The sequence below is a fragment of the Lissotriton helveticus genome, chromosome 1_1, assembly GCF_964261635.1.
Source record: "Lissotriton helveticus chromosome 1_1, aLisHel1.1, whole genome shotgun sequence".
NCBI lineage: Eukaryota > Metazoa > Chordata > Amphibia > Caudata > Salamandridae > Lissotriton > Lissotriton helveticus.
Window position 1 is genome coordinate 451,303,572 of NC_136057.1, and position 576,716 is coordinate 451,880,287.

Here is a 576,716-nt window from a genome sequence, read left to right on the forward strand (position 1 = left end):
TAGCCTCTGTAGGACATGCCTTTAGTTTTACAGGTTTGATCCCATCAAGATGGCTAATAAGCAATGAGAGTGCTATCATTTTGTATATATACAGAATGTTAGCACTCTATTTGCTCATTAGAACTTTATGGTAAATCTGCAGAGAGTAAATTGGCATGTTGCGCCTGGTGTTGAAAATGCATGTTCCAGCCTGCATGTCAGAATGTTTTACTGAAATAGATGAGGAAGATATTTGAGAACTCATGGAAAATGTGTCCTCACTTTAGAGGCAATTATACCACTATTCTTAACATTTATTAAAAATTGACTGCATTGCTGAAGTCTGATTTTTAGTAAACAGTTATGAAAAGTGACTTTTATACTTTACCTGCCTGAACCTCAAGTAGGCTATTTAGCATTAGCCAACAGCTTGACCCTGCCAGTGCATCCCCATATTGAGTTGTGAACACTGCTCCAAGAGCAAGAGCAAGAACAGAGGCTTAAGCCTTATTACAGGTAGACCTGGGGTTGAGATGTAACTCCTCTCAAGCTAGGAAAGACAGTTGCAGAGGGACCTGGAACTTCTTTACCTTGAAGGGAACCAAACTGAAGCTGCCCATTCATAGTTACGTGTTAAGGGAGAACTAACAAAGCAAGCCTTTTGTTTCTTAGTGTAAGGATTGCAGGCTGGTTCCACAGGAGCGTCAGGAATCCGAAGAGTAATCCGCAGCCTTCCCCTACGGTCTTCCGACTCTATCAAGCACTAGAGTACGAGAGACACGCCAGGGGAAAACAGGGAGACAAAACAAGGAAAGATGGGGGAAGACAACGATGATTGATGGTACTCTCCAGTAGTGAATACGATGGTGTCTCTACGTAAGGAACCGGAACAAACAGGTAGGCTGTAATAACAAGAGGAAGTCAACAATTCTAGCTCCAATCCAGTAACTAGAATATACCAATGTACAAATACAACCATATCACATACCCCAGGTTCTTAGTATGTAGCAGAGGTAACATGTGAAGGTGAAGACAATGGCACAGCGTCTGGAGCTATAACAGGGATGACACAATAGGCTGTTGAGCACCTGCATGTGAGATGGTGTTAGGTACAATAACGGCCCATATAACTCCCTTCTTACATCAACTATAATGGACCAGTCTTCGAAGACACTTGCACCCAACACTTCTGGAGATATCTTACACAGTGTATCACCATCTAGAAGAACCAAAGCAGGATATATAAGTCATACATATGTATATATAGTACTAGTAAAAGATTGGTAGCGCATGTGCGCTCTTACCGCGATTCTTGGTAGTGTGGAATATGCACCCACCCTGATCCACGCAAGAGTGCCACCAAATATCAAGGAAGGAGGGATCCAGTATTATCTCAGCGAATAAGACTGATGTACTGGAAAATGGGGGTAATAGGGACTAGGTGGGAATAGGATAGGAACAGGTAAATAGAGAGGGAGCAACTAACTAACTAGCTAAGAAAAGAAAATAATAATTTGGGGAATATACTGACACCGGACAGCGGAGCTAAGCCCGGCCGCCGGGTGCAGTACACAAGTAGATGAAAACAAAATAGGGAAAACAATCCCCACCGGATGGCGGAGCAAAGCCCGGCCGCCGGGTGGAGAATGCAGCCTGAGGACAATTAGAGACGAACTCTTTGAAATGGATTAGAGACGAACTCTTTGAAATGGATTCCACCGGACGGCGGAGCAAGGCCCGGCCGCCGGGTGGAGAACACGACCAGTGGATGGCAAAGAAGTATACTCCGGCGCTGAGTACAGGCTCTTTATCAACGCCGGAGAAAGCTGTGCCCGGCCGGATGGCGGAGCTAAGCCCGGCCGCCGGGCGAGGCACACGGAAAGGGGAAGAGGGAGATAGGCGTCTCGAGGTACGCCGAAGGCAGCTGAACACAGCCAAACCAATGCTGCGTAGGCGTCTCCCGAGTTAGGAGAAGGCAGGGGACGCAATACGCTTAACCGGCAACGGAACAGGGAAGCGAAACAGGAAACAGCTAGGTCAGGCAACAAGGAGTAGACGGAACCGGAAACTAGGGAAGCTTGACGCGAGAACGTGAAGCGTCGTTCTCTGTTTCCTGGTTCTTTAAATATCCCATGTCTTAAAGGGATAGCGTAGGGGGGACCCGAGGCATGACAGTACACTCCCCCCACGATGCTCCCCACCCGGATTGGGCTTATCAGGGTGTCTGCGATGGAATTCTCTCACTAATCGGGGAGCATGTATATTGTCCACAGGCTCCCACGTGCGTTCCTCAACACCATACCCTTTCCAATGTATCAGGTATTGCAATGTGCCTCTAACTCTCCGGGAATCCATAATGGCCCCAACCTCGTACTCCTCTGAATCCTGCAAAAGCACAGGAGCAGGCCTCACCGGAATCTTAGTCCCTGGTTCAACCGGTTTGAGTAGCGACACATGGAAGACCGGATGGATCTTAAAGGAGGGAGGCAGGATGACCTTGATGGCGACAGGATTGATCACCCTCTCCACCTTGTAAGGTCCTATGTATTTGGGGCTAAACTTGCGTGGACCCCCCAAAGTGATGTACTTAGTGGAGAGCCAAACCTCATCTCCTGGTGTATATATGGGTTCCAATCTCCTGTGTAGGTTTGCCCCTTCGGTGTATCGCACCTTTGCCATTTCTAGATTCTCTAGAGCTCTCTTCTGTACTTCGTGTAGGTGTTCAACTCTGTCAGAGGCAGCTGGGGTAGGACAATCGGTGGGGACACCGGAGGGCAACAACCTGGGGTGATAGCCATAGGAACAATAGAAAGGAGAGGTCTTGGTGGAGGAGTGTGAGCTTTGGTTGTAAGAGATTTCAGCTAACCAGACTAACTCATCCCATTCATCCAAGGTTTGTAACGTTTGATTCCGGATATACTGCTCGAAACACTGGTTAACCCTTTCTGTTTGCCCGTCAGACTGGGGATGGTGACTGGAAGACAGACGGACATCGATATGGAGAAGGGAACATAAACTTCTCCAGAATCTTGACACAAATTGCGCCCCTCTATCTGACACTAGAGCAGAAGGGAAACCATGTAGTCGGACTATGTGCTGCATGAAAATGGATGCCAACTCTACAGCGGTGGGCAAGCCCTTTAAGGGCACAAAATGAGCCATTTTAGTGAATAAGTCTACTACCACTAGCAGTGTATTGTTCTTCAGTTTTGTGAGTGGTAGTTCAACTATAAAATCAAGTGACACAGTATGCCATGGACCTGCAGGTGAAGGTAAAGGCATAAGAAGGCCCACTGGATTGAGACGTGACACCTTGGTTTGAGCACACACACAGCATGTCTTCACGTAGTGTTCGATGTCTTTCAACATATTAGGCCACCAGAAACGGTCACGCACCGCCTCTATTGTTCTCTTGACGCCGGGATGGCCTGCTACTGGATGGGAATGATACCACCTTAGGACCTGTTCCTGTAGTTCTCTTGATGGCAACACCACTCCCCCTTGTACCTGTACCAGTCCCCTTCGCAGTGACATTTCCTGTGGCCCTACCACCTGCATCATGTCTGCTGCAACTTGACTAGTTCTGACCAAGGTTAGGAATTCATCCTCGTTCTGTACAAGTCCTATGATGTTAGCTCTGGGGATGATGTTGACTTGCTCAATGGGGTCTGAGGGGATATCAAAACCCAATCGGGACAAAGCATCCGCCTTACCGTTCTTTCTCCCTGGTCTGTATTGAACGGTGAAGTCAAATTCGCTAAAATATTGGGACCAGCGTAACTGTCTCATGGATAGGGCCTTAGCTGATTTGAGGTACTGGAGGTTTCTGTGATCTGTATATACAACAGCAGGATATCTAGCCCCCAAGAGGTACTGCCTCCACTCCTCAAACGCCTTCTTAATGGCTAATAGTTCTTTATCCCCTACAGCATAATTGTACTCGGCAGGAGTGAACTTATGCGAGAAGAAAGCGACCGGATGGCACTCTCCAGTCACCGCATCCGCTTGGGACAGCACACCACCCACGGCCACTTGGGAGGCATCTACTTCCACCACAAAAGGCAATGCAGGGTCCGGATAACGCAGGACAGGAGCACTAGTGAACGCCTTCTTCAGAAGTTGAAAGGACCTATCAACTTCACCAGACCACACAAAGGGGACGCCTTTACGCAATAGCGAAGTGACCGGCGATATCAAGGTAGAGAAGTCCCGAATAAACCGTCGGTAAAAGTTTGCTAGGCCCAGAAAGCTTTGAATTTCCTTCACCGAACGAGGAGCCGGCCAAGCCAACACAGCCTCTACCTTGGAAGTATCCATACTAAGACCCCTAGGGGATACGACATATCCCAAAAATGGTACTTCTTTGGTGTGAAAGGTACACTTTTCCAGCTTGCAATACAAACGGTTGTCAAGCAGTCTTTCCAATACATTACGGACATGTTGTTTGTGTTCAGTCAGGGTATCGGAAAAAATCAATAAATCATCTATGTAAGCAATCACATAGATCTCAAGCATGTCTTTTAATACCTCATTGATAAAGAATTGAAACGCCGCAGGGGCATTACATAGCCCGAAGGGCATCACAAGATATTCAAAAAGACCATACTTGGTGCAAAAGGCAGTTTTCCATTCGTCACCCTCCTTGACACGCACAAGATGGTAGGCCCCACGCAAGTCTAGCTTGGTGAAAAACTGGGCACTGCGTATTCTGTCAAGGAGGGAGGCGATGAGAGGCAGGGGGTAACGATTCTTGATGGTAACATCGTTCAACTTTCGATAATCAATACAGCATCGCAAACCCCCTTCTCGTTTTGGTATGAAAAATAAAGAAGAAGAAGCCGGGGACCGAGATTGTCTAATAAACCCTTTCTGAAGCATGGTATCCAGATAGTCCCTTAAATAAACGTTCTCCTTTTCGGTAAGGGCATAGACCCTACTGCAAGGGATTCTAGCTCCTGCCTCCAACTCTATACGGCAGTCATACACTCTGTGTGGGGGAAGAACCTCAGCTTCCTTGGCATCAAAGACTGCCTGTAGATCTTGGTAGCAGGGTGGTAAGGACGTATTGGACTCTTGGCTGTTGCGGTTCCTACTTAAGCCTTCTACAGCTGCCCCCACTATGGATGATGGCACGACAGAAGGAAAGGTAACCTTAGATGTTTCCCAATCTATAACAGGATTCTGAGCCCTCAACCATGGGATACCCAGCAATACTGGAAATTGTGGTGAACTTATTAAATCAAACACCACTTCCTCCTGATGGTCGGGGTCTATAGTCATGCGAAGAGGACTGGTACATTGAGTTACGGGACCAGAAATAAGAGAACTGCCGTCGATAGTTGTAACAGTACTGGGAGTCTTCTTTGTCATACAGGCTATCAGGTTTTCTCTTGCCCACTCTTGATCCATATAATTTCCAGACGCCCCGGAATCAATCATAACTAATACGTGTAAACCCAGCGCCCCCTGAGTCATATGTACTGAGATATATAAATGGTTCGTGGGAGTGGCGTTAACATCAGAAGAAGAGACTGTAAGACCAGATCTACCTGGGTTCCTTGTCTCACACGAACCCAGGCTTGCTAGTTTCCCTGTAATTTAGTTTGTGGGGACTTGGGTTTCACAGGGCACTCCCGCAAAAAATGACCGGCTTTACCACAATAAAGACACAATCTAAGTGCTCTTCTCCTCTGTCTCTCTTCTGTAGTCAAAGGACCTCTAACAACACCTATCTGCATAGGTTCACTATCATCACTAGATTTCTCAGGAGTTGTCTTCTTATCCTTTGTGCCTGTGTAACGGTAATCATATTTCCCTCTCTCTTTCCTTCGTTCTTTGCAGCGATGATCTATCTTAACGACTAAATCGATTAAAGCAGGACAGGAGGTGGGAAGGTCTACTATCTGAGAGAGAGCGTCTTTCAAATCTTCACGTAAACCCCTATAAAACACAGTACACTGTTTGGATTCAGGCCAGTCAGATTCAACCACTAAGCTGCGAAATTTGGTTATATAAGCTACCAAGTCTTGGGTGCCCTGTTTAAGGTCTAACAATTCAGTATCAGCTGAATGAGTATATGTATGCCTATCGAACAATTTGCGAAATTCTCGCCTGAAGGCCGAGTAGCTGTGTAATAAAGGATCATCCCGGTCTACCAACGGAATTGCCCAGTCGGCCGCTGACCCACTAAGATACGAGATCACAAATGCTACTTTGGCCTGATCTGAGGGAAAACATGCTGCTTTACAAGAAAAGTGCAACTGACACTGACTAAGGAAAGCAGCGCATCGGGCTGCATCTCCTGCGAATCTCTCAGGGGGTGCCAGCGGAATTACAGAGGGAGTAGTTACTTGTACTACTGGTGTACCCCCACCTGAAGCCCCCGAGGGCTGCTGTCTCTGGAAGGCATCCATCCTAGCCATTAAAGTTTGCGTTTCTACCTGGAGATTACCTAACATTCCAGCTAGGTCTGCCAGGGTCACTGCTTCGAGATCCATGACGCTCGGGCAGAACGTACCACTTGGGCTTCACGTTCTGTAAGGATTGCAGGCTGGTTCCACAGGAGCGTCAGGAATCCGAAGAGTAATCCGCAGCCTTCCCCTACGGTCTTCCGACTCTATCAAGCACTAGAGTACGAGAGACACGCCAGGGGAAAACAGGGAGACAAAACAAGGAAAGATGGGGGAAGACAACGATGATTGATGGTACTCTCCAGTAGTGAATACGATGGTGTCTCTACGTAAGGAACCGGAACAAACAGGTAGGCTGTAATAACAAGAGGAAGTCAACAATTCTAGCTCCAATCCAGTAACTAGAATATACCAATGTACAAATACAACCATATCACATACCCCAGGTTCTTAGTATGTAGCAGAGGTAACATGTGAAGGTGAAGACAATGGCACAGCGTCTGGAGCTATAACAGGGATGACACAATAGGCTGTTGAGCACCTGCATGTGAGATGGTGTTAGGTACAATAACGGCCCATATAACTCCCTTCTTACATCAACTATAATGGACCAGTCTTCGAAGACACTTGCACCCAACACTTCTGGAGATATCTTACACAGTGTATCACCATCTAGAAGAACCAAAGCAGGATATATAAGTCATACATATGTATATATAGTACTAGTAAAAGATTGGTAGCGCATGTGCGCTCTTACCGCGATTCTTGGTAGTGTGGAATATGCACCCACCCTGATCCACGCAAGAGTGCCACCAAATATCAAGGAAGGAGGGATCCAGTATTATCTCAGCGAATAAGACTGATGTACTGGAAAATGGGGGTAATAGGGACTAGGTGGGAATAGGATAGGAACAGGTAAATAGAGAGGGAGCAACTAACTAACTAGCTAAGAAAAGAAAATAATAATTTGGGGAATATACTGACACCGGACAGCGGAGCTAAGCCCGGCCGCCGGGTGCAGTACACAAGTAGATGAAAACAAAATAGGGAAAACAATCCCCACCGGATGGCGGAGCAAAGCCCGGCCGCCGGGTGGAGAATGCAGCCTGAGGACAATTAGAGACGAACTCTTTGAAATGGATTAGAGACGAACTCTTTGAAATGGATTCCACCGGACGGCGGAGCAAGGCCCGGCCGCCGGGTGGAGAACACGACCAGTGGATGGCAAAGAAGTATACTCCGGCGCTGAGTACAGGCTCTTTATCAACGCCGGAGAAAGCTGTGCCCGGCCGGATGGCGGAGCTAAGCCCGGCCGCCGGGCGAGGCACACGGAAAGGGGAAGAGGGAGATAGGCGTCTCGAGGTACGCCGAAGGCAGCTGAACACAGCCAAACCAATGCTGCGTAGGCGTCTCCCGAGTTAGGAGAAGGCAGGGGACGCAATACGCTTAACCGGCAACGGAACAGGGAAGCGAAACAGGAAACAGCTAGGTCAGGCAACAAGGAGTAGACGGAACCGGAAACTAGGGAAGCTTGACGCGAGAACGTGAAGCGTCGTTCTCTGTTTCCTGGTTCTTTAAATATCCCATGTCTTAAAGGGATAGCGTAGGGGGGACCCGAGGCATGACACTTAGGCCATCTGTCATTAGCTTGACATCAGGCCAGTGGACGGGGAGCTGGCCCCCAAAACCAGTTTGATATAGGTTTGGTGTAGCTGAAGGGGACTTCTAATTTCCTTAAACACACTTCTGGCTGTCACACAAGCTCCCTTCTAGGGCAGAAAGATCCTGCAATGCGTGATTTGCCTCAGAACAGTGCATTGTGAGATTGTTTGCAGGATCTGCTGTAAAAGTGGAAAGAGTTGACCCTGTGAACATTTTTCTGACTGGTTAGGGAGTGTCCAGCGCACCTTCCCCCTGCCTACTATCCAGCACCCCTTTCCCCTAACTAGTGGCTACCAAAGTGCCAGCTCCCTCACAGCTCAGCAGATCACTCTCTGAACCTCCAGAGAACACAAGTGGCAAGGACCTGGTATATGAGATCTGTGTGGAGACCTGAAGGGCTGGATCTGCTCCCATCAGTACACAAGACTAAGAAGTGGACTTATAAGGTCAGTTGGCTGACCTACGGTGCGGCTATAGGGACACAGCAAGCTGCATTTCCTGAAATTCCCTGCTGACCAGTAGCAACTTGATCTGAAGTGAACCCTGCTGGAGGCCTCTGCTGGAGTGAGTGATGAACCCTAAGGGCTGTCTCTGAGATCTCAGGAGCCTTAGAAGTGACCAACAGGAGCTAATCCAGAACCTCTGAAAAGGTGAGAATTTTTTTGACTCCCAGGACCTCTGGAACATCAGCCGGACCTCACGGCAAGGGAGCCCAATTTCATAGGAGCTGTCAGGCTTGCATGGCAGGAGGATTTTGATCTGTATTAAAAAGGCCAAGTGTGACGGCTGAAATACTGACCTGGCGAAGGAGTGAAAAGTATCCATCTGAAGGAAGAACTTTGGGAGCCTGAAATTCAAATTTCTCCCAGAGATTTTCCATCCTAAACCATAAGCAGGACATAATCCATCAGCAATTCTGCTTCAAGAGGAATATAGCCTTCAACCTTGCATCGCAGTAGAATTCAAACTTCAATTCCCAAAACTAAGTCAAAAGGTAAAATATTTGACTGGAACGAATTATGGTCCTTTACAGTTGGCCTGACCTTGCACCTAGATCCACGTCAACTACGAATAGTGACTACTGGTTGGCGCTTTACTTTTCCTTTGAGCATTTTGCCTTAAATATTTATACATTCACACCTCCAGTTACCCTTATAGGATTATTGTAATTTTGGTAATTATTTTTCTAAATTGGTTGTGGGATTACTATTGTTATGTGTTGACTTCTTGTGTTGTTATTGCTAAATATCTTACCCTTTTTTCTAAGGTAAACCTGTCTGCTTTGTTCCATAACTACCAGGGGTTGAGCCCAGTTTTAAATAATTGAAACTGTGTTTTGCCCTGAAAAGCTTGTGTCATTACTTTTTATGATTAACTCACATCTACCCCAATTAATAACCCATTTTATTACACAATTTACTGCAAATGTTCATAATAACATACAAAAGGACACTATTAAAAACTTTTAACAGAAAGGAGGATTACATGTTCTCAAATGATCCTGTGCAGTGACCCTAATTTTCCTCCCGACACCATTCACAATCCCTTTCCAATGGCAACCATTATTCATCAATAGTGTTTTACAAGTAAATTAGGTCCTGATATCTTCAAGGGTCCTTCTCCCACCTTTGACAAGAGTGGGAGCCACCCTACCATTAGTTTTAGAATACAGTACATTAAAAACATCCCTAATGCCCTCCTTCTGATCGGGCATTCTATGGACGACATGCCCTTTGCCATCTGATGACTGACTGATATGTCATTTAAAAGTATGACCTTTCTCTAATGATATTATGGGTAAGTCATTCCATTGTTAGAATGTTCCAGACCCTCCAATGCCATTCTAATAGGAGGGAAGGATCTGCCGCTTTCTAGACAACCAGGATAGGCGGGCATTGACACAGGATCAAGCTCTCTTGTTTTGCCATAGACCAGTTGCTTGATCCCTTACAATTAGCAATACAAGGTCTGGTGTTGAATGAATTAAAAAAAACAACTAGAAGAATATCATCAGTTAAGGGCACATCCACCCATATATTGTGTGAATGTGGGTATAGACACTAATTCATCTGGGTGGTAGTAAAAGTCATACATTAGTTTGTAATGCACCTCCCGATTTGTCTATAGTCAGTCCCAGTCTTGCTCATCAATTCTTGCAAGGTTTGAGTCCTACTTCTTCATACAGCCCCATCTCACAATTACATTTTCAGGTGAATAGTAGCTCTTATTTATTTATTTATAAAGTTATATAGCGCGGTTCTTGATAGCAATCGTTAGACCTGGTCCTCATCCAATTATTTTAAAGAGTGAGATGCCTAGTTGTAGTCTCTTTTTTAGGTGAGTGGGTATATATTCAAATATCTCAATTGCTCGCCATGTAGTCTATCCATCTCCTGGAGAATGAAGTCTCATTTACATTGGTCAAAAGACATATTAGAACATATCACATGTCAGAGTTTGTAGTTTAAATGTAAGCATAAGTGTAATTGCTCAAAAGGAATATAGCTAGCTGTTTTATTTGTCCACCTCTTCCAACCAAGGTACTGAATAATTATACCTCAGCTTGGAACCTAAGGAAGGGAAAAGACACCAGAGACACTTGTTTGAAATGGTGCCAACAGCAGCCTAGGATCACCTCTTAGTCACGGCTTGGATATCTTGTACGAGAGACAAAGAAAAAGTATGAGACTTCATGAATCAACAAACACTGAATATAACACCTAAATTGTGTTTTTGTTATCTCTAACTGTGTGAGAACATACTGTGATTAGCGCAGTGCTGCCAGGAATCAGACTGGGGGCAAACTGGCTGAGGAGGGGATCCAGAATAGAACGAGGCAGCACCCTGGGTCAGCAGGATAATTGCAAAGGATACCACAGGAGCTGGTACAAATGCCAAACTGGTGCTAAAAAGATTGGAAGCAACAGCATGCTTCTGAATATGGAGTACACAGAAGGAATGAACAAAAGACCTTAGCAGGCACAAAGGGGAATAGAGAATACAGAGGAGAATGACCAAGGAGTTCAAAGGACAAGTAAGAACTAATTTAGCTTCCAAGTTCGATTCTCTATAGTCACCAAGCCTGGCCTTTTCTGTGCATAAAGAAGGGTCTGAATACCAGGGTACAGGCACTGTGCTCATATGATGCTACCTGATGCTACCTGGTATTCTTGACAATTGTTCACCTGCACTTCAGTAACCATTAATTCAATGTACTCCTTTGAAGAGCAGGATAATAGTCATCAGAGCAATAAATGGGTGCAAATGGCGACTAAAGGAATGACAGCCTTTGTCTAGGTGCTAGTTTACCCCATGCATGAAGGAGGGCTTTCATAAGATCGGTAATACAGGTTATGTCTTAGAGGCTATGTCCTAGCACAATTCCTTTAGGCCTGCGTAAGAGTAGCACTGATTTCCCACCTTCAATACTTAAGGTATTATCAGGATTGGGCAAACATGAATTGCAGAGTCTGATGTCAATCTGCCTCACTCTCCAGGGTGTGACACTGCCCATAAGCACAGATAACAGAACCAAACTATGGAGGGAACGGGGAATGGGAAAGAGAGAGAAAAAAGACAGCAGGTGCACCAGGGTCTCATCTGGTGTATGTCTCTTAAAGTTCAGCGGATTCATTGCAGTGTTCTTACAGGCCAATGTCAAACAGTAACAAAGAATGTGAAAAGAAAAGAAACAATTTCTAAGGTTCAAAATCATAGGCAATACAATAACAGAGGTGGTTATGTTATGCTTACTGGCTTCAACAGAGCGTAATCTAGTATTAGGAACGAGAGAACTCCAGGTTGAAAGCAATCCTTAAAAACAGGGAAGAGCAAGCAAATAGTGAAACACAGCAAACCAGTCCACATTCATATCATACTTTGTAAGCAAGTCAAAATTCAAGCAGAAGTCAGAAAACTGAAGGATCTGAAACAGGAAGAAAACAATAAACATGAGGGGAAATGATACAGTGAATGAACTATAGAAACAGTGAAAGAGCCAATACAAGACACGATGTGTGGTCAGAAAACTTCCCTGGGGAAGTGAACAGTTTATAAAGCACTGCAGCCACTCATGACCAAGAAGCCCCATCATCCCCTTGACCTTCAGTCTAGAAGTCCAGACACCCTAGACATTACAGACCAGGCCATCACAGTGTCGTAGGGACTCTAGTGCATCTTTTGGTGTATCGTCTCACAGTAAGTGCCAATCTCCATACACCTTGTTTATTTATTATAGTACCAGCCCCTCCCCCCATTTACGGTCCTCCCCTATGGATGCTGATTTGTTAGAGAACTTTTGATTAAATGAAGCTAACAATCTGGGGGTATGAACAAAAGTGGGAGGTTTCCAAGAGCATTCTGCTGGTCCATAACTCTTCCTGGTTGGCAAATATTGTAAATGCCTTTCCTCTTCCCTAGAATCAAGTATACTTTTAAACTTCAAATGCTATAGACCCATCTATAGTAACTGGAGGAGATGAACAGTAGTTTTGTATCTGACAGGTTTAACCCTGGATATGTAAAAGACCAGATATATCCACTCCTCAAGAAGATCTAAACACACTGTATTTAACTCCACACGATCTAACACTGGAAAATGACCCATAAACTTAGGTGCAAAGTTGCCATGGAAACTCTGCAATGTCACGAAATGAGTGGACAACCAAATCAAATCTCTTTTCTTATAACTGGGAGGATTTTGATGATGATGGTCAGCAAACCATTTGTAATCAGCCGATGACTGCTGTAAATGAAGTCGTGTACTGGCCTGTACTGAAGTGATCGAGTTTAGAGCAGTAACTAGTTGAGGGTGAAAACCAAAAGAAAGAAGGTAGAATGTCATAAAGGTGAACGCAGGGGATTATTTTAGGGCAAATTCTGCTAATTTGGGATTGAGGTGGATGGTGCAATCTCAGGAATTAGTAGAGGGTGAAAAGCAAAAGTACAGAAGAAGGGAGAATTTTCGAAGCATGAATACAAGGCTTATTTTAGGCAAGTTAAAGTTAATAAGGCAGAGTGTGTTGCTTGGGTAAGCTGTCGCCGAGCAAGCACTGCTTTCAATTTTTTTAGAAAGTTGCACATTGTTGAAGACGATAATAAGTTACTTACCTGTAACTGCAGTTCTCCAGTATTGGTATCTTTCAAAGATTCACATGCTTGAATCATTCTCCTTTGTCAAACTGGGAGTCCCAATGTACCATAAAAAGCAGTAGTCATTAACATACACAGAAGTTAATGTATAGCTTACCCTCATGTTTTGATAAGAACCAAAGTTCTCCCAATCAGGCAACGGCACCCTTTATAACACTCACCACAGAGGCTTCATTCCCTCAGATTTTCTAGCACAAGTGGGATATTAGAACCAAGATAGTAAGGGAAGCCTCTATGGGGAGGAGGATGGGTTGCATGTGAATCTGTGAAAGATACCAATACTGGATTAATACAGTTACAGGTAAGTAACTTATTTTCTTCTCTGGTATTGGATTTTTCATAGATTCACATGCTAGAATCAAAAATGTATTACATAATCACAATATAGCGGATGGTGGCAAATACCTTTAGACATGGCTCATCTTATTAAAATAGAAAGCCACAAAGCAAGAAAAGATGGCTGGGTGGTAGTTGCGCTGGGTTATGGTGATAACGAGAGTAATTTGTACAGTACAGAAAGCTCTAAGGATAAGGTTTAGGCCATCCATCTATAACCAAAAGGCATGATCAAATCAATACCATATAAACATAAACACAATTACCTCTCTCTGAATAAGACGCCACTCTGTCTTGGGAAGAACATATGGTCTCTCCTCACACGTGGAGTACATTGTTGACTAGCGGTTACTCGGAGCCGGGAAACACAGACGTTTGAACAGGCTACTAAGACCGCAAAATCCTCAATATATTTATATTTGGGTTATAAGAAAGAAGAACTGAGAAATTAACCTTAGCCCTGAAGAAGTCTGTGGTTTAACACCACTAAAGACGAAACACGTGCTGGCAACGGCTAGAGAATTTTAAGAAGAATCACTGCAAAAATCAAAGAATAAAAGAAGAGACACAAGACTTGCTATTTGTTTATTTATACTCGCTAATATCTGTTAGCTCAGGATATACATTGTTTTTATGATTAAAATAGAAGGCACAACGCTGCTTGTCCCACAGCCGCATCACTCTTGCCAGAGGAATCCAGGCAATAATGCTGTGTGAAGGTGTGCCTGCTGGTCCATGTCGCGACTCAACAAAGAGAGCTGTGGTAGTAGAGACAGCCATGGTACAATGAGGTTTGACTTTACTTGTCAGCGGTTTTCTTGAATGGCTGATGCAATCCATGTAGCTATGCTTTGTTTGGAAACTGGGAAGCCCTTGCAAATATTTCCATAAGCGACGAATAACTGACCCGCCTTGCGTAATTCTACATCTTATAATGTCCAGTGCATGTAAAGATTTTTCTGCCATAGTTTGGGGGGTTAGCAAATAATGCCCTCAGTACTATGGGCTCATTCAAATAGAAATCCGAAAGAACTTTTGGTATGAACTTAGGATTGGTCCTCAGCACCACACTGTCTTGTTGGAATTGCAGAATGGCTCTTTTATTGTGATTGCTTGAATATCACTGACACCTTCTTGCTGACATGAGTACTAGTAAAAGCGCTGACTTCCAAGTCAGATATTTCATGTCGGTTTTGTAGATGGGCTCAAACAGTCTCTGCAAGAATCTATTTGCAATCTGTAGGAATATTCAAAGTTTCCAAACTCATTGAATTCGGGAGCCAGGCTGACAAGCGTAATAATGTTGGATTCAGATGAAGTACCTGGCCGTGGTTCATCGTTTGTAAAATTGATATGAGCTTCAACTGAATGTGAGTCTGTTCTGAAAGGAGCAAGAGTTCTGTGACCAGAGTGGTCTAGGCCATGGATTACTCAGCAAGGTTCCCTCTTCAATTTCCTGAGAAACTTTGGAATTAACAGGATCAGGAAAAAGCATACACAAAGATCCATGACCATCAAACGCATTTCCCCACGACCCTTCCTGTGGGTGCCGGCCTGCATAGAATTGCCATTTCTGATAATCCCTTGTCGCATAGAGGTCTAGGTTTGGTTTACCCCAACGATCGAGAATGCCCTCCAGAATCTGTTAGTTGAGCTCCCATTTGTGACAGCTGGCATTTGTTCTGCTCAATGTATCTGCTAGGACATTAGTAGCTCCTGGCAAGATCTGTAATGAGTGTTATTTGATGTTGCAGATCCCATTTCTAAATTTTGTGTGCTTGCTATTATAGGGCTGATGACCTTGCACCTCCCTGTTTGTTTATATATTGAATGCTGATTGTGTTGTCTGTGCGAATTAGCACTGATGACATTGCTTTCTGGGAAGAAAAGAGAGGTGGACTAATGCTATGGCTCTAAGTTCCAGCACATTTATGTGTATTTTCTACTGGTGGTGGTTCCACTTTCCGCTGCTTGCTAAATCCTGGAAATGAGCCCCCCATCCCTCCAGGGTTCTTGTGGTTATTGCAAATATGGGGTTCTGTGTTAGGAATGTAAGCCCTTTGGATAATGTTATGCTCTGTGTCCACTATTGCATGGATGTTATCAGGGTTGGAGTAATCTGAATGAAGTTGTCGCACGACCCTTAAATTTGTATCCATTGTTTGTTTAACTCCTCTTGCAATGGTTGCATGTGAATGCGGCAATTTTCAATTAGTGGAATACAAGATTACATCATTCTGAGGAGTGATTTGTACAGTCAAACTGAAATTGACTAATTAACTTTTGTGCTAATTGCTGAATCCTCATATGTCTTTCTTGTGAGGCAAATGCATTGTCCTAATTCACATCCAGAACTGCTCCCAAGAAAGTCAACGTTGTTGAAGGTGTGAGAGAGGATTTGAAGAGTGTTAGACAGTTTGTTCTATCTCTTGTTGCTTGTCAAGAAGTGGCTGCATTTATCAACCAATCGTCGAGGTATGGGAATACCTGCACCCCTTTTTGCCTCAAGTGAGCCCCCACCAGAGCCAGACATTTGGTAAAAATACAGGGCACCAATTTCAATCCGAAATGAGGAAATTTGAATTGGTATTGGGTGCTGTCTACCTTGAATTGGAACATGGAATTATGCATCCTGATGATCTAGTGCTGTCATGTGATCCCCATGATTGAGAAGATACAGGATATCTTGAAGGGTAACCATATGAAAAAATTGTTTTCTTAAATATTTGTTGAGTTTCCGAAGGTATAAGATGTGGCGCCAGTCCCCGGATTTTTTGTTTATCAGAACGAAACAGAAATAAAAAAACAATTTGCCTCTGAATAATCAGAATCTTTTCTACTGCCCCTTTTTTTAGCATGGTTGATATTTCTTGCAGGAGTAGCTGTAGATGGGCAGGAGGTGCCCCTTTCAGGGGAGTATTTGGTGTTTTTTTAATGAATTCCAATGTGTATCCACGAGTGATCACATTTAGCACCCATCTGTCTATCGTTATGAGGGACCTCTGAGGGAAATAATTTGAGATTTAAACCCCAATTTGTCTTAGTGAATTGCGGGACATAACCGGCACCGCTAAATGGCCACTGCTATCTGGAAGTGTCTCTCCCTTTGGGAGGTTGTTTCCGCCTGGGTGCTTGTTTGTACGCCGCTGTTGGTGGCTGCCTGTGTTGTTGAGACCGATATTGGCTCTGAAAGGGCTGGTTTTGCTGCCTTTACGATTGATAACCTCCTATGCAGGAGTATGACCCTCTTCTCCTTGCTCCCCGGAATGGCAGTCTTCTCATTCACAATGTTCCCAAGGATTTGGTAGTATTCGTGTCAGTTTTTATGGTATGTAGAGCATTGTCTACATGTTTGCCAAATAGTGCCTCGCCGTCGTGGTATTTTCAGCATCTTGCTTTGTATTTCTGGCCTGCCTTCAGCCATCTCTGCCTTCTAAAGACAGCTGCACCTGCCAGTTGACTAAAGCCAGTTAACGATCTGTCTATCGCACAATCGATAATCTCAGCAGAGGTTCTCTCTCCTTCTTGTAGAAGTTTCTTTGCTTCCCATTTTGCATGCTCTGGCAAAAGGTTAATGTATGTGACAATGTCCAACCACATCTGCCTGTCCTAGCAGCCTAGTACAGCTAAAGAATTAGCTGTTCTGAAGGTAGTGGCTACCATTGAAGAGAAGCTTTTCCCAATATTATGCAGCCTATGCCTGTCTCTATCCGGTGGTGTGGTAATGGGGAAAGACTGATTCTTTGAGCGACTCTGGCCTGCTTGTTTTATTACTGAATCCAGCTCAGGATTGCTAATTTAACATGTTGGTAAATCATAAGGTGCTTCATATTCCTTGTCCAGCCTCATCAGCACTGCCGACACTGTAGCTGGTTTTTTCATCATTTTAATGCCTTCCTCCCAGATGAAATCAACAATAGGAATGGCCCTGGCTGGTTACTTCATGGGCTCTTTGAAGTCATATAGGAAGCAATCTGACTGTGTAGTCATCAGTGGTAGCTGGAACCTTTTAGGTGCCCTTTCCATAAGGTTGTGGAAGACACCAATGTCGTCTAGTGAGGAATCCACATCTCTCTGCTTCCTGGATCACCAAATGCAGCATAGGTGCTAATGAAGATGTTCCCGTGTCATAAAACTCATCCCAGAACCGATCTTCCTCTGGTGATTTACACATTCGCAAGGCAGAAATAACACCGGCTACCTCCTTTTCAGAAATGTCCCCATTAAGGACTACTATGCCCTCGTCCCACTGAGTAGGGAGATGTAGGTTTCTAAGAATTGCATTAATTTGATTAATTATTGACTTGTATTATGAGATATGTAGGGACATATAATATGAAGCAAAACGGTCCGCTATGTCAAGAGGTGCATTATTTAACCACCATCACCACAGTATAACAGTTAAACACCCTCTATGATTCTCTGGCGCAATTGTGCTGCCAGGAGCCTCCCGGGTTACTCCCCATGATCATATTGTCACCATTGCAGCCTGACGGAGGCTTTCTCAGCTGAATCAATAAATACTGTATTTAGGAGAAGTTTGGCAACCTTCAATTCTTTCCTCAGTGTCAGTATCAGCTTTTCCATATATCGCTTATCAAGGCCACTGATGTGTAATTCTAATAGCTGTTGGTCTGCGTGAAGCCAGCGCTTCACAATGCCTCCATCACATATTAGTCTCCTGCTCAAGGATGATTTACCAGCATTCTAAAGTACTAAATGAGACACTAATGAGCCTTCATTGTTGTTTAAGTAGGAGCACATATGATGCTTAAGTTGTTATTCTCTTCGGGGAACCTATAAATGCACTGTCCTTGTGCACCATTGGCGTGCAGAGGTGCTAGGAGTCCAAGATCTAGTATGAAAGGTACTGGATTCAGATTGACGAGGACACCCTCAGGAATTCACACTCCGTTACATCAGGTAATTATCTCACCTGCAACAGATAACAATCTATGCAGGATTCGGCGCCATGCAGACAAAAAAAGTATACTATTTGTCTACAAGGTGCAACAAGCCCAAGACGTCCAACAAGACATGATCACACAACAGATCCTGAAACATAGCCTTATACAATCTATTATGGAGTGCTGGTCCTCTCAACCCGTCTAGAACTGTGTCTGGTGCCAAATGCCAGTACCCTCCCAGCAGAACGTGTGTTCTCCCAAATTCAACTATCACTCTAGCAATTCCTGCTAGGAATTGTGATGTATCCATTTTGTGTGTGTATATGAACCCACGGATGATATTCCTGTTCATAATGTGCAGTTTGACAAAGATCCAATGATCTCTACACCTGTCCATATTTTTAAAACAAATTATGGGAGAACCTATTTCATGAGAATGACCCCTCCACATTTGTTGGATCAACTACGAAAAGGCAAGGTATTAACTTGGGCAGCAGCCACCCTACTACTGCTAGCCACAGTCCCCATCCAATCCCTCTTAATTTTCTGTGATTCTTCTGGGCACTGGTGTGTCTCCAGAATGAGGTCAATATTAGGCTTTTTGTGTGTAAGTAATGTTATAGCTTCTTGTATATTATGACATGTGACATCCTATTTTACAGTAATAGTGATTATCAACAATGTGTTTGATATTATATGCCACTTGCCAGGGGTCACAAAAGAACCACATAAAATGGAGGAGTCAGCAAATGTGTGCAGCATCTGTGTGTCAAGTGCAAGGAGAAGCAAAACAAGGAAGTATATCTAAATACCAAATTGGATAATATAAGCTACAGTTCACACTGAGCTGCACAAATGCCTAACGTCAAGCAACAAAACTATTGGTGCTACATTCCATGTATCCAAAGAAATTTAGTTGTATTGCTAAAGGTGGAGCAATTCAAAACATAAGAAAGAAAAGTTAATCTAATCTAATCTGATCCAAATTTATAGGCACCTAAGTGGGATACTGATATGGGAGAAAGGGTAAGAGACCTCTAACTATGTGTCATGAGCTAACACCTGCATGAGCACGTTTAGAGCCCAAGTATATGTGTAACAGAGTGAGAGGAAGAGAGAAATCTAAATACATCTTATATATAAGTCATTAGACATATGAAGCAAAAACCTTATCTCAACAATATATTGTACACTATAATCAGCTATTAGCAGAGACAGGAACAGCAGAAGCATTAATAGGTACTGGGCTTATGGGTTTGGATATCCAAGGGGATGACATACAAAAATAGAGAGAATATCACCAATCATGGTAACCCTCCAATGAGGAAGTCCATCTCAATGTCAATTTGTCAATCAGGTTTTACTATCAACAGCCCTGTCTTCTGCAGCAGGCTTCAGTGGTGAGCGGGGTTTGTTTTTATCCCTGTAGAGTACTCAGCAATTTGGTGTAAACCAGCTTGGTCACATTCATGTCTAGAGATCCAATCGCTTTCGGATGTTTCGTAGGATTCCTGTAATGAGTTCAATGTGTAGGACTGTCAATTGCTTTGGTGGGCTATGCTTGTGAGGTCGCAGTGTCCAGTACAGGACCATCTAGGGTAACAAGGAAGGCTTCTAGGTCGCTCGGATCCATATATTACTTCATTTGGTCATCCAGGGTCACAAACATGAATGCAGGGTCCAAACGGCCATACTAGAGATCCCACTGTCGCAGCCTTGCCCAAGTGTGAGGAAATATTTGTGTTTAGTATTAGTATCCATAATGTAGCCTGCCTTGTAGGAAACTGAATAATCCTTGTTACGTTTTACACCTAAAAGGATGTATCTAACATGTTGATGACAAAATACACATGCTATAATTGAACATGGTTTCAGATTTTTAGTCTTTGCCTTTGCATTGATTAAATGGGCTCTTTGAAATTACAGGGGGTCCTTAATATGCAGGTTTATAAACTGGGGGACCATGACCATTAAAAAGCCTATCATTTTATTCTTCCAAGTGGATTCTGCTACACCGTAAATGCAGATGCTGTCTCGCCTTGCCTGTCTTCAAGACCAGTGACCTTATGTCAAAGGTACTCAATTTCTCAACCTCACCCCAGTCCAAAAGTTTCACTTAGTTAGATTCCACCTCATCTAGGCTCTTGCTGATTGTGTCCAATTGGTTCTGAAATGCTGAGATATCCTGACACACTGATTTCACCTCCATCGATACATCAATAATTTTAAAGTCTGTGATAGAAAACATGGCAGTGACTGCAAATATTTCTTTCAGTATTTCGTCCATTGCACAATCTGATAGTGTTTTTTTTCACAGGTGTAGTCTAAAGGTTTACATAGCCCCAGATACCATTCCATAAGTGGAATATCATGTATAGTTATTTATAAACTGATTGGACCAATTTATATGGTTTCCTCAGAGTAAAATACAGTTGTTTACAATTAACAATATTAATGCACTGGAAGGACGACTGAAGAACTGAAACAAGTTAATCGCAGAACATAGGAATGATGGCTGCCTCTAGCCAGAATGTAATAAAAAAAACATACGTCATTTGAAAATACAATAGAACCATTGTTTGTTTAAAATTATTTAAAGTGCTATAAACATAATTAAATGATCAGTGAATATGCCTACTGCTGTAGTAATACCAATCCAGCCAATATTTTCCAGTAGAAATATTCTTAATTAAGCCAAAACTACAAATGGTGTTGTTTCTAGGCCAGTCAGCAGCAACTGACCTGGCACCTCACCCCCAGAAAGTCTCTTCACAGCGTGTTCTTAAGTGGAAAGAAGAGACAGCATAGTGCTAATTGCATTAAAGTTACACCACTCATACATTATGTGTATGAATGCTAAGCAAGTCATGTTTATTAAATTGCCTTAAAAACTGTTGTACGCTTGGTCAGGAAGTTAATTGATGTGCACTATATAAGGTAATAATCACAATACCCTAGCTCAAATACAAAGGAACAGGATTTACAAAGGCATGGAGTTCCTAGCACCAAATGTACAGAGTAGTAGGATTTTAATTGGGGAGCTTGGCCGATTATTTATCAAATTGAAGACATTAGGGAATATAGAAATGTTTGTCCCGAGTAACAACATGCTCAACTATTCACTGGTGGAGCAGGCCAAAGTTATTGCATGAGTGATGGGACAATCAGATAGATTGTGGACTGTGGTTGCAGAGCGTGAGGGTGGTTGATTCACAGAACACAAAATGTTTTGTGACAGCTACGAAGTGCATTATATGAGCATGGATGACTGCCTTCTGTTCCAGTATTTAGATCTAAGTATGAACAGAAACAGGAGACTTCAAGCAGTGTCACCTTGCACGTTCAGCAACAGAACGCCACATGGACTGCTGCTTAAATTTCTAACAAATCCCAGCGAGTAGTGAGTTATTTTGCATCTTATGAGTCATTCATTCCTCCCAGGGTTGAACTGTGTGAATGGCTGAGTGGGTACTGCTTGACATGCGGTACCAATGGACTGTTGACTAGCATTTGCCATTGTATGTGAACGAAAAATCTGCACGCTGTAGGTAAGTTGTCAATTGTCTCATGCAGCAGGCATGCTTGAGACAGTGCTACTGTAAGATACTGATGTCACATCATCTAACAATGGTGTGGTGTTTATCTCCATTGATGAATCTGGGTATTGTCAGGGTGTTCATTTAATTGGCAGCATTACAGTCAAAGATCCAGTGTTGCTCAGCCAATACGTCACTTGCAATCCTATCTGAGGATCATAGGCCAAGAACACAATAATTACACTTGAATAGTGCCCGTCCGCAGTGATGCAGGTACTATTTCTTCTACCGCTCATCCCCCATTCCCCTTGTCCTCTTTGCCTAAAGGTGTTTTTTTTGCTTTCATGTGAAAATGAGATAAAGAAATTATAAACAATGTAATAATGACACAAAGGCTAAATAGATTTAATCATAATGGAGATTCTGCGTGCTGTAGTGTAGTTCCTATATTCCCACTAGGCTCTGCGCATTGGAATAATATATACTATAGATTAGACGTAGGACTGAGGTCGACTAGGTCTCTATTGAATATATTAGACTTAATTGTGAGTGCCAGCTAGCTCTGAGGTCACTAGAAACTTTCTTGAATAAACAAGAAGGGGTTAGTTTCTGACAACCGCATAAACATGACAACTTTGTTTCCCAACAATAGATAGTTATTTCACTCAGTCAATCATGCATGCTTCGTTTCACCACAGGTGCAGAGAAATAGAGAGACGGGCTTTTTCAATAAAAAGTATTTATATAACAGTCTTCTGTCTCATGCAGGAGAAATGAAGTGCTACAATCGTAACACTGGTTGCAAAGTACAATGCGTACAGTACAACGAGTATCATAAAATAATACTGTAAAAGCATGATATGGTTTCTAAGCCATAAAATACATAGAATACATACATTAATAAATAAAGACTAAAAGTACCCAACTGGTGCTTCTAAAATACGCCTACCCAGGTGCACCTAACCTAGGTCTAGTACAAGGGAAGAAGTAAGTGAGGTGTAGCTTAGTTTCAGTATTCTTTGCCAAGAATCTATTCAAGAATTCTCTAAGGGTCTAATCAGCTCCGTACCTTAGTTTAGAATGAAGGAGGTCTGGTATCCCTCTCTCTCAGGACTCGATTTCCCAATAACCCGCTAGGGTAGCTTGGAAACACTGGAGCTGGAGAAAAGACAGCGTCTCTCTCAGTGCGTCTGCTAGAGGGTCGGCTTCCTTCGGCACTTGCTGTAGCAGGGCGCATTGGGCAAGTAGATAGTCGAACTGCTCCAAACCACCATGTGTTTGCCTGGGCAAGTGTGGGCATATTTATACCTTGAAGGTGCCGAGTTTGACTTAAGGTTGGACATAATAACATCATCAAAGACTCAGTTCTTTGAAAACTCCATGAGTTCTTGGGTAAATCAATATTCAAGCAAGGGGAAGTCCCTGTCTGCTGAAGGCGGGTTTTTCCAAGAAATCGTTGTGGATTTTCAGAACTAGTGGAAGTAGCCATGCCGTATTTGGACTGCATAAGCTAAGTCTAATGTGGTTATGATTTCTATGCCTAAATAAGGATAGGGTGATTTATACCTATAAATGGGCATAAATCGGGAAAATTACACTAGGGTCCTAAATTCATATACAACACCCACTCCACTTTATTATGTTTAACATTACTAAATTATAAGCACTAAAACATATGTTTACAATCCCACCCAAAATACACAAAATGCATTTGAAAAGGTTGCACACGAAAAATGAGCATTTGTACAGTACGCATATAAAAGGAATGATGTCATCCTAAGCATATAGTATGATATTAGTAATGCTAACTGAATGAATCATGAGTGTACATTTTAATGAAATGGCCCCTGGTTTACAGAAGAAAAAGGTCGAGACTATGTCATAGGAGAATATATAAACTGTTTTGGTTTTGAGGATAAGGTCAAATATTGTCTCTAGGAAGTATTCGAAAAAGAATTTCCTGTCTCTAAGAATAGTTCTACTTTAAGCAGATTACTTTGTGCCAGAAAAAAAAATCACGTTTTTGGGAAAAAGTCAAAATAAGCCGTAGAAAAATAGAGTTCAAAAGCTTTGGAAGGATTGTTATGAAAAGTGAAGCCCAATTTTAGAGTTCATGGAACGCTGTGTGCAGATTTCAAAAGTTATTCTCGGTGTCAGGAGAAAACATCAAATTGTCTACGCTGGCAAAGAAATCGTCTACCATAGTAGGTGAAAGTGGAACTACTTCATTAAGTAGATCAACTGTGCACAGATGAGAAGCATCGCCGTCAGCGTCAGTCGCATTAGTAATGTTCGCAGTAGATGGCACCTGTGTGCCTGTTGTTCCACGTACCTCACCATTAGCTGTAGTCCCTGGTGAGATCTCTACGAATGCCGTCATCAGGATTGGCAGCTGTTGGGGGCAACAGGATGCATGAGCCATTACCGGACTTAGCAAGGCGTCAACATCCGTTGGCAGTGCTGATGGAAGTGTAAGACAAACGTCTAACACGCATTCTTCTCCGCAAAGCAGGCATCGTAGAACAGGTAAGATGCAATCTTGCCAGATTGGTCTGAGCGAAAGAAACCATGTGGTATTCAGATCTCTTAAACGAGCCAAGCAAAGAATCTGTGTAATTCTGTCACGGTACCGCATTGCTAGGAGAGCGTTCTCCATGGTAGTCTGGGTATCGCTGGTGACTGGACTTGCCATATCGGAGCAGAAGAAACAAAAATAGAATTCCTGCTACGAGTCCCAAAATGAGAGGCAGGCCGCCGAAAACAGAGTGCACGAAATTTGGAAAAATGCCTAGGACTGCTTCAAAGGGTGCTAACAGCCCCAAAAAAAACTGACTTAAATACATGTACAATATCACTGTTCAAGTTCAAGTTCAAATTTATTTGTTTGATGAATTAAAATCTTACAAAAATGCTTAAAATATCACCAAGTATAAAAGAATTTAAAAACACTATATACACGATTTTTCTAATATCGCATAGTTAATAAAGTTCAAAAATTAATCTTCAAATTTTTTTCCAACAACACATAAAAATTGTACAAATGCAGAGTTCATAAATACGTCTTTAGAGTTTAGGCATGCCCTCAGTGCTTGTCTACATGTCCTTACTCCACGAACATTGAATAGTCTCTTAAGGGTGATTTTCATTTCAACTTCTAATTCAGGACAAAGACATAATAGATGTATAATATCCTCTTGCCCACATTTACATAACCTACATATAGTATTCTCCTCACTGCTCTTCCATGAAGGTAAATGATATAAACCCGGCCATAATCCAAAACGTGCTCTGATAAACATTTGTTTACTTTGCTGTGACCACGATGTTTCGGGATATTCTTTGGCTTTTATTTTCCTAAATCCATTTATAATTGGCCATGCGTGTCTTCTTTTTACAAATATATCTTTATATTTTATCAGCGACAGTTGATTAGTCAGTCTGTTAATTGTTCTTTTAAAACTTTCCTGGGTAATTGTATTCTGCCAAATTGGTATTATACCAAATTCTTCCTTTGCTTTATTTAGATAGGCCCAGGCTTGCAGTTTCTGGTTGTCTTTAACTTCTTGCCATAGTATCTGGGACATTTGGTTTTCATGATCGTTTTTTATTGATTCCAACCTCTAAGGACTGGACCTTTTCTTGCATACAGCTGGTTAGTTATCCCAAATTCCAACCTCACCTGTGCTTGCGAGGCATTATTCGGTAGGCAAAATAAAATCTTGTCAATTCTAGCAGCTGCGTTATTAATTATCTCTGCATCTTTCCCGTTTAATAACTCACAGCCATATGTCAGGGTAGGTAGTAATTTTGCTGATATGATCTTTAGTAAAAGACAATAGGACAATGCAGTTATTTTTTTTTATATAATCCTAAATGTAGCAACCAAACTATTAGCTTTCCTAGTAATATCTTTTCTCTGTGGAAGAAAGTTCCCACTGTCATTAAATATAACTCTGAGATACCGGTAGTAATCAACCTGTTCTAATCGTGTTTGTTCCAGTGTCTATTTACATTTATTTTTAAATCTTGTATTTTTTGTAACTACCATTACTTTGGTCTTAGTTTCGTTTATTACCATTTCATTTTCTTTTGCGTACATTGATATACGATCGATTAATCTTTGCAGGCCAACTTTAGTTTGACTTAAAAGTACAACATCATCTGCGTACAACAGATTAGATATTTGCTTTCCAGCTAGCCTTGGTGGATGTGCATTGACTTCATTTTGTGCAATAGTGAGATCTGCTATAAATAGATTATAAAGCAGTGGGGCAAGGACACAACCTTGCTTAAATCCGCCCGTCGTGTGTATTTTGTTGGTTAGTGTTCGGCCATCACCAATTCTCACCCTGACCCAATTGTCAGAGTACAATAATTGTACCATTTTTAATAGTGAGTCTGGAATGCCTTGATCCTTAAGTTTCATCCAGAGTAGGTGCCTGTTCACGCAGTCGAATGCCGATTTAAAATCGACAAAACAAAAATAGAGGGGCTGCTTAGCTAAAAGCACTTTATCCATTAAAACCGGTAAGATTAATATATTTGTGGAGGTTCCTAGACCTTTGATAAACCCAGTTTGGTTTGGGGGTAATACCCGCTTCTCCTTAACCCAGTCTGTTAAACTTGATAATAATAGCCCCGCAAATAATTTTGCATCAGTATCTTGGAGGGTAATCAGACGATAGTTCTCTGGTAATTGCCAGTTTCCTTTCTTATAAATAGGAGATATTAATGATCCTCTCCAGGATACCGGTATTTGCCCAGATTGTACAACTTCATTAAAAACCTTTGTCAAATATGCAGCCCATAAGTCTGGATCTTCTTTGTAGAGAGCAAACGGGATGGCATTTGGTCCTGGTGCTCCATCTTTTTGTTTCTTTATTAAGTTCGTTACTTGACTTTCTGTAATAACAATTTCCAGGTCACATCCTAGGTCTGTTTTAATCATTAATGTCTGCTTGTCTTTCTGAATATTTAGTTTAGATACAGGGTCTAGTGTCTTTTTAAGGAATACAAACCATTCATCTTCAGTTAAGGTCGATGCTACCACAGATTTATTGGGTCTGCTTAAACCATTAATAATTTTCCAAAACTCCCTCTAGTTTGCTCGGTTGCAAGCGTAAAAGATTTTTGGCCACAATTCTTGCTGGATCTTATTTTTTTCATTCCAGATTAGTTTCCTCAAATTATTATTGATACTATTAAGTTTTATTTGTATTTCCTCATTATTTGGGAGCTTAGTTAGCTGTTTCCTCAGTCTATTGCGGGTCTGCCTAACTTTTTTGATAGCATGCGGGAGGTTGATGTTAGTATCCCTTTTTTCCGTTTGGGTCATTTGTTTTTTCTGATCACGAGGAGAGGCATCATATGGTTTAACTATTTTCTGCATGAAATGCTCCCACTGCTTGATTGGTATTTTCTTTGAAACATTATTTAATTAATTCTTGTGCCTTTTCTTTCATTTCATCCTTATTATTTGTCTTCCATATGAGCTTCCTATAATTGGTGGTACAGGTCTGACCTCGCGTTGTTAAATAATTTTGATGTTCCGAACATGTCAATTTTATTTGTAATATTTGCTGACTATGATCGCTATCTAACATTTTCCTTAGTCGATAGGAAACAATTTTATCAAAAATATTTATAGATACCATTGTATAGTCTATTCTTGATTTAGACTTTTGTGTTTGAAATGACCAAGCTGGGGGTATATCTGTTGCAAACCTGCCATTTAATATTCTTAATGCCAGTGCTTCCACGTCCATCAGTAGTTTTCTTCCAATTGGATTATCCTTAGCATTTATTGTGGGATCCCATATTTGTTCAGGAATTACCCATTGGTGATTTTGGGACTGTATAAAATCATCCCGTATAAATTGTATTAACAGGTTTATATTAAAGTCACCTGTAACGATAAAATCTGCAGTCGGCTCACCTATTATTTGATCTAGTTAAAATCCAGTAAGAGCTGCTCTTATATCCTTCCTTGAGGAGTGCTTAGGTGGAATATATATGTTAACTAATATTAACATTTTCGAGTTTTTTCCCTCACTTGTTACATATTTCAACTTTACTGCTTGGATGTTAGAATTTACAATGTCTAATCTAATTGCTGGCACATAGTATCCTTTATATCCTTGTAGCAAAAAGGGGTACATTTACCATGTCTCCTGCAGAAGTATGATTTGATAAAGGTTTGATAAAGTATCTATTTGAGCATTTTTTATCTTTTTACATAACCCATTTATGTTCCATGAGCATACTCCTATTGGTACGTGATCCGCATTCACTTTTTCTATTTTATATTGTGATCTATCCTGTCATTGTCCGTGTAATGCTGTCCGAATCCATTTTTCATTAATTTGTTTTATTTCTCCAACTTTTATTTCATCCATGGATTTTTCATCATCACCATGTATTTTACCCAAGGGATTTTTTAGTGTCGAATACACTAAGTTTTCTTTCTCCCTTTAGAGTTTTTTGTGGGGATTTCTTCTTTTATAAGCAGAGTAGGAAAAAACTTTGGGGCAGGTTGACTAATTGTTATCCCCCAACTTCGAAAAACTTCTTGTTCATACAGGATTTGATCCACTACGGAGTCTGTATTTACAGTTAGGAGTGTTAGTGTTAGTGGTTGACTGCCTTCAGAGTTTTGTAAAAACCCTACGGATTCAATATCTTTTGTTGTCACTTTTTCTAATGATGGTACAGATTTCAGCAGCCGAAGAATATTACCTCTATTCAAAGTGTCATGGTTACCTCGTGAGTCGTATAAAGGTGTAAGAATAATTTGTGCAGTCCTTTTCAGAAGCAACGATTCTTTCTTTTTATCGTCACAAGTTGGATATTCCTTACATATAATATGCTTATCTTGCCCGTTTCTTATAATAACTAGGTCATCCTTCCTAGGATTATGCCCCTTATCGTCGATCTCTTCTTTTGATATTGCTGAGTTAGTCTTGGATTCTTCTATCCGTTGTTTTTGCACATCTAGATTATCTTTTTGTTGTGTCAGACTCCCATTTAATCTTGGAGGATTATTTTGATCTTGGTGAATTGTTCTCTGAACTATTTGACCTGTATAGCTTTGATCTCCATTTAAAGAGATTATGGATTCTACAAAGGTTAAAGAATTCATTTTTTCAAGCAGGTTACTTTGAATATCACATATAAGCAGTGGTATCACTAGGGAGGTGCGGGGTGCGGACCGCACCGGGTGACACCATCACATGGGGTGACACCAATCTGGTTACGGTGTGTAACAGCTCTGCAGCCTCGCCTCTCCTCTGCTTTGTAAAGGCGGCCATAATTTTAGGCACAGATTGGAAAAGCTTTGGACAAACAGGTATGATACCCATGGTCGTCTCTCTCTCCCACTTATTCCCTAGAACGGGTACAGTCGTCACAGATTTATCTTCGCCATCGAGAAGCTACAGGCGACAGGGCAGTTTATGTGGCAACTGACTGCGTTCCTATACATGTAATGTCGCCAGCCTTTCATGCCACCTTCCCACTTCGGAGTAGAGCAAGAGGTAAGAGAGGCATTGGAAGCGCTGAGGGTACATACAGGTAATGCCCCCATACCATAAGTAGGTGTTTCAGGAAGTCACCGGGTTCTGCCACGGAATATGATGCACTTTTGGTTCTCGTCTTGAGCCCTTCGCAGGGAAGAGTAGAGTGACATCATACGCATTACATATGCCACCTCTATGCCATCTCCACGCGAACGGAGAGCGAAAATGGCCCGGGTCACGAGTGAGAATCGAGGGGCCTCGGTACCTTCCATTCGTGCCATGCGCTCCATCCCTTTTCCTAGAAGGGCCCTAAAGTACTGATAGACACCGAACGATTGCCAGAAATAGTCCCCTCATGGAGTTTTCCAACAAGAAGACATGTACCCCTTCAAAGCCCCTATACCAATCTGTTAATACAAAGGTATTTGTTTAACATCTTGTCCCCCTGACAGCCTCAGCCCTACAATCTCCCAACAAAAAAGGTCAGAGGCGGGCTCCAAATTCTGCGAAGGCATTCGAGTAAGACTTGGGCCGCAGCTTCCAACCACCGCCCTTCCCTCGGGTGTCAGCCCTTCTGGCCAGCTTCGTTTTTTTTCTAAACTCTCAAACTGTGGAAGGGGTGCGGCGCGGCGCTGCTGAGATCACAAGACCCCTCTAATAGTGGCGTAGCCAGGAGCAGGGGCCTGCGCGCCCTAGTCAAGGGAGACCAGAAAGGCTTGTGACCTTGAAGTTTTTCTGCGTATTAGCATTAGTTAATTGCCTATGCTTGCTGCTTTTGGGGAACAAGAAAAGTGAATAAACAGATTTTCAACACAGATAAGCAGGCTTGGGCTTGGCTCAAGGCCTTTGTGTTTTAAGATTGTATTGCCAAGCTGCTTAGTCGTTGGGTGTTTTTTGGGGTGCAGTGGGACCCGGCGAGCATGGCATGAAGCTTCTACCTTTTGGGGTGTGATGGCCCCAGCTGTGATCTGGTAGCCATCTGTGGTGGGTGAGTCTGTTGCAGTAAAACCCAGCGCCTCCATTGTCCGGGCGGTTAGATATATAGGTAGAGCTGCCAGATTGGCCTCTCTGTGCACTTTGTGGACACCACTGGCGTATTTTCGTCTCCTAAGAGATTGGTTGGTCATACTGGCGGTAGGTCAGAGGAAGTCAGGAGGGCACGGAGAGTGAGTCACTGTCTCTCACTGACGGTCAGTGTGAGCCACAGGCACTGCACGACTGGCCGCAGGGTGCACTGGGTTCGGCGGTGGTGAAGAGCGACCCCTTGTGGACACTGATTCAGCTGGAGGAGGGTGGGGGGAGGAGGCTGTATACCCAGAGACCCCAAATTTGGCGCTCCCTCTGATCTGGGCCACTGTCCACCTCCGTCACTTCTTTTCATTGACGTAAGAAAGCGATTTGGGTTAATGCTCCTACTGCAGAGATCCGATGGTCTCAGATTCAAGCTTGGGTGGACTACCTGCGCCTAGCGGCTAGAGCTGCCCACTTTGGAGCTGCGAACCGGGTTGGAATCCCAGCCACAGCTCATCAGACTGGGATTCTGGGCAAGTCACTTAACTTCTCCCGCGGAAGAGGTCCATGTGGTAAGTCGTGAGGGGGTGACACCAAATGAGTTACCCGCACCGGGTGACACCAACCCTAGTGACGCCACTGCATATAAGGCTCTTAGTTATTACACATCCATGTTCTTTTGGCCCATGTGTTTCTTCTTTATCTTGGTCTTTCTTACCCTCAATTTTTACTACGTCAGCTTGTCGATCAGTGTTGTCCGTTAACATAATTGTATTGGTTATATGTGGTTTAAGGTCTACCCGATGCTTCCCTGACATTGTAAATATATCATAGTATTTTTCATTTTTTTCCAATGCTTTTGTAGACTGAATCCCAAATACATCACTATTTTGTTTTCGTGGTCTCCCTTGACTTTGTCCTTCATTTATCATATCTGCAGGTATTTCCAGTTTAGAATATGCTTTTACTGTATTTTCCTTCTTTACCTTATTTCTTGCATTGCACATTTTTTTCTTTGTCTCTTTGTCATTTCAAAAGCTAATAGATCTTCCTTGTCAGTTTCTTCTTCAACTGTACTAAGTGTTTCTTTACTATATAACATATTTGTCTCTTCTTGTGTCTTCTGCATTGTTTCTGTTTTCAGTTCAATTACGACTTTAGGGTCTATTCTACCATCAACTTGATTCATGTTTTCCTTTCTACAGGAGCTGATGGATTTTTATTCGAGTATCCCATCTCCTCTTTTTGATCTTCATGTTTATTACGCAGAGAATAACACATCTCCTCTGTTTGGTTATCATAATTTTTGTGCACTGAGTCTTTAACATCTTCCAATATGGTGTTTACTACATCCGGGATAGTTGCAAGTTTACTTATTATAGGTGCACATGTGCAATCAAAATAGTTGGAAGCTGCTTCTTTTTGGGCTTTGATTATTAGGTTGTTTAACTCAGCTAATTTTTGGTCGATTCCGGTGACTGCATTGGCCATGACTCCAAGTATTTCAATTTGAGTATCTATTTTATTTGACTGGTATGTCAGTGCTTCTAAAGTTAATGTTGAAGTTTGAAAAAATATATCCCATATAGATCCTAGATCTTGATTGTCTGTATTTTTGAATTTCGATCGAATGTTTTCTACTATTAGTAACAGGGGTGTTAATATCAGCCTGGCCAGTATACTGATTTCCTTCTGAAGTTTTATATTTAGCCGAGTTACTATCTCTACCTGCACAATCTGCTTTAAAGTCACCATGATCTCTACTTCCCATACTTTTTTTCCTTGATCTTCATTGTTTTTGGAGTGTCACAATCCTGATTTTCATAACTCGACTCCATGTCTTTTTCCATTGTTTTTCTCTGATTTGGAGTGTCACAATCTTGATTTTCATAACTCAATTCCATGTCTTTTTCTCCACTTTTTCTTATTGACATATTTGCCCCCAATGTCATGTTCATTGTGTCATTATTATGTGCATTGACTAATTCAGTTTTTTCTTTATTTCGACTTTAACTTCTATTGGTATTGGAACTCCTGCAGCTCATAAAGTTTTTGACTTGTGATAGATCTTGTATTGATGTGTCCATCCCATTCTTATCCGTGTTCCTTCCTTCCGTTTGAGTTAGTGCTTCCAGATCCCCTCTTTGATCCGTTGTTTTGCACATTAAGTCTTTATTTTGCGTATTTTGTGTATTGCTGACATAGTCATACTCCTGCTCTGAGTCGACTATTTGTGTTTTTCAAAGATGTTTGTTGGCTTGAGTGGAATCTGTAACAGCTTTTTATCTACATCAGATTCCATTGACATAAGTGCTTTTGTTGGATCTATCAAAAAATCGAATTTCTGTGGTATTTTTGACGATCTTTTGAAAATCCGTGCTGTTGGTGAGATTAAAGTTTGGTTTGATCCCTTTATCTGCGCTTTCGCCTTTTTAGCACCTTTGGTGCTTGCGTTTTACGTGCCCGTCGTGTCTGGGGGCCCAGTGTTCTTTCCTTCCCTGAGCGCATTCCCAATGTATAGCTTGTTTGTTCGTAGTTATAATTTAGTAATTCATTCCACTAATATGTTTGCAGATATGCAAGAGTGTATCACAATAGTAAATGTCAAATACATCAACAGCCGGAATAATAATGAATAACAACTTCAGTTTTTTGACAGCTCAGCTACGCACCATCAGTTTTATCCAAGTTCGGGTATAACTACAACTAATCCTTATTTGCACTGCTCTGTGACGGTTCTGGCAGTGTTCTGCCACAACTCTGTCACAATTCGGGCGCTCTGTTATTCCACAACTCCTACCGCATCACAGGCGACACCTCTGCTGTGCTGCCAGACGTTTCCCGTTTCCAGCTCAACTGGGGGGTTGGGGGGGGCAGCCAAGCGGTTGGAAAATAATTAAATAAAATTAATGACCGCTGTATGGTAAAATGACTCGTTCTATGGGCCAACAGTTTTCCAACGATATTCTGTAGGTCCACACTGTCACACAAAATGAATTGCTGGCCTCTTCTTTCTAAAGGCCCTTCCTTTCTAAACCATGCTTAAGTTTTACCTAGTGTCACAAATCAGTGACTTTTCCATACCACCTCACCAGCGACCAGCCTCTGAAAGACAATGTGTCCCCCAGCACTGTGCACTAAGGCCCCCCCTACACCCTACCGTAAAGATCTCTCAGACTCTCTGCCGCAGCTTCTGTGGCCAGCTAAACCATTTACGGCTTCAGCCGCTCCTGCTGCAGCCCAGGTTCAGCTCGCCACATTCACGTTCCTTGCAGCTCAAGCTCCGGCTCCGACGGGTGAGGTGAGGTGAGGTGAGGTCTTGCTGTTACTGTTGTCCCTCACACACCATGCTGCTTCTGGAAGCCACAAACTGCTCCAGACCGCGAGGCACTACAAACATAGTGAAATCGATAGTGAAATCCTTGAAAAGACGTGATGAAAAATCGAGTGAGCTCCGCACTGTAGCTTTCTGCCACCCGGCCCCCAGGCAGGCCCCTCAGGCAGGCGCTACACTCCCCGTCATCGGCGTCTCACCAGACGGAATTGTGATGTGGCGTTTCTCTGCATTTTTGGCCCACCTCCTTTGGCGGTCGACAGAGGTCAGTGGCGAGCAGAGGTGGAGCGGAGCTAACGGTCAGAGAACGCCAGAGACCGCGCCGAGAGGGACCCTGGTGCGCTCCCCTTCTCTTCCTACTAGCGTGAGTAGAGAGTGAGCAGAGGAGAACTGAGAGCGGGGGTAAGGAGCGAGGAGCGAGGTGCGAGGAGCGGCCGCCGATCATTACTGTGCGGCTGACTCACGTTCCTGCTCCTGCACGCTGCCTGACTGCTGCTGGCTGCCCGCTCCGAGAACAGAGCAGAGCGGTGACTTGCAGTTCACAGCCACCGACGGGAGTTAGCAGTGGTAAATCGGCAAACCGGCAAAACCGGCAACTGGTTAATAAACGGAGTAAACGGGACAAACGGAGCAAAACGCTACTCACCGGACGTGGAAAACGAAAAAACCCGCAATTGAATTTTCCAGCGACAGTTCAGTGCGGGGCACAGAGCAGCGTGGTGATTCCATCTACCATCGAGATCGTGGCTGGGCTGAGCTGAGAACGCGGTGTGGGTGGCGACTCAGCTAACAAACAATCTTATCAAAGAAAGCTATCAGCGACAGCCACAGCCACCGTACAGCGCAGACTACGTGGGGGGGGGGGACAACCGGCTAAGCAAAGGGGGTAAGGACATCGGACAATCGGATAACAAACCTTCCTGCTGTAGCTCTAAACTTGCACGGACGAGCCAGTGAAGCCGCTGATTGTGCCAGCAGAACTAGACCACCCCGGGAACTGGACACATATCAGAACTAAAACCGGTGAGTGGTGGGTTTGGCGTGCTGCGTGCTGGTGCAGGGGGTGCAGGGGGGGGTGCTAAAGGACTAGTGTTATGCCACTGGGACAGTGAAATCAAATCACGGTCAGTGCGCATCCTAAGCTTCCCCAGTTTTTCCCCAGCCATCCAGCTTCCACCTTCCACCTTTCAACCTCCACTGTCTGTCGGTCGGCTGCAATTAAGGACCAACAGCTCAACATGAGATCTGGCAAGGTTCGGGGGGGCCAAACGAACAAGGCAGGGCAAAACAAACGAAAACAAAGGTCTAAGCTATCTAAGGGGGAGATGGAGGCTCAGACAGACGTGTCCACATCTATAGCTATGGAGAAGAGCCCCCTACCAGAAACAATTGACCTAACGGTCTCAAGTGAGTTAACGGAGCAAATACAGGCCCAAATTGCCACGACCAAACAAACAAGAAAAACAACGAAAAAAGAAGGGGGAAATAAAATGAACATAACTCTGGTTCAGCCTAAAATTTATACAAAATTTTGTTTTCTAAAGAATCCAGGGGACGTTTTATTTTCAAAGATTAACAATGTAAAAAGCCTTCAATCGCCTCTTGAACCATTTCAATCAGCCTCAAACCATCATCCCAGAGATAAGCGGCCCCGATTGGACGACAGCTACAGCAATAGCATCAGTAATAGCAGTAATAACAGAGGAGACAAAAGTATAACATCTATAACACCACCCCAAAAAACGTCTACACCTCAGCGCAATAATCTCAAAACGGGGCAAAAGTTCGAGATGGCAGGTATCCCGGTAGGACTGAAAATGACCATAGACGCCAATCTAATACAAATACATCGGCCAAAGGAAGCCATGGATATGCTGCCATCTACAAGGGAGAAGAAGAATTCAAACATCAACAGTAACATCGAGAATGTCAGCATGAGTAATGAACTAGGCCATGAGGGCCACGATGGCACAAGCAATAACGAGGAGGGCACTAGAAAAGAGGAAACTGTAACTCCACCAGCACGGTTAACAGAGATGGAACCCTCATTAGTAGTCCTTGATATAACAAATAACGAACCCATACTAGTATCCAAGGCAGCAGAAGGGATGCGAAACAAAGATATAAGCCAGAAGAATTGCATACCAGAGGTGATCGAAATCTCTTCTTATCTAAGGAAAGAGGAGTGGGAGGAACTCATGGCGGCCTACCCAAAAGACCTGAGCGCAAGTAGGATGGCCAGCAAGACATCAAAAGTGGAACGGCACACCTGGAGACAAATATAGCAGGAATGGGGGGGCCTGGAACAGCGCAACCCTTAAAAAAGCCACCCGTGCCCCAAGAAGCGGGACTCAAAGAGTGCAATGGAAACCAGGATACAATTCCGGCTCAGGCAACTCCAGCTCAGGCCAGGCAAGAAAGCGCATGGCCCAGTCTTCTCAATACAGTACAACTCCTGGTGGATGCAGCACACTACCAATCAGAGAAAATGGACGCCCAACTAACGCTGTTAGATACGCTGGCAGTATTTGTAGTCGCAATGGATGGGAAGCTGGGCACGTTAAACTCGCTTCTTCAGAGTAAACTAAACCAACTTGAGGACACCAAAAGGAGAAACGGCATTGAGTGTGAATGTGGTCCACTCATTGATAAACTGGCCACCCTGCCAACACTAATGTCAGACTTATGCGGTCACCTCAAAAGATCTGTCGAACATAGTCAGAAGACCGGCAGTGACGTACTGGGCTGCCCAAAACTAAATGGTTCCGATAAAGTGCTAACTGCACAAACAAGGGAGGCAGAGATTGACGCCACCCGCAGCAAGGACATCGATGTCAAACGGCATGATCACCCAAGGACAGTAGAGAGAACTCAAGATACAGGGGAGAATAGGACGGAGCCAACAACGCCTGTATCAGCAGGTGTCGAAGACGACACGGACACAAACCATAAATGAAATGCCAAACAGGGGAGAGAGAAAAAACGTAAAGGGAGAAAACAGAAGCTCTGCTCTAAACGTGAAGGCTTTAGGCCACTTTTTGGGCAAACAAAGACCGCAGAACAAAGTGCGAGCAATCTGGTGGAAGAAACATCACCAAACTGTGAACACGACGAAAGAGGTGGCTCATTTGAAGATATTGCACAACCAGCAAATAAAAGCTCAGTGAAAACAGTAGCTGATCCATTAAGCAATCAAGCTGCGATGCCCCAACATTCTGGGTCCATCACTTCACTGGCCGACCCTGGGTCATGGAGCCGGCCAACGCACAACATGAAGCCTCGCATAAAACCCATGGGAAGCCCGAAAGCTTTAACAAGCCCAGGGAGAAAAAACAGGAAGACAAGATCTAGGACTCACTGAAAACCAAATATCAGCCATCACCAAAGAAACTGTGCCAACTTATCTACAAGCGGACCAGCCAATGTCAAAAATTGCACACGTAGCCCTGGCTTTAAACAAGCAGCTTCCATGCTGTGAAACCTCTGATCCAACTGAATGTGCAAGGGATCAAACTTCAGCAGGGGAGCACCACCGAGAGGGCTTTCGGGCACCAGCAAATACAATAAGTAACATGAAGCGGATAGCAACACTAAACACGGACAATGTATTTGGAGATGCTATCAACCAAGGGGAAGCCTTTGATGCCATATGGTTCACCCCTGACTTTACCTCCAAAGGGAGACACGATACCCTTAACAGAGGCAACATCTTGCGATTAATGGCCCACATCCCTTCACTGACATCTGTGGCAAGCTCTGACCTGAAGTCTATTGAATTTATAGCTGCGGAAGGCACAGGAAAAGAAGCGACGAAGACGATCTGGGCTTCGGTAGACCTGGCACAAAAGATCCTTATGGAATCTGAGACTTTTAAAAACTGGGGCATCATGTTGAAGCCCTTTTCAAAGCCTCGATACCCAGATGTACTGTGCCCTGAGAGAAGCCTGAACCTGAGGGAGCACGCAGAAGGCAGTAAAATCTCGGTTCTTAGGGGTGCTGTTGGGCCAAGCGTTATTGGTAGAAATGGGTGCTTTGAACTCACTCTTGGGGAACGACATGGAAGACATGCCCCTAATGGGTGGCAGGAACAAAGACGGTTCGTGAGAACCATAACAAATAGCAATTGACAAGCGCAGCGGACAACAACGGAGCACCTACAGGATCAATTGCGCTTATGTTCCTGGAATATAAATGGCCAAGCATCCAAAATGCTTGATTCAGACTTGATAGCTTATATTCGATCTTTTGATTTAATCGCGCTACAAGAAACCTGGCTTGCTGAGCCTCCGCACCTTCAGGGGTACCTACGTTTTTTCTCCGGCGCAAAGAGTTTAGCCAAGTATGGTCACTTAAGAGGAGGCTTGGTAACATATGTAGCTACAACTAGTTTTGCGATGGCTGAAGAAATCGGGCCCTCGGCGACAGCTGCACTTGCAGTTAACCTGACTCTGACTACAGGACAATGCAAAACAATTAACACCTGCACCCTGGTCAATGCTTATATTCACCCCAAAGGAAAGAAAAAAGTTGCGGATGAGCTATATGCATACATAGAAGAGTGCATCACGGGGGAAAAAACAGCGAATTTAGTACTCACTGGGGATTTTAACCTCAATCTTATGGGAACAACACAAGAGGAGGGTACCATGGCACAAAATACATTCTGGGCCCTACCACAACAAGGCAAGCCACAAAGAGCCAACCAATCAAAACTGGCAAAGAAGGTACTTGAGGCACTAGAAAACTTTAACATCAGGGCATTAAACGGCAGGTTTGCAGGAGATAACCCGCCAGCCTCAACTTTTCACTCAAGAATAGCGAATAGCACGTTAGACTATACCTTCATGTCACTTCCACTCTTCCAATTTATAACATCTTATCGGATAGGGAACCAAACAGACCGTGATCATTGTCCTCAGGAAATCACTATGGATCTTGCTAAACCAAAGTACGAGCGTTCGACGGCTCCTAAAGAGTCCACCTATACAGTAAACTTCAAAAAGATCAAGTATTCGGCGGCAATGGGTGAATTTCTGATTGGTCTGGCAAAACAACACTATATGGAGCGCACAGGCCCCAATGAAGTAGCGAAATGGGTACAGTTTACTACTATCCTGGGGCAATATGCAACAAAGCCAAAAATGCGCACAAGGAAGAAAAAGCTGGACCGCCTTCCCCAAGCATATAGAGGGAAAGTAAAAGAAATGAAATACCAAATCTCTAAGTTAATGAGAGCAGCACAGCAGGACAAGAATAACAAAGGGATGCTGCTTCAACTCTCTAAATTAAAAGCTTCTTTAAAAATACTAAAATGGGAAGCAAACAGAACCATAGAGGAACAACTTTGGGCAAGACTCCATGAGGACATAAAAAAGAATGACGGTGCAAATTTTTGGAAGACAATAAATTCATTAACGCACCCTGCAAAAATGGATATTACATCTAACATTGCAGAAGCAACTTAGGCAGCATATCTCGAAAACCACTTTAACCGAGATCTGTCGGCCAATCACAATATGAGCTATTTTTTCCTTGTACGAGCCCATGATGTCGGCAATAGGCTACAAATGTGCCCAATCAATCAGGACATGGTAGGGGTAGCAGATTATATATCTCTGGAACCCATAATAAAGCGGCAAATAAAGAAAGGAAGAAGGGAAGGTGTGCCGGGTCCAAACGGGATTCCGCCCGTCCTCTTTAAACAAGACATGGACTATTGGGCAGCGGCACTGGAACCCCTCTTTCGGGAGATCAGGTACACCAACATCTTACCAGACACTTGGAAGGGCTCCATTATTGCCCCCATATATAAAGCAGGGGATAGAGGCCTTCCTCAAAATTATCAGCTAGTTGCCCTAATCGATAATGATGCGAAGTATTTTGCAGGTCTAATACTGGAAGAACTAAAAGCATGGGCCTCGAGGAAGTCTCTTATACCTGTTAATAAAACAGGCTTCGTTAAAGCAGTGGGGACAACAACAAACATACTGACTATGGGCATGCTCATAGATAAGGCAGAGATGAAAAAAATGCCCCTGCACCTCTGCTTCATAGACTATAAGGCGGCATTTGACAACATCAACCGCAATCTACTATGGACAAAACTCAATGATTGGGGCATCCCAAAAGGTCTGCTGGAGCTGTTAATCAATCTACACACAGACACTTGGATTCAGATTAAGGTGGGGGACGGCTCAAAGCTGTCAAGGCGGATACAAACCAACAACGGCCTTAAGCAGGGCTGCGTGTTGGCACCCACACTGTTCAATCTGTTCCTGGCGGACCTGGTGCCCCTACTAAACAACTGCAACTCACACTCGCCAAAATTAGGAGGCCTAAATTTACCATGCCTCTTATATGCAGACGACCTGGTGCTAATAAGCCATACAAGAGTAGGGCTCCAAAATCTCTTAAACACAACCCAGAGATATTCCGAGCTAAATGATTTAACAGCGAACCTCGAGAAGACGCAAACAATGACAATCAGTAAGAACAATAATAAGAAAAGCTTCTCGTGGTTCTGGAATAACACCTGCATCAAAGACACCTCGTCGTACAAATATCTAGGTGTGAAGATTGACAGGGGCGGCCAATTCAGTGAACAAAGGGGCAGCATAAGAGGTAAAGGCCTCGCTCTGGCGATCGCCTTAACAACACTAAATAACAACCTCTCTGGCCCTTCTCGGACTCCTTTACTACATGTTATACGTGCAAAACTACTACCAACACTAACTTATGGGAGTGAGGCCCACCGAGGCAGAGATGCCGTAACACTTGACAGCACAATCGTGTCGGCATACAGAATCATCTTCAGCCTTCCAAAGCGATCCTCCCCAGCACAGATCAGATTGGAGTTTGGTATTAGGTCACAGCTTTTGGCACGACAAGGGGCATATATCTGCTCATGGGACAAAGTAAGAAAAACGACTGAAGGAACGTTGAACGAATATTTATGGAAAGAACTAGAGCAGACCCATAACTCACCAGCAGCAAAATATTTGGAAAAGAGCATAGTGAACACCGGGCTGGCAGAACTCTGGGCGTCCCCGGCAGATCACAAATCACTCAACAAACTGGTGAAGAAATCGATCAAGCTTCAGTCATGGGTCCAGGACAAAGCCACCCTGTCAAAAAGATCTCACGCATGGATGGTATTAAATACATACCTGATACAAGCTTCCCAGCCTTATCTTGGTTCAGGTTATACAAAAAAAAACAAATTGTCCTTTCTAAGATATAGACTGGGCCTGCTACCATACATCCTACACCTCCCTCACTGGCTGAGATCGAAAGCAGGAACACTATGCAGGCTATGTGGCATTGGGGCAGAAGACATGATGCACCTGTTATGCATGTGTGAAGAATTGCAAGAAGAAAGAAAGCTCCTGCTGAAACGTCATTTTATTTTACAGGGGGTACGAACACGAAGGAGCGCAGTGCTAACCAGCTTCTCAGCACAGGACCCTCAGCTGAGCTGCAGTTTCGTGAAATTTGTTAAAAGCAGTAGAAAAAAAACTACCAAAAACTGACCCATGATTAATCAACAAACAGGACATATGATTTAATCTATAATGACGAATCATCTATCCTGCAAACTTCAATGAATTTTGTGGAAATTATGAATAGACTCACAGGCCTACAAAGTGAATGAGAAGTACAGAAGGCCTAATGTGGGCGGCCCTCAAACAAAATCATTTTGTATGCTGAACTGTTTATGCTCATCACACTATAGCATAGAATTGATCTTAAACGTATGGTTTTATGAGTATTTTAACTTTTTTTATTGTGTACTGTATAGCATTGGTTTTAATTAACGGTGCAATAAACTTTAAACTCTAAACTCTGCATTTTTGGCGTTTTCAGGGCCGCGTTCACCGCTTTCCAAACCCCCTGTCTCGCCTCGACGCTCTGTCTGCTCTGCTGCACTGTGCGGCCACCGTAGCTCTCTGCCGTAGCTCTCTCACACAATACCCCTGGTATCAGACATGTTTAAGATACGACCTAACATTTCTGCAAAATGTATTGGACAGTTTGTTGATAATAGGGCATGTATCTCCGCAGAAGTCCATGCGACTTGCAGATCATACGTTTCTCTGGACGAAGTCAGTGGCACAGTTCTTTGCAAAAGAATGGCTTTCATTCTGCTTAAAGTATCAATTTGTATAGAAGAGATATTCAGTGAAGGCCATAACCACGACTCCCCGTCTGTCTTGCTTTTAGGAAACAATACTTGCATACAACAAGTGACCCTGGCTGACACACTAACTAGATAGGCTATACCTGGCATCATTCCACAACAGCTGTGATCACTCAACATTATGTAGCTACCATTGCATAGCTGCCTAAAAACTGGGTCTATCACTGCTGCTGGAGAACCGTGCAGGTGGCAAGAAAGGTTATTTGAAGAACCCTCGCAGGCTCCGTGTAAATTAATACCTTGACACAAAAGTGAACCGCTTAGTGAGTTCTTACAATTTTTTCCACTAAGAAATACCTCCTTTCCCCCACTCCAACATTTGTGTGTGCATGGTAAATTCCAGGTTGACTTTATGTACTCTTTACCCAACCTTTCATACAGGCCTGCTGGTATGTACTTTGAGCAATACTGAAACTGGAAAATCGTCACTGGTATCGTGATTGTGCCATGTATTATCCATTCTACGACTGGCTTCTCAGAAAAGGTTAATGGTAATCTTTCCAGTTTTTCTATGCTCAGCACCGTATAGTCTGCTCCTCTTTGTGCCAAAGAGATTTGTTTATCTGTAAGGTTAAATACAGTAAACAATGACGTGGTGTTGATTAGACGCCATAGCACGTAGCCTGAACGAAGATTTTGTAACGTCCAGCCTAGCAGCATTATAGAACGTAATTGAGACTGACCATGTTGTAACATTAGCAAGTCCTGCTCTATTATGTCAATGGCAGAGGATACAATGCTGTCCAAAGAATAAATTCTGTAGGACAGAGTCGTTAACCCATTGTCCACTACAGAGAGAGCGTTCTCTAAATTAATACAATCAATTTCTCGTATTCTTTCTGCAGTTTCCATTTGCGTGACTTTCCATGCTTCCTTGTAAGCAGAGTATATACCGGCGTATATGAAACGTTTTTGACGTGGTTTACGGGGTCCAAGTAGGAAGTCTCGTAAATCAACACCTTCTTTAAGTAAAGTTAAGTGTTGTTTAATTTCTGGAAGTGTAGATTTCTGTAGCCACTCAAGGCATAGTTTTCCTACACTGTATGTTGTAACTATCCCTGGATGTTGTCTCTGGGAATATCTTGGATCTGGCCTAGTTACTTTGAACCCTTGAGGTTTGTTCAGGAATCTATCTTGACAGTTATTCATGTCTGTGGGCCAGATTACCCATTTTTTCCAATCAGGATTAGTTCTGTTCTGTTGTAAAATATAGTTTACGTCTACCTCCTCATCTGTAGTTCCATTACTATCAGGTGTGGGTTTAGGTATGGACGGTATGTTTAAATCTTTTATCTTAGCCAAGCCAAGACAAGATGTTTGTTGAACAGTTTCATTTAAAAATATTATTTGCTCTGGGATAAAGAAGGCTGTGAATAAGGCTTCTAAACCCTGCACCTGCCAATCTTTTGTGCCCCAGACAGTTTTTGTCTCAATGTTGTCTTTCCAAAAGTTAAAACCTAATGTAGACAGCTGAGCATAAAAGTTTGCAGAATAAATTTGTTTAGTATTAGTCAACATGTTTTTCATTCCTGTCTTATTCACATTTTTTAAATAAAAAGTTTCTGGATTTGTGACATTAAACCCTGAGAAGCATGGAAACTTCTCGTCAAATGTTTATGAACTGCCTTTTCCGGCGTTGGATAATGTTCCCATTGATTATAAGTAAAAACATTTCTAGGGTTTGCAGATTTGTGCAAATAATGGTGAATATAATGATTAAAACAATACATTTGTTCATAATCTGATGAACCTTCTAAGTATTCATAATCTGTGAATTTAGCTGACATTTCTAAATCTGTCATCATATTATTAACAGTTTCAAAGTCCCAATCATCAGAAAATAAGCTGGGTGAAATAAAGTCACTCAAAGAAACCTTAAACTGGTGTGGAATCTTCAACAGCTCCACTGGGCCATAAGTGTCATAATCAGTTGTGTCCCATGCTATACCACCAGGTATAGGAACAGCTGTGATGTTCACTGATGACAGGTCTCTTCGCTCACGATGAGATGATTTGTGAGGTTTCAGGAGCAAGTTAATATTCTTACTTGCTGTGTCCATTGTACTGTATTTTCCATCTATCATCTTTCCCAAACTTAAAACAAGAATGAGCCAAAGTAGGAGAAAAATTACACCTAACACAATCCAAAATTCAACCCATGGTGAAACCAGATATGTATTTTAAAGTTGATGAAAGAGTTCTGTTATCTTTTCTTTGTAAGTTTTATTAGCTGGCGTGGTTTCAGGTTCATGGAGATCCTCAGAAATGTATCAAAGTTGATAAAATAGTCAGAGGCAGTTCTGTCAATTGTTGGAATTGCATCAGGATTGTGTGGAATCGCTGGAGCTGTTTCTTCCTTTGTCATATTAGTATAGTCAGAGGCTATATCATTGTAGACAGGTGTTTCTTGATGAACTGTTATTTGGGTCTCAAGAGGTACAAGTTCCATGGCTTTGTTGCATAGTCCTTCTTTTCTCACTGCAGGTTTATCAAAGGTGATAAGTCTTTCAGTTTGAACCTCTTGGATTGTAGCAAGATTCGGTCGTCTGCTACATCTTGGGAATCCACTGGGCCTACTACTTATTATCGGCCACATGATGTTGTTTGACGAGGTCGATGGACACGACTCTGTTCTCCCTTTTTCCAGCAAGTGGAGGTAGTAACACTGATCTTGTTCCGTGGATTGCTAAGACAGGTACTGGTTTTCTGTAAGAAGGCCCAAATTCCCTCTTCACCGCGATCTTTTCCCTGACTAGATCCCCAATCTTTGGAATCCGGACAGGTCTTGCTGGGACAGGTGGTTTTTCTTCAGTGGTCGTTGCCTTTTGTGTTGTGTTGCTCAGACTTCTTCTTTCATTTAAGTCGTGTATAACAGCCAAATGGTTTTTTATATCAAAAGGTTTTTGTTCCACCACTGAAGTGTGACGATCAAGATCCTGGATGATCATTCTAGTACCAAACAGTAATTCATATGGAGTGATTCCACCCAGAGAATTTCTAGGCAGATTATTAAGACTACGTTGGACACTTATTAGATGTTTGACCCACCCGTCACCCGAACCTAATACCCTAGCTGTTATAGATTGCTTTATGTCACGTTTTTTTCCATCCACTACTGCATTTCCCTCAGGATGGAATGGACTTGAGTACCACAATGCAACGCCCAAGCTGGCCATAGCCTCTTTGTAAGCTCGAGAGCTAAACGCAGGACCCTGGTCAGAATGTAGCGTGCCGATTGCGTATGTGCCGATAAAGACTCGCAAATCTTTTATAACAGTTCGGGCGTCAGCCGAGCGCTGAGGCCACATCCAAATGAATCGTCCTCATAGTTGTGGGACCGCATTCGTCCATTGCGACGACTGCATGTAGAAAGTCTAATGCTGTCTAACAGTGGTGTCTGTACTGGGCTGGCTACACTGTTGTCAGTTATCTGGTGGCTTTCAAAGCTATGATCTCTGTAACAGGTATCACAGTTAATTCTGAATGCGTAAATATGGGCATTCATCCCTGGCCATCAGTACATCTCTTTCAGTTCTATTAGAGATTTTGAGATCCCTTGATGTGTCAGACCCTCTCCCATACGTGCTTCTTGAATCAAAGCACCTCTCAGATTCCTGCTTGGAATTACCCTATCCCCCACTCCAGGGATTCGAGGAAAAGGAACGGAGTTGGCATCAATTATGTATGTATACTCGAGTGGATAGTTTAGAGGTAACGCAGCTCCGCTGCCTTTGCTTGTGGCATTGACAGCTAACATTGTTTCACAGTCTGTTTTTGTTTTTGAACGAGTGATTGCAGCTACGGAAGCCGTTTGCACAGCTGCCTTCGCGGCTTCATCAGCCAATAAATTCGATGCAACATGAACGCCATCACGCTGATGACTCAGTGTACGGATCATGTGAGTCTTTTGTAGTTCTTTCTGTAATAGAACTACTTGTTCCCAAAGCATTTTATGCTTAATTGTGCCACCTTTTGCGTCTTTTAAACCGTTTTGAACCCAGTTCTGCAGATATTCATTGTAAGACTGGACGCAGTATTACGAATAGCACACTATGAGTGTGGGGAATTCGCGATCGGTATTTTCAAGCGCCATCTTGAAAGCCTGTAGTTCAGCTCGCTGAGCTGTACAGTCTCCGAGTGATTGAGTTTTAGTGACCATAGGTCTAAATTTACCTTCGCGCCAGCGACATTTAACAATCGCGCACGCAGCACTATAGGCTTGTTTACCCCCAATTGCGGGTTGTGCTGATCCGTCTGTATAAATTATACATCCGTAATGTTCTAGAGGCAGAATCTCAGTGGGCAGAAGACATTCGTGTTTGTATTGTAGAAATTCTTGTGTTTTCAAGTAGGGGTCAAAAACGTATTCAACGTCTGTTGCAGCAAGAGAATTAACCCATTGTATCCATCTCGGATGTAAAGCCTTAGCAATGGGTTTTAAAGTTTCTAGGAAAATTAAGAATGTGTGTTGACTTACGAACAGTAAACATACAAATTGTTATGGATTGTCAGCCTTTACTACATATTCAAGTTTTGCTAGCCACACTGAAAGGGGTTACTGTATCTTGGATTTAAAATCAGCATATCAATCAATCAGGGAATTGTAAGCGCGCTACTCACCCGTGAGGGTCTCAAGGCGCAGAGGGGGCGGATGTAAGCCGCTCCGTTCAGCCAAAGAGCCAGGTCTTGAGGGTCTTCCTGAAGGCATTCAGGGAGGGGGCGCGTCTGATGTCTGCCAATAGCTTGTTCCAGGTCTTGGCTGCGATGTGGGAGAAAGATCTTCCGCCTGATCTACCTCTGTGGATACACAGGGTTTCGGCAAGTGCGAGGTTCAATGATCGCAGATTTCTTTTGGGTACGTGGAAGTTCATTCTGTCGTTGAGTTATTTGGGTCCGTTGTTGTGCAGCCATTTGTAGGCGTGAGGATCTTGAAGGTGACTCTCTTCTCCACGGGGAGCCAGTGCAGTCGCCAGTCATCAGATTGAATTAACTCAAGAGTCACGTCATATTACCACTTTTATTGCTCCTGATTGTGTTTTTAGGAAGATCCAAATGCCATTTGGTTTAGCTTTTGCTGCTTTAGTTTTTCAAAAACCTCATTCATATTTTGTTTGGGGAAACTAAAGGGGTTGTGGAATTCTAAAATGATATTCTTGTGTACTCTATTTCTGTGAATAAACATATTGTCATTTTGAAAAAGGTTCTTTCTATTTTAAAATACAAAGAGTTGACTCTATAGCTTGATAAATGTTAATTAATGGCAACAGATGTCGTTTTTAGATCACAAGATTTTGAAAGGTGGTATTTTACAAAAAGAAACAATAAAGAAAGTTGAACAAGATGTGATTACACCTATAAATACAGATCAATTGAGATCTTTCTTGGGGTTATGTGAATTGTATTTGTTATGTTCACATTTTTTTATGATGACATCACCTTTAAGAAATGTATGTAGGAGAAGAGCTAGGTATGAATGGTCGGACTAGCATAACATGCCATTTTCTAATCATAAAACTGCAACTGTTGAAGCTGCACCCTTCAATCTTCATTCCCAAAATGATAAAAGTATGTTACGCTTGATGCCAGAGCTTGCGGGCTTGGTGCTGTACCAGCCAGAATAAACAGGGAAAAGAGCCACCATTGCTTTCACTTCTAGAACTCTTACGTTAACTACATATAAGTATTCTACCACTGAAAGAAAAGTGTTGGCATGTGCTTGGGGTGTTGAATATCTGAAAGCATATATTTGAGATAGAATGGTGCAGAAATCCCAATTCCAAGGCTGTTATTGAGTTCTTACATAGATGCTTTTGCAGAGAAGGGTTGCCCACTATCATTGTGATAATGGTAAACAATTTACTTCTCAGAAGTGTACAGATTTTGTATGGAGTTGTGGTGTTAAACATATTCTCACAGCTCTTTATTCGCCTAACATGAATTCTTTAGTTGAGAGATTTAACAGGGGTATTGTTGGAAGTATTCAACTAGCCATCTAAGCCAGTATCAATGTAGAGTCATGTTCTCAAATTAATTTGGTCTTATCATTGTACTCCTCATAACTCTACACTTTTTCCTCCGATTATGCTGGTTGAGGGAAGGAAACCCGGTACCGGTTTGTCTCTTTGTTGAATCTCCAGTTGCCTTAAGTACAACTTGACAAAACGTACATTACTGCCAATGTAGAAAACTCTAAAAACAAAAATTCAAGTGTAGCACTAAATGTGTTCATATTCGGTTGAAAGCTGGCGATTTTGTCAAAAGTCAAGAATCCTGATTGTTTGCTAAAAAAAAGGTGAATCAAAATGTACAGAATTTCAAAGCAGTTTTTGTTGACAATACTTCTGCTCTTTTGAACAATGATTCGTGGTGTGCTTTGCCAAGACTGGTGAGAGCGAGCTGTGACCTCATATGATCTTTTAATGGAACCAGATTTCAGGAGCTCTGATGCAGCCATGTAACCTTATAATGTTTGTGTCTAATTGATTTTGAACAAAGGAATGCTGCTTCTTCAAATCAACAAGATGTTGATGCTAGTAGCACTGGTCACAACCTAAATGATAGGCCAGAGAGAAATGCATTTTCCAAGGACGTTTACAGATTATATTGTGTATTTTTAGTTTTGCTAAGTTGTCACATTCCAATCATGAATCCTTTTTATTTCTTCTGTAAAGTTATACAGGTTTCAATTTTTTTTTGTGTAGTATGCTCATAACAAAGTTTTTATAGAGATGTTACTTTTATATGAAGCAGACTTTTTAAAATTAGAATTTGGTATATTGTTATGGTTTTAACTGAACAATCAATAATTTCAATTTCAAATTTCATAACAAAGACTTAACCCCTCGCCTGCTTGCGGTTATCATTTGTCTAAGAGTATTTGGTGATGGTGTAACCAAGGAGCCGCACAATCTATCAGGAATACATGATGTACTCTTGTTATTTTCCTACTGAACATTGCGAGAGTCGTTTGTAAAAGTATTGGGGTGCCTCCCTCCCCCAGCACCGGCTCCCATTTCTGGAATTACATGTATTTGAGTTCACCCTGGAGAGTACCCTTGTAACTACTTCAACACATTTCAATCAACGGCAGCATAAAATAATGTAAAATAACACGTCAGCTAAAATCTGTATTCTGCGGTTATCGATGCAAAAACTTCCTATCGCGGGTGTTTTTAAAGATAGTTAAAATTGTAAGAGGAATGGATGAGGCTGTTGCGTATTGCCATTAAAGTGAACGGAAATGTAAGGGGGCTCCGTAAAGGCCTTCCAGCCACGGACTCCGTTTCCTTCGTTCTGCGGAACCCGGGCGTATGCGTCTGAAAGAAGCGCCTGCTCGGCTGGCCTGGCCACCTATTGCTATTCTGGAAAAGGCGTCTTGCAGAGACCAGCGAAGCCCGGGAAGTCTGCAACATAGTGCCTCGCTAAAACTGCGCACGGCTTAATCTGGTTAAGTCACACTTTCCTGTGCCCGGGACTACTTCCTTCGCTTCTTCTCCATCACTTTGTTGTTCTTCGTGTCCCGGCCACAGGGGCACAGCGCGCATGCGCAACGGCCGCCACGGCCCCTTTCTGCTTCTCCACCTCCCATCCTCTCCCCCTCCCTTCATCCGGGTCTTTCTCCGAATTAGCATTGACAGCCGAGGCACAACTTTTCCCGAGGCAAAGTGAAATCAAGGCGCGCACTCTGAAGAAATATAGTCCCCCTACTTCTAAGTCGTTACTAGTCAAAATTAGCGGCCTCCTTGGGTCGGATCTTGCCGCTAGCGGCCATTGCAGACGTTATCGACCTCCGTCATGCCGGATTGGACGCTCTGTGGGCCTTTGGATGGACTTTGGAGCCGCGGCGGAAAGTGAGTGATGAGTCCCGGTCTCTCAGCAAAGAGACGAACAACTTGCTGTGCGGCTGGAGGAGTTGCTCTTCCGATTGTTATTGTTGGGAGATTTTTTTTTCTCCACCTCTTTCATTTTATGGATGGTCGCGTTTTTCTTGCCAACAGGAGTAACTAACTTCAACTGTACCTGGGAAAGTCTGAACGGGACAATCAGTGGAGTTTTATATATTTTTTTTTATTTGAACGTGGGCCATGGAATTGCACAGCTTACAAGAAGCCCTAAAAGTGGAAATCCAGAGTCACCAGGTAAATACAGAAGGAGAAAGGAAACCACGAAAGAGTGTGTGTGCTTTGCGTGGATGTGGACGGAGCTGCCCCGCGGGGTGGGGGGGGGGGGGTGGCACAATCAGAAGGGGGCAGGCTAACCCCAGCCCTCGCCGGGGGCAGCGCCTTCGCATCCAGCGATAAATAATAGCTGCTGATCTGCGGAAATCGAGCTCTCAAGCACCTAACAAAGTACTTTTGTGGCTGTTGCGCTACTTTCGGGGCTCTTGTGCATGTATCTCCCTCCGTGTGTTTTTGTTGGGAGCTTGGATTTCGAGAGTTGTATAACATTGCGGCGATGCTGCTGTGCTGCTGGAGCACAGCAGGACGAGACCTGCATATTTATGAGCACTGTTTACTCGCCTCTTTGTTCCTACCCCTGTTCCGCTGCAAACTCCTTAACTATTTCCTTTTTACTGTCTCTTTTATTTTTCCTTTGTGTTATTAGAAACTGCTTGCACAGATGAAGCAAGATCCACAGGTAAAAATAAGTCACTTAATTTCCCTTTAGGAATCTCCCTCCCCCTTCCCTGCTTGCCTCTGCTGTCATAGAGCGCAGTACTGCTGGGACGGGCTGGGAAACTTTATCAGCACGCATCTCTCATTTCCAGCCTGTTCTTTTGTGCTTTCCTCCTTCTAAATCTATGCCTACATTCCGCGCAGTACACGATCGTGTCCTTTATTTCTATTAAAATCACTTAATATCAGATTGCATTTCTTCGTTCCTTGATGCACTACCCGAGCTCGCCTTTCATTGGCTGCTTTTTAATTCCATTTTTTTTCCTCGCAGAACTGCGACCTTAAAAAAGAAATCCATGAAAAGCAATGCCGGATAGCAGCCCTCAATGAGAAACAAGTAAGAAACGGCATCGTTTTTGATACAGTTGCTTTATGCACTTTTTTGTTCTTTTTTACTAAAGTGAAGACAATTCTAGTCAAAACGTATTTTTAGTCTGCTTTCAAAATCCCTGTAGCCGCACACGATTCTATGATAGAGGGAGCGCGAGAAGGTCGAGAGGGCGGGATGTGACGAGTGGGGAATACAAAAATACGCTATACTTAAAAGGTAAAACAAAACGAGGCGTCCATTTTGAGTCGGTCGACATGTTTTAGGAGCGTGGCAGTGCTCTACTAAGGTTGGATCACTTTTCCCCCCTCCCTGGCGGAGATCTAGGAGCCACAGCTGAGGTACCAGGAGATGCAGGGTAGCCATTTCAGGTTTCCATTGCAAATAATGATTTATCGACCACTTTCCTTGCTGTGATCCGGCGAGCTGGCAGCACTTCACTCTCACACTTTCACTTTTCTGTAACCTGTTAAAAAGCAGATCTGCATTTGGGAGTGAACTTTGCTGCGTCCTGGTTAAGAGTGCCATGAGCGGCAGGGGTGTGTTGTGTGTGTGGAGTAGTGTGGAGTTTGTGTGCCGCGGTTCCTCCTAACGTGAACTGATTGTTAGCTTTCAGCACCATGAACAGATGCCATTGAATGCTTAGCCAAGGCTGCTACTGCTGCCTCCTTCAGCACTCGAGCAGCAGCCCTCCTCACTTTCCATACATCACCTCAAGGCGAGCCCGCAGAGACCCGTACCCCTGATAGCGTCTTCCCTTACCAGATAACTTTCATTATACACCCTCCTGAAGGTTGTTTTAAAAATAAAAAAGCCCTTCGGCGAATCTTTGAGCTCCTCCCCTCCTCCCCCATCTGAACTCCATCCATCACCGTTCCTTCGGAATGCAGCTTTCAGCACTAAACTTGGAACAGCGGCTTTATGTGCTCTCCAATTCCTTCTAGTAGCCCCCAAATATATCCGTCCTCTGTCTACCAAGAAGGTTTCTACTTTATTCCGAAAGAGTTCAGCCCCTCCCTCCACCCCCTCTTTCAAATGGGCTTCTCGCCCGAGTTTCTTTCCACGGGAATGTGTCAGCAGCACTCTCAGTTTGGTAGTGGAAGCTTCCATTTTGTGAAGAAGGGGGGGCGCTTTTCTTCCTAACATGGAGAAAAGTATGCAGAGTTTCACGGTGGGGGATGGGACCCCATTCATGCTGAACATTACCATTTTGATTGCTTTGATGCAATTTTTTGAAGGGGGAGGGGCGGCAGAGTGCCCCACTCTCGACAGAGCACAAAGATGTTTAATCACTGCACACAATCAGAGGGAGGACTTTCTCCCCTTTTCTGTAAGCACATCTGACACTACATGATCGCTGAGGGCTGCTGCAAAAACAGCAAGTTGTTGACTCCAGCAGTACCGCGAGTGGATGTTTTTATAACGAGTAATAGTGTTTACAGCAACAATTCTTCACAGCAACTCAACCGTTCGCCGTGGAAGAGTAAACGTTTTTTTAGAATGGGAATGTAGAACGCACGTCTTCCTAGTTGTTTACGGATTGCAGAATTTATTTTAAGCGACTCCGCCTCTCCACCATGATATTTGTCGCGACAGAAAAAAATATATATTTATACGTTGGAATGTCACATGCAGGGTTATTAAAAGGGCGTGCGTTTGTGTACCGAGGCATTGAAGAATCCTGCTCCTGTTTGCATTAATCACGCAACTTATTTTTTCTGAGCCTAGAAGTAGTTAATGAAGAAATTAGCGCATCTGTGATCGTGTAGAGTGTACCGAGGCATAAGAGTATGCCGAAAGTGTTTCACACAGCGAGCATACATATTGGCGTTGCAGATCAAATAAAGCACATGCTGCATCCTACAGTTTGTGATATTGTGTTTCACTTCGTGTCGTGCTATGCAGCTACACACACACACACCCAGACCCCCCCCCCCCTCCGCCCCCACCGTAATTTCAAAAGTATAATCACGCAATTAGATTCACTTCAGTAGCATAAAACAACAATTTCTTCAAAGGTTTCAGCAATATAGTTTTGGTTTGTTCTTCACTGACTCGTATTGTATTCTTTTTCGTGGTTTTGTTCCGGTTATCAACTGCCAAGGTTTCAGCAGTGTAGTTTTTGTTCTTTCTTCACTGACATGTGTTGTGTTCTCTGTCATGGTTTTGTTCCAGTCAGCAACAGCTAAGGTTTCAGCAGTGTAGTTTTTGTTCGTTCTTCACTGACATGTGTTGTATTCTCTGCCATGGTTTTGTTTCAGTCAGCAACAGCCAAGATTTCAGCAGTGTAGTGTTTGTTCGTTCTTCACTGACTTGTGTTGTATTCTCTGTCGTGATTTTGTTCCAGTCAACGGCAGCCAATGTTTTGCCCACTGCGGCTCGCAGACCTGGAGCTTTTTCAAGGCAGGATGATCATGGGAGGTTGTTCCCTGTAGGCATGTGAATACTGGAGGCCTCACTCTGTAAGCTGGGGTGTCACAATTAGATTGTTGTACTAAACGGATCAAATTCTCCATGAAAAGGTCCATATGCTGTTGATTAGTGGAAAAGCAGCAGTGAAGGCCTTCATATTCAAATTGCCTCACAAGCGCTACTTATCAAACTGATCGCAATCCTTCAAGCACAGACCTCAAAACCTAACCTAAGAGTGGGGTAGGCCTCACAGTAGCGAAAAACTAATTTGGGTGCTTCTCACTACCAGGACATGCAAATCCTAAAAGTACATGGCCTACCTTTTACTTAACAGCACCCTGCCCAATGGACTACCTTGGGCCTACTTTAGGGGTGACTTATGTTGAATAAAATGGGAGTTTATGGCTTGGCAAGGGAATTTAAATGCCAAGCCAAAGAGGCAGTAAACTGCACACACAGGCCTTGTAATGGTAGGCCTGAGACAGGTTTGAAGGTTTGAATCAGTGCTGCAGGCCCACTAGTAGCATTTAATTTACAGGCCCTGGGTATGTAGTGTACCACTTTACTAGGGACTTACAAGTAAATTAAATATGCCAATTGTGTATGTACCAATGTCTCCACGTTTAGGGGAGAAGCACGTGAACTTTAGCACTTTCCAGCAGTGGTAAAGTGCTCAGAGTCCTAATGCCAACACAAAAATACACAAAAACAGGAGATAAGCAGGGATACAGTTGGGGGGAAGTCCACCATATAGCTGACAGTTCTAACATTCTTCCTGCTCCATAAATTGTTCTGCCTGATCCTGGCTGCCCAACCTTCAGCAAAAATATATATGCTCTTTACCTTGTCTTAGCTAGCCCAATTCATTGATGCTTGGCCCATCAAGTGGCAATTTACAACCATGGACCCCTGAAAATACAATTATCAACCATATTGCGAACCAAATGGTCATTTATTTACAACAACAAATATAAAAACCAGCATCCAATTGCGCAGTGGGTGTGGGTAAAACAAATTTGTTCGGTGCTCTCTCAACATCAGTGATAGAGACATGTGACTGTGGTGCATATTTAAAAAGTAAAATTAGCCTGGCCCCTTATCAATCATATATTATATCAGTAATGTATTGGTAAATTATCCAGTTATCTAAGGCACTTTAGTCACATTACAATGTTACGTTTGTGCCCCTGAGAGTTCAAGCTCATACAGCTGGATAAATAAACAAAATGATCACAGCTGGGTGGAATGCAAGCACTTTTTTGTGGAAGCGCACAACTTCTGCCCAATGAAAACATGTACTCCTGGCTCCTTACTTGTGGGCGGAGGTAAAGCCCTTCTCTAGTGATGTGGACATAATAGTCTAGCAACAAATCCACTGTCAAGCCAGACCATAATGAGCAGAAATGCAACGAAAAGGCTGAAAAATGTGTCCAGGTTCGAAAGTTGGTAATAGTTTGTCTCCGAGGGCTGCTGCTGATACTACCGTAAAGTCCATTCTAAGTGATGTTGATCCATTGGTCCTTTATACTGCCGGGTTATTTCCAAGGTAATGTAACTCTGTTTCTGTAAAGAGATCCTGAGTATTGAGCTTCCTACACTGTAGATCACTGTAGATAATTAATTCCAGGGACACTAATTTTGCAAACTTTGTAATGTGTTGTCTTGTGCACAGCAAGAACTTAAAAAAAAGTGGCGGTTGCGACGCCTGCAAACTAATTAAACTGATTTTAATGCAAAACATTTATGAGATCTTATTTTAAAAGGCATAAAAACGTGTTCCAAAGATTATACTCTACCAAAAGTGGCTAAAACCTCAAAAAGCGATTCTCCCACTGTTGATCTGATTGATAGTTTGGACTATGGTAGGACTGGAAATTTGCTAGCAAAGAACTGAGGAAGGTCCTTGCTTTCCTTGATACTGTTTTGTGATGGCGCGCATAGTCGAAAACGAAGTAACAATTCGAATATCATTCATTCTGCCTGGAACTGAAGGATGATTTATGCATAATAGTGCATTATGGGAAAGATGATATTGATCCCAAGTCAACAGTATGTCTGACGTGTGAACCCTATTTTTGGCGCCTGGAATTATTAAAAGGAAGCATTTGCAATTCTAGTGAGTGCAATAGTGATTTTTTTTTTTATCTTGGAATGTAGCTTGATACGCTCACTATTTTGCCCATTTTGATATAAATGTATTTTTGTCAAAGTTCAGTGTTACCCTGTTATTGGAAACCGGAGTTATAGAGACTTTTAGAATTGCAAGGTGGAGCTCTTGCTATCTCATCTTACTGAGGTTAACACAGGGGACCAGTGATAGAGTTTACAGATAAAATGAGAACTTGTTGATGTTACTGTCAAGTTCAAGTTTATTTTGTCGTCTTTGTAAGTACCATCCCCAATGGGGTCTCTATGAAATACTTTGTGTAAACTGTTAACTTTCTGCTGATTCCTATTTTGATTTCAGGGTATGATAGGGATTTGCAAATCTGTTGTCAAGAACACTGGGTTGGAGAAGTGTAGCATAATGGATGAGGGCTTCAATGCAGAGCGCACAAGGAAACTAGAGGAAGATGATTGTACATATAGCTATGATGCATACTGGAATATCCCTAATCCTCAATTTATTATGTGTGGGTGTCTGTTCCACAAAGTTTCTTGATTGAACATGAGATACAATTATATTTCGAGAGCTGCTTGTTGGTAAACATATTCATTGTTCTGTAATAAAGCTGCAATTAAGCTTACAGCGAAGAAGCCGACAGCCTCTCTGATTCAGCGTGTCTGTACAAATTATTACAAATAATACACAATATTCACCGAGTTAGCACATTTAACACCAGTATGCAGGGATACCAATAAAACTAAGTAAATCAAACTTTATACTGCTCAGGTTTAAAGACAGATGTAACTGCCTCCCACTGATTCAGTACATGAGGCCAAAACTGATCGTGCAGGCCCAAGAAAGGCCATGGGAATTCCTCAGTCCTTTAAGGGTTCAAAACAGATACACTACGGCAAAGAGTAACTACTAATCATTGAAGAAATGTGATAAAATGAAGCACAGCCATCAGATTCAACAGTGATTTCATCCCTTCTAGCTTATTTCCCTTAGTAGGACACAGGCTGAACTTTAGCATGGATAACTAAAGCAAACTAAAGAACCCTGTAGTTACAATTATCTTGCCCTTTTGATCCTCCTAAAACAAACATTGACAATTACAGTTGCTTTTATAAGACTCACATTTTGAGATCATAGGGTTGCGTTTTAGGTGATGAAGCATGGAAGACTTACACAAACAATAAGGGAACTACATAAGATTCCTAAAAATGCTGACAATATAAGGATTGTTAGATGGGAATATCGAACCGCCCTTAGAGAACGTAAAGCTACAGTTAGAAATGATACCTGGGAATTGCTCCACGAAGCATCTCTGAGGGGTGATAGCTCGGCGTTCTGGAAGGTGGTGAAAGCACCCTTCCTGAGTGCAGGGGAGGGTCCATCGGTAGAGATTGCCATTTCTAAAAATGAATGGATTGAGCACTTTTCGAGGGTGTATAATACAGATGAAACCCCTGCCAGAAACCCTGCGGGTGCTCAGAGGGAAACTATTAGTAACCCTGAGGCCATGTATGCTGACCGTAGGTTCACACTGGAGGAGGTGAATCGCGCACTTTCTGCAAGCTCAAGGGGGAAGGCACCGGGCCCTGATGGTGTCCCCATAGACCTTTTTAAATATAACGTTGATCTGTGGGGACCAATCATTACACAGGTCTTAACAGCTAGCTGTGTTGCCCCTTTCCCGGAAACATGGGTGGAATCAACTATTATTCCAATTTTTAAAAAGGGGGATCGTCAGGACCCAAAGTGTTACAGGCCCATTTCTCTACTAGATGCCCTGACAAAAGTGGCTGGTCGTATATTGTTAGAACGATTGAATGACTGGGCTGAGGACAATAACATTCTGTCTGATATACAATATGGTTTTAGGGCAGGACTAGGTACAGTGGAGCAGAGCTTAAACCTATCTATCCTGATTGGGAAATAAATGCGAGTAAAAAAAGGCAGACTTTTTCTAGCCTTTGTCGATTTAACAGCTGCTTTCGACTCTGTAAGGCATGAGGAGTTGTGGGAGATACTCGAACATCTAGGGGTAGATGCACAAATAATTCTCTTCCTCAGACGCCTATATAGCGGAGCTAAGGTGCGGGTACGTTTTAGGATTGGAGGAGATCGAACGGATCCATTTCCCATTAGAAAGGGGGTCAGGCAAGGTTGTGTCCTGGTCCCTTTTCTTTTTAATCTTTATACTAATGGCCTCTGTGCTGCCTTAATCAAGGATAAATATGATTTCCCACAAATATCCTCACATCCCTTACCTGCACTTCTCTATGCAGATAATGCAGTTTTAATGTCACGCACCCAAATAGGTTTGCAGAGGGTTTTAAATAGTTTCACTAAGTTTATGGGCCAGTTGAATCTTAAGGTCAATACTGCAAAAACATACATTATGAGATGTTTATCTGGGAGCCAAAAATGCAGGGACATGTTCCTGGAGGGTCAGGAAATAGAACATACCCCTAGCTTTGCATACCTGGGAATACTGTTTGACCGCTGTGATCGCTGGTCTCACGCAATTGTGGCAAAAAAAATACATTGGCAAGATCAACAATGGCACTCTCCAGTTTTGCAAAGAAATTGGGAAGGAGACTACCACAGGAGTTACTGCAGATTTACAAATCGAAGTGTCTTTCTGCAGCCATGTACGGAGCGGCGGTATGGGGTTTTGTGGGTACACAGTCACTCCAGACAGTGGAAAATATTTTCCTGAGAATATTTTAGCCGTCCCTAGCAGCACATCGGCAAATGTCTGCCGCGCAGGGCTAGGCCTCCCATTTATTTCAGATCTGATCAAAATGGAGCCTATCCTGCTGTGGCACAGAATATGGTCTAAACCATAGACTAAACTAAACCAGGATATTCTAACTGACAGCATGAAACTTGAAGGAGTGCGGCTGATCCCGTGGCTGAGATATATTAAAAATGTTATGTCTGATCTTGGCAACCCGGAGTACTATAAGTATGATGCAATCGATCTCAAGAAAGGAACTAAAAAAACAGGGACTGATCTTTTTAGACACTATAAGATTGGTTATAGAGAGTACACATTTATTTACTGTTGGTACCTGGTGGCTATAGATGTAACATCTATCACAGGCTTGTGAGTTTTCCTTGTATGAATGATTGGACACGAACCATAGGCCCTTGTCCGTGTGATAACTGTTCAGAGCAATCGACCATACACATCTTTCTATTCTGCAGAATTTATAGTAGCTTTTAGGAAAGTCTGGCTTGTCTGATTATGAGGGAGTTGGGTCTGAGATTATGCCGTCCAGCCTTTCTCGCGTTGCAGTTACTGGACGATATCCACAGGGCCTGGAGGATATGTATGTTTTTAAAGAAAGTACTCAGTCACAGGAAAATAATTGTACTCTAATCATGGACTGTAATTTGCTCTTTCTGTACAACGACTCTTAATTGTGTATTCATTTTTACCATTTTTTATGTTCTTTCTAGTTGTATGTACTTTTATGATTGTCTTACAAAGCAATCGAATGAAGGCAATTCTGATTCTACACAAACAATACTCCATAAAAAGGATTAAGTCACTGATGTAAAGAGTGTTCAATATATAATTATTGGCCATATCGTTTCAGGTGGACAGCCAGCCTTATGCCTGTGGGAGTTTTGCAATGATTGAATATTTAAAAAGTGACTTTGTCTGCAACCAAATACTATATATAGGCTGGCTGCTTGTATATGGAGAAGGCAGTATTTTGCAAGTGTATCTTGGCCTCCATAAGTACATTTGTCTGAACGAAAACCAGACTAGGCTACAGCGTCCCCTATGGAAGAACCCAGAGTCCTCACAGGAATACCTCTTAAGTTTCAGGCACTTATGGATCTCTTTTAGTGTTCGCATTTGGGGACTTGTGAACAGCAAAGACATTCTTTGAAGTTTGACAACTTCAAAGGGCAACAGGGATATACATTTTGAACCTAAAACCCCAGACTTTGAGAACACTTCTGGATCAAGAGGACCCTGCCAAGAAGAATAGCTGAAGAGCTGTCAGGAGGAGTACAGCCCCTTTGCTGTGTGTTGCTTTATGGGTTGGCATGCATTTGCTGGTTCTGTCTTTGGGCAGTGGAAAGGACTGGACTTTTCCTTTGCTGTATCCTGCTTGAGAAGATTCTCCACAGGGTTGATGTAGAGCTTGCCTCCTGTTAAGAAGTCTTAGGGACGCAACAACTTCACCTGCAGCATCCCTGAACCCCACTGCTGGAAGTTCTGACCTGCCTTTTGGTGCCAGTTCTAGTTCTGTGCCCTTGGAGGTTGTTACTGCTGCCAAATGCACCAAGAAGAGCTAAAAATTGCATCGTCCTTCCAGAGCCTATTTTCCAACGTAGCCCTGCCGTGCGGGAAGAATTTCCCCGAACTGCCTCCATGCAGCTGAAGAAATAGACGCGGTTCCTGCTCGCGGCCAAAGAAATCACGTAGCCCGAGTTCAGTGCACTGATCTCTGAAGTCTGAAACCACTGCACTGACTCCGACACAGGCCCTGCTGTCCGACTGAGAACATTAATGCATCGTGGGACCGTTGCTGAAGAAATCGATGCAGCGCCTATTTGCTGCAGCAGCATCGACTTCAGCGCCTCTGAATTTCCATGCATCGTGCCTGTGCGGCAAGTTTTCCCGACGCTGCAACCGCAGACCAGAACCGTCTTGGAATCGAAGCCTCGCTTCCCCCTACAGTTTAGATTCGAAACAGCACTGCTCCTGTGTGCAGCAGACCTGACGAATTGCGGACTTGGGTATCAACTTATTGCTGTGTTTTCTATGCTTCCCTCCTCTGCAGCTGTTTTGCCATGTGAACTTTGACACATCCATAGTTTCCTATGGACAGATTTGCTAAAACCTTGTAAAAGTCCTATTTTGGGTTGTGTATGTTGAATAATTGTTGTTTTGGTCTTGTTTGGTTTAGATACAGATACTTTACTTTGTAGTGTTTACACTGTGTTACTGTGTGTTATGTACAAATACTTTACACATTGCCTCTGAGATAGGCCCGACTGCATGTGCCAAGCTATCAAGGGGGTGAGCATGGGTTATCTTGAGTGGGTAAGTCCCTTCTCTAACTAGAAGGAAGGGTCCCTATTTGGACAGGGTGCATACCACTGCCAACTAAAGACCCCCATTTCTAACAAAAGCAAATTGTCAGTGGAGTCCTGTAGGAACATAGAGGATGTAGTGCAGCTGAGTAAAAATTGACCAGAAGTGAATCCAGGGTGGAAATGTCCCTACCTTTGTAGCAATATGGTGGACAATATTTCACAGGTGGAAATTGTCAGATCGAACACGAATGTGGAACCTAAAGTGCATGCCATTTTGGACTCCTTTTAAAACACAACCATAACCGCTCACCCATTATGCGTCACATATTCCAGCTCTTTTTCTATTCACTCATTTAACATAGAGTTCTCAGCATGCTGCATTGTGATTGGATCTTTGAATTGGCTGCCTATTATATTCAGTGCTACTGTGAAACCACCCAATTTCAAGCTAGCCATTATTGCTGGTGTTTTCAGAACTGAATAAAGATTTTATTTTTGTTTTTTCAAACATTGCACAGTCACATACTTTATTACCTCTCAATGCCTACCTAAAATGAGCGTTCCTAACTATGTTATTGTCATTCCATGTACGCATCGTATATGTGTTGTGATTTGCTAGAGTTGGATTGTCTTCCTTTGCAGTATGTGGTGTGTGAAAACTCTATTAGCTGGTTCAGCGATTTTACATTGTGAACCCGCATTCAGTGCAGAGCAGCCATAAAAGTGATATCAGAATTGTCAGCCAGCATACATTTCTATGTAACAAATAACGTCATGGAAATGGGCTTTATCTTTGGTAACATACCTTGTATGACATGTTCAAAATCCCTTACTTTCAGTCTTTGAACGGTGGATATTAATTACAGTATATTACTGTTCACCTGTAAGGTTATATTTCTTAAGCTTATTTTTAAATTATTTTTCAAGAAGATGAACAACCATACTGTCACTGAGCATAAACTTTACTGCCAAGGCAGTACATAAATATCAATGCAATCTGCAGGCAATTATATATGTTTCTGTGATATGGATTCTGATTGCAAATATTTTGTCTTTTAGTGCTACACTACCTTTTCTAATAGGCATTGCTCCCAGTAATCATGGGTGATATGGCTGCAGTAGTATTTTCTATTTCGGTCATCATTGTTTCAGAGTTAAATAATCCTTTCTGGATTTCATTAGAAATAGCAAGGGCCTTCTTAACATCTCAAAGAGCTAAAAACCAGAGAGTTGGACTTTTTGCTTGCTTAATACTTTCAGAATATATCCTCTAAAAAACCGATTCCCTTTAGTAGTGATGTGCTTAATGTCACATTGGATCGCTGGCATCTATGTTGCGTTGTTTTCTAGTCTTTCCTTCAAAACAAAGCCTGGAAAGGATATTTACTACTACTGTTTGTGAATCAGATCTCTGTCTCTTTACATGCACCAACAAGTCCACTTCAATATTCGTTTAAAAAATGCCTGTATATCCCTAAGACTGAACATTCTGTTTCTGATAGGCCTTAAAGACTAGGGTTCCCTGAACTCTTTAGATTGTGTGGTCATTTATAATGTGGGCAGAGGACTAGTCGGCGGGGCCTCCCATCTGATGCAGATCTGAAGCGGTGATGAAATTTGTTATGATGTCACTGCATTTACATGTGTTCTGAGAGTAGATTGTGAGGCGGAGGGGATTCCAAGAATGTCAGTTGTGCCTGTCATCTTGGTGTGGACTGATGCCAGATTGCGTCTCCATTGAAACTACGCTTTTGAACAAGAACTATGGTGTGTAGGCACAGCTTTCCATCACAACATTTTGGCAACGACCTGAAGATGATGAAGGACGACGGAAAAAAAGACACATCCTGGGTGGTCCTGTATGGATTTTTGGCTGCTTGGTTTCGGTGACCTTCTCAACTTTTTGTTGCACGGTGGTATTTTGGAATTGTTCCCTGCAGTCGACATTAGTGAAATTTACTTGGGAAAACTATAAAGTAAGCCGATCTCTGAATGAGTTTTGGCTCACTGTTAGAAGTTCTTCTTGAGCTCATCCGCACGAAAGGAACAGTACGTTCCACTTTGGGTAATGTCCGCAGCTCCACACTTTGGCAAGGCAGTGCATGCTGGGAGGAGAATCACCGGAACGCTATGCAGCTGGAGTGCTAGCATTACGTTGCGCGTGGCGGCCATCTTGCATTTGCCCGTTGCAGATGGTGAGAGTACTGTGGAACAGAGAAGGGGTGCATCGTTGTTCCTTGGACGGCGGTGAGAGTGGTGCGGTACCTGTGGTGAGGAGTAGACGTTGTCTTCTGACTACAATGAGAGTGCTACTGTATTTATTTATTTATTTTAAGGTTTTATAGAGCGCGTAGTAACCCTAGAGCATCCCAGCGCTAGAACCAGAACTCAGGAGAGGTCAGAATCGAAGGGGGGGGATTTAAGGAAAGAGAAAGGTTTTCAAGGCCTTCCTGAATTGGAGAAGATTAGGTTCAGTTCTCAGTCTCCGAGGAAGGTTGTTCCAGTGTTTGGCTGTGTGGACCGAGAAGCGGCGTCCTCCGGACCGGGCCTTTTTGACTCTGGGAACAGTGTTGAAGTTCTACTGTACCGGAGATCAGCACACTATTCTATGTGTTGAAAGGAGTGAACGTTACCTTTTCTGTAAACTTCTCATAGTGGGGATACCAGTGACTGGTTATCGGCATTCAAAAGGTTCTGTGAGCTGCTAAGTAGTGGGAACGGCAGTTTCTGTGCAGGTTTTGTTCACTGTGATTTCCACACTGCATTGTGGTGTACTCACCAAAGATACTTTTTGGTTTCTGCAAGACGAGAGACAAACAGGGCTTGCATATAAGGGTGTTCATTGTGCAGGTATATGGTTTCTTAAGTGATGTAACTTTACAGTGTGTGTTTATCCTCATTATAGTTGTTCATGTTGTTTTTGAGTTCTATGCTGTTTTATTAGAAATATGGCAGACCTTAATATTATCACTACGCTGACATTTCTTTTTTCAATCAGGTATGATATTGTGGGAGGACTGGGTGGAGATGTTAGAGAATTATATTACACCATTGGCTGGACAGAACTTAGCACCGACAGGAAAGAAAGCATTATTGTTTAGGCCTTGGTTTCATGACGGGCAAAGAGTGTTCAAATATTTGCCACCAGCGTTCGTTCCTAATGGGCAGCCTATTGCTGATGTCTACAAAGAGGCAATCAAGCGCATTGAGAATAGGTTTGTGAAAGAACTCAATTTGGTTATGGTGCTCTATAGATCCTATAAGCAACTTCAGACTGAACATGAATCTATTGATGAGTTTGTAGCGAGGCTCGGGAAACTTTCTATTAAATGCCATTTTGGTGCAGTAAATGATGAACTGATCTGTGATCAACTCATTGACCAGTGTAAGGATAAAAGAATTCAGGAGAGGCTGTGGGCAGCAAATGATCCGGCACTTAAAAATGCTATAGAAATGGCTAAAGGTATTGAGGAATCGCAAAAGTGTATGAAAGAACAAAAAAAAAAAGAATGACGTTGCCAGTGTAAAAGATGAAAACCCAAATGGAGAGGGTGTTGTTTGTGTTGTTAAAAAAAAAGAGAAGGAGGAGGAGGAGCTACGCTAGGAACCAAGATGGCTGCTTAGGCTCCCGGCTCCGCCGACCTCCGTCTCCTGCCAGATGATCCTGTACTAAATCCTGAGCAGTCTGACGGTGCAGTCCCGGAAATTTTACCGGCTTAGTAGACGAAGTTACGTCAAACTTAAGTTTTAGGCCTTATCCAGCTTGGGAACCGGGGCCTCGAGTGCTGGCATATATTGAACAACATCGGCCGTGAGGGTTCGGTAGGGTCCGGTCCACCGTTGTGGAGGTTGGTTTATGCCCGATTTGGACGGCAGTCCCCAAAGTTTATCTCATCGAAGGTGTGGCAACGATGCACGACTGAAGCTGCGGGCGGAGGCCCTTTACCCGGGGATGCTGTCTGTCCCCCTCCGGTGTTCGCTGGGTCGGGGTCTTAGCTCGCGGTAGCGGAGAGCGAATAGCCGCAGTGATACCTGATCAGTCGCCCTCCATAGACGTCCGTGCCACTCGTGCCTGAGTACCTGGAGAGACCAGGCTCTCTTGGGGAAGTAAACATGGTCGACACCGAGTGCGGAGAGATGGGATGGGCCGAATGTGAACCATCGCTGGGAACTGCAATGGCGGCCATCGGGGCACTCCAATCGTATGTGGAGGCCATTGTGCACAAAATGATTGATATCACTTTTGAGAAAGGGCGAGTTGGACCGGACTCTACTCCATTGGAAGAACTAATGTTTGCTGTACCACCCGCACTGGCCATGTTATCGAAGAAGGAAGGTCCCATGCAGCGAGAGGTGTCGCAGCCACTATGTAGTGTGGCAGCCGAAAACTGCGAACTTGGTGCTTCGACCGGATCGTTGTACATATCATCGCCTTTTATTGTGAACCAATCAGTCGGTGCTCCCTTACAGGAGCCCCCTGCTGGAATAATCTTGGGCTTGAGACAGTGTCTATCCCCTCACCGGCAGTCTCCGGATGTACTTTGTGAACTCTATGCACACTTTGAATCTTCTGAGGAGGCGGCTGTTCGACCGGAGGGGTTTCGCACGACTGATCGTACGGGCCAAGGCTGAAATTGATGGACTAGCCTCTGAATTGTGGTGCCGGTGAAAGTGGGATTTGCTACTATTGTGCCTACGGGAGGGTGGGCGATGTTTTTGAGCTTCCCCTGTGTTCAACTGTAAAATTTATTCGTAAAATGAAGATACCGTTATAGGGGTTGCTCGGCTCTGGTGGGGGGGGGGAGGGGGACCGGGGGCCCATACGGGGATGATCCTCCTCCATTTTCTACGTTTAGTAACTTAGTTTAGATGGGGCGACAGGCACACTGCTAGTTGGGGATAGGCGCAAGCTACATAGGGGTGGGGGGAAGGGGTTTTCGTATTGTGTGTGTTTTTTGTATGTTGTTAAAATCCTATCAGAATCCTGAAGTTGGGTGCCTTATCGAAACATATTTTTGTATTGTGGGTAGACAGGTTCTGAGTTCCATACCGATCGAACTGCCCCTAGCAATGAGTTGAGTTTTATATTGTTGCGAATTAGTTTCAGTCGTTGCCGAGTTCCGTTGAATTGCTGCACTCCATTCTCCCCCCATTCGAACTATCTCCCAATGACTATCCTGTTTTCTTGGGGGGTGGAGTTAGTGGGCTTTAATGGTCGCATTGGGCTTTGGCGAATGTTGGCATATTACACAGCCGCAAAGTTTTTACAATGCATGGCAGTTCTGGTCTGGTTGATCTTCCGTTTATTCTGCATTATATGTTCGTATATTATCCTGATGTTTCATGATGTATGGCACCTGATGTTGATCCTTGCATTATGTTTTTGACTTTAATAAAAAGAAATATTTAAAAAAAAAAGAGAGAAGGAAAGGGGGCAACTGTGTCTTTTGTTAAAGGTAAAGAGAAGGAGTGCACATGGTGCGGCAGCATGTATTATTCCTCCGATTCAATGAGGTGTTTTGCTATTAGTAAAGAATGCAGGAGATTTGGGCACAGAGTGTAAAGGATCCAACATGGGGGGGGGTTAAGGAAAGTAAATCAAGGGTAGGCATTGTGCAGGAACTGTGCGATGACAACTGTTGAGACAGAGTTCTTGTTGATGACTTCACTTTGAATGAGCAAGCAGGGGATAAATAAAGGATTCATAGACTGGTGGCAGCGTTTTCTGTGTGTGGGAAAGGTGTAATTGATGGTTGATTCTGGTTCAATGTATACCATCATACCTCAGAAAATGTTTGTGCGCATTGCGGAAATGTCAAATTGATTTCCAAAGACATCAACCCTGTAGGGTACCAAGGCGAACCCATTGATGTAATTGGGTACATGGAGGGTAATATTCAATAGTGCACAAGAGGTAAAGAGTATGTGTCGGTGGACGGTCCTCCAATTCTATGATGGGTGCATCAGTTTGATTTGAATATTATGATCAATCCTAGAGCACTTCACCAAATCATGGTAGTTGAAGATACCCTGCTGGATGATGTGCTTGACAGTCCTAAGGGTGTGTTTGGGAAGTCTCATGAATGTTTAAAGGGATATGTACAGAAGATTTTACTTAAGGATGGTGCTGAACCTGTGCACCATAAACTTCAGAGGGTGCCACTTGCTGTGAGGGACGGGTTTAAGACATTGTTGGATGATATGCTCAAGGAAGGTATCCTTGAGCCGGTGGAGGTCTCATCATGGGTTTCTCCGGTCATTATCACTCAAAAGTTTGATGGCCATTTGAGATTCTGTGTGGCTCTCATATCCCTCAACCAGGGGATTTTAACTGATGTCATTTCTTAACATCAGTTCATTGTTATCCATGGTGAAGGATGGTAGGTACTTCTCAAAATTGGATTTGAGGAGTGCCTATCATCAGCTCAGACTACATGACGATTCTAAGGCCTTGACGGCATTAATAACAACTGGGGGTACATTTTAATTCACTTGCCATTTGGATTGGCATCGGCTGTGAGTGTGTTTCAACGTATGATGGCCAAGGTTATTTGAGGGGGTGTGTAATTTAGTCTACTTTCAGGAAGACATTTTGGAGATGGGGGAGACTGTGGAAAGACATAACACAACATTGAGAATCATGTTGAAAAGTTCGACTTTGGTCTTACCTTAAATAAAGAAAAATGTGTATTCTTGAGTGTGTAGGTAGAATACTTAGGTTATGCCATATCCAATGGTGGAGTCGGACCCAGGAGATGCACATCGAAAATGATCAGCTACAGTCCTTTTTAGGACTGGTTTAATACTATGCTAAATTTGTAGACCATTTTGCAGACAAGACGGAAGTTTTAAGAAGGCTTTTGTGAAAGGGAGAGAAGTTTGTGTGGGGAAGAGAGCAGCAAGTGTGTTTTGACAACATCAAAACTGTTATTTGTGATGCAGGGATTTTGGTGTTATATGATAAAAAGTTGACATGTATACTCACTGTTGATGCCAGTGCGACAGGTTTGGGTGTGGTACTCTCCCAGTTGCATATAAGGAAAGAAAACACAGTTGCGTCTGCCTCTTGCACGCTCACCCAAGCTGAAAGGAATTCCTCGGATATAGAACGTGAGGCGCTAGCTGCTGCTTGGGGGGTCTGACTTTTATCAGCTGTATTTGTGGGGTTTGTCTTTCATCATGCGTACTGATCACAAACCTTTGATTAAGATCTTGTCATCAGGTGGAGCAGGTAAGGGATCAGCCAGGTTGGCAGCACAGCAGCAGGAATATTCTTACACTGTAGAGTTTGTGCAGGGTTGGAGGAATATCCAGGCGGACTGCTTGTTGATGTTGTCTTTGACATGGGAAACTGTGTTTGGTGAGGCAGTCATGAATTTTCAGGCGGAGGGGTGGTGTCCTCTGTGCAAAATGCTGTGGGTCGTGGTTTTGGTGCTTTCACTATGACTCAATGGGAAGATGAAATTAACCTGGATAATGTTCTCAAAGAGGTGTTTTGCTTGATTTGGCGTGGAGCGGCAAGCGAGATCACTTTATCCCATTCTGTGCGGCCATTTTTTAAGGTCTTGGATGAGTTATCGGTGTGTGGTCTACTGTCATCATGGAGGGGCTCGTTTTATTCCTCCTGTAGAGTTAAGGCGCAAGTTGTTTGACTTAAACATGAGGGTCATTTGAGACAAGGTTTGACTAGCAAAAGGCATAAGAGTGAATTTTGGTGGCCAGGTCTTGATGATCAAGTGAAGAGGTGGGTAGAGTGTTGTTATAGTTGCAAGGAGAGTGAGAAGTGGTTGAGGGTGTGGAGGGGCACATTGAAGACCCTGGTAAGCACTGTCATACCGTTTGCTTGGATTTTATTGGTCCGGTGGTGGAATTGTCAGGAGGTGCAAGATTGTAAATGTAAATGTAAATGTACATGTATTTATATAGCGCAAATCACCGACACGGTATCTAAGCGCTTGCTTAGGGAACCCGTCCTGGTATTCCCCTGTGAGATGCCCCGGCAGGGTATCCACAATGTGAAAGCCAGGCATCCCGCCGCGAGGGGCCGTAGTGGAGATTAAGCAAGCTATTGCCCAGAGTCGCAGAGTGTGACCCCGTGAGTCGAGTAGGCACCGGAGCGAGAATTATCGAGTCCGTGGAATTTTAGAGCCCGAGACCCGCCGAGGCGGGGAATCGAACCCTGGTCCACAGCCGATCTCAGCTTCCGGGTCTGCCGTCTCTAACCACTGAGCCACACTTCTCCGTCATTGTGCTGGATTTATATTCAAAGTGGTTTCTTTTAAATTTTTTAAAAGACATTACCACTAGAAGGTCTATTTTAGTGTTTTCAGGAAGAAGGTGTCCGGCTGGTGTTGGTCACAGAAAATTGAACCCAGTTAACTTTGCATGAAATGACAAAAGTTTTTGAAACCATGTGGGATTAAACCTACCGCACCTCATTATATAATCCCCAGGGAAATGGTTTCGCAGAGAGGGTCAACAGATTGGTGAAGGGTACTATACAATTGGCAGTTACCAACCAGGAAGATGTGGGGGCAATAGTTACCATTATGGTGATAGCGTATCACACCACACCCCATAGTGTGACACAGAGGATTCCTTTTCAGGACATGCGTGATTGTTTACCGGGTACCAAACTAGTTCCAGGTTGGTTGAGTGAGTGGGTTCAGAATGATGGTCATGTACAACCCAGAGGAGTAATGTGGAACAAATTTGGGGTAGGTGATTGGGTCAAAGTTAAGTCGTGGAGAGCAGCGAAAGGTCTCCAGGTTCAAGGGTCCTTTTCCTATTGCTAAAATGGGCAGGTTCTCCACGATTCTGGAAAATAGGGAAAGATAGAATTTCAGGGATGTTGCATTGTACCAGAGAAGAGCGAGTGTGAGTATGGAAAGAAGAAGGGTGTTCAGGCGCTATGTTCTTAAGTGATGAAGAGGTGGTCAGTGGTTACGTTGGCACCAATGTGGCTCCTGCTGGGTTTTTTTTCCCCCGGTTGATCAAGTGACTATATATTTATTTTTCCTTAGATATAGTACCCGAGGAGTTTTTGGCTGACCAGTTTATTGTGACCTGGAGCCTTCTCTTTTTGTTTGTTTTAACTTTATTCGTTTGGGAGCTTCTTGTTCATTTATCATTTTTCCAAGCCCTGTTTGTTGTTTCTGATAGTTTGGCTGGTTACATATCAGTGATGTAGGTGCTTAGCCGGCCGTACACATACCTTGGTGCCTTTGAAGGTTGCAATTTGATGTGTTGCTATCTGCCGCTTTCACGTTCCTTCGATCTGTCTTCCCCCCGTCAGAGTCCGCTCTCTGTTTCATTTGAGACGTTTGCACGTCACGTGGGACGCGCTGCACCTCCTCTTTGAGAGGAAGCGGCCCGCGTTCACACGCTGGCGAACTGTCTACCGTTATGGAGACCTTGCGGCGTAACTGTGTGACCTGGATAATCTGCTGGCGAAGGTGAGGTGGCGTTGAAGAAGTGCATTGGCCTCTGGGCTGGTTTGAAGGGGGTGTTTTATTTATCGAACGTGGTTTGTTGGTCCTAGATGACGTTTGTTTTCCTTGCTGTTTTTGTTACAGTTGTATACCGTGGGAGATTGAGTATTCCAATTGAGCGACCTGTGAGAGTTCTTGCCTCGCAGGCGTGTGTCGCCCCCCACAAGGTACTACATTTTGGTGATTGGGTTGGCACATAGCTTTTTGATTAATCTTAGGTTTCACCCTCTTGGTGCTTGGTTGGTGACGGAGATGGATTCAGGTAGATTGGGGCACAGAGAACTTGACAGTTTGTTCCAAGAAGGTATATATTTTGTTGTATGTATTTTTATAGGTCGTTATCACCCTGTCCTGAGGAGGCCAGATTTGTTGGAAGGCCGAAACGCGACCGCGTCGACACTTTCCATTAAGAGGAGTCCAATTTAATTTTGAAATCTCATGGGAATTATTGCCATTGACACATTCCTGATATTTGGGTTCTGTTCGGTCATTTTTTGAACCGACTGTGTCTGACTACCTCGGAGTGTACCTCCTAAACTTCATAGGAGGGCACTCAGCTTTTGCTTTAATAACTTTTGCTGGGTGAAGAAGGAAGTATTGGTAATTACGTGTTTTTTTGTATAAATTTGGTGTCTTTTGTCTTTCTTCCTTTTTGTATACATCTGTGTACATATGTATGTATATTTGTGTATAATGTAAAATTGTACACTTTTAGAAATTTTCAGAGAATAATCCCGTGTGATTACAACAAATAAAACATGTAATCACGTCTTCATTCAGTCGTGATGGTTTTTGTATTTTGATAGTAACGTACAAGTGGACAAGTGTCACTAGTATAGTCCCCTATTACCTAATTATTTAGATATTTATTCCTCCTTTTCCACCTTTTCAGTTTGTTTGTAACGGGAATGGGTGGCACCAGTGTTGGTCTTGATGTGAGAGGAACGGGTGATGCTAAACTTAGTACTAGATTTTGGAGACCTCCCACTTATCTTGAGGACTGCGCGGTGTGACTATGTTTTATTGTATGCTTCTTTCTTCTTTTCATTTATATTACTTGTTTTGTACATATTTTCACCCCATTCTGTAGTTTTCTTATACATACGTTGTTTTTATTTACCTTTAATGACAGGAGATGTGTTATGATGTCACTGCATCTAAATGTGTTCTGATAATAGATTGTAATGCGAAGGGGGTTCCAAGAATGTCAGTTGTGCCTGGCATCTTGTTGTGGACTGACGCCAGGTTGTGTCTCCATTAAAACTACGCTTTTGAACAAGTACTTTGGTGTGTCGGTGTATCTTTCCATCGTCACAGTATGAAATTATCAACCAATACCTTTAAGTCAGGATAGGTATGTTATGTAATGAAATTCACAAACTGTAATCCATATCATTGCTGCGGTTTTGAAACTACAGAGAAAGTATTAAATACAAGGCATTGATGCACCGTTTGCATGACTGCATATGGCGCTGTAGCTTCCAGTGAAACCAAAAATATTTTGAAGCAGTCTATGTAGAAGGCTGCCACGAGGCCCCCAGAGTCATTATTTTTTAAAACATAATTTGGTCTGTAGTCTTATAACAATAAAATTCAAGGTGTGTAGACTCCCACATTGCTATCGAGTTGAAAAGACCTATGCAGTATTCTGCCCATTAACTTGTTTTTCCAGTCCACGTACAAAGTTACACCAGATGTGGTACAGTATGAGCGAAAACTGTGAGTCTGGGACTTGGTAGATTTGTTTGTCAGAATATTATTGGCAAACATGTCATCTGCCAGAAATATCATGGCCTAAATAACGTTATACAAAAATATCATCTCAATGGGTGTAGATTTTATAGTTTTAAACTTCAAAGGAATCATTTTTTGTAAACTTTATTTAGGACACAATATTTTTGTCTTACAATATTTTGGTTAAGATATTCTGGTACAAATTCGCTCACTGGATGATAAACCTATGTTAATTCACTAATGAAACTTGAGTTTCAAATGTTTGCTTTTCCCCCCCCCAATAAGGTATGGAGGAGGGCTTATTTTAATTTTATCGCAGATATCTAGAGAGGCTGATTGTACAATGGGGGAACAACTAACTGCATGGTTTTTTGGATTTTAATTGTGTTGTGGATCTCTGGAGTAGCTTTCTGTGCCAGTACGAAAGGAATGTGTAGGAAAGTAGTGTTTTTTTATGTATAAATGTCATGTAGGTGTGTACAAAATGTATTGTGTCACAAAGTCATTTAGGATGGATGCATCTAGATGGCAGGTATTAGCAAATCTGTGACTTAAAGGTCTCTTTGGGATTAGTCAAGTGTTCTAAGGTTTCATTCCATTGTAAGTTTTTTTTCTAACAACTGTGTTCGCGGTTGCACTCTGGGCTACTTAAAAATGGGAAATGGAGTATTTTCATTGACCTAAATAAAGGAACTTTGTATAGTTGAATCTTGATTTCATGCATTTTTTTTGTAATGGACTTACATATTGCAGTAAAGAAATACATGCACATATAAATAAAAAAGCTGAATTCATACTAACTTTATTTATCCTGTAGGTGACATAATGGAGTAATTGGTGTGTGGGCGCTGATCACTAATCAGCCTCAGGCATAAAGGGTCCATAAATAGTCCATGATGACTCCCAGATGTCAGTACAATTACAGAGAGTGTTGAGCATTCTTGAACTGCATTTTTCAATCAAACAGTAGTTTATACTTTTAGTTTATTGAAGCGAAATATTATCAATGTTTCAACATCAGTCACATTGTTTTCTAGGTTTTGCTATTAACCTTTTTTTAGTTAGTGATTTCGAGGTATGGACATTACTCTTGCATGGTGTGCACAGTCATTTTAAATTCTAATGATCTGGTGGGTGGGGGAATGGAGGTTGAAGGAGATGGTGGGAGTGGTAAATAGGAAGTAGATGACCCATGGCAGAGGTGTCTGGCTCTCTGGTGATTTCAAAATAGAAACCAAGCTTACAGTTATGTTGTGATCGTTTGTGCGGAAGGTACATTTTCTCACTCTTACATATATGAATGTATTTATATGGTATTTCTAGTTGTGAACAAAGCCAAAAGGCAGCCTAGTGTTGCACATGTTCAAAGACAAGCATAAAGTCAACGAGTAAGAGCAGATATTGCTGGTTTGAGGGTGGTTAATGCACGTGATGTAGTGTTTTAAAGAGGTGAGGCTTCAACTCTTTCCTAAATTGGAGCAAAGTTGGGGTGGTTCTGATGGATATAGGAATGGTTTTCCAGATCCTCAGTGCATAAATGTAAAAGGTCTGCTGTCTTGTTGTTTTTCTTTTTTTACACTTCTTTGTCCGCAGTCTTATGGTGCCCTGGCTGCTGTTGTGCCGAGATACACCATAGAAAGTGAGTTTGTCTGCAAGATAAGTGGGGATACTGGTCATGATAGCTTTGTAAATGATCAAGCCGGTTTGGAAGATGGTGCGAGATTGCTAAAGGAAGAAGGGGTAATGTGATCATTTTTCTTCAGGCCCTGGATGAGAGATGCTGCAGTATGTAGGATGCCCCTATGAGGTGCCGTTGCAGCAAGGAGTCCATGAAGTAGGGCATTACTACCATCAAGATGCAAGAGTATGAGGTCTTGAACAGCCGTTCTGAAGTCACTTTCTGGTTTTACTTTCTTGAGAAGAGAGAGCTGGTACCTGGCCATCTTTATTTTTTGCCAGTGTGGTCGGTGTCCAGGGTGAATCCCAGTGACCTGTCCTTCCATGAAATTTGGGGTTTGAAGCCCTTAGGGTTCATGACTGTCAGACAGCTTTATACTGTATCTTGCTTGTTTTTGGCAAATAACAGGAATTCTCTCTTGACTGGGTTGAGCTTTGGTAGGCGCTATACATCCAGGTAGATTCTTTATTATGTGGACCCTCAGGTCAGGTGGCAGGAAGGGTAATAATAGGTATTTACGATGGCCTGTTCTTGATGAATGTGAGACCCACCCCTGCCAGACCATGAAGTAAAGAGCAGCCTTAAATAGGGTCTTGAAATTCAAATAAGGAGAGGTAGGAAATTCCGATCTTTGCAATACATATATTAACATACACTCATAGAATTAGAGTGTGGGATTCTTTTAGCCCAAAGAAATGCCCCTGACCTGTTATCTGGCTCTTAGAGCAGAACCATGTCACCGCTTTCAAAGGATGATGAGGCTACGGTACCCCTAAACATCCAGTAATTTGTTTATTAACATTTTAAATCATATTTGAGGTACCACATTATAAAGTATATATACCTTAAGGTATTTTTTAATAAAAACTGGATACCTGTTTTATCCAGAAAAATAATATATCTTCAGAACTCCCCCGTTAATTGGGGTCAAGTCAGCCCTGGTAGTACCATCTTACAAGGATAGGATGAGGTGGCCAGTGGTGTAGCATGCCACATTAAATGGGTGGGACCACCGCATCCAAAATATTTTTTGGGACCCAATTGAGGTACAATAACCTGTGAACAAGGAGTTAGAAATAAGATTTACCCATTCTGTCAATAGATTCACTGCACTCTTTGTGATTTATGGTGTCTCGGGAGGAAGTGCGGTGTCGAAATCCTCACTTTCTCTCAATGTGATATGAAGAAGTTACAGTAAGTGAACCCCGTCCATGAATTTACAGTTTCAGAAAGCAGAGTCAAATAATTAGCTTCCGTTTATTCTGGTTGTAATGTACACCCGTTGTAAGGCAGGTATTCAACAAAGGCAAATAGAAAGATAAATGTGTTCTGGGCCCAAATATAAGTTGAGAAGAGCGGTAATCCTGGATGGGAGACTGCTTAGCCTAATTATAACCTGATCAGTCTCCCATATAACTGCAAAGCCCCTACCGTCACCCTTCTATGGCATGGGAGAGCTCAGAATGCTGTACCACCAGGCCGCAGCTTGTGCCTCCCCTAGTGGTCCCCTCGGACATTGCCCCACACTGCCGCTCTCCTTTAACCCCCTGCTCCAGGCAGGTGAAAAATTGAAGAGGATTTGCCCCCAAAATGGGGGCACTCAACATGCAGATGTAGATCTGGTAATTTTGCATCTGTGTATTATTCCACATTCTGTAGGCAAATGCTCATAATAGCAAGATTTTTGTGCATGGGTAATGGCCAGAAGCATTATTTCTTGTCATTCATATCTGCACACATAAATCTGGCCACCTTGTCTTCGGGGTGTAAGCCATCAACAGCTGTGGTGACTCTTGACTGCTACTACTTCCCTGCTTAGGCCTTGCGGCTTTGACTGTGGACAAAATGCTAATGTTATATGTAATTTTGCCTCACACGGAATTTACTTGCAATAAAGGTTACAATGTTGATCATTCACCCCAATGCTCCTTTTGCCAGTAGCCCTGTACAAAAATTGTGCTTGTTGTAAATAACCTGTGCTTCAAATATCTTAACGTCATATTACATCGACTGGAAAAATGCAGGCCCCTAATATTTTTCATCAGTAACATAGTTATGCTGGAACAATTTCCAGATTGTCACATGGAAATGCTGATGTAGTCTATTTCAAGTTACACCACCTCTCTTGCAATAAATGAAAAGAACATTTGAAATCTAATGTATATTACATTTTTGTTCAAACAATAAAACAACTCATTAAAAAGGATGTTCATTTTAATGTATGTACTTGGAGATCATACGTTTTTTAAATAAATATAGCCACCATTGCATGCAAAACATAAAAACAATTCCTGTTGTACATATATCTTCCTACTTTCAAACCAAGCTTTCTCAAACTTGGCCAACTTAAAACTTGCAATTGTGTTTCACCATATTAGAAATGGTAACGTGGCATTTGTTTTTCGAGCTTCATCATTTAAAATTATATTGGAACCTTTCAGTTAAAGCATGGCTGCAGTGCTTTACAATCTTATAGCAGTTGAAGCTTGCTACTTTATAAACATGTTCCATACAATGAAGAGAATTTATGATCAGGAACTCAGTTCCGAGTATTTAAAAAATTGATGAACTCATTCTAACAAGAGCGAGATCTGCTCAGACAATGATAGAAACATGAATAGTGTAGCAAAATCTGAATATTTGTAATTTAGTGAATGCACCATGAATCTAAAGCATGGTTCGAGGTTAAAATATCTTGCCTTTTGACTATATTCTCTCTTCAATGTTCTGTTGATTGTGTGTCCCCAAATTTCTTTGGGGTGGATTTAGCTGCAGTGTATGTTGCCTAAATTAAATATGAAGGCACCGCTGATGGTTCAGGATTGTATAGCTCTTAAGGGCAGCACCACGTTAGAAGGCGCTCCTGGAGCCCCCAGCCCGCTCCCACTCTGACCTTTGTGCAGTCTTCCATTCGAATAGTTCATTACGATTAGTTTGATTGAAAATGTGCTGCTTGTGACCGGAGGACCAGACCTATGGGTCCCTTCAGTCATTTCTATGCCCGCAGGGCACTCTATATCACCTGCTACTCGCCCGTTTAAAGCCTAAGTAAGAAATCGCGACTTTACCCCAACTGAAAGGGGGGTATTTTTCTCTCTTTCTATAGAGAATTATGATATACGGTCTTTTCTTTTGGTATCCTGTAGGTTGAAATTCAGTATTTGCATGTTATTCACATCAGCGCACCAAGAAAAGTATTATGTGTATTTGTGCTTCTATGTTATGTTCATAGTAGAAATTTCCTCTAGAATCCAAGATTGCCTTTTTTCAGCATTTCTTGTGTTGCATCTTTAAGAGCTACACTTTTAAACATCTACTCAAATCCGCTGGCTGCCCTAATACACAGTTTTGGATTTGATCGGATGTCATGCGTGGACGATACTAAGATTCTCGTCTCGTTTACTAAATATTCCTATTAATTTCTGATAGCTTCCATGCCTGTCGCTTTTCTATGGCAATGTGGAGGAAGGTGAACATTCTTAAATGGAATGGTGACAAGGCAGAGGTATTGATATTTGGTGGTTCTTCTAAGTGGTCTCCATTTTGGTGGCCTCTTAAATTAGGATGTGCCCCAACTCCTTCTTCCTGTGGCATCATCTTTTCATCTTCTCTCACTTTTGTGAAACAGGTCAACTACTGGACATCATCATACATTTTCTATTTGCAAATGCTTTGTAAATCTGTTGTGCTCCAAAGTAAAACTTTTCTTCTCTTGCCTTTGGAGTGTCACAGATCTGTAGTTCAGATTATCATAATGTTGCAAATTGACCATGGCAATTATTTACACCTTGGCTTTCCGGAATATCTGCCTCTACGGATTCAACTAATTCAAAATCTTACTGCTAGGCCTCTCCTAGGCCTGCCACCAGGGTACTGCATTTCTAGCCAAGGTGAAATCCATTGGACACTTTCAAATGTTTGTCTACTTTTATTTGCATGAGCTACAGGCTGTGCCAAGCCCTACTTTTGCACTTAGCAAAACCAAAGGAGAAGATGGACGGAGTATTTAACATTGCAAGCACTCACCCCCAGTCAACTGATCTGGGTTTAATCCATCATCATTCTTTAGCTCACTCCACCACCCCAGTTCAGACATGGCCATATGCAAATCAGTCTGACCCTGTGCCTCATGGGAACAGTCCAGCCCGAACTGCCAAGCCAGTGTCTTCTCTGGTCCGGAAACAAGCATCCTGGGACCGGTTTCGGGTTCATAACCTTCATCAGCCAGGCTGTCTTCAATCCAATGGCAAAGTGAGCAAGGGGCCCAAGTCTGGGCATACCCTGCCAACTTAGGGCAAACAAAGCAAAACCAAAGGGGATGATGGACGGAGTGTTGAACATTGCAAACATTCACCCCCAGTCAACTGAACTGGGTTTAATTCATCATTCTTTAGCTCACTCCGCCACCCCAGTTCAGACATGCCCATATGCAAATCAGTCTGACCCTGTGCCTCATAGGAACAGTCCGGCTCGAACTGCCAAGCCATGTCTATCCTGGAACGAAAACAAGCATCCTGGTACCGGTTTCGGGTTCATATCCTGGCTGATGAGGGTTATCTTGAATCCAGTGGCAAAGTGAGCAAGGGACCCACGTCTGGGCATACCCTGCCAACTTAGGGCAAACAAAGCAAAACCAAAGGGGATGATGGACGGAGTACTGAACAGTGAGCAAGGGACCCACGTCCTATGCACTTGGCTGAGGCCCCCCTTGATAATATGCCTCGCATCACAGAAGCTTTCCTGGGTGGGTGCGCCTTCTGTTATGTTATGTTAATATAACTTGATAAATTGTAACGAATCATACCTTAAGGTATATCTTTGCACTCCGCCAGCGCAACATGCCTTGCCCCAGAACATTGGAATGCTCTTCATCTATGGGCACTCAAACTCGCTATATCTGATTCTGGAAAGGCCTGGAAACGTTTCTTTAACTTATTTATCTTCTCTGTTATCATGCCCATACCTCTTCCAGAACCTCCTATCGCTGGGATACCCGTGCTGGTTCCCTATCGGGCGTTTTAAAAACCTACTTCATCATTATACAGGCTCCTCTATACAAGGAATTATTTTCACGTCACATTGACTTAATGGATATTGTAATAAAAATGTTCCTTTGTGTAAGAGCTTGACTATAAATCTTCTCGGTTATAAATAGTGAGGTGTGCGTTATAGCTTTTAAACTGGGACTCTTGATGAAGGGGTACCAACCAGTGATCGCGTGATGCTCCCGTGCTCAGAATAAGTGTGTGCTGAGATAGGTGATGTGCAAGTGACAACAGTCACAAAGCAGTCTGAATAGTCTCTCTAGCTCAGAGGTGTCCAGCGTAGGTTCAGAACGAATGGATCTAGGGCGGATATTCACACTAACTATTGACTACATGGGTGCTATTTATAATTCGACCTAGGTGGAAATGAAAACCTGGCGTGGATCTGCCCCAGCCCTACTGTGGACACTTGCTCTACGCACACAAGATGGCATGTTTTCAGATCACCAAGTGATTCTTTTGTGTCTCATTGCCCCCATTCCACTGGCCACCTAGATGTTGCTGCTTTTAGTGTCACTCCAACCCCGGCGTCGGATACAGCCTGACAACCTATCTGAAGCAAAGCTGGCGCTGGCGACGCAGTCGACTTACTTGTGAGAGTGACTCACTGACCGGGAGGTTTGTCATCACTGCTCGGCATGGAGGCAGCTTGCGGAAGGCTTGGAAAGACATATGTTGTGGGCTACATGAGCCATCATCTATTTTGCATGTGAGGGATGAATTTCTTTTCTGCCTCCGCCTCCTAGAAGTACAACTGCTTTACTTTTTGCATCTAGGTCACTTTGTATGTGGGAAGGAACTCCAGGCGGCAGCAATAAGGGGTGTCAACTGTGATGTTGCCCCAATGGCCACCTCCCATTTCGCAGTCAGGGGCCGTTGTAACAGATTTGTCCTAGAGGTAGACCTCTGAGGCTTGGAATAAATAAATGCCGAAGCCGAGCCTTGTTCACGTTGCTTTGTTCCTGTTCCTCGCTGAGTAGGTCTGAATGGTGCGCAGTTTTCCATATCGGGGCATCTAATTATCAATGCAAGGGACAAAGGCAAACAAACTATAGCTCTCTATAAAGGCAAAAGAGTCTGGCAGCTTTGTTTAAAATGTCCTTTAATGAACTTCTGTAGGAGCTTGTCTCTTAGCAACATATTCTGTCACATACCAGAGAGGGAGAATCAGTTTGCGGAGCTACAGATGGTATTTTAAATCACGATTTTTTGCACTTGCCTCTCTGTGGTGACTCAAGGGGAATTTGCGACACCGCTTTCTAACTCGGAAAGCCAACGCACTGTTCCCGAGCGCTTCTTTTGCACATATTCAGGTTTGTTTTCATTTGCTGGACACTGGCTGCACTTAACAAATGGCTGCTTGCTGCTGGAAGCAAAGCTGGGTAAATGATTTAAAATGAATGAGACCCTATTAAACAGGGTTGCTGTTCTCCCTCTGAGATTCACAGTACACAGTGCAGTGTACATTCCATGGTCCAGTGATGGTTTACTTCTCTACATATTGTTAGATATATGTATCTATGTCATTGCCTTGTTCTTGATATTAGATTGACTATACACTTCAGGTGATTGAAACCTACTATCGTGCTATTTTAACAGACTTATCCATTCGCCAAATCAAGATTATGGGTTACCACAGAATGATGTGCTAGTAAGTATGGGCTGGCTTAAGGCAAAAGTTTTACTTTTTTATTTACAATGTTTCTTCATTATTTATGAAACCACCTCTTACAAAATAGCGCCTCTATTTCATATTCTTCACTCCGCCCGCCTGCCTGCCAAGCCCATCCTATTCTGAAAAAGTCAAGTTACAAAAGAAAGGAAATAAGAAAAATGACAGGAAGGGGGAGTGTAACCCCATGCTATACACAGATAAAAAAAAGTCAAGTTACAAAAAGAAAAGGGACATTGAGAGGGATAACATTTGTGGAACGTCATCCTATTCATAGAAGAGAAAATTAAATTACGAAAGAACGGAGGAGGTCATTAAGACAGAAAGAAAGAGTTTGTGTTGCTTGCTTTATTTAAAGTTGGAAAACATACTATTCTTGTTGTTCTCATTAAATGACGTAATGATTGATTGATTTAGATACAATGAGTACAATTAGTGTACTTCAGGAGTTTATTGAAGAGATGCATCTGGAGACGTCAGACAGGGAACCTGTCTGGAGTATTTTTTCAAACGATGCTTCATGTTAATGAGGCCTTCCCACTTTTTCCAGAGGTTGTTGTAATGTTTTTATAGTTTCTGAGTAATACTCTATGCTGTTGATAATGGCAATTGCCTCTACTATATTTAACGAATAAGGTTATTGATGGGGCATAGGATTGCCGGAAAGCCTGTGGGTCTGTTTTCTCTGATTTATTTTAGAAACTGTGCACACACTTGTTTGGGAGGACTTTCAAGTTGGCATCTTGGGTCCTTCCTTGCACATCTGTGCTCCCAAATGCACTTGCCGTTTTTGGTTCGCTTTCTAGAATTATTCTTAGGATGTCAGAGCTGCATAAGAACACACGTTTTCTTTTGTTGTTCTTTTTTTATGCCAGTGTTTCCCATATATCAATATAGCATAGTGTCTATATTCCAATTACAACTTCCGAGTTGCGAGGAAGAGACAAACGTAGTGGGGGTAAGTGAACTTGCTACCAAAATCATGTTATTTGAGTGCAAATGTGATCCACAAATATGACACTGATATGTATTTCCAATTTCTAAAATATTTTGAATATAATTTGCACCCCCAATTGAACATGTTGCCATCAGTAAATATTTGGATAGAGGGATGTACTTGAACTAGGCGATGGGTAATTGGGGAGAGACGTACTTGTTAATGTGGCGTTGCAGCGCCTGGATACCCTCATAGGTGACAAGCAGCACTCTACAAATTCACCTTTCATTACATTACATTACTGTTGTTTACACTTCTTTTGTGTTCAATAGAACTAGGTTTGGGGTTCATTGGTGTACATTTGAGGGCGGTGAGTGTGTGTGTGTGATAAGTCTTTAAAGAACACCCCTTTTGATCCATCTTTTATTTTGATCCTAGTTATGGATACAAGAAGTTTGGCCGAGATGTTACATTTGGGGCATTCATGCTATCTACACCCTCGCCTCCTTTTTTTTTTTTCTTATTCTGTTTTTAGATTGCTCTTTACTAAGCACTTGCTAGTATATAACAAATAGAGAACATCGTTTTTAAACATTGTCATCCTCTTTCACCGACATTCATGCAGTACGGTTGCAGTTATTTCAGGAGTAGAGTTGAAGGTGCTGTTAGGTGTGCTGCTTCTATGAGGTCCCCCTAATGAGGCCCAGGAGCCTCCTATGTAGCCTGGAGTGGTGTGTTGCAGGCAGTGGTGGCTGCTAGCAAAGGAAATGAGTGGAGCAGCGTGAGAAAAAAAAAAAGGGAAAAAAAACTTACCTGCAGCCAGATGTCCACCGCCTTGCCGCCTCTTCTGCTCGGACGGTGTTCACACAGGCTCCCAGAGTCCCCCCGCTCCAATCCAGTTGCTACTCTTGCTGGTATTAGCCAGCATGAGAGAAGCTTAGAGACTGGGCAGAGCGGGCTGGTTCCACGCTCCAGCAGGGAGAGGGAGCCTGTGCTTCTGAGCCCTGCTGATATCTCTAAGCAACAGCCTGGAGATATCCAAATGTGCATGTCTATTTGACCGACCATGGACGGTCGGCTAAACTGACATGCGCGCTAGCAGTGCCCTGAGCCCCCCACTCCTCCTTCTGGCCCTGCCCTCAAGACTCGGCTGACGCTCGGCTCCGGAGTAAAATAAAATGATAATAAAGCAGTTTTACTAACAGCTTCATTACCATTTTATTTTACGTGCGTCTGCTGGTTCCAGCAGTGTGGCGACGCTCATCCGCCATAACGGAGGAGCAGCCCCTGGGTTCAGGGCTGTCTCAGTTCAGAATTTTCATCCAATCTTAACAACATGTCATATCCAGAGACCTGTGCGCCCGAACCGCATCAAGGATGACGTTGTAACACATCGCCCTCAGTCCATGTCCATCTTTTGATGCCATTTTTCCACGCCACCACTGTAGAGACGGAGGTTGCCTGCCCATTCATTGCTATCGGTCGTTGAGCCAGTACCAGATCCAGATCTATGAATCTGTTCCCTGCTTTGTCCATCTTGGGGCACGACATCAAACCCAGCAGACATGTTGTAGTTGTGTTAATATGCTGCCTGCCTGTTACTTGTGTGAGGTGTGTGCAACCTGCATTCCACAAAGGGTGTAGCGTCAAGCACTTCTTTGTCATCTGATAGAAGTCTGCCTGCTCCGATAAGCATTTTGGACATTCATGTACTTTCATGGCGAACATCCTGTGTAGGTGCGCAAGGGGTGAGATATGTGCGGTATACGTAGTTGGATTGTAATCATTTGAGGTGTGCATTCCTCAAGACCTGCACAATGTGCCCTGTGACCTTGCTCCAGTACACAACAGTCAGGCTATTTGTAAGTCTTGGCTCAATCGCTTTTTTAGGTCGAGCAATGTCGGCTCCACTGCCTGGCGGAGTGCCGCATACACGTTGGTGATGTAATTTTGCTTCGAGTTCCATGTCAACAGTATCTGCAGTGTAGGGTCGGCCACAGGCTCTTTGTCCAGGTCCCCCCACAGGCCTGTGTTCAGCCATCTCAAAGATTAGTAATGTCCACAGCACATAATTTGCGATTAAATGTAGCAGTGGAGCTGACATTAATTTATTGGTGCTGTTGGGGTAGAGAAATTAACGACTGAGTAAAAGGTCAGACACAAGGCAATAATCATAGTATCTACAGTGCAGTAGCAGGCAGGAAAATAAGCAAGCTAGATGCCTGGACATGTCTGAACTCTGTCAATATCTACAAATTAGGCCACAATCACTGTTATTTGTCAATTTCACTCTTAAAGGTGCTTACATTATGACGCATATTCAATGTGTGAACCATGTGTATTCATCTTGGTAAGAGTGAGGCATGGGAGGGACAAATTATGGAAGCCCTGGTGCTATTAGGAACAGCTCTGAGCCTAGGTGTGGCCCATTAGGCCCCAAGCATTTGGTCAAAATTTGCAGGATGTAAAGATTATTTTACAGAGGGTTGAGGATTCTCCCCCAAAGATTCTTTTAGAAATGTGATGGAAAAAGGTGTTTTGTAAGCACATTTTTTAACATTAATTCAATTTTTGTAGGCTTCAAAGACTGCTTTTCAAGTACAGACCTGATTCTCATCCAATTCCATTTTAGTATATGCCCTTCCAAATGGTGTATTTGTAACAACATAATAATAATTTCAGTGACGTTGTTCAAAACATAGAGGGTTTAATGGCTACATTACAGGGTCACAATTGCCTAAAGCCTGCTACAATTGCGCCCAGTTTTACATTGGACACGAAGCTGAAACATTTTGCAAACTGCATCAGCAGCACGAAGTACTCTCGTTCAGTGCAGTCTGTCTGCAGTTGCAGTTGCAACATGCACCGTTGCATAAGCATAAGCATTTGCTGAGGTAGGATTAAAAAATGTCCTTGCTGCCTCTTCTAAGTACTTCTCCCAACGAGCCTCCTGGAAATGTATCTGAGCAGTCAAAAACGTATTCAACTGCACAGATGCGTAGGTCAAAATTAAGCTTCAGGAGCTTACATTCCAGTTTCCCCCTTAAAATATAGTGTGAACGGAACTGTACTTTGGAACAGCTGTTCAAGATTACATTGGTCACAGTACTCTTTAGGTTTGGAAGCTCCCTCCTTTCATCAGAAACTATAGTACGACATTCACTAAATAGTCATTCTTTTCCATCGATGTAGGAACAGTCCTTTAAGTTGCAGAGTTTTGCAGATATAAAAACTGATGTCCTGTGACAGCAAGATGAAGCTCATTGAGAAGCTTCTTGATTTGGACTGCATAAAGGGAGTCCCTCCTCATCATCTACCCATGAACCTGTTTAGTCGATCTGCACTGAACTCAAAACCCTATGAGCAGAAATGAGAGCTTGTGACCTAATGTGGATCACCCAAAGCCAAGGAAAAGCCCAAAAACAGAAGAACAACACAAAAGGCCATTACTTATTTTGGCTATCTACCTTCAAAGTGGATGTGGCATAGAAGGAACTAATGCCAACAGATTCCCAACACAGCGGCCCCCACCTCACAGGAAAAACTACTGGGTGGGATCCTTCCTTGTAGGCATAGGAAGGAAAATAAAACAGTAACAGCATGGAACTGCAGATCCAATGACATCACCCTCCCCATCCCTCCCCCCTCTCCTAGACAGGATCTGAAGTCTACATATGAATGTGGCTGGTGGGTAACTCTGTGCCTAAATGAGCTGCCTTCTTATGCCTGTCAATTGGCCTGGGTTCTCATCTGCTCGTACAAAGGTGCTCTCCAGGTAGTCTTGTTGTGACAGAAGGAGGTTCCAGTACCTCAGTCACCAGCCTCCCCATATCCATGACTCTCAGTTGACAGCTTCACACATCCTGAGGGAGGTGCAGACCAGGCTAGTGGTTGACTCCTCAAATTAAGTTGGAAATCTTATGGGTCCTTCGTCTTTCTCCTGGGGTCACAGCTCCCTGATTATTTCTTCAAGATGGACTGTGCTCTCCTCCCCACTGCATAATGGCACTTCTCCACTCAATCATTCAATCAGGATTTGTATGGCGCTGCTAATCACCCAATAGGGTATATAGGCGCTTGCAGGTCCTGGAGGCTCATTCAAACAGCCAGGTCTTGAGGGTTCTCCAGAATTCCGTCAGAGAGGTCATAGTCCAGAGGTGCATGCGGATGCTGTTCCAGGTCTTTGCTGCTATGTAGGAGAAGGAGCATCCTCCACTTCAGCTTCGGTGGATGCCGGGCGTGTGGGCAAGTGGTAATCGTCTTGACGTTGCGTGGACGTTCAGGCGGAGGTTAATGTAGGCGGATCCTTGATTGTGTAGAACCTTGTGTGTGTGGGTCAAAAGCTTGAATTGGCATCGGTTGTATACGGGGAGCCAGTGGAGCTGCGTGAGGTGGGGTGTGATGTGGCTTCTGCCGGGGAGGTTGAGGACGAGTCTGGCTGTGGCGTTCTGTGTGGTTTGATGTCTATGTAGGAGGTGTGCGGTGATTCCTACGTTGAGAGCGTTGCCATAGTCCAGTCGGCTGATGATGATTGCCTGTGTCACGGTGCATCTCATGTGCAGCGGAAGCCACTTGAAAATCTTTCATAGCATGCACAGAATGAGGAAGCAGGCAGAGGCAATAGCGTTGATTTAAGGACTTCATGGTGAAATTGTTCTGAGTTTTCTGGCATGATCGGTGTATGGGTGCAGGTCCAAGGTCTGGGGCCACCAGGAATTGTTCCAGGGGTTGTGTTGTTGCTGAAGACCAGTTTTTCTGTCTTATCTTTCTTCAGGTTAAGGCAGTTGTTCTTCATCCAGTCAGTGACGCTTGTCATGCATTTGTGATAGTTTGTCCTGGTGGTGGTAGGGTCATCAGTGAGAGAGATGATTAGTTGAGTGTCGTCTGCATAGGATAATATGTTGCGACTTTGAGGACTGACGATGTTGACCAGTGGGGGTCATGTATGCCTTGAAGAGAATAATGCTGAGTCCTAAGGGACACCGCAGACAATATTCTTGCGTTCGGAGATGAAAGGTGCTAGGCCCAATCTCTGTGTCCTTCCGGTGAGAACCGAGGTGATCCATTTGAGCACATCTCCTTGGATGCCGATGTGGTGGAGTCTTTCAGTCAGCTGTGTGGTGGCATATGTTGTTGAAGGCTCCTGAGAGGTCGAGGAAGATCACAGCTGCTGTTTCTCCTCGGTCGAGGAAGGTTCGGATGTTATCAGTGGCTAGGATCAAGGCAAGTCTGTGTGCTGTCATTGCTGCGGAAACCAGATTGTAAGGCATCTAGTAGCTGGTTCTGCTCCAGGTTGCCTGTTGCCTGTTGCTTGTCTTTTCTAGTATCTTGGCTAGTAATGAGAGCAAGGAGATAGGCTGATAGTTTTTGAGTTTGCTGGGATTGTCGGAGGGTTCTTTGAGCAGTGGTCTGACTTTGATGTGTTTCCAGGCATATGGAAATGCTGCAGTGGCGATTGAGGTATTGAACAGTGTGGGGAGTTCCTAGCCAATCCTTTGGTTTCTGAGGTTGAAGATGCAGTGTGAGCTCCCTAGTGGATTCATTTTATGATGGAGGTTGTGTCCCGGGAGGAGAGCTGGTTCCAGGTAGACAGTCTGTGGTTTGTGTTCATTGTGGTAAGGGCGTATTGGTTGAGGAAGTCCGCAGTTGTAGGCTGAGCTTCAAAGTTTCTATTGCTTTTAACTCTGCACTGCCTTTCCAGGTAACTACATACCTAGAGGACCATCTCTCACTTGCCTCACATAACCCAGATTGGTGGCCCAAACTACTAATCACCACTGTCATGACCTCCCCAACTGGCAAACACTCCTATGATCTGCTAAGCCTAAAAAAGGCTGGCACTGTAAAGAAAGGACAAAACTACAGATGGAAAGGGGTTCCTATCTTCTCACAGAAACTTAAAAAAGGCTTGAATCCATGGCAGAACTATTAATGTTTCCCCCAGCGTTCGATCGTGGAATGTGTCATACAGATTCTAAAGTTAATGAAGAGGGTATAACCAAATATACTAACACTAACTGAATAAGCTGTCAGAGTCTGAGTAGAACTGAAAACAATATAAATGTGTATCTTGATAATAAGGAAATTATTTCTGTAAAATACCCTCTTACATTTGCAGTGTTAAAGGACGGTGACCATTGTACCAAATCCAAGAGAAACGCAAATGTGCTCCTACCAGAGTGCCCAAGCTCAGTTTGCTCATTATTGATTCCTGAAATATGCACATGTAATTTAAAGCTGAAGGAATACTTGTCCTAAGAAGATGTAAATATTATTAGTGGAATGTGTCCAAGATGAAGGTAAATGCACGCAATCAGCTGATAATTAGGATTTGACTTGTACAAGGGTGTGTTACCTAAATGCAGTGACCAATTTGTTATGAAGGTTCATCTTGTTAATTGGAAGGGAATTTCAGAAAGGAACACTACATGCATCCAAATGATATTCCTCACACAAGAGGATTAGCCCCATGCATAAAAGATATAAAACGTATAGCTCTAACCTTGGACACTAGAAGACTAAACTGTGCCAGCCATTCTGTTGGCAAGGCCAACTTCAAAGCTGAGCTGGTATGAGATCACAATTGGTGCCTCCTGCATAAACTAAGGTATCCTCCAAAACACAGTCCATATTTTTCCCCTCCATGTCACCCTTACAGGGTGGATAGAGGTTCCATCTGATTTGGGTCAACCATCAAGCTAGTCCTTCAGCGTGGTCATTTGAAGCACAGACTAGGACCTGATGAGCCCATCTTTCTATTCCCCTAGAAAATAGCCTGACCTCGCTGTCAGTAGCACAAGTCTGCAGAGGTGACAAAATGCTCATAATGAAGAGTTTGCTGCACCATTTCATGCAAGGCCCGTGTTGAAAAATAATAACCGTGATAATCACACCAGAATAAGGCAACACCCAAAAGGAGACATGACTCCTGATTCAAGTGTCAGATTACTACAAAGAACTCATAGAGGTTTTTAAACTGTGAACCAGAAATGCATTCAGTGTAAACCAATAGAGTCTTTTCAATGACCCTGTATACCCCACGTGCATCAATATCAAGAAGAAATGTAAGATTGTAGTCCTGGCGAAACATACAGAAACAGTGGTAGTAGACCACTTGATCAATCATTTCATTTTTTTAAAACAAGAACCAAACAAGTTATTGACATTACTGTAATCTAATTTAGCTACCAAATATTGAATTAATATTTTCAGCACATGCTCTAGATAAGACATGAACCACGTTCAAGCTTGTGTTTTAGCCAAGAAAGCAGCAGAAAAGACAGTGTTGACAAAGCGATTGGGAAACTAGAGACCAACAGCCTTGGAATATGTCAACCAGGAGTGACCATAACCAGCCACTATGTGCGGTGCAAAGGGAACAAAGTTTCCCTTAATGAACATTATCCTCACTGTGGACTGGGCCAGTTGTCAGCGGTGTGAACTAGGAGCTCATATCTGAACATTAAATGGAATAAGTGTGCTTTTGATCCCGTCATGGCTCTATTACTGTACATCTGTGTCCACCGGCCTCCATAGAGGCCATATACAGAAACTATACAGATATCAGAACAAGGCAACAAAAACATACTTTGGTCTCAAGAAGCATGAGCATATAATCCTAGCTGTGATAATACTTTGTTTTCTAGTATATTCACAAAATTAGAGAATATATCTAGTACCCACTAGCCTTTCTGGGAAAGTGCTCAAACATCATGAAAAGACTAACAACCACATTTACTCCCACCTTTTGCATTCGTTCAGATAATTTCTATCGGATTCACCCAACGAAGTTAAATATAAAGGGTCATGGAAGAAGAATACTAATGGAATTATTAGGTGTTGATGGAATTTCCCTCTGACATTGTGGCAGATCCTCTACCGTGCTGATGGTGGAAAATAACCATTTTGTGTTCTCTGTCATAGTGGTGGATTTCTGAACCCCAAAAGGCAGTTGCCACCATGGAAGAAGCCTCTTTGGTGGTGAAAATTCATGTACAATATCCTCCAGATGCAGTGGCGTTTCTGCCACTAGAGGAAAGATATGTTGTCAGTACCCATAGTCCTGTTCTATACTTACCAATATGTTAGAAACACAATACTTAGCTTTTGATGAAACTGTTACAATTTTTATTGCTGTCCTTATTAGAAATGTTAACAGTCCTGCCATGATAAATTGTACCATTTTAGTGGTAGTTATCTCGGAACCGTGGTGAACTCCATTGTGTAGATGGAGGACTCTGTGTAGGCAGGACTTCCATCATCCACTGACTTCAAGAAGGGCCTGGGATGTGGACCGAGGACAGACCACTTTTTGATGAATCTCCTGTTTCCGTATTCCTCTGAATCTGGCTGGATGTGTGTTCAGGGCCACAAAACGGAATAATCAGAGCCTCACTCTGAGATAACTAAAACACCATCAAAGGTTCATGGATGATTTACAATCTTCCATTAGATAGCCGTACCTAGTGCTTAGCATCACAACATGATGACTCCCCCACCTTCCACCAAAGGACTAGTCCCTGCTGTATTCCATGCTGTGTCACCTGTCGATGAAACGCCCGCACCCTCTGATTATAGCAGCCCAACTACTTGGCTTTGAACTGCAATATTCACTTGTGGCTCTTAATGTATTGATGTCTCCAGCTCCAACACAAAATATCACAGATCCGTGATCGGAGTGTGCAGGTATGTAACTCCAGAATAGGTAAATATTCAAACAAGTGCCAGTCTAGACATGGGAGCGTATAATTTTCTTGTAAATTCCTTAGGCATGAGGATTTTCGGCATTGTTGAAAGACTGCATAGGTTTTGGCTATTTATGAAGTTTCATAAATATTGTTTTTTAACTTTGATCTTTTACTGGGGGCATTTTTCCATGTGATTTACTATTCATGTGGTCTTCTCTTCTGCACACCTGAAAAAGTAATTTGCTCTGCTCACTTTCCTATACTTTCTGCTCCCCCTACACCGTTTTCATTCATAAGTTTGGAGGTGCAGGGAACTGTGGATAGGCCTTAATACTTGTCTGTGAATACCCACAAAAGTGCAATTATGTGGGTGCTGACTTCAATGGCCTTCGCGGATGACACTTAGCTCCTGTTTTTATGGGGCAGGGAGGATGACTCGACAGTGGAGGCCCAGCACTGCTTGTCTTCGGTTTTTCAGTGGTTGGCTAATGCCCAACTGAAATGCAATGAAGGGAAATCGGAAGTGCTACTTTATGGGTCGTTTATCCTGGATTTTAAGGAAAGGCTCTGGTCCCCTGGCTTTTCCCGTCCTATGGCAGACAAAAGTGCTGCAAAAAAATCTGGGCGTCTGGTTCGTCGACAACCTGAATTTCTCTACACAAATCAAGAAGCTGGCGGGCACATGCTTTGGCACTTTTAAAATGTTGAGGAAGTTTCTTCCCTTTTTGCCAGGCAGTGTCAGAGAAACTGTAGTCCGGGCTCTTATTCTGTCCCGTTTGGACTATGCCAATGCCTTATTGGTAGGCAGCCCGGGCTACCTTATTAAGAAATTGCAGGTTGTTCAAAACTCAGCGGCCCGATTGCTCTTTGGTCTGATGTCTAGGCATAGTGTTCACCTTCATTTGCGTTCCTTGCACTGGCTTCCAGTCGACTCAAGGGTGAAATTTAAGATGTTGACCATTGCCCACAGGGCTCTTCACGGACTTGGTCCCATCTATCTGCAGAGGAGGTTTGTTTTTTATACACCAGGAAGACAGCTGCGCTCGTCCGCGCAGCGGCTGCTACAGGCCCCCAGGTTCAATCGTCAAAGACTGGGTGGCGTTTCGTTTGTGCGGAAAGCCAGTCTGGCCTGGAACACGCTCCCTTGGGCGCCCAGGTGCATCCAGGACCCTCTGCTTTTTAAGAAAAAATTGAAAACGTTCCTTTTCAAGCGGCTGTCTGTTCTTTTTCTGGTTCTTTCCTTCTGTCAGCGCCAGGATACTTTCGAGTAGCTGCACGCTTTATAAATTAAAAATAACATAACATAACATTACATTTGCCTCACCGTTCCCACTAGTATTTTATTCACTGTCATTTCTGATGGAGTCCATAACAAATGCAGAAACAATGCATTCTTTGGGGAGCTTTCTTTCATAAGTGAAATCTCTGCATGCAAAGCTACACCAGGTCGATCATTGTAAATCTTTAAGACATTTTGGACCTGACTCACAAATATGTATACATCTACACGTGTAGGTTTACATGTATGTGTTTGTAGATTTACAGATTGTTGGAATTCTTAAATTCTTAAAGCATGAGGAGCTACAGAAGTCACATCTTTTAATGAGTACCTACTAATGTAAATTGTCTCACGTGTAACTCTACATAGCGTCCCAATTTATAAATGCTTCTTAAATTTAATTTATTGTTGCTAACTTCACTATTGATAGGACACTTTCTCAACATCTCCACCGTGGCAACTGATTTACTCCGTCTTGTGAAGGAGTAATTCTCCAACAAGTTCACTGCCTATATTGCATCCCACTACTCGCTCTGTCTCTGAAAAGTCCGTTCTTGTGTTAAAAATGCAGATTTTTCTGCTTTAATATATTAACAACTTTTCCACTCTGCAACACGGAAAGCCTTACTCTAACTCGATCAGGTCATGCAACTCAAATACCCCATTCACAGAGCCAAAGATCCTTTACATGACCAACCTTCTGAATCTCAGTACACATTTCTTGTAGTAAAAGGTCTCTAGGTCTAGCCCCAAACATGCAGCTGAAATATAGGGTTTACTTACATCCATGCAACCAGATATCTGCTTTATCACTAAAGCCTGGTTGCATTTATTAGCTCTTTCCTGCATTCCCATGGTGTTCCCTGACAACTACAAGTTGGCCTGACTTGACAGGGAATCTAAGCCGGGGGAGGAGTAGCCATTGCTTTCCTGTACTCCCTTAAAGTGGAGATCATCAATTTTCTACTCTCAATTAGGCGGACATAGCTGTATTTAAGCTGGAAAACTTGCATGGGGATATAGGGAAAGGTGCACTATTATCATGCATCCCTGCCTCCAAGAAAGTCATCAGTTATAAATTAGCAGAATGCCTAGCAGCCCCGCTTTTCTCCTTGTATGAGACTTCAACTACCATGGAGAAGCAGCTGCTGACCCTGATGTGTCACTACTATTCTCTGACCTTGAAATGCTAGGCCTTCCCCTGAGAGTTACGGGCCTACGCGTTGGGCAAGTCATCCTTTGGACCTCATTTTTTCTAACTCAAGGTACCTTCACTCACACATTCCAGAACCATTATCATGGAGGAATCACTTTCTCATTGGCTTTCAGATCTCTGTCAAGGTCATTTTCTCAAAACACAAAAACAAAAATCGCTTGAGGTCGAGATCATGGAGACAGGTCACTCTTGAGTCCTTTACCTTTGCTTGTTGTGCACCTACTTCAGATAAAACACAGAACATCAACTCTGCCTTGGAAATGTTCAAAGAGTCCCTTTCCCAAGCATTTAATATATTCACTCCACATAAACAACACCCCCCCAAAACTAGCGGACATAATGCCCCCTGTTACACAGTCAATGTGAGTTTTGGCAAATCGAGTTGCAGAAAATCGGAACGGAAAAGGAGGGATTCGAAATCGGTCGCTGATAAACACTAATTACAAACTAGCACTATGCATCTATCACAACAAAATCAGGGCAGCATGTAGGCAATATACCATCAAGAGTATTGATCAAGCAGTAAATTCCTCGAAAGAACTTTTCAAGATCCTAAATGAATTTACCAAACCGCTTGTCTGCACCTCAGCCATCCCTGCCTCTCAAATACTATGTGACACCCTAGCGAGCCACTCTGAAACAGAAATCAAAAACATCTATTGGAATTTCCACACCATTGCTACTCCTTTCTCCAGCTCATGCCCTACGAATTTCTCCTGCCGAGACACTTTGGTAGTGCTTGAAAGGTCTGAACCTATCTTTCAAGCTCAATTATTAAATCTGTTAGGAGGAGGAGCCAGATTTGGCTTTCGCTATCTCTGTCCCCAGCACACATTATGTCCACCCTATCCATTCTTCTTGTTCCAAATATCATATCACTGTTCAACCATTCACTGACCCATGCATCTGTTCCTCAGGAGTGGAAATCTGAACATGTCACTCCCATTTTAAACAAGCTCAATGCAGATTCAAAGGAGCCAGCTAACTCTCGCCCTATATCTCTTCTTCCTCTGGTGGGCAAAGTTCTGGAGCCCAAAGTCAATAAACAGCTCACCTCCTACTTAGAGACCACCATTTCTTAAATGCCTCACAATCAGGCTTCAGAGCTTCCCATAGCACAGAAAGCGCCTTACTAGCACCCGTAGACTCAATCAGACTATCACTGGATGCTGGAACTCCAGTAGTGTCTTAACCTTCTTGACCAGTCAGCGGCATTTGATACTGTATCTCATCCCATTTAGGGTCAACGTCTCCACGTGATGGGTATCCCAGGAACTGCACACGACTGGTTCAAAGACTTTCTCAACTGCAGGACTCAAATGGTTTCTATTGGAATCTTTCAATCAAAGATCCTTTCCCTGAAGAAGGGGTTCCTAGAAGGTACTTTCTTAAGCCCTACGCTGTTTAACATCTATGTATCCCCGCTTGCCCAGATAGTCCTGTCTTGCGGTTTTGAAATTCTTTCCTATGCAGACAATACCCAAACAAGTCATCTCCTTCAGGCATGACATTGAAAATGTCAAACCTGGATTAATCGTGTACATTAGGAAACTCTCCACAAGAATGTCCCTTAATTGTCTTCAGCTAAATGGGGACAAAACAGAGATCCTGTTGTTTGGCAAACCTTATCAATACTGGTCGAAGGAATGGTTGCTTACTGAGCTGGCACCTGAGCCTTCTCCTAGCAAAACGGCCAGGAATCTATGTGTCCTTCTGGATGAAACCCTATCTATGAAGGATCAGGTTATATCCATGTGTGAGACCTGTTTCGGAACAATGCACTGCCTCAGGAGAATTTTTCAATGGCTTCCACTAAGTTCAAGAAAGACTCTCATTCAATCTTTAATAATCAGTCGCCTTGATTATGGAAAAGCTCTAATTCTAACGTCCAGTAAATCCCTCCTCCAAACTGCATGTCATCCAGAACACTGCGGCCCGCCTGGTCAAAAAAAGTACTGCCATGTGCCTCATCAACTCCTTCGCTCAGGGTATTTCACTGGCTCCCCATCAGGCAAACAGCAGTGTTCAAATTGCTCTGAGACTCATAAATCCCTGATCGCCAAATATAGCAGAAACTCACCATCTACTGTCCAGTTGGAAATTTAAGTTAAAAAAAATCAACTTCTATTATGTCCATGCCTTATCCGTATGTCAAAATACAGCGGCTCAGCCTTCTCTAATCTTGCCCCCTACCATTGGGATAGACTGCCCCTCTATATTTGTTCATGTATTGACTTCACTGGTTTAAAAACATTTCAAAACCTGGTTATTCTGATCTGACACCTTTCCATCTGACTTCTGCTCAGCGCCGAGATGCCCCTTCTGGGTTGAGTTGTTAGCACTATACGAAGTACCCAATAAAATATCATACCTGCCTGCAAACGTTCCAAGGCATTCCTTCATGGTAATGCCAATGCGCGGCCAATGGAAGTAAATTTGCTCTACGCTGGTGTAATACTACCAGATTCATTTGCAATTTGAATTTACATTTCGTAAATACACAACGTGAATATGCAGTCCCAAACCAACCATTTGCATGTGAAAGTTACACTTACCAATGGCTTCGTGAAATGTGTACTTTGCGTTTAGAGTGGGAAGCCTTTGAAGTAGGCTTGAATTACGCACCTAAAATGCTTTGAGAATGAGGCCTACAATCCTTTGTTTCTCATGGGTTCTTGTATTACTAGCTGCAGAGTCATCATCATTCACTTATTAACAGTCAAAAGTGAAGCATAATTTTCCGAGGTAACCATGCGTCAATTTACCCTTGCTTTCCATCCGAGATTATTTAGGATTGGTGTCTTGTCTTTTGCCACTCCTCCGTGCAAACTAGTTAAGTCCGTGGAGTTAATACAGAAGCTAAAATGAAACGGTAGCAGTGAAATCCAATCGATGGTAAAGATATGGTGCTCTGAAACCCCGTGATTTCACAATCCAGATTGTTAAATGTCATCTGAAGGTCACAGTAATGCCTAAGCTGCCGTCTGACTGACTGATGCGTTCTTCTGAGCCTCATTGTATGATGCCGGCATCAGTCCGGCATTTAAATTGTCATGAAATCGCAATTCTGAAAATGCGGCCTAGTATAACATCATGCGATGTATACAAAATTATCATAACTGCTGCACACGTTCATATATGAAAAGTACTTTATTACAAATTCATTTTGTGCATTACATTTTTTTCGTTTCAAACGGTTTCTCAGTTTCCAGTTACTGGTTTATTTCATGTCATGATATGCAAATAGAATTTAAATAAGGTACACCACTTTGCTGCCTTGTAAACTGAAGTTTTAACAAATTCGTAAGTTGTTTAATATAAATAAAACTACAAGGTTAGGTTACACGACCTTATCATGTCTGTTGATGAAAAAACACAAGTATTTCCACTGTTTACAGCAAGAAGGAAAAGAGTAGGGCATGCATATTTGTGTATAAAATTAAGCTGGTTGTGTTTACATTGTTCGCCCTCAATAAGAATATAACATCAACTTGTGCATTAGTGAAAAAAATGTGATCATTGGCCGTACAGCATTTTAGGGCTCTGCCCTATGTAGGGCGCTCCCTCTTCCTTGATGCTGAAACAAAATAACGCTTTAAATCATTGATGATGTCTGGTTTTTTTGTTAGATATTGAATACAAAAATGTAACGTTATTCGTTGATGGTTGTATCATTAGAAAATGATTCATCTAATTTGGAGAAAATTATTTCAGAAAAACAAATTTTAACACTACAGGTAAATTACAGACAGATGGGCCCATTATTTCAGGCTAAGCAAAAACAATTGCACACGGAGACCCTATGCAAATACTAAGCAACTTAGCACTCAGGCTTTTTTTCTTTATAACAGTGGTAGGATACTTCACATAAGAGCAAATTACTAAGCGTTCCATATTATGAGGAGCGGCAAGTGTGCCGAAGGCGTGCTGTGTAGGACATGTATGGAGAAGGGGCAGTGGTCCTCTGTGGACAGGAGGAGACGAGGAAGGCATGTATGGTATGGCATATAATCCACAAGTTCACTCTCCCATCCCTACATAGGCTGCCCCTGTCTTTCGTCCAGCTTACAGAATTCAGGACCACACTTTAACTTTTCCTGAAAGGCTCTGGCATCAAAGATACTCAAAATATACAAATTAAAGGAAGCTACGGAGCACACTTTTGCATTTCAAACAATCATCTCATTAGCAGGTGCTTTTTCTCCCTGTATAGAAGAAGGCTGCGATAACATATTTTTATGAATGTGATGTCTCTGTTTGGAAAAGTACTCACAGTGTGATGTCACGCCAGTAGATGTTAATTTGGGAACCAAGCTTCTCTCCAAGAGTAAAGCTAATATATCTTGAAAACATGACCGTCACTCAAGACAATGGCATTTTGTAGACTCAAGTGTTGTGTTGGACCAACAGATGATAGGTCTGTCTACATGAAAATCGAAGTGGAAGCTGTAAATTACACATGAGTCGCAAACCAGACTTTGTTGATATTACCTTTTGAAATGTGTCCTTTCAGTGGCTATAAGAGAAGATAGACAACTGGATATTTTTATTAATTAAATCCGGGTATCATCTAACTATGATAAATAAAGTTTGGCCTTAGTATGTGAAAGCAAACTTTCAATATATAATGTAATTTGCATAATATATGCCAGGGAGCTTTGAAAGACGAATTTATTTTTTTAATGAAAAACTATGATTTATTTACATGTACAACTATGAACTCCCTTTTTTTGTTAAAACAAAGAAAGGCCTACTTCATCTTATGCTAATTACTAACGTCGAAGTCACTGTGGGGATGATTGATTTTATTTATCTGGTTGCCATCTCTACCTAGACCTCATTCAAGTGTGACTTTTAAAATACTCCATTAACCCCGTTTGGGATAAGTGGGTCTTTGCTCAAAGCAGTAACATAAACCAAGCAATTTATTATAGAGTTTTCTCACAGCATGGACCAACTTCCTTTCTTATCTCACAAGAACAGACAATGGGATCCTGAACTGGTCTTTAGAAACGCACAAAATGCCCGGATTCGTTTATTCTTGTGCAGTATTGTTTAGCCTTTCCCGTTTACAGTTAATACTATTGCTACTATAGTTTCCCATTGCGGACTACATTATAGATTTGGGTAGAACTAGGAAAATAAGGACATATATTTTGGTGCATTTATTTTATGTTTGGTGTGCTCTTATATCATAGACCTAGTTTCAGCAAGCAGCAAAAGTGCCTACAGGGAGCCAGATACTGAAAAACAAATTGGCTGAGTGGTTCAAAAAGAAGAGGAAGATAGGGCTGAAAAAGAGATCGCTGATTTTTTCAGTTTTATTTACATTTGAGACATTGGATATAGAATTGTCTGCCTCCAAGGGCAACACAATGTTTTATTGAGTATGTATTTATTATAGCGGGATCACCTCAAAAACGCTGTTTGTAAGTAGCACCTTATTTGTGTCCAGTCTGTTTGAGTCCTGGAGAACCGTGTTGGCCATTTCGCCACTTACCCAGTAGTCTGTAGGGTAGGGCGCTGCGTTTAGAGCAGGATGGGTGCCACCACGAAACCATTGCCCCATTACCCCATTCTAGTCGCAACCTCCTGCGGTGTGTGGCTTCTTTAATAATTTTGTCAGGCCTGATTTCAGTTTCCAGTCCGGCCTTGAAGATTGGATTGCAATAAATAGAATGTGATGGGAATTGTATCAGAATCAAACAATTTGTAGATCAACTGCACAGTCTCCGGATACCAAAATCAGGAATGTAGGTACTAGACTACATCTGTTCCCATGAGTAGGCTGGTGGCGAGCTTTACGAATAATCTAAATTCTGAAACTCTAAATGGAAAAGTGGTGCCTTTTCTTTCCTGCACTTTTGAATTTGCGGCCTAGCGTGAACCCAGCTTGCGGTGTTGGTTGGTGTTCCTGGTGGACAGATAAACTTGATTGCTCTCTTTCTACTGTGGAAGTACCTCTCAGTGCAAGTTCTTTTTTAAATTTATTTATTTTTGTTAAAAAAAAACAAAAAAGGGGAAACGAAGGTAAGTTGTCAAGCGCCTGTCCCCAAGAACGTGACTTTGCTCCTTGCACTGCAATTTTAATGTCCCTTAATGTCAGTCTCCTTGTTACTGTCTTTTGAAGGCAAAGTAACAACATTGATATTTGATGTTTCAGAATAGCAATGACCTGCCACTACAATAAGCAACAAAATAGCGCACACTTCTTTTGCATTTGTTTAGAGGGAGTTTATGTAACCTGCTGTAGCCCTGTTCTTCTTTAATAACCACAGCTGTGGACTCTCGAAGTGTGAATCGCATTGGCGCATAGCTTTGATGGATGGAAGCAATATTCTCAAGGCTCAGGAGCTAGTGGATCTATGAGCATAAAAAGTGTGTTATCCCAGCCAAGCATCATAGACCAACTACATCATTATACACGGGAGAGGTGTGGCGCCGCGGCCAGGGCAGACTGACGCTGGAATCTGGGGACCACGGTTCGATCCCCGGCTCCGGCGGCAGGTTAGCCCAGCACCATGTGACTCTGGGCAATAGCTCGCTTAATCTCCCCGACGGCCCCCCAGCGCCTAGAGACCCTTACGGGTGATTGTGCGCTTTACAAATGTGGACTTTACTTTACTTTACCAGATTGGATGGATGTGTTTAAATGTGGCTGCATGTTAGACGGAGGTTTGTAATTATTTGCCTGACTTAGAGTTTGGTGGGCGGGTTATTGCATCACAAACTTGACAGATATCATGTTTTCCTTATTCCAATAATATTATATCCTATGCCACTTGTGAAAAGGCGGACACGATATTCACTGAGTTTGTGACGGAGTATCCAGTCACTGCGTTTGTGACGGAGTATCCTGTTGGCCAGTCTCTAAATCAGACCCTTAGTTTGTTAAAGTTGTGGTGTGTGTGTGCCTGCTTCTTAGTAAGGGCATCCATTGGTGTAGATATGATACTTTTACATTTCTTTAACCCCTTCGCTGCTGGCCCGTTTCCGCCGCTGTGCGGTAAGCAAACGAACAGGGCGGGGCCGTGACGAACCCCAGCCGTCATCAGCACACGAGCACCGTGGAGCGTGACGGCTGGGGTTCGTCACCAGCATGCGAAGGGTTAAGGTGGTGGTCTTCGATCGAGTCTGTTCAGAACAGTGGCTTTAAAGTCTGTAATGAGAATTTTGTAAAATAAATTAGGAATTGGGTGTAAGAGTGTACAGCTGTCTAGTCCCAGATAGTGCCCTTCAAATGCTTGTGACTGCTAAAGCAGACAGTCTTTTCCATCTTCTTCCAAAATGTATGGCATGAAGATTTTAAAAATGCATGTATTTCGAATGGTGATTTCTTACAATCGTTTGTCTTTGTTCCATTTGGCGTGCATTGTGGACATTAATGCACAATTCAAATATTCTCTTGGGATTCACTTCACAGCCTCTGTTTCAAATATTATTTAACATATAAATTAAAACTTCCGACATTTTACCTTAATAAACATGTTGCTTAAATTGTGGCGTTGATTTGGTTTGTTATTGTCTGTTAGTAGTGAAAACGAAGGCAACACAGTTCTTTTCAAAGATCAAAAGACAGTGGGCCCGATTCACAAAGGTAAACTGAGACGAAAGCCTAACTTTACAACTTTCAGTATTCACAGAGGGTCTTTAAGAGCATTAAAGCTACACTTTTGACTCAGTGAAACATAGGTTTTGGTCTTACGTTTAACTGAGACCAAAACTGAGACAAAATTCTAAATTTCAAAATTCAAAATTCAGGAATTCATAAAGAATATACTAAATTCAATCCCAAAACATATTGGGTGGGTAGAAAGCATAAACAAAGGTGGGCTAATCCTTGCCTCCATGTCCTTAATAGTATTTCAACTTTCTGTTATGATAGCTAGAAAAGTTTTCATTCTATGTCAGGATCGGAGGCTAGGATCAGACTGGTTTAAAGCTTTTACACCACCAGCGATGCCCGATTTTTGCGATTGGTTTGAAGTAGAAGCTCTTAAAAGTAGAATCCGATGAGCAAGAAGGATATCCTCTAATTTGGCCCCTATAGAAAAGGCTTTTGAGGCCATGGCCCTCTTACAGAAGGAGCTCCAAACTCCGAGGTCTCATTTCCATCGTCTTGCAAGTTCTTTTTTAAATTTATTTATTTTTGTTAAAAAAAAACAAAAAAGGGGAAACGAAGGTAAGTTGTCAAGCGCCTGTCCCCAAGAACGTGACTTTGCTCCTTGCACTGCAATTTTAATGTCCCTTAATGTCAGTCTCCTTGTTACTGTCTTTTGAAGGCAAAGTAACAACATTGATATTTGATGTTTCAGAATAGCAATGACCTGCCACTACAATAAGCAACAAAATAGCGCACACTTCTTTTGCATTTGTTTAGAGGGAGTTTATGTAACCTGCTGTAGCCCTGTTCTTCTTTAATAACCACAGCTGTGGACTCTCGAAGTGTGAATCGCATTGGCGCATAGCTTTGATGGATGGAAGCAATATTCTCAAGGCTCAGGAGCTAGTGGATCTATGAGCATAAAAAGTGTGTTATCCCAGCCAAGCATCATAGACCAACTACATCATTATACACGGGAGAGGTGTGGCGCCGCGGCCAGGGCGACTGACGCTGGAATCTGGGGACCACGGTTCGATCCCCGGCTCCGGCGGCAGGTTAGCCCAGCACCATGTGACTCTGGGCAATAGCTCGCTTAATCTCCCCGACGGCCCCCCAGCGCCTAGAGACCCTTACGGGTGATTGTGCGCTTTACAAATGTGGACTTTACTTTACTTTACCAGATTGGATGGATGTGTTTAAATGTGGCTGCATGTTAGACGGAGGTTTGTAATTATTTGCCTGACTTAGAGTTTGGTGGGCGGGTTATTGCATCACAAACTTGACAGATATCATGTTTTCCTTATTCCAATAATATTATATCCTATGCCACTTGTGAAAAGGCGGACACGATATTCACTGAGTTTGTGACGGAGTATCCAGTCACTGCGTTTGTGACGGAGTATCCTGTTGGCCAGTCTCTAAATCAGACCCTTAGTTTGTTAAAGTTGTGGTGTGTGTGTGCCTGCTTCTTAGTAAGGGCATCCATTGGTGTAGATATGATACTTTTACATTTCTTTAACCCCTTCGCTGCTGGCCCGTTTCCGCCGCTGTGCGGTAAGCAAACGAACAGGGCGGGGCCGTGACGAACCCCAGCCGTCATCAGCACACGAGCACCGTGGAGCGTGACGGCTGGGGTTCGTCACCAGCATGCGAAGGGTTAAGGTGGTGGTCTTCGATCGAGTCTGTTCAGAACAGTGGCTTTAAAGTCTGTAATGAGAATTTTGTAAAATAAATTAGGAATTGGGTGTAAGAGTGTACAGCTGTCTAGTCCCAGATAGTGCCCTTCAAATGCTTGTGACTGCTAAAGCAGACAGTCTTTTCCATCTTCTTCCAAAATGTATGGCATGAAGATTTTAAAAATGCATGTATTTCGAATGGTGATTTCTTACAATCGTTTGTCTTTGTTCCATTTGGCGTGCATTGTGAACATTAATGCACAATTCAAATATTCTCTTGGGATTCACTTCACAGCCTCTGTTTCAAATATTATTTAACATATAAATTAAAACTTCCGACATTTTACCTTAATAAACATGTTGCTTAAATTGTGGCGTTGATTTGGTTTGTTATTGTCTGTTAGTAGTGAAAACGAAGGCAACACAGTTTTTTTCAAAGATCAAAAGACAGTGGGCCCGATTCACAAAGGTAAACTGAGACGAAAGCCTAACTTTACAACTTTCAGTATTCACAGAGGGTCTTTAAGAGCATTAAAGCTACACTTTTGACTCAGTGAAACATAGGTTTTGGTCTTACGTTTAACTGAGACCAAAACTGAGACAAAATTCTAAATTTCAAAATTCAAAATTCAGGAATTCATAAAGAATATACTAAATTCAATCCCAAAACGTATTGGGTGGGTAGAAAGCATAAACAAAGGTGGGCTAATCCTTGCCTCCATGTCCTTAATAGTATTTCAACTTTCTGTTATGATAGCTAGAAAAGTTTTCATTCTATGTCAGGATCGGAGGCTAGGATCAGACTGGTTTAAAGCTTTTACACCACCAGCGATGCCCGATTTTTGCGATTGGTTTGAAGTAGAAGCTCTTAAAAGTAGAATCCGATGAGCAAGAAGGATATCCTCTAATTTGGCCCCTATAGAAAAGGCTTTTGAGGCCATGGCCCTCTTACAGAAGGAGCTCCAAACTCCGAGGTCTCATTTCCATCGTCTTGCATGGCCCATATCACCCACTGGACAATAGTGGGAGAGGAAACGGTTCTCTCGACTCAGGCTTTCACAACCTACTCCACTCTTGTGAAGGTCTTGGCCTTTTTCAGCAGGTCTCCAAGGTCACTCACAAGGCTGGCCACCTCTTTGACCTCCTTTTCTCAGAATTCCATCTTCTGCATATTGGTGAGATTTTACCTATGGAATGGACGGATCACTTTTTGATAACATTTTTTGTTAAACTTAAGACCCCTCAGACCCAGGTCCCGCGTCCTACGACCGAATACATTAGCAGAGATTGGAAAGCTCTCACATGCTTAAGGAGCTATGGCTCGCTGTTTAAAGTTGGTGACTGTTTCTCCTCAGACAAGCAAGTTGAGGAGAATTATGCCTTATTGTGTCGAAGGAGCACCTCGATCTTGGACTCCTGTGCCCCTTTTAAAAAAACACCGATGCAAGGGTAGAATTTCTGCCCCTTGGTTTAATGCTACACTAAAAGACCTGAAACTCGCGTGTAAACAGGCTGAGAGGAGATGGAGGTGTGGTTACAAGGAGGCAGACAGGTTGCTGTGGAAACTAAAAATTGCAGAGTATAAGAATGAGATTAGAAGGTCTAAAGCCGACTATTTCTCCTCTGTAATCTGTAATGCCTCCAATAGTTCTAGAAGCATTTTTAATATTCTGAATACTCTCACCAGCCCTGACTGCACTAGGAATGTAATAGCTCCCTCAAAAGAACTCTGTGAGAACATGGCTAGGTTCTTCCAGGAAAAGATCCAGTTGATTATCGATGATCTCGAGGGTGGCCGGCTAGCAGCTGGGAACAGGGTCTCTGAAGCTAGGAGCAATGGTGCTCCTGTGATGGACGAGTCGGAGGGTGTGGATAACGGCCTGGTTTGTCAGGTTCCTGAACATCTATCTGAGTTTATGCCTCTAACGGCGGAGGACCTCAGCAGATTGGCACAGGATATCTCCTCCGTCTCACCCTTGGACCCAGTACCACATAAGATCTGGAAGGAGTATGAGGATGAACTGCTCACCACTCTTCGCCTGGTCTGTAATCAGTCACTAGTAAGTGGTGTAGTTCCCCCACAGTGGAAACAAGCCTTAGTGTCCCCTCTATTGAAGAAACCATCTCTTGACCCTGAATGTTCTAAAAATTACAGGCCCATTTCCTTGTTGCCGTTCCCAGCTAAAATTGTGGAACGTGCTGTTAGTATCACACTTTCTACGCACCTGGAACAACACACTCTGTTGGAGGAGGCTCAGTTTGGATTTCGGCCAGCTCATGGGACTGAGACGGGCCTGGTGACCGTTATGGATGAGCTTCAGAGGCGGGCAGACAGAGGTCAGGCAGCAGCACTGATCCTGCTTGACCTGTCTGCCGCCTTTGATACGGTCAACCATGAAATTCTGCTGAGAAGATTGAGTGAGGTCGGGGTGAGAGGCTGTGCCTTACGATGGTTTTGCTCTTTCTTGCAGGATAGACAGCAGGCGGTGTCCCTTTCCCCTTTCCAAGTTGCCTTCTCTCATGTGCTGCATGGTGTACCTCAGGGATTGGCAATTAGCCCCATTGTATTTAACATTTACTTAAAACCTTTGATTGCGGTCATCAAGACTCATAACATCGATATTATAAACTATGCAGATGACACACAGCTGATCCTCTCCTTTGAGGGAGAGGACTCAGCACCTGTGGAGGTGTTTCACAACTGCCTGCAGGACATGGCCCGCTGGCTCCAGGCTAACTCTTTACAATTTAACGAAGGCAAGACTGAGGTGATCGTTTGTGCTGTGAACAGGATCCCTCATCTCCTTCCTGGCAACTTCTGGCCCCCTGGAACTTTGAACACAGTTCGGCTGGTAAAAACTGTCCGTAACCTGGGCATTATGTTTGACAACAAGCTTACCTTGGAAGCTCAGGTTACAAAAACGACAGTCTCCTGTTTCAGGATCATTAGGTCCCTCCGCAAAATCTTCCCGTTATTACCTTCTCAGGCGCGTGCCCAAGTGGCAAGGTGTATGATTCTCAGTAGGCTTGACTACTGTAATGCCCTTTTGCTTGACTCCCCAAACTTCCTGTTGGACAGACTACAAAGGATCCAGTCAGCAGCTGCCAGGTTAGTTGTAGGGCTGCCTAGAAGATCTTCCGCATCTGCAGCTTTGGCAAAACTTCACTGGCTCCCATTGAGACAGAGAGTGCAATTTAAATCTCTCTGCCTTGTCTTTAAAGCCCTTCATGGGATAGGGCCTTTGCTTTTGCGTAAGAAATTTGACTGGTACACCCCTACAAGACTGCTCTGCTCGTCATCGGCAAGACTTGTGAAGGTACCAAGATTTAGAAAAGTCAGATTAAGGGGTAGATCTTTTGGGGTGGCAGCGGCGAGACTGTGGAACAGACTCCCCTGGGAGATCAGGCAAATCAGGGAACTCCTTCCCCTCTGGAAAAGTGTAAAAACCTTGCTGTTCCCCAAGAATTAGGTGGCCTTACCCTGTCTCTGAGCCACCTCTGCCTTTGAGTTGCTTAGCGCCAGGATGCCTGCAAGGTGATAGTGCGCTCTATAAATTGAATACATGAATAAATAAATATAAACTGCCTTATGAGGTTTAGTGAAGGCAATCAATAATTGTCGTTCCCCTGGAGAACTGAGATCTTCTGTCATTAATTCATAGGCCTTTATTACCTTGACAACACATAACTTTGGTACAGTAGGAAACATCGGGTAAGGGACACTTTTTGAGTTGCATTTTGTGAATACTCTACCTGTTACGTCTATCGCTCTCACGTCAGAGAACCAGCGACAAGATACCAAACACAACAAGGTGAGTAATTTTGCCGACATCTGTTTACGTGTCATGTATTTATTAGCAGGCCATGATTTGAAAAGGCGCACAATTCTATTCACATCCCAAAATGTAGAATATCTGGAACCGGGGGGAGAGAAAATCTAATGCCCCCAAGAAGTTTACAGAATATAGGGTGTTCCCCTACTGGGTGTCCATCCATCGGAATATGACCGACCGAAACTGCAGATTGAAAAGTATTATTGGATCTAAAGGCCAATCTTTCTGAAGCCAGAGGCCAGAAAGTTGAGGCTTCGGACAATTTCTGTCCGCATGGGATCCAGTTGCTGTTGACGACACCAGCACAACCATCAAGACCAGGCCGAGAGGCTTTGTTTGGTAGTACTATCTGCCAAGAACTTGGCGAGTAGTGATGAGGTTCCTCAAGAAATGCTTGGGACTTTCCAAAGTAATCCTCCATGTCATACGATGGAGAGAGCCCTCTAGCACTAGATGGTGATGATTCCCTCTGGGATCCAGGAAAAGATTTAGAAGCAGGGTAGATAGATTACAAAATCCCCACAAAGCTCCATCAGCACTGGAAACCAGATTTGAGATCTCCAAATTGGTTTTACCTCTACCAGGTCAACCATCTGTCTCCAAAGGTGGGTAGACAGCCTCATGATCATGGCAAAGGGAGGGAATGCATATCTCTTCTCCGTGCTCCAATCTTGGAGAAACAAGCCTGTTTCCACAGCATTGGGGTCTGGCCTCCAGCTTCAACCTGTCTAGTTGGTGATCAAGGTGCAAGGTTAACAGGTCCATGGTGACCGGGCCCCCTGGATTGTATCTCCAGAAACAGTCTGCTATGGAGGTGCCATAGGCTGATATCTTGTCAGTGATGTGAATTCCAATCCTCCACCTGTTTAGACTTCCCCGGCAGATTATTTCCCCATCACTGAGATCATATTGTCCAGGCAATAGGACCAGAAGTGGCTGGTAAAGACAGAGAGGGTCTTTGATTTCGTTCCTCCGAGTTGATTGATGTAGCTGACTCCTGCTACATTGTCCATCTTGAAGAAGACGAAACATTGGACAGTGTTCTTGGTCCAGCCTTTCACTGCAAAGGGCCCTGCCATAAGCTCCAGAGTGTTTATCTGGAGGGTTTATTCTGTGGACGACCATTTTCCTCATGCAAAGACGTCCCTGCAATAGGCACACCAACCTGAACCGCTGGCAGCTGATTCAATAACCCGGTATCGTTGGGTCCTGAAAATGGCTCCACCATTGGAGCTTCTCTTTCACCTCTTCTGAGAAGAGAACCGATTGAGAGTATGTGAGAGCTAGTTGCAGGTGGAAGATCTTGAGGCATTGTCGAGCCCGATAAAGAAGGGTGCCCGGAAACATGGCTTGTATGGAGGATGGCAGAAGACCCACTTTGTGGGCCATTCGTCACCGAGAGGTGGTGGGTCAGGCCACGGTCTTCTTGAGTTTGTGTTTGATCTTCGTGAGCTTCCGGATTGGAAGACTCGGAGTGGCTTGGATCGAATCCACCAGGAACCCCCAAAATTGTGAGGTCTGGGAGGACAAGAGGGAAGATTTCTTCTTGTTGACTACAAAGCCGAGGGTTTCAAGAAGGTTGATGGTCAGTTGGAGATGCCCCGATAATCTCTTGGGGGGCTGGTCCAATAACAAGACATCATCTAAGTTAACAAGCATTCTGATCCCTCTGGCTCTTAGGTGCTCCGCTAAGGGTTTGAGCATCATAGTGAAACACCACAGAGCGGATGATAGACCGAAAGGGAGGGAGGTAAACTCGAAAATCTGAGATCGCAATTGGAATTGCGGGAAGTGCCAGTGAGGAGGAAATAAGAAGATCGTAAGATAGGCATGTTTTAAATCGAGGCGCACCATCCAAACGTTCACCTGCAATAAATTCCTGAGGAGATGGATCCCTACCATTTTGAAGTGGCAGACCAACCACTTTTTGAGCTCTTTCGCATTTATTACTGGGTTTTGGCGCCCGTCCCTTTCTTTTCACCTAGAAAAAGGTTTCTGAGGAAACCATAGGGGTGAAACTGGGCCTAAACAATAGCCCTCTTCTCCAAGAGTTGTGAAATCTCTGTATCCACTAGCTCGGTTTAGGATGGGGAAAAAACTAGGAGATGTGGTATTTTAGACTGGAATGGGAAACTGTAGAATTCTATGTGGAAGCCCTGCACTTTTTGAAACACCCAGGCATCTGAGGTAAGAACCTCTCAGCTGTGAAAAATAATTGACAGTCTGCCCCCTAGTCTGATCCCTGAAAGTTATCTCCATGACTGCTGTACGGCTTCTGCCCGAGCGGACGAACACTTTCACCACCTGATTATCCCTAAGTCTACAGGCTGTATTCCTTTTTCCTCCATTAACTCCGCAAACCTGTACTGAGAAACCATGTCTTTCTCCAGGCTCTTGAGCAAGCAACTTCCACCCCTGGATACCGATACAAAATCATTCCACGCCATTGGCATACAAGGTGACTTTTTTTAATATATCATTCTCATTTGAGCATACAAGTTCTCTCGTACCATGCACTCACTTTTGTACATAATGAGCTTGCGATCAACGTTGACAATTATTAAAAAAACCATAGGCTTTGTCAACGGTGTAAAACACGTTAGGGGTCCCCCTGCAAGAAATGCTGAGGTGGCCTCTAGCATTTCCCAGTAACAGCTTTTTGCACTCCTCTCCTAGTAGTTTTTATTTCTAAAAGCTGGACCACCGTGACAGGTAGGTTGCAATGTGAGGACATTGCAACCACTTGTACCCGATTCTTATTTGAAGGCGCAAAAAAAGTTCTAGCTCCTGAAAATTGTTTTTTATTGTATATATTGTCCTATACTTAGGCATTCTTTTCTTCCACTGTCCTGAGGAGGCCTACAGTTACAAGAGCTGTAACGCGTCAACATCATGTTTGGAGAGCCATCAAACCTTAAAACTACCAAACCACAATCTGGACACATTTTAAAAGAAGTGGAGGACAAGATTGTCCTCTGTTTGATGCCACCTAAAGGACTACCTCCTCTGTGGGCTGTTTATTAAATAAAGAGTGCAGCCACACAACTCAAACCAACTGGAAGACCAAATGTTTTTCTAGTTGTTTCATTTGTTATTGTTTGGAAACATTTTGCGATAAATTCCACTTTTTCTTTTCTTTTGTGTTTATTTGTATGTTTGAATGTTAATTTAAAAGGCACGATCCAGGTGTGACTACCAAGAGTAAAGCCTGCTGTACAGCTAATGAGTGAAATAAACAATGTATTTTAAAATCCAATGTTTACAACACTGACTAATTTAAGTATTCATTGTGTAAACGAATGTACGATCTTTTCCCACAATATACCATACTTTTGTTTGCTTTGTGCACATGAGCGGCAGGTAGTGCATCTATCAATGAGACATAAATCCCTGTTCGTGTCAGGTTGACAGTATTGGCTGAGGTCTATTGCTAACAAGGGTTATGCTCTTCGACCATAAGCCGGTGCCAGAATTCCTTGTTACCTTAACTTGATCTCCTTCAAGTTAGCTCTGTTCTTAGATTGCGCTCTAAATTAAAGAAGCATTCGCTAATATGAATAAATTTGTCTTTAATGTGCTAACTAATGAAACACTGACATGCACAAATACTGCGATGTGTGTGTTAGCATGTTTGACATGCCTCTGCGCTTCGCCAAGGCTTGCTTCTTTTGGTGTATGCATGTGTAAAACCAGCTGCCTAAATAAAACCTTCAGATTTATCATGTGGTTGCTTGCCAAATAAAACATAATCCTTTCTATTTGTCTAGTAGACAGATCAGTAGTGAAACCTGTTGATTAGTTATTCAACATTGGCTGCAGTAATTTACTGTTTGGCTGGATGATTACATTGAAAATGGTGAGGGATACTTCAGTTTAAAAGAACTTTTACAGATTGAAATTTATTACATGTTTATTTTTAAGTTATAGAATGATGCAGAAGCATTTTCAGATACTCCTGTACAACTTTAACTGACTAGAACACACACAATTTTCACTTGCAAGTTCAGCCTGGTGCATAATAGAGTAATGGATTCTAAGGTATCTCTACCTAGCAGAAAGCAGACACATTATGTTTTGTTATTTTTTTTTATTTGAGAAGTTTTATATAGCGCTGACCTGACCAGAGGGTATCAGAGCGCTTTACATCAGTTACAGAGCAGGACAAAATATAATACAATGATGCGGAAAATACCATAATAAAAATACTAATAGGTAATAATGACAAAGAGTTCAGGTTCGTGAACTAGCTGGCGTAGTGTCGGAGTGGAGTGAGGAGTCGACTTCAGCACTCCGACTGCTTCTATCGGTTCACAATTTAGCAAAGAAGGGTATAGTTCTGATGTGAGAGGGAATAGAGTTCCAGATTTTGGGCGCATTTCCGGTGAAGGACCTGGCTGCGTTTTTTTGTTTTTGTGCTTTCAGCGGGATAAGTAGTAGGGTGTTCGAGCTTCTGAGGTTCCTGTTCTGACCTGCATTTTAGGTTTCGCCTGGCGATCCGCTGCGCAGCAGCGTTCGCGCAGGCAAAATCTTTTGAGAACAGTATGTGGCTTTGTCCCACCTCTCTTTTCCATTGGCTAGCTCCATAAATGGAGGCTAGCCATTGGAAGAGAGAGGTGTCCGTCATTGTCCGAGGCGATTCGTGGGCGTTCCGGTGATTTTTTTTTTCCCTCTCCGCCCCTTTTAAAACGTCATGCGGCGGTGGGCGGTGTTTTAAAAAAAAAAATGTTAATAATGTTTTTTTGGGTCATTCCTCCAGGTCGACCACCGCCGGAAGAAGTCCAGGTGAGTGCTCCCCTCCCCTCCCGCTGTCCGTGTGCCCGTTCCCGCCCCCCCTCCCGCTGTCCGTGTGCCCGTTCCCGCCCCACTTGTAAATGCTTGTTGGGAGGGTGGAATCAATGCCTGATTAAGAGAGGTGGAAAGGCAGAAAAATCTTTTTAAACTGCAGACCCTTTCCAACCTTGCTGTTTATCTGCCGCTGAGAGGATTCCATGTCGCCCCCAGGACATCTGATTGCTGCACTGTTGACCCGGGAGATTGACTTCTCCGGGTTGTTTTCCCAATGGCGTTCAGTGATATATGGAGGGGGTGGTTCCTGGTGGCTTTTGTTCGGGTCCCCTCACATTCGGTCTCTTTATCTGCCCATCATTAATCGAGTGGGCCTCTGCCGATTCTCTACGGTCTTCTTGGCCGCAGACAGAGATGCGTGTCAGCGAGCGTGTTGCAGCTTGTTTCCCAGTGGACCAGAACTCTGTCTTTGCTGAAAGATAGGAAACGTGCAAGGAATGTCTGGATTCAAAAAAGCCCGGGACCGAGCAGAGAGGGAGGCTCGGGCGTTGCGAGAGGTGCAGAAACGAACAAGCGGACCTAAATGTGCCCGACCCTTATCTGCCGTCAGCATCTGTGTCCGGCTTACATTAGCATCCGAGTACCTCGGTACTGTTTCCACCGTGGGCCTGAATTATTTATAACCTGTCACCGCTAACACCTCTAATTAAGGGCCCGAGCCTCTGAAATGTACATTGGTTTGAGGTTTTTAAATCGGATGTTTACAATACTTGGCTAGTCCACTGTCACTTCCAAAAAAAAGACGTTAACATGTTTTTGATAAAGTAGGTTGTATGCACGATATCCCGTCAAGTGTGATGTTAGTCTTGGGGATCAGTTCCTTTTTGGGATGGGGGGGCAGGTTGGGGTCGAGGTTGCGTTGCTTTAGAGCTCGATTATGAGCCAGAGCTCAATTTCGTCTCAGGCTTCCGTAGCCATTTTTTTGTCGCGAGGCGCCCATCTTCAAATGCGCACTACTGATCGTATGATAGTCACTATGCACTGTGGAGTAAAATAACAATACAGGTCAATCTAAGGAGATGATATTTCTAAGCTGGGAATGCAAAATGTATGCAGACCTTACCTTGCGCCATCATTGATTTGGGTCACATGAGTAGCTTTTTGGTTTTTCAGCCACATCCACGCTTTCATATAAAACTAAAGGGGCTAGTTGCCTGGAGAAGGAGATATGGCGAGACGGCTGGAGCTGCAAACTTTGGAACTGGGCAACCAGGTTCGAGTCCGGCACCAGCTCAGCGTCATATGATTCTGGGAATATTTCTTCATCTTCAGTGTCTAATAAATACATTGAAAAAAGTGACTGAGTAATGTAGCCTGATGCTCATATAAAGCGCTCTAATGCACTGGCCTTGTTGGTACTTTATGAACGTGCAAAAAAGTGCAAAAAACATAAATGTATGTATTCTGATAGGGCTGTCACTCCAAATACATATCAATATTTGAGTGGAATTTTAGGAGATGTTTATGAAATCGGAATGACCAACAGTTCTGCTGCCGAAGCCAACATGCTCCAAATCTGCTTTCTCCATCACTTGTAATGGCCATACAATATTGCACATTTTTTGTAGGCTATGTAACTGAGAATGTACAAAGGGTCTTTTGAGAATGCTGCTGGTGGCTGCTTGCTTTACATCAGCATCCTGGTATTCTGAAAACCACACACTACTTTGAGATGTGGTCTCTAGTGATTACCTATTTGTAACATAATTCATAGGATGCCTCACCCTCACACCCCCGCACCCTCACACACCTCACCCTCACACACCCTCACCCTCACATACCCTCACACACCCTCACCCACTCCCCCTCACACACCCTCACCCCCTCCCCGTACACCCCCACCCCCCTCACAAACACTCACACACCCTCACACAACCTCACACCCCCTCACCCACCCTCACACACCCTCACTCTCACAGACCCTCACTCTCCCTCACAAAGCCTTACCGTCACAAAGCCTCACCCTCACACACCCTCACCCTCCCACCCCTTCACACCCTCACCCTCACACCCCTTCACACCCCCTCACCCTCACCTCACCCTCACACCCCCTCAGACCCCCTCACCCTCAGACCCCCTCACCCTCAGACCCCCTCACCCTCAGACCCCCTCACCCTCAGGCCCCCTCACCCTCACACACACCCTCACCTTGTGGCTCTGTGTGTGTGGCTCTGTGTGTGTGTGTGGCTGTGTGTGTGTGTGTGTGGCTCTGTGTGTGTGTGTGTGTGGCTCTGTGTGTGTGTGTGTATGTGTGGGGGGGGGGGTGCAAATGCAATAGGTCTCACATTTGCGAGAGATTAAGCTATTGGCATTGTAAATGACAGTGCCGTTTATTTATCTGTTTTCAAAACCAACACATAAATAACAATTTTGTCATTTACAATGCCAATAGCTCTAACTTTTGCAAAGGCGAGACCGTTGCATTGTAAATGCTTGTTTGAGTTTGGCAGCCAGGTATTCAGGTTTGTCGGTGTGTAGGGCTTTGTGTGTGAGGCAGGCTGTTCTGAAGTTTGCCCGCATTTCTACTGGGAAACACTTGAGTTCTCTGAGTGCAGGTGAGATGTGATAACATTTCTTGATTCTAGTGACCATTCTGGCAGCCGCGTTGAGAGTAGTTTTAAAAGGAGCAAAATGTGATTTAGCTATTCCCGAGAGGACTGCATTTCTGTAATCTTATCTTGACGGCACCAATGATTCGGTGGCTTGTTTGAGATCATTGGGCGGGATGAAAGGTTTTATTTTGTTCAATAGCTTCAGGTTGAGGAAGGCGCTCTTAGCTGAGATCTTAATGTGTTTGGTCATGTCGAGTTTCGGGTCTAAGGTGATGCCTAGTGATTTAACAGAGTCGGCCAGGGTGAGGCTTCCATTGAGCGCATCGATAGCTTTTAACCAATCGACCATTTAGGGGTTCTCTACTTTGTTCGATATGAGGAGTAATTTGATTTTGTCAGGATTCAGTTTTAAGTGATTACTTGACAGCCTGAGTTGCACTTTCCTCAGTATGCCATTGAGTCTTTGAATGTCTTTAACAGAGGAAATTTCTTAGTAAATCTGAGTATCATCTGCATAAAGGTGGAAGGGTATGTTAGCTTTTTTGAGTAGGGTGGTGAGGGGTTTCAAGTAGATGTTGAAAAGTTGGGGGGAGAGCACTGACCCTTGAGGAACTCCCCTGCTGACTGGTTGAAGGTCTGACAAAGTTTTTGATTTTGATTCTCTGGGAGCGATTGTGTAAGAAGGAGGAGAACCATTTGAGGACCACCTCATTAAGTCCGGCCCTTTCTTGGAGAGCCTTGATGAGAAGTTTGTGATCTACTGTGTCGAATGCTGCCGATAGGTTGAGGAGACAGCATTGATCTGAGTCAAGTGATCGGTTTCTGTGCTGCAGCCTTTCCTGAACCCAGACTGATGGGAGTCATGGAGGTTGATACTGTCCATGTGTTGAGTTAATTGTTGGAGTACACATCTCTCTAACATTTTGGATAGAAGAGGAAGGTTGGAGACAGGTCTAAAGTTGTTCAAATCAGTTGTATCCAGGCCAGGTTTTTTCAGCAGTGGGGTGACTTGTCACACTTTGAGGCAGTCTGGAACGATTCCGCTTTATAGGGCGCTGTTTATAATCTTGCACCAGAGTGGGGCTAAGGAGAATTTCAGCTTTTTGGTCAGTCGCGCGGGTAAAGGGTCTAGGACGTTGGAGGAAGGTTTGGATGTGGAGATCAATTTGACTATCTCAGCTTCTAGAATGGGGTGGACAAGGGTAACCAGGGTTTAGTGTGGTGTAGGGGAGCGGTGCCATACGCCTCAGACGGGCTGCTATTATAAAGGGGGGGGTTATTGAGGACCAGTGAGTTCTCGATCTTGGAGATCTGGTCATTGAAGAAGTTGGTGAAGTTGTCGCAAAGTTCTTTGGATGCCTGCACTAAGGACGTAGCGGGTTTGGAGGTTTGTTGGCTGATGATGTTAAAGAGCTCCTTGGGTCTGTTCTTTGCGCAATCTAGTGCGGAGCAGAAAAACTTGGATTTTTTGTTCTTGATGAGACTGTTGTACTTCTTCTGGACTGTTCTGAGTTGATCGCGGTGGATACTAGTAGGATTGTTCCTCCAGTGTCTTTCTGAGGCTCTTAATTGTCTCCTTTTCTTTGTTGATATCTGAATCAAACCATGATCTGGACGGAATAGCTTGGCTTTTTTTTTTCTTTCAGGCGTGCTAGTTGATCAAGCAAGACCACCATATTAGAATTGTAGAGCGAGGTGAGATCTGTTGTGGAGAGGTGTTCATTGCCGCTGGGGAGGAGCGAGCTTAGCTTTCTTCCATGACGCCCTAGGGAAATCTTGGTGAGATTTCTAGACCATTTGGGTGGGTCTTGTGCGGGTGGCAGGGATAGCACTCTTTAGTTGATGTGGAATAAGATCATGTGGTGATCCGACCAGTCCACAGGTAGAATGTAGTTGATCGTGATTGCGTCTTGATGAGCGAGGATGGCATCCAAGGTTGCTCCTTTGTTGTGAGTTTCCTCTGAACAGTATTGGGATAGATTATTGTCACATAGAAGATTGTTTAGAGTTTGAATTAGCGTGTTGTTCGTTTCGTTCCAGCGTAGGTTAATGTCACCAATGATTAGGTTGTTAGCGTCTCCGAGTGCGCAATGTGCAATCAGGTCAGAGAAGTGTTCCCCGAATGTGGGGGGTGTTACCTGGTGGGTAATAGAGAAGGTGACAGAGTATTGAACTATTCTCCTTAGTCTTGATGTTGACAGCAAGGCATTCAAAGGCGCTATATTTACACAAGTCCATTTCAACGATGTTGATGTAGTCCTTGTGAATGATAGCTACGCCTCCATCTCGTTGATCTTTCCTATCTTTCTTGATGATAGTAAAACCTGGGGGCACAAGCATATCTAATCATGGTGGGGAGATCTCATTAAGCCAGGTCTCTGTGATGCAATGATTATGTGACTTAAGTTGGCATGCTAGTTCTGTACCTTAAATCTTGTTCCATTGTTTCCATTGGTCTGGATTCTGTACCATTTTCTCTCTCTTATTTATCTTCCAGTCTCTTACTTTCAATGGCCTTGCAGCTTTAGTACCTCCACTATCTTCAGTAGTTGTCTGACGGAGTGCACACTACAACTCTTGGTTCCAAATTTACTTTTGTTAGAAGTAGTATTCTTTCAGTGCTAGTTCTTCATGAACAGCATATTGTAACAAGGATAATAATTTGTACCACATGTTCACAAATTATCACATTAATTTTAGTGTAATGGTGAAAGCATTCCTTTAGGACTTTTGTGTTCATTGCAATTTAAATCCAAAAAGTTTCCTAACCAAGATTTGTTTTTTTAAATACTTTATTTATACTTAAATCATGAAAGAGCATAAAGCACATATTGTTCTTTAGGTATAGTCTTGACAGTGCTGGAGTTATACATATCTCTAGGTGATTCTCAGGCACTGTAGCCAAATAAGATGTATCTGTTCATCAAACAAAGCTATGCCTCTGCTGTGGATCAACCTCTGCTACAGGCCAATGGTAAATGTACGTAGAAGGTCTGATTCACAAAAGTAAACTTACGCGTTTGTGCTTTTCCAGTCTTCCCCAAACTGCATTTTAATAGCATGTTTACGAGTCCGGAGAGTTCGCACGTAAAAAATTAGGCCTATCCTATCTTCCTATGTGCGGAGCCCCCGCCCCCCACTGCAGAGTCCACACACTCATAAACTTACTATTAGAATGTAGTTTTGTGAAAAGGGTAAACTTTCTCAAACCTATACGTTTAGCTTTGTGAATCATTTTCATTCATTATACCTCAGTACATGAAATTTACTATTCTAATATCAGCGCTCGAGAGCATGAAGTACAAGGATCTAATTTTCTTAACAAAAAAACTTTGTGTTTTATATGCACAGTTCATATCATCAGAGCACAGTTAAAAAAACAGGTCTCCCTTGTGGAAAAAAGAAGGAACAAAGCCCTTTACTCAATACTTGTGATGTGTATCGGGCACTTAAAGAAATTTAGGCGAGAAAGAAAAGTAAAGGTCAATTATCATTTCAATGCCATTTACTTGGTGTGATTAAAACTATTAAAAGACATTGTAATCAATCCTATGGACAAAGGTGGGGCAATCATAGTAATCAATAAAAACGAGTACATGGAGGAAGGATTAATCAATGATGACATTTATGATCTAAAACTTGATTTGACAGCACACAACATGTAATGAATTATATAAATCAGAAAATTCAGTATGGTTTTGATGAGTGATGTATCAGATATAAAGGACTCGAATGTTTGACAAATAGCATACCACAAACTTTCCAAAATACACAATAATTCATTAAAACCACCTTTAGTTAAGACACTTTCCCAATATGTGGATTTCTTTTTGAAACCCTTTTACCAGTTTTCAGAGTTAAACAGCAGATGTCATAAAAAATGTATATAAGGGATGCCGTAATAATAGAGAAATACAATATCGGGTGAAAAAATGTGTTTTCTGGTTATACACTAACATTAGCCAAAATGAAACACTGGAGAGTATATAACTATATCTGAACAAAAGGTTGAGACCACATACCTAAGAACAACATACTGTGACCAGCTAAAATTTCACTTACAAATTATTTATTTCTCCTCAATGGAGACTTTTACATACAACCGAAAGAGACTGCCATGGGATCGTCATTGTCACCAGCAGAGATGGCAGTATTGTACAATACTGCTGAATATGAAGACAAATTCATGTGTAGAAGTGTTGATATAGAATAATAAAAGTCAAGTATTATTGTACAATAAATGAAAATGATGTAAAAAAATAAAGCATTTTGTAAATACGACTAAACAGCGTTTTTACATTTAAGGAGAGGACCAACAGAGTAAGGGTCGCCAGAGGTTTGGCCATTAGTCCGCCCACCCTATTGAGAGAGGGTGGACAGATGGTCAGTTTTCACTGTCTGTCACTGCCAAGTAACACCGAGTGTTAAGGGACAGTGAAAACTGTAAAATTACCCCCACGCCAGGGCAGAAAACTCCCTTGGTGAGGGGGTTAGGGTTTTACTTTTTTTATTTTCAAAAAAGAAAATTCTGCTTTGGGAATATTTTTTTAAATAAAAAACATTGAAAGTTTGCTGCAAGGTTCCATCATGTTGACAGTGTCATCTGTCAAACTTTCAATGCATTTAAAGTTGCGTACTCCCGCAGAGCAACAGAGAACTTTACTCCATCACCCTGACAGAGTAAATACCCGCCAGCCAAACTCGAAATCAGGCCCTTAGTTGTGGCGAGTCATCTAGCTTAGTAAATATACTATCCACTAGGTCTTACCTGGTCCGAGTATTCTTCGTTGCTTTTATCACAGGTGCCTCTTAGTGTACATTGAAATACAAATTATCCCCCTATTGTCCTGATTATGAGTCAGGCTGAGCGGAATTATTCTCATGATTCTAAGTGGACAGGTTGTCCCACATCCTGTTTTTACCGCGTGCTGGAGAACCAGATCCGATTTTCCTGGCTGGTAATGCCAGACAGAACAATTACATAAGGTTTTAACTGCAACAGCAAGCAAACCCTCTTGCTCCAATGTTTTTTCTGCCGGAGAGCATGCAATGCTCTCCCATCAGATCTTTCCTTGCCCTCCCCTACTCTCTAAACCCCACTTCCTCCCCTCACTCAAATTCTGTGTAGTTTTATGACCAAAAAACCCTGTTTTTATGCAGTAATTCTCCATTCTGTAGAGCTTAGCTCTGAATTAGGCTCTAGTGGGTTGTACGGCTTTACAACGCGTGCTTTTACATCGCGTGTCGTTACAACGCGGTTTTTTCAACGCAAGTCGTTACCACGGCTTGCGTTGGAGGGGTGCGGACTTAGGAATTTTTTAATTTACTATTCAAACACCAGCCTACGTACAGTAGGGAAGGTGTTGGATAGTAAATAAAAAAATTCCTTGTCCTGCAGCACCCTCCAGCGCAAGTCGTGGTAACGACTTGCGTTGAAAAAAACGCATTGTAACGGCACGCGGTGTAACAGCCGCTTCGTAAAGGCTGTTCCCCGCTCTAGTGGGGTGGATTATACAGTAGAGAGGAAGGTCCCTGGATCGGTCAAGGAGCCATCGATCTCTGTCACAGTCCCTCGCGTCTATGAGGTCTTCAACTTCACCCTGTCCATCAAAGTCATCTGACAGACGAAGGAGTATTATTCTTTGAGGCCTAGCTCCGCGGTTGAGCTTGCGCCTGGGCCAGCTCTACGCCTCCTTGAGTTTCTGGGACCGACTCCCGCTGAAGTTTGTGAGTTTTATGAGGCCATGCAAGTCATTTTTGAATGGACTCTCCCCACAGGTGCGCCTTAGGGCCAGAGGGGTCGAGTAGTGTCTATACTGGCTCCCCTCCAGGGGTTCCACCCCCGGTGCCAATCAGCCCCTTTGGATCCATGGATAAATCTGGGCCTGTACTGGTCATACCATCTCGACTTTCCCAGACGCTAGTCCCGATGTCGCCGCTCCCGGCTCAGCCGGCTTTCCCCCAGCGGTCCCATCCTCATTCTCATCCCCGACACAGAGCTGAAGGGGCGTCTCTGACTCTGGCGCCGACTGGAGCCATACTCTCCAGAATGTAGCCCTAGGGAGGGTTAGGAGAGGACTGAACCATGAAGAATACCACCCCTTAGATCCCAGCATGTACTGGTGTGAGGATCCGGTGGACGCCAGTGGACTGAACACCTTTCCAGATACTGGCATCATCTCTCCTCCTACTGTGGCTATGGAGGAGGTGTAGTATCTTTTGCTATGGTGGTGAGAAAGGTGGCTGAGGTCCTAGACCTTAGCCTACCCTCAGTGGCAGTGCACATAAACAAACGGCAATAAGGACGCAACATTGCACCCAAAATAAATACACAACAATAGAGAAGGCAAGTGTACACAGGCTGCCTTGCACACAGGGCAAGTGTAGGACAACAATGCATTGCTCCAACAAGGAAAACATACATTGATTGGCAGAACAACAACACAGTACACAACAGGGTTTAAAATCAGGTAGAGGATTCCATCATATCTGAAGGAAACTGTAGATTATAGTGTTTCAAACAACACCCCATACCTTGAAAGCTTTGTGTGGGCAACCTCTACTCCTATTAGTAACCTTCTCCGCCGCCATGTAGAGGTCCATCCCCTTCTTCCATTTCCCCAAAGTCAGGACCCCAGGGGGACCCCAGTGACTCGCTATGTCACGCTTGGCCACCACAAGCCCCTGGTTACGCAGGGGCCATGCTAATCTTCTCTGTATCGTTCCAATTTGAGTATATGTGCCGCCGAAGCGAGCACACAAGTCCCTGGTTACAAAAGAGTAATTTCACCCTGGGGGTAAGGTATGCGTCCAATCTTGATCAAGTCCAGATCCCAATCAGATGAACCTAGCGATCTGGATCCTGAGGTCTTAGAGTTCGGATACCTTAACCTACCTCCTGATTGCATGAACATTATCAAGGAGGCAAGAAGGCCAACTACTAGAGCATGCTATGCAGCTAAATGGAAAAGATTTGTAATCTATTGCAACAATAACCAAATCAATCCATTGGATGCTTCCATCCAAAACATTATCTGTTACCTCTTGCATCTTCAAAGATGCAATCTAGCATACTCTTCTATAAGGCTACATCTTGCTGCTATAGCAGCATATCTCCAAAACAGGCAACACCTTTCTCTGTTTAGGGTACCACCAATCAAGGCTTTTATGGAGGGTCTTAAAAGGATAATCCCTCCAAAACACCCACCTTCACCAGTCTGGAACTTAAATTTGGTACTTACCAGACTTATGGGTCCTCCTTTCGAACGACTCCACTCATGTGAATTGCAATTTCTAACATGGAAGGTGGCATTCTTTTTTTTTTTTTTTTTTTGTTTTTGAAAACCTTTATTGAGAAATATAGGAGATACATGCGCAAGCCCACAACCATCATGGCCGGCCGCAAAGACAGTCAATAGAAACAGGAGAACCGTAGGCCAATCTATAATCCGGATATTACAAAGTACACCAGACGTGACTGCGGGGTGCGCAACACAGGATACGAGGTTTCATTTTTAAATTTAGAAGAAGAGAGGGGGCTGCAACAACCAGGACTGCACACCTTACATAAAGGGACACAAAAGAAACAAGGGGGACGCACCCCATTTACAATCGGAGATAGGCTATGAGGACAGCAAACATACAATAAGCAGCCGCAGCGATAAGACTGGACAATAAGCAGCATTACAGAAAGCAACAGTTCCAAATATGATCCCAGAGAGCCCACCCCCAAGAACAGGAAACAAAGGCTAATTGAGATGCAGGAAAAGAAGAAAGAAAAAGAAAAAAAGAAAAAGGTGCGAGACCCAGAGACAGCCAACCCTATTAAAGAGGAAAGAACCCTCCCAAAGCCGGAAAAGAGCGATAGGGACCATAGAACAAAACAAACTAAAATAACAAACCCCCCCCCGCACCCTCCACCCTGCACCCCTGTAATGGCTACGGCCTAATCCACTAACAGCGTGCCTGTCGCCCCGGAACTGCCCCAAAGTAGGGAAAAATATAAAGAATGGAGGAGGAGGGGAACAGACCCGCACCCGGTGCCCCCCGCCGGCAATCAAAACCCATAAGTACAAGGGGTCATCATCGAGCAAGGTATGAACAGTCGGGACTATTGCGAGCGGAGCGTAAGCAGTAGGAAGCATGAAACAGGATTGACTATAAAACAGTACATTCCGCTCCCCAAAGCAGCAATACCCACTGTAGTAACAACGTTATGAAAGCAGTACCCCTTGCAACATAAGCCATAGACAAAAATGGAGAGCAAATCTACAGCAGTCCCTCGGCCTCTCCCTCACATAATCGTTATATCTGCACAGGATGTGAACTAAAGCAGCAAGAGTCAGACCAAAGTAAACAAGTCACAAGGGACAAAATCATCCCAGCGCAGCATTATATAAGGCGACGTGTCGCGCGACCCCCACAGCCCCCAGCACAAAAGACGAGGACCCGAAGGAGAGTCATTTATCCTTGTCCAGTCCTACGGATATCACCAGATCCAGTAACATTACCAAACTCCAGCAAGTGCGACGGGCAAGACCTGGCATGAGAACAGACCTTCCACACTTCAAGCAACGAAGTATCACAGGAGAACAACATTTCAATGTCCAAACACGGCAGGAGCAGCACCAGGATCTTCAGCAGCAGGTCGTAGGAAAAGAATCCCTCAGTCAAATCTAGTCTAGCGCCTCCAGACTGTCCAGTGCATCCAATAGTACAATCATGGAATGTCGCGAGGCACAGTGTTTCGGACCCTCCAGCTGAAGTAATGGGCGCCATCTTGAAGCATCTGGGCGCCATCTTGAAGCATCTGGGCGCTGAAGACGGCGTCTCGCCATGTGGTAACGGGTCAGCCGATCTCATTCGCTCCACCGCGAGGGTTACCATATCCAACTTGCCCCCCAGTAGTCGGGCGCCCTGCACCAAGGTGTCACGGAGGGCAGCGAGGGAGGCCATCAGATCGCCAAGGCGCAAGTCTGTTCCGTGCCCCCGTGTACCATGTTCCCCTTCTCCATAGTAGCACGGGGCAAAGCAGGTCCGGAGCGAGGCTATGGCACAGGCGGCAACGCAGCGAGCAGTGTAACTCCGCCGGCAGGGCCACCGAGATCAATGAAAAGTCGCCGCTGGAGTCAGTTCAGCTGAGCGGCGGCTCGCCGGAAATTCGGGAGCCTCCCGCCAGAAGCGGGACGAGTAACAAAACACTTCTCGGCGGAGAACAAGTGGAAATTGTGTCGCACTATCTATCTACACGGAGGCAGAGTGACAGTCTCGGTCCTCCCACGCGCCCACAGTCCGCCAATATGGGCCCGCCAGAAGAACCGCCTCCACAAGCCACTTCGGAGCTGACCGGTCCCTCCAGGCCACCGGCGGCCGCTGTTATTCACTCAGGGACCAGCTTCACAGTATGGCCGAGTCCCCGGTCTCAGGGCCGCTGCGGGCCGCGAACGTCGCCGACCATATCTCACCTCCACAAGCAGACACGAACCTCGGGACTTCACCCTCGGTAATCGGATGCTTTCATGTCCCCGTGCGCTCCGTCGTGCTGCGGTAGTTCATGCAGGATGTGGTCTCGGGAGGAGATGGTGATCGGAGCCGAGGGACTAGGCAGCCATTGCGGTCGCCGGCTTGGCTCCTCCTTGAAGGTGGCATTCTTGATTGCCATTACCTCCCTCAGGCGAGTAAGTGAGCTTCAAGCACTAACAATTCAAGAACCCTTCATGCAAGTACATGCAAATAGGGTAGTACTTAGGACAAACCCTAAGTTTATGCCAAAAGTCATATCCACTTTCCATATCAATCAATTAATAGAACTGCCAGTTTTCTTCCAAAACCCACAATCAGTAGCTGAAAGAGCCCTACACACACTAGATGTAAAGAGAGCTCTGCTATATTATGTTGACAGGACTAAATCATTTCGGAAAACAAAGGAACTGTTTGTTGCTTTTTCACCGCAACATAAAGGTAATCCCATCTCAAAATCAGGAATAGCCAGATGGATAGTTAAATGCATTCAGATATGCTATCAAAAAGCTAAACGCACTCTAACAGTTCCCCCAAGAGCACACTCTACGCGCAAAATGGGGGCATCCATGGCTTTCTTAGGGAATATTCCCCTTGAAGACATGTGTAGGGCAGCAACATGGTCTACCATACACACTTTCACTAAACACTATTGTGTAGACGTGCAATCAAAGCAGCAAGCTGCTGTAGGCCAGGCTGTCCTTAAAACTCTTTTTCAGACTGCTGCAGCTGGTACAGGTGACCACCGCTAGAGGAGACACTGCTATACAGTCTATGCACAAGATATGAATTCAGCAGCCCATATGCCTCAAACGGAATGTGCTACTTACCAGTATGCATCTGTTCCTGGCATGTAGGGCTGCTGACATTCATATCGTCCACCCTCCTCCCAGGTGCCTGTTGCAGCTGCAGTATTCTCTCTTGCGATATTCTCCTTTGCATGGCAATCTCTTACTTTGCTATACTCCATCTCTGCCACAATGGCGAAAAACAATCTGAGGATGGAGAAGATGCCCTTGCGCACTGTAGTCCAGGGGAGGAGTCACCTATCTCGTGATACTTCGAAGACTCTTCCAGGACAACAAGGTGCAATCATCCGGACCCAACACTAGGCGGCAATCTATGCACAAGATATGAATGTCAGCAGCCCTACATGCCAAGAACAGATGCATACTGGTAAGTAGCATATTCCATACATATATATATATGGAATATAATATATATATATATATATATATATATATATATATATAATCAGCAGAAACTCGCAATATTCTCCCGCTTAGACGCGGAATCACGGGCGTAGACCAACTTTTGTGCCAGCATTATTTATTTTCTACATATAGTCAAGCCGCGTTTCGGCCGTCCAAGCGGCCTTGTTCAAATGACCATGCGTGATGACAAGCCCCAATTTAAAGTGCCAATGCATCATATTGTCAGTGGAGATAGAAAAGTTACTTTCAATATATATATATATATATGTGTATTTACTGAAAAAGCAAGAGTTAAAGTAATGTTCTAGTTGGTTGAAAATGTCAGTGACAACATTAACATTCTGAGGTAAAAAACAACACGAAAATTCATCAGATATAGTTAGCTAACTATAACTTGCTCCGCCACCATGCACTGCTTATGACCTCACATAGTACATCACTTGTGACATGCTCTATGACATAGCTTATGGCATCACTTATGACATCTCAAATGACATAATTGTTGGCATCACTCATGAAATAATCCAATGAGTGTGATAGTTTATTTTATAGTTGACAGAGTGGCAGGTAACTACCATATTACTTTTCTACCTTATTTTGTACATCCTATGTCCAGCAAATGGTTGTAAGTATTTACAAAACACATATGCTTCTAATGCATCATAGATGTGTAAAACTATTGAACATGTTATAACTCTTTGAATTAAAGAGTAACTTTGGTCCAGATGACAGTTTATGATTTGTTCCACACAATTCTTTTTGTTCTGCATAAATAAATTCTATCAGGGCGAAGATTCTACATATTAGATACTAATTATTGTAAGCAGCCTTGAGTTATTAACCCCTTGCTTGCGGGGCTAATTCCCCCGCTGTGCTGGGGGACGGGGGGGGGCACACACAGCACCCCGGTGCTCATGACGAGCTCAGCTCGTCATGAGCCACGGTGCTCGTGTGCTCATGACGAGCTGAGCTCGACACAGCCACAACCGTTTTTAAGAACGTTCAGCACAGCGGGGGAATTAGCCCCGCGTGCGAGCGTTCGGACCGTTATGATGAGCTCAGCTCGTCATGAGCACACAAGCACCGTGGCTCATTACTAGCTGAGCTCGTCATGAGCGTGGGAGGGGTTAAACAGAATTGTCTCAGCACGACAATTTCTACAAAACATAGAAAACTGTGCACCAGGTACTACTAGTAGTAGTAGTAGTAGTAGTATTAATTGTTTATTTCGTATTGACAATCCATAAAACATACTTAAAAGAAGCACAATTATCATGGTTTCAATAATTTTACAAAAAATTATATACATTCTCATGCGTTCCTCTTAAAATATTCTAATAAAATCAATTATGTCACAACCTAACTATACACAGTAATTCATATTTTGGGTTTCTACAGAAAAGCATTCCATACGGTAAAAGCAAAAAAATATAAAGTTAGCAGCGTCCCTTCTGGTTTATTATTGCACTTTATAAGACTAAAAGCCAGGAGGAAAGTAATATTTTGTAGTGACCAGATCACCATTTTATGTGCACAGTTCCAGCAAAATTCTTCTAAAAAACAAAATGATTTTAGATAAACTACAAATACATTTCCAAATGGTGCTCTTTCAGCTGACTGTGATTTATCCATGCAGCATACAAATATTTAGCTAAACTGGCAACAATCACCTCCCGGTATCTGTTTTTTTATCTTAAGAGCTGAATAGAGAGACCTTGTGCACCAGGTGCTAATTTAGGTACATGTTCTTCATATGCTTCTTTTGCTTCAAAGATGGGCTATCTGTAAAGTTTTCATCACGGTATGAAGGCTGCAGGTAGTGTGACCTATAGCACCATCTAACTTTTAAGCAAATAGTTTCTTTTTTTTTACATGTGTTTCATGAAGTGTACACTGTTCTTACTAGATATTTGTAATACCCTGTGGTGTATTTCTCATGTAAGTTTCACTGTCTGCAAACAGTGTGGTACAAAATAAGCTGTCTCCATAGAGTAAACACTGTTTACAATACCCACTTTTCTACTCCTATCAACTTTGTTTCTCAATGTATGTTCGGTGACCGTGAGGGGTTTGATACAGATAAAAGCTGTCCAAAGTTGGGCATTATTTTTGGAACAGATGCTGAATATCTTGAAGAAATTATTTTTCTCTGAACAGCTGTGTGCCGTAGGGGTTAATTATCTATCTGTGGTTGATTGTTGAACTCAACTACCAATGAAGTGTGTGTTGTAGGGTCAATGTTGCACATAACACATACTTGCTACACCTAAAGGAGTTGTATCTGTGATGGCATTAGTGACACCTCATATTATTCTGCACTATTTTGTACTTAGCCAACCTCCCCAAGCCTCATTGGGGCCCATGGACCCCATCCCCCAGAGTCAAATATAATTAAAAGGGGAATCAACTTTAAACAAACAGGTTGCCATTCTATTTTGAATGACTTCCACAGGTTAGAAAGGGATATGCACAACCCTTTCAACTTGCACAGTAAATGTTTCCCTTGCACTATTGTTTTAATGGATGCACTAGGCACTTTAGCCTCCTTGTCAGACAGGTGCGCTTTAACAAGTATGTCTTTTTTGCAATCTTGTCACTGCTTCATTAGGCAGGTTGAAATTGCCCTTTCGCACAGCTGCACAAAGTATGTGGTTTAATTGGACAAAGTTCATTGCACTGGGCACCTTGGTAAAGCACTGCGCATATCACTAGGGTGGTAGGAGTATTATTAATAAGTTTAGAATACCAATGCCTTTTTCGCACAAATTGCATTAACGCACTGTTAAGACTTGACTATGTCTCTTTTGCACAATAGCGTCAAGGTTACATTAAGCATCATGAATAATTTTGTCTTACACTTAACTCTAGCATGTGACAGGAGCAGCTGTTCTGTCCTAAAAATTTTTAGAATGCCTTTGCCTTTTCACACAGTAACCTGTGGATTTTTTTACGCTCCACAGGTTGAACGATCCTTGTTAGCTCAGGATCTTATATCTAGTTATCAGTTTTGTAATGTACTCTTAGTGACCTCCTTGTGAGTCATATGCAGGATGCAGGAAAGCCAATGGTTTTTTATTTATCATAATATCAATATTTGTATCTTGTTGTATGCTCAATTTTTAAACTGGCTTGGTGTGCCTGTGATGGTCACACCGGTGGTTAGATTTCCTGAAGTGGAGATTTATTGTTTTACATGTATTGTATTGGTGATTATGCTGTGGATTGTATGTATGTTTATGGTTTTTATTAACTAATAAACCTAATTTCTGATTGAATGTTTGATAATTTAATAGGGAAATGGGGCTGTGTGTCCCCCTTCGCTTCTAAAGTCCCATGGGACCTCCTACCCTGGGGAATGGGGTGTCTAGGGCCTCTTAAAGGCTTAGGGAGGGGGTGGGTTGCATGTGTCCTCTTCCGTTACAAAATACTATGGGACCCAGGTATTTGGGGCAGAATACGGCTCGGGGGGTGCCCCTCCCATGAATAATGAAATTGGACCCGTAGGGATGGGGTTTAATGTGTCCTGCATGACCCCCTCCCATTATTAAATGCATTGGGCCCTGGGGTTGGGGTCCCCCAGGCCGAATACAGCTATGGATAGTCAGTGTTTCCATACAAATTTGTTTTTTGTGTTGATAATAACTTTAGCCCTGTTTGATGAATCTCCACAAAACTTTCCCAAAACATGCTCTTTTTTGCCTAATATGTGCATGGAACGTTTCTGGGTGATATGTCAAGCTGGGGCCAAGAAAAAAAAGGGGGGGGGCCAAAACACAAAATCCCCATGCATTTTCCATAGACTTCCTTAGGCAGGGCTACCACAAAAGCTGCTGAATGGAATGGAACCACATTTGGCAGGAAGCTAGATCTTGGTCTGCAGATTGTGCTATTTGTGATGTGGTGTAAATCCGCCACAAGTTTTTATGAAAGAAAGGTAAATAAATATTTGTGTAACTGGACGGTTGGTTCTGTGAAAGGATGCTAGAGTCTCGCGGGAGCGCCAATTTAAAAACAGATCACTCTGATTGTGCCAATTCGCTCCTTCAGGAGTTAGACTAGTGTGGAAGCAAACGCTCTGATTTGCTGGCAGTAACATCACAGAAATGTTGCTGGAAGCCATTATAGAAGTTGGGGATTTATTCCCCTGTCCTGAATGTTAAAAAAAAAAGGATGGGAAGATAGTAGGGACACCCTGATTTCATGGGTCCCATAGGGAGACCCAGAGGGATGCCCTGGGGCCAAAATTGAAAAGGAAAATAAGGGACCCATGGGATAAAAAAAGGTGGCCCGGGGCCACACTGTTTAATTAAAGGAGGGGCGCGCGGCCCACGTCTGAGCCATTACAGGCTGTGGGGAGTGCACTCCTGGGGCTGCATTACATAAGGGAAGCCCACCCCTACGGCCGTATTACGTTAGGAGAGAGGGCCACCCGAGCCATTATAGGCCATTAAAAATGTAATTTAAAGTTAAGTTACTAGTGCTGTAGCATTATTTCTTTTGTTCTACATTTAATAAATAGTAAAAATATTTTTATGTTATAATATTATTGTAGATTAAATGTATATATTTTAAATGTAGCACAAAATAAACATGCTCTAGCAACATTACTTTAATTTTGAATTAAATCCTTAATTAATTAAAAATTATATTAAAATCATTTTTCAGAAGTTTAAAGTAAAACATAAATTCCCACTCAAAGTAAAAAAAAAATAATAATAAATGAGGTAGTGAAAGAATTGAAAGCTTTCCTTTTCGTTTATTAGAAAATGTTATATTCCTAAAACCAGAAAACCTTTGGCAGTTATTCCTAAACCCAGGAAACCTTTGGAAGTAAATATCTGAGACCACCTTTTAAGAAGCAATTATAGCGCTGGGGTTCAAAGCTCTGCTGTCAGCAAAACATGCATTAACTAAGAGATATTTCGAGTTAATGTATATGATAAAGATGCCAAAAAGAAGCACACAGACCCCTTCAGCATTGGCCAGTGCAGAAAATGGCACCATTCTACAGCCTAAATCTAAGCTATGTAGCCGAATTCATCAAATTCGAACACCATCACTAAATTTGGAACCCAATTACATAGACTGTGCATTTGTAGAAAAGTGACAGCTCTATATCATTCTTTTTGCTTCATTTTGTTCTAAGCATGGAGATTCATGGATCAGAGTTGTCTTTATCTGAAAGAAACAGGTTAGTATTAGATTCCTTACCATAGAATATCCCCAGACGTCAGACTGGGTCCGGAAATTTTTGCGTAGCAGTACCCCTGCGCGTCGGTACGCGTAATCTGCGGCTCCGTGTCCGTCGTAGGCACCGTGATGACGTCTTCGGAGTACTTAGACGCCGCCCTCGCGCGCTGACATCAGTTCCGATCCGGAAAAGTGGTACCCTTGGTCACTTTTTGACTAACTTTTTCGATCCTTTTTGATCCATTTTTCGAGTTGAACGACTCCGTAGGTGCCGGTAGGGATGCCCGGGTTCAAGCTATGCTCCGACTGCGACTGACTAATATCGGTTAGCGACCCCCTTTGCTGGTGCCTACATTGCCTGGGGCTCGACCACGATGACAAGTCGTGCCCCGACTGCCGGGCCTTGACGTCGAAGGCTAGGCGGGAGCAGTCCCGTAAGCGCCTCGAGCTCCGGCAGTCCACCCCGCGCCGTTCGAGGTTCCGGTCCAGGAGGAGGTCGAGGGACCGGTCGCGGGGCCGAAGTCATCCCAGCTCGTCGAGTCATCACCACTCGTCGGGCTCCAAGTCCTCAGGTAAGAGGCACAAGAAGTCGAAGCAGCGACACCGCTCTTCTGACTCACCCCGACGCTCGCACGATGCAGCCGGAGGTTCGGGTGACACCGCCCACGCAGTTCCGCCGGAACCGCAGGCGTCGCATCCAAGCCCACACCCGCCGGTCCCTGGGCTTAATGCGACGCCGGAGGAGATTCGTGACTTCCTCGTGGCCATGAGGACTCACTTACTTCCGTCGCGGGTTGTCGACGCACCTTCGGGTCCCGCGACCCAGACTAGGAGCCTTGGCGGGCCGGCGGCTTCGGCCCCGGCGCCGTCGGGTACTTTGGCCCCGGCGCCGTCGGGTACTTTGGCCCCGGCGCCGTCGGGTACTTTGGCCCCGGCGCCGTCGGGTACTTTGGCCTCGGCGCCGTCGGGTACTTTGGCCCCGGCGCTGTCGGGTACTTTGGCCCCGGCGCCGTCGTCGACTTCGTCCAGACGCCGCCTGGCCCCGTCGGATCTGCCGGATCCGGGTCACTGCTGTTCGACCTCACGAACCCTCTGCTAGCACCGACCTCCAGGGTGTCTCCCCCGACGCCGTCTCTGGACGACGTCGTCCCCGATCCCTCCCTCGGTCCGGCTCCGGCGCCGAAGCGGCGTCACTCGACGACGCATTCGGCGCCGGCCGAAGACCTGTTCTTCTATAATCCAGCTCCATCCTGTGAAACTGCCTACCAGGACATGGAGTACGAGGAGGGTTAGGAGGGGTCTGAGGACCCTCTGGCACATGAGTGTCAGTCTTATCAGGACTGGACAGAGGAGCTAGCGGAGGCCAGTGGTCTGGACGCCTCCCCTTGACACAGGTTTTGTCTCCCCTCCTACCGTGGCTACGGAGGAAGGGGCAGCTTATAATGTGGTGCTGACGAGGGCAGCTAAAGCCTTGACGCTTGCGCTCCCCGTTGCTATTGTGAAGCCTAATATCCTTACTGAGGTCCTTGGACTGCAGGCTGGCTCTCCGGAGCCTTTGCTGCCGTTTAATGAGGCTCTCATGGACGTCCTGTTGGGCACTTGGTCCAGGCCCGCTACAGGTCCGCCTGTGGATAGGCACGTCGCCAGCCACCCAGATCCGGGTGACCCTAGCTTCCTGTCCTCTCACCCCACCCCGAGAGCCTGGTTATCCAGGCCTCTACCTCCCAATCTGCATTCCCAACTGCTCCCCCAGATCGGGAATCCAAGAGGTATGAACAGTTTGGGAAGAAACTGTTCTTGTCCCTTAGTTGCGGACTGCGATCAGTGAACAACGCGTGCCTCTTGGGCCGTTATACCCACTCTCTGTGGGATACGGTTGCGGCCGTGCTGCCTGAGTGTCCAGAAGGGGCCCGGGCAAAACTCGCTCAAGGGATGCGGCACGGTATTCCATCCGATGTGGGCTGGATACTAAGGACTCACTGGGCAGAGCGATGTCCACGGCGGTGGCGGTTTGCCGCCACGCCTGGTTGAGGTCCGCCAACTTTTTGGGCGATGTCCAGAACACCATCATAGACATGCCGTTTGATGGCAGCCACCTTTTTGGTGGCAAAGCAGATTATGCGCTGGAACGCTTTAAGGACTCCAGGGCTACGGCCAAGTCGATGGGCCTGTCGGCTCCGCGTCAGCAGCAGACTGCTTTTAGCACTTTTCGTGGTCACGGAAGGGGCGCTCCCACAAGTCCTGCCAGCTGCGGGCCGAAGGCTAACATTCAGCGTTGCGGCGGACGTGGCAACCGCCGTGGCAGTGCCCGGGGACAGCGGCGAGGCCAGTCCACATCCACCCCCGCAGCATCCGCCTCCAAGCCCTCCTAGTCCGAGCTTTCAGGCCCATTTGGCGCACCATCACTTCGGACAGGTGGGTGCTGCAAATCGTCCGAAGGGGCTACTCCCTCCCCTTCGAGGCGTCTCCTCCAGGAATGCCACCGCAGTGCCACCGCGTGTCGGTGGATCACTTGCAACTTCTGCAGGAGGAAGTTACAGCCCTCTTGGCCAAGGGGGCCATCGAGCGCGTTCCTGGGCCAGAAGTAGGGTGTGGTTGCTATTCCCACTACTTTCTGGTTGCGAAGAAGGGCAAAGGGGGCCTACGCCCTATCTTGGACCTCAGGAATGTCAACGGCTTCCTCTGGAAAGAGAAGTTCATGTTGATGACTTTGGCTCAGGTCTTAGCTGCCCTGGACCCAGGAGACTGGATGGTAGCATTGGACTTGCAGGATGCGTACTTACACATCCCCATCCTGCCGGCCCACCGGCGCTACCTGCGGTTCACGGTAGGCCACGAGCACTTTCAGTTTACCATGCTCCCCTTCAGCCTTACCAGCGCCCCACGGGTGTTCACAAAGGTGATGGCGGTGGTCGCAGCTCATCTGCGCAGGTTATGGGTTTCAGTCTTCCCCTACCTCGATGACTGGTTGTTGAAGGCGGGCTCGCCCCGACAGTCGTCAGCCACCTCCAGACTACGGCCGACCTCCTGCAACAGCTGGGGTTCTCCATCAATGTGCCGAAGTCGCACCTGTGCTTCTCTCAAAAGCTCCTCTTCATCGGAGCGGTTCTAGACTCTGCGCAGTTTCGGGTTTATCCTCCCGAACAGCGGGTTCGGGATATTCAGGCTCTGATTCCGATCTTTCAGCCTTTATCCCGAGTCTCGGTCAGGTTGACGCTGCGGTTTCTGGGGCTGATGGCCTCCTGCATCCTTCTGGTGCATCACGCCAGGTGGCGGATGCGGGCTCTGCAGTGGGACCTGAAGTTTCAGTGGGCCCAGCATCAGGGCAACTTGTCCGACCATGTCTTGATCTCGGAGGGCACTGCAAGACAGTTGCAGTGGTGGCTCATCGACCGCAATTGGGTCAGCGGCAGATCCCTCTCCCTACCCCAACTGGAACACGTAGTTGTGACGGACGCGTCCCTCCAGGGGTGGGGGGCCACATGGGAGAGGCGGAGATCAGAGGCCTCTGGTTTCCGGTGGAGTCCCGGCTCCATATCAACCTTCTGGAGCTGCGGGCGATCCAGCTTCCACTGAAGGCATTCCTCCCCTCTGTCCGGGGGAGTGTAGTGCAGGTGTTCACGGACAACACCACCGCCATGTGGTACTGCAACAAACAGGGCGGGGTGGGGTCGTGGACCCTTTGCCAGGAGGCTCTGCGCCTCTGGCAGTGGCTGGAACATCAGGGCGTGACCCTGGTGGTTCAACACCTGGCAGGTTCCTTGAACGCCAGGGCGGACGAACTCAGCCGTCGGTGCATGATGGATCACGAATGGCGTCTGAACTCGGACGTGGCGCAAGGTCTCCATTTTAGCAGTGGGGAGAGCCTTGGTTAGATCTATTCGCCACAGAAGAGAACACGCAATGTCATCAGTTCTGCGCGTTGGAATTTCCAAGGCGGCACTCGCTTGCCGACGCTTTTCGTTGCGAGTGGAGCTCCGGTCTGTTGTACGCCTTTCCGCCTATACCACTTCTGCCCAGAGTGCTAAAGAAGATCAGGGGCAACCGGGCCCAAGTTATCCTTGTGTCTCCGGACTGGGCACGAAGATACTGGTATCCTGAGCTACTCAGCATGTCAGTCGATCCTCCGATTCTTCTGCCTCTTCAGGAGGACCTTCTGTCGCAGCAGCAGGGGACGGTCCACCATCCGAACCTGTCCAGCCTCCACCTCCATGCGTGGAGATTGAGCGGCGACAGTTGAGGCCATTTGACTTGCCTCCTGAAGTCTGTGATGTGATTCTGGCAGCCAGGCGTCCCTCCACAAAAACGGTATACGCCTGCAGGTGGAACAGATTTGTGGCATGGTGCACAGCAAAGGCTGTGGATCCACTCTCTGCCCCACTTTCTGAGGTTCTCCTCTTTCTTCTCTCTCTTGCCCAGCAGGGATCTGCTCTGGGCACTATCAAGGGCTATCTTTCTGCCATTACCGCCTTCTTAAGGCTCCCTGATCAGCCCTCTTTGTTCAAGTCCCCGGTTTTAAATAGGTTTTTGAAGGGCATCACTCATATGTTCCCTCCTGTTCCTTTCGTGATGCCTCAGTGGGACTTGAACCTTGTTCTAACCTTTCTGATGTGCGCTCCCTTCGAGCCACTTCATAACTCTCCTCTTCGTCTTCCTACCCTTAAGACTGCATTCCTGGTTGCCATCACCTCTGCCAGGAGAGTGAGTGAGCTCCAGGTTCTTTCTTCCAAACCTCCTTTCCTTTCTGTCCATCCGGACAAGGTTGTGTTGCGTATACGTCCCTCTTTCCTGCCCAAGGTAGTCACAGCCTTCCACATCGGGCAGTCTATCACCTTGCCCACCTTCTTTCCGCCTCCGCATCCCTCGAAAGAGGAAGAGCGGCTCCACCGTCTGGACCCAAAACCTGCACTCTCCTTCTACCTTGATTGCACACGTCAGTTCCGGGTGGATGACCAACTCTTTGTTGGTTACGTGGGCGCGAAGAAGGGACGGGCGGTGCCCAAATGGACCATCTCTCGGTGGGTCGTGTTGTGCATCAAGGCATGCTACTCCTTAGCTAAAAAAGAGCCTCCTGTTGGGCTGCGGGCCCATTCCACTCGGGCCACGGCGGCTACTACTGCCCTGGGCCGGGGAGTCCCCTTGCAGGACATCTGTCAGGCAGCTACGTGGGCCTCGCTGCACACGTTCGCTAGACACTACTGCCTGGACAGCCAAGTCCGGAGAGATGGCTTTTTCGGCCGTTCCGTTCTCCAGGAATTTCTGGTGTGATTATTGGTTCGCAGACCCACCACCGGGGTTGGTATTGCTGGGGTATCTATTCTAAGGTAAGGAATCTAATACTAACCTGTTTCTTTCAGATGCACAAGTTACTTACCTTCGGTAACGATATATCTGTAAGAAACCGTAGTTAGTATTAGATTCCTTACCGACCCACCCATCCTCCCTGTTCTGCGAACCGATATCTAGGGTTAAGGTAATCCCTTTCAGGGCCCAAGTTTCATGGCACCAGTGTTGGTTTTTACCATGGCTCTGCGTTTTCTGGCGCAGAAAACCTGTATAAGAACTGACGTTAGTGCACCAGGGCGGCGTCTAAGTACTCCGACGACATCATCACGGCACCGACGACGGACGCGGAGCTGCGACCGACGCCTACCAACGCGCAGGGGTACTGCTACGCAAAAATTTCCGGATCCAGTCTGACGCCTGGGGATATTCTAAGGTAAGGAATCTAATACTAACTACTGTTTCTTACAGATATATCGTTACCGAAGTTAAGTAACTTGTGCGTTATGCACATTAAAAGACTTATAGTAACAAAGTGCAGTTTCTGTGTTTTTTGCAGTATGTCACTATTCGTTTTCTCTATTTTTACCTGCTACAAAAATATTACTTGAATGTGGGCTGGAGCAAATAACGTGTACTCTACAACATGCCGAAAATCGGCAAGAATTCAGTAAATTTATTTTCCAATCGTTTTTATTAGTTCTTTACATTTTCGTGATGCGCGCCTCCAATTTACGAGGCCAACTATATTACATATCTGTATAGGACATTGCGTTACGATAGGACCCAAGTTATTTTGCCTCTGATTACGCAACATCCTCATTCTAAAACTAGTGGCAGAGCAGTTGTTTAATTCTTTTTTTTAATTTAATTACACTAAAATAAAAAAAATTCTCTTTGCTCTATTTTTGCCTTCACTTAAAATAATTTCTTTATTTTATAGAGTGGAAAAGGCTCTGTTTGCTCCTTTCTGCGTAAGCTTGCGGACAAAAATCATTTGCTCCTGGTTACCCCGCCTGTTATGCGGTGGCTGTGAAAGATGAACACTTATTACATGTTTGGCTGACCTTCAGTGTTAAAGCCAACAAAATTGCATCATTCGACCCCCTATGAATGGCAGCAACCATGCAATAACTGTTTAAGCCCTTTTACTCTCTCATTCACAGGCGTATTGTGAAAATCATAAACTTTTTTACATGTACGGTTGTAAAGATTTCAGCACGGTTTTATCAAAATGTCTAGTGATCATTAGGGCAGAAACCGCTATTTGTTTGAAAGCATGCTAAGTTGTGTGACAGGCTTATAATGTGATCTATTTATTTACTACAGTGCCTGCCAAGCTAATTCAATCAGTGCTGAGTTATACTGTAGGCATACTTTCTCCTTGTGCAAGGGCTTGTACATAAATCCTGGGGTTTCGCTGATGTACGCCATGCTGGGTCAATGGAACTTCTGCTAGAATGGAAAAGCGCGGGGCGCTTACTCTGCAGTCTAGAAGATCACTAAATTCTCATGTGGACCACGCTACTACCCAAGCAGAAGAGCGCATTAGATTTATTGGGTTCTGGTGTGAATAGTAAAATAACTTGAAGAATGGTTAAGCAGAGTCAGTATGAATCAAAGTTTTAACATTTTAGCATTGCTTCTCCTGTTACCTCACTCTTTCAAAGGGACTGAGCGAATTGCAGCGGCGGCTTCTCTGAAAAGGCGGAGGAGTGATGCCGCATTGCTCTAAGAGCAGTGCAAAGGAAAAATAAAATGATAATAACACAACATTATTATCATTTTATTTTTACTATTGAGCTTGCAGCCAGGTTAGGACAGGGCAGGGCTCGCAGGATGCCACAGAGAGGAGGAGTGGTTCCTGCACCTTAAGTGCTCATGACTGTTTGGCCTGCCATCTTGGGCCAACCAAACAGTAATGGGCACTTGGCATTTTCTGCACCGACTGTATTGCACAGCCTGGTTGCAGAACATGCAGAGCCTCCCACGATCACGACGCGGCTGTCATTCTGGTGACTGCAGAGTTGTGATTGGCTAGGGGAGTCTGGGAGCCTGGGTACTTCCTGTTTCCTGCCTTGAATTTTATACTGTTTTCATGCACTGTATATAATTCTTCACATTTCACCTTGCGCCGTCCACGCTGTTTGATCACTGTCACTTGCGTCGCCGTAGTGCCACCCACTTCTGCACTCGTGCACCTAGTACAACCCTGGGCTGTTATTTGTTATTTGTTATTGAATAATTGCAGTGCTGCTATTAACTGTAATTGCCATTGTCTTCTAATCCCTTTTGATAAACAGATACAAATGATGATTTGAATACATATGATATACTGAATCGAGTCTCCTTGTTTCCTTTGGATAATACTGTATGGATATCCTAATTAATTGTCTATAAATAATACCAGTTGGGATATTGTTTTCTGTATATATTGGAGGAGAGGCGGCAGCTGGCGACCAGCAGGTAAATTATTTTTTTTAATTCGTTTTTTTTCTTTAACGCCACTTGCCACCGTTCCCTACCAGCTGCCACTGGCAAACTGACGTTTTATTCTCCCCTTAAATTCTATAAACCTCACCCTGAAGCTGAAGCGACCTCTGGAAGGTTACCCTATATTTCCAGACTTTACGTTGGTAATGAAGCACCAGGCCAATACTCGTTGTTTTTTCCACTTAGTGGCTCCTGTGCTGATTTATTCCTGGTGGCCTTTTGTGTATTCATTCAAATTTATATTACTTATTTATTTAATTTTAAATAGCTATATTTTTACCTCAAGGGGTGTTTGTGTCTCAGAGGTACCCATATCAAAGAAGGAAAAAAACAAACAGAATTGGGAACAGGAAAAAAGGAAGATAGGCAGTGAGCATTGTATGGTAAAGGGTCTATGGAAAAGGCAATTTGACAATCGTCACTTGCTAAGGGAAAGAGAAGGGGGTGACGGGATTAGAAGATGATTAGCAACAGACATCCACAAGCAACAGACATCCACAAGCAACAGACATCCACAAGCATCAGACATCCACAAGCATCAGACATCCACAAGCATCAGACATGCTTAGCATCAGACATCCACAAGCAACAGACATCCACAAGCAACAGACATCCACAAGCATCAAACATCCACAAGCATCAGACATCCACAAGCATCACAAGCATCAGACATCCACAAGCATCAGACATCCACAAGCATCAGACATCCACAAGCATCAGACATCCACAAGCAACAGACATCCACAAGCATCAGACATCCACAAGCATCAGACATCCACAAGCAACAGACATCCCCAAGCAACAGACATCCACAAGCAACAGACATCCACAAGCATCACACATCCACAAGCATCACAAGCATCAGACATCCACAAGCATCACAAGCATCAGACATCCACAAGCGCATCACAAGCATCAGACATCCACAAGCATCAGACATCCACAAGCATCAGACATCCACAAGCATCACAAGCATCAGACATCCACAAGCATCATACATCCACAAGCATCATACATCCACAAGCATCAGACATCCACAAGCATCAGACATCCACAAGCATCAGACATCCACAAGCATCAGACATCCACAAGCAACAGACATCCACAAGCAACAGACATCCACAAGCAACATACATCCACAAGCATCACACATCCACAAGCATCACAAGCATCAGACATCCACAAGTATCACAAGCATCAGACATCCACAAGCATCAGACATCCACAAGCATCAGACATCCACAAGCATCAGACATCCACAAGCAACAGACATCCACAAGCATCAGACATCCACAAGCAACAGACATCCCCAAGCAACAGACATCCACAAGCAACAGACATCCACAAGCATCACACATCCACAAGCATCACAAGCATCAGACATCCACAAGCATCACAAGCATCAGACATCCACAAGCATCAGACATCCACAAGCATCAGACATCCACAAGCATCACAAGCAGCAGACATCCACAAGCATCAGGCATCCACAAGCGGCAGGCATCCACAAGCGTCAGACATCCACAAGCATCACAAGCAGCAGACATCCACAAGCAACAGACATCCACAAGCAGCAGACATCCACAAGCAGCAGACATCCACAAGCAGCAGACATCCACAAGCAGCAGACATCCACAAGCATCAGACATCCACAAGCATCAGACATCCACAAGCATCAGACATCCACAAGCATCAGACATCCACAAGCAACAGACATCCACAAGCATCACACATCCACAAGCATCACAAGCATCAGACATCCACAAGCATCACAAGCATCAGACATCCACAAGCATCAGACATCCACAAGCATCAGACATCCACAAGCATCACAAGCATCAGACATCCACAAGCATCAGACATCCACAAGCATCAGACATCCACAAGCATCACAAGCAGCAGACATCCACAAGCATCAGGCATCCACAAGCGGCAGGCATCCACAAGCGTCAGACATCCACAAGCATCACAAGCAGCAGACATCCACAAGCAACAGACATCCACAAGCAACAGACATCCACAAGCAACAGACATCCACAAGCAGCAGACATCCACAAGCAGCAGACATCCACAAGCATCAGACATCCACAAGCATCAGACATCCACAAGCATCAGACATCCACAAGCATCAGACATGCTTAGCATCAGACATCCACAAGCATCAGACATGCTTAGCATCAGACATCCACAAGCATCAGACATCCACAAGCATCACAAGCATCAGACATCCACAAGCATCAGACATCCACAAGCATCAGACATCCACAAGCATCAGACATCCACAAGCAACAGACATCCACAAGCAACAGACATCCACAAGCATCACACATCCACAAGCATCACAAGCATCAGACATCCACAAGCATCACAAGCATCAGACATCCACAAGCATCAGACATCCACAAGCATCAGACATCCACAAGCATCAGACATCCACAAGCATTAAACACTGTATGTAATTCAAATGATACATATTTTTGTAAGTTATGTTGTGTGCATTAACCACTGTATGTAATTCAAATGATACATAATTGTGTAAGTTATGTTGTGTGCATTAAACACTGTATATAATTCAAATGGAAATGCTACTTTCACCCTAGCGCCGGTATAATACAGAAAGCAAATATGAAGGAAAATGGGCAATGCACATTCTCTGGCATCTTACTTTTTAACATTTGTGTCCAGAAAGAAGTGTGTGTGTGTGTGTGTGTGTGTGTGTGTGTGTGTGTATATATATATATATATATATATATATATATATATATATATACCCATCTTTCCTCTGCATCTTTTATTAGTTCATAGGAGTTTAAAATCTCGTTGAGTTGCTCTTCATGTTAACCTCCTTGCACTATAGGTGAAAACAAGAGCTCTGCAGTGTTCAACTAGTTAGTGGCCTTGTGACCCACCTGCCGCTTCTGAAAAACATCCTAAAACCAGCGGCCAACCTTAAAGTCCACATTTGTAGAGTAAAGTCCACATTTGTAAAGCGCACAATCACCCGTAAGGGTCTCTAGGCGCTGGGGGCCGTCGGGAAGATTAAGCGAGCTATTGCCCAGAGTCACATGGTGCTGGTTAGCAAATGTCTTTTCAAATTCAACGTTATACCTACCCTAAAGAACTCTCCCTCTCTCCACTTGCTTTAACTTCTAGATTTGCTTCATCATATACAAGGTGGTTATTTGCAATATTTTACCATGCCTGGAAAGCAAGATCAATATCTTTAAGCAACACGCAACACAGCAGCAATTGTCCAGGGAAACTATCCAAAAGATGCAAGATGGAGAGAACTAATCCAACAACCCAAGGATGTGAAACTTCATCCCATTGCACACCTGTCAAGCTCCCACTATTCTTCAATTCAGTAAAAAGCTAAAGACTTGCCTTTTCAAATAACATGTCTTCACAGGTTAGAACCCCAATGACTGGACCCAATGAAAAGGTTCGACTGCCTCCACAATTGCTGATGACTCCCTCTCAGTTACTCTTACAACACTATTTCCCTTCACCCATACCCCATCCTTTTGCCTTCTGCTCCCAGTCCACCTCTTAGCCTTTTCTCCTGATCATGCTTGACCAGCCCTCTACATACCTAGCACCCTAAAGCCTTATAGCACACGTGGACCTCCCTGACCCTCCATGGAGCACTCTTCTCTCCTTGCCTGGTGCAACTTCCTTCTGTAATCCACCTACACAACTGCCATTCCCTTCTCTTCCCCTGCGTCTCTTTATTTTAATACGCCCTCCTGTACAGTGCTCAGCTGCTTCGTAGTTAAGTTTGCAAATAGTAAATATGACATAACAGATCAGTGAGCTGTACCGGTGTGCCAAATAAATGAATGATCAACAAAATATTCATAAGAAATTAAAGTTAGAAACCTTAGACCATGAGTGGAATTGCTTAACAGCATTAGATCTGAAAATTGATGTTTTAAAAATCTGATAAATATGAGGAAAAAGTCAGTATAGCCTGGTTTGTTGTAATTAGTTAAGTTGGCAGATTGTTAAAAAACTAAAATTAGTTCCACGAGCAAGTAAAGTAAAAGCAAAATAAGATTTCAGCTCTCCCTTTCACTAAATATTTGTGGGAGACAGCAGAAGGTAGAATAGTCTGATTTGATTAGCATGTCTGAACGTAATAGCAGCAAGAGGGAAAGTATATTACAATTAGTGATAATTAGTAGCACTGATTACTTGAGTTTGAAATGCTGTCTGACAGATGTTTTTCCATGTTACAGTCTTAAAATAAGAGGGCACTCTACCCTTGAAAGGTTCTTAGCTGCCTGGGTGGCAAGACCCTAGTCTAATTGTCATTCACATATTCGGTCTCTTCAGCAGTTAATTAGTGATTACACATCCATGTATTCAATACTCCGTCACCCGTTCTGTCAAAGTTTACGTGAACTTCAGCTGGTGTCTTCTAGGATTCTCACGACTCATCAGAAAATACAAGAAACAAATGAGCTAGAACCGCTTAGTCAGGTGGTATTAAAGAAAGACTACCACGTGTGTGTGTGTGTGTGTACGTACACGCACACACACACACACACACACATGGTCTGTCTTTAAAAAAAAAAATATATATGTGTATATGTATATATGTTTATATGTATGTATATATGTGTGTATATATATATATATATATATATGTGTGTGTATATATATATATATATATTCTAAAATGCAATTTGGGGAAACTAAGGTACCTGACAAAGGACCTGCGATCTCTTCATCTGTTGCACTTCTATGATGAAATCGACACTTAAGTTCCTTTAAAGTAACCCTCCATAACCTCCGCTAAATCGCACTTACGACCCCTGCTCAGTTGACAGTGGTAAAACTCCCTGTGCCTTATAAGCCTTTATGCAAAGTGAGCAGCTCTCTAAAAGACCACATCTTTTTACAGAAATGCTCAAAAAGTGTACATTACAGCATTTTTATGTTTTTTAGGAGATGCACTCTTTGGCAACATTCCAGTGCACGTTTTATGAGGCAGAAATCACACGTTTCACTGTTTTCGGTCACACCCTATTATGACCAATTCATAGAAAGTTCATTTGAAGTCTGTATATTTCTGAATAGTATTGCAAATGGAGCTCACTACCTGCAGGCCTCTTATGGCGCTGTCATTTGAAATGAGTTGTTCTGCTAGTATTTGGTTGTATTATGTTGGATGTACAAAGACCTTGCACGTTCTGTCCGTAACAGGGTTTATTTGTTGTCGTCGATATAAGGCCATACCTTACCGATGAGACAAATAATGATGTGCACTTTAGTTCATATGCGGCGTTGATTATTGAAAGTGTTTATTTCACTGTGATATCCAGTTGTTTATAGAGCTTACTGCAAGTGATAAAAAGCCTTTCTATTCAGCCAATAAATGTAATGTTTTTAAAGTGCTCGCATTTACAAAGCACTACCAAAAATCTTTTAATCATCTGCATTCTAATTGTTCCATATGCATTTTTGATTGATTCTCACAATTATCTGTTTCATGTAACTGACGGTTCTTTCTTATGTTGCTTCCCAAAACAACTCATTAACCTTTTGATTTCTGAATACATTTTTCCAGTATTATATCTTTCATTGATTCACGTGCTTGAATCTTCCACATCATGTTGGTAGGCTCTCGGTAACAGCAATAAATAAGCAATGCTTGTAGATAGGCCTTAGAAAGCCCATTGAAAACAATAGGCATTGTTACCCATTGACATTGTTATAAAGCATCCAAACCTCAGCCAGTCAGAGGCGAGACCCAGAAGCACTTGTCCCCTGCAGAGCCACCATACTTCAGATTTCTTACTGCATGTTGTGTGTTAAAGAGTCTCTCTCAGCTCTGCTCAAACACAGTGTCTCAGCTTTGACTTTTTGACTTGCCAGCTCTATTTATGACTCTTGATCCTCCATCTAACATCTGAGGTGCAGTTCAAGGAGGGTTTCCTTTTTTTAAAATGTTTTAACTTTTTCCTTACAATGTCTGAGTCCTCCAAGAAAAGGCTTTTTAGGCCTTGCAAGTCCTGTGGAAAATCCAGGCAGTTTTCAGAAGTCCTCCACAAGGAGTCCTCATACTGCCTGTACCTCAACACAAGCCAAAGGAATACAGGTACTGCACTACTTTCTCCGCCAAAACATTGAAGGACGGGGGGGGGGCAAACTGCTTCTCTGGCTCCAGAGAAAGAAGAAAGCCCAGTCAGACTCTGACAGTGAAGGAGGGCACACTTCTAAAAATGTAAAAACAAGAGTCCTTCCCCATCTCGTAAAGATCCTAAGAGGGCTAAATCTCATTCCAGGAAAACCAGTTCTGAGAGGTTGAGTGATAAGGATCGACCTGGATTATCTCCCTCTCACGATCTTGTCGTCGTAGGCTGTGACGACCACAACACCATCATTGACGAGACCATCATCAACAGCTATAGTAACTGATCCCTACAAAAGGATTCCAGTGTCTCTATAGGCAGACATTTTCTAAGGTATCACCTTTGCCACCCGTTAAGCTATTGGAGATTCAGGACTCTGGGGATGAGAGTCTGTTTGGCCCTGCGTACAGTCCATCACTTCTAAACATCAAGTACCAAGAGACAGAAGATGAAGAGGTTGATCAGGGTCCTTCCACCTATCTCAACAGTGATGAGTCTTTTCGAGACAGAGTCTTCTCAGGGATATTATACCTTTCAAGAGCATTAGCCCTATGAGGAACCAGGGGAAGAACATCAGCCACAAGGACCCACTATTGTGGTTTGTGGACCAAAGACTATTATAAAGGTTTCCAGATGCCAATCCATCTGCTCCCCAGAACCCGATACGAATGGACGTCCCTGAGACCTCTCCTCTACCAACTAAGCATACAGAAGGCATCCTATATGATTTCAAAGATGGAGCTCACTGCATGATAACTTCCACACCAATTGTAGATTACATCTGGCAATAGAGGCTAAAACCGATAAAGTCACTGGTGTCAGTGGGGGCAGTGGTGCCAAAACTGGAGAATTAATGCTCCAGTATGCCATATCGGTCATCCTAGACCTGACTCGGTCATAATGCAAGAGGCGCAATGGAGAGCTAAAAATCCCTCTTCTCCGCACTTGGGTCCTTCTGATAAAGAAGGTCGCCAAATTCATAACATAGGCAAGAGGTTCTCGACCATGGCTGCAACATCAATAAGGGCCTCAAACGCTCTAGCAATTTTAGGAAGATATGACCGTCAAATGTGGTCCGACATGTTGGCGTTTTTAGAATATCTTCTGGAAGACCAAAGAAAGGAGGGAAGGAGAAACTAATTGAAGGAGAAGGGAAACAACTGTTACAACGCATGCTTTTACCCCGCATGACATTACAACGAAATGGCTTGCTGTCGGGATTATAAGGTGTTGGAATTAACACCCAACACCTTCCCTACTGTTGCACAGACTGGAGTTGGAATAGTAAATTGTACTATTCCAAACTCCAGCGCACCCCAGACAGCAAGTCGTTGTAAAAACGTGCGTTGTAACGGCATGCAGAGTAAGAGCATGCGTTGTAACCTTATACAACAGAGGGACAAACTGCTTCTTTGGAAATTATTGAGAAGGCGATGCACATCTCATTGACTGCTTTCTGTCAAACAGCTGGAGCGGCGGTCTTACGAAGTCATGGCTGGTTAAAGGCAACATCTTTCTGCCCTGAGGTTCAGGCAAAAAATGTAGACATGACCTTCGATGGAGAGAATCTATCCAGAAAGTACGTAGACGACGCCCCACAATCCATTAAGTCATACTCTGAAACTGCCCGCTCATTAGACACACTCCAAAAGAGATGTTTTCCTTCCTTTCAGGGAGAAGAGGAAGAAGGAAGTTTACATCTCACACACTTTACAAAGAGGCCTGGTACCAGGCTTACGCCCAACAGGGTTTTCAATCAGCCTGTTAATGTTAATGTTAATGTTAATGTTAATTGCATTTGTAAAGCGCTGCTGTTACCAAAAAGGTGTCCTGGCGCTAGGGTGAAGTGCCTACTGACGGACACTAGGAGAATGATTTAATATACTAAATTCAACCTAATTGGTAAAAAGCCATGTTTTTAAGGCCTTTCTGAATGCCATCAGGTTGGTCAAATGTCTTAGATGCGGAGGGAGGGAGTTCCAGGCTATGGCATTAGTGATAAAGCTTCTGCCGCCTCAATTGGCTGCCTTCGTCCGGGGTGTAACAACCAATTTGGCATCCGAAGAACAGAGTGTTCTTTTAGGTGAGTACCATTGGAAGTGTTGTTTTAGGAATTTTGGTCCTATTCCATGCAATGCTTTGAAGACCAGACACAAGGTCTTAAACTTGGTACTCTCCCTCATCGGCAGCCAGTGTAGCCTTCTGATTGCACCTCTCACAAGCAACATACAAGTTGGCTATAGGTTCCACCTACTCTAGGCAGCCAACTAGGAAATGTCCTCCATCCAGAGGAAAATCTCAGGACTCCTCCAGAAGACAATGATATGTTCCAGGCACCAGCTATCTTAGTCCCACATCAACACAGCAATTTCCTTTTTTAAATGATACAATCATTGGGAAAACATCTCTTCAGATAAATGGGTGTTAGATGTAATCCAGCACGGTCACACCCTGGAATTCGTTCAAAAGCCTCCAAATGTGTTACCACACAAAACATTGCACTGGAATCTAGTTGTGTTAAAACAGGAGATCAGTATGCTTCTCTCCAAAGATGCTATAGAGGGAGTCTTGCTCAATCAGCTACCAAATATAGTAGTGATTACAGGAGCCTCCTTGGAGAGGTGGGGAGCGCACATGCAGGATTTGTAAATCCATGGAAAGTGGACCTACTGGGAAGCTTCATCTCACACCAATGGTGGATTCCAGGCTGGTGGCAGCTGCTTGGCGCAACTGGGAAAGGCAGCACGTCTAAGGGCAATTACTACGGCACAATCTAATTATTTTAAACTTGTGGCACTCTAACTTTTAGGCTGCTTATCTTATTTTGTTATTATTTCCTGTTTGCTTTTAAAGTTCTGCTTCACCAATACTGCGGCGCTCTGCAGATCTATAGGCAGGCGCCTCGCTGTTAAGATTTGTACCGTACTGTATTAACTTGCCGGACATTCTTGTGATCCTACCTGCTGCCTAGGGCCCCCTCTGCCCCGGTCCATCACGGCTCCCCTGCCGTTAGTGTGGAGGGCGGCTCCCCTACCGCGGCTCCCTGTGCCGGTCTGGTGGAGAGAGCGGGCGCCATATTGGGAGGAGCCTGAAGAGCACTGGAACCAGAGTCAGCGGTCCAGTTGCCCGAGGCTCACTCCCATAAAACGCCATGTGTCAACGGGAGCGCAGCGGATGTGCGCAGCGGGCGCGACGAAGGCGCGCCGGAGTTGCGCCTCAGTTAAGCCCGTCTGCGCCCGTCTGCGAGCGTCCGGGACCAGGGGCCACGGATTTTGGCCAAATACACGTTTACTCCTCTTCTGAGTTAATCACATTCAAACCTAATGCTAACTCGCGCCCCCCACTATCCCCACACACACAAAAGCGCATTTCTCAGCTGGAGATAGTGAACACCAATATCTCAGCTGATGATCCAATACCTATAAATATATTGAACCCAACTATCACCGGCCCTACACAAGAATTCAGATGTATTTACCTCAATACTCGGTCGATGGTTAAACACCAGATCGATATCTTTCTCCTATTAACGTCCGAGAAACCAGATATGCTCTTATTGACTGAGACATGGCTCACTCCAGACTCTTTACCAGACATACTCATATCTTTACCATCTGATTACTACATTCTCTCAGCCAACCGCCTACCTGGGAAAACCGGGGGCGAAGTTGCAGCTATTATTCTCAAATCCCATCAATTTAGAGAACTACCGTCTCTACTCCTTCCAGATACGGAGAACATCGTCATTAAGCTGGATTCTGACAGTGGAGCATTAGTACTGGTTCTGTTGTACCGCCCACCCCAGTCGATGGCCACTTTTCCTTTAACTCTAACAGAACAACTTGCCTCTCATGTCACCAATTATTCTAAAATTCTTCTGATCGGGGACTTAAATTACTGGTTCGATAATGCAAAGTTGGACCCCCAGGCAGCTGAACTTACAGATCTATTAACAGATCTAAACCTGAACCAGCATATACACACTCCACCCATCAGAAGGGCCACAGCTTAGATCAGATTTGGTCACTTAACCTGCCCTTACAGCTAAAGTCCATTTGCCCTTGCAGTTGGTCAGACCATTTCACGATCTATTTATCATTTTCCATCAAGGGGGCCGCTAAACCTATTTTACAAGCAGGCAGAGAAATCCGGAAATGGAAAACCATGGACCTACCCTCATTTTTAAACTCACTGAACTCTTCCCTCCCCGTGCATAGTCAAGACATAGAGACAGCCGAAACTATGCTCACTCAGTGGCTGCGCCAAGCCGCAGACTGTCATGCCCCCCTGATTAGTTTTAGTAGATCTCGAGATAACGATGCTCATAAATGGTTCACCTCAGACCTAAAGAAACTAAAACTCGAAATCAGAAAAAAAGAAAGAAAGTGGAGAGCGAACTATTTACCACTTGATAGGGTAATTTACTGTTCTGCTAGAAAGGCGTACCAAAAGGTTCTGCTTCAACACAAACCTGAATACTTCTCTGCAAAAAGCCTGAATTCAGTGAATAGATCTAAAGAAATATTCAGCATTGTGAATGACTTGTGCAATGACGACAGGACAGTTCCCCCCACAGTTCCCACACAGAAATTCTGTGATTCATTGAACCAATTTTTCAGTGAAAAAATTGCAAAAATAAAACGAAATATAAGCTCTCCTACCCCTACCCCTTTAGATGATATTTTTTACAATCCTTCGACACTATACACTTTTCCTATTATTGATCAAAAAATGTTTGTTGAACTCCTCACACGAGTCAAATCGGGGTCGCCCGACGACATTTGTCCGCCTTACTTTTTTAAAGAAATAGGACGCACCATTCCCCAGAGCATCCTTCCCTTACTTAATGAATCTCTTACTCAGGGTAAGGTCCCTAGTAGTTTTAAACATGCACTACTGATCCCGTTGATTAAAAAAACAGACATTGATCCACTGGACCTAACAAACTATAGGCCTATTTCCCTTCTACCCTACCTATCGAAAATTTTGGAGGCCCATGTCACCAACTGTCTCTCCAATTTTATTGAATCTACTGAATACCTAGAATTCAATCAAGCAGGGTTTCGTCCCTGCCACTCGACAGAGACAGTTATACTTGCAGTCCAGAATACTTTAAGAACCAATGCTGATAACAACTTGCATCAGGCTCTGGTGCTCCTTGATTTGTCGGCGGCGTTCGACACGGTTGACTATTCCATCTTGGTCGACCGTGTCGAACAGGCCGGCCTCAGGGGCCCTGCCTTGAGCTGGCTGCAGTCCTTCATATCTGAACGCACTCAATCTGTGAGGTTAGGTATGTTCACAGCCCCCAAAATCAGTACCTCTTGTGGAGTTCCTCAGGGCTCTTCCCTGTCCCCTTTATTATTTAATCTGTATCTGCGCCCTTTGTTGTATTCTTTGAAAAATCACAATGTCACGATATACAACTACGCAGATGATTTACAACTTATTTTTTCCCTGAGCTCTCCTGATGCAGTTGTACAATTCCAAGCCACTATGACCCACATCCAAAGCTGGATGACTTTGAACCATCTTAAGCTCAACCCGGGCAAGACAGAACTTGTCTTGCCTGGGAAAAGCAAAATCAGCTGGGGCCCTCATTTTTGGCCCTTAGACTTGGGAAATCCCCCTGGTAAATCTCACTCCGTCAAGATTCTGGGGGTAACCATCAGCGAGGATCTATCATTGAAAAGCCAGATAGGAACGGTAGTCTCTTCTGGATTCTTCCAGTTGAGAAAGATAAGGAAAATCGCCCATTTTTTAACCCACTCGGCTCTGATTCAGGCAGTCATCGCCTTGGTTTTATCCCGCCTTGATTTTTCGAACAGTCTTTATCTGGGTCTTCCAGTTGGTCAGCTTAAAAGACTGCAGTATCTGCAGAATCAGGCAGCCAGGCTTATGTCCAAGCAACCTAAGTGGCAGTCCATCAGGCCAGGCTTAGAGGAACTACACTGGCTGCCTGTGGCGCAGAGAGCCGCATTCAAGGCCGGATGTATTATTTTTAAAGCTTTGCAAAATAAGGGCACGAAATTTATAAGGCAGCTGATATGCAAATATATCCCTTCACGCAGCCTTCGCTCAGCCGATAAAGATTTACTTTTGGTACCCCAGTATAAGAAAAAACGTCAGGGAGGCAGCAGCTTTCACTACCTTGCAGCCTCCCTCTGGAACTCCTTGCCACAATCCCTGCGACAAACTGAAAACCTTCTTTCTTTTAGACATGCTTTCAAGACCTGGCTTTTTAAACAGGCATACTCTAAATAGATGACTGCCGAAAATGCCTTGCTGTGTTATGTCTTCAAACCCACTGTTCAATAGCGCCATGAAGCCCACGGGCGTACGTGCGCTGAATAAATAAACAATTAACATAACATAACATAACCAATCTCCTGGAGCTGAAAGCTGTCTTCCTTGGTCTTCAAGCTTTTCTCCCCTGGCTATGTAACTCCTCATTATTAATACAAAGAGACAGTATTACCACATGTAATACCTTACCAAGCAAGGAGACACATGAGCAAAGATTCTCTCAGCTCAAGTACAACAAATCTGGGAATGAGTGCTCACCAACAACACCACTCTGAAGGTAGAACATGTCCCAGTGGAACAGAATGAATGGGCAGATACCCTAAGACTGACAAACAATGCCACAAGTGGCAACTCTGTCAGCGTCAGCTAAGGAAATTATTTCAGTGTCGGGGGACCCCCAACCTCGATGTGTATGCTACCCTACACAACAAGAAATGCAGTCTTTACGCCAGCAGGTACTCTCGATCAGGTCCTCGAGGAAATGTGTTCCATCTGGCATGGACTGGAATGATTGCATGTGTCTTCCAGCGTTTTCCACTCACCCTCAAGATCATCAGGAAAATGAAATAGGAACAGTGTCATGTTATACTAATAACTTCAGCTTGGCCAAGACAATACTGGTTCGCCAAGCTTCTTCACCTATCGGATTGCCCACACCTTCCATTCCAACCGGTGGAGTATCTTCTTTCTTTGAACAAAGGACAAAGACTTCATACACAGATTCGATCTCTAAACTTGTCTGCTTGGCGCCTCATGACACTAAGTTTGAAACAGTGAATCTCTTAGAGGATTGCAGAGTAATACTACGATAAGCTTGAGCGGAGTCTACGAATAAATGTTACTCTGCAAAGTGTAAGTGGTTTTGTGTCTGGTGTAGTTCTCAGTTTCTGCATCTTGTTTCTTCCTCTCCAGAACAACTTCTTCCGTATCTGCTGCATCTTGCAAAGGCTTGTCTGTCTCATGCGTCTAGTAAGTTTCACCTGGCGGCGATATCCGGACTCAGGAGACGTGAAGGAGAGATCTCTTTGTGGTCTAACAGACTGATTAAGGAGTTTATGAAGGGACTATTTCGGGCCTATCCTTCGGTTAAACCTCCACTGGTGGCATGGCAACTAAATACAGTCTTATCTCAACTAATGAGGGCTCCTTTTGAACCAACACACAATGCTGACTTGAAGTTTCTGTCCTGGAAAGTTACCTTTCTGTAAGCCAACACCTCATCAAGGAAAATAAGTGAAATTGAGGCTTTGAAAATCCATGAACCATTTTTGCAGTTTCGAGAGGACAGGGTGATTCTGAGAACCAATCCCAAGTTCATCCCAAATATGCCCGCAATGTTTCACCTTAATGAGCCCATTATATTAGCAACTTCTTTCTTAACCCATCCTTGCCAGCTGAAAGGGCTTTACATTCACTGGACATTAAACACTGGTGCAAGTTTTATGTAGACAGGACTAAGTTGTTCAGAAAATCTGATCAACTGTTAGTCTCCTTTGCTTTGCCGAGAAAAGGACCGGCACTATCAAGGCCAGGTATCGCTCATTGGATACCTGCAGTTAGTGAATTCTGCCATGAAATAGCAGGAAGACCGCGTTCAACAAAAGTGAAGGGGCACTTCACATGGAAGGTTGCTGCTTGTTCTGCCCTGTTTGTGGGAGTATTGATTCCTGACATCTGTAGGGCAGCCATGTGGGTTAATGCTCCTACTTTCACAAACTATTACATCCGGGATTAATGGCAAAAAGATGATGTGGCAGTCAGACAGGCCACGTTACGATAGCTGTTTTCATAAGGTAGGCAGGTTTATATCATTTCTGGTTTCGGCTGATTTCAATCTCTCTTCCTCTATCTATTCTTTTATTGAAATATATGGTTTCAGATATGTTCGCAGGCATATTCTTATATATATGTCCAAATGAAAGGTCACGAAGCACTAATCTATCCATTGACCAAATACATGATCTAAAGAATGTATATGACCTTGCCTTAAATCTAAATGAGGAAGAGATTCTTGAAACACAGATATTAAAGGACTTGGAAATTAACACCATGGGGCATGAACCTATGGAATTTAAGCCAAAATCTAAGTTCTGTCCGACTCTGAATCCAGGCAACAGAATTGATTTATCTAATGAAATGATAATAGCAGACTTAGAAAATCTGAACAACAATAAACATCCTAATCGGAATGCAAATTTAACAAAAGCTGAGGGAGAAGCTCTCCAAAAACTGGTAAACGACTAAGACCAGCAGACAAAGGTGGAAATGTTGTAGTAATGGATAAAGGCCACTATAGAAAAAAAGCATTGAGACAACTAAATGTTTCTAGCAACTATGTAAAACTGAAACAAAATCCAATCAATGTACTAACTTTGGCTATGGATGATAAAATCGACTCATGGAGGGAAATAAAGCGAAATTCTTGAAAAATTAAAGTCCAATAATCCCAACCATTTGTTTTCTTCCCAAAGTACATAAAACATTCAATAACCCCACGGGAAGACCAATACTATCGAGTTGTGGAGGCCTTGATGAATCCATCTCAATGTACATGGACCAAGTACTAGCTCCAATGGTGACATTGTTGAACTCCTAGATAAAATATACTGGAGACTTTTTCAGAATACTGGAAGATACCCACTGGCAGGATGGATAACTTCTAGTTACAATTGACGTAGTATCACTATATATGTCTATAAGCCATGGAATAGAACTTAATGTCATCAACTATTTTTTGCGCCAAAAGGATATAAAATATTTGGAACAATCAATAATGATCATCGAAATGGTGGAAATGTGCCTCTTTTACAGAGTAAGAAGAACACGCACACATGTACGAGTATAAACATCCTGGTATATATGTACTACAGCGTCCAATACAAATTTCTCTGAAAATGGGTGCAAACAATTAATTAGATATAGGGAGACTATCATTTGAATACTTGCAAAAGCAATGACATATAAATATGACATCTCTAACGTGTAAGTGTTCATGTTTTTAACAGTATGGACTACATGTCCCACAATGCCTCATTATGGGCCATGTGGGCAAATATACATTAAAAACTAAAAATAGACCTACTAACCGTGATCAAGACACAGATGGTCAAAACACGTTGGTTGATGATGGGAAGTAAATAAAAAATTGCCGCAACGGAATCCCTGGAGTGCAACTGATTCTTCTTGGTGGTCCAACGAAACGAAATCAAATCTTCTAACTAAGCAAGCTAAAATTCTATCAAATGAATCGGATACGCAACGTGTACTTCAGCTCTCTCATGGCACTTGGGCTGCCAAACTGTATGCCCCGAAAACCCTACCATCTTACCTCGCATCAGCAATGAAGCCGTATATTAAGCATCACTTAATGAGATTTCGTTTCGGCTTAATTCCGCTGAAGGCATACAAGTTTGGTCAAGGATATATGAAAGAAGCTTCTTGTCAGTGCCGTTTCTGCAATCAGGGAAAGGAAAGCTTGATCCACGTTTTGTGTATTTGTCATCGCCTTCGAGTACAAAGAATATTCTGGCTGAGACCAATTTGGCTTCTTCTAGGCGTCAGGACATGTCAAGAAGCACCCGAGGCCTGTATGAGGGGGGATTCGCCACAGATGGCGACTCGCTTTGTAAAATTCATCTCAGAAATCAATTCCTTGACTCTACCATCTGATCAAGCTTGAATTTCAATCCCCTCTAAATGACATTCCTGTGGCCTCCCTGCCCTCCCTTCCTTTTTCCCTACCCATTAATCCTATAGTTTCTTTTAATAGTCTGGAACTCTCTCTTTATTTAAACAGTCATTCTAGTATAGAAATTAATTCCTGGACTCAACCATTTGATTAAGCTTGAATTTTAAGCCCCGTTAGTGATATTTCTTTGGTTTTTCTGTTTTCCCTTCCCTTTTCCCTACCCATCAATCCGACAGCCTATTTTAACAGATTTGAATTCTTTTTTACTCAAACTGTCATTTTTTGTATGTGCATATTGCAATGATTTTAAACAATTGTGCAATAAAATCTTTTACTTTACTTACTTCTTGGTGGTAAATCAAATTTGAGATTGGATTCCACTTCGCATGTACGCACCGGCCAAGTTGCGCGATGCATTCAGAATCAATTGGTGGGGGGGGGGAGAAGAAGTATATATATATTACACAAACGTATTTCGTGTCGGGCCTGCAAATTTGGCATAGAATATTGGAGTGAATTTGACCTTAATCCAGTTAAAGTCAAGGGGTTGTTTACTTGTCGCACTGACTTTGCGATATATGTACTTGAATGTACGTGAAAATTAAGATATATTGGCAGTACAAAGTTATTCAACCGAATGTTACAACACCTACGGGCGATAGTTAATTCAGATGAAAGTTATCCAGTAGCTCGTCATTTCAAATTAGTACATAAGAAGAACTTAAATGACTTGAGTTATTTTGTTATTGACTCTGTACCCAAGAACCTTAGAGGAGGGAGTGGGGAGAAACAACTTAGACAATTGGAATCGAAATATATCATACAACTAGACACTAGGATTCCCAAAGGCCTTAATACGGGGGAAGAACTCCATCATTTTTATAATTATTGGAGAGCCACCTGTTTCTGATTGTCTTTTAATGTTTAAATTCTGCACTCTAGTTTTTGGAGATGGAACTGTTGTTGGGCAGCCTTTTATTGGGTCTTTCTTGGAGACTAGTTTGGGTCTCGTTTTTACAGTGATTTTAAACCATGGTTTTAGTCTTGGTGACTGCTAGTACTCTTGCTAGGATTTTGGGAGGTTTGTTTTTAAGGCTGCTCTTAACACTCTTTCCGGTTTTCTTATTAGTAATTGATGTTTTAAATATGAATACAATGAGATACGTTAGCAATCGTGGCAATATTATGTAAATGTGTGACCCGGATGGTTCATGCAGGATATTTTACATGTTAGATTGCTTTCTATTAGAGATTTGGTTATTAACATTCATCCACGGTTTGAGAATTTCTATTGCAATGAACTTGATGATTTTAATGTACTTGCACTTTAGTTGGTAGAATAATTATGAGTATCAGCTTTCTGCCTTTTAATTCTCATTTTACAGAATATATCCTGAAATAGATATGATTTTAATATCTGTTATTTATGGACAATTCTGCGCCTTTGCACAGATATGAATTATCTTGTTTTTTTTAACTCACACTTTATTTATTTATCTACTTTTATTTATTTTTTGCGATTTGTAAAGCGTGCAAATACCTGTTGGTGTCTCAGCGCTAGGGACAGTGAGCATAAACCAGACAACAGGAGAACTTATTGATTGAACAGCCAGGTTTTTTTCAATTTTCTAAAAGCTAGTAAAGACTGGCTGGCTCTGATATCACTTTGGAAGGAATTCCAAAGATTTGCTGTGGCAACGATAAAGCGCTTGTCACCCCATGATGCAGTTTTAGTACGTGGGACCTTTAGCAAATTTGCTGTTGAAGAGCGTAAGGCCCGATTAGGAATATACGCATTTAGGGCTTTGCTAAGAAACAGTGGTCCAGAGTTGCACGAGGCTTTGTAAGCAATACAAAGGGCTTTAAACTTTATGCGATTCTTCACAGGGAGCCAGTGATACTGCTAAGTATGTGTGAGATAGGCTTATATTTAGGAGTTCCTGATAACATTCTGGCTGCTGAGTTTTGGACTACTTGGAGTTTGTGGATTACCTTACTTTGGGCATTAATGAGGAGACCATTACAATAGTCCATGGTAGACATGACTACGGTACTTACTAATGTCTTTCCCACATTAAGGGGTATGAAAGGTAGAAGATTTTTTATCCTTTGCAACTTATGGAATGATGATGAAACCACAGAATTGGCATGGGGAACGAAGGACAGCCTGTCATCAAATATGACGCCCAAATTCCTGACCTTGGTGAGTGGCAGTGGTAGGGGACCCAAGGAAGATGGCCACCAGGAAGAGGACCAGATGGGTGACCGTTTGTCAAATGTCATAACCTCTGTTTTCTCAGAGTTCAGCTTAAGGCAATTGTTGGCCATCCAGCTACTGATGACCAGCATGCAGTTCTGAAAGTTGGCTGCTACTTTATCACCATCATTATGTACAGTAAGCACCAGTTGAGTGTCATCGGTGTAAGATGTGAGGCCCATCCTGTGTGCTTTGATGACTTTAGCTAGGTACGACACATAGATACTGAAGAGTGTCGGACTTAATGATGATCCTTGCGGAACACCACATGGGAGGGCCAGTTGAGAGGAGTTAAAAGTGCAGAGATTTACTGATTATGTACGGTTGGTGAGAAGAGTTCAGCAAAGCTCTAGCTGTATGTTTGATAGCTATTTTTGTGACACGGTCGATCAAAATAGCATGATCGACCGGGTCAAAAGCTGCTGAAAGATCCAACAGTATGAGGACAGCCATCCTTCCCGATCAAGAATGATCCTTATATCTTCAGATGCTTTAATAAGCGCCGTCTCAGTTTGTGGCCCTTACGGAAGCCAAATTGTGTATCATCCAAAAGTTGGTGATCTTCAATATACTTGGGTAGCTGGATATTCATAACTTTTTTGAAAATATTTGCCGGAAAAGGCCGACTAGCTGTGGGTCTATAATTCTTTGTATCATTGGGATCCAGATTAGGTTTTTTTAACAAAGGTTTAATTATGTTTTTTGCCAGATCCTGGGGTATACGCCTGATGTAAACATCACATTGCAGATGTTAGAAAGAGTTGGTGCAACCAGGTGGGCCACAAGTTTAAGTACAGCTGGAGGACAAGGGTCAGTGGCGGAACCTGACTTAATGGTAGAGATTACATTTAAAATCTGATTGGGTGATGTCCTGTCAAATTGCAATAAAAAGGTAGGATGTTCAGTAGTGCCAAGGTTTGAGGGCTGGTCATCCATTTTGGTTTGAGATGAAAAGTTAGTGTAAATGTCATTCACCTTTTCAAAAAAATAATTAGCAAGGGAGTCACATAAGACCTGTGAGGGAACTGGGTTGGAGTTAGAGGTCTGTCCTGATAGTTTGGCTACTACCTGGTAGAGATGTTTATTGGAGTCTTGCGTGGATTCTATCTGTCCAATATAATATTTGCTTTTTTCCTGCAAAATCAGCAACTTCTATTTAGTGAGTGCGTCTTTATAGTAAATTTTTTCATGGTTGTTGTAGTTTTTACGCCACTCTCTCTCAGAATTTCTACACAGTTTATTCTGTGCTCTAAGGGCTTCTGAAAACCATGGGGCAGAAGGGGCAAGGCTATTTTTTTAGATGTTTTTTTTTTTTTGCACCCAAAGATTGAATGCGTTGTGCAGCCAGTTTGAATTATTTGATGACGCAAGATTAGGTTCTGGGGAAGCTTCTGGTTGAGTTGAGAGCAAATGTACTTTGAGAAGCTGATGATCTATGCTTTTCCAGGCTTTGATAACTACAGGAATGTGTGAAACAGCACTACATGTCAGTTTCTTATTGTGGTTGTCGAATATGATCGCGTGATAGTCTGTCCAAACCAAGTGTAGAATACTCTTTAAGCAAATAGCTTGAGAGTTGGAGAATAGGCCATCTAAAGTATGACCAGCTGAGTGTGTGGGATTGGATACCCGTTGCGAAAGACCTACTGCCTCTAGTGATGAAAGCATTATGATTGTATCGTTGTCGGAGTAATTTTCAAGATGAAAATTTAAATCACCTAGAATAGTGAATGTGGGTTAAAGCTGCTAAGGGTTCCAACATGTTACTCAATGTGGAGAGAAACTCTGTCCGGGATCCTGGAGGAACGTATAGTAAGATGCCCTTGACAAATTGAGAAGGGGTGAGCAAGATGAAAAAATTCACTGCTTCACAGGTCTGAGAAGGTATATTATCCATCTTAGCTGTGAATTTACTATGGTAAATTATCGCTAACCCACCGCCCTTTTTATTGGGTCTATCTTGTCTAAAGGCTGTATAACCCTCAGGGGTGACAGCGCTGAGGTCAGGTCCCGATGAGGGGTCTGTCCAGGTTTCAGTAATAAAAAGAATGTCGAGATTATGATCTTTTAAGAAGTCTGATATCTCATACTTATGTTTGACTAGTGAGCGTGCATTTATAAGGGCAGCGGTGATGTTTTCCTGAGTAGAAGCGGGGGGCGCCTTAGAAGTGGCCGGACTGGGCTGAGTGTCCAGTTTAAAAGCACAGTTAGGGCAGGCAGCAAAGGGGCAGCTTGATGAAGTATCTAATTTCATGAGAGGACAAGTGTGTACAGAAGTTGTTGGACGAAGGTTTTTAAGCTCGGTACTTGAGTACATTATTTTCTTTGAGTCTGGAGAGTTCGAGCAGTGGGAGTGGCCCTAGGCCCGGTCCAGGCGCGGACGGGCGTAGACGGGCTTGCCTTTGGCGTGCCAGCTGCGCGTGTGCTCAGGCATCCAACTAAATAGTAGTGAGGGCGTGGGAGACTAGCGCACTAACCCCTACCGGAAGTGCCTGCCAATCTTCAACTCCCAAGAGCCCTCCACGCAACAACATTTGCTGGGTCGGACCGGGGCGAAGGAGTGGTCTGTTACGGTAAGTTCTAAATGTGCAAAATGCTATTTCCAAGTAAAATCAATAATTAAAATTTCATATATTTTCATATTTAGACATATTTGGTCTCATTATGACAAGGGCTTCCTGTTGAGCTAGGGTTTTCTAGTATGACATGAGGCATAGTTGTAGCCATTTGGCTTTAAAGTAGTCAACACGTGTTGCCTGTTTTTACCATTTTAATGTATTTAACATATAATTACTATTTTAGTATTTAATATTACATTGTATGTAAATGAGTTGAATCGACTTTAAGCATGCAAAAATATAGTATGTCGTTTAGCTCCATTGTTAGCCCTGAGTAATGTGACCTTTGTGTTCAGGAAGTCACTATAAAAAAAACAGTTTGGTTCCGGGGTGTCATGTGATCAAGGCTGTGGAAACACAGCCGAAACGCGTCATGCTGACTGAATTGGCAGAATAAAGCACTTTATTAAATTTTGCACATCTGCGGTCCGTACCTGTGTTTTATTACCAGTGGAGGTGGTAATCCAGGACTTGTTGGTGTTATATTAATAGACCTTTCTTCACATATGGTATATACTTGTATCTATGAGGTTTTCAATGGTTTTTTTTTCGAAAGCCTATCTATCAGCATTGTGTTTATTTTTATTGCTGTTAACGTGGGGTCCCACTATAAAGTTGGGGATGATTCAAGCATGTGAATCTATGAAAGATATTAATACTGGACAACCACAGTGTACAGGTAAGTAACTTGTTCTTTTCAGTATTTTGCCCTTCGTCTTGAGGTTCTGATTCTTGCAACTGCACAGTAGGTTTTACATGTTCATTTCATGTGCACTAATGAGTCAGCTCGATATAGCTGATTCTCTGCCTGTGTCCTGGAATGTTTGTTTCCTACTGAATATATATTGGCAATGGAGAACTGCATCTCAGTTTGGTCCTGTAGGGTTTTTCCATGTTTGTTCCAGAAAATCTCTTTTATCGATGCGATGGGTGACTGTAATAGGATGAAGACACAATGGTTAGGGTTTAAAAAGACTTCCAAATACCATGACGTCTGCTTACGTAGACATTTACTTTTGTTTCTGATATTTGGGTCTTACCAAGAGGCTGTACAAGCTGAAAACGGTGTCCTCAACCATAGAAAATATATGTAAGCTCCTTAAAACGTAAGGTGAAGTTTCATCTTTTTCTGATTAATGATCATAAGGCAGTGCACAACAAGTCTTCTTGCCCAAGTTTCTTTACAAGCTGTAACCAGCTTCTTACTTGCCTTAACTTGCATATATCAGCTAGGTAAACACAACGAGACGATGGACAGAGTGCTGAAAATTTTCAGCCACTCACCCCCAGTCACAGATCTGGATTTTTCCCATTGTTCTTTTGATCACTATGCCACCCCTATTTGGACCCAGCCATATGCAAATCAGTCTTTACCCTGTTCCTCATGGGAGCAATCCAGCCTGAACTGCCAGGACAGGTCCTCCCTTGACTGGAAACAAGCATCCTAGGACCAGTTTCATCAGCCAGGCTAGCTTGACTTCAGTGGCGTGTCTGGGCATTCCATTCCCACTCGGGGTGACAAATGCAAAAAGAACAGTTGATGGACAGAATGCTGAACAACGTCAAACATTGTAAGGCAACGTGGGCTCTGTCCCAGGGCCCCAGCCTTACAGGGGAGCCCCTGATAGAGTCAGCTCTGTTCTGCAGAGAGTCTTGCCCTGACAACTTAGAAAAACGCTATTTGTTAAAAAATTATTCAATCATTTATTTTTAGTTTGAGGGTCTATTAAAGACATTTTGCAGATACAATGTGTCTATGTTCCAATCAACATCCATATTAAAAGTTTCTTCTAGATCAATACAGGCCCTCACATATGAGAAAGGGGAGGATGTGACAGAGATTATTTGCAGTAATATTAGTGAGCTGCAGTTGTCTTACAATACTGAAAACACGCATCACTATCTCTGAATATCAGATGCACACACACACATTTAGAGTGTGACCAAAGAGGGCATGAAAGAGCTGAAACTGAATCATAAAATCAAAGCTGTTTCGAACAGGAACCCCAAAATACATGTGGCCCAGGGCCCCCCAGAATTCTTAAAACGTCCCTGCCACCATATCAATAGTTTTGTTTCTTTAGATTTAATGTTTCCCCTTCCCATCTATATCTTTTTACCTTCTCGCCCACCATAGCAACCTCTACCTTTTCCTCCTCACGTTTGTTCGAGTGCTGATATCTGTCGTCTGTGCTTTTTCTGTTAATGCTCTATCAGGTTGCAGGAAAAATAGATATTTTATAAAATCTCTATTTACTGATCTGCTTAAAAGAAAACGTGGTGTATCGTGTAGTTTCTTTAATTTTAGGAGTTATTAAATTATCTGACATTATCGCAAAACTGCATTTTCATAGAAATCTGGCTTTTGACATTTTGGTATCATCAATTTGGAATTAACTAAATCGTTTTTTACCATGCTACAGTTATTAATTTCAGCTAAAGAGAGTGCACATGTGCTGCAGTTCATGTATCCTCACAACTGCCCCTTTAGTGTGTATTGTAAAGTGGGTTATGTGCTGATCCCAATGAAAGTCAACTTCAACCCATCCATGTCATTAAAACGTGTCTCCAGTTGTATATAGAGTTTTCATTAAAGTATATTTTTAAGGACAGAACGTCCTTCTAAATAAATCAAATTCCTGGTGCTCACCCTAACATTCATGGGACCGATGTTAAAAAAGTACCAGGAGATTCTTAGATTCATTGAGTAGTGAACTCTATAATCATTAGTCTCACTCTTAAATTAAATAAAAAGTGTTGTCTTAAAGACTTGCTTCTTTTTTTCAGACGGAAATTAATTGGAGAGTCATTGGAGCACTTTGTAGAAAGGCCCAAGTATACAGAAAAGAGATGAATGGACTGGTTTCACCCTAGTTAAGTCTCATTAAGCAGGTAAAGCTTGGTTCCAGTGACAGTGTGCATGGCTCCTATGTCTGGGCATACCATCCCACCTAGGGTGACACATTAAAGTATACAAAAAAGAGATCTATGGAATGCTTGAATTCATCTCAGCCATTAGTAATTGCTCGGGCCACATCCCAGTCCATCATCATTGTGCACAGCATGTCACCTCAGTTTGGGCCCAGCTATATACCAATCAGTCCTATCCCTGCTGAACAATCTAGCTTGAACTGACAAGCTAGGTCCTCCCTGAACTGGAACACAAGCAACTTTGGGCTGGTTTCACCCTATTATAAGACTCATCAGAAAATCAATGGATTGGGATGCAACCAGTGGCGGAGAATAATTCAAGTATTTCATTCATCACCTTATTGTTACAGTTGACGCTCGTTAAGTGTGACGGGTATGCCTAAATGTGGGTCCCATGCTCACTGCGCCACTGCAATCAAGCTACACCTGGCTGATAAGCCCTTATAAAGGCGAAACCTGTCATGAGTTGCTTGTATTCTGGTTCAGGGCGGACCTAGCTTGGCAGTTCGGGCTGGAAAGTACCTATTGGAACAGGGTCAAGACTGATTTTCATATGGCTGGGGTCAAAATGAGGTGGCATGATGGACAAAAAACAATGGATTGGAATGCAGCCCGAGCGATTGCCAGTGACTGAGATGAATTGAAGCATTCCATCCATTACCTTGTTGTTGCAGTAGATGCCCTAAGTGCGGACGTGGGTCTTGTTCTTACGTTGCCAATAAAATCAATCTATACTTGGCTGGAGAGCCCTTATCAGGGCAAAACTGGTGTGAGGTAGCTTATTGTCCGATTCAGAAAGGACCTGGCTTGGCAGTTCCGGCTGGACTGTTCCCATTGGAACAGAGCTAAGACTGATTTGCATATGGCAGGGACCAAACTGAGGTGGCATGGTGAGTGAAAAAGGATGGATTTGAATGTGGCCTTGAGCAATTGCAGGGGCTGAGATTATTTCAAATATTCCATCAACCACCTTGTTGTTGTTGCAGTTGACGCCCAAGTGCAACGGGTATGTCTAGACGTGCGTCCCGTATGCACTGGGCCACTGGAATCAAGCTATACCTAGCTGATGAGCCCTTATCATGGCAAAACTAGTCCTAGGTTGCTTGTATTGCGGTTCAGGGAGGATCTGCTTGGCAGTGCTGTCTGGACTGTTTCCATTGGAGCAGGGTAAAGACTGATTGGCATATGGCTGGGTCCAAAACTGAGGTGGCATGGGGGGTAAAAAATGATGGTTTGGGATTCAGACCATAGCTTTTGTCAGTGGCTGAGATTAATTCAAGCATTCCATCCATTACTTACTTGTTGCATTTGATGCCCTAAGGGAAATGGGTATGCTTAGTCGTGGGTCCCTTGCTCTCTGTTCCACGGGAATCAAAATATACCTGACTGATGAACCCTTTTCAGTGCAAACCCTGTCATAGGTTGCTTGTATTCCAGTTTGTGGAGGACGTAGCTTGGCAGTTCGGGTTCGGCTGTTCCCTTTGGAGCAGGGTCAAGACTGATTTGTATATGGCTGGGTCCAAAGTGAGGGGGCATGGTGGGCGAAAAATTATTGATTAAAATATGGCTGGAGCGAATGCCAGTGGCTGAGATAAATTGAATACATTCTATCCATCACCTAGTTGTTGTTGCAGTTGTAGGAAGGTCAAGCTCTAAAACTTTATCTAGTTTATCTAAGGGCCCAAGAATATCCGCTAAGACTGACATATTACTACTTGCAAGACACCAAGGATTTAAGCAGTTTGTCTGAAGGTTGATGGTGTGACCGTGTATTATAAGAAACAAGATACCCTCTGTGTAACATTAAAAAGATGTTCGCAAGTCTCTTTAGAGTTCCAGGACAATATAAAGGAACTTTGCCTTTGCTCTAGACAAGGGCATGTGGCGCAGTTTGGTAAGACCTTCTGGAAAAACATAAGATGTGTTCCTTCTTTTACAGTAGCTACTGTATTCTTATCTTAAATAGATCTGTATACAGAAGAACACTATTATTTTGGCGCACGTTAAACAAACCCCTGTTTTTCATGGTAATAGGTAAACACTTCATGCAATGTGCTTTTTCAGCTCCTTCTTAGTATTTTGCATATACATACTGCTAGAGTTTTTATAGCTCTCTATATCACTCTATATTAAATACAAATATTGGTCACTGCAGCAGTGAATACAGCAGATGTTCAGCTAGTCATAATATTTTGGCTGCAAGTTATAAGGATCTTTCAGTTATAATTACATAAATAGCGAGCCTCTCAGTAGCTCATGTCCTATTATATAGTCTGCAATTGAACTTATTCTCTTGCTGTTTTATCAAAAAAATTCCATCCTAATAGGCATCGCTGACTTTTTAAAAAAGAGAGGCAGTGTGACAGCTTGCGGTTGATACATTTCTGTAACAAAAACTTGAAAAGTTAGCTTCCGCATAGTGCTATTTAAGAACATTGAAAGGTTATGTGAATAATTTCTGAGTTTTTGCAACATTGTAATTAATTTAGTTAAGGAATAAGAGCCATAAAAAAATGAACAAGATATCTGAATGATAAGAAAACTAAAACTATTAAATCTTGTACTTTTAAGATGAATATTTTTGCTAAAACGTTTCTGGCCAGTTTGTTTTCTCTGGGAATCTTGGCAAATACAAAAAGACTTCTATTGTTCGATTGTGTTTTTTGGGTAGTCTTGGACTTATTGATTAGCAAGATTGCTGGAGACTTTACTCCCGTTCCTAAGTGCAACAGCTTGGCAGCTGTTTGAGATATTTTCTTATCATAATGGTGCAGTGTCTTGCCAGCACCAATGCTAGTGTTAAAACCGTCTGTGTTTTCCTGTCAGTCTGCTTCTTTATTATGATTGGCATCAAGTGAACAGTCAGGTGAGCAATCCATGTCTTCTAGTCAATATCTCCTCACATTCCACCACTTGCAACTCAAAATTGTTCCTCAAATGTGGAATTCACATTGCCTGTGGTAAATATTTGCTGGATGTTTTCGTAATCGAGGATACTCTTCTGTGATTGAACCATCCTTTTTTTGAAGTATTACTGTTGGCATAGATGTGCTTCACGGGTAGTTAATTGTATTTGTAGGAATTTAAATGCAATGGGTTATATCAGTCCCAAGGTTGTTTTCCATTTATTTATATTTGTTTCATTGTTTCTGATTTGTGGGTCTCTTATTGTTTAATAAAGGGTCAGACACTGGTCTTTCACATTCAGGTGGACCCTGATAACGATTAATGTACCTTTCAGCTTACCAGCTATTTGACCCCTTCTCATTCATTGAAATTAAACTGATAACCAGGAATTTAGACTTTGGCAACAGCCATATCTGCTTCTAACATCAGTGACCTATATGTTCTCCTGGTCAAAGAGACATCATACATTGTTTTCTTGTGTTTATGGAAGAGGAAGGAACTTATAATTCACCTTTCCTTCTTCACAAATGTATTATCAGGCTTGGATCAAAATCTGAATATTTGCCTTGAAACCTTTACATCTCCTTCCTCCAATGCTAAAATGTATGTTAGTCTTCCCTATTATTTTACCTGTGCTGCACAAATTAAACTGGTCATCAATTTTGTATGCCCTCATTCTCTCAAAAAGGTAGCCACGGTCTCGGAGCATGTTGTTTGCTATAGTTCACATACTTTAGATCTGTTAGAAGCACAAGTGGATCCTCCTTCCAAGTGGGTCTTTCTTACCAGACATCATGGCTTCCTCCTTCCACTGAGTATCTCATGCTTTGGATTTATCTCCTGTTTAAGTTTGACTAGAGGTGGAAGTAAGGATAGTTACTTCTGTAACTCTAGCCCTTTGATTGTCTCTTCCCATTCAGTCTAAGGATTCACTCTTTAACATACAACCTCTCCTCCTTGCTAAGAGCTCCTGGACTAGGAGTTACTATGATCAGTACTTGTCCCCGTTGTGTGGGTAGATTCTTCATTTTTCTAAAACGAAACATTTGAAGTAAAATATGTTTTCTCAAACCCTAAGGAAATCTGTAGTTGAATAAGAAATAGACTATTCACCATCCTAATAACTAAACAGCTTTACCAGACATATTAATATTTGTAATACAGTATGGGCAAATATGTTGTCAAATCTATTTCAAATGTCCAACTCTTTCGCTACTAAAATTAAATGCGACATAAGTGAAACAGAATTTTCTGACCATGAAAGAAATATTTAAAGATGTGACAACAGGTGTGAGTAACCGTTACTTCATTTTACCATAGTAGAATGCTGCAAATTGTCTAACTTTATTTGATTAACTTTTAAGTGGTCATATGATCAGCAATGTATGTCACAGAACCAGTTCATAGCAGTGCACCCAGCTAAGGAATGAATTTACCTGCTACGGAATGGATTTCACTTAACTAAGAGAGAAGGCTTTAAGGTTAGAACTAATTCTCTTAATCGATGGCTTCCCAAGAAACACTGAGGTTCTGGAAATAGATATTGCGTAAGACTTGTGGAACTAGTTAACGAAGAAACATTTTTGATAGACACATTTGGGCTTGCTTGAGGCTCGTGAAAGCTTTAGGTCAACTTTGACTTTTTTGACTTCTCTGTTTTATTTTTTTCATCCGTGCTCGAGGCACCTGAATGTCACACTCACAAAAACAGTGTGCTTCATGGATGTCAATTGTAGGCAGCAACTGCAACCCCAAAGTCCCTGTTGCGACCCCTACCAACTTGCTTATGACACCAGGTTGCCCCTTAATATCGGGATTCCATTTTGAACATATGATCCAAGGGGAACATCTTAATAACATGCTGATTGAATATGATATGAGAGTTGCTATGTCCTTAACAAGTCCCCTGTCTACATTTATTATACCAACATTTAAAGGGAGGGGAAGTGGAACTTTCATTGGTTATATATTATTTTCGGCATCCCTAGAATCAGCCCTAAGTGGATTTACCATATGTGTTAATGAATATAGCGATCATAAAACGATATCAGTTCATATAGGTGGCTCTTTACTGGAAATTACACGCAGTGACCCTGTAGTAGGCTCCTTGAGGACCACAGATAGTAAGCGCAGGTTAAGGTGGTCTCAAATTTCACCCAATATATTTTATAATAAGGTGAAGAATCACTGTATGGGGGAAATAGCCACACGTATAACAGAAGGAGTTGACTCTGGTAGTATCTTAGCGGCCTTTGCTGCTATGACCACAAAAAATTGGGGATATGCTGACAAAAAAGGAAGGAAATAGAGCCAAGTAGGGACCGAGGTGGTTCGACACTAATTGCACTAAAGCAGCCAAACGCCTGAGAGAAGCGTTGACAACTAATCCTAGAAATCAGCTAGAGGTACGCTCCTGTAGAAATGATTACAAGCTGACCCTTGCTAACCGGAGGGATATTATGAAAGATGAAGCCTAGAAGGAGCTGATAGACTCTAGCACACTAAAAAATAGCTCAAGGTTTTGACAAGTTGTAAACGGGCCTCTGTTTCAATCAGATGGGGGGGATGGTTTGGTGGCATATATAAGTGAAGGGGATTGGGTTCTTTATTTTAAAACAATGTTTGATAGCCCACTTATGCATACCAATGGGACACAAAGACATGATAATGATCCAGCTATTATGTTTACCCACAACGAGATTCTAGATGGAATCGCAGGTTTAACTTCCAATAAAGCACCTGGGCCCGATGGGATTCCTCCTGATTTATTTAAATCTGATCCCAAGTTTTGGGCACCCATTTTAGAGTCTGTTTTTAACGCTGCTATTAAAGAGGGATGCCCGGAATCTTGGGCATGTTCAACAATAGTGCCAGTATACAAGAAGGGTGATAGAAACAGCCCTTGTTGCTATCGACCTATATCCCTAATTGATTCGATGGTAAAGGTGGTGGGACGGGTCGTTTTAAAAAGACTAACTGACTGGACAGACAACAATGGGATCCTATCTGACTGTCAGTATGGGTTTCGGCCAGGGTGTTCGACCACCACACAGTGTCTTAACTTATATTTAATCCTTAATAAATATAGGGTAGTGCATCACAGTTCGATTCACCTTGCCTTCATGGACCTGTCTTCTGCATTTGATTGTGTCAATAGAACTAAATTATGGCAGTCCATGGAGGCAAGGGGGGTTGATGTGGGACTTGTAAACTTCCTGAGAGATCTGCACTTATCGACGCGGGCTAATGTTAGGTACACTAAGGAGCTGGAGGTTACCCAGGACTTCCCTATTAAGAAAGGGGTACGCCAGGGCTGTATAACGTCACCGTTTTTATTTAACTTTTATATTAATGATTTAGAAAGCACCCTGGTGGCAACCAAAGCAGATTTCCCCTATATTGAGAAGCGGGGTATACCAGTTCTGCTCTATGCAGATGATTCTGTATTATTGGCACGGACAGAACTTGGTTTGCAAACTCTATTAAATGCTTTTAAGGATTTTATGACAAAACTGAATTTAAATATAAATAGTACCAAATCATACAATATGAGAGTTGGGAAACGCTCTAAAAGGGCATTTCAGTATAGATCTGGCGGAGACATAATTCCGAGTACAAAGGTTTTTTCATACCTTGGAGTCCTTTTTGATGACCAGCTAAAATGGGACCCCTTGATCCAAAAAAAAAAAGGGGGGTATGTCCCGGGCAAATGCGGTAATCTTTAATTTTGCTTCAAAGGTGGCAAAAAACCTATAGGAGCCATGCATGCTACAGGTTTATAGAGCCAAAAGTATAGCAATAGCAAGCTATGGTAGCGAGCTCTGGGGGCGAGGCTCTATCAAGCCATTACAGATTGAAGAAAATAAGTTTCTAAAGAGACTAGCCTGGGATGGCCGGCACAGTCCTTGATTTGATACGTTGTTTGTATCTGCTGCAAACCGGGGCCCACAATCCAAGCGAATGAGCACTAAGTCCGCCCAGAATGGCTTGCCATGATTGGACAGTGACTAACTACACCTGCTGCAGCTAGCAGCATGTGTGTGTAAGTGCAAGTACTCCAACAAGCTAACAGTTTTCCCGCCCGCCATATTTAGATGTGGGCTGACTGATCTGCCTTCTGCATTGACAGAGTGTTTTCCGTCGCGTAAACGGCTCACCGCTGTCGACACGGCTGGCCCCTCTGCTGGCTAACAATATTCAGTCGCCGTCAGGGTGGCGGTATTATGCCAAGCATATTTAAATTTCACAGTTGTGCTGGTGTTGTCCTAGTGGCGGATTTCTGATGGAGTGATTCCATTGCTGGATGAGTTCAACATTGTATTATTCCTGTGGCTTTGGGATGGATGCTAGCATCACACACCTGATGTGTTTTGGCTAATTGTTTTGACCTACATACATACTATAAAACACACTCCATTTCACACCATGATCCTTTGCCATTCCACCTAAACAGAACTTTATTCCTGAGAACTGTTTCAGTGAAGTCATGAGTTTGTTTTGCTTTCTCTGTTTCTTGTTCATTTTATCATTTTTATTTAAATTATCTTGTAGGAAATTACATTCATTAATGTTTCATGTTTTTAATCTCATAATGGCCTGGAGGAGAAATTCACGTTTTACTGAGGGAGAATTGTCAGTCATGGTGGATGAAATTATTGTAGTAGAGCCACAATTGTTTGGAGCCCACGTACAAAATACAACTATAGCTCAGAAAAGGCAAATGAGCACCAGAATAGTTGACAGAGGGAATGTTGTAGCAAACAAGTCGTGCGCACAAGAGGAAATATGGAAGAGATGGAATGACATGCGGGGGAGAGTGCCTTCCCTGGCCTCCATGCACCCACCGACCACGCACGCAACCTGGGATTCATCCTCGACTCCATGCTCTCCATGACCAAGCAAGTCAACGCCATCTCATCCACCTGCTTCAACACCCTCCTCATGCTCCAAAAGATCTACAAGTGGCTCCCCACTGACACTAGAAGAACAGTCACCCAGGCCCTCGTCAGCAGCAGACTGGACTACGGAAACGCCCTCTACGCAGGAGCCCCGGCCAAACTACTGAAACGACTGCAAAGCATACAGAACGCCTCTGCCCGTCTGATCCTCGACATCCCTCGCCGCAGCCACATCACACCCCACCTGAGAGACCTGCACTGGCTCCCCGTCAACAAGAGGATCACCTTCAAGCTCCTCACCCATGCACACAAAGCCCTCCACAACACCGGCCCGGCATACCTCAACAAACGGCTCACCTTCTACACCCCTAACCGCCAGCTCCGCTCCGCCGACCTCAGCCTCGCCACCACCCCCCACACCAGAAGAACAACCACCAGTGGCAGATCATTCTCCCACCTCGCCGCCAAGTCCTGGAACACCCTCCCCATCCTCCTATGGCAGACCGAAGACCTTCTAACCTTCAGGAGGCTGCTCGAGACCTGGCTGTTCGAGCAGTAGCACCATCCCCCATCCCCTCCCCCCCCCCAGCGCCTTGAGACCCTCACGGGTGAGTAGCGCGCTATACAAATGTTGTGATTGATTGATTGCGTCACCTGAAGGCCCAGAGGACTGGTGGTGGTTCTCCCAGCCCCTCCTTACAACTTTTTCCCCTGGAAGGAGAGGTTCATGCAGATCCTACATCCTAAAGGATTGACAGGAATCCCTGGGAGAGTGGAAACTGGTATGTTGTTTTTGCTTTTAATTTAGCTGATGCTAATAAGTGCTGCACATTTTATAAACATATAAACCCATATATAAATATTTTTCTATCAATTGTTTAGGAAATTTGTAGCATTATTGTTTCTCTGATTTTACTAATTGTTAATATGTGTTGTCAATGTGAGTTTTTTTCTTCATGTCTACATTTTTTTTGCCATGTTTCTTTGAATATATTTTGTTGTGCTCAAGTTAACAGGTTTCAAACTCCATTTAAATTCACATGATATCATGGTGCTTGTAAGTGTTTTTTCACCCAATAACATATTGCATATATGTGTTTTATATTGTAAATGTCTGTACATTTTCATTGCATATATCTTTTACTAGGTATGTTCAACTTACAATTTTGCAAGGGTTGTTAATGTTTAATTGAAATGACTACAACTGCCATGATGGCTTGGGTTTTGTTTCGTAAAAATAGTATTGCAATGTTATTTTGGTAATTCTCTCTTTTCTTTTCTTTTTTCACATATGTTAAAGTCTTTATCAATCTCAATGCTGTGTTTTAAAATGTCATTTTTTGGGTTAATTTTGTATGTTGTCACTTTCTTGTAATTGTGTTGAATTGATGTTTGTTTCACAAGTCAAAGTATGTTGACTTAAAATATTAATGTATGTTATATTGTTTGCTGAAAACAAGTTTTTTTGATAATAAATGTACTTTGCCATTTTCATATGATTACTAATGCTATTTATCTTTCTAAGGTGTTTAATTTACAGATTTTTACCTGCTAGGCCTTGGATTGGTTTATTTTGTATTTCTCCTCTCTACTCTTTTGTGTTGAATGTTTACTAACTTTTATGTATACTTCCTAATTTCTTTCCATTTCAGGGCATACTTTTACCTGATCTGTAATTTTAACAAATTTTGAAATTTACCTTAATGCTACTGAAAGATATATTCATCATAATAAATCCATTTTTCTGTTATCACACCTAGGGGTCCATTAGGATGGCGGGCGGATTGCCCCCGCCAGGCTGGCGGTAGCCACCGCCAGCCTGGCGGGGGCAATCCGCCCGCCATCCTTCCCTGTATTGCCCCCGCCATATTAGAATGGCGGGGGGGACCACGGGTGAGCAAAACACCACCCGCCACTTTTCCGCCCCGGTCGCATTGCTGCGGGGGCGGAAAAGGATTAATATGGTGGCGGTGTCAAGCAGACACCGCCAGCCATATTATGATGGGCTGAGGGTGATGCCTAAGGCATGCGGTCTTCACTCTGGGGGCCCCCTGCGGGCCCCCAGAGTGAAGGAGGGGGGGTATTGCACATGGGGGGGTACCTGTGGTACCCTCCTTCATTTGCATTAACAAAGTGGCAGGCACCGCGCAGTGCCTGCCGCTTTGTTAATGCAAATGCAGAAATGCATTTCTAGCATTGTGGCGGGCGGTGCTGAGAGCACCGCCTGCCACAATGCTAGAAATGCAGCATGTGCGGGCACATCCTAATGCTGGCGTCGGGACCCCCGCCCTTAAGGCGGGCGGTCCCGTTTACCGATAGGTGGGCCCGCAATCCTAATGGACCCCCCAGCCTCTGGATACCTCCACTTCCTGTGTCCAAAGGAACATCACCTCAATCTTGTGTCCCCCAGTCATGGCTGCTGTTGATTCAACACCACCACCTCCACCATTTCAGCCAGGAGTCAGTGGGATGGGGCACACAGGGTCATGGGCACAGGGTAGTAGTGGTCGTGGGTGTTAAGCTATGGCCGGCAAAGTGAGGCCACTGGGTGTATTGTCACCCAGGCCACCATCGACCAAGTCTTAGGATCCCTCAGTCAGTCCCAAGACATGATGGTCCAGGTTCTTACAGAGAGCCAGGAGAGGAAGCAGTTGCAGAGGAAGCACAATGTTCGGATGGAAAATGTTGACTCCCTCACTGGGGTTCTGCATGATTGTTTTGCCCACGTGTGCAGAGCTTTTCCAACAGCATCTTCCACTTTCTGTGGTCCAATGTCATCTGGGACAACTGCTTCGGCCTCAGCAACAGTAAGGGAGGCCCTTCACAAGAGGAAACACCTGTTCCCACCTCAGTACCTGCATCTGTGGATTTACCACTCCCCCTCGGGAGGGGACGTTCATCCGGACCACCAACAGAGGATGGCAAGACCTTCACCACCACCAGCAAGAGACGCAGAAACTAATTTCCTCCAGTCTGTGACTAGCATTCACTCTGTGGACTATTTTCTTGGCACCTTTACCTTTATGGCGGTTGTATTTTGTACATTGATTAAAAAAATTATGGCTCCTCAATATTAGTTTCATTCATCATGATTGACTTATGTTTTTTTATTTTTTTATTCATAAATAAATTCCATGTGTGTAATGTTTTTCCCATTTTTTAATATATGACAAAGATCAAAAACCACAAACCATAAACTAGTACATGATTTAATTGGAATAAAGAAATGGTTTGCATATTTTCCTAGTACACTATAACCCATGCATATTCCAAAAACTGTATGCAATATTTTAACTTACAGTGCCAGACCTTGCCAGCATGAAAGAACGGGAGATAATAAGAAAAAACTGATTAGATGGGCAAACTTTTATTGATGTATGTCAACAGATGGGGCCAGATCATCTGCCTCACCATATGTAACTCAGATCAATAACACCAATAGTGAAAATAATGCCAGTGCTCCCTTTTGTGGAGACAGGATCATTCAAGTACTCTGTTGCAGTATCTGGTGAAATGTTGCAACCAACTTTAAGTGATGTGCTACAAGAAGTTCTTCATTCAGTGATGAGACACATCAACAACTACATACAGTTAACACAAAATGTGGATTGTGCCTATGTGAAGGGTGATTTCTTTGCTTTGGGTGGCCTACCACATGTGGTTAGAGAAATTTAAGCAGCACATATTGCCTTGGTGGCAACAATCAACAGAAGACAAGTCTAATGCAACCTTAACATATACAATTCAGTCACTATGCAAGTTGTCTTTGTACAAGATCTGTACATCCAAAGTGTGTGTCTTTCACAGGATCAACCCATATTGCCTTTGTACTTGGCAACAGCAGCATATAACTGCAAATATTACAGCGTTTAAATGTATAAATAAAGATGACATGGTAAAGGAACCAAAACAGATTAAAACAAAAACTTTCTTTGTATTACATTACAAAATAGACACATTACAAATAACAAATTTTGAGGACACATTTTCTAAAAACAATCCAAGATAAACAATGTAAATAAACACAGTAGTCAATGTGTCAAAACTTAGATCAACAAACATGTTTGCCTTGAATTTACCTAAACTTGCCTTTTTTTACAAAAATTTGTCTAGAACAGACTTTTATTCTCATTAGATTAAAAGTTGGTTTTAAATATAATATAATATGTGAATATATATTTACACTCGTGTGAAGAAGTTGTCAATAACATCTTTACATAAGTCTGTTCCATTCTCTTCACCACTATCATCTTCATTTTGCAGGTCAACATCCTCACCAGGAGGCTCGTCATGGTTTTCTTCCTCTGCAATGTACGGGATGTTCCGTCACAGGGCTATGTTGTGTAACATGCAGCATGCCATGGTGATTTTGCACACCTTATTGGGTTATTAGAGAAGGACTCCAACAGTCGTATCCAGACATCGAATTCTGGCCTTTGGGAGCCCAAAAGCTCCGTGTTCTTACATGGGCATCACTGAAGTGGGCCTCAGTTCCCTGGCATTGTTGGATTTCTCAGCGGTGCTAACAACCATGGTTGATTAGAAATAGAATAAGCTAAGTCTCCTATATGAAACGAAAAAAGAGCCAAAAAATCACATACTATTTTTAATCACTGAACTTAACAGATTATACTTACCAACAAGCCAGGCCTTCTCAGGTCCAGGTTGTGACATTTGCAGGGGTTTGGTGGTGTCCCGTAATACAAAGGAATCCTGTGTTGATCCTGGAAAATGCACACACACCCTTGTAATATTCAAATCTATGCACATAATGTGAATTGATTGAATGGAAGTTTTTATGACTGCGGTGGACTTGTTCTCTGACGTGTGATGGCACCAAGGCAATAAGTGTGCTATCAATTGCTTCAACCACAAGTGGTAGTTAACCCAATGCATAAAAATCCCCCTTCACATTGGCAAAATCCTAATTTCATGAAAACTGTATGAAGCTGTTGATTTCTCAACATTGGAGAAAGAACGTCTTATAGCCCACCTCAAAAAAGTTGATTGTGACATTCCACCAGGTACTGCAACAATGGCCACAAAATGGAGTACAGCCATTCATTTCACTATTGTTGTTATTGTTGTGTTAATACTATTGAGCGGCAGAAGAACTGGGCTCCAGCATGATGACCTAAATCAAGAATAGTTTGTCTATTTAGACTAAATGTTTTGATTATATCCCGTTCTTTTATGGTGGCAAGGTCTGGAAATGGTCTCATAACTTGAAGGTGTTGTCTCCCCACTCTCCTTGGGTTCATATGTCTACATTTAAAAGAAAAACAATTGTTCTTAATTTTTGCAAACATGTTTTTAAAATAAAAACACATTTTATTTAGTTTTCAAAAAATTAACATAATTTCACACATCAATAAAAATGAAAAAAACATTTAAATGACATTTTAAATGTGTATTTTGTTTAAAAAGAAATGTGCAAATAATATTTTAATGTATTATTTTCACATTCTTTTTTTACATTTTTTTTAATTGAATATTCCTTCAACAGACGTATAAACAAAACCACATAACTATTGCATTTAACCACGGATACACTCTATGTGATAATTGTTTGTCATAACAAATGGAAAAACTTTAGCATTTTGTATATGTGAACAAACTAGCCACCATTTTGAGTGGTGGTGCCGCACTAAACATTCACACACACACTATTTCACAGTCTAAAATGGGGGATGCCGGACCTCGCCATCAGGACATTTCCAAAGAGACGGAAGTCGGCAGGAGTTGACTGGGTAGTAGATGAGAAACTATGCTACCAACACAGCCATAGACGAAAGCCAATGGATGTGTCTGTATGCGGCATTTTAAAAAAGCTCACGTGCCTTCGAACACTACAACCAACAACAACACAATATCTTTTGCTGCTGTTTCTGACCTCTGGGAGCCGCAATGCCAGGAAAAGCAGGAGATAAGGCCGTAAACCTCTCACTAGAGGAGTTGGAGATACTGGTTACTGAGGTCCTGTCCCTTACAGCCAGCTGTATTTCTCACCAGAGGAACAGGTACATGTTTAAAATAAAAATGTAATTCTGACCAACTTTTTTAAAATTTACACACAGGCCTTTTAGTTTCTGAGTGAAGTGTAGTGATTGAAGTGACGTTTCAGTTTCTTTAATTACATAGAAACATTATGATGTGTATTTATAAAAACATATTTAGAAAACATGTTAGTATGTGTTGTGTGTTTTATGCCCTGTTTTTATTTTTGATGTGTATTTCAAAATATAGATGTATTTTTAATAATTTCATGTGAAATCTACAAAATGAACATTGTCTATTTTGAAAATATATCATATTTTTTTAACACAAATGAACATATATATATATATATATATATATAATATATATAATATATATTTATTTCCCTACCAAACAAAGTTGATTTTGCTATTTGTATTATCCCACAAATAGCTCAGCCTAGATTATGTCACTGGTTTGGATTAGTAAAATAATAACATAACAGGGGATAGGTGTACTCAACAGGTTACTTAAAGTTTTTTTTTATTTTATAATTTTTTTTTTTTTAAAACATTATGCTGTTGCAACTTTTTAAAAATCCTTGTGATTGGTTTGTCACTACTGTGTTACATCAATACAAACGAACAAAAGGTCACACTTTGTTTTGTTTATTAATTTTTTTGTATCCATACAGGTCAAATCCCATCAGAAGAAAGAGATTTGGGAGGCTAGTGCCAAGAAGGTGCGGACCCTAGGCGTCTGCAAATGATGCAGCATTCATTGCAGGAAGGGATGGGAGGACCAACGACGCTGGACCAAGATGTCCGCAGAAGTCCAACTGGCCAATCCTACCAGCATGCCAAGCGTGTATGCTGCACCTTGACAATCCCTAATGACCTGCATACTTATGGTGGCCTATCCCCAGTTTGATGGGCAGTTGAGAGCCCGACAGCAGCACCAAGGAGTAAGTTTTGTTTTGGAGTTTTTCATTTAAAATAAGTTACAGCAACACATTATGTCATCATCATAAAGGTCGACACATGTTCATTGCACAAGAAGAGTTCTTGAAGGTGTACGTTTTTGCACAAGGTGTAAGATGATGTGTTTTGTATATTAATTTGTGAAAAAGCATGCCAATATATTTGTGATCACTACTAATTATTCTTGACTTTGTTTGATGTTATAAGGGACATCTGTACAAAACAGGCCCAAAAATGTAGTTGTCAGGTGTGATGCTCTGTCTCAATTGTGAAGTATGTTACGTTAGCCCTATCACAGGTTACATAGCATAAAATCACATTTGTGAGTTCGTATAGTAAAATACAATAGTGAGCAGGTGAGCAAAATTACTAGAAACATAAGATTAAATGGTTATATTTTTTTATTAAAAACATATTATAAATATTTTTTAATAAAAAAGACTATTTAATTTATGTTAAAAGTCTCAGATTTGCATAATGTCTTACTCCTTCATAAATGTGCATATAAACTAGTCTGTTTTTTTAAAAGGTGTTTGATAGCCATGCATTTTTTTTAAACAGATAGAAATGTGAAAACATTGATGACAGAGTAACACACACTCAGCAACATTATTTTTATGCCCTTTGTTATGTCCAGATGATTTATCAATAATGAACAAAAATTGATTACTTAAAGGTACTTTTGCAGATATATTTTTTTATTATCCAATCTGGAAACCTTAAAATCAGACACAAAAATCACTGTACTTACAATTGACTTTATTGGACACATTTTTGACTAAACTGAATGTCAGATTCTTTTTTTTCACAATGCTGAAAGAAAATTAAAATAACTTAAGATATTTTGAAAACAAATGTTAAAATTTTGAGCTCTGTACTAAAGAGAATTAGAAATGTATTAACCCCTATGTATTTACTTATGCTGTAGAACCAATGTGAAACTACAAATAAAATACATAGGGTGTGATACATTAATAAGCAAACTAAGTACTGAATCCATAAAATGTATTTTAACATTTGAAAAATACTCTAGTTACTTGAAGTAAGTTTTACCATTGTGAAATGACCAAACAAATGGAACAGGCTTATGTTTATACACATATTGGTTCAACCTTGCAGTAAATATTGACACACATTGATTGATACTTTGCCCTGTGCACACAATGTACAAAGGGATTTTTGCTTTAGATTACTTTTTGTGACATTACTTCCCCATAAGAAACAACAAATAAGAACCATTCAGAGGTGTTAGACAGTTCCTGGAGAAAATTGAAAATGGTTAGGAGAAATGATCAAAAATAATGTATGATCAGTAATGGAAAATGACAAAACTGTGGCCAAATGGTTTCGGAAGATGTCCCCTATATGCAGGAGATCATGATAAAAATAAACCAAAGTTTAAAATCATTGAAGCAGGTGAAATATGAAAATTTGAAAAATGTTTTAAAGAACAAAATCATGATCATTTATATTTACACTGATACAATAAAACTATTGTATATGTCTTTACAGGATCTTCAGGAGCAGAGCCTTGTCCAAGAAGGCATGAAAGCAGCTGTCCACTGTGTTTTGGGTGGTGAAACATCTGACGGGTGAGGGGCTGGAACGGAGGGCACTACTTTGCCGTCCTCTTTGGAGGCCTCCACAAATGACCAGTCCCTAATGGTGGTGGACCCTACAAAAACTGTACCAACCTCATCCTTGTCCACCACTCAGAGACCCATCTCTACCCTTCCTCTTGCTCCCCCCAGTTGGCCAAACCATCTAAAAAGGCTGGCATCTCCTTTGCAACAGGCACCCCCCTCCTAAGAAAGATCCTTGAGGTGCCTGCTCTCTGCCCAATAGATGCCCATTCCTGAATACTGTACCCTTTGGCAGTATGTAAAGGTAGCAAGTTATGGGCAACACCATGACAGACTGTTGTCATGGGAAAGCCTAATGTTCTCCTTTTATGTTTTGAATTCAATAAAATATTTATAAGAGGAATATCTCATTTATTAATAAAAACATTATTTTTCATTTACAATCATATGATTCATGAAATGTTAATGATAATAATGTGAATTACATATTTTTACTTTCAATTATTACTGGAACTACAACAGTTGTGTTAAATGTCTTCTTTGTAAAGTCCATACACTAGTAAAAAAAAGATTGTGATGGACAAAAAAATATCGGTGCAAGCATTCATCAGGATAATAGACATTTGCATGAAAACAAAATTGTTTTTAAGTGGTAATGGAGGTGTGTTTTTTTCCAAACGTAATAAGTGAATAAATACACCTTACAAAAACTAAGATAATTTAAATTTAATAAAATGCAGAAATGCACTAGACGAGGACAAATGTTACATTAAAAATACAATGATTTCAGTTCAGGACGAGCATTGATTTTACATATATATTTTGTTAATGTTTTACCTTGTCTAGTGCAATTACTAAATTATATTCAATTTAAACAAGCATTGAAAATGCAATAGGTCTCGCCTTTGATTAAGTTAAAGCCATTTGCTTTGCTATACAATACCATTAGCAAAGCAAATGGCTGTAACTTAATCAAAGGCGACACATATTACATTTTCAATGCTTGTCTAATTTGGGATGGAGGAAATATGCATAAGAACCTCTTGATGGGATGCTAAGGTGTGCCACAAGACTTTCATAGCCTACTACGAATGCTGTCCAACTTCATTTTAATTTTGCTGCTCATGTGGAACTTAAAATAATTTATGATTTGTACATTCTCTGCATAATTAAGCATTTAAGAACCTTGATAGCATTGACCTTGCATTGCTTTTTTTAAATTTTGTAATAAGACCGTTTATTTATTTTTTTATCTACAACTCAATTAATGAGTGGGCCTCATTAATTCTTTGAACTGTTTTCTCTTCTCATTGATGTTTAGGGGTGCCCTGGTGCGCAATTTAATCTGTTAGAGAACTCAAGGCGGTACATTTTAGTGTATATAAGTGTTGGCGTCTGTTTTTCTCCCACAGCCGTTACAAATTTCTGGAAGCATTTTCACCCCAACCCTACAAACACACGCACTTTCAGTTATTAGCCACACCTTTTGGCTTTGTCAATGTTACTTTAGTTAGTGGTCTGCCTATTCAATGGGGCAATACATGTATTCCCCGTAGGAGAATCGTGCATTCAAAGTTACTGGGTCACGACTTTTCTATTAGGACTGTAGTAGGAAGGTGCAAGCACTTTCAGTACGTTATTCATACACTTAAAAGGAAAGGAAAAATACTTGTAGTAGGGAAGCATATACTAAATAGTGCAGCATTAACACTTTGCAACAGAGCAGCGGTATATTTAATCAGAAATGACTGGTGCTTTCAGCAGGACATTCATGCATTTTAGAGAGTCACTGTCAGCACTTTTTGGGTCAGGGCCAAACCACATCTAAGAGGACAGTTTCATGCCTGTTCTGCAGGAGAGGTGGGCAAAAATAGAAGGGACGGAATGGTAGGAGCAGAAAACTAGCTGCATACGCGGAAAATTAAAGTGCTTGACAGAGTGGGTGATCCAGTCGGGGTTGTGTAACAAAAATAGAAGGGACGGAATGGTAGGAGCGGAAAACAAGCTGCATACGCGGAAAATGAAAGTGCTTGACAGAGCGGGTGATCCAGTCGGTGTTGTGTAACAAAAATAGAAGGGACGGAATGGTAGGAGCAAAAAACAAGCTGCATTCGCAAAGCCACATTTTGTTGCTATGACAGCGAAAGCTTCAAAAGATGGCGTCGGACTGTCCACAGTCCGTGCGGACACGCGCATGCTATCTGCTTTGGACAAATAGCAAGAGCAGCCATGTTTGTTCATGCAGACGCGTGCATCAAAGCCCTCGGCAGAATTGATTCCAAAAGGTACTTGCAATAGCATTGATAATTTCATAGTTTACGAAAAAGAGGAAACACACCTGTATGAACACATCATGAATTTTGTTTAATGTAATTTTTTGTGTAAATGTAACAAATGTGCCAATGATAAAATTCATTTAATACAGGTGTGTTTCTTTAAATCTTTTAAACTAATACATTACACATTATTAAAATATTGCTTGTAAAAGAGTGATTTACAAATGCATGAGTCCAGAGCTAATGTAAAGTTACAATTGAAGAGGAAACAAGTAAAAAATACGCTTCCCTTTAATTCTGACGACAATGCGGTTGATTTGCTTCGCGGTCAAGTAGCAGCAGCAAAGGAAGGGCTTGAACGATCGGGCTCATGACGGAAACGTAAGTGGAAAAAGAAGAAAACAAATTATGTTTCTGCCTTATATACCTTTGAAATTGGCAACTCAGGTGTGGAACTGCCACGGTTACGTAGAGGGGAAGGCACATCATGATTGGCCCAACAGAAATATTGGCTGGACTCCCTCCAACAGTTACTGGCAGAGAAATCAACAGAAAGACGTCAGCAGGACAAGATCCACCAAGATCTAAATCAGACTCATTGTCTGTTTTTATTAACACCAATGCTTGAATGGCCGTACCTTCTGGGAAAAAACCCACCCATCACCTGATGCCTGGTACAGCCATTCTGACCTTGGTGGTGTTCAAAACAGACAACGAGCCTGACTAAGATCTTTGTGGATCTTGTAACGCTGTCGCTTTTCTGTTGATTTCTCCGCCCGCATACTAGGCGATCTGCCTGCTCAATTTAGATGCTGGCGGGTCGATGGACGATAGTCCATCTGAATGCTGCCATCTCCGTCTGAATTTTACTCCCGCGTCAATGGCACCATAGGCAAAAGCGTCAGTTGGCGGGAGTCCAACCAATACTTCCACCTGGCCAATCACGGTGAGCCTTCCCGTCCACGTAACTGAAAACTGCTGAAAGTACAAGGAACTTTACAGTGCTTTTAAAACTGCTGCACTGCTACAAAAGGCCCCAGCTAACAAAACCAGTACCTGAAGTACCCCACGGTTTTAAAAGCACTGTAAAGTTCCTTGTACATTCAGCGGTTTTCAGTCAATATTAAGTCTCAAGTTAACACTGGTGAATTTTGTGTGTACCTGCTGAAGAGAGATGGGAGTTTTAGCTACTGGCAGTTTTCACTTATCCAAGGTAGAACAGAGGGTTCATATGCCTGCTGCAAACAATGTGTACCATGCATATCAAAGATCAATATTTTATGTAGATAGCTCAGTGGGTTACTGCTTTTGCCATTGAGGTTCTGTTGTTACTGTGCAGTTCATAAGTTACATTCGTAATCTAGCACAGTAAGCTATGAACTGCCATCTGAGAGCTGCATGGTACAGGTTAGAAAGTTTCTTTTTTTCCCAGTTTTTCTAACGTGATGTTGCTAAGAAAGGTTTTCTCGGGTAAAAATAAAATCTTATTATTAAAGTCAACCCTATCCACTGTGTTATGTTCTGAATCCTGAGTTTGTGCTTCTCAGACCAAGCACTGTTAAAAAGTGCTTACTAGTATGCATGACATGTCAATCCTACACCTTGTAGTCTCCTTTTCCATATGTAACATTTTCTATACACTTATTTACACATGTATGATTCATTGTCTCTGCTTGTGTTTGTGATGGATTTTGAAAATGTGGAACGTTATGCTTTAGGAGCAGTGATTAATGGAGCCATTTTAAATGTGGACTGTAACATCTGCATTTGTAAAGCAATCATTCATGCCTTTGGGCATTCTGGCTGTTAGATAAGATTATTGTGGCTGGTAAGGTATGCTAATGCAGAACAAGCATATTATTGATCAACACAAGTACTGTATTAGTGATGTGCATGTTTCCTGTATAAGAAATTATTGATACCCTCACCGATGATAAGCTGCGTGCAATATGTACTGTATGATTGATTGATAGTAAACCTATAAAGGCTCAATGGCTCCACAGGTTTAGAAGTATGTATACCATGTCATGGAAAGGAAGGTTGCTGGTAGAACTTGACCTGCATTAAATAGCACTGTTATCTACTTTCCAAGACTGAGATTACTTGGTACTCTTAATTTCTGAAACAAATGATAAAGTGAACTTGTTTCGAACATTATAGGGCCATCAACCTTCCCATTTCATAAGTGATATTGTTGATCTCTTAATGAATGCTACATTATCTTAATTGTATATCTAAAGATGCTACCTGAATCAATATATGTATCTGCATTTTATTAGAATTTGACGTATGTCTGTTTTTAGGGTACTTCTTTTGTATCTGTAGAGATTTTCCAGCCTGTGCGTGTGATGTAAGTAATGAAAAGTTAGATTCTTCACTTCCTCTGATAGCATTAAGCCAAAGGGCATGCAGTATCCCTTTCCTTTAATTTCATGGGGTCTAAAGGCCACGTGATGCCACTTCCTGTGATGTCATCAGGTCAAATGCCTTGCGATGTCACTTCCTGTGATGACATTGGTGTGGGTCAAAGGGTAGATTATGTCACTTCCTGTGATGTTACCAATTCAAAGTTTCTGTGATGTCACTTCCTGTGACATCAGGCGGGGGTCACATTGCATGTGAAGTCACCTTCGCTATACCTGGCATTTTGATGAATCAAGGTCTATGGTGTGCTTGTGTTTTACATCAAAATGTATAATTGTTAAAGCAATTGAAACTTAGGTGCAGGGGCAAAATTTAAATCTGTGGCAGATTTCATTAAATGTAATAATCAGCTTCATGTTTATTATTTCGCTTTTTTTTCTATCCATCTATCAATTGACTGTTACATTCGTGAATATCATTAGTGTTTAGTAAAGTTGCATATGATGTTAAGCGAGAAAACCTAAGAATTCAATTACATCTAAAAAATGCAAAAGCAGGAGAGTGTCAATGGCCTTTTCTTTAGTTATCAGAACAGTAATACATGTGAAACTCAGTGTCCCCGTTATATTGAGTGAATTCATTATTGTTTATTGTGGTAAGCAGTTTAAATTAATATAATTTAGTCATGGCCCATGACGAAGCAGCATGTGATAGCTCTTCACATCTCTGTGCTTCCGCCATGTGTTCTGTAACATTCAGCCATGGACTACAGACAGCGAGAACGAGAAGCAAGTTCACTGCATGTCTGGTTTGAATATGACAACAGTGGTAGCACCAACACATACGTGTGAGTGTCTCCTTGGGCACTGATGTATAGGCACTGCACTTACAAAAAAGCATTGGACTCTTCTCCAAACTGAACCGGATTTCAACAACATTTTCTGCGATACGCCAGTTTTTTAATTTAGCAGGGCTAAAAATATTGGTGAAATCATTAAGCAACCGTCAATTTGTACAGCCACCCAAACCTACAAAGGAACAGTCCCGTGCTGGAACTGTAATAACTGCAGTAACATACTCCAGGGTAACAGTATTACACACCCCATGAGGGGGCATAAGATACCGTTACATGTGAATGCCACCTGTGACACCACCAACACTATATATATGCTAAAGTGCCCGTGTGGAATGGTATTTATTGGTCAAACTGAACGAAAATTAAAAGTACGGTTGAATGAACACAAAAGTAATAGCAGGACTAAGGCTCTTAAATCTGTTGTAGCAGCACATTTCATCGAAGCTAATCCCCAAGTTAGTCAGATTAAAGCATGCATTTTAGAAATCATTGTAAAATCTGAAGGAAGAGACAATAAGAAAACCCTTTTGAAGCGTGAAAACTATTGGATTTATCATCTCCAAACCTTAAAACCGAACGGCATGAATGAAAGGACTGAATTTGCATGCTATCTGTGAATAGACATTCTTAATCCGGAATTTCATAAGTTATTTTCATGACTGACGCTGGTTTAGTAATCTAAAAGGTGTGATTTAATTTTGATTTATCCATATAGTTGTTATTTTATTTTCATGCTTTGATGAAGCTCAGCCAATTGTTGTTATTATCCACGCATTTGTTTTGTAGCTTTATTTTTCACTAACATTGGACATCGGGTTCACTCGTGTACTTGTGTATACACCTTTAACTTGCTTACGGTAGGCACGTATTTAACCACACCCCTCGCCTATACACGTCACACGTTCCTGTCACGGGACACTGAAGTATCTGTGGCGTCCTCACCGACAGTATCCCAGAAAGATTCCTTCAGCGTTTTTAAATGCGGTAAGCCTATTTTCTTTGAGCAGTTTTAAGACATTAAATGCCATATGCATCTCCCTATGTTACTAACTGGTTTACCGCGACGCTATTATCTGCATGGTTGTACATACTTAGTCACCCAACTGCACGCCTCGAGCACGCCCCGAGTAGTCATATCCTAGTATTTTACATTCACCGCGCACTTTTTCAGCACTTTTTTCCATAACGTCAATAGAGCATGTTCTCCGATGCCTGTTCCTAATTCTGTCAGTTTTGAGTGATCATTTCATTTAAACGATATGCACGTTGGACACACCCTCCTGCCGACCGATACAATCCACTTTAGCTAAACTTTAATCACGATATTCACTAGTACCCTCACGGTGATGGATACTACTCAGTGGCGCGTTCACATTAGTGAATTAGTTTATGTTTATTTTTTCAATATATATCCCCCTGATGAAGGCAAAATCCGAAATGCATTGGGATTGAGCAATAAACGTTGTTTTCAATTGATGAACACCAAACCGCATGATATGCAACATTGAGAGTCAAGAAGCATTGCTACTCTCTTGGATGTATAAAATGAAGATTAAAATCATCTACATTTATTGAATTTTTTGTCGTACAAAATCTTATTATTGAAAAAGAGCTGTGTAAGTGCAGTACTTATACATCAGTGCCCAAGGAGACACTCACACGTATGTGTTGGTGCTACCACTGTTGGATTCCTGCATACTCCCCAGCGGGGAGTATTCCTTTTGGAGCACGATATACCTACAAGAGTTGATTATCTTTTGCTTTGCACGGTCAGATCCTTGGTTTGGTTTGAAGATGAGCCATCCATCCCACTTGAGAAATTTGATGATGAGATGCTCTTTATAGCCCCCTGAACTGCACCTGTCTCTTATGAACTACAGTAAGAGTTGACCACATACACTTCATTGAAAATCCCATTCATGTATTGTTTTTTCCCCTGAGTAATTGCTTTTGTTGTTGTAATGGAAACTACAGACCATGTGGGTGGTGGAACAGCCTGCCAGTCATCTTTTGTGAGGCAGTAACATTAAAATAATACATTGCGTGCACGTATTACCACCAGGCCTCGTTCTGTGTTTGGCAATTTAAAAATGGCAATATTTGAACTCCTAGGGCCCGATGTAGGTAATTTATTTTTACCGGTTCATAAATACCGATTCATACCGAATCGGTATTTATGAATCGGAAAACCATATGTAGGAAAAAAAATCGGTAAAAAATACCGATTCGGTAACATTCGGAATCCACACTCGGTAAATACCGAATCGGTAAATACCGATTCAGTAATCTCCGAATCTGTATCACCCATTCAACCCTATGGGTAAAATCCGATCTCGAAAATTTGAATAGATGACATGTGAGCCAGTGAACCAATCAGGGACACCCACCACACCCCACAACAAAGCAACTAAGAAAGCAACCAATCAGATGCAAGTACCACACCCCAGTACCTGGAGGTGGCCACACCCATGCAGGTGCAGGGCATCAGAACTGTAGAGAGAGCTGGAGGGGAGACAGAGGAGCTGGCTGCACGGAGCCCAGCAGAGCATCACCATGGAGTCCCAGGAAGCCCAGAAGGATGGAGGTGACAGAAAGAGGAAGCTGAAATTCAGAACAACTGAGCTCCAGGTGCTGGTGGAGGAGGTAGTGCAGCATTACAGCCAGCTTTTTGGGAGACAGTCCCTGCAAGTAGCAGAGTCTGTCAAGAGAAACACCTGGCTGGCGATCCAGAGCAAAGTAAATGCCCTAGAGGTCACACATCGTCAAATTGAAGACATCAAAAAAAGGTGGTATGATCTGAGGATCATCAACAAAAAGAAGATTGCAGCGCAGAGGAAAGAATCCTCAGTCACAGGTGGAGGGAAGAACCGTGCACCAAGCCTCACTGAACTGGAGCAGCTGGTGGAATCCACCATGGAGCCGGAATGTATACACGGGATTGGGGATGCTGACAGCTCAACCAGAGCTGCAAGAAAGAAAGGTAAGATGCATGGACATGAATCCCCACCCATTCCCTGGCCCCTTCCCCAATGTGGGTGACTGAATCACAATCCAGTACACATGTCAGTACTCACCTACAATGCATCATGGTAGCCGTAGTCATAGGAACATACATCAAAGCAGCCAACACAGAATCCTGCATGCCATGCCACACTCCCCATACACAAGCAGTTGAGGTATAGCAAATAGTGTGATAGGAATGAGTGTAATGAAGACACACAGGTGACCATTGTCCATGTCTGCCCACAGGAGAGTCATTGCGCAGTGCAGTGCAGGGAGGGGAGGCGAGTGCACCAGCAACGGCTGCGAGGGAGAAGCCTACTGACACATCAGGACCCAGCACTGTCCCTGAGGACACTTCCACAGCGCAGGCACCCACAGCATTGGAGGAAAACACCACAGCACAGCCACTGTCACCCCTGCTGTTTGGGACACAGCCTCCGGACACACCAACCTCAGGATCCCCTGTGCATGCGAGGCCAAGGAGGCTAGACGTTCCACCACTCAGGATCCTTGCAAGCTCTGATGAAGAAGAGGTGGAGGTAGACGCACCTAGCACTCCACCACTGGCTGGCAACGCAGGGCAACAGGGGTCATCAGGATCTGTGCGTACCAGTGTCCGTGGTCGTAGGGCACGTGAGCGCGACGAGGGGCAGAATATGCAGGGGTTTTTTGCCGGTTTGGAATCCACCATGGTGAAGATTCAGCGCATGCAGGCCAAAGGGATCATGGCTGTGGACAGACAGGTGCACATCCTGAACAGCAGGATGTCAAACATTGATCGGGGATATGCTCCATGTCCCTAGGAATGAAGTCCATGGGAAAGGGAATGGAGTCCGTGGCAGAGGGGGTGAGGCAAATGGGTGTGCGCATGGGTTCCCTATGTGACATGCTGGAGCGTGATCAGACAGATAGGCGCAGGAATAGGCACAAACTCAAGCAGCTGAATAAGTCCATCAACCGTCTGGCAACTGCAACCACCCTGCTATGCCGCAGGTCAGTGAACATAGAGACTGAAATTGTGCACTGCTGCAGTGACTTTTCCAGGGGCATGGGGAGAGTGACCTCTGCTATGGAGGTACTGCTGACACAGCAGACAGCCACTGCTGGTAACACGTGTGCCGGGGACACAGAGTAGTCCACAAGCAGGAGTGGATTAAGCACGCCTGTACAGGACGTTCGTCGGAGCACCAGGCTCCATGCAGATGACCCTGGCACCACTGCGCAAGTTGACCCCCCGCCCCGTAGCTCCCACAACATAATGCGTAAGCGCAAACATTAACAAAGATTCCTGAACTCAGGATAGGTCGCAGTGATGTCAACTCTGGCCACCCAGTGTGAAAAGTGGATTTTATTTGGTTAATGTGTACTAGTATATGTGAAGTCCATTAGTGCAAATTAAACTGAGTGCTTCAAGAACTAAGATGCGTGTGTCTCCTCACTCTATTAGAAATATCTGGTGGTGATTTCTGCACGTCTCAGTCTCCCATCTGTTGCTGGCACTGCTCCTGCTGCATTGTGATTGGCTAGTTCAGTGCCATCATCTATGTCCTCATGATATGTGATTTCTACCTCTGTGCCCTCCTTGGTGGCAAGATTGTGCAGCATGGCGCAGGTCGCTATTTTCTTGCAACATGTAATTGGCGTGTACTGCCGTGTACCTCCACTCTTATGGAGGCAACTAAATCTGCTTTTCAGCAGTCCAAAAGTGCGTTCCACCACGCAACATGTTCTTCTGTGTGCCGCGTTGTAACGCCTTTCACTCCTGGTGGATGGATTCAGGTAGGGGGTGAGTACAAATGAACGCAGGGCATATGCACTGTCACCCGGGTGGGAAATGAAATGATGATTAGTCACATACTCATGATTGCTCCTTCTGCATTGACTATCAGGGTGTCTCATAATTATTTACCTAGCAGGTATCCATCCCCAAAATCACCAGCAACAAGGCGTCTGTATATCCCACTATTCTGGAAGATGTAGGAGTCGTGGGTACTCCCTGGAAATTTGGCAACAATGTCCGTAATTATGTTGGCAGCGTTGCAGATCACCTGCACATTGATTGAATGCGTAGACTTCCGGTTTCTATATATGTGTTCTGTTGCTGCAGGTGGGCATAGTGGGGTGTGCGTACCATCGATACAGCCTATGATGTGCGGGAAGTGTGCGAGTTGGTAGAAATCGGTTTTGGTTTTAGCTAGTTCTGCAGGTGTGTCGGGTAACTCAATGTAGTGTCCCATCCTCTGCATCATGACGTCCAGGAATTTTCTGAAAAAACGTGATAGGCAGCTCTCGGACACCTCACCTACCACAGCTATCACATTCTGGTAGCTCCCAGAAGCAAGAAGGTGTAGGCAGCACAGCACCTGCACATGGGGGGGTTGGCGTGTGCTCTTGGGTGTTCCAGATATGGGTGGAGGTCCCTGATCAAGTCCAGGATGGTTCTGGGGTGTAGTCTGTATCTTTGCAGGATCTCAGCTTCAGTCATTTGGAAGAGGGTGATCCTCTGCCTGTACACCTGCTCCTCCCTTTGCCAGACCCTCTCTCCTGCTGCCTGTATCCGTAGCCGCCTTGTCATTATGTAGAAAGCCGCCATTGTGGTTACACTGTTGCTTTTTGGGGCCTTCTTTTATATCCTGCATCTGGTTTCCACCTGCTTTCAATCCATGGTAAATACCGACTCTTAAATACCGATTTTCATGGTATTCGGTATTTTTTGTGTTTCCTACATCTCAATATGCCATTTTTACCATTTCTTATTTACCGAATCGGTAAATAAGAATTCGGTATATTCCGATTCGGAAAATAGCCATTTCTTATTTTCCGACTCAGATTCCGGTCGGTAAGGGCCGAAAATACCGATTTCCGGCCGTTACCGATCGGTAATTTGCAACCTACATTGGGCCCCATGTGAGCTATTTTCAGCCAGATAAAAATACCACCTTGACAACAGTGAGCAGATTGCCCTGATGTGCGATGCACGTCACCCCTTGTAAGATCGGAGGAATAGTCTGGCCTTAGGATTGGTTAGAGTAGTTTAGAGAGCAGTTTGTTTTCAACCTACCTGCTGTTTACTAGCTTGCATCATTAGCAGGGCATTTGAGAACCAGTGCAAGTTTTAGGGTCACAGACTAGCTTTTGGTAGTGGACTGTGTGGGCATGGAAATCTCAGAGAGAGGTTTGGTAACAACCAGTGTAGGGTTGAACTTGGTGGCAGGGGGCTTAGTTCGGCTGCACAGTGTTATGTGGTTGAGCTAGTGTGATTAATGTTCAAGCTCATGCGATTACTGCCCTACCTGACCTGTATGTATGTATGTATTGCGACTTATATAGCGCACGTATCACCCGAAGGCATCAAGGCGCTTGCTTAGGGAACCCGTCCTGGTATTCCCCTGTGAGATACCCCGGCAGGGTATCCACAAGGTGAAAGCCAGGCATCCCGCCGCGAGGGGCCGTAGTGGAGATTAAGCAAGCTATTGCCCAGAGTCGCAGAGTGTGACCCCGTGAGTCGAGTAGGCACCGGTGCGAGAATTGTCGAGTCCGTGGAATTTTTTTGAGCCCGAGACCCGCCGAGGCGGGGAATCGAACCCTGGTCCACAGCCGATCTCAGCTTCCGGGTCTGCCGCCTCTAACCACTGAGCCACGCTTATCCACGCCTGGAAGCAGCAACACAATTACCTTGGTGAAAGTTGCTAGGTGACGATAAAGTAAAAAACATTTGTCCGGAACTCTACAAGACCCCAAGGTGGATGGATTCCAGTATGTAGCAGTTGATTGCAGAAAGTCACAGATTTAAAAACATATTTTCTCTCCTTATTTTCTCTCCATTAACTCTCTCCCACTCACTTCTTTTTCAACTCCCTCACGTCCCATCCACCCTTGCACCTCCAAGGTTTGTTGTTTACAGTTGATCAGTACTTAACATTTCGTAGACCTTCAAGCGCAGTGGCTCATTTGGCCTGCCTAATTTCAGACAATTTCGGACAAGTAAGTGTGTCAACTTATTTAACTCTAGAGTGAGAGAACCCAGACATAAACATCTCTGTCTGATTTTTCTCTGACATTCAAGACCATGTAAGATCTTACTATGTTTATCTGTAGATTGCTGTTGATTAGATTCCTGTGTTCCCATGAAGACTAGCCAAAAAACATAAAGAAAATAAAACCCAAATGTGGGTGCAACTCAGTTAATAAAAACAATATTTATTATAGCCATCTTTTGAAAATGCAAAGCTGGTGCCAGCATCATATTTAGAAATATGATTTATAAGTTAATGCCCTACAGTTAAGTCACACAAAGTAAGATAGATAATTGTTTATAGCAGTTCAATTTGTTCCCCCCAAAAATATTTTATGAACATTCAAACAGATGGGAAAAGACAGTGCTGCCAAGTTTAACTAAGAGACAACCTAAAAGTACATTTTAAGTAATATTTTTTATTTACCTATCACTAAAATATAATTACCAGTTTGTATTAATTTTCACTATGTATTTGAATCTCCTATATTTTTCTATGCATGTATCTGGGTCCTACATCTGCCCTGCAAAGCGCTCTGATACCCGCAAGGGTCTTGTTCGTGCTATATAAAACCTTTTATTTAGCAAAACTTGGTGCTATACATTGCAGGGGGTTGGTAGAAAAGCTATAAAATAGTGTACATCAGGTAAGGAATTACACAAATACATTTCACAATTTTGGACACAGAGTCAACAAGTGATTTGGTCAGAATCACAAGACATGTATCCAATCTCCAGGTTCCAAGTTGGCAGTTCTAGCATCTAGTTCACATTTCCTTAATGTCCAAACTAGTTCATGAGCAAGAACCCTAATGACTCTTACTCCTCTTGTTTAATTCTGGTTCATTGGTCGTGCCGTTGGGCCCATATTTGTCCCTGTTTTCTTATTATTTCTTCTCTCTTCATTTCTTCTCCATCACTCCTGAATGTATTCAATGATCTACAACAATCCTGATTTAGCGGACTAGATTTTGTAGTTTTTTACGTGTTTCTTATTGGGCACTAAATATTTTATTTTCTCAACTTTTTAAATCTGTTTTATGCCTTGTTAAGCTCTTGGCTTTTGCCACGACTTCTATATTGCCTAACAAGGAAGGAAGAACTAGATACATTCTGAGATGTAACAGGTTTTCTATGCCGTGCCTGTCTGTATGTCTAGTCTGTTTTTAGGTCTCGCGTGGCGTTGCAGCGCAAAGCGCTGCTCCGCCTCTGCAAGAGATTTTGTGAGAGAGGACTTTGAGAAGAGGGCTTGAAGCCCCGCCCCTCATTTCGATTGGCAGGCGTCACCGTTTATGCTAAACGCTGGCCTGTCATTGGAAATTAGCTTTTTGGGTTGCCTCCCTTTGGTCTTTTTGTCCGGCCCATCCGGACTGGATCGCCTGCTTCACGGCTGTCGTGAAGCAGTTTCTTATCGCAAGGAGGTGTGTTATGTAAACAAGCCTTGCGATCCAGTCCGCATGGGCCATTCCAAATGGAGGCAGGGCTGCAGGCAGGCACAACGGGCATGATGTGAAGAAAAGTTTTTCCTCAAATAGACCATTTGAGTCAGTTTACGGGCTTAGCAATGTAGTTGCTCAGAACGCTTTGCACCACTACAGAAGTCGAAGCATGAGGCCAACTTGAGAAATCTCAAGGTCATATTTTTTCCCATCATGTGGGTAAACAAGCTGTCGCCACGCAATTCAATGAGAAAGTGAATGCGCAACATGCGCATTGTGCCAACCAGTACTTTCGGAGTTATTTAGATTAATAGCGCCAACATTTGTGCTAAATGCAAGGATCGGTGTCGGAGAGCAAGTAGAGGGCAGACCTGTAATCTGTTTTTATTCATAAGTTCATGTTTTGCCATGTTCTGCACCCGGCTACCTAAGGATAGGTTTGCGGCATGGGCGGAGGCATGGGGAAGCTCAGCGCTCAAAGAATGGGCCTTCTCTCTTACTTTCAGTGGGTTTGTAATTGGCCAGGAATTTTTGTCAGCTTAGTCACTGTACTGCAGAGCGGAAGAGAGGGGGGAAAGAGGAACGAAGCCCACAGGGCCCAACCATAGCCGGTACCCGTGGATAGGCTCTGTCATCCGAAAGGAATGCGTGTGAACGAGCCACTGTGTACTGTGCAACAGGGCCGGTTTCATGAGCTTCTCACTGATCCTGAGAATGGAGCGTTGTTAAGTTGGTGTTGAGACCACTCCCAGTCAGGTGGTCACTTGCTCCTCCTCCTCCTAAAGATTACAATTACACTTGCGCTGTTCGATCTTACAGGTGCATGCTGGTCACGGGAGTCCAAATTTAGAGGCCATATACCGTGATAGGTTCTCTTAACATCAAGTGATGCCCCAATTTACATTGGATTCAGTTCCCCACGAACAGCCAAAACTACCTGGAAAGGTTCAGCCTCGTTGTTTGTCCCCTTATCAGGCAAACAGTGTTGCCTACTCTCTCCCCTTCGGTCCCAATTACCTCAGAACCGTAGGGGGGGCGCCGCGTTTTGTATTTCATACAAAGTCCAAGAAGTGTTGCAGGTATAACGCGGAGCACCAGAACGAGAGGGTGTGTCGTTTACCAGCGCCTGCTTGCCGGTTAAATACAAAGTCCAATGCTCTCTCCCACCATAGGAAAAAAGCGCGACACAGCTCCGGGGACAAACCAGGCTTTTATTCCTTTAAAACCGCAAGTTGCATGAAGTCACGAAACGCTTTGGCAGACGCGTTTCAGCCATCCCTTTGGCCTCATCAGTGCCGGTTTCATGGGCTTCTCACTGTTCCTGAGAATGGAGCGTTGTTAAGTTGGTGTTGAGACCACTCCCAGTCAGGTGGTCACTTGCTCCTCCTCCTCCTAAAGATTACGATTACACTTGCGCTGTTTGATCTTACAGGTGCATGCTGGTCACGGGAGTCCAAATTTAGAGGCCATATACAGTGATAGGTTCTCTTAACATCAAGTGATGCCCCAATTTACATTGGATTCAGTTCCCCACGAACAGCCAAAACTACCTGGAAAGGTTCAGCCTCGTCGTTTGTCCCCTTATCAGGCAAACAGTGTTGCCTACTCTCTCCCCTTCGGTCCCAATTACCTCAGAACCGTAGGGGGGTGCCGCATTTTGTATTTCATACAAAGTCCAAGAAGTGTTGCAGGTATAACACGGAGCACCAGAACGAGAGGGTGTGTCGTTTACCAGCGCCTGCTTGCCGGTTAAATACAAAGTCCAATGCTCTCTCCCACCATAGGAAAAAAGCGCGACACATATATATATATATATTTATTTTTTTGTCCAATGTACAGTTGATTACCAAATATTATTGGAAGGTTGGAAAAATGAGGGTATGCGGAGCATGGAAGAATTTCAATTCCTACAATGAGAAGCACCTACAATACCAACCTTCTATCATCTTCCCAAGATTCACAAGAACGCCAAAAGACCACCAGGAAGGCCAATTGTATCCTCCATTGGCAGCCTTCTGGAGAACACTTCTAGATTTATCGATTCCTTCCTGGCTCCAATCGTAAAAGACTTAGCGTCATATGTGAGAGACACGCAGGACTTTCTACGACAAATGGACAGTATAACATGGGAATCAGACATGTTGCTTATCACGCTTGATGTCACCAATTTGTATACCTGCATAGCACACGAACATGGGATTGCAGCTACCAAATGGTTTTTAGACAAAAAAGCATCAAAATATTTGAAACATAATCAGATGCTACTCAGCATGATAAGATACTGTCTTTACAATAACATCTTTCTTTTTGCAGGCAAAATCTACAAACCGATAAGGGGGACAGCCATGGGCACGTGCTTCGCCCCCAGCTATGCAAACTTGTTCGTTGGCTGGTGGGAGAAGCACGTGGCCTGGGGCGACGCCCATGACCACTGGACCAGTAGGGTACTACTATCGACCCGTTATATAGACGATCTTTTTATCATCTGACGCGGTGACCGCTCCTCGGCTGAGGAGTATGTGATCGCTCTAAATGATAACTACTGGAATCTGAGATTTACTAGCACTATGAGTACAACATCTGTATGCAATTTAGATTTGGAGGTTTGTGTAGAGGACAATATTTTAAAAACAAAACTCTACAGAAAACCAACAGCGGGAAACGCCGTGCTGCACGCAGCAAGTTATCACCCCAAGAGCCTAATAAGAAACATTCCCTTTGGCGAACTCCTACGCTTAAAACGTAACTGCTCAGCGGAGGAGGATTATCAAAATGCCAGAGAAGAAGCCAACATCAGGTTCGAAGACAGGGGGTACTCAAAAAATCTCTTAAAGGGTGCAGCAGAAAAGGCAGCCATAGTCAAACGGAGGGACCTTCTGGTAGTGAAACCAATGAACAAAAAAGAAGAACCTACCAGAATGATTACTGACTTTAATGTCAGATCAGGAGAGGTGGTGCACATTTTTAAGAAAAACTGGCACATCCTGCAAACTGATAGTATTCTCAGGAAACACCTCCCAGAGAGCCCCCCGATCTCATACAGACGATGCTAGTCACTTAAAGACCATTTGGTCCATAGCCACTGCTCTCTCCCACAGTAACCCCAGAGAATAGGAAACACCAAGGGGTTCTTCCCATGTCTCCATTGTAAAGCTTGCAAAAGCAGCAAAAATGTATTAAATTACCCAGGGAGAAAAGATGACACCAAACCCACCAGGGAAATAAAGAAACTTCTGAATTGTAATTCTGAATATACAAAATACTGCCTACAATGCCCATGTGCGAAACGGTACATAGGCAGCACGATCCACACTGCGAAAAAACGCGTATTAGAGCACATGCATGCAATAGCTAATAACGATAAGACCTACCCTGTTGCACGCCACTTTGCAGAATTCCATCAGAGCAACAGGGAGTTATTAAGTTTCTATTGCATAGATCAGGTGGGACGTAAATTAAGGGGAGGGGACAGAGTGAAGGGCCTCCGGATCTTGGAATCCAAGTATGTTATAGACCTCCAGACCAGAGCCCCATGGGGGTTAAACAATGACAAAGAATTGTGGGTGCACCTTTAGGGCATGGGACCATGCACTAGAGAAGTAAACAACCTGGTAAACCCGCGCTCACTTACATCTCGGGGGTACATGACAGTCTTAGAAGTAAAAGTATAAAAGAACATCGTATATACAGTTAGGTTATGCAACTAGAACACTGTACCCTCCGATACAGCGATCTTTATTACATTAAGATTGAAACTGCCCATACAGGGCTGCATAACGGGGATGGAAACTCTTGTAGAGACATAGACCAAACAAGACATGAAATTAAAATCTTTAAAAATTACTATTTGTATATATAATTAGTATATTATACACAAAATATACATGTATGAATTTTTTATGCTATGTGCATTTTTAAACAAATAGGTTTTATTGCATATATTAGATTAATTGGAGGATAATGAAAGATTGTAGAGAGTTTGGTATATATTGTCTCAGAAAATGGCAAATGTTCCCCCCATGAATTCTGCACAATAATGTTTGTTACCCACACACAATTTTTTTTAGTTAATTGCACTACGCACTATATATGTTTTAACAACCAACTCTATGCATTTTCCAAATTGATTGTGTATGAATTACATTCTATAAGATGGCTGCTGCATTCGTAACCATCGCTAGAATCCTTCTTTTGTGTTTAATACCGTTTGGAAAGTAGAAATGGTGGTTGTGGTCACAAACAAATCGACACTGACGAAGCCGGAAGGCGAAACGCGTCTGTCGGGGGGTGAAGGGGTCTGCAAATAAACATCTTGTAAAAGGATACTTGCGTGCTTTCCGTGTTTCAGCGAAACAAGCTGTTTGTGTTGGAATATATATATATATATATCGATATAGATATAGATAGATAGATATAGATATAGAGATAGATATACACAAGCTCCTCTCAGGGAGTGAAACGCGTCATGGGGGACATTAGTCTCAAGAACAATGCAATAAATTTGTAAAACTGCTTGCATAACTCTGTGCAGTGGCCCGTATTGAATCTGCATTTTGGGGAAGAGGTCCGCACCTGTTCGGTTCCGCCTTGCAATTGGCGGTCAGGAGCTGCAATTTTTATATATATATATATATATATGTGTGTGTGTGTGTGTGTGTGTGTGTGTATATATTACCTACTGGCGGTCGCCAGTAGGTATATATAGTTAGGATTTTTTCTCTATGGGATTTTTGAAAATTCTATGTCTAATAACTTTGGCGTTTGTGGACGGAATTGGCTGAAATTTTCAGGAAAATGGAACATTTTGTTTCTGAGCAGCAACTGAAAATTTGGGGGGGGGTTTGTCAAGGGAGGGCTGAGAAAAAAGGGGGGTCCCAAAACGTGTTTTTCCCATGTTAATTTCCATAGGGCGGTTGGCCTCACTTTTAGCCCGAACGGCTGAATGGATTTCCACGAAACTTGGGAAAATTGTAGATATTGTTTGCCCGATGTGCCTTTGCTAGGTCTCAAGATATATGCTCCTGTGAATTTTGAGTAAATTAGGTTTAAAAAAAGATATATATCTAGAGCCGCGCCCTGGTGCGCGTACCGGGGAGCGCTCCGGGCGCGCCACGCGACTTGCGCACGGCAAGCTGATTGGTTCTCGGGTGTCTGTAAACATTCGAAACAGTCCGCAGCGGCCGCCATCTTGTGTCTCGGTAGGATTGAGACACAAGAGGTGGCAAAAATCAAAGGGGGAAATGAGCAAAAGGGGGCAGGGTGCACCCCCCTGACCCCCTAGTTTTGATGTGGGGGCCATAAAAGGGTCCCGCGGGTAAAAAAAAAAAAAAATTTAAATTTGATTTTCGCAGGGGGAGCGCCAGGTACGCGCACCGGGGAGCGTACGGGGGAGCGTACCATGGAGATAAGAAATGACACTTTTTAAAAAAAAAATAGCATTTTTTTATAAATTGGAGGTAGTTCTGAAAAGAACTTTTTTTTGTTTTTGTTGTTTTATATTTTTTTAGACTTTTTAAAACGATTTTATATTTTTTTTGGATTTTTGTCAGGGGAAAAACAAAAACAGGGATTCCAAAACTGCTCAACAGGAGCAAAAAAATGTGAAAATTTAGGGACTGGCAGGGCAGCGGTGTTGCTGTTTCTTTATGGCAATGAGTTCAACACTCTGCTCCCCATAGCAGAGCAGTTCGTCACACTCCGTGCACAGAAATTTGATGCCTGCAAACACCGGCTGAATGTTAGGGACCATTATTCCACGGGGTGGTCCCGAAGGTGTTGCTCCACCAGTGGAGGTGCTGCCGCCATCTGTGGGTAAATTCCGTGCCAGCTCTCTGACACTCTCCCTGGCAAAGTTGTTAGGGTGTCTTCTTTTCACATGCCTGATTAAATTAGCATTTCCAAAACTATATTTTTTCAGAGGATTGCCTCTGGATAAACTACTACCACATATTTTGCAGGTTACTTCTGGAGCGTTGACTTTTTTTTGTCCTTCAGGGATGTCATAAAATTTCCAGATGAAATGGGTTTTTTTCTTCTGCTGAGGAGGGTCCTCATCTAAAAATCCGTCTGAATCACTGCTGGATGACTCTCTTGCAGCCATTGCTGTAGATCAGAAAAGTAGGAGATGAACAAAGTACACAGAACAGCTCTTGCTCTCTCCAAGTACAAAGCAATAGTGAGAGAAATGGGTGGGTTTCACACAATTTGGAAAAAAAAAGTTCTGAACCAATGAAAAGTGTTATTTTAAAGTCACATGGTTTGACGCGCTTACGCTACGCGCCCCGGGGCGCGTCCCGGGGCGTGTTTCGTAAGCGCATCAGGGCGTTTACGTTGCGCGATCGTATGGGCTTCCGGGTGCGCTTACGCGGTGCGTCGTAAGACGCATCTCGCGGCTACGCGATACGTGTCTTATGACGCAAGGCGTGGCGGCTACGCAATACGTCACGATGTTGTTTTCGTTCGCGGCAATAGCGCTATCGGGACGCTCATCAGTACGCGCCCCGGGGCGCGACGCAAGATTGCGCTTACCCGTGCGTTCACCGGTCCGCGCCCCGGGAGCGCACCAAAAAGAATAAAAAAAAAAAATGACATAATTATACAATATAAAATTCGATTTAAAATGTATTATTTTTTAAAACTATAAAGATTTGCTATTAAAAAACCTATGAAATTCACTGAAAAAACCATAGGTTATAGACCATATATAGTTAGGAATTAGCATTTACAAAACCTTGAAAATTCACTGAAAAAACCATAGGTTATAGACCATATATAGTTAGGAATTAGCATTTACAAAACCTTATTTTACTCACACAAAACCATTGAAATTCCATATATAGTTAGTTGCACTAACTATATATCGCGCACCCGCAATCCACTGCTGATGATGTCACATATTACATCATTCATGACATGGTCAGTGACATCACTGATGACATCACTGATGACATCTCAAATGACATCACTGATGACATCACTGATGACAACATCCAGTGACTGTATGTTTCTGTAAAGTTAAAATATGTCTTACATATTGAAGAATGAGTGGATGTATAAGTGTCTGGATGAAGGATTTAGTAGGTGCATGACTGACTGTATAAGTGACTGATTAAATGTGTCTCACTGAGTGCATGGGTTAGTGACTAAACTGTTTTAAATTGTGCATCATTGTGTCTGTTGTTTTGTAATCTGATGCATGTGTTGATCATTAGCTATATGACTAACTATATGGGTTATTGATTAGTTGCCCAAGTATTTGTATGGGAGACTGAGTGTGTGTGTGGGTGTCTGGGAGGTGTATGACTTTGTGCATAGATGTGTGAGCAGTTGATTCACTAGATGTATGGGTTCAAAAGTGCATGGGGAAACAGCTGTATGGGCGGTTGACTGTGTGCATGAGTGTATTGGTGAGTGAATGGATATCTCAGTGCTACATGTCAAAGTAAGTACATATGTAAAACACAGTACATGTGATAGTTGACATATATAAATAACTGTGCATAAGAGCCAGTGAATGTGTGAGTGGCTGTATGGATTATTGTGAACTTGTATCAGGGATTGTATAACAGAGTAAATATGTGTTATTATATGTTCCAATAAGTAAGGTGTGTATAGCTATATAGTTTAGGAAATGGAGGTGTGATTGATTCTTTGCAAGACTGACTAGGTGTGTGAGTAACTCCATGGATGAGTGACAGTCTGTGAGTGTCTGTTTACACTGAGTGTATCTAAGGTTATATTAGAGTCTGAAGAGGTTCATCGTATCATCACATGAATGATGTCATCAGTGATGTGATCAGTAATGTCAAATGAGATGTCATCAGTGATGTCATCAGTGATGTCATTTGAGATGTCATCAGTGATGTCATCAGTGACGTCACTGACCATGTCATGAATGATGTAATATGTGACATCATCAGCAGTGGATTGCGGGTGCGCGATATATAGTTAGTGCAACTAACTATATATGGAATTTCAATGGTTTTGTGTGAGTAAAATAAGGTTTTGTAAATGCTAATTCCTAACTATATATGGTCTATAACCTATGGTTTTTTCAGTGAATTTTCAAGGTTTTGTAAATGCTAATTCCTAACTATATATGGTCTATAACCTATGGTTTTTTCAGTGAATATATATATATATATGTATGTATCTATATCATAAAGTCGCCCTACCAGCCAAAACTTAAAGGCCAGGTCCAAAAAACCTAACTTTACTTATTTTCAGAGTCCATTTCTTTAATTTTTTAAAGCTAGAGATGTCAGTTTGGGACAGTGAAATCTTGCAAAGGCAGGTCTCAATCTGTACCTGCCTGTCCTGCAAGCTGTCAATATTTTCAAAACGGGCGCTCCACAGACTATTTGTGACAATTAAATTTATGGGAGGCATTTATGAATGCATACATTATGGCATGTTATTATAGACAGGCTCATCTTGCTTTCTGCCTAGTCTTCGATTGCACTAACATACAAAAAGATAGGAAAGTTACGCACAGTGCATATGGGGAAGTGAAAATCCGCCAATCTCAATTTTTTGATACCATTATTTAATATAAACCTTTTTGCATATGCTGAAGTCAACTTTTAGCCAACTCAGTTAAGTGACCGAAACCATCGCATATGCTTTTGTCTCCCTACCACAAGCACAGAAAAAAAACCAACAATACAGACATCTTGAATTAAATGTTTTTTTTGTTTTAACTAGGTCAGTCTGTAATCAAGCATGTATACAAAGTGAAAATAGAATCAATTTTGCACTGTAGGGTGCACAAAGTATATATTTTTAGGGGGGAGCGGGTGTTCTTTCATCCTCTCTAGTGTCATCAAGAGCATTGACATCGTGCAGCCTATTTAAAAAAAAAACAGCCTTTACACCAACTTAAACAGTTTATTTGATGCAAAACTGGCTAGCCTTTCCAGTGATTTACAGATATTTCTTTCCTTCTGCAGCCATTTACTTGGCACACATTTATCTCCTTCAAATGAAAGATACATTTATTTCAAAATAAGTCAGTGGTCTGCGTACGCGGGTCATGGTAAGGTAGAATCCCCAAAAAGTGAATGCTAGACATCCAGAAAGATTCCGCTGTAGGTAGTGTGTGAGGGCCAGATGGATCTAATGGAGGCTGAATGAACATTTAAAAAAATCTGGCCCATAATATCTTGTAAGCCCCTCGAGCAGAGTGCAGCTCTACGTGTACATCAGTTCTTGCTGCTTCTTTGTTGCTCAGGCACATACTTCATTCTACAACCCTGCTAAAGAAAACATGAAAATGTCCACATTGAGACCAGTCTTTGTTCCTAAGAAATGGCCCAGATGTCCCAACACCTAACATCCACAGACCGCCCGATGCTTCTGAAATAAGTTGCCTTTAAGTGTAACGGGGTAACCCTGTAAACCTCAGAAGTTGGGCGGGTAATTAAACAAACAACAATGGTTCTGTTGGAAAACACAATTCAATTAAACATAGTACCTAATACATGGATATAGCCATATATCCCATGAAGGATATATGCAATAATTACACACTGACCACAAACAAAAGGAAAAAATACGTCTTTAGTATTCAATCTTTTCAAACGTTTTGTTTTTGCAATAAGTTGATCAGTGACTTTAAAGCACTTCAATAGGTAACTTGCTTTCTTTTTTCACGTTCCATTTATTGATTTTAGATTAAAGAAACAATGCAACTGCATACGACATCTCACTGATTGTGCCCAGTACCGATGAGCAGGACCACTGGAATTATGTGGAGGAGAGGGCCAAATCATGCGGCAGGGTTAAGTGGATTATGCCGCAAGAAAAGGCCAATTATGTGGCACAATGAGACACATTTTGTCGTAGAATTACTTTTTTTCTCGTCATTTTTAGGTCTCGCGACCTGCGTTGCACTGCTCAGCAGTGCTCGCGCAGGCGAGAGTCCTTTTGTCCGGGGTTCAGAAATGGACCCTGGAATCGCACACGCTCGTGCGTGTGTTTTTGTCTGCTCTTCAGTGATTGGGCTTTGCTCGCGTGTTTTTTTTAACAGACCATGCAATAGGCCAAAGGCGGGCGCATTGCTGTGCCCATGGCCTAATAGTGTCTGTTACGCGCACCAAAGCCCATATGTCTTCAATTATCGTGCCCAGACACAGGCGTGATAAAAGACCTATGGCTCGCAGTGGCGCGGGCACCACTCGCTGGCGTGTTTTTTTTGTTTGTTTGTTTTTTACAAATTAGAATAGCAATCGCTTTGGCGATCACTTTCAGTGCCGCTTGTTAGTTTTTGTCCGTGTCTTACCTCATTTTGCTCCCCATAGTACGAATTCCAGTCCGATATATCATGCGATTCCAACATTCCAGAATCCCTAATGTTTTAAATATTTGGTACACAACAAGCAGATGCAGTCTCAGTGAAACCACTTCACAATTTCACTTTCTCCCCTCTCTCCATCATTCTTATGCCGGTAAATAAGAGGGTGACGGGTCACGACTGATTGCTGCAAACAGACATAGGATGGTTCTTAAAAACTTCTTACCAGGGCCGCTTGCACGTCTGCACCCACCCTGGAGCCGCCAATCGCGTAACCCGGACACTTTCCTTGTGTGAGCGAGCGCCTTGTTTACTTCCGCGTGCCCCGGCGCTCCTCAGGACACGGCGCTACGCTCCCGTGTGCACAAGGAAGCGCAACGTCCACACCTCCGGCAGGGTAAACATGCCCAGTCCATGAGCCCAGGCACCGGAGGTGGAACTTGGACGGGCCCCTCCAGGATGCGGAGATCTTGCTGTGGAGAGAGCCAACTGTCCAGCACGCGCCTGCGCTGCAGCAGAGCTGGCCAGGGCTATCGAGGCTCTCCTCGTGGAGCGACTCTTGTGACCCCAGAGCAGGGGACCTGCATTACTGAGGTTGGTAGAACTGCAGATCAACCGTGCAGGAAAACGAATGGCTATTTGTGGTGTCTCATTTACAACTGGGAGCTAACAAGAGCATTTTTAATATTGAGTGTGCTTTATTGCCTTGTAAACTCAAGCGGAGTACTTTTTAATGATTTAAGGGTTCGTAGCCTTTGTGATTTTTTTTTTATGATTACACATTCCTGAGCAACAGATAAAACAGTGTGTGATGGATCATTCTTGGCCCGGCCTACAAAGAGATGAAGTGTGGTTAGGAGATAGCTCGCAGCCTTGCACACAATACACACATACTCATGCAAACACACACACACACTTACAAATGCACACATGCGCACCCACACACCCACACACATAGACCCAAGCATGAACACACACACACTCGCGCACACACACGTGCATGCACATACTCATACACACACCTACACAGACACGCACACACACATGCACATACACACATGCACACACACACAAATGCACAGACACGCGCGCATGCAAACACACAAATGTGGACGCAGACTGCTGAGAAGACTCGTTTATGTGGCGTGAAATCTCTCCTCGTGGAGTGACTCTTGGGACCCCAGAGCAGGGGGACCTGGATGAAACGGGGTACATTTCTGCATCTTAAATGTAGTTCTATTAACCCCACTCCGATTTACACAAGCTAAGTGACAGAACACGAGACAGAGGGGGCACGGGTGCTGGCAACTCTGGGGAAGAAAGGGTGGGGAGCTTTAACAGGTGGCGGAAGGGATGGGGGTAGACCAAACTAGTGCCTTGGTTGGTTTAATGCACTGGGATCCGCCCATCTATCCGCAGACTGGATGCTGCTGGCACATTCCTGATACGTGGGTTATGTCAGAGGGGGAGGTGAAAGTGTTTATCTCCCGTTTGTCTGCAGTCTACTCAATGACATATGAGGAACAAGCATTTACAATGCAATAGGTCTCGTTCTCTCTGTGGTTGCACAGGCATGCTGCCCATAAAGGACTATTAATAGGAGCCAGAGGATGGTAACCAGGCCGAGTCTGGAGCTTGCGATGCACGACAAGGCTGCAGGGCTGAATTAATTTCTTGGAAACCTTCTTCGGCCCAGTGGTCCTGAGATAGTTATTAACAGCTGTACACAAAATAAGCTAACCATCAATTTTTTTGTGGTTAATTGGATGGATCTTATTTTTCTGTCAGAGCGATGTGAAAAACAAGTTGCTCTTAACCACAGCAACATTTATACAAGTACTCCTTGGTTCAAGGTCCAAGTGCACCTACCAAAATATAGCATAACTGCAAGAGAGAGCAGTCAGGGGTGGTACTTCAGGTAAAACATCTAAAAACATTTCATACCTAAGATTCTTATAAATATTTGCAAACATAATACATTATTCACATTTACTACAAACTACTTTTTCTACAAACATTATCTCTTATCTAACATTTAATACATCTAGACATTATACATGCATAGCTTTAATTATAATTGCACATCCATAACAAAAACTAATAACATTATCATTTTCGAAGCCAACAGCTCAAACTTGCATTGCATTGATAATGCTTGTTAAACTTGGCAACACGTTCTAGGCTTTGATTGCACCTCATTAGTACCAGTTTAATAACCACTTGTAACAATAACCAACAGAAAGGTGACCAGTCCAGCTTTGCAAAGGGCTTTACACTGCACTGCAACACGTGTCACTGCATTTTACTAACTTTTGAACTGTTTGAGCTAGAAGCAAATTTAGTTATTGTTAAAATCTACCGATTATGCGGCAGATAATGGATTATGTGGCAAATGCTGTGAAAAACTCAGGAACTGCACAATTGCATAATTCCAGTGGCCCTGCCTATGGGTAAGAAGATAACGTGTTTGACATTATGATTGTTCCGACAGTATAGTCCATGCTCAAATATTAAGGCCAACATATTAATTTTCCCATGGCTTCCATATCTGTGTGCGTATGTGGGTAACCTCTCATCTCATAAATTAGCTTCTCTAGAGTGACACATCTGTGCATTCCCTGTTGTCAATGACATAATACTTTCTTAAGGCAGTGCCAAGTGCTTTTATTTTCGCTGTTTTTCTGTACTTTAGTCCCTAATGTGAGTGTTCTCAAGAACTGATGTACTTTTACGTTTCCTCCCCACAAATCAAAAATTATTTCCTGAGAAATCTGTATTGTAAACTAAAAATCCTGATGGAAATATGGGCGCTTTCAGCAATGTGGTACCCCCCTGGAAGTTGTGAGTTACTGTGCAGCTGATCAATTAGGTTTCCGGCAGATAAGGAGTTACTTGTCTCCTCCATTGCACAGCCGTCTGCACTGCCCTCTTCATTCAATAATATGTGCTGTCAGTCGCCATAGGATTCGAGCATATGTCCTCTGTATCATGCATGCATCACGCTTGTGTCCAGAACTTTTAAATGGGAACCACCTTTCAGTAACGTTGTGTGTACTTGATCAAATTCCTATCTAACTGCTGTAGTTTTGTGGGACGTTTGTTTTCTACAAAGGTGTACTGAGACCTCGCTTTGTTAGTGCTGTAGAAATCGCACAATAGTATGTGGAAGAGCCGCTTTGTCACTTAACAAGCTAAAGTAATATCAGCAGATTTCCCACTTCAACCAGAGTTCCCAGAAATTATAAACCTTCCTGTCCAAGTAAGCGTTTTTCCTTATGCCTATTCATTTGGAAATGTTCGTGTGCTATATATATTCAGATAGACAGTTCAGCTGCTACTTTTGGTTTTAGCATCCATTTGTCTTTGACGTTGATATTCAAACATTAATCTGAGGTGCAAAGAGGACTTACTATTGATGATGTGCGGAATGATACGTGGTTCATTGACCCAGAAAGGAAGGCCATCTGAAAAACCAAAAACTGACCATTTCTGCCTCTGGGTTTGTAAACCCCCAGATCCATGAACTCTTGGCGGGGTTCTTTCATCACCCTTGTTGAACTTCCTGTGGGAATTGCAGACCTGGTATCTGGCAGAAGGTTCAACAAGAGTCCAGAAGTCTGCAAGGGTTCATGAACCCTAAAAAAAACAAGCATTTACAATGCAACGGTTTCGCCTTTGGAAAAGTTTGAGCTATTGGCATTGTGAATGACAAACTTTTTATTTACGTGTTGGTTTTGAAAACAGATAAATAAATGGCATTGTCATTTACAATGGCAATAGCTTAATCTCTCGCAAATGCGATTTGTATTGCAACTATTTCAGTTAGCATTTTGCACTACGATGAAAACTGGCTAAAGATAGATACAAAAAAACAAGTCTTAGCTAGGAGGTAATACTCACCAGACAGAGACACCCGGCAAAAATGACTTCACTTAAACTATCATATGTACAGCACTAAACATTGCACATCCTTCGTTGAATAACTGTTTGTTTACTGCACTAAAGATTGAAGATTACTCTAGTGTTATTTCTATAGTGCTCACATGCTTCAGAGCAAAGAGGACTTTAGGAAAAACACTTGTAAACAAATAATCATCGTGGGGAGAATTATACTCAGGCATTGTAGAATTACAGTTCGTTTTGGAGCATGTAAATGCTATAGACGGGAAATGGTTAAAGGTGCTGGTTCAGAATTTGTAGCTGTGGTTCTGTGCATTTGCAACGGGTGCATTTAGTCGCAAAGTTTCAAACTAGAAGACATGGAATTCATTCCTAGCCTAATAAACTGATCAAATTGTGTGATCCTGTGTAAATCATGTTTTGCCACTATGCCCTATGTCACTTTCGAGTTTGTGTTGGGCAGGAAAATACATTATTTTTTTAGAGTGGCCGGGCAAAGCTCCCACTCAGCCTGACCCAGGCTGCATGTCTCTTTCACAATAACTCCTCACTGCTCCAATATCTACAATCTCAGCCTTTCACCGAAAGTGCAGCAGACTCGGGTGAAATGTCAGTCCGATTACAGCTAGACGCGCCCCCGCGTATTCTTCCTGTGGCCCAGTCCGCTGGCACACACTCTTATTATATAGCTCCTCACTAACTCTGTTGTGGGAATTAACAGGTGGGAGTGTAAGGAAGCAGCTGTCGTTCCGGTTAGTGCATGAGCCTGTATGAAAGAACAAAGCCGCAAAACATATCCAAGGGTCATTAACGGCCCTGTGAGAAGTAGAGAGGCTGGAGAGAGGGGGAAATGGAACATATGGAGAGATAAAGGAAGGGGGAGAGGGTGGAGAAAAACAGGAACTACAAGAAGAGAACAGGAGTGAGGAAAATCCAAGAGAAAGAAGAAAAACAAGTGAAAAACTGCGCGATAGACTATGGAAGAGACAGGGTGAAAAAGAGAGGGAGTGAGAACGACGTCCTATAAAGGGGAGAAGGGCGGGAGAGGGAGTCGGGAGAGCAATCGATACGCGCATAAGAGGTGGGTATCCCAAACAGAGCAACTTACATTTCTCCTTATCGCACATGGGTCTGTTGCGCCAAGGCGCTCAAATTGAAAATGTCATTCGAAAAATAAAGGACCCCACCCCCAAACAAGTAAATAGTGCGTAGTCTCACTGGTAATTCAACATCACTGAAACAGGCTGCCAACGGAGTGTTTCTAGACAAAACTTCATACATCGAACCAAAACAGATCAGTTTGTTACTCGAGATCCAACTGCTAGTTATCAGCCCGCCATTTCTTACATTAGTAACAAGAAGAACGGGCACACGGACAGCGGGGGGGGGAACGGGCACACGGACAGCGGGAGGGGGGGCGGGAAGGCAAGGAAAACAAGCACTCACCTGGACTTCCTCCGGCGGCGGTCGGCCGCGGAATGGCCAAAACAAACATGGACGACAAAAACAAAATAAACCCCGCCCACGGCCGCATGACGTTGTCAAAGGGGCACGATGAGTAAAAATGGCCGGAACGCCCCCGAATCTGCTCTGCAATTGACGGACAGATCTCTGTTCCAATGGCTAGCCTCCATTTATGGAGCTAGCCAATGGAACAGAGGGACGGGACATGAGTACACATCTCTAGATATAAGCTTTCGCCTTGCGCAGAAAGTTTGCTGCGCAGCCTTTCGGCGAGGCGAAACCTAAAAAGGAGTAGACTAGGCCACGCCCACCAGAGTTTGGCCCTCATGGTAGATGGATGCAATTCCTGATGGCAAGCCCTGCCCTGCGACAATCATTACTCACTGCTGGAAGCCATGTACTGCAGGTATTGGCCGCTACGCATGGGGACGCTCACCAGGTTAGGATATACTTTTATGGAACTTGTGTGTAGTATATGGTCAAAAACTCCAGAAATTCACTACAAAGGTTCAAGTGAAGTCATGGTTAGAATTGGTTACACTAAAGTATACCAAAAAGTGATGGATGGAATACTTGAATTAATCTCAGCCATGGGTAATTTCTCTGGTCCGCATCCCAGGCCATTGTTATTTTGCATACCAGGTCACCTCAGTTTGAATCCAGCCATTTGCAAATCAGTCTTGACCCTGCTCCACTGGGAACAACCCATCCTGAACTGCAAGGCAGTTCCTCCCTGAACCATGGAGAAACAAGCATTTGCATTGCATTGCTATTGTAAATAACAATGCTTTTTACTTATGTTTAAAAAAATAAAAAAAAATAAAAGGCTTTGTCATTTACAATGCCAAGAGCTGAAACTCGCGTAAATGTGAGACCTGTTGCATTGCAAATGCTTGTTTTACTTTACAGTAGGAGCAACAGGTTTATTGTGGCGCTGCTCCAGTTATACCCCTGAACTTTACCTCCCAATTTTCATGTCAAATTGAGGGTTCTTAAAAGTCCTACGGTGAAATTTAACTTGCTCATTATTACCCAGGACAGCAATTCACTTTCACATTTAGAGAGAGAGAAACTGACAGAGAGTCAGCTATTCGGTACGAGAAGGTTACCGTTAGAACGGTACTGTTTGCACTGTTTACACGATCTTTTTAAAATTAAAGTAAATTGAATGATTTTACCAACTGTTTTTGCACTGTATTGAATCTGTGGCTTTTAGAATCTTTAAAAAAATACCTAAAGTAAAGTCGAATTGGGGTTTTGGAACTTACGATCTCTGTGACGTTAATCCTGCACTCGTGCCCAGCCGCTGATTGGCCGGCCAGGTAGGGCAGGAAGGGGATACATTAGGTAGGACCCGCCCTCGTGGTTGGAAGAAGGGCCAGGTCTGCGCTCTAGGCTTCGCCAGCAAACACCTATTTATGGTGCCCGCAGCCAGGACACGTGCAACGGGCGCTTCGCTGGCGCGCCTAAGGCAAGCCCGTCCGCATCCAGACAAGGCCAAGAGCAAGGGACCCTGCCTGTTGTGCGTCCGAAATACAGACTTACATCTTGTATTCTATGGAAGATTTACTAGCACTGAAGTACTCTGGGACCAGTCGGTGTGAACACGTCCTCCTGATAGCCAGCCTGATAGGTAAGGAAACATCCTGCCCAAACTGCTTCACCAAGGTTAGCATGAGGACTATCGACAATACACCACAAATAGATAGGACCGGCAGGAATGTTACGTGGAAAATTGGACTGATTAACAGCAGATCACTACCAGCACATACCACAGAAATTAGGATGCTCATTGAGAATGAGGAGCTTGACATCCTATTCCTAACAGAAACTTGGCTGAAAGAATGCTCCACTCCTGATATAGTCCAAGCAATCCCTCCAGGCTTTGCAATTAGGAGGCAAGATAGGATAGAAGGGAGAAAACAGGAGGGGGTGGCTATTATATATAGAAATGATTATGGATGCATGGCAATGCCCTTGTCCATTACTAACTGTGATACTTCACTCTTCAGCATAAAACTTTCACCCAACACCACCTTCTCAGGGACACTAATCTATAGACTTCCGGGTACCTCTAACTCCTTCCTAGAGGAATTCCCAGTACCGTAGCCACAACGGTGACCATTAAGGGGTTCAAAACCATACTAGTGGATTTCAATCTTCATCTAGAGTCACTGGACAGTAACACCTCAAACAGATTAATCCAAGACATGGAAGCCCTACAACTCGGGCAACTGGTCAGAGAGAGCACACATGAAAAAGGACACCTATTAGACGCCATCTTCTCCAATGAACCTAAGTTAGTGGTAGGGACCCCCATGCCAGTGCCCTGGACTGACCACTGTTTCATCCCTTTCACATTAGATAACCCCCAGGCACAGCTCATAGGGGATAAATTAACCAAGACTAGGAGTAAATGGCCTATATTGTTGAAGGATAACATGGTAAATGATCTGGAAACCAAGGCCCCAGGCATAACCGACAACATAGAAGAGTCTGGTAAGTGGTGGACAGAATGGATGAATAATATAGCAGCCCAATACTCGCAAAGAACTAGACCAAACAACCAACCATCGAGGAAAAAAGCAGCATGGTTCAACAATAACCTAATACATTTAAAAAAGGCCTGTAAAAAGCTGGAAAGACTTTGGAGAAAAAATTGTGATCCCACTATAAAAAGCCAATACAAGACAGCAATCAGACAATATCATAATGAAATGCTCCAAGCCAAATTTTTCAAAGGAAAAATTATCTCAGCAGGAAACTCGGCCAGAGAGCTTTTTAAGATAGTGCGCTCACTCACTTCCCCTGAGCAGGAAACAAACATTCCCACCTCATCCAAGTAGAGATGTAATAGGATGGCAAACTTCTTTAAGAATAAATTAGAAATCATATACAATTCCCTGCTTGGAAACAATTGCCCAAATCAGGGTGAGATTCAACCGAACAACTCCGATGACGTGGAAAGTAAAACAGGGATGAGATTAGACCACTTCACAGGGTATACAACCTTTACAACGCAACTTTTACAACGACCTACCATTACCACACAATTTTTACAACGCAGAATCCATTACAACGAAGTACCATTACAACGCATGTATTTACAACGCAGGTACTTTTACAACGCATACCATTACAACGTAAGTATTGGTAAGTATGTAATTTTATCAAAAATATTATAAGTTTGGGTTTTTGGGTAAAGGGGTATTTTTAGGGTTCAGGGTCAGTTTTGGGTTTTTGGATAAAAGGGTATTTTTAGGGTTCAGGGTCAGTTTTGGGTTTTTGGGTAAAGGGGTATTTTTAGGGTTCAAGGTCAGTTTTAGGTTTTTGGGTAAAGGGGTATTTTTAGGGTTCAGGGTCAATTTTAGGTTTTTGGGTAAAGTGGTATTTTTAGGGTTCAGGGTCAGTTTGGGGTTTTTTGGGTAAAGGGGTATTTTTAGGGTTCAGGGTCAGTTTTGGGTTTTTGGGTAAAGGGGTATTTTTAGGGTTCAGGGTCAGTTTGGGGTTTTGGGTAAAGGGGTATTTTTAGGGTTCAGGGTCAGTTTTAGGTTTTTGGGTAAAGGGGTATTTTTAGGGTTCAAGGTCAGTTTTGGGTTTTTGGGTAAAGGGGTATTTTTAGAGTTCAGGGTCAGTTTTGGGTTTTTGGGTAAAGGGGTACAAGGTAAAAATTAAATACAATTAAATTCAAATTACATTAAATTAAATTGATTAAATTAAATAAAATTAAATTAAATAATATTATTTAAATTAAATTAAATTAAATTAAATTATATTAATCTTAATTAATTTACATTTAAAAAACCAATACTTACGTTGTAATGGTATGCGTTGTAAAGGTATCTGCGTTGTAAATACATGCGTTGTAATGGTACTTCGTTGTAATGGATCCTGCGTTGTAAAAATTGCGTGGTAATGGTAGGCGTTGTAAAAGTATGCGTTGTAACGTCATACATCCACTTCACAGACATAAGTGAGGAAGCTATGATCTCCATCATGACAAAGATAAAATCCGGCTCCCGCAGACATTTTGAGGCAAGGAGGAAAAAAACCATATCAACAACTGCAGCACTTGTATCACTCTCCTGACACAAGGGACTGTCCCCAAATCCTGGAAACATGATATTATCCGGCCACTGCTAAAAAAGCACCAGCTGGACCCAGCAGAACTAGGGAACTACCGACCCATCTCAGTCCTGCCACTACTAGGCAAAATAACCAAAAATATGTTAATCAGGCTCTGTTCCAATGCAAAGAGGATAATCAGATATTGCATGCCACTCAAATAGGCTTTCGACCCCGATCATAGCACAGAGTCAGCTCTGTTGGTGGCAACAGAGGAATTGTAGGGAATCCTAGATCAGGGAAGTTCAGCAACTATTCTGCTCCTCGACCTCAGCGCAGCCTTTGATACGGTGAATCATAAGACTATGATACGCAAGCTAAAGGAAATCAGTGTCACAGGCTCTGCTCTAAAATGGATAACTTCTTTCCTAGAAAACAGATCCTTTCAGCTAATGGAAGGTGAGCACTTTTCTGATACCCTCCAACCGTCGTGTGGAGTCCCACAGGGCTCCGCACTAAGCCTGACACTTTTCAATCTATGTATGCTACCACTAGCAGAGATAGTGGAGCAATTTGGAGTGTCAATAGTGTCATACGCTGATGACACCCAGCTGATTTTATCTGTGATGGGGGGTCCCCAATCGAGGCACCACAACCTAGCACCATGCATGATGCAAGTTGCAGATGGATGAACAACGGGTGCTTAAAATTGAATGTAGGCAAAACAGAGCTCATATTCATGGGTAACAAGGAGGTGCCAAGAAACACGATTAGCTGGCCTCCAGAACTAGCAGATCCCTGGTCCCAAAGACAGAGGTAAAGAATCTTGGAATTTGATTGGACAAAAATCTGTCCAAGCCAGAAAAATATCAGGCTCATGCTTCGGAGCACTGCGAATGCTTCGGAAGATCCCACCTCTTATTCCTGAAACTACTCGGAGAACAGTTATACAGGCCGTAGTACTGTCACGGCTGGATTATGGCAACTCCCTATATCTTGGCGCACCTAAATACGTCATAAACAGACTACAAGTGGCACAAAACGCAGCAGCTGGGATTCTACTCCGCATCCCTAGACAGCAGTCAGCTAGGGCAGCCCTGAAAACACTACACTGGCTCCCAATAAAGGCCAGAATAGAGTTCAAATCACTCTGCATTGCTCATAGAGCCATGAATGATAAAGGCCCGACTACAATTAAAAAACTTGTCACCCCATACATCCCAGGTAGACACCTTAGATCCTCCACAGATCTACTCATGAAACAGAACAGGATAAAGGGAACCAGATGAGGAGGTAGATCCTTATCGTATCTGGCCCTGAGACTATGGAACTCCCTGCCGAGGGAAACACGCATGCTAACTGATGAATTGGCATTCAGAAAAAAGCTCAAAACATGGCTCTTACCGTAATCCTCTATGCAACCTCTGCCAACTCTCTTGGCGCTGGGAAGCCCTCGGGCAGCTACGCGCTTTACAAATCCATAAACATAAAGATTGTATGGACCCATAAAAAAGTCCTTTCATACAGCATTCCACCAGATAGACCTGTATCTTCTGTGATGTTGAACCATGTAGCCACTGATAAGTACAGGGAATATGCAATATTCAGGAAGTCTAGCTAGGCTTAAGGTGAACCATCACAAGAACGTCATGCCTTGCAAATTATATTTGGGGGGTCTTCACATTGAACGATTGAGAATAGTTGTAATTTATGTGGAATTAAATGAAGCGTCAGCAAAATGTTAGGACAGAAGACTTGTTGGCAAATTGAATGACTTTAGCAAGATATATGATTTACTGGGTTAGGAAATACTGAGGTGGAAATTGACAAAGAGTACTGGAAATAAGTTATGCCCATTTGCAAATTTCATGAGGATGTGCCATATGCTTCAACAAAAAGATGAAGCTGAAAAGACGAGAAACAGCTCTCTAAAGTAGGGAGCATGATCTAGAAATGTAAAACTAAGATGAGACATGAGGTTTTACATATTATACATGTGTCTTAGTATTTTTATATTTTTAGGTTAAGCCTGGGCAGCCCATGCCCTGCTCTGTAAACATGTATTCAGGTATGGTCTTGAAGCTCCGCCCACTCTACGCCCATATTTTTCATTGGCTTATGTCATTGTCCTTTGTAAACTGTGGCTTCTCATTGGTCAATAGGCTTAGTAGTCCCTCCTTAGTAACGTATTGTCTCATTTTGTAACCTCCCATCAGGACATCCTGTGTGACATGGGTTGTTGTTACTCTGTAGGCTTTAATTACAGCCTCCAAGCACTATTTAGTTAAATGGTTTGACACACTCTTCCCCAATGCTATATATATATAATTTTTTTCCTAGCACAGCACACCACGCTGATACAGTGGTGGCCGTGGCTTTAGCTTGTTGTTTGTGGTCCAAACGCAGTCGCATGTTTTTTTTTCTTACTATTGTTCACTTTTTGCTTTACAAGAGCCCCATACGGCTCTTTCACTTTAATGTCGGCCACGTCCCTTTCTTTGGACACTGCTGTCCTAAAGAAAGGTGCACAGTCGCTATCAAAGTGAAACCTTGGCATGGGGCACTTTAAAAGCGGCCCATACCACGTTTTCATTTTAATGTCGGCTGCGTCTCTTTCTTTGCACGAGCCGGGCCTAAATAAAGGGGTGTGGCTGCCATTCATGTAAAGCATGGAGCGCTTTTCCAAAAATAGCATTTGCAATGCAATAGTTCTCGCATTTGCGAGAGTTTAAGCTATTGGCATTGTCATTTACAATGCCAATAGCTCAAACGCTCGTAAACGCGAGACCTATTGCATTGCAAATGCTTGTTTATATTTGTGTAGCACTTTAACCTTCGGGCATCCATGGGCTGATGAAAGTCCAGTTCCACTTGAAGGTTGATCAGCAGAGTGTTTCCATTCTGTGGTCTGCCACCAGGAACCTATACTATTCCCTCACTGTTTCCTTGTGAGATGATGTGGTTACTACTTTATGCTTAGCTGCAGATCTGAAGGTACACAAAGGGATGTAGGTTTGATGTTTTAGTTATTTGGGAGTGTGGCAATACATGAATTTATGAACCATGTTTGCAGCTTTTATATTTTAATAGTCAGCTGCTTTTTTTGAGGGTTGGAATACCTGGGTGAAATTTGAGAAGAGCTTTACTGTTTTTACTGTAGCTTTTTAAACCTTTTGAAGTAAATAAGTTAATCCTTTGGCAGGCTTTGGGACAGATGTTGCTTAAGTAATATTTTATTGAATAATTGCCTGTGCAAATATTACTCTCTCCAATTCTTCCAAAATGTTTCTTCCATGGTCTCAGGGGTCTTAAATAATATTGATGGCTTTGAATCACTAAGTTTACTAGTGGTACCGACTTAGGGGCCGATTATGATGTTGGTCGGAGTTGCCACCGACCAACATCATCGCGGAACCGTGACCGACCGACCTCCGGTCAGTGGTCCTGACCGCCTGATTACGATACATTCACACATGTATCGTCGCATACTCACATTTCCCTATGGGAGCTTGTGCTACGACCGTAAATCGACCATAGCACAAGCTTTCATAGGATAATGGGAAGTTGTGTCGCACTGTGCAGGGATCAACACAATGGTGCCCCCTCCACCCCCACCCTGAGGCCATAAAGAGAAGGAGGCCCTGCTAGGGGCCCCCAAACTCGCATTCTGACAGGTTTTCCATGTCAGAAAGCCTGGCATGGAAAGCCTGTGGGAAACAGAACATCCTAATCCCAACTGTGGGAATGTCATCCACTGGGATCACGGGCCGGTTTACGACTGGCCGACGGGCTCCTTGAGCCAGCTGGACTCCAGCCGGAATGACTGTCCGGTTTCAATTCCGACGTCTGATTGTAATTAAGCGTGGTCAAAGGCTTTCCAACTGGCATCGTAATAGGCCCCTTACTTGGTTGTTCAATTGAACTTGTTGAGTTTTTACCAATGTAGGTATGTTACAAGCATTTACAGTGGAAAATCTTGTGCTGTTGGATTTCAAGCAATCCAGCAGTATCCCAGTATTTTCTCTACTGATAATAACCTTGTTGTTGTCCATTCACTGTTAAGTGCCTAGAAAGTGGTTGTTCTCTGTGTCCATGTCCAGTACCAGCCGTCCTATGATTCTGAGGCAGAGCTGTAGATCTTCAGAATATATTTCAAATCCAACATCTAGGTGGGATCGCATGTTGTGTAGTTGCTTTATTTATATGCTAAATAAATCTGGCAAGAAAGCTGGGTTTGGGCTATCCCCACGAAATGTGTTTGTTGTGGAGTTGAATTCTTGCATAAGGAGCTGTGGATATTATTTAGTCATAAGGGATGTGAAGCATCTCTGGGTTACATCTGTAGTTATTGGTGCTGACTTTAAACCTGCGAGTAGAATTTTATGGCATTGCTCTGCATATCATTGGTGGATGATAAACACTCTTTTACGTCATGCAAGTCTGTTTCAGTTTTGACCTGGTGTTCTGTCACATCACTGCTAGTCACCTTATAGGTTTTAGTTTCCTGTGTTCATTGTTGAATGATGACTTCATTTCCCACCAAATGACTACAGGTGCTACAAAGAATGCATGTATTAGATCATTTGATTGGTTTTGTGGGTAAGCTTTTTTTCAAGCAGGTGAGATGTGTGCTTTAGTTCTAGTTCTGTTGGAATGGTTTTCATGTGTCTACAATGGATAGATAATCAAAATTAGCACTGGTGATACCAGTGCCTCTGCATGGTATTTTATCATATTTGGATAAGAGAATCCTTCGGCATGTGTAGGTTTGATGTTGTTGAGTATGTGTGGATAGGGTTCTATGTTGCTGTTGCCCAAGACGAATTGATCTTTGGGGTTGTGATGGTTGGTGAATTCAGGTGTTTGTTGATGTTTAGCTGGGAGATTGTCTGATTAATCCGAGTAGGGCGATTTGATCTATCTTTCTTAATTCTCTGGAATATGTTTGTGATTATTGTGCATTTTTGTGCACAATTTGATTTGTGTAAATGGAGTGTGCATTTAGTGATATGAGCAGTGTCCGATTTCATTTGGATGTTGAGTCTTTTCTTAGTTGTATTGTACCCTGCTTTCAGTGTTGATGTTTTGTGGTGTGTTTTCTTTACCTTTTTTGCTTCTGTGTGCAATTTCTTACTGCGCTGTTACTTGCCTTATGATATCTTCTAGAATTGTTGGGTTCCTTTAGGTCTCATTTGATCGGTTTTTTAATCTTTGATGAAACTTTTCAGCTGAACTTTAGTCCTTTGTTTTGGTCTGCCTTTTTAGTGTGGGTGAAGGATGGTACAAATGTATTCAATTACACACAGAGAAGGTCCCAGGGGTAAGTTTATAGACCCTACTGTTAAGCCCCCTGTATATAAGTGACACCAACCTACAATTAACAGAGAGTCAAGAAACAAGCAAACAATGTACCCAAATAAAGTTGCAGGAAATAGTTATTAAACTATGCGAGTTCCCATCAGTCCACCATCGAGACCGCCCTTCATCATCTGGGATCTCTGGTGCATAATTTCTGTCACATTATCGGGTAAAAAAACCTGTGCTGGCAGATAACTATACCAGGCACAGGAAAAACCACAATGATATTTACAGATGTGAAACAGAAAGGCGTATCTAAATGGGAACTAAATAGCAGTGCAGTGCGTGAAAAAAATGTGTATTTGTGAAAAGAAAGAGAAAAGCTCTAAAATTAGGTAGTGGTCGGGAAAGACAATTTAATAAACACCCTCACACTCCTAAATCAGTGGAAACAGTGGTGACTGGTTGTAGCGCTGTTACCAACTCGTAACTACCTTATTATAAACTATAGCTAATCGACCAGGTGCTGTGCCACGGCGCTGGCAGGAGTGTGATGCTTGGTGTGGAGCATGCTAAGACCGATCAGTTTAGGAATACATTCAGATGTGGATACATCTTTTTATTTGTTGTCTGTTTCTAGTGCGGTGCATCCATTTACCTGAGCTCGTGCCAGGTGAGGTGGAGTGGTTCCTTCTCATCAAGTGGGTGAGTGAACCCTAATCTACAAATTTGCTGAACTGGTGATTTGTGACTGAGTCTGTTAGTCTAAGTGCTGGGCAATATTAGCTTATGTCTAGCATATAATAATGATGGCACTAAATGTGCACGTTAAAATTTATATGCATACATGACTTTGTACCCTTATATTATAATTTTCTCCCCTACTTTTAGGATGAGAAGATGTTTGTACATACACTTTCAGGTGATATGGTTCTTGTTATTTATTATTTTTTCTAGCAGTAGCATTAATGGTCCCGAGGAAGCAGCAGGAGATCACTAGACTCCGTGTGTCTGCAGAAACATGTCGGCCTTTCATCTTTAGTGGCTATTTGTTAAACCACTATTGCACTGTTTTTATTGATTTAGGAGTGTGAGGGTGTTTATTAAATTGTCTTTCCCGACCACTACCTAATTTTAGAACTTTTCTCTTTCTTTTCACAAATACACATTTTTTTCACGCACTGCACTGCTATTTAGTTCCCATTTAGATACGCCTTTCTGTTTCACATCTGTAAATATCATTGTGGTTTTTCCTGTGCCTGGTATAGTTATCTGCCAGCACAGGTTTTTTTACCCGATAATGTGACAGAAATTATGCACCAGAGATCCCAGATGATGAAGGGCGGTCTCGATGGTGGACTGATGGGAACTCGCATAGTTTAATAACTATTTCCTGCAACTTTATTTGGGTACATTGTTTGCTTGTTTCTTGACTCTCTGTTAATTGTAGGTTGGTGTCACAAATGTATTCAACCAGTCGATTAGTAGCTTTTTTTTCAATTCTTCCATCCACGCCTGTTTGAGTTGAACTACCATTTTATGATCATGTGTTTCAAGTTTATAATTCTCTAGACTGTGTAGGGTAGGGAAGTGTATTTGTTTTTGTGACGTTGAATGTATACTGGATGGAGTGGCAGTGGGAGAAGTTCAACTTGTTTACGCTGAGTATCTTGATATTGAATGCTTTAGTAAGGATCCAGCCCGACGTGTAGAATGTGCTATACTTTTATGCATTTGGACTAATGATCTGATGCTTCGATGAAGGTTGTATTCTCAAGATACTGAAGGCATCCAGGGTTAGCTGTCTGTCACTGTCAACTGCTGCATTTCAAACAAAGGCTAAGAATTCTCCTTCAAAGTTGTGATCACTCTTGAGCAGTCATTGTAATACAATTCGTTTAAAAGAATGTGTTTGTGTTGGGTGGAGCTTGGTGGTTAGAGTTCTACGACTGTATCCTAATTTAAGATTCAATGATGCCTCCTCCGCAGTTGTTTGTGTGGTATAACTGTAATGCGTTTGTAGGAGAAGCCTGCCTATCCATTGTCTCACACTGGTATCAATTCATGTTTTAGACAGGGCAATAATGTCAAGAATATGGCTGTTTTACTTAGTTGTGCATTTTCAGAGAGCTCCTTGGAGTTTTAGAATTTGGCTTTTTGATTAAACGCTGGCAGAGAATGATAATTGTTGTTTGATTTACTTCTGTTAGATCTGTTATCGTGTTTCCCAGTAACTTGTTTTGTGTTACCATATGCAGCGCCTTAATATGGCAGAACGGCGACACAAAATTATGAGACAAAAACAGGTGGGCTAGGGTTCACAGCAAGATGTACGATAAGCAGGCAACAGAAGACTTTTACCAATGCAGGTATGCTTGCTAAGCCCACACTCAGAGTGTTGTGTTCAGCTCTGGAAGGTGTACCTCCTTAAAAGTGAAGACAAACTTGGAACAGTCCAGAGGTAGACTACCAAAGTCATGTGTGCATTGACTCATAGGAACAAGAGAGCTACTAGAACTTAACCATCTGTCAGAACAGATGTTATTCATATTACCAGTGAATCGGCACAGTAGAGGAAGTATCTTTCAGCAGACGAGTACTCCTACAAATGTCTTATCTATATAGTAGATGAAAATATGTACTCTCTCACTCTAGGAATCGGGACCATGAGGTATGATCTCCGGATTGGATGAGGTCTCCTGATACTTATTCTTCAATTACAGTAATTACTGCACCGAAATTTGCCTTGAAAAAATAACCATGAATCCAAAGATGGCTGGTAATGGCCGAGGGGAGCATTTGTACAAACAAATAAAGTGTAGCGCTGAAAAACAAGCTATGTCTGTAGTGGCTGCCAAATTATTTGTTTGATATCACATTTCTGACTAGTAAAATCTTTAAATTATCAGGGTCAGAAACACAGCTTTACTAATAAGGGTGGCCGACATCTGCATTGTCTGTTGGCCCTCTTGAACTGCTAACGTTTTTATTAAAGAAAGGAGAATATTGTACGTGAAGAAGGCCATCTATTGGTTCCTTAGGAAAAGAAAAGGTGTCAGTACCGTACAGATGGCGATTCTGGTGGGAGACTACCAACCAGGTTTTAAACCTAGTCTCCCATCTTACCAGTCATGGTTGCAGAAATCCAATTTTGATTAATCTGCTGGCTACTGACATGGCGCACGGAAATGATGTGAAAACTTTGTCGAGCTGTTGTCTTCGCGTATCTTGCGCCTGCCGTAAAGCCAGCTACGAGTCTCTATAGGTGAAATGTAGAGCGTGGGCAGACCCACAGATGGGGACTGAGGATAGCCATCCAGTGCCTGCGTATGCACTACCTAGGCCTGCATTTGGCAGGATCCAGGCGACTGGGACTGGCCCGAATTACGGTATGTGCTCGCTGTATCCTGCTGCTGCAGCCCACCGACCTGCCTGCAGGACTCCAATGCACTGTGACTGTAAACACAGGTCACCCTGTCTTCCACAGCACTGTACGTGTGGCGCCTGAGGTAGTGAACAAAAATATTGATCATATCAGATCAGGTAAGCTCATGCCACCCCACAGAAGCACACACTGTCTCTTGTGAGAATCCCCCCCGATCCACGATCAGATCTTAGTCTACCGCTTCCCAAACAAACCCAACCCTCAAACCAGCTCTGCTCAGCAATCAGACCAAAAAGGAGTGCACCATGTCTGCCTTATAATCAAGAGGTATGCACTCCTGAGCTCTGAAGTTTTCCGATCCCATAAAACAGTCATACATTCAGTGAAGATTTGTCCTTTGTATTCTGGTAGTTATAAACCTACATTTATACACTGAACTACAAGTACTAGAGTGCATAGGACGCATTTGGCCTGCACAATCTAGCTAGGCTGGTCCAAAGTGGGAGATACTTGAGGCAAGACGCCAACCTCTCACGCCTCTGCACACTATAACAAACCATCTTAGGTGCGTGTCCTTATAGGAAGTTTGCAGACAACCTATTATTGACTGTGCCATATAGTGCAAGGTAATAGAACGTTGAATAACGAATAGCGCTGCAATACCTGGTGCCCATCATCCTTACATTCCATTTGAAGCTCTGAATGACCATACTCTAGAAGAGAAAACATTGCAAGATGGCAACTGAACTCAGGAACAAGGCTGCAGAAAAATAGAGAAAAAATGGAGTGCTTAGAGAAAGGCATGACAGAGCAGGCGAGAGAGATAGATTGACTTGTCATATACATTTGTAACATTAAAACTAATTACCCACTTCATAGAATTGAGTATACTGCATTCTTCTTGCATGTGTGTTTAGGACCTCTTTCTATAAACCACAATTTATATCTTCAACTTAGCAAAAAGAATCTCTCCAAGTTACACCTCAGTATGTTTTGAATTATTCATACATTCGCAGCCACATACATATGTCTCCCTATGATGAAAGTTCAAATGTTGGCATGTATGCAGGGCGGACATCATAATTGGACTGACCTACCTTACGGATTTATAAAAGAAGTTACAAACTGTATGATGACTGGGACATCATTCAAGCTTTTTTTCCTAGCGTGGCAGAAAAGGAAATTGTTTAAAAATCACCATTGAAGTTGCGACTCCTATGTGCAGTGTAGGCATGAGTGTGTGTGTGGGTGTAAGGGACAATGGACCTTGCAGAACTAGGTACTGAACTGATTTGAGTTTTTTTTTAACTTGTTTGCCATTGTTTTGATTCACCTTACCTGTTTTCCATCGTCTGTGTTAGTTGCACACAGTGTCTTATAAAGGGATGTATGTGGTTACAACGCATGCTTTTTCCATGCATGGCTTTACAGCGCAGGTTTTACAACGCAAGTCGTTACAACGACTTGCATTGGGGGGCGCTGGATAGTGGAATAGTTTAATTTACTATTCCAACTCCATTCCCCGTGGATAGTAGGGAAGGTTTTGGATAGTAAATTAAACTATTCCCTATCCTACAGCGCCCTCCAGCGCAAGTCGTTGTAACGACTTGCGTTGTAATACCTGCGTTGTAAATGTACTGCGTGGAAAAAGTTTCGTTGTAAAGGATGTTTCCCCTTATAAAGCATGATAACGAATAACAATGGCGGGATCACGCCTCATTTGCCCTAGTTCTTTTCCATATCTATAATTTTGTTTCCCTTCCCCACTGCTTTACCCAGAGAGCATATGCGGATGACTTTGTTTAACAGCTTGTCTTGCTGGGGGCTGGTGGGGGGGGAGATGGGCTTGCTGGAAGAGTTTTGTTGACACTCTATTCACGTTTCTCATAGTTATTTATTTCGGAGTTGGGCTTTAACAACTGTCATTAATGGCTAAGAAGATGCGTTTTTTAATGAGACCCAATCTGCCTTTTTGAGTTTATCCCGGAACTTCAGACTGTAGTACTGACGTTGTGTGAGCTCTTGCAAAGCTTTTCATTTCTTGGCAGTCGGTGCATTCGTTTGGTGATCTTTGTTTACAGCGAACAGGAGATGGGTCGGTTCTGTTAAGCAAGGAGCAGTTGTAAAGTCTTTTAACCTTCGCAGTGAGGCTTCCTCGTGTAAGGGAGCTTTGTGAAGCACTGATGGATGCCCGGGGATTATACGATTCCGTAAAATGCATCCTGGAGATGGAAGACAACCACATACTCCCAGGAGATGGATTCCGGGGCATTAATATTCCAGCCCATTCAGACATTCACGCGGGGAGCCAATAACTCAGCCGGGCTCTAGCAGGCCTCGGATTTTACTATCCGCCGAGCAGCAGTTTGCAAGACGCGTCGTTCCGCCTCTGCATCGATAGTTTGGGGGTCACCAATAAACGACAGGCCCGACCGACCTGCGGGTGTGCTCCTTTGTTTCCAAAGTACCATATTTAAAGGGTGGATATTTCCGATAGGAGATGCGACGTTTCGACGGAGGCTCTTTGTTGTAAATCTGGGGTCGGATAATCAGAATGTGTTTGATGTCACTCAGAGTGGTACCCAGTCGCTTGCTAGAAACAAAACTTAAAGTAGTGAGTAGGAAGCCGTCTTACTCTTATGAGGCCTATTGAGTGCGGACATAGTCATTACAAAGGTTTTAAAAGAGCGCCGACTCAGTAGATGTGTTGCAGAAGGCATTATTTAGCTCCGGAGAGTTCTTGCAAAGAATTTGAGGGTGGGAACTAACAATTGATACCCTTTCAGAGGGTCTCTCTGTGAAATGGGATCATTATTCAAATTGACCGCTTTGTGTGACCTTGGGCCGCAGTCTGAATGAGCTGGGGAGAAAGTTGCCTTCCAAGTTTTTTTATTTTAGAAAATGGTTGGTGCTAATAGAGGTAAAATTAAAGCTCGAAATGATCCTAATTTCGGGGTTCGCTAAAACAAACTGGAATCTTGTGCCAGTGCGCGGGCCCAAACCCCGTGTTAGAGGGAGAGGTTTCAAACTGCCCTTTTTCAGAACAAAAAAGACGTTTAAACCCTCCAGCACCGAGAGTTTGATAAATGACACTGCGGGGCAGCCATGCAAATGAGGGAGACATTGAGGAAGCAGCATTTTATGGATTATAATTCTATAGAGCTGTTGTAGTTTTATCATTTACAATATTACAAGTCACTTAGTCAGTTGTAGAAGTGAGCCCTTCCAAAATTTGAAATAATTTGCAAAGTTGCAGGTACGGAATGCCAGTGATAAAAGTGGCACTTTTGGCTGCCACCTAGGAAAGAAATACACTTGCAAACTTGATAGCAAAACATTGCCAATATGTTCTTAAAAAGGCAGAGTATGGGAAGGATCCAGTAGCGAACATGTTGATACTGTGTACGGAGTGTTGTCTCAAATATTTAAAGGAATGCAGTAATGGGCTTGTTTAGGAAAAAATACATTTTTACCTAGCCCCATTTCCTTACAAAACCACTATGTTTTATTTACAAGAAAAGGGCTTGGGGTGCCTTGCTTATTCTACAGTTTTTTTGTTTTTTTTAAAAAAAAAACTACCTGAAGTGAAGCCAATGTTGGTGGAACAACAGTGTAAACGTAAGTTATGAAGGTATTACCATTTTATTTTATCCTGTTTCTTAATTTTAATCCCAATGATTTTGCCATATTTGTTTGCCCTTGGAATGTGCCTTTTTTATTATTGAAATAGTTCTATCACTGCTGTTTGTGAGGGTTTTTAGACAAGTCTAAATGAAGTTAGATTCACACCTTCATCGCCACGCCTTAAGAAAAAGAGCACAACAACCTAAAAGCCTGGATGCTTCTGCATACATTTTTGGTGCATTGCTGCAGTATTGCAACAAGCACTCCTGTTGAGGCTGTCTTTACTGACTATATCCATTGCTTCGCCAGAACAAAGATGGCTGACAGGTTCTGCCAGAAAGCATTGTCAGAGACTGCTCTCTTGTTTATTTCCCCCTTCGCCCCCGCCTCTCTTTTCTATCCCTTTTCAACTCTCGCCTAAAACATAATTGGGGGAAGAGTCAGGGAAAGGAACAGCTGGCTAGTTATACAAATGGTTTTAGGGGAGGGGCCACCAGGGGGCCTGTATACAGCCCTGCTCACAAAATGGCAGGCTGCAAAGAGATTTACCAAATACATTCTGGCAGATGGACCCCTGCTCCCAATTACTAAGGACAGATGCAACTCAAAACAACAAATCCACTAGCGCTTTCTGTTGAGGAATTACACTTCAGTTGTAATTAAGCAAAAAGAAAGAGGCCTTAAAATGACTCCTTTCATGTACCTCAGGAAGACGGAACTTTTGAATTTCAGGCTTGTTGCACCGAACTACTTAACAGATATTTTAACATAATGGAAGCAAATGGCCTCCCTTTTTTTCCTGAAGGGAACCGATTGGAAATGTTGTCCGAATGATAAATCTGTAACCGTGACATCGAGGAAGCCACCCTTTTCTGATAAAAATGTGCCGAGCATATGAAGTAGCGAGAGACGTGTAGCTTTCTTATTACATTCAGCTGGAATTGCAGCGTAAAATAAAGTAAGTGTGTGTGGAAGTACAGCTTTAGTGCTAGATGGAATTGGAATTGCTGCGCTGTGTAAATCAAGGGTACAAGTGCAGCTTTGTTATTAGATTGAGCTGGAATCACAGCCCAAGCTGAAATAATCATTTCCAACAGGAAATATTGTTCTGAAAAACAACTCATTTTACATTAGATGCCACAGCGCCCCTTCCCGCCAAGTTTATGTTAAGCAAAATCAATTCTACGACGGGGGTGAAAAGTGAATAGTGTAGATGCAACCTATTTCTAAAGCTGTTTGCCTTTCGGAGTAGCGCAACCATTTGCATTTCAGGCCTTGCTCGCTGCCTTTGCCACTGGACTGGAGTCTTTTCAAATGTTTTACGGATGCATGTATTTTTCAATGGTGTTGTTGAAACACAAGTTTAATGATTTGACATATATAATAGCAATTACGTTGTTGCACAACAGTCGATTAATGACAGTGAAATGTGCGGCTTTGTTGGACTATTTAAGAATGAATAGATTACTGTACTTGTCCCAGTTAATCTCTTGCGCACTAACATTGGCCCCCTTTGTGGAGTTGTTTTTGTTGAGACAGCTGCAGGCACTGATGTCATATTTTTCAGTAGTTAAGTCCGAGAAAACTCATTGTTAGGCATTAATGGTTGGAACTTAGACGGCACTTCAAAGATACTTTAATTAACTCCGTGCCCTTTTGTTTCCTGAGGTAATCACGCACGAAAAGTAAGGTACAATGCATGCACTTTAATTAAACTGTGTTGGATAGACTGACTACAGAGACCACCAGTTCACAAAGACATTTGCTCCTAAGAACACTAGCACGTTTAAATGCCACTATTTACGACGGCGAAATTGACCTTTAATATTCTTAAAACGCGAGTTTAAACAAAAATCTCTTCACTCACTTATCTAATTTTGGGTCATTTTACTTGTGAGTACATCTGGAACCAGAGGTGAGGAGTGCACTTTCAGGGTTGAGGTGCCTTGGAAAGTTTGAGAATGCTAACTTACGTGTAAGTCTGTCAGTATTCATCTTTTTCTCTGTCTTTAGGCATTCGGGGATTTACTCCTGTTGAGAGCAGGAGTAAATTATTTTCCAGCGTGAGAACGAGAATAGAGCACCGGAAAAATCCTTTTGAAGTAATGCACGGGGGTTCTGCATAGGAAAACTACTTTCCAAGTAGAGAAAAAAAACAGTAAAAAGGTTCAACTGCACTAATTCCAGACATTTTTGCATGCATTCTTCTATACTCTATACAATTAGGCAGGTATAAATAAATGTATTTGCATTGGCGTATTTCGGAATTCTCAAACGTTTTTCAGAAGTGTTTCTTGGAATCTGCAACTGTTGTAACTTCCCATAGAAACTCCTCTAAATCTCCAAGAACTGTATAAATCGGAAAATATACACCAAAATATAGGTGTAAATCCGTGAGTGTAGATGTTTACATTTCTTTGTGAATTAGGTGGTTAATACGCTGCTCTGTAAATGTATTCTCTATATAAGTTATGGGCATATGATGTAATGTACTGAGTAGGATGGAATGGTAGGTAGAAATTGTGGGTGATAATTCTTTTGGGTAAGGTAGAGTTTTCACCACATGGACTTTTGGCTGTATCCTGTGCCCTGGGACGCAATCTACGAATAAACAATTGTCGAATCTGCACTTGTGTGTTTAATCTCTTCACTAGGAGGGATGTTATGTACACGATTATGAACTTTAGAGCCTAGTACTTTGCTGATTCCAACTTGAAGATTTTAATTGTGGACATATTCTTGGCTAATCCTTAAATTGGCAGAGTTGTGTTGTGATTATCTGCATTACCAGATTACCAGATCAAGCTGTACTGGACTATCTGTATGTGTGTGTGTGTGTGTGTGTAGAGTGAAAGTTGGTGTGTGCGCCCAAATGACCATCTACTGGAAAACTATGAGTTACTTGTCCACAGAGCCTTCATCATATTTCAAAAGGAAAAAAAGTCATTTTTTCCCCTTCAGTTTTACAGTTTCTGTTTGATTGCCTTCGTTCCATTCTAGGTTGAGGTTAAAGGTGGACATCTAATTTTGGTAATTGGGATTATTGTAAGGCACTTTCTTACCATCAGGGCTGACTGGCACAGCAAAAAGTCTGGGGTAGCAAAATAAAAGTGGCCCCCATTATTGAATCGGGAAAAAAGTGGCCCACATTTGAACATGAAGGCAGTTCACAATTTATAAAAACACACTATATAGGTATTTAGCAAGGTATCAGAGACTGCATGCTTTTGTGGTTCCTTCAAGCAATGTTTGGGGTAATACCAGGGAAGTCAACACTAAAAATCAGCAAACCAGACCATCAACCAGTTCCACAAGCAGCCAAAACACTGGCCCATAAGTTGACCTGTAAACTAGCCCTTCTGTCCCTGCCAGATTGCCTTATAGGCCAGTCCAACCTTGTCTGCCGTAGCACTGCTGCCTCAACCCATGCCTTGCTTTGTAGAAGCTAGAAGTTGTGGGATGCAAACTATGTTTTTCTCAGTTAATCCATGTTTATCCTCAATAGTCCTCAAAAAGTGCGTGCTCACTGGGTTTGTGCCTTGCCCTGTTGGCACGCAGAAACAAAATCACACAGAGTGGGGCACCATTTCACCCCAACCCAGTCGCACAGCAAAAACTGTATAATCACAACAGTACTCCTGTAATGTCAACCCAATTTATTCCACATTTCGCCATTTTTTGCTCGAATTTTCATCATCCTTCATATTCAATCCATATGTATGGGAACCATGCCGTTACACAAGCTTCTCATCTCCAAGTTGTGTCCATCCGGACCTCGCTCAAGAACACGATGGGAACGCATGGTGAATTCAAAGCAGTGTTCTTTTATTTAGACCCAATGCATTTCGGGCTTCCAGGCCCTTCTTCAGGGATAACTGCAAATGAACAATTAGACATTCACTATTATTGCAATATGCCACTCTTTACATATTTAATGATCAATGCGGACCAACTAGTCATTTTAAAACTCAAAAACCGAGTTCACCCATTATTAAATGTCATCTTTATACTGTAATCTTTAACATTGTGATTGTTTTATCCAACCAATTACATCCTACTAGTAACTAAGCATCTAATATAACCCCCTACATACCCATGATACTGTGTTTAATAGCCCCACTCGCTCCTCATTCATACTTATTTTTTCGCCCAACTCTCTAGTCTTACCACTCTAACTTACACTCCATGCATTCTATTACTGCATTCACTATCTCAGACTCCCATAGCATGGGCATGAGAAGCTTGTGTAACGGCATGGTTCCATACATGTGGATTGAATATGAAGGATGATGAAAATTCGGGCAAAAAATGGCGAAATGTGGAGTAAATTGGGTTGGCATTACAGGAGTACTGTTGTGATTATACAGTTTTTGCTGTGCGACTGGGTTGGGGTGAAATGGCGCCCTTGTAGAAGGCCACATATGGTGCCGACCAAGGCTTGATTAGTGCTTTGCCTAGAATTGGAGGCAGATGCACATGCTAACAGTGTTGTGACACTTCCAGCTTTCAGTGCATGTTCTCTGCTCGCCCCTTTCATTATCACTGTTCTTAAACAAAAACTCTTATTAACATTACAATGTAAAATGTAGATACTAGAATGTGAGTTTATATATAGGAACCGAGTTACAAAAGCAGTTATGAGTATGGGTGTAGTACAACAGTACTACTCCTTTTCCTACTCTTACATGCAATTGTGAATCGCCCGAGATGTGCAACTCCCTTTTAGAACAAATAGAAAGGGCTGTGCCCTCTTCACACTTTCACTAAGTATATATGATTATTACCTGAATGTTCCCATGTTCTGCCATTTTCACAAATGCATGTAAGAGTCTGTAAAAGAGTACTATAGGAATTCTACTTTAAGTACACCAAACAGTGTTTATGAAAAGTCTCCTTAGAATAAACGTCCTTTTGTAAGATTAATAAGGGATTTAAATACAGTGACTGCAGGTATATAACGGCGCTAGGTGGGTGGGTCCCGGGGCCAGTGTGGGGGTGTGAAGTAAAAAAATAAACACTTACCTGTCTGATGTCTGCCGCTGCCTCTTCTCCCTCTTCACCTGCTTCCAGGGCAGGAAGAGGGAAGCAGGAAGTACCCGGCTCCCAGCTTCCCTATAGCCAATCACAACGCTGCAAGGCATGGTCTGAGTGCTGTGGATCGGTGCTCAGCCAGTGAATGGGAGGCTGGGCATGTTCGCCATGCAGCCCATAATGCAGCTTCCATGAAGAACATGCAAAGTGCGCCAGACGCTTTGACCGGCCCAAGACGCCCTGCCAAAGTGTCATGTGCACTCGGAGTGGGCAAACCACTCCTCCCCTGCCCGCTCCGTGATGATGATAACAATGAGTTATCATTTTATTTTTTCCTCTTTGACCTGCTCAGTGGGGCGATGCTCCCCCGCCTTAGCGGTGGAGCCGCTGCTGCTTATAGAGCAATGGCCCACTTAGTTCTAATAATGTTGTAGATCCAGTAACTATTGGAGAATTTGTAAAGACTCAAAGTTGTCCTTTAAGAACTGGGATCTGCAAAGTGTTCAATGCAAGTTAGTGCCTAGAAGCTAAAACCTCATTTCCATGCAGCATATTTTTCAAGCACGCTCTAGCAAGTTTGACTGAGTGAAGTAAAGCCTTTGTCTGCTTCTTGGTTGATCGTCTTGACTAGATGTTTTGTTTTTACAGCTGGCTTTAGCAGAATACACCGAAAGGTTTAGACGTTGCTATGTCTGATAGAGCTATTTCGAGTACATGGTTTTATTAAATCCGTAAAAGAAATATTTTATGTTAATTTGAGTTAATTTCTGAAGCACATATTTGCCTTGGAGGAGGCATTGTGCTAATGAAGATCGGGCATGCAAGCATCCAGATGTAGTGTGCTAGTGAGTGGTACCCTTAATGGTCGGCGGAACCTTTGGCTGTTTTCTAATAGTCCAAGAGTCTCATTCTGACAGAAATTAGTAAAACCGCACCTTGTAATGTACTCTTTTCAGGAATCCTGAAAATGAGGATATTTGCATGATAACCGCACCGTGTAATTTACTCTTTTCAGGAATCCTGAAAATGAGGATATTTGCATGTCAGAATATCAATGTATATATTCCTGCATGCAAAAAAATAGAAAAATGTGCAACCTTTTCTATTTTCTTTTCCTCTACAAGGAAAATGTTTTTCCCTGTGGTTTCTACTCCAAAATGAAGCAAGTTTGTATGTGTAAGCCTAACTTACATATGCAAGTAGCTCCAAGAACGAGGCCACATTTGTCTGGATTGATTTGACTTGATAATGACAAGAGTTTCATGGACTTGGGGTCTAAAGCCTTCTTCGCTTATAGTCAGGTTATGGTTGTTTCATAGGGAGCCTTGAGGTTGTAACAAAACAGCTTTCTCAGAAGGTCACTAAGGAAATTGAGGTTCAAAGTTGTTCCTGAACAAGTTGAATCCTTTCCATTCCAGAAATTTAAGGCTTTCTGCAGATCAAATGGAGCAGTACACATAGCAAAGAGGAACTGCACAAGGCAAACATATGAGTCACCATTGCCTTTAGCAGTCAGGGATGGTCAGGCATCTAAAGCCAAACCCTCACCCATGGAGATTTCATTGATTTTCTATGTATTAACGTTTCAGAGAAATCAGAAACAATTCTAGTTGTGTATCCGTACTAATGTGGGTAATCCTGAATATTATCCACCGGTACCCTTGATGAATCTCTTCGTGTAAGAAGGGATCTCCAAAACCAACAGCTGGAACAGACTGACTTAACTCTTGTGATGACGACTACATCGACTAAAGATTTATTTATTTATTTATTTAAAGAGTTTTATATAGCGCTGGCTAGACCCGAAGGTATCAGAGCGCTTTACATGAGAATCAACAATGTAACAGAAAAAGATCAACAATTACACAATACATCAAAAAATAGGGAATACATTAGGAGATGAGAGAAAGGACAGAGAGAAGTAGTGGAGGGGGTAGGGGAGGTGAGAAAGGGAGGATAGAGGACGAGAAAACAAGGAGAGACGAAAGGAAGTCTGTCTAAAGACAGTCTTGGTAGGTGACGACCAAGGAGGGTATCCACGGCCCATCTCCCCTATAGCTAAACCAGGTAGCTCCATCGGGCATCAGACAAAATAGTTCAATCTTAATACACTGAGAGAGGAGAAACGGAGTGACATAAATAGAGAGAGGATGCGGGAAGAGACGACAGGAGAGACAAAAGGAAGTCTGTCTAAAGACCAAGGAGGGAATCCCTGACCGGTCTCCCCTATAGCTAAACCAGGTAGCTCCATCGGGCATCACACAAAATAGCGTTAGCAGAGCGTTATTTTCTAGGAGTTGCGTGCCTTCTTAAGATTGTTTACTTATCTCATCAGATTTTTATATCACGATTGATATAGGTAGCTCATTTTATATGCTGAATTATATAATACATTTGCCATAACGTGCTAGTGAAAATCAGAGTGCAGTTTTTTGGTGAACATTCCAGGGACGGCATAAGTTGGTATCATCACATCCAGGCCCTTTGAGAGCCATGCATTTACTGGTCCTAAAATATGAGTTATTATTGCTATTTAGGTACTCTGGCTCAGAGCTCAATCAATGTGTTTCTCGTAACACCATCGCCTGTAAATTAGGTCGCTCAGCTTACGGTTTTCTCTATGTCCACCATTACCACATTGATAACTAAATTATTCTCTTGGATTTGCTTCTTAGCATCACTCGTTTTCCACCAAATGCCTTTTGAAAAGGGTGCTTAGCGTCCGGTTTATACAATCCCTATTAATATGGACGAACCAACCATTGCTCTGTAGCCTTCCCGAGAGTAACATGCAATCGATTCATTCAGGAGGTGCCAATGAGTGTTTAGAAATGTTGTAGGTACGAGAGATGTTTAATGCTCGATTGGGCTCATCAGGATTACTTTCAACTGTGTACTTTGCTTTTACCGTAAAACAGGTCACTGCTGAGGATATAGTGGTACATTAAAAAAACGGAATGTTGAATCTTTTCTAGTTAACCAGGGCTGCCGTCGCAGAATATGTAATGCATTCATTTCCGAGGTGACCGTTCCTGTGAGTTGTTGTACAATAATAAGTGCCTGTTTTAATGAGTAGTGTTTCACAGCGCATTCAGCTTTAAATTATCTGTTTTGCTATTATCTAGTGTAATGGTACATACTTTACTGACCTCAGAACAACGGAAGGCTGAGGTGGCCTTGGGATTATAGTTGTGACTTTACTATCTCATTAGATCTCAGTTGCGAGCGTTTAACCTGCTGAGTGATCTTGTCAGTTAAAAAGAAACGAGAACATTGTTTTTAGACAATTAAGATAACAAGAGAGGATCCCATAGTAAAGCACTCTCGGTCAGTTTCACTTTTTTTGCGACTTCAAGCAGTCTGTTAGTTTTCGATGCCTATTGACACTCTTCCTTGATGGTTAACACATGTGTCTGTTATGAGAACCGCCCCTTCTAAACGTGAACATCCTGTTATGTCTGGTGGTGCCGACCTGTTGTGTTAGGCAATGAGCTCAGGTGTTCGATACATGGTAGAGATGATGCATGCTTTCTCGTGATATTCCAGCACATAGGTGTAAGTGTTACTGCCTGAGTTATATCCAGCGATTTGAAGGTGAGTGATTATCAAGAGTGATATCACTTGGTCAGGCTAATAATAGGTCTACTCGGTAGATTCCAGCATTTTCCCATGCTGTGAACTTCCTACAATGACAACTTCAGACAGCAACTCTTGGCAACAGGCTACCTGATACTTACGGAAGCAGCACCTACTGCTGTGGCCCTATCCAAATATGGGACAGGATCCTCCAAAGCTGATAAAACTTTGGGCACCTGAGCCCTCCAATGTGACTATTAGGACTTGTGAACATAGCTTGTCTTTTTGAATGAAGTGTTGCTTATGTGTTCGGTTTTAATATTTATTGGGCATTCCGCTAGCATCATCCTAGCGTGAGTCACATCCTCGCCATTAAACATCAAATTACGGCAAACATCACGAGTTCTCTCATATAGTTAGAGATTGCAGGTCATTCATGAAACAAATTGGTGCGGAACCTAAAGCATAGTTTCTGAGCTATACAGATATACCTGTGAAATGCTGATAATCAAACTAAACTGATTGTACTGTATCTGAGAATTCTTAGTGAGTGAATAATAATAAGACCTGTTGTATACTGTACTAGTGTTCGCATCCAGTCATTAATTCATTGACTCACTGTGAGAAACCCCTAACAACCATGCCAGAGTTTTAAAATAGAGATAATGGAATCCGGCAAGTTAAAACAAGCTCTTGGAGAGTAAGTTCCATGAGATCTAGTTAGAAGGGTCTAAGTTTAGTATCAGCATACAGTAATAATGTATAAGAGGAAAGATGTTAACTCCCCCCACCTCTTCCCCGCCTAGGGTCCAATGAGGAAAGGTAATTTTTTTTAACTATAAATAGAATTTGCAAATTCCAAATAGGTTTGCATCCTTTACTCTCATCATCCTTAGCAGAATGATTTCTAAAGCCAAACCTTTACCAATTCCCCCCCCCCTCTTCCTAAGGAACATACAGCGTCTCTTATCCCAGACTGGCAATTTTCTCATGGAACAGGGCTCTGTACCTGACCCCCTTAAAATTGGCCATGTTTGTCTGGTCCTAAAAAAAAGCAAAATTATAATCCTGAACAGCTATTACCGACCCACTACTGACCCTTCATAAGCTTGCTCTTCTTGACAAAGATTCTTGAGATGCATCACAAATCAACTTGTGCAATTCACCATGTTGTATTGTTTTACTCTGAAGTGGCTGCTCCTGTGGATAGCACCAACTGCATTCCTCAGATATTGGATGACATTGCCCATAATTGAGGAATGCTACTCGTCTCTGCTATTCTTAATGGATTTATCGGCAGCCGCTCACATGGTTGACCATGACACCCTCATTAAAATATCCTAAACAAGATAATGGGCTGGAGTTTGGATACTACCTATACAAAGGTTCCAGCAAATAAAGACTGGAAACTCACTCTTCCCGACCCTTTCTGAGTCTCTTATGTGTTTCTCAGGAGTCTGTAAACTCTCCCTTTGTCTGCAGCTCCTGTGTTGAACCTCTTGAGAAATGCTGACTACTATAGTGATTCCACTCCACAAATGTGTTTATGATATCAGGATGATTCTCATTTTTCCTTGATGATCAGTTAGAATAACAATGTTCTCACTCTTCTCGCCTGTCTTTTTAAAATACAGACATTGTTGATACAGGTCAAACTGGAACTTTAAATACACCTGGAACAAAATTTCTCCTCTCCCCTTAACAAAAGGGTGACTGAGTAGCAGAACTAAAATATCTCAGGACTGGCCCTAAGATTGCCAAAACTGGTAAATCCAGTTTTTACACTTGATCCATGCTCCTTGTCAGCCATTGCCAAGGACGCCTAGGACCAGTTGATGATGATCCATACCATGACACTATAAGAGCAAATATACCCACCTGTCCAGGACCTGTATTACCTATATGCCGTGTATCTTTAAATGTCTCTAATGATGTGAGTTCTTGGCTGCAATGTTGTATTGTATTTATATAGCGCTTACTACCCCAGAGGAGGCATCAAAGCACTTTTTTGGCAAGTAGCATACTACTCTGGCACCCACAAAGGATTAGGGGTGACTCAGTATAGTGAAATATGGAATTAATTTGAGCGGTGGATATGTTAGTCTGTTCTTTGGATTGAAAAGGATTGTGGAGGGATAGAAGAGGAAAAGGTTTGCATTTATATAGCGCTTGCTACCCCTGATGAGGTGTTGAAGTTCTTTTCGGCGAGTAGCACGCTACTCGGGAGCCAGAAAACAATTTGTGGTGAATTAGTCTAGGGAAATATGAAATTAAATTGAGCAGTGGACATGTTGGTCCGTAATTTCAATTGAAAAGGATAGTGGAAGGATGAAAGAGGGAAGGGTTTGCATTTATGTAGCGCTTGATGTGGTGTTGTAGCATCTTTCAGTCAGTAGCAGGCTACTCTGGAACCCAAAAAGGATTAGTGGTGAATTAGTGTAGGAAAATATTAAATTAATTTGATTTGAGCGGTTGACATGTTAGTCTGTTGTTTGGATTGTAAAAGGAATAGTGGTGGGATAGAAGAAAGAAGAGGTCTAGAAATGAGTTGATATTTTTTTGGGGATGAGTAAAGGGGAGGTGGAGGGGGTAAAAGTCAGAGGGAAGGGTTTAGAAAGGCTTGAATTCGAGATTTGAATAGTAAAAGAGGTATGAGATGATGCAAGGAGGGGTAGAGGAGGGACACTTCTACAAAGGGTTATTTTGGGGATTATAGTGGTGGTATGGGGTTTGGGATGAATGGGAGAGTTAAGGTAGAGGATATATTGAGCACGGTACAGGGTGAGAAATAGGGTAGTGCATTGGAGAGAGTAGTGGAATGAGGTTTGAGATACACCTTCTATACACCTTGAATCCTGTTCCTATGTCCTGTATTTCATCTTCTTCTATTTTTACTGGTCTTATAATTTTGTGGTGTGTTGTAAAACGTTTAAATACCGTTGGTGTGGCATGGTTAGTGCTATTTCAAGAAATCTGCCTGGTTATATTCCTGTTAGGATTTATGTGTTTCATTTTCTTTCATCGTGACCTTGTCAGTGAAGCCAATTAGCAACCAGTTTCAATTAGTTCCTGTTTATTTTGTAGTCTTATTGTTCTGTTTACTATTTACAAGGTGCGAGACAAAGCTTTCTTTAGTAATGCATTCATAAGATGAAAATCCTACATCGAGTGATGTAAAAAAGAATGCACATCCCCTTAAGTTTCTATGGTTTTACATATTAAGATATACCTTACAATAATTTAATCCACACATGGTCCTAACAGTAGATAATCTAACCTACTACATACATGGCATGTGCACCACACATCTGCAGATTCATTTGACCCTTGACTAATCCAAAATATGTCTACTACAGAATCCATGCCAAGCTCTAATCTGAGCTGGAACCCTTAAATAAAGTTGTTTTCTGCTACTGACCATTTAGTGGATTTCAAGTTTCCCCATACTTCACTGTTGTTATTTCCAGGCATCACTGCCTGTGACATATGAGTAGTAAGTTTACTGATTGACCATCTTGCTTTAGCCAACCTATATTAGTGTTAGAGTGTGGGAAGACTTATCAATTTAAGCAACCTGCTGTAAGAGTCCAAACATGAGCAGCCTGGTAACAAGGTGTGGGAAAACTGAGTGCGCTGTTACTGTGTAGTATTTCTGTATTTGGCCATCAAGAGTTTCCACCTCCGGAATGGGAATAATTTATGTTATAAATCCTGGCATTATACCTTAATTTCAAGTGGCACCTAGATTTTTTTTATCGTCTTCCATGCAAAAAGAATTTTTTAAATCAAGAAACTAAAACAGAATGGTAAGTCCTTTAACCTCACATATTTCACATAGATTAAAAAAAGCTTGACACATTGTTCAGTTGTGCCCATGGCTTTACAAAAGCTTGCATCAACTACTGTAGCCAGTAACAAGTTTCAGTTAGCAAGTAAATAAATATTAGCAATGTATTATTACCTTTGCCAAATTGTAAACCCAGTGTCGTAGCTTAGGGGGGGGTTCGGCCTGGGAGGCACTCTTTTTGGAGGCGGGTAAGGTGAGCAAGTTGTGTCTGTCGACTAGCACTGCAACTTGGAAGTAAATACGAATCCACTATAAACGTGTGGACTAGAACAAAGTGGATGCTAGAGATCATATAACTGGTTTGATCCAAGTAGCAGAATTACCTGCTCGACTAAGGAGGAGCTTACTAAAATTCTTCTCTGTCGAGTCAAGGAGAGAGATTAGACAGTCAATCTCGCCTTTCTTGTGGAATGCCACCTCAACCCATGTTGTTGCTCTATTTTATATACCACATTTATGACTAGTAAAATAAGAGGTTTCTTTATAATAACATAAGAAAAAAAGAAATAAACCAACTGGAATATTGTTAAAGCTTTGAGCCTCATGAGTAGGTGTGTGAGCAAGGAAGCAGATCCCTCCTGGGGGCTGGATAATTCATCACCAAAAGCTTACTGAACCTGGTGTAGCAAATGTTGGTCAGTAGCTTTCAAAGGTGTCTGGAGAGCATTATTACGTTCCAATATGTTCTTATCCTCCTTGGTGGGTGAGGTTGTCGTTGAGCCATCTTCTTTCTTACGTCTTGGGTGCATGTGTTAAGACCATAAGTTAATTGTGCTGCAAAGTAGTTTCAGTGCAGTGACCCCGTTGTAATAATATTCACTATGTGCTGCTATATTGATGTCCATTGAAGAGAAAGTAGGTGCCTTTAAGGTAATTACTTATTTTACTACTAATTTGTCAACAACGCTTATATCTAGTTCATCTTTTTGATTTATTGTTCTCGACCAGTTTGCTGAGTAACTCGTCACTCTTTTAATACCACTCTTTATTATGGTTCTATTTTTCAGCTCAGTCTTATTCTTGTATCTACCACCCCTAGAATCTCTGGCAAGTCATATTTAAACTGGGTGCTTTATGGCGATTTCGAATAAAGTAATTTATGGCAGAAAATGTAGCTTGGACATTAACTATTTTTGGTTATTCAAGTGAAATTGCTGATAACATCCTAAATAGATGATCCCTTTTGATCTTGTTTACTTCTTACCCATGGGACTGCACCCTGTTAGTCCACTTATTTTCCACACTTTGACATGGGTGATTTATGCTACTTATACCATTATCTGATTCCTACAGCGGGCCTGGCAAAGTGATTTCCAAGGATTTGAGTGTGATGACGTAATGTAAGCCTCTGTAAAAGGTAGATTTTGTCCCAGGAAATCTTTTGTAGTCTATAATCTTATTCTAATATTGTTGCTAGTATCGTTACTTGTCAGGATGAGAGTATTGTAAGTGAAGGTGTCATCTCCATTTTGTGAATTATTGAACTCTATCTCAGCATCTCCTCCGTTTCCTAGGGCTAAACTAGGATATATTTACAATGTATGAAAAGTCCACTCCCAGTAAAAGCCTACTATCATAGACAGAGTGTTAACTATATCTAAAATGTAAAGCAGATAAAACAAACCTTTTGGTTTTAGGGAACCATCCTTCGAGCTGGGAAAGCATCCTGTGGCCTTAAAGGCTGGGAAACCCTCCATTAAGGATCAGAAGAACTGTACAATCCTAGAAGTCACGATAAACTCTAAATAATCCTTTTCAACATACATTCATCTGGTGACTTCCACATGCTTCCTGTTACTTTGAACACTCAGGATCATTTTACCTACTGCACCAATGTACAAACATGCCACAGTAATATTTGCCTGGATTCTCTCACGATGATACTACTGCAATATTTTGTTCATGTGCCTAAAAAGAGACCTTATTGACAAACTTCAGCTCATTCGGAACCTAGAGGTTTGCATGGGGCGTAAGCTCAGGTAATTTGGTTACATTACTGAAGCTTGTTGCTCCCTACTGGTACCTAATTGATCAACGAATACTGTTTAAAATTCTCTGTATTGCCCCTGAGATCCTTCCCAGCCTTGAAAAATTTGAACTAAAGAACATCCATGGCCCCTACACACCATCTTTCCTCTTATGCTCCTGCCACCTCATGCTGACCTCTGTTCCATGAGTGAAGAAGGCATGGCATGACATTCGCACCACTGGCTCCCACTTTCTAGAACTCTTATCCCTGAATATCAGGACCCCGAAGAACCATCTATCTTTGAGCTGTGCAATGAACACCAGCTTAATCTGCTCTGTGCCTTCTGGATCCTGATTTCTTCCTTTGGTTTTTAGTTTCCTATCACCAGGAAACCACCCTGGATGTCGGATGCATTTTATAAATAATTAAATGAATGAATAACATAAAATCACTTCTGTATCTGCAATAGAATGACCGAATGTAGTATGTTATAATTCTGTAATTGTATGTTGTATTGATTAGTGCATGCTATTCTCTTTAATGTTGTTTTGGTAACGTGCATGCATTTCTCTTTAAGTAACATGCATTCTTATGAATTGGTATGTGTTCTATGTTCCATAGAATATTCACTGTGAGTCAGTTTCCTACTGACAGCTGATGAGTTTGGATGTGCTCATTTTATTCGGAATAAATCACAATTCTACCTTTCATCTTTGGATTGTTACTTATTGAAATACTACAAATATTTGGCGACGATCGGGATTTTAAGAATTTTTCTTCTGAATTGGATTGTATCCAAATTTAAATTGGAAATTTTATAATTTTTTTTTATTTATTTGAATCTTATCTACGAAGGAATCCTAACCATTCTACAAACTTCCACAAATTGTCATTATTATTTCAAGCGGACTACTTTTATTACGTATTTCACAACTGTTCATCATTACTTCAAACGAACTGTGAGTAGATCGAGTGGTTACTTCTTAACCTGTCTCTCTCTCATTTTCGTTATGTGTCATGTGTAATCGCTATAGCGCTGTTTTGCTTCACTCAATTTTGAGGATTTTATTCACTTTTTAGAAGTGTTTACCTCCAAATGGATTTCCGTTGCTGAATGCATTGTCGTTATCACGCTCGCGTCCCGAGCAGCGCGCACCTTCACGTTCTATGTTTAGCGACGTCTAATACCTTTGGAAGCATTCTGCGCAAGCTTTTGGAGTCACACGTCCGAGGTCACGTCGCGTAACCTCACGCATTTTACGTGCCTCCATCTTGATTTTTTTCAGAAACACTTTTACTGTTTACTCGAGCAGTTGAGTTTACTCGAGTATTTGAGCACATCCGGATTTCCTTCAATTTGTCCGCAGTTCAGCTTTATTAGTAAGTTGTGTATTTATTTTCCTATTTTAAGGACTCGTTTTAGTAGTCAGTTTTTTTTTCTCTTGTGTTTGTTTTATCTTCAATATGAGTAATAACAACTCAAGTGACCATTCTGCTTCTACTAGTGCTTCTTCAAACAGTTCAATGTCTTCTTCCTGCATTAACATAAATATTAGCACTCCCAAAGAATTTTTGACTTCTCCTGGTGAACCCATTATTAAGTGGACTGAATGGAAAGAATATTTTCTTAATTATATAGCCACTTTAGAGGATAATGTTGGAATTGTATCTCCTGAACGGAAAATGAGAATGCTATTGCACAGTCTTGATCCAGAAGGGTTGAGAGTCTATAACCAAATGCAAAAACCAGAAAGATCAGGTGATTTTGATATTTTTAAAGCAGCTATTTCAGATTTGACGGAGCATTATTCACCTACTGTTTGCATTGGTGTCACCAGACGCGCTTTCTTCAAAAGAAAACAACTGCAGCATGAATCTGTAGAGGAGTATGTTTCTCAACTAAAATTGTTAGCTGCACATTACAAATTTGGTGCTTTACACGACGAACTCATTAGAGATCAAGTTGTGGTTTGTTCAAAAAATAAAATGTAAATGTAAATGTGGGTGTACTTGTAAAGCGCACTGCGACTCCTTGCCGGAGTATCGTGGCGCTGGAGACCGCTGGGGAACCCGTCCTGGTTTTCCCTGTGAGATGGTCCCTTACTGGGTATCTCCAAGGTGAAACCAGGCATCCCCGGCGACTTGTGGGGGGCCGTTGTAGAGATGAGGCAAGCTTAATGCCCAGAATTGCCGAGTGTGATCCCTGGTTAGAGTAGGCACCGAGGCGAGAATTATCGAGTCCGTTGACGCTGGTCCACGACCCTGCCGCGTCGGGAATTGAACCCTGGTCCCGGGCCGTTTTCTGCTTCCGGGTCTGCCGCCTCTAACCAGTGAGCCACACCACTCCAAAGTATCCAAGATAGACTATGGATTGAAGGGGAGTCTAGTCTTAAGGATGTAATTACTTCATTGAAAAAAGCAGAGATTTCAGATAGAAGTTCAAAGGCTTCTAGATCTTTAACACCTACTGAGGAAAAGTATTCCGTTATCGAGAGAGAAACACTAGCTGTGGTTTGGGGATTAGAGCATTTCAGGAAGTTTGTTTGGTGAATTTTTTTTTATGTAAGTACGGATCACAAACCACTTACAAAGTTGTTGACTACGGAAGGTCTTTATAAAGCTACCGCAAGAATTGCTAGATTGTCAATGCGTTTGCAAGATTTTTTATTTGAGATTAGATATGTTCCTGGGGTTAAAAATGTGATAGCAGATTTTTTGAGTAGATGTTCTTTACCTATCATTGAATCTGATCGCAGTTCTTGGAACAATTTTTCTGTTGCTAATGTGATTTCTAATGACAACATTTTTGACAGTATTTCTTTAGAGCAATGGCTTGAAGCTGATTCAGATGACAAGACATTAGCTAATGTCAAATCTAAGGTTGTAACTGGATGAAATGAATTTTCTAAAAAGAACATGGATGATATGTTGAGAGGTTTTTGGGAGGTTAGAGATGAACTCTGTCTGATCATTTCCTTGTTAGGGGCGATAAAATAATACCTCCCAACTCCTTGAGAGATAGAATTATACCATTTTCTCAAGAAGGGCATCCTGGCATTTCTCGCACGAAGTCCAGAGTGAGAGATCAGTACTGGTGGCCTGGAATGGATAACAATATTGAGAAAGTTGTTAGAGCTTGTGTCAATTGTGAAACATCTGACAAATCTAAGAAAACTTTTAATCTACCATTAGGTGAGGTTATTTTTCCAAATCTTCCTTGGGAAGATTTAGCCATGGATATAATGGGTCCTATCAGTTGGTTTGATGAAACTATAAAATATATTATTGTCATTGTCGATTTATTCTCCAGATGGTTTGAAGTGAAAGTGGTTGACAAGGTTAATTCCACTAATGTAATAGAATTCATGGAAAAAATCTTTATTCAAGAAGGGTGTCCCATCATCTATTCTTACAGATAATAGTGCACAATTCAAATCCAAGGAAATGCAATTGTTCTTTACCTCTAATGGAAATAAGCATAAGTTGTCTCCATTGTATCATCCTTCCTGCAACGGGGTTGTGGAGAAACTTAATAGAGTTATCAAGAGCACTTTACAATTGTGTGTTAAATCTAAACTTGTTTGGGAAAATGTACTAAAGAAAATGTTATGGGCTTATCGTGTTACTCCTCACCCATCGTTAGGTAATAGTCCATTTTCTCTTATGAGATGTAGAATACCTTTGTCTAAAACAAATCCAAGTTGGATGAAAAGGAATGAAATGTGTTTTTATGATACTGGTGAAATCAAATCTAATCTTGCTTCGTCACGAATGAAGAACATGATTTATCATGATACTAAGCATGGTTCAAAACCAGTTAATTTGCAGGTTGGGCAATGGGTTTCCATAAAAAATCCTAGGAAGGTCTCTAAAGGTCAAAGCAAATTTAGTAGTCCAAGGAAAATTGCAAAAATTCATCTGAATTCTGTAACTTTAGAGAATGGTGAGAAATGGCATCTAAGTCGTTTAGCGTTAGCTCATCCTGTTGGTACTAGTAGATCAAGTAATAATAGTTATGTTCCTATGACTAAATCTCATTTTTGGTGTTTAGACAAGGATATGAATGATTATCCTTCTCAAGAGTTACCATCTTGTTCTTTTGTTAAAAATGTAATTGTGGAGGATGTTTGTGTTAACAATGATAAGGATGTGGTTGTTACTCAGAAATCCTCCTTTGGAAGATCTGTTAAGAGGCCAATGAAATTTAAGGAATTTATAGTTTATAAGTAGTGTTTTTTTTTGTTTTGAAAAAGGGAAGATATGTAGTATGTTATAATTCTGTAATTGTATGTTGTATTGATAAGTGCATGCATTTCTCTTTAATGTTGTTTTGGTAACGTGCATGCATTTCTCTTTAAGTAACATGCATTCTTTTGAATTGGTATGTGTTCTATGTTCCATAGAATATTCACTGTTAGTCAGTTTCCTACTGACAGCTGATGAGTTTGGATGTGCTCATTATATTCGGAATAAATCACAATTCGAACTTTCATCTTTGGATTGTTACTTATTGAAATACTACACCGAATTCGGAACAATACTGTGGGCTACTGTTGTGCCTGCCCTTGTGCCAAGCCCCTCAACTGTCACCTGCTCTCTTTTCCTCTTGGGGGACAATAGTTTGCTTTGTTGAATATATTTTTTCACATGTAAGAAAACACTATTCCAGCAAAGCAAAAGCAATAAGAGCGTATGAGAATCTCCAGTTCAAACATTGAATTAAGTGCATACTTCGACTGCAAGGGGAAGAGGGCAAACACCATAAACCAGATAGCGAGACCAAACAGTAAGAGCTTAAACATTGGAGTCTGTATAATGGCAAGCTGAAGTTAATCGTATGAGGGCAATGATGTCTATGGGGTAATTTTAGACCCTCTAGATGGCACAAAGCCTTTGTGAAGTTGTCACGCGTGGGGTGACACTGCCGCGTGTGGGTCCCTGGAAGGGGGACAGAGCGATGGACCACTATGTATGTGAGTGAGGGGACAGGCATCCTGGAGTGTTGTGAAAGGCTTGTTATGAGTTTGGATCACCTACAATCATGAAGTATGGGGGCGTCCCTGAGGGAGAGGGAACATGCATCCACTGAGCAGACGGTCCTCGTGGACCTCAGAACCTCTCTTCCACAATGCTTACAATCTGAGTTTGTAATGTTGTGTCCATTTCAAGGGCACAGTGACCATTTCAAGGTGGGCGCATATCATTTGTTGCCTCAATGTTAGTAAGGTTAGTTTCCCAACTTCCTCTTGCCCATCCCCTATTTCAAACTATCACTGTTTCCCAAAACATATTTATCAGGACAAACCAAGCTCTGAAAGGTCACTGAACAAGGTTAGGCTAATAAAGACCTTTTCCAGTTGCCAAGCTACCAAAAGTGGGCATTATTGATATACTTTTGCTTTCAAGGATGGACAGATAGTGTATTCCTGACTAGCTGTAAGACCAAACATGGTCCAAGGAACTCACCTGCATATATTTTCGTGTAACTTTTCCCAGATCTGTGTTGGAAGTATTCCCATAGGATAAAATTAATAAACACAGTACGACTTTACGTTGCAGGCTAATCAGACGTTTTTGTGGGCCATTGGTCAAAAATGTTGTGCTGAGCCTCAGGTCAAAAGCACCAGTTTCTAGTTTAAAAATACTTGCCCTCAAAGAGAGCAAAAATAGAGTAGCTCCAGCTCAGTGCGAGAAGCAGAAACATAAAATGGTAAAACTACCATTGTATGTTTCTGCTTCTCACTGCGAGAAAGCAGAAGGACTGGTTGGGGAGGACGGGGGGGCAGGTCTTCTGGAGTCCAGGGGAGGAGTGGCTAGCCCACTCTGAGGGGCTGACTGTTTGGTCGGCTCCAGGACCGACCAAACCAGTCTAACACACTCTGCATTTTCTCCATGTAGGCTGCATGCAACCTACATGGAGAAATGGCCTACCCATAGATGCCTGTGTGGTCGGCGTCCCAGCCAATCACAATGCTGCCATTGCAGCATTGTGATTGGCTTAGAGGAGGGGCGGGAGGTTGCGTGCTTCCTGTTCCAGGAAAATGCGGGATCGGGCCGGGAGCTGAAATGGCACTTGACCCGGGAAGGTACGTTTATTTATTTATTTTTTTTAATTACCCCAATTACCCCAATTGTTGAAGAGAAGTGGGAGGGGCAGACTAGGTATTATTCCAGTCGAGGCCGGCATGACTCCGGGGAGGGGGTTCGCCCAGCTGTGGGGGACCCCTGGGCGAACCCCCTCCCCGGAGTCATGCCGGCCGCGACTGGAATAATACCTAGTCTGCCCCTCCCACTTCTCTTCAACAATCTAGCCTTTGCCAGGCATAACACACCTTTACTTGCCTCTGTTCTGTGTAAGCACCATTAGTGGACTCGGGGATGCTGGAAGTTATAGTTAGCCTGGGTTTTAAGTGGCCCGGAGCCTGCCAGTGCTCAGCACTGGCAGTTCTAGAAAGCAGTTGCTGAGATAGGTCCCTATCGGGCTCTCCATTTTTGCCTTCACCCTCCGGGTTCGTAATATAAAAAGTTGACAGTGTGAGTCTCCATCTGAAGGCCTGGCTGCTGCCTCCTGGGATCAACATGAAAATAGAGAACAGGCTACAAAATACGTATTGATGTAGTGACACGAGGTTTGTTTCAGTTGCAACAACCAGGAATTTGTTTGTGCAAATAGTGAATAGACTGGGGAATAAATATAAATGTAGAGCGCGTTTGCATAATTATACACACTTAATGACATAAAAACTGAAGTTTTTACTAAGACCCAACATGGTAACTTTAATTGGAAGCATTTCCATGTTACTTGTATGGATATATCTGGATGTAATGTCAGAAGAAGCAAAATACCAGTCGGGCGGGACACTCTGCTAAGCACAGATTTTTAGCCTACGTGTTTTTAAGCCATGCCCTTAATTGCATTAGCCACGCCCCTTTGAGAGGCACCCACCCCGGTTATTTCATCCCACTTAAAGATCTGTAGTCAACCTCAGTGGGGGCCAGAGTTGCCTGCTTCTTCGTATGTCTAGTAAGAGAGGAAGCAAGAGACCCACTAGTGGCAAACGGAACACAGTCCAAGGTTCTTATAGCATTGCTCCCTTGTTTTCTTCCTTGAGGCAATCTCATCCTTTGCTTGGTATGCCTTCTCAGGTCACACGTAGCGTCTGATGCTGTTACTTCCGGTACTGGACTAGGGTGGCATCTGTAGCCAGGGTCAGATTGATAACTCGGGCACTCAGACAATGGCCCAGGGGCCGGTTTCCAAGTTGCAGCAGTGGGCTGCTTTCTTGGGCAGCCTGGGGGCTGATTTGGCTGGTTTCTGCATTATTAGGATGCCACCACAGGCCCAGTGCCTGAGTGGCCTCTCTGGAGGCAGATGGGCGCCCATTACCTCCCTTTTACCAACGGGACAGAGGTATCACTCCCTTTCTCTCGCTGGGCCGGCCCATTAATGTATGCATGTTGAGGGGGGCAGGGGGCCTTAGCAAAAGTGGCTTCGCTTGTTTTCAGGTTTGTTTCACCAGTGTAAACTAATACCTGCATTTTTTTAGCCCCTTTTCTTATTTATAAAATTTCGCCGAGGCAGTGTTTTGCAGGAAGGCAATATGCAAATGTGAGGCACTTTTTTTTTAGTGCCTGGGCCGATTTTTAATACCAATCCAACCCTGTCTGTAGCCCACCTCTATGGTACCAAGCTGGTACTTCCGTGCTGAGCGCGGCAGCAGGGACCCTCTTCTCCCTGGGGCCGATACAATACAGGCTGAGATGGTAATATTGCTTTCCCTTTGCTACTCCCCAGAGTTTTCCCCCAGTCAACTAGAAGAGAGAAGTGTGTGCGCATCAACCCGAATAGATGTTTCCTCTTCATATAAAGTAAGGCATCTGATATAAAATCGGCTTTCAGCAGTGCTTAATTTATACAATAACGAAGGCCTTGCCAGGGCCGGTTTGGGTTCCCAGTCCAGCCCTGGCAATCATCTTGCCTTTGCACGGTGTTGTCAAATGATTCCTCCCGTACCTTTCTATCACTAGCGACCAAGAACATTATGTGCTGTGCTTTTTATTTGCGTAGCAAACTACGCCTTTTTCTGTAAATAAAGTTCGTGATGGACGCTTGATGTGTGCAAACTATTAATCTATCGAAAATGTCATAGCAGGGCCACTATGTAACTAGATTGTAAATGTCTTTATTTCACAGGTCTACCTTTGCCAAGGAATGTAACCGCAGCTTATAAATGAAACACTGCTTCAAATTGTACTTCTTGTTGTAAGTGCGAGAAACCCCTTGCATTGGTTGTCACACCATTACTGTGACTTTCATGTAACCCCGTCTTTGTTAGTTTAGGCCTCCCTCTGTTGAGTGGCGTACTACCGTCTTTTGGTTAGCAATTCGATGGGGAGGACCATGCTTTATTAGAACCTTGGAATGCTGAGCGCCCCATTGAAGACAATGGAGTGCTCTGGGCTTCAAATGGCTGTTAGAAACCCCAAGCATCAACTTTCCAATGTTTGTTTACAGCTGTGAACAAAGGCGTCACGGAGCCAAGGGGATTTCAACCCCCTTGGGCTCCGTGAGGCCTTTCCTTTACAAATTAGAACATTCTGCCCTTTAGGGGCGAAATGTTCTAATAACCTTAGAGCTCTCCGTAGTGGGCTCTACCAGCCAGTAAAGGCCCACTCCCTTTATAAAGACACTTGCCTTCAGCTCAGGCCTTTAACGTGGAGCGGGCCTTTAATGGCCGGTAGAGCTCACGCCGACAGAGCTCACGCCGACAGGCTCTAAGGCTATAGTAATCTCTAGAAATCAGTATGGAAGATTAAGAAAAAATGCAACAGGGTGACTCTACATCTCTGCATATTGTAAAGTTGTACACTTGCAGTGTTTTGTTTGACCTGTGGTACACTGACTACGTTTTTGATTGTGTACAGTGCACTTCTCTTTAAACGTAGATAACAGTGCTACCTTTATTAGGACTCGCTACAGGCAGCCATAGCTGTCTGACGGATGTCATGTTGCCAATACGTTAATAAAACAATACATGGAAGAAGCAGTACAAAGAGAGTGGTATTTCGGTCCGTCCACTTCGCCACTGGCTTTCATGGATTCTTTGTGGTTTGCTATGAATGGGCTGTGCTTCAAAGCCGTGACATTTTGAGGTTGGTTGCACTGTCCCATTTGTGTGCCCATTGGTGATGGTGCCCAAGTAATCATTTTGTGAGACTGCAGAAGTCCGAGTCAGGGTGTGTGCTTTGATGTAGTTACTAAAGTGAAGGCATTTTAATTGCTACTTTATGGATTTTCTGTTTAGGGAGTGCCTCCATTAGTCTTTACTGCAGGTTCATTTGCTTTACTCTGCTATCTCTGTAACGTTGTAGGATTTACAGTTTTTATGTGCACAAAGTAAAGGCGTGTATGCACTTAGATTTCTTACAGCTACACCACAAATACAGACCCATTGTCAAAGGTATGTACTACATAATATTCTGTTTTTTATACGTTTTACTTTCACTACTTAGAGTGGAGCTTCATTTTTGCACACCTGTTATAATACTCTCTGAGGGTACAGCTTAACTTTGCTATTGCGATTTGGTCAGCAGAGGCCCTTCTCCCAGCTTCCATATTGTTGTAGCCCGAGAGATTAATATATTATGGTATTTCCTTGCTAACACATCTGAGAGCAGCACAACAACCCACCTATTACCAAACACTTCCTCTAACAAAAGGGCCGACCAATTAGCCTTGCAATTCCATGTTTAAGAAAAGTGATGGACTTTGCTTACTCTTGTTCGATGGCTTTCCTTCCTCTTCTTGTGTTTGTCCCTCCCTTGGAGCATAGCTTATTTACAATCCTTTTGAGTTGATGACTTGTATCCTTATACTGCTCACATTAACAGAATTATTGTCTTGTATTTTCTTGCCGTTTTCCACTCACCCCTGTATGCTTCTTCACCCTTCAAAGGACTCCCCCAGTACTTTTCTCACTTCTGACCACTACTCCTCCATTGCTTTCCTTAGCTATACTTTGACATTTTAAATATATATATATATATATAGTCTGTCTGTATATATGTGTGTGTGTATATACACACACATATTTATGTGTGTGTGTATAGATAGATAGATAGATAGATAGATAGATAGATAGATAGATCAAATATAATATGTTTCTTTTTTCGGAGGCCAGGTAGCTGGTGTTTGTTGCCAGGTCACTCCCTTCTAAAAAATGCTTTCCTGTACAGTTTTTATTTATTTATTTTACTTTACTGCTCCAAGCATGTCTGCCATCTTGGAATGGTAAAGTATGCGAGCATGGTGCATTTTTCATTTTGCTTATATCTTGTAACATGAGTGACCTCTCCTTCCTTCTTGCATTGGAGTATGTACCTGAAGCCCCGCTCACTCTCCACCCATATTTGTCATTGACTTATGTCATTGTCCTTCGTAAATGCCGGCTTCTGATTCGTTATTAGACTTGTTAGAGCCTCCTTAGTACCGCCTTGTCTTAATTTGTATCCTCCCATGAGGACTGGCCCTTTTACTTCGGTTGTTACAGGGAATATTTTCTTTAGTCTGTAAGCACTATTTTATTTAATGAGTTTCTCTTACTGCAGGAGGGTCTCTCGTGACCACCGGCTCATTTATTTAACTTGTAGCAAACGGGGAACTCTTCAGGGGCCATGGGAGACAGAAGGGGGCAACTCAGTAATGCCCTCAAGCATTTGGAATGCAATAGACCTCGCATTTACGAGAGTTTAAGCTATTGGCATTGTAAATGACAATGCCTATTATTTGTGTTTTAAAAAAACAACACATAAATAAAAGGCATTGTCATTTACAAATCCAATAGTTCAAACTTGCGTAAATGCAAGACCTATTGCATTGCAGATGCTTGTTTACATCAGCCTCTGCTCTGTGCTTGTCTTTTGTAAGCTGTGTGTCCCTGTGCTTGTGTTTTGTGGCACAAGTGCCTTTCACTTACATTGTGTTAGCTGTGCCCTCTCCACATCAGCACCCTCCTTTTTAGGTTTCGCCTAAGTGAAAGCTGCGCACTGCGCAGCTTTTCGCACAGGCGAAAACCTAATGAGAATACTATGTGGCTTAGGAATCCGCCCTCTGTTCCATTGGCTAGCTCCATAAATGGAGGCTAGCCATTGGAACAGAGATCTGTCCGTCATGGCCGGACCAGATTCGTGGGCGTTCCCGCGATTTCTTCCCTCTCCACCCTTTTCTGATCGTCATCGCGGCGGTGGGTGTGTGCTATTTTTTTGGGGGGGGGAAGGTTTGGTTTGGTCATTGTTATGTTATGTTATGTTATGTTATGTTAATTTATTATGCGCACAGATACTCCAGCCACGGAGCGTCCCGGCGCAGAGACAAGGTAGAGCATAACACAACAAGAAGATGAAAATATAAAAGAGGCAGCTAAAACAAGAATGTTTTTATAGCCCTCCGGAAGGTCAAAAGGTCCTCCAGCAGGCGAATTTCAACAGGGAGGGAGTTCCAAGCTGATGCAGCTTTTACACTAAACGAACGACCTCCCATACGACTAAGTCTGAATCTAGGGACTACAGCGAGGGCCAGGCCCTGGGAGCGGAGGGTACGGATGGGAACATAGAAGGAGAGACAGCTAGATAAGATTTTCGGGCCTATACCTCTCAAAATCTTGAAGGCAAGACACAGAACCTTAAAGAGGATGCGCTTCCTTACAGGAAGCCAATGTAGGGAGCGAAGAACATTTGCCACCGAAGAGAATCTGGGCAAGCCGACAATCGCCCTAGCCGCTGCATTCTGAACCCGCTGCAGGCGAGTTACCTCGGCCTGGTTGGCCCCAGCCAGAAGGGAGCTAGCATAATCCAGGCGAGAGATGATAGTTGCCTGGATCATCAGCTGCCTGGTCGGGGCATCGAAGAACTTGAGAACAGGTCTCAAGCCTCTTAGCAGACCATAGCAGCAGGCAGCAGTTTTTTTAGTGTGCCCTGCAAAGGTAAGGCCCGCATCCAGCCAGACCCCCAGATTTTTCACCTCCGACACCGGGGTCGGAGTGGGTCCCAGCTCTGGAGGCCACCATTGGTCACCCCACAACTCCACTCCCTTACCGACAACCATCACTTCTGTTTTAGTGGCATTTAGCTGGAGACAGTTGCCTGTCAACCAGCTGGCCACCGCCTTCAGTCCAGACTGAAACCTAGGGGCCTCAATCTCCGCGTCCCCGCTGAGAGTAACCGCCAGCTGTGTGTCGTCGGCATATGAGACCAAAGTTAGGCCCCACTGCCTAGCGACATCAGCCAGCGGTCTCACGTAGAGATTAAACAACGTGGGGCTCAGCGAGGACCCCTGCGGAACCCCCATGGCCAGCGGTTGGAATTTGGACTTGAAGGGAGGGATGGCGACACAGAAGGAACGGTCATCTAAAAAGGAGCGGAACCATTGCAACGCCTGGCCACCAATACCATTCTCCTCAAGCCGATGCAGGAGGACCGCCGCCGGAAGGAGTCCAGGTGAGTGCTTTTTCTTGCCTTTCCCGCCCCCCCTCCCGCTGTCCGCGCCTTTCCCGCCCCCCTCCCGCTGTCAGTGCCTTTCCCGCCCCCCCTCCCGCTGTCCGTGCCTTTCCTGCCCCCCCCTCCCGCTGTCCGTGCCTTTCCTTGTTTTTCCTATAATGACTTCTTCCATCAGCCTGATTTACGGTGTAATGGGAGACTTTACTTCACACAGTTTATACATTTTTCTCCTCGAAAATTAAACACAATGCACTATGCTATGGTGTTTAATTGCTCCGAGTCCTAAAAAGGTAAAAGCAAAGGGTGGCGATGTGTCCGATATACCCGTGTTTGGTATTAGCTTTAAAACAAGCTGAATTCTAGTTGGGAAACTACAGAACAATTCTAGTGTGTGCGTGGATGAAGTCATTCACTAGTATAAAGAGTGAAATGCAGACAAAGTAACACTACTCCCTCTTGATGTTATGTGCGCTTCTAATATACTAACCAATTATTCTGCATCTCTTCACTTAAAGGAGGATAAATTGTGTTTATACAGTTCCTAGCGCCTTGCTATATAGTGCCTCCAGGCGCTACAATCGGTTTAAAATGGCCGTTTTTGTTACTATTAAACAGTACAGGAGGCTAGGATGCTCCGACAGGATTCAAATTGCAATCTATATCTCTCTGCCGATTTTAGAGGTGAGGGTTCAATTGTCACATCATCGCCGCCGGCCCCCGATCCTCGCTATCATCTTCTTCCAAACTCCGCGGCGCTGCCCGTGGACGCCCCGTCCAGGTAGCAGCCGCCTCAGCCTGTGTCAGCTCGCGCCTCCCGGAGCCGAGGGCTGAGAGCCTCGCTCAGGAGGCGGCCCGTGGCTGCGAGGGCGGCTGCTGCTGCTGGGACTGCAGGACGCGCCGGCTGGACGAGCCCGGGGCGCGCCGCTGACTGACTGCCTGCCAGAGCGGGGCGTGTGAGTCCGGGAGGGATTTGAACCCTGCGGTGCAGAGCGGAGACAGCATGGCTGGAGTCTGAGGTGCCTTGTGTGGAAGAGGGTCCCCTACCCCAGCATCAGATAACGTCAGGAGGGCTTCTCGCCGCTGCAGGGCTGTCGTAGGGAGCCTAACCTGGTTGGGGAGTCCGGAAAGCAAGGGATAGTTCTGACCGACAGGCGGCGTCCTGTCCAGCGCGGGAGGGTGCGCCACCATGGCACCCTGGCGCCCACCGCCGCAGCGAGCCCTGCTCTGGCTTACCTTTGGGATCCTGTGCTGCGCGCCCAGACCGGTAAGGGAGCAGCTGATGGCGGGTGGCGGCCCGGGGCACTACTGTCAGGAGGTGCTTGTTTGGCGACTCTGAACTGCCTCTCCAGTGGCATCCGGGATGTACAATGTGTTGTGGGTGACTTTGAGCAAGATGTAAGGGGGGCAAAGTGGCATGTCGTGATCGTGCCCTCAGAGGTTGTCATTAAGACAGGCTCGCATCATGTGCAGAATGTAACCCTGGGTTTGGCATCATGGCCCCCTGGCAGAGTTCAGAGGTGTTTAAAGGAGAGGATGGAATGTACCAAGTGCTTTCATGAGTTGTCATTAAGTTAAGATGGCATGCCCAAAGTAGGCATGGGTGTGAATGAGGGCACCATGGCATGTCCTGGGTATTCCTCTGAGGTAGGCATTACGTGCTGAATCTGTCTTTCCAGTTTCCATAAGGTAGGAAGCCACATGCTGAGTGTTACTCTGAGGTTGACATTAACGAGGAATGGCATACGAAGAGTGTTTTCTGGGTTTGACATGAGAGTAGGCTGGCATGGGCTGAATGTCTGCGTGGCTGGCATAAGGGGCATGTGCTGATGGCGTCTTTGCGGTTGTTGTTAAGATTGTGTCACTTGGAATAGCCACAGGACCGGCTGGTATGTGATGAAGGTGACTCTGGGGCTGGCATCATGACACCGTGGCATTTGTTTAGCGTGACTTGGCATCAAAACAGGATGAAGTGAACTTTTGGAGTTGGCATAAGGGAAACCAGGCCTCTGCGGAGGATCCTTAAGGAGTTGGAATGGGCTGAGCATGTCATTGTGGTTGGCAGCTCCATGGAACAGTGTGCATTAAAATGCGTACATTGTACCTAGCATGGCATTAGAACAAAATGTCACCAAATGTTATAGTTCTGATGCTGACATCGCTGCGTTTGGCATGGAACAGACTTGGGTGTGCAACATGTTGCCCTGAGTTTCACGTCATGACATCATGTGACGCATTATGGACTTTTAGGGAGCATTTTAACTAGGCAAGGAGGAAATGTGCCAGGTGTGTCACAGGTGTGAGCTACGTATTAAAGGTAATGTCGAGTGTTTCTCTGACGCTGGTACAAAGGTAGGATGACGAACTGAGTCAATCAATCAGCAAATAACTTTATTCGCATTTAGTAAATGCATAAAAGTACAAGTAGTTATCACAGTACGAATTGATCAAGGAATAATTCAAAACAGTTAAAAATAAATTGTATACATTTTTCCTTTTAAAAGATATCAACATTTATATGCATCCACATTACTGGAGCTAGCAGTTATACATTTATGAGAGGAATATTTGCAGTAATCAATGTATGATGGTAACACCCTCATGTGTGGTTTGTTCAGAATAGCCAAGCACTGGAAACATGGCTGTGCTTGCTTCCCTGCCCCCTGGCTGTGCTTTCTTCCCTGCCCCCTGGCTGTGCTTTCTTCCCTTCCCCCTGGCTGTGCTTTCTTCCCTGCCCCCTGGCTGTGCTTTCTTCCCTGCCCCCTGCCTGTGCATGCTTCCCTGCCCCCAGGCTGTGCTTGCTTCCCCGCCTCCTGGCTGTGCTTGCTTCCCCGCCCCCTGGCTGTGCTTGCTCTCCTGAGTGTGTGTGTGGCGCTCTGGGTGGGTGTGTGTGGCTCTGGGTGGGTTGCTCCCCGCCCCCTGTTTCCCCTTCCCCTGGTTCCCCTTCCCCTGGTTGTGCTTGCTTCCCTGCCACCTGGTTGTGCTTGCTTCCCTGCCACCTGGCTGTGCTTGCTTCCCTGCCACCTGGCTGTGCTTGCTTCCCTGCCACCTGGCTGTGCTTGCTTCCCTGCCCCCTCGCTGTGCTTGCTTCCCTGCCCCCTCGCTGTGCTTGCTTCCCTGCCCCCTCGCTGTGCTTGCTTCCCTGCCCCCTCGCTGTGCTTGCTTCCCTGCCCCCTCGCTGTGCTTGCTCTCCTGAGTGTGTGTGTGTGGCTCTGGGTGGGTGTGTGTGGCTCTGGGTGGGTGTGTGTGTGTGTGGCTCTGGGTGGGTGTGTGTGTGTGTGGCTCTGGGTGGGTGTGTGTGTGTGTGTGGCTCTGGGTGTGTGTGTGTGTGGCTGGCTCTGGGTGTGTGTGTGTGTGGCTGGCTCTGGGTGTGTGTGTGGCTCTGGGTGTGTGTGTCTGGCTGGCTCTGGGTGTGTGTGTGTGTGGCTCTGGGTGTGTGTGTGTGGTAGTAATTGCTGTCTGCTGAGCTCGTCCGTAGGGTACAATAGGTCTCACATTTGCGAGAGATTAAGCTAATGGCAATGCCATTTATTTATTTGTTTTCAAAACCAACACATAAATACAAATTTTGTCATTTACAATGCCAAAAGCTCTAACTTTTCCAAAGGCGAAACCATTGCATTGTAAATGCTTGTTCTTCTAGCCTTTCTTGCTTTCTAAGTCTTTTCCGCTATCATAACCCTTTCTCTGCTTGGATCTTGTGACATCAGCGCCCTTCCTCTGCTTGTTTTGTGTGAAGGTAGTGCCCTCTCTCTGTCTTTTGTGACATCACTTTCACTTTTGTTTGGCTCCTATGACATCTCTGACTTGTTTCCACTTATATCTTGGGATAGCAAAGCTCCCTCTTGCCTCTTGTGATATAAGTGCTCTCGCTATGCTTGTTGTCCGAAATGGGGATATTCATTTTGGAGAAAATCTTGTGACATTGATTCTGGCTACCTGCTCATCTCTTGTGACCTTACAGCTCTCTCTCTATGTTTGGCTCTTGTGACAGCAGTGCCCTTTCTTCGCTCATATCTTTTAGTGTTAGTGCACACTTTCCACTTACCTTGTGTGACGTCAGTGTTGGACACATAGAGTCACTATTATTCCTACAAAATCTGTATTCAGGTAGATGTGAACTACCTTTCCGCACTATACTGTCAATGCTTTTTTCAGTGACATGTAATGTGTCTAGGATTTTTACAAAGACCACTAAACTGAAGTCACAAATACTGACATTTAGAAGTTGATTGACAAAAGATTAAGTGCATCTCGATTATACACAGGTATGACGTTGAGTGCCTTCAAACGCAAATTCCCCATACTAATTTACAAAATCAGGTTGGATGGATTTTTTGGTTTGGTAATGTATTTTTAAATGTTGCAGAATTGCTTCATTCACAAGTTTAGGGTTAGGAGGGATATTTGGGTCATTTTGAATGGGGCACGTTGCAAAAGTAGATAACCGCGACAACTGTGCTAGATTTGTCAGTATTTCACATACTTCTGGAGTCTGGAATGGGGGGATAGGCTGTGCAAGGGATGAGGTTTCTTCAAATATGAAAAAGTTATATGACATAAAGCACACTTTTGCATGCAGAATTTTCTATCTGGTGAGAAAGCTCCATACATTTTATGTATTGAAATACTTGTTAAATACAGAACCTCTTCCTCTGTAGAAGTGGGAGGGAAAAAAGGTATGGAGTGCAATATCCTGAGCCAAAAGTAAAGGAGAATGAAGGAAGGGAAGCCGGGTCTGGGTGAAGGACCACTTTGTCAGGAAAAAACTCAAGTAAGTAGGCTGAGAAAGCAATGCTCCTATCTCCCCCAAATGTCTAACTGAGGTTATTGCCACTAGGAAACACACCTTAAGTGTCAGATACTCCAGAGATACCGTACAAAGTTGCTCAAGCTGGTACCTATGTAATGTAATAAGGACAAGTGGTAGATCCCATGGGGGAACAAGAGAAAAACTACTGGTCTCTTGAAGTAGAACCTACGAAGAAGTTGAGGGGCCAAGGACTCAAAGGGGATGAGAGAGGTACCCCTGATATCCTTGTTTGCTTCCCACTAGCTATTTCTTCCAGTGCCTCACAGAGAGTGCTGACCTTCCTAGAATTCTGAATCGAAAGAGCCACTTCAGAGGAGCAACCCAAATTTTGACTAGCCTCCTCCTTTCAATGTCCAAACCCCCAATGTCATCTGTCTGATTGAACTGTGGGACAGAGGAGGAAAGCCAAGCATACAAGGGACATTGGAAACTTCAAAGGTTGAGCAGTGGCCAAACTGTGCAGTAGTGATTACCACGGCTGTTGACCAGTGGTGGCTCCTCCTGGCGGAGGAGCGTCGCCCCACTGTTTTTAAGCAGTACGTGGAAAAAGAAACATAAAATGATAATAACTTAGTTATCATAATATTATGCTTTGTGCTGCTTTGTGGGTGGGCGGGGCTGCTTTGCTTTCGGAGCAGAGCAGGGGAGGAGTGGTTTGCCCACTCCTAAGTGCGCAATGCCCATTTAGTCGGCGCTCTCGGGCCGCCCAAAGCAGCCATGCACACTTTCCCCGTTCTCCATGCAGGCTGCATTCCCTTGTTGATCGCGAACCAGGATGCTCAAAACCAATAACAACGCTGCCTGCACTTCAGCGTTGTGATTGGTTAGTGGGGCCTGCTTCATGTTCGAGTCCCACGAAGAGAGGAGGAGCAGAGACACGGACCCAGCAGCAAGGTAAGTTTATTTCATTTTTTTAAAATATTTTTTTATGGCACGACCCTCCTGACACTCCCCCCCACACTCCCCCCCCAAAACCCTGAGCCATGCTGTCCGCCACTGCTGTTGACTCCAAAACAAGACTGCCAACAGCACCATCACCCACTCCCTCTCCTTTCATGATCTTTGCCAAAACCCTTCTAAGAAAGGGGGGAAGGGGGTGGTAAGGCCATGGGAAACGTTTTCTACCACTCACCAAGGGAGAAGAGAACAAAACTTTGGTAGAAGGCATCCTGTGGGGAAGCAAAATGATCAAGCCACGGCCTCCCAAATCTCTCCACAATCTCCTGGAAAATCAGAGGTTACAGGGACAAAGGCACCAAGGAAGGGAGTTGTCGACCCAGCTGATGTGGGCATCCATGCTCCCTCCTTGGTAGGTAAATCGCAGTCAGACCCAACAGGTTGTCTTCTGCCCAGGCCCATATGATCTGCCACGAGTGCCAGAAGAGAACGAGTCCCCCTTAGCTGATTTCAATAGGCTTGGGCCACTTGATTATTCTTTCTGATCTGAACAAACTTGTCCTTGAGAAGTGGAGCAAAGTGTAGAAGACCAAAATCTCTGACAAGAAAGAGTCTTGAGTGTAGCCCCTCAACCCCAAGCTTGCATTGGTTGTCAGAGAACAGGGTACTGGTTGGTCCAAGGGAACCCCTTTCGCAAGGGTTGCGGGCTGCAACCACCATTGAAGCTGCAGAGAAATAGTGGCTGACACCAGAACCAAGGCATCATAATCCTGGGATCTCTCTATTTAGGTGATAAACTAGATAGAAGAGATGCTTGTGAGCCCAAGGAACCAGAAAAGGGAGGCAGACCTGAACCCTCAACCAGTCCCTTTACAAAGCTGACTGGTCTGTCAGGAGAGTCTCAAGACCAGACATGAGACGTTGTTGACGCATAGGCGGAAGAAACACCCTTCCCATTTTTGTTCTCCCCCCCCCCTCGTCATTGCCAAAACACAAACCTTGTTCCCCAGCTTTGAGATCAAACGCCCTAGCTGTTTGGCTACATCCTCTTCCCCAACTTCGTATCGAAGAGTGCCCCTATGAATGGGAGCTCCTGAATGGTTATGAGATCAGACTTACTGAGATTCTCAATGAACCGCTGGTTCTCCAGGCATCTTCACAACAACTTCACTGCTTCCTTGCCCTTAAGGAAAGATGAGGAGGAAATTAGCCAATCATCCACGTAAATGGACAAAAGCACCCCATGTGACATGCAAAAGACCCTCCAGAGGGGCCATGGTTTTTATGAAGATCCTAGGGGCTGAAGAGAGGCCAATGGGAAGCATTCAGAACTGGAAATGCTGCCCCAAGGCAAAGAGCCTCAATAACCTCTGTGAAAGAGAATGAACTGGGATATGGAGATAGGCATCCAAAAGGCCCAAAGAAGCCAGAAATGACCCAGACGAAATAAGGGGTAAGATCTTCTGAAACTCACCATCTTGAATTTCTAGTAGGGGACATAGGAACTCCCTGTATTGAGATCCAAGACTGGGCGGTATCCTCCTGATACATACTGGACCTGGAACATCAGAGAATACCAACTCTGGCGATCTCTGATGCTGGGGCTGGAATGATTGCTCCCTTCTGGAGAACCTCGAAGATTCCTTTCTGAAGATCCTGGAATTTCGGTGGATTCCGAAGAGTTAGGATTGGCATAAAAAGATCTGGAGGCCTGGAAGAAAAGTTTTATAGAATAGCCTCTTCCACCAAACGAACCCAGACATCGGTGATGTCTTTTGATTAGACAGATTAAAATTCTCTGATTTGGCCTCCCACTCTTTGACAGTCATTCATTTCGAGTAGGACTGCAAGGGTGGTGCTAGCTGGTTGTTGCCGGGACTTGTCAGAGGAGGTAGTGTCATGGATCTCCCCTCCCATGAAAGGGCAGAGCCTGCCCTGTCCCAACCGTTTAGGAATGCATACCTGTAAGCAAACCCGACCTCTTTCAGCTGGCCTCAGAGGTGTCAGGAGCTTATGATCCCATACAGACTTCTTTAATAATTCCTCTAGCTGAGGGTCTGATCGTTTTGATAAATCAAAAGACCAAGGAGAAAGGAGTGCTTTTTGGGAAGTCTCCACCTTCCATGACCTCATCCATATGTGGCGCCTAGCCAAGATAATAGGACCAGAAATGGCTGCTGTCGACGACAGAGAATCAAAGGTAGTGTCCAACAGGAAGCAAACCTGTTGCTCCATAATAAACAGTATAGAATTAATATCATTCCTTGCTGAATCGCTTCAGAAAAAGCCTGAACGTTATACAGGAGGGACTGAACAATAGAAGTGGCATAAGCCCCTGCCCTGATTAAAAACTTTGAGGCTGAATAGGCTTGCTTGGCCGCACAGTCCACCTTTTTTATCAACCGGTTCGCTATGAGAGGCATCTTCATAAATGATAGACCCACTGGAAGCTAGGCTTACCATAAGAGAGTCCCCTTTCACCTGAAGGGGGAACTCATTCTGAAAATTGCTAAGTGGAAACTTCTTAGCGAGTAACCAAGGGAACCCTGATTTCTCAACTTCAGACCATTCACTAGACGAAGGTCCACGGATAGTCTTCTGGATGAGAAGAGCCTCAAGCTCCTTCTGACTGCATTGCAAGAAAAAATCCTTCCCCTCACCCGAAGGAATAACTGTAGAAAAGCCAAATTAAGCAAATGCAAGGAGATGATGGAGAGAGCGCTGAAACTTTTCAGACACTCGCCCCCGTCACAGATCTTGGTTGAATCCATCATTGTTCTTTAGCTCACTTCACCAGCTCAGTTCAGACCCAGCCATATGCAAATCAGTCTCGACCCTGTTCCTCATGGGAACAGTCAATCCCGAACTGCCAAGCCAGTCTTCCCAGGAAAGGAAGCAAGCATCCTGGGACTAGTTTCTGGGTAACACTCCTCATAAGCCAGGCCAGCTTGAATCCAGTGGCAAAGTGAGCAAGGGACCCACGTCTGGGGAAAGCCGAATTATCCTTCAAGTGGATCCTAACCTCCTTTAACCCCGCTCGTATTATAAAGCGTCCTCTCTGACCCTCATCTGAACCATCAGATGTTGGGTCAGGCTGAGAGGAGAGATGAGGGATCTTAGGCGCCAGTTCTGCAAAAGCCATATGCACAAGTTAATTTATCATAGCCTGAAGGACTTCCAGGTCCATATCACCAATCTAATCCGTGGAAGCTGGCTCTGATAACACTTCCAATTCTGAGCCTGACTCAGAAGAATGCCTCTGCTTTCTGGTACTCTTTTCTTCCATTTCTGCAATCACCAAACAAATGCTGAAATGAAGGGAAAAAGCTGGGTGCCTCATATACTTCTGTGTTTTACAAGACAAAAAGGGACCATTCTGGATGCTAGAGTGGGCCGTGCTGCACCACAAAGTAAGATAAATTAAGCTGCTGCTCCTAATCATTCAGTATAGGAGTGGTGGCATGTAAAGGCAGAGCCTCTACCGCAAGAGCAGAATGCAATTAAAAACGGTAACCGCGGCTCCTAATCGCTCTATGTAGAAGCGGCGCAGTGTACAAAGACAACATAGCAGCGGCCGCTGGAGCAGACTCTAAATGCAATGGAAATCTGTAATCGCCGCTCCTAATCGCTTTGTGTACAAGTGGCGGTACTAATATTAAGGTCCTTCACTAAATCCTGGGCCGGCTACCTGGACTCAGGGGTGTGTCCAGCCTGCAATTACAAATTGGAAAGTGATCTCCATGTGGTCCTGTTCTGTAGAGCCTATAGCAAAATGAGGAGTTACTGGTTGGTCCCCCACTTAAAGAACTTGGGCTTCCGAACATACGCCCAGGCCTATAGAGTACTCAAGACAGACCTATCGGCACCGACAGTGTTCGTAATGGCAAAATTCTTGACGGCAATGTGGCGGCTTCGCACAAAAATAATCAAGGCCTCTATAGTTGTGTGAACTTCTTTCTATAATTGTCTTGCACATTAGTCCTGATATCGTATTGCCCTCTTTTTAAGCAAAGTGTTATTTATAAGCAGACTCCAATCATGAGTGCTGGGAATTGTTTTTTTTTTAAATGTATTGCGCATTTTAATGTTTTAATTGTCCAATGATGGAAATCAATTTGCACATCTTTTATGATCTATATGATCGAAATAAAGATTATTTGATTTTATTTGAATATTAAAAACATAAAAATGGCTGGAGGCTACAGCAGTCCGAACAACATATAATACATATAAAATAAAAATCACTTACTTCTATGAGTGACTTGCATCCACACTGGCGTCACTAGGGAGGTGCGGGGTGTGCGGACCGCACTGGGTGACACCATCACATGGGGTTACACCAATATGGTTACGGTGTGTAACAGCTCTGCAGCCTCGCCTCTCTTCTGCTTTGTAAAGGCGGCCATCATTTTAGGCACAGATTGGAAAAGCTTTGGACAAACAGGTATGATACCCCTGGCCGTCTCTCTCTCCCACTTATTCCCTAGAACGGGCACAGTCGTCACAGATTTATCTTCGCCATCGAGAAGCCACAGGGCAGTTTATGTGGCAACTGACTGCGTTCCTGTACATGTAATGTTGCCAGCCTTTCATGCCACCTTCCCACTTCAGAGTAGAGCAAGAGGTAAGAGAGGCATTGGAAGCGCTGAGGGTACGTACAGGTAATGCCCCCATACCATAAGTAGGTGTTTCAGGAAGTCACCGGGTTCTGCCACGGAATATGATGCACTTTTGGTTCTCGTCTTGAGCCCTTCGCAGGGAAGAGTAGAGTGACATCATACGCATTACATATGCCACCTCTGTGCCATCTCCACGCGAACGGAGAGTGAAGATGGCCCGGGTCACGAGTGCGAATCGATGGGCCTCTGTACCTTCCATTCGTGCCATGCGCTCCATTCCTTTTCCTAGAAAGAACCTAAAGTACTGATAGACACCGAGCGATTGCCAGAAATAGTCCCCTCATGGGGTTTTCCAACAAGAAGACATGTACCCCTTCAAAGCCCCTATACCAATCTGTTAATACAAAGGTATTTGTTTAACATCTTGTCCCCCTGAGAGCCTCAGCCCTACAATCTCCCAACAAAGAAAGTCACAGGCGGGCTCCAAATTCTGCGAAGGCATTCGAGTAAGACTTTGGCCGCAGCTTCCAACCACCGCCCTTCCCTCGGGTGACCGCCCTTCTGGCCAGCTTTGTCTTTTTTCTAAACTCCCAAACTGTGGAAGGGGTGCGGCGCGGCGCTGCTGAGATCACAAGACCCCTCTAATAGTTGCGTAGCCAGGAGCAGGGGCCTGCGCGCCCTTGTCAAGGGAGACCAGATAGGCTTGTGGCCTTGCAGTTTTTCTGCGTATTAGCATTAGTTAATTGCCTATGCTTGCTGCTTTTGGAGAACAAGAAAAGCGAATAAACAGATTTTCAACACAGATAAGCAGGCTTGGGCCTGGCTCAAGGCCTTTGTGTTTTAAGATTGTATTGCCAAGCTGCTTAGTTCTTGGGTGTTTTTTGGGGTGCAGTGGGACCCGGCGAGCATGGCATGAAGCTTCTACCTTTTGGGGTGTAATGGCCCCTGCTATGATCTGGTAGCCATCTGTGGTGGGCGAGTCTGATGCAGTAAAACCCAGCGCCTTCATTGTCCGGGCGGTTAGACATATAGGTAGAGCTGCCAGATTGGCCTCTCTGTGCACTTTGTGGACACCACCGGCGTATTTTCGTCTCCTCAGAGATTGATTGGTCGTACTGCCGGTAGGTCAGAGGAAGTCAGGAGGGCGCGGAGAGTGAGTCACTGTCTCTGACTGACGGTCATTGTGAGCCACAGGCACTGCACGACTGGCCGCAGGGCGCACTGGGTTCGGCGGTGGTAAAGAGCGACCCCTTGTGGACACTGATTCAGCTGGAGGAGGGTGGGGGGGAGGAGGCTGTATACCCAGAGACCCCGAATTCGGTGCTCCCTTTGATCTGGGTCACTGTCCACCTCCGTCACTTCTTTCCATTGACTTAAGAAAGCGCTTTGGGTTAATGCTCCTACTGCAGAGATCCGATGGTCTCAGATTCATGCTTGGGTGGGCTACCTGCGCCTAGCGGCTAGAGCTGCCCACTTTGGAGCTGCGAACCGGGTTGGAATCCCGGCCACAGCTCATCAGCCTGTGATTCTGGGCAAATCACTTAACTTCTCCCGCGGAGGAGGTCCATGTCGTAAGTCGTGAGGGGGTGACACCACATGAGTTACCCGCACCGGGTGACACCAACCCTAGTGACGCCACTGCATCCAGACACAAGTGGTGGCCAGCACAGGTAAGAGTGGTGGGGCGGGGCGTGGGGCGGAGTCGACAGACGCCGGGATAGGTAAAATTAAATAAAACCACTTACCTTGTGGTTGCCACATCGCTGAACACAAGGTAAGTGGTTTTATTTATTTTTTATTTAATTTTACATATCCCATCTGTTGACTTGCCACCCTGCCCGGCCCGCCCACACCCCTCCTCACCGCTGGTGTATTAGCAGTGTGCGACCCCATTTTGGTGAATGTTTATACCCCTCCTCACTACTCTTCCCTGTGCCAGCTGTCACTGCCAGACACAGAAGAAATAAACAGACCCTTAGAGGTCAAGTAACAGGAACTTCCTGTCAGATCACCGTTTTGGGTGGGGACTTTTTTCTGTGGGTGAATGATGTGCTCCGACCAAACACATAGTGCTCAAAGGTCAGAACTGTGATGAGGAAGAAGGAGGAGGAAGGTAATGTGCCAGGGGCCAGCAGGTAAGAAGGTAAGTGTGCTTTCATGTTTTGTTTTATTTTCGCTTCATGTTCTGCTTGTTATTTTCGTCATCGGAAAATGTCCAGTTCACTTAAAAATCCATCAAGTCTTCTTAGAAGATTGGTGCAGGTTATTTACTTGTCTGTTAGATTTCTTTAATTGCGTTTGTTTGAAGCGCACTTAGTTTTTATCTCTTGCACTGTTGATTGAACTGTGTAAAGAATTCATCAGTGACCCTCATCTTTTCTCAGTCTTGTGTGTAAGGCCCCCCGAGAATCTCTTTGCATACATATCTCCCTTAGGCCGTTCGCTGGATCTCTTGACAGCCACCCTTTAATGGGAATTTAGTGGCCAGATATACCCCTTCTTGACCTGCTGTGAACTATTTTACATGCACTGCTCCTCACGTTGTTCCTCTACACATCCACCGTCACTCACCACCCAGTGACGTATGCCACCTGACATCAGAACACAACTCCTGCAACACTCTGCCCGGGAAACAGGACACGTTTCACAGGTAAACATTTCTGTTTTTTAATGTAAAATTGCTTCACAAAATGGCGTATCTCCTCTCTTCTCTCGAATACATAAACCACACTTTTGACATTCCTGTCAACCCAAACGTGAGCGCTTTTAATAGAGCACTCAGCCATAAGTACAGTACTGGCAATATGATATTACTTGGAAGGGCATGGCGGGTTTCATTTCCCGGATGTCATTTTGAAAAGCGTGTTGCCGACACGCTCTTATTAGAGCAACGCGTTCGGGAGCAAAAATATTCATTCTTCTTAGAAAAGAGAAGATCGAATTCCTTTCATTCTTACGCCTTTCTCCATTTTATTGGTACCCGAGTGACAAACGCGCCCTTGTTACAGCCATGGATATTGAGGAATTTAAGAATTCACTTTTACCAGAGGATCGCGAGCCTCTTGTACTTCCAGGAACACGTGAATAAATGCTAAATATAGCAGCAAAGGCCCTGGATAGCAATGCCATGTGCCTTGCGTATCAGCTCGTGTGTGGATAACAGTTCCCTTGCTTTTGCTGGATGGAGTCCATTATTTAAATTGGTAGAAGATTCGTCCCAGCCGTCAGTTGTGGTGCGTGTGACGTACCACGTTATCTGCACACTTATCATTCAAATTGCTTGTTGCTCAGTCTTGCCACTTTTTGTGCTCACGCTGCACTGTAACTAAATGAAAAGTAATCCACCATGTCGATTTTCAGAGGAAAAGAAAAGTGTGCTATTATGGGTCATGGATACCTGATACATATCCATGGGTTGCTTTCAGTGTAAGTTAGCTGATCCATCCGTTTCTAAAAAGCTGGGGGAGGGGGAGGATTAAAAACATTATGAAAACTGAAGAAAATATGGACACGTATTTCTGAAGGCCTTATGTAATATATGTATTTTCTAGGTCAAGTTTACATGATATAGATTGCCAGCTCTTTTACTTGATCTCTTACTCTGTTTTCATCCATCAAAATGTACACTCTTAAATGACAGTGCTATAAAAATACAGAAATATAGATGCACATTGAGGCTCCAACACAATCAATCAGTCTCAGGACTTATGTAATGATTTGACAATATTTTTAAGTATAAAATCCTAAAAATAGGGTCCAGTTTTGATTCGACTGTAACGGTTTAGGGAAGCTCGGGAATCAAGTTACTTCTTATGAGCCTAGGTTATGTTTGACAGAATATCCTCCTATGACTACAGACACATTGAGATCCTTAATGAATGCTGTCAAATCAGGCTCACCTTCCGACCCTTGCACCCCTGGATTTGAACTTTTGCGACCCCAAAACTCTTGGAAATTTGTAATAAGTCTGTGGCCTCTGCTGAACTTCCACCAAGATGGAAACCTGCTTTTATTAAAATAAAAAAATCTGTAGATATGACTATCTTTCTTACTTGCAGACCTATTTCTTTATTACAATTCCAAACTAAGCTGTTTGAAACGTTTGTCAACTCTCAGTTGATATCCCATATGGAAGAGAACCAGCCTTTAAATGAAACTCAGTCTAGTTTCAGATCATTCCATAGGACAGCGACCGCTCTTCTTGCTCTGGTTGAAGACATCAGAGCCGTCTTTGGACCAGGGCAGCTCTGCTGTCTTGTCCTTTTACACCTGTTTGCAGCTTTCAACACAGTTGTAAATTCAGTACTTATTGAGCGGCCCCTTTATTTGGAATGCAAATTCCAAGTTGGGGCATTAAAGTCCTTGATTTACCCTACATGGTATCAAGCCCTTCCTATCAGAAAGATCCATGTATGTATTTTCATTTCCTTTCCAATCATATGACTTTAGCTTCCCTTGTGGTGTACCTCAGGGTTCATGCTTAGTCCAAAACTGTGTACCGTTTCATATATCCTCTCTGGCAGCCCTAATCAGGTCGTTCTGCTTTTCCAGCGTGTATAATGCTGATGACACCCAGATTGGTGTTTCCATTTCTGGCAATTTGGGAGAAACTCAGTCTTTTCCATGCTTGTACAGGGGCAAAAGTGAAATGGATGAACACAAGTGCTTTTGAAGCAGAACTTCGACTAAAAAGAGATTATTCGAATCGGTTCTAATTGTCCTAAGTGTTGCTCAAACTGGTGGCCTAAGGATCTGGGACCACTGCCATTTCCTATACTTTGAGATAGAAACTTGGATGTCTTGTTTAACTTTCTTCTCTCATTTACTCCACAATTTATGATGGTAACATCCAAATTTTTTGCTTTACTTCGATCTATACGTAAAATTCTTTATTTGCCTGTGTCTGCACATAAAACAGCGCTGGCCCTGATTTCTTCACGATTGGACTAGGCCCGCTCCCTATATTTAGGTCTTCCTGCCTGTCTTCTGTACAAGTTTTAAATAGTTCTGAATGTGGCGGCTCGCAGAATCCTTAATCTTTCTTATAGGAAATCTCCTCCTGACTTAAAAGCGCTTTCTCTATCTTATGAAGCCTTCAGGGGCATTCGCCCTATCTATCTGTCCAGAAAAGTTTACCTCTGCATATCTACTCGGGCTTTATGCTCCTCTGGGTGGTCAATGCTTCCGATTGTGCCAAAGTTTTGGAGAAGCTAAATCGGCAGTTGTTTGTTTTCTTAATGTGCTGCCAAGTTCCTGAACTCTTTTCCCCTCTCCCTAAGGATTGTACCTGACTACTCTACATTTGGAATGGATCTGAAAACTTGGCAGTTTCAACAACTGTAATCTTTCTACTAACTTTTAGGATTGCAACTCCACAGAGCTCCTTTCTTGGCATTGCAGTGTGATCTAAACATACTATTCTTTCATTCAATCATTCAGGTTGCAAAGTTTGACTTACTATGATTGGAGGCAATTAGAGATGGTGGTCTGCTGGGGTTGGCAGACCTCCATGCCTGTGACCACTTTTTAATACAGCAAACATTTTTTAGGTCGAGCCTGGCGTAAGCAGTGTTAAAGCGCTGTCGGCAGCGAGCTCTATTGTTAGGGACTAGCCTTGGAAGTGGGACAGGAGATGGGCACGCGCAGAACTTTCGGCGATTTCAGCAGGTGTACGCGCACATACAGCCACGCGGCGTGCACATCTCCTGTCCTCCTTCTGTCCAGGCAAGGCAGCTGCAGTGTAAGTGCGGCAAGAAACACAACACCAGACGCCCCCTGCCGCTTTCCCTCCCTCCGGTGTTTCACGCCAACAGAGACACACACACACACCAGACGCCCCCTGCCGCTTTCCCTCCCTCCGGTGTTTCAGGCCAACAGAGACACACACACACCAGACACCCCCTCCCGCTTTCCCTCCCTCCGGTATTTCAGGCCACGCTCTCACCTAAGTGCCCTCCTGATGCAGGGTCCGTAGCCCACGGTCTCCGACTCGGCCCGCTCTCACCTGCTGAACTCCAGCAGGGACTGCTTCGCCGAGTTGTACGCTTCCTGTTTTTATGTTATGTTTTTTTTGTTGCTTTAGGCGCTTTGGCGGCCCCCTCCCTGGGCAGCACCAGCCGTGCAACACTTAGTCAGGCACTGCCATGGTCACGAGCTGCAGGTCACGCCGATGTGCACGCTCACGCCGTGCCTACAACGTGCAGGTGCTCTTTCACTTTCCCTTGTTTATTCATGTTGTGAATCATCCATCCATCTGCTTTCCTGTCCGTCTGTCTGTGCACCAATCTCTTACTCCCTCCGTATGTAACCTACAGTCCCCAAGACCATGCCACTACCCACACGTTAAACTCACGGATAAATAAGCAGTTTGTTCATTAAAAGACAAAATGGTTCTCCCTTCAACACATTGTTTTACTACCCACAATTTAAGGAACATTCAACTTAGGTCTCTTTGGTTGCTCCCGTGCAAATTTCTATCAATAATTAAAATTATGGAAAATTATCAGTTTCCATAACAGTACTCCAACCTTCCAGTGTCGAAGTACACATCTACTCGAATACAGTGTAGCTGTCAAGATCCACAGGTGATGCGACTTGTTTTACATTAGCAGGTGTAGATGTCCGGAGACTAATTTTGAGATGCGCTTTGTCACTGGCAGGGCTTATGGCAACAGCAAGCCGGGCCTTTGCCCAGGGCGCTTAGATTTAGAGGGGCGAACACATAGCTGCCCTTGCGGGTTTCATTGTATATGCTTTCTTTCAGGATGCCGGTTCTGTTCATTACCTGCGCCTGGCTGTCTACAAAAAAAAGTTTTCTTTACTTTCCTTAACCTCCCTCTGATGCCTTTTATCTCCACTACCCTTTCCCTCACCCTTGTCACCTCCCATGGACTCTGTTCCAGTTTAGCAGCTGAATAGGGGATTCAGGTCCGAGACCAAGGGCCAAAATGTGTCTTCACAAGCCGGTCACTGCTCCAATTTATTTTGCTGGACAAGATCTGTGAGCCCAAAAGCCAACCCGCCCCCAATCCCCCATCATCATCATCACCAATGGGAGGGATGCAGTGGGTAAGGAATGGGTAGGAGGATCAGAAGGGGTGCCAAATTTAATTTTGCTGGGTCTCTGTCTGAGGAAGGGTCGGTCCTATGCATAGGGACACTTTTGCACAAAGCATCTGGTTTATACATTGATTTCTGACGGGAGAGAGACACCACTGCCAAACTTTGCACATTTACTTGACAAGACGGTGACACCACATTGTGCAGGGTGCCCTTGTTAGTCGCCCATTCACCCAAAGCCTGGGCCTGTGTACATAGCAGGCCTCTGGAATGTGAGGCCTTATTCTACTTTGAATCAAATTAATAATCTGACTTGAAAATTATATTTCAATCCACAGAGAAGTTGTAGAGCAGAAGAGAACTGCTACACTAGGCTGTAAAACCTTGGCAAAGTCAGACATCTCTGCATCATATTGCAATACCCTTTTTAGGTCTGACTGTAGACAGCTTTTTTGTTCAGTAAAGAGGTACTTTTAGACATGTCAGAAGTTTTTGAGTGGTCCAAGTCAACAAACTGAAGCATTCCCTTCATAAAATATGATCCTGTTTCTAATTTTTAAAAGCATACTGCAAGGAAAGTGAGTACATAGCAGATCCGGAATCTGGTGCCTCTGGTGGTAGTAGCTGTGTTAGCAGCCTCGTCATTAATAAATATGGTGGTAGTTATAAAATGTGTAAAAAATAGTTGCAGCATGGAGCGTAGGACCCTTAAAATGTGGAGCTTGGAAAATAAGTATGCTTCTGCTGCGCCCCTCCTCTTCTTGGGGACCCGGGTACTTTCTTCCTTAAAAAACAAGGAACCACCTTGAAACCTGTCCAAAGGGCCGGAGTTTGGAATGGGCGAGCTGAGCACAGGGTGCCAGTCTTCAGAGAAACTCATGAACCACTCTGCATTGGGTTCCTGTAAACAGCAATGACCTCTACATTGGCTCCAGTGATTGAGTTTAAAGCGCTTCTAAGTGCCATGGTTGGTGTTTTAAACACCCTATCAGCTCCCTTTCTTATTCTCCCATCTACCTCTCACCCCTTGCCACCACACATCAATACACCCTCCTCATCCCTACAAACAACTTGGCAGTAGCCTGCCGGAGCTAAGCATTGGGTGATTCAGATGAGCCGGTGAGGGCAAAGATGTTTGTTTTCAGAGGCATGTCACTGCTTTGAATATAGCCAGCCAGGGACTGACCTGTGAAAAGGGGCCCCCTCCTGCATCGTTTTATTCACGAGCAGCAGCGAGGGTGGCAAATTTCTATGCGCCCAGGGTGCTATCTGAGCATCGGCTGGCTCTAGTCACTGTAAAAAAGCCTGAGGAGAGCAAAACGGAGAGTGTGGATTAAGAAAGGGAACAAACATTTGCAGCAATAGGTCTCGCATATGCGAGAGTTTAAACTATTGGCATTGTAAATGACAATGACTTTTACTTCTGTTTTAAAAACAAAAATAAAAGGCATTGCCATTTACAATGCCAATAGCGCAAACTCTCGCAAATGCGAGACCTATTGCATTGCAAATGCTTGTTTTAAGGCAGTTCGTTATCTTGAAAGTAAACAGGACTGTATTTTAAAAGAAAAGTTAATTTATTTAAACTGTGTTTAAGAGGAGGCAGTGGCCCCAGGACCCACTGCCTCCTCTTGATCAAACTTTTATTTTACAAACACAAAGAAGACGTGGCCCCAAGGAGAGACTCCTTTCCTTTTGTGAATGGGTTACCACCTCCTTCGAGGTGTTAGTAAAAAAAAACATCAATGTTTTTCGAGCGGATTATGGGCGCAGACCTTTGATAGATTAGCTACCAGTTGGTTATTTGGAAGGGACACCTAGAGCATGCCCCTTCCACGTTACATATCGGTATCCACTATGAATCACATTTTAGATGTCGAAAAAACGTTTCCAACTCCGAAAATGGGATTAGTACCTAAGAAAAAGCATTTTAATGGTCACAAATGCCGAATCATAGCATTTGTCCCTGTTAAAATGCACATATGGCCCTTAGTTCCTCCACGGATTGTTCTCAAAGTGTGGTACTAAGTGATCAGATGTTGGATAGCCGCATCTAGCCTAAAAGATGCTGAGAACATATTTGTGTAGGAAAGAATGTTTTGCGTCTTTTTTTAAAAAGATGTAATACCTTTATTTTTCTGGTAGTTTTTTCTAAACTGACTGCGTAATGTTCTGTTCAGTAATGCTGCTTATAAAGGTGCTCAGAAGCTGCCTACTGGCTGACGGAAGTGCTTTATATAGCAAAGCAAATAACAATGGACTCATCCCAGGTTTACTAAAGGTTTGCACCGGGTATGTGTTACTTTGAAACCCCAACCTGATAAAAAGTGTTATTCTGGGATGTGCTATGCAACGCAAATCAGTCTTTGAATTGCATAGTTTCCGAAAGTAATGCAAAGTAACTCTATGCGCTGCTTTGCGTTACTTTGCATCTAGGGGGCATTCCATGTGTGAATCATGGGTGTTACAATTCAACCACCCAAGGGGTTTTATTCAAATCCCTGTGTAAAAACTTTTATAGACAGGGATTTGTGCCAAAATCTTGTGCCTTTTCAGGGCAGGTGAAACGAGCAGAAATGTTTTAATTTCGCCTTCTTTTTCCACTTTGCATGCATGCTGCATTGTACAGCATGAAAAGTTTTAAAAGATGTTTTTTGTAGTGGAAGGGTCCCTTTCCAGTGCAAAAACGATTCCTTACAGTACGCCCACACTCTTTTGCTATGCTATGCATTGGCCAATGCATCGTAAAGTGGTCTCTCCCTTTTCACCCAATGCAGCGCTGCAACTTTAGTTGCTATGCTGTGTTGCATGAATTTTTCATAAATGTTAGCCTGGCTCTTCTGTGCAGCCCTCTCCATTGAAGCAGTCATTCGCTGAAAAGTGTGGACCTGTTCTTCAATGGCTTTTCATTTTGGTTCTGTAACAATACTATTAATAGAAGGGACTTGTCACACTGTGTGAGTCTGGAAGGCATTGTCTTCAGGAGTACCAAGAAAAAAGCATATTTCTGATGGATACATCTGCCAGTGGATTCCTCACCTTGTGAATATCCCCTGCGCCAGCCTGCATTCGGAAATGTTTGTAGCTCTCCACGCCGACGAGGACTACGTCACAGAAGCCCGGCTCCGCTCGCGACTCCGCTGACGTCACTGGAGCCATAAGAGAGCCTCGTCGGCGTGATGATGTCAATTCCCTTTTTTACGCACCGTTGACGCTAACGGTTTTTCTTGGACTCTCTGTAGTTTCACTTGCTACTTTGTGTTTCTGGTTGTATTTCTGTGCTTCTTCTTGTTTCCTTTTCGAGGATGTCGTCGAGGAAGTCCGGGTTTAAGCCCTGTAGGGAGTGCGGAGGACATATGTCCATTATAGATCCGCATGAAGATTGTGTCTGGTTCATGTCGTCGGACCACGACATCGAGGGATGTGCCTGCTGTAGGAAAATGAATCTGAAGGCGTTGACGAAAAGAGAAGCAAAACTCTTCATGGCGAAGATGAGGAAGGAGAAAAGAGGTAGAAGAAGGTCGAGGTCTCGTTCCAGGTCGAGGTCGGGCTCGAAGTCGACGTTCTGACGGAGAAAGGGCACCGAAGTCGAACTCTCTAGCTCGTCGACGCCGCAAGGACTTCGTGTCTCTTTCTCCCTCGAATCAGGCTTCTCCTGCAAGATCGGCTTCGCCTGCAGCTTCTCCAGCTCGATCTCCGACGCCGGTTCATTCACCGACTTCGGAACATTCTCCAGCTCCAGTGGAAGAGGTTCCTGTGCCGGATGAGCAGGCGACTCCATTGGCTCCGCCGTCGGCGCCGGCTGGCTCGAACACGGTAACGCCTACACCGGAGTCTGTCCCGGGGGCCTATCCTCCTTTTCCTGGCCCGGGTCAAGGCTCTTCGCATTATCTTAATGCTGTGTATGGAATCTTCCATAGGGCTGTGTACCTCTCTGGAGCACCTTCGGGTCCCATGGGCCCATCAGCTGTAATCTGCGGGTTCCTCAGGCCTATGCCCAGGCCCAGGCCCCCTTCATGCCATTTCTTCCGGCGGCGCCGTCTTGGATTTTTCCGGCGCCGAGGACATCAACGCCGTTTCCATCATCTCCGGCGCTGTCAGCTCGACCTCGATCAGCACAGGCTGTGCCTCCGGATCCGGTTACGACGCCGGCTCCGGATCCATCGGAGTCGGGCTTGGCTCCACTGACGCCAGTACCCAGAATGAGGTCTAGGAGAAAAGCTCAGAGGGTTCTAGAGGAGCAGAGGTTTCGTTTGGAACAAATGGAGGAAGGTGAGATTCAAGATTCAGGGTGGCTCCAGGGGATCCGGACTTTTTAAACATCCCATCCTTCTCCTGAGAGCCTAATGGTCCAAGCTGCCTTGCTCAAAAAGATCTTCTGGTGCCTTTCCACAAGTTCCAGCTGACAGGGAATCGAAGATACTCGATCAGTCTAGAGGTTCCTCATTCAGGAGGTATTGAGGTTTTGGGAGGTCGTCCTTTCAGACCTACAGACAACCTCAGCAGCAGCAACAGAAGCAGCAAAACGCCTTATACAAGTCCTACAGGGGCAAGAGTAGTGGTCGTCCTCGAGGTTTGTCAACCCTCCTCCTCTACCTCCCCTCCTCTTACCACAGCAAAGCAGCCCTAGATCCACCATTCTGGATCATGTTGGTCCTGTGGGGGGGTCGGCTTACTCATTTTCTGCAAGATTGGGAATCGGTCACTACAGACCTTTGGATTCTCAATCTTGTGGAGAATCGTATGCTCTTCCCTTTCGGGAATTCCCTCCAAATTACCCTCCTTGCCAAGGGACTTGCTCGAAGGACCACCTTCTTCTCCTGCTGGAGGATGTCCTGGCTTTACTGAAAAAAGGTGCGAAAGAGGTGGTGCCAGAGCAGGAAAGGTGTCAGGGATGCTACTCCCGGTATTTCCTGATACCCAAGAAGGATTGCAGACTACGTCCAATCCTGGATGTCAGGATCTTGAACCTTTTTCTGAAGCAAGAGAAGTTCAAGATGCTCACCCTTGCGCAGGTTCTTCAAGCGCTGCAACCGGAAGACTGGATGGTGTCGATCGACTTGCAGGGCGTGTATTTTCATATCCCGATCCTGAAGTCGCACATGAAGTATCTCCGTTTAACGGTAGGGTCCCAACATTATCAGTGTGCGGTTCTCCCGTTTGGACTTACTACTGCACCTCGAGTCTTCACCAAGATGATGGAAGTGGTGGCAGCCCAAAGTGGTGGCAGCCCATCTCAGGAGGTCGGGGATTACAGTTTTCCCCTATCTGGACGACTGGCTGATCAAAGTGGAGTCGCCAGAGAAGGTGCTTCTTCATCTGCAGGTAACAACTCAGCTGTTGTACAAATTGGTTTTCTCGATAAACGTGCCCAAGTCTCACTTAGTGCCCTTTCAGCGCAACCTGTTCATAGGGGCGGTACTGGACACTACTGTCTGTCGAGCATTCCCACCTCCTCAAAGGATTCTCGACATACAGGAAATGATTCCTTTGGTTTTCAATGGAGCGGTCGTTCCAGTCCTGAAGGTCCTTCGCCTGCTCGGTCTGTTTGCTTCCTGCATTCTGTTGGTCAACCATGCACGCTGGCACATGAGGGCGCTCCAGTGGTGCCACCGCAGGCAGTGGTATCAGCACAACGGAGATCACAGGGAGTCTGTGATGATCTCCAGAGAGGCTGCAGCGGATCTGTCTTGGTGGAGCGTGGAGGGCAATCTGTCACAAAGAAAGCCCTTCCATCTACCTCCATCGGTGGCCACAGTAATAACGGATGCATCCACCTTAGGGTGGGGTGCTCATCTGGGGGACCTGGAGATCAAGGGTCTTTGGTCTCTAGAGGAAAGGTTGCTCACATCAACCTTCCGGAATTGCGTTTGGCACTCAAGGCCTTCCTCCCTTCCCCTTGCGGTCAGTCGGTGCAAGTCCTGATGGACAACACTACTGTGATGTGGTATGTCAACAAACAGGGAGGAGTGGGGTCGCATTGTCTCTGTAGAGAGGCTCTGCGTCTCTGGTCCTGGGTTCGGGACCATCAGATTTGTCTGATGGCAAATCATTTGTGCGGAGTTCTGAACGTGCGTGCAGACAGTCTTAGTTGGCAGTTCTCGGCCGACCACGAGTAGAGGCTTCATCCGGAGATGGTTTGTCACGTCTTTCGGAAGTGGGGAACTCCTCAGGTGGACCGGTTTGCCACTCACGAGAACGCGCACTGCCCGTCATTCTGCAGTCTCCAGTATCCGATGCAGGGAGCTCTGGGGGACGCGTTTCAGTTGAGTTGGGGCTCACAATTCCTCACATGTTTCCTCCCATACCCTTAATTCCTCGGGTTCTGAGGAAGATTCGCCAAGACCGGGCCCAAGTCATATTGATCGCCCCGGATTGGCCAAGAAGGGTGTGGTACACAGATCTTCTCCACCTCTCCTCGTGCCCTCCGCTCCATCTCCCTCTCAGGGCAGACCTCCTCTCGCAGTCGCAGGGGCAGGTTCTACACCCCCACCTGCAGAGCTTACACCTTCATGCCTGGAGATTGAACTGGGCAATCTGAATTCTTTCTCTCTTCCACCTGATGTGGTGGATGTTATTCTTTCGGCCAGGCGACACTCCACCAAGACTATTTATTCTTATAGGTGGTCTAAATTTGCCTCATGATGTGGAGTTAAGTCTATTGACCCCTTGAGGGCTCGTTTATCCAACATCCTTGAGTTTGCTCTTTCTTTAGCCCAGCAGGGGTTTGCTGTTGCTACTGTGAAGGGCTATTTATCGGCTTTGTCGGGCTTCATTTGTTTGCCGGATCAGCCATCTTTATTTAAATCACCTATTGTGTTACGGTTCATTAAGGGCCTTACCAACAAATGTCCGCCTACTCCATTTATTGTGCCTCACTGGAACTTAAATCTTGTCTTAACCTTCTTGATGGGGTCTCCTTTTGAGCCCTTGCACAAGTGTCCCTTGAGACTGTTGTCTTTTAAAACAATATTTCTTGTTGCCATTACCTCGGCAAGGAGGGTAAGTTAGCTTCAAGCTCTGAGTTCGAAACCCCCGTTCTTGACCATTCATGCTGATAGAATGGTACTCGGGACCAGGGCTGCTTTTCTGACTAAGGTGGTAACTCCCTTCCATCTGGGGCTGTCTATTACCCTTCCTACTTTCTATCCTCACCATTCCAAGGAGGAGGAGGAGCGGCTTCACCGCTTGGACCCTAAAAGGGTGGTGAGTTTCAACCTTGATAGAGTTTCTACCTTGATAGATTTCGAGTGGATGACCAGCTCTTCGTGGGCTTTGCTGGCTGCAGGAAAGGCAGAGCGGTCCACAAGCGCACACTTTCCAGATGGATTATCTTGTACATCAAGATCTGTCACTCTTTGGCTGGTAAGGATCCTCCAGAGGGTATAAGAGCTCACTAAACTAGAGCAAAGTCTTCAACATCTGCTTTGTCTAGAGGTGTTCCGGTAGAGGACATTTGTAGAGCGGCAACTTTGGCCTCCCTCCATACTTTCGCAAAGCATTACTGCTTAGATTCTGAGGTGAGGAGGGATGGTCACTTTGCGCGTTCCGTCCTACAGGACTTTTTGGTATAGAAGGGTGGACACCCTCCTCCAGGAGTGGGGACTGCTGTGAGACTCTATTCACAAGGTGAGGAATCCACTGGCAGATGTATCCATCAGAAGAACAATTTACTTACCTTCGGTAACGCTTTTTCTGGTGGATACAGTATCTGGCTGTGGATTCCTCACTGGCCCACCTGCCTCCCCGTTGTCCACCCTTGTATACCTACAATGTTGATATTGTTTATTTTTACTTTCAATGGAAGTGTTTTACTGAATTGTTTTAACTGTGTGTGTTGGTTTGAATACTATGTACTATGTATACTGTGCATATTTATGTCGGTCCATCCGTGTACCTCGAAGGCACGGCGAAAAAAAGGGCGGAACTGACATCATCATGCCGACGAGGCTCTCGTATGGCTCCAGTGACGTCAGCGGAGTCGCGAGTGGAGCCGGGCTTCTGTGACGTCGTCCTCGTCGGCGTGGAGAGCTACAAAAATTTCCGAATGCTGGCTGGCGCAGGGGATATTCACAAGGTGAGGAATCCACAGGCAGATACTGTATCCACCAGAAAAAGCGTTACCGAAGGTAAGTAACTTTGTTTGTTTGCCATGACAGACATGATGAGTTGTCAACTACATCACCTTAAATTTTTCCTAAAATTACTACCCTTTAACATACTTTCAATAACACAGTGTTTTGTATCAACCCAAACAACAGGAAAAATGATTACTTACACTCATCCACTAGTGGTTTCTAAATACCTTCACACGGAGTGGATCTAGTGTTAAAATGTGTAGAACTATGGTATACACCACGCTTCGCTTACAGGTTGTGCAACTAGTTTACTGTCTCGTGAAGCAAGTCGTTTAACCAATGTTTAACCCACTCTGCAGATTTAGAGCCTCATTTAAGGGTGGTAATCCACAAACTGATGTATGTATGTCACATCCTCCTGCTATCCGTGGGGGAGCGCTTTGTTTCCAGCAATCTGGTCCTCTGTTTTTTTCTGTGTGTGAATGTGCAAGGTCTGTTTTTTATCATTTACATTCAAAAGACTCCCAGTTATGTTGTAACTCATGATTTGTTGTCATTGCAACTGTTATTGTATCGGTCTTTTTTGCGAAAATTTGAGAGAAGGATCCCGCCTCCAAAAGCCAAAGCTAAGTAGGTGTCTCAGTGAACTCACACATATTCCACTTCAGTACATCATAGTGGCTTTCTGTTCTGGTAAACAATGCTAAAGTAATTTCATCTCAACATTCTTTACTACAAATCATATTTCCAAATGTGGACACAGGATAGTGTTGCTCAAGGCATTTAAATAATCATCCTTGCTCTCCAATTGTGGTAATGATAAGGAGTGTCAATATGTGCATTGCAGCTTCATTGGTGGTTTGCATGAATGGCGATTTAATTCATTTGAAATGTTATGCATGTTTGGTGTATTTTGGGGTTTTGGTTTTTTTTTGTTCCACACACCCATTGTTTTCATATTTTTCTAAGCACAGTGGCGTATTAAAGAATTATGCCTTAAGTTCAAACTCTTTTCGAAAAAAAACATTCTGAGGATGAGACTCCAGGGAGGATCTTTAATTGCAAATTTGAGCAGCAGCGGCGAACAAAGGAGATGTGGGGACAAGAGAAACCAAAGGATGTAAATGTCCTAAGCGGGTGGGCATGAGACTTGACTTTCAGGTCATTTCACCACCAAATGCCACACAGTTGGACATTATTGGGAATCTGTCAACGGTAGCCACAATTTATAATTTAAATCTCATTCTTCCTTTTAAGTATTCGTTGTATTTTGTCTCTGAAACGTGTCACATTTTTTGTATGCATGGCCGTAAACTTTCAATCCATCCTTTAAATACGGTGCCATTCCCTTTAGAAATAGGTTAAAACAAGCCCATAGGCTTTAATTCAAAGGAACAGCAACCACAAAAAACTCTTTGTGAAGTTTCTAACATGTAGTGTGTGTTATAATTTGCAGTCGAAATTGGCCTTGACAAGAGAAGCTTGCTAATTAGCAGGAGGAGGGGACAGACTGCCAGGCTTCACATATCTTTATTCATTTCCTAGAAAATGACATTGCTCGTTAGATTGTTTTCATCTTGGTGTGATGTATGAATAGCGAGGAATCTGCTGTGAATCTCCAGCCCGCACAATGTGAGAAATCGGAGGACAGCAGCGTATTAATCAGAAATTGTACTACTGCGTTCCCTCTTATTTATTTATTTATTTATTTTTATTTCCAGGATTCCTGGTAGAAAATACCACAGTATATTTTCTGGCACGACTCCTAAAAGGAAAGCACCACTTTAATTTATGGATTCAGATATTGATGTTTACAAGTTGTTACTCCAACAGTTCAAAGCTGCACGCTGCTTGGCAACAAAACAGATTTCGTTTATCTTCTTTCTGCTTCAGCCTTTTCTTAATGAATTTTGATGTAAAACTACAGAATTCAAACCGTACAGTCAAGTGGAACTATCAACCTGTGCGAGTCAACCCTTCCGAAGATTATTTAATTATCTCCCTCTCTCACTTTGGATTTTAAAGTATATTGAGATATTCGAGTGAGAAAGTGCATCAGGCAGTACATACATACCACGTTCTGCTGTACTTTTATGCGCTGGCGACATTTATCTGTATAACAATGTATAGAGCTTCCCTCCAGATAAGTTGTGCATTGACTTCCAATTCAAAGCGCTACAAGTTCAGGAAAACTGTGTTTTTCGGCTGATGCGTCATTCTCCAGTTTTGGCACCGGATTTTCCCTAAATGTATACATTTTGCTAATTTAAGATTTAGTCGAAAATTAGCTGTGGTGTTGTGAAGAACGTGACATTGGTTGACATCTTTAACATACGAAGATGAAACTGAGGGGCAACTAAAAATTGTCAGGAGCTAATGCCGAATGTGGATATGTTTTCTAGAATGTTCCGCAGAGCGTGAGGGAACATCATTCCATGGCGTTTTCAGGACGAAAAACTGAAGCATCGAAACAGCTCATGTCTTTTCAGCACAACACCATTTATCTTTGGTAAACAGAAGCGGATCCTTTTCTCGTAAGCCTCCAATTTGAAGTCTTCCGGCGCGCCTCCAACTCTTCTGGGTGTTTTGTTTTTTGTGGGGGAGGGAGCGAGAGGTCACGCAGCCCTGACCCGTTGTGCAGCTTTTCAACGTGAGGTAAAATTAATGCATACGCAGCAGCTCTCATCTGCTGCGTTGATTGGACCCTTCGTTCGATTAAATATTCCACGCTGGTAGAGAGATGCTGAAAGCAATCAGCTGGTAATTTGAAGGATACATCCGCCGCGGAATAAGCAACTTTCAAGTTGAAGTCAAATAAACCCCGCAAAGCAGTAGTACTCATTACGATGAATGTACTTTAAATTTAAACCCACCACATTGGTGCGAAAGCAACGATTGCTATGCAGTATACATACATTGCATGATACACGTGCTCACACATCCATAAATAGAAACGAATAGAATCCATAATATCACTCATTCACTGAGTATGACTCCACATTAGTGGGTTGTTGAAAATCTAGGTTGACCTGTAAGCATTACAAACTTTAATTCTGTGGTTTTTAAAATCTAAATTTGACACTAAGAGGTTTTATTTTTTTCAAAGTCATAACCAAGTCTTAGTCAACAGCAACAACCGGTTTTACCGAACGTAGACCAGTTCAATTCCCACTAACAGTTTGAAAATCCTATGTGATTAGTCCAGCTTCCTGTACTGCCCAGGGATGTTTCACTGCATGTATCACTGCTTTGAGCACCAAGCACTCGAGCAATCTTTTGTCCCACAGATCTTCATCTCTTGAGGAAAGCCTTTGCAGAAAGGCACTCTCTGGGTTTATTTCAGACAGTGAAACTTCCCCTAAAATGGTAGGCGTTTCTTTGATAGTGTTCTTTAAACATGAAGGAGGGGGCTCGTTTTTTTATTTTTTTAACAATGTAAGCACAACTTGTCTGAAGAAAGGGTTTCGCGATTTCCACAGGTGAGCGCTGAATTTGACTCTGCTAGATAACGTGATGCAGTAACTGGGTACTCACCTCGCCCTAATATGTGGCAAGCGCCCGGTGTTGTGTAGCTAGGCCATCAGTTAGAATGAGAACGGTGGCGGCTGCCAGGCCGCAATATGCGTTTTAGACATGTCCAGCTTTTGATTTTAGCAAACAGTGACACCTGCATTCAGTTCCCGCAAAACAACAGATCTATTACAGTGATGTTTCATTACTGTAGTCTTAATGTCTTTCCATATCTCTAAAACGTGAGGTGCCTAATGATTCAGGATAATCTACAAATACCATGCCATTTCAATTATTGTTTAGCTGTGAAATTAAGATTTAGGCCTATTTTGTGACTAACACGCGTACTCTTTATCTCCTACTCCCATTTAATCTGCCCAGTGACCAGTATTACTGACCACGTCCCAGCTGTGCAGAAAGTGCCTAAATTGCACATTTTTGCTGCCCATGAGCACTAGATTTCCCCTTTTGCCTGCTTACTATTTCACTGAGTTGGCTGCCATTGTATAGGTTCATCATCATCCACATTGTCTTGCTTGGAACACCTTTAAATGTGACTCAAATATGATATTCCTGCTTGTGAAATTATTCCAATCCTTCCAGCTCTGTCACTATTTCTCATATAATCCTACACAGAATGCAAAAAACCTGCTTCTGCCCATCCATTGAAAGTTCATCCAGTAGTTTGCCAATACCATGTATATTTTGTACTTTTAACACTTTTGTCTTGATTACTTTTGTTCCCTTTCTTAAAATTATGATCCAACCAACTACAGTTTCAAACTATAGAAAAACGTGTATTCCACATTTGTGGTGCGATCTGCAAATTGCCCCTTGTTAGTTAAGATGTTGCTACTTAGTTCCAAATTGATCCATTTGTTCAGTCAACAAATGCAGCCTCCCGACACGTATTTCGTACATAATGTAAGGAAGAGTAGAATTGGCATACCTATGATATATCCTATGGTAGAACTGCTGGGTGTATTTTTAAGCTATCTGATTTTGTTGGGGGGGGGGGAGGAAAGGATTATTCTTCATCTAATGCAGTTACTGAATGACGGTGTGCCTCCTGAATAGCGAATCAGCAAAATCGATGTAACAGAATGTCAAAAATAAAATATGGATTGGTAAGTCTATATTTTCTATACCTAACTCCACATATATTTCAAGTGACGTAGATGTGGTGATAGGAATAGTAAATCTATACTCACTCGTTTGATATTTTGTCCCTCGATACTAGTGTGCCAGAATATTGTTGGTCTCGATATTCAGTAGTGCAATCCCAAATCACCAGTAAGTAAATTAAAAATAAAGAGCTTAGTTTCACCCTTTTGGTGGAGGAATATCCCAAGTAATAGAATTGGCAAATTGATTGCGGATATTTGTCCAACTCTCATTTGTGCATCTCAGTGCGTGCATGTGCATGTATGTGTGCGTATTTTTACATAAATATTTGCACATGTATATCTGTGTGAACACACACCACACAAATACACTCACAGCAAGAGACATCTATTTTTCCTTCTGAGTACCAGTTCTCTATTACTTTGGGAAGAGGGGTGATTTCCATTCTTACTGGAAACCCAGGCCTGGTCTCTGTCTATGGTTAAATGGTGTTACCTCTATGTGCCCTCAGTGTGCAGTTCTGTTGTCCACTTGCACCTTTGTGGGCACCTAATATGAACATAAAATTATTTATTGCACATTTAATAAGCAAGCAAACGTATTGCTTTTGGGTAACATTTAGCTAGCATTCACTCACTGAAGACACATTAGTACGTCTACAGTACTGTGCGAATAGAACATTGTTCCTACACTCTTTGGCCATAAAAGAAGAATATTCACTCGAGAAACGCATTTTATGTTAGTGTGTAGTTTAATCGGCCATTCTGCAAACGCTGGCTTCCAGCACACTGAAGGACGTTTGCATGTGACTGGCATACATATCCCAACCTCCAGTGTGCCCGTGGCATCCTGCAGTGAAAATGAAAGTTGTGCTGCCTTTGAAATGCATTGCTTGAAAGCTAGTTTATTGTGAATACTGTTATGCTGTAGATGAGAAGCGGCAAGCTGATTTTCCAGGGTTTGAAGCCAATATTTGTTGGCTCTCCCATTATGACAGCACAATGTTCTCTGCTGAAACGCCTGGAGCAGGCAAAGATTTGTGTTCTGCAGCTTTCCAAAAATGACACTGAAAATGTTCAGTTGAACAAATGCCAAATTAATTTCTTCCTCCCGTAAAGCCTCTGAAGAATATTCTTTTAATGTGCTTGGCATAAACGGGGCACAAAGATGTAGCATTTTTATGTATATTGACGTCCTTTCTCAGTGTTTTTGCCAAACTCTGCGAAATCCTCCCCTGGTGGGAGCAGCCATGTTTAAAAGACAACGATCTGTAGCTCTTTTCCAGGTGAATCTAATTAAAGCGGCATGGCTTGCTCCTGATTAAGCCGTACACGTAGCACACAGCGTAGATGTGAGGTGATCGGCAAAACTCGCTTGATGCCAGACTGGCCATTCACCTTCAACTTGTCCCTTTTAAAATAAATCTGACGATTTGGGGCGCGTGCACAATAATATTCGCTTAGAGTGTTTAGCTCCATAAAGGAGGACATATTGTTAGGTGGAATAATGATGTTACCTGTAATGTATGTTGTTGCGGTATATATCTCCGTGTTTTACTTGTCATGCACGTTATCTTGTTTGTTAAACGTCCCTTTGTGCAAAATTAGATGGTTCAGCACGACTCACGCCGATTTGAAACGGAATTCACAAATACTTCCCTGTCGTTTCAGCATTATTAGCCACCTAACAAGGCTAATAAGATTATGAATTCTTAATTTTTAAATACTTTAAGTCGTTACAATGAACCACACCCGATATGAAAAGTAAAACACTAGGAATCCCCCAGCTGGTCCAGTTTAAACAGAAAAGGATAATTTAGTGAATGTCGGCTGGGGAGAATCTGAAAATATTTGGCCTAAATCCAGATACTGTGGTGAATATTGTGCAAGACGGATGGTGTTAATGAGATACTGTGGTGTATATGGTGTAAGACAGCTGGCCTAAATCGAGATACTCTGATAAATACCGTGCACGACGCCTGGTTTAAGTCGAGATGCTGCAGTGAATGTGGTGTGAGACGGCTGATGAAAATCTAGATACTGTGTTGAATGTGCTTTAAGACGCCTGGTGCAAATCGAGAAGCTGTGGTGGGTATGGTGTAAGGCAGCTGGTGTAAACCAGTATGTTATATGTATTTGTATAGGTTTTTTTTCACAGGGGGGGGTATCCTGGTGGTGAATCAGGAGCAGTCTGGGCCTAGCCCGGGTTAGTCTAATTCAAAGTCGAATAGCCATATCTTCAGCTTCTTGCGGAATTAAAGAATGGAAGATGTGTACGGCTCGAGTCGGGGACCACACGGGTGGACGGCGTCCCCCCACTTATTTTACCGGGGGGACGCCATCCCCCCTGCCAAACAGCTGGACTTCACTCTTTGGCCTCTCTGGGACGAGGAGCATGGCACCTTTTGTGGCGTCACTTCCAGTCGTGACGTCACTTCCGGTCGTGACGTCACTTCCGGTGACCGCGTCCCCCCACTTCTTTTTTTACAACTTGTGCCCTGAAGAGGTGGCTCTGATTTGCAGGGTTTGGTAGTTCCAGACTTTAGAGGTGTTGTAGGAGATGGCCCAACCACTTGCTCTGTCAATACGTGAGATGTGTGCGAGTAGGACTGCGCGGAGCAGAGTTGCCTGGTATGATTGTGGAATCTAATGATGTGGTGAGGTAATCTGGTCCGTGTTCTAAAGTGCTTTGTAGGTGTGTGTGAGGAGTTCAAATCAGAAGTGAGCTTGGTTCAAAGCCATTGGAGGTCCCAGAGGTGCAGGGTGATATGCGCACAATGTGGTAAGTTGAATGTGATCCTGGCTACCGACTTCTGTATAGTTTGGAGTGTCTTAGTCAGTTGTGAGCTAATTCTAGCATAAGGGTGTTTCCGTAGTCCAGTTTGCTGGGGATGAGGGCTTGAGTGACGGTTCTGTAGATGTTAGTAAGGAACCATTTGGAAATCCTCCTCGAATCTTCAGTGTGTGGAAGTAGGAGGCGGAGAAGGCGTTTACTTGGGCAATCATGGTGAGTTTGTCAGTGAATATTCTGAGGTTCATGGCGTGAGTGTTTGGGATATGGGTCTGAGTTCCAAAGCGAGGAGTGCCTGTTAGTGTTGAGTGTGAGGCAGTTGGTTTTCATCCAGTCGGCGACTTTGGTCATGCAGGTGAAAAGCTTAGTCTGGGTCGCCGGCGTTTTTTTCGGAAAGGTAGAGTATCAGCTATGTGTTGTTGGCGTATGGTAAGACACTGATTCCATGAGCGCAGTTGATGCTGGAGAGACATTGTGAGCCTCCGAGAAGGCTGACTGACTGAGTGTGGCCAGTCACAAAGGAGCACATCCATCGGGGTGTGGGCTTTTGGATGCCGACTTTGTTCAGTTGAATGAGGACGGGGTGGGAGGCAAAGTCGTAGGCTGTGGTGAATTCCAAGAGGATGAGGCCTGCGGTGTCTCCTCTGTCCATAATCACACCAATGTAATCTCTTACAGTGATGAGGGTTGTTTCCATGCTGTGGTTTGGTCAGAAACCAGATTGGGTGGTGTCCAGGCGATGGTGTTCACTGGGGTAGGTGGTTAGGCGCATGTTGATCAACATCTGCAGGATTTTGGTCAGGTATAACAGCAGGGAGATTGGTCTGTAGTTTGGAAGCATTGTCAGGTCTGTGGAGGGCTTCTTGAGGAGGGGGAGTACTGTGTCGAGTTTCCAAGGATCTGAGTTGGTGGCTAATGTAATGGAATAGTTCAGGCTCTGGTTGGGACTGAGGGGCTGGTGAGGAGCTGAGCTGAGAGGCTTCAGTCCTTTAAAGAGGTTGTGGTGAGGCACAGGTACGATGGGGCTCAAGAGTGGATGGACTGCATGGTAGTAGCAGTTTATTCCATGGTGATGGCAGCCCAGATGGTGAGTGTGGGTCCTTGGGTGTTGGTTAGGATGGGGAGGCAAGCTGCAAGGGTCTGTTTGGGGACTGAAATTGTCATAGATGCTCATTTATCGTCTTGCAGAAGAACTGGGATAGCTTGGAACAGAGGTCCTGTGAGGGGGTGATGCTGGTGGAGCTGGCTGCTGAGGAGGTGAAATCTTTCATGGTTGTAAAGATCTCTTTAGAGCTGCTAGTACTGGTGTTGATGCAGTCTGCGAGTGCAGAACACATAGTTTCAGATTAGCTGGGATTAGTGTCTGAGGTGTTCCTTTCGGTGATGTGCTGGCTCGGTCTCCATCTTCGTTTGCAGTGGAGCTTGGTCATTCTGGTCTCCTCTGTGTACCAGCTGGCTTGCAGTCTGGTTCTTTTGCTTTTCAATTTGAGAGGTGCCAAGGTATCAGCGTGGGCAGTGATCCACTGGTTGAACTTGGAGATGAAGACCAGGAGGCTGTTATTGTAGTGTCTGGGCTGGTTTTCCAGAAGTTCGGAAGTCCAGAGTTCCTGTGATCCCTTGTTTCAGGCTCCAAGTGCAGATTTGGCAGAGATGGTTCTCAGGTGATGTGGAATGGGGATGGTGACGTTGATGAGGGTGTGGTCAGACCAGGTGATCAGGTTAAGCTTGTTAACTGTGATGTCACTAAAGGTGATACATATTGGGTCCAGATGGTGTCAGGCAGTGTGAGCGGCCCTTCCACATGTTGGATTAGGCCAGATGTTTGGATCAGTGTGGTCTTCCAGGTAGAATTTGAGGTCTCTTAGGAGGATGACAGTGCTTGAGCCGAGGATGGGGGGAGGGTAAGACGTAGTACGCCACAGTGCTTGCGAAGTTGGTGCATGGAACCACTGAGCAGTAGAAGAGGGCGCCACTCAGGTTGAACTTGGCAATGATGTGGACCTTGAAGGTCAGCTGCTCAATGTTGCTGGGGTTTGCACCAGCAGTGGTAGTGCCTCTGATGGAATCCTTACAGACTATGGCAATGCCGCCTTCAGGCTTGTGTCGACTGGTGATCTTGTACCCAGGTGGGATAGCTTTAGCGAAGCCGGAGGCAGACTTGGGGAGCAGGTCCTAGTTAAGTATTGTGTTTGGTGAGAGCGGATGTCGAGGAGTACGCAGGAGAATGCACGATAGGATGGAGTACAGTGCAGTGGGAGTTTGGTGTGTGTGATTGTGAGCGGGTCTGGTGTTGGGTGTTGTCAGTGCAGTGGTGGGTGCTAAAGAGAGTTTGCAGGAGGATGCCTCCTTGGTATTGTGCGGTGCAGCGCATCAGCCGTGCACCCAGCAGTATTCAGGGTTGAGCGTGTGGAGGGTCATGGTGGGGTAGCATTTTAGGAAGGAAAACCAAGGTTCCTGCGCTGGCTGTACGCTGGGGCACAGGCGGGCACACACAGCTTGGCAGTGGTACGTCCCTGTTGCACCTACCAGCAAGTAGGAGCAGTAGGTGGGGCAACAAGTTGGGAAAATATGTGCGGGAGGCAAATACGGTAGGAAACGGAGCAAGAAAAAGTGAAAATAACAAGGGGGGGCGAAGACGGGGGACACAACGAAATTAGCAAGATGATTAAAAAAGAAAAATGAACATAGTGCGGGAAAAGGGGGAGAAGAAACTATATGTGCAAATTAGAGCTATGAAGAAGCGAGAAATTACAGTTAAAGAGCGAGAAGCAAAGGTGTAAAAGTGTGAGAAAAAAGAGAGAATTAAGGACCAGGTGCAAAAGGGCACATTGAGGGAGTGAAAACCAAGCTATAAAGGCATAAAAAAATCAGTGAAATGGCCGAAAAAACTGGTAGACCGATAAGCAGAGCAAAAACCGAGCCAAAAAACAAGATGAACAGAGAACGAACAGCCATGACAGACAACCATAAGAGAGAGTGGACAAGAGTGAGAGGATTGAGCAAGAGATAGATCGCAACAGTGGAGAAGTAGTCAGAGGGCGAGGCAGGTAGCCCCACATGTACAGGAGGGGTAAAGCCTTGCCTGGTCGTAGGAGGCCAGGAAGCTCCTGCTTAATGGCTGGTCCGCGCTGCTGCTGCCATAAAATAAGTCTGGTAGTGGGAAGAAAACGGGGTGGTGGGCAGTGCTGGGAGGCGGACAGGAGAGCGCAGCAATGCGGGAAAAGGTAAGGAGCTCACACGAGGTGAAAGGAGCTGAAAACAGAGCGGAAATAACTCATAAAATTGGAGAGAAGAGCAAAATGGTAACAAAAAATGAGCAAAATAAAAAAAAGGAGACGTGCAAGGTGTGAAAAATGGGAAGAACAAACTTGATGAAAAACTAATAGCTATGAAAGAACTAAGAAAGAAGAAGCAAGAAACGAGAGTTAGAGTGAGAGGTCAGAGTGAAACATTGTGAAAGGGCAGAGAGTGACTTAGTAGGTGTAAAAGAGGACAGTGAGAGAGTGGAAACCAAGTGATAACAGGCATGAACAAAGTGTGAAATGCGTGAAGAACGAGTCTTTGTGCACTTGATGATTTTAATAAAGTTTTTGAAAACATAATTTTTTTTTACTCAAAGTCTTTGAAATTATAGTCTCTGTATCAATGCATTTCGGGCTCAACTGTTGCTGTTCAACAGCAACAGTTGAGGCTGATAGCCTTTTATGTCTTTTTTCTCCTTGTAGAGTAATCCCCTGATGAAGGGCTGAACTAGAGCCCGAAATGCATTGGGAACACTAAAACCTATCACGAACGTTATGGATGAAATGTTTGATGTGTTTACAACCATGAATATAATGCGTTGATACAGAGACTATAATTTCAAAGACTTTGAGTAAAAAAAATGTATGTTTTCAAAAACGTTATTAAAATCATCAAGTGCACAAAGACTCGTTCTTCACGCAGTGCTTGGAGGAGACTACCCCCTTGCTGGGGTAGCTTTGCAATAGACTTTGTAGTTAGCCACGCTGTAGAGCACAGACAGCGATACCTCAACAGCACGCCACAGACCATAAATATTTTGTATATCACCGAGGAATCAGCAGTGCAAGTCCCATTCATTCCCTTTCAAAGTGTGAAATGGCCGAAAAACTGGCCAACAGATAAAGAGACGAGAAACAAGGCAAAAAGAGAACCAACGGCAATGACAGACAACCAAAAGAGAGAGTGAGGAAGAATGAGAGTGAAGATGGAGAAGCAGCTGGAGAGTGCGGCAGGGAGCCTCACGTGCTCAGGAGCATGGGCCGCAAGGGGCACAGGTATGTCCTAAGTAGGTAATAGAAGGCAGTTATGAGGATTTTGGTAATTTCGTGTTACATTTCTGACACAAAATTAATGAAAATTATGCTATTATTCTCGTTCCCTTAATTGAGTATTTTGGCACAAAAATTGTACTGCAGGAGCACAGCGAACTTTGTGAACGGCTGCTGCTGTTCGTTTTCAGTTTCCTTTATGCTCTATTTTTTTAGTTCAAAATGCATCCCTTGGTCTATTTTGGATTCCAGGGAACATTGTGACTGAGAAAATAGCACTAAATGCTTGGTTACACTCCTAACGTAATTCTTCATAATCTTATGTAATTATGTTGTAATTTTGCGTAATTACATTTCAGCAAATTACGAGAGTTACGCCCACTCCTAATCACTAGATAACAAGTTGTGCAAAGGCGGATCCTGTGAGTATGAATATTGGGTCTCATATAGCCATTGGCTGTAAAGTGAAGTGTATTACGCATTAAGGTGCACAGAAATGCTCATAGATGACAATAGTAAAATGCCAGCATTTTACTACTGCCATCTATTGTAGTTCTCGTTCTGCGTTGGTTGAGGAACAAGGAACAGTCGTGCTGTTTCAGCTAAATGCAGGGATAGGCTGTAGAGTGGTGCTTGTCTTCACAATGCAAAAAAAACACATGTTAAACGTTTCTTTCTCGAATATCTGTTTGGTGCTAACATTTATTAACCCTGGTGGATGGTACCATGTTATCTATAAATGCTAGCACTGCTGCTCTTTAGATATCTGAAAGCCGATTTCTCACGCAAAAAGACTATCGCATAACTCGATCAAATCCCTTCCAATTTATAAGAACTAGGGATGTCCTCCAGTACTGAAACTTGTGGTTTCTCTTTTTGTGACAAGCTTCTTTGTGCCTTTAGGCCATGCAAATATCTGACCCTTGTCTCCTGACACCACAGTTCCATTCCTGATGTGTAACAGATGCAACATTTCCTGGTGCTGGACTGCAAACTATCGTCAAGAATATAATCCCAACTAGGTGTGCAAACTAGCTAAAGAGGTGCATAACCACAATATGAATTAGCAGAAATGGCGAGTTGAAGGAATCGAAATCCAGAAAATGGACCAGTACAATGATTTCCAATGGGAGAAATGCTATAGTTTCTTTAGGAGCGGAAGCACTATTATCCTACACCTTCTGATACCCACAGAGAAGGCTTATCCCCTAAAGTTCCTTCTCCTCCACATTCTTGCCCACATCTTCCACTTTCTTCCCTTTTTACCTCTGTAACATAGACTCTGGTGCCACATAACGTTGGCCTTGCAAGACAACAAAAATACATGGATTATAGTTCTCAAAGATAATGCGAATGTCAAAACCTATATAAAATGAAGCAACTGACTATACAAAGAGCAACCTCAGTGTGATGGCTTCCAGACTCTTGCCTACAGTAAAGAGTGGTGTGTATATATGGGGCTGTAAGTAAACATGGTCAGTCCTTACTTCTGGACTTTGAAAGCATACTTTTTACAGAGGTGGCGTTCCTTACCAATACATTGTCCTACAGCATTTCAACTCAGCGAAGTCAATAATGGAATACTATGTGTGTTGATAAATGCTTGGCCTTAAAAGTAGCTAGCAGGGTCTTATTGTTTAACTATACGTGATTGTTTTTCTCACACATGATAATTGGGGCGGGAAGTTGTAAATTGCATCCTCACCTCAAAATTAATACTGATCAAAACTCCTTTGATCCTACCTATTGATCAGGTAACTATTGGGGGTAGCAGATCTGCATCACAATTCAAACAAACTCCATGCCTTAAATGGCCTGTATGTGTGTACAGCCAACGTCCAGAAATAAGTGCCCTCTTCCAAACCAATGATGGCTCAGGGCCCTAAGAAGCTACAGTTTTGAAAACTTCAGGGTTTAACTCAGGGGCATATCAGCCCCTCTTCTTGTACGAGGAAGCATTATGCACTCCGAAGGAAAGGTTTGAGTCAAATTGAAAACAATTTATGCTGCTGTAGCTGAAAATGAGTTCATAGACAACAAAATGCTGGTTACAGAGAACAGAGAAAGCGTGGGCCTGGACAAGCTGGGGCATTATGAGTAAAGAGAGTTAATACAAAGAGCATGTGGGCCAGCGACGTTGAGTTGATATCTCAACCCCAAATGTGCCATCTTAAAGCAAGGGAGTAGTCAGAAAATTAAAATACCCCAAACTTTGAACTAAAGCTCTGATGGCACCAAGCAAGTGACGCCAACCCTCCCTAGAAGAGCTCCCTTGTCTCTTCTCTCCATGCATCTATCTATTCATCCTTTCACCCTTCCATCCACCCACTGATAATCCACTTTTCCACCTTTACATTCCGCCACCCCTTTATGCGTTTTAATCTTGATCACTCAATCTTTCCCCGTCCATCCATCCGCTCTGCCATCCATAAATCCACTCCGTCTTCCATAAATCCACTCTGCCTTCTATCCATTATCCATTTTCCATCCGCTATGCCATCCATTCGCTCTTCCATCCATCATCCATACAGCCACTCTGCCATCCATTCACTCATATTCCATGCTGGCTTCGATTCACTCATAATCCACTCAGACAGCCATTCACTCACCTTTTCACCCACTCAACCATCCATCATCCCTTACTCTGCCACCCTTTCACCTGTCCATCCCTTTAATCTGCCATTCTTTCATCTGTTCATACATCCCGTCACTCTGACATCCTTTTACCTGTTCATCCATCTACCATGTATTCATCTTATCACCCACTCATCCAGCTACCCACTCATTTATCCAACCACGCACCCATCCATCCTTTGCACCATTTCATTCAGTATTCCTTTCCCTTGTCTATTACCCAGCTTTTGTTCTTCCTCCTGCTTGATCTTCTATTGGGGCTGCATTGGTTTATAGCATTAATTATAAGCTTTTGTCTGTGAGTTGCAAACTGAAGAGGCCCTTAAAGAATCCCATCCCTGCTGTAGCTGCTAAAGCGAAGGGTATACGGAGAGACAGGCGATGAAAGTCGTACTTGTTTGCCTTCTGCCAATGCACTGAACTCCAGGGTTCAGAATTGTGCCTCAACAACTGAATGTTGGGTGTCATAATGAAGGCTATTGGTGACCAGTGGGCCTGGTGAATTAGGCACTTTATTTACCAAATTGAATACAGCACCGATTGCCACCATGCTCATTGAACTATACTGGTGTTGTGTGGCGTTTTAGGCTCTGATTGAATTTTTCTGATTCATGCCCTTTTATAGGTACAATTCACGTTGCCCTTATATAGGCATAGAAAGCAAGCCCTTATTTAGGCATAGCCCATGCTACCCAAATACAGGCATGGGTACTTCAATCCGTTTACCAAATGCCACAACGATTTCACAGAAAACCAGCTTAAGCGGTTAGGGAACTTCCCCTTGCTTGAATATTGATTTCTCCAAGAACTCAGTTACTTTACTATGAACAACTATTCCCCAGGGGTTCATTCATGTGGAGAAGTGTGGCTCAGGGGTTAGAGGCAGCGTGGAGAAGTGTGGCTCAGGGGTTAGAGGCAGCGTGGAGAAGTGTGGCTCAGGGGTTAGAGGCAGCAGACCCGGAAGCTGAGATCGGTCCTGGACCAGGGTTCAATTCCCCGCCTCGGCGGGGTCTTGGGCTAAAAATTCCACGGACTCGATAATTCTCGCCCCGGTGCCTCCTCGACTCACGGGTTCACACTCTGCGACTCTGGGCAATAGCTTGCTTAATCTCCACAACGGCCCCTCGCGGCGGGATGCCTGACTTTCACCTTGTGGATACCCTGCTATCTCACAGGGGAATACCAGGAAGGGTTCCCTAAGCAAGCGCTGGGAAACCCACTGCGGGTAGCTGTGCGCTATATAAGCTCAACTACATTTACATTTACATGATGTTCATATGCCCGACTTTACATCAAAGTATGGCATTCCTAAACACCTTCAAGGTATAAATATACCTTCACTTGCTATAGCAAGATACGGTGGTTCAGAGCAGTTCGAAGACCTACTTGCCCGACGCAGCTCGCTACAGCAAGTGCCGAAGGAAGCCGACTCTCCAGCTGACGCACTGATCAGGAAGCTGCTTTTCTCCTGACGAGAATCCAGCTCCAGTATTTCCGGCTCCCCTTGCGGGGTGTTGGGAAATCGAGTCCCGAGACAGAGATACCAGGCCTCCTTCATTCTAAGGTATGGAGCTGATTAAAACCCAAAGAAACCTTTGGTAGATTCTTGGCAAAAACTAAACGTATGCAAAAGACCATACTTACTTCTTCCCTCTTACTAGACCTAGGTTAGGTACATTGGGGTAGGCGTATTTTAGAAGTACCAGTTAAGTATTTTAGTCTGTTATTTATGTATGTATTTTTATATGGCTTAGAAACCATACAATGCTCTTACAGTGTTATTTCATATTACTGTTTGTACTGTACGCATTATACTTTGTAGTCTGCCTAACGATTGTAGCAGTTCAATTCTCTTGCACGAGAAAGAAGACTGTTCAATAAACCCTTTTTATTGAAAACGCCGTCTCACTATTTCTTTGCAACTCTGTAAAAACAAAGCATGCACGATTGACTAAGTGAACTAGTTATCTATTGTTTCCGCGACTCTGAGAGATATATTCTTATTCTTGGGAAACAAAGTTGTCATGTTTATACGGTCAGAAACTAATCCCTTCTTGTGTATTCGAGAGTTTCTAATGACCTCTGAATTAGCTGGCACACACACAATTAAGTTTAGTATATTCGATAGAGACCTATTGACATAAGTCCTACGTCAAATCTATAGGATATATTATTCCAATGCGCAGAGCTAATTGGGAATATAGGAACTACACTACACTGGTAAGCCCTATGAGTAGGGCACTACCACTATCCTTAAGAAAACCATGTATATAGGTTCTATTTAAGGGGGAATGCTTGCTAGCTATCAGGGTGGAGCCCAATGTTTGAGTAATTTGTAAAAAAAAGGGGCAGAAGCTGTTTTTCCTTACGACTCTGCTCCCTAATGCCAAAGTTGGCAAACTCGAAGTCTGTCTACTCTTAATTCCCCATCCACCAAGGTCACCCCTTGGTGGCATGCTTCATCATCTGGTTCTTCTCGTTCCACTACAGAACAGAGCTGAATGGTATATTCATGGGTCCCACGGTGTTTGGTGTAAGTGTGATTACAAGCGTCCCTTGCCACCGGAGAACCCATGAAGCATGCGTTTTATCACATATGTGTATTAAGCAGTAATACCAAGTAGGTATCAAACCGTGACATCAAGTAGGTGCAGTCAGTTTATACTTATCATTTAGCATGCAGAGTGTGTGCTGGAATTGTTGATGAGCACTACTTGAGGAGTGGAATCAGGGAGTTCAATCTTCGGTCCTGATGACAATCCATGGGGACCTATAGACCTGTAGGAAGGCAGATACCTTGTCACCTAGACCTCCCATTTTTCCCTGTGTTTTTTTAAGAATACCATCTGGAGGATTAAAGGATTCACTAACCTACTAGGCAGGTATTTTAACCTTCTACACAAGACCCCTCCCACTCCTATTCACTTTCATCATTATAATATTCCATTCAGCGCTCCCATGTATCTCGCAGGTCGCAGCACGCCCTGTTCCACAGTGGAACAGGAAGAACCTGATGATGACTCATGTCACCAAGGGACAACCCTAGTGGATGAGGGTTACCTAAGAAAACCAAAGGGTTTTCTTACCATTCTGTGGAGGGTTAGGTTACATCAGAACGGATGGGGCTTCTTTTGTTAGTTGTAATTTGATAAGTAGGAGGACAGGCCCTTTTTGTTGACTTTCCTCGTCTTCCCCTGTTTTTTTAATATATATTCTTAATTCCATTTCGGCCTCTCTGCAATACTTCCTATTCCTTTATCTCGCTATTGCAGGTTCTTTGTCACCCTTGTTTGCTCCCTCTGTCACTGTTTTCTGCCTTTCTCCGTCTTGTTCTAGGTTAAAGTCAGATGATGACAAATAAGTTCTGATGCTCAAAAGTGAGTGCTGGTGCCTCCCACCAGTGGCGGCTGGCACAAATTAAGCACTGGGAGTTCTGTTGGAGTGTTGGATTCTGTGCACCCCTGGATTGTAATCAGTCACTGGTCTTGAATTATTGTCACTGGAATTCTAATGGAGACTGCGTAATATTTGGTGTACGCGAGGGCATGGGGCAGGGAGGGAGAACCCTATACTTGGAAAGGTTGGCTGTGGTAATGTTGCGAACCCCGATAGAAACTTCCAACCTTGTTTTGCCTAATACAGTTCTCTAGTGTAACCGAAAGGAAATACTTACACGCTTTACAAAACGCCTAATCGAATGAATGATTAGATTAATTGAGTATAACTCTTTATGTCTACGGTTTTATAAATATAACATGCCTATTTTGTATTTTCTGTGTGGAGGCAGACAAACAAGAGAGATTCACATTTTTTTAGGCTGGAAAAAGTTACTTTTCAAAGGTATATATTAATTTATTGGGGAACTCGCTTGATGTTTTCTTTTACTTTAAAAGGTTGGTAAATTCAAAGATAGCGTGATGAATAAAGATTAAAGTCGAGAGTCGAGACAAAGATCCCCGGAGCACATTGTGGCGCTAGGCGCTGAGGGGAGATAATCCGGGTACGCCATTGACAGATGGCGACATTAGCTGCGCTGTAGTTAATGTGGCGCCCTTGGCGCAGAAAGTCGAGAAGTTTACAGAAACCACGACTTCCTGTGACATTTGAACCGGTTGGGGTGCAGAGCTCTCAAAAAAGTAATTCGTGATGTACTCCTCTTCTGAGCTGCTTAAAGTAAAATAGGAAACATTGTTTATTTATTACAACTGGTGTGGGTGTAGCGGGCCAGTACTCAGGCAAGACGAAGCCTCCATTGGGTTTTCATGCCCCTCCCCTCCCTTAATAATGGTAATAAGTAGCATATTGCTTTTGTTAAACAGGCAGTCAGCACTGTTTCATTGTTATGTTGTACTGTCTGTCGTAATAACAGAACGCGAGGGTTGCACGGTTATACATAATATATGGAGGATTACACTTTCCTCACTACATTTGTGCTAGATTTAGTTTCACTGCCTTGGCAAATGCGAGTACAAAACCTGCCTAAATGTTTCACACATCAGAAAGTTGTTTAATACCGGATTTAATATTGATTTAAATATGCTTTTATGTACTGTATAACTTTGGGACATTTTTTCTAAAAGGCATGCTAAGCAAAAAGTAGAACACTGAATGTTGTACGTTAAATGTTTGATTCGATGCATTAACTCTAAATCCTGTTTGATTGAGGGACTGGCACGAAACCCCCCTTTAAAATACGAAACGAACATCGAATACATGTATTTATGACATGAAAGGTCAATTGCTAGAATTTCCGGTGTGTTGCTTTAGTTCAAGATAAATAAAACCTTTCCGTGCAAGAGGCTCCCGCTGGTCAAATGTTAATTAAAGCCCCGGGTGTAGGTAGTGTGCATGATGAGGTATCCTAATTCTGGCACAGATCTGGACACCTGCTGCCAAAACTATGGAGCTCCGTGAACCGCACACCTGGTTCTCGACCCCCAAGAAAGCCACAGATCGACGTTAGCACCAGGAATACCCCAGCCAGGTGCGCAGTGCGCGTAATATGAGCAGGACAGTCAGATGCGTGTGCCATGGCCAGCCGAACAAATGAGTGCCATGTGGAGATCTCAGCCATGCCGCGCGCCACGAGTTAAAAGTGACCGTGTGTCGTGGACGGCTCAGATGTGTGCCAGGGCATGCCTCGGTGACCAGCGCCATGAACAACCCAGTATAGCCTTCTTCCGAACCATGGGCAGCTCAGCCATGCGTGTGGGGTTGGCAGTCCGTGCATGTCTCGTCGCCGCTCCGGGCGGCGCAGCCATCTGTGTAAGCGGGCAGTGAGGGCACGGCTTTACTGCTAGCGGTCTGGATATCCCAGTCAGGCTAGGGGGGAAACTCACGCAGCGCCCGGTACGTTCCACCCAGCCAGTCAGTTAGGAACGCAGGCAGACGCAGTCAGTACCATGGGCATCTCAGCCAGACCCGGGCTCCGAGGGCATCATTACTCTGACCTCCTACACAAACGCTCCTGAAAAGAACACCAGCTCTTCCTGCAGTCCACAGCCTAGATTTCCAGTTGTCATGCAGTTTTGGGATATGGGTATTGCTTGCTCTCCAGTTGTACTCCTTCCTTGGATCCTTACTGTAGTGCCCAGAAACCCATCCGTGGATACAGTGCAGCACTCCTGATGTTCCAACAGCATAGCTCCACTAGGCACTATTGCAGTTTGCACTTTGAATGAATGATACTCTCCTGCATGGGTCCTGCACGTCTCGTGTGCAGGTCCTTGCAGGAGTTACCTCTGACATACAGGGCGCTGTGGTGTGCTCTCTGCAGCGGGCTCAGCTCTGCCTAGGGGGCGTTGCACGCTATCACCATGGAGAGGCATAGCGCTGAGAGCCTTCAGTTCACGGCCGCCTCGCGTGTGAGCCGAGGTGTGAAGGGAGGGGCAGCGGGTACGGGGAGGTGCTGTTTTCCTAAAGTGGGCTTCATTTCTCCTTCCTTCTCTCCCGCAGAAGCTGGCCGTGCGGAGTTGCGCCCTGGCCGTAGGTAGCGCCGTGAAGCCCGGCCTCCACCAGAGCCTCGCCATCTCGCTGCTGCCCGCCAAGGCGCCCGCCAGCATGGTCACCGCCCACCTGAACGGGCAGAAGGATCCGGCGCAGACCGCGCCCGGCAGCACCCTCCATGCCACCAGCAGGCTGCTGCTGGCCGCGGCGGCGGGGAGGAGAGCCCCGGAGGGCGCGCACACCCAGGTGAGAGCCAGGGGCAGGGACGAGGGAGGGAGGCGGGCTCAGTCGAGAGCAGGGGTGGTGCCAGTGACGCGCCACTGGCTCGCTGTGCCAGGCTGCTTGTGACGGAGCTGAGCGCCGTGCACGCACTGGCAGCATGGGGGCGCTGTACGGATTACCCCGCCTCATGCTGGGCGCTGGAAGAGCAATTGCTGAGGGAATCTTTAAATGTTAGGCAGTACAAGAGGTTACAAACAGAGCCATGCACATGAACTCTCCCTATTCAAGATGGGGACTCCCCTTCTATTAGTAAAAATGTATTTCCCTTAAATTGCAGTGTTTATCAGACGTATAGTGGAAATACGCATATAGCTGTAACGCCACATTTACTCAGCTGGCAGCCCATAAGGACCTTATATCCAGCAGAGTGGTTATCAAGGTCAGTGATGTCTATCTAAATTATTTGGGGGGAGGTGGGGTGTATATAATGAGCCTGAGATTAAACTGGTGGGGACACCTTAAAAGGACAATTATGTTCTGAAGAGTGTGCCTGTCTGTGTGTGTCTGTATATTCATTCCATAGATCCTTGTACACAAGGAAGGGAGCAGCACCAACAAGGATGTCCAAAATACTTTATTCATCTTTATTAAAAATTATCACCCCCATCAACAATGGTCAACGAGTTTCGACAATACACTGTGTTCTACTGGACCATGGCACAATTTTCTCTTTGTTACCTAACAAGAGTCTTTTCTCACTTTCTCAACATTTGTCACCCAGAGTTTTCTTGTACAGCCCCCAAAACTTCCACTATTTTCCCATACAAGGTAACTCTACATTTTTTACAACTTGTGCTCCTGCTTCAATTTTTTTTCTAGATTTTCTTTCAATTTAATGCGGAAAGCGCAATCACATTTTTATATACATTAACTTAAAATTATTTCCCCAACATTTTCGTTTTTGAAATTACAATTTAATCAATAATGTGCAAGATTTCTGAGTATTTTTAGGTTTCGCCTGGAGAACGGAGCGTAAGCTCCGCCTCCAGAGAAAACTCTTGATTTCAGTAAGGACTCTGGAATACGCCCCCCTGTCCCATTGGCTAGCTCCATAAATGGAGGCTAGCCATTGGAACAGAGATCTGTCCGTCATTCACGGACCAGATTCGGGGGCGTTCCCGCGATTTTTTCCCTCTCCGCCTCTGCGATGACGTCATCGCGGCGGTGGGCGGAGTTTCGTTTTTTTTTCTTGGGGTGTTTGTTTTCCTCATTATGCCGACCACGGCCGCCGGAAGAAGTCCGGTGAGTGTTCGTCTCCCCACCCCCTCCCCTCCCGCTGTCCGTTCCTTTCCCGCCCCCCCTCCCGCTACCCGCCCCCCCTCCCCGTGTGCCCGTAGGTGCTTGTTTTCATGGTGTCCGCTGGTTTCTTTTTCCTGGGATTTAGTACTCGATGCTTTCTTCCTGTCAAGCAAGCCAGGAAAGAGACGTAGCTGATCCAAACGACGTCTCTCTAACACTTTTGCTGTCTGTGCTTGATGCGCTCTGGGAGGACCGGGACGTCCGCCCATAGGAGCAACATATAGTAAGAGGCGCTATACAAGCTGCCGAAGAAGGAGGCAGCACCCCATGTGCTTTGAGGGGTGTACGCAGATGTGGCGGTGGAAACTGTAGGAACAGGTATTCAGTGCATCGGCTCCGTGTGCCTTCCGCGTCAGACATTACAACCAGCCTGCTCTGGGAGCCTCATGACGCGTGCGCCATCGCCCTGCAGACTCTGTGTGCATCGTGTAATGTTACCTAGCGTCTACGTAGCAATGCGCCAAGATCCCGCCTGGCTGGCCTCCAGGCGCTCATTCATCCATGGCACGGAGCCCGGCTCCTCGCTGTCGTCACCTGCTGCTGGCTCTCTCCGGGGGCGGGACACTTGGGCCCACCCCCGTTCCTCCCCTCGCACAGGATCACCGCATCACTGTTTGAGTTACTGCACGGAATCCTATCCTCCTCTTCAGTAAAAACAAATATATATATAAATATATTCTTTCAAGTGCGAGGTGAGCAGCAGCACACGTGCAGGTTGAGGTTGCTCAGCTGAACATCCAAAGTAGAACTAGACACCCCAAGTTATAGAGCGTTTGCACTTGGGGGCCCCTGAGGCCTGACGCATTCCTTTGGTGAATGTTTCTGCTGGTTGGAGCCCTCCTGCCTCAGCAGTGTCAGGGTGGGCCAGGGGCTGAGGGTCGGAGCTCTTGGGTTTGGAGCAGTATGAATGTTTGTTAAATGAAATGCAAGTACAACAAAGCTGAGATGTGGAACCTCAACAACACGGGGCAGAGGTCGACGGGTGTTTAAAGTGCACCTCAATGTCCAATCACAGTGAAGTGAAGAATGCGCGGGGAGGTGGTCACACCTGTGAAGGGTTCACAACGGCGCGTGCGCCATCGCCCTGCAGACTCTGTGTGCATCGTGTAATGTTACCTAGCGTCTACGTAGTAATGCGCCAAGATCCCGCCTGGCTGGCCTCCAGGCGCTCATTCATCCATGGCACGGAGCCCGGCTCCTCGCTGCCGTCACCTGCTGCTGGCTCTCTCCGGGGGCGGGACACTTGGGCCCACCCCCGTTCCTCCCCTCGCACAGGACCACTGCATCACTGTTTGAGTTACTGCACGGAATCCTATCCTCCTCTTCAGTAAAAACAAATATATATAAATATATTCTTTCAAGTGCGAGGTGAGCAGCAGCACACATGCAGGTTGAGGTTGCTCAGCTGAACATCCAAAGTAGAACTAGACACCCCAAGTTATAGAGAGTTTGCACTTGGGGGCCCCTGGGGCCTGACGCTTTCCTTTGGTGAATGTTTCTGCTGGCTGGAGCCCTCCTGCCTCAGCAGTGGCTCCAGTGCCGCTGCACCACCGGCAGCTATGCGACCGGATCAGCAGCTTGAGAAACGCTGTCTCGAGATACCCGCTCTCTCCTGCCCCTCACCCTCCGCTCTCCCTTCACTTCTCTCAGACTGAGTCCCCCTAATACCCTTTCTAGTACCCCTCTCCCCATTCGCTCGTCCTGTGCCACTCTCTCTTTCCCTCATGCCCCCCCCCTTTCGATGGCTCTCATTCCGCCAATCACTCTCTCTCCTTCATGTTCCCCTCTTTCGAAGTCTGTTTCGGCACATCTTTCTCTCGTCCTCTTTCGATCGTCTCTCTTCCCTCATTTCCATCTAAATCCTCCCTGCACTGTAGCTCGCCCTGCTGGCCCCCACCCACCTCATCCACACACATAGCCACCCAAAAGACATACAGATATGCACGAGGCATCCGCACAAATACAGATACGCCCAAGAGACAGCCACACACAGAGATACACGGCCACACTCACCCGCCAGTCTATTTGACAGTGTAATTGAATTAGACACCACCTTCTCTTGTCGTAAAGGATCTGTTCTAACCATGTTGCAATCTCTCTGACATTCTCTACCCCTCCACCATTCATCCATTCTATTTAGCTTCACCTTTCTTTTTCATTGTGCATGTCTTCCTATTCTTTTCATTGAGCGCATAAGGCTCTAATCACAATGTATTCATACATTTTCGTAATGTAATCAATGTTACACCTATGCACCTAACAGCAACTGAACTCTGCTGTACGCTCAATGCAAGCAAGAAAGTCAATTCGAGCTGCGGCTTTTGTAATATCCATTTCCCAGGCTTGCTATTTGGTGTGGTCTAACGGCGTTGTTGGGATTCATTTTAAGCCATAATTTTAAGCCATCATTTGAGTAGATGAGGTCCGTTTTAGGATAATAGTGGAGTACACAGCATGTAATGCCTCCTTGGAGAAAGCCGCACGTATATTTTCGGAAATGGGACCATGCAAGCTTATTCTTAGTCTTTCTGACATTAATTTAACAGGCAGATTTAGTTTCCTGGACTGGGGAGATGTTCTCCTGATTCACTATTTTATTTTTTAATTGGTTACGCGTTTGCTATTGCTTTCAAGCAGTAACCTAAGAAAGTTCACGCTTTAGATGTTGCCACCATAGTGTTTTCATGCAGGATATGAGTGCAAGGTGACAGTGTGATTCTTCTTTTAGCTTCTTTCAAAGAACAGTCGCTATGATCAATGGCCGTTGGCCTTCTTCCGTATCACTCATTGATGTCAATTAAATATTTTCCCTCCAGACTCCAGAAATAGAGGATTCTTCAACATTGTTCCGCGCTGAGGATCAGACTGTACATATGCTTTACTTTTGTCTGATTTTTGCCTTTAGTACTTAAAGCTCATTGATATAGTTTGATTGAAGGAAACATTTTCAGCTGTCAGTAGGAACCACAAGTTATTTTTTCATCTGGTCAGTGTTTTAAATAAATACAGAAACGTTTGAACACCGTCTTATTTTGCTTCCCAGGAGCAGCAGTCTGTTCTTTTTGTCCATTTGTTTCCCTTTCATTGATTTAGATTGCATTTTGTAGCGTCGTGAAAGTGTTTTGTGTGTGCTTTGTGCTCTTTCCTCGTCATTGTTTTCTGTTCTGTGTCTTGGATAAAAGGTAGTTGGCCTACAACTGGTATGTGACAATAGTGGTAAAATCCCCTGGCATAATAGTTTCTCAGTATTACATCTTTTCAATGTCTCAATGTGGCTTCTTTCATCTGATGTGAGCCCGCAAAAGCTGACCTCAGTAGCTCCACAGTTTTTTTTATTTCCATTACATCGCTCCGTTTCTTGCCATATAGATTATTCTGATATTCGATTTTATTCATTTGATTGATTTGGGGAACAAGTTGGAAATGTACCAACGGAGAACGATTCTCATATTTTCAGCCTGTTTCCGATTTTTTTTTTTAGGCTATTCAAGGAGTATTTTGTAAAATATATCTTGGTTTCATATTCCCAGGTGTGACAACACGTGTACAACGGGCACATGCAGAATTTCTCCCTAGTGGAAGAATTCTCTGCCAGAGTATAAATCGTGTAACTTCTCCTGTGCTTTCTTCCTCCATGGGGAAAACATTAGAAATTCCCTTTCCTTAATCTCGATCGAGCAGGTTGCATGGCAAGGGGGCGAATGTAGCCGCAAAGTATTTAACGCTAATGTCTTTGTCGTGCCAGAACCTGTAAAATTGACTCGATTATCATAGAGAGACGCGAGTCAGGAAATAAATGAGATGTTTGACTAGCTAATGGGGCACATAGGTTACCACTCAGATCTATAGGTGTATGCGCCTATATAGCTATATATACTCGGTGTAAGTCTCAGCCTCCCCTCTCTGTATGTCTGAATAATCCATACATATATTGAGATTTGAATACTTGCTGCAGAAGTTACATCCATGCCATGTCATTTCCAGTTGCACACAACGCGACAGACACAACATATCTGCAGATGGGCTGGCTGTCTTTGCGCCAACGGCATACAAAAGTTTCAAACTATTTGAAAGTTTATTCTCCCAGTACGTCCTGTCTGGTAGCTTAGATCTGCTACACAATTACAACGGCTTTGTTTGTTTTATTTATACAAAAGCAAACCGTTCTTGACTGGATAAAATGCGTACCACAACCGCCCGCGATAATAACGCTTGTCATTTACAGCGCTGTTGTGTTATAGAACTCGTCTGCAAGTAATTGCTGCCTGCTGAGCTCGTCCAGTAGGGTACCATAGGTCTCACATTTGCGAGAGATTAAGCTATTGCCAATGTAAGTGACAATGCCATTTATTTATCTGTATTCAAAACCAACACATAAATGAAAATTTTGTCATTTACAATGCCAATAGCTCTAACTTTTCAAAAGGCGAAACCGTTGCATTGTAAATGCTTGTTCTTATTGTTATATTCATCATCACCATCATCATGGGTTCATAATCTGTTCAAGAGTTTATGAATATATCAATTTAGCAATAACATAGTAATAATTGTGAAAAACATGACCGCAGTATTCCAGTTTTGATAAAGAAAGCCTTGGAAAATTTATAAGTGGCTAGATCAGCCCCATAAATTTACATCAGCATACTAACACTGTTTTCTACTAGTTTTATTAGTTTTTCATTTTATTAGTTAGGGGATTTGAGAATAAAATCAACCTCATTTACATTGTGAATTGTGGTAATATTTTTTAGAGGTGAACATGTAGTTCTGCATCCAGGTTGTGACCTCATGGGATTTCCGTTGGAAGAGTACAATCAATTTGGACTCTTCTTGTCTTACTGGTAATCCTCAGTCACCCCCATCTTGGATTATTCATAATGTGTTTGAATTCATAATGTATAATTTCCTTACGGTTGGCTTCATGTTTGTCTCGAAAGTATTTCTTCATTTGGTAACGTTAAGATTTTTTTTTTATTGCACACAAATGCTAATTTATTCTTTCTTTGACTTTTTTTGTTGTGTTTCCAGTGTACCTTTTCCTACATATACATTCCAATACGTGTTTCGCACATTCAGTTAGAGAAGTAATCCATTCCACAGTTTCAAGCTTTTTGCCTTCAAAGGTTTCATAATCTTTTTTGTTGAAACCATGAGCATATGCTCTAAATCACAAGTACTCCCAAACATTTTCCCATGGGCCAAAAATTATGGTCCTTAGTGTTATCGAGGACCGCACTGATGGCAGCTGGGTGGCGGTCTGGGGGTAGGAGGAGCTGTAAGGTAGGCGGTAGGGGAAGCAAAGCATGTGCTTCTAGTGGTTGAATAGCACAGTGTGAAACCAAAACACCTGGTCTTAATCCCATTTTCCCCACATAAAAAAAATTGTGTGATCCAAGTTTTTGCAAATTTTTTTTTTTTTACTTTATCTCCTCTTTCTTTATTATCACGTATGAGGACCTCGAAATACATTAGTTAAGGATGTGTTTGATTTAATAAGATAGGGCTGTCTATGTATAATATCTACCCAGGTCACCCAAAGGGGTCACATGACAACTAACTTGGCTTAGTTCACTACTGGCAATGTGTTGGGGATGGGGGGCATGATTGTTGCTAATTTCATGTTTGAAAACCTATCACATTAAAGAAATACTTCTAAATGCTCTGATATAATCTGATGCCCAAGGTAAAACAAGTTTGCATGCTTGAACCCTAAAAATCCAACATACACCCCAAAACCCAACCCACCCTGATCCCTAAAACTACCCCAGTACCCCAAAACCTAAACGCACCCTGAACCCCAGAAATACCGCAGCACCCCAAAACCTTAAACGCACCCTGAACCCTCAAAATACCCCATGCACCCCCAAAAGCCTAACCCACCCTGGCCCCTAAAAATACCCCAGTACCCTAAAATCTAAAAGCACCCTGAAGCCTAAAATTAACCCCTAAACCCCAACCCACCCTGACCCCTAAAATTACCCCAGCACCCCTAAACCTAAATGCAACTTAATTTGCACAGTAACCCCATTATGCGTAGTAAATGCATGCTAAGTAATGGAGCATGCCAAGTAAATGCATGCTAAGTAATGGCATCTGCGAACTAAAATATGCGTAGTATTGGTAATACGGAGTAATGACCGCGTAGTAAAGGTAGAATACCGTGCCGGATACCTTAGTTGCTTCCTTTCTTGAACTTCAGTTATTCTGTAAATAAATACTTGCCCGTATATTTAACATCTTTCTGAATGTTAGTGCTCAGTGAAGCAAGCAGCAAACCCAGTTCTGATGTTGACTAGGGGGCCGCCTGTAACAGTCAGGAAGGCAGTATTAGTAAGTATCCTAGGCCGTATTTTGAGTAGCACTGCTCTACATAATCCACACTTCCAAAATCCATTTTTCTGGTACTTAACCAATTCTTCTCCTCTGTTTGTACCCCGGTTCAAAGTAATTTTCTACCAATATGGCCCCCAGTAATGGGGATTTCTTGTATGTTATACTTGGATGTGGCCCCATATGATGCTTTAGATGTTCATCCATACATAGTAATCTCCAGCTCGTATGTAAAATTTTATTTAGTTGTTGATATTCGGTGTAATATTCCATAATGAATTGGCGCTTATTACCTGATCTCTGTTCTGTTTACTTCCTGTAGTTTCAATCAACAAAGCCTCTTATTTTTAGGTTTCGCCTATTATCATTCGCTTGCGAATGTAATAGGCGAAAATTCAAGGGCTCGATCGACTAGTGAAACCACTGCGGTTTCTTCACAGTGCATGTGAGGTCACGTGGCCATAAAAGCGGGTCACGTGACCACACAAGCACGCGCATCTCCCTAATCCGCCTAAAACACTTCTCCTCCCCTCGCTCGCATTCCCGCCCCCCCACCAGGCTCTCCCGCCCCCATCCGGCTTCCCTCCACGCATCTCCCTAACCCGCCTGCCACACTTCTCCTCCCTCGCATTCCCGCCCCCCCACCAGGCTCTCCCGCCCCCATCCAGCTTCCCTCCGGCCATTTGCCAGCATTGCGAGGCCCTAATTAGAACAGTCCATTACTTCTCCGTCGTTCCATTCTCAGTCTTGTTATTAATCCTTGCCATAAACTAGCGCGGTCTGGCGGGACACATTCAGACCCGGCTCACTACAAGACTAGCAGGACAGACCGGCAAACTCCGAGGCCAGGATCCAAGCCAAGCTCCGTCACCGCGGCAGTAAGGTCACCCCGGGCTGCGGCAGCAACCCGCCAACATTCCGCACTAGAAAGAAACTGCTGGCTCTCCAGCAGTCCCACACGCACCGCTTCAACTGCAACGGGCACAGGAGGGCCCCAAAACCAACCGCAGGGAAGCGAGTGCCTAGAAACCGGGGATGTGCACTTGGCATAAGAGCGCTTCAAACAAGACGAGGGGCGCGCACAAGAGAATAAAGAACATGTGCATGTCATAAACAAGCATGGCAACAACGAGAACACAAACATCAGTACAAGTGAATCATTACAAATACGTAGCCAAGCCCGCTACTGTATGTTGAATTGTTAACATGCCTCCGATCTGATTTGAAAGCTTGCACGGCAGATACTCGCTGGTTGCCAAAGGGTCTATATAAGCTTCAGCCCCAGCTGCGACTTAATATAGCAAGTAAGTTAGTGGGGGCGACGCAACGCTACTTTGAAAACCCCAGGACTTGCAATGGGGGAGGAAGAGAAACTCACGTTCTATGTAGTATGGAGTCAGTCACAAGGAATGCCTTGCAACTATTTGTTTTTGACCTCACACCGTGGTAAACGGTAATTTACATATGCAACGTGCTGTTGTCGTGCAATGCACCCTGCAAGGGGGAGAGAATGCATACTTCCACAACTACGCACTACATTTTTAACGATATTGACAATGTTTACATGGCTAGGTATACCAATCACTCGAATGATTTGCACTGGCCCAACACCCATTCTCGAACACCTATGCACGCATGCGTTCAAACATATTATAGGTATCCGCCAATTACATGCTGAACTTTTTCCAGTCCAGCTTTCATCAACGCAAAAACAAGATCCTCCCACATTTGCCCATTACAAGCACCGCACATCCAGGTTCCCCTTATCTGACCCCACTACGCATCTTATCAGCGATTCATACTAACATTTAACACTGCAGAAGCTGCCTCAAGTAGTCTAACATGCCAAATCTCATCATAATCCACACCAACTTCCTCCAAATTTCCTGGTTCATTCTCCGTTATTCTCATCTACAACTTCCCTGAAAAACAACCCCCATTTGCTTCCAACAGGATGACAGTCTGATATCGCTCTCTGTGCCTTCATTTACAGCCCATTTCCAATCGGTAATAGAAAGTCCAACGTCCTTATCCCCAAATCTACAGAAACTGTGAGCCCCTTGCCTACAGGGTCCCAACAGCCATGTTCCACCGGAAAAAGAGTACCCTGGCCCAGCCTGAAATATCACCATGCAGTTCAGATCCTCCACTGCCAGTCAAACAGCAAAATAATCAACACTCCGCAGCACATGCTCCAGAACAAGACTGAGAAAGCTTGACTAAACCAACAGCTAGCTCATGTGACTGACACAGCGTTGCCTTCTTTTCAGTAGTCTCAAAAACGTGTGCAAGTCTTTCATTGGAATGCCCCACTAGGTAACCACCTCACATTGCAAGATCAGCACACCGCAAGGCACAACGCTTAACCCATGAAGAACAAGCACTGGCGTTGCCAATAGGTTTCGCATTTGGAAAGTTGGAGCTATTGGTTTTATAAATGACATTTTATATTTATATATCGTTATTGGCATTGTCAATAACAATATATAAATATAAAATGTAATTTACAAAACCAATAGCTCCAACTTTCCAAATGGGAAACCTATTGGCAACGCCAGTGCTTGTTAGGATTGTTATGTATAGTACATCTTTAAACACCATTTGTGGGCACCCCCTTTCACAATATCAACTGGACATACTAGCTGCCTAGTTTTTAAATTCATCATCTGAAAAACATATCCAGCTATCTTTAATCGATTGTATGGGATGCTCCATTCCAGCAGTTTGGGATGGCCACTGTTTGCATATAATATGCAATTGCGTGTTTGCCTTTCTTTGTATTTTTGTGCATAGGTCACCGTTATTTAAATAGTAATTAGGTTGTCACTCTGTCTAACCATTTTCAGAAACTAGGGTGTAGCTATAGCCAAGTCGATTCTCATGGCTAAATGTACTTGAACTATTTACCTATCACTAAAATATAATTACCAGTTTGTATTAATTATCACTATGTATTTGAATCTCCTACATTTTTCTATGCATGTATCTGTGTCCCACATTTGCCTTGTAAAGCGCTCAGATTACTGCAAGGGTCTTGTTCGCGCTATATAAAAACTTCAAAATAAAGAAATAAATAAAATGGGAAAGTTAAATAGGCCAAATAGGGAGTTCCAATGTAATGTGCCCATTTTTAGAAAGAAGGAAAGGGCACTTTACTACTGTTGAGCAGTGGTGAAGTGCAGAGAGTCCTAAAGCCAGCAGAAATAGTGTACAGCAAAAGGCGATAGATAATGTACAGCAAAAGGTGAAAAATCTCTGACAATGGATTCTTCTTTAGGACATCAAATGGGCGCAGTACCTATTACATGCCCGAGTCTTCACTCTGCTTTTCAAGACCTTATATAAAAGTTATTTAGTACCAGAGTTTTGTCCTTTCCTTACTAGACCTCTCGCATGCGTCCCATATATTATATATTTATGCTTAAGGCAAGGAACTGCAGATCCAATTTAAGAAGTTCCTTCACAATTTCTCTCCCTTGCGCTGTTCTCCAATCTATTTCTACTAGCCTTTTCAAGTAACAGCTTTTACGCCTAGCCTCTTTCTGTTTCTGATGTTGACAACAATTATTGTGCAATGCTGTAGAAAATTTAGCAGAATATAAAGTGTGAGACAAGGTAGCATACAACTAATTTATTTGCCCTTGTGGCTTCATCATGCCACTATCCTGTGTCTGTCTTTGCCTCTGGCTTTTGCTCTTCCTAAGAATGATGGTTGAAGTGGGCCCTTTCACATGATACATATTTATACCATGCTGCTGAAAATATTTTTTTGTGGTTACTTCTTCTGATGTGCATGTTCTTTGATAAGTCTATTCAACCACGTTTGCAGTCTTATTTATGCTAGGATTGTTGGGCTTAAAGTTTGCAGAATCTGTAAGAGACATTAGCTGACCCAGGCTACTGATATGAGTACACTGATTGTTGTGTTTGTATCCAGTGAGCTCATGTCAAGTCTCCATGATTACCACGGACTGCCCAGCATATGCTTATCACACTCCCTTCAGAACAGAATAACATATTCTCTTGGCTATTACCCCCCGAATTGAAACAAATTTGACAAAAGGAAGAAATTGAGCGTGCGTAGTAAAAATATTAATCACTTCATTCACTGCCGTGAGCCCTCCCCCCTTTGACTCAACTAATTCATTTCCAACTTAATCCATAGTAGATAAAGAGCCTCTGGGAGTACTTTTAATCCCCAGATACAAGGCCCTGCTCTGTAGCTCAGTGCTGGATGAGTATAAACTTATACTTGTGGAAAAGGTCACTGTCCAGTAACCAGACCATCCATTCCTTTGAAGCTCTCAGCAGTCTCAGGCGTAACATATTCAACACATCTCCATGTTGATAAACTCTTTAGTTCCTCCCTGAACTCCCTTCTGGAGCGGAGCCTGGTGAAAAGTCCCTTACAGGATTATTGATCAGACAAAATTTAAAGAGGGAGGTTTCCCTTTACGTAATGATACTGCAGGGGACTCTCAGCTTCAAGCCCTTCAGCTCCAGGGCATCTCACCTCATAGTGCATTGCCACATCATTTGGTGAACCAGTTTACGAGCCTCACCCAAACAGATTTGACATTGAGTGGCTGTTCATGACTTGGCACAAAAGTCTGCTTCCATTTTTGAGTGCTGTTAGATGAGGAGGGTTTGATCCCTTCACACTCACCAAGGGAAGAACAGCATTCCAGTGGGGAGCTGCTCATCCTCTTTTGCACAACCAAGGCTGACAAATATCCAAAGACACCAAGTCAACTGAACATGCTAATGTAGCAAACCAATTGTCTGGAGGACACATTCGATAAAAGTCTTGTCAAGATGCAAAATGCACACACAGAAAGGGATTATAAAACCCAAGAACCATGTTCCACCAGGTGATCTGATAGAATGATTCTATTCGTTATTATAAGTGAAAAAATAATTGCATTGACACTGTTTCTGTTTTCCTGTGATTTAGTAGATGTGAAATACCGAGGGATTGTAATGCAAGGGTACAATGTAGGAGACCGGAAGGTTTAGATCTGCCATGAATCAAGATGCAGCTGCACTAAATTCTGGCCCATTTCTGCAATGGGAATACTCTTATCCTAGTTAATATAGATAGTTTTCAAAACTCTGGTTTTCTTTTGGTCAGTGATCTTCTGATGACTTCAAAACAGTGGCTGGGCTTGTTGAGCTTGTTTTTCCACAGGACGGAAACAGTTTCTTTATGGTCTGCCTGTATCCAGAAGGAATCTATTATTCATCTGTAATGTGCAACAGGCTAATCTGTCATGTCCAACTGGCTGACTTAAATTCACTTTTGGTGTATTTGCAGATTAACAAGTATCTTAGCGAGACAACAGAAGGCAGTATGGAAATACTACAGCTCTCTTTTTAAATAAACCATATATGTTTTGTAAAGCGAGCCACGGACATACAGTATTTGTCATAAGCATAGAAAAAGCTATTGTGCTCCTAGGCAAAGACCTCTTTTCTACACCCCCTCGAAGTTTTGAATGTTTCATTAATTTTCTTAACCTGAAAAGGGATTACTCCATACATTGTCTCTTGCCATCATGATTAAAAGATTACATGAGTGTGGCCTTTCCTCTAAGGCCCTGCATCCTATGCGGGCAACATAAAGTTGATAATAACTATTGAAGATAATGCTGTTGCAAAAAAGACTCTGGTTTTTGGACTGCCACGTGTAAGGTGGCCATATGAATGAGGGACAACTGCCTCAAACTAATTGGCTGGAGTTCCAGGTTCATTTTGTTTGGGAAGGCTGAATTCACCTGGTTGGACACGCAGTGGCCTGGTGACCTTGGCTTGTACTCCATTCCTAAAAAGTTGCAAGGAATTTGGCCATTACTGTGCATAACACTCTGTCCATGAAAGAGCAGATTGCATCAGTCTGTCTAACCTGCAATGGGATTTTACGCATGTGCACAATATCTTTACCTGGCTTCAAATACAACATCGAAAAACTATCATGCAGTCTCTCATCACAACCTGATTGGACTGTTATGATGCACTGCATTTAGGTATCGGTGACTTTTCGCTTTGCTCGACTTGAAACAGTCACGAATACTGTGATTCGTCTGGTATGGATTCTCCCTCCTAGATATACATCTATTGGAATGCTCTGGAGTCCAAATTTGGGTGCTTGCTGGTAAATGAGTGTTTTTTTTAAGTTACTATGCCATACGTACGAAGCCCTCCATCTTTCCACCCCACTATATCTGCAAAACCGATTCAAGTTATTTTTGCTACTTCTTGGGCCATCACTGGAACTCTCTCCCTTGCCACATTTGTGGGGTTATGAACTTTCCCTTGATCAGAAAAAATAAAAAACGGTTGTTTTAGCTGCTCTTGTTTCTTCATGGTCCTGTCTATAGTCCTGTATATAGTATTATCACTTGTGTATGCCAGGGTACCCCCTTGGAAGTGATGTGAGCGTTATAGATTCTATTAACATAACATCTGAGCTTGGAGCTAAACCTCAATAAAGATATTCGAAGGTGAATAGAGTTTTTCTACCATCTGCAGTAAGTGGTGTATCCTTTTCATTTCTTACTGGTAATGGCATGCAGCTTGGTCCTAACCCTTGAAAACAACGATACTAGAGAACCCCGATCCAACCTGCTAAAGCCAGCATAATATGGAGACTAATGAAGCCACCTAGTTCAATACTTTTCTCAAGTCCAACAATTTCTGTTAGTTCAACTGGTGTATTTTCCTTAGTGGAAGAACCTGTTTCCATCTTATCAGCTACCAAGCAACATGCGGGCCGCCATACAGGAGCAAGCTCTAGAGACACTTTTTTTATTTGGTGCTATTTGCATGTTTTGTGAAGAGAGCCAGAGCCTTTCAGTATTTGTCCTAACTTGACTGAACTCGGCCCAGCTAGACCTTTCTCAAAGTCTAGAAGAGTATCACAGCCATTTTCGTTTTTGAGGCAACTATCAAGTCATCGCCAGGTTCAGACCTTTTTGCCTTAACATGTTGGTAAAAGGGTCAGATAGTTGCTGTATTGACGGCTAGATGTCAAAGCAGTAGTAGATTCTTCAATTATTGTGCCTTCATCATCACCTAGTACTGTTGCTTGCTTGATCTCACAGCGACAGTACACGCATGACTAGCATATCCCTTAAGGCATCATGTACAAGGCTGATTTGTTAGGAAAAGTGTTTCTACACTAACATATCTTTATTAATCAGCGATGATTAGAGGAAATGGAGAACGCGTATCGCAAAGGTGCCCGTGGGATTTTTGTTATGCGTTTGTAAGACGTTGTTCGAATATGATGGCAGCGCTTGGGTGAGTCTAACATCTGTGAAATTTTTCCCACTGATTCCTTTGTTGGGAAACATGGCCATCTTTTATATAAAATAATTAACATCTGTTCACATCGCCTACAATATTAACTGTTTGTCCTAGCACTGTCGTGTTCGTAATAGAATTAAAATATTATGCTATTAAGGCATCCGAATGGCTTCCCATTGTGCCTCCATGGATATTTGCACCACAAAAATGCCAGCTGAAGAACCACCCCGTCATACCTGCCTTTGTATTACAGACTAATAGTACTTTTGCGCTTTTGATTTCTGGTTTATTTTTAGACTTCAAAATTTTTTAATGTGGTTCGCGTTTAATTTAAATAATATTTGCTGAAAGGCGAAATACATTTGCAAAGGACCTTAGTATACATCTGCTGCTCCCGAGCATTCATTGGGGCGAGCATGGTGATATTATGGCTACCATTTGTGCCTTTGCCTTCTCTCCTGAAAGCAGAGTTGAAGCTTACATGAATAGTGGGTGGGGTTGTGTGGCGAAAGTTTGCAGCTAAAAGTGACATCTCACCTGGAAGTGGGGCAGTGCTATCTAGAAGCTCTGCTAATGACCATTGTGGCATGAGAAAACCACCAACATAACTATCAAAGCAGCCCTGTAGAAATCGGGAAAACACATTCTATGTAGCACTAACCACTGAGGGCCAAAGGAGACAAAACTGTGGTCAACCATGGCGGAATTAGAAAAACAAGGAACAGTATGAAAGAAAAATGTAGCGAGGTTGAAATAGGAAAGAAAAAGGCATGTACAATGAAAGAAAGTGGCAATAGAAAGTAAGGGAAACCAAAAGGAGAAAAGGAGTGTGACAGAGAGATAGGCTAGAGAGGAGGGGAGAGGATATAAGAGTGTGAGCTTAGGTGAATTAGAACAGCGAAGGAGAGGCAGAGAAGAAGATAAAGAGGGAGAGGAAGAGAAGGTGGAAGGAATGAGGTACAGATAGGAGGCAAGAACAAGAGACAAAAGAGAGAAGATGCAAGGGTGAGAGACGTGGCCAGAAACCTTAAGAATACAGAAGGTGAAAGAAACCGGAGACTATGATTGTAGGTAACTTAGTAACAGGGAACAAGAGGGAGTAGACCGAACGTGAAGAGATTGAAGAATTACACTATAAGGAACAGCAAAGGCATATAAAAACAGGGATAAGAAAGTGAGGAGATTAAAGGTAAAGTAGCATATGGGTGTGTTATATGAATAATAAACAAAAAACCTTTCTATGGGGCTGATTAAGATGGCGGACACACTTCAGTTTGTCCGCCATCGAATCGGGAATGGGAACGTCCACCTACAAGGTGGCGGTCCCACAATCTGCATCACAATGCAACCGTTACCACGGCGGTTGCAATGCTTATCTTTTACATTGTGGCGTGTGCTGCTGGCTGCAGCACCTGCCGCAATGTAAAAAAGGGACATGTTTCATATCCCTGCACTCCGTAGCAGGTACTATGCGGTGCCTGCCACATGGTGCAGTGATATGTAGGGGGCACCATAGATGCCCGCCAGGTCTGCTGTCTGGAGGCCAGGGGGAAGGTGGGCCCTGTACGGGCCCCCAAAGTCCCTTTCCGTCTGCCTGTCCATGGCGGGTAAACAAACCCACCATGGACAGGCAGGTGGAAAGGGATATCTTAATCCCTACGGCGGTGCCTAGCAGGCACTGCCACCATTGTATGGAATTCGAATCCCCCGATGCACCGGCGGGCTGAAGGAGCCCGTCGGATGCGTGTCGGACTGCCATCTCCCCCGCCCACCATTGTAATATGCAAAAAGAACAATTGTTTGCGTAGCACCATTGTAATATGGCGGGTGGGAAACATCTATCCGATGGCGGGAAGACTGCCACCGACAGGCTGTCGGTGGCGGTCTCCCCGCCATCATAATCAGGCCCTATGTTTTCATAAAACCATGATTTAAAGATCTCACTTTTTTACTCAAATATTATCTTGTGGAGTCTACTAAGTTAAAAATGTAAAGACCAAAATATAGTTATTGCAGGCCACTACGTCCGGATCAAGACTTGGAAATTTAAAAACAATCTTATGTTTCCAAACCAAGGCATTGTGGAATAGTAACTAAAAAACATTTGGCTGGCTTCCCTCACTTTCACAAATGGATATCTTAGTGGTACAAATTTTTCATATACAACACGTTCTATATTTATCAAAAATGGAAAGGTGGTTGAACCCTAGCAGAGGTCATATTTCCCTGGGTCTAACATCTTTACGTTAGTTTCTTTCAAAATAAAAATTATTTTCAAGATTCTGTGCAGGACACACACAGCTTTCTATAAAATTAGCCCAACTTTTCTGATCCAAAAGACCCTTGCTGACAGTCATCCCCTGCTCTGACATTTATGTTTGTTCTACTCCTTAGTACTTTCATGTTTAAAGCTCAAAGCAAGCAAGGGCACAGTTTCACCTGCTACGAACATAAGAGTTGCACACGTTTGTTGCATTAGGCTTACTATCCACATCTAGTCTGAGATCATTCAGCGACCATTAAGAGTTGGCAATTTTGTATCTGACCCTAGGATGGCTTTTTTTTAATCAAAGTGGTAGAACACAGCTAATTGATTGCTACAAATGCCTTTTATTTTGAGCATGTAATCCCACCTACATAATAGCTACCTCACAGAAAAGACAATAAGCCGAACCTGTTAGCAAAATATTGCCCATACTTACTGTACCAGGAAATTAGCCATGTCCGTAACTTTGGGTTAGAATGGTAGAAAGGAAATCAAAACCTTCCACCCAAACTCATTTGACCTCATACATTAGTTTACCAGTCTTCCTCGCAGTGCAACAATAGTAGCAGACAATAATACCACCGAGCAAATATCACCCTCATACTTCCCTGAAAACTCCTAGAAGACCAACAAAATAACAGTAAAATGTGCAAACAAAGTTCCAACAAGAAAATACCAGCATAATTTAACCATATGTAAAAAGCCCCAAACTCACTTACAGAATAGCAAGGCGCTCTAGTTCTTGCCCAAAATAGTGACATGCAGAGCACACTTAAAACCCTATGGGAGGCTTAGCATCAGGGCTTAGCCACAAAGCCAAGCAAACTACCAGACCAAGAATAATAACTATACCAGCGCCCAGATGCAGCATACCACCTACCCCAAATATAGAAAACAAAATGGTTGAGATCCCAATTACCAGCAGTTCCTATAAAAAAAAAAGGCCACGAGTGCAGCAAACCAGATCAATAAACAGAAAAGCTGATGGAGTAACATGACAATGTGTATTGTGGGAAGAGAAATCATGGATCTAAAAATCCTCCTCTCAACATGGCCACGGTCTATGAATTTGCAAAATTCTAAAACCTCAAAGCTTCTGTCAGTCACGTTATATCGCTAATGGGGAAAGCAACCAGAGAGCACATCAGCATTACTGCTAACTTTAACACAGAAGATCAACCAAACGAAGTTTAATAGATAACCTGGCAGTGCAAGCCACATCTATTTTACACCTGGAAGCACAAAGAAAGTATTCTAATATTAGGGAGTGCTAGAAAAACGGAAATCTTTATTAGCAACCAAGAACCAAAGGCCCACATGCATCAATGTTCCCGTTTGCGAATTCTTAATTGTGAAAATTAAGGAATCGCAATTAAGAATTTGCAAACGGCTATGCATTAAGAATTCACATTTTTTTGCGATTTCTTAATTTTCCTTAATTGCGATTCACAATTTGCGAATCGCAATGAAGGAATCCCTTTGCATTGATTCCTATGGGAGGCCCATAGGAATGAATTTGAAGGCATTCTCATTTTGCGATTCCCAATTAAGGAATCGCAAAATGAGAATGCAATTTCAAGGGTGCAGGGGGGGTCCAAAGGACCCCCCCTGCACCCCTGAAATGTACCTTTAAGTACTTTTTACACACACACATGCCCCAAGGGCATGTGTGTTTGTAAAATGGAACTCTCAAAAATGCACTTTTGTGCATTTTTGAAAGTTTTCGAAATTTACCATGAAGTTTAACTTCATGGTAATTTACAACTTCCAATTTGCGAATTCGCAATTTTAAAAAAGTCATGCATTGCATTTAAGAAATCGCAAAATTGCGATTTCTTAAATGCAATCGCAATTTAAGAAATCGCAAATAAATTGCGAATTCTTAAATTGCGAAAAAGCCAAAAAGGTTAATGCATCCCAAAACAATGAATTGCATTCGCAAACGGCCGAATTTTGCGATTCGCACGGTTTGCGAATGCAATTCAGTTTGATGCATGTGGGCAAAAGTGTTTGGCGTCAATACATAAAGATTTTGTCATCCCTGACCCCATACCACAACAATTGCAGATATCACTCGTGTTTCTGTTCAGTTCTCAGAAATAGTTATACATTTGAGGCATAGAGAGCATTCGAGTTACAGATAAAGGATTGAAAATAACACGAAACAAACATCAATATTCAGTTGATCAGTGAGATCAATTCAGCCACAACCAACACATAACAAAAACTCTAGTTTGACCAAACTTGACACCCCATGGTCTACTATAGATATTCCAGGAAAATAATTCCAGGAAAATAATTGACATTCCCAACACCAACAACCACCCGCTAATAAATGCAAATACACATGACCAACATGGCCTACTGGATGAGAGAGAACTGCCTTAAACTCAACACAGACAAAACTGAGATCCTGATCTTCGGAAATAAGAGCTCCCCATGGGACTGCTTCTAGTGGCCATCCAAATTAGGTCCTACCCCCACAGGCCCATGCCAGAAACCTTGGCATCATCCTAGATTTTAACATTAACCTGTTGTGGATGTGACAGTGGCTACTAGGGGAACTTGCTTTTGCAGAGCCTAAAGGACTGGAGGATTTTGAAAGCCTAAAACTAGAGGATGTGGCTGACCACCTCACTGATTTCCAGCTAAATGTTATGCTTTTGGCTAGATCAATACCAGAGGGTGTATCACGCTAGCTCAGTTTTCCTGCTAGATAGAGTGCTGCTGGGTGGCCTGTTAAAGGCCTGCCAAGTTGTTGAAAACCTAGTACACCTGATTGCCGGAGGACTAAGCCTCTTGTTTAAAACACACAATTTTGCCTGAAGATCTTATTTTTGCAGTGTGTGGCCCCTACAACAGATTTTTAGAGGACTGAGTCCCCTGTTCAGTAATAACATTTATTTTGAAGAAACTTGTTTTGAGGCAATTTTGTCTAATTTGCTTGATGGAAGCTCGGTATTTGCAGTTTACAGAAAAATTAGGTGAACCAGGAACATCCACCCATCTGACCATGACATGAGTTTTGTAAGATAGGTACATTCTATTATGCTACTCTGAACCTTTTAATTCCAGCAAATGTTGATCTCTATTGCCTCCTGCCAAGCCCAGACAACCTCATGTAGCCTTTAACTTAAATAGTCTTTGAATTCGTTCCATTGAACCACTTGGAGTTTGAAAAAGGTGACTATGTTTAAGCAAGTGAATCTTCACTGGAGTCGATATTTCCCTGATCTGGTAGCACATGGTTGCCAACTGGCTTAAGTTGGTCCCTGTTTCCTCCATAGTGATTCCAGCGGCTTCTCATTAATGCCACCAAATATTATTTTTTTATTTCTTTATTTCCTAGAAATGAAAGGCCGTCTATATCGAAGGCTATATTTAAGACTTGCTTACGTTCAGTAGCAGTCTCTGTTAAGGGCTGGATGCAAGGGTCACATCTTTCTTGCTAGTTTTGATTTCCTGAGGAGAAGGTGGCCTCTTCTAGTAGCCATGGTGGCATCCTGCATAAACCAGAACACGTGGGAGGTGATCAGTGTCTCCTAGAGTGAGTGACATGGAGAAAAAAGCCCGAGGGGAAATAAAAACCTACGCAATTGAAATAGGATTTTCAGAGTATTTGTTTGAGGAGCTCATTAATAAGAAAAACAAAGTGCTAAACTACCCAAAACTAATACAGAATCAGGATTCAAAAGACGGGTCCAGTCCTTCGGAGCAATTGCGAAGAACAGAAATCCGAGACAAAAATAGATAACAGAGGGCGGTGATGCACATGAAAAAAAGACTTTGAATGTGTTGCAGTGCATCCATTCCATGCACTGGCTGACTAATAGACGATGGACAGAGAAAATGAAATGATAGAAAGCAGATATCTTTTTTTTTGGATTAAGGAATGGAATCCAAAATAGTGGAGCCATATTGAAATGGATCCTGTAAGGTCTGACTACTCTTCTTCAAATAGTCAGAGCCTGAGACATGACCTGCAAGGTGATTCTTTCCAACTTGCAAAATTCATTTAATAAAAAAGCTTTTCCTTTCCATATTCTAATTTAAATCTGCTCAACTGGCCCAAAGTGCACTGCACTTAGTCGGTCTGGATGTAGGCTTGAAGAACTCTGCCCAGCTCTGCGTCACCACATGACTTTCCAGCATCAAGTAGCAGCCCCCCATGGCAGGGCATATGGCAGCAGAATGCCCGCAGGAGATACCTTCCTGAGAAGTATGCTGTAACCTGACCTGCCATAGAAAAGAACCCAACTTACGTGTTCCAGATTCATGTCTATGCAAGCCAGACATACCATCCTCTTTTTGTTTCTGTGTTAAAAAAGGTCTTGTGGCATGTTTCTGGTAGTCCTTTCTTTCTAGCTTTCTTTGTTATAGAAACTAAAGACGAGCAATAATGAAGGCTCTTTTGCCATCTGACCTTTATTTGACATAAAAAAGGATTTATTGGATCAAGGGTACTTTCAATTTAAGAAGCCTTTTCTTTTATTGTGAGGCTGTAATGAGTTTACTCTTCATGTTTAGTATATTACACCCAATCCAAATGGATTTGCCAATACTTGCAACAATTTCTTTGACTATGAATTTTTCTGTTTTCACAGTTTTGACCTCTTTCTGTCACTTAGTCCGGCAGATCATTTTCCTACAATAAGCTTTCCATGATGGGTAAATAGGAAAGCAGGTTCACATCAAGGAAGAAAGGGGTCAGATGCTGGCCTATTTCAATTTTCTTGGTCAATGAGTTTTTAACCAGAATCTAGGTTGGACATTTGCTAACTCAAGTAGACATGCGTTTGTAATGAAATGCGTGTGATGATGTTGCGACTGCTACTCACTTTACTTACAAGTACCTGCAGCTGCCCTAATGTGAGCAAGATGCGGAAACAGAGCATCTCCTAATGGTGATGAAGCTTCCAGTTACCGAATGCATACGTGTTTCCTGATCTAACATAAGTAAAGTAAAAAATATGTGGCTGCAGACACCAACTGCAAGCTGCATGAATTACTCAGTTGGCTGCAGCGCGGACACTGCAGAAATACGCTCATAAATGCCCGGTTCTTTGAAAGCTGCATTAAAAAGAAATTGTGCTCCTAGTTAATGTTTCCATCCAGGATTGTGCATCATTTCGTTATTAAGAAACGTAGACCAGCCTACAGTGCAATGGCGTCTGCTTTTGAACATGTACAACTTTAATGATGCCTTTTTTTTATATGAGGCTCTTTGCAGGGCTTGTAAAGAAAAGGCGGAGATATGTAGTTGGCTTTGATGCACATAGAGGGAAGGCGGGTACTTGGATTCGATATATGCTGCTCAAAGCTAATTACATCAGCCATGGAAAAGGCTACTAGCAATTAAAATAATGGCCGAGACAGAAATCAAAGATGGAAGCAAAATGGAAAATGTCGTTTTTTTCAACAAGAGTATGGATGGAGTCTTCGTGGGTAATTTACTCGGCCTTTGCTTCTCAGAAATTGCCTCTCTGTTTGAATGTATTCAGGGAGTAAAGATTGTTTGTATCGTAGCCACAGGACAGGCATATTTTCTATACTCCGCAACCTTGTTTCCTGTCAAATGTGCCTCAACCACGAGGGATTATGGATCTGTAAAACACAAGTATGTGCGCCGGCATGCCTCGCGGCCTATCAAAGCTGTGTCTGCTAGCATTATTACAAGGCCAGTATCCAGCAACTACCCTTGTTTACACCCCAGGAATGCTAAAAGCATCATTCATATTCACGTCTTCTATGAACAACAGATCACAGTTTTCATTCCTGACCAGACAAGATTATCAAGTCCATCTCCATATTTTAGTAGTCGGTGTAATTGTATTTATTCTGTTAGCATTCAAGTTACTCGCTGCAGCTGGAGAGCCCGCGCAAACTTGGCCTCGAATCTCCAGCACGCCTTATTCCCAAGGTTATACGTCATTGTGATGGAGAAGGAATGGATTCTGAAAGGAAAGCGTAAACTGCCTTTTTCAAGAATCATGTAATGAGGAGGGGGAGCAATAAACTCTACCCGAGGGGCTGCCAAAAAAACACAAAGAAAGCCTGTAATGCATACATTTGTTAAAATAAAAAAACAGTGAATAAATAAACCATGCGAAAACGTAATAAGCAGCTCTGGTGAACACAGATATGCTTCTGCTGTCGAAATCTGTAGATTGAGTGTACACGCATGAAAACAAGTCTCTTGACTGTGATGCTTACGTACGGTCACGTGGTGCAAGCGAGTACACATTACTTTACTTTTCTTTTGATTTTGTTAAAAGAATAATTGCTGTTCGAATTCCAGAGATAAGTGGCGGAGATGGGTTGGTTTATAAACAGGGTCATCGTCGTGCTGCGATGTACCGAGCGTTTGAACCGAATGAACCCAAGGTTGCGTTCAGAGCATTGCTTTTATATAAAGTAAGCTCAAGGCTGAACGCTGCATTCAACTTGGAAAATGAATGTGGAATGGCTCAAAAAACATGCAATTACTGCAGCAAATATCTATTCAGGTTAAGAATTTTCTTTTTTTGCTGTTGCCATGGTGAAATGTTTCCAGTCACTACTACTACGCGGGGAATCCATTGTACAAAACTGCTGTTACCTATATTGAACACATAATAGCAACAAATCTTTTAAATAGTTTTAGTTGGTTAATTTATGACTGGAAGCATGTTTTAATCTCAAATTGCGGGTGTTCAGGAAATAATGAGAAAAGCTTTCCGAATGAAGAGAGACCCTGATTGCACCTGTAAATTAATCCCCAGTCACCTGCTTTTCAGTATTTAGTATGTAAAGCGTCTGTTGTCATTGCAATGCAACAATCTACTTTCCTTAGAAATATGTTGTAACGATTTTTAGATGTTTGCACTGAAACGTACGTCGTATTTAATTTTAGATTAAAAAAAAGTTAACTAACTCAATCCTTAACTCTTTACAATCAAAAGTATGTTTTTATATGTGAATATCTTCTTAATGACCTTTTCATAAACATGCTCTTCTTGTGCATGTATATTTGTATGTGCCATCTGCTGCTTTCTGCATCCGATTAATTAGTTGTGCTTTTTACGTAATTTGTGTTGACGTCTCTCCTACTATACATTTAAAAGGAAGGACTGTGATGAGGATGTGCACTTATGCTCTGCCAAGGGTCGAGGTTTGCATTTAGAAACGCATTTAAATGATAGTGTTACCAAGGTTTGCTTAGGGAGTCTTTCGATGCAGAGCATACAGCCTCTGATGTTCATATCACTGGAATAGTGATTGCAGTACACAGGAGTGATGGTAAAGTCATTTTTAATAGGAATACTGGACGCAAGATAAGACAAACATATTAAAGCACTTAATACACATTGCAATTCCAGGAAATACAAATAATGTTTACGCAAATACAGTGTAAGAAGATAATTAATTGAAAGATACTTGTGGCCAATTCCTGGCCAAGATGGCTGGGGTATAAAATCTGCACAGCCACGTTTGGCGCCAGTGTTGGACCCACTGTCTCGTTTAAGTGTAGCTCCTTAGTAAGTTGGATGCTTAAACATGAAGTGGGGTTTATGAGAATGAAATGGGATGAAAAAGAAATGAAGGAGAAAAAACGAAACACACTTTTCCCCAGTGTCTCTGCAGTTGCTCCACACATTAAATTGGGAGCCCAAGCAACCTTCCTGTTTCAATGGTTCAAAACTACCACAAGTAGTAAATATAATGATAAAGGCATTGCTAATGTTGGCAATAGACAAAAACACAAAAGACAAAATGTTTTTGTATGCTAAAATCTAATTGTATTTATGAAATACAAACAGATTTTTACCCATTTCTTTACAAAAAAGTGTACTTTATTTCAAATAGCAATATAGTTTTAAAAAGGTTTATAAGATACAAGTTGACACCTATTAGCATCATTACTGTTGTAACAAATGTAAGTCTCCATGCCCTATCAGTTTCTTATGTTTATAAAATGTTTTAAAGTGAAGTAATTTCAAATCAAATACACTTTTTGTAAAGATATTGGTGAAAATCTGTGCTTTTTGGGCCTCACCTGTAGACTGCTTGCAGCTGTCTGTTGTCAAAACATCTACTGTGGACCATACCAAAAACTTACAGTGGGCTTAGAGCCTACCCATTGCTTACCATTGATTGGTTTTCTTGTTACTCTCATTTGGGTACATCTTATTCAGTTGCTTTCCTTTCTCTTCTTGTCATTGTTCTTCCCTCGAAGCATAGCCTCTTCACCATCACTTTGTTCGGATGACTTGTATTTTTCCACTGCTGACATCTTTGGAACTACTTTTTTGCTTTTCATTCATGAGATTGGAAGTGCTTTCTGGCTCTATCGCTTGTGTGCTGCTTCTGCCTATCAGGACAAAAAATGCATTAATGATAACCACATTAACCCCTTGCATGCAGCCACGATTCTGCGCCTCTGCGGCAAAATCGCGAGTGGGCAGGTTTATGACGGCCCCCAGCCATCATCAGCACACGAGCGCCGTAGTGCATGACGGATGGGGCCGTCATCAGCATGCAAGGGGTTAATCATGAAATGAGCACCAGTCTTAGTTCATCTATAAAAAATTGACGCCGATAAACATGGTTATATAGATGCAGTATATCAGAATTAAAAAAATTCTACTTAAATTGAAAATTCAGTGCAAGCAACTTGTGATTACCATCTCCCTCCTCATCATTATTTATATATATTTATTTCATACTTCAAATGATTATTATTTGACCTGTGTTTTTTTATTGTACGGCAACTGTCTTAGAAGAGTTAAGAAGTCTTTATTCATTATTAATCAGTGATAACCTGATACATATTTTTATGTCACCATAATTGACCACTGACCTTCATAATCTATGAATATATGAGGCACAGAGTTCTACTTGTGTATGATCTTAGAATTCATATCAAAGATACCCAGTATGGGTCACTTGGTTTCAAGGGTAGATACCAACAAGCTCATTTATCTATGAAAAAACGACTTCTGTACTGAAGTTTGAAGAACTCTGTATGTGAAATACAAAATTACATTTCACGTACAGAGCAATTATCCGTTCAAGTCAAAGCAGGTCTGCCAAAACATCTCAGAGGAACAAAAGTGAACCTCCAGGATGCCTTTCAACATAGAACAAGTTAATTTAATGAATAATCTTTTGCAATAGGATGGAACATTTACTATGCAATGTCTCAACTTTCATATGGAAATTTCTCTTACTTAGAACCCAAGTGTAGCAAAGTTGCCTTTTCTGCGTGGTCTCCCCAGATGATTTTTCTGGACCCTATTTTGACTCGTGTTATGCTTCTCTGCAAAGTAACTCTGCTGTCCAGTGTCACATGGTTTGCGTGTGTATGTGTGCCCGAACCTTGAAAGGGTACTATCAAAATTGGTATCCCCAGTATGATATTTTAACTTTCCTGTACGGCAATGGTAGATGGCTCAGAAAATGCTCCAACAGCATGAGAGTTCAGTGTCCTATGTGGACCCATGGGGGTATTTACACCACCCACGTATATGAAAAAACAAGCATTGGCATAGCCAATAGGTCTCGCCTTTGGGAACTTATCAGTGTTTAGCCAGAGATATTGACTTTACCTATGTCTTTAAGCTGTGCTGTACAGAAGTTTGCAGCATGCTGAAATGTTATAATAAAGAAGAGTCAGAAGCATTTTTGTTACCTTAGATATGACCAAAAAAGCATTATGTACAACTAAACAACCATATTAAAAAAGTATTAAAAATAATGTCTTTCGGTAGTAAATCCATAAGGAGAGAAAGAGCGCCATATATATATCTTACTACCGCTCCAATTCAAATTTAGACGTCCTAATCATTTTATTAAACCAGTGATCGATGCTAGGTCTTGAGCTGGTTCTCCAGTTTTGCAGAACAAGTGACCTAGCAACTGGAATGGCAATTAATATAAAATATTGCTGATTTTTTGTGAAGCATTTCACTGCTACTGAAGAACCAAAGAACACCAAATTGGCTGATGGACAGACTTCCAAAGATAAATTATGGAGATTTCCTCAAAAACCCTCTTCCAGAAATATTGTAAATCATTGCATTAAAAAAATATATGTAACCATTCCCTCTCTGTTACAACGAAAACATTTATTTGGGCAAGTTGAAAACATTTTAGACAGTTTCAAAGGAGTAAAATATAATAACCATCTAGATAAAAAAGTAATTCTTTTAAAGTTGGCACCTCTAAGGGCTTTATTTTCTAATTTATTAAGCTGAGTCCATTCTTTAGTATTAAACCTACAGCCAGTTTCTGAATGAATTTTTTGCAGTTCCTTTATCAGGACCTCTTCTGAATTGGCTTTTTGATTAAGTAGCGGATACCAGCAGCCAACCCCTACCATTTTATGTACTATTTGCCTGACAATTGGCCTCTTTGTCTCATCTAAAATTGCATAATTGTTTTTAAGAAAATTAGATATTTGTGCAAAGCTCAAGGCCAATGCAGTATTTGGTGTAGTGGCCGGAAAAGATACCATTTCCCAAGTAATTAAGGAATCAAGATTATAAAAATCCCCAAACTGGAGATAGCCTAATTCTTGCCAGTCCTGAAAAAGCCTACTAGAAAGTTTAAGACCTCCTACTGCCCCATCCTGTATTGGGATATAAGCGTGTAATGGGGATATTCCATGATTTAACACATGTCTGCATTCTGTCAACCAGAGTAAAAATGATCTTATAACGCGTTTTTTTAGGGGGTTTTGCCAGTCGTAAAAAAGCTGGAAGTCTGATGGCACTTTCATCCAGCATATGTACCAATTTTTTTTATCGAAAACAGAATTTTCCTTACCCAAATGAGAAAAAAGATTAAGTAAAGAAGCCTGATAATAAGTAAAAAAATGTGGGAGTGCCATTCCACCTGAATTTACATCAAGTTGCAATATAGAAAGCTTAACCCTAGGTTGTTTATTATTCCAAATAAAGTTCCTTATTAATTGATCGAGTTCCTTAAAATAATAACTCGTGATTTTCAAAGGCAGATTAATAAACAAAAATAATGGAATTACCGTCATTTTAACCAATGAAACCCTTCCCACTAAAAACAGTTGCATCAACAACCAGTTATCAAATAGCTTTTTGACTTTCGAAAGCAGGCTAACATAATTCAGAGAAAATAATTGCCCAAATCATTAGTGACATAAATCCCCAAATATCTAATTTGGTGCATCGGTTTTAGATAGATGGCAGATGGAAAATCCAAAGTAGTAGTATTAAATGCTAAAATTTCAGTTTTTGCATGATTGACTTTATAGCCTCCAACTTGTGTAAAATTTTGAATTTCATCTAATACATTCTGTATATTATCTGTCCCTGCCTTCAGATATAAAATAATATCGTCTGCATATAACTTAATTTGTGACATTCCATCTATAGGAGGGACTATACCTATGTTTTTCCGGATCTTCTCGGCTAGGGGTTCAATAAATAGTGAAAATAGGAGAGGGGACAACAGGCATCCCTGACAGGTACCTCGTTTGATAATAATCTTTCCATTTACTGAGCCATTAATCATTATTGTAGCTTCTGCCCCTCCTTATATTTTTATTAACGTCTGTGAGAGTCTGTGTGAGAGAGTGTTTGTGAGAGTCTGTGAGAAAGTGTTTGTGAGAGTCTGTGAGAGAGTGTCTGTGAGAGAGTGTCTGTGAGTCTGTGTGTCTGAGAGCGTGTCTGTGAGAGCGTGTCTGTGAGAGCGTGCCTGTGAGAGCGTGCCTGTGAGAGCGTGTCTGTGAGAGTGTCTGTGAGAGTCTGTGAGAGAGAGACTGAGAGAGTCTGTGAGAGTGTCTGAGAGAGTGTGTGAGTCTGAGAGAGAATCTGTGAGATTCTGTGATAGTGTTTGTGAGAGTCTGTGATCCAGTGTCTGTGAGAGAGTGTCTGTGAGTCTGTGTGTCTGTGAGAGCGTGTCTGAGAGAGCGTGCCTGTGAGAGCGTGCCTGTGAGAGAGAGACTGAGAGCGTCTGTGAGAGAGTGTCTGAGAGTCTGTGAGAGTGTCTGAGAGAGTGTGTGAGTCTGAGAGAGAATCTGTGAGATTCTGTGATAGTGTTTGTGAGAGTCTTGGATCCAGTGTCTGTGAGAGTCTGTGATCCAGTGTCTGTGAAAGTCTGTGAGAGAGTGTCTGAGAGTCTGTGATAGAGTGTCTGAGAGTGTGTGATAGTGTCTCTGAGTGTCTGTGAGCGTGTCTGTGAGTGTATGTGAGAGTCTGTGAGAGAGTGTCTGTTTGAGTCTGTGAAAGAGTGTCTGTGAGAGTCTGTGAGAGCGTGTCTGTGAGAGAGTCTGTGTGAGTCTGTGAGAGAGTGTCTGTGAGAGTCTGTGAGAGAGTGTCTCTGAGAGAGTGTCTGAGAGTCTGTGTGTCTGTGAGAGAGTGTCTGTGAGTGAGAGTGTCTGTGAGTGTCTGTGAGAGTGTCTCAGAGAGTGTGAAAGAGTGTCTGTGAGAGAGTGTCTATGAGAAAGTGTCTGTGAGAGATTATGTGAGAGTGTGAGTCTGTGAGAGAGTGTGAGAGTCTGTGATAGAGTGTCTGTGAGAATCTGTGAGAGAGAGTCTGTGAGAGTGTCTGTGAGTGTCTGTGAGAGTGTCTGTGAGTGTCTGCGACAGAGTGTCTGTGAGAGTGTCTGTGAGAGTCAGAGTGTATGAGTCTGTGAGAGTGTCTGTGAGAGAGTGTTTGTGAGTGTCTGTGAGATAGTCTGTGGGAGTCTGAGAGTGAAAATGTATGAGAGTCTGTGAGAGACTCAAGCAACTGGTGACCACCCCCACACACTACGCCGGACACACTCTCAACCCGATCTTCTCTTCCAGCAAGGACATCGCCTTCAGCCACGCCACGGGGCTCCACTGGACGGACCACAGCTGCGTCCACTTGAACTTCAGAAGGACCACGCTCCACCATCACCAGCAACAGGCTCCCCGCAGAAGCTGGAACAGGATCACCGCAGACCAGCTCGCAACTTCCCTGAGCAAGAACCCCCCCACCAGCACAACCAACCCCAGCCAAGCAGCCACCAACCTCACGAAGTGGATCAGCGACTGCGCAGACGACCTCGCCCCTCTGAAGACCCAGCCGAGCAGACCCAGCAGCAAGAAAGCCCCATGGTTCAACGACGAACTCAAGAGCTCCAAGAAGAACTGCAGAGCACTCGAGAAAACCTGGCGCAGAGACCCAACACCGGACAACATGACTGCCCTCAAGCTCGCCACCCGAAAACACCACCAGCTGATCCACGCCACCAAGAAAACCGCATTCAAGGAACGACTGGACAACAACGCACACAACAGCAAGGAACTCTTCAACATCGTGAAATTTTAATTTAATTTAATTTATAAAGTTTTATATAGCGCGAACAAGATCCCAAAGGATATCAGAGCGCTTTACAAAAGGGTGGAAGGAAGGTCAAAACCCAATATCAACATCAAGTAATAATACAAAACATGAATAATCGCATGATTAACATACAAATGACACAAAGGAGAATAATACAATAGTCAGTGCAGGATCTGTAATTGGTTCTTCCTGTAAAGTTGATGTTTGGTGCATTGTTGGTGATTTTTGCATGAAGACTATAGCATAACCATGGCAAACAATATTTACAACCCACTTGTCTGTGAAAATAACTTTCCAATTTTTCAGGAAGTCATCTGTTCTCCTCCCTACAGGAGTGTTGTGAGTGTGGAGAGGGAAGCTCAAGTCACTCAGAGAAGCCTAAGGCAAATCCTCTAGAGTTTCGATCTCTTGGTTTATCTCTGCCTCAAAAAAAGGACTTTGGTTGTTGTCGCCACTGCCAATGGCCTGGAAACTGGCTGTTTACTGGCTGTTTACTGGCTGCACATCAAACACACAAAAGGGGATTTTTAGGAATACTTGCAATTTGACAAACCACTGGTAAGCCCTTGAGGTAGCATTCAAACCCATAATACTTTTTTTGCCCACCAGGCCACCCCAGTTTGGACCAGCCATACCCAAATCAGTTTTCACCTTGCTCCAATAGGAACAGTGCAGCCCGAAATGCCAGGCTAAGTCCTCCATGAACTGGAACATAAGCAACCCCAGATTGGTTTCGTCCTGATTGGGACTCTTCAATGGGGGTAGCTTGGTTTTAGTAGCACAGTGAAAATGGGACCCACACCTGGGCTTTCCTTTGCCACTTAGCTCTGTACATCACACACACAAAAGGTGATTGGACTAATGCTTGCAATTTGTCTAACCACTGAAAATCCCTCGGGATAGCATTCCAAACCATCGTACTGTTGCCTTCCATTCTACCGCACTTCGGACCCAGCCATAGGCAAACCAGACTGAACCCTGCTTTAAAAGGTACAGTCCAGCTTGAACGGCCAAGCCAATTCCTCCCTGTACCAGAACACAAGCAACCCAAGACTGGTTTTGCCCTGATTGGGGCTCTTCATTTGGGTGTTCTAGGTTCCAGTGGCAGTGAGCACGGACCCACATCTGGGCACACCTTTGCCATTTAGGCCAGTACATCAAGCACACAAAGAGCTCTCCAACCCCAACGCCGGAAACAACGACATCACCCCTTCGCAAGACCTCTGCAACTCCCTCGCCTCCTACTTCCACAACAAGATCGCGGACATACACAACAGCTTCAGCACTCAACTTACGCACGCCACGACCGAACCACCGCCCCCCACCACCACCATCCGCGCCTGGACCCCGATCAGCACCGAAGACACCATCCGCACGATGAACTCCATCCACTCCGGATCTCCGACAGACCCCTGCCCTCATCACGTCTTCAACAAAGCCGACGCTGTCATCGCACCCCACCTGCGGGACATCATCAACACCTCCTTCGACACCGCCACCTTCTCGGAGAGCTGGAAGCACGCCGAACTCAGCGCTCTACTCAAGAAACCATCAGCAGACCCAACCGACCTCAGGAACTACCGCCCCATCTCGCTGCTCCCGTTTCCGGCCAAAGTCATCGAGAAGACCGTCAACAAGCAACTGGCCGCCTTCCTCGAGACGAACGGCTCCCTCGACCACTCGCAGTCTGGCTTCCGGGCCAACCACAGCACCGAGACCGCCCTGATGAGAGCGTGTCTGTGAGAGTCTGTGAGAGAGTCTGTGTGAGTCTGTGAGAGAGTGTCTGTGAGAGTCTGTGAGAGAGTGTCTCTGAGAGAGTGTCTGAGAGTCTGTGTGTCTGTGAGAGAGTGTCTGTGAGTGAGAGTGTCTGTGAGTGTCTGTGAGAGTGTCTCAGAGAGTGTGAAAGAGTGTCTGTGAGAGAGTGTCTATGAGAAAGTGTCTGTGAGAGATTATGTGAGAGTGTGAGTCTGTGAGAGAGTGTGAGAGAATCTGTGAGAGAGAGTCTGTGAGAGTGTCTGTGAGTGTCTGTGAGAGTCTGTGAGAGAGTGTCTGAGAATCTGTGAGAGAGAGTCTGTGAGAGTGTCTGTGAGTGTCTGTGAGAGTGTCTGTGAGTGTCTGCGACAGAGTGTCTGTGAGAGTGTCTGTGAGAGTCAGAGTGTATGAGTCTGTGAGAGTGTCTGTGAGAGAGTGTCTGAGTCTGTGAGAGAGTGTTTGTGAGATAGTCTGTGGGAGTCTGAGAGTGAAAATGTATGAGAGTCTGTGAGAGACTCAAGCAACTGGTGACCACCCCCACACACTACGCCGGACACACTCTCGACCCGATCTTCTCTTCCAGCAAGGACATCGCCTTCAGCCACGCCACGGGGCTCCACTGGACGGACCACAGCTGCGTCCACTTGAACTTCAGAAGGACCACGCTCCACCATCACCAGCAACAGGCTCCCCGCAGAAGCTGGAACAGGATCACCGCAGACCAGCTCGCAACTTCCCTGAGCAAGAACCCCCCCACCAGCACAACCAACCCCAGCCAAGCAGCCACCAACCTCACGAAGTGGATCAGCGACTGCGCAGACGACCTCGCCCCTCTGAAGACCCAGCCGAGCAGACCCAGCAGCAAGAAAGCCCCATGGTTCAACGACGAACTCAAGAGCTCCAAGAAGAACTGCAGAGCACTCGAGAAAACCTGGCGCAGAGACCCAACACCGGACAACATGACTGCCCTCAAGCTCGCCACCCGAAAACACCACCAGCTGATCCACGCCACCAAGAAAACCGCATTCAAGGAACGACTGGACAACAACGCACACAACAGCAAGGAACTCTTCAACATCGTGAAAGAGCTCTCCAACCCCAACGCCGGAAACAACGACATCACCCCTTCGCAAGACCTCTGCAACTCCCTCGCCTCCTACTTCCACAACAAGATCGCGGACATACACAACAGCTTCAGCACTCAACCTACGCACGCCACGACCGAACCACCGCCCCCCAGCACCACCATCCGCGCCTGGACCCCGATCAGCACCGAAGACACCATCCGCACGATGAACTCCATCCACTCCGGATCTCCGACAGACCCCTGCCCTCATCACGTCTTCAACAAAGCCGACGCTGTCATCGCACCCCACCTGCGGGACATCATCAACACCTCCTTCGACACCGCCACCTTCCTGGAGAGCTGGAAGCACGCCGAACTCAGCGCTCTACTCAAGAAACCATCAGCAGACCCAACCGACCTCAAGAACTACCGCCCCATCTCGCTGCTCCCGTTTCCGGCCAAAGTCATCGAGAAGACCGTCAACAAGCAACTGGCCGCCTTCCTCGAGACGAACGGCTCCCTCGACCACTCGCAGTCTGGCTTCCGGGCCAACCACAGCACCGAGACCGCCCTGATCGCAGCCACCGATGACATCCGAGCCCTGCTCGACAACGGAGAAACAGCGGCCCTCATCCTCCTGGACCTCTCCGCGGCCTTCGACACTGTCTGCCACCGTACCCTAGTACAGCGCCTCAGCAACGTCGGAATCCAGGAGAAGGCACTGGAGTGGATCACCTCCTTCCTCACCGGAAGGACACAGAGAGTCCGCCTCCCCCCGTTCAGATCGGAAGCCACCGAAGTCATCTGCGGCGTTCCTCAAGGCTCCTCGCTCAGCCCAACACTCTTCAACGTCTACATGAGCCCCCTCGCAGACATCGCACGCCAGCACAACCTGAACATCATCTCCTACGCCGACGACAGCCAGCTGATCCTCTCCCTCACCAACGACCCCGCCACCGCCAGAGCCAACCTACACGAAGGGATGACAGACGTAGCCAAATGGATGTCGAACAGCCGCCTGAAACTGAACTCAGACAAGACGGAAGTCCTCATCCTGGGATCCTCACCCTCCGCCTGGGACGACTCCTGGTGGCCCCCCGCCCTGGGCAGCGCACCCAAACCAACAGACCACGCACGCAACCTGGGCTTCATCCTGGACTCCTCCCTCTCCATGACCAGACAAGTCAACGCCGTCTCCTCGTCATGCTTCAACATCCTGCGCATGCTTCGAAAGATCTTCCGATGGATCCCCACCGAGACCAGGAAGACGGTCACCCAGGCCCTCGTCACCAGCCGTCTGGACTACGGCAACTCCCTCTACGCTGGAACCACCGCCAAACTCCAGAAAAGACTCCAGCGGATCCAGAACACCTCAGCACGACTCATCCTGGACATCCCCCGCCGCAGCCACATCTCCGGACACCTGAGAGACCTGCACTGGCTCCCGGTCAACAAGAGAATCACCTTCCGGCTCCTCACCCACGCACACAAAGCCCTACACAACCGAGGACCAGGATACCTCAACAGCCGCCTCAACTTCTACGCTCCCAAACGCCAGCTGCGTTCGACCTGCCACTCCCTCGCCGCCGTCCCCCGCATCCGAAGAGCCACCACAGGAGGAAGGTCCTTCTCCTACCTGGCCGCCAAGACTTGGAACTCCCTTCCGACCCACCTCCGCCTGACCCAGGACCACCTCGCCTTCAGGAAGCAGCTCAAGACCTAGCTGTTCGAGCAGTAGCGGACCCCCTCCCCCCAGCGCCTTGAGACCCTCCGGGTGAGTAGTGCGCTATATAAATGCTCTGATTGATTGATTGATTGATTGAGAGTGCGTCTTTGAATCAGTGAGTCTGTGAGAGAGAGTCTGTGAGAGTCTGAGAGTGTCTGTGAGTGTGTCTGGGTGTCTGTGAGAGTGTCTTGAGAGTCTGTGAGAGTGTTTGAGAGTCTATGAGAGAGAGTCTGCGAGTTTGTGAGAGTCTCTGTGAGAGAGTCTCTGAGAGACATTACACACTGATGACATTGTAGTAATGCAAACTGTGGGGGGAGCAGGATGGACTCAACACATAAGGTATGAGAGGCTACAGAAATGCACCTGCACTGTGAAGTGAAAGAGAAAACAGTGGAAGTGATGAGCAGGGACACAACTTGTGCCTGGTGGAATCTCTACTAGGTATGAAAGGAGCGGGATCTACAGAGATTTGCAAAAAACTAAGACAAAACTATATATAACACAAGATAGCAAGGGTTTGTGTACGTGACAGATCCGAACATAGCCAAAGAGAGCTAAGATGGTGGAAATCGTCAACAGGTTAGCAAAGATGGGGGTAAAGACTAAAAGGGTCATAGGCCATTGAAAGCGTAGGTTGAGGCTAGTCGAAAAAAGTGCATGGAATGAAAGGTAGCGGGAAGACTAGCAAAGATCTTTACAACTTATCGAAGTAAAAGAGTCAGGGCATCTATGTACGGTCTCTGGCAAACTGAATGCAAATGGTTCAATAAAAAAAAAATGCACTAGTCTCTGTTTAAATGAACATGACCCACAAGACACAATGAAGTGAAGCCCTAAATTGAGTGGCGACGTGCAGCTGCAGGAGCTTCATTGATTGTGCCTGCAGGCTAATTGTTAATTGGGCCCGGCTGAGAAGTAAACAAAGTGCATGTTGACAGGGATAGTGATTGGGGTGTGGCGATAATTCCGCTAGGCTGGACGGTGATGTGCACCTGCGGGAGCTTTATTGGGAATCGTACAAGGCTAAGCTCGGTCAGGCGGGAAGCGCTGGAAGGGAGGCAGATGTGACTGCTCGCGTGAACGCAAGCGCCAGGCCACCAAAAGCCTGCTGTGGCAGCACTTTGAAAACCCTGATACTAAATGTCTCTGAGCAGCGCATGCGCTGGCTCAGCGAGACCTAAAAACATGGATTTAAGAAGCAGCACTGTGCTCTGGCAGGGCATGTTTAAAAAGGCTGTGCAGTGACGGATCAAAAGGAAAGCCCCTTTGCACTGTAAGAAAACCTACTTTTATATACGAGTACTCTACCCCTAGATTGTGCCTTTTAAGCATTCAAGACTGTGTTTTCATATGTATTTTGTTTATTTTGAAGGTTTTATATAGCGGGACAAGACCCTTTTGGGTATCAGAGTGCTTTACAAGATGAAATGTCGGAAACAAAAAACAGTTCAGGGCACATCAACAATGGTATTACAAGGAGTAAACATAGCTCATGTGAATTTGGACAGGACAATAGCTTTCACTTCTTTTTTTAAAGAAACAATAGAGGAATTCAGTCTGGTTACTGTGGGCAAAGCATGCCAGATCCCGGGTGCCAATCCCGAGAAGGCCCTGTTGTAGGTTTTTTTCTTGGCAAATCTTTTTGGTTTTAGTAGAAGTTTACTGGCGCTCCTGGAGAGTCTGTTGCCACAAGAGAGCACCAATTTCTGTGATAAATAACTTGGAGTGTTGTGATGTATTGTCTTTTGCTTTATGCATGCGATTTTTAGATGAACTCTGGCTTCAAAAAGTAGCCAATTGAGGGCTCTAAGGTCAGGGGAGATGTGACCGTTTCTTTTGGAGCCTGTGATGAGTCTAGCTGCTGTGTTGATTGAGGCTCTTAGGGGGCTGTCGGTGAACTGGGGAGACCGCAGAGAGAGGCACACCCATATTCCACTCTAGGGATTACTAATGCTTGGACTGCTAGTTTGAAGTCCTTTGCAGGAAGAAAGGTTTGAGTTTTCTCAATGTGTTCATCTGAAAGTTTGCTCCTTTTTGTTGCGGAGCTAACATGTTTCTGCATGTTTAGATTTTTATCCAGGGTAACTCCAAGCGATTTTACTGAGCCAATAGTACGAGGTTGACAGTTGAGTGCTGTTAGGTATTTCAGCCAATCGTGAATGATGGGGGCTTGGTTGGGAGGAGCGATTAAGAGGAATTCCGTTTTGAGGGTGTTTAGTTTCAGGTGGTTTTCGGCCAGCCTAGTCTGCGTTTTGTGTAGCGTTAGGTTGAGAGATTTGATGTCCTCTAGTGAGTGAATTCTTAAATATAGTTGAGTATCTGCGTACATGTGATAGTGGATGTTGGAGGAGTTAAGAATTTCAGTGAGCGGTTCCATGAAAGAGAGGATGAACCTTGTGGGACTCCTAAGGTGACTGGGACGGGGTTTTACAATGCATGGCTAACCTTGAATCTTTGGGATCTAATTTGAAGGAAGGAGGGAAACCAATTTAGCACTGATCCCAATAGACCCAATCTGTGTTTCAGGAGCTCAAGCAGGTTGTCATGTTTGACGGTATCAAAGGCCGAAGAGAGGTCAAGGATTTTTAGTGCTTCATCAATGTGGGTCATAGGTGTTTCCGTACTATGCCCAGAGCGGAAGCCGGATTGGTACTTGTTAAGCAGATTGTAGTGGTTTACCTGGTTGGTCAGTTGTGTGTGATCACATTTTCCCAAGAGTTTGGCCAGAGTAGGAATATTGGATATTGGGCGATAATTATTTAGATCAGAAGGATCAAGCGCTGACTTCTTTACGATAGGGGATACCTACCCAGATTTAAGGGTTTCTGGGCTGATTCCTTGCAGAAGGGAGGTATTTATGATCTTGTTCCATAGGGTCAATAGCAGTGAAATGAAGTTTTTCATGTAGTTTGCGGGAAGGGAGTTTCCGAAGTGGTTCGAGGGATTAAGAAAACTGAGTTTGTAATATAGCTTCTTCACTGTATATATTGAAGGAGGACCAGGAGGCACCATTTTTGAGGTAGAACTTTGGTGCAAATATAGGTATGGCTCCTGGAGGGGGAGATGCATAGTTCGTTGGTGTGTCCGTATGGGTTATTAGGTCATTGAGCAGCTCCGTCTTTATATTTTCTGTCTTAGTAATGAAGAAGGAGGCAAATTCTTCGCAGTTGGGTAGTGGGCTTGAGTTAGCTTGCCGGGGGTGAGGTATTGCTTTAGTTTGTGTTTTGATTAGTTCAAATAGCTTTTTGGGACAGTTCTTGGCTTGATCTAATTGGTTGCTGAAGAAGTCTGCTTTTGAGTGTCTAATCTTTCTGCAATAGAAGTTTCTTGAGGATCTTAGGAGATTGAGGTGGTCAGAAGAAGGAGCCGATCTCCATCGACGTTCAATTCATCTTAGTGATCTTCTGTCTTCATTGAGTCTCCAGTCATACCATGGTGTAGAGTCTTTTGTGGAGGATCTCTTTAATTGTAGGGGAGCTACTTTGTCTAAAACCAGGTTTATGGAATGAAAGTAGTGGTTAGTCAGATCTTGAACATCTGGTAGACATTCAGGGGGAAGCAAGAAGTTGGGGCTAGAATTTGTGGCTAAGTCTTGACCAACGTTTTTTAGGTTCTCTTCTATATTTTAGGTCTTGCGGATTGAACAGAGTGTCTTTTTACTGGTACATTGATGAAGAATGTGATGATGTGGTGGTCCGACCAATCACAGGGGAGGATCGTTTTCAACTGAGTGGAATCAACATTGGAAATGACTAAATCTAGTGTTGAGCCTGTGATGTATTCCTATAGGTACTGTATCGATTCCCCTATTCCTGACCCTGGTTTGGTTAATAATTAACTAGCAGCCATCCAACGGTGCAAAAACCGTTATCTGATTAAGCCACACCACGGCACAGAAGCGCGTTATCTGATTAGGTCATAACGCATGCAATCTAATTAGACAAGCGATATTCCTCCAGTCCCTGATAAGGCATATGGAGTTCTCAAAACAAATCAAACCTACAGCGACCTGGGAAATTCCCATAGCCATTGTTTTGATTTCACAGAGAACTTCAGCAAAAGAATGTGCGAACGAGCCCGTTCATATGACATCCTTATTGACGTATATATGTCCATCCTTACGTCAATCTCGGCACCTTTCAGGTATAAATATCACCGACATTGCCTTAAGCAAACACATGCGGTGGTGACGAGATTGGAGCAGCGAGACGTGCCGAGGAGCCCAGCAGAGAGCGAAGCCCACAGGCGCTGCCCCGCCTTCCTGACGCGCTGAGAACGAGACGCTGCCTTTCTCCTGCTGAGAAATCCAGCTCCGGCGCTTCCAAGCAGCCCTCGCATGCAGCTGGAATATCAAGACCTGGGATAAGAGATACCAGCCCTCCATCATTCTAGATCTCAGGTACAGAACTAAATAACCCCTTGCAGAGAATTCTTGAGTCAGTCCCTTGGCAAAACAAACTTAACTTAAACTGCTACTTATCTACTCCCACCCACGTATTAGGCTTAGGTCAGGTACACTGGGGTAGGCGTGGTTAGAAGCACCAGTTGAGTACGATTAGTCAAATGTATATATGTATGTATCTATTTTATCCATTTTAAAGTATCATATGGCTCAGAAACCATATCAATGCTTTTACAGTATTATTTTATAATTCTGTCTTTACTGTATGCACTTTACTTAACTATCAGTATTACAATAATAGCGATTCATTTCTCTTGTATGAGAAAGGAGACTGAGCAATAAATAACATCTTTTTATTGAACACGCCAGTCTCTTCCTTTTCTCTACAATCTGGTGAAACTAAGAATGCACTGAACTGACTGAGTAAAATAAGTTGTCTTTTGTTTTCACACGACTCTAGAGATACACTCTTGATTAGGGGAGAGCAAAGTTGTCATGTTCTATGGTTGTCAGAAACTAAATCCCTTCTTGTCTATCCAGGGAGGTTAAACTCCTCCTTGCCTATTCGAGAAAGTTTCTAGAGAACTCTGAGCTAGCTGCCAAACACAAAACTTTAAGTCTAATATCGTCGGTAGAAGACCTAGTTAACCTCTGCCCTAGGTCTATACTATTGAAGATATTATTCCAATGCGCAGAGCCTATTGGGATAATAGGAACTACACTACATGGCGCCCAAAGTTTGGATAGGCGATAAAACTAACGCAAGACATTAGAGTAACTCAGTCGTGCTTTTTCACCCAGACCCCTTTCTTCCCATAATACTCCAAAGACGTCTGGAGTGGGTGAAAGGTCATTTATTTTTATTTTTTTATTTTATATGCTTATAAAGCGCCAGACTAGACCCCCGAAGGGGTATCTCCGCGCTATAACTGCAGATGGGAGTGAGAATAAGAAGTGTAGCCAGATGTAATATGACCATTAGTTGGTAGGAAACAGGTACGTTTTTAGATTTCTTCTAAAGTTCATATGGTTGGTAATGGACCTTAGTTCCGGCGGCAGTGTGTTCCAGAGTGTGGGTCCAGTATGAGCCAATGCACGGCCACCTTGCCTGGCTTTCTTAACTCTAGGTACCTTCAGTAATTGCTGATTACTGGAACGCAGAGAGCGTCCTGGGATATAGGGCTGAAAGGTGTCAGTGAAATATTTGGGGCCCATCCCTGTTAGGCTCTTATGTATAGTACATAGGGTCTTGAACTGAACTCGCTTCTTCACAGGAAGCCAGTGTAGTTGAGTCAGTAGGGGGCAGGAAGGTGTCCTTGGTGGGACATTCATGACAATCCTTGCTGCAGTGTTTTGAATAACCTGCAGTTTCTTGATTTGCTCCTCGTTGGCTCCAAGGAGCAAACCATTGCAGTAGTCTACCCTACTGATAACAAGAGCCTGCACCAGAGTTTTTCTGTGGTGGTCCGGTAGATAGGGGAAGACACGTCTTAACATCCCGATAGCCCGGAAGCAGGTGCCAGCTACTTGATTGATGTGATCCTTGAAAGTGAGTTGTTGGTCAAATAGTACTCCTAAGTTTTTGACCTTGCTATTGGGGGTGGGGACAGGACCCAGTTCTTGGGGCCACCAATCCGATGACCAGAGTGCCGTCGCTTGACCGAACAACATAACTTCGGTTTTCCCGACATTACACTGCAGACAGTTTGATGACATCCAGTCTGCAATGGCTCTCATGCCATCTGCAAAAGATTTTTTTATTGCAGGTGTAAGATTTTTAAAAGGAAAAAGGAGTTGGGTGTCGTCAGCATACGACACGGGGGTGAACCCGAAAGATCTTGCTAGGTTGGCTAGGGGGGCCACATATATATTGAAGAGTGTAGGGCTCAGACAGGAGCCCTGTGGCACTCCCTTATTGAGCTCCCTATGGGTGGATTTATGGGAGCCCAGCCTAACCTCTTGGGAACGCCCGGACAGAAAACTCTCCAACCACGCCAAAGCCTCTCCTTCTATTCCCACCTCCCTTAGGCGATGGAGAAGCACCTTGTGAGACACCGTATCAAAAGCGGCGGAAAGATCCAACAGCACCAGAATCATAGAGCAACCATCATCCAGTGCCATTTTGATGTTATTGGTCACTGTTTGAAGTGCTGATTCTGTGCTGTGGTTCGGCCTGAACCCGGATTGAGAATAGTCCAGGCCTTCCGTCGTATCCGCCAAACCTCGCAGGAGGAGACTCCTATGTATGGTTCTTGGTGTATTCAACGTTGAAGGATACACTGTTCCAAAATATTGTGCATCTAATCTTTGTTTCCATAGAAACCTGATCTACAAACAAACAGAATAACCTTCCTGTCAGTAAAATGACAGAAAGTGAAGAAGAAAGGGAGACAGTTAGAATAGCAGCTGAACTCCTAGTAGCAGACAATACTCTGCTGCAAAATGACCCGGATATAATACTCATCCCGGTCAACATAAGGAAATCTATAACCCTAAAACTTATAGAAAATGGACTGACACCAAGAGGTGGTACAGTCATATTCGTAATTGAGGCACACGAATATCGGCAGACAGAGGTATTCTATTCATGGATAAACTTTCCAGCAGCAAACGCTGTAACAAAGGACTTCCACTATTACAAAATAGAGGAACCTCCTAATGAGTACACTCCTTTCGAGGAGGTGGAAATACCACTCAAATTCCAAGAGCACCTGCTCTTGTTTAATGGCGCCCTAAAACATAATAATCACATCACCAGGCTCGGTCCACTAGGTAGACCAGGAGCAACGTGGCCGGTCCTAGCCGGATACACACCACATCCAGACATTGAAGAAATGCCTGCACCAGATCTTTTAGCACAGCTAAAACAATTAATAAAAATACATAGACAATTAGTCCAATATGTAATGCGGACTTCAACAATCCAACCAGCAATCAAAATTCCACAGCTGACCAGTCATCAGGGGAACACAAATAAAATTACACCACAGAACATGCAGTCCTGTCTAGGTAAAGTTCCCGCAAAACGGGAACAAATTCCTTTCTGGCTAGCACAAAAAATCACTCAAATAGAGGCGGTGTTTCCAGATACCACCCCTGTTGAGAAACATAGGATTCTGACTATCTGTCTTCCAATGGGAATTGCACCACATGTGGAGGACTGTGACACTTGGGGAACAGTCTTTGCTTCCATTTACACAAAAACACATGGTGTACCATCCATGTCAGTAATACCAGATGTGCTAAAACAGATTCAAGATGAATACGGTCCAGAACCTGCTTTAACTCTCGGTATGAAATTACTGAAAGACTTCAAGCAGGTCTCTGCAATATTATTAGCCAACATAAAGGGAGAAGCAGCAAATGTGGCGATTCGCCAGAGGTTAAAAGAGACAAATATAGCAGACCAACCATCTGAAATTGCCAGAATCATAGAAAAATCCTATGAAGAACTAGGAAGAGATAGTTTGGGTGGAATACCAGTGAAACCCCAACTAGTTGAAAGTCCTGAGAAAGTATTTATTAAAAATAATTTAAACACTCAAAAAAAGAGCTGGGATGGAAATAAACAATCCAATCCTAAAGAAAAAAGATTCCAGTCCAGAGGAAGGTCTCCTCGGCGGAGAGAAAGATCTCCGGACCAAGGACACAAGTCTCCCCAAAGGGAGCCCTCTGTGAAAAAATACAACCTTAGAAATAGGAATAATATAAAAAAACCTGATAGATATCAAGATATTGTCCCTCTCAATCTTTTCAGACTTCCTCGCAGAAATCGGAAAGAAGAGGACGATCAGAACACAGGGAAGAGCACGTCAAGTCCAAAGACAAAGAACCTGCTCATCTGAATAAAAAATTACAATTTCCAAAAAAGAAGGTAGCCAGTATTAAAGTAATTAACAATGCCGAGAATACTGAGGACACAGCTGAAAAACGGAGAATGGGCTCAGACAATGCTAGACAGCGCAGCAGAAGTGAGCATAGCTCGCAAAGTCCTTATGAATCATCTGGAGACAGTGGACACGAATGAATACATTCAGGTGGAAACTGCAGATACCAGAGTTAGCAAACCTCATAAAATATATGAAATAACATTGCGTATAGAGGGGGATAAGACTAGAAAAATAAGGGGTCTATTTTGGGATAATCTCTCCAAGGGCTATGACATCCTTCTAGCTGAACGAGACTGGCCTCCAGAGTTTGTCAGGGAGTGCCCACATGGCGAAGAAATAATTATGCCTGCCTTCTCAAACCATATTCCAATTCATAAAATATATAATGGGAGAGGTGTGGCGCCGCGGCCAGGGCGACTGACGCTGGAATCTGGGGATCAGTGTTCGATCCCCGGCTCCGGCGGCAGGTTAGCCCAGCACCATGCGACTCTGGGCAATAGCTTGCTTAATCTTCCCGACGGCCCCCAGCGCCTAGAGACCCTAACGGGTGATTGTGCGCTATACAAATGTGGATATTTACACTTGCAAGAAAGTGGGCAGTAGCTCAAGCCCCTGCCTTATATACAAATCATGTGGGATGGGATGAGGACTCTCCTCCTCACAAAATCCAGTTAAAATCACAACCTACTGCACAGAGGCAGTACCCGATTAAGCAAGAAGCTAAAAAACAGGTAAAAGAGATCCTAGATCAACTTGAATACCAGGGGGTGATTGAAACTTGCACCTCACAAATGAACAATCCTTTGTTTCCTGTCTCCAAACCAGACAATTCATATCGTCTTGTTTTGGATTACAGACATCTTAACTCATGTTGCAAAACATTTGCAGTACAAAACTCGCATAGTGCTGCACTAATGAATAACATAGTGCGCAAAAAATACAAAACCACATTAGACATTTCTAATGGATTCTTTTGTCAAAATATAGCACCAGAGAGCAGATATTTGACGGCGTTCTCAATAAATGGCACGCAAAAAAAATTCTGTTGTTTGCCCCAGGGGTTCAAGAACAGCCCAGGATTATTCTCAGCGAGAGTAACAGAATTACTTCAAACATATGATGACGAGGCATTATCTTATGTCGACGACATCTATCTAACAGATGATGACTTGGATACTCACTTAAAGAGAGTGAACACCATAATACTTGGGTTCGCAGCAGAGGGTTACAAATTCAACTTTAAAAAGTCAAGAATTGCCCATCTAACAGTCCGGTTTTTAGGATATGAACTATCAAGTGAAGGCAAAAGCCTGGCCGACAATTTCCTAGAGAAATGTGCTGTAATCCAAGCACCAAGAACACTGAAAAACTTACAATCAATTCTAGGCTTCCTAAATTTCGGAAGAACGTACATCATAAATTATGCGGAGAGAATTAAACCTCTCTATGATCTAATAAAACCAGATTTTAAAAGAATCAACTGGACTCAAAAACACACAGAAATTTTGAGATCTTTACAAACAGATATGTTAATTAAAACAAAATTACAAACACGTGACAACACACGCAACCTTGTGATTCGAGTCATCCCAGGAAGATGCGGATTCACATACCTGACCTCTAATGAGGGAGAGAAGGTACCAATAGCATACAAATCACATTTATACACAAAAGCTGAAATGAAATTTAGCCCAATGGAAAAAATTCTGACCGCGGTACAGACTGCTGTAGCAAAGGAGCGGGCCCTAGCACAAGGTAAACGAATAATCATCGTGACACCGATACCAGCCCTGGAGGCGGTAACCAAGGCAAGCATTCCGAATGCTAAAGCACTCCATCCAAGATGGATACAGTGGGCTAACTCTCTTGCTGCAACAGACGTGGTATACGAATTTGATCCCAATTTAAAAACACAAGAATTTCTCCAATATGAATTCGAATGTCCTCCGCCGACCGAAATTCTGCCTCTAGAACACTACGGCTGTATAATATATACAGACGGATCAGCACAACCCGCAGTGGGGGGTAAGCAAGCCTACAGTGCTGCGTGCGCGATTGTTAAAGGTCGTTGGCACGAAGGAAAATTTAAACCTGTGGTCACTAAAACGCAATCTCTAGGAGACTGTACAGCTCAAGGAGCAGAACTACTAGCATTCGAGATGGCGCTTGAAAATACCGATCGAGAATTCCCCACACTTATTGTGTGCGATTCGTATTACTGCGTCCAATCTTACAATGAATACTTGCAGATCTGGGTTCAGAATGGTTTTAAAGAGGCAAAAGGTGGCACAATCAAACATAAAATGCTTTGAGAACAAGTAGTTCTTTTGCAAAAGGAACTACAAAAGACTCACATGATACATACACTGAGTCATCAACGTGATGGCGTTCACGTTGCAGGGAATTCATTGGCTGACGAAGCAGCGAAGGCAGCAGTGCAAACGGCTTCCGTAGCTGCTATCACCCGGTCAAAAACAAAAATAGACAGCGAAATATTACAGGCTGTCAGCGCTACAGTAAAAGATACGATAGAAACACTCCCGAAAGGCTTTCCAGTAAAGTACTCATACATAACTGATGCAAATAATGTTCCGTTTGCTCGAATCCCTGGAGTGGGGGATAGGGCAATTCCAAACATGAAACATAGGTTAGGACTCATTATAGCGGTGTTGAAACCTGGGTCGGGTCGGGGACAAGCGGTATTTGCCCGGCGGTATTGCCTCTGTGACCCTCTAGTTATTTAATCAATGAAGAGGCAGGCGCTGGAGACTGGAAGGCAGGAAACAAGGTTTTTATTCTCTCCGGAGGAGAACACAACAAAACGGGCAGAAGGTATCGTTCTGAGGTGCTCTAACTGCATCCCTGAGGCCTGGCCTCTTATACTCAAGTTTATCTCTTTATTGCATGTAACACATTCTCGTCGATACTTTGATGTACCGAAAGACATCCTCAGAATCCCCCCTTCCCAGCCCGTTCCCACGCAAGGTTACAGTGGAAGTCCCCGCCCCGTTCACAACAGGTGATGATCATCACGCAGCTGGATATTCCGCCGATTCACGGAATGTGGGGGGTTTGATCGGATCTCATGGAGTGGGGGCTTTGATCAACCCGGGGATCCTTTGATGGGGGAAGCTTTCTATTGTACGGGGAGGGGCAAGGAATGGTATCGGCAGTGCTGGGTGTCGGCCTGGGAACGGGGAAGACAAACGGGCATACGGGGAAAAAAGGGGTTTGCATCTAAGGGCCGGGGATCATGAAAGGGAAGAAGGGAGGTGTCGCGCTGGGAACAGGATGAGGGCCTGGGGCAGAGCAGCGCCGAAGAGGGGTTTATGATTCAAGGCAGGTGCAAGCAGGGGGGTGGTCAGCGTGCAGGCTTTAGTGAAGGCGAAGGGCTAGGTCAGGGGTCAGCGGCATGCAAAAGGGTTCGTTCTGATCGGGGCATCTTAAAATGGCGGGTGCGCACGACAAAAGTGTGGCATCAGGGGAAGAGGCAAGATGGCGCAGATAATGTTCACCAAACCGTACTAATTTTCAACAGTCCTCCCTTTAACATATTCAAGACATCTTGCTGGTTCATTTTCTACTCGGTTCTATTGTGGTGGGCATGAGAAAGAAAACGGTAGGAACCCTAGATGAAAAGAGTTGTAAACAATACATTTTAACATTTCTAGTTTCTAGGAGGTGGACCTATTTGATAAACTTTGATCAATTTGTTTAGCAGGAAAGTCATAGAAATGTAATACAAAAAAACGATTCTGTAGCGAGAGCAGCGAATACATTTCATAACGTGAACTGGTAAGTTACTACATATATCAGATTCGGATTGGAGCATGATCAATACAATGGCGGCTGGGAGAGAAATGAGGCATAGCAGAAACGGTGATTGAGGATGTCAAATGTTCGAAGTTAACGAGTCCTCATTATTCTTTGTTGTCTTTCGTTGGCGCTGAGGAGCACCGGCGGTGGAGCTACAAGTCCAGCTCTATTCTAAGTTCTGCGTTGCAGGGCACGACCCTTTCCTCGCGTTTCTGGTCGGAAAGGTCCTTTTCGCCCTGTGTCCTTTGAGGTGATTGTCAGAAAGTTCAGATGGAAGAAGAGCGTACAAAACAGTCCATAGGGTAGGTCGGAGGAAAAGGGGGATGGAGCAAGGCCAAATTAGGAACAAACTAGGGGAACGAGAGACTTCAGATAGGCGGGCGTGTGACCGAATTCAGAGAGCGGGGACTTGTCGGCAAACACTGGACATCGAGCAGGGGCATCAGGTCGGCCCCTTTCTTCTCATGTTGTCGAAAACAGTGCCTCGTCCTGCAGCTCTTTTCTGTCGTGGTCTCGCCTTGGCTAATGTCGCAGGTGTTCCTTAGTCTGCAGTCAGGCCTCGTGCTCCCACATCCGGTCCTTCTCTCCTCCAACAGCAGTACCCTTAAACAAGTTTGAAAAGACAGTCTTTAGAGAATTTGCAGATGAAGATAATCAAAAAGTCTATTTCTCTCCCAGCTCCAGGCAAAGAATGAAAATGTCCGTTATATTAATGTTCACAACTGGCATATGAATGACCGGTGACGAGCCTGTTGGATTTACTATGACTTTCCTTCACAATTATTTATTACAGTCACGACAGTTCATCTGATGGTGACCCACCTTCGTAAGACGGGTTTGACAAAGATGTGCCGTTCTCTAGGGCTTTATATTTACCAAGGGTACTGTGTGCTATCGACATGGTACTAAACAGATATTTTGCTGATGGACGAACATAGGCTAAACATTTATTTTCTATCAATGCCTCCTGCTTTTCAACTAAACATTTTCGCTTTCGGCATGGTACAGTGTAATGGTTTTCTTTGCTCCAGTCTAATCTTAAACTTTGCAAAACATCATTCTGGTCCCTATGCAGCCTCTCGCGGCCGGATTACTAAATTAGAGAAGACAGGGGTCTCATCGGAAGACACCTAGGGACATAGAAAACTTATAGTAAGGGCGTAAATCGACCCATCTTTCACAACCGGGAATGAGGGGTAGTTTCATAACTCCAATTTGGAGCGGCTGATACAAGGGATGTAACAGGGGTGATCATTTTTCCTGTTTGGGTATTGCGACAATTCGGGGCGGGGAGGGTCGCATATTCTGAGGTCCTTGCTTTATACCATAGGAGCCGTTGACATGTAGTTCCCTTATTTCGGACCAGATTAGGGAACCTCTGTCGTCTTACCTGTCCTTTCCCTTACGGCCCAACCTCGGTTCATCGACTTCTAGCGGAAAAGGAGAGGTAATGACACGGTCTCAGGGTGATTGTATTAAAGACAAGTTTTTGTGCAAATACTGACGGTATTTGAAGCCAATTAGGTGGTGCGCTAGGGGTGGCAGTCTGCCAATTTCGGGGCTAATCGCTCGGAAGAGTGAGAGTGCAAAAATAGAGAGAGAGAGAGAGAGAGAGAGAGAGAGAGAGAGAGAGAGAGAGAGAGAGAGAGAGAGAGAGAGAGAGAGAGAGAGAGAGAGAGAGAGAGAGAGAGAGAGAGAGAGAGAGAGAGAGAGAGAGAGTGCAACGGCAGGCTAAATAGTACACGTGCAACAGAGAGGGTGGCAGTGTATTCAAGAAAGGCTATTTAATGCATTACACAGTAAAGGACATTCGCGGGTCTGCGTTAGAATCTTGTAATCATGCAGTTTGAGCATTAGACAGGGTAGAGGGGACGTGCCTTGAGAAAAGGAAAGAAGAAAGGAGGTACCATTTTGTCGCACTTTCTCGCATTCTCGGTCCTTCGACCAGTTGGGTCAACGCCTCAGTCACACACACACATTCTCTCATAGTTTCGCATCATACGTGACATGGGTTCATTCGTCCGGTCTGGTTTAAGGGCGATCACTTTTTATCAGGTTGTGCTAATTTTTTTTTCGGGTTTGTTCGACACGTGAGTAGTTTGCAGGCGTGCTTAGGCACCACCTTGCGGCGCTAGTCTGCTTCGTGTATTAGACATGGCAAGGCTTCAGATCTTCACCACACCTCGGCTGTAATCTCTGATGTAACCTGCAGAGGGAGGAAAAAAAGGGGGGTGGGGGAGACAGCATTCGCGCATATTCAAATACATGGATTCATAAGTCCTTTACTTACCTCTTACTCGTCTTTCCTCCTCGGGGCAGGGTCCCCGGGGATATGGTTTCTGGAGTCGAGGGGGGGTAGTGTGTCCATATAGGTCGTGTGCGGGGAAACGTGAAAAGGAAACCAGAGGTGCTTAGTGCGAGGTATCTAGTCAAAGGATGTATCTCACTATCGGGATCCTTAAACCTCTTTCAACGCTGTGGCGTTCTAAGGTTCTTCGGTTCTTGGGTCAGCTCCGTTCCCTGATACCTTGGAACGTTGTACTTTATAACATTTACATTATTTCATTTCACCCTCCTTTTACATTCCCTCATTTACACCGTTCGTTTTACCCATCCTTGGAAGTCAAGGTCTTCCTCCACGCGAGAGTTCATGAGTCAGTCGCGTACTTTGAAGGCAGAGTGTCGTGTTGTCGATCCGATCCGTCCTCCAGGGCTGGGCAACCATCTTCTTTTAACCTTAAAGAGAGAGCAGAGTAGGGTGCACAGAAAAGAACTTTCCCACCGATCCCACATTTTTAAAATAAAGCATGCAATACCCGTCCATAGTTTCAAAAAACTTTATTTTGCAAAATCATTTCAGCACGTGAATTATGAGGGTGCGGTCGTATTTGGCCGGTCGTGGCAACGGCTAAAGTGCGTACAGTGGGGGGTGTCGTTTGCAGCAATAAAAACATCGGAAAGTTTTATTCATTCATTTGTAAGAAACTAAAACGTCTATTAATTGGCTGGGGGTTCGGGGGGGGGGGCATTTATTTTCATAATTTAGAAGCATAATCATAATAGTTGCAATCAGATTTCCTATATGTATACCGTATGTGTGCGTCGTAGATGAGGTTATACATCAGCTATAAAAAAATATAATACATTGTACATTTGTAATCAACATTTGTAACGGGATCCTTTCATACTGTTCGTCGAGTGAGCTCTCCTTGTCTTTTCTGGCCAAGTGTACAAAGGATCATATAAAGTCTCAGAACATCAAGTTTATATTAGTGCGAAGGAACACCACGAGGTGTTCGTAAGTTCCGATTGATACCAGCGCCATTTTGGGCGGGGCCGGCTCAGTCCGGAAGCAGCATCAGGGGGAAATGTTTCCCATTACTGGCAGTTGGACCAGAGTCCTTTTCGGCAGTTCTAGAATTCATGCTAACAGAGGGAGTGGCAATGTCATGTTTGTTTCGTTGGCGATCAAGGCAGCCGTCCCTTACCGGAAGCCTGCAGAGGCCGAAGGTTCCGCCGGGGACTTTTGTAGGGTCTCCAAGGCTGCGGAGATGCTGTCGGAGATGGGGGCTCGTGCCCCTGTGGGCAAATGTCCGAGTTATATTGCTGGTCAAAGTTACTCTAGTGGCCGGGGCCCGCCTTCCAGCGGACCCAGACGCCATTTTGAGGCCCTACAGGGGCCACTCTCGTCGAGTTTGCAAGAGCGGAAGAGATCCTTCGGAGTGAAAGGAAGAGGTCCCTGTTGTGTGAAAGCGGGACGTTCAGCTGGGGTGCAGCTGTGATGCCCCCACCTGGGGGGGGGGCGAGGGAGACTCGTTCGCGCCGTCTCCTGCTCCCGGTGCACTCCATGCTGTTCTTTTTCATCGCCCCGCATGAAGGTCTCTCCACATCCGGTGTTCCCCAAGTCTTGTGCTCAGTGCTGTGGGAGTATGGCCACCTGTGGCGCGCATTCGGCGCGGCACGAGTATCAGTGCAGTCATTGCAGGTTCGGTGTTCCGAAAATATGGCCACCATTGCACGTTCGGTGCTGCGCAAGTACTGGGGTGCCACCATGGTGTGTTCGGTGCTGTGGAAGTATTGGCACCATCGCCTGACTGGGGGTGTTCGGCGTCGGGCCGGGGGCTGGGAGACCTCCTATCGGTGGAGGTGGGAGAGGCTCGTCCGCGTCGCCTCTCCCTCCCAGCCCAACTTGGACAAATTGTTGTGGAGGTACGTGCAGGACATCCCGCCGTCCAGAGCTGCTGCGGCTGTTACGGAAGGGAAAAGGAAGAGGTGCCTCGTTCTTCTCTGGACATGTGGCGGGACTACTTAAGTCTATCCAGGCCCGTTGCGGCTGGCCGAGGAGACATGTGGCGGGACTACCTACAACTGCCCAGGCTGCTGGCTCCTGCCTCTCCTCCGGCTCCCCCATACGTTAAGATTTCCTGACCAAGAGTTGGCGGCGGGGCCCGCCTTATATGGGTTGCCGTTGGTTGGGCGTAGCCGTAACCCTGCCCTACTTTGGAAGGTTCCAGAATGGGGGGGGGGGGCGAATGTTCTGTTTGACTTTCATTTTCTACAGTTTACCGTTATTATTCCTTGTTTGTTGTGCTAAATTAAAAGTTCAAGTTCATCAATGGTCTACGGATTTTGTTTTACCATTTCTTTCTTTCCAGGTTGCTTTTATGCTAAGTTTCTGCTAACAGAGGTTGAGTAACACGGAAACACGTGTAGAGGGATGACGCAGATTCGTACATTACATACACACAAACTCAGACGGGGGACAGTACAAGTACGACATACAAAGACCCAAGACGAATATAAAACAGTTATTGGTCATGATTATCTCTTTCCGTCTGTGAATTTTAAAGCGAGGCTGGGTTCCCGTCTTGACGTTGCCCGACCTAGGAGAACTTGAGCATGCCGCTGAAATTGTCCTGGCGAAATCTGTGCCATCGGGCATAATCAAACGTGGTGGTTCTATCTGGTCTGTCTATGTAAGTCGGGTTCTTCTTTGTCTCGCGCTTTTTCTCGTACTGCCGGTCTGTCGTTCCTGTCGGCCCTTTGCCTTTACTCACGCTCAGTAGAGTCGGGCATTGGGCTTTCCAGTGTCCGACATACCTACAAAAAGCGCATTGGTCTGGCCCTAAGTCTGGTCGTCTTTTGCATAGTGTCGGGGGATAAGTTGTGGGTAGCGGTGTCCTGGGGTTGTCCTGTCGGTATATTTCTCTACTTGGTTTGTCCTCGTCTTTTCTCTGTCGTTGCATAGCCTCTCTGCGCCACATACCGAGACTGTCAAGCATAATTGGCGTTGTCTTATTATTTCGAAGGGCTATTTCTAACGTTTCTATTTTATCAAGGTCAAAGGATCCTGCCAGTGGCCACTGTTTGTCTTGACTTTCTTCGGTATACCTGTGCCACAATTTATTATAGGCTATGGTGACTAATCCATAGTTTATGAACATGTCCTTATTAGGGGTGCCTTCTAGTGGAGCTATATGGTCCACCTCTAATACACGGTCCGGGCTAAACAGGCTATTAATCAGTGGGGAGAAGACAGACATGACGGCTCGTAACGAGGGACTAAAAAGTCAGCACTGCCTATCTTATCACTAGGTGCAAAGACTGGACAGAATATTTCTATTCTACGTTGTTTGCAGGCAGTGAATACCTCATGGATCAAAAATAACAAAAAGACCAATAAATAACAATGGGGAGAATGAGTAGGTCCGCAAAGATCTGCGTTACCTACCCTTTTCACTATCTGCAAAAAGGGTGGTCTCTTCCCTGTTTGCAGACAGGGAATCTCCAGGAAACAATAGTTTTGCGAACAACAGTTCAGTTTCAAGTAATTATTGAGTGGGGGAGAAAAAAATAAGCACGGCTGCTGCCCTACCTATCCTCCACTGCTTGCAAAGAGAGAGCCCGTTGTTTCTCCGTTTGTAGACAGTGAATCTCCAAATAAATAAAGAGCAATATTAGTATTTTTAAACAATCAAGCAATCAAACAATCAAGCAATTATTTCGCAACTTGTCGTGATTACACGACCTTACCCGGACCATGTGGACAGTTTCTTGTCTTCCGAATCCAGCGCCCGATCGTCCTCTTTTTCTCGTATTTCTCACGGCACTCCTAATGGTTCCCAGTCAGGACCGTAGATCGCTCGAGAGAGGTCTGTTCGGAACTAGTGAAGTTCGGATGATCGGCTGCCAGACGAGGGTCTATTGGGCAAGAGCTCTCCCGATCGTTGCAGTCGTTCACTCTGTCGTCGGGACCTCTCCCACTGGATCCACGAGTCGCTGATGGGCCCCACGTTGGGCGCCAATTGTTGAAACCTGGGTCGGGTCGGGGACAATCGGTATTTGCCCGGCGGTATTGCCTCTGTGACCCTCTAGTTATTTAATCAATGAAGAGGCAGGCGCTGGAGACTGGAAGGCAGGAAACAAGGTTTTTATTCTCTCCGGAGGAGAACACAACAAAACGGGCAGAAGGTATCGTTCTGAGGTGCTCTAACTGCATCCCTGAGGCCTGGCCTCTTATACTCAAGTTTATCTCTTTATTGCATGTAACACATTCTCGTCGATACTTTGATGTACGGAAAGACATCCTCAGAATCCCCCCTTCCCAGCCCGTTCCCACGCAAGGTTACAGTGGAAGTCCCCGCCCCGTTCACAACAGGTGATGATCATCGCGCAGCTGGATATTCCGCCGATTCACGGAATGTGGGGGGTTTGATCGGATCTCATGGAGTGGGGGCTTTGATCAACCCGGGGATCCTTTGATGGGGGAAGCTTTCTATTGTACGGGGAGGGGCAAGGAATGGTATCGGCAGTGCTGGGTGTCGGCCTGGGAACGGGGAAGACAAACGGGCATACGGGGAAAAAAGGGGTTTGCATCTAAGGGCCGGGGATCATGAAAGGGAAGAAGGGAGGTGTCGCGCTGGGAACAGGATGAGGGCCTGGGGCAGAGCAGCGCCGAAGAGGGGTTTATGATTCAAGGCAGGTGCAAGCAGGGGGGTGGTCAGCGTGCAGGCTTTAGTGAAGGCGAAGGGCTAGGTCAGGGGTCAGCGGCATGCAAAAGGGTTCGTTCTGATCGGGGCATCTTAAAATGGCGGGTGCGCACGACAAAAGTGTGGCATCAGGGGAAGAGGCAAGATGGCGCAGATAATGTTCACCAAACCGTACTAATTTTCAACAGCGGCACACGAAGGACTCGCTTCTATACATGCCGGCGTTTCAGCCACAGTGTCATTATTAAAACAGAGATACTGGTGGCCACAAATGAGAAGACAAACAAGGAACTATGTTCTAGAATGTGAAATATGTCAAAGAATGAAAGTATCAACAGTGAAACGACCAGCACAGACGCACCTTCTAATCTCAGATAAACCATTAGCCTGTGTTTACCTAGACCACTGTGGTCCCTTACAAAGGGATGGTAACTATAAATATATCTTGGTCGCAGTGGATTCATGCACGAGATTCATATGGTTGTGGCCCCAGCAATCGGCTGACGCCAGAACTGTTATACAAAGATTTGCGAGTCTAGAATGGCATATACGCTAGGAGCATGCTACGTTTTGACTAATGTATTCCCTTTAGCCCTCAAGCTTATGGGGAAGCATGGCCAAATGATCATTGTATAGCGGGACTCTTCTCACTTCCTGCCTGAGGGATACGGGATGGTGTAAAGAAAAAACCAAGACATAAAGCAATCTATAACGGAAAAGGTATTAGGTTCGGGAGCTGGGTGGGTCAAACATTTAATAAGTGTCCAACGTAGTCTAAATAACCTGCCAAGAAATTCTCTGAAAGGATTCAGTCCGTACGAACTATTGTTCGGGACTAGAATGATGATCCAAGATCTTGATAGTCAGACTTCAGTGGTTAAAAACAAAAACTTTGATATCAAAAATCGTTTGGCTATTTTGCAGGACTTAAATGAAACAAGAAAAGACCTGAGCAACATAAAGTTGAAACAACAGCCAACAACCACTGAAGAAAAACCACCTGTCCCAGCAAGGCCTGTCTGGATTCCAAAAGTCGGGGATCTGGTCAGAGAAAAGATCGCGGTAAAGAAGGAATTTGGGCCTTCTTACAGAAAAGCAGTTCCTGTCTTGTCTATCAACGGGACAAGATCAGTAGTACTACCGCCCCTTGCTGGTAAAAAGGAGAACCGAGTCATATCCATCGACCTGGTTAAACCACAATCATGTGGCCGATAACAAATAGTAGGCCAAGTGGACTCCCAAGAAGTAGCAGAACACCAATGTTTGCTACGAATACAGAGGCTCAAACTGGAAGACTGATCACATTTGGAAAATCTACAGTGAATCAACAAGGACTATGCAACAAAGCAATGGAACTTGAACCTCTTAAAACCCAAATCAAAGCTTTTCATCAAGAAACAACAACCTATGATGATGTAACTGCAGACTTTGCTAATGAAACAAAGCAAAATCCAAAAGCAATTGGAACAATTGACAGAACAGCATCCGGCTACTTCATCAACTTCGATGATTCATCTGAAGACCTGAGTGAAGCAAAGAAACAGCCATCAACAAAAACATTTAAAGATAAAGCTAAGGAACTTTTTCAACAGCTGAAAGAAACCTATCTGATTTCTCCATGGATTGAATTTTGGGTGGCCTTCGGTGCATTTATCCTCATTCTTTGGCTCATCATGGTACTATGCTTGGGACATTTCATTGAAGGAAAATATGCTAAAATGGACACAGCAAGCCAGAAAATCAACTTGGTCCTTAAACCACACACATCTTCACACATCGAGAAAAGAGAACTTTCTTCAGTGAACTTCACAGCCAATCCTATACCAGGCGGTGTAGCATGGGACAAAACTGATTATGAAATCTATGGTCCGGTTGAAATCCTGAAGTATCCACACCAATTCAAGATCTCATTGAGTGACTTTGTAAAACCAAGCTCATTTGCTGATGATTGGGACTTTGAAAGTATTAATGATATGATGTCTGATCTTGTGATGTCTGCCAAATTCACAGAACATGATTATTTGCAGGGTTCGTCTAATTATGATCAGATGTTCTGCTACAACCACTATGGTAACCATTATCTACATAAATCTGCACAACCTAGAAATGTTTTAAATTATAACCAATGGGAACATTGTTCTACTCCTCCAAAAGATAGCTCGAAAACATTTTATGATAAATATTCATACTTTTCAGGGTTTAACACAAGTAATGCAGAAACATTTTATTTCAAATTGTCAAATAAGACAGGTATGAAGACCATGCTTACAAACACAAAATTGATATATTCCGATTCATTTTTTGAGCAAATGAATACATTTGGGTTTGATTTCTGGAACAATAATATTGAAGTAAAAACTGTTTGGGGTACAAGAGATTGGCAAGTACAAGGTATAGAATCATTGTTTAGAGCCTGCATGATCCCAGAACAAATTATATTCTTGAATGACACTATTCAACAAACTACCTGTCTTGGCTTAGCCAAAATCAAAGATTTGAACAAACCGTCTATTCCAAAGCCAACAGTGAACATTAATAGCTCTATAGATGTTGAGATAGACGGAAACCATATATTAAACCAAAACAGAACACATCCTGAATGGAAAAAATGGTTGATCTGGCCCACAGATACGAATAACTGTCAAGACAGATTCCTGAACAAAATACAGGGGTTCACATTGACTAGGCCAGACCCTAGATATTCCCAAAGACAACATCCAGGGATAGTAACCACCTACAGCGTGGGCAAGCTCTGCCTTCAATGGCTACAAACGTCCACACTGGCTGAAATTAAGCAACACCTAACTTTACTTACAGAAGGTGCTGACTTGCGTGATTTCATTATGGGACCACGCAAACAGCGTCAAAAACGTTTCATAGCGGCCTCTATATATGCAGCTTATAACGAAGTTTGGAAAGTAACTCAAATTGAGACAGCAGAAAAAATACGGGAAATTGACCGTATTAATTTGGAGAAATCACTTTCTGTGGTGGACAATGGGTTAATGACTCTGTCCTCCAGAATATATTCTCTGGACAGCATTGTGTCTTCAGCAATCGATATAATATCGCAAGACTTACTGATGTTACAACACGGTCAGTCCCAATTGCGTTCTGTTGTACAGCTTGGCTGGACGTTACAAAATCTGCGTTCTGGCTATGTGCCTTGGCGTTTAATCAACACAACGTCATTATTTAATATCTTTAACCTTACTGATAAACAAATCAGTTTGGCGCAGAAGGGTGCTGACTATACAATTCTGAGCATTGAAAGACTTGAGAGATTACCATTGACAATGTCAGAACGACCTGTCATTGAATGGATAATACATGGAATAATAAATATTCCGATAACTACTTTCCAGTTTCAATTCTGCCAAAAATATATACAGGCAGGCCAGTATGAAAGGTTGGGTAAAGGGTACATTAAGTCAATATGGAACTTGCCCTATACACACGAATGTGTCAGTAATAAAGGCCAGAAAGTGTTTCTCAGTGGCAATAATTGTGCAAAATCACTAAGCGGTACACTTCTGTGTCAGGGTATTAGCTTGCATGGAGCCTGTGAAGGGACTTCGAATAACCTTTCATGTTACCAGCTAGGCACACCTGCAACACAAATAGAACCATTCTTTAGGAGACTCTCGAACGGGAGTTACATTCTAATAGTAGATCGCAGATGTTGTAGTTTGCTGCCCGGAAAACCTTATCTCATAACCGTGACTAGGAAGGTCATGTGCTGTGAACGAGTATTGTTCCCGAACGATTCTCCAGACAGGGAGGCAAGGTTATGGCCCGATTTGAAAATTGCTTCTATTCGAATAGATACTTTAAGCAGAATGAAGACTGTGCTCCTACAGACGCCGACCAGGCTCACGTCATCAAAAGAAACGTATGATCTCCAAGTTGCAAGGACAACAGAAGAGATTCATTCATTATTATCAGCTAATTCCCCCATACATTTCGCAGAAATACTGAACGAAATCTTAAATATTTCTGATACCACTGGTGTCTCCAGTGTATTTAAAGCAATGTTTTCGGGTGCTTTAACTCCATTCAAAGCCATCCTGGGTATTTTTCCAGACTTTGTCCATTCCATTTTTGGCGGACTTCCACTCCTTTTGGGACTAGTAGCGGGTATTCTATTTTTGATCCTGTTATTTCGCTATGGCAAACCATGTCACAGACAAAACACCTGCGACAAGGGAAGAAATGATCCTAGCCATTGTCTACCGGGACCGGGTAACTAAAATCCTTGGACTATCCCGGCTTAGAGACCTGAACATGACTTGGTCTCTTTCATTTAGACCAATGTGGCAAAGTTGTGTTATGCCTGTATTAAGGTGCTTGCTATGCGGCGAAGAATGCGTGTTGGACACCTGTCTGGCACTACAATCGGATGTGCCAATGGACGCAGATACCTTGTTGGGTCCAGTAACGGCTCATGCATTGTGCTGTCCCCAGCGGCTACCAATCCTGATGACGGCATTCGTGGAGACTTCACCACTACGATTGAGGGGTAGTGAAGTACAAGATGAAAGCAGCATCGATCAGGTACGACCTTCAGTCAGCTATGCTGATCAAAACATCAATGGAGGCAATCATGCTCTGGCTCATGAATGCATGGTAACAACTTTTTCCGAATTAGTGGAACTTACGCAAGAAGCTGTTGACAGTTTTTTCAACAGTCTAAATGATATGATGTTTTCACCAGAGCAGCAGGAATAACTTTGAGCAAACTAGCACTTGGAGTTCCCTACATGCTGAATTTGGCCTTCAACTTTAAAAAAAAAAAAAAAAAAAAAAAGCGATATGGAAAAAAAAAATTCTCATCATTTTTTCAAACTGCAAGAGCTTTTTCCCCAATTCAAAAATATTTACGATTTTTTGGGACACTTATCTTCTGCTTAAAGTAGACATTATTCTTAGAGAACTAAATGTCTATTTTAGGTAGTCACGAGACATTCGCTATCCTCTAGCACTATTATACATAACTTTATGGTTGTGATGAAATGGCCTCGCACCCTTTTTTTCTGTATTAAGAGCCATTTCATGTCTTATTCGCATTTTTTCATGATAAATTTAAAATATGCGTTATATGTTTAGCATTATTAGACTGCTTGTGCATATAGTACATGTGATAGTACATGTGATTGTGTTTCGTATATTTCGTAGTTCCAATTTTTCAGGATACATATGAATGTATTTTGGGGTGGTACGGTATACACAAACGCTACTGGTTTCACTATGCCTAGATTTGTAAATATGGACATAGTCTACGTGGAGTGGGTGTGATGTATTCCTATAGGTACTGTATCGATTCCCCTATTCCTGACCCTGGTTTGGTTAATAATTAACTAGCAGCCATCCAACGGTGCAAAAACCGTTATCTGATTAAGCCACACCACGGCACAGAAGCGCGTTATCTGATTAGGTCATAACGCATGCAATCTAATTAGACAAGCGATATTCCTCCAGCCCCTGATAAGGCATACGGAGTTCTCAAAACAAATCAAACCTACAGCGACCTGGGAAATTCCCATAGCCATTGTTTTGATTTCACAGAGAACTTCAGCAAAAGAATGTGCGAACGAGCCCGTTCATATGACATCCTTATTGACGTATATATGTCCATCCTTACAACAATCTCGGCACCTTTCAGGTATAAATATTACCGACATTGCCTTAAGCAAACACATGCGGTGGTGACGAGATTGGAGCAGCGAGACGTGCCGAGGAGCCCAGCAGAGAGCGAAGCCCACAGGCGCTGCCCCGCCTTCCTGACGCGCTGAGAACGAGACGCTGCCTTTCTCCTGCTGAGAAATCCAGTTCCGGCGCTTCCAAGCAGCCCTCGCAGGCAGCTGGAATATCAAGACCTGGGATAAGAGATACCAGCCCTCCATCATTCTAGATCTCAGGTACAGAACTAAATAACCCCTTGCAGAGAATTCTTGAGTCAGTCCCTTGGCAAAACAAACTTAACTTAAACTGCTACTTATCTACTCCCGCCCACGTATTAGGCTTAGGTCAGGTACACTGGGGTAGGCGTGGTTAGAAGCACCAGTTGAGTACGATTAGTCAAATGTATATATGTATGTATCTATTTTATCCATTTTAAAGTATCATATGGCTCAGAAACCATATCAATGCTTTTACAGTATTATTTTATAATTCTGTCTTTACTGTATGCACTTTACTTAACTATCAGTATTACAATAATAGCGATTCATTTCTCTTGTATGAGAAAGGAGACTGATCAATAAATAACATCTTTTTATTGAACACGCCCGTCTCTTCCTTTTCTCTACAATCTGGTGAAACTAAGAATGCACTGAACTGACTGAGTAAAATAAGTTGTCTTTTGTTTTCACACGACTCTAGAGATACACTCTTGATTAGGGGAGAGCAAAGTTGTCATGTTCTATGGTTGTCAGAAACTAAATCCCTTCTTGTCTATCCAGGGAGGTTAAACTCCTCCTTGCCTATTCGAGAAAGTTTCTAGTGAACTCTGAGCTAGCTGGCAAACACAAAACTTTAAGTCTAATATCGTCGGTAGAAGACCTAGTTAACCTCTGCCCTAGGTCTATACTATTGAAGATATTATTCCAATGCGCAGAGCCTATTGGGATAATAGGAACTACACTACAAGCCTTTATCATGTGTGGGGCTGTTACAGATTTGGGTGAGGTCCAGGTCCGAGAGGAGGACTTTGAGGCTATTGACCGCTGACTCCTTAGGACATTCCAGTGGAGATTGAGGTCTCAGAGGAATATTTACGTGTTTTTTTGTCCAGTATTTACAGATACAATCTCCATGAGATGTTCGATGAAGGTGAGATTATCTCCTGGTGGGTGGTAGAGAGTGTGTAGCGAACATTCTGGTTTGTTGCTACTCATGATATCTAGACAGAGGTGTTCACAAGAGGATAGTACGGGTGAGTGGGAGCGGTTTACAGAGAGATTGCTCCGATGTATGCGAGCAATACCGCCCCCAGGCTTATCAGTTCTGTCTAGTCTAGTGATATCATAGTTAGGGGGTACCAATATGTCGAGGATGGGTGTAGATGATTCATTTAGCCAAGTTTTGATCAGTATTAATAGGTCAGGTTCATGAGTGAGTATGAGCGCAGCTATTTCAGTTGCATGTTTTGAGGCCAATCTGCAATTTACGAGTGTACGTTTTAGACAAGGCTTAAAGGAGGTTGTGCTGGGTTCTTGTGTGAGGGGGACTTGCGTAAGGTTGTTGTCAACTATAACTCTCGAATTGTGTTTTGCAGCTTTATGAGTATTGGAGGGGGCGGTTTGGATTAAGGAATGGGTAGGCTGGATGTCAGCTTGCCCTGTGCTAGTGGTGTGATGCGTAAGATCATAGGAGCGGAGTAAGGAGAGAATGTCATTAGCCGAAAGGTGGTTCTTCATTCGGAAAGGATGGGTTGAGGTGTTGGGGTATGGCATTGTTCTCCTTCTTGGGGGCTGCTGTTTCGGAGGTCATTCATGCGACTGTAGGGAGAGTTTGGAGTGGCCACTGTAGAGGTTTGTGATAGTCTTGTTCATGTCGTTTGATTTTGTGCGGGTGTAGAATCAGGTCATGTAGAGTAAGGAGAACCTCTTTGATTTGTTGAAGAGATATTAATTTCTAGTCCAGTCTGGAGTCTGGTATGGATGGTAACATCAGTAATGTAGGGACTGTAGGTAGGGCAGGGCAGTGTACGCCATATATGAGTTTAGAGGGGGAATTGTGATCAGTGTTGTTGTAATGCGGACTGACAGTGGTTGAGAGTAGAGGGGGGTGGCATGGGGAGGGAGGAATGGTGGGGGAGAAGGGGTGCGGAGCGAGTGAATGTGTGGAGTGATTGGGACAATAGGAATGTTGGAGGTGCTGGTGGTAGCGATGGAATTAGGATAATGAGTGTCAGCTCGCGGGGTGTGGTGCGAATGGAAGTGAAGTGTAATTGATACGGTGGGGTCATTCGAATTGTTAGGGGTGGATTTGGAAATAGGAGAATGTATGTCGTTTCCATAAGGATGGAAATGCTAGTTGGGTTATGAGAGGAAAATACGGGTGGAACTGGGTTTGTGAGAGTGAATGTCCTCTCCCGGGATGTGGCGCGAATGGGGGTAAGATGTAGTTTTGACGGTGGGAATGTCAAAAGTGTTGGGGCTGGAGGTGGAATTAGGGGAAAGTATGTCATCTCCAGGGGTGCCTGATGGGTCTAAGAAAGGTGAATGTTCTGGTTGGGATGTGCGAGGGAAGTAAGTGATAGGGGCGTCGGGCAGGGCACTAGGAGACTTCTTAAGATTGGGATCCCCAGGGGAGGGGGGGAAGGGTCTTAAGACTTTTTCCTTAATGAGAGGAAAGATGTTATCGAGGAGGTTTAGGTTACCGTCCGATGATTTGATGAGGATGATCCCATTGTGATAAATGGTTATAGTTGCAGTGGATTTATAAATTAGGGAGGGGATGATGGAGATCGTTAGTGCATGCGCTGTTGTCCTAGTGGAGGAGAATGAGAGGATGGCGAGGGAGGCTTTCCTCCATTGGGCTCTACGCTTAGTGTAAAAGTTGGAAGTCGTTCGATATGTAACCTTTGTTGGGTGAGAAGTAAGGGTCTGAGTTTGGGATCTCAGGGGGTGATTTTAGTAATTTATGTTTAAAGCGTTTGGCTACTTTTTTTGTAATGTTGGGGGGTATTTAATGGTGTAGGTATGTAATCCTGTGCATTCCATAGTGTAGTTAGCGTGTGTTAGAAAGGGTAGCAAACGCTATAGGGGGTGAGTGAGGCAGTGTGGTGTAAGGTGAAGGGAGTGTGAGGAGGGAGGGGGAATAAAGGGGAGGGTTGCAGTTAAGAGAAAGTAAAGATGGGGAGAAAACGAGTACGTGAATTTAAGCTTTTGGTGGGGGTATTCTGAGTAGGCAGGGATGGAAATGGATAGGTAGGCGCGCGGCGTGGAATGGGTGGGAAGTGTTTCTAGTTCTTGGATGTGGGAAGGGGAGTGGGAGCGGCAGGCTCAGATCTGTGTGGGAGTAGGACAGAATAAATTGTGCAAATGCAGTAGAAAAAGTCGCATTCTGCTGATTTGGAATAGTGCGAGTTCAGAGTGACTAATTGTCCAAAAGTTATTTTCACTGTTCAGGTTCTGCAGGAACAGGTCTAAGTAAAATTAAACACCTTACTTTCTATCACTGCCTGGGAAAATCCTAACAAAATAATTCAAGGTTATTTTCTACTTATTTTTATAAATTCAATTTCTTTGTTAAAAAAAGCTTTTTGATCGTTTTATTGGAAAAGTAACTTCATAAAAATGTACTTTTTTTGGAGCCTGAGGCAATTAGGGTTAGAACCAGTTTTGCCACTCATTTCGCCTTAAAAGGCCAAGAAACATTCCTGGTTGGAGTGAATGATCCTGCTTTCCAGGTTAATAGCCTTGCCTCTGACCCTGGGAAGGCCACTCACCAGGCATTAGCCATATGTGGAGGGACGATAACAGTTGGTAGAACAAATGACAGCCTTCAACCTACCTCTTTTGACTTAAGGATCCTGGCTAGGGCTAACATGATCTACTCCCATTCTTTATTAGGGCCCTCTTAAATTCTCTGGCTGTGGTTCCAAAAGAGGGCAAAGCCAGTTTTTTACCCTGACATAGGGAGGATAACTCGCCCAAATAGGGAAGTGGTTTATGCGGAGTCAGACACCCTTCTAGTGGAAGAAGGGGATAGCCGTTTGGGGCGTCTGGAAATTTTCACAGTATACCAAAGAGTAAGCTCTACAAAAGGAGGGCATCATAGGGTGAGAAAGTAGACCGGATCAGGTAGGAAAAAAGGTCCAGTCTCAGGCTAGTGCAGGGTGTAAGACTTGCATCTCTCCACCACCTCCTCAGAAGATTTTTGGACCTGTGAAAAAGGCCCTTCTCAAATAAGAAGGCTCAATGACTCCTTACTCCTGCTGGTACTCAAGGCTTGGAACAGCTTTCTATGAATCGTATGTCTGTTTGCCTATGCCAGGGACACAAAAACCAGAATGAGTGCAGACTCCAAGTATGCCCAGATGATCACTAAGGACTGGACCCTGCAGGAACCATGACTAGAGTGATAACTGGTACTTAGAAGCCTGACTTGAGTGCCTAATGGATGCAGGAGTGGCCAGGAAGAACTGTCCCAGCAGTGAAGAAAAGCATTTCTTTTCTTTTTCTGGAGGACCAGGAAAAGGTGCTCAGGCTTGCCTAGGGCAGTCACAAGCAGGAAAAACAAATTAATCTGGCGCGGGGCTTTTTGCCATAGTGAAAATGGGATCAGGAGGACCTTGAAGTAAAGGTGTCCAGACTTATGAAGCTCTCTCAATTCATTGGTTCCATCCTTGCTCCACTGGATACTTGGCGAACCAAAAAAGGAAGACTTTAGAGTGGGGCGAGGTAGAAAATCTGCCCCAGTGATGAAGTGACCCAGGCGGCTAAGAAATGTAGCTTTGTCCCATTGAGAGCCTTTGATACCAAAACCGGCTGCTCATTGGGAGGTTGATGATGACGAATCGGACTTGAAGGGATCTTCAGCCTTGAACCTTCCCGCCTACTGCATGATTCTGACTTCCAAAATGTACTCTGTCAGAAGTTGAAATGTTTGACTAGGATGCCCAACTTTGTGTAACTTGCCTCTATCACGGACAGGCTGAAATCACCCCAGGCTTCCCCTTACACGATTTTAATTGTTTTTGCGTCTTTTTGCTTATTACATTTTATAAAGTGGTTTGAGAATGTTATTATGCTGTTAAAAGATAGCATGCATTTCCCTGGTGAATTGCATGCTGGTGTGCTATAGCTTCCAGGCATTCAGCACTATTACTCTGAGACTTATGTTGAAATCTAACCAGAGTGTATTTACTAAGGTGATAAGGCTTCCCCATTCCCAAATTTTAACCCGCGTTTCAAACATTTGCCATTACTGGTTCTTGTATAACTGTCTTTGTTTAATCTGTTCCTCAGTGTTCACTACGTCAGAATCACTAGATTTGGAATTTCATATTCAAATGATTGTGACAGATTTAAAAACTAGACATTCGCCTTGTAGCCTGGCAGGCTCTGATGTAACCCATTGCATGTATTCAAGACATGCGCTTTCGATCTTCAGCTTTTGCAAAGGACATTTCTGCTCACTGGAATCTTTTAAGAATCTAACTCCGTTTAATGGTGCTTTTGAATACTATCTGCACCACATTCCAGTAAAAAGGGAAATTGTAACAACACTGCCTTTAGCAGTTCATCAACCTTTTCCACACGGTCTGCATGTTCTGCTATTCTCTTCTAATTGTTTGGGCTGCACAATTCTAAAAAGTTTCATGCAATGGTAGGAAGAGTGTGAAAGTACATATTAACATATCCATCTCTCAACTATGAATGAGCTTTTTCTTTTAATTCCTATTTTTAAAAATGTGTAAGGGAGCTTGTGCAGTTGTTATGATCTGAATGGAAAGTTTATTAAAGTGGTAGATGGAGAGTGTAAGAGACTGAAGGGTTCCACAAAAGGTCACGCCAGTCTACACTAGACCCAATAGCAGTCCTGTGAAGGGAAAGTGAGTCTATATTTGATTAGTCCTGGGTCTTAGTCTTACAACTCAAGACTCTCAAATTACAATCCTGCCTCCATTTTACCTGAGGGACATAGGTGACCTGTTGTAGAACAAAGCAGTTTACTACATGCACTTGGAAGGGTTCGAGTCAAGAGCCAGAGTATGGACAGAATTGAGATTCACCTTACATGGACCACAAAGAGACACAAGTAGCGGAAAGTGCAATGTGAAGCACACTCATATCTGAAACCACACCTGGTGCTTCTGTGAGTTGTCACATTATGTAGTTCAACACACTGGCTGTTGGGTGGTGTCAGTCTAAAAGGTTTAGAGACTAGCCTTTGCTAGAGTTGATGTCTTACTTCTTCTCATAGGGCCCTTGATGTTTATAGACGAGAGTGCCTCAGAATATTTCCCCTCTCACTCCTTAGTATGAATATACATGTTCATAAGTGTAGCAGTGACCTCCTATTAATGGTTTCTATTATTTTTCCATTTACCATCTGGGTTTAAGTGTTATTGTTTTTGGTCCTGATCATGACAAAATTGTGTGTATTTACAAAACGAGCGACTCTGGTGAAGGATATGCAGCCATTTTAGTTAGAGGGTTGGAACTCATTAAGCATGACTGATCACTCAATCGTTTGGGTCCTTGCCAGAGAGTGCAATATGGGAAAAAGAATGACGTATAAAAACGGCTATAGAGCAGCACAGGACTCTTTGACCAAAGGGGAAGTCGGATGGATGTTTGTGCCACGTTGCCAATGCACCGTAAAAGGGAACTGAATATGTTTGTTCTGTGGCTCAGCACTATCATTTCCCATAGGACAAATTAAATCATTCAGTAGGTTTCATAAGGCATTTTTTGACTCAGTTTACCTTTATTTGTGTACTATTTCTTATAGTACACAATGACATCAAAATCTGTTTAGCATATGAAGCAATATTGAGGGTCGGGTAACAGTATCAAAAGAAAGTAACTAAGTATTTAAACTGGTTTACATTTAAAAAATGATTACATTATATGACTTTAAGATTAAAGATGACTTTTTGCCTAATTCGAGGCCTGAGTCCTTCAGATCCTGGGAGTCTTCAGGGTGTTCACTGAGCTTCTTATTAATAAATCTGAATTGTCAGTGTACCCCTGGCGTGCCCCACTTCACGCTTGAAAGGGTCGCCAATATACAGATCCTGATGTAGAGCTTCCAATATTTAAACTTGTATGTGACCAGCGATCCCCCTCGGGCCTGGGAATGTAATATTCAGCCCCATCTTGCACTGATGATACGGAATTTGGGTTTTCAGATGTTGCTACTGCTGTCTTTTCTTCGCCCACAGTTTTTTAGATATAAAAAATTCAGACATGCTCTCACCCTATATATCAAGGGGTTCACGGATATACAGGACCACACCCGTGGAGGCCAAAATACTTCTGGAGAAACTATGCGATCACAGAATCTCTCATCTTTATGGAACATTAGTTATCCACATACCAGACTCATTTGATCAGGAGAGAGAGGCCTGGGTAAAGGACTTGTGACACCTTACAGTTGATGATTGTCCCCCTGTGAGACAGTGATTGCCTTGCAATTCTGCCCCATACAGTTGAAATACCTATATAGAGTTTACTACACTCGGATGGGATCGTGGAAAATGGGGGCGGTGGATGCACCAACATGCTTCCAGTGCCTGTCGGCAACGGGGATTTTTTTCCACACAACCTGGGCGTGTGCTCGGTTGGCCCGTATTTGGAGGGGGTTTTGCCATGCCTTGAATGAGTGCTGTGCTGAATCCTGCCTCGAGATCCTAAGATGGTCCTCCTTCACAATACAGCAGAGATAGCAACTGACACATATCATACTTCCCTGCTGTGGCTGGATTTAGAGGTACCAAAAAGGGACATTGTCAGAGCATGGAAAGACAGTGACTAGTTAAGAAAAATGTTGATCTTACTTATTTGACTTATTGTTTATGGAAATATATGGCAAACACATGATGCATGTGTTTCATAGGAGAACTTTTACCCAGGTTATGCCCTCATCACTACCTCTGTAATCTGCCATAGTGATGAGCATGATATATCCCATTTTATACGTGCTATATTTCAGCAGTGCAGTACTTTAAATTAGCGATTCCAGAAACACAGAAGAATGGAAAGAGGGAGGTTTTCCTTTCTCGTCAGTGCCTTTATTGCAGGCTTTTCTGGAGACTTATTTATACCTTTTGTTTTATAAGTAAAAAAAATTCCAAACAAACGGGGGCAGGCTGTAATGAGATCTTAACTTCTTGTTAATGGAGGGCTATGCTTTTTACAAAATTAAAATGTTGTTGCATACCTTTGATTATAGCATTTAGTTGTGTGTGTATGCCTCAAAATACTTTTCACTATTTAAAGAAAAAGCACTTACTGGACGCTGATTTATTGAGTGTTAATGTTCTGTGTGGCTGTGTTCTGAGTTTCCCTCCCAAAAGCATCTTCCAGAGTCAGCCTGGGACTGTGTGAATAGTTACCCTAAGAGACAAGAATTAAAAGGGGCATTTTGGTCTTAAGTTAGAGGGTCCTTGAATGGAGGTCCCAAGACACCAGAGGTGAAAGACATGATTGAAACGAATGTATGACATTATCCCGCTGTATTTCTCCCTGCAGGGAATCACAACGTGGTCGTTATAACGACCACGTTGTGATTCCACATACCATTACTCCACAAGTCAGAACAATGACTTGCAGAGGGGGGCGCTGGATGTTGGAATAGTATAATTTACTATTCCAACTTCAGTCTGTGCAGACAATAGGGAAGGTGTTGGATTTTAAATCCAACACCTTCCCCTCCCCCCCTCCGCAAGTCGTTGTTCCGACTTGCGGAGTAATGGTATGCGGAATCACAACGCGGTCGTTGTAACGACCGCGTTGTGATGCGGGGAGAAAGATTTGTGGTAAACGTTGTTTACCGATTGAAACGGTTGGGGCTGGTAACTTCTGATTACCCCTTTGACCTCCTGAGCCAGATGTCTGAAATAAACTAGGAAGACCTTTACATTGTAAACTCTCGGACAACTACACTGTCAGAGACAACTACACTGGGAAGGGGAAGAAGTTTTACATAGTTCACAATTTATAGTTTTTATCAGAGATTTGACTATCTATGGAAAACAATAGGACAGGCCTTTACATTGTGAACGTCCTGAATGTGGCCTTACATTTTGAACTGACTGAAACAATGCAATAGGTAGGGCTTTAAATCATGAAATCTCTGGCACAGGAATTAGGAAGAAGTTTAAAACAGAGGTACCTTTTTAGCTTTCTAAGCTTTATGCTTTTGAATAGGGCCATATAAGGAGCATGCGGAATTTAATGGTCATAGCCTGATGGTGCACAGATTGTCACTTTATACCTCACAGTTAATGGGAACAGCCTACATTTAGAGGGTTAGCTTCCCCAGTGATGTTTCTTTTGGTACATAATTTGTACCTTAGTTAATCTACAAGGCTTCTGTATGAGGGGTCCAATTAATAATGCCAGCTGAAATCTTGTAAATATTTGTCATTTTAAGTGTAGCATTTAGTTGTAGGTGTATTAAAGTACTTTTCCTTTATTGTGTGTTGTTCAGTTCTAGGTTTCTTGCCACACAACACCTCAACAGCTCCCTGATTTAATATTGGACTGCTCTGCCTCAGTGCACTGTAGGTTTTACATTGTAAACTCTTTGACAAATGCACTAGGGAGGAGGTTTACATAACGAACTGTAAGAGAAATGCAGGAGGAAAGTGTTTACCTTGAGAACTCTTTGACCGCTACAACAGGAAGAACTTGCCTGGGGGAACCCCCTTGGTGTTTACTACACCATTGTTGGGGATACTCCCAATGCAGCATATATACATGAGGGTTATACTACAATACCTGCTAATCATAGTCCCTAGTGTATTGACATTACCCCCTATACATCTGATCATACCCGGTCTTTCAGGGAAATAATACAACGTCAACCTGAGTGGCCATTCACCCTCCTTTAATGTAACTGGCCCTTCTGTGGTCATTTACCACTCAGACTACCACTCACACATGAGGCGTGCACATTGTTTCACTTCTCCATGGACTTTGAGAGGTACAATTAATAGTATACATGGACTCACAAAGAATATCCATTTCCCCCATGCGCACCATGTCACTCTCAACCACTCTAAGATGGCGCCCACAGTCACCTCCGTCCTCACAGATGTTTTTCTCACACTTGACGACTGTCACACTTTGTGCTCCCGCTACCACACCCATCGTCTGACAGTTACATGAAATACCGGAGCTGTCCCGCCAAACACTTTCCAAGCTGGCGAGAGGTCGGGTAGGTGCATGATTCTGTGCCCTTCAACAAAACTGTGAGTATCAACAAATGTCCTCCTCACGCATACATACGCTAGGAGTCCACTGGTAAATGCGGCAATAATACCTTTCTGTTATGAAGATGGTGACGGCAAGCTCCCTCTCGCGTGATTTGAGGTGACTGGTGCACTAAATACTGTTCTATAAATGTAAGCGCGAGACGTGCTGCTGCTGCTAAAACTGCACACTTTTTGCTCGTTTTTAAGAAAATGAAAAATCTAACGATTGCATTTTACCGTCGTTTTTATTAAATTTGTACTGTTTGTTGCTCTTAAAACTGATGGTTAATAGAAGTGCTCGTAGGCTGATAATTAATTCCAGTGCTAACCGGACTCTCCTCGACCTCGCGGTGCCCGCCTGTAAGAGCGGACCCGCCCACCTGAGGTCATCGGTCTAGTCTTTTTGGCCCACACCTATAAATACAACACACTGACGTGGAGGCGCAGCGGGCGCACCGCTGGCACGCCTAAGGCAAGCCCGTCCGCGCTCCGACTGCGCCCAGCGCCAGTTACACTGCTGGTACCAGAAAGACCGGAACTGATGATATAAGGTACTACTACTCGAGGGAATAGCTGTTTAAGCTTGGGGAGTGGGAGGTAGGAGAGGAAGGGTTAGACTGGAAGAGACCGGAGGTGTGGAGTCCGATTTTGTAAAGGGAGATAGCTTAAGTTGTGGGCTGCTTAATGTCAGGTCTCTGCCAAAGCACTATCTGGAGACTCAATTGATGGTGGAAATGCATGGATTGGATGTGTTGTTCATGACTGAAACGTGGACACACCCTGGCTCAGACTTGGAAATGGGTTTGGCCTGCCCTTCCGGATATAAAGCCTTTCACAGTCCCCGCCTGGGTGGTAGGGGAGGTGGAGTGGGGATTATTTTTAGAGACAGTTTGGATATCTCTCCTTTCGACATCGATGTGCCACAGGGTATAGAACTTTTGGGCTTTTCATTTAAAAACCCTAAGGGATATCTATTGACTGGTGTAGTTAGTTACAGACCCCCCGGGAGCTGTTAGCCCCATATTTCAACAAGAATTTATTGATACCCTGAGCAATCTGGCACTGTCCCATTCCACATTACTTGTTGTATGGGACTTTAACCTGTGGCCGAATGGAACATTAGAATCAGGATACTATAACATTATCCGATCCTGTGAAACTATTAATCTTCAACAGTGGGTCATGGAGTCTACACACAGGGGGGACATGTACTGGATCTAGTGTTCTCTAATGAACGCATAATGGGACCAATGGAGGTCCTACCGGTATGCTGGTCGGACCATCATCTGATCATTTTTCAGTTATATAATCTTGGATTAAATCACTTAATCCCTAAAAATGATCGGATTTTCCAAAGCAGGGACTGGAAGGGCCTCCTGAAAAAGGCAACTGTCCTCCCAATATTTGTGCCCACTGAGGATTTCTGCACTAATAAAACAGTGGAGGAGAACTACACAAATTATTGTGATAATATAACCACCAGGTTGGACCAAATTGCCCCAGTTAAAAACCATAAGAGATCTGGCAGACCGTCAGCCCGTCGTTTAACGAGAAACTTAGAACTCTGAAACTTGGCTGCAAACAAGCAGAAAGGAAATGGCGTAGAGCCTACATGGAGGGGGATAACATTTCTTGGCAGATAGCCATTACGGAATACAGGAAAGAAATTTGAGCAGTTAAAACAGAGTATTTTGCCAACTCCATCCTGCAGGCACAAAATGGTGCCAAGGAGGTATCTAGGATCATAGATACTCTGATTAACCCAGAATGCTCAAAGAATGATATTGTGCCTAGTCAGGGATTATGTGATAGACTGGCAATCTTCTTTGAGGATAAGATCAATAATATTCTTAATGGGCTAAACTTAGACGTTCTGTCCAACGATTCATTCGCTTCTAGCCGAGTAGAGGGGGAGAAACTATACCCCCTAGATCATTTTGATATGCTCCCAACAGACGAATTTGAAAAAATGGCTATGGGAGTATCCTCGGGCTCACCTTTGGATCCTTTGCCACATAAAATATGGAAGGGGCTGGCTTCTGAGCTTTTTCCGGAATTACGGAACATTTGTAATCAGTCTTTGAGGAATGGCTCTGTGCCGGCCTGCTGGAAACAGGCGTGGGTGAGACCTCTGTTAAAAAAAGCAACACTTGATCCAGCCTGTTAAAAAATTATAGACCTATTTCCCTCCTGCCATATCCAGTGAAAATTCTGGAACGAATTTGGCTTTCGCCCAGGTCATGGGACAGAGACCGCCCTGGTGACCGTTATGGACGATCTACGAATGCGAGCAGACAGGGGACAGTTGGCCATATTGGTTCTTCTCGACCTGTCTGCCGCATTCGATAGGTAAACCATGGGATTCTCTTGTCCAGGCTTGAAGGGGTGGGAGTGACAGGCACCGCCCTCAAGTGGTTCCATTCCTACCTATCCAACAGACAACAGGAAGTAGCTCTCCCACCTTTCCGGTCTAGGTTTTTTAATATACAACATGGTGTTCCGCAGGGATCGGCGATAAGCCCTATCCTATTTAACATTTATATGAGTCCTATACCTGCCATCATTAGGTCTCATAATGTTAATTTAGTAAACTATGCGGACGACACCCAGCTTATCCTATCTCTAGAGGGTGAGCACTCAGTGTCTCTTGCAGACTTTCATGTGTGTCTACAGGATATAGCAACCTGGCTTAGGGAGAATTCTCTCCAATTCAACTCTGAGAAGACAGAGATCTTGCATTGTGGGGTAGGGAGAATTCCATCTCCACTTCCCCTGAACTTTTTGCCAATTTCCTCCAGTGTTTCTTTGGCTCCCAGTAAGGCTGTATGCAACCTGGGAGTCATGTTTGATAACAAATTAAAACTGGAGAAACATGTCAATAAGACAGTTGGAACTTGCTTTAGTCTGATTAGAGCATTCCGGAAAATGTTTCCGTTGTTCTCCCCGAAGGTTAGAGCGTTGATAATCGGAGTACTATTGTCAGTAGACTGGACTATTGCAATGCTCTGCTCCTAGAGTCTCCGCAATATATGATCGATAGATTGCAGAGAATACAGACCATAGCCGCGAAAATAGCATTAGGGCGATCACGCCGCTCCTCTGCCTCCCTGGCACTCTCTGATTTGCATTGGCTGCCAGTTTTGCAGAGAGTACAATTTAAGGCCCTTTGTATAACGTTTAGGGCCCTGCATGGACAGGGACCCAGACGTTTACAGGAAAAATTTATTTGGTATGCTCCCCCCCGAATGCTGCGCTCCTCTTCGGCAAATCTGTTGAGGGTTCATAGAGTCAAGAAGGCCAAATCAGGAGGCCGGGCCTTCTGTACGGCAGCCGCCTGCCTTTGGAATAAACTTCCACTGGAAGTCAGACACATAGATAACCTTCTGCAGTTTAGGCAAAGGGTCAAAACTTTGTTCTTTCCCCGGGCGTGCCCGCGGGTCCCCTGTTAGTTTTACTGGACAGGAGTTACAGTTTTTCTACACCTAGTTTTACCTCTCTTACCATAGCGCCAGGTTACTCTTAGGGTGTCAGATGCGCTTTATAAGCAACTATAATAATAATAATAATAATAATAATGACTTATGGAGCATCCTCCCCAACTTTGAATAGGTAAGCTGCCCTCAGCCATTTTACCTCCACTTCCGATCCCTGCTACCCCTACTATCACGGTGTGTATTAAAAGGTTTTCCATCCTTGGGAACTGGCTAATTCATCACTACTACCATGATGGTCTTGATAGTCACGACATGATCATCCTCTACCACAACCCCGCCCCTATCTTGATATCTAATGTCAACTTGTACACCATGAGTGTTGCTTGTGACTAGATGATTCATCGCTCATGTTTTATTTTAATTTTATATTGCTCGGCGTAACTCATTAATATTTGTATTTAACTATTCGCCTAATCAATCCATATGTGACAACTTTAACTTGTGGCTCTCTCTCATGTTATGATACTGTGTTCCACCAATTGGGGACCTCGAGTTTGCACTGAAATGGCACAACTTCATTGAATTTTGAATTATCTGTTTTTCTTTCTTCCCCTTTTTTTTGTTGTTTTAGATAAGGACCACTGTTTGGGTCAATTGCAGTGGCACTTTCCTTTCAATAAGGCCACCTCACAATCCCTCTTACTTATCCCTTCCCTACGGTCCTGAAAAAGCACCCATGATCTCTTCCCGAGACCATTATATAGTGGGAAACATGTCGACCTTACCCCCTTTTCAATAAATCACTGCCCGTGTCTAGCTACTAATGGTTATAACTACTCTTGCGCAGCACATAGCCTTTTAACTATGACCGAGGGATCACCCTGATTAAATTAGTCTACGACAGATACCCTCTAGTCATTTTTAAGTTTTACACTTCACTTAACAATGCACGCAGACCTTCACCCACAATTTGGCTAGCTGTATAAAAGATCTCCCATAAAGTGACCCTTCGGGTGACCCGAAAGGCTTTGCAGCGCCGGCCCAGCGAGGAGCATAACCCGATGATGAAGCATGACATCCTTCGGGGTGTGTGAGGGCATCAAGTGAGAGTCTCTCAGACTCTTCTCCACCCTTCAAAAACGACCTACCCTTTCTTGTAACTCCTGTCTCAGGAACAGTGACTCTCTTTAGTAACTTATCCATGACTCGCGAGCACGAGCCATGGACCTACATCCAGCTCCTTGTCCCCCTTGTCAAATATACATTCTTCAACATTAAGAGATCTCCTAGACACAGATCTCAAGTTCAGGTGGTGCTAGAATGATCTTTATTTTATTGTATACATTTAGATCTTTATGCTCTTTAAAAGGTAAAACACTGGACACTGATTAATTAGAAATGACTGTGCGCTTTGTGCTATTCTTCAACTTTTGTTTAAACCCGTTAATTGCTTTAATCCATACTTTTGGCTTTACTTTTTTTTTTAACTATACTATTGATATTCAATTCCTGATACTACAAAGTGGTAGTAACTCTGACATCCTATTTCCATTTTATGAATAACTTTATTTCAGTCACATGTTTTTGATGACCAGTAATCTTTTGAATTGGAATGCTGAAAAACAGGTGTTGGTTCTAGGGAAACGTCCTTTGACCTGGACCTCCATTTCATAGTAACGAGCTTTTGGCCCACTTACAGCCCTTCTCCCCGCATGTTCACAAGATCACTGCTACATGTGACTCCTTTTTGAAGAGCTTAAAGGGAGGCAGTTGGTGATCCAGGCAGCTATATCATGCTTTGTGCATTATGGGAATGAACTGGTTCTCACACTTTTAATATCATCCTCCTTGTGTAGCAAGAGAGAGCCAGTGAGTTTGCATTATAGTTTGATGGTTGTCAGATAGGTCAAATGGACCAAAATGGGTTTCATTGACCTAGATACAGCAGTCATCAGTTCAGTTAAGGCAATCTTGGATGAAAATGACTTTTAATGACTCCTGATATTGGTCAGAGTAGGAAGCTGATCTCAACCCTCGCCTGTCTCGTTTAGTCTGAAATGAGATCAAACTCCACAGTGTTTCCTGTTCAGTCTTTTTCACCTTTTTATTTTCTGTTTCTCAATTCCATACGCTGCTTGAAAATATTTTGTCGTCACTGCATGCAATTTAGACAGTGAAGAGATTGAATGCACTGTTTAACTTTTATAGGCCGTTTTTGTTTAAAATATTTAATGTTTTTAATAAAAAACGAATTTATCTGGAGAATAGCTTTGTAGTAATCTGCTCATAAAGTAACATTTACATTATTGTTTCTACTGGTATTAATAAATCCACAGAAATTGCTTAAAGGTCAGGCTTTGCAAGAAAAATTGCCCGTTTGTTGCTTAATTGAAGGTTCAGCGAAATCTTTATCTCCCTGTCATTTACGAACAAAAAGAAAATGGCAGACTGGGCGTAAAATGATGTAACGCGGAGCTAAAATTCTAGTTGCCCTCGATGTGTGGAAGAATTGATAAGCTTTCGCATGCTAGTATGCCTTTTATTGTGCAGTATTTTCGTATCTTGTGTTCAGACATGCAAATGTTATGATGAAGCTTACTTTAAAGCCAAGGTGATGTGCGTGATCATTACCTAAATGCACGTTACATGTTAAAAAAGCTCATAAAAATATCTTTTTAAAAATATCAAACGTGATTGACTCACCTTGGGCCACTTTGAATCTTTCTGCAAAATGGCATATCCTGGAAAAAAGACTGTTTATATCTCCGATGAAATAGACATTTATTGACTGTGAAAGCAAGGTTGTGGTAATGGAACTGTTAACTGTAATTCGCTTTCAGATGTTAAATATTTAAAAAGGAAAGCAATATATTTTGGATGACAGCACTGACCTTTATTACAGAAAATTTGGTAAACACTAAGCTATTTCTCTAGGAATGGAAATGGCCTAATTTGTTTTTTCTCTCTGGAGAAAGAGCAGCGGTATTCCAAACTTCTTGAAATGAAGTGACACAATTAATGATGGCTTAGGTTCCGTTTACAGTCAGAATAGATTGTCTAGTTCCCTATCCTTTATCAAGTAAGCATTGACAGTCCTATCTTGGTTTCTGCAAGTTACTTGCTTTGTGTGCAAATGATATCCTTTGAGATTTTTTTGTTTTAGAATTGTAGCTTTTTGTTTGAAATCATGCGAGCCTTTTCAAATCGTCTTTTAAGTTCTACAGTTATTTCAACGCATCAGTGCCTGAAATAATGCTAAATATTTGATCATCTTTTTTGGCCCCTGGACATAAGGCTCATAGAGCAATGATCATCTCCCTGCCTCCTCGTTGCATGTCGAATTTCTTAACTATCGTGAAAGGAACATTTAATTCTGTTAAGGACATGGAAGCATTTCTCCTTCAATTGTATTGGTCAGCAGCCCAACATGGCATATATATTTTAAAGACTACATGTCCAGGATTCTTCAAACGTTAAACCAATCAACAGCCAGTGACGTTACTCCTTATCCATAAAACAGTACACAAAGGAAAAGCCCTTCCTCTTTCTTTGCTGGTTTTCTATTTTACGTTTCGAGGACCACTGCGTTCTGGCTCACCTGATCCATTACTCCTGAGCTTCCGTCTGGCCATTAGGTACTGGTGGATCAGCAAGGAGTTTGACCTCCTCTTTTTCACCAAAGGTCACTCTGGACTATAGTATTGTGGGGGATGTTGCCAAGTTCAGCATTGGTGTCCTGTCCTGGTTGGACATACTCTTTAGAAGCCACGCTTGCAGCGATGTAGCAACTGTTCCTCTTACAATGTATTACTAAGAAGTTTCAAACTGAGACATGTATACACTTTTTCTGTGTTCATATTTAGTGGACTACGTATTCTAGGGGAACACTAAATTCATATTCACTTCTTAGTTTTAGTAATTAAATGCAGTTGTTTGATCAAATCTGAAAATGCTGTTAAGCCTAGACTACAAACTGTACAAGTTGAAACAACCAAAAAGTTGACTTGTTTGACAAATGTATACAGTGTGGAAACAATACCATAGTGATGTAGAGACGGACCATGTCTATTTGAGAGTTTAAAGCTAGCTATAAACATTGTACATTTCGTAAATTATAATGAGTCTGTGCTTAAGGAATGATATTCAAGCTCCATGTGAAGTATCCCACTTGTAGGTGACATCTGACATGATTGGACAATTTAAAATGTCTTAGTATTTAAATATTGACAGTAACTGGGTGCAGTTTTTACATTAACCTTTAGGGCCTCAGTACAATGGCGGTGGGACCGCCACCGTTTGGCCCTCTGTGTCGGTCTCACTGCCATCGGATTATGAAGGTCCGCCCGCTGCATTACAATGGCAGACGGATGGTGGGTGGTCGGAGAGAACGACCGCCACGGATCAGATAGGCTCAAGGAGCCCCTCTGACCATTGGAAGTACTGCAATCCTTACAATTGTGATGGTGCCTGCTCTGGCACTGCTGTAGGGATTACAATGTGCCTTTCCGCCAGCCTTTTCATGGCGGTTAATTCGCCATGAAAAGGCAGGCCGAAAGTGAAATGGAGGCACCCTAACAGGACCCCCTTACCCATCTCGGGCCTCCGCTATGGGCCTTGGGGGCACCTATGGTGCCCTCCTAAATAGTGCAGGGATATGTGAGATGTGTTCATTTTGTACTGCGGCATGTGCTGCAGCCCGCAGCGCATGCTTCAATACAAACTATACACATTGCGACTGCCTACATGGCAGACGCATCCTAATAGTGATGGCGGTACCACCAACAGCTAGTCGGGCGGTCCCCTTCCCGACAGAATGGTGGTCGGCCGTAAGTCTGAACGCCATCATAGTGAGCCCCTCAGTTTTGACCTTGGAATAGTTGAACTAGTTTGTCAGGGTAAATGTATTATTGATATGGTTGAGATGAAATGTTGTCGCATGCAGTCCAAGACCACAGATAGCCGTCTTGCAGTTGGGTGGCAGATACCTAATCTTTGTCAGTCCATGTAGTTTATGGTGATAATGTACATTTACAATTCGCTGGTTCCAATGTTTAATTCATTTAAAGGTTGCCACTGATTTTATATTTTAGTGACTGTACTAGGGAATGTTAGCAAGAACAAATGGGCTTTATTTGTACTGCTCTCTGTGTTTTTCCGATGTATCTTTGTTGCTTGGCTGCTATTTCCAGCAGCAGCACACGGAAATGTGGGATCGCAGTGACTCATAGATTCGAGTGATTGTGTTGCGTTTCTAAGGTGATGCTTAACACCACATGAGAATTACTTTCATGCAGTTTTTGACTTATTATTTTTCTGGTATTTGTTAAAATTGTGCAACATGTACTGTTCTTTAAACTAAATGCTGTCTCGTGTGTTTTTCTCCTAGACCTTGGGCAATCTCACAGCAGTTCCCATTAAAGTTCCTCAGATCAGCTCCTTGCATAGGTTGGCAGGACATGGACCCACAGTGCTACCTCAGGTGAGAAGCAATGCTTCTGTTTCGTTTCATGCCTGTTATGTTTAATGAAGATAGTCGCGGCACAACTAAAGGTCAAGCGGAGAAACGTCAGCTAACGACCCCATATCTCACACCTTTTTGCACATGTTCTCCTGTCAAATAGAAATTCTGCCTTGAATATTTAATTCACAGCGTGCGTCTTGTCGTCCCTCTCACTGCCACACTGCCAAAAGGTCAACCCTGTAACCAGAGGCATAAGCGTATTTTTTTTAATGAATTCCGGATCAATATACATTACAACACTGGGGTGTCGTGTGAGCTGACTTTATATGAACGTCTTATCTTACATTTGATATCGTAGTGCACATAAATGCACATCATGTATTGTCTGACACGAAGAGGTTTGGTTACAAGGTGGTCATTTGCCTTTCTAAAAGAGTCTTTTCAGTAGTGTGCATGTGTTGGTGGTGTGTGTATTTCTAGTTGTCCAGATAACTCCCCTCAATCATTTACCCAAAAGATGACAACTCCCATTATTTAACCCTTACGTCATATGAAGATGAAAAATTTGTGAATGTTATTGAAATTGATAGAAATGGTGGATTCCGCCCTAACTCCATTGCTTTTTTTTCTTTCTACATACGTATTCTTACTAATATATTTTTAGTTTCAGATTTAATAAGATAAAAACACCGTAGCAATATGCTTCACCTGGACTTGTATTCCCAAAGCAAATGCAGTTATAGTTACTATTTGGAGTATGCGGTTCTAATTAAAAAAAAGCATTGGCAAACCTAATAGGTCGTGTAATGCAAGAGCTATTGGATTTGCTTGTGTGTTTCAGCCATGTTATACACCAGCATGGATATTGCTTATCATGGCCAAAAGTTAGTGGCATAAAGGAGAGTGGAGTATTATAGAGTGGATTGCCCTACAGTGAAGTTGAGTGGTGTAGAGTAGAGTGTCATAGAGTGGAAGGGCATAATGTGGAGTAAAGTTAAGTGGAGTGGCACAAAGTGGAGTGGTGTGGAGCAGAGTTGAGTGGTATAAACCGAAGTATAGTAATGTGGAAGGTCATAGAGCAGAGTATATTGTCGTAGAGTGAAGTTGCATAGAGTGGCGGAGTGTAGTAGAGTGGAAGTGACGTAGAGTGGAGTGGAGTAAAGTAGAGTGGCATAGAGTGTCCTAGAGGAAGTTGCGTAGAGCGTCATGGAGTAGAGTGTTGTAGTGTGGAGAAGGATAGAGTTGCATAGAATTGAGTAAAGCGTAAAGTGTCGGAGTGGCCTGGAGTGGCATAGAGTAGATTGGCCTAGAGTAAAGTGTCATGGAGTGGAGTGAAATGTGTAATGTGTAATAGAATGGAGTAAAGTTTAATGGAGTAGAGTGTCAGCGTGGAGGATCATAGAGTGGAGGAGAGTGGCCTAGAGTGAAGTGGCATAGTGTGTTGCAGAGTATAGAGCCATAGAGTACAGTGGTGCAGAGTAGACTGGCATGGGGTGCTGTGGCATAGGTTGTATTGGTTTAGAGTAAAGTGGTGTAGAGATCATTGACACAGAGTAGAGTAGAGTGGTGCAGAACATATTGCAGTGGTGTAGAGTGCAGTGGCACAGTGTGGAGTAGCATAGAGTGGAGTGGTGCTGAGGAGAGTGCGTAGACTGCATTGGCATGGATTGATTGTTTCACAGTAAAGTGAATTGGAGTGGAGTGGTTCAGGGTAGAGTGGAGTGGTTCAGTCTTAAGTGCAGTGGTGTAGAGTGGCATAGAGTGCAGTGGCATTCAGAGCAGTGGTGGAGAGTAGATGAGTGGCATAGAGTGGATTGGCATATAGTGCAGTTGTGTAGAGTGTATTGGCGTAGAATGGCTTAGAGTAGAGTGCAGTGGCATAGAGTTCAGTGGCGTTGAGTGCAGTGATGCAGATTTGAGTGGTGTAGAGTAGTGTAGAGTTGAGAGGCATGGAGAGCAGTGGTGTAGTACAATGGTGGCCAGTAGAATAGAGTGGCCTACAGTGACCTGACGTAGCGTGCAGTGGTTTAGAGTAGAGTAGCCTAGAGTGCAGTGGAGTAGAATAGAGTGTTGCAGAGGAGAGTATAGTGGTGTAGAGTGCAGTTGTGCAGAGTAGATTGGTGTAGAGTACATTGTTGAGTAAAGTGGTGTAGAGTACAGTGGCGTAGAGTTCAGTAGTTTAGAATACAGGGGCATAGAGTATAGTTGCGTGGAGTACAGTAGTGTTGAGTGAAGTGGCGCAGGGTGGAGAAGAGTGGAATAGAGTGCAGTGTCGTAGAGTGCAGTGGCATAGAGTGTAGTGATGCAGGGTAGAGTTGTAGTGGCATTGGTAAAGAGCACAGTAGAGTGGCATGGAGTACAGTGGTGCATAGTATAGTGTAGTATAGTGCAGTGGCCGAATGTGCAGTGTTGCGGAGTAGAGTGCCATAGAGTGGAGTGGTGCAGAATAGAGTGGCATAGAGAACAGTGATGTATAGTACAATGGTGTAGAGTAGAATAGAGTGGCGTAGAGTGCAGTGATGAAGCGTAGATTAGCATAGTGTGCAGTGGCATAGAGTGCATTGATTTTGAGTAAAGTAATGTAAAGTGCATTGGCGTAGAGTGCAGTGACATAGAGCGCAGTTGTTAGAGTAGAGTAGCTTAGAGCGCAGTGGCGCCTAGTTGTGTAGAGTGGCATGGAGTGGTGCACAATTAATTGCAGTGGTGTAGAGTGAAGTGGTGCAAAGTGGTGTAGAGTGCAGTGGCATAGCGTAGATTATGTCAGTGCAGTGTGAAGTGGCGCAGATTGTTTTATTGGAGTGCTGCAGGGTAAAGTGGAGTGCTGCAGGGCAGGGTAGAGTGGAGTGCTGCAGTGTAGAGTGGAGTGCTGCAGGGTAGAGTGGAGTGCTGCAGAGTAGAGTGGAGTGCTGCAGAGTAAAGTGCAATGACGTAGAGTAGAATGGTGTAGAGTGCAATGATGTGGAGTGCGGTAGAGTAGATTAGAGTAGTGTAGAGTAGATTGGCATAGACGGGAGTGGTAAAGAGTAGAGTGCAGTGTTGCAGAGAAGAGTGACCTAAAATGGAGTGACGTAGACTGCATTGGCATAGAGTAGAGTGGTGTAGATTAGAGAGGTGTAGAGTGCACTGGCATGGATTGGAGTGGTGCAGAGTAGAGTGCAGTGACGCAGAGTGGAGTGGCGAAGAGTAGAGCAGAGTGGTGTAGAGTGGGCTGACATAAAGTGGAGTATGTGTGATGTTGTATCGCATTACTATTACCAGCAACACATTTTCAATTGAAATAACTGTACATTTGCACAGAAATACAGTTTGTGTGGAAACTTCATTGCCTAAAGTATTGATCTGTTTTGATCTAATTAAATTATTTGTTTTCTCCGCGCTTCAGAATTACCAAAAAATGTGCTTTCCTAATTCGGATATGTTCTGAAATATCTGCACAGTTTTTGTACAGACATTTACATTTTTTTGTGTAGTACAAAAAAATAACATCATGCATCCTTCCTTCAGAACACCCCAAGTACCCAGCATGATTGTCACAAAAATTCTCTCACTGTTCCGTCCGATATCAAAAAGAAAACACCAAGCTCCCTGGGAAGACAGAGCCTGACATTTAATCTCTGTCTCTGAATGCACAGCAAATGTGAAAAGATAAGAACGATATATTTAAAAGCCTGTTTAGAGAAAATAGCACTGGGGAAAGAATACAAGGGGCTCTTGTAAATACATATCTGAAAGAGACTATTAGTTATAGATTCCTGACCCTAGAATTACCCCTAGGTGTCAGACTGGAACCGGAAAAATAGGTAGGTGGCGTTGGTCGACTCTGAGTCTGTCGTTGGCATCGTGATCGCCAGGATGATGTTGCGGTGTCTTGTGGTATATAAATAAATAATACCGGATCTAGGTTTTACTGGACATAGTAAATAACAGATAGCTCAATAAATAAGAGTCAAGATTCGAGGTAGTAGGAGTTTGCAGGTTTAATACAGCATAAAGGACAGGAACAGGACAACCTGCACAGGAATGGGATGGCAGCGCTGCCGGGGGCAGGATCAGGATCGGCGTAACATTTAATAACAGTACACAAGTATATATATACTAAAACAATTGCATTACAATGAATACAGTAGGCGGGGCAGTGGGTGTGGTCAATAGCAGTCGCGAAAGATAAGGGTGAAAGTAGGTGTAACAAGAGGCGTGTACATAGACATGTGATGTAAACGTAACAGAATATGTCATAAATGGGGCGGAAACATGGAGGGGCTACCTAAGGAGCCGGGACCTCTAACCTAATGGTGCGCGCAAGCTGACAATGACGTGTTACTAGGAGAAGCTGGGGGCTATGAACTCTGTGCTAGGAGTAGAGACTGAAGTCTGGAGAGTCAGGGCGACATGTACCTAACCCTATCTAGTATCTGATGTTTAGAGGACATGTTGATATAAACTAAGAGTCAGGAGGGGAGAGGCTAACGGACTCTAAGACTGGAGCATGCATTATTCTACATGTAGTGCGTGTTGAGGAATATTAAATGACCATTAAATGCAGTATTTCTCTTACATGGAGACGTAAAGGCTAGACAATGACGGAAACTATTGATGCGATTCAGTAGCTTAGGAATGCAGAGAAGGAGGGCTGGACTGATAACTAGAATCATAACATACTCTTGGCAGACTCAGAGGCAGAGCCAGGCTGAGCCGGGCACTGTGAGGCAGGAAGTAAGTGAAGGGTCGAGGATACAGGTGGGGGCTGTATCGCTCCTCAGCGAGGGTTCAGGAGACAGGAGCTGAATCTGGTGTCCGGGCCCTTTTGAGGCCTAGAAACGGGGACTTTTCAATGAAATAACGTGCACACTGAGAAACGTGGCAACGTAACTTTACATAGGCCTGATATTCATAGTATTCACGAGAACTGGAAACTGGCATACTAGAGATGGACACAACTATAATTGCGTCTCTAATCAAACATGGGGAATACATATGCTTATTAATCATGCACACATAACATAAGATGGAGGACACGTAGGGACACAGAACATGGCAAAATTTACTTTTCCACATTCCCTCCTTGTCACTACGTTTCCATCAGGAAACATCAATATTCATGATACCATCTATCATTTCATACAGTATCATTTGCTCGTCTCGAATTTTCTCGGAACGGGATTTAGAACGGGACTTAGGACTAGGAATACAAGAGGTAGCACAAATGCCGCAAATCGCAGGGCCACATTGTAAACAGAGGCAGCAACTGAATATGATCGCTACTGCAATACCCAGAAATGACAATACTTTCCATCCCCAGGTGGAAATCATATTCATAGACCATGTCCAGGTGCCTGGATCTTGGTGTAACATATGGGCAATTTTATGGAGTCTGGTTATAGCTGAATAAACAGACGGCGCGTTATTAGGAATGAAAATGCAGCAACTAGATCCGATGACTCTACAGGCCCCGCCCCTATCGGCCAGTATGACGTCAAGGACGAGACGATTCTGGAGCACGACAATTCTCATAAAGGATTGCTCTTCGGTTAAGTTACTTAGAGCAGAAGTAGTCTCAATCACTACTGCTTCAAGGGTTCTCGTTAATCTACGTATCAGTTTACTATTCACGACAGTACCTAAATAAGGGAAGACACCTTTATTGATATCTATGTATTGTTCTAGAGCAGTTTCAGTATAATCGACAATCGGGAGGTCTCTCTTGTGTCTAGTATGTACTAGGTGGGAATTCCTATGGTAATCAGGTGGGGCTAGAAAAACTGGTGGCAGTAGGAAGGCAATGTAACAGGTTCCCTCCCAATCGAGGGGCAGACGAACATATGCGGTCTGACCACAAACAAAATAAGAATGACGTGAAGCTTTAAAAATAGATTTCCTACTGTCACTATACGTGACAATAGTAGTACAATCACTATGGCCTACATGTACGGAACCATTATTTCGGACACATAATTCACCTTTAACTGGTAGTACTGACATAGCAGGTAAGTCTGGAGTAGTATCAGACTGAACATTCAGGACCATGAAATTCGAAGAATAATTACCTAAATTATAAACTTCATTTTCTAGATCTAACCCTGTTCTGTGGGGAAGACCTTGCTTGTCTGGAAAACATGTACTGTTAAGAAAAGACATATCAGTTGAGGATGACGTTAACGTGGACCATGCTCCACACGAACCATTATGTGAAAATGGATAAGGAAAGAGTGGCAGAACTCCCTTCGGTGTCTGGAAAGGGGGGAGTCGACCACACACCCAACAATTTGTGGCATTGCTGGTCTGGTGTGAATAATGTAACATGCGGATAAAAGAATTATTTCGCATAGCGAGACGATAAGAGAGTTCATGAGGAGGCAGATCACTAAACGTGTGCTCTACTGTAGCATTAGCAGACTTATTTACATGAGAAACTGGAAAATACAAATAAAAAGCATAACCTGTGCAGGTAATCATAAGGCTGAAAAACAATATGAAACTTAGAAAAACGATACATCGGATTGAGTTTTGACTAACTCTCTCACTATGGGGGTCTATTATATACATGTCAGAAACCGGTCTAACCGTTTCACCTAGGGGAGGACTTAGACAATCAAACTGGCTGACTTATTTTACTAGACCTTAATTTGAGCTTATACTCCTGTTGCGGAGTTTTCTCTAACAGGGAAGGGTTCGTAGCAATGTCTTTTGCGGGACAGTCCTTAAGAATAGTACTTTGGCAGTCCTTAAGATCCTCGGAAATGTTCTTTGAAACAGGCTTCAATCCAAAAAATCTTTTTACATGTGACAGGTGGACCCAGCCCTTCCTGCCTTCCAGCTTGACGGCAGTACGGGTGGCCAGGAGGACCTGTCGGGGTTCCTTCCAGCGGGGCTCCAGCGGACTTGAACGATCAAAATTCCGGACAAGAACCATGCATCCGGGAACGATGTCATGCGGTGCCACCTCGGTATTGTCTGGAAATGCGGCAGCAACCTGTGAACGACAAGAGTTGAGGGCAGACATCAAGGAAGCTAGGTAATCTGTCAGCATATTACTTGAAACATCGGTAATACTTCGAGGTCTAGGTGTACCCCACATGTTAGGGGGGCGGCCGAATAAGACTTCATACGGGGACAGACCTGATCTGGAGTGTGCGACCATGCGCATATAAAATAAAGCGACTGGCAGAGCTACTAGCCAGTCCACACCTTTCTCTTTACATACTTTTGCAATTCGAATTTTCAGGGTCTGGTTATGTCTCTCTACTAGACCGGCTGCTTCTGGATGGCGTACACAATGGAACTTCCACTGGTACCCTAACAACAGGGAAACATGTTTCATCAACTCGGATGAGAATGGCTGGCCGTTATCAGAATATACGACTCTAGGGAGTCCATAACGGGGGAAGAACTCACGAACCAACTGCTTGGCAGTGGTCGCGGCTGTGTAATCTGGGACTGGATATGCCTCTGTCCACCTGGACAAAGCGCATACCACTACAAGGACATACTTGAAACCTCGACATCGCTCCATCTGAATATAATCCATTTGGAGGACTTCAAAAGGGTGGTCAGGGGGCTGGAAACCACCTTGTTCCACCGGGACACTTTTACCTGGATTAAACTGACAACATATCATACAGGTACGGACTTTCTGCTTGGCTGCAGCTCATAAATGCTTGTTGAACCAAATGTTCTGGATACTGTCTAACATAGCTTTTTCTCCTAAATGGGCTGGACTATGTGCGGTATTGATAATGACTTGAACCATGGAGTCGGGGAGAAACCATGTGGCTTTACCCTTCGTCAACCATCCTTGATCTGTCTGGACCCCTCCTTGTTCGGACCATTTCTTGATTTCATCGGGAGTAGCATGTAACTGGATATCTATGACATCTTGAGTAGGGTCCTTAACTGTCATACAAGTAGTCGGATCTGGAGTATGTGTCTGTGTCTTGTTAACTGGAATGTCTGGAGTCTGTGCTGTAAGCTTGGCTGTGCGATCTGCTAGATCATTACCTTGGGAAATAATGTCAGTAACTTTCGTATGTGCTTTGCATTTCATGATAGCAATAGATGTCGGTAAATGTATGGCATCTAACAGAGCCTGAATAAGGAGACCATGCTGAATCTTGGTTCCATGAGAAGTCATGAAACCTCTCTCCTGCCAGAGCACTCCAAAGTCGTGTACGACTCCAAATGCGTAGCGTGAATCTGTGTAAACATTAGCTTTCAGGTTCTTAGCGTGTATGCAGGCTTGTGTCAGAGCAACTAGCTCTGCTGCTTGAGCAGACAGGGTGTCAATACGGTGTGTTTCTATAACTTCAGTGTCAGTAGTCACTGCATACGCGGCTACTAGTTCTCCTGTACTTGTTCTCATACATGAACCATCCACATAAAGTGTCAGGTCTGGATCTGGTAATGGAATATCTGTCAGATCTTGTCTTGGCTTAGTCATAATGTTAACTACTTCCACACAGTCGTGTGTGGCAGGATTTGAATTAACTGACGGCAACAGTGTAGCAGGATTTAGAACGTTGCAGCGTCTGATTTCTATGTGTGGCTGGAACAGTGTCAGTTCATAACCTGTTAAACGTGCAATTGTCAAGTGCTGAGTCTGTGTTCGGTTTAAAAGAACTTCCACGGAGTGTGGAACTTGTACTGTCAAGGAATGTCCTAATACTATGGAATCACTTTGTCTGATAGCTAGTGCTGTGGCTGCAACTGACTTGAGGCACGCAGGCAGAGCCTGGGCTACAGGATCTAATGTGCTCGAAAAATAAGCACAAGGCTTGTACTGTCCTGCTTGATCTTGTGTAAGAACAGATAATGCTGTACCTTCGCGTTCTGTGACGAAAAGTGTAAAAGGCTTACTGTAGTTCGGTGTAGCTAGAACAGGAGCTTGGCATAAAGCTTTCTTTAACTCATTGAAACTAAGTGTATGTTCAGATGTCCAAGGGAGGACAGTCGATACGGCTGCCTCCTGTGTTGTTAACTGTATCAGTGGTTTAGCTAGAAATGCATACTGAGGAATCCATTGTCTGCAATAAGAAGTAAGGCCGATAAAAGCACGTACCTCCTTCTGTGTCTTGGGCTGAGGAAGACTCGCTATTAACTGGATACGGTCGGGTGTCAACTGCCTACCCCTCTTGGACAGTAAGTGGCCTAAATAGATCACTTGCTGGACACAGAATTGAAGCTTCGAAGGGGACACCTTGTGCCCCATCTCGGCAAGGAAATACAAGACTGTAAGTGATGCTCGCTCGCAAGCACGTTCAGAACGGGCTGTGATCAGTAGATCATCGACATACTGGAGCAGGGCAGTGTCAGTTGGCATGTGAATGTTGTCTCTTAAGTGCTTGACTGTAAATGCTAGGACTTTCTGTGAAACCTTGAGGAGCTCGTGTGAACATATAGCTCCTTCCATTTAAACAAAATCCGAAAAGAAACTGGCTGTCTGGATGAATGGGGACACTGAAAAACGCGTTCTTGAGGTCTATGACTGTAAAAAATGAGGCTTCGGAATCAATGGCTGTCAATAGGGAAGAGATATCTGGGACAACTGGGTACTGGGGAATAATACATTTATTAAGTTCTCGTAGGTCAATCACTAATCGATATACTGGGGGTGCATTTGGATCAGTACGTTTCATGACTGGAATGATCGGAGAATTACATACATTGGAGTCAGTTTCTACAACTACTCCTTGAGCCATGAGCTCGTCAATAATTTTGGATAAGGCTGCTACAGCCTCAGGTGGCAATCTGTACTGTCTGATTCGTGGTAACACTACACCTGGCTTGAGAGTCACACGATGGGGTGTGATTTGCATATAACCTACATCAGTTGGACCTTGCGCCCATAGATGCTGCGGAACATTAGACAATCTCGGATCAAAATCTCGTAATACATAGTGACCCTTGAAGTCACGTAGAAACAGGCGTATTCCCTCTGGGGAGCAGCAAATAACTGCACCTAATTCTTTCAGTGTTTTAATGCCTAACAGATTTTCTGGACACGACTTAGTAAGTAACAGATCAGTAGTTCGGGACAATGGACCTACTTCTAGAGTAACTGGCTTAGATATCTCGTTTACAATAGGCTTTCCTGAAAATCCAAGGGAAATATTTCTAGAGCCTGAGAGCGGAGCCCCTGGAACTTCGGCGTGGCTGATGGTGGTCCTACTTGCCCCTGTATCAATCAGAAACTTTCTGTCTTTCCCTAGTACTTGACTATGAACATAGGGACCTTCTTGATCTACAAGAATCTCGATGAGAGGCAAGCCTACCTCCCTCTCTAGGCTGTTTCATGAATATGGCTGATACTCTGGGTACTCGGATTGTGCATACTGGTACATCTGCTGTGTAACATGCTGTGTTGCAGCAATAGGCTGCGGTGCTGGAACTGTCTGTTGTGCATTCTGTGACTGAGAAGTCTGTGAAACTTGTTCTGGTCTAGGCGGACGTGGTCTTTCTTTAGTCTTACCAGTAGCTATATTATGTTTCAGAACTGCACACTCGTTTATGAAATGACCTGGCTGTTTACAATAATTGCATGTCCCTTTAACGGGAGCTGTAGGATAACTGGCTTGATTCGGACCCCTCTTCTGACTGTCTTGAGGAACAGATTGTGCAACTAGTACTTTCATTTTCGTGTCTTTCATACGTTTTCTTTCATGATCTTGCTCTTCTCTGATTCTATTCTGGTGGTACTGAAGCATCTGTAACATCTGGGACGGGGTATTAGCTTGCCAGGTACTTTCAACTTTCAAAACTCGATTCTTAACTTGTGGACTCGAATTCTCGACTTATTTAGTAACAAAAAGATGAGGGTATGACTCGCTACTCGTCTTGAGGCCACTGTTTATAATAAAACATTTTTCAAATCTAGAATAAAAATCACTAGTGTCTTCATCTTGTTTCTGTTTACAGGCTGAGATTGCATCCCAGTCTTCCTTTTTAGTGGCTAATAATCTTGGCAAAACTTGTATTAACAATTCTGGTAATTCTTTACATTTTTCTCCTAGACCGGTACCTGGTACTCGTATCTTATCTTCAGCTTCTAGAACTGCCCAATCGATCTTTTTCTCTCCCACCTCCCATTCTTTTTCCTTGAGTTTTTCGTATACCCCTGCGGGCAATAAGACTTTTAGCATTTTAATTATATCTGGATACGTGTATTCTCCCATACGGAGCATGTCCTTTAATTCTCGGTGGAACCCTGCTGGATCTTTGTCATGACAGGGAATTAATTTCTTCATCTCTAAGAGTTCCATCTTGGTAATCGGAGTGTAAACAAACACTCGTTGCATTTCACCATCTGTTGTCCTGACTGGGTGTACTTCTCGTAACGGATTCTGTCTGTCTATGTAAAAGGGTTTACTTTCTGGGGGTGAGACATGAACAAAATGCGGGTTCAAAAACGTTCTATATTTGTGACGCTGTTCTAGAATGACACTAATTCAATCGGTACCTAAACCTTTCCATCTATACTGGAGTAACTCGTTCAGGACATCGTGTAACGGTCCTGGATCAGAATGTTGACCCTCATACAGAGTAATGAGGTGTTGGATCATATACATACCCACCAGTCGCTGCTCGGCTGGGGGCAGTTTCAGAAACATTTGTGCCACTATTTCGTCTGGAAAAGTGGTAGAATCAGTAATACATCGGACTGCTGATCGGACTAGTTCTTGTTCATGCATAGTACTTAACTCACTGTAACCGATTCGTGATTTCAGAATGTGATCGGTAGCTTGAAATACTTGTTCTAGAGAACCTTGTTCTGGTGCTGGATGAGGAACAGTTTTCTTGTAGTCTAGACGTGACTGTCGGTCTGGAAATCTAGATTTTCCTACATACGCTATTCTAGTGGGATTCTCGTCGTCTACCTCTTCAGTAGAAGAGTCATTCTCTTTCTCGCTTACTTGTGCTGCTTTACGTTGTTCATGTAACTTTATTATTTCTTTACGAATTCTCTTGTACATATTCTCTATACTACTGATAGTCTTGTGCTTACCCTCGGCTATATTATCACTCCACCTTGTCAGGATTCTCATTTCGGCCGGATCTTTGGTCGGGTAGTCTTGTTCTCTTATTAGACAATTAATCAGAAACTTTAATATCATGAGCTGGATCTCAGCTTTCCTTTGAGACATGGCTTCACCAATACTTTCTGGATCATCCCCTGTACGGATGAAACGATATATTCTGTCTAGATCTCCTTTCATATCTGGTAGGGTGTCTAAATACCCGGTCACCCGTCTTACACGGATGGAATATATTACTGTACTATCATCACCTGCAACCGGATCATAGCGGCATTCAGTAAGAGCTCGTCGGATATCTGCAACGGACTTAAATTTGGGCGTACGTTGTAACGCACATTCATGTAACTCGGCCAACGTTCTACGTTGGTGTGGTGGCGGGGTACCAGGAGGACCTCCTCCTGCGGCCCCTATGCTGGAATCGTCGACTGATACTCTTCGTGCTGGTAGAGTGGGAAATTGTAAGGCAGGCTGAACCGGGGGTACCGTAGCAGGTACTCCGGTGTCTGGAGGAGCAGGATTTACATTATTTACAGGGACTGGCGGAACAGGATTTGCATATTCTGGAACCGTGTCGTCCAAGTAGGACGAAATAAAAATATCAGCTGCGGTCGGTTTGTGACGTAGCTTGGTCGGAACTAATGGTGGCGGAAAATTACTGGATGCCTCCGGGGTCGCTTTTGGCAAGCCCTCGGCAAGAAGAGGATACATACCCTTAATGAGGGCATGCCTCTGTCTATCTGACTGTTCAGCTTTGACTCGTTCACCTATCTCGATTAGTTCCCTTTCTTGGGCTCGTTCTAAGGATTCTCTACTTAATTCTGACCTTCTGATTTCTTTTTCGGTTCTTTTATGAGATTCTTTGCGCCATAACTCGATGGCATCTTTCTGTGACTGTCTGGCTTTCTTTTTCCATAATGCTTCTTCTACTCGCATGATACACTCGGCATCCCATGTACCCGATACGGGCCATATATACTTTTCTTCTAACTGTTTGGTATACTCTACCCATAAATCTAGATATAATATGGCACTTATGCCATGCTTCTGATACATAAAATGACCTGGACTGTCCCTAGGCGGGACAGGAACTGCTTCTTCTAACAGACCTTTTCTAGTTCTTAACTGACGTAGTCTGGAAAATAACGGCATGACTGAACTGTAATCTAGACACAATACAATACACAATGAACACGATAATTACTCCACATTCATACCACGACATTAAAGTACATGAAGAACATTTAAAATATCAGTTCGAACAGAATACTACCTGGAATACTGGAAACAGAATACATGAATTTCTCGAGAACAGAACTGACTAGAACAGAAACTAGATGTACTGCTGAAACAGTACGAAACTTACCGGTCTCATAAAGAGACACGTCAGGACCCGCATCCACCGAAGTGGACACTTCGTTTTTGGGTCTGTGTACCACCAACCCACGGACCAGAGTCAATTTAGATTGACCCTGTCTAGATACTACCCCAGCAATGGTACTCACCGGGCAGCAAGAACGGAAGGCCTCGGACTAGACTGGACTGCTTCGACGCCGGACGGACGAACTTCGGACTTCTGTTACGGGTGGGCCTCCGGATACCTCGGACCTTGGACTCTCGGCTTGGGCTCTGGTCGGGACTCGCCGCGTTCCTCCACCGCCTCGTCTGGATGCTGGACCGCCACCTCCGTCTCCTCCGTGGGCCTGAGGGATACTTGAAGCAGAAATATCTGCACGTGCACGGTATGGTTCCGTCACGGCTGCAGAGGGTCAGGGGGCCGGCGTGGCTTCACCGGCGCGTGGGGAAAGGGCAAGTCCCTATTCGGGCGCCATTATGTGGTATATAAATAAATAATACCGGATCTAGGTTTTACTGGACATAGTAAATAACAGATAGCTCAATAAATAAGAGTCAAGATTCGAGGTAGTAGGAGTTTGCAGGTTTAATACAGCATAAAGGACAGGAACAGGACAACCTGCACAGGAATGGGATGGCAGCGCTGCCGGGGGCAGGATCAGGATCGGCGTAACATTTAATAACAGTACACAAGTATATATATACTAAAACAATTGCATTACAATGAATACAGTAGGCGGGGCAGTGGGTGTGGTCAATAGCAGTCGCGAAAGATAAGGGTGAAAGTAGGTGTAACAAGAGGCGTGTACATAGACATGTGATGTAAACGTAACAGAATATGTCATAAATGGGGCGGAAACATGGAGGGGCTACCTAAGGAGCCGGGACCTCTAACCTAATGGTGCGCGCAAGCTGACAATGACGTGTTACTAGGAGAAGCTGGGGGCTATGAACTCTGTGCTAGGAGTAGAGACTGAAGTCTGGAGAGTCAGGGCGACATGTACCTAACCCTATCTAGTATCTGATGTTTAGAGGACATGTTGATATAAACTAAGAGTCAGGAGGGGAGAGGCTAACGGACTCTAAGACTGGAGCATGCATTATTCTACATGTAGTGCGTGTTGAGGAATATTAAATGACCATTAAATGCAGTATTTCTCTTACATGGAGACGTAAAGGCTAGACAATGACGGAAACTATTGATGCGATTCAGTAGCTTAGGAATGCAGAGAAGGAGGGCTGGACTGATAACTAGAATCATAACATACTCTTGGCAGACTCAGAGGCAGAGCCAGGCTGAGCCGGGCACTGTGAGGCAGGAAGTAAGTGAAGGGTCGAGGATACAGGTGGGGGCTGTATCGCTCCTCAGCGAGGGTTCAGGAGACAGGAGCTGAATCTGGTGTCCGGGCCCTTTTGAGGCCTAGAAACGGGGACTTTTCAATGAAATAACGTGCACACTGAGAAACGTGGCAACGTAACTTTACATAGGCCTGATATTCATAGTATTCACGAGAACTGGAAACTGGCATACTAGAGATGGACACAACTATAATTGCGTCTCTAATCAAACATGGGGAATACATATGCATATTAATCATGCACACATAACATAAGATGGAGGACACGTAGGGACACAGAACATGGCAAAATCTACTTTTCCACATTCTACTTAGACGCCGCCCCTGCACGCTGATGTCAGCTCTTTCTTTTTCCGCGCCAGCCAGCGCAGATCTGGAGAGAGCGTGCCCCTTAGTCACTTTTTGACTAAACCCTTTTTCGACTTTTTTTGACGACCTCTTTTTTGAGTCTTCCTCTGGTAGTGCGAGGGATGTCCCATTGTCGGGCCGGCTTCAAGCCTTGTGACTCCTGTTACAAGTTGATGGCGGTTACCAATCCGCACCTTGTTTGCCTTTGGTGCCTGGAGCATGACCACGATCCAAAGTCGTGCTCCGACTGCCAGGCCATGAACCTGAAGTCTTTGCGGGAGCAGTCGTGAAAGCTTTTGGAGGCCCGGCAGTCTGCTTGTCGCCGCTCGAGGTTCCCGTCAAGGGTAAGGTAGCGGATTGGTCGCAGAGTCCTCACCATTCCTCTTCGAAGTCTTCGCACTCCTCCGGTAAAGCCGGAAAAATTTCTCTGGATCCTGTCTGACGCCTAGGGGTAATTCTAGGGTAAGGAATCTATAACTAATACATGTCTTACAGATACATCGTTACCGAAGGTAAGTAACTTGTTAGATGCTCCATGGAAGGGACAAACTTAAAGTGGAGAGCGTAAACAAATAAAGCCAACAAATAGAAAACCAGCAAATAGAAAGCCAGCAAATATAAGTTACGAACTACAAATCCAATGGTAAGCAGTGGGTGGAATCCATTTCCTGGAAAGGTTTCTGAATTTCCCCAAGATGTCTTTAGCAAACTAGACAGCTGTGCTATTTGTAGGCTTCGACCTTAAAAGCGTGGACTGCTAATGATTGGCGTGTGCTGCACAAAATGTTACAAATAGTAAAAATTACTATTATCGCAGCAATCTGCATTCCGATTCCTTGGCACCTTAATACTAACATGTAACTAAAGGGATTTCAAGGACTGCACCTCAGTCCTTACTATGTTGTACATGGGCGTAACGCAGGATCCTGCAGTCTCTGTGGGACAGGTGGGGCTGGGGGTCCACCCTCAGGGGGACCCCAATCATTTAGGGGGGCCCTATCAACCCAAGGCCATGAATATCTGTGTGATATAGAAAAGTTTGAGGCCCTGTATCACCTTTTGAGGGAGCCCATCATTTTGCATTATGCCACTAGTCTTGTAGTATACTAGTATTGTCACCCACACCCAACCAACAAGTCACTGCTGCAGGACTGACACCCAAAAAGCGTGTTGTGTACCTCAGACCTGCCGGGAAGCACCATGCTGTTACAGCACTTGCTCCACCAAACCCTGTCAATCCTCTTAAGCCCTGATCGTACTGCTTCAGTCATTGCAGAGACTCAACACACATCACTTTCTGTCTCTGATCAGATGCTGGTGAATGTAAATAATAGTTTGCAGATTTTATATGTGTCGGTATGAGTTACCAGCTTCACATCTTTTAGCAGATATGCGAATGACTGTGAGTGAGCTGGTGCTCCGAGGAGGGAAAACACTGTGCCCCTCCTCATGTAAAGGAAATGTTCACCACCTCCTCTTTGGAAGTGCTGTTACCCTCAGCCCAGGCCGACTGTAATTCTGTTACAGCAGTGGGTAAGCCTTGTATGCCAGTATTCATTGTAACCAGATTTCAGCAGTGGGTGTGCCCTTCTGGAAGGATTCCTTGGGAAGCAAGTTGATTACCCTAATCAGTGAGGGGTCTATATGGTGCCTTCATTTATGGGGGGCCTTGCAATCACAACCTGTTAATTTCTGTTGTATTCTTGGTGTAAAAGGCTTTTATTTATTTACAAGCCTGATGCTTGGCAGGTGTATATTTGAAGAGAGATAGAGAGAGAGTTACTATGTGTGTGTGTCTGTCTGTCTCACCTAATTACAGGTCGTTATGGAGACTGTCTCCAGGCCGGAATTTTTCACCTCCAAAGCATTAATTTCTGGTGTTACTCTCATTAGTTCGATGAAATCAAAAAGGTACTACAATTCCCAGAATTTCATAGGCAATCACACAAAAGTCTACAACTGGAGGGTCATGGGGATATAATGTAAGGAAAGAAAGTGCCTGCTTTCTTTAGAGTGAGACCAAGAAAGTGCCTTAAGGGAGAATGTGATGACGTTTTGGGTATTCTCAGAACCCCAATTCTGGTGAGTCGAGGTGTTCTCTGAAGCAGAGCTCTGGGTATTATCAGAGGTCGGAGAGTGGATATTAACAGGCACGCAGCTCTACAGGATCAGCAGATTAACCCTTTACCAATCTGGTGGTATAGGAGGCAAGCCTCTGGGAAATATATGTATCAGAGCTCAGAGTGTGGAGGTATGGTGCTCTACAATATCAGCAGACAAACTCTCTGCCAGTTTGGAGGTATCAGAGGCAAATCTCTGAATCTGAATACATCTGGGCCCGTATTACTGGAGTGCCCCGGAGGCGCAATGGACGTTTCTGCTAGCTTGGCGCGCTCTCTGGGCACTTTGGTATTACATACGGGGCCGCAGATGCTTGTGTGTCCCCTTCTGTAATACTGATAGCTCTTGCTCACATAAATCGCTATCATCAGAGGGCGTTCCTAATTTGCAAGGGGGTGTGGCCCCATGTAAATGAGGAAATCCCTTTGCCTCTGCGCAAGCGCCGTATTACAGACGTGCTGCAGAGCCAACAAAGTTGTCAGGTGGCGCACTGTCATTGTGCCCCTTGATAGCAGCACTCTGTTGGGGGAAAAGGAGGTCCCATGGACCCACCCCCCACTCCGAGCCAGACATCCCTTTGCAGGCAGGTGCAGTTGCTCAGTGCACCCGCCTGCAAAGGGATCTCTAATCCCCTTAAAAAGTTCAGGGTGGTTGCCGCCTGCACTGTGAAAAACGGAGCGGCTTCAAAGCAGCTACTCCATCTTTCACCTGTATGTTCTGCCCCGGGGGCAGTGCATCACTATAATGTGGTGCATTTTCCTGGTTCACGCTGGGCACACCTTTTGAAAGGTGCACCCAGCGCTAACCAGGAAAATGCGCTGCTTACCGTAATACAGCTCCTGGTTTTAATCATAAGCAGAGCTTCGAGAGTTCATTAGAAATGGTATTATGAGAAAGTAATACTAGTAGGACTCAGAGCAGATATCATTATGTGTGATGTGAGCTTTACGCTGATTATAATTTTTTTTAATCCTACCCTTTTTCAGTCACATAATATGTACTAGAATATTTTCAAGATCACATAGACCTCGTCATTAGAAGGCATCAGTGAAATAAAAATGACTGGAGTTCTCTTTTAGCGTTATTTTACGTTGTGTTCTGTTAATATGCACATTCCAATAAATGCCCAGTACATAGATGCAGACAGTGCGCACACTCGATGCAGTACATTAGTTCTGGACGAAGATACTATATACCCTCTTTGTTATGAGAAGTATTAAATATTTCCAGTAATATTTACAATATCCTTTCTAGGTGGGGAATACCATAAGTACCTCCTTATTTTTTGCTGTCAATGCCGGTCACTAACATGTGGGGTCATAACTACCTTAATCCAAACACGAACCGTCAAAATGATATCACAATAAGTGAAGGGACATCATGAATGTGCATTAACACAATTATGATCTGAAATGATGTTTATTGGATACAAAAGACACATTTATAATCATATTCTCAGCGTTTCAGTTAGTACACTTCTCATGCCTGTTTTGTTAGGAAATCAGTCAAGAAACCAATTATGGGTTTCATATCACCTCAGGTACTTGGGTACTACAAGAAACAAGTTAATAATGTCCTGTATGTAAAGGTCATAGCCTACAGGGTCAATATAAAATATTTGATTGGTCGACTCATCAATAACTTATCATGACATGCTTCATCATAGGCGACTTGTCAAACTGGAGTAGGACAGTGCCACTTCAGTGGACTCAACCAAATACAATTGGGAGTTCTTTGATCGTTTTTTACAGGACAAATATACCGAGCCAGATCAAAAGCTAAAAATAACTGGAAGTAAAACCAGAGGAAATTCCTTTATTAATGGGTGCCTGTGGTATAGGTTGAAATCAGAGTTGTAGGATAAGGGTAAAACATAATGGTTCATCTATCACTTGAGAATGCCAACATCTTTCGACCTAACAACAGTGCAAAAGATAGTCAAAGGTCTTTGTCAGTTTCAAAGACCTCCCTATCCACTTAACAAATGCGTTACATGCAGAAAAGCAGAGCCTATGGTTTCATTTCACAGGGATGTCCATTATGACATAATGCTGATTTGGGGATACTATAGGCTTCATGGATCTGAAAGAGGGGCGTCTCCTATGTAGTCACACATTTGTCAACAAATAGACACAATCTGTTGAACCTATTTCGCCCCAATCCTGCTGTGTGACTACAGAGTTAGCAATGATTTTACTTTGTCATCAACTTGGGCTTAGGCCATTATTGCATGTTGAATAATTAACTGATATTAGTGCGTTCAACAAAGGCCTATCAAGATTACTTAAGATATATTTTTTACATATTGTTTGTAACGTTACTAGTCTCTAATGAGAAAATTATGCCTCAACAATGCTGCAATTATCTTTTGCATTATAGTTCCCGTGTCATCATTACGTTCCCAGAGTGCGTAGTTGGTTTTAAAATAGAAATCCAACACAGTATACACATTAACACCCACCATCTAGTTGGAGGAAGGAAATTGGTTGTGTTTTTAATTGGAGGTCAATGTGGAGGGCATCATGTTCAATACAGAATAAAATACTCCAAAGCCCTAGATATAAACACGAAATAGCAATACTTCTCGAAATTTGGGGCAAATCACCGAACACCTGATGACTTGTAATATTCGGATTATTTATGGATGCTACGTTGGTGGTTATTCCATAAAAATGCCAATGGGACGTGGGCCAGTGCAACTAGGTAATGGCATCCCCTAATTTAGTGGCGATCCAAATTACAACAAATCTTACAGCCTTATTCATCAACAGGCCGTTTTGCGAGCCCCTAATAGCGATTCATAGCGAATCGCTATTAAGGACTCGCAAAACGGTATTCATGTAGGAATTGCTAAATAAATAGCGATTCCTACACATTCCTTATTTGCGAGTAGCAAATTGCTAATCGCAAATAAGGAATACTCCCCATTCATTCCTATGGGCCAACAGGCCCATAGGAATGAATGGGGAGTATTCCTTATTTGCGATTAGCAATTAGCTAATCGCAAATAAGATAGCGATTTAAAGGGTGCCAGGGGTGTCCAAAGGACACCCTGTAGCACCCCTTAAATGCAAATTGAAACAGGTGTTGCGCACACACATGTCCAAAGGACATGTGTGTGTGCAACATGCAACTTAGAAAAATGCTTTTAAAAGCATTTTTCTAAGTTTTTGCTATTTACCGAGAGGTCTGACCTCTCGGTAAATAGCGGCCCAAAATTGCATTTTCGCAATTTTAAAATGCTTCATGAATTGCATTTAAGGAATCTCAAATAGAGATTCCTTAAATTCAATTCTTCGCAAATGTGCGAATTCTGAAATAGCGAATTTTGCATTTGTGATGATGAATCCCAAATGCAAAAATTGCACTCGCAAAAGATTCTGAGAATCTTGCCCTTTGCGAGTGCAATTTAGCTTCATGAATCAGGCTGATAGTTTCTTCCTCTAATTTGTCTGAGACTGACGTTTGCAACTAAAGTGTGTTACCTGGACAACCAAGAACAGAGCTGGTAAGATGCATGTTAATGCAGTTTCATTTTTTTATTAATACTATCATAATTTCACCAAATATGCATAATTTCCTGTTTAGTTAACACTGATGGGCTACACTTAAGTAGTCTGTAAATACTGTCCCTTTTATTTGTTTTAGCTTAATGAAATATTTTTGTAAGCATTTTGGTTTGAATTCTTGACTTCATGTTAGCACATTTCTGTCAGGCATATGGATCTTTTCTGCTGTCAGGTTTCACACCCACATATTTTTCTCAGTATCATATTTGTTTATAAGAAGCAGTACCATTCAGTTCAAAATGTTAGTTCTCTAATGAAGTGAATTTTACAGTATGTGTCTAATAATTATTGTGTGCCAAACATGTATTTTCATTTTTTTGATGATTTTGCCCCAGTCTTCCATTCTGAACCTTGTTTATGTCCCTGTGAATACAAATGGGGAACCCGACCATTGTCCAGTCGTATTATGAACCTTGCATTGCACTAAGTATAGGCGAGTATACACACTGTGAGCCCTTTTTTAGTACTGCCTGTTACAAGCCCTAGAACTGAGATGTGACTTTTAACCCTTGTAAGCCTCTCAATCAAAAGATGCTGTATGTGTAATACTGCACTGACCAGCAGGTGGGCTATCATAATCCTCTACCATGTCCCAATTTCTAATGAATATGCTTGGGGTTCATAATTTGTCTTACTGCTGTGGAGAATAATCCTTCTGTGAATTCCAGGATTGTATACCACACTTTAACGTACACTTCGAATGTTTTTTGAATCAGCCACTTGCTCATAATTGGATGCCTTTCCAGTCGAGCTGAGTTCCATCTACCTTATTGGATGTCCTTCCTCCATATTTTCGTCTGTCCCTCCGCTGGAGTAGTTCTTCTTTACCATAATATCTCATGGTATGGTTTCACACTTCCACTTCTTCCTCTGGGTACATGGGCAAACTATTTTTTATTTAGTTTTAGGACTTCATTTCCTGGCTCTTTGTTCAATTAATATTAGGCCTTCTCTCTTCCTGCTTTAATCCCTGCCCAAGAACTCATCCCATTGCCTCCCATCCTCCAATCTACACTTAAAAAAAAATATTTCCTGTGGCTGCACAGTGTTATGAGACAGCTTGCCTCTCTCAATTTGCACAGCATCCCATGCATACTTTATTTTTTTATTCAATGTTCAAAAATGTCCGTCAGCCATCTTTGAACAGTAAATTAAAAAATACAGTATTAAAACCAAAATGGCTATTGGTGTGCCAGCATGCATGCAGGGGCTGAATGTTTTTTTTATGACAAACCCCATTGCATGATGGATGTCCATCCGTGCGCATGTGTGCTGAATCACCAGTAGCCATTTTGGACGAGTTTCTGGCTTAGCATAGTTACAAACTAAGCAAGTTTTGCCATTGCCTACTATGCACATATTTATTAAGTCAAAACCGCTTAGCTTTACCAATGTTTGTTGTCATTTGCTTTAGATTTTTATGGTTAGAAATATTACTTGTATTGTAGCATTAATGGCGATCAAATAGTAGATGGATTGCAAAATCGGGTCAACAAATTATCTTTCCTATAGTGCTGATGATTTGGTTTAGTTAGTACGTTTTTTGCAAGGTTTTCTTGGCATGACCAGAATATGTGATCCTGGAGAAATCACTTTTGGGGACAATTCCTTAATCTTTTTCTAAGTGTAAATTTGATTGACTTACGAAAAATATCATTAGAATCAGATGTACCAGATGCATGATTCATAATGCTAAATTTATGGATAAGGTTACCATCCACTTGTTGCTGTTATCACCCTTATGCAAACAACAACACTTTATTAAGTGAGATCATTAAAATCATTACTTCTAATCTATCGGCGCGCAGGGGTGCTGCTATCAAAAATCTTCTGGATACAACCTGACGCCTGAAGTTCAAAGGTAAGGAATCTGCGGCTAGATCATATCTCTACCAGATAAGGTGTTACCAAAGGTTAGTAACTTGTCCTTTGGGGAGAGAGTGCATGCACTTTAGGACTTGTTAGCAGTGGTAAAGTGCTCAGAGTCCTAAAACAAAAATAAGGAAAGAAAAAGGGGAGGAGGAAGGCAAAAAGTTTAGCAGTGACCCTGCAGAAAAGGCCATTTCCTTTAGAGGTGAAATTAATTCTCTGATCCAGTCACTTCTGAGTTGACAATCTTTCCTATGCCTCGTTACCTACTTCATATCTCTCGTAAATACACCAACAACAAGAGATCTACACTCAACCTCTTTACTGCAATACAAGATTGTGTCCATACCTTGTACTTTCCTTCATCTTGGAGTGGCCTGACCGTACCTGATGTCCTTCTTCTTATCACTTCTGCTGGGTCTCACACTAAAATTGAGTACACATGGGGCCGAGATTCTCCACTTCTAGAGACAATCTGAATGCATCTGTTCCCTCTATGACTGATCAGACACATCCTCTTTCTTCCATCAGTGTCAGAAATTGATATTACCCTTCATTATAAATAGTTTTCATCCGGCCTTAGCCTTAAAAAATGTTCAGACCAAAAATGTTACAAGTTTCCATTTTGTCAGTAAAATGCTCAATGTAATCCTTTTTATGAACAGACTTAAAAAGCACCCGAGATGCCAACTCCAACGAATGCTAAAGTTAACTTTATTATTTTCTGACAAAATAAAATTAGACAGGAACTTGATGCCTCCAATAACATCTCCTTAATCAGAGCAGAACTCTCTACTGTACCTTTACCTGTTTCCGGATATCATCCTCGCACCAAGGTGGGTCGCTCTTTGGAGTCCTTTCTCTCTGATCTCTGAGGACGTCCTTCTTGTCTCTGTCTCACGTACATAACCCTCCTCGTACTCAGTAGACCTGATCCTGGTCTCCACTGGTAAAGACCTTGGTCAAGAATTTCTTCCTGGTTGGCTAGCCCTCACCAACTTTTCTTTTCCCAAATGGTGTTGTATTGAAGTCCCATAAACTTGTACTAAGTAAACCCTTCCTTTAAACCCCAATCTTGATCCCTAAAATGTTCAGAACTAGTACCTTATCTCTGATCTCCCTTTTGTTACCTCCTCATTGAAAAATGTGTCTCCTTCCAATTTATTAACCATATCCTGGAAAATGACCTTCTGGCCATGTTCCAGTCGGACGTCAAGGCTGTTTACCGTACTGAATCTGAAACATTAATGGTGAGCGATGGAGTCTAGGCACATTGATGAATAGACATGCCTTGTCAACCTACTAGATTAACAGTAGTGTTTGATAGTCAGGTGAAAAGAGCACTGTCCGCTAGTTAAAATTGATAATTATTTTTCCCATATGAGCCCCATATCTTGTGGTGTCCCACAAGGTTCTATCTTAGAACACATTTTATTTAATCTCTCTCTGTTTATGGGTGAAAAAGATTCCAAGCAACCAAAGTTGTTGCTATGCACTGCATTGTATATGGGGCATTGTATATGCAGCGGAGAGCTATGTGGAAATATACCTTTTTGTGGTACACTGGTGCAGGGTCACACTTTTGTCCACGGGTTCAAAAACCAACAAAGTAGAGATCAGTACTGGAGTAGGAATAAATAACAAGTTTATTAATCACTCATGAGTGGAACCACTTCCACACAGCACTCTCAAGTACTGGAGAAGCTAGTACACTGAAGTCACAAAACACAGGTCTTTTATACAGGTTTTCTGCTCAGTAAGCATGTGAACAGAAATAGGGAGAACACGTTTTGGAAATAGTTATTAACAAACAAGGGCAGATGAAAACTACATGGTCAGCAAAGTGGGAGCAGGAGTGCTTATGGCATCAGTAAATGATTGACAGTACTGGCAGCTACAAACTCTCAGCACGTACATTGCTTTTAGCTGAATCAAGAAGTCAACTAAAATAGATAGCACAGGCAGAAGAAGACGAGCAGCAGAGGACGGGAGAATTACGAGGGAAAGGAAATGGACACCACTGCCAAAATGGCTGCTGCTTATGCCAAATAAAATATTACACGTTTTCCACAGCTACAGTTGTTAAAAATGGCCTGGTCCTGTTGTCATACCCTGCACTGGTGCACAAACAGACTGCCTGGCACCACCCAAACCATTCCACCCTGGTGCAGAGGTGTGAGTGAGCTCTCTACCATAGAATTTGCACTGGAAGCATAGTGTACCAGTAGAAAATCCAATTCTAACACAAATTCTAAAACATTCCACACGTTGCATGTGTGCTGTCACTGCAGCATACATGATGTGTGTCAGTTGTTTTGAGCAATAAAAACATTTCTTCAGGCTAGTGCCTGCTTGAAGGAGGCATACGTTTTTTATGGAAAGCCCAGTTTGACTATCTTAGTAGATTGAGCATGCATAAAAACGTTGGAGGTTTGCAGTTATCAACCCATTTTGTACCACCTTCATACAAAGTGTCACAAAGCAGTTTAGACTGTTATTTATGCCATAAAAGGGCACCTTTGCAGTGTAAATTACTTTTTGTGCTGGAAAGTGAATGCCCTTCAAAGACTTTGTGCGGCTTTGCGTCACTTTGTGTCACTTTGTGTGGGTTTGCACTAGCGTAAAGTCTTGGTGAAGAAGAAGCTGGTTTGCAGCTGATAGGCTAGCGTCTGGTCAGATTGCATGCACCCTTCTTGTTGTAAATTAGTGGGGTGGTATCACATGAGGTAACCACTGGGAGGGTGCAAAAGTAAGACTCTGCCACAATTTGAGGATGACTGGCCAAATCCAAATAACTGACTAACCTATCCACCACTTAAAATGTACTTGCATGTTTCACTATACTAATTCAACACTAATACTCTATGGGTCCCGGAGTAGCGTGCTACTCACCGAAAAAGCGCTTCGACGCCTCGTCAGGGGTAGTAATCGCTATATAAATGCAATTACAATAGAATACAATACACAAAGCAACATAACACAATTAAAGCAATATGGAAAAAAACAGCTGCAGTATTGCACAAAACATGGCATTGTAGTAATGCAGCACAAAAGCACGGCGGCACAAAACAGACCATTTTAACAGCGCAACAAAATACTGCACGAACGTTGTCGTTACACATTTTCTTCTTAAGAATCCTGTTTTAATAATACCTGGTAAACTGTGTTTAGAGCAAGCACTGCCTTAACTTCCACCAAGGACATGAAATAGCGTCTATCCAAACCGGTTTTAAGATCTGGCCCTGGGGCGCTATTAGTTTAACGATCGCGGGATTTTGAGTCCAGAAACGACACTTTACATCTTTCCCGACCCCCTTAGATCAGCTTGTGAGCTTCAATTCCAAATGGAAATTACGAGCATGCAGTGTTCCCGTTTCAGCACAAGGTGGCAGGAAACGTCGAGAGTTAGTTTCAGTCAGGAAACAGTGCATAATTCCATATATGTAGCACGCTATAACGACGCAGCATTACAGCCACGTGCCACAGTTCTATCACAATAATGCCGAAATATATTCACATGCTTGGCTTACTGATTAACGCGATCTTCTAGAACGGTGCGTTTTTAATGCAAATTACCACGATCTTTAGACCTCGTCATATATCGGAACACCCACCCGTCCGATTACTGCCAACATTAATTTGAACAAGAGAGACATTTACCCTTTGGAAATTAGTCTGCTTTTTTTCCTCACGTTTCCTGTCACAAACTGTTTCACAAGACTGCGCAGTATTTATTGTTCATACCCTTTTCTCTTTCTTCCCTTTGTGAAGTAAAAAGAAGCTTACAAACTCCTTTAGTTCCCACTAATTCTCTTAAAATAATGTGCCAGAGCTTTAACTGCCACGTATTCCCATTCAGCTGAAAGGGATGTACCGAGTAAAATATTTAGGAACCCAAATGGCACGAAAAAGTGATGCCACCGTTTCAGTAATTGTCTTGTCCCTAAACTAGAAATGTAAACTAAATTCTATAGCAGGATTTGAGAGAAAGCCTCTTCTGTTTGTTCTGAAGCCACGCAGTGCAGCTGGAACTAAAATCACAAGGGCGGTGCGGTGAGGTATGAGGATAGTAACTGCAATGTTTGCTTTTAAGAGATGTTGTAAAATGGAGGTGCACCCCTCCCCCGCGTGATACCCAGCTGCCTTTCTGATGTTCCACTCTTCTTGCTTTAGTTGCCCACATTACTACCCTGCTTCAATTTTTCTATCCCTATTCACCATTTTTGACAGACGTCGTGTCTTCGTGTTGGGCATTTACCAATGTCACATTTAGGCTCAAATGTTCAGTGGCATTGGGTTTCATCCAGATGGTTTTATTACAATCACACCATGTCACTAGAAATATCTACAGCCTCCCTATTGGGCCAAACATATAATGTTTTGGTTTCTAGTTCCTTGCTGTCTTTGGGAGTTAGTAATATCACGGGCGCCTTCAGTCAACAGATCTGGGTTTAATCCATCACCGTTCTTTAACCCACTCTGCCACCCCAGTTCAGACATGGCCATATGCAAATTAGTCTGACCCTGTGACTCATGGGAACAGCCCAGCCCGAACTGCAAAGCAATGCCTTCCCTGGACCGGAAACAAGCTTCCTAGGACCGGTTTCTGGCATTCCAGCCGTCTTCAGCCAGCCTTGCTTGAATCCAGTGGCAAAGTGAGCAAGGGACTCACGTCTGAGCATACCCTGCCAACTTATGGCGAACAAAGCGGTACAAAAGGGGTGGTGATGGACGGAGCATCTGAACCAATCAAACACTCACACCCAGTCAACAGATCTGGGTTTAATCCATCACCGTTCTTTAGCCCACTCTGCCACCCCAGTTCAGACATTGCCATATGCAAATCAGTCTGACCCTGTGCCTCATGGGAACAGTCCAGCCCGAACTGCCAAGCCATACCTTCCTTCCACGCTTTGTTCACCATAAGTTGGCAGGGTATGCTCAGACGTGAGTCCCTTTCTCACTTTGCCACTGGACTCAAGCTAGCCTGGCTGAAGACGGCTGAAATCCCAGAAACCGGTCCTAGGAAGCTTGTTTCCGGTCCAGGGAAGGCATGTCTTGGCAGTTCGGGGCTGGACTGTTACCATGAGGCACAGGGTCAGACTGATTTGCATATGGCCATGTCTGCACTGGGGTGGCAGAGTGGGCTAAAGAATGGTGATGGATTAAACCCAGATCTGTTGACTGGGTGTGAGTGTTTGATTGGTTCAGATGCTCCGTCCATCACCACCCCCTTTTGTACCGCTTTGTTCACCATAAGTTGGCAGGGTATGATCAGCCGTGAGTCCCTTGCTTACTTTACCACTGGATTCAAGCAAGCCTGGCTGAAGACGGCTGAAATGCCAGAAAGCGGTCCTAGGAAGCTTGTTTCCGGTCCAGGGAAGGCATGGCTTGGCAGTTCGGGGCTGGACTGTTCCCATGAGGCACAGGGTCAGACTGATTTGCATATGGCCATGTCTGAACTGGGTGGCAGAGTGGGCTAAAGAATGGTGATGGATTAAACCCAGATCTGTTGACTGGGTGTGAGTGTTTGATTGGTTCAGATGCTCCGTCCATCACCACCCCCTTTTGTACCATTATGTAGCAGGCAACATGAAATGTTATGGCTCCTTCCATAACTTGTGTACATTGTATCATCATGGTATTAGGTGTTTGTGGCAGTATTCTCCACGTCATATCCTCACTAGTGTTGAAAAGTGAGATTCAATGTATTGATTTGTTCGTGTTTGCAGTGGACACGATGGGTACAGTTTGTTCCTTCCGTTACCCCTCCTAAAACAGTATTTTCTGTCTGAATTCCGAAATCCTGCCTGTACTCAAGATAAGAGGTGCCAAGGATGTTCAAGAGTCTGTGTGCCCAGAGTACCTTGGTACCCACCAATGAAAGTGGGTGGTAGTCAAACTGTGCACTGTCAAGCAAAATGAGATTTTTTTTGCACGTAAAAGATATAGGGCACAATTCACAAGACTTAAGGTTAGAAATTTGCTGCAGAGGGTTTAGTCCTGCAGTTGGAGAAAACGTCTGTCTTATGGAATTCCCACATAATTACAGGTACGCTCCTGAAATCTAGGACAGTCATAGATTTCCTAGAGTAATAACATGTAATAGTCACCCATTGCCATTGAAATTCTGCATGTGGAAATGAGACCCAAATATATATTTGAACATTTTATTTTGATAACCAATTTTATTAAGTTTTAGTGACAGAAAAATACAGCACAAATCAATTCCTCTCAAGCGGGATACAGTGATTATCAGTCGTGGATGGTTATGTGTAGTATGCACTGTGGTTTGCGCCAGTCCGAGGTATAGTGCACAATAATAAAATCCCACTACCCAACCTGACCCAACTATTTGCCACACACCCGACCATGTTTTGCTGGACACCCTCTGGCTTCGTACAGTGGCCTCTCTTGTGCCACGCGCCAATGAACGCGCTTGTGTCATTTGACTACGCTAGGTGGGGTAGTGTTTTTCCATGCATTGTTGATGTCCCATTTGGCCACCTTAATGGCAGTACCCAAGAAGAGCTTGTCCGCCCAGAACCCATCTAAACCGTCCATAACTCCCAGGAGCAAGTTCAGGGGACTATGAGGCTCCTCCCATCCGAGGACGTCCGTTAGTTCGGTTATCAGCGTCTCCCAAAACTGGTTGAGATGAGGACATAACCCATACCATGTGAAAGAAGTCTGCCGGATCTGACCCACAGCGTATACAGATGGAGTGGGCAGTAAGCCCGCCTGGTGGAGGCGACTTGGGTCGAGATACGCACAGTAGAGATAGTACAGTTGGACCATACAGAGCCAAGCTGAAGTGGTGATGATTTTAGGAGCCATCAAGGTGTCTCGCCAGTCCTCGTCCTCCAACGGGCCCAACCATGTCTCCCATCGGTGTCTAAGAGTGTCAAGTGTGATTGGACTGTTAGTCAGTGACCGGTAGATCTTTGATACCTCACTCTTCCCCAAATTGCCCATCAGGATTTGGGCCTCCATGGGACTGAATTCTGTAAGAAAAGTGCCTGCAGGAACGTGCAAGGTGAGAGCGTGACAAAGCTGCAGGTACTTGTAAAATTGAGACGAGTGGAGGGAGTAGATGGTCTGTAGATCTTGGAATGAGCGCATATGGTCCCCCTTCCATACATCCCCCAGTTGTGTTATACCAATGAGATACCATTTCCTGCAGCATTTCAGTGCCCCGACCTTCCCAAGCCTGGCGCCATGCCAGAGGGGTGTCTGCTGCGTGAGTTTAGTGTCCCGACACGTGTGGCATAAGGTGGAGCACCAGACCTGTAGGACCGCTAGAGTCACCGTGGTGCCGTAGGTATCGGGTCGCTGTTTAGCATTGCCTGGATCCAGGACAGCCCCTACGCCTCCAGCTCAACCCGGTAGGCCAGATCGAACCATCCACCATTGCACCAGTCATGCAAGACTAGTAGACGAGTTGCCAGGTAGTACCTGTAGAGGTTAGTCATGCCCAGGCCTCCGTCAAAAGGGGTATCTGGCAGAAGTCTAGCGCCATTCAGGTCCTCGAGTTTCCACAAAGGTACATTGTGGCAAGGCTACCCAGTTCTTTGAACCGACTTCATGGTAGATGGAATGGGGTCTTTTGGATGATGTAGAGGAAGTGGGGGAGAATCATCATTTTAAAGAGGGCGATTCTCCCCATGGGGTTAAGCGGAAGGGTCTGCCAGCCTCTTTAGTTTTCTTGACCAGAGGGGTGATGTTGAGTGACTATGCCAAATCTGGGAGCAGCACAACCCAAATACCCCGGTCTTGACCGGAGGGGTGATGTTGAGTGACCATGCCAAATTTGGGAGCAGCGCAACCCAAATACCCAGGTACTTAAACAACTGGCGTCTTATGGGGATGGTTGATTGCCAATCAAAGCACTCTCTTGATATGTGTAGGGGGACTAAGGTTGACTTGGCCAGGTTCAGGCGAAGGCCTGATACCCGCTCAAAGGTACGAAGGAGGTGGAGGCATCGAGGCCATGACACTGCTGGGTCAGTTAAGAAGAGCAGGTAGTAGTCCGCATAAAGAGTGATCATGTACTCATGTATATTTGAACATTTAAAACTTTTTTCTTCAAGGATAAATAATTCCCCTTTGGCGAAACCCCTTTTCCCTACATCTTTTTGAGATGTGGATGTTTCTATCTTGAAAATGTGAAAACTGACAACTCTACAAGTTTGATCGGTATTCTGCTTTTTTCACAAGTTGGACTATCCAACAATAGTTGAAAAAACCCACAACGTGAAGTTGTGATTGCAAGAGTTCCACCCTAAAGACATTTTTTCATATTTGCTAATGCCTTTAGCGAGGGCTAGATTTTGCCATCCTTGATTAATTGAAGCACATTTGAGAATTAAACGTTAGTTCTTATCTCATTATAACAACCAGCTATAACATCCCTTTAATCATTGTTTTTTTCCAGTGAACTTCTGTTAAAACATTTTTTTTACATAATGTAAGATCTTATTAGCATACGTACCTATAACATCACTTTAACTCGCACCCTCACCGTGCACTGCCAATACCCTCACATATTACATCACTCTTGATTTATTGAATTACTGCACTGATAACATACCTAATGAGGTCTGAGATTACATCATTGATAACAACACTGCGGATGGTGGGGATGCGAATAATAGTTACTGTAGGCCACCAGTTATAAAAGTTATTTGAGATCACTATATCTGGTGAATTTGAGTGATTTTTAAAGTTTGAAACGTTGCGGTTCACCTAACTATAACTTCACTATAACCTTTGATTTTTTTTCAATTTATAAATATATATATCAAGGGGTTGTCCCCGAAACGCGTTGGGTCTTGACTAAAGCCGATAATAAACACCGCTTTGCAATATTTGTGTCTACGGCGTACTGTTTGGAAAAGAAAGGAGCAGCATTGTTTTGGAATTTATATATATATATATATCATATATATATCCAATTACGCTGCCACAGTTTGAGGTGCACACAATGACAGGCAAACTCAGACACCACGGTTGAGTTCTTTATTCAGGCACAAAGAGACACAGCGCTGGATATTTCATTCAGCCCCAACGCGTTTTGGAGCTCCTTCTGCTCCTTGCTCACGGGGCGGGCATGCAGCGGCAGACGTAGGAAGAAAACAAGTCCGATTTGTCCTGTTTCATAGCTGCTATTGCTGACGTCATCTAAGGATTTCTGGGATTCGTAGTCCTCCAACCACCATACGACCCATGTTGGGCTCTGCCTCCTGCAAAATAAAATCAAACCCTTAGTCGGGCCTCCAAATCTGCGTCCGTTGAAGATTAAATGCACACAACCTGTCATTCTGCAATTCGGTTTCTCAATTTTTCGAAGCCTGCAGTCCACAAATACTTAGTGATGTTGCTACCTCCCCGACCTGGCTCGGCCGGTAAATATTTCCAATTACGCTGCCACAGTTTGAGGTGCACACAATGACAGGCAAACTCAGCCACCACAGTTAAGTTATTTATTCAGGCACAATGAGACACAGCGCTGGATATTTCTTACAGCCCCAACGCATTTCGGAGCTCCTTCTGCTCCTTGCTCACGGGGAGGGCATGCAGCGGCAGACGTAGGAAGAAAACAAGTCCCGATTTGTCCTGTTTCATAGCTGCTATTGCTGACGTCATCTAAGGATTTCTGGGATGCCTTACACACACACACACACACACACTGTGCATATATATATATATAATACTAACTAAGGGGGGGTCGGAGGGAAAGTTTAACGACCACAATGCTACGTCCCTCAAGACTATTGAAAACCAACTGATGGGTAGCATTAAGTCATAACCTCAGATTGAGGGATAAAAGAATATGTGTGTGCTGAAGGCGAAATCGTTCATGGGGCACCTTAAAATTATTTATAGTGTTCCCACTTGGGTACTACTGGTGACATTCCCAAATGATGTAGGGCGGTACAGGATGGAACTCTGATGGGAACACTATAAATAATTTTAAGGTGCCCCATGAACGATTTCGCCTTCAGCACACACATATTCTTTTATCCCTCAATCTGAGGTTATGACTTAATGCTACCCATCAGTTGGTTTTCTATATATATATATATGCATTGCGTGTGTGTGTGTGTGGAGGGCCAGTTAGCCTTACTGTGAATGTTATTAGGACAGGTGTGTTTTGGCTCCGGTGTTTACTTTGACAGAGTGGTGTACTTCACACCTGAAATTATAACCCGTCACCTAGGTCACTCAAATAGGTTCCCTGTGTGCTTCCTTCTATACATTGCTTAGTGTGAGGATCCAGAATTTCATGTGGCTCAGCCACTGCTCGTTTTATGGCTCCCAAAATCAGTTTCCACCCTGTGATAATCTCCCAAAACAGTTTTAGGAGTATGTCCTAATTAAAAAGCAGCATTCACTCTACTTTTGTGACTGTATGTAAAACAGGGCTTTTCAATCATGCTGCACGGGCAGTTGTCAGGGCTGCGCATGCCATGCCATTGACTTCAGTGTACAGAAGACATATGCTTAGCAGAGCTGTTTGTTTTCAATGGATATCGGCTATTTTGTGCAGGTGCTGCAAGTCATAATCTCCAATTTTTTATTTTGTCAAAAGCACAGGTTTATGTTCAATGGTAATAACACTAAACACGTGTTCTGTGTTTGCCATGCTTACTTTAAGCATGGATTGGCAAATAAAGTTCACTCATCAACAAGGGCTAACTGTCTAAGATTTGGAAAAGAAAAATGCTGCACAAGTGTGTTTCAAGACTATTGCGTTTGGAACTGCTGCATACAGGTTTCCTTACTGCTTGCTGTTGGCTCAGTGGACTAATGCGTCCACTGTAGGGACCTGTGTTCGAACTCATGGTCACATGTTCAAATCCCGGTGGGTCCACTCAGCCTTTCATCCAACTGAGGTTGATAAAATGAGTACCATTGAGTTGGGTAACAATAAACATCTGTTATTCGGCGCCAAGATACCCAAGGGTGAACGTGCGCTTTACAAATACACGTTATGTTAAATAATGGGGCCAATTTCAAGCACTACTCTTCTGCTTACACTTACATGCCTTCGTGAATTGCGTCTAAAATGGGAATACAAAGGAAGCATTAATGGAATATTCATATATTATGAGTACAAATAGAAAGGACTGTGTCCTGTTTGCACTTTTACTAATAAGGAGTTGGACGTTTTGAAGTCGGTTCACAAAGGCATGTAAAAGAATACTCTGGTAGTACTACTTCCGTACTCATAAATGCTTTTGTGACTCACCTTCACTGTCTGTGCATCAAGATCTGTTAGCTGAGCCCCTCAGTGCTATATATGAAAAAGAGACGGAGTGTGTGAAGGTTGAACTAGTTTATGCCTTCTGCTATCCTTCAGTGTTTTAATGAAATATTGAGCTCGAAATGAACATTGCCCCTCCGTAAATCCCTGCACCTGAGTTGGAGACGAACATTGGTACTCTAAATCCCACGCGCCGTTTACTCCACTTCAGAAGTCAAGTCCGCTTCCCTTCAGCGGCTCTCCTAATGAATGTGCAGTGACACATGCAGCAGCTCTCGGTATATCAGTAGTAAAAATGGAATTTGTGTAACACATTGCAGATGATCCAGGACAGAGCCTGCAAAATACATCATCTGATGAACCGCGTTTATACGATGGAGCCAGCGGGTAAATAGGACGCCGAGCTCGTATTCTGTCAGAGTTTACTACATCATTTCGGATTGATCCCAAACTAGATGAGAAGTTATATACCTGATTTCAAAAGAGGCAGTAAAAAGATACTTGTATTTACTTCTGCAGTTGAATCGCGTGCTCAAGGACATAAATACAGAAGACGCTTGTCTTCTTGGTTTGATGTTTTTTAGTGCAGTACTTTTATAGCTCCGTGTTAGCTGTCGTATGTTGGTTTCAGTTACATTAAAGGTGTATTCCGAAAATCGTTCTTTTTGAAACTTTCACTTCACTTGTCCATGACACAGCGTATGATTCGAACGATCGAGAGTCCAGGCATCAATCTGGCTTGTGAAGTGGACCCTCCACCCCATATGAGCGTGGGTTGAACTCGGCTTCCTCATACAGCATGCTTTGGGAGGGGGCAAATAGATGCACCATCATAAGAGACACACACAGGATGATGATTCACAAAGATCTTAATTCGGACACATGAATTGAGTAGAACCTAATTTAAGCATATGCGTCGCATCTTTTACTACTGTTTTGGTATGTATAGCGTTCCCTCGTGCCACCTGTATAAACTGTGCTGGGCATAATGTATTTGCAGCTCTGTAGGGTATTCTTGCATACGGGTGACTAGTGCCTATGTGTATGCCATGTTTACATAATGTTAAAAAACAAAGGAATGCACATTTTGTATTTTCACAATTTCACGTTTTCATGTTAAAAAAAATTCTGTTTCAAAAAATTAAACCATGCATACCATGAGAACTTGGGTATTTACGGTTATTACAGTGGTTAATTTGTCAATCGTGTCCGGGTTGATGCAGCAGGAAACCAATCACACGAGTTGCTTAGAGAAAATAATTATAAATACATTCTCAACTCCAAAGTGAGTTTTAGAATCACGTAATTGAATAGCTATGATTAGTGAAGTAGGTGCAGTGGCACCAAGACCCCACAGGTGTCAGGGGCATACTGCACCCCAGTAATGGATGTCTTACTGCTCAACCGGGAGGCAGGGCAGACCCTTTAACTTGCTTGCATTTGGGCTAGTGGCACCCACACTACGCACTGCTCTTGCAATTGATTTCCTGAGGCATCAGCACTAGGCATTATCCGGTGGTAGTCTATAAACCTGCTATCCTTTAGACCAGTTTATCCATAGCAACCACTGCTTTCCACAGGTAGGAGGAGTGTACTGGTACAGGTTTGTGACTACCCAAAAAGTTAAAATGTTGCGGGTAGTCGCCAAATTTGCTTTGGATATTGCTGGCAACTTCTCCTACCCCCTTCTAAGAATGACAGCTGTCCCACATCCAAGTGTCAAATAAGCATGCATACACATACACTACACTTGGGTGCGGATTGAACCTTCATGAATCACACACTTAGCACAGGCATAGTTAATGACGTTCGTAGGCGTAAGTCAGCAAGCAAGTGTATAGCCTGTGTGCATCAGTACCATAGTAATTAGCAGCCTCAGGAGGGTAGACACCTAAAACATTTTCTGTCTAGTTGGCATTACCAATACCATAATCTTGATCCACAGAACCAGGATTTGTGGACTGGGCCAATGCTCAAAATGCACTGATGACCACAGAAAATTTGGCAAAAGGGCAGCCTGTTGTTCTTTCGTGGCTATCGGAGTTGTGAACATGAGTGCCCCCACGGAAGAGTCAGGGGTGACCATTTCATACCTTGAGGATACCTATAAAATAGAAACTTGTGGAGTAGTTTCTAAGTTTGCGTTGATTTTCCCTCTACCGCACTCCTAAAATCACTTCTTAAAAAAAAAATGAAGTAAGTGCTAATACACCCAAAATATCCAATTCATCCTGCGGTGCATGGGAGAGTGTTTCCTCACTTGGATAAGTTGTGTTTAAGTATAAAGAAAAAGATGAGAAATAAACATTTGCAAATGCATTTTTCTCCGAATTCTGGGCCAGTAGGTTGTTCAACCTATTGACAATCCACAGGCGAAGAGCTGAAAACAGATCTAGGGCCTTTTGAATTTCAAAGTAACTTGACAGCTTTTCACATCTTAGGGATATGGGTCTTGCTGTGAATCAGCCACATAGACTTCACATAAATACAATACAACTCTGTGCCTGAGAATCTATTCAATTTCCATGTACAACCTAGATGCTTTCTGAACTTTATTATAATAGTATATTTTGCACAACTGGATGACAAGCAAACCACACAACCTCATTCCCTCAAGTTTATTTTAATTAGGGCTGTGCTACGTTTTTTGTTATTCAAACAAAGTCTTCCTTGGGTTCAAATTATTGACCTGCACGTAGTTTGCAGATTTTACAGCTTTTCCTATACCTAGAGTACATTTTCCCCTCGATTTGGCAATATTTCCTCATGGGTGCTAGTTGACACTGAAAACGGATCAGCTACTTTCTCAAGATTTATCTTGAAATTTGTTTTCCTTCCAAGTTCGAAACTTTATGAATGTTGATGGTCTTTATTCTCGACAATGGGGCTTACATTGCCTGATTCAAATGCAAACATCTACATGGAGAAAGCTTTGTGAGTTGCTGGTTGTAGTATTGGTATTCAAAAGAATTATGGAAAGTTCATGAGAAAAAACTTTCCAACATTACTCCCCTTTGATTTCTTGGTGCAGTGCAAAACCCGTAAGCACGCCACCTTTTTAAGATGCTCATAAATAAGCCCATTTGGCAAATTAGTTTCCAGCCCCGAGCCTGCTCTTCAATAGCAGATTCCTGGGGCTTCTTGAGTACTCTAGCTATCTGGGTTCAGACAGAAGAGAATGATTCTCAGTTTTTGTCTGCTACAGCTAAACTTAAGCGCTTGTTTCCAGGGAAATAAATGTGTGCACAACTAGATTTGTTAATGTGTGACGTAAGATATACACACCAGGCTCTCCTACAGTCAATAAGAGTGAATATGCTTATCTTCTAGACTTTGTCATCCTGATCATCTAAATGTGTTATCAGGATGCACCATTGATTAGCAGAGGCAATAGCTGCCTGGAGGGCAATCACAATGACCAATGTGAGACTATATCAGTCGCTTGTTACTTGATTCCTCCTACATACCGACACCTTGAGAATTGTATTCGTAGTTGAGTGTCAGTAAGATCTTGTTGTGGTTCTAACCACATGGTTGGGTCTGCATTAACAGTTTATCCTCAGCAGATCAATCCCATGTTGCATTAGAAGGAATTAATATTTCTTCCTAAGAATATTCCATGAAAATAGGATATTGATTGCTTAAGAGACCTTGTTCAAATCCTGAAACAGGACTGACCTTACACTTGGCTGTGACGGAGGCTGCTTGCCAAAATCATACTTACGAAAGTATTACTGTTTTTTTAGTGTTGTCTCTTTAAAATTCCTGTATTGCTCGCATATACTTCATGTACTACTTAGTTGAGAGAGAGACTCAAGTGGGGTGTCTGCAACATATTTTGTGTGTCTTAGCTGTCTACAGGGATACAAAACGTTGGCCTTAATAACTAGAGCTTGCATAAGAAAACCCACATTTTGGTGCACAGGAGGAACCTTATCACAGAAGAAACAATTTATCAGCAGCACATGTAACCCTTCAGAGGAGAGGTGCAGTCTGGTCATTCTGGCCATGCTTGGGCACGTACAGTGCCCTATTAGGTTCACCCTTGACCTCTCCATTGAGATTGGTTAGCCTCCATTGACTGCTTTTAAGCTGAGGTTTCATTATGTCGTGGGATGGGTGGTAAGCATAACATAAGAGCCCCGAGTTTATGAAACTGTCCGTCTGTCTATTAACCTTTTATCCTAACACAACTAGCTCTATGTCTGTCCACCAACCGCGCTTGTTGTTGTGTTCTATGTATGGGGTTTCTCTAGAACACTCCAGGCTTGGAATCTGGCTGAACTAGAGAGTTGTAATCGAAAAGCACTATGTTTCTTTAGCAGCATAAATACAGGAAGACGTTTACTCAGTAGTGAAGTAGGCCAGAATTAAGGTAAAAAGATTAAGCCAAGAAACCAGCTCTTTTAATGCATGGTTTCTTGTAAGTACTGCTCGTTTAAAAACACATGGAAAGTATCATTGCTAGTTAATGTGTTTTTGTAATCAAAGCTGCTTCATTGAAATTGAGTACAAATACAACTATTTGTTGAAAACATTTAAACAACAATACAGCAAACAAAGCATTTTCAGTCAGTACGTTTTTAATGCATATTTGTTTTGTATTGCTTTCAGTTTAGGTGATTTGAGAAATGTTCTGTTTTTCTGTCTACAGGTTAGGCCAAAGAGCTTCATGCCAGACAGCCTCCCAATTTCCTTATGCAGAGACCAACATTCGAAACAGTCGCCTACCTTTCAAAAGGCAACAGTTGTAAGTGTAAAAAACCCAAGCCCCGCCCTCCCCACTGCCAATAACACAGTCAGTCGCACTCCGACTCACAATGGCCAATCGCAGAATGTTGTGGAGTCTACGACAATTTCTCCAGCTTTAAGCAGTGCCGGTGTGGCCTACGCCATTATATCCACATCCTCCAACAGTGCAACGCCTGTCAACACAAGCGCGGTCTCCGTGGTCAGTGACGGCATCAAAGTGCAGCCACTCCTCTTCAGTGCTGAAAACAAGGTATGTGTTTTTTAAAGTTGTGTTTAGAGTGAACAAGGTTCCAGAGCAGTATACTTAGCAGCTTTAGGAAAGTAGTAAACATAGAAGCAACCGTCAGTGAACAAAGTAAATACATTTCACAAGGACTAACAATCGAATTTTCAATGCTGCAGTGTTTTAAACAGATGTAAATATCAAAATTCAAAGTAAAAATGCAATTCAGGAAAAAATGCACAAGGGAACGAGATGTCAGATATCAGTGGGGTAGCGCATATGACATGGGTCTTAATGCATGCTTTGATGGGAAAAGACAGCCATAAATGGGTAATCAGGCCCCTTAAATGTCTGCGCTGGCCATGGCGCCCTGGCATCTGCTGCACTAGTGATAGCTATTTTTCATCCAGATAAATTCCACAATCGACATTAATACATTGAAAACAAAAAAAGAAGGTATCTCTCCAACTAAAAACGGGGTGAAGAAGTAGGACCTATCAGCTAATAGTTGGAAATGGAGAGAGTCTTATTAATTGACAAACTTGTAGTTTGCGTTTAAAAGACTTTTCACTTGCCCCCTTGTAATGGGCAGTCTTATATTAAGTGCATACACACCTTTAAACTACCTAACGTTTATAGTTTCATGTGTACCACTGTTGGGACGGGAAGTCTCCTGCATGTCTCTGAAGAGAGTGCTTCCCCTGCCTTATGCTAATCTCCAGGCAAGTCTCTCAAAAGCTACTGTATAGTTTCTAGATCCCTACCTCAGTGAGCATGACAATCATACATGTCCACTGAGGGTCTCCCTGTTTACATGGATTGATACCCTAGAGCTTGGCTCTGAGGTCAGGGGGGCATGTCTAGTGCACCCCTATTTTTCAGAGAGTGGCTACTGCCCTCTCTATTAAGGCTGTGGTAGACTGACAGTGGTGGCAGCAATAAATCTATAGTCTGGAGGGATGAGTCCCTAGGCACCCTCCTGACCAAGTCTGTGCAGTTTGCCATGCCGTTGGGCCTGTTGCCTTTGTCTGACTGATGTATGTTTGAAAGTCCGTGGGTGTACAGGGAAAGAATGGTGATTTGAGCCAGTGTGAGGAATGCGAGCTGTTCTGCTGGACATCCCAGCTCCCCCGACCCCTCCCTATTTCCTTGGAAAGGCCTGGTGGGCTGGGGTAGACACTCAGCTCTTATCTGGGTTTAGCTGCACTAACCTTGTGGAGAGGACCCTCCCCCACTGGTCAGGGCCTACTGTGCTGGAGTTAATTAAAATTCCTCTCTAGGAAGTTGCACAGCCTGATACCAGGAAGGGACCTGGTGCATGCTTTACCCATGCATTGAACACGCCATGAATCATTTGTGATTGGAGGTGTATTCAGGATGCAAAAGTAGCAGACCCTCTGATTGGATCAGCCTATCAATCAGAGGTGATAAAAGTCTGGCCTGAGTGGTCAGCTGTTGTTCAAGACTGGTCTATGACTGACGTGGCGGCCACACCAGAGCCGCCTGAAGATAGCCAGGCGGGACCTGCAGTGTGAAGGCAGGAGATAAGACTCTGTTCACTGCATCTGCAAGGAAGGCATCAGCCACATTAAGGACCCGCTATTCTGTGAGGCTTAGGGGAGCCTGCGCTGTGGACCAAGGAAATTACAGACAGCTGCCCAAGGTATGGAAAGGAAGCTTACAGCCCATCACAGAGGCTGGTGGAAAGAAGCTTGCGGCACATCAATTAAAGCTGGTGGAAAGTACCTTGCAGCACATGAAGGGAGCCAGAGAGGAGGAAGCTTGATTCTAGCCGTTGAAGGTGAGATCAAATTCCCTCTAAGCTCCTCCCCTGCGCTGTGGGAGCCTGTAGAAGCAGTAACTGGGAATAGAGGCCAGTGAAGCAGGCCCCCACCTTTCTTTTTGTGATCTCTGAGGGTATCAGGGTGAACTGGCACTCTGTCCAGCCGCTACCCTCCTACAGCTAGCCATTGGCTACTGGACTAGTGGAACTCCAATAAACTGTGCCAAGACATCAGGCACCTGTGATCATATCCCTGACACCACTAGAGTGGTGTCCTCACTCACAACGGGAGGGCACTTCTGTTGCTTTGGGTGGGGGGTTATGGGGCTGATCAAGAACATTTGACTTCACATCATATTCTGAAACTATATCCTTTCAATCCCAAGATTGGTATCAAGGCTCTAGTGAATAAGAGCAGCACTGTGTAACATGATTTGTAATATGCAATGCTTACTGTGTGTTTTCATGTTAACTGTGTTTTTATAATGCTTGGAGTCTAGGCGCAATAATACTGTTTGGGGCTGAACTCTGTCCCAGAGGGTTGTAGAGACATCTGGTTTTCACTGTTTATCCTAGTTTAATGTGTAGTATAATTATCCTGTGTGTATTAAAGTACTTTTCTTTTATAAAAAGTAAAGCACTGACTGGACATTGAGTTTATCAGCTGGTGGTACGGTTTACACTGTATTCTGAATGTCTAACCCCACCTCACCTCCTTGAATAAGCCTTGGACTGCTCTGTCTCGCTACCCTGAGAGAGTCAAGTGCTGGAGAGGAGTACTTAGTTATCCAGTTTTGGGTCCACTAGTACTGAGGCCCCAGGACGCCAGTGAGGGAACACTCCAGTTGATGCGATTGGAGCGCAGTTACCCCTGAGTGCCCTGGTGCCCAGGAAGCCGGGTCTAACATTGGTGGCAAGCTGTGAGGGATCACTAGACTTCAGGCTCAGTGGACACTGAGGCCAGTTGATAATTCCAGCAGATATCCGTAAGCTATATATAAAATGGCAGATAACATTGGAGAGGAATTGGAACTGCAGAACTTGACTGTGGAGCAATTAAAGCAAATGTGTGCTGAAAGGGGGTGGAAGGTCCCAAGGTCTAAGGACAGGGAGCACTTGATTAGCCACATGACAAAATGCTTTGAGCAAGAGGTCACTGTTGTGCAAGAGTTGGAGAGCACTGTTACCACAAGCCTGCCAAGTCGGTCATTGCATGCTTCTCCTGTACCAGCCCCAAGGCATTACCCAAGGCTTTCCCCCAGGTATTCCCCTAGACCTGCACCTAGACTTTCAACTCCCCCTATCTCCAGGGCTACCTTTTCCCCTGCCCCAGCATTCGCCTCCTTAGGAGGGACTGAGCTAGCAGAGACCCTTAAACTTCAGCTCAAACTCCAGAAAGCTAAGGATTTAGCAGAGGAGAAATCAAGGTAGTTTGAAAGGGAGAAGCTAAAGATGGCCCGCTAGGCAGAAGCGGAGCAGCGAAGGGTCAGGCAGGAAGAGTGGGCTTGGAAGGAGAAGGAGAGGGAAAGGGAGAGACAGGAGAAAGAGAAGGAGAGGGAAAAGGAGATGCTGGAGAAAGAAAGGGAGAGACAGGAGAAAGAGAAGGATAGGGAATTGGAGAAAGAGCGGATAGCCCTGGAGAAAGAGAAGCTCAAGTTAGCAGCTGATAGAGGGCTTAGCTCTGTGGATGGTGAGTCCACTTCAAAGTCCAGGGGAAAGGAAAATACCACCAAGGTACCAAAATAATTGATACACATGTATGTCCCTGGCACTGATATTCTCAGTTGGATGCGTGCCTTTCATCTAGCATGTAAGGCTCAAGGTCTTAATGGTCAGGCCAATGCAGCAACTTTACTGAGTCGCCTCCCTCGGGAAGGGACTGAAGTGATTGTAAGGATGCCTGAGAAAGACAGTCTGAAATATGAGTGCATGAAGGATGCTTTGATTAGGCGGTTTGGGTTGAAACCAACCCAGTACTTGCAGAGGTTCCGTGAGAACAAGAAGGCAGAGGGGGTTCCTTTTGAGAATTGGGTCCATGATATAGTGAGAGACTGGAATGAGTGGGGGAGAGGGATGGAAGCAAATGATTACCAGTCCCTAAATTAGGTGATGATTGCAGAGCGCCTCCGGGAGGAGTGCTCTGTCCCACTCAGACAGTATCTGTCTGACCTTCCTGAGGGGGATCCTGAGAAACTTGCAGTGATAGCAGATAAGTGTCTTGCCAACAGAGTGAACAGGGAGCAGGGGCAACCCCTTATTAAAAAAGCCCAAGGGGCAGAAGAACTCCCAGCAGGCTGACCCTAAACCAGAGGGGAAGGTCCAGAACGGTTCCCAAGACTCTCAGTCAGGACCAGAGTCTAAGGGGAACGGGGCCTCTAGTCAGTGCCAGAAGGGGAAAGGAGGTAAGGGTCCTTTCACTCCCACGGGGATTAAATGCTATAAGTTCCACCGAGAGGGACACTTAAAGCCAGACTGTCCAGTGAAGGACGTGGTGCCAGTGGCACCCGTGATAGCAAGTGTGCTTTCAGTGGGGGCAGACATGATGGGAGGCCCAAGTGAGTTTAACTTAGTCACCAGGGACATCTGGGAACTTGACCCAGAAGCCCTTAAGCATATTCACTATAACTCAACGGGGCATATGAGTGTGGCAAGTATCAATGGAAGGAAGGTTCCTGTCATAAGGGATACTGGTGCCCACAGGACTATGGTTGAACGCAAATATCTCAAACCCGAAGAGATCATTCCTGGTTCCAAGGGGTATGGACTTGTAGCTAGTGGTGATGACATGGAGTACCCTCTTGCTAGAGTGCCGGTAGAGGTGAATGGCAAGAAGGCCATGGTCAATGTCGGGGTGCGAGAGAAGCAGGGTGCTGGGGGCTTTCTGGGAAATTATCTAGTTGAACCCGGGTTAGTACCAGGCCCTGAGGCCAATATGGCCTGGATTTCATCAGCTGTGCTCCCTAGGGCACAGACTGAAAAACTGCTTCCTAGTGGTCAGCTGTTGTTAAAGACTGTCTATGACTTACGAGGCGGCCACACCAGAGCCGTCTGAAGATAGCCAGGCGCAACCTGCAGTGTGAAGGCAGGAGATAAGACTCTGTTCACTGCGTCTGGAAGGAAGGCATCAGCAACATTAAGGACCAGCTGTTCTGTGAGGCTTTGGGGAGCCTGCGCTTTGGACCAAGGAAATTACAGACAGGTGCCCAAGGTGTGGAAAGGAAGCTTCCTGCCCATCACAGAGGCTGGTGGAAAGAAGCTTGAAGCACATCAATTAAAGCTGGTGGAAAGAAGCTTGCAGCACATGTTCGGGCTGGACTGTTCCCATGGGGCACAGGGTCAAGACTGATTTGCATATGGCTGGGTTCAAACTGGAAAGGCTTGGTGAGCAAAAATACGATGGATTTAGGCCCAGATCTCTGTACTGTGGTGAATGTATGACATTGTTCTGCATTCTGTCCATCACCTGTTGTTTTTGCATTGTCACCCCGAGTCGGACGGGTATGCTCTCACGTGATTCCCGTGCTCTCCATGCCACTGGAATCAAGCTATCCAGGCTGATGAGGGCTGAAAGCCCGAAACCGGTCCTTGGATGCTTGTTTCCAGTCCAGGGAGGACCTGGCTTGGCAGTTCCTGCTGGACTGTTCCCATGGGGCACAGGGTCAAGACTGATTTGCATATGGCTGGGTTCCAACTGGAAAGGCATGGTGAGCAAAAAAACGATGGATTTAGGCCCAGATCTCTGTACTGGGGTGAATGTATGACATTGTTCTGCATTCTGTCCATCACCTGTTGTTTTTGCATTGTCACCCCGAGTGGGACGGGTATGCTCAGACGTGAGTCCCGTGCTCTCCATGCCACTGGAATCAAGCTATCCAGGCTGATGAGGGCTGAAAGCCCGAAACCGGTCCTTGGATGCTTGTTTCCAGTCCAGGGAGGACCTGGCTTGGCAGTTTGGGCTGGACTGTTCCCATGGGGCACAGGGTCAAGACTGATTTGCATATGGCTGGGTTCAAACTGGAAAGGCATGGTGAGCAAAAAAACGATGGATTTAGGCCCAGATCTCTGTACTGGGGTGAATGTATGACATTGTTCTGCATTCTGTCCCTCACCTGTTGTTTTTGCATTGTCACTCCGAGTGGGACGGGTATGCTCAGACGTGAGTCCCGTGCTCTCCATGCCACTGGAATCAAGATATCCAGGCTGATGAGGGCTGAAAGCCCGAAACCGGTCCTTGGATGCTTGTTTCCAGTCCAGGGAGGACCTGGCTTGGCAGTTCGGGCTGGACTGTACCCATGGGGCACAGGGTCAAGACTGATTTGCATATGGCTGGGTTCAAACTGGAAAGGCATGGTGAGTAAAAAAACGATGGATTTAGGCCCAGATCTCTGTACTCGGGTGAATGTATGACATTGTTCTGCATTCTGTCCATCACCTGTTGTTTTTGCATGTTTTTGAACTTAGCATGATCCTCACATAACCGAATGGACACAGCTCAGAGAAAGGAAAGGATATATATTAACTGTTGGTGGCACCTTTACATTAACTTTTCATTCATACAACAAAACAGTGATATATGGAACACATAGTAATATCCACATGAACTGCTAAGTTTTAAATGGCTGTGTAATTAATTGAGTTAGAATTGATGTACAGCTTTGGTATGACTTGAATTGTGGTTGTAATGATCACAATGTCTCTTTTAGCTCGTTGTAGGTATTTTTCGGGTGGGGGTTTACATCAGTGTACAAACAAAAGCTTATGGATGAATAAAAGACGACAATATTTGAGCTATCACGTCTATGATCATTGTAATGTATATGTCTGATTTCCTAGCGTCTTAGCAAATGCGAAGACGCTCTGTGCTATTTTCAGTGGTTGCACAGTCCAAGCCACTATTAACAGAAGGTTTGTGAGCACTATGGGAGTGCTGGCTGTGCAGATAGCTCTCTGACTAAATAAGCAGAATCTGAGTGCTTGCTGCTTCAATATTGTGCTGGCCTCAGCCCTTCGTTTGTGGTGCAGAGCAGAATTCACCTAAACTAGTATGAACTTAAATATCTATATCTGACTTATAACTGTAAGTTCCTGAGCTGAAGTAACAGGGCCATCAATATTCAAACATTTAGTGTCACAAATAGCATCGTCTAAATTGAACATGAACTCCCTTAAAACCAAACTCTCCTTCAGGCAAATTTAGCACACACACTGCACGCGTCCAGGCCATCTGGATTTAAGTACTCTGAGTACCATACAATTGATATTTCAACTATGGTTGTTTTTTGAGTACTGCCTGAGGTATAAATGCCTTCAGAAAGAATACCAAAACAGCACAATGCTAAAACAAGCAGTCAGACCAAGGCAGAGAGAGCTAGGCTGAGGCAAGAAGGCAGGCGTGGGCCAAGTGAGAGGTTGGCATTTAAGATGGCTAAGATTTCTTCCACCCAACAGCTTTCTGGCCGACTATGTGCACTCAATGTTTAAAAGAAGTATCTCGAATTAGCACGACAGTTAGCATTTTAAATAATTTTGGTAGTCCTATAATTCAAGAAAATACTTTCACTTCTCATTGTGATCAATTTATTTCATTTCAAATAAGTGATAGGCTCCATTAAAGCCATTTATCTACTTAATGTTAAGTTATGAATTACGACCATTAATCATTTACTCAATCAGGGTTTCTGCTATTTTGTAACACTAGTAAATGCCCTAAGACAATTTATCCGGATTATTTTTTGTTCCAATTTAATTTCAAAATGTAGTGTAATTGAGGTGTGTTCTGTTCTGCAATTTACATCTACAAGTCTGCTTCTCTATGCTTGTAATCACATGCTCAGTTATCCCTACGCTACCCTCAACTTTGTGTTTCTTTGTTTGAGGAGTGTGCTTAGTTACTTGTTTACAACTGTAACATTATTTGACCCAGATATTTATTATTGAAAATATGAGATAACCTGAAATTAAGAAAATGGAGATCTAATATGTACACATGATTATTCTTTTTAGTCATTTTACAGTAGCGTGATATGTACCCTTGCCTAATTAACCTGGTGGAATAAGAAATGTTTATCTTTCTTGGCATTTTAATGCATATAATTACAGCTTTGTTTTACATGTTAAAGGTAATTATTATTCAACCTCAACTTCAGACACAGCCGGAAAACAATGTAGAAATCAAGAAGGAACACGGAAGGCATCCAGAAGATACAACACATGTAACAACTGTTACTAGAAAGAAAAGGGAAGAAAATCCAGAGGTAATAGAATAATGTAAAGAATATTAATTGTACGAGCACTTTAAAACGTCCACAGATAGACAGTAGATAGTTTTGCTGGCTTTTTTGGTATAGTTAGAAATTCAAGTTACTGTCTTTATTTTCCTGTGGGCTGCCGTGTCACAAACAACAGTATAAATGTATTTGATTATTTCTGCATTAGGCATCACAAATAATTGTCAAGAGTGCAGGAGGTTGAATAGTTGAGGCGAATTAGTGGAGAAAAGTAAAGGGGGGGGGGGTAATAAAGTGAAAACTGAACTGAGAACTAGTGCCAGATGCAAACGCGGAAATGAAATGGGAGGAGAAAGACAAGAAAGAGGAAGAGATACAAAATAGTACTGAGGTGAAAAAGGAGGGTAGTATGAAGAGTGAACAAAGCAGGAGTTGAAAGAAACGATAACAGAACACCATGGAACAAAGATAACCTTTTCACTCGCCTCAGTTTCTCTCGGATTTACACCACTGATGCAATCTCTGCCGTTGCCACTTATGATGGAGCAAGTGAATACACATTAAAGCCAAGGGCATTGACATGCAGTGGCATGGTTTCTTAATATAGAGTTTCCTGACTTTTATAAGGGTTGCTTAGTAGGAATAGGCTATATTACTCTGAGGCCACAAAGGGTCAACTTGTATTCTGTAGGTAAGAGGTTTTGTAATTATTCATTCACAGTTACTGGTACGCGATAGAGACTTTGTTAAAGCCACATTTACTTTCTCTTACTTCCTTTACATCAGTAGACTTGCCCCTGAAATTTGTGGTTCTGGTAATTTTGTTTCCTTGCCTAAGGGTTGAACGATTGATTGAGTAGTTCACGTATCACAGAGGTTCATCTTGTAGTCCAGAAGAAGCTGTTCCTACCACAACCACATTTCTGGGGATTAGAACATGGTCAGCAGGAACTTTTCCTTGTTTGTCAAGAAATGATTCAGTCATTTTTTAGATCTTTCTGTTCGAAAGTATAGGAAGTGGAATGTTGCATCAATCTCTTGCAATTACCGTCCTGGGTGGGTGGTGCAACTGACCACTGATTGGGTATACACAATCTTTTCTACAGAACGTTAGCGCCTTGTATACGGTCAGAGATTTATTCGTGCCACATGCAAAAGTATATACCTATCCAGGATGGAAATGTGGAGCCAACACCCCCAAAATCGGTTTGGGTGCCCGAGAAGGGATGTTCCTCCAAAGTGAAAACGATTCTTAATCAGATGTGCAATGCACATTTTTTTCAAGTATTGTGCACTGATTGCTTCGCAGGAGTACTTCTGGGAAGCTGTGACTGTCACAGGTTTGCCGGAATCCTTTGGAATCCTTCGAAAACTCAAAACAACATGGTAAATCTGCAGGATAGAAAAAAGGAAAGACACACACAAGTAAATCTGCCTGGTCCTCTTAACATTTAGGTGAATCCATTTTAGCTTATTAAACCACGAGCTCAAAACTTCCTTGCAGGACTACAGACGGCTTTGGTGAACACCGGTTGTGAATATGTAGCCTGCTGTTCACAGCTCACCTTTACTTTCTTTTAGACATTGGGTATTATCTTTTCTGCTGTCCAAGAACTATTTATGATTGTGACATTGTCATTTGTTTAACTTGCATGCTTCATGCGGAATGGAATTACCGCAATTAAAAAAATGTGCACTTAGTACTGCATTGATTCAATTATTGTTAGAAATATATCAATATAAATTATTTTTAGTTCATTGTTGAATTGGTTCTAAGCAAGTATATAAAATGTTTTTAATATGTTCATTGTATTCTTTCTGTTTAGAAAATTGCCTTCATGGTTGCACTTGGCCTGGTAACAACCGAGCACTTGGAAGGTAAGCTAAACCCCATGTGGCCAATTTATTATTCCCAGCCATGCTCACTGCCTAGTTTTTTTTTCTTTACATTTAATATAGATTGTTTTCACATTTGTAAACTGGCATTACCAATCATATCCACACATTTGCAACGTGTGTGGATTTAGCAGTATTAACAGGGCCGTTCCCCCGGTGCGCAGCAAGGTTGGGGGCCGGTTTTGGGCCCCCGGGGGCCGTTTTTATTACAAGACCGTTTTTGCAACAAAATCGGCGGAAAACCGGCCCCGGCAAAGAGCTCGCTCGCACCCCCAACTAGGTGGTTGGGTCCGGAATTGTAATCTCTTTTCTCCTTTTTATTTCATGGCCCAAGTGGGCGTCGACATACCACCATTTGGTGCCTTTCGTGGCGTTGACGTGCTTCCTCCGGAAGCTTCCACCTTTGTTCGCCATCTTCAGATTCTTTTTTCTGCCGTTGGGTCTGGATCATTACCGAAGTGTTCCAGAGTTTTGGAAGAGGGATCAAAGAAAAGAGATGAAAATCCACGAGAATCAACATTTTCAACGACACCAGACTTCTTCAGGTCAGGTAACCGGGACGACGAGGGAGAAGGTTTTCGACCGAGATCTCGACGTTCACTCGCAGGGGGCTCCCTGAGCGCTGGGATGGACAAAACACCTTTCAAGTTTTGCACCAATTGCCTCTACAAATACGCCCAGAAGGACCAGCATCCAGTCTGCAACCTCTTCCTGCCGCTCGACCACAACAGCAAGAACTGCAACGCGTGCTCAGCGTTCACATGCAAGACCCTCAGAGTAAGAGCGAGGCAGAGAAGGGCATACCACACCATGCAGGGGCAATGGTCACCTCCATCGCTCAGAGACTTGGAGAGGAAGACAACATCGCCGAAGGACCAGAGGACTGCACGGTCGTCGAGGTCCATAAGAAGACGTTGAAGGAGGTAAGGGAGTTGTCGACCCCTAATCACTCGAGCGACACTCTAAAAGGTGAAGCTAAAGCCCCGAGCGACACTCGTGGGAGTGAAGCTAAGTCCTCAAAAGGAGCATTGCCGCCGAAACACTCGGCGAAGGCAACAACAACCAAGGACAGTCAGCCGAGCGGATCCTTCGAAAAGGACTCCCAGACAGGGAATCTAGGTCATCGAAGGTTGCCCTCAAAAAGGACACCTCTGCGCTGAGAAAAGAAGGGCCAACATCTACTTCGACGTCGACGGCCTCGAATCGAACGGCTCCAACTCTTGACGCCGAACATGCCGCCGAGATGAAAAGGAAGAAGAGGAGGCTCGAGGCCAAAATGGCGAGCATCCTGCAGCGAAAAAGGGACTTTGACGAAGAAATTAGCCAATAAAGCATTCAGTCGAAACCCGCACTCGAAGTCGAAAGAGAGGACAAGGACGCCGAACCTCCGAAAACGCCTGAACAAGTCGAGAAACAGGAGGAGGAAGTCTATTATTTCGAGGGAGAAGACGATGAGGATCAGCAGTCCTACCAGAACTCTACGTCCTGGGAGGCACAAGACTTGGAATGGCAGGATCTCAATTCCGAATCGCCGGAAGAAGGGGTAGACACATTCCCTTCGAGGCCTTCACCGCCAGACGACATAGGGATCTACAATATGGTCATCCAAAAGGCGGCACAGACATATGAGGTAAAGATGGAGGAGGAGAAGCCCAAGGCATGTTTTCTCCTGGAAACTCTACTGCCTCAACAAACTAGGAGCCAGTTCCTGCCCATGCTCCCTAGTGTGTTGGACCAAGGTAGAGAGGCCTTTAAAGAACCAGCAGTATGCAAAGCTGTGACTCCAAGAACGAAGAAGAAGTATGAACATTCCTCAAAGGACCCTGCATACATTCAAGGGTCAGCACCAGCCGATTCCATAATCACTGCAACGGCTAGGAAAAGGGCCAATGTACCTACTAATCCCGGACCACCTCCAGACAAGGAGAGTAGAAGGATGGATCTCAACCGGGAGAAAGGTGGAGAGAAATGCGGCAATCCATTGGTGCATCGCAAACTCCAACGCCCTGATCAACAGGCACGCATACCAGCACTGGGAGGAAGTGGGGCAACTCCTAAAACATCTACCAGACCAGTACCAACAAAAAGCGGCTCACCTGGTAGAAGAGGGCAAAAGCATGGCGAACACATGCTTGAAATCGGCCTTGGATGCTCCAGAGACGTCCAGCGGACTAATGATCTTAGGAGCGACCGAGAGGAAACATGCATGGCTCAGAATTTCTGGATTCAAGCCAGAGGTGCAAATCAACACACCTTTTAACAGAGAGCAACTGTTCGGCACACCAGTTGATGACAAGTTAACGAGGCAGCAAGGTCCATGAGAGTGCTGCAGTTCAGAGGGATGAGAAGGGGTACACCCACAAGAAGACCAGGTGGCAGGGGGGGCAACGTGGATACCACATCGCACCAAACATTTCAGCAAAGCTATCAAGGGAACAACCAAGGCCAGCAGCAGCAGGGATAGTAGCAGTAGAACTGGCAGTACCAGTCCCGGGGCCAGTCCTTTCGAGGGTGCGCAAACGGACGAGGACAGACATGAAAAGGAGGCCAACAACCTTCCTCCAAGTGACTTCACCATGAAGCTAACACCCACCCTAGCAACACCTCGGGTGGGCCCAAAGACATTAGGAAAAGCAGCAACCGGACGTTCCACGTCAAACAGTACCTCGAACACACCAAACCGGTAGGTGGCAGGATTAGAGACTTCATCTAGGAGTGGAGGAAGGTTGCAACAGACAAATGGATACTAAACATCATACTTATTTATTTATTTTCGGAGTTTTATATAGCACTTACAAGACCCAGGGTATTAGAGCGCTTTACAGCATACATAAAAGTGAAAACATAAGCAATAAAGTACAGTGACAATCAACAAGGATATTGGGTACCAAGAGGAACGAGGTCACTGTCCGGATGGCGGTTGAGGAGAAATTCTTTCAGTTGTCTCTTGAAGATCGTGAAAGAGGGGTTCGTGCTGATGTGAGTAGGGAGAGAGTTCCAGATTTTTGGGGCATTCCCAGAGAAAGAGCAGGAGAGGGCTTTTTGTTCGTCTTTTTGGGGGGATTAAGAGGAGTGAGTTGGAGCTTCTTAGGTTTCTTGTTTGACCAGCTTTTGTGAGTTTAGCAGCGAGGTAATCCGGTTTGCCTGTGTGCAAGGCTTTATGTGAGAGGCAGGCCGTTTTGAAGGCGCAGCGTGCTTCGATGGGTAGCCATTTTAGGGCCTGTAAAGTAGGGGTGATGTGGTCAAATTTCTTGGTCCCTGAGACCATTCTTGCTGCTGTGTTTAGGGTGCCCCTCAAGGGTGCTGTGTTCTTGCTGTCCCGGTTAGAGTAGCATTACCATCGTCAAGTCTGGATAGAACTAGAGATTGGGTTGCAGTTTTTAGGTCATTAGGGGTATGAAAGGTTTGATTTTGTTGAGGAGTTTTAGGTTGTAGAGGGCGCCTTTTACTGTGGATTTGATGAGGGAACTCATGTTGAGGCTTGGGTCTAGAGAGATCCCTAGTGATTTGACCGAGTTTGCTGGAGTGAGTTTGCAGTTTAGAGAGGTAAGGTTGTTTAACCATTCTTGGATATGAGCGGGTTGCTCGTGATTTGAGAAGACAAGGATTTCAGTTTTTTCTTGGTTGAGTTTGAGGTGGTTGAGAGTTAGCCAATGTTCTACTTTTGAAAGAGTTGAATTTAGGCAGAGGATGTAATTGATGGAAGAGACTTTGAGGTACAGCTGGGTGTCGTCAGCATAGAGATGGTAGTCGATGCTTGCTTGTTTTAGAATGGCAGTGAGTGGTTCCATGTAAATGTTGAAGAGTGTAGGGGAGAGGACTGAGCCTTGAGGAGCACCTCGAATTGAGAGGGTGGTGTCGGACATTGAGTTTTTGATTTTTATGAGTTGTGAGCGGTTATGTAGAACATTGCCATCAGCTCCGACGCGTTTTTGTAGGGCGTCTAAAGGTAAGTTGTAATCAATACCGTGTCAAAAGCAGCTGAGGTCGAGGAGGACAAATAGGCAGCATTTGTTGGAGTCAAAGGTAGTTGTGAATGTCGTCTGTAATGTTCAGTATAATGGTTTCTGTGCAGCATCCCTTTCTGAACCCTGATTGGTGTGAGTCGAGTAGGTTATTAGATTCCAGGTGTTAGTTCAGTTGGGAGAGAACACATTTCTCCAGGATTTTGGCTAGGAAAGGGAGGTTGGTGATGGGCCTAACATTTTTGAAGTCATTTGGGTCGGCCTCAGGTTCATTTTAGAAGGGGGGGTGTCTTGGCCTAGTTTGAAGCAGTTGGGCATCGGTCCGTTGTTTAGAGAGCTGTTGATAATCTTTGTCCACAGTGGGGTTAGGGTGAGGTTGAGGTTCTTGGCTAGGGAGGTGGGTAAAGGGTCTTTGAAATGGTTGGAGGGTTTGGAGTTAGCAATCACATTAGAAATGTCCTCTTCGGAGAGAGGGTTGAAGTCTTTCCACTGCTTGGGAGGGGATGGGGGCAAGGGTGAGGGCTGACTTTGGGGGTCGATGGAGGAGCGGTCTCGGCTTCCGTGAACGAGAAGTGGGCTGGGGATGGGAGAGGTTTCATTAGGGGCGCGGATTTACTGTGTTGGGATTGAGGGTGGTGGTCTAGGGAGAGCTCAATATTGGAGATTTTGTCATTGAAGAATTTAGCCAGGTTGTTACAATGCAGTTTGTAGGCAGGTGGGTTAGCTTTGGTGGGCTTGGAGGTCTGTCTCTGGATGATGTTGAAAAGTTCTTTGAGGCGGTTTTTGGGTTTGTCTAGTGCGTTCCGGAAGAAGGAGGCTTTCTCCTTGATTGTGTTTTTTTGTAGTTACTGCGTTCTTTCCTGAGTTGGGAGAGGTTGATTGTGTATGGGTTCCCTCTCCAGAGTCTCTCAGCGGCTCTTACTTTTCTTCGTTCGGAGTTAAGGTAGTTATTGAACCAGGCTCGGGAGGGGATGTCTCTAACTCTTTTAAGTTTTAGGGGGGCTAGTTGGTCAAGGGCAGTTGTCATTGTTTTGTTGTACAGAGTGGTGAGCTCGACCATGTTGAGGTTGTCCGAACAGGTTGGGAGCAGTGATGTTATGGTTTCTTGAAGGACAGGGAGGGAGATGTCTTTGAAATTTCTAGACCATTGGTGGGTGATTTGAGACTTGATTGGAGGAGCTACTGTTTAGTTGATACTGAAAAGGATGTTGTGGTGGTCTGACCAGTTGATTGGGAGAATGTTATTTATGGTTATAGTTTCGTTTCTGGCTATGATAGCATCTAGGAGAGAGCCCTAGTTGTGGGTTTGACCTTTGCAGTGTTGGGTGAGCTCGTTTGTGAGAAGGAGTTCATTTAGGGACTGTGTAACAGTGTCATTTTCATTGTTCCAAGGGAGGTTAAAGTCACCCAGGATGATGTTGCTAGGGAACACTGAGTTAGTAGATCCTAGATTTTGTCACTGAACGCCGGAGAATTTCCTGGGAGGTGGTAGCTGAGATGGCATTTTGTTGTTTGGGCGTGTATGAAGGTATTCGAAGGTTGAGAAGGAGTGAGTTTTGAGTTCAGCTATGTTGATGATGTTCTTGTGGATAATGGCAATGCCGCCACCACGTTGGTCAATTTTGTCTTTTTCAATGATGGAGAAGCCAGGGGGGACTAGGAGGTCAAGGAGCGGGTAAGATGTTTCATTGAGACAGGTTTCGGTGAGAAACGCAATGTCCGTGTTGTTACACAGTATGGCATCAGCCAGCTCTATAGCGTGCTCGGCTGCGGATCTGCAATTTATAAGCATGCAGTTTACCATGTCGCTGTTGGAGTGGGCTGGGGGGGGGGGGGCTTGGGGGATGGTTGTGCGGTGGGAGGGACATTTAGTGGGCCTAGGTTGGGGGCTGTCTCTACCTATACCGGTCATTACTTGGATGTGAGAAGGGGGGGTTAGGGTTTCTCTGGGGTCATAGGTTTTAGCGAGTGTCCATGCCTATCCCGGAGACATATCAGGGGTCGTTCTTTTTGGTCTGATGGATTGGGAGTTGCGAGGGGAGGAGCCCCAGTGTCTTCAGATTAGGCTGTTGAGGTGGCTCACTGGTGTTTGAGAGGGAGGGGAGTATTGGATGTTTGGAGGGGGAGGAGGGTGCAGTGGTGTTGAGAAGGATTTTGTTGATGGCATGGGTGATTCTGTTGAATTGGCTGTGAAGTAGGGACAGGTTTTCAGTTATGGTTGAGAGGTGAGTCGGGGACAGAGGTAAGAGGGAGTTAAGTTGTTTTTCTATGCGTGTGAGGCGCTCGTTTATTACCTCCATTGTCTCTGGGGTATGGGGAGGAGTGGGTTTGGGAGGCGTAACTGACTGGGGCTGTTGGTTGCGACAGGGGCTTTGAGTGTTGTTGCAGTGAGAGGGAGGGGAGGGGTTAGGTGGCAGGTTAGGTTGGGGGTGTGGGTTGGGGCGGGAGGGTCTGGGGTTGGGGGTTTAGGTGAAGTGGAGAGACGTGTGTCTTCTGATAGGCGGTAGTGGGGGGATTGTGTAGGGTATTTCTCGAGAGAGCAGGTCTGGTTTTGTCCGATGGTCAGGGGTAGGTTGGGCAGGTGCTCGAGTTAGTGTGAGTAGGGGGATTGGGGAGGATGTGTTGGGGTGGCTGGGTGGGGGTGGCTGGGTTACTGATTTATGGGGTGGGAGGTGTGGTTGGGTGGGTGGGAGTGGGCGATAGAGGGCAATCTTGCGAAGTTAGGTAGTTGGGGGCTAGGGGTAGGCCATCTTGCCTGGGAGGGGGGTGAGTCTATGGAGTTAAGTAGTTGGGGGCTATGGGTAGGATTGGAGTCCGGTCTTTCCGGGGTCAGGATGGAGTTTTGCAGCTTGGGAAAGGTGAGTTCAAATTGGTGTAGGTTGAAGTCGTTGGCTTGGACCATGATTTTGCCATTTCTGTAAAGGGTTATGGTGGCGGTAATTGGGAAAGTGGGAGACTTGGAGATACTTAGTCTTTGGCCGTGGGGGATGTTGGTGGCTTTGGTAACTTGCAGGTGGTTAGTTAGGTTATTTCTCCATTTGGCTTGGTGGGTGGTGTAGAAGATAAGGTCAGTTTTAGTCTTGCCTTCGGAGGAGTTGTGGTAGAGGTCGGCTATGAGGGTTTCATGGTGTTGCTTGAGTAGATTGTGTTTGAAGATTTTAGTGGCGTTAGGCGAGAGGTTGGGGGGGTAGATGATGGAGGAGTGTGGGCCGTGGGGTTTCAGGTTGTAGGGCGGACGTTGGGTGGGGGATGACGGGGTGGTCTGGTGGGGGTTATGGTTGGTTGCCATCTTTTTAAATGAGGGGTAAGGGGGGTCAGGCGGGATGGGGAGGGGGGTTTCGGGATGGGTTAGTGGGATGGGTATGTCAGGGGTAAGCTGTGTCTTGTTGCGCACTGCATTGTCTGGAGAGGTATGTGTCAGTGGGGGGTGGAGCCGTGTGGAGATTGGTTAGGGAGGGAGTAGGCTCGTAGAATTCCTACTAGATATAGTGAGGAGAAGTGCCAGATGACTGGAGACAGAGGGATGGGGGAGCACCCGGTGAGCAGCCTGCGGTGAACTCAAATGATGGTGGGGTTAGAGGGTAATTCGCAGGGTGGCCTAGTTACTGCTGCTGTGGGCGAGGTGAGGGGGCACTATCGTGCTTTAAGGTGCCGTTGTCGTTGGACCTGGGGGAGTGGAGGAGTTGAGATTGGCGTCCTTAGGATAGATGGTCTCTTGTCTCACTTAGAATTGCTCCATAGTGGGACAGATGATGCCTTGCCTCTCTTAACTCAACAGTATGGCCATAGAGATTTGAGAAATATTTACGGTAGATCTTGATATTGTGCCATCCTAGAGTGCATTTAGGAGGGAAATTGGTTGAGTGCCCATGCCAAGATAGCCGCTGCTGGGGTTCTGTTAGTGCTCTTTTTATTACTACTTTGGCACAGCTCTCTCGGTTACAGTCTTAAACAGGAAAGCATTTCATGACTCACCCAGTTGTTGCGGGGGCAGTCGTTCAAGATGGGGGCTCAGTACCTTTTTATTTTTATCTTCATTTTTTTCCTTTATTCAGTCTCCGTGGCATTCGGAGCCCAGGGCGCAGTGGAGAGCTTCCTGGTTCATAATGTCACCGCCGGGCGCCATTTTAAAGTCAGGCGCCCGACTTCAGGAGCTCCCGCCTCGCCCAGCGCCCGACTCCCGTCGTGTCTCTACCAAAAACCGCCGAGGTCGGATCTCTGGGGCAGATGGGTGGCGGGCGCAATCCGCCTCGGCCACCTCAGACTCCCGCTGGAATCCATCGCACAGGCTGGTAGGTGCGCAGCGGACCTCCCGGTGTGACCCGAACTCAGGGATGGGAGACCTGTGGTCCAGTGAGAAAGCAAGGGTTGGCCGAACGGGTCCATTACCCTAGCACTGCTCGGGGCTGGGGTCCGTCATAGCGCTTAGTGTCCGCCAAGGGGCTGCTGGCGCTTTTCGGTCAGCTTCTCTACATCCTCCACGCTTTCTGCTCCGGAAACACGGTGACACGTCCCCAGCACGCTCCGACATCGAGGAGCAAAACCAAGAGCCCCGGGTGCGCAGCGATGCACAGGACACCTTCCTGGCAGTCCAGGCAATGCACCTGTGTGCTTTGGTCGTCGCGAGGAGCAGCTTATCAGATGAGGAGAGGTTCCAAAATATTCTTCAGATGAGTGCCGTCGTAGCGGATACTGTATTGAGCTAGAGAAAGAACCTCCAAACAGAAAACCAAGAAGCAGGGCACACTCGGCAAAGGAACTCTCACTTTTGCGAATAGAGGCGCAAGAACTACTCAGTAAGGAGGCGATAGAGATAGTGCCTGACAACCAGAGGAACAAAGGGGTCTACTCAACTTACTTACTCATGCCAAAGGTGGACGAAACACTAAGACCTATCCTAGATCTAAGGTTCTTGAACAAATTTATAAGGATTCAAAGATTCAAAATGACTTCCCAACAAGAGGTAATACCACAGCTAAAACAAGGGGATTACATGGCAACTATAGATTTAAAGGACGCATACCTACACATCCCCATCAACCACTAGCACAAACGTCTACTAAGGTTTGTGATCAACCAAAGTCACTACCAGTTCACAGTACTGGCATTCGGACTCAAATCCGCACCAAGGGTGTTTACAAAATGCCTAGCTGCTGTCCCAGCACACCTACGAAGGCAAGGAATAAACGTATGCCCCTACCTCGACTTCTGGCTCATAAAGGCAAGTTCGTACAGCCAATGGATACAGCAGCAATGGTCACAGGCAACAGGGAGTTGGGAAGATCTAGTGGTTGTCACACACGCAATGCATCAGGAAATAGTGTGGTGGAACAAGAAAAACATATCACTGGGGAAACCATTCACACAACCAACTCCAACAGTGACCAACACATATGACGTCTCCCAGCTGGGGTGGGGCGCGCACAGGAGCAGCAGGATGCGGTCAAGCACATCAACTACCTGGAACTAAAAACAGTGTTCCTAGCCTTAAGCCTTTCAGAAGGAGCTGTACGGAAACAGGGTGTTGATCCAAACAGACAACACCACAACCATGTTCTACATCAATAAACAAGGAGGAGCACAATCAGTAGCACTATCAGGGCTAGCACAGGAAATATGGAAATGGACCATTCCACTAAAAATAGACCTACTAGCAATACATCTCCCAGGGAATGACAATGTGGAAGCAGACCGACTCCACAGGCAGACGTCAGCATCCCACGAATGGGAGATCAACCAACAGGAAATACAGAAAGTATTCCGGAAGTGGGGTACACCACAAATAGACCTCTTTGCAACACACCAAAATGCAAAACGCAAGCACTTCGCATCGAGACAACCAGACCATCGGTCACAAGGGAATGCGCTATGGATAAGTTGGTCAAGGACATTTGCATACACTTTTCTCCCAGTATTACTGTTACACAGGGTACTCAGCAAATGCAGGATCAGCAACATGTTGCTGATACTAATAGCACCTCACTGGGCCAGACAGTCATGGTTCTCACAAATAGTGGAGATGGCGCGTGCACCAGCACACAGATTCCCAAAACGAAGGGACCTGTTAACAATGCAGAACGGAAGGTTGCGACATTCAGAGCTAGAGAACCTCAGCCTAGCGGTATGGCTCCTGAAGACCTAGAGTTTGCACACCTCAAACTACCGGCAAGCATGATGGCAGTGCTCAGGGAGACAAGAAGACCTACCACAAGGACGTGCTACGTAGCAAAATGGAAAAGATTCTCAGAATGGTGCATTAGGGAGAAACTGCAAAGGAAAATCACAAAAGAGTCAAAAGTACTAAAATACCTAACATATCTACTGCAAAGTAAACTAAGCTACACATCCCTAAGGGTACCCTTAGCGGCCATAGTGGCTTACACAAGAGGAGAAACAGGGAAAAGTTTCTTCACCTCCCAAGTAGTAAAAAGATTTCTAGTAGGAGCGAAGAGAATCGCACCTCAAAACAGAATGCCAGCACCAGCATGGAATCTCAATGTAGTGCTAACTCAATTGATGAAGGCACCATTTGAGCTGATTCACAAGGCTACACTGCCCATGCTCACGCTAAAGACGGCCTTCTTAGTGGCTATCACATCACTACGAAGAGTAAGTGAGTTGTAGGCGCTAAAATTCAAGAGCCCTACCTGCAGATACACAGTGATAGGATAGGATTGTAATTAGAACAGACCCTCACTTCATGCCAAAGGTGGTGTCTCGGTTCCACATCAACCAAACAATCCCTCTTTTTCCAAAAACCAACCACAAGCACAGAAAGAGAGCTGCACACACTGGACGCTGGGAGGACTGTGATGCACTATATAGAAAGGACAAAGGAGTGCAGAAATACAAAGCAACTCTTTGTTTCCTTCGCCAGCAGTTTTTTGGGACGACCAGTTACCATAAATACCATTGCACAGTGGATTGCACAAACCATACAACTATGCCACAAACAAGCAGGGCAGCTGTTACAAGGAGCAGCTCATGCTCACTCTACAAGGAAGAAAGGAGCAACAATTGCGTTTCTAGCCAACACACCAATTCAAAACATTTGCCAACCTGCAACATGGTCTTCAGTGCACACATTCAATAAGCACTACTGTGTAGATATCCAAATGAACAAAGAAGCGCAAGTGAGTCAGAAGGTCTTACAACACATATTCAATAACCAGTGCTCATCTTCCACCCAGCCACCACAATAAGGACAAACCGCTACAAAGTCTATGCACAGCATAGTGAATCCAGAAAGATTCACCCTGCAAAACGTATAGTTTCTTACCTGTCGGTGTAGTTTTGGACCTTGAAGACTTTCCTGATTTACTAGCGAACTCACCCTCCTCCGCCAGAAAGATGAGACAGAAAAAAAGGGATTACGAATTAAAAAGACTTTCGAAAATAAGAAGAAAGACCAGAATAGCACAAGACGAGAAAAAAAGAATCTGAAGATGGCAATACATCGACGTCACGAAAGACACCAAATGGTAGTATGTCGACGCCCACCTGGGCCACAAAAAAAAAAGACTAAAATTCCGGACCCAACCACTAGATGGTGGAATAATGCACAGCATAGTAGATCCAGAAAGTCTTCAAGTTGCAAAACTACACCGACAGGTAAGAAACTATACGTTTTTTGGTAAGCTAGGACAAAATGATGCAATAGGAGTGATTGAATTGCAAAGCATGGAAGAGGGTATTTTTGTGGTATATGGCAGGAGGTAAGGCAGGGGTGGAATTTAATAAAATATCTACTTGTCCATGGGACCGGTTGCTTCATAAATCTCCTTGTCCTCTAAAAAGGATTTCTGATGATAGCCTCTCCTGTTATGCCATGGCTAATACTATATTAGGGTTTCAATTCTAGCAATTCCCTTATTTTGCCAACTTTCCACAGATCTAAATACTGGGACTGGAAGTGGTGTTAAGTAATAGTTCCAGGGTTGTAATGTGCTTTTGAGTCCATGCAAACCTATTAACTTGCATGTTTTAGGGGTTTACACCAGCTCTTCTCTAATCTTTCCCCAAATTGAGAAATGTTGGAAATTTACTCCTGATAAGGGCAGAAGTAAAACTTCTTCCAGGGTTGGGGAAACAAGTGGTTGGAGGGAAAGTGAACTTGTAAATGTTCAACAGATTTTCGCATGAGCAAATCTACACATGCATATTTGTTCGTGTTAAAATGCAATTACCATATATTTTCTAGGAGTACGATTTCCTGGTCTACTTCTATGAATTATTGTACATTCACGAAAGCAGTAAATCTGCACTTATGCAAGAATATTTACCTTGGGTGCACTTTTGTGACAGAATTGGGCGCCTAATTAGGGCTTGAGTTAACGAAGCCCTTTTGTTTGTATTAAAATTCTTTCTCTAGCTTCACTGTGAGTGATATCATTCTGTTCTGATCATATCGGCACACAAATTAGTTTTGTTCAGTGCGAGGGACTACTGTGGCAATGTGTGTGTTTTTTAGAACAAATCCTATAATTGCTTTTAGTCAATGTTTGTTATAATGGTGAGGGCCTGTCATCTCCCATTACAATAAAGTTTTATAAAACCATGTCAAAACAAGACACACATTGACAAACCAAAACGATAACTTCCAATGTCAGACCTATTGACGCTGCCAATGATTTATTATTTTCATGTTCGGCACAATTTTCTTCAAACTGGTTGCCCTGATTTTCAATTCTGAACATTTTTGGGGAATACTAGCATGGATTAACATTTTACTAGCTGATTCTTCAGAGAAATGGTACCTAAAATTTTCACAGTACTTTCGGAATGCATCATTTCCTATTTGCATTTTTTTTTAAACATTTTATTTTGAAAGAAAAGAATCATCAATCTTGTTTTCAAGTTTCTGCAAATATTTGCATCTAACACATTTTTATACTGGAACCACTGTCAGCAGTGCAGTCTGAGCTTCCAACATTTCCTTAGAGCACTCACACTAATAATAAAGGCTTTATATTACTGAGCCGTAAATACAAGTTCAAACAGCATTAACATATGGGCACAAATATTACCTTAACTACAGACAAGTCCCTCCCTGATCCATAATGTGGTACTGTAAACTAGCAGCCAAAGGTTTGTGCTGCCAGTGGTTGGGCCTACTTGACCCAAGGACAAAATAAACATGAAAATTTGTTGTCCTTGACCTGTGACAATATATCCTGAGAGTTGGGGCTATAGCAATTCCACACCCTTGTGTAAGGTAATACATGGATAAGACTGTTTTCCATTGTTTACTTACTGTCACACTTTATCATCTTCAAATATTAATACAACTCGGATTCATTTGCTTTAGAAAATGCTGATATCTGTGTTAATCAAATAAACCGTTTATATCCAACTGATAAATACAAAATATTATTCAGCAATGGAGTTGCCTTCCATTAACACAGAAAGGCATTTCTCTTACAACTGGCTTCGGTAATACATTCTGCCTTTCAAATGTGCTTTTTTTCTGTAACATATAAATGATATAAGTTGCCCCACCATGGCACAATGCTTAGTATAAATGCTGTACTACTTTCATACTGTCCATGTCAACTATGGTTAGAGCTGCCCTTGGAAGTTAATGTGGTATTTAAACTGCGTGATGCAAGGTGAGGTTGCTTGAATTACCACTTAATAAATTCATGTCAATAGATAGCACCTTAGCAGAATTATTTATGTATGTCAGCTACACATGTATATTAAGATGTTTCCTATAAGGCACAACTGATTCATCTGAAATAATAATCCTGGACAGACTTGAACCACAACTTTTAGCCAGGGTCAAGTCACTTAGATTCAACTTGGACACAAAACGTACCTTTAGTGTAACACGCTGCTAAGAAAACCAAAATGGTGTGGTTACAGCTATCTCTACAACAGAAAGTGAAACTGTTGCTCCCAGAAAGAAACCTCCAAACTCCCAATCAAGCCCCAATTAAGGCGTTCTAGTCAGCGCAGCACACCTAATTAAGAGCCTGAAGAACTATGACCACATTTCCCCCACCATGATGAAACTCCATTGGCTCACCTTGCAGACATGCGCATTCTTAAAAGCAAACTGCTTCATCTACAAAGCGATTACAATCAGCAGACACAACTACCTAGTTGATGAGCTCACCACCATTGGTGGCTCTCTCCATAACCCTAACCAGGACACCATCAGACCAGAGATTAAGAATTGCAAAAAGGAAAAAAAAACTGTCAACTCATCTACTCCATCGATCGATCAGTGGAGGTTCTGTTACCACATCCCTGTGTCCATAACGATAGCACCAGTTTAGGCAGGAGCTGAGGACAGGCCTCTTTAAAGAACATATTACTGCACAAATGTATTGTGCTCTCAGAACCCAGCTACCCCTTCGATTGCTCGATGATTTTCTCTGAGCTAATAACCCTGTTCAGCACTCGGCTCCCTTTGTCAGGTTTGTGCTATACAAAAACCACATAAATGCGTATAATCAAGTCATCATATCTTTATAAAAAAAGCAGATCCAAAATCTGCTTTCACAGCATAATGATGTAAAATGAAACACTTTAACCAGCAAAACTTTAAAATGTTCAAGAAAATGTAGTTGGAAAAATAGGGAATGTTGACATTTCCCTAAGACGTTTATTAATTTAGACATTATATTCATCACATATTTATTTTTTCATGCCATGCTTGCTGTTAATGTATCTCACTGGTATCTTTCTCTAGGTAAAACACTATAGGTAAGTTCACGCTGAGACCCATCATCTCTGATGTTTTTGGCCCACGAACTGTAGAATAATGAATAGCCTTTTAGGTCTGAAGGGTGTGATTAACAGGTGAAGGGAGGCCGGAAAACATTTTGCTGAGCGCCCTCCGCTGCATTTGAATTTCCCAGGCATCCATCTTCATGTGTCATCAATACATTTTCCTTTTGCTGACATCTACAATCTGTGTAGCAAATGATGAACTATGAGCAGGGCCGCTGAATCATGCAGCAGGGGAGGGCCAAAGTATGCGGCAGGGTGGAGTAAGTTATGCAGCAAGAAAAGGCAAATTATGTGTGATGTTTTGTGATAGTATTAATTCATTGTTTTGTCATTCTTAAACTTATTGATATTGTCTGGGCATTAGTTGCATCTCATTCGCATCAGTTTAACTCCTAAATATAGCAATAAGCTACCGAAAGGTGACCAGTCATTCTTTGCAAAGCTCCTTCCACTGTGCGGCAGCATCTGCCGCTGCGTTTATAGTTGCATTTGAACCATTTGAGCGAGAAGCAAAAGTTTTTTGGGGTAAAATCTGCAGATTATGCAGCAGATGGTGGATTATGTGGCAAATGTAGTGCATCTACAATTATGCTAAAATCACCATGTCCGCACAATCGTATAACTACAATGGCTTTCCCTGCTAAAACTAAATCACAAACCTCCAGGGGTCTTGCTTAAGTGTTTGATGAACTGGTGTGGCTTTCTGGTTGTTTTGGACATGACATCGGTGCTTTAGGACGCAGTGAACGCCAGTAAACAGGACCCCTTGCAGACATTCCAGTTGAGAACACCCTCAAGGCACTGTAAGGTGTTCTTTCTTTGCCTGTGTCTAAGTCTTCTTCGTGAAGGGAGGTTATTTGCGCCTCTTTTGCCTCTATACTTCAGCTTCTGATTTTCATTTTAAGCTGTTAATACCACTCCCCAACCTCATTTATCTTCTTCCGCTATACTTTCTCTAGTCCTCGTTTCAGTTTCGATTTACCTTCTTTCTCTCTAACTGCAACTTTCTCTAGCTCTTTGATTACTACTTTTAATTCTGTATCTCTGCGTCTCTCATTCACTTTCTTCATCGTAGTCTTTTTCTTTCTCTCTCTGTATGCTTTCCACCATTTCTTTCAATCTCCCCGTTTCTTCCTTCGCACTCAGTCTTTCTTTCTCCATATGTGTTTTTTTGTCAATATGTCATTCACCTGCCTTCTTCAACTGCAGTGCCGCTCTCCTCCCTCCATACCTGTGCTGCAGGGGTTTATATATTCATATGAATTGACTACAAAATCTGTATCACAATGCAATAGGTTTGCCCAGAACCTAGCCACAGCCTGCTCAAAGAAGAATCCCTTGAACCTCATTTGATCACCCTTTCAGTGAGTACTTCTGTCTGTCCTCTATCACATCCACCCCCTCTCAGTAGCTGATTTGTTAAAAAAAAAGAAAAATAAGTGCTGGGGCTCTCGTCAGGAGGCAGCTGCACCAGCCCATTTCTCCTGTTAGCACCGCCTTAAACAGAACTAACTACTAACCATGAAAGTGGGAAGAGGATGTGGCGTAATGGCAAGAGTTGCCAACTACGGAGCTGGGGGATCATGTTTCAGTTTCTGCGTCGGCTCAACATCCTGTGATTCTGGACAAATCATGTAATCTTTCCGTGCCTGCCATAAATGAATGTGTCCTTAACTGGTGCTCATGATAAGCACTGGTGTTGTTGATTAAGTGCCGGTGGTGAGCACCGGAAACCGCTGGATCAAATTAAGCAATGCCCCATCTCCCAACTATCCCTCCCAGTCCTGCCTTGCATTTGGCTCCGACATAAAGGTAGCTGGAGGATACGAAAGTGTAACCTGTAGTCCACACATGCAAATCTCAGCAGTGCATTTGCGCAGTGGAAACAGGTCCATAGGGGTCTGTTTCTTGCCAATCCTGGAGTGAACTTGTAGAGCTGCTGGAGTGCTTCAGGCTGGCCCCAAGTTGTGCAACTGTTATATTTCCGCCCTGCTTTATGATCATGGCTGGCTTTTCCAATCCTGCCTTGCCAAGTTTTTGAAAAATTAGCATAAAGGGGCAAAGAGTTACAAATTGCGAATGGGATCCCTGCGCTTACCTGCACAATGACTCACAGAAATTAAAAGTAAAAATATTTAGAGAAAAAACACTACAGCTAGTATGTGGCCTTTTTAGCAAACACACTAAACCACCATGTTAAGAGTATCACAAAGTAGTAGTTATGTGTGACTGGCCTAGTGTATTTCGGTTCATTTCGGCTACTCCAGATACCTACTGATGTCACTCTTTATATTTGTACCCAGATACAGATTAGTTCAAAACAAAACTAGGTATTTGTGTTACTTTCTACACACAATGAATTGCTTCTTGGGTCTCGTAGGTTATTTAAAGTAGAAGGTGCCGTTGTAGTTGGCGAATGTCATGGTAGAGCTACTAAAAAATTTACTGTATGTGAAAGTTGTGAATGTATTTGAAGTTTTGTCTCATATTTCATAGCAGTGTTTGTGGCGTATTGTTTTAAATGTTTATCAATTTGGGTATGTTTTGCCCAATTGATAGTATGTGCCTAACTGTGGGGTGTTTGCTATGTGTTGGGGTTTCTGTGTTGTCTTTTTGCGATATGCTGTAAACATTTGTGGAAAGTGCTGTGAGTACAGTGAAATATATTTATGTGGTATCTCTCAGCTTTTTTGAACGAATGTGCAGTTTTCTGTGTAATGTATTCTGTTGTGATTGTTATGGTTACTGCCGTTGTGATCTAGGTGATAGCTATGTGGTCCCTGTTCTGTCCATTGCATTCTATTGGGTGTTGTGTTGTATTCCTAAGTAGGTGGTGCTGATGTGGGCAGAGCGATATACTTCTGTTTGGAGTATTACCAGGAAAGTGAAGGAACCCTAGATTTAAAATGAGCACTTTCACCGATGTTTGTTTCGTGGTCCTCTACGTGGTTGTTGTCGCAGTGGCAACGGTGTATTCGAATATGGCACTTGTTTTAATATGCACTTAAAACATTTGAAACTGTAATCACCAGTAATGACGTCGTTGCTTCCAGTCACTGAGGTATATTCCAAATGCTATGCTATCTTCGGCTTCTTGGGCATTGACACAAGACTTGATGTGTTAGTGAACAGTTTTATAATGTTTTATGGTCATTGATCCCCGTGTGGTTAAATGCTTGTTTATAACAGAACCATGATATACAGTTTAATTAGCTGCGCAGACTTCTGTATAGGTCTCAGGTAAGTCTATTATTTTTAGCATCACAAGTTTGGGGGCTGCAGGACCAGTAGTAGAGCAGATCTGCAACTTGCTGATGGTTTAGAAACTTGAAATGAGCACAATGCCCAGAGGATCTTCCTTTTCCTTCACTTTTATAATGAGAAAGATGCATTCTTTGTCTTCATGGTTACAGAAATCCAAAGCAAGCGGCAGGAAAGAAAGCGAAGAAGCACAGCAAACCCAGCCTACAGCGGACTCCTGGAACCTGAGGTACTTCACCATTGCAACCTGCTGGGTGGTGGCCGATATCTGAAGGAGTATGGTTTACGCCGAATGCTTGAGATGGAGGAAGTGCGCGTGGGGGGTTTAGTTACAATCGAGACAAAGAGCTGTTTTCAATAGACAGAGATATAGAAAGGCTGCGTGGTGCAGTCACAGCTGGGATGATGCACAGAGAGGACAGAAGACACTCACCCACTCTGGCGGCCCTGTGTTTCTCTCCGGTGGGGCCCTGATTACGAGTTCTACGGTACTGGCAGAGTGGTAAATCCGCACCGTGAAAACAGGTTCCTTGCTGTACCATCCCACCGGCACAGTGCAGTTACGAGTTATCCCCTGCTAATAGGGGGATATCCATGCGGACACGGTTTTATCAGAATTCCACAGGGTATTATTCCCTTTTCTGTGGGTATTATTGCTGCTATTTACCACCTGGTTTGAGCAAGCGGTAATTGTGAGCTGGCACTCTGCTGCATAGGAAGTAGGAGGATGCTGGGGAGACTCTAGCCTGGCATGGTGGAGCCTTGTATGCTCTTCCATTCCATGGTAGAGGGTTTGGCAGTGGCATGAAAATGGGTCTTGGCTCCAGTGCAGCCCGGCCGGCTCCCTAAGCAATCTTAGTGGCTGGATTTTTGGGCTGGTGAAAATGTGTGGCCAGTTGTTTCCATGCCGGGTGAGGGAAGGCAGCCCACTCGTGACTGAGCAGAGCAGAATTCCGCTCCCAATCTAGGCACAGGCGGGCACTTTTCCTTGAGCTGATATCCGATAGGATAAGAAATGGTGCTGTGCAATGACCAGCATTGCATATGAGAAGGCCTTTTCAGTCAATATTTTCAGAAGTGTCTCTTACCTTAGGGCTGCGAAATTATAAAGCATTGACAAAACCAATTTATGTTGAGTCCTGACTAAACTATTTTAAAAAGTCTACTGAAATGAAAATACAAACAGACAGTGATTGCTTTCTGCACAAAATGTTTGTATATGATAAAGAATTTAAAGTGTAATGGTACAGGTACCTTTGAGATGGAAAACAGTCCCACGTGCATTGTAATGCAAGCACTCTATAGGAGACAGGATGATACACCAATCAGGTATGAGGTAAGAGAAAGGTACTCCTAGAAGCAATGCCAAGCCCCACTTTAAGTATACTTTGAAAAATTGGGAACAACAAGTCTTAAAGACAGCTGTGCTGACTAAATAGGTACGTAGGATGAGAGAGGCAGGGTTGTTATGTGCTGGCTGTGTTTAGATACTTATCCGGGGTCAAGGTTTCAATCCCAATTAAGAGAGTAGCCTATTATCTTGTGTTAATTGTCGCCTGCTGTCTGAAAGGTTGAGGTGGCACTCATTTGGGGCACTATATCTGTCTCCTGTCACATCTCATGTTGCAACAATTGTCTGTTCTGCTGCCGTTTCTCTTTCATTCCGATAGTCATAATGGCTGTGTTATATGCCACGTTGCCAATTATGCTGTCTACTTATAGCCACATATTCAGCAAGAGAATTTAATAAAGACGTTTCTCTTCACCAGTAAATGTGTTCCATTCAGTAAGTACCGCTCTTCCGACTTCCTTTTTCACCAGTCAGTGATTTCTCTTTGTCGCCTAAGTATTTATTCCATTACTACTTAACTATAAGTATAAGCCAGGTACTGTCCTTTCAGATACCCCTTTTTAAGAATGGCCCAGAATTCCTGATGGGCTGGGAACCGGAGGGACTTTCTCATCTGCAGTTACAAAGGGTGCAGAATTATCACAGGTCGGATGCCTGAATGCAGTAATCTAGAACGTGTTACTAAGAACAAATACTCCAGGTCAAAGTCAAACCCGAAGCACTGTGTCAACGGAAAACTACTGCAATTATAGGTTTACATGAGGAAATCAGAGAAAAAGCATCTCTTCCTTCTTGTTCCCCTCTTTTTGTACTAGACAATTCCACAGTAATGCCAAGACCCAGTAATAATGATACCCTTGGTATCTGTAATCCTGGATACAGTATCATCCGCTCTTCAATCCATGCTGTTCTTAATAGGGATTTTAGTCAGCTGAGCACTGTATTCCCCCAAAACAACGTTAAAAACTGCTGTAAGCGAGCTTGCATTTAAATTAGCACTGTATATGGAAACTGTGTGACTGGTTTATAAAAGTTTATTTCAAAAGTTGGAACTTTGATCTTGCAGATTTATGCCTTAATGTGGAGTAAATTGACTGATACATGATTACTCCCTCAAATTACAGAATTCCTCATGGGACTGCTCATGGTAACTTGCTACTGACACGTCCCCAGTAATATATAAACATATATTTCTGAATATCATGGCAGTTTCTTTACCAATCGCCACTCCAAAAATGCTTTTATTCCTAACAGGAACATAGCTGTTTTACCTACATATAGTTGGCAAAACGCTAAACATTTGAGTCTACAAGTGTTCAGCAACTTTTTTTGTTACATGCACCCAGAAATGTCACTCTAAATCCTGTCCATACTACTAGATTTGCTGACACAGTATTTCTTCCTAACGGGTGGAATTTCTGAGTGGCCAAATCCAATTTACGAGCATAAATTCCAATCAGAGTTGTACTTCGGCGAACAAAAACCCTTTTAACAAGCATTGGCATAGCCAATAGTTCTCGCCTTTGGGACCTTATAAGTGTTTAGACAGAGGTTAAATCTGGTAGCCTCTGGGACATAGGCATCACATGTGACTGACTGCCCAAGACTTACTGACCTTTCAGGAGCCTGATAAGTGAATGACTGTAGAGGCCCCATCAGTCAGACAAAACACAGCCACAAAGACAGGAAAAGCACAGACACGGCAAATTCACTAAAACTGAGACAGGAAGAACACAGACACAGAGAATACACTGAAACTGAGATGGAGAAAACAAAGACAGGGAATATACTGCCACTGAGACAGAGAGAGCACAGATACAGGGAATACACTGACACTGAGGCAGGGAAAACACAAACACAAGGAATGCACTGACGCTCAGACAGGGAACACAGACACAAGGCAAGCACCGACTCTGAGACAGGGAGAACACAGTCACAAGGAATATACTGATACTGGGACAGGGAACATACAGACATAGGAATACACTGATGCTGAGACAGGCAACCCACAGAAACAGGGAATACACTGACTCTGAGACAGGGAGCACACAGACACTGGAAATAGACTGACACAAACAAGGAAAACACAGATACAGGGAACACACTGACACTGAGACATGGAAATCACACAGGGGCCACATTGACTACGACTGGCACATCGGGGACAGTGAGACTGGGTCACCGATTCAGTGACACATGGAATAGAAATACACTGGCACTAAGACAGAGAACACAAAGGCGCATGGAGACCACTGATACTGAAATATGTAGAAAACCCACTGTATGAGAAGCCACCTTAGCCTAAAAAGTTAACAGAACTATAGAATGCCCCCACTGAGGATAGTGTAACAAGACTCTCCAATCCGGCATAACTTATCGGGCAACAGGTTCGTTAGGAGCTTCGGGTCTACGGAAGACCTTCTGTTATGTAGCAGTGTGCCAAGAATCACTGCACCCAATATACCACGTGGTACAGCTGGTTTCTGGATCCTACAGTGTTAGTTCTGGGAACCACTGAGAAGCAGCGTGAAACAACAGTAGGAAAATCCATTGAAGTCCCAAGAATCAGTTTCCAAAATGTTAAAATAATTGAAATAAAACTGTAATAATGACACTTCTGTGGGTCCCAGACTGTACAAAGAATAGCACTCATCTGTTTGCAAAAACACAGAAAAACGAAATCAATTGAGGCATGCAAGCATTGCAGCTATAAGGAAGCTGCTGCTGTCTTTGCTTTTAGTTTACTTCATAGGGTGTTCTATTTCGTAATATGGGAGATAATAAATAGAAAAATCAATGGATACAACTTCCAGTGTAATTTAAGGAACGACTTAGCCGAGTGTGTTCTCAGTTTAAGGAAAAACGGGAAGACAAAAGCTATCCGAGATCAACAGACCGGTGCATATTAAGGTTGCCTGTTGAATTCTTACAAAATATGAAGGCCATTCTTATGCAGAAATCGATTTGAAACTACTCAAAATGTTCTAAGAAAACAGGGGCTTGAGGGCTTCTCAAAATGGGGATGCTGGCGCAAATATGAGTTCAGTAAGTAAACATGAGGCTAGTGGAGGATTTAAGGAACTACAGCAAGTTCAAGAAAGGCTTGCTGTTTCCAACAGAACTCCATGAAGACCAATAGCTTTATTCACTGATCGCAAGATCCTTTGATGAATTTGGTGATTAAACCAAGAGTGTAATGATTTGGTTTTAACTGAAGAAAACGTCTTCGGAAAATTCGATATGAAAGGCTTTTTAGAATAACAACTATTTAATCAATTAAACCAAACTGTATAACGGTGTTATTTTACATTTTAAAATGTATTAATAAAATTGAATTAAAGGTTGTAAAAAAAACATCTAGAACATAATACTGGAAATGGTGAGAACCACCTTTTACAAAGATTATTATTCTCATCTGAAATTACAGAAGTAAAACAATTTTGCAGTTTGTACATTTTGCCGCTATTAACAGTCATGTGAACTGAGGCTACACTGAAAAACAAGTCAAGTAAAATATATGCACGTGCATTATCAATGAACGCAAAGGAGCTTCAAGGAGCGGGGATCCGATAACAATATGTGATTAAATAACAAATACGTCTAGCAAAACGCCCTTTCAAGATATGGTGTCTGGAGGAAAATGGTTCGGTAATCGCTGAGTAAATGCATGTTTCAGTTTCATCCAATGGAAGCAGGACTGTGAAAGATCTCCCACCACGCCTTCTCGACTGAGTCTTATTGTTTTAATAAAGCGAGTTACATGATACGGTGTTGGGGCTTTTGTACCATCTGGCACTTTCCATCACCGTGACTCTCCTCACAACAGCATTGGGTTACCTTGTTGGTGACAGGCCAGGAATGGAATTTGGAGACCATGAACAACAAGGAATTCAAGGAATGTAGCGTCCTGTGAATGGTGCGCGAGAGAGCGAGCACCAGGCCATATGTTTTGAGTTATCGCGTTCATGTCTGGGCACGATAATTTAAAACATATGGCTCCGTGCGTGTAACCACTAGCAATAAGCCACACACGCACGAGCGTATGTGTGGTGAGCTTTTTGAAGCCCTTACAATAAGTCTCGCAGAGCAGCGCATACGCGCTGCCAGGCGAGACCTAAAAATGGCTCTAAATGTTAGCTTCTTATAAATGACAAAGCCTGCCATGTGACTCTTAGTTCATGATCTCCCTAATCCCTCAGTGAAATTTCTCCTTGTATTACACTAACACACACACACACCATATGACATGGTGACGCTGCAGTACATATAAACTGTTATTTTGATAGACGTACAACAAAATATGGAAGAACAACACAACCTAATCATGTTGATGAGTTGATGAGTTAGTGATCTGACACCTGAATGATGAAAATAGCATGGCAGCCATTGTGGAGTATGTTGCATACACAGTGAACATCAACAGCAATAATATCAAAAGAAGCTTTTAATGCGTGTATCTATGTATGTATTTACAGAGAAGATACTGAAGTAACATGAGTTTTTTGTCTTCCTGATCTGCTCTTAAATTTAATGTAAATACACATTTTCATCTTTCCTTCCTTTGTAGCGGAAACGCCTCGCATCCAGTTACCTGTATAGTCCGTTATTCTTTTCTGAAAAAGGTGAGTGGTGCATGCATGCCCACAACCTTGGTGTGTTTATAGTATTTGTTTCTCAGTGCATTGCAAGATGCCACTCAGCATGCATTTACTTTGCCGGGTGTATACCCCCTCAGCTCCCTTAACCCAAGGATTGTGATTTTGGCATTACAAGGCATGTTTTCCTTTTGAAAATCATGTTACTTGCTGGACGTGAAAAATCAGGTTTGTAATGAAGCACCTTCAATAGAACTCTATAGTACAAGTGAACCTGCATATTGCAACACATGAATGGAAAGTTCTAAATTATATGTCTGATTAAGTCTGCATCAGCCAAGACCACCTGATTTTACAAAAAAAGAATATAAAATATTCGTATAGGGGCTTTTGCAGCCAGCTCGCTTCATCCGCTAGTCTGTTATTTTGTCATGAAAAATGTTCTTCTGACCAATACAGCATACAGCATGAGGTAACACTTCATCCACTGTTTACCTTTAAGTGTCGACATTCTGCCCTTTAACAAAGAGAACATACACACACAACGTAATTTTCTTTATTGCCATGGGCTACTATGGCATTTTGTGTTTTTAGAAACCAAAACATATTTTTACTTTTAGTCAATTCTTTGGTAGATTAATCAGATCCCGGCACCTTCTCCAACAATAAAGGTTTACAAAAACCATAATGAAACAAAACATGCATTGAGAACAGTAAAAGGAAGGTGGCCAACGCAATACCAATGTTGATTCTTGAATTCAAATGTTAAAATAGGCCAAGATGTTAGTGCTGATAACTTCAGTGCTAAGTTTTTATAGACTATGAAAGCCTGTCTGTTAACTGGTAGGGCAGTCACGGTTTACTTAATGTTTTTCATATAAAATGGACGCTTCCAAAATCATAAACTCTCCCTTGTAGTAGAGAGAAACTGCATTGAATAGAACACATATATATGCTAAATCAATGATTAAGTTAATATAAGTTCAATAGGTTGCAGAGTTTTCCTTTAAAAATGAGTTACTTCTGGGTACTTTTGAGTGATGCAAGAACCTAGATCTGTTTACGGTTGGCTGGTCTTTTACTGAACATCCAGCTGATCATGTTTCTTAAAACAGCCATTACACAGCCAACTGTAAAATGTATATATGCATCATCTACATTGACTGTTTCTGTTTGCACAACTTGAGGGATAACAGTTTGCATTTCATTGCTTTCTTACTAAAATCGCATACCCGACAGCTGTCATTCACTATGCTTCTGTTGCCCACTAACATATTGTTTGCCCTTCTTTCACGTGCTAGCAAATGAGGATCTCTGTTGGAAGGTATGTTTGGCAAGCTTTGCATCTTACTGCCTGTGAGATACTGTACATGTTTGTTGTGGTTACGTGAATTGTTTGAGTCTGTGCTAGTAGCAGCAATGTATGCATTTCAGACGCGTCAATGCCAGCATCTGTATAAGCACTGACCTTCATTCCCAATCAGTCGTGCTCAAGTAGTCATAGTTTTAACATTGCAGAACTCTGACAGGCAGTATACAGACAGGAAACCAAAGATCCCTAGTGGCTTGTTTACATTTGTCAGTTCTGTCGGAGGGCAGTGGAGTAGAATCCAAGTTGCTGACCTAGTTGCTAGAAGTTAAAAACAAAGTAAATAGCATGGCCCTCATTTTAGAGTCGAGGCTAGCCCATTTCACGCTTACTGGTTGGTAGCTATGGAAAGTGCTCTCATTATGAATGGGCCGACAGATACTGCTTTGGAGTGCGCATGACTACCACTCGACAGGATCTGGCATCCCATCATGCAAATTTCAGGAAGGATGGGTGTGGTCTCTGCCTTCAGGAACCTCCTGCTACTGGACGTACCTGTTGTCATTACTATCAAAGGGGTGAGTGTGGTCTTGTTGCGGGGTGGCTGAGGCTGAATACCATTTCGATGTTATAAACAACTATTGTCCAGATAGACCAGAATTTAGTTGGTCTTAATGTTGACAGTGTTTGCAGGGAGCCCCATGTGGTCGCCCTGTGTCCATCCATTATGTGGGTCAAACCTGGGAAAAACCGTCTATCTCCTGATTGGGGAGGCGGAGCGGGGAAACACCCCACAACCTCGCTCTGCCCATCGGGCGTATGTGTTTTAATTCCCACTGATTAGTTCTTGAACAAATTGTGCCTTTATAATCTTGGTTACTTACAAGGTCCAGTGAAAAACGTTTTACCCTCATTTTGTTGCTTAGTTAACTTTTACTGCTGTAGATAACGTTTAATGCAACATCTTCTGAAGACATTGTTAAAGGCACAGTTGGTAGTAGTAATGTCAATGACAGAGATGGGCCCAATCTTTAATGTTTAGAATAACCAGATCCTGTCCATGGAATTCTGCAATGCACACTACAGTTGGCCAGGGCACACGTCATACCTCTGGTCAGATTCACCATGTGGTTGTAACCAACATTATCTAAGCAGCAAATCCTGTTAGTGAAGTCTGGTGCCACTTAGCAACACATCTCATGACTACTTCTGAAACCTCACTATCCTGGCACTTAGAAGGGGGATTCCATTCTGTTAGAACCGGGGTCTCTAGTTGGCTGGGGTATGTACCCTAGTCCAAGTAAGGACCACCACTTCCGACAGGGTAGCTTGGCGCAGAGCAGGAAGGCTTAACTTCAGAGGCAATGTGTAAAGTATTTGCGCAACACACGCCAACAGTAACACAGTAAGAACACTCAAAAAAGTAAAAGACACTGCACCAATCTGTTATAAAAATATCTTTATCTCAAGTTTCAGGCTAGATCATCAATCAGATAAATCGAGTCGCATATAAAGACAGTAAAGTTATCCTTATCTGGAGATTGCGCATGGTTAAAAAATAGTACGAATCCCCCATACAACAATTCACAGGTCTCAGTCCAATGTCTGGGGGACGGCTGCCACAGAGATCCCGGTAATCGGCTGTCTCTCAGTTGTAAAACATTACGGCAAAAACAAGTCCCCGAGAACAAGCCGTGATGTGCCCAGTTTGACATGTACAGAATGCCAGTCCCTTCCACCCTGATTGTATGGATAGCAGTGTGTTTTGAATCATGTGGGGGTAACCAGATGCACAGATAGGGGGCCTCAATTGTCACGCAGTGCGTGGGCCGGGCACCACTTCAGGGTTCCCCCAGTCTCCGGCCCACAATCTCTTAATTGCAGTCCCCAGCAGTCCGCTTTCAAACAGGGGCAGCTCCGTGTTTACTAACGCAGTGTTCCCAGTCCCGTCTTCCAGGTTGCCGAACCAATGCGCCCGGGGTTGTTGGCAGTTTGCACAGTCCCCAGTGGGCCTACTCAACAGTGCAGGGATACGGCCGCAAAGAGTTAGGCTTGAACTCCTTAAATGCGCCCCGTTGTCTCTCAGCCCACCCAGCCGCAGCAGCGCTCTGGATACAGAAGCGTACCTGAAATAGCGGGTGTCCACACTTGTGCGAGGGCCCCCCCCTACCTCCGGGGCCCTCGATCCCCGCTGGTGCTCCACGGACGGCAGGAGAGCTTTTCTGGTCGGGGTGCTGGGGGCGTCTCCTTCGGGCTGCGATGAGTGTCCCCAGTTGCTAGGCAACACTCCCGCACTGGTGCCAATCCCAGCGCGGCTCCCGGCCCTGACGTCAGCGATGTAGGGACAGAGTTCCCGGGCCCGCGGTGGTCATCACGGAGGAGTTTCCTGTGTTGTGAACCTGGCGCCTGCGGCGGTGATTACGGGGCCAGTACTTCGCTACACCTAAATCTGGGTCCCAGTACAGTGCAGACACCGCGCACAGCTTTTCCCCCGGACACGGGCCGGCGGCAGTGACATCAGAGGGCCATTTAAACTATGAATCACCCGCGCCAGCAGTTGTGATGACAAGCAGGCAGCGCTCTTCCTTCCGCATCGCTTCTCAGTACACTTGGGGTCCCGGCCAGCGGCGGTGAGGCCAGGGGCACAGTGTTTCCTTTCCACAGATCGTCACAGTGCCTTAGGGGCCCCCAGGCAGCGGCGGTGAGGCTTTCAAGATTACAGCGCTGCAGGGGCAGGATATGAGAGCAGATCGTCGTTGTCCTTATGGATTCCCCACAAAACAGTTTTTACAGCAAAAACCTTGTGGTCTTGGTGAATTTGGTAGAAGCAGTCTTTGAAAGGTTGTAGACCTCAGCAGTTCTTAGGTAGACTGTGGAGACACTCTGGAGGTGTTTCTTTAGGTCTCCCCAGCAGGGCAGGATCAGCAGACAGTAGGGCAGCTCAGCAGGTTGGGGCAGCAGTTCCTTAGAGCAGTCAGCCTCCTTCCAGATGGCAATCCTTCCTGGCGCAGCAGTCCTCACTCCAGCAGGGATCCCCCATAGTCCAGCAGTGTAACCAACAAGTGAGGCCAGGACCCTCCCTTATATATCTTTCAGTCTAGGGGCTAGAAAGTGGTAGAAGTCTCTGGAAGGGTCTGGGGGCAGGAGCTTCTGGAAGAGTCCAGGGAGTTCTGGTATGTTTGCTGCCTTCCCTGACCTGGCTGTCACAGTGATGAGAGATAGGCCGTTAAGGCTACAGTGGGCAGCCCATCACAGCCCATCCCAGGGGATAAGGTGTGAATCACCACTCCCACCTCCCAACCCAGACAGCTATCAGTATGCAGAGGGGAGGGGGTAGTCTACAGTGCCCAGGCTAAGTGTAGACAGGAAAGGGTCAACTTTCTAAAAGTGGGATCCCTAGCGTAGTAGGGCCCAAACCCCATACATCATTGGAAAGGGTTCCCCACCCCGAGTCCAACAAGACCAAACATTACTAACTTATTAGGTCCCTGTCAGAAAACTATCCCATAAGGAGGGTTCCCAATGTTAGCCTATGGAGGATTAAGCCTTACTGCGGTAGCAGGGGCTTGTGGCAGATATGCCAGCGTCATAAGGTTTTAGGGGAGAGCACCTGCACCTCAGCACTGTTTAGCAGTGGTGAGGCGCCCAGAGTCCTAGGTCCAACAAAAAGGTACAGTGAAAATGGGAGGCATAAGGGCAAAAAGGTAGGGGAAGACCACCTAAGGCTGACCGGTCCAACACATTCACTTCATGCCTGAAAATTCATTGAGCATATCATATTTGGCATGTCATTTTTGTGGGATCTCAGAGAGATGAGTGGACGTTTCTCGATTTATCTTTTTTATGCCCACTGATGTAGCGAAGCAATACTCTGAATTAGTGTTCCATCATCTCTAATGTGGCCAAACATTAAAAAAGGCATGCTGTAGATTTATAAATGTAGCCTGTTTGGTGGTCACTGCCTGTAGTCCATTGACACTAGGCGTTCTCCTTGAAGTATTGCTGGTTATTTCTTCCCAATAGTGCATCTTTGCTCCATTACGCTCAGTTGGTGTTGTGAACATATTGTTGTACGCCTTTGTTTTTGCATAGGAGTAAAACATCAGAACACATAACTTGGTTCCGTCTCTGAGGATTGGGCCTGTGTGATAGTCAGAATATATAGGATAACTGAACTAACGCTAAAAAAACTCATTTTTTCAGGAGGATATCACTCATGACCGACATTGTTCAACATGTAAACGTGGAAGTAATTTGCAGCCATGTAGCATTTGCCCAAAGGCGTATCACCTAAACTGCGTGGATCCTCCACTCAAGTCTGCACCTAAGGGGGTATGGGTGTGCCCCAAGTGCCAGCAGAAGGTACAGTATCTTAGTTCTTCATTTACTTCATGTAAAATACCAATCAGATTTTTTCAGAACTCAGTAGGCAAGATTAGCTTCACATCTTTTCTGAATTTATCCGCACCAATACCTACCATGTTACCATTACTAGAACAAATATGAAGTCAAGGGGCAGCGTCACAATTTGAAATTAATAATACTATTTGTTTTCCATTGGTAAGGGAAAAACTAAAAATGACTTTGAAGAATAATCTTAAGTATCCTTAGGACGGATCACTGAATGTTACCCTGATTATTCAGTGCTTATTGTATTTATTTGTATCCTTTTTTTCTTGAACATAGTTGTACATGCTATCTTTCCTTCCTGGCTGCTCATCTTTTCATTACTTCAGAGTGTCTGTTGAAATATTTCTATTATCAGTGATTGAGGATTCTGACAGGTGGCCTTACTTCACCAAGTTTCTTTTTTTTATATATAATTTGTCTGTGACAAAATGATGGTCGTGCCAGCTACACATGTAAAACGGTGGTTTTTGAATGTAACCATTTGTACATCGTATGTGCCACCTAGTCCTGCATGTGCAAATGCAGACATGGCAGGGCGATGACTCTTCTGACTCTATTAGTGACGGACACTGTTCAAGCAACAATGAATGCTCCGCGCCCTGCCCTTCAGTAGATACGCTTTCCCCTTCTTCCACATCCCTGAGGGTTAACCACAGGGGTTCTATGAGGCTGTAAACTAAATATGGAGAAGTTACGAGTTACCATAAACATTGCTAAACTGATCATCCCTCTAGCCACTAATGTAGATTGTTCTGTGCCTCATAAGGCCTTTCCGGGATGTGGCAAAATCCAGTAACTTTCACTATGCAATCCACTTCTCAGTTTCACTAATAAACTACAGCTGATCTTAATGTTCTCTGAGCTCTGTCTAATGAGACCCTTGATGTTGCGGCAAAGCTTGTTATCTGGGCCCTTGTGACATCACAGCATAATGCAGGTTTGGATAATTTGTTGCAGTCATGCTACCAGAGAAGCAATTAACATGTACACCATGTTACGTGAAGCTCACCAACAGAGGTTCATGGAGTTCGTCTTATCCCGAAGTGGAAAACTCATGACTACAAAAAAAAAGTATGTGGTTTAAGAACATATCCCTTGAACAAAGGGAATTGGAGTGTATCGGAGTAGCAGAAATTGAGTCTACTTTCTGTAGTCACCAGAAATCAAACCCAACTTTTTTTCATGGCTAAATAACTTAAAAATGATTGTTAAAAGTTAGACTTGTTCGTTCACGTTAAGCATGCTAGAAGGCAAGCCCAGCGTTTTAAATTAAAATACAATATTGTAACGTTTTTGCAGTCAGCCCCATTTTCTAAACTAATAAAAATCTTGTATAACAATTACAAGAAACAGAGCCAGAAATTGTTAATAGCTTTATAACACACAATGAAAATGTGTTTGTTATTCATGAAAATTAGAAAAGTCGGGAGTGTTCATTAACCTGTTACCATTATTATTTTGAGCTTTAGAACATTGAAAATATTACAGATGTCATTGAAGTGTTACAGTGTTGCTTCTTCTTGGAAGTAAAGACTCGCATTTCACTTCAGTTCTGTATCTCAATAACTTATATTCATAAAAATTCCATTCATTTAGTCTGTTGTCTCAACGCCCAGCTAGGTAGCAACAGCTCCCTCACAAGAGGAACTCTTCAATATTTCCAGACTCAGAATATGGCTGTTAGAAGCAAATTGATATGAACACTCACTTCAGTTAATTTAGGTTTTTCCCTGTGGAAGAGTGTTTTAACAGATTGACGTAGGCAATTTGAAACGAGCATTGGCATAGCCAATAGGTCTCGCCTTTGGGACCTTATAAGTGTTTAGCCATGCAACAGTTGATGTTGTTGTACCAAGGATATTGTGCTGGATAACTAAAAACGTATAAGGTCCCAAAGGGGAGACCTATTGACTATGCCAATGCTTGTTGCTGTTTCTATGTGCGCTGAATTGTGCAGCACACATAAAATTACAAATCACCATTGGTGATTGTTTATGTGTAGGAAGGGACATCTTCCTGCACATTAACAATCATTCCCTGTAATGCAGGCACCCTTGCACAATGGTGCATTTTTAAACTGACGGAGCGCTGCGTTAGCAATTTTGGAGCTACACTACGCTCCATAAGTTTATTGTAAATATGCCCCTATATTCCTTAGTAATGAAGCTATAGAGGTAACTTCAGAAGTTATTTTAATTGGATAAAGGACTACAGGGGCCGGCAACGCAGCTGTGATTACTTGCATATGGAAAAGAACTACTGTTGGTAGTAGTAACTGTGGGATCAGTGAGGTGGCAGCTTGTCAGCTTTTTTAAACAAACTATAGACGAATTTCTGGTAATTTCTGACGTTCGGCTGCTAGAAGCACACAGGTGTGTCCATGCGCTGTAGGACACTGCATGACTGCAGTAGTTACAACTGCAGGACAGCAGTGTGCACAGCCTGCCACCCACCAGTTTCTACATATAGATTCTATATGGCACTAGACGTTGGGCACACCCAGAACAGCATTATGGTACGTTCAGGGCAGGTCAATGCAACCACGGTGAATTCTCACAGAGCAGTAACATTTTGGGGATTCGCAATGTATGGCATATATGTTTCCCGCGTGCATCTGGGAACCACTGCATAAACCTGCATCTGGGAACCACTGCATAAACACAAATGTGTGACGTGTCAGTTGTGCAGAAAGTGTGGGGAGTGCTGTCCTACGGGGAAAAGACCACTGACTGCGAAAGACTAACGAAACAGATTTCCAAACTCTATACGCCTGTTGTCAGGGGCTACGTGATGTCAGCCCCCTACAAGGACAGCGATGCAGTAATGGCCTTTACCCTGTGGTAAGGAACCGTTCCCTGTGCTCTATTCACCATATCACAGAAGTCACATCAACACTGCCTACCTCGTGACTGCCTCACTATACCCTGCGGGCACACCGGAATCGACGTACCCTAGTTATTAGGGACTAAATAAAGACGCCACAATAGTGTAAGCTGGCACCGCTATCAGGCATCAGGTAAAATGCCTGCGACCCTTAAATATTAGCTGTAACTGACCCGAAACCCCCCTACTCCTCCCCTGAAGCACAGAGGGCACAAGAACCTAACTCCACTATGTGTGTTGTAAAGTTTCTGTGCCCCCCTCCCATGCCTCAGCACAACCAGCCGCATACATAACGTGGAGTCACATTTAGCATGGGCGAGTTGGGCTCAAGCCCAGGGCGCCAATATTCTGAGGGGCATGGAGCTGGGGGCTCCCCTGTCACAGCCTTGCCCTGTCACTAGTGCTCGAGTGTGTCTGATTTGCCAGTAAGTGGTGTTAGTCTTTCATTTTTGTAAATTAAGCCGTCAAGGAGGAGGGACGGGGGCGACCAGAACTATATTGTACACACAACAGGTGACATTCTTCCATTTTTAATCTTTCCAGGTTTAGCCTTTCTGCTTTCTACACGCGATCTTGTAGGTAGTAAAGGACTCCATGCAGAGCGGCCTTTGTTAAGATAGCACCCTGGGCAAGAGAAATGTAGCGCTTGCTGATGCCAGTGAATTCAACGAGGCAGTGGAAGTGACCCCAGGGGGGGAGGGTGGGGGACCTTTTGAGTTCACTGGTCCGTCCCTGGCAGAGCAGTGACTGGTCCCCCAACACAAACTTCTCCGGGCTTCCCCAGCTCACCTAAATAACTGATCGCTTAGATGCCTTAGGCTGACAGTGTTTTTTGGTGATGTGCATCAGCAGGGGTGAGAGGGTCAAGGAATGGGCAATGGGGGTGTTAAAAACATTGCCCACGGCATGGAAAGATTTAAAACAGGTATTTGGAAACCGTGTGTATGAGCAAAGGATAGGTGTGTAGGAGCAAAGGTTAGGGCTAACTTAATCACACCTTCAGACTTTGAACTCTTGCTGGGTGTTCCACACTGCCAGTTACAAGGCACAGCATGCAGGAAGAAATTCATCCTAACAGGAAACGCACAGGCAGCAAAAATATAAACTACAAAGCTGCAGCTTCAAATGTTCATTGCGCATACTTTGTAATGGGCTGTAGTCTCCTTAATCGAGACTACATAAAAACGCAGTCTTGCCAAGTTATCACTCACAAAAGAAATATAGCACTCGAATACCATCCAATCTCTAGCTGAGCATGAATTGCTGCTCCATTCCAGGCGGCCGCACAGTTTTTAAAGAATCGCTTCTACAATGCAACAGCAAAAGTTACAGTCCAGCCGAGTCACCAATAGAAACAAGCGCGCGAGCCTCGCGCTAAAAGTGGGAGGGTTCAGGGGAGTGCGGCCGACAGCACACAAAGCGTGTCCCTTGCGGGAGCGAGCCTGGGGCACCATGTGTTTGTAAGTTAATTACAAACATAAAGTGTCAAGCTCGCTCCCGCAAGGGAATTGCCAAAAGTGCACGTGTTGCCATTGAAGGCAATGGAACGCGTGCACGTTTTTGGGACAAAACCGAAGCGATGGCTTAAGGTCTTTTTCCTATGCAGCGCATGCGCGCTGATAGCCGAGACCTAAAAAGGGGGCGAGCTACATTTGCAAGTTCTGGATATTTTTTTGCAGGTACTGGCTTTAGGGAAAAAATCATCTTAACACTGTGCAGTTTTTGATTCGATTTTGATTAATGTAGACATGTTTTGTAGAGTAGTAAAAAGCCAGACATAAGGTCCATTCTCGATTCAGAACCTTGAACAAAATACTATAGGAGGAAACAATCTACATGATCTATCAGCTCTGCACCACTCATCTGAATTCATCAACAAGCACATTCATTACGTGTCAAATGGGGCAACCATTTATAGTGATCCTTCAGCACCTTGTTCCTAATGTCTACACCAAAGAAGGTGTTCAGGGAATGCTATATATTACTTGCAAATTATTTTTATTCTTGGAAGCAGCTTAAAAGTCATGCCACATTCTTCGCACTTGATTTACATACTGTGTGTGATGTAGGATTCCACAGCAACAAGCCTTTCCTCATCAGAAGATCATTCTAGCAGTAAAAGAAAACTTCAATCCTTCCGTGCTGGTAGGCTTCACAAGGATCATTTTCAAGAGTCCTGGTACAAACAGTGTGAAGACATTTTGGAAAGATGCTGTGATCAGTTTGTGATCTCAAACAAGGCAGAAGCAGCATCCTCACAGTGGTGAAGAAAGACATAGAACATTGTTGGAAAATTGACGAAGAAATAAATATTATTTATCACCATTTACAAATTGAGACCATGTTGATGCTGTGTGTGCTATCTAAAGGCTCAAAGTGGAACAAGACAACACATCTTGATGTAGGAGACCCTGAAATCCGGGACCTGGGAAATCCACCATGGCATTTTGATATAGTGCAATATCTTCAAAGAGTGCAGAATCAAAAAATGAATGTCCTAATCCGAAAAATTGAAAGGGTGCATAATTAAGAGACTGTATTCAGAAATAGTTGAATCAATTTTTGCAAAGGTGGATTTCTGATTTTTGACCACTTTGCATTAGCAGAAATTGTAAGACGCCCTGAGCCCATGTGATGGTTTCTTGAAAGCAGTAGTACCATGTACCATGTTCATAACTTGGCACTGGGAATCATGGAAACTTTCTTACGTTGCCTACAACTTCATATATACCTGCAAACATCTTTAATTCCAGCTTTTTTTTTATAACCATTTTTTTATTATCATCCTGTAATGGCAAATAAACAATCATATCCGTTCCGATTCGCACATCAGATTGCATATCTAGATAAACAGTATAAAGATTGCCCCCTCACCCAATTACAGCAGTTACGCTGAGTCCAGAATAAGTCGCCCATCGACATCTGCCCCCTCCCCCCCAATCCGGCCAAGCTTATGCAGACAGCCCCTGGCTCAGTAGATAGACTCCTCCAGTTTGGATCTCCAGTCTGTTGCTAAATGCCTGTCTGCGATCTTAGTAGTGTGTGTGGCACTCTAGTAGCGCGCTATGTACTTACCCATGGCCTCCAACATGTATTCTCCCCGGAGTCCTCCTAAGTCCTCCAGTACCTTGGGCAGTACCCTACCAACGATCGACCAGTACCGTGCAATACTGGGACATGGCCACACAACATGATAATAGTCAGCGTCTGGAGCTGCACACCAGTTACACTGCAAGGTGGGTCTCCTAACCGCCTTTCTGAGCCTCTTCCGGGTAAGGTATGTAGCATGCAGATAACGGAGTTGGATGAGGAGATGGCAGTAATTCGGGAGCCATTCGCGCTTCCCTCCAGTCTGCCTCGTTAATTCCAGCTTTTAATGTGCAATGCAAGATATTTATTTGATGTATAGGTAGGTCCCTAATCGCCAGATTTTTTGGTAGATGTTTTTGTAATATTACTATATTTGTTAACTGTACTCCTCCATGTAGGGTCTTGGAGAATACTTTTTCGTCGAAGTCCTGCAACAACACCACTTTATTAGTATTTCTGTAAAGATTTCATTTATTATAAGAAGAAATAAACATTTTTAAAGTAAACAATTGTATGAATTAATGTTTTCTATTTGTAGCTCTGTAATTTTAACTTCGCTTTTCTGTTTCATAATTCCCGTCCACCACTCCCACCCTATGTGAAACTGCTCTATAGGCTTTCCATTTCTAATCACAACATAAGATGTTGACAAGAATTGAACTGGAAAGTAGATGATCTCCGAGACAGCTATCATTGCCATCTGAAAAGAGTCTTGAGATCTGCAAGTAAACTCCTGCCGATATCCCAAAAAGTGAAAGAAAAAATATAAATATAGAAGTGGTGTTCTGCTGTTGCCAGCTCATTGTGGAATTCCCTTTCATAATTCCTGTTGAATATTCAACAGTGGTTGCCTTTTAGAAAGGGTTTAAAGACGCATGCATTTGCATAATTTATCCATGGTTCTGCTTGAGCCAGCATTTATCCACTCCGTTTTCGAGTGTTTAGCGAATTGTAAACATGGATCTCTTATTTATTATATTTACAATGTACATTTATGGGTGATAGTCGTTTCAGGGAGCAATTTACTTTCACAAATGCCAGAAATAGGTTGAAGTACTTTCTGGAGGAATGTATCTGTGGGACATGCATTCTGAAGGTGGGGAGTACAACCTCATCCATTTCACATTGCACTAAGCTCTGCATATGGCTTTTTTTTTATCCTGTATAGGTGTTAAAGATGAAAACGGGTTGTGCTTTATTAGGCCCCATGCAATAACTGATTGTTTTTGTTGGTAATTCATATTGTTTTGTTTTTTTGGTTACAGATGTTTAAAGATAACGATGATGATGATGATGATGATGATGAAGAACCATGGAGTGGGGCCCTCTCTATATCTCACTCATATGTCACTCATAAAACAGGTACAGATTTCAGTGCTCCTGCTTTCCTCTACTTTGAGGCTTTTTTTGCTAGGCAATAATGTCACTTGACAACATTTGTTTTTTTATGATGTATTTCATAAGAATGAATTGCTGAGGAAACTCACCTGTACTAATTCCAGAATGCTGTTATCAGAAGGAGAGAATATAACTCCTCAGTGTAAAGTGTGTAGTTTAACAAAGTGCTGAAAATGCACTTGTCATGCACTAGAACGCCAGGATTTTAGCAAAACAGATACCACGAGTGATCTTCAAAATTAACATGGTTAGAGCTCTGGTCTGGAAGTGAGGGTGAGTAATCATGAGATTTTAAGCCCCTTAGAATGCCTACTTTTATTTTTGACGTATAGTGATTACCTCCTTGCTGGTACAAACCTCTGTAGACATAACTGTATGAATTTATACACACAGGGGACGATGCACCCAGGAGACATCCAGACTCATGATTCTCTTAAGTCTGAAAAATGTGCTAAGTTGCTTTAACTTCATGAAAATCACAAAGTGTTGTATGATTGTGGCTAATCCCTCCCAAAGAGTCTTATAAAAATGCCTATCTTATGTCTTTGTATATCAGAAATCCATGGAACACAAAATAAATACAAAATATCCTGGACAAATCGAAAGCAATATTTAAGCATACATGACATGATTTCTGCCACATAAAGGTTAAAATCTGACAGATTCCTTACCTTAGAATTATCCCCAGGCATCAGACTGGGTCCGAAAATGTTTTTGTGAGAAGAACCCCTGTGTTCCAGTATCTGGCATCGTCTGTGATGTGCACAGTGTCTATGCAGGTGCCACTCCAGTGCCCTGACGTCAGTTCTTTTCTTTCCAGCGCAGATCTGGGGAAGAGCTACCCCCAGACCCTTTTTGACTGACCATTTTTTGACCTTTTGTTGAAGATTTTTGAGCCATCGTCTCCTGGTGTTGCAGGGATGTCTGTGAGGAACACTGGTTTTAAGCCATGTGGCACCTGTTGCTTGCAAATGACAAGACAGATCTCCACCATGTCTACCTCTGGTACCTCAAGCGCGACTACCACGCTAAGACCTGCAACGATTGATGTGCCATGCACCCCAAGGCCTTGAAAAAGCAGCACCTCAAGCTCCTTGCCGCGTGACGTGCGATGTTGCGACAGTCTCGATCCTGGTTGAGAGGAAGGTCCTGGGATCGGTCGCGGAGCTACTCCAAGCGTTCACCATCGTACTCAAAGTCGTCTGGGTGTTTGGATAAGTCCAAAAGCAGAAAAAGAACAAGTAGTCTAAGACCTTTGCCCAATCCATCGAAGTCACCCCATGAGACGAGGGAAAGTTAGCATTCTAGGCTTGGCTCCACAGTTGAGCCTGCATCTGAAAGAGACACGTTAGTGATAGATTCCTTACCTTAGAATATACCCAGGCGCCAGACTGGATCCGGAAATTTTGCGTAGCAGTACCCTTGCACGTCGGTAGGCGTCGTCTGCGGCTCTGCAACCGTCGTCGGCGTCATTGGTGCCGTGATGACGTCGTCGGAGTACTTAGACGCCGCCTCCGCGTGCTGACGTCAGTTCTTCTTTTTTCCGCGCCAGCAGCGCAGATCCGGAAAAAGTGGTACCTTAGTCACTTTTTGACTAAACTTTTTTGATCTTTTGATCATCCTTTTTCGAGGTCTTAGACTCCGAACGGTGCCGGTAGGGATGCCAGATATCAGCCCTGTGAGGATTGCGACCGACTAATGTCGGTCACCGACCCTCGCCGTCAGTGTCTTCACTGCCTCGGCGTCGATCACGAAGACAAGACCTTCTCCGACGGTCGGGCCCTGACTTCGAAAGCTAGGCGGGAGCGGTCCCGTAAGCGGCTCGAACTCCGGCAGTCGGCCCTGCGCCGAGAACGGTCCCGGTCCGGACGGAGGTCGAGAGACCGGTCGCGGGAGAGGAGCCATCGGAGCTCCGGGAGTCGAAATCACTCCTCTGGGTCGAAGTCGTCAGGTAAGCACAAGAAGTCGAAGAGACGTCATCGCTCTTCCGACTCCTCCCGACGCTCGCGCGACGTGGCCGGGGGTTCTGGTGACACCGCCCACGCGGCTCCGTCGGAGTCGCAGGCGCCGCATCCGGCCTCAAACCCTCCGGTCCCTGGGCCTAACGCGGCGCCGGAGGAGATCGAGCGGTTCCTCATGGCCATGAGGTCCCTCTCTCCTCCGACGGGATCCGCGATGCCCCTGGGCCCAGCGGACCCGTCTGGGGGGCCTAGCGGGTCGGGGGCTTCGGTCCCGATGCCGTCGGGTGCTTCGGCGCCGGCGCCGCAGGGCCCGGCGCCGCAGGGCCCCACTGGATCCGGTTCCGGATCCGGGTCGCCGCCACTGGAATTAACGACCTCCCCGGCGCCGACCCCCAGGGCGGCGCCATCCCTGATGCCTCCCTCGACCCGGTTCCGGCGCCGAAGCGGCGCCGCTTCAGACGCCGTTCGGAGAGTTTACTTTCCATGAACCGGCCCCATCATTTTCTAACAATGAGTATCAGAAGATGGGTGATGAGGAGTATTGGGAGGGGTCTGAGGACCCTCTGACACGTGAATGTCAGTCCCAGGAGGACTGGACAGGTGAACTTGGGGATGCCAGTGGTCTGGACACTTCGCCCGACACTGGCTTTGTCTCACCTCCTACCGTGGCTACGGAGGAGGGGGCAACCTTTAGTGTGGTGTTGATGAGGGCAGCCAAGGCCTTGGGCCTTGAGCTCCCCGTCGCGGCCGTGAGGACTATCCTCCTCACTGAGGTCCTTAAGCCGCAGTCATGCTCAGCTGAGCCTCTGCTGCCGTTTAACGAGTCCTTGACCGACGTTCTTTTGGGCAATTGGTCCAAGCCCGCTACAGGTTCGCCTGTAGATAGGAACGTGGCCAGACGCCGGCTCCGGGTGACCCATGTTTCCTGTCCACTCTCCCCACCCCCGAGAACCTGGTCATCCAGGCCTCCAATTCCCAGAACGCATTCCTGTCGGCTCCGCCGGACAGGGAATCCAAGAGGTACGAGCAGTATGGTAAAAAGATCTTCTCCTCCCTTAGTCTGGGACTGCGGTCTTCAAACACCGCATGCCTCTTGGGCCGCTACACGATACGGTTGCGGAAGTGCTGCCAGAGTGTCCGTTGGAGGTACGGGCCAAACTCGGCCAAGCCCTTGTGTAGGGCCGGGATGCAGCCAGATATTCTATCCGGTGTGGGCTGGATACCACCGACTCACTAGGTAGAGCGATGGCAACGACAGTGGCGGTCAGACGTCACGCCTGGTTGAGGTCCGCCAACTTTTCGGCCGATGTCCAAAACACACTGATGGACATGCCGTTTGATGACCGTCGCCTTTTTGGCGACAAGGCAGACCATGCGCTTGAGCGCTTTAAGGACTCCAGGGCTACGGCCAAGTCCTTGGGCCTCTCGGCCCCGCGCCAGCAATCGGCTGCCTTTCACTCCTTTCGTGGCCACGGAAGGGGTGTACCCGCACGTGCTGCCTGTTACGCTCCGCAGGGTAATACCCAACGCGGTGGCGGCCGTGGAAACCGCCGTGGCGGTAGTCGGGGTCAACGGCGAGGTCAGTCCACACCTTCCCCCGCAGCATCCGCCTCAAAACCCTCCTAGTTTGTGCTTTCAGGCCCATGTGACGCCAGTGGGGGCAGGGTTCGCCATCACCACCTCCACTGGCGCACTGTCACGTCGGACAGGTGGGTGCTGCAGATGGTCCGAAGGGGCTACTCCCTCCCCTTCGAGGCGACTCCTCCAGCCATGCCACCGCAGAACCACCGTGTATCGGGGGATCATTTGCGACTTCTGCAGGAGGAAGTTACGGCCCTCTTGGCCAAGGTGGCCATCGAGCGCGTTCCTGGGCCAGAAGTAGGGTGTGGTTGCTACTCCCACTACTTTCTGGTACCCAAGAAGGGCAAAGGGGGCCTACGCCCTATCTTGGACCTACGGAACGTCAACGGCTTCCTCTGGAAGGAGAAGTTCACAATGCTGACTCTGGCTCAGGTCTTAGCTGCCCTGGACCCAGGAGACTGGATGGTAGCGTTGGACTTGCAGGACGCTTATTTCCACATCCCCGTCCTGCCGGCCCACCGGCGCTACCTGCGGTTCACGGTTGGCCACAAGCACTTTCAGTATACCGTGCTCCCCTTCGGCCTTACCAGCGCCCCACGGGTGTTCACAAAGGTGATGGCGGTGGTCGCAGCTCATCTGCGCAGGTTAGGGGTTTCAGTCTTCCCCTATCTCGACGACTGGTTGTTGAAGGCGGTCTCGCCCCAGACAGTCGTCAGCCACCTCCAGACTACGGCAGATCTCCTGCACCAGCTGGGGTTCTCCATCAATGTGCCGAAGTCACACATGTGCCCCTCTCAGAAGCTCCTCTTCATCGGAGCGGTTCTAGACTCGGCGCGGTTTATCCACCCGAACAGCGGGTCCGGGATATTCAGGCTCTGATTCCGATATTTCAGCCTTTATCCCGGGTCTCGGTCAGGTTGACGCTGCGGCTTCTGGGGCTGATGGCCTCCTGCATCCTACTGGTGCATCACGCCAGGTGGCGGATGCGGGCTCTGCAGTGGGACCTGAAGTTTCAGTGGGCCCAGCCTCAGGGCAACCTGTCCGACCAAGTCCTGATCTCGGAGGGCACTGCAAGACAGCTGCAGTGGTGGCTCACGGACCGCGATTGGGTCAGCGGCAGATCCCTTTCCCTTCCCCAACCGGAGCACGTAGTTGTGACGGACACGTCCCTCCAGGGCTGGGGAGGCCACATGGGAGAGGCGGAGATCAGAGGCCTCTGGTCTCCGGCGGAGGCCCGGCTCCACATCAACCTTTTGGAGTTGCGGGCGATTCGTCTAGCACTGAAAGCATTCCTCCCCTCTGTCCGGGGGAGTGTATTGCAGGTGTTCACGGACAACACCACCGCCATGTGGTACTGCAACAAACATGGCGGGGTGGGGTCGTGGACCCTTTGCCAGGAGGCTTTGCGCCTCTGGCAGTGGCTGGAACGCCAGGGCGTGACCCTGGTGGCTCAACACCTGGCAGGTTCTCTGAGCGCCAGGGCGGACGAGCTCAGCCGTTGGTGCATGATGGATCACGAATGGCGTCTGAACTCGAACGTGGCGCAAGGCCTCTTTCAGCGATGGGGAGCGCCTTGGTTAGATCTATCCGCCACCGAAGAGAACGCGCAGTGTCATCAGTTCTGCGCGTTGGAATTTCCAAGGCGGCACTCGCTCGGAGACGCTTTTCGTCGCGAGTGGAGTTGCTGTCTGTTGTACGCCTTTCCGCCTATACCACTTCTGCCCAGAGTGCTGAAGAAGATCAAGCGCGACCGGACCCAAGTCATCCTTGTGGCTCCGGACTGGGCACGAAGGTACTGGTATCCAGAGCTACTCAGTATGTAAGTCGATCCCCCGGTTTGTCTGCCTCTTCAGGAGGACCTTCTGTCGCAGCAGCAGGGGACGGTCCTCCACCCGAACCTGTCCAGTCTCCACCTCCATGCTTGGAGATTGAGCGGCGACAGTTGAGGCCATTTGATTTGCCTCCTGAAGTCTGTAATGTCATTCTGGCAGCCAGGCGTCCCTCCACAAAGTCGGTATACGCCTGCAGGTGGAACAGATTTGTGGCATGGTGCACAGCAAAGGCTGTGGATCCCCTCAATGCCCCTCTTTCTGAGGTCCTTCTCTTCCTTCTTTCTCTTGCCCAGCAGGGCTCTGCTCTGGGCACTATCAAGGGCTACCTTTCTGCCCTTTCAGCCTTTCTCAGGCTGCCTGATCAACCTTCTTTGTTCAAGTCCCCTATTGTTAATAGATTTCTTAAGGGCATCACACACACGTTTCCTCCTGTTCCGTTTGTGATGCCTCAGTGGGACTTGAACCTGGTTCTTACATTCCTGATGTGCGCTCCCTTTGAGCCACTTCACAACTGTCCTCTCGGCCTTCTAACTCTGAAGACTGCTTTCCTGGTTGCCATCACCTCTGCCAGGAGAGTGAGTGAGCTCCAGGCCCTTTCTTGTACTGCTCCTTTCCTTTCTGTCCATCCGGACAAGGTTGTGTTGCGTACTAAGCCATCTTTCCTGCCCAAGGTTGTCACAGCCTTCCACATCGGGCAGTCCATCACCTTGCCAACCTTCTTTCCGCCTCCGCACCCCTCTAAACCCTCCACCGTCTAGACCCAAAACGTGCGCTCTCATTTTACTAGGATCGCACACGCCAGTTCCGGGTGGATGACCAACTCTTTGTTGGTAACGTGGGCACTAAGAAGGGGAAAGCGGTGCACAAGAGGACCATTTCCCGGTGGATCATCTTGTGTATCCAGGCATGTTACACCTTGGCTAAAAAGGAGCCCCCTGTTGGATTGCGTGCTCATTCCACCCGAGCCACGGCGACTACAACTGCCCTGGGCCGGGGAGTGCCACTACAAGACATCTGTCAGGCAGCTACGTGGGCATCACTGCACACGTTTGCAAGACACTACTGCCTGGACAGCCAAGTCCGGAGGGATGGCTTCTTTGGCCGTTCTGTCCTCCAGGACTTTCTGGTGTGATTATTGGTTCGTAGACCCACCACCGGGGTTGGTATTGCTGGGGTATCTATTCTAAGGTAAGGAATCTATCACTAACGTGTCTCTTTCAGATGCACAAGTTACTACTTGTGTAACGATATATCTGTAAGAGACATTAGTTAGTGATAGATTCCTTACCGACCCACCCATCCTCCCCATTCTGCGAACCGATATCTAGGGTTAGGGTTATCCCCTTTCAGGGCCCTAGTTTCAATGGCACCAGTGTTGGTTTTTAACATGGCTCAGCGCTTCTGGCGCGGAAAAGCTGTGTCTAAGAACTGACGTCCGCACACGGAGGCGGCATCTAAGTACTCCGACGACGTCATCACGGCGCCGACGACGGACGCGGAGCCACAGACGACGCCTACCGACGCCCAAGGGTACTGCTACGCAAAAATTTCCGGATCCAGTCTGACGCCTGGGGATATTCTAAGGTAAGGAATCTATCACTAACTAATGTCTCTTACAGATATATTGTTACACAAGTAGTAACTTGTGCATCAGGGCCGTCTCCGTGCCTCCCTGAGTTTCCTGGAGGCGGAGCGAACCCTCCTCGCCCAACGTCATGAGTATCATGAGGCCCTGCACCTCATATTTGGGCAGTCTGTCCCCTCTGGTGCGCCCTCAGTCCCCATCGGTTCAGGAGGGGACCCTACTGGTCTACCAATGGCGGCTTCCAGACCAGCGCAGGTCAAACCACCTCGACCTCCCCCCATGCTTGCCCTATTCCCGACCTCCCTGGCGGCATCACCCCGATACTCTTCCCTGACACGGAGCCAGATGGGTGTCGTCCGGCGCCGACTGTAGCCATTCCTTCCAGACCCGAGCCTATGCCCTATTCATATGAGCTAGGACCTGGGAATTATTGGTAGGGGCCACTGAACTCTTATGGATACCAGCTCCTAGATGTCACCACGGACATGTGGTGTGAGGATTTGGCGGATGGACTGGACACCTCCCCAGATACTGGCTTGGTCTCTCCTACCATGGCTATGGAGGAGGGAGCCTAATTAGCTATGGTGGTGAGGAGGGTGTCTGAGGGTGCTTCAGCAGGGAGTCAAACCTTCGGAACCGTTTCTTCCATTGAATGAAGCCCTCACATGTATCCTACTCAGATCTGGTCGAAGCCTGCCCAGGGGCTCCTATCAATAGGACTATTGCCTACCGCCATTGCTCAAGCTCTCCCCCCTCCCCCCTGCCATGCCCCAGGGGACCCCAACTTCCTAACCCAGCATCCCACCCCAGTTAGCTTGGTGGTCCAAGCCTCCACTTCTAGAGCAAATCCTGGTGCATTCCCTTTCAGTTCACCGGACAGATAATCCAAGAGACTGGACACCTTGGTAAAGAATATGTTTTCTTCCACCAGCCTGGCACTACGGTCGGTGAACACAGCATGCCTTTAGGGCCAATACGCTCATTCGCTCAAGGTCTACGTTGCGCAGGTGCTGCCTATGATCTCAGAGGAGGCCTAAGCCATGCTTTCCCAAGCTATTGCTGATCGGAGGGATGTAGCTAAGTTCACCAAGCGCTGTGGGCTGGATATGACCAACTCACTAGGCAGATAGGTTTACTCGTCGGTGGCCCTTAGACTCCATGCCTGGTTGAGAAGCAGTGGCTTTTTGGGGGATGTTCAGGCCTCGCTCAAGGACATGCCTTTTGATGACTCCCATCTCAACAGAGACATGGTGGACTCCTCGGAGGAGAACTTCAAGGACAGCAGGGAGACAGCCACGTTGTTGGGCCTTTCCACTGCCCCACGCCAACCACAGTCTGCCTTTTGCTCCTATCGTGGCCATGGAAGGGGCTTCCAGCTGCGCATCTACTTGCCCAGCCACCACGGCACACAAGCTTCCCAGCCCCTGCACGGCTGAGGATGCCATACCCACAGACCTCGTGGGTCGGGTAGCCAGAGGTCGGGCCAGCCCATCCCCTGGCATCCCCTACCTCCAAGCCTCTTTAGTTTGCCCTCCGACCATCATGGGCATCCAGTGGGGGGAGCAGGATATGCCATCCCCTGCATCACTGGAGGTCAATAACATCCGGCCGCTGGGTTCTCCTTATTGTCCAAAGGGGCTTCTTCCTCCCCTTTGTAACTACCGCCCCGCCTATGCCACCAATTTGCAACAGGCTGACGGAGGATCGCATCTTGTTTCTCCACCAGGAAGTGGCAGCTCTCTTGTTCAAGAAAAGGCTGAAGGCATGGCTCTTTCAGCAATTATAGATGATCTTACTGCAAATAACTGTTGACTGAAAGCCGGGACACTCCATTGAGTAGCCGTGCCCTTTATAAGTCTCTTTATACAAGGGAGCCATAGTGAGGGTACTGGCATCCGAAGTAGGTCATGGTTGTTATTCCTGCTACTTTCTGGTGCCTGAAAAGGACAGAGGTGTTTGTCCTATCCTAGACCTGTGCCCTCTCACTTTCTTCCTGAAAAAGGAGAAATTCAAAATGCTCATGCTTCCTCAAGGCCTGGCTGCCATGAGTCTGGATGGTAGCGTTGGACTTGGCAGAACGAATACTTCCACATTCCTGCCCGCCCACAGATGTTACCTGCGGTTCAAGGTGGGCCACAAGCACTTTTAGTGTGCTGTGCTCCCATTTGGCCTTACCAGCACCCTCGGGTGTTCAAAAAGGTGATGGAGGTGATTGTAGCTCATCTGTGCAGACCAGAGGTGACAGTCTTCCCCTATCTCGACGACTGACTTTTAAAAGCGGGCTCACCACAGGCAGTCGCCTCCCACCTCCAGACTATGGCGGACTGCATGCACTCTCTTGGGTACACCATAAATGTGACAAAGTCGCACCTGATCCCTTCTCAGATGCTCCCTTTAATCGGAGCTGTTCTGGACACAGTGCAGTTTCGGGCTTATCCTTATCCTCCAAAACGTTGAGGCCAGGATATTCAGGCTATTATACAGATATTTCAGCCTCTGTCCTGGGTTTCGGGGTGACAGACTCGGAGGCTGCTGGGCCTCATGGCCTCCTGCATTGTGTTAGTTATGCATGTCGTTTGGCATATGTGGGTTCTACTATGGGGCCTAATGTTTGTGTGGTTGTAGCATCAGGGGATCTCTCCAACATGGTCCAGATCTCGGAGGGCACTGCAAAAGATCTGCAGTGGTGGCTGACAGACCGCGATTGTGTCAGTGTCAGACTCCTCCCTTCCACAACCAGATCTGACGGTAGTGACAGAAGCGTCTCTCCTGGGATGGGGCCGGCCATGTAGGCGAGTGAAGATCAGAGGTCTCTGGTCTCCAATAGAGTCCAGACTCCACATCAACCTGTTGGAGCTTCATGCAATCTGATTGGCACTGAAAGCCTTTCTAACCTCAATCAAGGGAAGGCTAGTGCAAGTGTTCACGGACAACACCACCGCCATGTGGTACTGAAAAAAACAGTGCAGGGTGGCATTGTGGACGCTGTGCCGTTGGACGTCGCTGAAACGTCTGGGCAGTTATGTGAGACACTTCATTCACAAGTATTCTGCAAGCACCAAACTCTCATTGCATCATGTAGTGGTGTGCAGTTTGCCCTATTAAAGTTAGGAAACTTGTTGGTGTAAGGGAATAATGGCATGCTGCTTTTCTCCAGGCTTTTTCTATTCTCTTGAAAGGTCTACCAAAGGATGGGAATTGCAGAGATCTAGTATGAAAACGTAATATCAAGTTAACTTTGTGGTGCTCTTGTCTTCTCAACAACTTGCATATATATATATATATATATATATATATATATATATATATATATATATATAGATAGATAGATATATGTGCCATTGATCAAATCCTTCAAAATGATAAGCTCCTTCCTTATAAACCAAATTTATGAGCATGAACCCCCATATCAGACAGGTCAGGCAAAGCTGATACCTCACTACTTTGAAAAGGATTTTCTCGCCCTTTTAGTAGCGGTTAGGGCACCACAGGATGTAAAAAGTGGCGCAATTAGAGGCTAGGAATAACAAAGTCACTATGAAAGTAGCTTTCAAATTCTACAAATTTCCTCTAGGATTCAGAAAGTGCTTCGGCCCTTGCATGGGGTGGGGAAGCAATATAAAATAAAATGTAATAAAATCAATTCCTTTTTTTTCTCCCCGTGTATTATCATAATGTCTTGCTGAAACAAATACAGAATTCAAGCAATTCGGGTGAGATTGGAAGTGGTGACTGTAACTCATTTAATTCACTCCCTCTAAATGTTCATATATTCAACCTGAGCACAATGCATGAAGTTGAGAAACCAGTCCCCGAACAATGACATTTATTGCCCATTGGATGCTCAACATGAAAATCACAAATCACTCTCCTGTTTTGGAATTGTGTGGCTAGTAGAGAACATATTACTTTTACAGTGGCTGACTCCCATCTCTAGTCCTCATACTTGAATTGGAGACATAATGTTATACAAGCTCGAAGATGGAATTTCCTTGGACTTCAATTTCAGGGTTCAGTGCTTTTAAGAGAATCCTGTCTCAAGATAATGTCCGCCTCATGTTGCTCTTTACAGTCTATGTTGTATTACTATTGCTCGACAGAACTGACTGTCCCTCTGTGGTTTAAGGTTCACACTAACGTATCCATGGCAGCTGCTACTACTTTAATCAGGAAGGTATCACTGAAGGAGATCAGCAAGTCTGCTATTTAGGCCTCAGTTTACAATTTTGCCAAGGATGATTATACTGATTTTAATGTTCCTACCATGTTTCACAAGGAATCAATTCCTAATCTGTTACTTCTTCGCTGCACCATCCTTGGTTGACACTGCATTCAAGATTGAGTGCTTGCTTTAATAAACCTCCATTTACCTTAAGGTGGACAATTATAAGGCCTGTGTTTATTGTTAACCTTTATTTGAAACCTGCCCAACATGGGTATTAGAAAGTTTTACACAGATGATATTCGAAAATAAAAATACTTTACAGCAAAAAAGGAATAATGTTGAGCAGCGTAGTAGCTGAAAAGACAAAACATCAAGAAGGGAGAGAACAGATGTTGCTTGGCGTTGTAGACTTGGAAATGTGTATTTTTTTAGATGTTTCCTAAATGTGAGAAGAGGGAGCTTAGTTTCTTATCTCGAAGGCTATAGAGTTCCACGTGGAAGTCGCTGCACCAAAGAAGGGGTATGTATGCAAGAGAGGGCTTGAAGTGAGGAACTTCAAAGACTTCTTTGACTGAGATGGTGGGGAGTTTGGATGAATAGGGCTTTTCATGCGTAGAACTTTGGATGTGGACTACCCAACTGAAATATATTTTTGCGTGAATAGGAAGCCAGTGAAGGGCATGACATAATATGCATGTTATGTGTTTATTTTTTTTTGTGCCAGTGACTAGTCTGGGCAAAGAATTCGGTATTGCCTTGTGTGGAGGAAATGAAACATGTGGAGTGTAGATCATAATCACATTGTCAAAGTAAAGTCTTTAGATGACTAGAGTTTGAACTGTACTTTTAATGAGTGTGGAGTGAAAAGGTGCTTGTGTTTTTATGTTGGTGAAGAAGTCCTTTGCAGACTCCCAAGCCTGGTTGATGCAGGGACAAGGGAGAGCGTTGGGACTGAAGTATAACCCAGAGATTGTAATTTGGGTGAGGCTGATAGTGCGAAGTCTTCCATTGCTGGGACATTTAGAAGAAATGGGTTCAAATTGATGTCAAGCTTAGATGAAGTCCTTACGTTTGCAGAATTCTGGAGCTTTGCTTTAAACTTTTCAGCATCAAAAAGCACTGCTACATATATTCACAATATAGATTTTCATTATCTTATTATAGACTTTAGAATGTGTAAATGCTAAATTGATCTATTAAAAAATAGGAGAATGTCTATGAGCGTATTGCCTGGTGTTGGTTCAAATAACCATCCTGATAATATTAAATCAGTTTTCGCTCCCCTCTATTGGGGTTACTCGTATTTTATTGGATTGAGTTAGCATGTGCTAGTGTGGACAGTTTCCACAGTCACTGCTGTTGCAGATAATATCAGTTGGTATGTGCCATTTGGGCTTAGTGGAGGCTGAAAGTTAAAACAATGTAATGTCATCCATGTGTAACTTTTGCAGAGATATGTATAATGACATGAACAAATAATTGTTTGAAATTGCCCCTTACATATTCAGAATATGGTAAGGAAGTGTTTAGCTGTTGTTGAAATGGTGTGCCAAACAAGACACATCATAAAAAGTTCACTATGCAGAGGAGTTTAAACCATACATTAGCTGTATTTAGACGCACGCCAAGATAAAATGTCAGAAACAAACAGAGCCCCGTGACTTGTTCTCGCTGAGCACTGTTCAGAGCCGATGCCTGCCTCCTTGGAGTGTGCGCCCCTCCTTTCCTGGAGTTAATTTCCCAAGAATAACGTTAGCTGTTGCTAGCATTACCATGACTCGCCTGTTAAAAAATAATGATGCTGCGAGCTCATTTGTAGCCATCAGTTGCTAGTGTTCAAAGGCGCGAGCACATCCCATCTGACAGCCTGCCTGCCTCCTACCATCTGCGACCTCCGCTGACTGACCTTTGTCTTTCACAGTCCGAGAAGAAGAGAAGCGAAAGTTATTAAAGCGAGGCAGCGAGCTGCGGAGCGAGCACCGACAGCTGCAGGACAAAGACCAGCGCCTCGATGAGGCAATGAAGGTGAGCCACAGGATTTACTGCGGCCGCGATCGAAAAACCATGCGCCATTGCGTCCCCACAGATGCTCCGTAGCAGCCCCGAGATCTGCTGGTTGTGTGGAATGGGGGAGGGGCGGGAGGTGTTGCTGGGTCTCATCTGAAGTGATTCCCTTCGAGCAGCAATCTGAACTCGCTTGTTTCTCTTTCACAGCCATGCAGAGGCCTACGTTACTCATCCGTCAGGCCACACATTCTTTGAGCATCACACGTTTATTTATTTTATTTTTATTTATTTTGAAAGTTTTATATAGCGCGAACAAGATCTTTGCAGATATCAGAGCGTTTTACAAAGCCGGGAATACCAACAAGAGAGTGGAATTAAACATAATAAGTGCGTGAGGGAGCAAAGTAGTACAACACATCAATAATACAAATATTACAGTTAAATGTGTGCATAGATAGTCAGTAGCGTCAATAATCACACCTGCAGTAATCAATCGGAATGTAATAAAGCCACGGATATCTAAAAATGTCTGACACGGGCCTACTCTTTAATAACGCAGTATGTGGGAGCTTTAGAAATGGAGAGACCCAAAACGTGCATCCTAAATAGAAAAATAAATCATGCGCCTGTGTACACGCTCAACCGCATTCCATAATTCTGCTGATAGCTCAGAACGGGAGCGCGGCCTCGCCTCTGCTCCTTGTTTCCCTTAGAACAGCAGTTCGTCCTCACAAGCGTGCCTCCTTTGCATGTGCTGCGTCAGCCATCCAGAGGCCTTCATTACTTGTCGCTCTTCGAATAGAGGCTCAGGCATGTTTCAATTAGCTCACACGTATTGCAGTCTTACGAATCCTTCACAGATATGGCGGTGTGTTCCTCACACACAGAAATTAAGTCATTATTCCTGGCAGGGTAGAAGACGTAGAGGTTATTACTGTACACCACAGCGTTTTCATACTTTTGTTTGTCTTGTCCACTTGAAATCCAGACTCTTTTCCACACACTTTGAAATGTATTGTTAGAGGGATACAAATACCATTAGAAAACACAAACACAGTTTTTTTATTTTATAAAAAAAAAAGATATTGCTAATGTCTAAATCTCACTGGTTATTTCCTAAACTTTTATGTCGAAATCCCGAGTTACCAGTTAAGAATGAATTAACGGAGGTCAATTAAAGCTGTTTTTCTCGGGTCGATGGCCCCTGACCTTTTAGAGTGTTGTCACCTGAGTCGGTCTAACTAGTCTAATGATTTTCGCACACCATTAAAAAGAAACATGTGAACAAAGCCAAACCTCATTGCTTTCGGAATAAAACATTTATTAACAAAAGAGGTTCTTATTTACAATTTTAAATATATAGCTCTTTAGCAACACTTTCAAGGACAACTCATTTCTGAGTCCGGAGAGATTAAATTTGAAACTTTCTGAAGCATGTTCTAAAAATGTTTTTCAGTGCACTCTCCCTGCTTGATAATATCATTTCGAGGTATTTTAAAGGTTTTATTTCCAACTCTAAAGTATTAAAGATTGTTTCCCTAAGCCAGTGTCACAACGTGTATGCCTTTTGTCCCTCTTTTGGTAACCGGACCAGGGACACTGTGTATTTGTGCCGTTTGCTCCCAAGTTTGCATACACTTTGGTTATATGGTGATATTGCAGTGACTTCACAAATAATATGATCCACCTGATTCAGACCTATTAAATAGAACCCAGTCTGTTATTGTTGGTTTGTGACATCTTTCTTAAACCAAGGTAGTAATTAACAGACACATACAACATAAAGCACGCAGATGACACACAGATGCATCAGTTGGGTGGCTTCAGTTATAAATTGTCTTAAAATGATTGACCTTTGCTCGAAGACGAATTTCTTTGACCCACAAGTGTTTACGGAAAAATGCTTATTGTGTAGTTAATTCATTCTTCTGTTTCTCTGTTTCCATCCCTCTTACAGAAATGCTTGGAGCAGAAAAGCAGCCTGTTGGCCCAGCAAAAAGGGACTCAGTCATCACTGGAACGCCTCAAAAATCTCATTAGACTGATACAAAACGAGCAGATGATTCAAGTCACCATGACAACCACTACCACCTCCTCCCTGCTCACAGTCCCCTGGATCAAACCATCATCTGCCTCCGCTGCCATGCACAAAGCCTTGCAGCAGTCTCAGAGTAACAACTGACACAGCTGGCCAAAACAATGACTTTACACAATAACGGAGGGAGAAAAGGGAAAAGACAACGCGGTCTGTTTTATACACATTTGTGTGCTATAGGACTTGAGAACAGATCCGTGCAGTTTGTATGTTACATTTGCGGCAACTTCCCAGAGAGCAGCAGTATGCACTGCATTATTATTGCTGACACCTTCAGTGCTTAGGAGAATTTTTATGTTGGCCTTAATGTATTGATGGATCTGAAAACAAATGGAAGATCAAATCATAGCATCTTTTGGAGACTGGGTGACTACAGAATATCTCCAGGTTGTTTTCCGCATAATGAAGAATTTTGAAAAAAAGGACAAGTAATCTGGTCAGGAGCGCTGGTTAACCTCTTTTGGGAGAGAGATATAGAACTATAGCACCGGCGTATGTATGTGCAGCTTGTCATCGTACAAAGAAGGTCTGCTACATTTATTCAGGTGAAGTGGGAATAGGGCTGGTGGAAATTGGTTTTGTTGTGCATACTCACAGAGCCTTCAAACAAAAAGATAGTTTTTTCAGTATTACTCTAGCCGAGAATTGCAAATATTTAAATAAAAAAACTGTATGAAATTAGCGTTTCTAGTGGAATATTGAAGTATTTTCATGCTAATGCTTGTCTATACGCATTCCGAAGTGTTTAAAGAGGTATGACTGTAAATCTCCTTACTTTTTTGCAGCTCCTTTTTCCTTATTTTGCTATTGATGTATTTTCTCATGAAGTTTTTTTGTGCAGGGTCTAGCAGAAAACCATACAATGGTTAACTTTGCCAGGTTTTTATTTTGATTTTGGTTATGAAAATGATTTTTTTAAGCAGATAAATATACAAATATTTTTTTCTTTACTTGCCAGTACATACAATATGCCAAAAATAATTACATTTTGTACTGCATTTTTATTGTAAAAATATTTAATGTGATAAAAAACTGCTTACTTTTTTTGCTTGCAGAATAATCTGCTAAATGGTACAGGAAAAAAACTGCCTCCAGTGCAGTTTCTCATATCAGATTTATCTTGGAAGGAGGGGCTGTGGCATTTGCTGCTTTTGGCAAATGGTTTTCATTTAGCATTTGTCCATTTCTACATTTTACATGAATAGTATTAGCCCCAGAGGTTCTAGAGCACCTGCTTGTTTCACTAGCGAGTCTTCCTGATTATGCAAGGGTCGTCTGGCGCCTTAGTTGACGCAGGCCTTCCCTTGAATACTGATAAGGCCTACCTCGGAAGTTAGTGAGGGCAACCCAGGTTTCTAGTGTGCCTGGACACTTTTGTGATTTTGAACAATTTAGCACAGAATTGTAAGAATGGGCAGGGGGAGACTAACTATAGTACCATCGCGCAGATCTGCCTGTCCCAAACAAGGATATAGCTGACAAGGGAGTGGGTGGTTTTTGCAGTGTCTCATCACTATAGGCAGCACATGGTCCCTTCAAACATTTTCACAACTCCGGGAGAAACTGTGCCGTACAATACAAATCTATTTTAATACATTTAACACTAGGTTGAACAAGATTTTTATATTCTTTTATTGATGAACAAAGCAAACGAAATAAAACATAATTGTTCTACATTGGTTATTGTATGCCAATTATGCATTCTTATGTGGCTTGCAATGTAAATGTTTCGGGTCCAATGGTTATTTTTTTTCTTCTCAACTGAATAGAAAAGGAGAAAAAGAAGAAAATGAGCAGCTACAAAATGTGAACAATTTCGAATGAAATGTCTTGGACTGTTAAAAGTAGTTTTTCAAAGGGACTGTCCAGCAGATAGTGTGCATAGAAAAAAGTGTTTGTCTTAAATATGCCAATGTAGTTTTACTTCTTTCTGATGCATTAAACTTGATTGACAATTTAATGAATTTTTGTGTGCTAGATACTTTTACCAACAAAAAAACTATTTCCTCCTTCAGTATTTCTCGTTTTATTAGAAAGTGAAGTGACATACGGAGCCTTTAACTTTAAAAGAATACATATAGTTTGCTGATGTGCAAGAATTCCGGTTATGCGGAATAGACAACGATGTACACTTTTGCAACTTTAAATTCACTAAAGCATACTAATTTGTTTGCAATTGCATTTACAAAATTCTTATGCCCAAAATAAAATAATTTTAGCATAAATCCTAGTTTAGCATTTTATAGTTTGTCCAGCCCTGCTACTTTCAAATTCATGCGACTGGCAGGCCACTGCATAGCCTTTGGCACCTGGTCTTTGTAATGGTAAAAGGCGGAAGCCCTGGTACACGCACTCTAGAGCCTCCACTCTTTTGCAACCTCTCCCAAATTACCCAATGCATCCCCCTTTCTTTTTGCATTATAAAAACCAATCATGTTTTTTTTTGCCAGCTGTACTTTCCATTTTCACACAAATGGTTTTTTTTGGCACTTTGGAGCCTGACTTTTAGAGTAGCCTGTAGTTCCCGGTATGCTGGCCTTGCCAGCGCCCATGATTCCCACCAATATAGTAGATCACTGGCTTTAAACATTATCAGAACTGTACTCAACAATTTTCTTTAATCTGTGAATGCTTCAGCCATAGCTTTCTGTTAACCACCAGCACATTCACTTATTTGAGATCTTTGTTGGCCGGACTGTCATCTGCAGAATCTGCCTGCCTCTGGTGTTTATGGACTCCATGGTGAAAGTAAGTAATAAAGAACATGTTACTTACATTCTTTACCACTCATTTGGGTTGATTCTCTATCTAACTGCACATTCCTCAGTTTTGGAACATCCTCCGGTGCCAAATTGGATCCGAAAGATTTTAACAGCATTGCTCCTGCACCGGTAGGTGGTGCTGTGCAACTCTCCATTCATTTTGCCCCACCAAGGAAGTGATGATGGTGCTACATATAAGCATTACCCCTGCAAGTCAACATCAGTATCTTGACTCAGTCCACACCCTTGGACATGAATTTCAAAAATAACCAGATGTATTGGTGGCAGGTCTCTAAATTGAGACATTTTTAGATTAAAAAAGAGACTATTCCACAAAACAGGGAGGAGCGTTGACGGTGAGGAATCTGCTGACAGAATATCCACAAGAAAGAGTGTTGCTGAAGGTAAGTAACTTGTTCTTCTCAAACATTGGAGCATTTATATATTCACATGCCTGAATGACTCCCTGTCGTCAGGTTGGGAATCCTTGGTACATTAATATAGCAGTAAACAGTGTAAAAACAAAGTATACAGTGCAAAAGGGCCATTGGCCTGAAACAACATAGTATCTTTAGTAGTAAAACCACCTCATTTGAAAGAACCCAAACTTCAGCCAATGAGGTGGAAGCTGAAGCTCTCCTACTTCCTCTGGAGGCCACCATAGCTCGAACTTCTACTGCATGTTGTGTGTGAGGGAGTCCCCTGGCACAGCTCTGACCCTTCAGTAAACCTAAAATAGTTACTATTTTGGTATGACCTGGGTTTGAACCAGCCCTATGTACAGCACTGAGGTATTGTTTGTTGTCTTTAGGGAGGTTTACTATTTTATCTAGGATTGGATCTTTCATAGATTCAAATGCTTGAATTATTCCCTGTCATTGAAGTGGGAATCCCAAGGTATCATGGTAAAGCAGTATGTATAATTATCAAAGGCTATGGCAATGGGTCATCAGTTTAGTAGCCTATCTGTGTCCTTTTAAAAAAAGGACCAAACTTGAACTATAAACAATCAAGCGCCAGCTCCTTCTAGAACACTCCCAAAAGAGGCTTAGTGCCTCATATTTTCAGCACACGTCGTGTGTGAAGGGAGTCTCCCTGAGCTTTGCTAAGTTTTTTCTTCAAGCTAGATATTGAAAGCTAATTCTACTTTTACAATGTCTGACAGTAAAGGCATTTTCTGACCCTTCAAGACCTTTGAGAAAAAGGTTACATTAGGATTGTCTTTATTGCCTCTACCCTCAACACAAGGTAAAGGAGTGTAAAATTTGCCACACATTTTCCTCTAAAACCTTGAAAGACAGGGAGGGGAGGCTTCTCTTATGGCTTCAAAAGTCAAAAAGTCAGAGAATAGCGATGCCTCATCAAGATCTCACAAAAGATCAAGGCCTCTTGCCGGGAGCTCTGAGGAGAGCAGAAAGTCGCATAAAACGCTCCACCAGACTAAGGACGCTAAGAAAAAGGAGAAACAGAAGCAATTCTCATCAAAAACAGCATCATCTGAGCCAAGTACACCTAAAGATCCGCAGCATTCCTCACAATTCGTTGGCAACGGGGCATAAGTCCTCTCACACAGCCCCGTCGACAGCAAGATCCTCTACGATCACTGTGACTGCTTTCTAGTCGTTGAGACGACGATGACAGCATCCATAGATGCTTCGATCCCATCGACAAGGATTGCAGCGTCAACAAAGATCTCATTGACGATACCACATCAACGATGACCCCAAGTTGATACTGTCGATGGCGACTCAGTCAATGATGACTTCGTCAACAATGGCTCAGTCAACGACGATTCAGTCTATGAAGGACACAATGTCCACAAGAATGTCAAAGCATGAAGCCTACATTGCACAAACTATGACGTCGTCGATGCTACCGTCAAAGAGAAATAAAATCACAAAAATATCAAAGACCTATGATCTGAGGTTACTTCACCCAGCAAGTTACCAAGGTGTTTCCAAGTGAGAAAACTGGGCCTAGAGGAGTCAGATGATGACGGCCCCTATAGAACAATTGATAGCCCTTCGGAGCTCCAGCTCAAGTACCAGAATGAAGACCACTTCGAGGAGAAAGGCCATTACTATCAGGGATATTATACTCCTCCTCAGATGCATTAGGAGCAGTTCAGATACTATTCCTATTCTTCACCCAGACAGGACGAAGTACAGGTGCCTAGATCTTTGGTTCAGGATTTCCAGACTATGCTCATGGATTATAGGAAACTGTTTTCTGACCCTGGTAGAGAACAACCTTTTGCCCCACCTCAACCTGTTTCTCCACTAACCCCACCAATTCCTCCGCCTATCACTCCTAGGATGATGCCTGTTTCTTGCATCACAGCACCATCGAGGGTTGATCCATCATCAGCTGATAATGACCGAGAAGAAGGCGAGATTCCTGAACCTCAGCCTCCACTAGATGGCTGGGACAAGTACATTATACTCCACTCTGTCACCACCTACTCAGCAGCCTGTGGATTCGCCTCCAGAAGACATCAGAAGTTATCATAACCTAATGGATAGGGTGGAAACACAATTTTACCTCCCCATTTCTGTCACAGTCAGACTGTTTTCTTTATGGCTTTAGGGAACAAACAAGAAAGTCAGTTCAGGCTCTACCTATAGACTACATCTGGCAAGAAGGAGAAAAATCATGAAAATACCTGCTACAGTGGTGCTGTCCTGCCTTGTATTGATTAAAAGTACAGTGCTCCAGAGGATTCCCCTGCATGCCTGACAGGACCCCCCAAGCCAGATTCTGTAATTTCTCAAGCACCTCAGCGTCGCTCCAAAAACCAGTCTGCACTTGCATATGTTCCGCCAGACAAAGAAGGACAGCGCTTAGATAACAAAGGCGTAAGGTTTTCCACCGTGTCTGCCATCTCAGTACGTGCGGCCAACTCCCTGGCGACAAATGTTGTCGGATATTGGTTCCCTCATTAACGTAATACCTGAAGATAAAAGATCGGAGGACAAGAAAAGGCCAAGAAAATACTGCACTAAGGTGAGTGCACCTCCTCAGATATAGACTGCGGCATGGACATTGCCTCCACAGGCTTTCGTCAACTAGCAGGTGCAGTAGTTTTAAAATGCTAAGGATGGCTTAAGGCTACCTCATTCGGATCTGAAGTTTAGTCTAAGATCCTTGATATGGCCTATGATGGCGTCACGCTATTCGTCAAGCATATCGATGATGCTCTGTTAGCCATCAAGACAGATACTGACACAGCCAAGTCCCTCTGCATCCTCAATTGCTGGAAGTTGACCTTTCTGGAGGCTTGTTGCCGAGATTTTTCAACATACAGAGGTGGATATCCGAGCTCCCAATCACACCAGACCTACCAGCCTCAATTCAGACCTGCTTATTGACAAAGGCATATCCTCAACCATCCACTGTGGGATATGCAAAGCAAGATCCCCTCAGAAAGCCACCGCCCCAGAGCCGCTATACAGGCGGTAAACTGGGGCCTCAACCAGGAACCAGCTGCACCACCTTCGTCCCACCCCATAGGTGCGAACATCTCCAACTACCTCCATCAATAGAGAAACATCACCTCAGACAGATGGGTAAAACATCACATTGGACAAATGGGTAATAGACCCAGTTACCTATGGCCATACCCTGAAGTTTAAAGAAAGACTACCAAACACTCTACCATGGGGAGCACAGTTTTATTGAAAAAGGAAGCCCTCATAATGCTTGCCAAGGAAGCAATTAAGAAGGTTCCATTTGCTCAAAAGGGAAAGGGATTCTACTCCTGTTTTTTCCTCATATGTAAGAAAACGGGAATGGCGACTCATACTGGACCTCAGGAAGCTAAACAAATCACTCCGCAAGCAATCCTTTCGAGTGATTACTTTCTCCGACATTCTCCACCTTCTAAACAGCAGAGACTTCATGATGTCTCTAGACCTGGTAAATGCATATATCCATTTGCCCCAGTATTGGAACTTTCATAGATTCCCATAGCTTATATCATTCCCCGTCGCCGGAATGGGAGTCTCGGTAAATAAAAAATACCATAGCAGTAGGTACAAAAGAGAAAGAAAAGCCTAGGCCTCATCTCATTTTGTAGCATATCCACCTCTTTTTGTAAAAGAGACCAAAAACTTGCAACACAATCAGATTAGCCTCAGCCCATAGAACCTCCCTGAGAGAACCTCAGAGCCTCAAATGTTCTACCGCACGTTGTGCTAAGGGAGTCTCCTCTGAGCTCTGCTCAGTTTTCTCTACAACTTTGGATTTCAGCTACTTTTTTCTTCAAGATGTCAGATTAAGAAAATAAGGCTTTGTTTAAGGCCTGTTCTACCTGTTCTAAGAAAAGGCTTTATGTGGAAGACAAGCATAAGGATTGTATTTATTGCTTGTACCCGGACCACAAAGCCACTGATTGTAAAATCTGCAGAACCTTCTCCACCAAGACACTGAGAGACAGGGAAGGAAGACTTTTGACCTGGCTACAGAAGATGAAGTCACGGAAGGAGGTCATTTCTAGTAACAGCGAGGATTCCTCCTCAGATACTTCATCAAGGAGATCTAAAAAGAGGGGTAGGTCTTCCCCTTCAACCTCTACTGTACCTTCTGCTAAGGCCTCTCAAAAGACCTCTGATAGGTCTCATAGGCCCAGTCCCGGAAAATCTCCTCACCGAGGTGCAAAGGAGAAGGGGGGACTTGTAACTGAGGTAAGTTCTACACAGAAGGTGACTCAAGTGCCTTCTGTTGTCTCTCCACCATCTGAGAAGACAAAAGGGTTAAAAAAAAACCAGCATCTTTACCTAAGGAGGGAAAATCAGAGAAGAAAACCCGCTTGTCGACGACTTCATCAGGTACGTCGACAGCGGTTTCTAAAGAGCATCAGACGTCGATTATAGCTCCGTTGATGGTCCCGTCGTCGAGGGCTTCGACGACTACAGCTTCAACGACGCAGGTTCCAGTCTCAGTGTCGTCGACGATATTAATTACCTTGATGAAGATGACGCCGACGGTGGTGTTGAAGATGACGATGGCGATGACGACAGCTACCATGATTCTGATGACGAGTTCGTCAATGATGCCGTCGACGATTTCTCCACCATCGACGATGATCCTTTCTCCGACGATGATGCTCTCATCGACGACGATTCCATTGATGACGGCGATGTCGCCGCAACTCCGTCGACGGTGCAAAAAGTTAGAATTTCAATGAGAAAATGCCAAATTACACCGGAGATGACATCTTCGCGAAGGGTGACGTCCTTGCCTCTGGCATTACTTTTAGATGAAGACTATGATGAGGAGGATAGTCCTTATGGTGATGCATATAGTCTATCTCAGCTCCAGGTGAAATACCAGGACTCAGATTCTGATGACTATTATGAAGAACAGCGGCAACCCCCTCCTCGGGAGAGGCCTCAAGAACAGTCTCATCAGGGTATGGTTTCTATGCCTTCTTCCCTAAGAAGTGACCTACAGATCATGTTGATGGATTATAGTAGGAGATTTCCATCCCAACCCTCTGAATCCATGCAACCACCTCCGCCGTCACCACCACCGCCTCCTCCTTTGACTTCTACGGTTCAACCACCAGACCCTGAACCTTTGGAGGAACTACAGAATATCGCTACGGGGCAGGTGAATGAGGATAATGATGATGATAATTCCTCTGAGGATGATCGGAATGTAAGAGAGGTCCCAAACCCGGATAGAGAATGGGACGACTATATTTGACCAGATCCCGCTTCACCTGTACTGGATCCTGTGGATTCTCCCCCAGCAGACATCGGATGTTTCCATAATCTCATGGAGAGAGCTTCAAAAAGATTTGGTCTTCCCGTTCCGGTTGTTCAATCGGACTGCTTTCTCTATAATTTTAAAGAGCCTTATGGGAAATCCATTCACTCTATTCCCATCATAGAGCATATATGGAATGAAGGTTATGCAGTCTCCAGCTACTGTTATCCCTGTTCTACCGCGGCTGGAGAAAAAATATAAGGCTCCTGATGGTAGTCCGGCTTGCCTGGTTGGCCAACCAAGGCCGGACTCCGTAATCTCCCAGGCGGCTCAGAGAAAGTCAAAGAACCCATTGGCTCCTCTTGCCTCGCTGTCGAAAGAGAAGGCAGGCGTCTTGACAACGTGGGCAAGAGATTCTCTTCTATGTCCAGCCTCTTGGTTCGAGCCTCTAACGCACTGGCAATTTTGGGACAATATGATCGCCAAATATGGTGCGATTTGTCTCCTTTCGTTGATCAGCTACCGGATGCTTCCAAAGCGGATGCAAAGAAAATCCTGGAAGAGGGGGAGCGATCTTCCTCAGAGATTGATTGTGCCATGGACATTGCCACAACTGCTTTTCGCGCCCTAGCAGGTTCGGCTGTCCTGAGGAGGAAAGGCTGTCACCGGGCTACCTGGTTTCGCCCTGAGTACAGAATAAGATTTTGGATTTGCCATTTGATGGTGACATGCTTTTTGGTAAGCATATAGATGACGCCTTACAGGACATCAAGAAGGACACGGAAACAGCTAGGTCCTTAGGCACATTGCAATATCGCAAGGTACCTTTCCGAGGGGCAAAAGGTAAAGGTTTTTCAAATTACAGAGGAGGATACCAACAACACTACTCCCCCTTTTCGCAATCCTCAGTCGTACAAGCCTCAATACTCACAACGCAAGGGCCAGTCGGCGTCTTTCTCTTGCCAACCTGCAAGAGGTCGACAGGGGCGTCAAGGGAGAGATTCTTCTAAACGTCAATAGCGGCCTCTCAGCTCTGTCTGCTGTTTCTCCACCCCTGGTAACATCAGTAGGGAGCAGGATTTCTCACTGTCTGCGCAGCTGGAAGATCATAATATCAGATCGGTGGGTCCTCAATATCATTCAGTTTGGCCACATGTTGGAGTTAAAACACCTCCCACCTTCCAGAGCCCCTCGCGCCACCGAATCGAAACATCTACAGCTTCTACATTTCGAAGCCCACCAGTTGCTCATTAAAGGAGCAATAGAGCCTGTGCCGCTATCTCAAAGAGGAGAAGGGTTCTATTCCAGGTTTTTCCTGGTTTGCAAGACGGAGGAGAAATGGCGCCCAATTTTAGACCTGAGGGAGCTCAACACCTATCGCATAAAGCATGGTATCCCTTCACGATATTTTGCGCCTTCTCAATCCAGGAGATTACATGGCTACTCTGGATCTCGAGGATGCACATTTTCACGTACCGATCCATCCAGCTCACAGACGTTTCTTACGCTTCACAGTAGCCAAGAGCCAATATCAATTCAAAGTTCTGCCTTTCAGGCTCAGAACAGCTCCTCGGATTTTCACGACGGTTTTTGCCCCGGTAGCAGCGTTTCTCAAAAGACAATCTCTAGAAGTTTTTCCCTAACTAGACGATTGGTTTATAAAAGTGCCATCTTCTCAAGCAACTACAAGAGCAGTCACAAGTTGCATTCAACTTTTCGATCATCTGGGTCTACAACTCAACAGGAACAAGTCGGTCCTTCTCCCCTCCAGGTCGGCCAAATTCCTAGGTTCCATTCCAGATACAAGATGCTGCAAGGCTTTCCCATCGGAGCAAAGACAAAGAAAGCTCATTCTCTCGGCTCGTCAATTGCAATGAGACGATCTCTATCGGTCCGTCTGTACAAATCGCTCTTAGGATCGATTTCATCCTGCATACCCTTAATTCCGCCTTGCAGACTACGTATGCGCCCGTTGCAGGGGTAGCTAGACAGGCAATGGCACCAGGCGGAAGGCTCATTCGACGACAAGTTAATGGTCACACCTCTCATGAGGAAAGCGGCCGATTGGTGGACGGTCAAAGACAATATCTCAAAGGGTCTCACTTTCAAGATTGCTCCATCTCCGTTTGGTTCTGACCACGGATGCCTTTGCTGGAAGGCTGGGGAGCTGTTTTACAAGACCTACAAGTGAGCGGTCAATGCAGCGTACTTTCCATATCAATCTTCTGGAGCTCAGGGCAATTCATTTAGCTTTGCGAGCTTTCCTTCTGAGAATTCGGAATTCCACAGTACTGGTTCGTATGGACAACACGACGGCCATTTAATATGTGAACAAACAAGGCGGAACAAGATCTCTAGTTCTTTCAAGGGAGGCCCAAGAGATATGGGAATTGGCAATTCTCAACCGAGTTCCTCTCTCAGCAGAACATCTCCCAGGTACTCTCAACACGACAGCGGATACCCTGAGTCGTCTGAAATGAGTCTGTCACGAGTGGGAACTGGATCAAGACACTCTCGACGAAGTCTTCGCATGTTGGGGCACTCGGTCCATAGACCTATTTGCAACCCCAAACAACAGAAAATGCCAGTTCTATGCAAGCAGGGATCACCATCGCGGCTCATTGGGGAGTGCTCTTTCGATAGCCTGGTCAGGCACATTTGTTTACGCCTTTCCTCCAATTCCCCTGATTCCGAGGCTAATCAGGAAACTCAAGACGGAACCCTGCAGAATGATTTTGATCGCACCAGCGTGGCCCTGCCAATTCTGGTTCACGGAGCTTCTCCTGCTCTCTCAGGATCAGCCAATTCACCTGCGGCCCATTCCATATCTATTGACAATGTCCCATGGCCAAGTGTTGCATTCAGACCCGAGCTCTCTACAATTGACAGCGTGGCTCCTGAGCACCGAGAATTCCAGAGTTTAAATATCCCTCAGGAGTGTAAAGAAATATTATCTCGAACCTGTGCACCTAGTACGAATAAGACCTATCACGCGAAATGGAATCGTTTCTGCCTATGGTGCCACAGACAGAATCTCCATACGGTCTCTTCTGCTCCTCACCAAATATTGCCTTTTATTCTCTCTCTGGCTAAGTCGGTCCTGGCACATTCCTCCATTAACCCCATGGATGCTCAGCATATTCCCCTGCTGTGCTGAGAATCTGTAAAGTGCATGTTACATGACGAGCTGGGCTCGTCATGAGCGTGCGAGGAGGCTACTTCATGACGAGCCCAGCTCGTCATGAGCGTGGAAGGGGTTAAGGTACACCTGGCGGCTATCTCTAGGTTCAGGCGGACAGCTTCAGGTCCTTCTCTCTGGTCCGTTAGGATTTTCAAACAATTCCTAAAAGGTCTTTTCAGGGCTTTCCCTCCAGTTCGGCCTCCGCCTCCAATCTGGCAGCTCAATCTGGTTCTGGCTCATCTAATGAGACCTCCATTTGAGCCTATTCACAGAGCAGATCTAAAGTTTCTATCATGGAAAGTGGCTCTCCTTTTAGCCTTGACGTCGGCTAGAAGGGTTGCTTCTCTTGGTTACAGTGATTTGGAATTGGTCAGGGAGTTTACAGTTAAGGGCTGGCCAGCAGACAAGGATATACCTGAATCCTTGAAGTGCTTCATTAATGTCAAGAATGAGTTGTTGGGGGGTAATACCTCCCCGTGATTTGAGGTGCAAGCTTATCAACTTAGCCCATGAGGGACACTTACGGAGTAAGAATTTGACGAAAGCCAGGGTTTGTGAGTGGTACTGATGGCCGACCATGGATCGACAAATTGAGGAAGTTGTCAAAGACTGTTGGGAATGTGCCAACAGCGAAAAGAGCAAAAAGACTTGTACTGCACCACTCTCGCCTGTGGAGGTTCCCCTTGAGCCCTGGTCCAAGTTGGGTTTGGACATTGCTGGACCTTGTGAATTGTTTGCTCATGATGAACGTTATGTGTTGTTGCTGGTGGAGTCCACCTCCAAGTGGGTGGTCACTAAATGTGTTCCTGCTGTTAACAATAATGTTGTCATTGAAGTCCTCTCCGAGGAGTTCTCCAGAGAAGGTATTCCTAAGCACCTCATCACTGATAATGGGTTCAATTTGTTTCACATGAGATGAGCGCATTTTTAAGAGTTAGCCATCACTCACTTGAAGACAGCTTTGTACTCGCCGCAAGCCAATGGTTTGGCTGAAAGCATGAAAAAGTTAGTTAATTCTTGTGCTCAGAGGGCTTTGCTAACTGGGTCTTCACTTAAAAAATGCTCAGAGAAACATGGTGGGCTCACCGCAATACCCCCAATTGTTTGATGTTAGCTTCTCCTTTTTCAATCTTGAGAGGCAGAAAACCTCATGACAAGTTGAGTCCTGCCTGGTTGAGTTTGGATGTGAATGATGTAGTTATGAATGAGCAGGTTGCTTCCAGACGGAGGTTTCACCAAGAAAAATACAAAAACAGGTTTGACCTTAAGAATTCCTCTTTCCTCAAGCATTGGCATGTTGGAGATGAGGTGTTGATCAGGAATCCTGGTCTTTGGAAGAAAGGCCGTTCACGGTTTATGGGACCCTTTATCATTAAAGAAGTCGGGAGGAATGTTGTTGCGTTGGATTCTGGTGAGGTGTAAGTCCAGGTTAGTTAAATGGCAGCCTGGTTCCAATGATTGTGGACGTGAACGGGGTCTTGATTCTTCAAGAGTGTCAGGGCACTCTGTTCGGGGTGATAGTTCTGGCACTGCCCGGAGGTTGAGATTCAGACCATCGTGGCATCAAGACTATGAAATGTTCTAATTATCTTCTGGCACTGCCCGGAGGTTGAGATTCAGACCGTCTTGGCATCAAGACTATGTAATGTTCTAATTATTTTGTCAAGACTATGAAATGTACTTATTGTTTTGTCTGCATTATTTTGTTCTAACTACAGTTGTATTTTTGCCCTCGGTATCTTTGCTGTATCTTCTTGTTTAGCTGTATGGTAGGGAGATGTGTTGTGGTCTCATTTATTTTCTTTCCCTTTTTCTTCCACATCCTGTTGCCCTTTCTTTCCCTCCCTGTTGCTGGGCTGTGTCCCTGCATTCCATGTGTCATTGCTTAACAACAAAATGGTCTGTTCTGGAGTGAGTCCTGTGGCAGTTGGGATGTTAGCTGCTGCCTGAGCTGGTGATCTTTTAGCCTACTGAGCGCCTCACTGGACTTCTTAACAGGAGGCGAATTAATATGCGTCCTTGACGGATTACAGCTCAATTCAATTGGATTTAAGATATGTTCCCGAATTCGGCAAAGAAATTGAGGATGATGAGTCCTACAACAAATTTGTTTACCGTCAAGATTTTAAGTCTCAAACTATTCAGATTGATAGGAGAGAGAATCAACCAAGATATTATAGGGATATGGATGTGGTTCAAGTGCCGATGGCCTTTCCGTCAACGTTGCAACAGATGATGAAAATGTACTCTAAGTTATTATCACAGCAACCAGCCGATAAACCTAATATGGGGTTACCTGCCACACCCATTCTGACACCCCTTCCATCTACTCCTTTGCTGCTTTCACCTCCTCTGCAACCGTTGCTACTACCTCCTCCACAGTCAAGGGAGCCATCTTCCAAATATGTTCACAGATGGGACATGGATAGCATTAGCCTTAATTGTTTGGTGTATTTGGATATGGATGGGGAGAAAGATGAACTTCAACAAGAAGATGGAAGACAAGACGATAGCAGAGGCGTATTCATTGTCCCAAGTGGACAGGATAATTGACCGAATGTACAGAATTCTTCAGATTATATCTGTAAATTCTTATTCATTAATAGAAAGAGCTGCCAAGAAATTTAACCTACCAATGACGTCTGTAGATCAACCATGTTTCCTTTATGACTTTAAAGAGCACCTTGCAAGTCTGGAAATACCATACCCATTCATGGTTATTTCTGGTCAGAAGGATTATATTAAAGAAGACACCAGCAACAGTTCCAGCGGTGAGACCTTGTCTAGAAAAAAGGTATACGGCTCCGGCTTGTCTCACTGGTCATAGAAAAACTGATAGTCATTTCTTCAGCAGCTCAGAGAAGAACAACGGCCCCATTAACAACATTCCTCCAGTCCTCCAGACAAGGATAGCAAACGCATTGATAATCTGGGCCGAAGAAGTTCGTTTATGGCGCCACCTCAATTAAGACAGCCAATGCCTTGGCAATTCTGGGTCATTATGATTGCCAGATGTGGCAGGACATTGCTCATTTATTTGAGTTCATTCCTGAAGATAAGAGGGAAGAGGCGATAACAATCCTAAAATATGGGGAGCTTACCTCCTCCTTCAATGTTGATGCAGCAATTGATGTCTCAAACACAGGTTTCTGCCAACTAGCAGGAGGTACTGTACCAAGAAGACAAGGCTGATTAAAGTCTACAGCTTTCTGTACTGACGTTCAAACCAAGGTTCTGGATATGGCTTTTGATGGCTTCACTCTCTTTGGGAAGCATGTAGATGAGGCGTTGCTAGGTCTTAAAACTGACACCGCAAAGGCATTAGGACTTTTGCAGTATGGTTGATTTGGGATGTCTAATTTTCGTGGCTCAAGAAGATCTCAGAATTTCAGAGGAGGAGGCAATAAATATGGAAGTCAGGGACATTCATATGCTCATCAAAGGCAATCTGGATATAATCAAGGATACCTCTTCAATCGTAACCAAAGACAGTCTTATTTGAGGTGTTCAGGAAGAAAGAAACGAAGCAACGAGAATTGGAAAAGAGCTTGAATCCCAACTTGTACCCCATTTTCCAATCATGTTCTCAAAAGTTGGGGGAAGAGAATTTCCCTTTTTGCTCCCGTATGGAAGAGCAGAACATCAGACAAATGGAAGATACAAATTGTCGAATCAGGCCATACGTTGGAGTTCATCCAGAGACCCTCAGTTTGTCCACCAAGCAAAGAACATCATTTTATTTTGATAGAGCTTCAAATGGAAGTTCTCATGCTTCTCTTTAATGGAGCCATAGAAAGTGTCCCCAAATCGCAAAGAAATCAAGGTTTTTATTCTAGGTTCTTCTTAATCTAAAAGAAGGCAGGTCAATGGAGACCAATACTGGGTCTGAGAATGATTGGGGTTTTATGACCTCCCTGGACCTTCGGGATGCATACATCCATATACCCATTCATCGAAAGCACAGAAAGTACCTTCAATTTGCAGCACTACCAGTTCAAGGCACTTCCTTTTTGGAGTCAAATCAGTGCTTTGAATATTCACCCACTGCCACGCCCAAGTTGCCACTTTTATAAAGCGAGGTGACCAGGTGTTACTATACCTGGATGACTGGCTAGTCAAAGTGCCTTCCAGGAAAGGAACAAAAGCTTCTACGAATGCCGGCATCAGCCTCTTTGGCTCTCACTTTAAACTGAGAAAAATCATCTTGGGACCCCCAGACAAAACACCAATTCCTGGGAGCAGTACCTTTTTCATCAGCAGAAAGGGTGACAAAGTTGCAAGCTGGAGGTGTAGACTATTGCAATAACAGTGAGGCAATACAAGTCCCCATTGGGCCAAATGGCATCTTGTATAGGCCTCATTCCATTTTGTATGCTCTGTGTGAGACCTGCCCCGTAAGAACTGGATTTGCTATAGAAACAGATAGAAGGCTCATGGAAACATAAGGTCTATGTCACAAGGCGCTTGAGGCTAGCTTTAATGTGTGGAGGATTCCAGAAAATCTAAATGCAGGCAGGTCTTTCTTTCCTGCCGTTAATAGAAAGGTTCATATTCACTACGGATGTGTCCATGGACGGATGGGAAGCTCACCTGCAAGAACTGACAACCAGAGGCCTCTGGTTAGATGCGGAGAAGAGGCTCCACATTATTGTATTGGACATCCGTGCCACATGACTAGGTTTACAAGTGTTTCTCCCCAGATTGGCAGGTCAACCAGTCCTAGCCAAGACAGACAACACAACATAGCCAAGCAAAGAGGAACATGGTCCAGACTCCTTTCAGAAAAGCCTCAGGTGCTGTGGAACTGGGCCTTTCTCACAAAATAGACATTGCTGTGGAACATCTGTCAGGCTGCCAGAACAATTAGGAAGATGCACTCAGTCAGCAAATGTCGGATTGTCATGAGTAGGAACTAAAACAGACAGAGGTGGATTGCATTTTCAGTCAGTGGGATCACTCCAAACACCACGAAATGCCCATGCTTTGCAAGCATGTTCTTGCATCTGGGCATGATGAGCAATGCTCTTTTGATCGGTTGCTCAAATATGAATTTACCTCGAAAAAACAAGAGGCGTTTGGCAAAACAGGAACAGTTGGTTTAATTAAACACTTCGGCCAGGAGCACAGTTACCGAAGCGGGAATGGGGACTGTCTCAAAGTACAATCAATCTTAACAGGGTTTTATAAAAAATTTTGGGGTATCATAAAGTACTTACATTGATCCTTTTTTGGTAAATGAATGGAGGCCTTGTCTACAGAGTCATAAATAAGGCCCCTGATTGCAAATGCAGGTGGACCTCGACCTTGCGTGGACAAAATGAGGGCAGTGGGTAATGTGTCCAGATGTTCAGCATGAGGGGCGATTGATCACTGTGTGTGCTGTGTCCTGACTGGCTGTGTGTTCCTAACTTCATGTCGCATCTGACTTCATGGTGTTTTGGGAATGCGCACACCCCTCCAGCCATGTGTACTTTATTGGGGGCAATCCCCCTGGACTATTGTGGTGCTGCTGCGCTTATCTGGGGAATGGACCTCAGTTTACTGTTCGCCAGTTTGTCTGCTGACTACGTGCCACCCCACCCGTGACCTGACGATCAGTAACCTCGAGCCTAGGTCTCAGAGCCTGCTTGGTCACGTATTTCTGACTCAGGGTTGATGGAGAGTTCATGCAATTTTGTTCTTATGTACAAATGTATCATTATAAACATTCCCCCCCTCTAGTTGAATTTTCAACTACATTATGTAACCCATACTTCATGACAGTCACATTGTTGGGGACTTGTTCTTCAGTTTTGACTATTACTATTTTCCTATTTACTTACATTTTACCTAATTTGAGTACCACAGTTTTACAGCAGGAAACCCCCAATTGCAGGAAACCATACAAAAACAATAAAAATATGAAAACGGGCAACAATGACATGCACAGGCCGGTCAGCCACTGAGTAAGTTAAGAGAACCAATCCATGTACCACTCCTGCTCAGGCGTAACTCCCTCCTCATGCATGTCTCTGTAAACAGTGCATTGCTTGGATGGCAAGAGTCAGAGTCCCCTTATCCAGGTCATTGTTTAGGATAAATGTGTAGTAGGACACAGCGATCTGGGCACACACCCCTCCCTCCATTGTGGCCATTAAGTCCAACACATATCAATGGTGCATCACCATAAGGCGTATGACTCTCAATTATTCCTTTATCACATTAAGGCTGAGATCAGTGCTGTTCATCATCTTGAGCATCTCCCACGTGGATATTTGTAACCAGCGGGGGTTTGCTTTCATCTGCAAGGTCAAGAAGGGTACGGACCCTCCCGCATTATCTTGTGTGTCAGAAAACAGTCTGAATTCTTCTACAATGTTCTTTTTTCTTGAGCCTGATGCAACAGAGTTGTCTTCTTCTTTAGCTGGTGTTTATGCAACTCTTTTAGATCTTCTTCGGGTCGGGGTGTGTATGGTGACATAGGAGCAGAGGCCACGCCAACTGGGGATGAGCCGAGTGTAGGCAAACTTGCCACATTGCCAGCACATATCCATCAGCATGGATATGCCCCATTGCACGTCTGGAACGTGCAGTATTGAGCCACAGTTTTCATTTGTTCCCAGTGGAATAGTTCCTTTACCTCTGAAACACAAGGAAGGAAGTGTAAGTTTCTGTACAATTAAGGGTTGCCCCTTCCCTTCTATCCAAGTACCAAAGTACATCTGTTCACCTCAGTATACCAGATTCCCTGACATGGGGTATCTATGCTTCAGCTGTTCCCTACAAGACTCATTTCCCTTCGTATCATCGAGGTGGATGGCTCTACACTGTAACTTTATGTCTTGGGTCCATTTGCTATTAAATATGACAGCCGCAGGTCTACTAAGGACTACCCCTGGGACCACAGATCGAAGCGGGAGCAGACGTGTTTGTGCATTGTTATGGTGGTTATGCTACTTCCAAGAATATCTTCTCTGAAAAGTGTTGGGCCAAACAGTATCCTCCCCAAGCATCCTATTTAACTCAGTTGGAATGTCGCTAGGCTCGCTGAAAAGGTACAATGCTGTGGAATTGGTCTTATATCGGGTCAGATTCACTACTACTCTATGTGGTTCTACTTTGCTGGGTTGTATTTTGGCCCTAATCCTACATAGGTATAGGTGGAGAAGGTATTTTGATTTTTCGAAGGCTACCTCTTTGGACAAGTAAATCCTGTCTGCACCTACTGCATGTGGTATCACTGAACAGACGTAACATGACTTGGCTGATGTCTTGGAGCCCACCCAGTAATGTGCTTATACCATGTGTTGCATAAGAGGGCGCTGTGTAGTGCGTGTGGAAGGCTAGTGTTGGCTTCGGTGTAATTATATGTGACATGGGAGAGGTCCCGACGCAAGAGCTGTGATAGATTCAGGATGGACTCCATTTAACTAGGTTGTTCTTTGGTGATTAATGGATTCGACTGCACCTGTAGTAAACAGAGGGTACATAGAAATGAAATAATACATAACTTAATGAACACGATGGTCTTGGGTTGAATCCATGGGAGATTTCTATAATCCTCTGGTAATTGGGTGTTTCTTTAGTTAACAAAGTTCGAGGAAAAAATCTCACAATGCAGTTCATAGTTGGTAATTTGAACACTGTAGATCCGGTCAGGGTGCTGATGTGGCAACTGAAAATGTGGTGCACTTGGACATTCAATTGCCAACCTGTTGAATAAGAGCTGCGTTCCTTGGTTAGTTATAAAAACAGTGCATTATTGCATGTGCCGTTGTCAATCATTTTCTTCAGAGTTCCTCTGCTTTTCTTTAAGGATGAGCTCTCCACAGTCCATTCACGCACATTTTTTGTGAAACACCGGAAGGTGACTCCAGTTGTGGTTTCCATTTTTGATGGGTTTACGTTAAAGAGTTCGGGGTTTTAGGTCAAGAATTTGTGATGGACTGGGATAGCTGGTTGTTCTGGCATATCCCCCCCGACTGACTTGGTTCCATGTGGCGTGTCGCAACCTGTCGAATCTTGTGTGCATGCTGTGGAGGTTATGGGGTCTTCACTATACCAAGCGTATGAGAAACCTGGCACCAGACACTGGAGGAATTCTTTGTTTTGGAACTTAAAAAGGAGCCTCAATTGTCTGGAGGCTGCTAGCTTTTTGGGGACGCTGTAAGAACCTTACGCCATGAAGGAATTTTGGTCCCGTGCTGGGTGACTGAGAATGGGGACATTTTGACCTGGTAATTGGAACCCATCCCAATTGACTTGTGGGTGCGGGGACCTGGGTGCTTGCTTTTAAGGACTGGACAAGGAACCGCCCTGCCCCCATCAGACTGCCCTCCCCCTGGGGTGTGGACGGCCAGCCCTGCCCTGGTGGATCAGCAGCAGTGTGGGGCCTAGCTTACCACAGGCACCCTGAGTGCCGGATCGATAAAGCACATACAGCAGCCCAAAATTCCCGAAGGCAAGCAAAGGCTTTACTTTCCTAATATCGTCTCATTGGTCCTTTTTTGAGCTTTGGTAAAGTGAACTTTGGAGTGTGGATGAAATGGGTGGCATACATTAGAGGTTTTTAACTTACTACATGTTTGGGGTCTGCGTTTCTGCAAAGGCATTGCCTCCCCAGACAGTTACCCCACCCTGCTGTGGTGGTGGCCCCAGTCCCTGTTGGGCTGGATTTCCTGTCTGTTGTTGCTGTTGCCACACGTTTGTCCAACTACCTGATCTCTGTTGGGATGGCTGACTGACTTCCCTGTGGCTGAGTTTAAGGTGCATTCAGGTTACCCGTGGCCTGTTTTTTTGATTGGAGATTCTGCTGGAACTGGTTCAGGCTTATCGGCCTCTGCTCGTGATATGCTTTTAGCCAGCATCGGTCAGCCATGTGGCTCATCCTGTAGCAATAGTAACATTGTCTAAGGTCTGGCTTCTGCCAATCACCCAGATTTCTGCCATTATAGCTAGGTTGAAACCCTCTGGGGTTTTGTGGTGGAGCCCCCTACAAGACTGGTGCCATTTGCATGCTTGCTGACAACACAGCCCCCTCGAGGGCATTCTTTTTCAAATTGTGTTGGACCAACTTAGCAGTGTCTGTCCTCTGGTTTGCTCCTGTTTCTCCCTATCCTTCTCTTGTTTATTTTTGTGATAGTGCAATATGTGGGCCTGAATCTCCCATCAGGGTTTGATATCTAACCCCACTATGCTGTCCAAACCGCTATGTATCTCGGTTCCCATTGTTCCCTTATTCTATCCAGAAAATCCCTTATGGTCTCCCCAGTTTTCATAGTTTCCGCCATGAACCCTCCGACATCTGGGAATTCAGGGAACATTTCCCTCAGGGCTGTCCATAGTTGGTGCTGCTATGAAGTGAACGCAGCACGTCATGCTCGGTATTTGTAAGCGTGCCTGCTTGGATGCAAGCTTGAATGAACACCGTGTTAATCTGCTCTCCGATGAGGCTATTTAGCAGACTTTTGACATCACCTATCGCTAGATTTACTCCTGCAGTGTTCTTCTCAAAACATAAGATCAATTTCCCCACTCCGTCCAACCAGGGCAGTGACTTGGTCCTTAGCACTTCTTTATCCATCTGGGCCCATGGAACATAGATGGTCACTGACGTGCCCTTCTGTAGTAATGGGTAAATTTTGGATTGAAGTAGCTCCGCTGGTCTCTCCCTAACATAGCGTTCTCATCTTTTTAGGCAATCCTGCATATAGTGGAAGTTCATTTTAGGATCTCCCGCTCTATACCGAATGCAGTCTTCCGCAACGGCCTTGTCCTCCGGTTCAAAGGTCCTTTCCCTCAGTCAAGCAGGCTAGCAGAAGGCAAAATGGCTGTGCGAAGATTTTGCCTTCCTCTTCGGCCACTATCTCCCTTGGGGCAGTTTGTCTGCCCTGCGTATTCGGGAGGAGCAGTGGACATCTTCATCGCTGCTCCCCGTGTGCAAAGGTGCCTCCGTACTTCTGCATCTTATTTGAGTTGGCACCAGGCTACCTTGGTCTCTTATTTCCTGGTCAGCACCTCTCCAAGGTTGACTTACCTGGTGAAGCTCGGATCCCAGCTGAAAGCCTCTCCTCTAGCTCTGCATCAGACTCTTTAGAACGGTGCTCTGTACTTACCCCCACCCTCTTCAGTTGGCGGATGCTGCTCTGCATTCTTGCTGTGCTTCCATGGTGTGAGCTCTCTCTCTCGCTCTCCTTAGTTCACACCTTTGCTCTAAATCCCACCTAGATTGCCTTCTTTGTTCTGAGCTACGTGCAGTTCTTTTTGGTCGAAACTTGCCTTCGAATTGGCTTTCTATCACTTCTTTGGCTACCTGAGCAAACCCTGTGGCTTCCACCTCATCGTCGGGTCCCAGAAGACTTAGACCCCTTTCCTCACCTCCGCTAGTTGTATCACTGTCCAGACCTGATATGAATATCTCTGTTACCCGTGCGTGTTCATCCGAACCAGTGGAAGTACATGTTCTCAGTGCCGCTAAGATTCGATGGGCTGAACACAACGCACAGGAGGTCGAACTTCAGGGAGCTCTAGCACTGGACTGGGGTGGTGCTGGGATTGCCCAGGCTTGTTGGCCCGTTAGACTCTCATGTCTGCACCTAACAGCTTGTTATTCGGAAGGGACCCTCCGGCTCTCTCAACTGGGGGGTTGGTATACCTAACGCTGGATAGCAGGCATTGTTGAGAGCATCTCCATATCTGCATATGGCGGGGAGGTGCGGATGCCTTTCTTAGGGTCTGTGGGATAGGATTATCGGTCTGGGCCTCCTCGAAGATGGTCCATAGTTCTGAAAGTGCCTCTCTCATGTACTTCTTTTGCCCTACATATTTGGTCTGTATATGTGTTCTCATGTGTTTGAGTTTTTATTTTTTTATTTATTTTATTAGAGTTTTATGTAGTGCAAACTAGACCCAAGGCATCAGGTGTCAGAGCGCTTTACATGAGCACCAGTTTTGTTACAGATGGACACATTCATTATTTTGTTGGGCGCCGGTATATTAATAGTTTTGCCCAGAATCACAGGATGTTGAGCGTCGTTTCCGAGACTCGAACATGATTCCCCAGCTTAGTGGTCGACCGCTCTAGCCGTAAGGCTACATCCTCTCCCCCTTCAACATTTATTGTCAAAGGTTCCCTCCTTTGGCTAGGGAAACATGTGTGCCTTAGTGTTTGCCTGCCATTTGTTGCAAAACATGTTATGTTTTTTCGCCTGTTTGGGTAACCTGGTTTGCATATGTTAAAGTGGCGACTCCATGATAAATTGGGTACTTTTTAAGGGACAGATGCACCCTAGTTTTTCTGGTTTTAGGGAATCTTAAGTTCTGCTCTGGTCTTGGGGAAATATATACAGGGGGATTGCTGGTTCTAACTACTTATTATGAGCTCAACGCTTTTTACAGATTCATCAACATTTCACAAGCACAAATAGAAATGCATATGAAGGATCACAAACTGGAAGAAAGTGCATTTGTTAAAATGTCATGGAATATGGCAGCAAATAGCTGACTTTACAGCTGCGTCCACTTCAGCTTGAGAAGAACCACGACCCACCACCACCCGCAACAGGTTCCCCACAGAAGCTGGAGCAAGATCACCGCCGACCAGCTCACCACCTCCCTCAGCCAGAACCCACCCGCCAGCACAACGGACCCCAACGAAGCAGCCCGCAACTTCACGCAGTGGCTGACCGCCTGCGCCGACGACCTTGCACCACTGAAGAACCCTCCCAGCAGACCCAGAAGCAAGAAGGCATCCTGGTTCACCGACGAACTCAAGGACTCCAAGAAGACCTGCCGCACCCTCGAGAAAGCCTGGCTCCTCGACCAGACCACTGACAACATGACCCCCCTCAAACACGCCACCCGCAAGCACCACCAGCTTATCCGCACCACCAAGAAGAAATCACTGAAGGAACGACTGGACAACAACGCCCACGACAGCAAGGAACTCTTCAGCATCGTCAAGGAGTTCTCCAACCCCAGCACCGGCAACAACGACATCACTCCTTCACAAGATCTCTGCGACTCCCTCGTCTCGTTCTTCCACCGCAAGATCGCCGACATCCACAACAGCTTCGGCGCACCATCCACGCACCCAACTGTCGAACCAACGCCCCCCACCACCACCCTCCGCACCTGGACCACGGTGACCACCGAAGACACAGCCCGCACGATGAACACCATCCACTCCGGATCTCCAACCGACCCCTGCCCCCACCACGTCTTCAACAAGGCCGACTCCACCATCGCACCCCAACTCCGGAACATCATCAACACCTCCTTCAACACCGCCACCTTCCCGGAGAGCTGGAAGCATGCCGAGCTCAGCGCCCTACTGAAGAAACCAACAGCGGACCCCACCGACCTCAAAAATGTCCGCCCCATCTCGCTCCTCCCTTTTCCTGCTAAAGTCATCGAGAAGATCGTCAACAGACAGCTTGCCACCTTCCTCGAGACGAACGGATCCCTCGACCCCTCGCAGTCCGGCTTCAGAGCCAACCACAGCACCGAGACCGCCCTCATCGCAGCCACCGACGACATCCGAGCCCTGCTCGACAACGGGGAAACAGCGACACTCATCCTCCTGGACCTCTCTGCAGCGTTCAACACTGTCTGCCACCACACCCTAGTTCAACGCCTCAGCAACATCAGCATCCAAGAGAAGGCACTGGAGTGGATCATCTCGTTCCTCGCCGGAAGAACACAGAGAGTCCGCCTCCCCCCGTTTCGATCCGAGGCCACCGAAGTCATCTGCGGCATACCGCAAGGATCATCACTCAGCCCCACCCTCTTCAACGTCTACATGAGACCTCTTGCAGCCATCGCACGCCAACACAACCTCAACATCATCTCCTACGCCGACGACACCCAGCTGATCCTCTCCCTCACCAGAGACCCCGACACCGCCAGAACCAGCCTACACGAAGGGATGAAAGACGTCGCCGAGTGGATGAAGAACAGCTGCCTGAAACTGAACTCAGACAAGACGGAAGTCCTCATCCTGGGACCATCGCCCTCCGCCTGGGATGACTCCTGGTGGCCCCCCGCCCTGGGCACCACTCCCAAGCCAACAGACCACGCATGCAACCTGGGCTTCATCCTGGACTCCTCACTCTCGTTGACCAGACAAGTCAACGCCGTCTCCTCATCATGCTTTCACACCCTACGCATGCTTCGCAAGATCTTCCGATGGATCCCGACCGAAACCAGGAAGATGGTCACCCAGGCACTCGTCACCAGCCGACTGGACTACGGAAACACCCTCTACGCCGGAACCACAGCCAAGCTACAGAAAAGACTCCAACGCATCCAAAACGCCTCCGCCCGACTCATCCTGGACATCCCCCGATGCAGCCACATCTCCGGCCACCTGAGAGACCTGCACTGGCTCCCCGTCAACAAGAGGATCACGTTCAGGCTCCTCACCCACGCACACAAGTCTCTCCACGACCTGGGCCCCAAGTACCTCAACGACCGCCTGACCTTCTACACGCCCACCCGCCAGCTACGGTCTACTAGCCTCGCCCTCGACGCCGTACCACGCATCCGAAGAGCCACCGCCGGAGGCAGATCCTTCTCCTACCTGGCAGCCAAGACATGGAACTCCCTCCCCATCCACCTTCGGCTGACCCAGGACCATCTCACCTTCAGGAAACAACTCAAGACCTGGCTGTTCGAGCAGTAGCGGACCCTTTCCCCCAAGCGCCTTGAGACCCTTCCGGGTGAGTAGTGCGCTATACAAGTGTTATGATTGATTGATTGATTGATTGATATGAAATAACAATTGTGAGAAATAGTAGCGCCTTCATATAGCACATTGAGACATCAACAAAACACAATACTCAAGACAAAATACTGTTGCATTAATTTACCAGCACCGTAGCATTAAATCATCAAACCATCAAATATACCTTGCATCAATTTCAATACTATAGTAAGAAAATCTGACAGAGAAAGAATGATGACTTCGTCAAAAATACCTTATCAACTCCTAGTGCATTCTATCTTAAGCCCAAGGAAAGCCCTGCACTGTACACTGGACTAAGGGAGCCCAATAGTCTATCAATATCAGCTCAGCGACAAAAAAAACGACACTTTCTTCACTGAGAAAAGAAATACCTTGAAGAACCACAGGCCCCTCTTGGCCAAACAAGCTACACCTGATCTCCCAGATCCAAATCTGCTTCCCTAACGTCCGAATTGCACCCTGTATTACACTCGGGGGCAAGTGTATCATCTCTGTCACACCCAGTGGTTCTTGCGAACAACACCTCTCACTTCTTTCAGATACCAACAGTGTTAAAAAAAAATAGTATCACTGAGTAAACCTGTTTAGACTAAAAAGATAGGATTGAGGTGCGAGCCCTATATCACACCCAGGTTCCATGCATACCATTTGTAGCACACCCAGGTGTCTAAGCGTTGAGGCCTCAACCCTGTATCACACCCAGTGGACAAGCATACCATCTGTGTCACACCCAGCAGTCCAAACGACAACCAATATTCACCCTTCCTAGCTTGCGGACTATCAGGCCTAAGTCGCAGAGCCTACCTGACCACATATTTCTGAGTTTGGGTTAATAGAGAGTTCATGACGGGCAAATTTAATAATAGTGGTGCGATTTCATTCTTATTTGCAAATGTATTATTATAAACATGGGCGTTGATTCTATTAATATTAACAGATCAGTTGGTCTTAAAATATTTGTCTACAGACGGTGACGCAGGCGCCTCAACAACCCTGGTTGGATTGGACACATCTGAAGACATTAGTTAGAAACACAGTGAGAGTGCCATTTATTGTAAAATAGACATGTTATTACTTGAGGACCACGATTAGACAACGCTATGATTATGCTAAATATGCCAATGTAACCATTATCTACATTTTTTTAGTATTAAATCTTTTTTATTAAGCAGCAAAGGAAAACATTGCATCGAGTACAGCCACTCACACCTGCATAAGCACAAGGCGGTCAAAGACAATTCAATAGCGTAAACACGGCCAAGACATGTTCCAACTATGAGCGTTAACACAGCAAGCCGCCTACAACCCATCCGGGCCGGCCGCGTCATAAAGGCTGAAATGCAGGTGCATGTTGTAATGATAATGAAACATGAATGACAAAGGAAAAAAGGAAGAGGGAAAAACAAACCTCTGCCCCCCCACCCTCCTCCCACAGCCACCCCCCTCCTTGTCCACAGAGCATAGATATAGACTATAAGGGATCACCTCTCTAATAGGTTCCATCTGTTGCAGAACCACCCGGAGTCTTGCGCTTGCGTGGCTGCGCCTTAGGTTCTGCAAGCGGGGTGTCTGCAAGGCGTAGCAGTGGCAGGTAGCGGGGACAGCTCAGTTCTCGGAATTCTCCTGTCAGCAGGGTCAAGAACGGCCGCCAAAGTGCTGCAAATTCTTCCCCCCTCCCTGCCTTTGTCAGTGATAGTTTCTCCATCCCCAGGATCGCCCATAGCCTGTGTAGCCAGCCTATTTGTAAGGGAGGTTGGATGGCTCTCCAGTGCGCTACTATATTTTGCATAGCTGCCCCCAGTGCAATCGCAATAAGCCTCCCTCTCTTTGATCTTAAGGGGTACATCAAGGCGTTAGGGAGGCCCAGCAGGACATAAGCAGGGAACCTGGGTAGTTGGGTATCTAGGTGTGCGTCTATCAAGTCTAGGATTGAGTTCCAATAAGGCTGTAGGTGATCTCAGCTCCAAAGTAGGTGTTCCAATGTTCCAAGCCCCCCACACCCTCTCCAACAGCGGTCGCTATGTCGTGTATTTCTATAGGTTCTGAATCAGTCCCCCTATTCCTGACCCTATTCTGGTTAAACTAACTATCAAGTTAACTAACAGTCAGCCCATGAGGCAAGAAATCCCCCATGATGCAGATACCGTTATCTGACGCAGTCACACTACGGCACAGGAACGTGTTATCTGATTAGGTCATAACGCTTGAGATCTAATTAGACAAGCGACATTCCTCCAGCCCCTGATAAGGCATACGACGTTCTCATAACAAATCAAACCTATGACAACCTGGATAATCCGTGCGGCCATTGTTTTGATTTCACAGAGAACTTTTGCAAAAGAATGTGCTAACGAGCAAGTCGTATGACATCTTTATTGACGTACCTATGTCCATCCTTACGTCAATCTCGGCACCTTTAAGGTATAAATATTGCCGACCTTGCCCTATGCAAACACACGCGTGGTGACAAGACGGAGCAGCCCTACTTGCCGAAGCCGAGAGCAGAAGCAGACCCCGCTGGCGCAGCCCCGCCTCCCTGACGCGCTGAGAGACGCGCTGCTATCTCAAGCCGAGAGACCCAGCACCGGCGTTTCTGGGCAGCCCTCGCAGGCAGCCTGGAATATCGAGAGCAGAGAAAGAGATACCATTCCTCATTCATCCTAACTTCCAGGTACAGAACTGAATAACCCCTCACAGAGAATTCTTTAGTTATTCACTTGGCAAAAACAAACTTAACTTAAACTGTAACTTTCTATTCCCGCCCACGCATTAGACTTAGGTCAGGTACACGGGGTAGGCGTATTTAGAAACACCAGTTGAGTACGTTTAGTCAAATGTATATGTGTATGTAAATATATTTTAATCATTTTAAACATCATATGGCTCAGAAACCATATCAATGTTTTTACAGTATTATTTTATACTATTGCTTTTAATGTATACACTTTACTTAACTATAAGTATTGCAATAATATCGATCCATTTCTCATGTATGAGAAAAGAGACTGATCAATAAATAACACCTTTTTATTGAACACGCCCGTCTCTTCCTTTTCTCTACAATCTGATGAGACTAAGAATGTACGTACTGACTGAGTAAAATAATTGCCTTGTGCTCACACGACTCTTGAGATTGACTCTTGATTAGGGGAGAGCAAAGTTGTCATGTTCTATGGTTGTCAGAAACTAAATCCCTTCTTGTCTAATCAGGGAAGTTAATTCCTCCTTGAACATTCGAGAAAGTTTCTAGCGAACTCTGAGCTACGCTGGCAAACCCAAAACTTAAGTCTAGTATCGACAGTAGTAGACCTAGTTAACGTCTGGTCTAGGCCTTTACTGCTGTAGGTATTATTCCAATGCGCAGAGCCTATTGGGAAAATAGGAGCTACACTACATGGCGCCCAACGTGTTTGGAAAGGGCGATAAAACTAACGTAAGACATTTAGAGTAACTCAGTCGTGCTTTCTCACTCAGACCCCTTTTTCCATTATACTCCAAAGATGTCTGGAGTGGGTGAAAGGTAATATCCTCCAAAACCTCGCAGGAGGGAACTCCTATGTATGGTTCTTGGTATAGTCAACGTTGAAGGATAAAAACATTCCCAAAATATTGTGCATCTAATCTCTGTTTCCATAAAGAAACCTGATCTGCAAACAAACATAATACCATCCTGTCTGTAAAATGGCAGAGAGTGATGATGAAAGAGAGGCAGTTAGATTAGCAACTGAACTCGCAGATGCTGATGCTACCATGCAAGCAGCAGACCCGAATATAACACTCATTCCGGTCATTAAAAGGAGATCTATAACCTTAAAACTTATAGAAAATGGACTGACACCTAGAGGTGGCACAGTCATATTCGTAATTGAGGCACACGAATATCGGCAGACAGAGGTATACTATTCATGGATACATTTTCCAGCAGCAAATGCTGTAACAAAGTACTTCCACTATTACAAAGTAGAGGAACCTCCTGAAACGTACACTCCTTTCGAGGAGGTGGAAGTACCACTCAAATTCCAAGAGCATTTGCTCTTATTTGATGGCGCCCTAATACATAACAATCACATTACAAGGCTCGGTCCTTTAGGAAGACCAGGAGCAACGTGGCCGGTCTTAGCCGGATACACACCACATCCAGACATCGAAAGAATGCCTGCAGCAGAGCTGTTAATACAGCTAAAACAACTACTAAAAATTCATAGACAATTAGTTCAGTATGTAATGCGGACTTCAACAATTCAGCCAGCGATTAAACTTCCACAGCTGACCCCTCACCAGGGGAACGCAAATAAAATTACACCACAGAACATCCAATCCTGCCTAGGTAAAGTTCCAGCTAAACAGGAACAGATACCATTCTGGTTGGCACAGAAAATTACCCAAATAGAGGCGGTGTTTCCTGACACCACCCCATTAGAAAAACACAGGATTCTGACTATATGTCTCCCAATGGGAATCGCACCACACATTGAGGACTGTGACACTTGGGGTACAGTCTTTGCTTCCATCTACACAAAAACGCACGGTGTTCCCTCCATTTCGGTAATACCAGATGTGCTAAAACAAATTCAAGATGAATACGGTCCCGAACCTGCTTTAACCCTTGGTATGAAATTACTAAAAGACTTCAAGCAGGTCTCGGCTATATTATTAGCCAACATAAAAGGTGAGGCAGCAAACGTGGCGATCCGCCAGAGGTTAAAAGAGACAGATATAGCAGACCAACCAGCTGAAATTGCCAGAATCATAGAAAAATCCTATGAAGAACTAGGCAGAGATAGTCTAGGTGGAATACCAGTAAAACCGCAACTGACTACAAGTCCAGAAAAAATATTTTTTAATAATAATTCACCAAAAAAGAACTGGGATGGAAACAAACAATCCAATTCCACACAGTGCTGCACTAATGAATAACATAGTGCGCAAAAAATACAAAACAACCTTGGACATCTCCAATGGATTCTTTTGTCAAAACATAGCACCAGAGAGCAGATATTTAACTGCATTCTCAGTAAATGGCACTCAAAAACAATTCTGTCGGTTAGCCCAGGGGTACAAGAACAGCCCAGGGGTATTCTCAGCGAGAGTAACAGAATTACTACAACTATATGATGATGAAGCATTATCTTATGTCGATGACATTTACTTAACAGATGATGACTTGGAGACTCACTTGAAAAGGGTGAACACCATAATACTTGGGTTCGCTGCAGAGGGTTACAAATTCAACTTTAAAAAGTCCAGAATTGCCCATCTGACGGTCCTATTCTTAGGATATGAGTTATCAAGTGAAGGCAAAAGCTTGGCTGACAATTTCCTAGAGAAATGTGCCGTAATCCAAGCTCCTAAAACACTAAAAAACCTACAGTCAATTCTAGGTTTCCTAAATTTCGGAAGAACATACATTGCAAATTACGCAGAAAGGGTCAAACCCCTTTATGATCTAATTAAACCAGACTTTAAAAGATCCAATTGGACTCAAACACACACAGAAATTGTGAGATCCTTACAAACAGACATGCTAATTAAAACAAAATTAGAAACACGTGATAACACACGCAATCTTGTGATTCGAGTCATCCCAGGGAGATGCGGATTCACATACCTGACTTCTAATGAAGGAGAAAAGGTACCAATTGCATTCAAATCACACTTGTACACTAAGGCTGAAATGAAATTTAGCCCAACGGAAAAAATTCTTACAGCAACACAGACAGCTATAGCAAAAGAACGAGCCCTGGCACAAGGTAAACGAATAGTAATCGTGACACCAATACCAGCCTTAGAGGCGGTAACAAAAGCAAGCATTCCAAATGCTAAAGCACTCCATCCGAGATGGATACAATGGGCTAACTCTCTTGCTGCAACAGACGTGGTGTACGAATTTGACCCTTACTTAAAAACACAAGAATTTCTCCAATATGAATTTGAATGTCCTACGCCAACCGAAATTCTGCCTCTAGATCACTACGGCTGTATAATATATACAGACGGATCAGCACAACCCGCAGTAGGGGGTAAACAAGCTTACAGTGCTGCGTGCGCGATTGTTAAAGGTCGTTGGCACGAAGGGAAATTTAAACCAACCCTCACTAAAACACAATCCCTAGGAGATTGTACAGCTCAGCGAGCTGAACTACTAGCATTCAAGATGGTGCTTGAAAATACCGATCGAGAATTCCCCACACTCATAGTGTGTGATTCGTATTATTGCGTTCAGTCTTACAATGAATACTTGCAGATCTGGCTTCAGAACGGTTTCAAGGATGCGAAAGGTGGCACAATCAAGCATAAAATGCTCTGGGAACAAGTAGCTCTTTTACAAAAAGAACTACCAAAGACTCACGTGATACATACACTGAGTCATCAACGTGATGGCGTTCACGTTGCAGGGAATTCATTGGCTGATGAGGCCGCGAAGGCAGCTGTGCAAACGGCTTCCGTAGCTGCCGTCACCAGGTCAAAAACAAAAATAGACAGCGAAATATTACAAGCTGTCAGCGCTTCAGAAAAGGATTCGATAGAACCACTCCCTAAAGGCTTTCCAGTAAAATACTCATACATAACTGATGCAAACAATGTTCCTTTTGCTCAAATCCCTGGAGTGGGGGATAGGGCAATTCCAAACATGGAACATAGGTTAGGACTAATAATAGCGGCACACGAAGGGCTTGCTTCTATCCATGCTGGCGTCTCAGCCACAGTATCATTATTAAAACAGAGATACTGGTGGCCACAAATGAGAAGACAAACGAGGAACTATGTTCTAGAATGTGAAATATGTCAAAAAATGAAAGTATCAACGGTGAGACGTCCAGCTCAGACGCCCCTTCTAATCTCGGATAAACCATTAGCCTGTGTTTATCTAGACCACTGCGGTCCCTTACAAAGGGATGGTAACTATAAATATATCTTGGTTGCAGTGGACTCATGCACGAGATTCATATGGATGTGGCCCCAGCGAACGGCTGACGCCAGAACTGTTATAAAAGATTTGCGAGTCTTTATCGGCACATACGCAATTGGCATGCTGCATTCGGACAATGGTCCTGCTTTTAGCTCTCGGGCTTATAAGGAGGCCATGGTCAGCATGGGCGTGCAATTGCGGTACTCTTGTCCATTTCACCCTGAGGGGAACGGAATTGTTGAAAGAAAAAACCGTGACATAAAGCAATCTATAACGGCAAAGGTATTAGGTTCGGGAGCTGGGTGGGTCAAACATCTAATAAGTGTCCAACGTAGTCTAAATAACTTGCCAAGAAATTCTCTGAAGGGATTCAGTCCGTACGAATTATTATTTGGAACTAGGATGATGATCTCTGACCTTGATAGTCAGACTTCAGTGGTGAAAGAAAAAACCTTTGATGTCAAAGACCGTTTGGCTATTTTGCAGGACTTAAACAAAACAAGAAAAGACCTGAGCAACATACAGTTGAAACAACAGCCAACAACCACTGAAGAATCACCACCTGTCCCAGCAAGACCTGTCTGGATTCCAAAAGTCGGGGATCTAGTCAGGGAGAAGATCGCGGTAAAGAAGGAATTTGGGCCTTCCTACAGAAAAGCAGTTCCTGTCTTGTCTGTCAACGGGACAAGATCAGTTGTACTACCGCCACTTGCTGGAAAAAAGGAGAACCGAGTTGTATCCATCGACCTGGTAAAACCACAACATGTGGCCGATAACAAACGGTAGGCCAAGTGGACTCCCAATAAGTAGCAGAACACCAAGGTTTGCTACCAGCACAGAGGTCCTAACAAAAAGGCTCATCACATTCGAAACGCCTAAAGAAGAACAAGAAGGACTATGCAACAATGCAATAGAACTCAGACCTCTTAAAACCCAAATAAAGACATTTAGCAGAGACACACCAATCTATACTGAAGTACCAAGTGAAAATGCAAAAAACAGAAATCCTGAACAATTGACAATTGACAGAACTACATCCGGTTACTTCATCAACTTCGATGATTCCTCTGACGGCTTCAGTGAATCAAAGACACAGCCATCATCAAAATCCTTTAAAGACAAAGCTAAGGAACTTTTGAAACATCTGAAAGAAACATATCTGGTTTCTCCATGGATTGAATTTTGGGTGGGTTTTGGTGCATTTATCCTCATACTTTGGCTCATCATGGTATTTACTTTGGGACGCTTCATTGAGGGAAAATATGCTAAAATGGACACAGCAAGTCAGAACATCAACTTGGTCCTCAAACCACACACATCTTCACACGTCGAGAAAAGAGAACTTTCTTCAGCCAACTTCACAGCCAATCCTATACCTGGTGGGGTAGCCTGGGACAACACTGACTATGAAATTTATGGTCCAGTCGAGATCCTGAAATATCCACACCAAATCAAGATCTCCTTGAGTGACTTTGCAAAACCAAACTCATTTGCTGATGATTGGGACTTCGAAAGTATTAACAACATGATGTCTGACTTAGTAATGTCTGCTAAATTTACAAAACATGATTATTTGCAAGGTTCTACAAATTATGATAGTATGTATTGCTATAACCATTATGGTAACCATTTTTTACATAAATCTGCACAACCTAGAAATGTTTTAAGTTATAATCAATGGGAACATTGTGCTACACCTCCAAAGGAAGCTCTAGAACCGTATATGACAAATATTCATATTTTTCAGGTTTTTAACATAAGTAATGCTGAAACATTTTATTTTAAATTGTCAAACAAGACAGGGATGAAAACCATGATAACCAACACAAAATTGATTTATTCAGACTCATTCTTTGAACAAATGAATACTTTTGGATTTGATTATTGGGACAAAAATGTTGATTTGAAAAGTGTTTGGGGTACAAAAGAATGGCAAGTACAGGGTATAGAAGCTTTGTTTAGAGCCTGCATGATCCCAGAACAAATGATATTTTTAAATGACACTGTTCAACAAACCACCTGTCTTGGCTTAGCCAAAATCAAAGATTTAAATAAACCGTCTATTCCAAAGCCAACAATGTTTAGCAATAGCTCTGATACAGATGAAGAGATAGACGTAAACCAGATATTAAACCAAAACAGAACACATCCTGATTGGAAACAATGGTTGATCTGGCCCACAGATACAAATAACTGTCAAGACAGATTCCTGAATAAAACACAAGGTTTCAAAATGACCAGGCCAGACCCTAGATATCCTCAAAGACATCACCCAGGGATAATAACAACCTACAGTGTGGGCAAATTATGCCTTCAGTGGCTACAAACTTCCACACTGCCTGAAATTAAGCAACACCTAACTTTACTTACTGATGGTGCTGACTTGCGTGATTTCATTCTGGGACCACGCAAACAGCGTCAAAAGCGTTTCATAGCAGCCTCTGTATATGCAGCATACAATGAGGCCTGGAAGGTTACTCAAATTGAAACAGCAGAAAGAATACGGGAAATTGACCGTATTAATTTGGAAAAATCACTATCTGTAGTGGACAATGGGTTAATGACTCTGTCCTCCAGAATTTTTTCATTGGACAGCATTGTGTCTTCAGCAATCGATATATTATCGCAAGACTTACTGTTATTACAACATGGTCAGTCACAATTGCGTTCCATTGTACAGCTTGGCTGGACGTTACAAAATCTGCGTTCAGGCTATGTGCCTTGGCGTTTAATCAACACAACGTCACTATTCCAAATCTTTAACCTTACTGATAGACAAATCGGTATGGCGCAAAAGGGTGCTGATTATACAATCTTGAGCATTGAAAAACTAGAAAGATTACCAATGACAATGTCAGAACGACCTGTCAGTGAATGGATAATCCACGGAATCATAAATATTCCAATCTCAACCTTCAGGTTTCAATACTGCCAAAAATATATACAGGCTGGCATGTACGAGAAATTGGGAAAGGGGTACCTTAAAACAACTTGGAACCTGCCCTATTCACATGCATGTGTCAGTAATAAAGGACAGAAAGTGTTTCTTAGTGGCATCAATTGTGCTATGTCACTAAGCGGCACGCTTCTGTGTAACGGTATTAGTTTGCACGGAGCCTGTGAAGGGAATTCATACAACCTTTCATGTCACCAGCAAGGCGCACCTGCAACTGAAATAGAACCATTCTTTCAAAGACTCTATAATGGGAGTTACATTCTTATTGTAGACCGCAGATGTTGCAGTCTTATGCCCGGGACTCCTTATCTAGTAACAACAACGGCGAAGGTCAAGTGCTGTGGACGTTCTTTATTCCCCAGCTCCTTTCCAGACAGGGAGGCAAGGGCATGGCCCGGTTTGAAAATTACTTCTATTCGAATAGACACTTTAAGCAGAATGAAAACAGTGCTTCTTCAGACGCCTACAAGGCTCACGTCATCAAAAGAAACGTATGATCTACAAGTCGCAAGGACGACTGCAGAGATACATACATTATTATCAACTAATTCCCCCGTACATTTCGCGGAAATCCTAAGCGAAATCTTAAATATTTCTGATACCACTGGGGTCTCAAAGGTATTTAAGACAGTATTTTCGATGGCATTAACACCATTCAAAGCCATACTGGGTATTTTTCCAGATTTCATCCATTCGATTTTTGGCGGACTTCCCCTGATCCTGGGACTAATTGCAGGAATCCTATTCCTAGTCCTTATTTTTCGTTATGGCAACCCATGTCACAGATCAAACTCTCGCGACAATGGAAGATACGATCCTAGCCATTGGATACCGGGACCGGATATCAAAAATCCTGGGACTCTCCCGGCTTAGAGACCTGAACATGACTTGGTTTCTATCATTTCGACCAATGTGGCAAAGGTGTGTTTTACCTGTACTAAGGTGTCTGCTATGCGGAGAAGAATGCGTGTTAGACACCTGTCTGACGCTACAATCGGATGCGCCAGTGGATGCAGATACACTGTTGGTTCCTACCAAGGTTCACGCTTTGTGCTGCCCTCAAAGGCTGCCAATCCTGATGACGGCATTCCTGGAATCTTCACCACTGCGATTGAAGAGTAGTGAAGTTCAAGATGAAAGCAACATCGAACAGGTACGACCTTCTGTCAGCAATGTAAATCAGAATGTCAATGGAGACAATCATGCGCATGAATGCATGGTTACCCCTATTTCCGACTTAGTGGAACTTTCCCATGAAGCTGTTGACAGTTTTTTCGAAAGCCTGAATGATATGATGTTCTCTCCAGAACAGAAATAGAGACTTTTGAGTAAACTCGCACACGGCGTTCCCTGAATTCGGCCTTCAACTTTAAAAATAAAGTCACATGAACAATTTCACTCCAGTTCACGGACAGCAATTTTTTCAGCGTGCCCCTCAAAATATTTTTCTACATATTTTTTCCCGGGACACTGATCTTCTGCTTAAAGTAAGAAACTATTCCTAGAGAACTAAAATTTCTATTTTTAGATACTTTATAGACTTTAGCTGCCCGCTGGTAGGTTCACAAATATTTTATTATGTGATGAAATGGTCTCGAACTTCCTTTCTGTATAGCCATATTAAGAGCCATTTCATGTGTATTTCTCATATACCAATAAGCAATAATGCATACAAATGCGTATTTACTTTTGCATTTAATTCATAGCTTAAGTGCATACAATATATATGACTGCAATTTTTCAGTATATTTGAAAATTTCGAAATACATTTATGTATTTTGGGGTGGTAAGGTATACACTATACTCTATAGTATGTTGTACTATGTTATACTATGCATAGATTAGTAGATATGACCATAGTTAGCGTGGAGTGGGTGTCGTGTATTTCTATAGGTTCTGAATCAGTCCCCCTATTCCTGACCCTATTCTGGTTAAACTAACTATCAAGTTAACTAACAGTCAGCCCATGAGGCAAGAAATCCCCCATGATGCAGATACCGTTATCTGACGCAGTCACACTACGGCACAGGAACGTGTTATCTGATTAGGTCATAACGCTTGAGATCTAATTAGACAAGCGACATACCTCCAGCCCCTGATAAGGCATACGACGTTCTCATAACAAATCAAACCTATGACAACCTGGATAATCCGTGCGGCCATTGTTTTGATTTCACAGAGAACTTTTGCAAAAGAATGTGCTAACGAGCAAGTCGTATGACATCTTTATTGACGTACCTATGTCCATCCTTACGTCAATCTCGGCACCTTTAAGGTATAAATATTGCCGACCTTGCCCTATGCAAACACACGCGTGGTGACAAGACGGAGCAGCCCTACTTGCCGAAGCCGAGAGCAGAAGCAGACCCCGCTGGCGCAGCCCCGCCTCCCTGACGCGCTGAGAGACGCGCTGCTATCTCAAGCCGAGAGACCCAGCACCGGCGTTTCTGGGCAGCCCTCGCAGGCAGCCTGGAATATCGAGAGCAGAGAAAGAGATACCATTCCTCATTCATCCTAACTTCCAGGTACAGAACTGAATAACCCCTCACAGAGAATTCTTTAGTTATTCACTTGGCAAAAACAAACTTAACTTAAACTGTAACTTTCTATTCCCGCCCACGCATTAGACTTAGGTCAGGTACACGGGGTAGGCGTATTTAGAAACACCAGTTGAGTACGTTTAGTCAAATGTATATGTGTATGTAAATATATTTTAATCATTTTAAACATCATATGGCTCAGAAACCATATCAATGTTTTTACAGTATTATTTTATACTATTGCTTTTAATGTATACACTTTACTTAACTATAAGTATTGCAATAATATCGATCCATTTCTCATGTATGAGAAAAGAGACTGATCAATAAATAACACCTTTTTATTGAACACGCCCGTCTCTTCCTTTTCTCTACAATCTGATGAGACTAAGAATGTACGTACTGACTGAGTAAAATAATTGCCTTGTGCTCACACGACTCTTGAGATTGACTCTTGATTAGGGGAGAGCAAAGTTGTCATGTTCTATGGTTGTCAGAAACTAAATCCCTTCTTGTCTAATCAGGGAAGTTAATTCCTCCTTGAACATTCGAGAAAGTTTCTAGCGAACTCTGAGCTACGCTGGCAAACCCAAAACTTAAGTCTAGTATCGACAGTAGTAGACCTAGTTAACGTCTGGTCTAGGCCTTTACTGCTGTAGGTATTATTCCAATGTGCAGAGCCTATTGGGAAAATAGGAGCTACACTACAGCTAACTCGGGGGTCCCATTGATGTAGTCGTTCGGGTGTGTGGTACCAGTAGGTGGCTACTTTGGTCATGGTTTCGGTAAGACCCGTGTGGTAGGCAGAATGCCTGGCTCTGTAGTAAACCCTTCCCATTTCTTGCGTGGGAGTTGTCTCCCCAAGTCCCTCTCCCATCTGGCCCTCCCTGGGTTGTAAGTGTATATGTTGGTGAGGAGCAGGTGCTGATACAGATCTGAGATCAGTTTTTTATCGGAGGTGCGTGTCAACAGCCACTTCTCGTACGTGGTGAGGAAGCGCTGTGCACCGGGTCGGACCGATGGCTGTAAAGCCCAATGGCGGACTTGCAGGTAGGGCAAGCGATCTGTTTCTGGTACGCCATAGTCCTCTCTCACCTTCTGAAAGGGAAGGATGCCGTTAAGATCAAACATATGTCCCAAATTCCTACAAGGCGTAGTCCTCCACGTCACGAATGCCCGGGGGTCAAGGCCGGGAGAGAAGTCAGGGTTGTCGAAGATTGGCGTCATCGGTGAGGGGAAGGAAGTGAGCTCCGCTTAACAGCCACCTTGTCCCATATATCCAGGACGGTGGTTGTGATAAGTAATGCGTAGAGGTTGGGAGGTCTATGGCAGCGCGGCAAGAATGGGACACCCTGGAGCGGACGACCGGCCACCGCCTGGTCCTGAAAGAGCCAGTGTTTGCCAGATTCCTGTTGGTGCCACTCCACCAGAGTGCGCAGCTGGGTCACCTGAAAGTATAGAGTGAGGTCGGGCACTCCTACTCTGCCATGTTCGGGGGGGGAGTATAGCGATCGTATGCTTAAACCGTGGGCGGCGACCGTTCCAGACAAAGCGCGCCAGATCGGATTGCGTCCTCTGGAGCCATCCCGCCGGAGGGCGTAGAGGGAGGGTCTGAAATACATAAAGGATCTGCGGCAGCAAAGTCATCTTGGCGGCCGCTACACGCCCCAGCCAGGATAGTGTGAGGTGTTTCCATCTTCTGAGGTCGCCGCGAAGGCGGGAGCTGAGTCTAGCATAGTTGGCATCCGCGGTGGCCCGCACCGTTGGGGCCAACAAGACCCCCAGGTAAGGGATGGTAGACGCTGACCACTACAGGTCAAACTCAGCTTTGGCGTCCGCCAGCACTTCTGGCGACAGCGATACGTTCAGGGCCTCTGACTTCGCTACGTTAATCTTAAAGCCTGATGCCAGCGCAAAGGTGTGGAGCTCAATAAAGAGCGCTCGGAGAGATTGCATCGGGTTGGTCAGGGAAAGTAAGATGTCGTCAGCGTACAGACTGATCGTGTGTGTGTGTCCGCCGAACGGGATGCCTGTGATGAGGTTATGTTGCCTAATACGTTGTGCCAACGGCTCCATATAGAGTGCGAACAGGAGGGGAGAGAGCGGGCACCCCTGTCTAGTCCCCCTGCCGATCGGGAACCGTGGGGAGGTGTGGCCGTTAACCCGGACTGCGGCATTTGGTTGGCGGTAACAATTAAATATACGATTGCGAAGGGTTTCTCCTACTCCGAACCGCTGTAACACCAGGTCCAGATAGGGCCAATGCACCCTATCGAATGCCTTCTCTGCATCGATAGTGAGGAGCATGCAGTCCGGCCTCATCCGCGACCCAGCCTCGATAAGATGGAGGACTCGCCTGGTGTTGTCGCTAGTCTACCGTTGCGAGATGAAGCCCGCTTGATCGGGCTCCACCAGTTGCTGCATGTATGGTGCTAGTCGACCTGCAAGAATGCCGGTGTAAAGCTTCAGGTCGACGGGAGATTGGCCTGTATGAGCTACATCGGGTGGGGTCCCGTCCGGGCTTGGGAATTACCGAGATTGCCGCTTCCAGCAGATCCGGGGGGATGGCACCAGGCTGATCGAAGGTGTTAAAAAGGTCTCTCAGCAGTGGGCCCACTTGTGGGCAGAAGGTCTTATAAAAGGCCGCTGTGTAGCCGTCCGGACCTGGGGACTTTCCCAATTTGAGGCGAGAAATCGCCGAGATTACCTCCTCAAGGCCAATGGGCTGGTTGAGGAATGTTGTCTGTGCCTCATTCAGGGACGGGAGGGCGGCACCCTGCAGGTAGTCATGGCCATTCTGCAGGTCGAGGTGGTCTGCCGTGTAAAGTTTAGCATAGTAGTCTCCAAAGGCCGCGGCGATAGCCGCGTCCACCGTAATGGGGGCACCGTGGCTAGGCTGGAGGGTTCGGATATGTTGCCTCTGACGCTGCTCCCGCAAGCGGCTCGCCAGCAGTTTCCCGCAGTGGTCTCCTCCGGTATAGTATGCATGTCTTAGGCGCATGGCGGCATACTCCGCCACATCCTGGTCTAGGGCTGCCAACATTTTCCGCTCCGTGCACAGCTGACGCCACGCCTGTGCCGCCCCAGTGCGTTGGTGCATCTGTTCCAGTTCCGCCACTCGCTGAGGGAGTTCGGCCCTCTTCTGCGCGCGTTCTCTATTATTAGCCGTGGCTATAGAGATAAATTCACCGCGGAGGACCGCTTTGAGAGCCGCCCACTGTGTGGCTTTGGAGGTATCATCGTTAGCGTTGTGGGCGAGGAACTGAGCAAGCGCCGTCTTGATCCGTTCTAACGTGGTCGGATTCTGCAAGAGGCCATCCCGCAGCCGCCAGTACCGCTGTGGGCCAGGCGTGGCCGAGGTAAGAAAGGACGCCACCACCTGTGGAAAAGTAAATTTTGCCATGTTCTGTGTCCCTACGCCTCATCCATCATATGTTATGTGTGCATGACCAATATGCATATGTTATTCCCCATGTCCGATTAATGACGCAATTCCAGTTGTGTCCACCTTTAGTATGCTAGTTTCCAGTCTTCGTGAATACTACGAATATCAGGCATATGTAAAGTAATGTTGCCACGTTTCCCAGTGTGCACGTTATTCCATTATAAAGTCCCCGTTTCCAGGCCTCAAAAGGGCCCGGACCCTGGATTCAGCTCCTGTCTCCTGAAAGCCTCGCTGAGGAGCGGTACAGCCCCCACCTGTATCCTCGACCCTTCACTTACTTCCTGCCTCGCAGTGCCCGGTGCAGCTTGGCTCTGCCTCTGAGTCTGCCAAGAGTATATTATGATTCCAGCTATCAGTTCAGTCCTTCTTCTCTGCATTCCTAAGCTACTGAACTGCATCAATAGTTTCCGTCATTGTCTAGCCTATTCGGCTCCACGTTAGAGAAATACTGTATTAATGGTCATTTAATATTCTTCATCACGCACTACATGTAGAATAATGCATGGTCCAGTCTTAGAATCAAGTTAGCTTTTCCCCTCATGACTTCTAGTTTATATCAACATGTTCCCTAAACATCAGATACCAGATAGGGTTTAGGTACATGTCGCTCCGACCCTCCAGACTCTAGTCTCTGCTCCTAGCACAGAGTTCGTAGCCCCAGCTTCTCCTAGTAACACGTCATTGCCAATTTTCGCGCACCATTAGGTTAGAGGTCCCGGCTCCTTAGGTAGCCCCCTCCAATGTTTCCGCCCATTCATGACATATTCTGTTACGTTTGCACCACATGTCTATGTATACGCCCAGTTACACCTCTTTTTACTGTTATCTTTCGCGACTGCTACGCGTCACGCCTTCTGCTCCACCCACTGTTACGCCTACTGCAATGTAATGCTATGTGTTTGCGCTATGTATATAAGTCAATGTATTGTTATTAATAGTTAGCGCGCTCATCCCAGATCAAGCCCCGGCAGCTGCTGGGCCCCAGTTGTCCTGCTGGGCCCTGTCACTCTGTTCCCATGCAGGTTGTCCTGATCCTGTCCTTATGCTGTAATAAACCTGCAGAAACTCCTACTACCTCGAATCTTGACTCTTATTTATTGAGCTATCTGTTATACTATATGCTTAGTCAAAAATAGGGTATTATTTATTTATTTACCACATAATGGCGCCCGAACAGGGACTTGCCCTTTCCCCACGCGTCGGTGAAGCCACGCCGACCCCCTGACCCTCTGCAGCCGTGACGGAACCATACCGGCCACGTGCAGATATTTCTGCTTCAAGTATCCCTCAGGCCCACGGAGGAGACGGAGGAGGCGGTCCAGCATCCAAACGAGACGGTGGAGGAACGCGGCGAGTCCCGACCAGAGCCCAAGCCGAGAGTCCAAGGTCCGAGGTATCCGGAGGCCCACCCGTAACTGAAGTCCGAAGTCCGAAGTCCGTCGTCGTAGCAGTCCAGTCCCGTCCGAGGCTTTCTGTTCCGTGCTGCCCGGTGAGTACCATTGCTGGGGTAGTATCTAGACAGGACCAATCTAAATTGACTCCTGGTCCGTGGGTTGGTGGTGCCCAGACTCACAAACGAAGTGTTCACCTAGGTGGATACGGGTCTTGATGCGTCCCTTTATGGGACCGGTATGTTCCGTACTGTTACAGCAGTGCATCCAGTAATTCTAGTCTGTTCCGTTCTCGAGAAAATTCTTGTATTTCTGTTCTCAGTATTTTCAGGTAATATTCTGTTCGAACTGTTATGTTATGATATTGTTTAATGTATTTCCAATGTCGTGGTATGCCTGAATTGTTTTCCCAATTGTTATTGTTCTTCGTGTATTGTATTGTGTTCCGATTCAAGTTTACAATGCCGCTCTTTTCAAGATTACGACAGTTAAAAACTAGAAAGGGTCTGTTAGAGGAAGCGGTTCCTGTCCCACCTAGGGACAGTCCAGGTCATTTTATGTATCAGAAACATGGCATAAGCGCCATACTGTATCTAGATTTATGGGTAGAGTATACCAAACAGTTAGAAGAAAAGTATAGATGGCCCGTATCGGGTACATGGGATGCCGAATGTATCATGCGAGTAGAAGAAGCATTATGGAAAAAGAAAGCCAGACAGTCACAGAAAGATGCCATCGAGTTATGGCGTAAAGAAGCTCATAAAAGAACCGAAAAGGAAGTCAGAAAGTCAGAGTTAAGTAGAGAATCCCAAGAACGAGCCCAAGAAAGAGAATTAATCGAGATAGGTGAACAAGTCAAAGCCGAACAGTCAGACAGACAGAGGCATGCCCTCATTAAGGGTATGTATCCTCTTCTTGCCGAAGGTGTGCAAAAAGCGACCCCAGAGGCATCTAGTAATCTCCCGCCACCATTAGTTCCGACCAAGCTACGTCACAAACCGACCGCAGCTGATATTTTTATTTCGTCCTATCTGGACGACACAGTCCCAGAATATGCAAATCCTGTTCGCGCTCCGCCAGTCCCTGCAAATCAGGCACTTCCCGCTCCTCCAGACACCGGAGTACCTGTTACGGTACCCCCGGTCCAGCCTACAGTTCCATTTCCCACTCTGCCAGGACGTAGAGCCTCAGTAGACGACTCCAGTCTAGGGGCCGCAGGAGGAGCTACTCCTCAAACCCCGCCGCCACACAAGCGTTTATCAGCACTCGAATTACATGCTCAAGCATCACAGCGTACTCCTAAAAGTAATAAGTCTGTCACAGAAATCAGACAAGCCCTTAACGAATGTGTCTATGATCCAGTTCCAGGCGAATATAATATGGTTTTATATTCCTTACGTGTAAGGAGAGTGACCGAGTATCTAGTCACCTTACCGAATATGAAAGAAGATCTAGACAGAATATACCGTTTCATCCGTACAGGGGATGATCCAGAAAGTATTGGCGAGATTATGTCTCAAAGGAAAGCCGAGATCCAGCTCATGATATTAAAGTTCCTGATCAATTGTCTAATAAGAGAACAAGATTACCCGTCTAAAGATCCCGCCGAAATGAGAATCCTGACAAGGTGGAGTGATAATATAGCCGAGGGTAAGCACAAGACCGTTAGTGCCATGGAGAGTATGTACAAGAAAATTCGTAAAGAAATAATAAGGTTACACGAACAGCGTAAAGCAGCACAAGTAAGCGAGAAAGAAAGTATCTCTGATCCTGAAGAGGAAGACGAGAATTCCGACAGAATAGCGTATGTAGGAAAATCTAGATTTCCAGATCGCCATTTACGTCTAGAACACAAGTCTATTTTTCATCATCCAGCACCAGAACAAGGTTCTCTAGAGCAAGTATTTCAAGCTACCGATCACATTCTGAAATCACGAATCGGTTATAGCGAATTAAGTACTATGCATGAACAAGAACTAGCCCGATCAGCAGTCCGATGGATTACTGATTCTACCACTTTTCCAGACGAAATAGTGGCACAAATGTTTCTGAAACTGCCCCCAGCCGAGCAACGACTGGTGGGTATGTATATGATCCAGTACCTCATTACTCTGTATGAGGGTCAGCACTCTGATCCAGGCCCGTTACACGATGTCCTGAACGAGTTACTCCAGTATAGATGGAGAGGTCTAGGTACCGATTTAATCAGTATCATTCTAGAACAGCGCCACAAATATAGAACGTTCCTGAATCCGCATTTTGTTCATGTCTCACCCCCAGAAAATAAGCCATTCTACATAGACAGACAGAATCCGTTACGAGAAGTCCACCCAGTCCAAGGGGCGGGTGGCGAAATGCAACGAGTGTTTGTATACACTCCGATTTCAAAGATGGAACTTCTTGAAATGAAGAAATTAATTCCCTGTCATGACAAAGATCCAGCAGGGTTCCATAGAGAATTAAAAGACATGCTCCGTATGGGAGAATACACTTACCCAGATATCATTAAAATGTTAAAGGTCCTGTTACCCGCAGGGGTGTATGAAAAGTTAAAGGAAAAAGAATGGGAGGTGGGAGAGAAAAAGATCGATTGGACAGCTCTAGAAGCTGAAGACAAGGCACGAGTACCAGGTACCGGTCTTGGAGATAAATGTAAAGAATTACCAGAATTGTTGATTCAAGTTTTACCCAGATTATTGACAACGAGAAAAGAAGACTGGGATGCAATCTCAGCCTGTAAACAGAAACAAGATGAAGATATTAGTGATTATTATTCTAGATTTGAGAAATGTTTCAGTATCAATAGTGGTCTCAAGACAAGTAGTGAGTCATACCCTCACCTTTTCGTTACCAAATTAGTCGAGAATTCAAGTCCACAAATTAAAAACCGAGTTTTGAAAGTCGAAAGCACCTGGCAAGCAAATACTCCGTCCCAGATGCTCCAGATGCTCCAGTACCACCAGAATAGAATCAGAGAAGAGCAAGAGCACGAAAGAAAACGTATGAAAGACACGAAAATGAAAGTGCTAGTTGCACAATCTGTTCCTCAAGACAGTCAGAAGAGGGGTCCGAATCAAGCCAGTCATCCTGCAGCTCCCGTTAAAGGGAACTGCAATTATTGTAAACAGCCAGGTCATTTTATAAATGAGTGTGCAGTTCTGAAACATAACATAGCTACTGGTAAGACTAAAGAAAGACCACGTCCGCCTAGACAAGAACAAGTTTCACAGATTCCTCAGTCACAGAATGCACAACAGACAGTTCCCGCACCGCAGCCTATAGCTGCAACACAGCACGTTACATCGCAGATGTACCAGTATGCACAGTCCGAGTATCCAGAGTACCAGCCATATTCATGAAATAGCCTAGAGAGGGAGGTAGGCTTGCCTCTCATCGAGATACCTGTAGATCAAGAAGGTCCCTATGTTCACAGTCAAGTATTAGGGAAAGACAGAAAGTTTTTGATTGATACAGGGGCAAGTAGGACCACAATTAGTCATGCCGAAGTTCCAGGGGCTCCGCTCTCAGGCTCAAGAAATGTTTCCCTTGGATTTTCAGGAAAACCAATAGTTAACGAGATATCAAAGCCAGTTACTCTAGAAGTAGGTCCATTGTCCCGTACTACTGATCTGTTACTTACTAAGTCATGTCCAGAAAACCTGTTAGGCATTAAGACACTGAAAGAATTAGGTGCAGTTATTTGCTGTTCCCCAGAGGGAATACGTCTGTTCCTACGTGACTTTAAGGGTCACTATGTATTACGAGATTTTGATTCAAGATTGTCTAATGTTCCGCAGCACTTATGGGCGCAAGGTCCAACTGATGTAGGTTACATGCAAATCACACCCTATCGTGTGACTCTCAAGCCAGGTGTAGTGTTACCCCGAATCAGACAGTACAGATTGCCACCTGAGGCTGTAGCAGCCTTATCCAAAATTATTGACGAGCTCATGGCTCAAGGAGTAGTTGTAGAAACTGACTCCAATGTATGCAATTCTCCGATCATTCCAGTCATGAAACGTACTGATCCAAATGCACCCCCAGTATATCGATTAGTGATTGATTTACGAGAGCTTAATAAATGTATTATTCCTCAGTACCCAGTTGTCCCAGATATTTCTTCCCTGTTAACAGCTATTGATTACGAAGCCATGTTTTTCACTGTCATAGACCTTAAGAATGCATTTTTTAGTGTTCCAATTCATCCAGACAGCCAGTTTCTTTTCGGATTTTGTTTAAATGGAAGGAGCTATATGTTCACACGCGCTCCTCAAGGTTTCACAGAAAGTCCTAGTATTTATAGTCAAGCACTTAAGAGACAACTAGACAACATTCACATGCCAACTGACACTGCCCTGCTCCAGTATGTCGATGATCTACTGATCACAGCCCGTTCTGAACGTGCTTGCGAGCGAGCATCCCTTACAGTTCTGTATTTTCTAGCCGAGATGGGGCACAAGGTGTCACCTTCGAAGCTTCAATTCTGTGTCCAGCAAGTGGTATACTTAGGACACTTGCTGTCCAAGAGGGGTAGGCAGTTGACACCTGACCGTATCCAGTTAATAGCGAGTCTTCCCCAGCCCAGAACCCAGAAGGAGGTACGTGCCTTTATCGGCCTTACTTCTTATTGTAGACAATGGATTCCCCAGTATGCATTTCTAGCCAAGCCACTGATACAGTTAACGACACAGGAGGCAGCCGTATCGACTATCCTCCCTTGGACATCTGAACATACACTTAGTTTCAACGAGTTAAAGAAAGCCCTATGTCAAGCTCCAGTTCTAGCTACACCGAACTACAGTAAGCCTTTTACACTTTTCGTTACTGAACGTGAAGGTACAGCATTATCTGTTCTCACACAAGATCAAGCAGGACAATACAAGCCCTGTGCTTATTTTTCGAGCACATTAGATCCAGTCGCCCAGGCGTTGCCTGCGTGCCTCAAGTCAGTTGCAGCTACAGCACTAGCTATCAGACAAAGTGATTCCATAGTTTTAGGACATTCCCTGACAATACAAGTCCCACATTCAGTAGAAGTTCTTTTAAACCGAACACAAACTCAGCACTTGACAATTGCACGTTTAACGGGTTATGAATTGACACTGTTCCAGCCACACATAGAAATTAGACGCTGCAACGTCCTGAATCCTGCTACACTGTTACCATCAGTTAGTTCAAATTCTGACCCACATGACTGTGTGGAAGTAGTTAATATTACGACAAAGCCAAGACAAGACCTGACAGACATTCCGTTACCAGATCCTGACCTGACACTTTATGTGGATGGTTCATGTATGAGAACTAGTACAGGCGAACTAGTCGCCGCGTATGCAGTGACTACTGACACTGAAGTTATTGAAACACACCGTATTGATACCCTGTCCGCTCAAGCAGCAGAGCTAGTTGCTCTGACACAAGCCTGTATACACGCCAAGAACCTGAAAGTTAATGTTTACACAGATTCACGTTACGCATTCGGAGTTGTACACGACTTCGGAGTGCTCTGGCAGGATAGAGGTTTCATGACTTCTCATGGAATCAAGATTCAGCATGGTCTCCTTATTCAAGCCCTGTTAGATGCCATACATTTACCGGCATCCATCGCTATCATGAAATGCAAAGCACATACGAAAGTTACTGACATTATTTCTCAAGGTAATGATCTAGCAGACCGCACAGCCAAGCTTACAGCACAGACTCCAGACATTCCAGTTAATCAGACACATACTCCAGATCCGATTAAATGCATGACAGTTAAGGACCCTACACAAGATGTCATAGATATCCAGTTACATGCTACCCCCGATGAAATCAAGAAATGGTCTGAACAAGGAGGGGTCCAGACAGATCAAGGATGGTTAACGAAGGGTAGAGCCATATGGTTTCTCCCCGACTCGATGGTTCAAGTCATTATCAATACCGCACATAGTCCAGCACATTTAGGAGAAAAAGCTATGTTAGACAGTATCCAGAACATTTGGTTCAACAAGCATTTACGAGCTGCAGCCAAGCAGAAAGTCCGTACCTGTATGATATGTTGTCAGTTTAATCCAGGTAAAAGTGTCCCGGTGGAACAAGGTGGTTTCCAGCCCCCTGACCACCCTTTTGAGGTCCTCCAGATGGATTATATTCAGATGGAGCGATGTCGAGGTTTCAAGTATGTCCTTGTAGTTGTATGCGCTTTGTCCAGATGGACAGAAGCATATCCAGTCCCAGATTACACAGCCGCGACCACTGCCAAGCAGTTGGTTCGTGAATTTTTCCCTAGATACGGACTCCCTAGAGTCGTATATTCTGATAACGGTCAGCCATTCTCATCTGAACTCATGAAGCACGTTTCCCTTTTGTTAGGGTACCAGTGGAAGTTTCATTGTGTACGCCATCCTGAAGCAGCCGGTCTCGTAGAGAGACATAATCAGACTCTGAAAATCCGCATTGCAAAAGTCTGCAAGGAAAAAGGTGTGGACTGGCTAGTAGCTCTGCCAGTCGCTTTATTTTATATGCGCATGGTTGCACATTCCAGATCAGGTCTGTCCCCGTATGAGGTCGTATTCGGCCGCCCCCCTAACATGTGGGGTACTCCTAGACCCCGAAGTATTACCGATGTTTCATGTAATATGCTGACAGATTACCTAGCTTCCTTGATGTCTGCCCTCAACTCATGTCGTTCACAGGTTGCCGCCGCATTTCCAGACAATACCGAGGTGGCACCGCACGAAATCGTTCCAGGCTCCCTAGTGATGGTCCGGAATTTCGACAGATCAAGTCCGCTGGAACCACGTTGGAAGGAGCCACGTCAGGTCCTCTTGACCACCCGTACTGCCGTCAAGTTGGAAGGCAGGAAGGGGTGGGTCCACCTTTCTCATGTAAAACTTTTCAATGGATTGAAACCCGTCTCCAAGAACATTTCCCAGGATTCCCAGGATTTTAAAAACTGTCAAGACATTGTTTTAAAGGACTGTCCCGCAAAAGACATTATTACAACCCCTCCCTTGTTAGAGAAAACTCCGCAACAGGAGTATAAGTTAAAGCTCAGGTCTAGTAAAATAAGTCAGTCAGTTTGATTGTATAAGTCCTCCCCTAGGTGAAACGGTTAGATTGTTTCTGACATGTATAAAATAGACCCCCATAGTGAGAGAGTCAGTCAAAATTCAATCAGATGTATCGTTTTTCTGAGTTTCGTATTATTCATCAGTATTATGATTTCCTGCACCAGCTATGCATTCTATCTGTATTTTCCAGTTCCTCATGTAAATATGTCTGCTAATACTACAGTAGAGCACACGTTTAGTGATCTGCCTCCTCACGAATATTCTTACCGCCTTGCTATGCGCAACAATTCTTTCATCCGTATGTTACATTATTCACACCAGACCAGCAATGCCACTAATTGTTGGGTGTGTGGTCGACTCCCCCCTTTCCAGACACCGAAGGGAGTTCTGCCACTCTTTCCTTATCCATTCTCACATAATGGTTCGTGTGGAGCATGGTCCACGTTAACGTCATCCTCAACAGATATGTCTTTTCTTAACAGTACATGTTTCCCAGACAAGCAAGGTCTTCCCCACAGAACAGGTTTAGATCTAGAAAACGAAGTATATAATTTAGGTAATTATTCGTCGAATTTCATGGTCCTGAATGTTCAGTCTGATACTACTCCAGACTTACCTGCTATTTCAGTATTACCTGTCAAAGGCGAATTATGTGTCCGTAGTTATGGTTCCATACATGTAGGTCATAGTGACTGTACTACTGTTATCAAGTATAGTAACAGTGGGAAATCTGTTTTCAAAGCTTCACGTCATTCTTATTTTATTTGTGGTCAAACTGCATATGTCCGTCTGCCCCTCGATTGGGAGGGAACCTGTTACATTGCTTTCCTACTGCCACCTGTTTTCCTAGCCCCATCTGATTATCACAGAAACACACATCTAGTACACATTAGACATAGAAGGGAGTCCCCAATTGTCGATTATACTGAAACTACTCTAGAACAGTATACAGATTTCAATAAAGGTTTCTTCTTCTTTGTAGGACCTGTCCAGAATAGTAAACTGATCCGTAGGTTAACAAGAACCCTTGAAGCTGTAGTAAATGAGACTGCCTCTGCTCTAGGTAACCTAACCGAAGAACAATCTGCTATGAGATTTGTCGTTTTGCAAAATCGTCTCGTCCTTGACGTCATACTGGCCGATAGGGGCGGGGCCTGTAGAGTCATCGGATCTAGTTGCTGCATTTTCATTCCAAATAACGCGCCGTCTGTTTATTCAGCTATAACCAGACTCCATAAAATTGCCCATCTGTTACACCAAGATCCAGGCACCTGGACATGGTCCGGTTGGTTCTGGAATATAATTTCCGCCTGGGGATGGAAAGTCCTGTCCTTTCTAAGTATAGCAGTAGCGATCATATTTAGCTGCTGCCTCTGTATACAATGTGGCCCTGCGATTTGCAGCATGTGTGCTACCTCTTGTATTCCTAGTCCCAAGCCCCGTTCTAAATCCCGTTCCAAGACAATTCGAGACGAGCAAATGGTACTGTATGAAATGATAGACGGTATTATGAATATTGATGTTTCCTGATGGAAACGTAGTGACAAGGAGGGAATGTGGAAAAGTAAATTTTGCCATGTTCTGTGTCCCTACGCCTCATCCATCATATGTTATGTGTGCATGACCAATATGCATATGTTATTCCCCATGTCCGATTAATGACGCAATTCCAGTTGTGTCCACCTTTAGTATGCTAGTTTCCAGTCTTCGTGAATACTACGAATATCAGGCATATGTAAAGTAATGTTGCCACGTTTCCCAGTGTGCACGTTATTCCATTATAAAGTCCCCGTTTCCAGGCCTCAAAAGGGCCCGGACCCTGGATTCAGCTCCTGTCTCCTGAAAGCCTCGCTGAGGAGCGGTACAGCCCCCACCTGTATCCTCGACCCTTCACTTACTTCCTGCCTCGCAGTGCCCGGTGCAGCTTGGCTCTGCCTCTGAGTCTGCCAAGAGTATATTATGATTCCAGCTATCAGTTCAGTCCTTCTTCTCTGCATTCCTAAGCTACTGAACTGCATCAATAGTTTCCGTCATTGTCTAGCCTATTCGGCTCCACGTTAGAGAAATACTGTATTAATGGTCATTTAATATTCTTCATCACGCACTACATGTAGAATAATGCATGGTCCAGTCTTAGAATCAAGTTAGCTTTTCCCCTCATGACTTCTAGTTTATATCAACATGTTCCCTAAACATCAGATACCAGATAGGGTTTAGGTACATGTCGCTCCGACCCTCCAGACTCTAGTCTCTGCTCCTAGCACAGAGTTCGTAGCCCCAGCTTCTCCTAGTAACACGTCATTGCCAATTTTCGCGCACCATTAGGTTAGAGGTCCCGGCTCCTTAGGTAGCCCCCTCCAATGTTTCCGCCCATTCATGACATATTCTGTTACGTTTGCACCACATGTCTATGTATACGCCCAGTTACACCTCTTTTTACTGTTATCTTTCGCGACTGCTACGCGTCACGCCTTCTGCTCCACCCACTGTTACGCCTACTGCAATGTAATGCTATGTGTTTGCGCTATGTATATAAGTCAATGTATTGTTATTAAAAGTTAGCGCGCTCATCCCAGATCAAGCCCCGGCAGCTGCTGGGCCCCAGTTGTCCTGCTGGGCCCTGTCACTCTGTTCCCATGCAGGTTGTCCTGATCCTGTCCTTATGCTGTAATAAACCTGCAGAAACTCCTACTACCTCGAATCTTGACTCTTATTTATTGAGCTATCTGTTATACTATATGCTTAGTCAAAAATAGGGTATTATTTATTTATTTACCACACACCGGTGAGTGATCGGACAGAGAGGCCGGGAGGATCTCTACGTCTTGTGCCTGAAGCACCAGCTGGGAGGAGCACAGAAGGTAATCAAGTCGTGCATATGTTTTGTGGGCCGCGGAATAATAAGTGTATGCCGTTGCCCGTGGGTGTGAGTGTCTCCACAGATCGACGAGATCCAAGTCTGAGAGGTGAGTGTGCCCTGCCGCTGATAGTGCCCTTACTTGACCGGACCGCTGGCCAGAGCGGTCCGCAGTGTTGTGAAACACAAGGTTAAGATCACCCCCGAGTAGTAAGTGTGGATGCGTGTTGGCTTTGGCCGCCACTAGGGCAATATGCAAAAAGTTCTCCTGACTTTCGTTGGGAGCATATACGGTACCCACTAACAATGTCTGACCCGCCACTTGGAAGCGGTGGACCAGCAACCTACCCTTGATCTCAGCCTCTTTCTGAAGGACCCTCCCCCCAAAGGATTTGGCCACTAGGATCGCTACCCTGGCTACCTTTTTGGTTGCAGACGAGAAAAACTGCCAAGGAAAGGATCGGGACTTGAGTCTGTGTTGATCTTTGGGCAACAGGTGTGTTTCCTGCAGGAGGCAGATGTCCGCCTTCGACTGTTCCAGGAGAGATAGGACCGCTTTGCGCTTGATAGGGTTATTGAGCCCTCTCACATTGAGCGAGAGAACAGTCAAAGGGCGTGTCATTCTAAGCGGTCAACTGGGCTGGCTGCGTGCCGCGCCTGATCTGCAAGAGTGAGGTGCGCCGCTGTGGTGAGGTCGCGCTGCGTTCTGCGCGTGATGGCCTAGGAAACCCAAGAGTAAACTCAAAATTCCGTGGACAGGGAGAATCCCCCCTCACCCCCATACCCCACCCAACTCCAACACCCCCTCAACTCCCACTGTCCCCTCCCCGCACCCCTTCCCCACCCCTACCCCAACTGCGAGCAACTCACTGGTGAACATTGTCCCAGGTCCAGTCATCAGCCTGGCTAGGCCTGTGGTAAAGTATAATGTTGATGGGGAAACAGTGGCGATGGCGACTCAACGGCCCCCCGCCCCGACCCCTCGCCGCATTGCGGCAGTGCACACCTGTAGCCCCAGGAGCAGTGTCTCATGGCGCGCTAGCCGTGTCTTTGGTCACTTCTTGGATAGCGGCCGCGTGTTCTTGCGCCATAGTCTCTGGGTCCGGCCTGCTGACCTTCTTCTTAGGTCGCCGGTGCCTCACCTTCTGCCAGCTGTCCCTAGTGCCCAAGGGGAACGCCGATTGGGAGAGGGGAGCACCAGTCTTGTCCCCGGATCCCTCCTCGTCATGGGGGATGCCCAGCAGGTCGCAAGTTTCATGTAGAGATCTGAGTTGGTGTAGTGTCCCATTCCACTTGAAGATGATGCGAAAGGGGTGCCCCCAGGAGTACGGGACCCCTTGTCTCATAGGAATGTAGTGACCACCTTGAATGTCCGTCGCTTTTGTAAGGTGATTGCGGACAAATCCTGAAAGAGTTCCACCGCCTGCCCCTGATAACGGAGGGGCTGTTTTTGCCGAGCCATCTTCAAGATACGCTCCTTGAGGGGAAAATCCGGGAGGAAGGCGAGAATGTCCGGCGGGGGGGGCGGCTGTGCGATGTGGGAGACCTTCTCTATGCGCCTTGTCTATTCTGATCTCGAAGTCATCAGACTCCCCCAATATGTCTCGGAACAGGCCCTGGAGATAAGCCGCCACGTCCCCGCCTTCCGCCTGAGGGGGTACATTCCGGACTCGGATGTTGTTGCGTCGTGAGCGGTTCTCCAGGTCTTCCGTGTGCGCTTGTAGGTCCATCTGTTGCTCCTGAAGCCTGAGTATTTCTTGCTGAAGAGTGTGCACTTCCTCGCCTCTGGCAACCTCCGCGTTCTCTACCTCTGCCACTCTCTCCCCAATCTCGTCCACATCTCGAAGTAGTTCTTTGTACCCTCCAGCCATCTCCTGCTTAAGGGGCTGAATATCCTCTTTGAGGGAGGTGAACAGCGCTTCCATAAAGGACTTTGTGGCTGGCGCTTCCCCGTCGGCTCGGACCCCGTCCTTGGGCTGAGGCAGCGGCGTCTGCTTGTCGGGACTCTTCTCCCCTTTGGCCGTCCCTTTTACGAGCATTTCAGTAATAGTGCGCCCAGTTCTGCGGTTAGAGGAGGACATGGCCGAGGCTCGCTTCCTGTTATTGGCGCCTCCGTCCCCTGCAGTACCCTTCACAATGGCGCCGCAGCCGTCGGCCCGTCACTGGGACCCGGTGATGTAGGCCTGTGGCCCGCTTTGCGGAGGAGCGCGTCTGCCGTGAAAGCGGGACGTTGAGGTGTTCCCTCAGTAGCCGTCTGTTGCGTATGCCAGCCTCGGTCTCCTGTAGTTGAGGGCCCGACTCGCGCCCCCAGGTGCTCGGCCTCGCAGCTTGGTCCCAGGCGGACCTTCCGCTCCCGCGGCGCCTCGGGGCCTAATCACGCCTCAAGTGAATGTTTCCCGGGGATGGGGAGGGGCGCCGGGTGCGCAGTTTCCTCACTCGCCGGTAGCGGCGGCAGATCGCCAGGGGCAGGGTCTCTCTTCCAGCTTGCCTCCCAGGGCACCTAGTCGGCCACCAGCGGCAGGGCCAGCGTCCGCCCCTCCAAGCAGGTGGACCGGCGCCCCACTGAAGCACTGGCGCGTGCCTCGTGCGTGTTCGTGGTGGCTGTCAGAAAGAGGATGGTGGCAGCGTGGTGGTCCGATTGCCGGGTGCGGCCCGCTGGCAAAGGGCAGCCCGGGGGCGGCGGGCTCCCGGAGGGGGATCAGGCACGCGGGGGTCAGAATCGTAGCTGGGGCCTCCCTTGACCAAGGCCTCCTTGCGTGTTGCACGGCCCTTCTGCCCCCCTCCAGTGCCGATCTGCTCTCAGTTCAGTCAGGCCCTGCGCCGGGGGCTCGAGTATGCTCCCCGAGTCTCCCACTCACACCCCTCTGTGCCACTCCTCACCTCCGACCCTCCGGCCACTGCAGCTCCTGATCTCGAATTGTCTGGGCACACCACGCTGCAGGTCTCTGCTTCCTCGCCTCGACTGCTCCCAGGAAGGCTCCGCTGCTTCTCGCCCGGCGGCACCTCCTACTTGCTCACTGCTCAGCTCCGGTCGCGGCCTCACCAGCTCCACATCGCAACCTGGCCCGCCTCAGCCGCAGTCCGGGCCGTCTTCTGCCCCTCCAGCTCTCAGGACGCCCGTTCCACGACCAAGGAAGCGCCTGGTCCCATAGGGCGGGCACCCACTCTCATCGCGGCTTCCCCTGAGGAGATCTGCTGGGCCCCGATGCAGGTGCCGGCGCAGAGTCTCTGTAGGCCCGAAAGCCGGGGCCTCGAGTTTCTCGATCTCCGGCCGGCCCTCCCCCACTCCGCCGGCCGGGTCGCGGTGGCGGTAGCTGGTGCTTCTGTTTCACTCCGGACCAAGGGTCACAGGCAGCCGGGCCCCCCGGCCGACACCGCAGGCAGCGGGACGGTCCTCACGCCTCCCAGGCAGCAGCCACAGGTCAGTGCGGGGGCAGCCGCCTTCTTAGGGATCGTGGTCGCGGGGCTCCTTATCCGCCGGGTCTCCCAGGGGTCGTGTAAGTCCGGCAGCAGCGCCGGTGTTGCAGTCCACTGCAGCGGTCAGCTGGCGACCCTTAAATGCGATGTTTGGGGGCGGTTTGGCTGTGTCTAAATGCTTCAAACGGGGATCGGGGCAGGGAGCCACAGAGACCTGCGTCCGATCAGGTCGCCATCTTGGCCAAGCCAGCCTACATTTTTTTAGTATTATATATGAGTGAGAAATGACAAACGAAATATACGCTGTAAATTTGTTTATTACTGTCAATAGAGAAAGTAAAAATATATATATATATATATTTGTCTACGCCTTTCCTCGTTTCCCCTGATCCCTAGGGTGTCGAAGAAGGCGACGATAGATCATTACACTCTGATCCTCATTTCTTCGGCGTGGCTTCGCCAGTATTGGTACAGCTAGCTACTGTCCGCACGTCCAGCCATTCCTTTAAAAGTGCATTCTGGGATACTTAACAGACATTAGGGAGAGATTATCCACCACATACCTAAGTCGCTGAAATTGACAGCATGGCATCTGACCACCTAGAATTTGGCTATTTAGACCTACAAAAAGGATGTAAACATATCTTGGTGCATCCTCACGGTTCAACAACTAATAAGACTTATAATGCTAGATGGAAGCTTTTCTGTGTCTGGTGCAGAAATAAAGGTCATCATCCACTTCAAATAAAACCCACTCAGATCCTTCTATATTTATTAAATGTAGCCAAGAATGGACAAAAATAATCTTCATTCAGGGTCCGTCTGGCTGCAATCTTGAGATTTAGAAGAACTGATACATCAACGTCAACTCTGTTTTCCCAAAGGATTATTAAGCAGTTTATGAAAGGGCTCTTAAGGGCATTTCCACATCTTCTACATCCTCCATGGAAACTTAATACGGTCCTCAGTCAGCTGATGTTACCGCCTTTTGAGCCTATACATAAAGCAGACTTAAAAATTTGTTTTTTGAGGATAGCATTTCTTCTAGCTCTATCATCCGCCAGGAGCGTGGCAGAGATTCAAGCATTCTCTATCAGGGAGCCTTTTCTCCGGTTCATGAAGGACAGGGTAATTCTCAGAACCAACCCTAAATTCGTTACAAAGGTTTCAACTGCCTTTCACCTAAATGAACCAGTCATTCTTAGATCTTTCTTTCCAACCCCATCTTCTACAGCAGAAAGATTGTTACATTCTTTGGACATACTTAGGTGTCTAAAATTCTATATAGACAAGACAGAGGACATATTCATCTCAGATCAACTCTGTGTGTCGTATTGTCATTCACAATGAGGGCAAGCCCTGTCCAAACGGGATAGCTTGTTGGCTCTCATCTGGCATCGTTTTCTGTCATGCCAAACCTAAGCGTTCTTTCCCTGAAAAAGTGAGAGCGCATTCCACCAGGCATGGCTTCAACTGCGGCACTCTGTGCTGGGGTCCCTTGGCAGAGTGGGCTAAAGAACGGTGATGGATTAAACCCAGATCTTTTGACTTGGTGTGAGTGTTTGATTGGTTCAGATGCTCCGTCCATCACCACCCCCTTTTGTACCGGGGTCCCTTGGAGGACATGAGCCATGCAGCCACCTGGAAGAGCTGGCATGCATTCACGGCGTACTACTGCCTTGATGTGGATGCAGAAGCTGACGCAGCAGTGGGTCAGGCAGTTCTGAGAAACCTGTTTCATTAGAGGTGAGGCAGCTTCCCGCTCTGTTGTTTGTATATTGTGTACTGCTTGCTGTTCTGCCAATGTTGGAGAAGTGTGGTAAATAAATAATTAATTACCGGATCTATTTTTGACTATAATCAATAAACAGGTAGCTCAATAAATAAGAGTCAAGATTCGAGGTAGCTGGAGTTTACAGGCTTTAATCAGGCATAAAGGACAGGAACAGGACAGCCTGTACGGGAATAGGATGGCAGGGCCCGACAGCTGTCGGGCAGGATCTGGGAATTGGCTAGCAAACTTTAATATCCGTGCACAATATTTATAGTTAAACAAAATACATTGCATTCAATACAGTAGGCGTAGCAGTAGGCGGGGTTTGTAGCAGTCGCGAAAGATAAGGGCAACATGATGTAACAAGAAGGCGTGTACAGGGCGTATACATAGACATGTGATACAACGTAACAGAATATGTCATAAAAGGGGCGGAAACATGGAGGGGGCTACCTGAGCAGCTGGGACCTCTAACCTAGTGGTGCGCGCAAACTGGCAATGACGTGTTATCAGGGAGAACTGGGGGGCTATGACTTCTGCGCTAGAAGAGGAGACTAAAGTCTGGAGTGTCAGAGCGACATGTACCCAGGCATATCTAGTATCTAGTGTTTAGAGTACATGTTGATAGAATCCAAAAGTTATCAGAGTAAAGGCTAACAGACATTAAGACTGGTGCATGCATAATTCTATATGTAGTGCGTGCGCGAGGAATATTCTATGAATATTAATACAGTATTTCTCTTACATAGAGACATAAAGGCTAGACCATGACGGAAACTATTGATGCGATTCAGTAGTTCAGGAATGCAGAGAAGGAGGGCTGGACTGATAACTAGAATCATAACATACTCTTGGCAGACTGAGAGGCAGAGCCAGGCCGGGCACTGCGTGGCAGGAAGTAAGCTAAGGGTCAGGGATACAGGTGGGGGCTGTATCGCTCCTCGGAGAGGGTTCAGGAGACAGGAGCTGAATCTGAGTCCGGGCCCTTTTGAGGCCTAGAAACGGGGACAATTCAATGAATTAACGTGCACACTGTGAAACGTGGCAACGTAGCTTTACATAGGCCTGATATTCGTTGTATTCACGAGGACTGGAAACTGGCATACAGGAGATGGACACAACTGTAATTGCGTCTTTAATCGATCAGAAAGGGATACATGCATATCGATCATGCACATATGACATAACATGGGGAACACGTAGGCACATACAACATGGCAAAATTTACTTTTCCACATTCCCTCCTTGTGCCCTACGTTTCCATCAGGAAACATCTATATTCATGATACCATCTATCATTTCATATAGCATCATTTGCTCGTCTCGAATTGTCTTGGAACGGGATTTAGGACTAGGAATACAAGAGGTAGCACAAATGCCGCAAATCGCAGTGCCACATTGTATACAGAGGCAGCAACTGAATATGATCATTACTGCAATACCTAGGAATGACAATACTTTCCATCCCCAGGCAGATATAATACTCCAGAGCCAACCGGACCATGTCCAGGTGCCTGGATTCTGGTGTAACTGATGGGCAATTTTATGAAGTCTGGTTATAGCTGAATAAACAGACGGCGCGTTATTAGGAATGAAAATGCAGCAACTAGATCCGATGACTCTACATGCTCCTCCTCTATCGGCCAGTATGACGTCAAGAACGAGACGATTTTGGAGCACGACAAATCTCATAGCAGATTGCTCTTCGGTTAAGTTACCTAGAGCAGAAGTAGTCTCATTCACTACTGCTTCAAGGGTTCTGGTTAACCTACGGATTAACTTACTATTCTGGATAGGTCCTATAAAGAAGAAGAAACCTTTATTGAAGTCTGTATACTGTTCTAGAGTAGTTTCAGTTTGATCGACAATTGGGGACTCGATCTCCCTTCTATGTCTGACGTGTACTAGGTGTGTGTTTCTGTGATAATCAGATGGGGCTAGAAAAACTGGTGGCAGTAGGAAGGCAATGTAACATGTTCCATCCCAATCGAGGGGCAGACGAACATATGCGGTCTGACCACAAACAAAATAAGAATGACGTGAGGCTTTGAAAATAGATTTCCCACTGTCACTATACTCGACAGTATTAGTACAATCACTATGTCCTACATGTGCGGAACCATTCTTTCTGACACATAATTCGCCTTTAACTGGTAGTACTGAAATAGCAGGTAAGTCTGGAGTAGTATCAGACTGAACATTCAGGACCATAAAATTCGAGGAATAATTACCCAAATCATATACTTCATTTTCTAGATCTAACCCTGTTCTATGGGAGAGACCTTGCTTGTCTGGAAAACATGTTCTGTTCAGAAGGGACATATCATTGGAGGAGGACGTTAACGTGGACCATGCTCCACACGAACCATTATGTGAAAACGGATAAGGAAAGAGTGGCAGAACTCCCTTCGGCGTCTGGAAAGGGGGGAGTCGACCACACACCCAACAATTAGTGGCATTGCTGGTCTGGTGTGAATAGTGTAACATTCTTATAAATGTATTATTTCTCATAGCAAGACGATAGGATAGCTCGTGAGGAGGCAGATCACTAAATGTGTGCTCTACTGTAGCATTAGAAAACTTATTTACATGTGAAATTGGAAAACATAAATGTAATGCATAACTTGTGCAGGTAACCATAAAACTTAGAAACAATATAAAACTTAGAAAAACGATACATCTTATAGAGTTTTGACTAACTCTCTCACTATGGGGGTCTATCTCATACATGTCAGATACCTGTCTAACCGTTTCACCCGAGAGGGACTTAGACAATTAAACTGGCTGACTTATTTTACTAGACCGGAGCTTTAACTTATACTCCTGTTGCGGAGTTTTCTCTAACAGAGGAACTTTCAGTTCAGGATTCAGATCAAAGTCTGGTTTCAGGCAGTCTTTAGAAATGGAACAGTTCTTAGAAAATGTTTGTTCTCGAACTCCATGGAACTTCTTGACGTGGGACAGATGGACCCCCCCCCCTTGCGGCCTTCCAACTTCACGGCCGTGCGGGTGGTCAGGAGGACAAGTCGCGGCTCCTTCCAACGAGGCTCCAGCGGACTTGAACGATCAAAGTTCCTTACAAGGACAAGGTCGCCTGGAATGACCTCATGCATTTTCACTTCGGTATTGTCTGGAAATGCGGCGGCAACCTGGGAACGACAAGAGTGTAGGGCAGACATCAAGGAAGCTAGGTAATCTGTCAACATATTACTGGAAACATCTGTAATACTGCGGGGTCTGGGTTTACCCCACATGTTTGGGGGGCGGCCGAATACGACCTCATAAGGGGACAGACCTGATCTGGAATGTGCAACCATCCTCATGAAGAATAAAGCAACTGGCAGGGCAACTAGCCAGTCTACACCTTTCTCTTTACATGTCTTAGCAATACGGATTTTCAGGGTCTGATTATGTCTCTCTACGAGACCGGCTGCTTCAGGATGGCGCACACAATGGAACTTCCACTGGTATCCCAACAAGAGGGAAACATGTTTCATTAACTCAGATGAGAATGGCTGGCCGTTATCAGAATACACGACCCTAGGGAGTCCATAGCGGGGAATGAATTCACGAACCAACTGCTTGGCAGTGGTCGCGGCTGTGTAATCTGGAACTGGATATGCTTCTGTCCACCTGGACAAAGCGCATACGACTACGAGGACATACTTGAAACCTCGACATCGTTCCATCTGAATATAATCCATCTGGAGGACTTCAAAAGGGTGGTCAGGAGGTTGGAATCCCCCTTGTTCCACCGGGACACTTTTACCTGGATGGAATTGGCAACATATCATACAGGTACGGACTTTCTGCTTGGCTGCAGCTCGTAAGTGCTTGTTGAACCAAAGGTTCTGAATACTGTCTAACATAGCTTTTTCTCCTAGATGTGCTGGACTATGTGCGGTATTGATAATGACTTGAACCATAGAGTCGGGGAGAAACCATGTGGCTTTTCCCTTCGTCACCCATCCCTGATCTGTCTGGACCCCTCCTTGTTCGGACCATTTCTTGATTTCTTCGGGAGTAGCATGTAACTGTATGTCTATGACATCTTGTGTAGGGTCCTTAACTGTCATACAAGTAGTCTGTTCTGGAATGGATGTCTGTGTCTTGTTAACTAGAATGTCTGGAGTCTGAGCTGTAAGCTTGGCTGTTCGATCTGCTAGATCGTTACCTTGGGAAATGATGTCAGTAACTTTCGTATGTGCCTTGCACTTCATGATAGCGATAGCTGTCGGTAAATGTATTGCATCTAACAGAGCTTGAATGAGGAGACCATGCTGAATCTTGGTTCCATGAGAAGTCATGAAACCTCTCTCCTGCCAGAGCACTCCGAAGTCGTGTACAACTCCGAATGCGTAACGTGAATCTGTATATATGTTTACTTTCAGGTTCTTGGCACGTATGCAGGCTTGGGTCAGAGCAACTAGCTCTGCTGCTTGAGCAGACAGGGTGTCAATACGGTGTGTTTCAATAACTTCAGTGTCAGTAGTCACTGCATACGCGGCTACTAGTTCTCCTGTACTAGTTCTCATACATGAACCGTCCACATAAAGTGTAAGGTCGGGGTCAGGTAATGCAATGTCTGTCAGGTCTTGTCTTGGCTTAGTCATAGTGTTAACAACTTCCACACAGTCATGTGTGGCGGGATTTGAAGTAACTGACGGTAACAATGTAGCAGGATTTAAAACGTTGCAGCATCTGATTTCTATATGTGGCTGGAACAGTGTCAGTTCATAACCTGTTAAACGTGCAATGGTCAAGTGCTGAGTCTGTGTTCGGTTTAAAAGAACTTCCACGGAGTGTGGAACTTGTACTGTCAGGGAATGTCCTAATACTATGGAATCACTTTGTCTGATTGCTAGAGCTGTGGCTGCAACTGACTTGAGGCACGCAGGCAGAGCCTGGGCTACTGGATCTAATGTGCTCGAAAAATAGGCACAGGGCTTGTACTGTCCTGCTTGATCTTGTGTGAGAACAGATAATGCAGTACCATCACGTTCTGTGACAAAAAGTGTAAAAGACTTACTGTAGTTCGGTGTTGCTAGAACAGGTGCTTGGCATAAGGCTTTCTTTAATTCATTAAAAACAAGTGTATGTTCCTGGGTCCAAGGGAGGACAGTCGATACGGCTGCCTCCTGTGTCGTTAACTGTATCAGTGGCTTAGCTAGAAATGCATACTGAGGAATCCATTGTCTGCAATAAGAAGTGAGGCCAATAAAAGCACGTACCTCCTTCTGTGTCTTGGGCTGTGGAAGACTCGCTATTAACTGGATACGGTCTGGTGTCAACTGCCTACCCCACTTGGACAGTAAGTGGCCTAAGTAGATCACTTGCTGGACACAGAATTGAAGCTTCAAAGGGGACACCTTGTGCCCCATCTCGGCTAGGAAATACAGAACTGTAAGTGACGCACGCTCGCAGTCACGTTCAGAACGGGCTGTGATCAGTAGATCATCGACATACTGGAGCAGGGCAGTGTCTGTTGGCATGTGAATGTTGTCTAGTTGTCTCTTAAGTGCTTGACTGTAAATACTAGGACTTTCTGTGAAACCTTGAGGAGCTCGTGTGAATTTATAGCTCCTTCCATTTAAACAAAAACCGAAAAGGTACTGGCTGTCTGGGTGAATCGGAACACTGAAAAATGCATTCTTGAGGTCTATAACAGTAAAAAATGTAGCTTCAGAATCAATGGCTGTCAGTAGGGAAGAAATATCTGGGACTACTGGATACTGGGGTATGATACATTTATTAAGTTCTCGAAGGTCAATCACTAATCGATATACTGGAGGTGCATTTGGATCAGTACGTTTCATGACCGGAATGATAGGAGAATTACATACATTGGAGTCAGTTTCTACAACCACTCCTTGAGCAATAAGCTCGTTAATAATTTTGGATAAGGCTGCTACAGCCTCAGGTGGCAATCTATACTGTCTGATTCGTGGCAAAACTATACCTTGTTTGAGGGTCACACGATGGGGTGTGATTTGCATAAAACCTACATCAGTTGGACCTTGCGCCCATAAATGCTGCGGTACATTTGAGAGTCTTGGATCAAAATCACGTAATACATAGTGACCTTTAAAGTCACGCAAAAACAATCGGATTCCTTCTGGAGAGCAGCAAATAACTGCACCTAATTCTTTCAATGTTTTAATACCTAACAAATTTTCTGGACATGATTTCGTAAGTAACAAATCAGTAGTTCGGGACAATGGACCGACTTCAAGAGTAACTGGTTTTGAAATCTCGTTAACAATAGGCTTTCCTGAAAATCCAAGGGAAACATTTCTAGAGCCTGAGAGCGGAGCCCCTGGAACTTCGTCATGACTGATAGTAGTCCTACTTGCCCCTGTATCAATCAGAAACTTTCTGTCTTTCCCTAATACTTGACTGTGTACATAGGGACCCTCTTGATCTACAGGTATTTCGATGAGAGGCAAGCCTACCTCCCTCTCTAGGCTGTTTCATGAATACTGTTGATACTCTGGATACTCTGTCTGGGCATACTGGTACATTTGCTGTGTAACATGCTGTGTTGCAGCGATAGGCTGCGGTGCTGGAGCTGTCTGTTGTGCATTCTGTTGTAACTGAGAAGTCTGTGAAACTTGTTCTTGTCTAGGCGGACGTGGTCTTTCTTTAGTTTTACCAGTAGCTATGTTGTGTTTTAGAACTGCACACTCGTTTATAAAATGACCTGGCTGTTTACAATAATTGCATGTCCCTTTAACGGGAGCTGCAGGATGACTGGCTTGATTCGGACCCCTCTTCTGACTGTCTTGTGGAACAGATGTGCAACTAGTACTTTCATTTTCGTGTCTTTCATACGTCTCCTTTCGTGTTCTTGCTCTTCCCTGATTCTGTTCTGGTGATACTGGAGCATTTGAAGCATTTGTGACGGGGTACTAGCTTGCCAGGTACTTTCGACTTTCAAAACTCGATTTTTAACTTGTGGACTTGAATTCTCGACTAGTTTAGTAACAAAAAGATGAGGGTACGACTCGCTACTTGTCTTCAAACCACTGTTAATAATAAAAAAAAATTCAAATCTAGAATAAAAATCACTAGTGTCTTCATCCTGTTTCTGTTTACATGCTGAGATTGCATCCCAATCTTCCTTTTTCGTGGCTAGTAACCTTGGCAAAACTTGTATCAATAACTCGGGCAATTCTTTACATTTGTCCCCAAGACCGGTACCTGGTACTCGTATTTTATCTTCAGCTTCTAGAGCTGTCCAATCAATCTTTTTCTCTCCCACCTCCCATTCTTTTTCCTTGAGTTTTTCATATACCCCCGCGGGCAACAGGACCTTTAGCATTTTAATGATATCTGGATACGTGTATTCTCCCATACGGAGCATGTCTTTTAATTCTCGATGGAACCCTGCTGGGTCTTTGTCGTGACAGGGAATTAATTTCTTCATCTCTAAGAGTTCCATTTTTGTGATAGGGGTGTAAACAAATACTCGTTGCATTTCACCACCCGCTGTCCTAACTGGATGTACTTCTCGTAACGGATGCTGTCTATCTATGTAAAATGATTTACTTCCTGGAGGTGAGACGTGAACAAAATGCGGATTCAGAAACGTTCTATATTTGTGGCGCTGTTCTAGAATAACACTAATTAAATCGGTACCTAGACCTCTCCATCTATACTGGAGTAACTCGTTCAGAACATCATGTAACGGACCTGGATCAGAATGTTGTCCCTCATACAGTGTAATGAGGTGCTGGATCATATACATACCCACCAGTCGCTGCTCGGCTGGGGGCAGTTTCAGAAACATTTGTGCCACTATTTCATCTGGAAAAGTGGTAGAATCAGTAGCCCACCGGACTGCTGATCGGGCTAGTTCTTGTTCATGCATGGTACTAAGTTCACTATAACCGATACGTGATTTCAGAATGTGATCGGTAGCTTGAAATACTTGCTCAAGATTCTCTTGATCTAGTGCTGGAAGATGAAAAACTTTCTTGTGTTCTAGGCGTGAATGTCGGTCTGGAAGTCTAGATTTTCCTACATACGCTATTCTGGCGGTATTCTCGTCTTCTACCTCTTCAGTATCAGTGTTGTATTCTTTCTCGGACACTTGTGCTGCTTTTCGTTGCTCGTGTAACCTTATTATTTCCTTACGAATTTTCTTGTACATACTCTCTATACTACTGAGTGTCTTGTGTCTTCCCTCGGCTATATGATCACTCCACTTTGTCAGAACTCTCATTTCGATCAGATCTTTAGTCGGACAATCTTGTTCCCTTATTAAACAATTAACTAGAAACTTTAATAGCATGAGCTGGGTCTCAGCTTTCCTTTGAGACATGATTTCGCCAATACTTTCTGGATCTTCTCCTGTACGGATGAAACGATATATTCTGTCTAGATCTTCTTTCATATTCGGTAGGGTGTCCAAATACTCGGTCACCCGTCTTACACGCAATGAATATATAACCATATTATCATCGCCTGGGACTGGATCATAACGGCATTCGGTAAGAGCTCGTCTGATATCTGCAACGGACTGGTATTTGGGCGTACGCTGTAACGCACGTTCATGTAACTCGACTAACGTTACACGTTTGTGCGGCGGCGGGGTACCAGGAGGACCTCCTCCCGCGGCCCCTATACTAGAATCGTCGACCGATACTCTTCATGCTGGCAGAGTGACCGATGTAGCGGGTACTTGTACTACGGGCTGGACCGGGGGTACCGTAACAGGTGCTGTAACAGGTGCCCCGGTGGCTGGAGGAACAGGAATTACATTATTTACAGGAGCTGGCGGAACAGGATTTGCATATTCTGGGACTGTGTCGTCCAAATAGGACGAGAGAAAAATATCAGCTGCGGTCGGTTTGTGACGTAGCTTAATCGGAACTAATGGCGGCGGAAAATTACATGGTGCTTCCGGGGTTGCTTTTGGCAAGCCCTCGGCAAGAAGAGGATACATACCCTTAATGAGGGCATTTCTCTGTCTGTCTGACTGTTCGGCTTTTACTCGTTCACCTACTTCGATTAATTCCCTTTCTTGGGCTCTTTCTGAGGATTCTCTACTTAATTCTGACTTTCTGATTTCTTTTTCGGTTCTTTTATGAGATTCTTTGCGCCATAACTCGATGGCATCTTTCTGGGACTGTCTGGCTTTCTTTTTCCATAATACTTCTTCTACTCGCATGATGCACTCGGCATCCCACGTACCTGATACGGGCCATCTATATTTCTCTTCTAATTCTTTGGTGTATTCCACCCATAAATCTAGATATAATATGGCACTTATGCCATGCTTATAATACATAAAATAACCTGGACTGTCCCTAGGCGGGACAGGAACTGCTTCCTCGAGCAGACCTTTTCTGGTTTTTAACTGACGTAATTTCGTGAACAGAGGCATAACTTAGGCTGGAGTCTGGACACAATACAATACACGATAAACACAATAATAACTTAAGAAAACAAATCACTCATACCACGACATTGAAAACACATGAAATAACATTTAAATACTGAAAACAGAACACATGAATTTCTCGAGAACAGAACTTATCAGAACAGAAACTTACTAGAATGACTAGATGCACTGCTAAAACAGTACGAAACTTACCGGTCCCATAAAGAGACACGTCAGGACCCGCGCCCACCTAGGTGAACACTTCGTGTTGGATCTGTGTACCCAAACCCACGGACCAGAGACAAATTAATTGACCCTGTCTAGATACTACCCCAGCAACGGTACTCACCGGGCAGCAAGAACGGAAGGCCTCGGACTGGACTGGACTGCTACGACGACGGACGGACGAACTTCGGACTTCAGTTACAGGTGGGCCTCCGGATACCTCGGACCTTGGACTCTCGGCTTGGGCTCTGGTCGGGACTCGCCGCGTTCCTCCACCGCCTCGTCTGGACGCTGGACCGCAACCTCCGTCTCCTCCGTGGGCCTGAGGGATACCTGAAGCAGAAATATCTGCACGTGCACAGTATGGTTCCGTCACGGCTGCAGAGGATCAGGGGGCCTGCGTGGCTTCTCCGGCGCGTGGGGAAAGGGCAAGTCCCTATTCGGGTGCCATTATGTGGTAAATAAATAATTAATTACCGGATCTATTTTTGACTATAATCAATAAACAGGTAGCTCAATAAATAAGAGTCAAGATTCGAGGTAGCTGGAGTTTACAGGCTTTAATCAGGCATAAAGGACAGGAACAGGACAGCCTGTACGGGAATAGGATGGCAGGGCCCGACAGCTGTCGGGCAGGATCTGGGAATTGGCTAGCAAACTTTAATATCCGTGCACAATATTTATAGTTAAACAAAATACATTGCATTCAATACAGTAGGCGTAGCAGTAGGCGGGGTTTGTAGCAGTCGCGAAAGATAAGGGCAACATGATGTAACAAGAAGGCGTGTACAGGGCGTATACATAGACATGTGATACAACGTAACAGAATATGTCATAAAAGGGGCGGAAACATGGAGGGGGCTACCTGAGCAGCTGGGACCTCTAACCTAGTGGTGCGCGCAAACTGGCAATGACGTGTTATCAGGGAGAACTGGGGGGCTATGACTTCTGCGCTAGAAGAGGAGACTAAAGTCTGGAGTGTCAGAGCGACATGTACCCAGGCATATCTAGTATCTAGTGTTTAGAGTACATGTTGATAGAATCCAAAAGTTATCAGAGTAAAGGCTAACAGACATTAAGACTGGTGCATGCATAATTCTATATGTAGTGCGTGCGCGAGGAATATTCTATGAATATTAATACAGTATTTCTCTTACATAGAGACATAAAGGCTAGACCATGACGGAAACTATTGATGCGATTCAGTAGTTCAGGAATGCAGAGAAGGAGGGCTGGACTGATAACTAGAATCATAACATACTCTTGGCAGACTGAGAGGCAGAGCCAGGCCGGGCACTGCGTGGCAGGAAGTAAGCTAAGGGTCAGGGATACAGGTGGGGGCTGTATCGCTCCTCGGAGAGGGTTCAGGAGACAGGAGCTGAATCTGAGTCCGGGCCCTTTTGAGGCCTAGAAACGGGGACAATTCAATGAATTAACGTGCACACTGTGAAACGTGGCAACGTAGCTTTACATAGGCCTGATATTCGTTGTATTCACGAGGACTGGAAACTGGCATACAGGAGATGGACACAACTGTAATTGCGTCTTTAATCGATCAGAAAGGGATACATGCATATCGATCATGCACATATGACATAACATGGGGAACACGTAGGCACATACAACATGGCAAAATTTACTTTTCCACATTCCCTCCTTGTGCCCTACGTTTCCATCAGGAAACATCTATATTCATGATACCATCTATCATTTCATATAGCATCATTTGCTCGTCTCGAATTGTCTTGGAACGGGATTTAGGACTAGGAATACAAGAGGTAGCACAAATGCCGCAAATCGCAGTGCCACATTGTATACAGAGGCAGCAACTGAATATGATCATTACTGCAATACCTAGGAATGACAATACTTTCCATCCCCAGGCAGATATAATACTCCAGAGCCAACCGGACCATGTCCAGGTGCCTGGATTCTAGTGTAACTGATGGGCAATTTTATGAAGTCTGGTTATAGCTGAATAAACAGACGGCGCGTTATTAGGAATGAAAATGCAGCAACTAGATCCGATGACTCTACATGCTCCTCCTCTATCGGCCAGTATGACGTCAAGAACGAGACGATTTTGGAGCACGACAAATCTCATAGCAGATTGCTCTTCGGTTAAGTTACCTAGAGCAGAAGTAGTCTCATTCACTACTGCTTCAAGGGTTCTGGTTAACCTACGGATTAACTTACTATTCTGGATAGGTCCTATAAAGAAGAAGAAACCTTTATTGAAGTCTGTATACTGTTCTAGAGTAGTTTCAGTTTGATCGACAATTGGGGACTCGATCTCCCTTCTATGTCTGACGTGTACTAGGTGTGTGTTTCTGTGATAATCAGATGGGGCTAGAAAAACTGGTGGCAGTAGGAAGGCAATGTAACATGTTCCATCCCAATCGAGGGGCAGACGAACATATGCGGTCTGACCACAAACAAAATAAGAATGACGTGAGGCTTTGAAAATAGATTTCCCACTGTCACTATACTCGACAGTATTAGTACAATCACTATGTCCTACATGTGCGGAACCATTCTTTCTGACACATAATTCGCCTTTAACTGGTAGTACTGAAATAGCAGGTAAGTCTGGAGTAGTATCAGACTGAACATTCAGGACCATAAAATTCGAGGAATAATTACCCAAATCATATACTTCATTTTCTAGATCTAACCCTGTTCTATGGGAGAGACCTTGCTTGTCTGGAAAACATGTTCTGTTCAGAAGGGACATATCATTGGAGGAGGACGTTAACGTGGACCATGCTCCACACGAACCATTATGTGAAAACGGATAAGGAAAGAGTGGCAGAACTCCCTTCGGCGTCTGGAAAGGGGGGAGTCGACCACACACCCAACAATTAGTGGCATTGCTGGTCTGGTGTGAATAGTGTAACATTCTTATAAATGTATTATTTCTCATAGCAAGACGATAGGATAGCTCGTGAGGAGGCAGATCACTAAATGTGTGCTCTACTGTAGCATTAGAAAACTTATTTACATGTGAAATTGGAAAACATAAATGTAATGCATAACTTGTGCAGGTAACCATAAAACTTAGAAACAATATAAAACTTAGAAAAACGATACATCTTATAGAGTTTTGACTAACTCTCTCACTATGGGGGTCTATCTCATACATGTCAGATACCTGTCTAACCGTTTCACCCGAGAGGGACTTAGACAATTAAACTGGCTGACTTATTTTACTAGACCGGAGCTTTAACTTATACTCCTGTTGCGGAGTTTTCTCTAACAGAGGAACTTTCAGTTCAGGATTCAGATCAAAGTCTGGTTTCAGGCAGTCTTTAGAAATGGAACAGTTCTTAGAAAATGTTTGTTCTCGAACTCCATGGAACTTCTTGACGTGGGACAGATGGACCCCCCCCCTTGCGGCCTTCCAACTTCACGGCCGTGCGGGTGGTCAGGAGGACAAGTCGCGGCTCCTTCCAACGAGGCTCCAGCGGACTTGAACGATCAAAGTTCCTTACAAGGACAAGGTCGCCTGGAATGACCTCATGCATTTTCACTTCGGTATTGTCTGGAAATGCGGCGGCAACCTGGGAACGACAAGAGTGTAGGGCAGACATCAAGGAAGCTAGGTAATCTGTCAACATATTACTGGAAACATCTGTAATACTGCGGGGTCTGGGTGTACCCCACATGTTTGGGGGGCGGCCGAATACGACCTCATAAGGGGACAGACCTGATCTGGAATGTGCAACCATCCTCATGAAGAATAAAGCAACTGGCAGGGCAACTAGCCAGTCTACACCTTTCTCTTTACATGTCTTAGCAATACGGATTTTCAGGGTCTGATTATGTCTCTCTACGAGACCGGCTGCTTCAGGATGGCGCACACAATGGAACTTCCACTGGTATCCCAACAAGAGGGAAACATGTTTCATTAACTCAGATGAGAATGGCTGGCCGTTATCAGAATACACGACCCTAGGGAGTCCATAGCGGGGAATGAATTCACGAACCAACTGCTTGGCAGTGGTCGCGGCTGTGTAATCTGGAACTGGATATGCTTCTGTCCACCTGGACAAAGCGCATACGACTACGAGGACATACTTGAAACCTCGACATCGTTCCATCTGAATATAATCCATCTGGAGGACTTCAAAAGGGTGGTCAGGAGGTTGGAATCCCCCTTGTTCCACCGGGACACTTTTACCTGGATTGAATTGGCAACATATCATACAGGTACGGACTTTCTGCTTGGCTGCAGCTCGTAAGTGCTTGTTGAACCAAAGGTTCTGAATACTGTCTAACATAGCTTTTTCTCCTAGATGTGCTGGACTATGTGCGGTATTGATAATGACTTGAACCATAGAGTCGGGGAGAAACCATGTGGCTTTTCCCTTCGTCACCCATCCCTGATCTGTCTGGACCCCTCCTTGTTCGGACCATTTCTTGATTTCTTCGGGAGTAGCATGTAACTGTATGTCTATGACATCTTGTGTAGGGTCCTTAACTGTCATACAAGTAGTCTGTTCTGGAATGGATGTCTGTGTCTTGTTAACTAGAATGTCTGGAGTCTGAGCTGTAAGCTTGGCTGTTCGATCTGCTAGATCGTTACCTTGGGAAATGATGTCAGTAACTTTCGTATGTGCCTTGCACTTCATGATAGCGATAGCTGTCGGTAAATGTATTGCATCTAACAGAGCTTGAATGAGGAGACCATGCTGAATCTTGGTTCCATGAGAAGTCATGAAACCTCTCTCCTGCCAGAGCACTCCGAAGTCGTGTACAACTCCGAATGCGTAACGTGAATCTGTATATATGTTTACTTTCAGGTTCTTGGCACGTATGCAGGCTTGGGTCAGAGCAACTAGCTCTGCTGCTTGAGCAGACAGGGTGTCAATACGGTGTGTTTCAATAACTTCAGTGTCAGTAGTCACTGCATACGCGGCTACTAGTTCTCCTGTACTAGTTCTCATACATGAACCGTCCACATAAAGTGTAAGGTCGGGGTCAGGTAATGCAATGTCTGTCAGGTCTTGTCTTGGCTTAGTCATAGTGTTAACAACTTCCACACAGTCATGTGTGGCGGGATTTGAAGTAACTGACGGTAACAATGTAGCAGGATTTAAAACGTTGCAGCATCTGATTTCTATATGTGGCTGGAACAGTGTCAGTTCATAACCTGTTAAACGTGCAATGGTCAAGTGCTGAGTCTGTGTTCGGTTTAAAAGAACTTCCACGGAGTGTGGAACTTGTACTGTCAGGGAATGTCCTAATACTATGGAATCACTTTGTCTGATTGCTAGAGCTGTGGCTGCAACTGACTTGAGGCACGCAGGCAGAGCCTGGGCTACTGGATCTAATGTGCTCGAAAAATAGGCACAGGGCTTGTACTGTCCTGCTTGATCTTGTGTGAGAACAGATAATGCAGTACCATCACGTTCTGTGACAAAAAGTGTAAAAGGCTTACTGTAGTTCGGTGTTGCTAGAACAGGTGCTTGGCATAAGGCTTTCTTTAATTCATTAAAAACAAGTGTATGTTCCTGGGTCCAAGGGAGGACAGTCGATACGGCTGCCTCCTGTGTCGTTAACTGTATCAGTGGCTTAGCTAGAAATGCATACTGAGGAATCCATTGTCTGCAATAAGAAGTGAGGCCAATAAAAGCACGTACCTCCTTCTGTGTCTTGGGCTGTGGAAGACTCGCTATTAACTGGATACGGTCTGGTGTCAACTGCCTACCCCACTTGGACAGTAAGTGGCCTAAGTAGATCACTTGCTGGACACAGAATTGAAGCTTCAAAGGGGACACCTTGTGCCCCATCTCGGCTAGGAAATACAGAACTGTAAGTGACGCACGCTCGCAGTCACGTTCAGAACGGGCTGTGATCAGTAGATCATCGACATACTGGAGCAGGGCAGTGTCTGTTGGCATGTGAATGTTGTCTAGTTGTCTCTTAAGTGCTTGACTGTAAATACTAGGACTTTCTGTGAAACCTTGAGGAGCTCGTGTGAATTTATAGCTCCTTCCATTTAAACAAAAACCGAAAAGGTACTGGCTGTCTGGGTGAATCGGAACACTGAAAAATGCATTCTTGAGGTCTATAACAGTAAAAAATGTAGCTTCAGAATCAATGGCTGTCAGTAGGGAAGAAATATCTGGGACTACTGGATACTGGGGTATGATACATTTATTAAGTTCTCGAAGGTCAATCACTAATCGATATACTGGAGGTGCATTTGGATCAGTACGTTTCATGACCGGAATGATAGGAGAATTACATACATTGGAGTCAGTTTCTACAACCACTCCTTGAGCAATAAGCTCGTTAATAATTTTGGATAAGGCTGCTACAGCCTCAGGTGGCAATCTATACTGTCTGATTCGTGGCAAAACTATACCTTGTTTGAGGGTCACACGATGGGGTGTGATTTGCATAAAACCTACATCAGTTGGACCTTGCGCCCATAAATGCTGCGGTACATTTGAGAGTCTTGGATCAAAATCACGTAATACATAGTGACCTTTAAAGTCACGCAAAAACAATCGGATTCCTTCTGGAGAGCAGCAAATAACTGCACCTAATTCTTTCAATGTTTTAATACCTAACAAATTTTCTGGACATGATTTCGTAAGTAACAAATCAGTAGTTCGGGACAATGGACCGACTTCAAGAGTAACTGGTTTTGAAATCTCGTTAACAATAGGCTTTCCTGAAAATCCAAGGGAAACATTTCTAGAGCCTGAGAGCGGAGCCCCTGGAACTTCGTCATGACTGATAGTAGTCCTACTTGCCCCTGTATCAATCAGAAACTTTCTGTCTTTCCCTAATACTTGACTGTGTACATAGGGACCCTCTTGATCTACAGGTATTTCGATGAGAGGCAAGCCTACCTCCCTCTCTAGGCTGTTTCATGAATACTGTTGATACTCTGGATACTCTGTCTGGGCATACTGGTACATTTGCTGTGTAACATGCTGTGTTGCAGCGATAGGCTGCGGTGCTGGAGCTGTCTGTTGTGCATTCTGTTGTAACTGAGAAGTCTGTGAAACTTGTTCTTGTCTAGGCGGACGTGGTCTTTCTTTAGTTTTACCAGTAGCTATGTTGTGTTTTAGAACTGCACACTCGTTTATAAAATGACCTGGCTGTTTACAATAATTGCATGTCCCTTTAACGGGAGCTGCAGGATGACTGGCTTGATTCGGACCCCTCTTCTGACTGTCTTGTGGAACAGATGTGCAACTAGTACTTTCATTTTCGTGTCTTTCATACGTCTCCTTTCGTGTTCTTGCTCTTCCCTGATTCTGTTCTGGTGATACTGGAGCATTTGAAGCATTTGTGACGGGGTACTAGCTTGCCAGGTACTTTCGACTTTCAAAACTCGATTTTTAACTTGTGGACTTGAATTCTCGACTAGTTTAGTAACAAAAAGATGAGGGTACGACTCGCTACTTGTCTTCAAACCACTGTTAATAATAAAAAAAAATTCAAATCTAGAATAAAAATCACTAGTGTCTTCATCCTGTTTCTGTTTACATGCTGAGATTGCATCCCAATCTTCCTTTTTCGTGGCTAGTAACCTTGGCAAAACTTGTATCAATAACTCGGGCAATTCTTTACATTTGTCCCCAAGACCGGTACCTGGTACTCGTATTTTATCTTCAGCTTCTAGAGCTGTCCAATCAATCTTTTTCTCTCCCACCTCCCATTCTTTTTCCTTGAGTTTTTCATATACCCCCGCGGGCAACAGGACCTTTAGCATTTTAATGATATCTGGATACGTGTATTCTCCCATACGGAGCATGTCTTTTAATTCTCGATGGAACCCTGCTGGGTCTTTGTCGTGACAGGGAATTAATTTCTTCATCTCTAAGAGTTCCATTTTTGTGATAGGGGTGTAAACAAATACTCGTTGCATTTCACCACCCGCTGTCCTAACTGGATGTACTTCTCGTAACGGATGCTGTCTATCTATGTAAAATGATTTACTTCCTGGAGGTGAGACGTGAACAAAATGCGGATTCAGAAACGTTCTATATTTGTGGCGCTGTTCTAGAATAACACTAATTAAATCGGTACCTAGACCTCTCCATCTATACTGGAGTAACTCGTTCAGAACATCATGTAACGGACCTGGATCAGAATGTTGTCCCTCATACAGTGTAATGAGGTGCTGGATCATATACATACCCACCAGTCGCTGCTCGGCTGGGGGCAGTTTCAGAAACATTTGTGCCACTATTTCATCTGGAAAAGTGGTAGAATCAGTAGCCCACCGGACTGCTGATCGGGCTAGTTCTTGTTCATGCATGGTACTAAGTTCACTATAACCGATACGTGATTTCAGAATGTGATCGGTAGCTTGAAATACTTGCTCAAGATTCTCTTGATCTAGTGCTGGAAGATGAAAAACTTTCTTGTGTTCTAGGCGTGAATGTCGGTCTGGAAGTCTAGATTTTCCTACATACGCTATTCTGGCGGTATTCTCGTCTTCTACCTCTTCAGTATCAGTGTTGTATTCTTTCTCGGACACTTGTGCTGCTTTTCGTTGCTCGTGTAACCTTATTATTTCCTTACGAATTTTCTTGTACATACTCTCTATACTACTGAGTGTCTTGTGTCTTCCCTCGGCTATATGATCACTCCACTTTGTCAGAACTCTCATTTCGATCAGATCTTTAGTCGGACAATCTTGTTCCCTTATTAAACAATTAACTAGAAACTTTAATAGCATGAGCTGGGTCTCAGCTTTCCTTTGAGACATGATTTCGCCAATACTTTCTGGATCTTCTCCTGTACGGATGAAACGATATATTCTGTCTAGATCTTCTTTCATATTCGGTAGGGTGTCCAAATACTCGGTCACCCGTCTTACACGCAATGAATATATAACCATATTATCATCGCCTGGGACTGGATCATAACGGCATTCGGTAAGAGCTCGTCTGATATCTGCAACGGACTGGTATTTGGGCGTACGCTGTAACGCACGTTCATGTAACTCGACTAACGTTACACGTTTGTGCGGCGGCGGGGTACCAGGAGGACCTCCTCCCGCGGCCCCTATACTAGAATCGTCGACCGATACTCTTCATGCTGGCAGAGTGACCGATGTAGCGGGTACTTGTACTACGGGCTGGACCGGGGGTACCGTAACAGGTGCTGTAACAGGTGCCCCGGTGGCTGGAGGAACAGGAATTACATTATTTACAGGAGCTGGCGGAACAGGATTTGCATATTCTGGGACTGTGTCGTCCAAATAGGACGAGAGAAAAATATCAGCTGCGGTCGGTTTGTGACGTAGCTTAATCGGAACTAATGGCGGCGGAAAATTACATGGTGCTTCCGGGGTTGCTTTTGGCAAGCCCTCGGCAAGAAGAGGATACATACCCTTAATGAGGGCATTTCTCTGTCTGTCTGACTGTTCGGCTTTTACTCGTTCACCTACTTCGATTAATTCCCTTTCTTGGGCTCTTTCTGAGGATTCTCTACTTAATTCTGACTTTCTGATTTCTTTTTCGGTTCTTTTATGAGATTCTTTGCGCCATAACTCGATGGCATCTTTCTGGGACTGTCTGGCTTTCTTTTTCCATAATACTTCTTCTACTCGCATGATGCACTCGGCATCCCACGTACCTGATACGGGCCATCTATATTTCTCTTCTAATTCTTTGGTGTATTCCACCCATAAATCTAGATATAATATGGCACTTATGCCATGCTTATAATACATAAAATAACCTGGACTGTCCCTAGGCGGGACAGGAACTGCTTCCTCGAGCAGACCTTTTCTGGTTTTTAACTGACGTAATTTCGTGAACAGAGGCATAACTTAGGCTGGAGTCTGGACACAATACAATACACGATAAACACAATAATAACTTAAGAAAACAAATCACTCATACCACGACATTGAAAACACATGAAATAACATTTAAATACTGAAAACAGAACACATGAATTTCTCGAGAACAGAACTTATCAGAACAGAAACTTACTAGAATGACTAGATGCACTGCTAAAACAGTACGAAACTTACCGGTCCCATAAAGAGACACGTCAGGACCCGCGCCCACCTAGGTGAACACTTCGTGTTGGATCTGTGTACCCAAACCCACGGACCAGAGACAAATTAATTGACCCTGTCTAGATACTACCCCAGCAACGGTACTCACCGGGCAGCAAGAACGGAAGGCCTCGGACTGGACTGGACTGCTACGACGACGGACGGACGAACTTCGGACTTCAGTTACAGGTGGGCCTCCGGATACCTCGGACCTTGGACTCTCGGCTTGGGCTCTGGTCGGGACTCGCCGCGTTCCTCCACCGCCTCGTCTGGACGCTGGACCGCAACCTCCGTCTCCTCCGTGGGCCTGAGGGATACCTGAAGCAGAAATATCTGCACGTGCACGGTATGGTTCCGTCACGGCTGCAGAGGATCAGGGGGCCTGCGTGGCTTCTCCGGCGCGTGGGGAAAGGGCAAGTCCCTATTCGGGTGCCATTATGTGGTAAATAAATAATTAATTACCGGATCTATTTTTGACTATAATCAATAAACAGGTAGCTCAATAAATAAGAGTCAAGATTCGAGGTAGCTGGAGTTTACAGGCTTTAATCAGGCATAAAGGACAGGAACAGGACAGCCTGTACGGGAATAGGATGGCAGGGCCCGACAGCTGTCGGGCAGGATCTGGGAATTGGCTAGCAAACTTTAATATCCGTGCACAATATTTATAGTTAAACAAAATACATTGCATTCAATACAGTAGGCGTAGCAGTAGGCGGGGTTTGTAGCAGTCGCGAAAGATAAGGGCAACATGATGTAACAAGAAGGCGTGTACAGGGCGTATACATAGACATGTGATACAACGTAACAGAATATGTCATAAAAGGGGCGGAAACATGGAGGGGGCTACCTGAGCAGCTGGGACCTCTAACCTAGTGGTGCGCGCAAACTGGCAATGACGTGTTATCAGGGAGAACTGGGGGGCTATGACTTCTGCGCTAGAAGAGGAGACTAAAGTCTGGAGTGTCAGAGCGACATGTACCCAGGCATATCTAGTATCTAGTGTTTAGAGTACATGTTGATAGAATCCAAAAGTTATCAGAGTAAAGGCTAACAGACATTAAGACTGGTGCATGCATAATTCTATATGTAGTGCGTGCGCGAGGAATATTCTATGAATATTAATACAGTATTTCTCTTACATAGAGACATAAAGGCTAGACCATGACGGAAACTATTGATGCGATTCAGTAGTTCAGGAATGCAGAGAAGGAGGGCTGGACTGATAACTAGAATCATAACATACTCTTGGCAGACTGAGAGGCAGAGCCAGGCCAGGCCGGGCACTGCGTGGCAGGAAGTAAGCTAAGGGTCAGGGATACAGGTGGGGGCTGTATCGTTCCTCGGAGAGGGTTCAGGAGACAGGAGCTGAATCTGAGTCCGGGCCCTTTTGAGGCCTAGAAACGGGGACAATTCAATGAATTAACGTGCACACTGTGAAACGTGGCAACGTAGCTTTACATAGGCCTGATATTCGTTGTATTCACGAGGACTGGAAACTGGCATACAGGAGATGGACACAACTGTAATTGCGTCTTTAATCGATCAGAAGGGGATACATGCATATCGATCATGCACATATGACATAACATGGGGAACACGTAGGCACATACAACATGGCAAAATTTACTTTTCCACAGAAGAAATGATTTACTTACCAGTAACTCCAGTTCGCTAACTTTGATATCTTTTATATATTGACTAGCAACCCTCCCTCCTCCCCGGTGAGAGGCTCATCGTATTTTATTCTCTCACTTGTGCTTGAAATCCGAGCTATGGTGGCCTCTAGGGGGAGTAGGAGAGCTTAAGCTTCGACCACACTGGCTGAAGTTTGGGTTCTTTCAAATGAAGTGGATGTACTCATAAGGATACTGTGGGGGAGATTTACTAGAATTTTGCGCTGTGTTTGCATCACAAAAGTGATGGTAATCAGCACAAAATCTTTTTTTCCCAATTTACTTTTAAGCGCTAAACTTGTTTAGCACTGAAAATAACAGAAAAGTAATGCAAAGCAGCACATATCGCTGCTTTGCATTACTTTGCGCCATGGGGGCATCCCAAGGTTGGTGCATCGGCATTCTCATGCAAGAGCCCAAGGTGTCTCACGCTAAACCCAATTGACTAAATAATTGGGTTTAGCTTGAGAAAACTGCAGCCCTTTCAAGTAGGCGCAAGGAATGAGAAATGCTTTGATTTCTCCTTCCTTTTCCAACTTTGCATGTGTACTGTACTTTACAGCACACACAAAGTGGTAAAATGGTTGAAGTGAGTCTGTACATAGTATTTTGTACTGGAAGGGTTCCTTCCAGTACAAAATCTATGCTTGACTCACGGAGACACCCTTGCACCATGGCACAAAGGTGTCTCCGTGGCGCACAGCAGCTGATTACAGTGCTGGCGCTAGTAAGAGTTGAGAAGAGTCCCTTATTTTAGTAAATAGGGTGCTCTCCTCCCCTCTCCTGTTCACAAAGCGCAGTGCAACATTTGCAGTGCGCTGCGTGAAAAAATAGTAAATCTGCCCCTATGTTGTTTCAGGCCTATGGCCCTTTTGCGTATATTTTTACACTGTTTACTGCTATATTAATGTACTGGGTATTCCCACCCTGATGACAGGGAATGATTTAAGCATATGAATATATAAAAGATATCAATGCTGGAGAACTGGAGCTATAGGTTTGTAACTAATTTCTTCTAATGGATATTTCTAACTGTAGATTCCTCACCTTTAGAAAAGACATAAAAGCAGTGCCTTCCAAGGTGGTGGGCTGTGGAATGGCTCAGACCAAAACGTTCTCTAGGACAGAATGACTGAAATGACTGAAATGACTACCCTATCAAATCTGGCTGGCTGGCAATAGTTATTCGTAAACATGTGTACTGAAGCTCATGTCACGGCCTGTCAGATGTCAAGAACAGGCGCTCCGCGTTTCAGACACGTAGACACACATTATCGATGGACACCTGGCAGCCAGGATTAGATCTACATCTTCCGAAGAAAGACTGAATGCACTTAAATGCCCCTGAGCAATCTGTATGTATGGAGGTACAAATTGTGCAGGTTCAGGTGCAGGCTTCTGTCCTGCCTTTGCAACAGTAGGTCCTCCTGAAGTATTAGCCTGACCAGAAGACAGATACTCATGCCTAGAAGTTACAGATACCACATTTGTGTCCAATGAAGATCCACTAGGATGACTTTGGCCATGATTTTCTTCAGAACTCTGGGCAGGGGAGCCAGAGGTTGGTGTTGGAGTTCTCCATTCTGTCTTGAATGCAACTCCAAGAGACAGCTGTCTTGGAAACTCCAGCATAGAAACGTTTTAGCATTGCCTGTTTTTACATTGGATAACTATGTAAGTGAGCAGTGTGATGTTGTTTCCTATGGTTAATAGCATTTTGTTATATGTCACATGCAAAAGAGAAAACAATAAATACAAATATTTTTTTAAAACATTGCGCAATTTCAATGGAGCGAAAAGATCTAGCCAGGGTTTCCCAATTTTTGGAAGATGCCCAGTGCAAGTGTGGAGTTTTACCTCCATTAGTGATCCATCAGGCGCCACCAGCTGAGTTCGTCCTCCCTAGTATTTGAATATCCTGCAAGGTAGTTCACAACAAGGGCAATGCCCTGGCTCTCCAGGCTCTTCCAGAGGCAAAGTGCCTCCTGCCATAGGATTGAGGACGCCACCTTGCCCTGCTGGTTGTAGTACCACATGGCAGCGGTGTTGCCCATGAGAACCTGAACCAGCCTCAGCACCATGCAAATGGCCCATAACTCCAAGAAGGTGATGTGGAGACTGGCCTATTCCGGATACAAGAGCCCTCTGACATTCACCTCTCCCAAATGACCTCCCAATCCCTATAGGGACTCATCTATCACCACTGTCCGCATGGGAGGCCAGGAGAGGGGTATGTCACTGGTCCAACTGTGGTTGAGCAATCACTGCAGGTGTTTTGCAGTCTCTGGCAAAACGTGGATGGAATTCAACAGGTTCCCCTGGTGCTGGAGCCACTGAGATATCAGTTTCCACTGCAGAACCTGCATATGCCAACAGGCATAGTTGCCAAACAGGACGCAGGATGCCAATAGGCCCAGAAGCCTCAAAGCCACTCTCATGGAGATCCAGGACCAAAGCGGAAATATTAGGATCATATCCTGAATATTCTGGACTCATTGTGGAAGGAAGGCCCCAAACTTCAACATATCATGGATGACTCAAATGAAAAAGAAACTCTGCCAAGGAGTGAGGTGTGACTTTGATAGTGAACCCCAACGCTGTCAGGAAGTTCACCGTCATTTGAAGGTAGTCTGCGACCTACTGTGGCGAGTCTTCCTTCAACAGCAAGTGATCAAGGAAGGCGAAAACTAGAATCCACAACCTCCAAAAATTGGCTGCCATCGCCATCATAAACATCCAAGGGGCACTGATGAGGCAGAAGGGCAGCACAGCAGATTGAAAGTGCTTCTGGCCCACCTTGAACTGATGATGTGCATGAAAGTAGGTATGCTGCAGGCCCAAAGCCATCATTCAGTCACCTTTATCCATGTCAGACAAAACATTGGCCAATGTAAGCATCTTGAATTTGTCTTTCAACAGGAAACTATTCAGAGGGCAGTGATCTCATATATTCACAAAGGTTGTCGTCCTTCTGTGGCCTCAGTAAATAGTGGAGTTACAGCTTGTCCCTATTTCATGGGCTGGTAGCCTCTCTATGGCTTCGTTGTCCAAATTAGCCTGCATTTCTTGGAGCAAGATGGACAGGTGCTACTCTGAAAGATGCTCTGATTTAAGTTGAAGATGCGGTGGGTAGAAAAGGAATGTCAGGGCACAGCCTCGTCTGATGATCTGAAGAACCTACCTGCCGGATTTGATATTTTGCCACCCTTGGAGGAACTATCTGATCCCGCATCCCACAGGGCAGTCCTGTGCCACTAATGCCAAACCAAGGCAGTTTGGATGCTGTACTTGTAGGGGCAGGACTGGTAAGCTTGTCATACCTGGTGGTCAGGATGTTGCATGCTTGTTCCCTGTTTCCGACTGAGTTGCTTGCTGCAGGGGTAGTGGACCATGGGGTGGAACACCAACCTCCTAGAGCATTGCCAAAGGGGTGAAACTGTTTGAAAATATTGTCTTGCAGGGGTCGAATGGCCTAGGGAACTCGCCGTGGCCCAGCTCATTTAAAACGTTCCAAAGCCAAATCAACCTTATTGTCAAACAGGCAAGATCCATTGAATTGCATGTCCATCAAAGAGGCTTGCACCTTACCAGGAAAGCCCATGGATCTCTTCCAAGCGAGTCGCTGAAGCACCACGTTAGTGCCAACTATTCTGCTCAAGCAGTCGGTAATGTCTAGTGTAGAGCAAATGATGCACTGCTGGATGGTTTGAACCAAATTTACATAAATTCCTCAGGAACTACTGGTAATATCTCACCAACTGAGTATATCTCCCAGGTAAGCAGCTGACAGTGACTGAACAGAGGGCTAGACTGACCAAGGAAAACATTTGCTTCCTGAATGCCTCAATTCATTGTCACTCAGGAGCAGTTGTGGGGAAAAAATTGAGCTCCACCTTACTTGTGGAGACCTGAACTACCAAACTTTTTGGTGAAGGGTGCTACAACAAGAAATAAGGGTCACCAGATGCCTGTCTCTGGCGTCTCACAACCTGCCTGTTCAATGGTGGACAGGAATAGGGCTTAGACTAGGTGCCCCATAAGGGTGTCAGCCAGAGATTCATTAAGTGGAAGTAAAGGGTCTGATGAAGTTCGTCCCAGATGAATATCTTGTCAGCAGCTTAGTTGGCAGTTGTAAATCCAATACCTCCGCCATGCGCATCATTACCACAACACAGGAGGTTAGACCAAGGGGAAACACACCCAGTGTCCAGGACGTATCCTGCCCTCTGACCTCCTGCAAGTCCATGTATAAATAGTCATCATCATAATGTTGGGAAAAATAATCTCCATTGTAATCTCCAAAGATTGGTTGGCTCTGCTCAGAGTCTGAACTGAAAAGTTGTTGAGGAGCTGGGGTGTGACTCTGAGGCAAAGGCATGGTTCTCTCTGAGTCTGATTGAATTGGAGTCAGGTGCATTGATACGGCTTCAGGTAGTGGCATCAGTTGAGGCCAAGATGAATTAGGCTCTGGTGGCATTGGTGCTGGCGCCCATGTCAAAGGGACTGACGTTGATTTTGGTGCCTGATTTGAAGTCCGCTCTGACATCGAAGCTGACCATGAGGCATGGACAGCACTGATGTCAGACCTGCCAGCTGTAATCCGATTGGAGACCTCTGCAGATCTTGGGGGCCCAAATGCATGCCTGAGGGAGCAAAAAAAAGACTTGTGCCAGAAGGAACCGTAAGAATGACAAAACTCTGCAACATGACCTCTTGAAAAGCCTTAATCTTTCGTAATGTCGTCCATGAACTTGGAAATTCGGACTGTCGGGATCAGTTGCAGGATCGACTCCTCGATGGGAAACCAGGAGCGAGACCGTGAGACAACCGGATGTCCTTGCAACTTCTCAGGTTGCGAATAGCTGGACTAGGGCGAATCCCGCTTGGTCTTTTTGTGCTTCCGATTTGACTTACCGGACGACTTGGACCGTGTAGAGGACCGGTTGCAGGAACGGCCTTCGGATTGGGAACAGGTCCATGCTCTCAAATTTGAGTGGGACTTCCCAGACTTCGCGTTCATAGATCACCTTTGGGTTAATAAGGGCATACTCTCTGCAGGACTTGCAGTCTTGTGCCAAACCCAAATACAATAGGCACACCTCATGAGGATCTGTCACAGAAATTTGCTTGCGAACGTCTTGACAAGCCTTAAACCCTGTAGTTTTAGGAGGCGATATAGTTCCCCTGCACAGTGTAAAAAACATGTTTTTGTAGGAAAAAACTCTGTGGGGCATATTCTCATGGATGTATCGCTGAGTTATCGCAATACTTCTATCGCCCTATTCACAAGCTGGTGCTAACAGCCCATCTCGCCAGTTTACCTGCAAAAGAAGCTGCAAAAAACATCGCCACAGATGAAACCGGCAACTATCGCTAATGAGATGAAGAGTAGGTGTTCCCGTGCAAAAAGCCGCGACAACACCACTCCGCAACATTCACAACGACCAGGTAGATCGACGATAAGAACCCAAAATAGGAGACAAGGCGTGTTAGCAGCAGGAATTTAACACCTGCTCTGACCTGGTGTAAAGTTGGACAACAGCCTGCACCAGACAAGGGAACCCAGCCCAGAGCCACCTGAAAGCAACAGATACCATGGAACTACTGATCTTGCAGCTCGGAGCACCAAGAGGGCCACAACACTCACCGCCACCACCCCCAGGACCACCACCCCAGTACAACCCCCGCCTCCCTCCTCCCCCCGAACCACCACAGAGGCAGCGCAGGCAAAGCCAGCGGACCTTGAGGAAACGCACCAGCCTCACAGACTTAACACCAGAGAATTGCATTGCCTACTACAGGCTCAAAAGGACAATCATCCTCCGCTTCCTGAACATTATTGCCCACAGGCTGACGGTACCAACACAGTGGACAACCAACATCCCCCTCAAAGCTGCTGGCTGTGCTGCACCTGTTGGCGTCCGGTACCTTCCAACCAACAACCGCCAGAGTCAGAGGAGTCTCATAGCCAGCCCTATCCAAGTTCCTCACACCTGTCCTGGATGCCATCATCAGCTTGGTACCACAGTACCTATACTTCCCCCACACTGCGCAGGAACAGCTGGTGACCAAGCAAGGCTTCTACGCCATAGCTGGCTTCTCGCACATGTTGGGGGCAATCGACTGCACACATGTCCTACTTGTGCCCCCTGCAGACACTGCACACAATTACTGCAACAGAAAGCACACACATTCCATCAATGTGTAGGCAATGGTGGACCACCGGGGACTCTTCATCAATGTCGTCGCCAACTACCCAGGCATTGTGCATGATTCCTACATCTTCCGACAGTCCATCATCAACCAGCGCTTCCAGGAGGGCACCTACAGAAATGGACTGCTTGTTGGTAAGTACTAAATTAACACACCACACACCTCAACTCCACAATCATGCAACTCACAACTCTGGGGATGCACACGTTACAAACTCACATATAACATGTCAAACAACTTGCCCACCCACCAAACATGACAGCACAACTTACTGTGGGAACCTGGGCCATTCATGTACATAAGCCATCAACGGCATGGCACCTCAGCCACACAATAGCAGATTGTGGGGAGAGGTGGGAACCAGGCATGTGCGAAGGAGGCAAGTGACCCATGAATGAGAATGTAAACAATGCCAAGTGCGGTGTGGATGTGATGGCAAGACTGCAGCATGCAGACCAAACACATATCCATGTCGACATACACCGCTGGTGTATGGAGTGAAGTGGACACTGGATGCAACCATGGCACCCCAGCCAGTGGGGAAGATCGCGGAAATGTAGCATGTTACTCCCCCCCCCCTGTAAGCATGAGCGGAGTGGGCTCACCTGCCGACACCGACGTGTGTTAAAGAGGGCCCACCACGTGCCGGTGCAAGCTCCAAGCCCGAGGCCCGCGACCATGGCAGCCTCCTCAGACCATCACAGCCTCCGCGACACAGGTCCGCAGTACTCCTTTCTCATTGACGTACTCCACCGGCATACACAGTGGACTAGTAGGTCACACATTTGGAACGGAGTCTTGATTACACTATGGCCGATTACATTTTGATGGCTGAGTTTATATCACTATACTCCCTTCAATGTGGTGCCACCAACGCCGTGCATGGCATTCCAACCACACGTGTCTGTGGGCCCTCGCAGACTTCGGCCTATGCTGCGGTTCAGACCAATCCAATACAGTCTGTACCAGGCAGGACACGGCATCGTTGCAGGTTGCACACCCGCTCAGCTCTGGTGCCTCTACCTTCGTCAAACACAAATCATCTTCACATGCCATTTCTACGTCATGTGTGAGAGATCCAGGAGGAGGTGGCTGAACAGCGGTTGACCCGTGCTGACCGCTGCTTCCGGCCAACACTGCGATCAAGTAGGTCACACATTCGGAACTGAGTCTTGATTCATAATGGTAGAGTTCATATCATTGTGCAGGCATCATCGCAGACTGCATCCCCTCCAGCTCTGGTGCCACTGACTCTGTGCCACGGAGTCATAGACACTCTCTGGTTGAGCTCTGGTTGTGTCTGAGTCTATGGCCTGGGGGTTGTCTACATCATCATGTAACTGATACTGACATGGTGGTAAAAAGGTGTCTATAGCATTCAACTCCTCTATATGCCTGTTTGTGCTTGCTTATGCCTTCTGCATCATGCCCTGGAAGGACACCTACCACTGTCCCCCGTAACACTCCGCGACATTCTCATTGGACATTAAGGAGGACCCGCTCAGCTCTCGTGGCCCTGAGAGGTGGCTTATACTCCACACCCATCCAGCACAGGTGTCACTGGACATGTGACCCTGGCAATAAAAGGTGCTGGGCGCACGTAACCGTAGCCAGTTCCACAAACTATCTAAATGTGTCCGTGTGGTCATTATATATGCATGAGGGCCCTGGGCCCTACCACATGACATTGTGCTGTGTACAGCAGACGCAAACATGTCACAGCAGGCTGTGCAGTGGACCTGGGACATGTAGCTGTGTCGTACCCCACTGTGAGCGTAAGCGGAGTGGACAGGCATACGGCAGTACAGCATGGTTATTCAACACGTGGCTCTGGGCATGGTTAAGTTCATGCCTTGCCAAGGAAGTAAGTAATGCGTGTGTCTCTGTTGTCATGTCTGCGCCACCCGTCACGCAATATACAATTTTGCTATGTAGCATGCCCCCGGAGTGTGCGCTCGGCCAAAGGGGTAAATGAGGGAGCGCAAGCCCGCTCGGGGTCATGGATCATACATGCCAACTGTTGTGTGTGTCGCTATTACAGCAGCATAAGTTAAATGTCTACTCTCAAATGCATGGCGAGGTCAGCCAGGCATGAACTCTACATCTGTGTCTGCCCTGTCGTTACCGTAGGCCCACACACACGTGGCCACCCACCTTCAGCGCACAACGTCACTGTGTCGTTGTCAGGCTTTTGGACATGCGCAGACATGACTATGGTGTGCCATCGGAGTGCAAGTGATGCAACGGCGCTGCGCACATTCGTGAATAGGCTCTGGGGAGGGAGGAGCAGCAATGAGTCTATGTGATACACATTGATGTCGCACATTTGCTACATGCAGTACATGTCATACAAGACTCACTGAATCACACATATCACACACCAATGTACCAGTGAGCCTGCCAACACATCATGCAGAACGAACTATTGACTCATGTCTCTCTGCACTGTCACAGGTGATCATGAATATGCACTCTGCGCTTGGATGATGACACCCCTCAGAGCCCCGTACACACAGGCCCAGATACAGTACAATTTGGGCCACAAACGCACCAGGAGCATTGTGGGATGCACATTTGGCATGTTGAAGTCACGTTTCAGGTGCCTGGATGTCACAGGTGGAAGGCTCGAGTACAAGCCAGATATCGTGTGCAAGATGATCGTTGCATGTTGTGTGTTGCACACCATATGTGTATGCAGCAATGCCCCATGGATACAAGTGCCAGATGCACCAGACGATGATGATGAGGCAGGTAGACCACACCCCGCTGCAGTCGCAGCAGGAATAGCCCGTAAGAACACCATCATTGACAATTTCTTCACATGAGCACGTCACATTGTGACAATCCTTAGCAATCATGGGACAGTACAAAATAACCATAGTCACAGCATGTGCAAATAAATGCATTCCTAGACACATTCACTGAGTGCATGTCACTCATCTGCACTCAGACACCTGTGAGTCTGACATGTAGTGCTGACAATTTTATAAATTTGTTAATGGATGGTGGGTGTGTCACCTCTGGGCAGTGAGGGTGTCACGTATTCGACCTGCCAGTTCTGTGCGTCACAGTTAGTGCAGAATCCCACTCTTCGGCGTTCAACATGTGCCCAAAATCATTCCATTTTGGCTGTCATTTGTGACCTACAAGTGACAACAGTGCTCCTTTTGGGGTCAGATTTTACCAACATGATGCAGGGATGCACCCTGTGACTCAAGTCCCACAACATGGGAAACATGTACGTAAGTAGGAGTCACTGCCCCTACATTCGTCCATGCTTACATGATTAATTGATCATGGACATGATACGTCTGTGTTCAGGAGGTGTAAATTGTCGCTCTGCCATGTGCAGGGGAGATGCGGTTTCACAGTGTGTTCCATGTATGTTTCCACATTGGCGCAATTCACATGCAGACTGCATGCCAATGTACTTTGTGACTGTTTGTGAGGAGATGCCTATTTGATGCGGGACAATGGTAATTTGTTCTAAGTCACGGATGTGGTGTTGTGCTCGTACATTGTCATCTCACCCTTTTTTTACACTGCTTTTTACGCATGACGCGTGTGAAATGCAGGCCTGTCGCTGGTTTTTGTAGATTTTTGTATCGTGATTGGCCTCATTGCAACTTTGTTTGCGTTCGTGTTTCGCATTTTTGCGGCATCGCATTGACTTTTTCGCAGTCATTTGACTCGTTATTGTGGGCCTATCGCATGGTACAGCCGTGTTGTGAATACAACGTTAACACGGCATTATTTTCCCGCGATAGACTGCGATGTGAAGAGTTGCGTTAAGCTAATTTTGTGGTAATTATCACACGTTCTTGAGAATATCCCCCAGTGAGTGATGAGGAAAAGGTTGGAAGCAAGCTTCTGATCTACACAAGAAGGTGTAGAAAGAAAGGAACTGACTGACACATAGGGGTGATGTCTATAGGCAGCTACATCATCACTTCCAGTGCGGAACTGAGTCGGAGTGGAGATGCACTGTCCACCAGTACACTGGAACAATGATGTGAAAATAATCCAAATCCAGTCTGGCACCTGAGGATATTCTAGAGGTGAGGAATATGTTGTTAGAAGTATCCATCAGAAACAGTTTTTACACAGAATATATTGGTGGAGGGAACTCTGTGGTATCAGTAAATAAATAGACTATTTTTACACAGGATCCAATAGTGAAGAGAACTCCATGGTGAAAAAAAGTAAAAAGGCAGTCTATTACCGATCAATATATTTTTTAAATATGAGAGCTCCCCAAATGGTTCAGATTGATCGAGCCAAAGGTTACCTCGGGCTTTTCCCAAGGCATGCTTAGTGGCTGTAACTGTTGAATAAGCCTTCAGTACCACATGTGTTGGCCTTTCTAACCCTAGTTTAAAGGGCAACTTTGGCAGGAGCAGAAAGTGAGCAGTGCTCTTTCAAACTTATTAACTTCATCGTTTGCACTCATTGTTCTTCTTAGAAAACTGTTTCTGCTATGTGTATTTGTAAGGCATACTATCACCTGCGAGGTTATCCTGGTGCTGAGTAGGTGTGTGTTTGCCTAGCCCCGCCTATGGTTGGCTGGTAAATTGAAAAGCCAGGCCTTCAGTTTCTTGCGGAATGCAAGAAGAGAAGAGGAATCTCTGATGTAGAGTGGGAGGCTGATACATGCTTTAGGAGCCATGTAAGGGAATGTCCGTCCTCCTGAACTGGTTCTGTACATGCGTGGAATGTGTGCAAGTAGGAGTCCTACACAATGGAGGAGTCTTGTGGTTGTTGTAAGGTGATGCAGCTGTTTAGGTAGGTGGGGCCTGAGTTGTGTAGTGCCTTGAATGTGTGTGAGGAGTGTGAATTCAGCTTGTATGTGTATCGGGAGCCAGTGGAACTCCTTGAGGTGTGGTGTGATGGGGATTCTGTGTGGGAGGGGAGGTTGAGGTTGAGTCTGACTCCCGAGTTCTGGATGGTTTGTAGTCTTCTAACGAGTTGGTTGGTGATCCTGGCATAAGGGGTGTTTCAATAGTCTAAGTTGCTGGTAGCTACGGTGTGAATGACAGTTTTTCTAGTGGGAGCCACTTGAAGATTTGCCTTATCATCTTCATAGTGTGGAAGCAGGATGCAGTGACTGCGGTTGATGTCCAGTTTGCGGTCAATGATTATTCCAAGGATCCTGGCCTGGGTTCTGGGTGTGGGTCTGACTTCGTCTGGCCACCAGCTGTAGTCCGAAGGTGAGGTGTTTTTGCTGAAGATCACTACTTCTGCCTTGTTGGTTGAGATTGAGACAGTTGTCTTGTTGGTTGCGCTTGAGACAGTTGGCTTTCATCCAGTTAATGACCGTTCATTTAGCTGAATTTGTTTCTTGTGTTGGGGGTCTTGTCCAAGACGGAGCATATGAGTTGCGTGTCATTGGTTTCACAGAGATTGTTGATGTGTGTACGGATGACATTGGAAAGAGGGATCATGTATTCATAGAAAAGGGTGGGTCTGAGCGATAAACCTTGAGGCAGAAGATCCAGTGGATAGCGAGTCTTTGGATGCCATCTCTTGCAGGTGCCCGATGAAGGGTGGGAGATCATGTCAGATGCTGCAGAAAGGTCAAAGAGAAGGATGGCTGGCCATGTCTCCTCTGTCAAGGATTATGCAGATGTCATTTGTGGTGGCGATGAGTACGGTTTCTGTACTGTGGTTGGCTCAGACACTGGACTGTGTGGCATCGAGGACCTTGTGGTTGCCGATGTGGTCAGTGAGGAATCAGTTGATTCGTTTCTCTAAGACCTTTGCCGTGGCTGGGTCAACAGATGGTTTCTTGAGCATGGGCATGATGGTGAAATTTTCCCAAATGCCTGTGAATATGGCTGAGTCAATGGAGGCATTGAGGATGGGTATTAGTGCTTTTCTGAACGGTAGGCGCCCTTCGGTACAGGCATGGTGGGGGCAAGGGTCTGATAGAGCCCCAGAGTGGATGGTCTTCATGGTTGCAGTGATTTTGAGAGTGGTGGCGGCAGACCACGAGGTCAGGGTTAGTTCATTAGCCGCAATGGGAAGTTGAGTTGCTGCAGGGATGGAGTCCAGTTGAGGGTCAAAGTTGCCCTATATAGAGGTGATTTTGTTACAGAGAAATTCTGAGAGCTTGTTGCAAAGGTTTCGTCAGGGGGTGATGTTGCCGGAGGCGGCAGGAGGCACATTGAAATCTTTGATGATGGCGACGATTTCCTTGCTGTTGTAATAGGGGTGATTTGAAGATATATTTATCTGCAGTGTCTTGACTTGTTCTCCATTTGTACTTCAGTTGCTTGCAGTGGTGTTTCATCAGCCTAAGCTCCCCTGTGTACAAGCTAGCCCATGGTTGGGCTCTTGCCTTTTATGTTGTGCTTGAGGGGTGCCAGGGTGTTAGCGCATGCAGTGATCTAGCTGTTGATGTTCTTGATGACTTTGGGCAAGCTGTTGGTGTGCTTCGGCTGGTGCTCATAGAGGGCGTAAGCCCACTCCTCTTCTGTGATACTTACAGCAGCGGTGTGGGGTTTCAGTGATGGTAAGTAAACCCCCAGCATTGCTGCTTTTGTTACTGGGGGCTGATATTGAAGCATTGCTGCAAAACCGACCCTCATCCTTCCAGTCTCCTGGGCAAATGCCCAATGCCTGCTACTGCCAGTCCGGCCCTGCTGTGGTGGTGCGGGATGGGTATGTTGAAACTGACAAGGGCATGGTCAGTTTAGAGACAAAGGTTGGTACTAAGGATCAGCTCTGTGATGCCACCTGATGCATAGGAATGCATATTGTTCATGCAGGTATGTGCTAAAACAGTAAATGAAGATCACAGGAAACCAGTGGTTCTGCATGGTTGCAGGTTTAAAACTAGTATGAATCCTAAGATGTATCTGTGATATAAAACTACCATAACGCTCTCCAAAATGTCCCGCTGACGTAATCCTGTGAGTGTTGCTGGACTCTTGTAAGTGTTGACAGAGCAGGCTCCCAGGTGCTTTCTAGCTCTGTAAATAACAGGATAATATCCACATGAGTGCCCTGACTCATCTATTGAAGTAACAAGAGATGCACACCCATTTTGTTCACATTTTTAAACACACTTTAAACAAATGCCTGAAGGCTGAAAGTTATAGCATGCAAACCTTGGTGCGTGCTCTGCCCGTGCACGTGAAAATGATTCCAACACAACTGTGACCCTCTTGGTTTAACAGTCCGAGGTGCACAGCCTCTGAAGGGGTCCCGTAGGCCCTCATAATTCAAAACCTATTCCAAGTCCAAGCGTAGCTCGAAGACAGGAAGAGAGTAATTCTCGAAATGCATTGGGTTTATTATATACAAGGATGAAAGATGTATCGTCATATCAAAAGTACAACGTCAATGAATTACCTGTTGTGGATTACCGCTGTTGGAAACAGTATATTGGTAAAAAAAATAGCTTGTTCTAACTGAAAAAAATGGGACAAGAAGTTTAAAGAATAGTAATCAGTGATGTCATGAGTGATGTCACTAACCATGTCATGAGTGATGTAATATGTGACGTCATCAGCAGTGAATTGCGGGCGCGCACATTATAGTTAGCTGAACTAACTATAACGGGGGAATTTTTTGGTTTTGTACGAGTGAAATGTCCAACTAACTAGAACGCCCCTGAAACCTATGGTTTTTTCAGTGAATTTTTAAGGTTTTTTTAAATGATAATTTCTAACTATAACGTGCCCGAAACCTATGTTTTTTTCAGTGAATATATATATATATATATATATATATATATATATAACGAAAAAGGTCCTGTCCGTCCCAATCCCTGGAACGGCAACAAACAGTCACGGACCTCGTGATAGCTCCTCGGCACAATCAATGACCTCCACATCAATAGTCGTGGCAAAGCAGTGAAGAATTTATTTATTTCTGCATAAAATTGCTAGGACTAGTGCCCTCCATTACGCGTTTCGCTCCTCGTGGGAGCTTGATCAAAATATATATATATATATATTCACTGAAAAAACATAGGTTTTACAGACGTTATAGTTAGGAATTAGCATTTAAAAACCTTAGAAATTCACAGAAAAAAACAGGTTTCAGGGACGTTATAGTTGGAAATTTCACTCATACAAACGAAAGAAAATCCTCTGTTATAGTGTGGAGAAGTGTGGCTCACTGGTTAGAGCGGCAGACTCTGAAGCAGAGATCAGGCCCGGGACCAGGGTTCAAGTCCCGACGCGGCAGGGTCTTGAGCTCAATGTCCGCGGACTCGATAATTCTTGCATCGGCGCCTACTCTAATCATGGGTCCCACGCTGCAACTCTGGGCAATAGCTTGCTTAATCTCCACTACGGCCCCTACACCACTGGGATGCCTGGCTTCACCTTGGGGGTGCCCAGGAGAGGCATCTCACAGGGAGAGCCAGGAAGGGTTCCACAGCGTTATACAGCGTCGGGACGCCCCGTTGGGGCAGCTGTGCGCTTTACAAAATACACTACATAGTTAGTTGAGCTAACTATAACTCGCTCCCCCGCAATGCACTGCTGTTGACGTCACATATTACAACATTCATGACATGGTCAGTGACATCACTGAGGACATCACTGATGACATCTCAAATGACATTCCTGATGAGATCACTGATGACATCATCCATGTGACAATCTGATGCACCTCATCAGACCTTAATATAACAGTTAAAACACCCAGTCTAAAATGCAGACTATATTTTCCGAAACCATAAACACACCAATACCAGTTAGTACATATCCACTGACTAATTCCTAGGTCTACACACACATCAATTCATTCACCCATACAGTCACTCATCAATGTAGCATTATCATGTCCAGTCACATATCTATACAGACACTGCCTCTCATTCATAGAGCTATTGACACACCTAGTCAGTAATGGAAATAATGAATCACACTTGTATTTACTCACCTGTACATTTATACACATACCACCTCACTTATTTAAACATATACTAACACATACTTTCACTCTAATACAATAACTAATACAAGCACACACTGATTCATACAGGCTGTCTCACGATCACTCACTCTCACATATAGTCATTTATACAGTCCAACACTCACGTACACTGCTTTTCACATTTGCAGTTACTCACTGAGGCATCCATTCACTCACCAAGACACCCATATACAAACTCACCCAGACATACAGCCCTTCACAGATACAGACTTGAACACATATACTCAGTGAATTATCCACTCACATATTTATGCACACCCCCAGGGCACCCTCACAGACACTGAGGCACCCATACAGATACTCAGACAAGGAATCATTAGCCTATATAGATCCTCATTTAGCTGCTAACCAAACCATACCATCTGACAACCTAAACTGTGTGAATGTCTGTATCAGTCACTAACACATGCATTAAGTCATTAAGTACACAAATAATCACTCACTTATACAGTCAGTCATACACCTACTTAATCGTGCATCCTGACTTTTATACACCCATTCATTCTTTAATATACCTTGGTGTGTGTATATATATATATATATATATATATATATATATATATATATATATATATACATACATACATATTACCTACTGGCGGTCGCCAGTAGGTATATATAGTTAGGATTTTTTCTCTATGGGATTTTTGAAAATTCTATGTCTAATAACTTTGGCGTTTGTGGACGGAATTGGCTGAAATTTTCAGGAAAATGGCACATTTTGTTTCTGAGCAGCCCCTGAAAATTTTGGGGGGGTTCGTCAAGGGGGGGCCGAGAAAAAAGGGGGGTCCCAAAACGCGTTTTTCCCATGTTAATTTCCATAGGGCGGTTGGCCTCACTTTTAGCCCGAACGGCTGAATGGATTTGCACGAAACTTGGCAAAATTGTAGGGACTGGTAGCCCGATGTGCCTTTTGTAGGTCTCAATATATGTGCTCCAGTGGATTTTGAGAAATTAACGTTTAAAAAAAGATATATATCTGTAAGCGCGCTCTGGGCAGCGCTCCAGGACGCGTACTTTTCGCGCAACGGAGCTTTGTGAAGCGAAGCTGATTGGTTCTCTGGCGTCTGTCAACATTCCAAAAAGTCCGTAGCGGCCGCCATCTTGTCTCTCGGTAGGATCGAGAGACAAGAGGAGGCCAAAACAAAGGGGCAAATAACCATAAGGGGGCATAGTAGATCCTCCCTGACCCCCTAGGTTTAATGTGGAGGCTTTAAAACGGCCCCGCGGGGCAAAAAAAAAAAAAATTTTTTTTTTGTTTTTTTGCGTGGGTAGCGCCCGGTCCGGGAACCGGGAAGCTTTCTGGGCAGCGTACTGCAATGAAAAATGAATGATAGACTTTTCAAATACTGTTGTTAATTGATTGTTGGTTTTGTTGATTATTTTTTATTTTTTTTTATTTTTTAAGGATTGTTTATTGTGTTTAATAATTTATTAAACTTTCTAACGCGGCACGTCATATGACGCATTACGCGACAACGCAGGTCCAGAATATAGTCAAAATGTCTCCACCAACCAGCGGACGGCACACAACCCCTTTCAGCAGGCTAAATAGTTCTGTTAAATGACAACAGAAGGGACAGGCAACAAGAACCATCAGTCAAAGAGGGGAGGGCAAGTTCTTCTCTACCGGGTCACGTTGGAGCGCTACCGGAACTGATCGAATTGGTAGTCTACAGTGTTTCTGGATGTTTCAGACTGAAGCTGGCGTTAGCATGAGAGCACCACCATTTCGTAGCTCCGTCGTGGCCATTCCACGAGCAATCATGCTAGGCGCTCCCCACCAGAAGCCTGCGGGAGTCGGGGGCCCCCAAGACTTTTGTAGAATCTTCAAGGATGAGGGGACGCTTTCGAGAATGGAGCCCAAGCTCTAGCAGACAAGCGTCCGAGTTCCAAGGTGTCGCAGGCCCATTTTAGTGGACCACGCCCAAATCTGAAGAGATGGCCGCCATTTTGAGAGTCCTGTGGCAGCCGCCTATCGCTGCACCGCAAGAGCGGGAGCAACTCAAGTACATGGTGAGCGAGACGCTGTAGTCGAAAGAGCGGGCGGTAAACAGCTGAATAGCGGAAGAGGCACAGTGTAGCAAAAGCGGGCTGAATGGCAAATGAAACGGAAAAGGGGTGCCCCACTACAGCGTGTCTTTAGGTGAAACGGATTGTGGGACAAGGTGAAGAATGGAAGAGTCACCAAAAGGAAAAAAGTTCCGCTTGACCCCGGGAGCCGGCCACCTATGTCGGGGGCGATCTCAGGCCACACCAGGGCAACACGACTTGGGGAGGGGGCCGGAGCCAAGCGCCCCCTCCGAGTCCGCGACATGACACCGTCCCTCGGGGGCCTCCGTCAAGCGGTTCAGGGTGGCACCGCATCACAACAGCCCCCACTTACTTTAAGAATAGTGAAGATGAAGCAATTGCAAATAGGCTTCAGACAATGTTACAAGCACTCCTCAAAACTTTGAACTTTCAGAGTGCATGAGTTGGGACAGCGAGGGGTGATTTGGTTTCTCGGACTGTTTTTCTGGTCTCTCACCACTGGCATACTTTAACGTTTTCTTGTTTCTAGGACATTAATAGGTTTTATCATTACGTTATGTTATCGTTTCTTTGTTTGTTGTTTAATAAAAGTTCATGTTCATCAGTGGCCTACTGATTTTCGTTTTCCTATTTTTTTCTTTCCAGGTTGTTTCATGGTAAAGTTTCTGTTAACAGGATACAGTGATCACTTCGTTATTATTGCATATGTCCTTTTCACTAGGGGTGCTCTCTGGTCGGGCCAGATGACGTATCTCTAGTAAATGGTCCGGGTGAAAAAGGTGCATCAATCAGTGGGGAGTAGATAGGCATGACAGATTACAACGGGGGAGAAAGGTCCGCATTACGTACCCTTTCACTACTTGCAAAGATTTTCCTACGTTTATTTGCAAACAGGGAATACCTCCAAAAAGAACTAATTCCCAAACAGTCAATGTTCGGACAATCAATCAATCAATGAGGAATGAAATAGGTACGACGTGTTAAAGGCTTGCGTTACCTACCCTTCACTATCTGCAAAGGGAGAGAGAATATTCCTATTCTTCCTCGTTTGCAGGTAGAGAAGATCCTTAAGAGAATTAACTTCGAACAATTCAATGCTCGATTGAAACAATCAACAAGGGGTACTGTGAACACAAATGAACGCCGCTTATGTACATACGCATTGCTATTTTCAACAGGTTGTTCCTAATGTTTCTATTTTAGCGAGGTCAAAAAGAGATCCCATTAGTGGCCTACTGATTTTGCTCGATTCCTTTTGTTTTTTTACACGATTTTTCGCTATCTGCAAAGACTAAACAGAGTATTGCGACTCTGTGCTTGTTTGTAAATAGAGAATGAACCAAAGAGAACAATCAATCAAATGGAGAGAGAAGCAGGCACGACGTATTACAAAGGGGGCAAAGGGCTGCGTTAACTACCCTTCACTATCTGCAAAGAGAGAGTACTCCTAATAGAAATGAGGGGTGGGGGGCAGTATTCAAAGCAGATCAGTGTGCATAAACACGAAAATGTTTTTACTTACCACGTACTTGACATTCGACAGCTTATGATATTTGCTATTAAAAAACCATTGAAATTCACTGAAAAAACCATAGGTTATAGACCATATATAGTTAGGAATTAGCATTTACAAAACCTTGAAAATTCACTGAAAAAACCATAGGTTATAGACCATATATAGTTAGGAATTAGCATTTAAAAAACCTTATTTTACTCACACAAAACCATTGAAATTCCATATATAGTTAGTTGCACTAACTATATATCGCGCACCCGCAATCCACTGCTGATCATGTCACATATTACATCATTCATGACATGGTCAGTGACATCACTGATGACATCACTGATGACATCTCAAATGACATCAATGACCACATCACTGATGATATCATTCATGTGACAATACAATGCATCTCCTCACGTTTTAATATAACCTCTGTTTCACCCAGTGTTAAATACAGAGTATAATTTTTGAAACCATTGACACACCAATACTAGTTACTACATACGTACTCACTGATTCCTACGTCTACACACACATTCACTCATTCACCCATACAATCATTCATACATACAATCACTCATCTTTACAACACTATCATATGCACTCATACACCTATACAGACACTTACACTCTGCCACTCATCCATGGAGTTACTCACACACCTAGTCAGTCCTGTAAAGAATCAATCACACTTCCATTTTCTTGTCTATACAGTTAAACATAGAGCACCTTACATTTTCAAACATACACTAACACATACTTACTTTCTTATACAATCATTGATACAAGTACACATTGATCGGCACAGAGTCACACACCTCCCAGCCAGCCACACACACACTCAGTCTCCTATACAAATACTTGGACAATCAATCAATAACCCATATAGTTAATCATATAGCTACTGATCAACACATGCAGCAGTTTACAGAACAACAGACATAATGATGCACAAATTAAGACAGTTTAGTCACTAACCCATGCACTCAGTGAGACACATTTAATCACTCACTCATACATTCAGTCATGCACCTACTAAATCCTTCGTCCAGACACTTATACATCTACTCATTCTTCAATATGTAAAACATATTTAAACTTTACAGAAACACACAGTCACTGGATGATGTCATCAGTGATCTCATCAGTGATGTCATTTGAGATGTCATCAGTGATGTCATCAGTGATGTCATTTGAGATGTCATCAGTGATGTCATCAGTGATGTCACTGACCATGTCATGAATGATGTAATATGTGACATGATCAGCAGTGGATTGCGGGTGCGCGATATATAGTTAGTGCAACTAACTATATATGGAATTTCAATGGTTTTGTGTGAGTAAAATAAGGTTTTTTAAATGCTAATTCCTAACTATATATGGTCTATAACCTATGGTTTTTTCAGTGAATATATATATATATATATATATATATTCACTGAAAAAAACCATAGGTGATGTCATTTGAGATGTCATCAGTGATGTCACTGACCATGTCATGAATGATGTAATATGTGACATCATCAGCAGTGGATTGCGGGTGCGCGATATATACTTAGTACAACTAACTATATAGGAGCAATTTCAATGGTTTTGTATGAGTAAAATGTCCAGCTAACTATAACACCACTAAAACTTATAGTTTTTTGAGTGATTTCAAAGGTTTTGTAAAAGCTAATTCCTAACTATATAACTCCTGAAACTTATGGTTTTTTCAGTGAATTTCAAAGGTTTTTTTAAATGCTAATTCCTAACTATATAAGGCCTGAAACCTATGGTTTTTTCAGTGAATTTCAAAGGTTTTTTTAAATGCTAATTCCTAACTATATAAGGTCTGAAACCTATGTTTTTTTCAGTGAATTTCAAAGGTTTTTTAAATGCTAATTCCTAACTATATAAGGCCTGAAACCTATGGTTTTTTCAGTGAATTTCAAAGGTTTTTTTAAATGCTAATTCTATTAGCGGATAACGTTTAAATATATTAATATCCTAGTGGTACCACCTGAGCAGCCCTAGGGGGTCAGGGTGTTCCTACCCTGCCCCCTTTTTGTGTTCTACACGTTTGTTTTTCTGCTTTCTTGTGCCTAATTCCTAACTATATAAGGCCTGAAACCTATGTTTTTTTCAGTGAATTTGCAAGGTTTTTTAAATGCTAATTCCTAACTATATAAGGCCTGAAACCTATGGTTTTTTCATTGAATTTGCAAGGTTTTTTAAATGCTAATTCCTAACTATATAAGGCCTGAAACCTATGGTTTTTTCAGTGAATTTGCAAGTTTTTTTTAAATGCTAATTCCTAACTATATAAGGCCTGAAACCTATGGTTTTTTCAGTGAATTTCAAAGGTTTTTTAAATGCTAATTCCTAACTATATAAGGCCTGAAACCTATGTTTTTTTCAGTGAATTTCAAAGGTTTTTTTAAATGCTAATTCCTAACTATATAAGGCCTGAAACCTATGGTTTTTTCAGTGAATTTCAAAGGTTTTTTTAAATGCTAATTCCTAACTATATAAGGCCTGAAACCTATGTTTTTTTCAGTGAATTTCAAAGTTTTTTTAATGCTAATTCCTACATATATAAGACCTGAAAGCCCACCAGGAATCTCCAGTATGCACCAGGGGACTGCATTGCAGAGAGGTGTAATTAAGCCACGGCCCTTTTTACACCTCTCTGCAACGCAGCCCCCGTGCATGTTTGAAGAGGGGGAACTCATTCCCCCTGCATACTGGGGGCCCCTGGGGGCCAACTAGCCCAACTGGAACCTCCAGTATGCGCCAGGGGGCTGCATTGCAGAGGTGTAATGAGGCTATGCCCCTTGTTACACCTCTCTGCAACGCAGCCGCCTGGCGCATTTGCAGAGGGGGAACTAATTCCCCTTGCATAATGGGGGTCCCTGGGGGCCAACTAGCCCACCCGGAGCCTCCAGTATGCGCCAGATGGCTGCATTGCATAGAGGTGTAATGAGGCCACACCCTTTTTTACACCTCTCTGCAACGCAGCCCCCGTGCATGTTTGAAGAGGGGGAACTAATTCCCCTTGCATACTGGGTGTCCCTGGCAGCCATCTTGTGCCTTGTTCGAACCAAGGCACAAGAAAGCAGTGAAACAAAGGTGTGAAACTCGCAAAGGGGCCAGAGTAGAAACACCCTGACCCCCTAGGCCTGC

General features: G+C 44.2%; 1 protein-coding gene and 1 pseudogene across 6 annotated transcripts; one reads left to right on the forward strand and one right to left on the reverse strand.

Annotated features, from left to right (window-relative positions):
- The first annotated feature begins 49,700 nt into the window (after positions 1 to 49,700).
- On the forward strand, positions 49,701 to 477,773 carry PHF21B (PHD finger protein 21B). Of its 6 annotated transcripts, none has more exons than XM_078673841.1 (15): positions 49,701 to 50,175; positions 50,642 to 50,674; positions 50,984 to 51,049; positions 295,522 to 295,758; positions 374,719 to 374,811; positions 413,358 to 413,705; positions 421,608 to 421,715; positions 423,515 to 423,566; positions 441,700 to 441,776; positions 447,466 to 447,520; positions 448,795 to 448,817; positions 453,006 to 453,164; positions 460,451 to 460,547; positions 473,629 to 473,732; positions 475,672 to 477,773. In XM_078673841.1, the coding sequence occupies exons 1-15, from the start codon at positions 50,122 to 50,124 to the stop codon at positions 475,894 to 475,896; spliced, it is 1,731 nt and encodes a 576-aa protein (XP_078529967.1). In that variant the 5' UTR covers positions 49,701 to 50,121; the 3' UTR covers positions 475,897 to 477,773. The 6 variants fall into 6 exon arrangements, with proteins under 6 accessions (XP_078529967.1, XP_078529968.1, XP_078529966.1 ...); XM_078673840.1 differs by having other exon boundaries at positions 49,704 to 50,175; positions 421,581 to 421,715; XM_078673842.1 differs by lacking the exon at positions 50,642 to 50,674 and having other exon boundaries at positions 49,703 to 50,175; positions 421,581 to 421,715.
- LOC144780523 (U6 spliceosomal RNA) lies at positions 119,563 to 119,632 on the reverse strand (annotated as a pseudogene).
- Positions 477,774 to 576,716: the final 98,943 nt, after the last annotated feature.

Coding starts and splice junctions, on each gene's coding strand:
- PHF21B (XM_078673840.1), top strand. CDS start 50,122: ATGGAATTGCACAGCTTACAAGAAGCCCTAAAAGTGGAAATCCAGAGT. Junction 374,812..413,357: donor GACCCACAGTGCTACCTCAG/GTGAGAAGCAAT, acceptor TTCTGTCTACAG/GTTAGGCCAAAGAGCTTCAT. Junction 453,165..460,450: donor GCCCCAAGTGCCAGCAGAAG/GTACAGTATCTT, acceptor TTTTGGTTACAG/ATGTTTAAAGATAACGATGA.